Source organism: Rhinoraja longicauda, chromosome 16 (genome assembly GCF_053455715.1).
Source record: "Rhinoraja longicauda isolate Sanriku21f chromosome 16, sRhiLon1.1, whole genome shotgun sequence".
Classification (NCBI taxonomy): Eukaryota; Metazoa; Chordata; class Chondrichthyes; order Rajiformes; family Arhynchobatidae; genus Rhinoraja; species Rhinoraja longicauda.
This window is the reverse complement of record NC_135968.1, coordinates 34,700,800-35,277,515: the sequence shown is the minus strand read 5'-3', so window position 1 is coordinate 35,277,515 and position 576,716 is coordinate 34,700,800. Positions and strand designations below refer to the sequence as shown.

The 576,716-nt window shown below is 41.4% G+C and overlaps 2 protein-coding genes across 3 annotated transcripts; both read left to right on the top strand.

Annotated features, from left to right (window-relative positions):
• The first annotated feature begins 45,615 nt into the window (after window positions 1–45,615).
• Window positions 45,616–183,241, top strand: LOC144600958 (uncharacterized). The gene is made up of 10 exons (XM_078412862.1): window positions 45,616–45,703; window positions 45,846–46,628; window positions 49,274–49,364; window positions 132,439–132,518; window positions 139,254–140,409; window positions 152,598–152,803; window positions 169,052–169,256; window positions 175,239–175,302; window positions 182,056–182,155; window positions 182,255–183,241. Exons 2-10 carry the CDS (start codon window positions 46,011–46,013, stop codon window positions 182,285–182,287), a joined length of 2,553 nt encoding a protein of 850 aa, XP_078268988.1. The 5' UTR covers window positions 45,616–45,703; window positions 45,846–46,010; the 3' UTR covers window positions 182,288–183,241.
• A 30,863-nt stretch (window positions 183,242–214,104) lies between these two features.
• LOC144601472 (disintegrin and metalloproteinase domain-containing protein 12-like) lies at window positions 214,105–535,918 on the top strand. Of its 2 annotated transcripts, none has more exons than XM_078413625.1 (23): window positions 214,105–214,584; window positions 267,470–267,603; window positions 277,655–277,728; window positions 403,379–403,457; window positions 414,986–415,062; window positions 424,084–424,270; window positions 429,527–429,592; window positions 431,849–431,920; window positions 435,645–435,814; window positions 444,379–444,463; window positions 459,249–459,397; window positions 477,628–477,805; window positions 480,035–480,124; window positions 489,212–489,407; window positions 491,921–492,029; window positions 503,944–504,142; window positions 509,102–509,179; window positions 519,098–519,206; window positions 520,380–520,515; window positions 523,233–523,302; window positions 523,521–523,766; window positions 532,110–532,222; window positions 534,389–535,918. In XM_078413625.1, exons 1-23 carry the CDS (start codon window positions 214,380–214,382, stop codon window positions 534,435–534,437), a joined length of 2,871 nt encoding a protein of 956 aa, XP_078269751.1. In that variant the 5' UTR covers window positions 214,105–214,379; the 3' UTR covers window positions 534,438–535,918. The 2 variants fall into 2 exon arrangements, with proteins under 2 accessions (XP_078269751.1, XP_078269750.1); XM_078413624.1 differs by having other exon boundaries at window positions 523,518–523,766.
• The last annotated feature ends 40,798 nt before the right edge of the window (window positions 535,919–576,716 follow it).

Genomic DNA, 576,716 nt, shown 5'->3' with positions numbered 1-576,716 from the left:
CAAATCCCAACTGGCACACGACGGCCCACCACCCCCCCCCCCCCCCCCCCCCCCCACCCGACTGCGTGATTGGTCAGCCCAGATCACGCTCGGACCGCGCAGGAGTTTGAGCTCGACAAACGATGGTTCGATACCAAAGTGGCTTGGCTCGGCCCGCCACATGACCCCCCCCCCCCCCCCTCCCCAGAACCAGAGCAATGGAGATGGTTTGGCTGACGAGTGAGGCGGCCTGATCACGTGTACGCGTCTCGTATGTTCAGGGTCGCAGCTGGCAGAGTTGAGGGCGAATGCGGTTGTGACGGTGGATGCACTCTGTGGCGAGGCTGTGCCACCTGCACTGGTTGCTCAATGTCCTAGTGTGCCGGCTTAAGACGGTCCACGGAGACAGTCTCGTGCCTGCCACCCATGTTGATGACAAACGTCGAGGTGTCGTGTTGCAGTACCTGGAAGGATCCCTCGTAAGGCCTTTGCAGCGGCGTACGGTGGGAATCGCGGTGAAGGAAGACGTACTGGCAGTCCTGGAAGGCGGGTGGGACATAAGTGGTGGTGAGTCCGTGGCGGAACGTTGGTACTGGAGAGAGTGTGCCCATCTTCTCACGGAAGCACGTCAGCATGGTCGTGGCCGGTTCCTGATGTCCACGTGCCGCCGGGATGAACTCCCCTCGGACCATAAGCGGGGCGGCATACACCAGCTCAGCCGAGGAAATTGCCAGATCCTCCTTCGGGGCAATGCGTATCCCCATCCAGTCCGGGCCCATGGGCCGTGCCTTTAGGGATGCCTTCAGGTGCCGGTGAAAACGCTCCACAAGGCCATTTGCTTGGGGTGGTAGGCCGTAATGTGGTTTAGCTGAGCACCAAGCAGCCGGGCCATTTTTAAATTAAAAAATTTTTTTTAAAGCATATGTACAAATAATAATAAACGACAAACTGGTTATAGAGTTCTTACATAGCTTCAATTTTTACATTTTTAAAGAAAAAATAAAGATGAAAAGAGGCTGGAAAAAAAGACTATAAACTAATAGAGAGAGAGCAAAGAAAAAAGAGAATTACTAACATAAAGATTATGGGGATAGATCCGGGAGTTAATGAGTATAGTTGTGCATCCAACCCTAAACTCAAGTTTTAACTTTAGTTTTAAATTTTAGTTTTGTGACAAACACATTTACTTTTTTTAAAATTCAATAAATGGAGACCATATTTTTTTTAAATAGATCTGGTTTGTCAATTAAGGCAAACCTTATTTTTTCCAAATGCAAGGTCTCGGTCATTTCCGTAATCCACATTTTAATTGTGGGGGTTACTGTTTTTTCCCAAAATTTAAGTATTAATTTTTTCGCAGTTATTAAACTGTAGTCAAGAAAGCGTCTCTGACTTAGCGTAAAGTTTGTAATGTGTTCTGATAATCCTAAAATTATTAATTTTGGATCTAAATCCAGTTGGTTATCGATAACTTTAGAAATGATTTTTAAAATATCGATCCAAAAATGTTGCATGTTTGACCACAACTCGGAGGTGAACTGCGCACCTCTGTTGGAAGAGATGTCCACCGGCACACCAAAGCGGACGATCCAGTGGGTAGTGAGGGCACCTGCACATGTCGCAGTGGAGGTATCAGAGAGCGGGACGGCTTCCGGCCATTTCGTGAAACGGTCCACGATGGTGAAAAGATAGGTGACACCTCTGGATGGGGGCAGCTGCCCAACGATGTGGTTGTGGATGTGGTTGAAACATTGGGGTGGCAGGGCAAAATTCTGCAGTGGTGCCTTGATGTGTCGCTGAATCTTTGAGGTTTGACAGGGGATGCATGCCCTGGCCCAGTTGCCGACCTGTTTGCACAACCCGTGCCACATGAACTTGGCTACTAACAGTGCTGTTGTTGCCCGGATGGAAGGGTGAGCCAAACCATGAACTATGTTGAAAATCCGGCGATGCCAGATGATGGGTCTTGGCTGTCCGGTAGACATGTCGCAAAGGAGCGTAGTGTCAGCGGGCCCGAATCACACATCCTCCAACAACAGGCCTGAGATGGCGGTGCGGTAGGCGAGCATCTCCTCATCCTCTCGCTGGGTGGCCGCCATGGCCGTGTAGTGAACACCTGGGGCAAAGCGTGGAAGGCATCGATGGTGGTGCGGGACAAGGCATCTGCGACCTGGTTGCCCTTGCCTGCGAGGTGCTGGACGCAAATCGTGTACTCAGAGTTGTAGGCCAAGTGACGCTGCTGCCGGAATGACTAGGGATCAGACACCTTGGCAAAGACAAACGTGAGTGGCTTGTGGTCGATGAAAACTGTGAAATACCTGCCCTCGTGGACGTAGCGGAAAGGCCGGATGGCCTGGTAGAGCGCGAGGAGATCCCAGGTGAAAGCGCTGTATTTCTGCTCGGGGGGTCTCAGGTGACGACTGAAAAAGGCAAGGTTCTGCCAGCTTCCATTTATTAGTTGTTCCAGCACTCCGCCCATAGCTGTGCCAGATGCATCAACCATGAGAGCTGTTGGCGCGTTGGCCCACGGATTTACCAACTTCATCGCCTTTGCCAGCACCTCTTTGGCGTTGTTGAATGCGGATGTGGCTGCGTCGTCCCAAACAAGCTCTTTCGGCTTGTTGGCCAGGGCCTTGGACAGTGGTTGCATGATCCTGGTGACTGCTGGCACGAAACGGTGATAGAAATTGACCGGCGATAGAAATTGACCAGTCCCTTCACCGTAGAGGGTTTGGGAAACTTGTGAATGGCCTCAACCTTGGTCGGAAGCGGGACCACACCGTGCTGGTTGATGTGGTGGCCGAGGAAGTTGATGGAAGGGAGGCCAAACTGACACTTGGCAAGGTTGATGGCCAGGCCATGCTCATTGAACATCCATAGGAACTCAAAGAGCCCGAACAGGGTGATGAGAGCCGTCTTGAGGATGTCATCCGGGTGGACCGGAATCTGATGGTAGCCACGTACCAGGTTGATTTTGACTTCTGGCATATACTTGAATAGGTGATGGATTTCAAATGTAGTTAATTAATTTGGATTAGACAGTTTTATACGATTGGTTTACAGCCACCTATTTACATTGCCACATTGAATTGCAGAATGAAAGTGTGTTCACTTTTAATGATCAACAGTTAAAATCCATGTTCAGAGGTAAGAGACCAGGCTACAAGCTCGCTCCAGTCTCCAGATGCCCATCATATAGTGCCTTGTTTCTGATTCATAATGGCTTCATAATACATAGTTGGTACACGCTGAAATTGTTGGATTTTATTTTTACTGTGGAATAGACCAGGCAATAATGTGAGAACAGTACAACTATGAGATTTAATTATGGAATGTTATTGTAAATTACAATGGACAATTTGATGTTAGTGGAAAGTGTATGGAAACTCAAAATGGTTGACCAAGCACTAGTACTGACCGTGTAACTTTAGTTCTTGACACATTCGGTAAAATTCTCTCTCAAAATCTATCCTTTTTTTGATAAGATTTAACCAAGTATCATGGGTCTAAACGTCTGCCAGGATATCAGAAAGTCCTGACAAATGCTATAATGTTAGACAAATAAAATGTTTATTTGAAATTTGCAATTGATAGTCACATAAGAGGAGAATGGTAGTTATATCATTTTAATCGTGTTGCTTGAAACTTATGCGTCAACCAATTGATTACTGATTATCTATGTTGCAGGAATGATGAGACATTGTGGGAGAATTATGGGGGAAAATCTTTAAACTGTCATTAACTTTCCAGTTTAAAGCACATATATAACCTAAAATGCTTGTTAATTAACAGTTAAAAAAACAAGATGTCCTAAGATTGTGAAATACCCCATATAAGCATCTCTCAAAAGCATTTACAGGCTATGAAATACTTTTGAAGATTAGTCACTTCAAAATTTATCAAACTGATGAGAAATAAAACTGCCTGGGGAATTTTTGTAAACTATCAGAAATCTATAAATAATGTTGCAGTGTCATTGTTGTGTCTAATTATAGAAATAGATGGGTCTAATTGTGTGAAGTTCTGATGCATTGGTCACAAAAAAATCCCTCTCAGGCAAAGAACATTAGAAGGGCTTAATGCCAATTCTTCTCAATCTCTATATATTCATTGTATCAATATGACACCCTACTTAAGAAATATTTCATCTGTGTGTCTTTCTTTTCTAATAGAGATGGTAATAATCCACATAAATACTGCAAAAAGCTTTTAAGCCCCGAAAATACAAAAAAAAATGGAGTTCCATTGAAGATAAATGAGCCCACCTTTGGCATTTTGAATGGCTTTCTGTGGCTGTTCCATATCTTATAACTCAGTTTTGGACCAAGTAAATCAAAAAAAGGCTATAAATAACATAACTGTTATCAGGTTATAATTTGACCATTTGTGAATGCATGGTATTTTCTATTAGATTTTTATGAATATATAACATATCCTCATCGGTTAGTATTTTGTAGGCATGCTAATTACAGCATTTAGCATTTTGCACAGAATTAAAATACAATAAATAGTCCACTGAGATGTAATTCTGGCTCTCAACTTTGCCCATTCTTGTCAAAAGCATCCTTAGCCTGGCACTCAAGTATAATTGAAATACTGACAAATGCAGCACTGTGGATATTTGGCAAATTGCCCTTTATCCATCCTGAAGAAGCAGAATAAGGGCTCTGACACCACCTCATATATCCCTCTAGAGGATGACCTCATCATACACTATTAGGCCTTTGTTTCCAGTCACACCCCATTTTCTCTGGAAATATTCCCTCCTCCAGCTTCCAATCTAGAGCCTCCCAAGGGTGCACAGCCCACTCATACCTTCTTTCTGGGAAACCCATCATTTCAGCCTATTTTTATCTCACAGAAGTGAATTCCTTGATACTACTCTTTCTCCTTTCATCCAGGCTTTCCTACCTTCATCTGCCTCACTAACAACATATGAAGATAGGCACAGGAGTCGGCCGTTAGGACCTTCAGGCCTGTCCCGCCATTCAATATGTTCATGGTTGATCTGCCCCAAATGTCATTTCCTCTTCTATGACAGTTCTCCACAGCTCTCAATTCCATGATTTTTCAAAAATCTATCTACTTCCTCTTTAAATACTAATGACATTTCTTACATTCACAGAAAATATATCATGTCCGTATAACTCCATCATTCCTATCATTCAGAAAATCATAGTATTCTTTCGAAGCATAGCTGCAAATTACTTCCAATCTAATATCCAATGTTTAGTGCTCCTAATGTGGCCTCCACTACATTGCATATTTACTGACTATTTTGAACAACAGCACTATTCAATTGGACACAAAGCGCAGGAGTAACAGCAGGTCCGGCAGCATAGCTGGAGAAAATGGATAGGTGAAGTTTTGGGTCGGTACCCTTCTTCAAGCATGCTGCCTGACCAGCTCAATTACTCCAACGCTTTGTGTTTTTTCCTGTAAACCAGCATCTGCGGTTCCTTGTTTCTACATTATCACTATTCAATTTACAAGAGTAGCTGTGAGCTTGCATTACCTTCATTTTAACTCTCTACTCCACTCTATTTTGACATTCATGTCTTTGATCACGTACACTGCTCCAACAAATGCAAGGTTGCAAACAACATTTCACCTTTGGCATATTATAGCAATCTCAATGTTAAATTCAACCTATCAGCCATTCCAATCTGTAACTCACAACTCCAACATTCAGCCTTCTTTTCTCATGTTCTGGTATTTAAGATTTATTTGTCTTTTCCTATTTACATACCCTTCAGTTAATCGTCTTCTCTTTTTACCACTCTCCTTCAATCAGCTCATCAACACATGTAATTCAATCTCTCTTGCTCTCAACCCTGTAAATTTCCCCGGTGTGGGACGAATAAAGGAATATATTATCTCCCTATCGCTTTACTTTTTAGTTTGTCTGCTCCTTCTTCCTTCTATGCAATTCGAAGGTTGTTTCATTTCTAACTTTCACCTGTTCTGATGTAATAGATTGACCTGAGATGTTAATTCTGTTTCTTTCTCTACAGATGCAGCTGGTACGCTATTTCCAGGGCTTTTTGTTTTAGTTTAGATTTCAAACATCAGAATTTTCTTTTGAACTCATTTCCACGTTAACTCAGGTTTTGCTGAGAAATATTAGCAGTTCCACATTGTTGTTGGTTGCTCTTACTGCAGATGTCAGGATGTTCAGAACAGTTTTTGCATACAGTTTTGGTCTCCTAATCTGAGGAAAGACATTCTAGCCTTAGAGGGAGTACAGAGAAGGTTCACCAGATTGATCCCTGGGATGGCAGGGCTTTCATATGAAGAAAGACTGGATAGACTAGGCTTATACTCGCTGGAATTTAGAAGACTGAGGGGGGATCTTATAGAAACATATAAAATTCTTAGGGGGTTGGAGAGGCTAGATGCGGGAAGATTGTTCCCAATGTTGGGGAAGTCCAGAACCACAGGGGTCATATCATATCATATCATATATCTACAGCTGGAAACAGGCCTTTTCGGCCCTCCAAGTCCGTGCCGCCCAGTGATCCCCGTACATCAACACTATCCTACACCCACTAGGGACAATTTTTACATTTACCCAGCCAATTAACCTACATACCTGTACGTCTTTGGAGTGTGGGAGGAAACCGAAGATCTCGGAGAAAACCCACGCAGGTCACGGGGAGAACGTACAAACTCCTTACAGTGCAGCACCCGTAGTCAGGATCGAACCTGTGTCTCCGGCGCTGCATTCGCTGTAAAGCAGCAACTCTACCGCTGCGCTAAGGGGGAAGTCTTTTAGGACCGAGATGAGAAAACATTTCTTCACACAGAGAGTGGTGAGTCTGTGGAATTCTCTGCCACAGAAGGTAGTTGAGGCCAGTTCATTGGCTATATTTAAGAGGGAGTTAGAGGTGGCCCTTGTGGCTAAAGGGATCAGGGGGTATGGAGAGAAGGCAGGTACAGGTTACTGAGCTGGATGATCAGCCATGATCATATTGAATGGCGGTGCAGGCTCGAAGGGCCGAATGGCCTACTCCTGCACCCATTTTCTATGTTTCTATGTTTCTAACACCCACACGTGTGAAACCTCTCAAAATCTTCTTGAAAATAACGTAACATCTTCACCAGAATACGTAATCCCACATCTTTCAGATTGGTGGCAAAACTTACAAGAAAGCATAAATTAATCAAGATTCTCTGACAGGAGCATCCAATAATTCAATGAACTTACCTGAGCACCCTGTCAAACATGACTTGTCTCACCTTGCCAGAACTTGTGGATCTCATATAGGAATCGTTACTCATCTCAGAATCTAGAGAACTGTAATTGCACAATGCCATCTGAGAGACTGCCTAAGAAATATGACTCATTGCCATAACCAAGGGATGGATCAGGCATGTAAGTCATCACTACTTGCAATTCCTCTGGTTCGCTTCCCTTAGATGCTAATTGAAACTGAAGAGAGTACACATTCATGGCCTTATCACCAGTAATATCTCAAAAACTTGGATTGTTTCACCTCCATGGGAAAAATAGAACTGAAACTGGCTTCTAAGTTGAACCTCAATAGTGGTGCAGCTGTAGAGTTGTTGCCTTACAGCGCCAGAGATCCAGGTTCGATCCTGACTGTGGGTGCTGTCTGTATGGAGTTTGTACGTTCTTCCCGTGACATGCTTGGGTTTTCTCTGGGCGCTCCGGTTTCCTCCTATACTCCAAAGATGTACAGGTTTATAGGTTAATGGGCTTAGTATAATTGTAAACAAATGCAGAAAATATTTGTTCACCTTATGAACTAAATTGAGTCAATTTAACAAACAAAATAACTCAGGTGGAGATGCAAGAGTCATCGGTCTGAAGAAGGATCCTAACCTAAAACATTGTCTGTCCATTCCCTCTACAGATGCTGCCTGACCCACAAAGTTCCTCCAGCACTTTGCTTTTTGCTACAAAATATCTCAGATGTTCAGATTGAATCCCAAGTGGAGACAATTGGCACTCTTCTACCTTTGTGAGTTACAAATATTGATAATTTTCAAAATTGTTGTCAACTAATAAACTCATTGCATATTATAGCAAGATGCACAATTGCCTACTTTCACAAAGTTTGAATGTAATATTGTACCGTCTAAATATTTAATGACTTCTACATTTTAAATATCTAAAATTACATGTTTAAAATTTAGAATCACCTGAGTTCAGTAATCATTAGAGTGTAGTTAATTTACACGTGAATGATCTCCCCCTCACAAATTTACCTGTGACAGATACATCATTATAGCAATGGTAGAAATGACTAGAATCTGATCTGATCATAATCTGATTAGGAACAAAATGTTGTCATCAAACTGAGGACACTCAATTGAGTTGTGAAACATGACAATGATTCCAAATAGAACTAACACTAGTTAGTTCTATTTGGAATGATTGGGATAGCGTCCTCTGTGGATCTATTCGCTCTGTACGCAAACTGGTGGGGGTCAAAGCTTCGGGGCAGGAGTGATGTGATATGACCCCGGACCAGTTTTTCAAAACACTTCATCACCACTGGTGTGAGTGCGACTGGCCGGTAGTCGTTGAGGCTGGAAATGTGGGGTTTTTTGGGCAAGGGGACTATGATTGCGGACTTCAGACAGGATGGAACAGTGGACTGGGCCAGAGACTGGTTGAAAATCCTCGTACAGACTCCAGCCAGCTGGTCAGCGCAGTCCTTCAGCACGCGTCCAGAGACGCCGTCGGGTCCAGTAGCCTTCCTTGGATTGATGGCCCGCAGCGTGCGCCTCACCTCATGCTCCTCTATCTTGAGGGTTAGGCTGCTGTGGACCATGTGGTGTGATATGGCTGTCTCGGGTGGCTCCACTTCAAAGCGAGCAAAGAAGAGGTTCAGCTCCTCTGCCAACGAGGCGTCACCTTCAGCAGCTCCAAGGTTGGTCTTATAGTTGGTTAGATACTGGATCCCCTGCCACACCTGCCTGCTGTTGTTACTGTCCAGGTGGTCCTCTATCTTCCTCCTGTAGTCTAATTTGGCCTCTCTGATGCCTCTCTTCAGGTTAGCTCGGGCCATGCTGTATAAAGCCCTATCGCCAGACCTAAAAGCAGTGTTCCTCTCTTTTAACAGCCGCTGGACCTCCCGGGTCATCCAGGGCTTCTGGTTGGGGTAGACCCGGATGCGTTTGTCCACTGTGACAGTGTCCATGCAGTTTTTAATGTAACATAGTACACTGTCTGTGAACACCTCCAGGTCCCGGTGTTCAAACACATCCCAGTTGGTCCTGTCGAAGCAGTCCTGCAGCTGCTGAGATGCACCATCAGGCCAAGTTGTGATGGTCTTTGTGATGGTAGGAGCGGTTTTCCTGAGGGGGGCATATGCAGGAATTAAAAACAGGGACATATGGTCCGACTGACCCAGGTGTGGTAGTTGTCTAGCCCTGTAGCCCAGCTTGATGTTGGAGTAGACCTTGTCCAGTGTGTTAGCTCCTCTTGTAGCACATTTAACATGCTGATAGAATTTGGGGAGCATTTTCTTCAAGTCCGCGTGGTTAAAGTCCCCTGCTATGATGTGAACACCGTCAGGATATATGCTCTGTTGACTGCTAGTGCTACCATACAAATATCCGATAGCCGAGTTAGCATTAGCATCCGGTGGTATGTACACAGCAGTTATCATGACAACAGTAAACTCTCTAGGGAGATAAATGGGCCTGCATTTAACAGTCACATACTCCAGGTCCGGGGAGCAGTGACTGTCTACAATCACTGTGTTTGTACACCAGGTGTTGTTCACGTACACACAGAGCCCTCCACCTCTGCTCTTACCAGAGTCTCTTGTCCTGTCATGACGCTGTGCTGTGTAGCCTGCTAGCTCGATAGCAGAGTCCGGAATGAAAGAATGAAGCCAGGTCTCCGTGATCAACAGGATACAGCTGTCCTTCACGGCGTTGTTAGCTGCAGTCTGCAGCCTAAGTTCATCCATCTTGTTAGCGAGGGATCTGGCGTTCGTTAGAAACAGGCTGGGAAGCGGTGGTTTCAGTGGCTGCCTCCGTAGCCTGACCAGAGCGCCGGCCCTGCCGCCTCGCTTTTGCCTTCTCTCTCTGCGCCGCCTTCGCCTCCTCCCCGCGGGGATGGTGATCCACGGAGAGTCGGGGCTCCTCGCTATGTCCGCCGGGATCTTGTATGAGCGGACAAACTCGGCGGTAACCCCCCATTCGCGACCGGCTCCAATCCTAAGAAGATCCTGCCGGCCGTAGACGTTGTTCGCCCGACAGTAAGTACACAGGGCACAAAACAACACGCACACATACACATACACATACACATACACAAAAAAACACGAGCACTGACCGGGAGGACATCCACAGCGGATGCTCTTTGTGGACTACAGCTCTGCCTTTAATACCATCCTTCCCCATAAACTGGTGGACAAACTGGGGGACTTGGGACTTCCACACTCCACCTGCATGTGGATAAATAGCTTCCTGTCAGCTCGCAGCCAGAGAGTCAGAGTGGGCCATCACACATCCACGGCCCTCAGCCTCAGTACCGGCTCTCCACAGGGCTGCGTGCTGAGCCCCCTGCTCTACACCATCTATACACATGACTGCACCCCCGCCCACCACAGCAACACCATTGTCAAATTTGCGGATGACACTACGGTGGTGGGACTCATCACCGGGGGGGACGAGTACGCCTACCGGGATGAGGCGGAGCAGCTGACAGTGTGGTGTGGAGAAAATAACCTGCTCCTCAACACCTTAAAGACAAAGGAAATAATAATAGACTTTAGAAAGAATAAAACGGACATGGTACCATTAACTATCAGAGGGGACTGTGTGGAGAGGGTGGCGGATTTCCGCTTCCTGGGAATCCATATTGAGGAGGACCTGACGTGGAGCGTGAACACCTCTGCGCTGCTGAAAAAGGTCCAGCAGAGACTGCACTTCCTGAGGGTGCTCAGGAAGAATAACATCACTCAGAGACTGCTGTTGTCCTTTTATCGGTGCTACATTGAGAGCATCCTAACATACTGTGTATGCGTATGGTACACCAGCTGCACAGCGGCTCAGAGGAAAGCGCTCCAGAGGGCCATTGACAACGCCCAGAGGATTGTCGGCTGCCCTCTACTTACCTTGGAGGACTTACACAGTTCCCGCTGCATCAAAAAATCCCAGAGTATTATAAAGGACATTTCCCACCCCGGACACTCCCTGTTTGAACTGTTACCGTCAGGCAGACGGTACAGATCTACAAGGACAAGGACAAACAGACTTAAAAATAGTTTTTACCCCACTGCTATAAAGGCACTAAATGTAGCCGCCAAGGAACGCAGGGGCGATACATAATAAGAGACTGTGAAATCGACAGAAGGATGTAGGGTTGGGTGTTTATGCGTGCTATTTTCATGATATTTATTTTAGTTGTTTATCTTTTTTTAAATATTTTACCTTGTATGTATCGTTAGCTTTTAGAAATGTTTGAATGGTGCACTGACTGGCTGACATTTTACAATTTCGTTGTACATGGCTCATGTTACAATGACAATAAAGGAACTATTCTATATGGGAGCTGAAAGCTGGGATGCTGTAGACAATCTGCAAAGCAGAATATACTCAACCATGACCTCATCCTTGACCTATCCTTCATTTTACTTTCAATTGCAAGTCGCATTCGAACCACAAAGTTGCTAGGCAATGACCATCTCAAAAAAGAGAGTCAAAGCATCTACATTCAGTGGCATTACCTTTGCTGAGACATGCCTCCACACCACATCACCACATCCTGATAGTCACCAATGACTAGGAACACAACTAGACGAGTCATGTATATACTTTGGTACATGAGTAGGTGACAGGCTGAGTATCTGGTGGGGACTGCATCACCTAAAGGCATACCACCATCTGAAATGCACGTGGCGGCGCCTAACGGCAGCGGCTGACTAGCAGTCTGTCCGTCTTTTTTTCCCCTTTTTTTGTTGTGTGTCGGTGTTGGGATGGTTTTTATATATTTTTTTTGATTGTGTATGTGTGGGAGGGGGTGGTGGTGTGGGTGTGTGGGGGGGGGGGAACTTTTCTCTTCCTCACGGCGCGGGGTGCGGCTCGGCTGCGGGGCCTAACATCGCCCGCTGCGGCTCGGCCGCTGGACTTTACATCACCCGGTGCGGCTTGGCCGCTGAACTTTACATCCCGGTGCGGCTTGGCCGCTGGACTTTACATCCCGGTGCGGCTTGGCCGCTGGACTTTACATCCCGATGCGGCTTGGCCGCTGGACTTAACAGTGCCCGGTGCAGCTCGGCTGCGGGGCTTAACATCGCCCGGTGCAGCTCGGCTGCGGGGCTTTTCATCGCTGGTGCGGCTCGACCACGGGACTTTACATCGCCCGGTGCGGCTCGACCACGGGACTTCGCTGCGCAAGGCTTGGTCGCGGGCCTTTCATCGCCCGGTTCGGCCGCGGGATGTTTCAGCGCCCGGTGCGGGGACTGTGCGGGTCAGTCGGGGACGAGCTGTCTGTCCGTGGGCGTGGGGAAGAGAGTGGAAGTTTTGTTGCCTCCATCACAGTGAGGGGGTGTTTGGAGTCACTGTGATGGACGTTTGTGTTGGGGTTATGTGTCTTGTGTTCTTTTTTTTGTTCCTATGACTGCTATGTAGTTTCGTTCGGTACTTCGGTACCGAACGACAAATAAAGCTCTGTTATACTGTTATACTGTTATATGATAAAATGCTCTTCACTAGCCTTGCTAAGTGCAGCTACAGCACAACTCAAGGAGCTTGACACAGCTTGACTGCTACTCCATTAAGTTCAATAATAGATGATCAAAGTGCAGGATCAGTATGTTCCAGTAAAGAGCAGGGATAAGAATGGAAAGGTAAGGATACCGTCGATGACTAATGAGGTTGTAAACTTGGTAAGGAAGAAAAAGGGGTCAATGTGTAAGAAGGAACTGCAGATGCTGGTTTAAACCGAAGATAGACACAAAAAGCTGGAGTAACTCAGCGGGACAGGCAGCATCTCTGGAGAGAAGGAATGGGTGACGTTTCGGGTCGAGACATCTGAAGAAAGGTCTCAACCCGAAACGTCACCTATTCCTTCTCTCCCGAGATACTGCCTGTCCTGCTGAGTTACTCCAGCTTTATTGAGTCTATCTTTGAGAATCTTTATTTCTTCTCTAACCGCCGGTGAGGTCCCTGGGGACAGGAGAATGACCATTGATGTTCCTTAGTTTAAGAAAGGAAGTAGAGAGAATCCAGGGAACTATGGCCAGTGAGCCTCACGTCAGTGGTAGGGAAACTATGGGAGAGAATTCTTCAAGATAGGATTTATATCCATTTAAAAGAGGTTAATTAGGGGTAGCCAGCATGGCTTTGTACCCAGCACATTGTGTTTCACTAACTTGATTGAGTTTTTTGAGGAGCTGACAAAGGAGATTGATGAAGGTAGAGTGGTGGATGTTGTATACATGGATTTTAGTAAGGCTATTGAAAAGGTCCCTCATGGTAGACTGATTCAGAAGATTATGATGTACGGGATATGACTTGGTCGTATGGATTCAGAAATGACTTAGTCATAGAAGACAGAGGGTTGTAGTGGAAGGTAGATATTCTGGATAAAGGTCTGTGAACAATGGAGTTCCACAGGGATCTGTGCTGGAACCTCTGCTGTTTGTAATGTATATAAATGGAACTGCAGATGCTGGTTTTCACCAAAGATAACACAAGATAGACACAAAAAGCTGGAAAAGCGGGAAATGCTGGAGTGTTCAGCGGGTTAGGCAGCATCTCTGGAGAAAAGGAATTGGAGGAGTTGCACAGTGAGGAAGGTTGTCAGAAGATACAGCGGGATATTGATCAGCTGATATTGATATTGATATTGATGGGCAGAGAAATGGCAGATGGAGTTTAACCCAAACATCTATGAGGTGTTGAACTTTGAGAGGTAAGGAGAGAGTATTCAGTTAATGGCAAGACCTTTAACAGTATTGATGTACAGAGGGTCTAAGTTCATAGTTCACTAAAGGTGGCTACACAAGTAGATAGGGTAGTACACAGGCATATGGTATGTTTGCCTTCATTGAGTACAAGAGTCAGGACATCGTGATGCAGCACTGTAGGACTTTGTTTAGGCTGCGTTTGGAATATTGCGTACACTCCTGGTTGTCCCATTATAGGAAAGAAGCTTTGGTGTGTGTGCAGAGGACGTTTACCAGAATGCTGCCCGGATTAGGTTTCAGCTACAGGGAGAGGTTGCATAGACTTGGATTGTTTGCTCTGGAACATTGGAGTTTGAAGGGAGACTTGGTGGAAGTATATAAAATTGTGGGAGGCATCAATAGGTGATGGACAGTCAGAACGTTTATCCCAGGATGGAGATGTTCAACACTAAAGGGCATAGCTATAAGATGAGAGAGGGAATGTTTAGTGGAGATGTGTGGGGGAGGTTTTTTTATACTTGGGTGGTGGGGGCCCGGAAAGCATTGACGGGGGCGGCGGTGTATGCAGATGGTGTTTAAGAGGTTTTTGGATAGGGACATAAAAATGCAGGAAATAGAGTGATATAGATCATGTGCAGGCAGAATTAATCAGTTTATGTATCATACTCGGCACGTACATTGTCGGCCAAAGGCCCTTTTCTGTGCTGTACTGTTCTATGTTGTAATAATTCCATCCACCACATTTATTTACCAAGGCTATTTTGACAGCACTTTCAAAATCCTTTGACTTACACCAACAAGAAAGACAAGACCTTGAGGCACATGGTACAGTGCAATGTTTCCTTCCAAATCAAAAAACATATTGACTTGTAAACATGTTGCCGTTTCTTCACTGTCATTGGGTCTAAATCTTGAAACTCCTTACTCAAGAATACTGCACAAGTACCTTCACTGGAAGGACTATATTGTTGTTTAAGAAAGTGATTACTATTCCTTCTCAAGGGAAATTTGGAATGGTCAATACTGTCTTCGACTACATCTAGAAAAACGTGTTTTAAATTATCCTCTTGATTAACTGAATTAGCAACAAACAGTTCTTAGTCTTTATCCCCTCACATCTCCAATGAGAACCTGATTTTAAAATATTTGGCATCCTTCAGCAAGATTTCATTAAAAAATATTTTACAATGATTAGAAATTTAAGATGACTCAGGTTTGCTAATGTATTTTCCCCATTAACCCTTTCTAGAGAACAGACCTGTAAATTTTATAAGCTCCTATGCTAAAGAGAAACAAGTGATAGGAGGAGATTGCCATATGTATAACCTATACATTTAAAAGATTTTTCTCAGTATGTTTATCAACCTGTGATCAGGGTCATTTTCTTTTATTCAGGAATCTCAAAGACAACTGTAGTTTTCAAATTAATGGATCAATCTTCACAAATAGTTATGAGAAGTAGCAATAACCATGTCTTCCCTTGTATCAATCAGCAGCAGAAACAGGGGCTGTAGATGCTGATTAAAAAAACACAAAATGCTGGAGTAACTCTGCAGGTCAAGCAGTGTACCCGGAGATGAGATAGATCGGTGATGTTTTGGGTTGGGAGCCTTCCTCAGACTGATTGTAAGGAGGGAAAGAAAGGTGGAAGAGAGGAGGTACAGGACAAAACGTGGCAGGTAGTAGGTGAACACAGATGAGAGGGGGTTTGATAGGCAGATTGTTGGACAAAGGCTAGAGATGAAAAACAGAATGTGTGAGACAAAAGGTTTGACGAATTGTGAATTGCGGAGAGGGGGGTAAGAAAGTGTGTGTGGGGGGGGGGGGGGGGAGGGGGTCGGAGTTGTTATTGGTTACCTAAAACTGGATAATTCCATGTTCATACCATTGGGTTGGAAGCTACTCAAGCGGAATATGAGGTACCGTTCCTCCAATTTGTGTGTGGTCTCACTCTGGCAATGGAGGAGGCTTAAGACAGAAAGGTCAGTATGGGAATGGGAAGGGGAACGTTTACTAAAGAAAGAGGACATCTTAGATGTTTTAGAATGGAAAGGTTCATCTTGGGAGTACACGCAGCTAAGACAAAGGAATTGAGAGTAGGTGATTTGCAGGGTGGGAGGAAGCGTAGTCCAGATAACTAGGTTTGTAGTAGACATCAAAGGATGCAATTATACTGCTACAGAAAGTTCAGCACTTCAAACTCTTCTTTAAATTAATAATATGCAATGGATTTTATAGGTAAGGTGCATTAACAGTTGCAATAACAGGAAAGGCATTTTTTACTATGCACAAGTATAATGGAGGAATTAGCCTATTAGAAAGGAATTTTCAAAGGTTCAAAGGTCTGTTTATTGTCACGTGTCCCAATTAAGGTACAGTGAAACTCAAATTACCATACAGCCATACTAAAAAAAGCAACAAGACACACAACTACATAAACGTTAACATAAACATCCACCGCAGCGGCTCCCCCACAATCCTCACTGTGGTGGAAGGCAATAAAGCCTAATCCACTTCCTCTTTATTCTACCGCGGTCGGGGCAGTCGACCCACCTGTAGTCGGGGCTATCGAAGCACCTGCAGCCGGCGATCGAAGCCCCCGCGTCGGGGCGACCGAAGCTTCTGCGTTGGGGCGATCAAAACTCCTGCGTCGGGCAATCGAAGCTCCCGCGTTGGGGCGATCGAGGACCCCACTTCGGGGCGATCAAAGTTCCCACGTCAGGACGGTCGATGCTCCTGCGGCTTGGAGCTCCTAAATGCGGTCTCGAACCAGGGACCGCAAGCTCCACGATGTTAAAAGTACGCAGGCTCCCGCGGTTGGAGCTTCTGAGGTCGATCCCCAACAGGGACCGCCAGCTCTGCGATGTTAAGTCCCACAGGCTCCCGTGGTTGGAGCTCCCGAAGTCGGTCTCCAGCAGAGGCCTCCAGCTCCACGGTGTTAGGCCGCAGTGCAGACGGAGATATGATACGGTAAAAAATCCGTCGAGGTAAGAGATTCAAAAAAGTACTCCCCCATCCCCTCCACCCCCACCCCCCACATAAAACAAGCTAAAGAACACTAACCATACATTTAACACATACTCAAAAACAACAAAGAAGGAAGGGGCGAGACAGACTGTTGGCGAGGCGGCCATTGCGGGTGCCACCCAGTGGTGAAAAAATAGTTTAATGGTTCTGTAAAAATTAGAGATAATGTAATAGCATTTAAACTAATTAATTGTTTGGCCTGGAGAGGCAGAAGGCTGTGATATTACTCTTTGCTGAGTCTAATAGAATGGTGGCATATCTTTAAATTACTGGAATAGTAACCTTGAGGCTTGGGCTAACAATATGAAGAGAGTTAAATTGTTCTGATTCATAGAAGAGGAAACACATTTGGCTCACAGGTAAAAAATACTGCATACCCTTACCTTGTCCGTTTATTTGTAACACCAGACCCAAAGCAAACGTGGCAGGCTGTTCTATAAAGTAAAAGCCTGTGGGATCTTTAGAAAAATGTCAACCTGAATTTAAAAAATGGCTCAGTTGCTGGAAGGATCAATCTAATGGTTGATTGGTATTTTTGTGACTTGAAATCTGTTGCCAATGGAGTTCAGTACACAGTCACTGACTTTTTGTAATATACAGTACATCCCTGTACTGGTCACATTTGGTTGCATTTCCCCAGAAAAGTGTCCACAATGCAATTTTCAAAAAAATAGCTATTACTTTTGAATTTTGTGTTCATATCATTATTTTTTCCTGACTTAAATTCTGTAAGATTGAAGTTTATTCCGTATCTCAAATTGTTTGATAGTGATCTGTGAATTCCATTCGGGTAAATTTTCATTTTACCGAATAGCTGTAACGTGAGGGTATTGATATATTAATCTGTATATTGATGATTTAGACTTTATCATAGGAGCATTATGAAGTCTACAGATGATACAACAATATGTTTAATAAACAAGTCCAAGGAGTAGAGCTTTAGATTCTGGGAAGATATAGATGGTATGTTCAGTTGAGAAACAAAAGAATTTTAGAATTTAGATCAAAGATCTTTAAAGATAGTGGCACGCATAAATCATTTGGCTATAAATGCATCAAATATGCTTTCCTCAGTCGGGGCAAAGAAATACAAGCACAAGAAATGCTAGAACCATATAAAGCAATAGCACCTACATAAGCATTACATATAATTCTGGTTACCACATTACATAAAGACAGGAATTTCTGTAGTTTTAATGGAGAGTATGCATGGGAGATTTACAAAGATGTTTCCATTATTGGAAGATTCTTGCGATGAGAAAAGAATCAACATGTAATGTTTATTTTATTTCCTGGTAGCGGCTGCTAATGAGTGATGTGTATTTCCAGAATTTTGTGTTTTTATTTTAGGTGCCCAGTATGTATAGTTTCAGCTTTTGGAGAACCTAGGGCTATTTTCTTTAGAGTAGGAGAAGCTGAAGTGTTTAAAATTATGAGGGGCGTAAGTAAGAGACATCCATTTTCATTACCAGAGGAACATAGAGGTACATTTGGTAGAAACAGTGTCATAGAAGGCACTTTAATGGAGGACGATGGTGTCTGCGGATAAGAATCATCACCACTGATTAAGCAGGAGGAGTCCTGAAGGACAAACCTGACAGAGTGAGACTGCACCAGGTGAGCTACTTCATCTTGTCCATCTCAAATGTGGCAGGCACAGATGCATCTGCCTATGATAGTATTAGCAGGATAATCCATGGCACAGGCCATGGAGACAAATTGTCACCTTCATACTAGGGACATCTCCTACATGCGGTGCGACTCTAACTTTGTGTTAAATGGGATTGATTCTGATCAGATCTGGCAACTCAAAACTAGTTATCCATGAGACAAACTGACACCTTCATTCTACTATGACTATCAATCCAGTCTGCTTCTATTAAGAGTGTAGAAAACTTTGAGAGCAGAAATTGGTATATGTGATTGAAGCATCAATCTGATGAAGCTGCAGTGCAGTACCACAAGTAAGCAAGTGGAAAGCAATTTACAGAACCAAGTGATTCCACAAGCATCAATTCAAATCAGAAGATCTGCAGTTCTGCTACAACTGGCTATGAAAGATGGTGTTTGCTTAAACAGTTAATTTGAGAAGGAACGCAGTGTTTGTGTGACAAAGACTTGGTTGCGAGGATTTGCAACCATCTTCAATCTAAAGTGCAAATGCTTGATTTGGCTTGGCTCCCTCCTCAGATCTTGCATTCATTGAAATATCATAGATTATGAGACCAGACAACATACTGGTAGTATTACTAAAGACGCACTCCGGAACTAGCTACATTACCAGTAAAGCTATCCAAGCATAGCTACAACATTGCCATCTAAACAATAATGTGAAGAATTGCCCAGATGTTTCCTGTGTACAAAAAGCCGGAAGTATCCAATCTGGAAAGTTACTCGTCCATCAGTCTGCCATTAGTCTTCAGCAAAACTGATAGAATACATTATAATAGTGCTGTAAGGTAACATTTACTCACCATTAAGCTATTCAATAGTACTCAGCCTAGATTTTGCCAAGGCCATTTAGTTCCAGACTTTATTATAAAGATAAAGGAGGGAATCTATGCTTGGAGTCGGAGGATACAGGTGAGGTACTAAATGAGTACTTTGCATCTATATTAACCGAGGAGAAGAGACTTGGAGGGCAGCAAAGTCTGTGTGGAGAATACTAATATGCTTGGGGAGTTTGAGTTTGAGGAGGTGGTACTGAAGCACTACAGAACAAGACCTTCATCCTCAACGACTTCTTCATCACCCGTGGATTGGACTTCTTACTGCTCAAAGAATCCTGGCTTAACCATGGTGAGCTTGCTCCACTCGTGGAACTCTGCCCTGATAACTGTCACTTCTTCACCTCGCCTAGGCTCTCTGGACGCGGTGGGGGCTTAGCCACTGTGTTTAAGAAACATTTCAACTGCCGCCTCCTGAACGCTGATCATTTCTCCAGTTTCGAGGTGCAACTAATTAAAGTAGGCCTAGCCTATCCCCTCTTAATTGTTCTTGTGTATCGCCCACCAAAAATGCATAAGGACTTCATCACCCAATTTGCTGATCTGATTTCTAGCATTTTGCCCATATTTGACCGGATCATAATTCTTGGTGACTTTAATATTCATGTTTGCTGTCCCACTAAGCCTCTTGTGAGTGAATTTATGCACCTGGTTGAGTCCTTCAATCTGACTCTTCACACCACGGGACCCACTCACAAGTTAGGCCATACTCTCGACCTAGTGTTATCGTCCGGATTCCCAATCAACAACATTGAAACTACTGAAGCCTGTCTATCGGACCACAGCGCTATCATTTTTGACGCATCTCTGCCTTTATCTCCCGCAAAATCTCATCTCCCTGTTCGCTACTCCCGCGACATAAATTCATTGACTGCCAGTAAATTCTCCGAGGCTCTCACAGCTGCCCCCAACATCTGCACTATTGAGGCCTCTCCCCCCCATCTCAGCACTGAGGATCTCGCCTCTTTATTTAATATCACTTGCTCTTCCATCCTGGATTCTATCGCTCCCCTTAAAATGAAAAAGCCTAAGCCCAAAGGTCGGCCGTGGCTCAATGACTCCACCAAAGCCCTAAGAAGGGAGTGCAGAAAATCAGAAAGGAGGTGGAAATGTGACAAGCTTCAAATTTCCTTCGAAATTCTGAGAAACAATCTTCTCAAATACCAGGAAGCAGTAAAGTCTGCTAGAGCACAATACTTCTCCGACCTTATTTCCAAAAACTCTCATAACTCCAAGGTCCTATTTAGAACAATTACCTCTGTCATATGTCCCGCCCCCAGTACCAGCTTAGTTGGGTCCCCTGCTAAGTGCGAAGAATTCGCTAAATTTTTCACCAACAAAGTTGAGAATATTAGAATGAACATTTCCCCTCCCACCCGTGACCTAGCTGTCTCACTAGTCTGTTCATCTAAATTGGACTGCTTCCAACCCGTCACTCTATCCTCCCTTGCAAAGCTTGTCTCCGCTATGAAACCTGCAACCTGCCCCCTTGATCCAGCCCCCACTGCCCTTCTGAAGGATGTCATTGCAATAGCCGGTCCCAGCATCCTCTCTATTATCAACAGTTCGCTGGCCACTGTTCCAATCAGTTTCAAGCACGCGGTGGTCCAGCCCCTACTGAAAAAACCTAACCTAGACCCCACCTTGCCTAGCAACTACAGACCCATTTCCAAACTGCCATTCCTGTCAAAAGTCCTTGAAAAGGCAATCCTAAACCAATTAGTGCCCGACCTGCACCAAAACACCATCCTGGAAAGTTTCCAGTCAGGTTTCAGAGCCCACCACAGCACAGAGTCTGCCTTGTTGAAGGTACACAACGACCTGCTTCTCGCCATCGACACCGGCGACTGTGCAATCCTGCTCCTTCTCGACCTCAGCGCAGCGTTCGATACAGTGGACCACACCATCCTTATTGACCGTCTCCGGTACGCGGTTGGCATTGATGGCACTGCCCTGAGCTGGTTCGCTTCGTACCTCAAAGATAGGAGTTTCGCCATCAACATAGGCAGTTATTCCTCTGCTCCAGCTAGCCTCTCCTGCGGAGTTCCACAAGGCTCCATCCTAGGCCCCATTCTCTTCTCTCTATACATGCTCCCCCTTGGCCAAATCATTCAAAGGCACGGCATTTCTTTCCACTGCTATGCCGATGACACTCAGCTTTACCTCCCCCTGAAACCCAACAACCAGTCAAATTTAAACAGCCTCTCACACTGCCTTGAGGACATAAAATGTTGGATGGCACAGAACTTCCTCCAATTAAATGAGAGCAAGTCTGAGGTCATCCTATTCGGCCCCCCCGACTCCATCAAATTGATAACAGGCAGTCTTGGAAGCCTATCCTGCCTAGTCAAACCGCATGTCAAAAACCTCGGCATGATATTTGACTCTGCATTAAAATTTGATAAGCAAGTCAACGCTGTGGTAAAAGCCAGCTTCTTCCAACTTCGAACCATAGCTAAAATCAAACCTTTCCTCCAATTCGACGACACAGAAAAAATCATTCACGCTTTCATTTCCTCCCGCCTAGACTACTGCAACTCCCTATACACTGGGATCAGCCAATCTTCCCTGTCCCGCCTGCAACTGGTCCAAAATGCCGCAGCGAGACTCCTGATGGGTACCCGTAAAAGGGACCACATCACCCCGATTCTGGCCTCTCTCCACTGGCTCCCTGTACGGTACAGAATCAACTTCAAGCTCCTCCTATTCACGTATAAAGCCCTAAATGGACACTCCCCCCCCCTACATCAAAAATCTTCTAACCCCCCTCTCTAACTCCAATTCCCTCAGATTGGCCGACTTGGGGCTATTCACTATCCCGCGGTCTAGGCTTAAACTCAGGGGTGACCGCGCTTTTGCGGTTGCAGCTCCTAGACTGTGGAACAGCATCCCTCTCCCCATCAGAACTGCCCTGCCCCCTCCATCGACTCCTTTAAGTCCAGGCTCAAAACATATTTCTACTCCCTAGCGTTTGAGGCTCATTGAGGAGGCGCAGTGAACTGTTTGCGTGCTACTGTATGTTTTCATTTTTTTTCTATTGGAACCTAATCAAATGTACAGCACTTTGGTCAACGTGGGTTGTTTTTAAATGTGCTATACAAATAAAATTGACTTGACTTGACTTGACTTGAAGAACATTAAGGTAGGTAAGTCTCCAGGGCATCAAGGGATCTATCCTTGGTTATTGAGGGAGGTAAGAGAGGAGTGTAAATTTATGCTGAGCGTAAATATTCAGCGAAACGATTACCAAGACTACGCTTGGTCTTGCAGATTTATAGGAGGCCAGAACAAGAACACTGGATACAGTAGATGAGGTTGGAGGAGGTGCAATTAAACCTCTGCCTCACCTGAAAGGACTGTCGGGATCCGTGGATGGAGTCGAGAGAGGAGGTATAGGGACATGTATTGCATCTCCTGCGGTTGCAGGGGAAGGTCCCTGGGGAGGGGGTGGTTTGGGTGAGAAGGGATGAGTGGACAAGAGAGTTGCAGAGGGAACAGTTTCTGCAGAAAGCAGAAAAGGGTGGAGATGGGAAAATGTGACTAGTGGTGGGATCCCGTTGGAAGTGACGAAAATGTTGGAGGATTATGTGCTGTATACAATGGCTGATGGGGTGAAAGCTGAGGACTATGGTTACTGTCCCTGTTGTGAATGGAGGGAGGGGGAGCAAGAGCTGAACTACAGGATATAGAGGAGACACGTGTGAGAGCCTAACTTATGATAGAAGGGGGAGGGAGGATCCATCTTCCCTAAAGAATTAGGACATCTTGGATGTCATAGCCTGGATTAGAGGGTTTCAGCTACCGGGAAAGGTTGAGGAGACTTAGATTGATTTCTCTGGAACGTCAGAGGTTAAGGGGAGGCTCAATAAGTTTATAAAATTATGAGAGGCATAAATAGGGAAGACAGTCAGAACTTTTTTCCCAGGGTGGAAATGTCCAACATTAGAGGGCATAGCTGTAAATTGAAAGTGAGAATATTCGATGGAAATGTGCAGTGCAAGTTTTTTACTCAGAGAGTGGTGGGGGCCTGGAACACACTGCCATGGGTGGTGGAGTCAGATACGATAATGGTATTTAAGAGGCTTTTAGATAGGCACATGGAAATGCAGGGAATAGAAGATATAAATAGGATAGTGCACAGGCAGATTAGATCAGTTTAATTTAGCATCATGTTCGGCACAAACATTGTGGGATGAAAGGCCCGTTCCTGTGCTGTACTGTTTTATGTTCTATGTATATTGATAAGATCTGAATTACAGCGGCAATGTAACCTAACTGCCCTAACCTCAAGGCTGCCTTCTGTTAGATTCAGCTCCAGGGAGCCCTGATAATGCAATAAACAATGGGAATCAAAGGGAAAATTCCCTCTGTGATTGGATTTAGCATCACTTGCTAGGACCATAGACCTAATAGCTCTCCTGAAAGATGAAGAACACCAAGTAGAAAATAATTTTTACCTAGTTTTAGAGAAATTTTATTTGCTGAAAGTCTGAGCCTGTTAGCAGGAATGGTTTCTGGTCTGTAAGGTACATGTTGCATTTGAACTGTGTCACTAAAAATATAATTTATATGGTGTATTTGACATTGCCAACTCTAAAGAAGTGGAAGAAAATTGGTCGGTGGGCCAAAGAGTTCATAATTGTGATTAAAAAAACAAATTGAGCGAAGATGCAGCACTTCCAATGTACCATAGATAATTTTTACTTGAAATCTACACTTAATTAATAATATATACTACTTCCAGTAAGTATATGTAGATATAGATTGATATTATATAGATTATCATGTAAATATTTAACAATAGCCCTGATTCTAAATTTAAAATCATCTTTATTATCAAGGCTTCAACAGCTTGCTTAATTACCTAAGCCATTGAAACCTTGGCAAGTCTGCAACAACATTGCTGGCACTTCTTGTGACAATAATTTTGAGTGTAAAACTCTGAGGTTTAATTTTACAAAAAATACTGTGACTTATCAGCAGTTTTCTTCTGTAGATGAAGCAAAATTGTTTCCTATTTTCATGGATTGAAAATACCTGAGCTTCCAGCACTTCAGAATTGCTACACTTCTATTCAAAATCATACATGCATCACCTTAAATCAGTTTTATTGGTGTTATGGGAATTGAGAGATCTGCTTTATTGGTAAGTTTAATTACAGGATAAATCTGAGCCTATTTACAGCAGCATCTGGCAAATTATTTTCATTGATATTGGTAGAAAGTATGGAACTATGTGTTTTCCTTTTGTGGGGTTTGAAGGAAAATCATTGCTGAGCAGTCTATCTGTATAGTATCACATGGGATTATTGACATATTAAGCAAAAAGAAATGAAAACTTTTCTTGAATATGTAATATTAAGATATTAAAATTCTAGTAATCACCTTGTCAGTTCCCTGTTTATTTCCCAATTTAAGTAAAATGTTTAATTGGAAGGGAAATATTGGAGGCTCCGTGTTCATTGAAATAACAGTGGTTGGATAATTATGCAATAATACAGCACCTTAGAATGGCATAAATTAACAGGATAAAAATGGTTACATATTGTTTCAGAAAGCCTATCCTCGAAGAAGTAGTACAGTATATTTGATTCCATTAGTCTGCATAAAATGTCAGAGCGAGAGAGAGAATCTGGGAAGAAAATTGGTCAGTGGGCCAAAGTGTTCATAATTGTGATGAAATAGCGCACCTTACTAAAAAAATCCTTGAAGGCATTAAATCCCAAAAGAAAAGATGATTCCATCCATTAAAAAAATCAAAATATTGCACATGTTGGATATTTTAAATACCTGTAAAAACAGAAAATGTTGAAACTATTCACCAGTGAGGCAATATCTGTGGAATCAATAAAGATTCAGATCCAGGATTCTTTATCGCATCTTTTCTTGCAGTTTTTTGTATCATATCATATCATATCATATCATATACATACAGCCGGAAACAGGCCTTTTCGGCCCTCCAAGTCCGTGCCGCCCAGTGATCCCCGTACATTAACACTATCCTACACCCACTAGGGACAATTTTTACATTTACCCAGCCAATTAACCTACATCTCTAAACAAATATATTTTAGATGAAATACAGAAAAGAGAAGCTGAGACAAAATGAAGACAGAAAGAAAGAATGAGTTATCTAAAGTTGCAGAATTCCACATTCAGTCTAGCAGGCTGCAGCACGCCCAGGAGAAGTGTTTGTGTTTCTCGCATGTGTATTGATTCATCTGAGGCTGACAAGAGAAATTAAATGCAATATTAAACCAACATTAGAAGCCTTTTTTTCACCATGAGCAGCAATAGAGCTTAGGAGTGCGAACATTTTAGAATGCAGCAAAGGAGGACCAAGAAACACATTGAGAAAGGCAAGGTTGAATATGAGTGGGGACGTGAGAAACATTAAAACACACTCGGAGGTTTTATAGGTACATAAAAAGGAAAATATCAGTGAGACCTAATCTGGACAGCCCATCCCCCAGGGCAGAAGATGGCTGAGAAATTAAACTATTATTTTTGCATCTGCCTTCACGGCCAAAGATATACAAAACCAGCCCGACATATTAGAGAATCAAGGATCTTTAGGATGTGCATGGACCAATAACAACCACATTTATTCAGATATCTTTTGCTTCTCCGTAATCGATTTTGAGGTTCTCACCTGCTTTAAGAAGACCACTGTGATTCCGTTGTCAACGATAAGCAAGATAGCAGGACTTAATGACTACCATGCAGTGGTTATGACATCCACTAAAAATGTCTCCAAGATGCTTGAATTCTATTTTTAAATCCATCAATTTCCTATAACATGTGTAGGAAGGAATAACAGATGCTGATTTACACCGAAGATGGACACAAAAACCTGACCCTCAGTCTGAAGAAGGGTCTCGACCTGAAACATCACTCATTTCTTTTCTCAAGAGATGCTGCCTGACCCGCTAAGTTACTCCAGCATTTTGTGTCTAATTTCCTACAACATGTATTCTGCTGTCATTTTTCGTAACTTTCTGGTTTCCTCTTTTTCTTTTGTCTTCTTTAAATACTGAAGATCCTCTAAAATAAAATTTATTTTGTAAAACCGTTAAAAACATAAAATTTCCTTTGTTTAGCTGCAAAATAAATGATCAGGAGTTAAAACCTGCAAAGTTAACCATTAGAACTAAAAAACATTATTTTCTTTATTTTTACTGAATCACACCAATTACTGAATTCCCTGTCTATATTGCTTTTCATATAAATAGTGTACAGAACAGAGAACTGTACAGCGCAGGAACAGGCACTTCAATCCACAATGCCTGTACTGTACATGATGCCAAGACCAATGCCGATCTGCCTGCACATAAACCACATCCATCCTTTATCTGCATACCAATGTGCCTGTCCAAAAGTCTCTTAAATATCACTGTAATATCTTCCTCCACTGACATTCTGTCAGGGTATTCCAGGCACTCACCTACCTCAGTGTAAAATACTTGCCCCACGCATCTCCTTTACAATTTGCCCCACTCACCTTAAAGTTATACCCTCTAGTATTTGATATTTCCATCTGGAAAAAGGTTTTGACTGCCTACCCTATTTATGCCTCTCATAATTTTATATACTTCTATCAGATCATCGCGCAACCTTCGGCATTCCAGAGAAATCAATCCAAGTCTGTTAAACCTCTCCCTCCAGCTAATACTCCCTAATCCAATCATCATTCTGGTAAACATCTTCTCTACCCTTTCCAGAGCCTCCACTTCCTTCCTGTATTGGGGAAACCAGAACTGTGCGCAATACTCCAAATATGGCCTAACCAAATTCCTATACAGCTCTATCATGACTTCCTGACTCTTATACTCAATGGCCCAACCAATGAAGGCAATTGTACCATATGCCTTCCTTAGCACTCTGTCCACTTATGTTGCCATTTTCTGACAGTTATGAATTTTAGACTTTAGACTTTCGAGATACAGCGTGGAAACAAGCCCTTCGGCCCACCGAATCTGCGCCGAACATCGATCACCCCATACACTAGCACTATCCTATACACTAGGAACAATTTACAATTTTTTTACTGAAGCCACTTAACCTACTCTTTGGAGTGTTTGAGGAAACCGGTGCACCCAGAGAATACCCACGCGGTCACAGAGAGAATGTCCAGGATGCCTTGAATTTGTGTCTCTGGCCTGTAAGGCTGCAACTCTACCGCTGCATCACTGTGCTGCCCTAACTTGTCTGCTTGGATTTAGACCCCAAGATCTCTCTTTACATAAATGCTGTTAAAGGTCTTGATATTAATTGTAAATGTTCCCATTATGTTCAACCTCCTCACACATGCTCGGATTACATTCCATCTGCCATTTCTACGCTCATTTCTGTAGCTGATCTTTATCCCAGTGCCTATTTTGACAGTCTTCCTCATGGTACATGTCCCTAAACATCTTTGTGTCAGTTGCAAACGTACTAATGAACCCATCTATGTTCACGTCCAAGTTATTTACATACACCTATCAGCCAAAACATTATGACCACTGACAGGTGAAGTGAATAACATTGGATATCTTGTTGCAATGGCACCTGTCAAGGGGTGGGATATATTAGGCAGCAAGTGAACAGTCAGTTCTTGAAGTTGATGTGTTGGATGCAGGAGAAATGGGCAGGAGTAAAGACCTGAGCAACAAGGGCCAAATTATTATGGCCAAACAATTGGGTCAGAGCATCTCTGAAACGGCAAGGCTTGTGGGGTGCTCCCAGTCAGCAGTGGTGAGTACCTACCTGACAGTGGTCCGAGGAGGGACAAACCACAAACCCGCGACAGGGTGTTGGGCACAGGGCCGTTTTTACAGCATTATGGGCCCCCGGGCAAAGCAGTGTACTGGGGCCCCTACCGTTACTCTCCCCCACCCCCCTTTCCCTACCAGCCCCCCCCCCCTGTCGTGCCGGCGAAAAGCACTTACCGAAAAGCACTTAGCGATGGACTTAGGGTGCTACATTGTTGCGAAAAGCACTTACAGATCGCTGTGAGAAGCACTTAGGGATGGAAAAGCAAAGCACTTAGGGAGCTAATTGTTGCGAAACAGATCGCTGTGAGAAGCACTTAGGGACCGAAAATGTTGCGAAAAAAAGCACTTATTGAACCTACATTTTTAAAGTAGTATTTATTTATTGCAAGTCACTTAACATACACAGATCAGCATGGGGCCCCTATGCTCGTGGGGCCCCGGGCAAGTGCCCATCAGGCCCATGCGTTAAGACGGCCCTGGTTGGGCACCCAAGGCGCATCGATGGCTATCCCGTCTGGTCCAAACCGACTGTGGGAAGATGACAAGCCTGTGGAGGGAGTGTGATGCTGGGAGACCCTGGGTTCTGCTGGGAAACCCTGGGTCCGGCCATTCATGTGGACGTCAATTTGACACGTGTCACCTACCTAAACACCATTGCAGACCAGGTACACCCCTTCGTGGCAATGGTATTCCTTGATGGCAGTGGCCTCTTTCAGCAGGATAATGCGCCCTGCCATGCTGCACACATTGTTCGGGAATGATTTGAGGAACATGATAAAGTGTTCACAGTGTTGCCCTGGCCTCCAAATTCTCCAGATCTCAATCCGATTGAGCATCTGTGAGATGTGCTGGATCAACAAGTCCGATCCACGACGGCTCCACCTCGCAACTTACAGGGCTTAAAGGATCTGCTGCTAATGGTTTGGTGCCAGATACTGCAGGATACCTTCAGGGGTCTTGTCGCGTCCCTGCCTCGGTGGGTCGGCGCTGTTTTGGCGGCACACGGAAGACCAACAGCATATTAGGCAGGCGGTCATAATGTTCTGGCTGATCGGTGTATATATTTCACAAACAACAGAGGCCCCAGCACAAATCCCACATAACTACACTGGTCACAAACATTCAATCTGAATATGATCCCTCCACCGCAATTCTCTGTCTTCTATCAGTAAGCCAGTTCTGCAAACTCTGGCATACAACCAGGTCACAGTTAATCCCATGCATCTTAATCTTCCTCATCAGCCTACCATTGGGGACTTTATCAAATGCCTTACTAAAATTCATGTAGACTACATGCACCACCCTACCCTCATCGATCACCTTTGTCACCTCCTCAAAAACTTGATCAAGTTTGTAAGACATGACCTACTGCATGCAAAGCATGCTGATTGTCTCTAATTCATTCATTCTCTTCCAAATAGAAATAAATCCTATCCGGAAGAATCCACTCCAATAGCTTCCCTACCACTGATATGAGACTCACCAGCCTATATTTCCCTGGATTTTCTCTACTTCAGGAACAAGGAAATAGCATTAGCTACTCTCCGATCCCCAGGATCTCACCTGTGGCCAGGAAAGATGCAAAGATTTTCATCGGCTCTATTTAATCTCCTCTCTAGACTTTCTCAATAACCCGCGATAGATCCCATCAGGATCTGGGGATTTATTCACCAAAATGTGAATAAATCCTCAAAATTCACCTAGGTTCACTATCCCCAAAAAGCTCTTCCACTGAAACATTAGTTACCTTGCCAGGCTTGTTTCCCACCACAAGGTCCAGTATATTCCCTTCTCAGGTTGAACTCTCCACATACCGTTTCAAGAAAACCCTCTTAGATCGATGTACCAAATTCTGCCCATATAAGCCTTTAGCAGTGAGCAAGTCCTGGTCAATTTTGTAGAAGTAAAGGTCACCCGCTGAGACAACTCAGTTGCTTTGGCATCTTTTGGTAATCCATCTATATATCTGTTCCTCTATCTCCTGTTGTCTATTGGTAGGGGGAGGGGCTTTAGTGCAACTGAGACAGTATTTGCACCTTTCTTAATTTTTGAGCTGCCTCAGCAGACAAACTGTCCAGTATGTCCTCTCTGAGTGCTACCGTGACATTCTCCCTGATTAGTGGAGCAACTTCTCCACTTCTTCCCCCCTTCCCCCATCATGTATGAAACATCGAAACCCCAGAATGTTGACCTGCCAGTCATGCTCCTCTTGCAATTATGTTTCCACAATATCGTATTCTCTAAAACCAATCCGGGCTCTATGTTCAAATGCTTTCCTCACAATGCTTCTTGCATTGAAATAGACACACTTCAGTCCATCAGCTTCACCATATTTATTTTCCTGCCTGTCCTTCTTTTGAGACTTACTGGTCCTAACCTCTACTTTTCCATCACTCCAATTTTATTATCTACTATTTGCTTCCCAACCCCCCCGACTCTAGTTTAAACACTCATGGAATAAACACATTGAATCAAAGTTTTCTATGATAGATTAACTAAGCAATCAAGGACTTTTAAAGAATTCTATTCATTGTTGTAACATGAACCAGACAATTATTGATAAGGTAAAGATCTCAATAAGTCATGAATTTAAGATTACTGTTAGGTTATTTATCAATGACACAATGACAACATTTAGGAAATTTAGGCACATACAAAGGACAAAAAATGAATGCTTTGACTTTAGAAAACTACATTTAGTGTATTCACCCTTTCAAATAGTTCCAACAGAAAGCTTAAAATATTTTTCCACTGCAAACAAGCCTTTCAATGTTAATCATTAAGTGACCCTTAAAAGTTATGAATGCATGACTGATTGAACTTAGTCCTCATAACACGTTGAAAAGCTTTTCATATGCTTGAATTCTGTCAAGGAAAATGTCTTTGCTACATACAGTTTTAATGTTTATCAAAATTGAAGACATAAGTTGTTTTTAATTATTGGCAATAACTGGGAAATGCTGGTGTCTTCTTGCAAACATCAGGATGATGATATTTTCATGCCAAGTCTTAAACGTGGAAAGTTACGAAACAAGACTTTACATGGGTAAGCTATTTTCTAGTGTTAAGGAGGTAAAAATGCATCTTGTTAGCCATGAGTCTCCATGTTGGTGTAGTTGATGCCTTGAAGTAGTAAGCTTTTTAATAGCTGTGATTTTATTCTGAGGTGGAATATATTTTCCTTTCTACAATGCATTTCATTTAAATAGTTCATGGAGTACACAGATTGAATCAAAATAGGTTTTATGATAGACTATGGATTAAGCAAGCCATCAAGGACTTTAAAGAAGAATTCAATTTATTGCTATAATATGTGTTAGACACTTATTGATAAAGTAATGACATTATTAAATGCACAATACGTAATTTCTTGAAAATTTGAAGTCCATCCAAAAAGCTACCAGCTCTTATTTATGGCTGTTTATAGCTACTGAACAAAGTTACACGCATGTTGAGCAGGTGAATAAAATGGAATGCATCATTGGTTTTATTCCAAAGTTAATTATTTTATAAATGAAATCAAGTTTCAACAGAATATTTCTTGTCTTGGTATTTGAATATTATTGTGACTGGAAGAGCATGATGGATCTGTTCTGTTCGATGCAGGGTTAAATCTACCAAGTGCCTGATTTCAAATTTGTTGTTATGGTTAACTATCCTTCAGTTCAGATTTTTTGCTGGGGCGGAGGTGAATGAGAGCAACAATTGTATTTGGTCACTGCCTGTTTCCAGGACAACACAACTAGGTGAATCCCTATTTTCATGACTGCCATTTTTACTGTGAGCATGAATAGAAATATTCATTTAGAAAGAGAATAGAAAGACTTACTGGTCATAACTCAGCTGATGTTTAGTTTAGTTTAGTTTACATTAAAGATTCAGCGTGGAAACATGTCTTTCATCCCATGGAGTCCATGCCAACCTTCGATCACCCATACACTAGTTCTACGTTATCCCACTTGCGCATCCTACAAAGTAGGGGCAATTTACAGAAGTCAATTAACCTACAAGCCTGCACGGCTTTGGAATGTGGCAAGAAACTGAAGTACCTAGAGAAATCCTACGTAGTCACAGGGAGAACGTACAAACTTCACAAAGATAATATTCGTAGTCAAGATCAAACGTGAGTCTCTGAGGCAGTAGCTTCACTGCTGTGCCATGTGTATTTTTATTTATATTACAAATATACACAGCTTGAACCCCATCGTTGAATATGGGCCTATAGCTGAATGGTAGAAAATTAAGATTATTTTGTTGTAGAAACTAGGAACTGCAAATGCTGGTTTACAAAAAAGGTATAAAGTGCTGGAGAACTCAGTGGGTGAAGCAGCATTTCTGGAGAACATAGATAGGTGACATTTTGGGTTGGGACCCTTCTTCAGACATTGCGGATGGGGGGGAAAGAAAGCTGAAGAGAGGGGAGGCAAGACAAAGCACGACAGGTAATAGTTGGACGCAGGCAAAGGGGGCTTTTGATGGCTGGAACAAAGGCCAGAGATTAGAGCAGAAGGTTTGAGACTAACAGAATGAACTGTTACAAATTGTGAAACTAGAGGAAGGAATGTTGGGGGAGGGATGCATTGCATTGCACTTTGGATGAAAATGTTAAGCTGCAGCCTGACGGCCTCTGCAGATCATGTGAATTAATTCAAAACATTGGCATTCTCTAGTTCCATGTTTATCTTTTAACAATGAACAATTAATGGATCAGATGATATATTCCATTCCTGTTAACACAGACTGATTGACTCTATTTGCCTACACTGGTGACTACAGATCAAAAATATCTCTTCTGTTGTTTTCTAAGTTAATGTTTAAATTAATTTGTTATTAGGTTATTGGCATTTGAGACAATTTCCACTGCTGACTGTCTAAAGCAAGATTCTCGATCCATGGTGAAATAATTTCCCTAATTTACAGCAAACAGTGATTTTCTGTATCTTCCTGAGTTAAACCACTGCCCACATCTAGCATTTACAGTATCTATTCATCCAAATTTATCTTCTCCCAAACATACAAAATCCTGATGATCATGGTGTTGAACAGCGGCTAGGTCCCGAAAATGTAAAAAGATGTGAAATGGGATTCCTTTTCAACTTTTCAACAATGGTAATTAATCCTCGGGAGGCACCATTTTGGATCATCACTAATAGAAATTAGGTCACATTGTTCCACACTATGCCTATCATTTGGCAATCATCAAACCCTTAGGTTTCCACAGAATTGCTTGATTTGTAGCAGCACATTTTTAAAAAAAGCCACTTCCACTGAGAGAATCTGTTACTGGCAACTATGGAGTGAGTGCTCAATCTGTTCCACTTGACTTCACAAATCCCTGAGCTTGGCTGCCATTACAGTGCAGTGAAACCTCTTGCGTTAGGTGGATCTGTGATGATCCTGCAAGCTGTGCTCTTAATAGTGAGGGTTTTGTGCTAATAGCTCCCTTGCCCCAATTTCTTTCCCCTGGCCCCAACCCCGTCCCGGTACACACACATTTCGCCCACGACCTCTCAGTCACCCTGATTCTTTCCCCTGCTCCGCAAACATATCTCCCAATACCCGAGTCCCGCAGTTCCCTTTATTCCTCCTCTTTCCCCTCCCCCCTGTTCCCTTCCACCCTTATACCGCCACCCTATTCCTCCCTTATCTGACATATTTTTTGTCTCCTTTTCACCTCTGTCACTTACTCCTTCCATTTGCCATTCACACTGCCCCCTCATCTATATCCACCTTTCACTTACCTGGCTTTGTCCCACCCCACCTCTCTTTTTCCGCTTTCTTCCCTTTACTTCAACCAGTCTGAAGAATGGATCATACCCGAAACATTGTCTGTACATTTACCTCCATATGCTGCCTGATCTGTTGAGTTCCAGCATCTTCAGTATCTTGTGTCTCAGTATAGTTTAGTTTAGAGATACAGCGTAGAAACAGGCCCTTTTCGCCACTGAGTCTGCGCCAACCAGTGATCACCCATAGAATAGTGCGTCAGAAGGAACTGCTGATTCGGGTTTAAACTGAAGATAGAAACAAAAAGCTGGGTTACTATCGGGTTACTCAGTGGGTTACTATCCTGTCCCCCTGTCCCGTTGAGTTACTCCAGCTTTTTGTGTCTATCACCCATAGACTAGTTCTGTGTTATCCCAGTTTTGCATCCTACACACTAGGGGCAATTCACAGAAGCCAAGCAACCTACAATCCTGCACCTCCTAGCATGTTGGAGGAAATGGGAGCACCCAGAGAAAATCCACAGGGTCATAGGGAGAACTTAGAGTCTCTGTACAGAGAGCACAAGTAGTCAGGATCGACACAGGTCTCTGGTGCTGTAAGGCAACAGCTATATCTCTGTGCCACTATGCTGCCATATATTAACCTTGTTGCTTGAGAAATTTAAGTGCAAGAGTAAAGCTTCCTGAATACACATATAAGAGTCAAAATTTGGGGGCTAACAGCTATCACATCCTCCACCAGTTCCTAACTCCTGGCTATTCCCATACAATTCCTGCTATTACTTTTTACATTGAAAACCACCATGTTATTAATTTACTTAAAATGAAATTCTGAAATCTGTACACCTCTGGAATCCCACTACAATGTACACCAAAGAGGTCTTCATATTTTTTTCAATATTAGTAATATCCTGCAGAACAAACCAACTGGAGATCTCAGCCCTTGGGTGAAGGACTATCTCAGGACGAGTACTAGGAATCGCTGGATAGTCTCAGGAGGGAGAGGAGGATAAATCACATCAGGCATAACAAGAGACACTGCATGATGTTTATGATAGGCACCATAGGAGGGAAGCCCTTTCTGGACGTGCGGTCATGGACACTTCACTTGGCAGTGAACAGAACTGCAACCTTTTAGTCTCAATGGATAAGGCAGCGTGACAAACTACTCGTGGACATTGGTTAATATTCCTCTCAACTATAGTTGACATAACATATTAAGAAGATAGATGTTTCAGATTACCCTAAATTGAACATGACCAGCAGGGATTTTAGAAACATTTAGCATTATTGTGCCTTTGATCTAAGCCTCTCCAAAAATGTGGAAGCAAGTAAATATATTTATCCTCAAGTTTAAGTGCTCTGTCTCTAATGGTTTCTTTAAAAGAAATATCACAAGGCCATTTTATAATTGATCCATGGCACCACCCAGCAAGAAAGGAATATTGCCTCGTAGAATTAAATTGTCACCATCAAGAATCTTTGAGCATTACGATCAATTGTTTTAAGTAATTAGTTTTGAGAATCTACTTTGCTGGATGTCTCTGCTGTTCTAATTTACCATTGCAAGTTACCGCTAATAAGGTGCCACTTGGGATCCCTTCAAAGTAGGTATTTGAGTTAGCACTAGCTATAAACATAATGAGCAACTGTTGATCCAGTTAAATATCTAATCTCTGCTCTGAATACCAATTGGGAGAACACCGAGTTACTTTAAAAAAAGCTTTGAGAACAGGTTCCCCTCGGTTCTAGGTCATGTCTCCACAGAGCATCATTCAGAACTACTGGACATCAAATGACACATTTCAACAGTAAAACTGCCATAAATTTGCAACCCCTTATTTTTCCACAGCAAGTTCTAGATTTTCCCATAAAAGGAAATGTCCTCTGTACATCCACCCTATCAAGACTGTTCAGGGTCTTAAATATTTTTTAAGTCAGTCTCACTCTTCCAAACTCCAGCAGATACAAGCCAAGCAAGGTCCACCCTTTATAAATGCCTGATGTGACTTATCCTCCTCTCCCTCCTGAGACTATCCAGCTATTCCTAGTACTCGTCCTGAGATAGTCCATCTCTCAATCATCTGCACATTCCCATCATAAACAAGTAAAATTAAAGTACTTTGCATATTGTAATAATATATAGATTTAATTTAAAATAAATCATTGCTATTTTATATTGTAACAAACACAGTCGATCACACAGATTCGCCTTCCCATCATCAACTCCATCTGATGCCTTGGGAAATCAGCCAACATAATCAAGAACCTATTTCATCCCAGTCATTCCCTCTTCTCCCCTCTCTTGTCGGGCGGAAGATATAAAAGCTTGAAAGCACCTACCGCCAGATTCAGGAACACTTCTTCCCCACTGTTATCAGCTTACTGAATGGTCCCATAAGCTAAGGTGCAGTCTTTCTGTTTACTTCATTGTGGACCTTGGCATTTTTCACTAACTGTGATGCTATAATGTTGTAACACCATGTTCAGTACTCTGGTATATTTCTCTTTGCACTGCCTGTTGGATTTGTGCGTGGCTTGATTGTAGTCATGGGGCTCATGTTGCCGACCTCCCCATGGTGAGCCCTGTCAACTGACCTCAGTCAGGCGAACGACAACAAACAGAGACAGCAGAAGCAGAAGCAGCTTCATAACTTCTGCTGCCTCAAACGCAAAAAGAAGATTGTAGTCATGTATAGTATAATTAGATTTGACTGGATAGCACACAACACAAGCTTTTTGCTGCAGCTCTGTACACGTGACAAGAATATGTTTATGGGGAATGATTGAATATGTTGGGCTGAAATAGTTGGATGTTTGGAAAAATGAGTGGTGATCCTACTGAAACGCAAATGATTCTGGGGATTTCTGACAGGGTAGATATGGATTGGATATTTCCATTCATAAGGAGATGAGTGGGAACTTCTGCTCTCGGAGGGTTGTGAACTTACACCAGGGATCTGAGGAAGCTGATTCCTTGAATGTGTTCAAGGTTGAGATAAATGGATTTCGGGACTACAGGAAAATCAAGGGGTATGAGGAATAGGCTTGAAAATGGAATTTAGGACAAGATCAAATAAAATTATTATCTTATTGAAAAATCTGGTGGTCAGAGGGTTAAAATAACCATCACAGAGTAGAATAATAGACAGTCTGCTCAACCTTAATGTACATTTGTCAATGTTGAAGTCACCACCATGGCAGTTAATGGTCTGCAAAGATATCTGAGAATGTGAGAAAATATGTGCAAGGAAATTAATAATAAATTAATCAAAGTCACTAGAGACTGCAGATGCTGGAATCTGGAGCTAAACCCATCTGCTGGAGGAACTTGAGCAGCATCTGTGGGTGAAGGGAATGGTCAGCATTGAGCAGCATCTGTGGGTGAAGGGAATGGTCGATGCTTTGAGTTGAAATCCTGCATCAGGACATAACGCATTGTTTCAGCTCGAGACATCAGCTATTCTCTTCCACCTGCATGAATTAATTGAAAGTATGAATATCCAGGATTGATCACAGGATTTTCTATCAGGAATAGTTCTGAGAAATAAATGTAACTACAGGCTGGATCCAGATTTGTATGTGATAAAGGACAATGTGCTAAAGCAACATTCCTTCAGCTTCCATATCCATTGTGCATGATCAGCTTATTCTTCTTGCGTTTGAGGCAGCAGAAGTTATGTAACGCCCTCCAGGCGCTGTAGCCAGCGCAATGTGCTGTTGTCGAGGGCCGTGAGGTCTACCCCTCCACCAGGGGGGCGGAGGACAGTGCAGTCAAAAATGACGTGCTGCACTGTTTGCTGGTCTGCTCCACACACGCAGGCTGCTGATGAATGCAACCCCCACGGAGGCATGTTGGCGTTCAACCGTCCGACCGCTGTGCGGAGCCGGTTCAGGGCGACCCACTCTTTGCGGGGCATGTCCGAGCTGGGTGGGGCTGTGGTGTTCGGTGCGACAGGTAATAGAGGAGGTCGCGAAGTCTGTTCCCAGCTGTTTCCCCATGCTCCTAGTATGTTGAAACCGGAGCCACAGAGGGTCGCTGCATGATGGGAGAAGGGGCGACGAGATGACAGGCGTTGAGGTCCTAGTTGCTGTGAATCCTGGGCGAGGTGGTGCAAAGGATGTTTGGCGACCGATGGGGCCTTGCGAAGCTTGGTGGGTGCGATACCTGCGAGCACCGGCAGGAGCTCCGTCGGAGTAGGGCGTAGGCAGCCAGTGTTGATCCGCATGGTGTCGTTGAGGGTGGCGTCTAGCTTGATCAGCTAAGCACCAATAACTAGAATGATACACAATTGTCGTTGTGAAAAATAAAGGAGTTAAAAAAGGACACAGTGGCAGCATCTCTGGAGAATATTAATGGGTGGCATTTCAGGTCGCACCCTCCTTCAGGATTTCACCTGATTTACAATTTGAAATGTCACCTATTCATGTTCTCTAGGGATTCTGCCTAACCCACTGAGTTACTCCAATACTTTGTATCTTTTTTTGTAAACCAACATCTGCAAGGTCTTGTTTCTGGACTATTAATTGCTGCCTTCTCAATCAAGGATAACAAAAGGAATTGGAAGGAGATTAGTCCTGGAAACAGGATTTATCTTACCAAAGCTAAGGAGCAACATTTAGGAAGGAGGATCCCTGAACCTTTGATTCACGGAAAGCTGGGCACCACATGTCAGTAATGATCACCTTGTGCCTTGACATCAAGATGCGAGTACTTGTATGGTCCTTCCAATTAAGAGTTTGATTAAATTACATATACCTTTCATGAGTAGTCAGTAATTCGACTTTAATAGAAATGAGAATTTGGCACAACTGTGGTAGGGCAGATTTGATGGGGCGGACCACTCCTATTTCACATTTTCCAATATTTCTAGCTAGGGCTGATTAACCATGCTGTGATGAGGGTTTTATTCACTGGCTGTCACCAAGCTATGAGGGAACTGCTCCTTTTCATAAGGGAGGAGAACAGATGTATAAAACATAATCAGCTCAAGCTTTCAAAGGGCAAGTATCTGACTGCTACAAATTGCCACGTTTGGATGCATTTTGGAAATACAGGCTGTGGTGCAAAGGCAAGTTATTCTAAGAAAAAAATTACATCCTGAGAAACCTGATTTTTCTTAATAGGAAGAGCGAAGATTCTGCATTCACAAAGATCTCTGCATTGTTAAGAAACATAGAAAATAGGTGCAGGAGTAGGCCATTCGGTCCTTCGAGCCAGAACCGCCATTCAATATGATCATCGCTGATCATCCAAAATCAGTACCCCGTTCCTACTTTTTCTCCCATATCCCTTGATTCCGTTAGCCCTAAGAGCTAAATGTAACTTCAGTGGAATCTGACAAGTGGTTGGCAAAATAATAACTCTTTGGATCATTTACACCTGCTTCACATCTATAAAAGTTTCATAGGATCCTGAAGTCAAATGGTTTTATTTTGTCCATGTTTTCAATTGAAGCCGACCACCTTCGAATGACGTTGGTGAGGTAGTGAACCTGGCAACCTTCTCAGACTGACCATCTTCACCAGATGCTGTGGTCCACATGCCATGTGAATGCTCCAGATCTCATGAAATTACATCCCTCAATGTTGTAAAATATATGGGAGTTGGGAACAAAGATCCTACAATGCAGGCCTTGTGAACTTTTGGGACTTTGGTTCATGGATAAAATTGGCCGCACAGGCCAACTTTTTCCCAACTTGCTTACTTTTAAAAGGTCAAAAACCATAGCTATACAAATTGGCTATCAGAATTTGAAGTGTGTTGTTAATCTGTTGAGTTTACTCAACTCATATCACAAAGATTAAGCATAGATGGTGACAAAATATGCTGGTGTTTCAATAGGTAGCCTCATTCAGTTGCAAGATATATGTTAATTCTGAGATCGTTGGGACATAATATATATTAGACAGTAGCATTAGCAGTCTCGAATTCAAGACAGATGGAAATTATAGGCTGGCTACTTTCAAATACAATTCCAGCAAACCGATAACAACTGTGATTTGGGGCAGGTTATCCACTCTTCTTTGATAATTTTTAAATGAAATTCTTGACATAATTAATGCGTTGAATTTGGCTGCAATAACAATATCTAGATGGCCACTAACATTACTTGTCTGAAGAAGGGTCTCGACCCTAAATGTCACCCATTCCTTCTCTCCCGAGATGCTGCCTGACCTGCTGAGTTACTCCAGCATTTTGTGAATAAATACCTTCGATTTGTACCAGCATCTGCAGTTATCTTCTTATATAACATTACTTGGCATCTATATTTCTCCAGTAAGCAAGGAAATCTGGGGGAATGTTGCCTGAGCTCCATGCGGGAGGCACTTTTGCATTGTCATCAATAGACGAGGCACTAATATACCTATAATGTATGAATTTATGACATTGAATCATATTCTGGGCTAAACTTTGCTGAAAAAGTAATTGCATTCAGATGCAGATATGGTTTAGCACCATGACAGTCACTGCTGATTGACAATATTGGGGTCTGAAAAATTTACATAAAGGTAGCAGTTAGAAACATATAAAATTCTTAAAGGATTGGACAGGCTAGGTGCAGGAAAAATGGTCCCGATGTTGGGGGAGTCCAGAACCAGGGGTTAAAGGGGGCGTGGCTGTGTTCTGCAGCTGCGGCTCACCGGCAGTCTCTCCGTTTTTTTTTGGGTTTTTTGTCATTGTCGTTGTTAAATGTACGTTTTGTTTTATTTTTAATTCTGTGTATGTAGGGGGGTGGTGGGGGGGTTGGGGGAAACCTTTTTTTCAAATCTCCTCCTCAACGGAGATGCGACCTTTACCGTGTCGTATCTCCGTTCGCGCTACGGCCTAACATCGTGGAGTCGGCGGCCTCCAGCTGGGATCGACCTCAAAGACTCCGGTCGCAGGGCCTGGACTTACCCTCTCGGAGGCTTCGGCCGTGGGCCCTGCAGACTGCAACATCGGGAGTTCGCAGGTCCCTGGCTGGTCCCTGGCTGGCGACCGGCTTTTGGGAGCTCCAGCCGTAGCAGCTTCGACCGCCCCGAAGCGCGAGGTATGATCGACCTGCCCGCAGGCCCTTCATCGCCCTGCGTGGCCCGGCCGCTGCACTTTACATCGCCCGGTGGGGGCTCAGGACTTTCATCGCCCTGCTTGGCTTGGCCTGGGACTTTCCATCGCCCGGTGGGGGCTCAGGACTTTCATCGGCCTGCTCGGCTCGGCCCTGGGACTTTCCATCGCCCGGTGGGGGCTTCAAAACGTTGGGAGCCTCGATCACCTCGTGGCACCACGGGAGAAGAATGAGGAGGAGATAAGACTTTGCCTTCCATCACAGTGAGGGTATGCCTAGAGCAATCACTGTGATGGCTGTTTTGTGTAAAAAATTATATCTGTGTGTCTTGTGCTTTTTAATGTCTACTGCCGGACCCTGACGTGAGAGGACGCTGGCGTTGAGTATTCGCCGCTTTTCCGTCAGGATAGTTTGTCTGTTTGTTTCTATGTTAATTGTTTTTGTAAAGCGCTTTGAGCATGTGATAAGGCGCTATATAAAATAAATGGATTATTATTATTATTATTAAGAATAAGGGGTAGGTCATTTAAGACTTAGATGAGGAAAAACCTTTTCACCCAGAGAGTTGTGAATCTGTGGAATTCTCTGCCATAGAAGGCAGTGGAGGCCAATTCACTGGATGTTTTCAAGAGAGAGTTAGATTTAGCTCTTTGGGCTAAAGGAATTAAGGGATATGGGGAGAAAACAGGAACAGGGTACTAATTTTAGATGATCAGCCATGATCATATTGAATGGCGGTGCTGGCTCGAAGGGCCGAATGGCCTATTCCTGCTTCTATTTTTCTATGTTTCTATGTTTCTAGACCCTCTAATCCTGACAACATCCTCGTAAATCTTCTCTGAACCCTTTGAGCTTGACAATATCTTCCCTATAACATGGTGCCCGGAACTGAACACAATACTCTAAATGCAGTCTCATCAACGTCTTATACAACTGAAACATGACCTCCCAACTTCTATACTCAATACTGATGAACGCTAATGTGCTAAAAGCCTTTTTGACCACCTTATCTACCTGCGACTCGACTTTCAAGGAACCATGCACCTACACTTCTTGATTCCTCTGCTCTACAACACTCCCCAAAGGCCTACCATTCACTGTGTAGGTCCTGCCCTTGTTAGACGTCCCAAAATGCAACACCTCACACTTCTCTGTACTAAGTTCCATCAACCATTCATCAGCCCACCTGGCCAATCGATCAAGATCCTACTGCAATTTCTTCACAACCATCTTCACTATCTGTGAAACCACCCACTTTTGTATCATAGGTAAACTTGCTAATCTTGCCCTATATGTTCTCGTCCAAACCATTGATGTAGATGACAAATGGTAACGAGCTGAGCACCGAACCCTAACCCACTAGTCACAGGTCTCCAGTCCGAGAAGCAACCTTCCACCATCACCCTCTGCTTCCTTCCATGAAGCCAATTTTCTATCCATTCAGCTATCTCTCCTTGGATCCCATGTGATCTAACCTTCCAGAGCAGCCTACCGTGCAGAACCTTGTCGAATGCCTTACTGAAATCCATGTGCACAACATCTACAGCTCTGCCCTCATCGACCTTTTTGGTCACTTCTTCAAAAAACTCAATCAGATTTGTGAGACACGACCTCCCACATACAAAACCATGCTGACTATCCCTAATCGGCCCTTCCCATCCATATGCCTGTATAACCCATCCCTCAGAATACTCTTGAGTAACTTTTGAACTACAGATGTTAAGCTCACTGGCCTATAGTTCCCAGCATTTCCCCTGCAGCCCTTCTTGAATAGAGGCACATTTGCCACCCTCCAGACTTCTGGCACCTCTCCTGTATTTAAGGACGACTCATAAATTTCAACTAGGGCTCCCGCAATTTCCTCTCAAGTTTCCCACAATGTCCTGAGATATCACTATCACAATCCCTGGATATACTTATCCTTTTAGAGGACAGACTTGCCAGAGGTGGCAGCATGGTGATATTCACGCAGGCGAAACCAAAACATTGACTCCGGTCCCCATGAAGTCTCGTGTCATCAGTGTGATAAAGAGTAAGGAAATTATTTTCTCATTACCTCCAGCCAGTTGATGACTCGGTGCGCCTCCCTGTTAAACAACATTTGGAAGATTTATTGACAACAGCTGGTTGGGAGACTGTTAATGTCTAAGCGACAGTAGTTTGGTAGGAAAACACTGGTTGAGTGCTGAAGGGCACATTTCATGTTTGGGTCTGCTGTTGGAAATGAGTGGGATTAGCTTACTGGACCTGTTCCTTGATCTACAGATGGTGTATGCATCTGCCCATGATTAAATTGGTGGAGAGACCAGCACACAGTCCGATCTCACCAATAAGAACCCTTCCATCATGTTTCGTAGCACTACAATATGCTAAATGAGATAGACTCAGGACAGACTTGGCAACTCAAAGCTGGTTATCATAAGCAGCAATAATGTATACCAGCACAATCATGGCCCAGAACATCCATGATTCTTCAGTGGTCTCAGGCCAGGTGATCAATGAGCTGCAGTACGGCATGCCAGGAGCAGCATTTGGCAGAAATAACAATGATGAGATGCCAACATGTAAGGCTGCTACAGTGCATCAATATCATCAATAAAAAAACCATGCAATGGACAGAGCTAAGTAATCTTGGGTTGGATAGAAGCTCTGCAGTTCAATCACATCTAACCATGAACCGTTATGGACAATTAAACAATTAATGGGAAATGATGACTAAGAATATACCCATCTGCAACAATGATGTAAATGCTGGAAATGTTTAAAGTACATTGACCTTGAATTGCTAAACAGATGATTCACTTCAGCTTCTTGAAATTCTTCCTACATGATAAAAGCCTGGCTTCAGCCAATTCAGTAAAGGCTATAAGAACAAACTACATTCTGGTGATAGTATCAATTACCAGTGCTTCAGGACAAACTGTGCCTCGAGCCAAATTGTTCCAGTACTGTTAGAACATTGGTATCTAGTCAACAATGTAAAATAACCCAGGTAAATCTTGCTCAGAAAATGCAGGGCAAACACAAAAGTAAGAGAAAAAGTAAACAAAGCATCTAAATGACCAGAAAATCAACTGAAAATGTTATGTGAAAAATGGCTGCAAAAGCAGATCTAAGTCTGTTATCCTGCAGTGAGTGACTCAAGTCCTGGTACACGTAGGCTTTCCATCATTTACAAGACCCAAGTCAGGAGTGTGCTGGAGAACTCTCCACTTGCCTGGATGATGGCTGTGGTGACAATTCTCAACAATCTCTAAACCATCCAAGTCAAACCAGTCCACTAGATTGTCATCGGTCAACCATCCTAAACATTCTTTCCCTTATCCAGCCCCAACCAACAGCATATCCCAAACCCTTGACATCCATCATGAAAAGAACAAGGGCAGCAGAGGAGCATCCTCTACAGGTCATATATCATCCTGACTTGGAAATATATTGCTAACCCTTCATTGACACTTGGCTAAAATCCTGGAACGCCCTACCTGACAGCACAATGGGGGTAACATCAGCAGAAGAACTGCAATTTTCAAAAAATGACTTGCCACCATTTTCACATGGACAATAAAGAATGAATAATAATTGCTGACTTTACCAGCCATGGCCACATCCCAACAAATAATTAAAACAGTGTTTACATGTAATTTAAATGGCTGACGCTTTTTTTTTATAGCAGAATTAGGCTATTCAGCCCATCAAGTCTACTCTATCATTCAATCATGGCTGAACTATCTCTCCCTCCTAACCCCATTCTCCTGCCTTGTCCCCTTACTCATGGTCCATCCCAGTGAAGATTCTCCAATCTGGTTGGTTTCATTGTTGTTTGGTTTGCTCATGGGTATTACAGGTCCCTGTAGAAGGTCTTGTGCTGAAATAGACACCAGGTTAGTAGATATTTCTACTGACAATCCTTCAAAAAGTCTTTGAACAACTGTCAGTCAGATGAATATCAAAAGCCTTCTATCAAAATGTCATCGACTTGAAACATTAACTCTCTTTCTCCAGAGATGCTACCTGACCTGCTGGATATTTTTTGTTGTTTTTTTTTTCTTTCCTGCTATGAACAAAATCTAGACCGTTGTGAATTGGACATTGTTTTTATTATCTGATTGATTGTAGTGTTGTGAAGAAAGAAGTATTGTTAAATCAGAAGCAAAACCCTGAAGCAACATTGTTCATTCTTGTTTGTTCTTGCACATTGCAACATTGTTCATTGTTGGCTGTTAAGGGAATGGATAATGAATTTAAAATCAAATCTATTTCTGAAATAAACAAACTATTTATGTCAAAATTCATATGATTTTGCAAAATAACCATAAAATATATCTCATGCTTCAAACAAAAATAACTTAACAGAAGACAAAATAAAGAAGTAATTCAATGTGAAAAGATAACAGTTCAATTGTGAATGGGACGAGTGTGATCGCTGCCTTGAATTTTAACAGAGCTATCTTTTGTTCACTTTGAGGGGAGACTTACTCAGTTATTTCACGCATGATTTGAGAATATTCCAATGCATATAAAAGTATGATGAACAAACATGTTTTAAGTGTGGTCAGAGCTGGAACACAATTTATATATTAGATTGAAACAACTTGCACAATACTTATGCAGACTGAACCAGACTGTAAAGCCTGCAAAGTGTAATCAATCCTGAAGCAAGCAAACAGATTGGGTTACAAAGCTTCCTCGCGTTATAAAACATTTATTTGCATCAACTGTTTTCTCAAACAAGAGTAAAAAGACACAGCCTGCATTGGAAATTAAGGTATGTGTATTTATTAGATAGTTGGAACATGGTGATTTAACAGGAAATGACCCTAAGGAATGATCTGTTTTTGTTGAATTTGATAGTATTGTCAAGGCTGGCAATTGTCGATAATGGTATACTGTGTGTTCTCCATACTTAGGTTCTTCAAATGTTGCTGTTCTGTAACTGGATTTGATATGTGAGCTGAGTCTCTCCCTGAAAGATTTTGCTTCCTGATTAGATCATCATAAAGCAGAATATGAAAAACTGCAACAAACCTGTGATATTCTAAATCTACTGATGTTTATTTAATGAATGTAGAACAATGGAGCCGACTAATGAACAACTGCCTACAATTTACACAAGGGAAGAAAATAAGCGCGACTACTGGGATTATATGATGTCTCAGGTGAAGATTTTGCCATCCAGGCTTTTTGCGGCAAACAGTAGTTTGGAAAACATTTCACTGCAGGCTCAAAAGATACAAAGAAGGGTCACAGGGGACTCGAAAAAAAGAGCTGCTCCACCAGCTTCACGGACTGCATCAATGCCAGAGCTGTCTAGTGAATACATTACACATACAGCAAGCCTGAACAATCAGAATGTAAATGACAGACTTGGCTACGGAGAAAGACATAATCAGCATGTTTCAGGTTCTACAAAGTGTATGTCTAACTTGAACCATTTAGATAATCCTTTTACAACATGTGCCCAGAGAACACAAGATTCCTCGGCTTACAGTACAACCAATGTTGAAATTGATTTTGGTGCAAGAACTGAGAAAGTGCAAATAAAAGACTCCTGCATGCATAGGAAGGAGTATGTTATGCTAGTCACATCTGATACTGTAAAATACCATCAATTACCCAAGCGAGGTATTGTTGCAATTTATATCATCAATGAACAACATGATAATGATGCATCAACACTACATTGCATAGAGGTAAGACTAGAAATAAAATAAAGTGGTGATTCAGTGATATTAAAAATAACAATAATACCTTCCTGTAGTCAGTGAATTGTTTATAATTTCAGATGATACTCCAGTTTGTTCTTTTATGCCATCACACTTATAATTGTGGACATGATTAAAAGTAATTGATTATCATAGTGAAGTATTGTCTCCATTTAAATTAAATAGCCAATCTTAAAATAGAATGTAGTTAATCTGTGTTTAGAACCAGGGAATGTGAGCAAGATCCTAAATGAATGCTTTTTATTGTATTCACCAGGGAGAGGGATGCAAAAGCTGTGGTGTTAAGGGAAGGCTACACTGACATTTTGGAACATGACAGTGTCAGGAAGGAGGAAGTATTAGAAATATTGGCATGCATTAAATCCTTGGGACCTTATGGGATCTATCCCTGGATGCTGAGGAAAGTGAGGGAGGATATTTCTGGAGATCTGATGGATTAACCATTGGTGAGGTGACAGAAGACTGGAGGATAACTGACATTGTTCCTTTCTTCAAAAAGGGCCTGAAATCTACAGGCCAGTGAGCCATGCATCAGATGTCAGAGAAGATTCTGAGGGACAGAATCAATTATGTTCACTTGGAAAGACAGGGACTGATTAGTAGGAGTCAGCGTGGTTTTATGGAGGAGTCGTCATGTCTCACAAATCTAATTGATTTTTTTCAGGAGATGGTGAAGAAAATTAATGCCGTAGATGTGATTTGCATAGAATTCAGTAAGACATTCACCAGATTCCCTGAGGTAGGCTAGTCCCAAAGATTAACGCAAAAAGGATATGAGGCATGTTGGCAAATGATGTCCAAAACTGATTTGGTGATAGGAAGCAAAGGATAGGAGTGGATGCGTATTCTTCTGACAGATGATGATTTTGCCATCCAGTCTTTTTGTGACAACAGTAGTTTGGAAAACATTTCATTGTAGGCTCAAAAGATACAAAGAAGGGTCACAGGGGACTTCAGAAAAAAGAGTTGCTGCACCAGCTTCACAGACTGCATCAATGCCAGAGCTATCCAGTGAAAACATTACACACACAGCAAGCCTGAACAATCAAAATGTTTCAGGTTCTACAGAGAGCATGCCTAACTTGAACCATTCCAATAAGCCCATTACAACATATACCCAGAGAACACAAGATTCCCCAGCTTGCAGTACAACCAATGTTGAAATTGATTTTGGTGCAAGACCTGAGAAAGTGAAAAAAAACCTACTGCATGCATCGGAAGGAGTATATTACACTAGTCACATATGATACTGTAAAATACTATCAATCCAAACATATGGGAGGTATGGGAAGTCAAATTCTGGTTGGACATATAGAGTAAATGGCAGGGGCCTTTGGAGCATCAAGGTCCAAGGAGTTCAGTGATTCCTAGCAATGTTCTTCAAAGGTCAGAATCTCATTAAAAAGCCTATTTGGATTACTATTCTCTTTTGGCTCCAGAAGCCCTTTCGTGAAATGGCATCAGTTGACTTCCAAATGTTCAAAAATATAATTTTCCAAGGAGGTTGATTGAATGTCTTGAACACCCCTTTTCTCTTGGCTATATGCTGACCTTGAAGAAATATACCTGAGATTGCAATGCCTACATATGGCCATTGAGCCCTGCCCCCTTCACTGTGTCCTTTGTCAGCTCATTTCTGCAACCTTCCTTTGGGCATTCGATTTTACTGAGTAGACATTGCACTTATTCATTTGTACACTGCAGAGCACAAAGGAAATGTGCCATCTCAAAGTGAGGTCAGATTTGGGAGTTGGGGTGGAGTGAGGTGAGGGGAGAATGGGCTGGTGGGCTTTTCATTTGGGACATGGACCAATTAAGGATCAGAGTGCTGGAATTTGGGATCTTAGGATATCAGGGCTTGAGCTGATTGGTTGTAGGCAATCAGGGGGACTGGATTTGACCAAATGGGGGTTGAGATGAGTGAATAGAGATTGATTTGCCAAAGGATAATGGGTAGGTATGGGTCTTAGTGAGTCTGTCCTTGGTATCTGGCTGTACAATGTAAGCATGATCTTTCCAATACTGACAAATGATCATTTCTTCCAGGACACAGGAAATTAATTTGGTTGCAGTGGGGTTTGACATAATTTGATGTCACTGTGACGCTGACATTATGCCTGGTGTGCAAGTACAACTCACCCTGGAAATGTCTGGCCACAGTTCCAATGATGCAAATTCATCTGGAAATGAGCATGATCACATTTCATTTAGAAAGAGAATATTTTCAATGGCATAGATATGCAATAAATAACACAATACTATCTGGTCAAAATATGTTTCAAATGTTAAGAATAGATGGAACATCTTGGCCGGTGTGGGCAAGTTGGGCCGAAGGGCCTGTTTCCATGCTATAAGACTCTGTGACTCTTAATTATTATCAACTAATAACTGACAGGAGGTGGCTCTATCCAAAAGGAAGAACAAACTGATTAAAGTAGGAACATAATAGAGAGTTGCAAGGTTTTACTTTTGGCATAAGAATTTATGTGTAATTTATGCATTTTTTGTTTTATTTTAATGCAATAATTGGAGTAAAGTCATAGTTAAAAGAGAATCAAATTACTGTGTGGATGAACAAAGATGCTGCATTAAGATTCTATTTTTTTTAACAGAATGAGAAAATCAATGACCTCTTTGCATCAGTCCCAATTCAAAAAGTGAAAAGTAGATTGAGGACCAGGAATGCAGATCAAGTTCTTGAAGGTAATTTGCCCAAACCATGTGTTTAAAAGAAAGGTCTTTGGTGTCAAAAGATTTTGTCGGTTGGTGCAAAAGCCTTGGCAACTAATAATATATTTTGTGACATTTAGGTTATATGCAATTTGTTATTTTAGTCACCTTAAAGAATGATGGGCTGTTTGTAGATGGAGTAAGTTTTGACTGCCCTGAAGATTAATTACCTTTTTTTGTTATCAGACTGGTTAGCAGTATTTGTAATAATATAATGGGCTCATAACTGAGGTATTCCTGTGCCAGCTTTCTGGTTAGTGGAGCGTAGACCTATGGGCACTTCCACCACATGAGTGAACTCCTCATGCTATAAAAGTGTGAGTATGCACACTGTCTGAGTGTGTGCATGGTTTTTGAATTTCTTGAAATTATTTTAGGAAATAACTTTCAGCATTAAAAAAATCCATATCCTGAGTAATTCTGAATGTTTGCGATTGTATTTAAATTTCAGTGATAGGGTGGCACAGTGGTGCAGTGGTAGAGTTGCTGCCTTGCAGTGCCAGAGACCTGGGTATGATCCTGCCTATGGGTACTGTCAGTACGGAATTTGTACATTCTCCCTGTGACCGAGTTGGTTTTCTCCAGATGCTCCGGTTTCCTCCCACACTCCAAAGACATACAGGTTTGCAAGTTAATTGGCTTCTGTAACTTGTTCCAAGTATGTAGGATAGAGTACGGGGTGATCGCTGGTCAGTGCAGACTTGGTGGGCCGAAGGGCCTGTTTCTACTCTGAATCTAAAAAAGCTTTGGCATACAGTGTGACTGGGGATGGGGCCTCAGTGATCATCAATGCAAGTCTGTCAGCAGAGGTGGCCACGTGTTAGAAGGGGCTTTGTGCTGTTTTGCACCACTCTGAGCCACACTGATAGTCTGGAGGAATGCATTGAACCAGGAGATCTGTGATCTTCAGGAATTGACAATCTGCCCAAAACATTATAAACAATCTTGAAAATAATTTGAAAGAAAGTAAATAATAAACTTGCATTTCTATGCCACCTTTTAGTATTTTTAGTTTAGTTTAGAGATACAGTGCGGAAACAAGCCCTTCGGCCCAATGAGTCCACGCAGACCAGCACTCTCTGCACATTAACACAAGCCTACACTCACTAGGGACAATTTTACACTTATACCAAGTATACAAACCCAAGCCAATTAACCTACAAGCCTGTATGTCTTTGGAGTGTGGGAGGAGACAGATCTCGGAGAAAACCCATGCGGTCACGGGGGAACGTACAAACTTCGTACAGACAGCCCCTGTAGTTTAGATTGAACCTGGGTCTCTGGCGTTGTAAGGCAGCATCTCCACGCTGTGCCACCGTGGCAACCATTTTACAATGGTCAAACATTCCAATGTTTTTGCAGTAAATCACACTTTTGAAAATATTTGCACAGATTTGAGACTTGATTGATACAAAATAGCATGGTGACTGTTTGTGTATTGACCCAGAAGAGGATCTACTATTATCCCCTCCAACTGTTCCACTCCATACTGTGTATGATTGTACTCATTCACAGTATGATTTGACTAGATAGCCTGCAAAACAAAGCTTTTCACTGTAATTCAGTGCACAAGACAATAATAATAAACTATAAACACACAGCATGATCCTACAAATAGGACTATTTCAGCTATTGATTTCAGGTATTAATTTAAGAATATGTATTATCCAGCGCGCATAGAAAATTAATTTTACTTTCCAAGTACTTCTCAAGAAAGCAAACTTGATTTAATATCTCATTTGAAAGATAACATCTTAGTGCAATGCTCTCTCAGCACTATCAGCCTGCAGCAGGTGCTGAATTGGCTTTAAGATCAACATCTTATGACTTTGAGGCAAAAGAGTTATCACAGTCAAGGCTGATACTGAAGACACAATGTTTCTCGTACAGGCGTCAGCACTGAAATCAACAATTGTGGATAATGGAAATGTTTTAAAAACTGCACATGCTGTAAATCTGATATGAAAATAGAAAATGCTGGAAAGACTCAGCAGGTCAGGCAGCATCTGTGAAAAGAGAAACAGTTAACATTTCAGGACACATCATCAGAACTCTGCTAAGAGCTTCTAGCATTTTATTTTCATTTTTATTTTAATTTCAGAAAACTGGTTTCTCCAGTTTGTTAGGCTTGACCAGTTCTGAATCAAATTTCCACCTCCGCAGATGCTACATGGCCTGCCGGGTATACCTTTGCTATACCTTTGCTGTTATTTTATATTTTCAGCAAAATCAATGTTTTGTACCTCACAATTCTAACATTGCTTATTCTCTTTTTTGTTTTTATTTATTTTCTGTCCTCATTAATATCCCTGCAGTCAGATCAACTGCAATCGATATATCTTCAGCAGCCACTCTCGCCACCACCATAATTCATGTTCTCCTGGTCTCACCACAGCACAGACATTCCCAATATTTTCTCCACATCCTTGCTTTCTAATTTTACCTATTTCTGATAAAAAAAGACCATCAATCTGTTTCTCTCTCTGCTGAAGCTGCCTAATCTGGAAAGTATTTTCTGCAATTGGTATTTTTATTTCAGAATTTTCAGGATCTGCAGCAGTTTTCTTTTTAACAGGAGCATTTTAACTAAATAAAAGGCAGATAAATTACAGGTTGCAAAAATATATTAACTATATCAGGTTCTATGGTTCTTTGGTCGGTATAGAAACATAGAAACATAGAAAATAGGTGCAGGAGTAGGCCATTCGGCCCTTCGAGCCTGCACCGCCATTCAATTTGATCATGGCTGATCATCCAGCTCAGTAGCCTGTACCTGCCTTCTCTCCATACCCCCTGATCCCTTTAGCAAAAAGGGCCACATCTAACTCCCTCTTAAATATAGCCAATGAACTGGCCTCAACTACCTTCTGTGGCAGAGAATTCCACAGACTCACCACTCTCTGTGTGAAGAAATGTTTTCTCATCTCGATTGATTTTGCAGGACAGAAAATATGTTGGATTTATGAACAGACAATTGGTTTGCTTTAAATGAAAGATTAAAATGAAATTTGAAATGAAATATAATATACTATATTTGAAATTGTTTATTTAAAGTTGAATTGCTTGGTATTGTCTTTTACTCTGATTCTCAACTCAAGGTTTTAATGTATGTTTCTTTTACTATTAGTCTGATTAGGATATTTTACAATGTTAGGGAGGCCACCCTGTATAAAGATTGGGGGAGTTAATCATGAGTCGGTGAACCTGTTGGGGATCAGAGTAAGTTCATTGGTAAACTAAACTAAAAACGAAACATTTGTAAGGTCATTGAACCCGTTCAGGCAATTTCCATCATGTGGCCCTTATGAAGCTTCCTGTTCTCTGTGCCCAATGACCCTGCTTTTGAACTGCAGCCTTATCTCAAAAAATACTTTATTGGCTATAGAATGATTTGGATTCTCCTTAGGTCGTGAAAACCATTGTATGAACACAGGTCTTTGTTTATTGTTATCCTTAAGTCCTCACATCAGCTGCTGAAACCTCGATAGACTCATCAAAAGCTTCTTCTTGTTTCTTTTGAAATTCTATTCAGTCTGATGTTTCTTGAAATACCTACTATTGTTAGTTGCTGGGGAATGGACAAACCTGTTACATGGCTTCAAGCCGTATCAGAATTTAATTTCCCTGACTTTCAGTAGTAGATATACTTTTAGCTCTTAAATCCTATTCTAGCTCCTTAATTGAATTTCTCTTTTGACTCAATTTTCATGCTCCAAATCAAATGTCCAACCTTTCGGTCTCTTTGAGTGGTGAATGCAACAGTTCTCATTTCATTCTTATTTAGTTCCCTCTACCTCGACTTTTCTCCCCAGTCATTAATAACTGTATTAGTCTTGCTTCATACTCTCGTGCAAAACTTGAAAGTTTCATCATCTTTGCTGCAATTTCCACCCTGCTCTAATGTTCATGTGGTCTATTTCTGGTTCTTCTGTTCCCTTTCATAATTTATTTATATACTTATCAGAAGATGTTAGCAATCGACATCAATTTATAACAAAGCGTATAACCTACCAAAAATTAGTGGGAAGCCGGAGGATTGGGATACTTTTAAAGAACAACAGAAGGTAACTAAAAAGACAATAAGGGGAGAAAAGATGAAATACGAAGGTAAGCTAACCAATAATATAAAAGAGGATAGCAAGAGTTTCTTCAGTTATATAAAGAGCAAGAAAGAGACAAGAATGAATGTTGGACCTTTGGAGAACGATGCAGGAGAAGTGATAATAGGGAATAAAAAAATTACAGAGGAGTTGGATAACTTTTTTGCATCAGTCTTCACAGTGGAAGACGAGAGCAATGTGCCTGAAATTCAAGAGGATCAGGCGGGTGGAAGTTAGTGGAGTGGCTATTACTAGGAAGAAGGTGCTTGGGAAGCTGAAAGGGCTGAAGGTGGATGTCACCTGGACTGGATGGATGCATCCTTGGGTTCTGAAAGAGGTAGATTTAGAGATTGTGGAGGCATTGATAGTGATATTTCCAGAGTCAGTTGTCATAAGGAATAGGAGTAGAATTAGACCATTTGGCCCATCAAGTCAACTCTGCCCTACAATCATGGCTGATCTATCTCTCCCTCCTAACCCCATTCTCCTGTCTTCTCCCCATAACCTCTGACACCTGTACTAATCAAGAATGATTGGGAAATTGCCAATATTACCCAACTGCACAAGAAAGGAGCAAGACAGAATAGTGAGAACTATAGGCCGGTTAGTTTGACTTCGGGGTTGGTAAGATTTTATAGTCCATTATAAAGGATGGTTCGAAGTACTTAATCAGTAGATGTTGTTTACTTAGAATTTCAGAAAGCCTTTGATAAGGTGCTACATGTTAGGCTGCCAAGGAAGATGAGACCACAGGGCAGAATGCAGAATGGATGAACGAAGAGAAAGAGTGGCAATAAAGGGGGCTTTTTCTGGTTGGCTGCCAGTGACTAGTGGAGTTCCGCAAGGGTCGGTGCTGGGGCTGCTACTCTTCACGTAGTATATTAATGATTCGGACGAGGTTTGAAGGTTTTGAAGGTTTTGTGGCAAAATGTGCGGATGATATGAAAATAGGTGGAGGGCCAGGTAGTGTAGAGAAAGCAGGGATTCTGCTGAAGGGCTTGGACAGGTTGGGAGAGTGGGCAGAGAAGTTGCAGATGGAATATAGTGTAGCGAAGTGTGGAGTCATGCAATTTAGTAGTAGGAATAAAGGCATAGACTATTTCTAAATGGGGTGGGAATCCAGAAATTGGAGGTACAAAGGGACTTGGCATGCTGGTGCAGGATTCCCAAAGAGTTAATCTGCAAGTCAAATCAGTAGTAAAGAAAGCAAACTCAATGCTCGCATTTATTTCAAGAGAGCTTGTATACAAAAATAGGGATGTTATATTGGGGCTCTATAAGGCACTGGTAAGGCCGTATTTTGAAATATTGTGAGCAATTTTGGGCACCATATCTGAGGAAGGATGTGCTGACTCTGGAGAGGGTCCAGAGGAGGTTTACAAGAATGATCCCAGGAATGAGTAGGCTAACCTTTGATGAGCATTTGTTGGCACTGGGCCTATACTCGCTGGAGTTTAGATGAATGAGGGGGGACCTCACTAAAACATACAGAACAGTGAAAGACTTGGATAGAGTGGATGTGGAGAGGATGTTTCCACTAATGAGAGAGTCCAGGACTAGAGGTCGTAGTCTCAGGCTTAAAGGACATTCTTATAGGAAGGTGATGAGGAGAATTTTTTTTAGTCAGACGGTGGTGAATCTGTGGAATTCTTTGCCACAGAAGGCTGTGGAGGCCCAGTAAAGTGGATATTTTTAAGGCAGAGATGGGTAGAATCTTGATCAGTATAGGTGTCAGAGATTATAGGGAGAAGGCTGGAGAGAGAGAGATAGATTAGACATGATTGAATGGTGGAGTAGATTTGATGGGCCGAATGGCCTAATTCTACTCCTACCCCTTTTGACATTACAAATCCATGAACTTACACAGCTCTGTTAATTCTACCTTCCTCCTCCTTACCTTTGGGAGATATCCATTCCAATCTCTTTGTTTTCACATCTGTTCTGCTGACATCCCTTGCCAACAATTGTCTCCAAGACATCTTTCTTTTTCCTTAACTATGGCTTCACTTTCCACAGAGTTGAGGGGGTTTGCAATGCTACTGTTTCATTTCCTGCACTTTTGCTCTCAAACCCTGTCCTCTCAAGAGCTAGAATTGGGTTTCTCTTGTCCTTTCTTTCCACCCCATCAGGCTTCACATTAAATGGATTATTCTCTGTATTTACCATGACCTTCAATACAATGCCACCATCAGACACACCTTTTTCAGTATTCTAATGAGTCTCTTCTGTGATTGTCGGTTTTACTCTTTCATCTTCACCAACATGCTCTCTTTCTCTCTGTACATTTCCTTACAATTATAGGATGTGTAGCACCTACCTATTTAACATCTTCCCTTCCCAATATTCAGGAATTCATATACTCCTTTCAGTTGTGTGGATCCTTTGCCCTGCTTCAAGTTTAGTGCATTTCATTTAGCACCCACCATTTTGTTTCCTATTCATTGGAAAATCCAAACTCATATTGGACGATCGTTCAGTCTATGTGAGCCTTGAGCCTCTAGTTACCTTTCAGTTTGATTTTCGTTTTACTTCCCATTCTAACTTTTCTGTCTTTGGTCTTATACATCTGTTCTCCTGAAGCCTGGTGCAGGTCACAGAGCTTCTACTGAGGCATTTTGCAGCCCTCGGTACTCAACACCGAATACAACAATTTCAGGTACAGCCTTCTAATTTGTGATTGAACTGGTTTGTTCTGATGAAAGGTCATCTGCTTGCAATAATAATAAAGTTTTTTACTCTCTGCATATGCTGCAGGATCTGCTGGACATTGCTGGTATTTTCTGTTTTTAATCTCACCTTTCCAGTTGATCAAGGGTCTCATGAGGAAGTTTGGTGGCAGATATACACAGGATGGTAATATTTCCTCGTGCTGCCAAACTGCTATCAGGCGGACAATCTATTACAATGTCTTGAGACGGGAGAAAATAAAAGTATAATATCTTGTAATATAATTGTCTGCTATTTAGCTGCTTGTGTGCATTGTACTGGTATTTTTTGTTTCACGTGGACCTTCAAGGTTGATGCACATACAGTATTTAATCAGATCTATATAGCACACCTTTTAAAACAGCTTTAAATTTATAGCATCCTAGTAATAAACCCCCAAGATATTTACATTTTTTCTCTCATTTCTTAGTAATTTATGAGTTTCTATTTTTGTCCACAGACCTATATAATTCATTTTTGTATTATATATGGCCATTTCCTTGTACAGGGAGTACAATTATTAGGCAAAGTATTCCAATCTGGGACATTCAAAAAGAATTGTTTATAGATTTCAAAGCTTTATGGAAATAAATTACTGAGCCTCGTGATATTCCTAGATCCAAAGAAAGATATATAACAGACTTCAAATATTCAGCATACAACATACAAGAATTTTTATTTTATTTATTTCTTTATCATATACGTGCATACTAGATCAACTGCATTCTCTCAAAGAGCAAAAAGTACCAGAGATACATTGAAATTTTAAAAAAATGTAGGAAATATGCATGACTTGTTTTGTGCAGTGTCGATGATTATTTTTGGAAATATTGTAAATAAATATTAAGAAATAATTGGTTTCTGAATTGTAAAATACTGCTGTCAAAGTCGAAAAGCCAACAGAGTTTTGCAAATTGTAAATATTTGGAACAGAGCTAGAGTATTTTTATTTTCTCATCTTTCATTATTTATTGTTTCAGAGATAAATCTTACCAAAATCTTTTGCCATCAGTGAAGGTTGAAATATAATATTAAAAGCTATCTATGAAATAAAATTTGATACTAAGAGTAAGTTTTTAAAATGGCTAAATTCTACTATGGTGTATAAAACTGACGAATATTTTGGGTCAAATAAATCTTAAAATCTCAATTTTTTCAATTTTCTGTTTCCAATTGTGTTCAGAACAGGGCTTCCAGAGATTGTGTTACATAGGGGCCTTGTAAGGAGGTTACATGCATGTGGTAGTTAAAGCTGTTGAATCTCTACCCATTGTTTTCATTTTACGTATGATGCCATGGATTGAATGATACAAAGTGGGGAGGCAAATATCTTCCTATGCCAGATGTTCCTAGCTCTCTTTCTAAATTGAGGCCTAATACTGCACTGGAGACAAATAAGAAGGTTAATTGTTATTCTATTGGCTTCTATTCACTTGGAGCAAAAATAACTAACCAACAAGTTTCCAACTGTAATAATATGATTTGTGTCCAATTGGTAATCGATGAATACACAATAGATGTTATTTACATTCGATGCCCCTGTTCTCCAAGTGTAGCTACAGAAGTCTGTGCTTTTGCAAACATAGCTGTTCATTATAGGAAAATAGCACAAATGGGAGCATTTATATGTGTGGAATTAGTACTGTCTGTAATGTAACAGATCTCAGTATAAATGTTGTCTAAATTTAATCACATAACCAATTCGAAGGCTTCAAACATTTGAGCTATTGATGATCCATGGCGCTATCCAGTGACATTCTACTTGTGGTTACAAAGATCTACTTGTGGCTACTGCAAATTATCCCTTAGTGTTGGTAAGTGGCAACGATCAAAGAGGAGTAGATGGGCATGAGAGAGTAAATTGCAGGGTTACATAGACATAGGAGGGGTGAATGGAACTAACAGCATTGCTCTATTGGGAGCTGTCGTGTATCCACTGGGCTTAATGGTTTCCTTCTGTGTGGTAATAAGTAGGATAACATCAAACTGGTATACGGATGATCGATGGTCGGCATGGACTCGTTTGGTCAAATGTCCTTTTTCCATGCTATATATCTAAACTAGATTAAACTAAAAGTAAACAAAAGAAAAAGGCCTGAATGTTACCTGGGATGAATTAAACAGATCTTGATCTGTCGTCATTGTAATTTTAAGGCAAGACTTAATTCAAGTGGCCATTGTTGAAACAAATAGATGAACTAAATTATAACCATCATGTTTTTTTAGGATCCTAATGCCATTTATTTTATCTGACTTGGTGCTGCTGTTATTATGTCATAAACAGCTAGGAAACTTCCAGGAAACTTGTGGGATTGAAGATTAATAGCAGGTGGTGGCGAATGTGGATGAAAATTGCAAACTTTATCTAAAAATAGTATTTTGGCTCTCCTATTCCATCCTGGTTATAGGAAGTGCAGTATTTGCAAAGAACTGTGGGACAGGGGGTGGGGATAGGGGGCTTTAGCTAGGAGCCAAAAAAGATGCTCACTGATTTCCTTGCCCTCCCTACAGAGAAATGTATCAGTATTTTCTTCAGAATAATGGTGCATAAGAAGGTTACTTTTCTCTTGGTATGTTTTGTATAACTGTGCCATCTGCCACCTGACTGACAAAACACTACTAGAGTTGCCCATGTGTATTGCGACCAAAGTGAATACTGCACTTAATATCCCAGCTTCTGGAAATTAAGAATAATGTAGAGTATAATTTTGCATGTACTCTGTAGCTGATGCCATGCTAAAGTTAACCAGTACATACTTTTCTTCATAAACTGCAAGAATCTCAGTGTACAGTTGTTGCATGGTTATTATCAGTCTTTGTTAGATTCCTTTGGGTTGATACTTTTTAATATTACATTATTTGTCTGTTTACCCCAAAGACTTGAGGGGGTCAGTATTTGACTGTGCACAAAAAGTAAAAACTGACTGCATGAAGACAAGAGCTACTCTTGTTCATATCCCTTCAAAATAATATTGTTTTCATTTGCTAAACCTCAGCTCAACCAGAAATACAGATTGCCTTGGGCATCATTGTGCAGACCGATTGAGAGCATAAACAATGATCTCTCTGGCTGGATAAGTCAATTGGCTTCCTCCAACAGTTTATCATTTTTTGTTGTAATTTTCTGTGTCATGCACAGTGTGCTGTGAAATGGAAACAACATATGGAAGAGGATTTTCAACCTGAGAGTGAAGATAATGCAGTTAAGATAAAGGATCATAAAATATAAGTGAGAGGCAGAGATCATCAGTCTATAGCTGGAGCTCTTTGGCAGCATTTCACTGAGCAGTAGATCAGCTGAACCAAGACGACCAATGTTTACTTGGAGAGGGACATGTGAATTGAGGTGCAGTGTCATCTTAAAAGACAGCAACATATTCCATTCACTTTTTCATGATTTTCCCTGCAATTGAAGATTGTGTTGCTTCATAATTTCACTAATCTGCAGGAAAATAATTGTGGGAGTTCCATGATCTGATTCAAGCATAATATAATAACTGGGATGACCACACCCCCCAAGGGTAGACACTGATGTTGCGTGTTTGAATCAGACGGTAATGGCAGTTTCTATACCTTCTCAAAGTCCAACTTTGATAGCCATTACTGCTCGGGGATGTGGTGGAGATATAGCTTATGCACACACCCCACTCTAAGATAGCAAAAATGAATCTTCCAAATGCTGTTTCTCGATTAATTGGTCTTTATTAAAGTAGCACAAATCAAAAGAACAATTCATAGCTTATCATTCTTATCAACTGTTTCCTCTTCAAACAACACAGTCGTTTCTGTGTGGTTGTTACCGTGTGGTCGTTACCATGTGGTAAAAAACTCTTTTCTCTCCATCCTCCGAGACTAAACTGACCCCCAATCTCTGTGCTACACTAGCCTCCTCAGATGTAGACACGGCCCTCGACGTATCAAATCCCACCTTCCAAATTACAGACAGATAGAAACTAGAAATATTAAACACATGGGCATAATACAATAACAGTAATTAATTTAAGCGTAAATGGCTCCTACACAGACAGTGGTATAGCTCTATCAGCTTGATAATTATTCTCTTCTAAAGCCATAAGGTTGGCTCCTAAAGCTTGTATCTCTGCTCTCATTAACAAAGCTGCGAGTTTAATGCTTTCTGTTCATTAACACTTTTTTAACAGTGCTACATGAAACATCCTGTGCGTACTTTTAACATGTATAACTTTGTTAACTGTGTATATAAGTCTGGATACTAGGATCTGGATATTGGATCTCTATGCCTTTGCTTGGAGAGGGTAGAATGAATAATAGTCTTAGAGTGTGGAATTGTCATTCTTCTCTAAATCATTGTGTGGACCAAATAATTGGTAGGACATTGGAAAGAGCAGAGAAGCGAGTGGTAGTAAAATGAGAGGTATAACAATATGCCCTTTAGAACCATACCAACAGTCTGTGTGTGCGCTTGACAGTTAAGTGAAATACTTAGAGGGAAAAATGGATAAACATTATCAATGCATGATTCCAGTTTTGCCTCTCCAAAGGTTACATGTCGACCTTCTTATAATAACATTGATGGAGTGTCTTTCTTTGCAGTGTGAGTTTGAACCTGCTGATCTTATAGTTACTCCAGCACCTTGTATCTTTTTGTTTAAACCAGTATATGTAGCTGCTTGTTTCTACATTTTGCTGCTGTTCCCGTCGTCTCCCTCTTGTTCTTTACCAGTTCCCACAGCAAAATGAATGGATGTGGATTAATAAGGAGCTTGTAAACAAAACTGTTAAAGTGTACGAGTAGACTTAGCAGTGTGTGCATGTTGATGGAAAGAAACAGCAAATGTGTGCAATACTGGGAAATCACTAGATGAAAGGAAGTGCACGTATTGTAAATAATCAAATGGCTGAAAGAAAGCATTGTTGCCCATGTGTTTCTGTGATGCCATTTAAAAAAACCCAATCCATTTATCTGTGACACAACTTCTAAACGGGAATTTCGAAATCAGAGGTGCAAAGGGAATTCAGAATGCTGGTGCAGGATTCCCAAAAGTTAATTTGCAAGTTGAATCGGTAGTAAGGAAGGCAAACACAACGCTAGCATTCAAGAGGGCTAGAATACAAAAACAGGGATGGAATGCTGAGGCTTTATAAGATGCCGGGCAGACCTCATTTGGAATGTTGTGAACAATTTTGGGCCCTATATGTGAGGAAGGATGTGTTGGCACTGGAGAGGGTCCAGAAGAGGTTTACGAGAATGATCCCAGGAATGAGTGGATTAATATATGTTGAGCGTTTGATGGCGCTGAGCCTCTACTCGCTGGAGTTTAGAAGGATGAAGGGGGACCTCATTGAAACTTACCGAATAGTGAAAGGCTTGGATAGAGTGATGCTATTCTTGAAGAAGTGCTTCTCTGATTGATTTAGTACTTCCCAATCAAGCTATACACAATGCAGGGCCTCTGGAAAGTTCCTCCTGTGCCTGAGGCCTATTTAAAATAGGAAATTTGACCAGTGTCATAATGGTTGTTGAGCAGCCTCTTGAGTTATATGTGCAGGTGTGCACATGCATTATGATCTTAATAAATTGATTTGTTTTTTAGATATCATTACAGTAATCCAAAAAACCCACAAAACTAAAAGGAATCAATCTATTGGAGCACTATACCTTGTTTACGGAGATTTTTTAATACAGATATTTAAAATGTACAATAAAAGTACATTTGCAATTGATTGAGAATTTCAACATTTGCTTGCCGTCCACATTTCATTATTAACCCCATTCCCAAGTTGTTTGGATGCCTAATGCAGAAAATTGACCCATTTCTATACCAATTGCACAGTATGCTAAATCATTTCAACTAACAGAATGAAACATTATACCTCTGTTAGATTTCCTTTATATGAGCAGAGAATGATGTGTAAAATTCAAACCATTCCTTTTAATAAACATGAAACACACTATTCCTTATTCTGAAGTAGGTTATGGAATCAATTTGCAGTTTAAAAAAAAGTTAGTACTGCCAGAAATTCAATATTTAAAAGGGCTTTTGTGAAAAATAATGTTTCAGCACAGAAACAGCATTGGATACATTCCAGAATGGAATGCGTTATATGAACAAGATTTGTGATTGAAAATCTGAAATTATTAAAAACACCTATCAAAGTGAATGAAAACTACTTTTAAGCCATCATGCTAAACAGAAGTCCTGAAAATAACCTTTTGATGTGATTTTATTTAGGTGCAACAAGGAAATGAAAACCACTGCTTAAAAGATGATTAGCTCATAATGTGAGTCTGATTAAATTCCATTCAACTCACACATTCCATATTTAACTCCAGAAGTGATGGGAAGTAGTATTTGAATGGAAAAAAAATTGAGTTATGGAAATTGTGATAGTGCCCTTTTGCCATAAGTTTGCAAATTTTGCCAAGTGATTTGTTTTCTTCAAAGTGCTCTGGTGGGATTAAAGAAAGTAATTGAGACCCTTCTCTCGTTGGTATTTTATTTTATCAATTTTATTGGTAATTTAAATTTAATGTAAGAAAAATTTAGGTTTCTAAGTTGTTTACAAAATTTTAGCTATTGCTGTAGCCTTACAAAGCTTTAAGGCTTGTTTTGCTTGACTTTTCCTGGCTTCTTTCCAATACTTCTGCCCTACCAGTCCCGGATCCCTCTGATATTTTATCTGCAATCTTGACCCACATGGGCCATTTACGATCTAGATATTCCCGGAGCACCTGGTCCCAATCTGGGCACTCAACCGTTATTGTAATGTTTCTGGACCCCATCCAAGGAGCTTGGGAAGCGACCGGGGTAAGGGTCCGGCAGTTCTGATGTGCAGTCAGGTGGGCGTATGGACGACTTTTGAATCCTTGGTGATTGTCTTCACCGCTAAATTCCTGCCCAGTCTCTGTGAGTCACTTCACAGGAGGTTTGCTAAACACCCCTCAAGGCAGACTTGCAGTGTTTACCCTCACACCTGGACAATTTACTACCTCTTTAACAACTTGTACTGTTTCTCAATCCTATCCACTTGTACTGTTTCTCAATCCTGTTTTGTTTGGCACGTCTGTGATTCCGGCACGGTGGGACCACAAAAATTAACCATTCAACCATGCCCACCAAGGGAAGCCAAATTGTTGACCCTATTACCTCTATTCGACAACTGAAGTGTCAAACACGACTCTAGAACCAAGGTTTAGTAACTTAATCTTTATTAACACTCGAGTAACTTGAACATGCATGCAAACAATTGACTTCTAATAACTTCTCATTTACTTTACTATCTCAACTAATCACTTCAACTAAATCACAAAACTCATGACTTGGAGTCAGATATTACCCGTATGAATGAATTGGCCAGATTCACTCGGTTGGTAGGGGGTAGTCTTCTCTGAGCTTAGAACTAAGGTTCCTCCTTGCTGCGATGGTTGTTCCCCGATTGTTGCTGCCGATGTCTCGGACCGCCCTTCTTTTATACTAATTTTCCTTCAATCTCCTAAAGGAAGCTTTTGTTCTAACCCAAGGCTCTCACAATTCTAAAGTCAATCATTTCGAGTTGTCACTCATCCAAGTGCTGAATAAACAAAACTCATCGTTCTTTATCAGGTTAGGGAGTTCTTCATTATGTTGCCTGTTCATATTTTCATTTTCATTATACAATTCCTTTGCAAAATGGCTGTTCCCAGGCGCCTTATCTTCTCAAGGCCATACTGCCTAGCCATGAAGTTACTTGCAGCTCTGTCCTCACCAGATGTCCATCACATGACCATTTTCACAGTGCTTCTTTGTTCTCCTGTTCCCAGCGTTTCTTTCTAGCTAGGAATACTTGACATCAAGTCTCCGGCTACAGTCTTAAATTAGGAAATGGTAGAATTGGTAAAGGGGACATTCTACTTCTGTTCAGTTAGTCTGTTAAAATTTACGCAAGGCATACTGGAGTTAGTTACACATATAAATTTGACTCATGTTGCTCTGAACTTTTGAGTACAGAATAGGAATATAGTCGACGCTGGTAAATAAATTATAGAAAAGAAAAAAACACTGGAAAAATATATCCAATTGACTGTGTACCCAGGAGACCAAAATCAATATATTTAGAACTGACGATATTTTGGGTTTCCTTTTGTGTAAGAAGTCTTCAGACCATGAACGTGTAATATGGTTGATTTAGGGACAAGTATGTTCATATCATTTCTTCCTTGTTTTTACCATTCTCTGTTGAAAATCAACTACCTTTGGAATTAGATTTTTAAGCTACTTTGCTAGACATTAATCTTTATTTCTCATGGCATTCAAAAATAAAATCCCAGCCAGATCAGATGGCCTAATTCCCATCTGGTGCACAGAACAATATAATACAAAGAAGAATTAAGCCAGATTTGATTTTCCCTACCTGAAATTCAGATTTATAAAAGGCCAGGCATCCTACAATGAAGAAGTGTAATGGTTTGTGTTATTGTTGAGTGAGATGGTTAATAACTGAAGTTAACATTTCCAGAAATAAATTTGTTTTATACCCCAATGTTTATAAAAAATGTGATATTATATGTGAACTTTGTGTCTTTTAGACTTGAACGATAACTTTAGTTTAGTTTAGAGATACAGCGCGGAAACAGGCCCTTGCTGACCAGGGATTCCCACACACTTGCACTATCTTACACACACTAGGGGAAATTTACAATTATACCAAGCCAATGAACCTACAAACCTGTACATCCTTGGAGTGTGGGAGGAAACTGGAGATCCCCGAGAAAACCCACGCAGAACATGGGGAAAACGTACAAACTCCATACAGACAGCATCCGTAGTCAGGATCAAACCCGGGTCTCTGGCGCTGTGAGGCAGCAACTCTACTGCTGTGCCACCGTACCGCCCCTGCATAACTGTATTCATTTTCACGACATATTTACATATTTTCTCTTCTTTCCCTACATGGAGATCTGAACTAAACTGTAAAATCATTGCCTTGATTGAATTTTGTGTGATTGTAAAAATGATTTAAACTCATTTTTGAAATTCAAAAAAGTCAACAGGTCGGGTAGCATCTATTAAAGGACATCAACTTGAAATGTTAATTTTATTTTTCTCTCTTCGCAGATGTGACCTCACTGCTGAATAATTCTAGCTTATTCTGGATTTTTTTCAGATTCCCAGTTTTTCCAGTATCTTTCTTGATATTTTGAAATGAAAATAATTTCAAATATTTATCTTCAAGAAACAACTTGTTGACAGTTCCATTTCCTCCACAGTGGATCAGTAATAATCATTGTATTATGGATATTTTAACTATATTTTAATTTACAATGAAAGAATTTGTAATTATCTTTACTTAATATCTTGATTGTGTTCAGAATCTGGCCGTATTGTCCCCAGAAAAAACATTATCGAGAATCTTGCAGTATTTGTTGGGTTTTTTTCATTCAGTGAATGAAAATTTTATCAAGGTACCATCTCCAATGAAATTGTATGGAAAGCTGTTTTTTTAATAGGAATGCCAGCAGAATGCCATCATTTAATTATGAGAAAGTACTTCAGAAATTCATTTTAAAGGAACCATAGTGCTAGAAAAACTAGATTTATAAACCTGTTGCAGAGGATATTGTATTTGCTACTGCATAAACATTATAAATGACAAAACAGATTTATGCCTGTTTTAGGGCAATGCACAGAGCAAAAATCCTGCAAAAATATAACTAAACATTTTTAAGAATCAATTTTATAATTGTTAATGAATAAATTAATCTGTCAGTTTGAATAAAAGTGCTTAGTCTATAAATTCTCTCCTATTATACTTGCTCTTTTAAGTTCTGCATGATTGAATCAGATTGAAGCATTTGTTTCACATGAACGGTGAAATAGAACACGTCACTTGTAATGGGAACTTCTTGCTTGAACTTCAGTGCACTAAATGCCCCAGAACACAAAGCTTGATGGATGTAAATAGCAATGCAACACTCATGTGGAACCTCCCTGCTGGAATTCTATTTCATTAAAGAACAACATGGACCACCAAAAGGAAATAATGTTTTAACTGTTTCATCAAGGTCTTAACATGTGCAGGGGGAGCAGTTATTTTGAAAAATAAAAGTAGTGATTTTAAAAATAAGCACGGCTTCATAGGAAATTTTAAATTAGTTCCTCAGTTATTTGTTCGTGGATGATTAAATTCATCATTTGACCAGATCATTGATTTTTAGATAAAGACTATTACACTCATTTTAGTGTATTCTTTGGGATTACCTCCATCTCCAAAGTGGTAAACAAAATATCAGTAAGACCATTTCTATTCTGTAACATCCTATTAACATTTTAATTGAATTCAAATTCAGTTTGCAAACTATTCCAATTCATTTTTGAAGAGCTACAGTATTATAAAACTTGTAATCATTAACAGCATTGCACATTTCTCTCCCCCAAAATAAATTCCGTATAAGATATTAATGTAGAAACATTTCATATTTTTGTTAAAAAGAAGCTGGTCTGGAAACACTCATTAAGTTTACTGTGAAATGGCTCGGGCTGATGGAATTATATTTGATGTCTGGGTTTTGATGGCTCTTGCAAATGGTAAGATTTTCTGGGAAGTGTCACCATACCCTGAACACCAAAGAGAAACTAAAATGTTTGGTGTCCTTCCAACTAACCAGTGTCATAAATCAAAATCTTCAAATTGATGAAAGAATAAAATTTGATTTATATTTGAGACAGGAATACAATTTTCTACAGAACCATCTTGGGCTGATTTTAATTGTGGAATCTCTGCCTTTTTCACTAAAGAAATGTGAGGAGGATCATTTAAAACAGGGCAGGCTGTGTAACTCTGAACAAATGAATGGCCACGCTATTCCCGCTATTCCACCCCAGTTAAATCAATGTCATTATGCCACGTCCAGTAGATACATTGGAGGCACAACCTGGTTTAATCACAATAAAACTCCTGTAGGCACTGGTACCTCACTGTGATAGTCAATGATAATGCAGAAACTATAATTTTCAACCTAGATTCAATTGAGAGACACTTACCTGGTACTTATCACCAGATGGTGACCTTTGTTTGTTTGGTGACATGAGAAATTGATCAAACTTGACTGGTGAGATAGATTGAACATCTCTGATTAGTTTCATGATAAATATACTGGAAAAATAAATGTGTTCTCTTGATTGTGTCAGAATGGGCTTCATTTTAGTTGATACAGTGGCACAGTGTGGAGGTGGAGGTTGTCTGTAATTCACACCAGTAAAAACCTTTGTGCTCACAAGAAACAGCAGGTCAGGAAGTATCTCTAGAGAACATGGATAGGTGATGTTTCAGGTTGGGACCCTTCTTCAGATTGATCGTGGTGAGGGGGGGGGGGGGCAGGGGGAGTTGGAAAAGAGGTTGGGGCAGGGCAAAACCTTGCAAGTGATAGGTGGATTAAGGTCAGGTGGATTTTTGATTGGCAGATGGTTGGACAAAGGCCTGAGGTAAAAAGATGAAATATGTGTTAAGGATAGATGAGGTGTGAAATGTGAAGCTAGAGGAAGGAATATAGGTGGAAGGGGACAGGGACAGGGGAAGGGGAAAGATGGAAATGGGTGTGCATCCAGATGAGGATGAGAGGGGGGGAAATGGGGGTGTGTGGTTGTTTACCTAAGACATGTGAATTCAATGTTCATATCTGTTGGCTTGTAAGCTACCCAAGCAGAATATGTGTTGTGTGGACTCACTCTGGCAATGGAGGAGTCCCAGGACAGAAAGGTCAGTATGGGAATAGCAAGAGGAGTTAAAATGGTTAACAACTGAAAGATTCAGCAGGCCTTAACAAAACGGTTGCCTCATCTATACTAGTCTCACAAAGTCCACATCAAGAGCACTGAATGTGTGGATGAGATTGGAGGAGGTGCAAGTGAATCCCTGTCTCCCCTAGAAGAAATGCTGGTGTCCCTGGATGGATGTGTGGGAGGAGGTACAGGGAAGGTGTTACATCTCCAGCAGTTGCGGGGAAAAGTACCTGGGCTGGACATTGTTTGTGTGGGAAGGGATGAATTGAATAAGGAGTTGCAGACAGAGTGATCCCTGTGAAAACTGGAAAGGGGTGGGGAAGGGAAGATGTGACTGGTAGTGGGATCATGTTGAAGGTTGTGGAAACGTCAGAGAATGCAGAGGCTGGTGGGGTGAAAGGTAAGTTCAAGGGGAACTCTATCCTTGGTCTGTGTTGGGGAAGGGGTTGTGAAAGCAGAATTACAGGACACAGGGAACGCAGGAGAGGGATCCATCTATGTCAGCTGGCAGGAAACCATATTTTCTAAAGACTGAGGATATCTCAGTTGTCCTAGAATGGAAACCCTTACCTTGGGAACAGGTACGGCGGAGACAGAAAAATTAAAAATAGCGGATGGCATCTTTGCCAAAGGCAGGGCAGTGTCCAGATATCTGTGGTAATCAGTGGGTGTACAGTGCACATCAGTCACGAGTCTGTCTGTCCCCTGTGATGGGGATAGTCAGAGATTGTGGTACTTTTGTAATAATTTGGAAGTTCGTTAAACTTGATTTGATAGTTTCATTTACAAGTTATTTTGTTCATACATTAAACTTTCAAAACTTATTGTCATGCTTGGGCTTGGTTGGTCTGACTCTTCTAATGCATGTCTTTAAAATAAATTCAAAAATGATATGCTAAGTCTATCCTTGCAGAATAAATTCTATCTGATATGAATTGGCTGAACACAAATTGGAATATATATTCATTACATAATAGCCATTTTCCACGGGGTTTCAGAGTATCCTATTTGATAATATCTTCTCGTGCTATTGAAATGTTTCCAGTTGTATGATCAGTATATTTCAAGTCTGGAGATTCCTAATGCTGATCCATAGATCTAAAAGTGAGAGGCAATGAGTTACCTTAAAACATATTGTCATTGTTTCATTCAAAATTCATAGATTATGAAGAAAGGAGGGAGAGAGAAAACAGGGAATTATAGACCAATTAGCCATACATCGGTACTGGGGAAGTTGCTTGAATCGATTGTTAAAGATGTTATAGCAGCGCATTTGAAAAGCAGTGACAGGATCGGTCGAAGTCAGCATGGATTTATGAAGGGGAAATCATGCTTGACTAATCTTCTGGAAATTTTAAGGCTGTAACAAGTAGAATGGATAAGGGAGAGCCAGTGGATGTGGTGTATCTGGACTTTCAAAAAGCCTTTGACAAGATCCCACACCAGAAATTAGTGTGCAAAATTAGAGCACATGGTATTGGGGGTAGAGTATTGACATGGATGGAGAACTGGTTGGCAGACAGGAAGCAAAGAGTAGGAATTAACTGGTCCATTTTAGATTGGCAGGCAGTGACTAGTGGGCAGCTGCAAAGCTCGGTGCTGGCAGTGTGAGCTGCGAGGAGGATGCTATGAGGCTGCAGGGTGACTTGGATAGGTTGGGTGAGCGGGCAGGTGCATGGCAGATGCAGTATAATGTGGATAAATGTGAGGTTATCCACTTTGGTGGCAAAGACAGGAAGGCAGATTATTATCTGAATGGTGTCAGATTAGGAAAAGGGGAGGTGCAACGAGATCTGGGTGTGCTTGTACATCAGTCACTGAATGTAAGCGTGCAGGTACAGCGGGCAGTGAAGAAAGCTAATGGCATGTTGGCCATTGCGAGAGGATTTGAGTTTAAGAGCAAGGAGCTTCTGCTGCAGTTGTACAGAGCACTGGTGAGACTGCACCTGGAGTCTTGTGTGCAATTGTGGTCTCCTAATTTGAGGAAGGACATTATTGCTATTGAGGGAGTGCAGCCTAGGTTCACCAGGTTAATTCCTGGGATTGCAGGACTGACATATGATGAAAGAATGGGTCGACTGGGCTTGTATTCACTGGAGTTTCAAAGGATGAGAGGGGATCTTATAGAAACATATAAAATTCTTAAAGGATTGGACAGGCTAGTTGCAGGAAAAAGTTCCCAATGTTGGGGGCGTCCAGAACCAGGGATCACAGTTTAAGAACAAGGGGTAGGCCATTTAGGACTGAGATGAGGAAAAACTTCACCTAGAGAGTTGTGAATCTGTGGAATTCTCTGCCACAGAAGGTAGTGGAGGCCAATTCACTGGATGGTTTCAAGAGAGAGTTCTTAGGGCTAAAGGAATCAAGGGATATGGGGGAAAAGCACGATTGGGGTATTGGTTTTAGATGATCAGCCATGATCATATTGAATGGTGGTGCTGGCTCGAAGAGCCGAATGGCCTACTCCTACACTTATTTTTTCTATTTTCTATTACAATCACTGGAAAATTTGCAATAAATCACTAAAGAGGTTTGTGAACTCTTCACAGCCCACAGCCATAGCACATGTTCATAGCCCATAGGTTGCAGTGAAATACAATTCTATGGCCAAATGCTGAGCTACCACACGTATTCCTAATATATCACATTTAACAAGATGTCCCACACAACATAGAACATTTCTTAAGTGTGAAGGCAGGACTTTGACTTCTCTTTGCTGTATTGTCTCATAAGCATACCCAGGATGATCATTAGGGTCTCATTTACACTAATCCCCCAGTCTTGATGAAGGGTCTTAACCCGAAACTTTAACTGTCCATTTCTCTCCATATATGCTGAATGGCCTGCTAAGTTTCTCCAGCTACCCCCCTGTTTTTGTTGTAAATTTCAGCATCTGAATTCTCTTGTGCCTCTACTAATCCCGTTTTAGTTTCCTCACATTCTCGTTAACTCTCTTGAGATTCTGTAACTTACTTACACACTTAGGGCAATTTGCAATGGTTAATTGACCCATCAACCCAAATGTCTTTGGTTGTGGCAAAAAACAGGAGCACCTGGTGGAAACTCATGTGGCCACAGGGAGAGCATACAACTCCCTACAGATTGTGCCAGAGGTCAGGATCAAACATGTACCACTCAAGCTGGGAGACAAAAACTCTACTAGTGTTCAGCATTGTGTCACCGTACCAATGCTATTATGGGAAAATAAATCTTTAACAGGTAGATTGGTGAGGTTGAGGTCAAATAGATTTAGCATTTGTATAGGTTCTTTTATCACCTGTCATAGACTCATTCTAGCAGCTATGTCCTTTAGAACTCAGCCTGTTTTGTTGCTACTGAGTCAATCTTGGTGATCGGCATCCAGAGTACACATTGTGTTCTTGCTACTCAATGCTTCCCTGAATTTGGGAAATTTGCTGAAAAGTGTGACTTCATTTAGATGACTATATCAGCCTATTGCAGCACAATACAAGCAAGTATTGTATTAAGGAAGACATCGCTTAATATTTTCCTTCTTGCCGCTTGACACTTGTAAGGAGAACTTTGCAATGTACTATTACTTGGAGAATCAAGGCAAATGCCAAGTTTTGTGATTGATGTCAGGAGTTCTGTTCAGTTTTAATCATATTGTGCTCAGATGTAGCTCGGAAATGTGCTCAGAAATCGGGTAGACCATTTCAGAGGACTGAGCTACATGGGTCTGGGCCTGGAGCCACATGCAGGCCCAATTAGGTATGGGTTGTACTGAACATTGGTACATTGGTGCACATGGGAGATTTGGTCCTTTCACAGACTTATTTGAGGAAGAGTAAAAATATTGAAAATTTATGAATAGTGTTTTCTTTTTCCTCAGTACTATGTTTGAAGTTTACTTGCTTACAAAGCAAAACACGATCAGAAACATTCTATAGGAAGAAACTACAGATACTGGTTTACACCGAAGATAGACTGAAAATGCTGGAGTAACTCAACGGGCAGGCAGCATCTCTGGATAGAACAGACTGTAGAAGGGTCTTGACCCGAAACATTACCCATTCCTTCTATCCAGAGAGGCTGCCTGTCCCGCTGAGTTACTTCAGCATTTTGTGTCAATGATCAGAAACATTTCTGGGCTGAATCACACCACTGGCAATGTGACCAGCACATCCCATTGTGAATCACCCTCTCAAATCTGGCATGATTTCTGTTTCCTCTGTAGTTGCTCATCAATTATGCTGCCCCTTCCCCCTGCCACCTCTCCTCACCACAATCTTTAAACCTAGTACCCATAAGGTAAGAGGAGTTAAAACTGACCCCATGAATTCCATAGGCAGAAATACAGCTGGAATAAGCAATGAGAGAAGGCAAACATGATAGACACAAAATGCTGGAGGAACAAACATGATTCTGTTTTTAATTTGTATGGAGAGCATTGAAATTTAAAATATTTGTTATTTAATATTAATTCCTGGGAAAAAAAATCAAAGCAAAATTGTACAATAAACATTTGTGCCATTTTAATGGAAGTGGAAGTTAGAAGCATTTATTTCACATATTATATTTATTACAAGAAAAGAGTATGCTTTGTCTCAAAATTCTTGTGAGGCAGCAATCATAATTTCACTTTTAAAGGCATTAAATAGAAGGCTAAGAATGAAGAGCAGTGAAATGGGATGGTGATGGTCCAACTGCCCGGGTGAATTGGTCGAATGACCTTCTAATATGCTAGAAAATCTTAAGTTCTGACCTTTCATTTAGTAGGTAGCACATCCATTTTGCTTCAGATTTCCTACAACAAAATTCTCTACAATAAATCTGAATATTGTTAACATATTATTATTATTTCAGTGCTGCGCCTAACGGCTGCGGCTCGCTGGCAGTCTGTTTGTCTTTTTTCCTTTCTTTGTTTGTGTGTTGGTGTTGGGATGGTTTTTGTTTCTGTTTATGGTTGTGTATGTGTGGGGGGGTGGGGTGGGGTGTGGGGGTGTGGGGTGGGGTGGGGGGGTGTGGGGGAAACCTTTCTTTTTTAGGTCTCTTCCTCGGGGCGCGGCTCGGCCGCGGGGCCTTCCATTGCCCGTGGGGCCTTCCATCGCCCGGCGCGGCTCGGCCGCTGGACTTAACATCGCCGGCGCGGCTTGGCCGCTGGACTTAACAGTGCCCGGTGCGGCTCGGCCGCGGGGCCTTCCATCGCCCGGCGCGGCTCGGCCGCGGGACGGTTCAACGCTCGGTGCGGCTAGGCTGCGGGGCCTTCCATCGACCGGCGCGGCTCAGCCACTGGACTTAACATCGCCAGTGCGGCTCGGCCGCGGGACGTCTCAGCGCCCGGTGCGGCTCGGCCGCGGGGCCTTCCATTGCCCGGTACGGCCGCGGGACGTCTCAGCGCCCGGTGCGGCTCGGCCGCGGGGCCTTCCATCGCCCGGTACGGCCGCGGGACATTTCAGCGCCCGGCGCGGCTCGGCCGCGGGACGGTTCAACGCTCGGTGCGGCTAGGCTGCGGGGCCTTCCATCGACCGGCGCGGCTCAGCCACTGGACTTAACATCGCCGGTGCGGCTCGGCCGCGGGACGTCTCAGCGCCCGGTGCGGCTCGGCCGCGGGGCCTTCCATCGCCCGGTACGGCCGCGGGACATTTCAGCGCCCGGTGCGGCTCGGCCGCGGGGACTTCCATCTCCTTGCGGGGGCTGTGCGGGTCGGTCGACTCGGTAGGGGTCGAGCTGTTTGTCCGTGGGCGTGGGGGAAGAGAGGGGAAGTTTTGTTGCCTCCATCACAGTGAGGGGGTGTTTGGAGTCACTGTGATGGATGTTTGTGTTGGGGTCGTGTGTCTTGTGTTCTTTTCTTTTTTTGTTGTGTTTTGTAACTGCTGGAAATGTAATTTCGTTCGGTATCTCGGTACCGAATGACAAATAAAGTTCTTTATACTTATCTTTATACTTTATACTTTGCTGTTGGAAAATGGATGGAATCTGGTATACTACATGTTTTGCTCTCAGCCCAATATTATTGTGTGCTAATTTTTTTTTAAACAAGCATGTTTCAAACCAACAATGTATTCATCTTATCAGTTCCTGACAAGTGAATCAAGACTTCCTTAGAAGACTTAGGAAGTTTGGCATGTCCCCTACAACTCTCACCAGCTTCTACAGATGCACCATAGAAAGCATTTTATCAGGATGTGTTACAGCTTGGCTTGGGAGCAGCTCCATCCAAGACCGCAAAAAATTGCAGCGAATTGTGGACACAGCCCAGACCATCACATAAACCAACCTCCATTCTATTGACTCCATTTATACCTCACGCTGCCTCGGCAAGGCCAGCAGCATAATCAAGGACGAGTCACACACTGGCCACTCCTTCTTCTTCCCTCTCCCATCAGGCAAAAGGTATAGAAGTGTGAAAACGCGCACCACCAGATTCGGGGACAGTTTCTTCCCAGCTGTTATCAGGCAACTGAATCACCCTACCACAACCAGAGAGCAGTACTGAATTACTATCTACCTCATTGATGTCCCTGGGACTATCCTTGATCGGACTTTGCTGGCTTTACCGTGGACTAAATATTCTTCCCTTATCATGTGTCTGTAAATGGATCGATTATAACCATGTATTGTCTTTCTGCTGACTGGTTAGCACGCTACCAAAGCTTTTCACCGTACCTCGGTACATGTGGCAATAAACTAAACTGAATTATGAGTTAAGTCAAATCTTAAAATTCTAAATAACAACTTTAGATAACATGTTGCCCTTACAATTGTTCAAATTTATTGAACTAATGAGTTGTTTGAAATACTATTAACTCTACTTTCTTCATGCTGCTAGCTTTGACATTATGAATGATGATCAGCTTAATCTTTGGAACTTCAGCTGCTCGCTTCAGTTAGAAATTGATTTGTTGCTGAGTAATTGCTTGACAATTATTTTCAAATAAAGTATAAAAATAAACGGTTGATTAATTTTGATGTGATGCAAAAGAAACAAAGATGTCAACAAGTCATTTTTGTGTGAAAGACAATCTTAATTCCTGGAATGGATTTTAATTATAGCAGTAGCTTTGAATGGTGGTGGAAGTTTTGACTGAATTCAATTGCAATTTATATTGGAAACTTGTAGTGGCCAAGATGACAAAAAAGAAATAGTGGATTTGTCTGAGAAGTTGGCAGTAATACATTCGATTTCATTACTTCAGCAAGAGAACTATTTTTTTGGAGGTAGTCATTGAAGTTAAATAAAGATACACTGCAATTGATGTTGACAGCTGCTTAGATAATGTGATTGGCTTTTTAAATCTGTAATAACTTTCTGAAACATTTGATATTAAACTATTTTGAATTAGAAGAATCAACATTAACTGGTAATTGGTACTCCAACCACATACAGATATATATTCCCTATTTAAGTAAATACAACTTGACTGTCTTGAATATGATTAATGAAAGACACAGCAACAGAAATTTACATGGAAGAGTGGATATATACATATATCAATTGATATGCTATGCATTCACATGAGTGAACTAATTCTGGTTGTTGATGTGAGACCTTAATTTTACAACACAGAAACAGGTCTGTCTACCCACCTCATCCATGCTGACCATGATGTCGATTTACATTAATCTCATTAGCCGGCATTGTCTGTAGGCTCTGCATTAGGCTTTGCATTTCCTATCTAAGTACTGCCTAAATACATTTTAAATGTTGTAATTGTACCTGGCTCCACCACTTGCTCTGGCAGCGCGATCCAGATATTCACCACTCTCCGTGTGAAAATTGTACCCCTCAGATCTCGTTTAAATTTCTCCCTTCACACCTTAAACCTGCAGTCTCTATTTCTAGACTCCCTTGCTCTGGGAAATAGACTCTTGACTATCTAGCCTGTCTTTTCCCCCACGTCATTTTATAAATCTCCACATGGTCACCCTCGAGCCTCCAAAATTCCAGTGATAATAAAACCCAGTTTATTCAATTTCTCCTTATAGATGGTAAAAATGCTCTGAAGTGTAAAAAAATATTCAGATGAGTTTCTTAAAAGTGGAGGCTCCTCAGATATTGATGGTGGGGGATTCATCAATGGGAAAGCACTCTTGTTGAAAATCATCACGGCCTGGCATGAATATTATTTGCTACTTAATAACCCATGCCTGAATTATCGAGCACCTTTAATAATAATAATAATAAGTACTTTATTCGTCCCACAACGGGGAAATTTGCAGGGTTACAGCAACAAAGTGGATAGCAAAAATAAATAAGCATTCATTAAAAAATTAAAATAGCAGTAATTATCTTTATTTACTTTATTTACTGGTCTGCTTGGAGCAGTGCTGATTGTGCAGTCTGAAGGCAGCAGGAAGGAAGGACCTTCGATATCTCTCCTTCACACACTTGGGGTAAAGAAGTCTGTCACTGAAGGAGCTGCTCAGTGCAGTGACAGTGTCCTGCATGGGGTGGGAGGAGTCGTCCAGCAGTGATGATAGCTTATATGCATCATCAGCAGTGATGATAGCTTATAAGCATCATCAATATATGCATATTTTGTGATATGGGGTCAAATTGAAGCATCTGAGGGGTGTCCATGCAGTCACAGGGAGAACATGATAGACAATAGACAATAGACAATAGGTGCAGGAGTAGGCCATTCAGCCCTTCGAGCCAGCACCGCCATTCAATGCGATCATGGCTGATCACTATCAATCAGTACCCCGTTCCTGCCTTCTCCCCATACCCCCTCACTCCGCTATCCTTAAGAGCTCTATCCAGCTCTCTCTTGAAAGCATCCAACGAACTGGCCTCCACTGCCTTCTGAGGCAGAGAATTCCACACCTTCACCACCCTCTGACTGAAAAAGTTCTTCCTCATCTCCGTTCTAAATGGCCTACCCCTTATTCTCAAACTGTGGCCCCTTGTTCTGGACTCCCCCAACATTGGGAACATGTTATCTGCCTCTAATGTGTCCAATCCCCTAATTATCTTATATGTTTCAATAAGATCCCCCCTCATCCTTCTAAATTCCAGTGTATACAAGCCCAATCGCTCCAGCCTTTCAACATACGACAGTCCCGCCATTCCGGGAATTAATCTAGTGAACCTACGCTGCACGCCCTCCATAGCAAGAATATCCTTCCTCAAATTTGGAGACCAAAACTGCACACAGTACTCCAGGTGCGGTCTCACCAGGGCCCGGTACAACTGTAGAAGGACCTCTTTGCTCCTATACTCAACTCCTCTTGTTACGAAGGCCAACATTCCATTGGCTTTCTTCACTGCCTGCTGAACCTGCATGCTTCCTTTCATTGACTGATGCACTAGGACACCCAGATCTCGTTGAACTCCCCCTCCTCCTAACTTGACACCATTCAGATAATAATCTGCCTTTCTATTCTTACTTCCAAAGTGAATAACCTCACACTTATCTACATTAAACTGCATCTGCCATGTATCCGCCCACTCACACAACCTGTCCAGGTCACCCTGCAGCCTTATTGCATCTTCCTCACAATTCACACTACCCCCCAACTTAGTATCATCTGCAAATTTGCTAATGGTACTTTTAATCCCTTCGTCTAAGTCATTGATGATTCCTTATCAGAGATTGTGTTTGAATTGGAGCAGTGAGGAGCCATGTTACCTGCTAGTGCAAGTAGAGGCAGATTCATGGAGTCAGGCAGCACAGAAATTGGCTCTTCCGCCCATGGTCTGTTCATCAAGCACATATCTATACTAATCTCTTTTTTTTTTTCTCCTGCATTTCCATCCTCCTCATGCAATTCTCCTGCTAACTATATATACTCAGAGCAATTCACAATGCCCAATTAACCTACCAACTTGCATGCTTTTGGGATAATGAACGGAAGTTGAAAACCTACACAGTCACATGGATAATGGTTAAAGTTAGCCAGTGAGGATTTGATTAGCTTTTTTGTGAACATAAGAACCAAACAAGAAATAGATGAAAGGGGAAGGCTATTCAATTCATCATGTCTGTCCTGCCAAGCAATAAGATCATACTAATATTCTATCTCCGTGTCACTTTTCTGGACTAACCTCCTATGCCTTGATTCTTTATTATTTATCATTCTATGTCTTGAATTTATACGGTGTCTGAATCTCCACAGCCTTCATGGGTCAGGAATTCAAAAGATTCACTTCCTTGTCAATAAAGAAGTTTCTTCTCATCTTTGTCCTGACTGGCTGACCCCTTATTTTGAAACAATTACCTTTGTTATGTACACAACAGCAGGGGGGCAACATCGACTCCAGAAAGAGCTTGCTAAAACTCCCCCATAAAAATTCTTGTAATTCTTCTAAACTCAAGAAACTATAGCCAAGCCAGGTCGAGTTGAGGTTATTGTAATATGGAGAGGTATACCAAAAATCTTGCTTGTTGCAGCACCATAGACACCTAGACTCAGACAATACACAAAAACATAAATTATACATAAATTCAGCAAGACAATAAAAAAAGAGAACAGCCATGCAAATAAGCAAGAGGTTAATGCAAAACACAATAAGAAAAATGAAGTTCATGGTTGTGTAGATGGGGTCTGTAGTGTTCCTTTGCTGAGGTTGGATTAGGATTGTGCCTGTCGCTTCAGTAAGTGATAGTTGCAGGAAAGTAGCTGTTCCTGAACCCGGTGGTGTGAGACTTCAGTTTTCTGTACCTCTTGCCTAATGGTATGGCTTGGAAAGTGGTTATCTTTGAAGATAAATGCCACCTTCTTGAGGCAGTGCCTCATTTGGATGCTTCTGATGGTGGGGTATGCTGTGCCCAAAATGGACTGAGTTGAATTGACAACCTTAATCTCATTGGTCAGCATTAGGCCTATAGGCTTTGCATTAGGCTTTGCATTTCCTCTTGCGGCCTCATGTGTTCCTATCTGTTAGAATTACCATAACAGGCCACGATGCAAACAGTTAGGATACTTTCTACAATATATCTATCTCTGGACATCCTCTTTCTGAAGTCAATGATTAGTTCCATGTTTCAATTAACATCAAGTGAGAAGTTGTTGTTGCAGCACCACTCAGCCAGGTGTTGTCTCTCCTTTACACTGACACTTCACCAATCATGATAAGGCAAACCACAGTGGTGTTATTGGTGAATTTAGCATAGCATATGATGAGTGCTTGATAGCACTGAGCCTCTACTCACTGGAGTTTAGAAGTTTAAGGGGGGACCTCATTTAAACTTACAGAATAATGAAAGGCATAGATAGAGTGGATGTGGAAAAGACTGTCCACATACTGTTTTAGGAAACCTTCTTGGATACATCTAACAAATTCTGCCCCGTTTAATCTTTTTGCACCAGATAGGTGGGTACAGAAAGGAGTGGGAATAAATGGGATTGTGGTGGGAAGTGTAAAGGAGAGCAGAGTCCTTGTATGGGGGCATATACAGAACCAGGGCAGATAGATGTGGGTAATTATTTGAGATAAATAAGGAAAGGGGTTAAAAATTGAAACATTAATTGAGATAATTTGGACGTTAATTTAATGCCAATAGGATCCAGGTGGTGAAGTTGTGATTTGTGAGCGGTAGAACATGGTCTTAATTAGTACAGATTATTGCATTACTTATCTGGGGAACATTCAACTCTCAAACACAGCAGAACTATGAAATATAAAGAACCACTAGCTTAGAACTTGGAGAATATCTTCTCATTTGTGAATATTAAATGCTAATTTTTGACACTTGCCATGGTCAATGATGAACTACCATTACTGTGAATATGTTGACTGCATACCGTTTTTCTCCTCGGATGATTTCAGTTGCTAAAAAAGCCTGTTGTGCAGCCAGATTTATAGGTCATTATGACAGATCTTCATTCTTCATGTGTATATGTCAGATTTCTGGGAATTTTCATCGTGTGTCAGATTGGAATCAAGTTATGGTCATCGATTTGGACGTCCCAAATGTTCCTAATAAACAAATGATCACTACATGTAATGATAATAGTCTGATAATGTCTTGCAGGGTAGCTGTCAAATCAAAAGCTGGAGCTTCGAGCAGAGCAGTGCTCAGCTGTGTTAATTCTTAGTAAATTGTTATTTAGCAGCTGACAAGAGCTGAGAGCACCATCTTACATTTAACTCTAAATTAATTTTGAAAGCTTTAATTTGTCACTAAGCACAGAAAGGGACAAAGTTCACACTTGCTTTATGTGTACTTGCCACCAGGTGCACACTTGGTTCATTAAAAGGTCTTCGTTTTCTCTGCAACAGTTGAGGAGATTTAAACAGTTGGTTGGCCAACAGCCAAAATTATGAAGTGCTGTTCAATTTATTTTTCCTTTTAGGCTACCTCTGATATTTTAAAACGAGCACGGTTTAAAAATACACTAAACAATCAATGGACAGTGAAATCTTGAATATCAAGAATATTTTGATGATCAGGAATTGAGATTCCCAAACTATTCAATATTAATTTGTTATTAATCAACTCCATTGACTTTCATCTTGTTGAAATTATGACCCGTAAACGTTCGGCTCAATAATATGACACATTTTATTTGGTTAGGATGGCCCCGGGTAATATACATCTTAATATTTATTTTTGGGTCCAGGGACGTTCATATTCTCAGTGAACTCATGAATGCACTTCACGTATTTTCAGCATGGAGATATTATGGATGAAAAATGGTATGTAGTGACAATGATAGAGAGATTCTAGGGAATTGTAGGCTGGTGAGTCTCAAGTCAGTGTAGGAAAGCTATTGGAGAGATTCTTAAGGTTATGATTTACTCACTTTTAGAAGGTAATTGGTTAATTAGGGCCACTCAGCAAGGCTTTTTGGGGGCAAGTCATGTCTTACCAACATGATTTAGGTTTTTGTGGAGATGATGAAGGTAGCTGATGAGGACAGGGCAGTGACTGTCTATATGAACTTTAGTAAGGCATTTGAAAAGGTCCCCCACAGTAGGCTGATCCAGACGATTGAATTCTACGGGAGCCATGATGACTGAAGTTTGAATTCAGAGTTACCTCCCCATAGAAGACAGAGGATAGGGTTGTATAGTGTCTGGCTGGAGGTCTGTGCCTAGTGGTGTTGACACGGATCAATACTGTACCTTCTGCTGTTTGTGATATATAATTGACTTGGCTGAAAATGTGGATGGGTTGGTAAATAAGTTTGCAGATTACTCAAGAATTGGTGGAGTTGCCAACAGTGAGGAAGGTGTCAAAGGATACAGCAGGATATAACTTGGTTCCAGATATAGGTGGAACAATAGCAGTTTGAGTTAAATCTGAGCATTTATGAGGTTTTGCACTTTGGGAGATCAAATGTTAGGGGAATGTATATAGCTAATGACAAGACTCTTAACGCCATTGATGTACAGAGAGATCTAAATCCATAGCTGTCTAAAGGCCACAACACAAGTAGATAAAGAGATTAAAAAGTTGTATGGTGTGCTTGCCTCCATTGGTCGAGGCATTGAGCATAAGAGTTAGGAAGTCATATTGCAGCTTTATAAAACTTTGAGTAGGCTACATTTGGAGTATTGCAGTTCTGGTCTCCCTATTACTGAAAGGATATAAAGGCATTGGAGAGGGTGAGCAGATGTTTTCCAAGATGCTCTCTGGATTAACCATAAGGAGAAGTTGGACAAACCTAGATTGTTTCCTCGAAACATCAGAGGCTGGGAGGAGACCTATTAGACGTTTATAAAATGATGAGCGGCATAGACAGGATAGACAATCGGAACCTATTTCCCAAGGTAGCACTGTTACATTCTAGAGGGCATAGTAAGACCAGAGGGGGAAAGATTAAAGGAGATGTGCGGGGCAAGGTTTTTATTACAGACTGTTTTAAGTGCATGGAATATGCTGCCAGAGGTGTTGTGGTAGCAGATGAGATAGAAGTGTTTATGATGCTTTTAGATAGGACAGGACTATGGAGAGAATGGAGGAATATGGATCATGTGCAGGTTGAAGGGATTAGTTTAATTAGGGATCATATTTGACACAGACATCCTGGGCCAAAGGGCCTGTTCATGTGCTGTACTCTGCTTTATTCTATGTGTTCTATTATTTTTTTGGTGACTATTTCTTATTGATTGCTTCATATTTCATATTGATAGCTTCTAATTATATTCCTTCCAAGAAATGGAAACTGTTTATCTGTATCCACTGTTAAAATGCTTCATAGTTTTTAAAACCTCCATCAAATCACCACTTTCAAGAGAAAATAAACCATTTATCCTTCAGTGATATGAATTGTCTCTAAAGTTTACCTCAGAAAAGAATTGGTTGTATTTTGATCCCTCACCCATTTTCATTTCTGCTATTATTCTTCTAAATTTTCTGTTCATCTTTCCCAGTGTTTCTCTAAGTATTTCTTCAATTTACAGATGTTTAGTTGATGAATTTTCACTATTACAATATTATTCTCTGGAGCAGAGGACTGTGTGTCTTTAATTCATGAAGCTATACTCCATAATAATGAATACTGCACCACTCTCTGAGCAGAGAATACACTAAATTGAACTACCCACTCTATGATTTGTCCAACCTTATCGATTTACACAATTTAATTTAATGAAATATTTTCTCGGAACACATCAATAAATCAAGTCCTATAAGAATTATATATTTGTCAGTGAGATCACCTCTCATCCTTCTGATCTCAAGACAGCATTGATCCAATCTGCTTAATCTCTTTTCTTGGGATGCCCAGGTGAATTTATTCCTTCCAGGAATTAATCTGGTAAACCTTTGATGAGCTCCCTCTATGATGATTACATACTACCTTAGATAGCGAAGCTAGAGTTGTATATAATATTCCAGGTTCAGTTACACAAGGGGCTTATATAATTGTAGTATGTAGTATGTAGTGGAGAGATTTCTTTTAATTCCTATTGGCTTCATTTTTATCAGATCTCCTTGAAGAAATGTCAAAAATTGCAGCAGGATCTTGATTGTTGGGCACATGGGCTGAGGAATGGTTGATGGAATTTAATACAGAGAAATGTGAGGTGTTGCATTTGGGAAGACTAACATGGGCAGGACCTACACCCTCGAATGGTAGGGCTCTGGGGAGTGTTGTAGAATAGAGGGATCTTGGAGTGCAGGTACATAGTTCCTTGAAAGTGACACCACAGGTAGATTGGGTGGTCAAAAAGGCTTTTCATACATTGAACTTCATCAGTCAGTGTATTGAGGTTGGGAGGTCATGTTGCAGTTATATAAGACATTGGTGAGGCTGCATTTAGAGTATTGTGTTCAGTTTTGGGCACCATGTTATAGGAAAAAAGTTGTGAAGCTGGAAAGGGTGCAGAGAAGATTTACAAGGGTGTTGCCAGGACTCGAGGACCTGACCTATAGGGAGAGGTTAAGCAGGCTAGGTCTCGATTCCTTGGAGTGCAGAAGAATGAGGGATGGTCTTATAGAAGTGTACAAAATCGTGTGAGGAATTGATCGGGTAGACACACAAAGTTTCTTGCCCATAGGGGATTCAAGAACCAGGGGATTCAAGAACCATAGGTTTATGGTGAAGGAGGAAAGATTTAATAGGAATAATAATAATAATAATAATAATAATATTCATTTATTGTCATTGCAACGAGTACAACGAAATTAAAAAATAGCCAATCCTGACGGTGCGTACAAACATATATGCAATAAATGCAAAAACAAATAAATACATAAATACAATTAAATACAATTATATTAAGTACAAGATTTTTTAACGGTGTTGCCTAGTGCAAAGGTAGAGTTCAGTTCTCGTATGGCCCTGGGGTAAAAACTGTTCTTAAGTCTGTTTGTTCGGGATTTGATCGACCTGAAACGTTGACCAGAGGGCAGATGAACAAACAGACGGTGGCCGGGGTGGGATGGATCTTTTATTATTTTGCCTGCTCTACTGAGGCAGCGTAGTCTGAACAGGTGCTCCAGGGAGGGCAGTGAGCAGCCGATGATCTTCTGGGCCGTCGTGATGACCCTCTGAAGGGCCTTCCTGTCCTTTTCTGAGCAGCTGGCATACCATGTGGTTATACAGTATGCCAGCACACTCTCGATGGAGCAGCGATAGAAGGACAACATGAGCTTCTCCTGCAGGTTGGTTTTCCTGAGGATCCTCAGGAAGTGGAGTCTCTGCTGTGCCTTCTTTACTGTGGTGATGGTGTTGGTAGACAAGGTAAGATCCTCTGCGATGTGCGTACCCAGGAACCTGAAAGCTGGTACCCTTTCCACACAGACCCCATTGATGTAGAGTGGGTCGTAATCTCCACTGGTTTTTCTAAAGTCAATTATAAGTTCCTTTGTTTTGGAGGAGTTCAGGACCAGATTGTTCACTGAACACCATGCTGCCAGCCTTTGGATTTCATCCCTATAGGCTGTCTCATCTCCTTCTGAGATGAGTCCAACCACAGTCGTGTCATCCGCGAACTTGATGATGGTGTTGGTGGGATGGGTGGGGGCGCAGTCGTGAGTGTAGAGGGAGTAAAGGATGGGGCTCAACACACAGCCCTGTGGTGAGCCGGTGCTCAGTGTAATGGTGGAGGAGAGGTGAGGGCCTATTTTGACGGTCTGGGGGCGGTTGGTCAGGAAGTCCTTGATCCATTGGCAGATGGTTTGGGAAAATCCAAGGTCGGAAAGTTTGGTGACCAGTCTGCTCGGGATGACCGTGTTAAAGGCAGAGCTGAAGTCGAGGAAGAGCATCCTCACATAGCTCCCCTGGTGTTCAAGGTGGGTCAGTGCAGTGTGAAGAGCAGTGTCGATGGCATCCCCTGTAGACCTATTTGCTCTGTAGGCAAACTGGTGTGGGTCGAAGGTGGGTGGGAGGCTGGCTTTGATGTGCTGCAGGACCAGTCTCTCGAAGCACTTTGTGATGACCGGTGTGAGTGCTACCGGACGGTAGTCGTTAAGGCCGCTGATGACAGACTTTTTCGGCAGTGGGATGATTGTGGCGGACTTCAGGCAGGGAGGGATGGTGGATTTTAAAAGGGACAGGTTGAAGATTTTTGTGAAGACCTCAGATAATTGGTCTGCACATTCCCTCAGCACTCTGCCCGTCACACCATCGGGGCCTGCAGCTTTCCTGGGATTCACTGCTCTGAGCACGCGCTTAACATCATACTCCTGCACAGTGAAGGTGTTGCTGTCAGGTGCTGGAGAGGGTGTTATGTCTGCCACTGTAGCTTTCATCTCGAAACGAGCAAAGAAACAGTTAAGTTCCTCTGCCAGCGAGGCGTCGCCGTCGGCAGTCGTGCGGTTGCTGGTCTTGTAGTTGGTGATGTGCTGGATGCCTTGCCACACCCGCCGTGGGTCATTGTTGGAAAAGTGGTCCTCAATCTTCCTCTTGTAGGACGCTTTGGCATCCTTGATGCCTCTCTTCAGGTTGGTTCTAGCAGCACTGTATAGAGCTCTATCACTAGACCTGAAGGCAGTGTTACGGTCCTTGAGGAGAGACCTGACATCCTTTGTCATCCAGGGTTTTTGATTGGGATACAACCGGATGCGTTTGTCGACGGTGACATTGTCAACACAGTTTTTGATGTAGCAAAGTACAGTTGATGTGTACTCCTCCAAGTCATGATCCTCAAAAATATCCCAGTTGGTCCTTTCGAAGCAATCCTGCAGCTGCGAGGAAGCTCCTTCAGGCCATGTCTTAACAGTCTTTATGGTGACTGGAGCTTTCCTCCTGAGTTACCTTTTCACACAGAGGGTGGCGGGTGTATGGAACGAGTTGCCAGAAGAGGTAGTTGAGGCAGATAGTATTGTGACTTTTAAGAAACATTTGGGCAGGTACATGGATAGGACAGGTTTAGAGGGATATGAACCAAACACAGGCAGGTGGGACTAGTGTAGATGGGATATGTTGGTTGGTGTGGGCAAGTTGGGCTGAAGGATCTGTTTCCACAATGTATGGCTATGACTATGACATACTTGATGCTACCTTGATCTCAAGGGCAATCAGTCCCAAATTCAACTATTTGCCCATATTTTGATTACAGATTTAAATGCCACCTATACCAAGTAGACCTACTTGATGAGGTATTTATTCACAAAATGCTGGAGTAACTCAGCAGGTCAGGCAGCATCTCAGGAGAGAAGGAATGGGTGACGTTTCGGGTCGAGACCCGTCTTGTCTCTACCCGAAATGTCACCCATTCCTTCTCTCCTGAGACGCTGCCTGACCTGCTGAGTTACTCCAGCATTTTGTGAATAAATACCTTCGATTTGTACCAGCATCTGCAGTTATTTTCTTACACTACTTGATGAGGTAGGTCATCCAGATGATAGAATGATAAGTTCATAAATTCATAAGTCAGTGGAGCAGAATTAGGCCATTCTGCCCATCGAGTCTACTCCACCATTCAATCGTGGCTGATCTATCTTTCCCTTTCTACCCCATTCTCCTGCCTTCTCCCTGTGACCATTAACACCCGTACTAATCAAATGCCTGTCCATATCCTCTTTAAAAATACCCGAAGACTTAGCCTTCACAACCATCTGTGACAATGAATTCCACAGATTCACCACCCTCTGGCTAAAGAAATTCCTCCTCGTCTCCTTTCGAGCATTTTTATGGTCAGATTCATAGTTTAATTATTGGATTATTTTGTAATTAGCTGCTTCTAATGACAGGTTTAAAAGCCAATCAAATCTATTTATATCAGCAGTTAAAGTGCTATCAGTGACTCCTGATAAAATATACCATTTTATATGAGGATATGATTCACTTTTGAAGCCCAATCCTCAAGGTAAGCTCTCAATCTTGAGGCTCAGAAGTCAAGAATAGTTACGTGGGTGAGGGATCAAAATGCAACAAACTCTTTTCTGAGATATACTTCAGAGAGAATTTTTTGGAATGAAGAAAAGAAGAACAAGGGGAAAAAATTGCCTCCAAGTCAAAACTTTGAAATGAAAAAATTAATGTGACTTTTGAAACTTCAATTGAATAGATTTGATTGACCTTGAAACCTGTCATTGGAAGCAACTAATTGCAAAAGAATCCGATAATTAAACCATGAATCTATCCACAAAACTGCTTGAAAGGCGAGTTGGTTATCTTCATTATATTCCTGATTTTAAAATTGAATAAAATACATTAGTATTCAAATGTTGGCTGGTAGTCTGACAACATTTTAGTATTTTATAGTCAGATGCAAATGAATGCAGTTGTTCTCATCAGATTCCAATGAAACATAAAAATATATATATTTTCACCATTACTATTTCCTTTCCATTTATATTATATTTCATGTTTTTTCATTGAATATGAAAGGATGTTTATTTTGAAAATGCATTACTTTTAATACAGATTTAGGATTTTATGGAGACAAATTCTCTCATGTATATCTAAAATTTAAAATATATAATCTGAGCAGGATTTCTGTCAATGCATACATTAATCCACCAACTGATCTTAGTGAGTACAGCTCTTTTGTACCTTGGCAGAACATTATAATGTTTGAAATGTATTTTATTTCAAGATGGTTTTGCTTCACTTTATGGTTATGTTATGATGAGATTGTTCAATTTTTGATTTGCATTTGCTTTATTCCACATGGCATTTAACAGCTTCACTGTATTGGATACAGTGATATATATGGACCCTAACAGCCTCCCTATGAATATATGCACAAAATATTCCATTCACCTCATGCCGTTGCCTCCCACCACTCCAAACTGAATTAATCAAGTCCAGTTGTGACACTGAATTGATCTGCCTGTGTGGAAAATTACCAGGTTCTTCCTCTCTAGAAAAAGCAGAGCAAATTAAAGTTAAGTATATTACTGACTGGCAAACATTGAAATTAATGCAGAATGTAATTGAGTATTTCTATTGTTAAAGTAACAAGCTATGAGTCAATGTCAGCTTGTATTTTATGAATAAGTTCTCTTGATTTGAACGTAGGATCAACAAAACCCAGTTGGAGAATTACATGTATATCTCCAAAGTGGGACTGTTGTTCATTTTGTGATCTTGGCAGTTTGTGGGAAGCCCAAGAAGAGTGGGGAAATTCTGGAATTAGTTTTAGAGAAAGAAGCTGAGGTCATAAAAGAGTATCCTGGTGCATGGCAGGGATGATAAGGTAAAAGGAGAAAAGGTTACATGAGGTATAGACAAGTTAATGAGCAGCAGAACCCTGCCCACAAACACCTCCCACCTACTGTAATTACAGGGGTGGGCACAATCACAGATGCAGGGCAGGGGAGTCAAAAACTAGAGGGCATAGCTTTAAAGTGCAAGGGGAAAGATTTAATAAGAATCCGAGGGGCAATTTTTTCACATAGTGGGTGGTAGGTATATGGAACAAGCTATCAGAGAAAGTAGTTGAGGCAAGTACAAGGCAACATTTAAAAGACATTTGGGCAGGTACAGGATAGGAAAGGTATAGAGGGATATCGGTCAAAAATGGTCAAATAGGGCTAGATTAGGTGGGGCATTTTGCTCAACATGGACAAGTTGGGCTGAAGAGCTTGTTTCTGTGCAGTATAAATCTATATATGAAGTATTAATGCAGCAGAAAGCCCATGAAATGCAGAATTGAAGTTCAGAAAGCAAAAAGAGACATGACAAATTAGTGACATGAAAATTTTTGTAGTTGTCTTCGCAAAATAGGTGATGTCGCAGAAGCTTTAGTGCAGAGGAAGGCCATGAAATGTTGGATGGGATGAACAAAATAAAAAAGTAAGTATTTAGTGGGTTTTAGCATCTTGAAGTAGATAAATCAATAGGCCTGGATGAGATATATTCAAGTCTGTTAAGAGGATCAAGAAATAAATTGCAATGGCTTTGACAATCACTTTTCAATCCTCCCTAGTTACTGGAGTTGCTACAGAAAACCGGAACACAGCTATTGTTGCTTTGTTACTTAAAGGGAGATTGTGGGATGGGCAGAGGTAATGCAATGGTTGAGTGGAAATAATAAACCAACTTAAGGAAGAGAGAACATAGTTTAATTATAAGAAAGATATGTCTGACTAACCTGTCTGAGCTTTTCTAAGGCTGTGGAAGGGAGGATTGATGAGGAAAATAGATTTGTTATACCGTACATGGATTTCAGCAAGGCTATTAACAAGGACCAACAGGAGGCTGGTCAAAAACTAAATCTAACAAGATTCGACAGAAAATGGGAGAAAGTAAAGGATTGTGGCTTTTGGATGTTTTAGGATTGGAAGAGAATTACTAGTGTAGATCCACAGGGCACAGTACTTGATCTCTTGATTTGTGTAATGTATATGAATTATTTTGTTAAATGTAGGGAATATGATAAAGCGGTTTGTGGAAGGAATAAAAACTGGTTTCAAAGGAGGAGTACTTTAGATTACAAAATATTACAGGTGGTCTTATCAGTTGAGCAGAGAAAAGGCTAAAGCAATTTAATTGAGAGAAATGTTTGACAATGTACTTGGGACGGTGCATTAAAACAAAATTATTTAATCCAGAGAAATATAAGGTAGCACAGAAATATAATGTGAGAGGATGTTGAGTACTGTGAAAGAACAAGGGAACTTGGAATATATGTTCATTATAGGTCAAATAAACTGGTTCAAAGAGTGAGGTACAAGGATGTAAGATCTGGGAGGATACACTGGAAAGGCATAAACAAGTTAGACCATGTTTTAAATATAGTGTCCTTCATAATGTTTGGGACAAAGGCCCCCTCATTTATTTATTTGCCTCTGTACTCCACAATTTGAGATTTGTAATAGAAAAAATCACATGTGTTGAAAGTGCACATTGTCAGATTTTATGAAAGGGTATTTGTATACATTTTGGTTTCACCATGTAGAAATTACAGCTGTGTTTATATATAGTCCCCCCATTCCAGGGCACCATATGTTTGGGACACATGGCTTCACAGGCATTTGTAATTGCTCAGGTGTGTTTAATTGCCTCCTTAATGCAGGTGTCAGAGAGCTCTCAGCATCTCATCTTTCCTCCAGTCTTTCCATCACCTTTGGAAACTTTTATTGCTGTTTATCAACATGAGGACTAAAGTTGTGCCAATGAAAGTCAAAGAAGCCATTACGAGACTGAGAAACAAGAATAAAACTTGTAATGGCAGTTTCTATACCTGAGTACACCTTATCTCGTAGAAGTTCACAACATCGTTATTTTCAAGGTCGTAATCTCCGAGTTTGGTTTGCTTATCTTCATGTAGCATAAACAAGCTTCTTGTATCAAACAGTACCTGTGCTGAATTTTCCCACAGGCTTTTAAATTTTTAAACTTCTATGCTTAAAATTACGACTAAACAGTCATGACTACTCATGGTACCCGGTCAATGAAGTCTTCAATCTTTAATTTAAGTGTAAATGGCTCCTACACACTAGCCCCTAATTGTTGTATGAATATAACAAAGCAATTACCAATAGATATTAAAAGGAGCTATAAAAGCTTAACATATATCAAAAACAAAAGTAATATGCATTATATGTTGGCATTCAGACCTCTTTAGCGATTCTTCAATCTCCTCCTTCACCTTCGAGAAGTAGACATATCTTGGGTATCAGTCTTACCAAGATGTTGGCCTTAGTCTGAAGTCATACAGTACGCACAAAATCTTTACCGTCTGGCATGATCTCCAGTATTCTGCCCATCAACCAAGAACCTCGTGGTGCAGTAGAATCAGCCATCAAAACAATATCCCCTGGAATAAAATTTCTTCTTACTCTCAACCATCGTTGACATTCTTGGATTAGAGGCAAATATTCTTGCGTCCACCGTTTCCAAAAAAGGTCCGTCATATATTGTACCTGTCTCCATGTGCATCTAATATACAAATCTTCCTTCACAAAGAGCCCAGGTGGTAGTATTGGCTTGGTTTTCAACAGAAGAATATGATTTGGTGTAAGTGCTTCCAGGTCACTCAGATCATCAGAACTCTTGGTAATGGGTCAATCAGTCAAAATTGCTTCAATTTCACAAAATAAAATTTGCAATCCTTCATCGTCCAGAACTTGTTGTTTAAGAACAGAGCGCAGCTTATTTCAAACCATGCGGATCAATCGTTCCCAAACACTGCCGTGATGAGATCCCACTGGAGGATTAAAATTCCATCGTATCCCTTGCTGAAGCATATCAGTCTGGATCTAGTTCTGATTCAAGCCTTTAAGCGCTTCTTTAAATTCTCTTTCCGCTCCAACAAAATTTGTACCATTATCTGATCTTAATGATAAAACTTGACCTCGTCGACAAATAAATCTTTGTAATGCATGAATGCAGGAGTCTGTGTCAAGTGTAGATGCAACTTTGAGATGTACCGCTCTGCTTGCCATGCAACTGAAGATTACACCATACCTTTTTACCAGACTTCGTCCTCTCATGACCTCTTTCGGACCGAAATAATCAACTCCTACATCTGTAAATGGAGGATTATCAGGTTGAATCCTTTCCAGAGGCAAGTCTGCCATTTTATGTTCTCCAACTTTTCCACGCTGTCGTCTACACACAACACAATTCCTTATGACCTCTCTTGCAGCGGAGTCAGCTTTGACAATCCAGTATTTTTTACGAAGTTGCGACAGCATATGATTTCTTCCTCCATGTCCGATCTGTTCATGAATATGTCGTAACAAAAATGTTGAAATATGAAAGTACTTCGAGAGAACACATTGATGATACAACTGCTGATGGTAGTAGCACAATGAATTCTGGTATACAGACACATCCTATCTGCTCAAGTTCAAACAAATGCCTCAAAACTCATTGGCCGGTGGTTCATTCTACAGCAAGACACTGATCCCAAACATACCGCTAAAGCAACAAAGGAGTTTTGCAAAGCTAAAAAATGGTCAATTCTTGGGTGGCCAAGTCAATCACCCGATCTGAACCCAATTGAGCATGCCTCTTATATGCTGAAGAGAAAACTGAAGGGGACTAGCCCCCAAAACAAGCATAAGCTAAAATTGGCTGCAATACAGGCTTGGCAGAGCATCACCAGAGAAGACATCCAGCAACTGGTGATGTCCATGAATCGCAGACTTCAAGCAGTCATTGCATGCAAAGGATATGCAACAAAATACTAAACATGACTCCTTTCATTTACATGACATTGCTGTGTCCCAAGCATTATGGTGCCCTGAAATGGGGGGGGGGGCTATTAATAAACACTGCTGTAATTTCTACATGGTGAAACCAAAATGTATAAAAATGGCCTTTATTAAAATCTGACAATGTGCACTTTAACCACATGTGATTTTTTCTATTACAGATCTCAAATTGTGGAGTACAGAGGCAAATAAATAAATGATGGGTCTTTGTCCCAAACATTATGGAGGGCACTGCATTACACAATTCTAATCACCTCATTGCAGGAAAGATGCCATGGCGATGTGGATGTTATAATGAGATTTATGAGGGTGTTGCTAGAACTGAATTGGGTGTTGCTTTAATTGTACAGAAAGACTACATATGGATGAGGCTGAAAGGAGAATAAATAGGAAGGATTTGTTTACCTTAATAGACAGGTCAGAACCAGGGGGCATAAATTTAAAGCAATTAATAGAGAGATTAGGGGGAACATGAGGGAAAAGTGTTTCCATGCACGCTAATGCAAGTCTGGAACTCATTGCCAAGGAGGTAGGTTGTGTCCAAATGCCACATTTGACAAGTATTTTTATGTGTACTTGAAGAATTGTGATCTGCGGGGCATTGGTGCAGTTGTGCAAGCTGCTGCTTTATTGTTTGTCAGCAAGAAAATGGCAAATTCCCTCCTTCTGTACAGTAACATTCCCATAATAATTCCAACTTTTGTTTCCACACTCTCAATGAAGGAATTTCTCTGTGTCTCAGTCCTAAAAAGCTTATCCCTTAGTTTGAGTTTGTGACCCCTGCGTGGAAATTCAGCCTGAGAAAATAATTTCTTTGGATACAGTCTGTTGACCTCAATAACATTTCTGTTCAAAAGCTTCAAGTGGCACAGCTGGTAGAGCCGCTGCCTCACAGTGCCAGAGACCCAGGTGCTGTCTGTAAGGAGTTTGCACGTTCTCCCTGTGCGACCACGTGGTTTTCCTCCGGGTTCCTCCCATATCTCAAAAACATGCAGGTCAGTAGGCTAATTGGCCTCTAAATTGCCTCCTAGTTTGTAGGGAATGGGATAACAGAACTAGTGTGAACTGGTGATTTATGGTTAGTGTGGACACGGGGTGAAAGGCCTGTTTCCATGCTGTTTCCCTAAACTAAACTAAACTAAACTAAACTAAACTAAACTAAACTAAACTAAACTAAACTAAACTAAACTAAACTAAACTAAACTAAACTAAAGATATCCCCCATTTTTCTAAACTCCAGGGAACTTTATATGAATGTCTGATTAACTGTAATACTGGAGGCTTGTTCAGAAGCTCTCCAATCACAGTATATTATACTCTCAGACACGCGGGATGAAAGAAGTTAACCCAGGCTGATTAACACTGTCAAACATATCTTTATTGGTTGTATTCTGGCAACTGTAACCAAACATAATTGCAGCACACAAAATATTTCCTGACGGTGGGAAATATGAACTCCGGGTCAGCAATCACACAGTCTCGTGCCAGTTGCATTCTCTCAGGAAACTTTGGAACCAATAACTGGAACCAAATAGGGGGTATGGGGAGAAGGCAGGAACGGGGTACCAATTGAGAATGATCAGCCATGATCACATTGAATGGTGGTGCTGGCTCAAAGGGCCGAATGGCCTACTCCTGCACCTATTGTCTATTGCCTATTTTGTAATGGTTTTACATCGTACCAATGTTCATTAATAATTCAAAAAATGTGCATTTTAGACCAGATTCAACGGCAAATTTCAGCTCACTTTCAACCTCAGGTTCTATTGAGTCAGTGAGAAACTCGCAAATTCCCTTATTGCATTTTATTTGGCACTTGTAACTGTGCCTTTAAATCTACAACAAAAATACAATGGTTCAGTATACTTCACGAAAACCAAAAATAGTTGTTTTTTTCAGAACCGGTACACATTTTGCTTAAATTTCAATTTGTTCAAAGAACTTTAATTTAGTATTTTACCTTAAAAGAGCCTCAATGTCAGGAATGTGCAGAAAGGAACTGCGGATGTTGGTTTAAACCATAGACACAAAAAGCTGGCTCAGCGGGTCAGACATCATCTCTGGAGAAAAGGCATAGGTGACGTTTCCGGTCGAGACCCTTCTTCAGACCGAGAGCCAGGAGAAAGGGAAATGAGGTATAGACAGTGATATAGAGAGATATAGAACAAACTAGACCAAGTGGACCCGTTGGGCACAAACCTCTCCTGCATTGGTGCAGTTCCCTCTCCTCGCCTCCTCCCCTCTCGCCCCCTCCTTCCTCCCCCTCCCCCTCCTCCCTCCACCCCCTCTCTCCTCCTCTCCCCTCCCCCTTTCCTCCTTCCCCTCCCCCCCACTCCACCCCCATTATTCTCCCTCCTCCCTCCCCCTCCTTCCACCCCCCCCTCCCTTCCTCTGAGATAGATTTAAACTTTAAAATGTGAATAACTTTGAAAATATAACACCGATTTCAATAAAACTACTTGCATTACCATTAAAGCGATGACGGCGAGTAAGGTGGGCCTAAGATTGTTGCGTTATCGTGTACCGTTTTGGCTGAAGTTCAATCACAAACAAACAAACAAACGAGAGTTTTAGTATAAATTTAGATGAATGAAAGATATGCAAATATCAGGGAGCCTGGAAGCTTTAACAGAAGTACTTTGTTTCAGAATATCAAGACATAACATGTTAAGGACTTTCCCTGCTACATTATTCTGTTTGAATTGTACAGTGGCACAGCCAGTAGAGTTGCTATCTTACAGCTTCAGTGACTCGGATTTAAAATTGACTTCTGATACTTTCTGCATAGAGTTTGTATGTTATCCCTGGAACCATGTGGATTTCCTTCAAGGTGTTCTGATTTCTTCCCACCTTATCAGGTTGAAGGATTAATTAACTACTGTAAATTATCCCTTGTGTGGCAGGTAAATTGTAGAATCTGGAGGGAGTTGAAGGGAAAGCAGAGTAAATGAAACGGGATTAAGATAGGATTAGGGTAAATGGATTTTGATGGTTGGTGCATACTCAGAGAGCCAAAGGATTCTTCAATGTGTTTTAATGATTCCATAACAAGAATTTATTGTTAAAAATAGGCATAGGAATACTGATTATATAATAGGATTGGAAAATTGAAAGATCATGCTTGTTTTTGTGTTAACATGAACACGTCTTTCATTATGGGTCAGTGTCAGGTTTTTGTGTGCTTTAAGACTTCTTTTCATTAAAAAGTCAAATGCAATTACGTATTGGGAACTTCACCACATTGCACAAAGGAAATGATTTTCATTCTCAGTCCTCTGTGGATTTGAACAACAGCGGAGTCTGGACATGGACAGTGCAATGTGCATCTGGACACCGGTCCCTAGAGACTGGATTTTACTCTATTTTTGTGCGCTTAATGGGGATTATCTTTTGAAGTAACGTCAAATCAGATGACATCAGAAAGAAACCACAAAATTAGATTAACCTTAATTTAAAGAAATCGTTGTTGTGGTTTTCTCTCTTTTGATGCATTAACAGGTAATTACTGCAGAGGTGAAACAGGGAATCAGAGGGAAACGTATTGTGAGGTGCAGTGGGACAAGGTAACATAGTATGGGTCTCCTTATGAAGGATGCCTCTCCCCCCAATCCCGAACACATGGACTGGAACAATCTTATTCCATGCCACAGATTGCTCCAAAACACTATGGCAAAGTAAGGTCATTGATCAGGACATCTATGATCTGATGGTGTCAGTCCACAGTTCTCTTCTTAAGGCTACAAGCAATTAGGTTTTTAATACATTATAATGAACAAGGGGGAATTATAAAATATGAAAAACAAAGCCGCAGAAGGAACATTTTAAATTGTGTACAATTCATTATTTTCAGCATGATGTACTCTTGATTGAGAGTTAATAATGAAGGTGATAGGTTAGAATCTGTTGATCCAATTTCTGTGGTAAATAACCAATGGATATCATCCACATTGATGGCATCAACATTTGTGGAATGAATGTGTGGCACCAGTGTTAGAAAGAATGATCATTTGCATGGTCCAAACTTCTATCAAATGGGCACAAATGTTTCAAAACCTGTGTGAAACACTTTTTTAATGTTTGATCTATACATAACAGACAGGCTCAGAAGGGTCTAATTCCTAGTTGGCTTTGTCACTTTTCATTAGCACGTACATCATCTGTATTGTCGATGGGCCATTCATGTAGGCACACGCTTTCCGCATCACACGAGAAGCTGGCTTCAACTTGTTTTAAAACCGAGTTGTTGAGCAGATGCCAAGTTAGCAATGGAAACATGATTTGGGCAGATCCCTTGACATATCTTATCTGGCTCTCCTTTGGACCCACTACCACCCCATGTCAACGACTTAATAGGCAAACCCTAACCAAAATGACATTAGCACCATATTCCAAATTAAATTTCCATGAATTAAGGGTGATGCCGTCTGCTTCCATTTTACATCGATGAGGAAATTTGAGTGAAAAAGCAAGAACTGGTCTAATTGATGAGATTTTCTGCTGCAGCATACTTGTTAAGATCAATTGCGGCTTCTTTGATGCATGGTCAATTCCATGCTGAAATCCTCTATTGATCTCGCACCAAACAACTTGAATCATTCATTATCTTTTACTTCAAAAGGGTTAAATGTTCCAGTTTAGAAAATAAATGTTTATTTTTATGCAATATTCTGAGTTTTTCCAGCTTAATAAATTACTGAGCAACCACCCTTCTGGATGGAATATGTTTAGTCTTGGTAGGGCCACAAACAGTTGCCCATCATGGACTCACACTGTATGGCACGTTTCAATTGCAACAAGTGGAATAAAGTCAATGTTATTTTCTGGGATTTTACAATTATTAGCCTCATTGAAAATAATTAGATGCATTTATATTATTTAAACAACTGTTCTGCAACTTCTCACAAAACACAATTCTATTTGGAATTCTCCTTAAACTACAGTAGCATAAATAATAGCTAGTGGCTTTCAAATGTTAGATTAGTGGGTATTAAATGGATTTGATGGTATTGGCTACAAGAGGAAGTTGGACAAACCTAAGTTGCTTTCCCTGGAGTGTCAGAGGATGAGGGGAGATTGAAGAGTGACCTGATTGAAATTTATAAAATTTAAGAGGGCAATAAATAGGGTAGACAGTCAGAACCTTTTTCCCAGGGTGGAAATGTCAAATATTGGGGGATGATGTTTAAGGTCAGAAGGAGGATGTTTAAAGGAGATGTGCAGAGCAATTTTCTTTGTTTTTACATAGAGAGTGATGGGTGCCTGAAAGACACTGCCAAGGATGATGGTGGAAGTAGATGTGACAGTGGCATTTAAGAAGCCTTTGGAAAGGCACATGACTATGAAGGAATAAAGGGATCCAGGCTGAGGAGATTGGTTTAATTTAGCACAATGTTCAGCATTGATATTGTGGGCTAAAGTGCCTGTTCCTATGCGTTCTTGTGCATTTCGTGTGTTCTCTTTTCTATGTTCAAGACATATTTAGGGTTAGAGACACAAGGGATTGCAGATGATGCTTTACAAAAAAAGGCACTAAAAGTGCTGGGATAACTCAGCGGGTCAGGCAGCATTTCAGAAGGAAATGGATAATAGATAGGTGATGTTGTGGGGCCCATACCCTTCTTCAGACAATTTAAATATGCATAGATGTAGGCGGATTGGTTAGTAAGTTTATGGATGACACCAAAATTGCTGGGGTCCCAGACAGTGAGGAAGGCTGTCAGTGTACACAACGGGATATAGATTAGCTACAGAAATGGGTGGCAAAATGACATATGCAGTTTAATCCAAGCAAGTGCGAGGTATTGCACTTTGGGAGATTGAATGTAAGGGAAAAATATTCAATTACTGGCATGACCCTCAACAGCATTAATGTACAGAGGGATCTTGGGGTCCAAGTCCATAATTCCATCAAAGCGGCAACACATGTCGAGTGGCAAATAAAGCATACAGTATGCTTGCCTTGATTGGTCAAAGCACAGAATATAAGAGTCAGGAAGTCCTGATGCAGCTTTACAGAACTTTGGTTAGACCGCATTTGGATTATTGTATGCTATTCTGGTCGCACCATTACAGGAAGGATGTGGGAGCTTTGGAAAGGGTGCAGAGGAGGTTTATCGGAGTGATGCCGGGATTAGAGAGTGTTAGCTAAAGAGAGAGAGGTTGTATAGATGTGGATTGTTTTCTCTGGAGCCCCGGAGATTGCGGGGAGACCTGACAGAAGTATATAAAATTATGAGAGGCATCGATAGGGGAGACAGTCAGAACTTAGTTCCCAGGATGAAAATATCAAATAATAGAGAGCACACCTTTAAGGTGAGAGGATCAAAGTTTAAGGGAGATGTGTGGGGCAAGTTTTTTTACACAGAGAGTGGCGAGTGCCTGGAACATGTTGTCAATTGTGGTGGTGGGGGCAGATACGACAGAGGCATTTAAGAGACTTTTGGATAAGTACATGGAAATGCAGGGAGCGGAGGGATACTGATTATGTGCAGGCAGATAAGCATTGGTCTGAGCGTCAGGTTCAGCATGGACATAGTGGACCGAAGAGCCTATTCTTGTGCTGAACTGTTCTACATTCAAACATTGTTAAAAATACTGCTTTACTGGCTTCTGCATTAAACAGCACCATCCACTCAAACAGAAAACACTCAATCTATGTAAAGCAATATGAATGTTACAACCTACAGAATTTTGCCTTTTAAATGTCCTCAGTACTCATTTATACTCCTATCTTTAATAAATCAATTGGAGCGCATATGGCGGGAGTAGTTTAGAGAAGGACATCTGTTGTTGGGATAGAGGCTAGGAAGCAATTAGTTGCCCCAATCAAATTCTCTCTCACACGTGTACCTGAAATGATACCAGCTGTTCAGACGCATGACTGATCTAATTTGTGCTTTCTCAATTCACAGTGGAACCTAGGTACTAAAATTGTCATAACTATATTTGTAATGGTGCAGCTTTTAGTTCAACAATAAATATTTTACTTAGCTGCTCTCAATGCATTTGTACTTGGCCACATACATTTTTAGCTGACAGATTAGTCCTTTCTAGTCTTAGCATCTATCAAAGCGAAGAGAAATAAAGTTTGACAATCATTCTGAGATTTTGCAAATCAAAATGTGAGGTAAATGAGTAAAAAACATTAACAACATTAATCATTTTAATTCCTTTGAAACTTGTTTAGTTATATGCCAAAGGGGCACACAGTTACCCATTGGTTTTAGGGCATTTATTATTTGTGAATGGGCAAAATAGCTTTTATTCCTCCTCATAATCAACTTAGTTTGGACATATTTGAATGCTTTCCACATTGATGATTTAAAACTCATTCGGCCAATAGAGGCTCAGTATCTAACTGCTGAATGAATTAATGATTCTAATACAATATTAATTACGGAAATGAAGGAAATATAAGTAAATGGTTAGAAAACCATAAACCGAGAACACTACTTGAACTTGCAAAAGAAAGACAAGGGACAAGTGTATAAAAGTACATTTAGCACTGATAGAAATCCTTTAAAGAATTTTCCATATTTATTGTAGATTAGTGGGAATAATGAAAAAAAAACTAGAATTACTTTACAAATACTTGGCTATATCCTTTTGGAAGTTTTCAAATTAAAGTCGTAGGTTTCAAAAGTCTTTTAATGTCACGTGTACCAATTAAGGTACAGTGATATTTGTATTAGTGTGATGCAAAAGGGACTAAAAACCTTGTAAATGTTTTAAAATACTGACATTATACATGCTCCTTAGTTTTTTAACACTTTGTGATATGCAGAATTAAAAACTGCTGGTGTAATAATGGTTAAAGTGTTAAACAGATTCATTAAAGATGGTTCATTATAGTGATATGTTAAGCAACAGGAAGGATTTTTCACATAACAGGACATTCTTTGATGATATGTATTAAAAGTAGGAGATTTTCCACTGATGGAGAGGACTTCATTCCACTGATGGAGAGGACTTCATCTTGTCGGTGGTTCTAAGAGTCATAAACAGGGGATAGGCGTATATCTTTGTTGCTAGGAGTCTATTTTAGCAGAAAGATTGTGGGAACACTGTTTTGCTTGAAAACTTATTTCTTGGATCAATCTATTTTTAATTATGATCTTGAGTAATATAGAGGGCTATTGATGACTGTTGCATTTGCTGCTGCCAGGGGACTCCATTACTAGTAGAATTATAATGGCAGTTTGCTTTAGTAGGGCAAACTGCATTCTCCTTGGCACTAATTGCTTAATTAAACAACTTTCAAACATATTGATATGATGACAATCAGAGTGTAACAGTGTTTTGCAAAAAAGATGTACTATGCAGCTATAATTGTTAAGATGTTTAATAAATAAAAGTCAATTAAATAAAATCTGAGTGCAAAGAATGGGAATTATGTTTGATTTTATAATTTTGTTGCTGATATGGAGTATCTTTGATTGCTTTGCAACCCGTAAATTGCTTCAGAGTAGCTCTGTGGGCCATGCTAATTCCATTTGTGACAGTTCCATTAAAATTGATCTTCAATTGGAAGAACCCAGAACTAACAACCCAGGTTGTTAGTTTTCCCTGCAGTTTCATATTCTATCAATCTGTTACAAGTTCTTGCGCCTGCCTGCATTTAACCTTGTGGGTATGAATGCAGCAGTCAGTTCTTAAAGGGATATGCAGCTACCAGCTATGTAATGAATGGACGTCACAATGATGAGAGTGCTCTCAGGGAACAGGCTATTAAAACACAGTGAGGCAGGAGTAATGATGTTTGTGCAATAATAACCGTTCATGGTTGCAGCTAGCAGGAGTAATACTACATGACTGCAACAAAGCATATCTGCAATCCTGTGGGTTGAAGAAGTAGAAGAAATCTTGTGGTTGACAGTGGAATTTGGGTGGCATAGTGTATAGTGAAAGCAAACTATGAGAATATGGTAGAGATCTCCAGATGCAGCCTGGAACAATTGCAGGGCTAGGACGCTGGGAGTAACTGTGAGGCTGCCTTCTGTGAGCAAAGGTATCCTGCACACGTGTACCTGCGTTTAAGATTGCAGCAGATGACAGATCTTGATGTGGACAAAGAATAAAGTTTGAGTATTGGCCTTTGATCCAGCAAACTTCTGGGAGAAATGAAGTGAGTAAATTCTGGCTATTTTGTGAGTAAACAAGACTTGTAATTTTTCAGATCAATGAAGTTGAAAATTATAATGGAAATGAACTTTGTATTTCCCCTACTATTGACATAATTTAGAGATCAAGTAAAGATGGTAGGGTGAACAAAAATGTCACAAAGACAGATGAAAATGTTCCAGTGATATCTCTCAAAACTTAAGGCAATTTGTTAACAGCACAGCACCTTACATTTCAAATAAAAGCAGATCACTGGAAATACTCAACTGTCAGGCAGTAGTCCGTGAAGAGAAAAATGAGTCAATATTTCAGGTCAGTTATGCCTCTGAACTAGAGATATGAGAAAATAATTGTTTTAAATTACAGAGAAATGGAGAGGCGGACATAACAATGGGAATGGCTGTGGTGGGATAGAGCCCAAAGTTGTTCAAGTAACACAATGTTTTTTGAGCTAGCCAAATAATGGATGAAGGAAATGAACATCAAAACAACGTGTTGTAACAGTGAGAGGTAGAAGACACAACAGTGACCGAAATCTGAGACAAAAAAAGAGTGGTGAAAATACCCAGCAGATGTGGGCAGTATCTATGGAGAGAGAGAGAAATTGGTTCAATTATGCTTTTATTGTCTCATGTGCAAAGTGCTGACACCGTGAAATTCTTTCTCATACAAACATACGTCCAGTAGAGTATTGCCATACCTCAATTAGCAAGTGTAGAGTAATAGGCTACTGAGCCCAAATGCAAGAGGCACCATATTTTGGCGCCACTTTCAAAGTCCATGCTTTAGTTTTTAAGTGCAGTGCTGGTTCCCGGCAAGTCTCAAGGATGTTGCAGGCCTCCAGCCATCTCGTTCCTTGTACGTGACATCCCTCTCCTCGCCCATTCACCTTTGTTCCCAGCGGGTGCCTTCCGCAGTCGACCACGTGGGTGCGGTTGGCCAGACTCCAGATCCCACTCCTCCTCCCGGCCTTGTTCCTCACCCATCGCATCCATCAGCACTGGCTCCACCCTCCCAATCTCTGGATTTCTGTGGGCGAGCAGGGGCCGGCATGGTAGCTCCCAGTCTGACTGTCCACCAGGTCCAAAGAGCAGGGAGACCCACTTGGCAGCCTTCCTTCTGCAATACACGATTCAGCGTTTCTTGGAAGTGCTGCAGCGTCCTGGGATACTCATCCACATGTGGTCTCCTGGAGGCTTCAGCTTCATTGATGACTTTATATCAGAACAGGCCAGTTGTGACACAAATGAGAAAAGGTGGTTATCTAAAATTCTTTCATTCAAATTGGGTCCCCAGGATTGCAATGTATGTAAATGAAAAGATATGGTGTTAATCTGTAAATCTACATCAGGTTTCCTCAGAATAATGTGGGTTGCCCAAAGCAGAGTTCGGAGTGTAAGTGTGATGGAGAATTAAAGTCACCGATGACAGGAAGCTTGGGGTTGGCCTGAGACTTTCTGAAAAATGGTTTCCCAATCTCCCTTTGATTTTTCCAGCATAGAGAAAAACACGTTATGACCAGCAAGTGACATATACTGCATTGGAAGAAGTGAAAGTGAATTGCTATTTCAGCTGGAAGGGATGTTTGTGTTCCCAGATGGTAGGGAAAGAGCAGATGTTGCAGGGAAAGTACTGCAAGAAGATGGAAGTGAAATGGAGATGGATTGAAGAGGGATTGAATGCCCATGGTGTGACATGAATGCCCATAATGGGCAATTGAGTCTTTAGATTTAACTTTAGAGATACAGCCTGGAAACAGGCCCATCGGCCCACTGAGTCCGCGCCGACCAGCGATTACCCCATATACTAGCCTATCCTACACACTGGGGAAAATTTACTACAATTTACAGAAGCCAATTAATCCACAAACCTGTACGCCTTCGAGTGTGGGATGAAATCGGAGCACCCGGAGAAAACCCACATGGTCACAGGAAGAACATACAAACTCCATTTACTTGTAGACAGGATCAAACCCGTGTTTCTTGTGTTGTAAGGCAGCAACTCTATCGCTGCACTATTGTGCCACTAAAACTGAGTCAGTTGAAAGCTGGGAATTGCAAACTGTCTGTAACAGTTGGGTTACAGATGTAAGTAAGAAGGAAGTGAACAAGTGGAGAAAATAAGGTCTGTGGGATAAGAGCAGGCTGAAACAGTGAGTCAACAGTGTTCTCAACAGTGAGAAACGGTAAAGACAAATGTGGGTCCCTTGAAGGCAGAAACGGGTGAAATTATCATGGGTAACAAGGAAATGGCAGAAGAGTTGAACAGGTACTTCAGATCAGTCTTCACTAAGGAAGATACAAATAATCTCCCAGATGTACGAGAGGGCAGAAGATCTAGGGAGACAGAGGAACTGAAAGAAATTTGCATTAGGCGAGAAATAGTATTGGGTAAATTGATAAATCCCCAGGGCCTGATGGTCTGCATCCCAGGGTACTCAAGGAGGTGATTCTAGAAATTGTGGATGTATTGGTGATCATTTTCCAATGTTCAATAGATTCAGGATCAGTTCCTGTGGATTGGAGGGTAGCTACTGTTACCCCACTTTTCAAGAAAGGAGCGAGAGAGAAAACGGGAAATTATAGACCAGTTAGCCTGACATCGGTGGTGGGGAAGATGCTGGAGTCAATTATTAAAGAGGTTATAATGGCACATTTAGATAGCAGTAAAAAGATTGGTCCAAGTCAGCATGGATTTATGAAGAGGAAATCATGCTTGACTAATCTTCTGGAATTTTTTGAGGATGTGACAAGTGAAATGGATGAAGGAGAGCCAGTGGATGTAGTGTATTTAGACTTTCTGAAAGCCTTTGATAAGGTCCCACGCAGGAGGTTGGTGAGTAAAATGGTATTGGGGTTAGGGTATTGACATGGATAGAGAATTGGTTGGCAGACAGGAAGCAAAGAGTAGGAATAAATGGGTCCTTTTCAGAATGTCAGGCAGTGGCGAGTGGAGTGCCGCAAGGCTCGATGCTGGGGCCGCAACTATTTACAATATATATTAATGATTTGGATGATGGAATTAGAAGTAACACTAGCAAGTTTGCAGATGACACAAAGCTGGGTGGCAGTGTGAACTGCAAAGAGGATGTTAGGAGGTTGCAGGGTGACTTGGACAGGTTGAGTGAATGGGCAGAGGCATGGTAGATGCAATATAATGTAGATAAATGTGAGGTTATCCACACATATTAAAACAAGGCAGATTATTATCTCAATAGTGTCAGATTAGGTAAAGGGGAAGTGCAATGAGACCTGGGTATTCTTGTACACCAGTCACTGAATGTAAGCTTGCAGGTACAGCAGGCAGTGAAGAAAGCTACTGGCATGTTGGCCTTCATAACGAGAGGATTTGAGTACAGGAGTAAAGAGGTCCTTCTGCTGTTGTATAGGGCCCTGGTGAGACCACATCTGGAGTATTGTGAGCAGTTTTGGTCTAATTTGAGGAAGGACGTCCTTGCTATTGAGGCAGTGCAGCGTAAGTTCACGAGGTTAATCCCTGGGATGGCGGGACTGTCATATGAGGAAAGATTGAAAAGACTAGGCTTGTATTCACTGGAGTTTAGAAGGATGAGAGGGGATCTTATAGAGACATATAAAATTATAAAAGGACTGGACAAACTAGATGCAGAAAAAATGTTTCCAATGTTGGGGGAGTCCAGACCCAGGGGCCACAGTCTAAGAATAAAGGGGGGGATATTTAACACTGAGTCGAGAAGAAACTTTTTCACCCAGAGAGTTGTAAATTTGTTGAATTATCTGCAGAAGGCAGTGGAGACCAATTCACTGGATGAATTTAAAAGAGAGTTAGATAGAGCTCTGGGGGTTAGTGGAATCAGGGAATATGGGGAGAAGGCAGGCACAGGTTACTGATCAGCCATGATCACAATGAATGGCGGTGTTAGCTCGAAGGGCCAAATGGCCCCCTCCTGCACCTATTTTCTATGTTGCCCATTTAGTCCTGATTGTGGATCTTGAGGAGAGATGGAAATGGACTGAGCAAGATTTGGGAGTGGAAATGGAGTCTGTGGAGGAAAGATCTCTTAGGATGTGAGGTCAGTGGCTTTGCAGTGCTAACTAATGAGCACATTTCTGTTTTTCTTTCTATTTGATTACTTAATAAAATGACTTTAAACTCCTTGTACATCTGGAGGCAGCGTGGGAATCGGTGACCAATGAATTCAAAGGATCCACTGCAACCAAGGTCTTAGAGTTTAAATAGAGCACAGAAAACATGCTCCTGGTGAATTTAATTGGAGTGTGGATACCAGTTATATTACAGGGAACTCAGGAACTGGGCCACTGTGTGAAAGAAAACATAGGAATCAGTGCCCAGTGAACATAGATGCCAACCCAACAGGTTTTCTGAACAAATGGATAACTGATTATCAGAGTTTTAGTGTACCTTATATTTCATCAAACCATTATGCAATAACCAGGAATGTCTGAGGACCAGTGGAAAGTTACCTTCTCCCAGCAGATCGAAAGACCTGCTGTAACTACAAGAATTATAATTCTATGAAGTTTGGGGCAGACAAATGGTGAAAACATCCCACTTAATGCCATCACTTTGGAAGCCATGTGAAAAATATATATTTTTTTCAGTTGATCTCTGAATGGTTCTCCCTATATTTGATGATTTAGACCAACCAACAATAAAGTGCAACATAGAGGCATTATAGATGTAGGTTAAAGAACAAGTGACTGTGCTGCCACCTGAGAGAGATATTCTTGTGGTTTGCCTATTACCAGAATAAATGTCCTACAATATAGCTTTCTTTTACAAGGGAGTTAGAATGATTGCAACTTGAACTACATTTCTTTTTTTTTCAAATATTTATTTTTATTGAAGGAAAGATACAATACGAATGGCGTAATGCATTACATTCCCCTCCATTTTGTTTTTTATATATAACAACAAAAATAATAACCCTCACCCACCCTTCCCTGGACACCCCTTTGCAGCTGATGTGTTCACAATACATCATATCACAAATACAAATGCACAAATTGACAGCAAAACCTCTACATTCTTCCAAAGCGCGGGCCCATACATATCTACGACATGTCAGATGGTTCAGGATACACTCATTCATTATGCATCAGCCATCCTGTGAGGTAATCGGCACTTGTGTAAACAAAAATACGTAAATAAATAAAAGTAAAACATAATTAAAGGCAGATCCCCAACTACAATCAAGTGCCCTCAGTCAGTGGGTAGTTCTTTTAGACTCTCAAAGTATGACAGAAAAGGTTCCCATTTTGAATAAAACCTTTTCACAGTGTAAATTTGATCTTTTCTAGTTTTAGAAAAAACATTACGTCCTCTAGCCAAGTGGCAGCATATGGAGGAGTTGTAGATTTCTAGACCAGCAAAATTCTCCTACGGGCCAAAAGTGATGTGAATGCAATGATGTCAGATTGGTTTGCATTTAAACCCAAAGTTTCATCTGTTACACCAAATACAGCTACAAGCAGGCAAAGCCTCACTGTCACCCCAAGGACTTCACTGATGGTTTTAAAAACCACTGCCCAGTAGTCACCAAGTTTGGGGCAGGACCAGAATGCGTGAGCTAGATTGGCTGGAGAGAAGGAGCACCTGTCACAACCAGTGTCTGTCCCCGGATATATGTCAGCAAGCCTGGCTTTGCCTAAATGAACCCTGTGTAAAACTTTGAATTGTATGAGCCCCAATCTTGCACACGATGACGAGGAATGGACTCTTTTCAGTGCTTCTGTCCAGCATTCCTCAGACAGATCCATACCAAGGTCATCCTCTCACCTAGTTTTAATTTTGTTCAGGTTTTGATCTCCTAAAGACATCAATTGAGAATATAATACAGAGATCAGTCCTTTATTTGCAACGGTAAGAGTGAGTTTATCCAACACTGTGACAGACGGGAGATCAGGAAAAGAAGGACATTTTTTCATGGCAAAGTGGCGGATCTGAAGATATTTAAAGAAATTATTATATGGGAGGCCATATTTTTTGCACAGGTTATCAAAACTATCAAATATGTTGTCAGTGTATAAATCCTTAATGTACTTAAGACCATTCAGACCCCATTGTCTAAAGGTTGAATCAAGTGTAGAGGGGGGAATAAATGGTTACTGTGAACGGGACCCAGAACTGAAGCTGATGTGAACATATAGTGACAGCGAAATTGGTTAAAAATTTTGAGGGTGGATAGTACGCCAGGATTGGATGTGATTCGAGAGGATTTCAATAGCAGTGAGGAATATACTAAAGCTGGAAGAGACGAGGAGTAACAAGACTATGACTCAAGCAGACACCAGTCTGTATCTGGTCGGTGGAGCCAGAATAATATCTTTTGGATATTAGATGCCCAATAATAATGAATAAAAGTAGGAAGGCCCAGTCCACCTATTTCACGACCACTTTGGAGAGTACATTTATTAACCCTTGAAACCTTATTGCCCCATATAAAGGAGGTTATAGATTGGTTAACTAAGTTAAAAAATGACTTGGATAGGAAGACCGGCAAGCACTGGAACAAATAAAGAAATCTGGGAAGTACAGTCATCTTCACCGACTGTACTCTCCCAGCCATAGTAAGGGGTAGACTACGCCATCTCTCAAAGTCAGCCTTCATTTGGCTAACTTGAGGCGTATAATTAGCTTCAAACAGAGATGTAAAAGAGCGGGTAGTGCGTATTCCTAGATATACAAAACCATCTTGAGATAAGGGAAAAGGCAAGGATTCCTGTCGGATCTGTAGGGCTGGGTTGATGGGGAAGCATTCACTTTTTTGGAGGTTTAGTTTATAGCCAGAGAAAGTTCCAAACTGATCTAACAAGGACACAATAGCAGGGATGCTAGCTGTAGGGTCGCTCACATAAAGAAGGAGGTCATCGGCATATAGAGACACACGATGTTCCATGTTTCCTCTCCTAATGCCCTGAAATATTGTGGTTGATCTAAGTGCAATAGAAAGAGGCTCAATTTCAATCGCAAAAAGAAGTGGAGACAGTGGGCAGCCTTGGCGAATGCCCCGTGTTAATGGAAAATACTCAGATCGCCAATAATTTGTCTGTATACATGCTAAAGGTGAGTGATATAATAGCTTGACCCATGCTGCAATTTTTTTGCCAAGTCCAAACCTCTCCAAGACTCTAAACAAATATGTCCACTCCACTCGATCAAATGCCTTCTCTGCGTCCCAAGACGCAGAGAAGCACTGGGCGAATAAACCACACTGGCCAGTCGACGGATATTAGAAAAGGAATGACGATTTTTAATGAAACCTGTTTGATCTTCTGAGATTATTTTGGGAAGTTGGCGTTCTAAACGGCAAGCCAGTGTCTTAGCCAAAATTTTTACATCTACATTCAAAAGTGAGATAGGGCGGTATGATCCACATTGAGTCGGATCTTTGTCTTTTTTGAGAAGTGAAATAGATAAGACCATCAATGGGAAATTTTCAGTCTGAACACTACATAACTAACGTTATTGTATATTCTATCCCAAAATTCTAAAGACGATGAAGGAACAGAAAAAAGATGACAACAGAAGTTGATTTAGCTGTTAAAATAGCAGATTGGTTTCTAGTTTTATAGCAACAAAAAGAACAAAAGAAAACTTATCATATCATATCATATATCATATATATACAGCCGGAAACAGGCCTTTTCGGCCCTCCAAGTCCGTGCCACCCAGCGATCCCCACAACTTGATGCATATATTTTTATAAAAGACTAGTTAGGCTCCAGCTGGACTATATGGCCATAGTTTGGGAATGATGTCAAGATATTGCACAGTTTAAATTTATGAGAGCAGCAGCAGGGATGCTAGCCAATGGGTCATGGATAGACGAGGATAACTAAGGTTGCTCTTGTTGGACAGAATATATTAAGGACTCCAAAGACGTACAGGTATGTAGGTTAATTGGCTGGGTAAATGTAAAAATTGTCCCTAGTGGGTGTAGGATAGTGTTAATGTACGGGGATCGCTGGGCGGCACGGACTTGGAGGGCCGAAAAGGCCTGTTTCCGGCTGTATATATATGATATATGATATGATATGATAAGATGGATTGTGACAGGGTTTGCATTTACCTCTTACGTTCTTTATTGGCGTATAAGATATAAGATATGATTTGACCTCTCAAATAAGTGGGTGTAGGATAGTGTTAATGTGCGGGGATCGCTGGGTGGCGCGGACTTGGTGGGCCGAAAAGGCCTGTTTCCACGCTGTATATATATGATATGATATGATATGATAAGCTTTTAAGGTTTCCCAAAGTAAAGAGCATGGTACCGACTCGGTTTTATTAGTCTCGAGGAGTATGTTAGCTGATACAAAACTGCAGAATTTCTCATTGGAAAGCAAAAGGGAGTCTCCAAAGAGGTCGTTCTCTAATGTTTAAAGGAAAATCTAGGTCCAGTATCACAGGCGAGTGATCTGATATTACTATAGCAGTATATTCAATTTTCTTAACCATAGGAATAAAGAAGTAATCTATTCTGGAAAAAGAACAAACATGAGAAAAAAAAGAGAATTGTCTAACAATTATGTTCAAGAATCTCCAGGGGTCCACATGGCCATTTTGTTGCATAAACAGTGAGAAGGTCTTTGCCATACCAGAAGATATCCCCTTGGAACTAGACCTATCAAGCAGTGGATCAATAGCACAGTTCAGGTCTCCTGAAAAGATTAGCTGGCGCGAGGTCAGATCAGGTATTAATGACAAAACCTTATTTGCAAAGTAGACATCATCCCAATTAGGGGCATAAACATTCACTAAGACGACAGGTTTTTGAAAAAGAGACCCAGAAACTATAATAAACCGGCCATTAGGGTCACTGACTACTTCAGATGGTGTAAACTGTATTCTTTTGGTGATTAATATTGCCACACCCCTGGACCTGCTATTAAATCTAGAGTGAAAAATCTGACTCACCCACGTTTTACGCAGTCTATTATCATCTTCCAATCTTAAGTGAGTTTCTTGTAGAAGTAATATATCTGGTTTTAATTGCTTTAAATAAGAACCATTAACAGGACCATTAAGCCCCTTTACGTTCCAGGATATAAACCTCACAGGATGGCCTCCATCAATGTTACCATTAGCCATAATTTAAAATACATATTTCAAGAACACATACGGGGCCTGCCATCCAAAACAACGCAAAGGCTGCATGTAAAAAAAAAAAAAAAAGGTCTATTGCATTCGTGATGTTCAAAAAGTAAGCTGCCGTTACCCAAAACATTTCCTTCATCCCCTCACAATAACAAAAAAAAAACATTTGACCCCCAAAACCTAGATCTTCCTCCCCAACTGAGGATGATCACAGGCATTACAAAACAAAAAACTTCCGATGCGCTCCATAACTAAAACTTGAAACTACATTTCTATCGAACTTATAATATGATCACAGAAGCAGACTCCATAGCACTTTTCCAAATTTTCGTTTTGTTTGTGTTACAAATCCAGTGTTGATTAGATGACCCATTTAATACATAAAGCCTAAATATTGCATGTTTACACATTCCCAAGATGACTAATGGCACTTTGGTGACTCTATATCTCCCATATCCCTTTCCAGCATTAAGGGTGACTGCATATTCAGCTGACACTTAGAGCACTGAAGTGCTGATGGTCAGGACCATATTATTATTAGGTCTGATATGATGGTTGTACATCTTTTATCAAGTGAGTGTAGTTAATCATATATTCACATTCAAGTAATCATGTCAAAGAGGATAAGAAATTCAGTAAAATTTCTGTAAACCATTTGACCAAACTACAGTTATGTAAATCTAACAGCAGAACAACTGATGTGTAATTAATTTAATGCTGTATTTTAAAATTACCGTGGCCATTTATTCTTTGAAATAAACATTTCGGGAAAATTCCCTGATATTTTTTGCATAGTTGAATTAATCATTGCAGTGAAATTTCCCTTAGAAGTAATGGATGTAGCCTTCACTCTGCTTCAATCACTTAAGAAATGCTCAGAGCTACTGAACTTTTATAAAAGTGTTCAAAAGCAATGAGCAAATTCAAGGTACTCACCTCTATCCCAGTGGAAGACGTTTCAGCACAGACTGACATTTTCACTTTCAGTAAGAATGAAGAAAATCCATAGTGATGCTTCTAAACGGGTCACAAGACAGAGTTGTACAGGATAGAAATACCCACAATGGATGATCTCGCCAGGATATTCTCTCCAAGTACTGCTGTTATGTTCTCCCCAATCAATAATATAACTACTCCTCTTCTGTATTCCCCATTGTCACACCTGAATTGTCAATACCCCCACTCCCAACCAGTTTTATTAATGTAATATAATTCCAAGTGTTGATCTGTGGCCTAAGCACCTCTGACTTACCTGAGATGCTCCTTGTATAAAAATAAAATCAGTTGAGCCTGTCAGTCCCCCCATGCTCCCTAACATGTCTCTGATTGCTGGAGTCACTGGACTTACTTGATTTATTCTCAACAATTTTCTCCCCACCTCTGTACATCCCACCATCCCCACCTCGTGCCAAATTAAGCTAAACCTGCCCAGTAGCATGAGAAAATTCCTATGTAAGGATATTTGTCCCCTTCCGTTCAGGTGCAGCAAGTCTTTCTTGTACAGGTCCCATGAAATGTAGAAGTAATCCCAAAGATCCAAGTACCTGCAATAGGCAATAGACAATAGGTGCAGGAGTAGGCCATTTGGCCCTTCGAGCCAGCACCACCATTCAATGTGATCATGGCTGATCATTCTCAATCAGTACCCTGTTCCTGCCTTCTCCCCATACCCCCTGACTCTGCTATCCTTAAGAGCTCTATCTAGCTCTCTCTTGAAAGCATTCAGAGAATTGGCCTCCACTGCCTTCTGAGGCAGAGAATTCCACAGATTCACAACTCTCTGACTGAAAAAGTTTTTCCTCATCTCCGTTCTAAATGGCCTACCCCTTATTCTTAAACTGTGGCCCCTGGTTCTGGACTCCCCCCAACATTGGGAACATGTTTCCTGCCTCTAACGTGTCTAACCCCTTAATAATCTTATATGTTTCAATAAGATGCACAATTTTTGTAAATGTCCCTGACCTTTCACATCCTGCAGGAGGAGCATACCATTGCCCACCTCCTACATATCCTTTATCCCCAGTCCCTCATACAAAGAAAAAGGTACTCAGTGTGAGATATTGACTGGTGCATCTTTTTAAAATGTTTAATGTCAAATAAACGGTTTACAAGACTCTAATGCACTTTGAGATGTTTAGGATCATGAAAAGACAGGAAATAAAATAGTTTCCATTATCTTCTGTATTGATGGACTGAGTTAAATATGTGTCAGTGATTAAGGTCACCACTCGCCCTGCTCACCTGAGCCCACACTTTGACATTGACCTCAGAGCCCCTCACAAAATGGTCGCTCCCAAGATGGCTTCACCCACCCTACCTTCCTCTTTTTATACCTCTTATTTACTGCTGATCTCACAGATACTGCTGGTGCTGCTGCTACCTCTACATTAACTCACGTCCTTAGCTATTCTCACAGTTACTACCAATTTATCATGTATGTGCCCATTGTTTTTTAATCTCAAAAGATCTCTGAGAATTTGAATCACAATTTAATTATTACTTGTGGGACACAGAGGAGAATATAAATTTGAAGTGATTATTAATACTTATTAATTAATTAATTATTAATCAATTAATTAATATTAATTCATTGTTAAAAATTGAATTAATTATTAATATTAACAGTCTGAAGAAGGGTCTCGACCTGAAACGTCACCCATTCCTTCTCTCCTGAGATGCTGCGTGACCTGCTGAGTTACTCCAGCATTTTGTGAAATAAATACCTTCGATTTGTACCAGCATCTGCAATTATTTTCTTATATTAACACTCCATATGTTTGCATGAATGTTATCAGTCTTTGTAGTCTTCTCAATGTTTTGTTCCTGGCTGTGATGCAACAGCTAACCCTTTTGCCTTTGGGTCAAGGGATTTGGAGTTGAGTTTTTCTGCAGCAGCTTTCTGAACATTGAAATTGTGTTTGATTCTTCTTTACCGTGGTGATGCTTTGCCAAAAATGCTATCATACAGAAGAACTGTTGAACTAAAAGATATGTAACATAGAATTCACCAAAGTGCCTGCCCTCTCAGGTGGATATAAGAGATTTCATGTAGGAAGGAACTGCAGATGCTGGTGTCAACTGAAAATAGACACGAAAAGCTGGGGTAACTCAGCGGGACTGGCAGCATCTCTGGAGAAAAGGAATGGGTGACGTTTCGGGTCAAGCCACTTCTTCAGACTGATTTCATGGTACTTGAACTAGGTTTAAGAACGTGGGAATGTTACTCCTTCAGCATATATTTATTCCTCCAACCACAACATTAAAAATAAGATTAGTTATTATCACATCCGTCTATATGTGTCCTCCCTGCATGTAAATTGACCGCCTTACATTGCAGCAGTGGTTACTCTTCCAAAGTGCTTTTTTCAATCTCTTACCTCGATGGAGATGCAATTTTTTTCCATATCATACCTCTGTCCCCATTGCGGCCGAACATCGTGGAGTGGTGTGGCCTTTCCTGGAGACCAAGCCGGCGCTTCAGCCGCAGGTGCAGAGCGGATTTACTACCGTGGAGCTTGCGATCCACGGGGATCGACTGTGGAGTGCTCCAACCGCGGGCCTTTGGGCTTTAACATCGTGGAGCCCGTGGTCCCTGGTTAGAGACCGATTCAAGCCGCAGAGAGTTTCAACCATTCCGAAGCAGGAGTTTCGATCACCCCCACGCGAGGCCTTTGGATCGCCGGCTGTGGGAGCTCTGACTGCCCCGACTGCGGATGGTTCGACAGCCCCGGCTGCGGGAGAATAAAGAGGGAGAAGATTGGACTTTATTACCTTCCATCACAGTGAGGAATGTGGGGAGCCGCAGTGGTGGGTGTATATGTTAACTTTTATTTTATGTGGCTGTGTGGCTTGTTGCTTTTCACTTAGTATGGCTGTTTGGTAACTCAAATTTTACTGTACCTTAACTGGTACATGTCACTATATACTGACCTTGAAACCTTGAAATATATAAAAGAATTGCGCCTGTCAATACCCTAGAACCAGTACCAGTTAAATGAATATCCAATTATAATTAATAACGCATCAACATTGCAGGAATGTAACATGCAGCCTGAGAGCCCCCTGCTCTTTCACATGGCATTATATCATCCTTGACGTCCACCTGAATGGGAGACTTAATCTCAGTTCAAAATATTGAACAAAAGATTTTGCTTTTAAACTCGCAGATAATGTGGTGCATTATGTTCAATCAATGAACACTGATTTTCATTTGTCTGGAGTAAACTCCTTCTTGATTTAGCTGCAACATGTTATAAGATTTCCAGCTTGTTCTGTGTTCCATTCCGAAGGATTATTGTTGAAAATACAGTTATTGAATCTGGTTGTATTGGAACTTAGATCTATGCACAACTTCATAATATCATGAAAGCCTAGAATTTTCTTCACAACATGAGATGGATTAGTCAACAATCTCATTATCATCTATTTGCAAGTATGGTGTAAAAAAACCCATAGATGACCTTTGTCGTTTAACCTAGCAGTTTCCAAATTCCCAAAATAGTGCTTTGTTTCCAGGACATTTCCTCATTCTCCTGATATAATTCTGCTTATCCAAAGAGGAACTGGGTAGAAGCCCAACAATGGATGGCATCATGTTGGGTCTGGCTCACTGACCAAATATGGCATTTGTGGTGCTTGCCCACATGCACGAACTTGTTGTGGATATGGAATGGCCCTCCAGAGTCAAGGTTTGACCCTTGAAGTGAACCTAGAAGGTGATTAGATCTCGGGCAGTGAGCTCTGAAGTCCAGTACCTGACACACCCTTGCCTGATCTTTTTCACGCCGACTACACGGTGGCGCAGCGGTAGAGTTGCTGCCTTACAGCGAATGCAGCGCCAGACACTCAGGTTCGATCTTGACTACAGGTGCTGTACTGTACGGAGTTTGTACGTGCTCCCCGTGACCTGCGTGGGTTTTCTCCGAGATCTTCGGTTTCCTCCCACACTCCAAAGACGTACAGGTTTGTAGGTTAATTGGCTGGGCAAATGTAAAAATTGTCCCTAGTGGGTGTAGGATAGTGGTAATGTGCGGGGATCGCTGGGCGGCGCGGACCCAGTTTGAGGAAGGGTCACAGCCTGAAACATCGCTGATCCATATCTTCAGAGATGCTGCCTGACCTGCTGTCATGGAATCATAGTTATAGAATGATACAGCGTGGAAACAGGCCCTTCGGCCCAACTTTCCCACACTGGCCAACATGTCCCAGCTACATTAGTAACACCTAACTGCGTTTGGGATAGTCCCTGCCTCATCTACCTCCTCTGACAGCTTGTTCCATATCCCCACTACCCTTTGTGTGAAGAAGTTACCCCTCAGAATTCCTATTAAATCTTTTCCCCTTCATCTTAATCCTATGTCCCCCTGTCCTCGATTCACCTACTCTGGACAAGACCTGCTCTATTCCTCTCATGATTTTATACACCTCTATAAGATCACTCCTCAACCTCCTGCACTCCAAGGAATAGAATCCCAGGCAACTCAACCTCTCCCTGCAGCTCAAACCTTCTAGTCCTGGCAACACTCCAGCTAGTGTTCTCTGTGGTATCTCTGGCTAAAGATAAAGTAAAATTAGGGCCAATGCTACCAACAGATTACAAAACAAAGTAAATCATTTGATGTTTCACCATGTATATACAAAGAATTCCAAGCAAAAATAATTGTAAATTTGTTCAAGAAACTGGAAATGTCAAGGACAGTCAGGTAAGCCGGAGACTGAAAATCAGCCAAGCAAGCTTTAAATAATTTCTTCCATCTATTGCATAGGGAATTTCATGCTACTTATGTGTGCTTAAGGGGCCAGTAATTAATTTTAAGTAGCTCCATAAATTGAATTTATGGTATTATATTACTTCACCTCCATAATTTGCAAGAATAATGTTGGCTGTAATTTCATGGAATGAAGTAGCACAGAGGAGACTATTTCGCCCATTGAATGCGAGACTAGCCCTTGTCTCCCTGGCAGGTAACCCAAGGTCTGGTTTCCAGTCTTTTGTGAATTTGTATTATGTTTGTTAAGCAATTAGCCTAAATATTGTTTCCTTGTTAAACTGCTTGATCAGCTCACCATCAAAGCACTGCAAATTAAAGCAGAGCAAATTACTAACTTCTGGATTTCTATGTTTACAAGCAAGCATAGAAATCTAAAGTTCCAGCAGTCTTTGGAGAAAAACTATAGTAAATGCTGATAGTTGGCTGACATTGATCTGTAAAACTGAAGCCTACATTTCTAAATTTTGTATAGGTTGCAGATTTGAAGTTATACCCCATTTTCCCAAAAGCAGGTCATTAATATGTATCAAAATGAACCATGGCCTTTTCAAAAATTAGCCTCCGGGAACACCACTTCACATTTTTTCTCAAGACTGAAAAACAACTATTCGGCATCCAAACATTTACCACAAAACTCTACTTACTCTCCTTAAGCTGATTAGATACCCATATTGTCAATGTTCTCTTAAACTAATTGCCTTTTATTATGTTGCAGCTTGCTGAATGTCTTTTGAAATTCAACTATGTGAAGCTCATGAACCATTCCTTTACCTCCCCAAATATGATTCAATATAACTTGTCTTTAACAAATAAAACTGAAGATGCTAGATATAGTTGACAGGTCAGGCTACATCTCTGTGGATAAAAAACAGAATGAATCTTTCAGATACCTGGACTGTTGATTCTCTCCATTATTTTATGCTTTCAGATTTCACAGTATTTTGATTTTGCCTTGCACAAGTCCACGGTGACTTTTCTTTTAATGGTTTATACTTAAAAAAATGTGATTACTTTTGTTTCAGATTTTTGTCTCTAAAATATTCCGTAACTGAAATACCAATCCAAATGATCTGTGGCATCATTGCTCTGCTCTTTTGAAGCATTTGCAGTCCTCCTGTTCACTTACATCACTTCCAAACAGCTAAGGGTTGGACAAGTACATCACTGCATTAGAATGGTTTTCAACATTGCATTGCTATACCTTTCTTGCCAGTACTTCTAACCCATTTTGATTCACCCCACCCTACTGCTGGAGCACTGGGAGAAACAAACAAAGTCCACATTTGCATGTTCTGTTTGCTTATCTGACTGAAAATATTCCACAATTTAGTGTTAACACAAGGCATCAAAATGAACAATTTCATTCTTTCTACCTATTAACAAACAAGTCTGCGTTTTTCTTTTGTTCATGATAGTCTTGGTTTCCTTTGTCTTTCATAAGCTCTATTCTTCTTTACTACTTTCTTTTAGTATGCTTTTCTTACTTTGTCTTTTGCCTAATGCTTTTAATGTTCTCCTTATTTTTAAATTCTAGCACCTTTTAAGTATCCTGTTGCTGTTTTCTTTAAGTCTTCCAGTCTGTTGAATTATTTTTCTTTGCAGTTTTGAAACCTTTTTATGCAACCTGACTTTCAATCATTGTCACACTCTATATTTTATTTTTTCCATAGCCAGTTTCTCAGCACACTAATCTGTACACCACAGTTTGCAGTATACTGCAAACTGCCCACAGTGAACACTGAGTTTTCCTTGCATCATCAAATCCTTACAATGCCCTTATGTCTCGGCCTTACATTATTCTCCATGAATAAAAGACACCTTCCATGCACCACGGATACTCGAGGATCAAGTTTGCATGAGGCATGAAAGAGCAAAGCATTGAACACCTGGTTTCACAGGGAACAATGTATTTGCTAATATATACGCTTTAAATTTGAGATTGCTAATCACCAGTGCACCAGAGAGATCATTGATTCTCTCTAAGCCATGTGACCAGACTTCATCCATTTCTCCACTTCTCAGAAGAGAAATGCCATGCTTCCTTGTTCATATCTGTAATCACATAAATGCAAGCATACGTGGCTATGTGAATTGCAATGTGGTCACTCTTGCTTCGAAATTCCCAGGAATTCACAGCAATACAAAACAATTGAGGGCGGAGAACGCTGTTTGACTCCTTGCGGCTGCTCCACCATTCAGCACGATCCTGGCTAATCTTTTACTTCATCTCCAGTTCTCTGCACTATTCCCATGCCTCTGGTATACTACTTTCTTCTCAACTCAGGTCTGAATGGCTCAATCTTTACAATGGGGTTGTAACTATTGGTTCTCGTCACCTCGCATCTATGAATATATTTGCTATGAATTGCAGTTTGCTAATCATACTGCATTTGGGAGACCATTAATGCTCTCTGATGTGACCACACATCCATTTCCCCACATCAGCCATTCACTAAAGTGCCAGCCTTCATAGATTGCACTCATGTTCTCACTGACCCCCCCCCCCCCCCATCAACTACTTGACTGGGGTGTCCCTCTGTAGCCCTGAACAGTTTCTGCAGTCCCCTTGCAGCGAGGTCATCCCTCCTCCAGTTGATGAAATCTACCAGTAAACTTGGGAACATAATCCTTGCCATCAGGAATCAATGGGCTGCCCCTTACAAGTAAAGACACTCTCCAGTTGCTTCTGGAGTACCCCAGGCGCTGTGTGGCTGTGCTTTTAAAAGTTAGTCAATAAGCATTCAAGTGTGGCAATTATGAGAAATTCAACTAGAGCCTTTTAGAAACACTCACTGATCCTTTAATAGTGTGGCTTCAGTGTGTCACTCACTGTGACTTTAATAGTTGGGAACTTAACTCAATTATGAAAAAACATTGGCAAAGGGTGCCTGTATCAAAGTTTAGGCTAACCAAGAGCAGCAAGGAACAGGCTGGAAAATGGAGTTGAAGCCAAGATCAGATCAGTTGTGATTTTTTACAATAGTGGAGTAGGGTCAAGGGAATATCAGGCATGCGTGTACTCCTATTTCTTATATTCCTGTGTCTGGTAGCAGGGCTTCACGGCTCACTTGGACACTATCTCGAGATGGAAAGTTGGGAGTTTTTAAAAACTTTAAAAACGTACTACCAAACTCAAGAGCAGAGTTCAAAGTCAATGTAGTCAGTCATCAGTTGCATAGCACATACATTAAACATAGCAGACACATGATCCAAGCGAGCATAATGTTACTGGACCGAATCAGACCAAATAGCTGGTGGAAGTATATTTGTGCATCTTGCGTACTTTGTTCCTTTCCCTCATGATCCCTTGATTCGTCTAGTGAGATCTGCATTATTCAATAGACACTTAGATTTAGACTAAATATTTATATTCCTTAAAGTTACAGTTCTGCAGGTCACATCCTTAATATTTTTGTGTTTTTAAATTATGGAGATAGAGACAACTAGACTTTCTAAAACCCTTCTATGCATGCTTGGCAGCATAATTGTTATAAATTCTCCATGCTTTTAGTATCTACTCTAATCCACAACAACCTTTTTATGAACAGTATTTCTCGAGAACGCCTACAGAAAATCATCCCACTTCTCTTATGAACTCTGTTTTTTGATCCATTAACGTCTGGGTTCAGATGAAGTATTTCATCGATGGAAATGTTACTAATCTCCTGACTCTTATCAACTTCCTTCTGATTTATTTATCCTTTCTCTTCACAATGCATGCACAATTGCTTTACGGTGGGGAAAGAAATGTATTCCTTACACAAAATTAGGTCGTAATATGGTATGTGAATAATAGATGTGCTTCTTGCCCAGGCTGAAATGGCATTTGTGGATCTTTATCTTATTAATAGCTTAAAACTTGGTATCTTCATGTCTCTCTATTTTAGTACAAACTTGATGTCCTTAGCTTTGACCTCTCTAACCCCTTTTTTAACACTTCGGTTCAATTTGATTTTCCAATTGAATGTATGCTTTCCTATTTATATCAAGGAAGCATTTCCTTTCTTTCCTTATTCAAACATGTTTCCTCAATGTTTACAGATACTATATTTATAATACAAAATGAATCCTTAGTCACATACATCTTCTTAATAACTTATAAACAGTAAACAACTGAAACGTACATATTCTACAAACATTCAAATATTACAGGAGTGCAGTGGTAGAGTTGCTGCCTTAGTGCACCAGTGACCATGGTTTTGATCCTGACTATGGGTGCTGTCTGTGCGGAGTTTGTACGTTCTCCCTGTGACCTGCAAAGGTTTTCTCCGGGATTTCCGATTTACTCCCACACTCCAAAGAGGTACAGGTTTTGTAGGCTTATTGGCTATAAACGTAAATTGTCCCTAGTGTGTGTAGGATAGTGTAAATGTGCAGGAATCGCTGGTCGGCATGGACTCAATGGGTTGAAGGGCCTATTTCTGCTCTGTACCCCTAAAATTAAAAACTAAAAAACAAATACTTTACAGGTGTGTCCCATATACCTGCCTATGCAATGCAATTGAAATATTCATTGCCTATGTTTGCCATTTCAGTGGGAAATGGGCTTGCTCAGACTCTGCATTGAGTAAAAAATACTTTTTCTTTCTGACCAAAAACAATGAATGAGAATATAGCCTTATCCACACAAAAGTCAGCTAATCAAGGCGCCCCTTACAGTTTTAAAGAATGCAACCTTTCTTTTCTGCTTTTCATGGACTGAACCCTCAAAACAGGACCAAATCAATTTGAAATTAGATTTTCATCTTCTAATGCTTACAGCAAGTATATAAATATTTATAGTACTTTAACTGAGAGTCGCACCACTTAAAGAACTGCTGATTTGTCAAATATCCTGTCCATGGAGCTGTGATTCCTGTGCAGCTGTCAACACAAATCAGGCCCATTGCACCAATAAGAGAGTGGAGCAGTCTTGAACTCCTTCTGAGATGTGCCTCTCTCCTCCCATCCCATCTTGAGCGCAGAAGAAAGAATTATAATGACCATTCCCCATAGAGCAGAGTCTCTTGATCAAAACAATGGATCTTTTCTGGCACTGATAATCTATGATTCCCTCCACCTATCAGGCTATTAAACACTACAACCTCCAAATAAGCTCTGAACTACATCAATTTGGGGCATTGGTTTTGTCATTGCACTATTATTGTTTGTTTTATATATATGTGTGTGTGTACGTACGTATGCGCACGGCATGATTAGCAAGTTTGCACATGACACTAAAGTGGGTGATATTGTAGATAATGAAGATGGTTGTCAAAAATTGCAGCAGGATCTTGATCGGTTGGGCAGGTGGGCTGAGGAACGGTTGATGGAATTCAATACAAAGAAATGTGAAGTGTATCCCATAATGTGACCATGACAATCAGGAAGACACGTGGATAGAGGCTGATAGCTACAAGGTTCATCTATAAGTTTGTCCATAAGATTAGAAAGGGACAATGCAAATAGGAAGTGATGCCCACACACCACTTCAGGTTCTGCCTGGAACTGCTAATCCACTCTTGGTTATTCAGTAGCATGATTAAAACAAAACCGAGTGAAGTATAAATTACAGGTTCAACATCTACCGTTATACATTGAGAGTTATTTTGAAAGACATAATTTATGGCAAGAGTTATAAACCTTATAAATTTATAAAACCTTAAAATTGAGATTTATAAAGTAACATTTTTTGCATCAAAATGGTGCATTTCTAATAAGAATAAAAAAGATGTTAAACCAATGTCTGCATTCGGTCAAATTTACTCTTGAGTAATTCTCTGGTTCTGATCAGTGGCTTCAGGTTTTCATTTTGCTGGAGATCACGGGAATGAGAGGCTTTATCGCAACGAAAACTCTAAAATAGTTATTTGCTTTCATTTCTCTTCTAAAGTTATTATTGAAGCATGATAGGTTATTCTGTGCAATTGTGAATGAACAAGTTTCAATTTGTAAAAAATGGCAAGTTGGTAAACTGCTGGGAAATACATAATAACAATTGCTCATTATTATTGCAGTAATTATTCCAAGTAGAATTCACAATTAGTTGCACTTCCTTACATTACTTCACTTCAGTTTTGAAAATATCATTCAGCATATCTGAAGTATAATTTTCACATTAAAATAGCTATTTTTGGTTAGTAAAAGCACAAAACCTAAATAATATATACGTAACTGCCAGCTGTAATGCTCAAATGCAATTTATGAGATTTTAAGCATCTTTCAATTGCACTACCTTCATGTCCCTTACTCTTGTGCACCTAATACTCCATACAGGATATTCCATTTCTCAGCAGAGAGCATCTCTCTGGCATTACCTTGCCATCATAGAAAACTGCTATTGCAGCAATCATGATCTCCTCAGCATGCCTTTTATAAGGCTTCAGCTTTGTGAAAAGTGCTGAGTGAAATGCTGCACCTGATATTTCACAAAGCTGGAAGCCGAGATGATGGTTGATTACCCGATTACAACTTTCATTTCATTGGCAGAAATTGCTTCAGGTCCCTGAATATTGCAAGACTCGCATGAAAATAATTCAGTGTAGGTTTGACTACTGGAATGAAACAAATACCACTTCTTGTACAAATCTCACAACTCATTAATCCTACATCTGGGGAAAACTGCCCTGACTTCCCATTCATCAAATTATTTTTAGTGGATACTTGTGCTATAGATTGATATCCATGAAGTTCACCTGAAGTATTCATAAAATCAATGGTGTCATTTGAAGTGCAAGTTGAACCTACTGGGAGAGTGTGGACATTACTTTACTTGATTTGATTGAATGCTGCCATTTTCTAAATAATTGCAATAGCATATGCCTTATATTGCATCAATTACTTGCTCGCATTATAGCTCTTACACAAAAGGAAATTAGAGTTACATTTCAAACACATGTATTTTCTTCTCAGCTATAATAGGTTCACCCCAGTATATTTAAAGGTGAATGTTAAGGCATTTCAGAATAGGCCTCAATTCCAGACCTGAAGCTATAATTTTGTTTTGATGATTTTCAATATTGCGTTCTTCTATGTTGAAATAGCCGGGAGTAAAACTATTTTAGAATGATAGGATTTAAATTACAATAGCAGAATTAAATCTTCCACCTACCAAAATCTTAATTTGAAACAAAGGAGAAGACCTTGTGGCTGAGCAATTCATGTTATATGAAGACTACTATTGCCATTTAAAATGCCTCGTAAATCAGAAGGGAAAGAGTCAATGTGTGAATCATTGGAAATGTGGCTCTTTCATACTTTGATAAATAACTTTTTCAAATAAAAAAATTCATTGAGAAATCCAGGTGAGGGAATAAGACATTTACCTAAAGGGAAAAAATCAATTTGCTGGAGGAAATCAACTAGACAGGCAGCATCTGTGAAGGGAAATGGACAGTAGATGTTTTGGAACAACACTGAAGTAAAGATTCCTAAACTAAAATGGTTGAAGTAGATGAGGAAATGGTGATTTATATAAAAACTATGTTTTAAAAAATTGAAAATTGTAGGGATTGCATGATAAGGGCTTCCAGTTTTGATGATATGGGAAAGAGTGATATGTCAGGCATAGATATGGTTAAAATAATTTAAATCAAGTATCTTACACTTACTATCACTGTCCCACTTAAGAGACAATCAGTTACTTCAACAGATTACAATTTCAGAAAAGCACAATGTAAAGAAATATAGGCATTAAATGTTAGATCACAGGTTGTGGGTGCCGGAGATCAGTCTCCTGTCCCCAAGACATTGTTTCACGAGTTCCTCAGGGCTGTGTTATGGCTGTGTTATAGGCTAGCCATCTACAGATGCTTCAGCAAATGACTTTCCGATTGCTGATGATGCACAATTTCATGTAAAACTTCATAGTAAATGAACCAGTCAGTTCCTGCTTGCAGCAAGGTCTAGCTAAGTGATCAGTAACAAATAACATTTATGGCACACTAGTGCCAGCCACTGACAATCTCCAAGAAGAGAATCGAACTACCAAAGCCTGGCATTGATTGCCATTATTATTATGCAGTCATAAAGCTATATAGTATGGAAGCAGGCCCTTTGGCCCAATTCATCCATGCCAATAAAGTTGTCTAACTGAACTATCCCCACTTGCCTGTGCCTGGCCCATATCTCTCCACACCTTTCCTCTCAATGAACCTACCCAAGTGTCTTCTAAAAGCGATAATAATACCTAATACAGTAGCACCACTTTCTCTTATTCCATAAATGTACCACACTCAGGGTGGAAATATTGTCCCTCAGGTCCCTTTTAAATCTTTCCCCTCTCACATTAAACCTATGCCATCTTGTTTTCAATTTCCCTACCCCGGGTATAAGTCTATGGCTATTCACCTTATCTATGCTCTTCATGATTTAACATACTTCAGCAAGTCACCTGTCAGCATCCTGTGATCTAGGAAAAAAGACCCAGCCTATCCAGCCTCTCCTTAAAACTTTCAAGACCCAGTAACGTTGTCATAAATCTTTTTTGCACCCATTCCAGTTTATCAACATCCTTTCCATAGCAGGAGGACCAGAACTATATACTGTATTCCAAATATGGGGTTACTAAAATCTTATACAGCTGGAACATGATGTCCCAACTCCTGTACTCAATTTCTTGACTAATAAAAGCAAGCATGCTAAATGGCTTCTTCCTCACCCTGTTGCCATCTTCATGGAACCTTGTACCGGCGCCCCGAGGTCTCCCACTTCAGTGACACCCCCAAGAGCCCTACCATTTACTGTGTAAGTCCTGTCCTGGTTTGTCCTACCAAAATGCGACACCTGGCATTTACTTGAATTAAACTTCATCTGCCATTTCCTGGCCCATTGGCTGAATTAATCAAGATCCTGTAGTAACTGTAGATGACCTTCACTGACAACTATAACACCAATTTTGGCATTTTCAGCAAAATTACTAACCATGCCACCTAAATTCATATCAAAATCATTAATATAAATAACAACAGCATTGGTCCCGGCACCAATTCCTGTGGTATTTTATTTGTTACGGGCCTCCATTCAGAAAACCAAACCTCTAACATTATCCTCAATTTCCTACCTTCAAGTCAATTTTATATCCAATTGGCCATCTTGCCCTGGATCCCATGTGATCTAACCTTCTAAACCAGCCTACCATGCGGTACATTGTCAAAGGCCTTTCTAAATTCCATGTAGACAACTTCTTCTGCCCTGTCCTCATCAACGTTCTTGGTCATCTCTTCAAACAAACTCATTCAAATTGGTGAAACATAATTTTCCAGGCATAAAGCCAACTGGCTATTCCTCATAATTTCTTGCCTTTTTAAATGCCTATAGATCCTGTCTCTCAGAATCCCCTCCAATAACCTACCCACCACTGATATAAGACTCACTGGACTGTCGTTCCCAAGCTTTTCCTTGCAGCTTTTCTTAAATAAAGGCACAAGATCATGAGAGGGATATATCGGGTAGATGCACAGAGTCTCTTGCCCAGAGTAGGGGAATCGAGGACCAGAGGACATAGGTTCAAGGTGAAGGGGAAAAGATTTAATAGGAATCAAGGGGTAACATTTTCACACAAAGGGTGGTGGGTATATGGAACAAGCTGCCAGAGGAGGTAGTTGAGGCTGGGACTATCCCATCGTTTAAGAAACAGTTAGACAGGTATATGGATAGGACAGCTTTGGAGGGATATGGACCAAGCGCAGGCAGTGCGACTAATGTAGCTGGGACATTGTTGGCCAGTGTGGGCAAGTTGGGTCGAAGGGTTTGTTTCCACACTGTATCACTCTATGACTCTATTAGTCTTCTCGCACCTCACTTATGAGGCCACTATGGTATCAATGATACAAGTATCTCTGCAAGTGTCGTCACAATTTCTCCCCTAACTTCCCACAATGCCCTAGGGTACATTTGATCAAGGCTGTGGGGGTGTTAGCTACCTTAATGCATTTTAAGATCTCCAGCACCTCCTCTTCTGTAATGTGGAGTCTCTTCAAGACTTCACTATTAACTTCCATGAATTCCCTAGCATTCAAATCTTTCTCCATGGTTGCTGCCAAAAATTGTATTGATATGAAGTGTTGAGGTCCTCTCCTCCAATACTGGCCAGAAATTCAACTGGACCAACCACGCAAATAGTATGGTGAGAAGAGCAAAGTCAAAGTCTGGGTGTCCTGGAGAGAGTGTCCTATTGCCTAACATTTACTCTGTCCACAAGGTGTTGGTCAGGAATGTCACCCTTTGACAGCCTCCAGATATGTTTTTAGCCTTATGATTTTTCTTTTAATACAGTGGACCCTCGGTTTCAGAGGAGTGATTTATTGCTAGTACTTTGTTTAATGGCAACTATTTCGGTAGGTATTTGCATTATGTTGTCCATTATTAATACTTTTGTAATGAGAAGCTCTCCAGCTTGATCATTTGCTGTATCACTCACATCTGCCTTTGCACCATCTTTGAAAGAACTATACCTTGATGAGCAGTAATTAACAAACAACTGACAGTACAACCTTTGTCATTTATTATTTAGTTTACTTTAGTTTAGAGATACAGCACGGAAACAGGCCCTTCGGCCCACCGAGTCCACACCGACCAGCAATCCCCACACATTAACGCAAGCCTACACACACTAGGGACAATTTACTGTTATACCAAGTACACAAACCCAAGCCAGTTAACCTACAAACTTGTACGTCTTTGGAGTGTGAGAGGAAACCGAAGATCTCGGAGAAAACCCAAGCAGGTCACGGGGAGAACATACGAGCTCCGTGCAGACAGCACCCGTAGTCAGGATCGAATGTGAGTCTTCGACACAGCAAGGGCTGTGAGACAGCAATTCAACCACTACACTGTGTCGTCCTACTAACTTTATACTGTAGAGTAAGATCAGTGTGTTGTTTTGCATTTGGCAATCTAAATCACAGTATCACAGCTTTCCCATTCTCATGATCCCCAATAATGCCAACTGACACTAGATGCAGAAGCAAATGGTGGCCTTAAAATTATAATATTTGATTTACATTTCTTCCTTTCATTTATATGGAAACAAGCCACGCATTTTGTAATTATATAATACCATATCCATCATTAGGATACTCAACAATTATTATTTTATCTCTGTATCACCCACTCCCCTGACATCAGTGTGAAGAAGGGTCTCGACCCGAAACGTGGCCTATTCCTTCTGTCCAGAGATGCTGCCTGTCCCGCTGAGTTACTCCAGCATTTGGTGTCTATCAACAATTATTATTAGTGTGTTGCAAAATTATGTTGAGCAATATACATTATTTGACAAAAAGTAGCATTGTATTATATTAGTTGCTTGTTTTTGCTTTATTATCATTGCACATTGTCTCCATAAATGTGGTGTTTTTCTTCAGTACTCAAGTGTAATTAACTCAGGCTGCAGCGGCCTATTATCTTGGCCCTACATCAGTTGTAGTAAATTTGTAGTACAGCAGATGAAAGACTGAGATAGATGGCCAAAACATCCTGAATCAATCATGATTCTACCGCAGTAAAAGCAAAGTGCTGGAAAGTCATAAGCTTCTGTAATATACAAGTCACTCACTATTTTAACTTGTAGAACACAAATAAATGGTGCCTTAGATTTATTTTTACAGACCAAACATAAACTACTTTGACATTACTGTACTGCTGAACTTTTACACAGAAGATAAAATGATCCAATTAGTACTCCAATGCTGACTCAAATGAACTTAGAAATGAACTGCAGTTGATGTAATATTATGTTTGTTCATTAGATATTAAAACACTATAAACAAATATCATGTTTATACAGTAATTTATCATTCTTCATTGCTATGAAGTATATGTATTCTTAGTTTCCTTTCTGATGAGATATTCAAATCTCAATTTGCGCATACCTTCCTATGGCACTGACTCATTAAGCAATTTGCAACATAACTCAGGAAATGGTATTCTCTTTAGTCTCTATTGCTTGGGTTTTCAAACTGGGTGGCGAGGCCCCAAGTGGTTTTGATAATGTTAGAAGGGAGTTCTAATTATAAAATGACCATATGTTCAGAGGTTTTAATTAGAATGGAGAACGATGAGGATGAAGGAGCAAAAACCTTTTGTAGTTGGGTGTGGGGAAAATAGTTTCTGAACCTCTGTTCCAGTGGCAGCATAGCTATTTGGAATAGCAATTTGCTCTCCTCTTCTTGTCATGCAGCCAGATAATGCTCATCTCTATCATTTCCACATTGTCATTATTCTGTATATTGTCGGTGGTGTCTGCATCGTGGGGCATCCTTGAATCAAGAAGATTGTCGGTTTAAACTCTGGAGACATGAGCACACATAAAACCTGGAAAGAATATTCAGTGCAGCAGTCAGTACTCCAGGGTGTTATCTTTCTGACGAGATGTTAAACCAAACCCCTATCTATCCACTTGCAAAAGATCAAGTAGCATAATTTTAAAGGGTTTCTTCCCCAGTGCCTATGGTCATGATGAACCTCTCAATCAACATCATGGAAACAAATTATATGGTGATTATCAAATTACTTTTCCGTGCAAACAGACTGCCACATTCCTACATTTTAGAAGCACTTCACAAGCCAAATACTACAGATGTTGGAATTAAAGCAGATCATCCAACATTTGTGGGGCAGAAACATAGTCAACATGATGACAATGTGTTTAAATGTAAATGTAAATGTTTAAATGTATTTCATTTGCCCCATTGCCTGCACTTGCCAAGCCCTCTCCTGGGGTAACGGAGCTAATGTGTAGTTCTAGTTATCAGCGGCCTCCTGACCCAGAAATTGGATAAGGGTGAGGTCCGGTTAGGCCTCAGTGGTAACTGGGCCTCACCTGCTGTCACTCTGAGGTTGTATTTCACCGCTGCCTTACAGTCTTTGGCTGGAAGTAAAGTTGGGGGAAGTCTGTCACATTTTGTCAAAACCTGTACATTTTGTAAGAGCTTTGAGAAGCTTCTGATGCACGGGGGCAGTAAATAATGAGTTCGACTGATTTAAATGATTTAAAAAAATTAAAATATAACAAAAATGAGCCAAGTACAAATATGAAAATAAAGGACAACAAGAAGAATAAATGTGTTTACTTTTCTTTCCAAAATGTCGAGGTTGGGAACCTGGGATTTTGACACAGTGCCAGGCTGCCTGGCGTAGGATTGCAGGGAGCCAACTCTGAAACTCAGTTTTTCCTGAACTTAGAATGGCACCAAATAAGTCCAGAGATTACTTATCCGTGACTGGCACCCATTTATACTATTCCTATTTATTTTCTCCAACTTCATATCAACTTTCCTCCAAATTTTACCCCTCACCTACATCCTGAGAGATGCACAGTGGTGAATCCTGGGGAGCTGCTGCCACACAGGTTTAATTCTGACCTCGAGTGCTATTTGTGTGGAATTTGCACATTTTCACTTTGGTCATATGGGTTTCCTGCAGTGTTCTCAGTTACTCTCACACACCAAAGACATGCGAGTTGGTAGATTAATTGGTATTCACGTGTGGGTTTACATTGCATGGAATCCAGGAAGTGCTAGCTAAGTGGATGCAGAATTATAAGGAAGCTGCGGGTGGTGGTGGTGGAAGATCGTTTGCTCAACTGGACGGCTGTGACTGGTGATGCACCTCAGGGATCGCTGTTATTTGTGGTTTATATCGATGTTTTGAATGAGAATGTGCAAGGCATGATGAGTAAGTTTGCAGATGATACTAAAAGTAGATGGTATCATGCTCAGTGAAGATGGTTAATAATAATGACAGCAGGATCTTGATCAGCTGGGCAAGTAGGCTGAGGAATGGCTATCCTCCAATCTGCTGGCACCTCACCTGTGACCCACAAAGATGCAAAGATCTCTGCCAGCTGTCTCCATGTTAGCTTCCCAGAGCAAAGCTGTGCAGATGTCATTGGGCCCTGGAGATTTATCAACACTTATGCTTCCTATAACAGCGAACACCTTCTCCTTCTTGTAATGACCTGTTCCAAGTACACCCCTCCTCCCCATTCCACCCCCCCCCCCCCCACCCACCCTCTCCCTGATGCCCTGAACTTGCTATCCTTCACACCCTTCTTCTTGGTGAATACAGGCGGGAAGTATTCATTTTGGACCTTGCCCACTTCACCTGACTCCAGACACAGTTTATCCCTTTGGTCCCTCCAATTCTTTCCCATGTTATTTCAAAAATATTTCACTTTTTACCCTAACAGTTTATCCCAAAATTGAGAAATCCAAGTGTTTCTTGCATGTAATTAAATCAAATATCGCAAAATATTACATGGCTATCCCTTATGCACCCCATGTGGCTAATTTTAACTTTGGACTTAATGTATCACATGTATAATCTTGGTGTAGCCACTCTTCAAATTGCTCTTTCCTTAAACATTCCATTAAACATTAAACATTAAACACTCCCTTTTAATGAAATCAACACAAGTAAGATTTTTTTAGTAGGTGTCTAGTGAGTGACAGAATTAATATCATTCATTTTATTTTATCACCTGAAGTCAACATTATCTTCAATTACACAATGATGGGAAAAGAAAGATTTCTTGCCTGGAGCTCCTGAAAGATAGTTTGCAGATCTGTTGTTTATTAAACTAGTTTCAACTTTATGTTAAACTGATTCTTCCGACGGATGTTCTGAACATTCAAAGCCCATTAATTCAAAACATTTCTTTTTTTGATGTTCAATAATATATTTTAGCCTTCCCTTCTAAAGGCTTATGTTAAGTCAAACAATCATACTGCAATTTTGCTCTGAACAAAGCTAAGTTTCATGTTAAGACAGCAAAGTGTGTTATTTAGTGTGTTTTAAAAAGTATGTGTTATTGTTCTCTGGTTTGTTTTATGTAGGGGGTGGGGGTAGGGGGGGGGGACTTTATTTCAATCTCTTACCTTGCCGGGGATGCGATTGTTTTCCGGATCATATCTCCATTCGCTCCGTGACCTAACATTATGGAACTGGAGGCCTTGCTCGAACCTGTCTTTGAGCCCCACTGCGGGGCCGTGGACTTACCATCAGAGCCTGCGATCCCTTGCCTGAGATCAACGCTCCAACTGCGGTCTGTGGATTTCAATATCGAGGAGCTCACAGTCTCGGGTAAAGACTGATGTCAGGAAGCTCCAAAGTCGCAAGAGGTTCAACTAGCCCCGACCCGGGATCCAATCGCCCGGCGCGGGGGAGCTGAGATCCCCCCCGATGCGGGAGCTTGATCGCCCCAACGTCAAGGGCCCGACCGCTGGCTATGGGAGCCAAGATCGTCCTGTCAACGGAAGGGTCGAGAAGGGAAGAAGATTTAACTTTGTTTTCGCCTTCCATCACAGTGAGGAATGTGGAGGAGTCACTGTGGTGGATGGTTATGTTAAAATATTGTTGCTTTTTATTGGTTTGACTGTATGGCAAATCAAATTCCTCGTATGTTTCAAAACATCCTTGGCTAATAATGTATGATTATGATTATGATTATGAGACAGCTATCAAGTGACCATTCTGTCGGCAGTCAGTTCAGGAATTTATTTTATGTAAACGATCTTTTATTTTATGTGTTATTTGCACCCTGTCTAATACTGTGTCATTATCCTTCTTTCTTGAGGTAAATCACAATGATCTTCACCTCCCAACCAATGGAAGTAAATAAAAGATGAGATAATGCTTGATTCTCTCTGTAGTTATCAACCGATTACTGAAGTTGTATCGTGTGAAATCAAATTTTAAAATAATTGGACTTCGAAATTTAATTTGGTAACTTATGGAGAACCCTGTACTTTGTGAATTTCTGTATTTCTAAGCTCAAAGCAAGCTAGAATGTAAATTCCATTTGTTTTTATTTTGTTTTGGAGCTATTTTCAAAGAGGTGAGTGGAAGAAACATCAGTGAACCTCTCTGTACCTTTCCCATTCCATGTCAGGAATACAGACTGAGCTCGGTAGCTCAATACATGGAAAATCAGTGATGCAGATGATGCACCAGTCCATTAACATGCTGCATACTGCACCAGTCCATTAACATGCTGCATACTGCACCAGCCCATTAACATGCTGCATACTGCACCAGTCCATTAACATGCTGCATACTGCACCAGCCAGATACCAGGATGTTACTTCAGAGTATCTAGGCTCACCATTTTTACGTTTGATTCTTTCTTAGAACTAAACTCGGGCTACTCTGCTAACATCTATGAAATTGCCTGTTCATCCATAAACACAAACACAATATTAAATTATTTGTTGATCTTTTTTAGTGCATGACTATCATGACGTCAAAATCGTTTTGGTAGTTTAATAGCTCACTGAATATAGAACATTTTTCCCCATCACTCAATGGTCTGTGCTCAAACGTAGATGGATGCTGTAAACATGTTCAATAAATCAAGTCATCTTGGGAAACAAACGAAGGTTCCAGACAAGGAAATGCATTTAATTCAAGGCTCATTCCCCTCATTCCCTTTTTCATTTTTCTCTGCAGCAGAAGAACGTTTACATATGTTGTGTATTTATGCAGTTCACTTGTTAATAGTTTAAATTAAGCTGTAAAAGATACACCGAATAAAGTTTGTAACACTATAAACATTTTCAATCTTTCAGGTTTATCTGAAGAATCTAAGAATATTCCGATGCGTTATATTTCTATGAAACATCCTCATTCCAAAGCAGCCAAATCTGTGGTAAGGAATGATAAGAAATTATTAATATAAAAAATAGGTGGCATCTTTGCAATATAATTTGTGCCATTCTGTTATCTTGCCAGTCTTGCCATTAATTTCACCATAATATATACAATTATAAAAAACATTGTATTCCATTCTCACATTTCTCTATCTGTGTTATATTCCTCACTGAAATATCTTTTCCCCTTGTAAAACACAAAATGCTGAACATCTCAGCGGGTCAGACAGCATCTCTGGAGCAGACAGCATTTCGGTTCGGAACCTTTATTCAGAGTTTGATATCCATATATCTGTCTATATATCCATCTACTCATCACTTTTTAAAATTCATCTTGTCATGATGTATGGTGATAAGGTCATGATTTTTGATTTAGTGGTAGACATTTTCAGTCATATATAATGGTTAGTGGGTCAAAAATAAAGAAAATGATCTACTTATTCCAAGTTTTAACCAGATTTGAAATGTATCCCACATTCTTGTCACAAATAATCATAAAACTCATTAATCCTCCAAGATTCACACAGAATTACTTCCCCAATGTCTCCCACTGTTTAGTACTCTGCTGTTGCAAAATAATTCAAGCTGCTCCAGTCTATCAAATATATGAATCACTATGCAGAGACTAAAATACCACATGACCCATGCTTAACATTAATGAAAATGTTCTAAGAGGTATGATTAGTCTGTTTATCTGCAGTAAATAGTGCATGATTGAAATATAGATGATGATAACTTCAAACAAAGTGGTAATTAGAGTTCAATCCTGACCTCATGCTCTTTGCACAGAACTTGTACATTTTGCCGGTGAATGCGAGACTTGGTTCCAGGTGCTCCCGTTTCCTTCTACGTTGGTGGGTTAATTATTCACTGTGAAATTATTCCCAATGTGTGGATGAGAGGTAGAATCGACGGGAAAGTGAGGTGAATAAAATAAGTTGGGGTTGGATTAGTGGAAAATAGATGTTTGATGGTCGCTGAGGACTTGATGGGTCAAAGGGCCTGTGTTCATCTCTGTAACAAAGACTCTATTTTCCATGTGCAATGTCAGCTTTAATAAACAATATTAGACCTGTCATTGTCAAGGGTTGCCATCTGAATTAATTGATGGAAGATGAAATAAAACCCGCTGTTGTTGGAAAAATCACAGGTAATAGTGAGTCTGAGTGTGAGAGAGAGATTCATAATCTACTTGAATGGTGCCAGAAAAACAATCTTGGTTTAATGTTAGCAAGAACCACGAACCGATTGTTGAGTTCAGATATAGAAAACTGAGGATCCATGAACCTGTCCTCATTGGCAGGATGGCCGTGGAGGGAGTCAATAGCTTCATGTTCCCAGGCGTGCGATTCTCCGAATATCTATCCTGGGCCCAACACATTGATACAATAACCATGAAAGCTCATCAATGCCTCTACTTCCTCAGATGTTTGAGGAGATGTGCCACGTCTCTGAATACTCTATCGAACTTTGACAGGTATTTGGTAATTGGTTGCATCATGACCTGATTCGGTAACTCGACCAACCAAGAATAAAGGAGGCTTCAGAACTTTGTGGACTTTGCCTAATCCATTGCAAATCGACCTCCTATCCATCGAAGGGATCTACAGGAAGCGCTACTTCAAGAAGGCAGTTAATATCATCAAAGACCCACACGACCCTGGTCATACTCTTATCTCGCTGCTGTTGTTGGGAAGAAGGTACAAGAACATGAGGACCATTATGTCCTGGTTCAAGGGAGAGCTTCATTCCATCAACCATCAGGCTCTTGGTCCACACTACACAACCCTAACCACAGTCTATCTCAGTAGCAAACTACGAAGGACTTTGCATAGGTTGCACTGCATATTTTGGCTTGCACTGTTAGAGTTAGAATATATATTACTGGTAATTTATTGCATTATTGTTTATTGTATATTTATTTGTTTAGTTGTGCAATAAAGTGCCTGTACAGCGGCAACAATTAAGAAACTCACCACGCTTTTCCCAGTTCATATGACAATTAAATGCTCTTGACTCTCTGGACTCATGAATAAAAAGAAGTGTTGACTAGATGGGCAGATAGACTGACTGAGTCATAGTGTGTTAGAAGAAGGAAAAAGGTTAGTTAGATAAGGTACATATATAACACAGATGGAGCAAGCTGAGAAAAATGTTTTAAGATATGATATATTTGATTAGGTAAAAATACCACATAGTTACATCTTGTTGAAATGTAACAGATAACAACAAATACAGCCAGAGGAACAAGTTGAAGGCCACAAAATAGACCAGGTCTAGACAGGTCAGTTCCAATGTATGTTTCTATGAGAGCTTGCAACAGGTGGCAACTTCCTAGTCCTTATTTCAAGGATAGTCTGCATATTTTCTATCAATAATATGGAAAAGGCTGATTGATTTTGGATAACAGGCACTGGGAAATTTGATGCGCCATTTCAGTCACTAAATACTATAAGAAAACTACTTAAGAGTTATAGAAAAAAAAACTGAGGGGATATACACCACATCCAAATTGGTAGTCTGGCATGATCCAAATGGAAGAAAATTACAAAATTCTACTCCCGTTCCAATGCATGTTGGTTTAAGGAAATGCCAATGCAGATGCACAGAGGACCAATTTGTGTTCCTTCTCAGTTATGCTTCTGTGCTTTGTGTATTGGAAGTGAATTACAATCTGCAGCAATTGCCAGAATGGTTGTCTCCACTGATCAAGTCAAATTGTCTGTTTGAGTTCTCCAGCCTTCTGATGAAGTGTGGAAAGGATGTATAGTCTATTTCTCAGTGGTCCCTGGTTGCAGTTTCCCCTGCTAGCATGCACAGCATTTAATTTGTCTGTTTTAATAAGCATTTGACACATTCTAATTTTAGGGGCCAATTTCATCTGAATGAGAAATATTGCGAATCTGCATAGACAGGATGAATCACACCTGGTCTTTTTGGAAAAGACTGCAGAGTGGACCAGATTTCAAGTTCATTATTTATCTTTTCGGAATCTCTGATTAATTGACTACAAAGCTATGCTTGGACTCGAAGGAAATGATAAAGGGACAGCACAGTAGCTTTGAAATGTGATTCAAATGATCTGATTCCAATAGACTTCTTGGATCAGCTGACTTAAGATCACATATGCATTATTATATATTGCAACCTGAAAATAAAGTTAAATACTTAGGCCAAATTAAATGCAAACCCATTGGTTGATTCTGAATGTCTACAATCATTGCCAGCAGTACTGCAGCATAAATCTATTTTAACTGCAGTGATCAATTCCTGGAACTTGACTCTAAATAAATTATTTTAATTTTCTACACAGTGATCAGATCAATGTCAAGGGTGATAATAGGCTCTGTTTTATTTTAGTGAAATGTTACAGTTCATTTCAGAGAATCAGAACATTTACAATGTAAGAGTCTGATTTTGTAGCATTTCTCTGTAAAAGTAGTCCCACTCTCCCCCTCTCCAAACCTCTGCTTTTTTTTTTCTATTCAGAGACTTACCTATTTCCCTTTTGAATTGAAGCTGCCTCCACTACTTCCCCTGGCAGTCCCCTGGTAGTGCTTTCTGCCTGTGTAGAATAGGTTTTCCTCCTTTCATTTTAAATTATTTTGCTGATGCCTTCATTCTATATCCTTAGTTCTTAACCCACTGCCAATAGAAACATTCTCTTTCTATCTACATCATCTATACCCTTCATGATTTTAAATTGCTTGGTCAGATCCAAAGTGCAACTCACATCCCTGGAATCATTTTGGTAAATCTCATCCACACTCTCCATACTAGGTTAGTATTACCGAGCACAAACCCTACCTCCCCCCCACTCCCTCCTCCACTGGGCTTCCAAAAGGGTATGAGGGGGGGGGGATTTAAGTGATGTGTATTTGCAGGGCCATGCATGAAGGACAGGAACATGAATGTGGGCAGCACACAGGCACAGCGGGTGGAGCCACCTCTCTACAGGTTCAGCAACACAGGTTCAATTCCGACCTTGGCTGCTGTTGGTATGCATCTTGCACCTTCTGCCTGTGGGTTTCCCTTGTGGCTCCAGTTTCCTCCCACACACCAAAGATATGCTACTGTAAATTAATCCAAGAGTGTAGTTGACTAGTAGAATCTTGGTAGAATAAAACAGGTTATTGTAGGATGAGCGTGAATGGGAGGCTTATAATCAGCAGAGACTCGGTGGGCTGAAGGGCCTGTTTCTGTGCTGTACCTCTCCATGACTCAATGAACCATTCCTGCGGTGTGGTACCAGAAATGAACATAATGCTCCAGTTGTGGTTGAACCAGTGCTTTATAAAGATTTATCATTGGTCAGAATATTGCATCTCACCACCTTTTCTTAAATGCTGACCTCTCATGTGCCCTCATTTGTACTTCCATAAAATTCATCTTGAATGCAGGTATGTATGTTCGGGTTTGTTTACATGCAAGCAGCATTTATTTTTGGTTCTCTGCAAGCTTTCCATTGTCAAACTGACCATGGGCACTGACCATAAATGTAAAATGTAGTTTATTTTGCATTACCACGGGGATAGTGTCGAAAGAAACTCAATACACTACCATCGCAAACTGCTATACTTCTGAGAGGAGACCAAAGACAATATATTAAATAAATAAATGAATTCATAAATTAATTGGACTAATTAATTTGATTGGTCTATTAAACTTATCTGAATTTTTAACTGATTTTAGGACTGTTTATTTAAATATTTTACTCAGGTAGGGGAATTGAGGACCAGAGGACATAGGTTGAAGGTAAAGGTGGAGGGGAAAAGATTTGACAGGAATCTGAGGGATAACTTTTTCACACAAAGAGCGGTGAATGTATGGAACGAGCTGTCAGAGGAGGTAGTTGAGGCAGGGTTATTGTAACATTTAAGAAACAATTAGACAGGTACATGGATAGGACAGGTTTAGAGGGATATGGACCAAATGCGGGCAGTTTGGATTAATATAGTTGGGACATGTTGGCCGGTGTGGCAAGTTAGGCCGAAGGGCCTGTTTCCACACTACATAAAGTTAATGTCAGAATGTATAGGGCACACTGAAATATTATAAAATAGCAGGTGGGACTGGTGAATGTCACGCCATCCATCTCTTTTATATGAAACCCACTTCCTACCTCGGTTTCATTTTTTGATGTTTGAAGTCTGTCGGAGGGCTTACTCAAAGTTATTTAATTCCTTTCTCTCTGAAAGTGTACTGTTAGGCATAAATATACAACACCAATCAATAATTCAGGAAAACTTAAGAGGGAATTTGGAAATTAATACATTTAGAATCCAAAACCATGAATAGGTTGGATCTGAGGCAACAATGATTTCATTTGTGGTCAACTCGTAATTACTCTAAACATACTCTTAAGTTATGAGAAATTGCACACAATACAAATTTTTATTCGACAGTGTAATTAATCAATGCCAAAATTGTATTTCAGAGATAAATGTACCTCAATATTTTGCTGTCTGAAGTGCTGCATCTTGTCTAGTCCATCTGAAGAATTTTCAGTTTTACAATGTACTGAACAAAATCCCTGGGAGCGTTTAAAATTAAATGTCACGAGTATCCTTCTCAGACATCTCACAAAGATCGGCATTTGTGTTAATTGTTTGATGCAACATATTGCTCTTTTGGTTTGCCAAATTGAAGTGAAAAGCCATCGCAGTGCTGCAATGCAGAAATAACATTGCTGATGCTGCAATAAAATTACCATTAGTTCAACAATGGTGACAGGTCAGGTACAATCTTTCAGCTTCAATGGAGATCCTTTCTATGACGAAATGGCAACATGTATCAAACTTGCCATTCTTTTATTTTCGGAATGGTGGTCATGGATTTTTTAAATGTTTCAGTTTGGTTGGTGCCCTTCCTTCTCCAGATTCTAAGTAATCTAAAACATGATCACTTAACACATGGAAGCATACAATTTAAACAATGAACAATAGCTTTATTCCACATTTTCTAAGTGACAGAATATCACAAAAAGATAACCTAGCACAAAGCCTGAAGCAGAAAGACAAAAACACTTACAATATCTGAAGACATCAGCTTTTCTCAGTTGGTTTCATGCATAAAAAGATCAAGCAAATGCACCTTTTGGATATCTGCAATTATAATTCAGTGTGTCTGACCCTTCAAAGAAAATACACGTTTAAAATATATGAAGAAAAATTGACGAAGTAGAAATGATTGAAATGTGCTGTGCATATGGTATGAAAATCATGTCGTGATATTTATACTTATTAGCTACTTTTGGGTATATTCCACTATAATTTAATTTATTCCACAATTATATGGATTTCTGCATGTAATGAACCCTCTGTTTTGGTGCTACTCCTCCGCTAGAGTAAAATGAATCATCATACAGAATATCGCTCAAATTATATACATTTCGATTAAATTGCAGCAATGTAGTACAACATGTAGAAAGGAAATTTCTTGTAATTGAATGCCACCTAGCTGAACCAAAATATCCTCTGCAGCTTTAACATATGGGAGTTAATATACAATGTACTGAATTCTCTGACTAAATCCAGGGTTTCAGTGTTACATGCATCATATTTTTTATTGGGATTAAAGCACTAATAGTCACTTTCTTTCAATTAATAAGAATTAGGAAAGAAAATATTTAATGAATTTATGGCACAGAATACTGAAATAAAAGAACGAAGTAATAGGATTATTTTGTTCTTACAATAATACTGAAAATACATTTACTTTTTTTTTCATTTCAGCAACATACGACATCCAACAAATCAAAAGAAAAGGATTCATCATCTTTAATCTCACTGGTAATCAGAGCGGAAGCACGAAAAGATTACTGTGCTCTGCCTGTTTGTTTACAACATTCCAAGGGTGAAAGCTCTCAGGAATCTTTAAAATATCCAAATACATTTCTCAGTGGCACACCACGTACTACACTGCCGACAGGGTCAGCTGCTGAAAGCATTCTTGTGCCCACTGTTCATGGCAGAAAAGCTAAAATCTCGACTAGGTCCAGGAATGGGTTTTCTTCTATTACTATCACTGCCCGAAGAATGATGAGCTCAGCTAATAAGCTTTCAAAGACAACTGACAGTGCTTCTGCACACGAGAGAAATGCAACTCAACATGAAAGATCTGTGAATGTCCTGAAACATTTCCTGAGTTCTGAAGGTATTGTGCGCATTCATTCCCACACAGATAACATCAATGAGTTCCCATGCAATGGATCTGGTGTTGAAGAGGAGAGTTCCCAGTCTCAGTCACAGTTGTTTTCAATAGGAGATAGAGTAAGCTCTTTAAATATTGATAGCAAGCCTCATGAAACCTTGCTACCAAGCAACTGTGAAGACAAGACGCATCTTCCTTCTCAGCAGTTTCATTCTGTTGTTTCCTTTGTACATTTCATAGTCACACCATGGTGTTTTAGCAGCACTTGCTACTTAGACAAATCATTTTTGATTGATCTTTGTTCTCTTACAAATGACAATGGGTGTGGATTAATACAAAAATCATCTTTGTCCTTAAAACTAAGCTGCACTTCTTCTAAATCATCAGCAGATGGTGGTGATGGCATGTTTAAATTAATTTCATTCATCAGACGCTCAAAACAAGGAGTTGCTTACATTATGTTGGAAAAGGAACACCCAGATATATCCTTCAGAGCCAGAGACATCACTCCACGACAATTATCAGCTGCCCAGAAAGTTTCTAAAACTGCAAACCGATATAATGGAGATTCAACTTCTATTGGAAAAGAAACTCAAGGTTCACCCAAAAAGTCTGCTTACCTATTTATTTATCTTTCAAACATGAATGAAGGAACAAATTACTTGATAACTGAACATAAATATAAACCAAATCATCATGAAATGCCTAGTCCTATCTCTGACCTCATTGGGAAATCAGGTATGTACTAAAACATTACTTTCTTAAAATTACAGGAAGTGGTATAATTTCTCAGATTATATGTTATGGTTCACCAATTCCTCCTATAAATATGACTCTTGCACATTTCAAATCCAACTGCACTATTGCTTCCATTCAACAATGCAGGGGAGACACATGAAGCAGCAACAGGGGATAGAAAAATAATGCAAACTCCAACTTCTGAAAGTTTAAAGTAAGACCTGAAAATATGAGAAAAAAACAGTGTGTCCATCTCAGACGGAACAGGATTCAAAAGAAAGATTAGTATTCATGTGCATCTTTCATGCCCTCAAGATTTCCCCAAATGCTTCAGAGACATTGAATCCAATACTTTTGATGTGTGTAAGAAGAAACTACAGATTTTGGTTTAAACCGAAGATAGACACAAAAAGCTGGAGTAACTCAACGGGACAGGTAGCATCGCTGGAGAGAGGAAGGGTGTGAAGAAGGGTCTCGACCAGAAACGTCACCCGCTCCTTCTCTCCAGAGATGCTGCCAGTCCCACTGAGTTACTCTAGCTTTTTGTGTCTACTTTTGATGTGTAGCTACTTACCAATTTGTGGAGAGCAAACTCTCACAAACAGCAGTGATGGAGATTGAGGGATTGTTTAAGGCACAGGAGATAACTTCTCTGTAGTTTGGAATGGGATCTTTTATCTTTCTGATAGTTAAGACCTTGTTAACATTTCACCCAAGGGAATGTGCTGCAACAGTGCAGAAACCTATCTGTGCTGGAATATCACTGTCTGCTGTGGGACTTGAGAAACCAGTCCTCTGACTTAAAGTTAAAAGTATCACTAATTGAACCACAAGCAAAACTAGAGGAAAATAAATTGATAATTCTGATATTCTGTAGATTCTTACATGTAAAATATTAATACGAGAGTAGATGTGAGAGGGGGGGTGAATACCGAAGTTAAAGTGTTGTATTTGAATGTGCGAAGTATAACAAATAAAGTGGATGAGCTTGAGGCTCAGTTAGATATTGGCAAGTATGATGTTGTGGGAATTACAGAGACATGGCGGCAAGAGGACCAGGGCTGGGAGCTGAATATTCAGGGGTATATGACCTATCGAAAAGACAGACAGGTGGGCAGAGGGGGTGGGGTCGCACTGTTGGTAAGGAATAATATTCAGTCCTTTGCAAGGGGTGACATAGAATCAGGAGATGTAGAATAGATGTAGAATCAGTATGGACAGAACTGAGGAATTGTAAGGGTAAAAAGACCCTAATGGGAGTTATCTACAGGCTCCCAAACAGTAGCCTGTATATAGGGTGCAAGTTGAATCAAGAGTTAAAATTGTCATGTTGCAAAGGTAATACTACAGTGGTTATGGGAGATATTAACATGCAGGTAGACTGGGAAAATCAGCTTGGTAATGGACCCCAAGAAAGGGAGTTTGTGGAATGCCTCCGAGATGGATTCTTAGAGCAGCTTGTACTGGTGCCTACCAGGGAGAAGGCAATCCTGGATTTAGTGTTGTGCAATGAACCGGATTTGAAAAGGGAACTCAAGGTGAAAGAGCCATTAGGAGGTAGTATAAGAAAATAACTGCAGATGCTGGTACAAATCGAAGGTATTTATTCACAAAATGCTGGAGTAACTCAGCAGGTCAGGCAGCATCTCAGGAGAGAAGGAATGGGTGACGTTTCGTGTCAAAACCCTTCTTCAGACTCTGGACCCCAAGGTAGTGATCATAATATGATCAGTTTTAATCTACAATTTGAGAGGGAGAAGGGAAAATCGGAAGTGTTAGTATTGCAGTTGAGCAAGGGGGACTATGGAGGCCTGAGAGAGGAGCTGGCCAGAGTTGACTGGAAAAAGACCCTAGCAGGGAAGACGGTGGAACAACAATGGCAGGTATTACCGGGAATAATACAGAAGGTGCAGGATCAGTTCATTCCAAAGAGGAAGAAAGACTCTAGGGGGGCATAAGAGACGACCATGGCTGACAAGGGAAGTGAAGGACAGTACCAAAATAAAAGAGAAGAAGTATAATATAGCAAAGATGAGCAGGAAGCCAGAGGATTGGGACTCTTTTAAAGAGCAACAGAAGATAACTAAAAAGGTAATACAGGGAGAAAAGATGATGTACGAAGGTAAGCTAGGGTTAAGAATATAAAGGAGGATAGTAAAAGCTTCTTCAGGTATGTGAAGAAGAAGAAAATAATTAAGACAAATGTGGGTCCCTTGACGACAGAAGCAGGTGAATTTATTATGGGGAACAAGGAAATGGCAGATGAGTTGAACAGGTACTTTGGATGTGTCTTCACTAAGGAAGACACAAACAATCTCCCAGATATGCTAGTGGACAGATGTCCTAGGGTAACGGAGGAACTGAAGAAAATTCACATTAGGCAGGAAATGGTGTTGGGTAGACTGATGGGACTCAAGGCTGATAAATCCCCAGGGCCTGATGGTCTGCATCCCAGGGTACTTAAGGAAGTGGCTCTAGGAATCGTGGACGCATTGATGATCATTTTACAATGTTTTATAGATTCAAGATCAGTTCCTGTTGATCGGAGGGTAGCTAATGTTATCCCACTTTTTAAGAAAGGAGCAAGGAAATTATAGACCAGTTAGCCTGACATCAGTGGTGGGGAAGATGCTGGAGTCAATTATAAAAGAAGAAATTGCAGAACATTTGGATAGCAGTAACAGGATCGTTCCGAGTCAGCATGGATTCACAAAGGGGAAATCATGCTTGACTAATCTTCTGGAATTTTTTGAGGATGTAACTAGGAAAATGGACAAAGGAGAGCCGGTGGATGTAGTGCACCTGGACTTTCAGAAAGCCTTTGATAAGGTCCCACATAGGAGATTAGTGGGCAAAATTAGAGCGCATGGTATTGGGGGTAGGGTACTGACATGGATAGAAAATTGTTTGGCAGACAGGAAACAAAGAGTAGGGATTAACGGGTCCCTTTCAGAATGCCAGGCAGTGACTAGTGGGGTACCGCAAGGCTCGGTGTTGGGACTGCAGCTATTTACAATATACATTAATGACTTAGATGAAGGGATTAAAAGTAACATGAGCAAATTTGCGGATGACACAAAGCTGGGTGGCAGTGTGAACTGTGAGGAGGATGCTATGAGGATGTAGGGTGACTTGGACAGGTTGTGTGAGTGGGCAGATGCATGGCAGATGCAGTTTAATGTGGATAAATGTGAGGTTATCCAGGAAGGCAGATTATTATCCGAATGATGTCAAGGTAGGAAATGGGGACGTGCAAAGAGATCTGGTTGTCCTTGTTCATCAGTCACTTAAAGTTAGCATGCAGGTACAGTAGGCAGTGAAGAAAGCTAATGGCATGTTGGCCTTTATGACAAGAGGAGTTGAGTATAGGAGCAAAGAGGTCCTTCTGCAGTTATACAGGACCGTAGTGAGACTGCACCTGGAGTACTGTATGCAGTTTTGGTATCCAAATTTCAAGGAAGGACATTCTTGCTATTGAGGGAGTGCAGCGTAGGTTCACAAGGTTAATTCCCGGAATGGCTGGACTGTCATATGTTGAAAGACTGGAGCGACTAGGCTTGTACACACTGGAATTTAGAAAGATGGGAGGGGATCTTATTGAAACATATAAGATAATTAAGGGATTGGACACGTTAGAGGCAGGAAACATGTTCCCAATGTTGGGGGAGTCCAAAACCAGGGGCCACAGTTTAAGAATAAGGGGTATGCCATTTAGAACGGAGATGAGGAAAAACGTTTTCACTCAGAGAGTTGTAAATCTGTGGAATTCTCTGCCTCAGAAGGCAGTGAAGGCCCATTCTCTGGCTGGTTTCAAGAGTTAGATGGAGCCCTTAAAGATAGCAGAATCAAGGGATATGGGGAGACGGAAGGAACGGGGTACTGATTGTGTTTGATCTGCCATGATCACAGTGAGTGGCGTTGCTGACATGAAGGGCTGAATGGCCTACTCCTGCACCTATTGTCTATTGTCTATAATTCTCACCAGAGGATTTTAGGAATTGGCAATTAGTGAATTGGCAACTGTGAAGTTATTTCATTCAGAATAGAATTGAAAGAGTAGATGGATAGTAGAGTTGGAGATAAATTACAGGGAGAAAATCAAATGATTTTATGACCAGGAAAAAAACCACAAAGAAAACATAAAGTGGGCTAATAAGTGACCAGTGGGTGTAAGTGAGTTTTTGATAAATTAGTTTATTAGCCATTAAGAATTGATGAAAACTTTCAGAATTTTGACTCAGCAAATTGAATGGGTAGCTTAAAGTTTGATTACTAAGATGTTGGTATTGAAATGGTGATATCTTTTTAAATAGTTATTAATAATCTGGATAGTTTGAAGATTATACTAAACTTGGAAATATCGGAAAGAGTGGAGTAGAGTCAAAAGGATATAGATAGACTGAAATGACTGGAGACATAACTGATGCAAGTTAAAGAAAATAAATGTGAAGTGATGTATTTTGTCGGAAGAATAAAGTGGCATATATGGACAATGTGGTGGGAACAGAAATCAGGAAAAATACTTTCTTTTTTTCTCACATGGCAGGTCAAGTTGATTATCTTGCTTAAAAAGCAAACTGTGACCTGCGGATTTACAAATAAAGTTTTTGTGCATAGTGCTGTACTAAATGCTTGAGAACATTAGTTCGGCCCTAGTTGGATTATTTAAACTTCGAGCCCCTCAGTACCTCTGATTTTATTCACCACACCACTGTTATGCCTCCATCTGTCAAGAATCTAGGTTATGGATTCCCTTTTTAAATTCCTTGGTTATTCCCAATTTTTAAGCCATTAAATTTACTTTTGGTCCACGCTTTTGATCATTTGCCTTCATATCTGCTAAAGCATCAGATGTCTTTTTGGTAATGATACAATGAAAGAGCATTGTTCTGTATTAAATAAAGAATGTAATAATTGATTTTATACTTTCTTAATGATGTAATATGAACAAATAATAAAAGTCTTGTTAGATAGCTGCATAACTGCTTAAACAGAGACGATTGGTACATTAAATAGTTCTCAGGGTTGGGAGTAAGGTATTAACATTTATATAATATTGACATTGACAAAGGTTTAGTTTAAGAAAACGGAATATGAACAGATGAATCATTTTCAAGTCAACGGATTGTTTCTAATGGGGCATTGCATGCGTCAGTACTAGGTCATCAGCTCTTCACAATTTATATGGATTGGATGAACAAACAAATTACAATCTATACAAGTTTGCTGTTGATACAAAGTTAGATGGGCAATTGAGGTGTAAGGATATTGATTCTAAAGGGATATCTCTGGTAGTAGAATGAGAAATAAAATGGGAAAATGTGAGCTCATTTACTTTGGTAAAAGGAATAGAAGACAACACTTTCTAAGTGGCAAGAAAGCACAGGATTTTGATGTACTGGGGAATTTTGGTTCGCCTAATGCAGACTGTGAATTTACAGTTGAAGTACAAAAGTAAGGAAATATTGCTGAAATGGTATAGAGCTTGATGAGATCTCATTTGTGGTATACTATGCAACTTTAGTCTCTGTATTTCCCATCCTTTGCAGTAAAAATTCTCGTGATTGATTATCTCGTAGAGAGACCAAGAATGATAACACTAGCTTCCATGGAGTTTAGGTGAACTCAATGAGGAGTCAATGTGAAGGAAAAATGGCAAGGGACTATTTCTTCTAGTTGGAGAATCTGAAACTGGGGCCATAAATGATAAGGGGTTTGGCATTTTGATCTGAAATGAGTAAATATGCATATACAACATATATACGGAGAGCTATAATACCTCAGCAGACCGCAAACCCTCAATTGCTGTGTGTGTTTATTTCCAACACATGGGTTTTTGGCTATAAAGAAGATGTGGGCATTGGGAGTGAAAGGCAGCAGATCATCCATGTTCTTGTTGAATGGCAGAACACGTCAGAATCAATGTTCACAGTCACTAATCATTAAAGTCTGCCACTGCACGGTGCTCAAAAATCTCCTGATAGGAAATATTAAGTTTATCATTCTAAAACATTACAATGCACCATGCCTGATACCAGCAGGTGAATATTTAACACGGTTGAATGGGTTTAACCTAATCAGTATTCTAATTGAGGAGATTAGGAGAAATGGGTCAGTGCCTCCATTAAAACAGTAAGAGAGGAATGCAGAACAAGCATGCTGTGTATTCAAATGCTAATGTCACACAATACAATTTGAAAGGCTTTTGAAGGACAACTGAAGACATAACAGAAATGTTGAAATAAAATGCTACTGTTCTGCATTGGGGTTTGGTGTGCAAGAGATTTAAAAAATCAATGACTTGTAGAGAGCAAATTGAGATTTTTTTTCCCTTTGTTCACGATGATTTCACTGACTTTTCATTTAACCTTAATAATTGAAAAAATTGTATGTCCAGATCTTGTCAGAATATAAGGGCTCACATATGTTCAATCAATTAATCTTTAATAATAAACACCAGTCATCATTTCCAGATGCAAATTGCAATTAAAGTCAAAGTTTATAACTGCTTAACAAGGTCTTCTACGCCCGCACCTCCAGACTCAGGAACAGCTTCATCCCCAGGGCCATAGCTGCTATGAACCGGTCCTGCTGAGCCGGATGGTCACAACGCATAGATCAACTTGCACTTTACCCTGTCTAAAACTGTTACAATTGTTTCATTGGGTTGCTGTTGTCTAAATTACTTAAATTATTGCATCGTATGGGAGGCGCATTCCCAATCTCGTTGTACCCCTGGGTACAATGACAATAAATATATATTGTATTGTATTGTATTGTATAAAATCTGAGAACATTGGTATTTAATGCAAGTAAAAAAGTTTGAAAAATTAGTCCAATTTATTGTTCCGTCGCGCGGTTCTTGGTTTTGACCTATAGTGTAGTCAAATCTTCCACATGCAATTATTTGTGTATTTATAAAGTAGTGCGATTGGAGATAGTTCTTGACATTTATATTATTTTAATTGCAGTTTCAGTGCAGAACCTGGACACATAATAATTCTCATTAATTTTCACTCTCTTTAAGACCTCCAGTCTTCAAAAATCCACAGCTGCTGATTAACATCAAGAATTCAGCAGAATAAAATGTATCTGTAACTGCAAAGTCGCAAGTGACCTGGATTTTAATGTCCTTCTGTCCGGCTGGGGCTGAAGGTCTATGTGGGGGGCAGGGGTTAGGGACGTGGTTGGGTTTTAAAACTCTAAGAACCCTAATAAACCCCAAGATCCCATAATGATCTTACGGTATGCTGTCTGAAACACAGAGGCGATGACAGTAGTTTGTCTATGAGTGGCTTTTGAGCCCATACTTTGCATTACCATCTTCTACGCAGTGTGCGTCAATATGATTTCTTGATTTCATTAACTTCATTAGTTGAAGCAGTTGGAATGGATGAACAAGCTCATAGTATATGTATGATGTGTCTATCCATTGATGTGTTTTACATCAATAGTACACTGACCACCTCCAAATATAATCAACTAATCGTGAACATAACAAAGTGGGATAACCCAATGCCCATGACAGAGAGATAAATGTTCATTTATGATAGGAGGAGAATTAGGCTATTCGGCCCATCAAGTCTACACAACCATTCAATCATGGCTGATCTATCTCTCCCTCCTAACCCCATTCTCCTGCCTTCTCCCCATAACTTCTGACACCCATGCTAATCAAGAATCTGTCTATCTCTGCCTTAAAAAATATCCATTGACTTGGCCTCCATTGACTGCGGAAATGAATTTCATAGATTTATCACCCTCTGACTAAAGAAATTCCTCCTCATCTCCTTCCTAAAGGAATGTCCTTCAATTCTGAGGATGTGACCTCTGATCCTAGACTCTCCCACTAGCGGAAACATCCTCTCCACATCTACTCTATCCAGGCCTGGATAGGCATGCTTTGAATCTCTGGTACCTTCTTTGGGTCAGTAATTGAAATCCCTGGTCACAGAAGACAAATTGGCTGACGTGCCAAAGTTTCGACAATTGTTGGCGCACAGTGAGTTTGGAAACTTTCAACTTCTGTTCACTACCATAATTTTTTAAGATTTTGGTTGTTAAGTATCACTGATGATAAGAAAAACTACAAGACAGTGGAAGAACATTTCAACAACATCAATTTTCAGGTGGAAAACACAAAATTATAGCACAAGTGTGGGCAGGATTAAAAAAACAGGTTTAGTGAATTATTCTTCTCAGTGGACGTTTGATGATTAGCTTGGACTTGTTCGGCAAAAAGGTCCTTTCTCCATGTTGAATATAATTCTACAATTCTAGGATGTATAACTGTGCAATTGAACAGAGTGTATGACAGCATTTATATAGAGAATTACATTTTCGTTTAAGCAAATTATATTTTGGATCATGTTTAAAAAGTCAGAAATGAGCAAATGAAGTTGATTCTATTGATGGAGATTGACTCTTGGACCTATCAATTGCTTACTAATGTGGTAGTCTTAAAGAAAGGCAAGTATGATTTGTTTACTGAAGTCACGAGGGCTGAAATTGGAGGGTTATTTCAATCCACAGCTATTTGTACATAGTGAAACTTGGCAAGTTTGATATAAAGAACCTAAGAGCAGGAGAAACTATCAACTACTATGCTGTGCAGTTAGGGATTAATCCAGGTATTGCAATGCTGGTGAATTTGTCGGATATATTTGCATGTAGTTTAACTTATGAGATTCAGGCCTAATTATTAAGCACTCAAAAATCTATTTTGAAATGCACAGAGGCAGTTCTGCCCAACAGGAAAATACAGAGGGGAAATGTGTGATACCTTGAAGTCAAATCAGAGTAGAATTAGTTTGAATAATGCCCATGCTACAAATGGGAATAGCAGGAACTATACGGTTTCAGGGTCAAGATAATGAAAGAGAGAATTTTGGGATAGCCGAAGATTGTTTATCATGGATATTGATACTTAAAGCAAGAAATTCAGCCATCTCCCATTGACAAAAAGTAGATGTAGTCTCAAGTTGTACTTGAGTGATCTACTGAAGTTAAGATAGTGTAAGAAAATAACTGCAGATGCTGATACAAATCGAAGGTATTTATTCACAAAATGCTGGAGTACCTCAGCAGGTCAGGCAGCATCTCAGGAGAGAAGGAATGGGCGACGTTTTGGGCCGAGACCCTTCTTCAGAATGAAGTTAAGAGATCTCCCAGTGCCATCTTTTCTATTTCCATACTTAGAACAAATAGCAGCAGCAGGCCATTTGGCCCTTTAAATCTGGTCTGCTTCTGGTCTCACTTTCTGCATAACCAGAAAAAGGATAGACTTATTTTTCTTCTTCTTCTTCTTGCCTTCCACTCCACCAGCATTTGCATTCATTTGCAATTTCTACCACCTTCAATGAGATTCCACCAGCAGACTCATCTTCCCCTCTCTTCCCTTTCAATATTACAAAATATTCATTTCCTTTACAATTTGCTGGTCCATTCTTCCATCTCCGGCACCTCCACAACCAATCTGCTGTTCACAGCACTTTCCAATGCAACTGCAGAGATGCAACAGTTGTCCTCTTACCTCTTCCCTTTGCATTATGCAAAGACCCGACCATCTTTCTAGATTATGCAAAAATTCACTTGCTTTTTTTCCAAATTAGGATATCGTATTCGGTGTTCACAAACTGCTCTTCCATACAGAATGGGTGATAACTCTGCATTGCTCCTATGTTCAGTCTGAAAAGGTGATGCTGAGTTTCCAGTCACATGTCATTTTAGTTCTCCATCCACTGTAATTCTGCCCTCTATGTCTTTCTCCTCCTAAGCTGGGACAACAGTATTTCACCATCTGTCTGGAAACATTGCAAACCTCAGGACAAAATTAATTTTGACAGTTTTAGATAATCACTTTTTTCTTTCTACTGATGTGGCTTTACTTTCATGTTAAAATTTGTGAATTTTCTTTCTCTTTTGTCTCCAATTGTTGATTTTTACAGTAAGTGTTGATATGGCAACTTGGTCAGTGCCATATTGCTGACATTTCCTCTGTTCTCTCCACTCTTCCACTTCTGCAACTTAAATCATTCTTGTCTTCCATTATTGAGTTCCAGTGAAGGATCCTTGACATGAAACATTGGATTTGATTGTCCTTCCATTGATGCTACTTGACCTTCGGAGCAGTTCAAGCATTTTCTGTTTCAGATTTCCAGTATTTGCAGTTTTTTTGCTCAAAATACTGAAAGTATGAAAGCAAATAAAGTTCTTTATCTGTTGTATTGGCCAATGATTAGAATTGTCGAGAGTTGTAGCTAATTGCAGATTCTAACCAACATTGCCAGGAAATGACTGGTTAAGTAGATGAAAAATTAATTGGATGGTTCTGTTTGGAGTCCTTTGGGGATTGTAGAAAGTCAAATCTGGAAATGCTATTACACAAACATGAAGAAATCTTTTACGATACTTTTGGTGGAATGATTGTCCACAAGACAAACATTTCCATTAATCTCGATGAAGAACCCTTATAGTGTAAACCTCGACCATGGTCATACCCAAGGCTTAGCTTGTCTTTGTACATTCATGGAATTGGTTTTAGGTGGAATCCATTCTTTTTTAATTAACTTAACTTTTTTTCCACTTGACCATTTGGTAAATATAGCCTGGGCAAGGTTTTCCCTTGCCTCAGACTGGATATTGCACTGCAGGTATCAGGGATTGCACCTCTCCTGTATCACAATCACCTGTGACTAGTTGTGCGCCCTGGGGATTGTTGTGCCCATTACTTTTTCTGGTTTACATCAGCGATTTGGATGAGTACAAGGCATGATCAGTAAGTTTGCAAATTACCCTAAAGTAGGTGGTAGACTCTGAAGTTGGTTATCAGATGTGAGAGCAGATTTTGATCAGCTACGTAACGGTGGCACGGTGGCGCAGCGTTAGAGTTGCTGCCTTACAGCGAATGCAGTGCTGGAGACTCAGGTTCGATCCTGACTACAGGCGCCATCTGTATGGAGTTTGCACGTTCTCCCCGTGACCTGCGTGGGTTTTTCCGAGATCTTCGGTTTCTTCCCACACTCCAAAGACGTGCAGGTATGTAGGTTAATTGGCTGGGCAAATGTAAAAATTGTCCCTAGTGTGTGTAGGATAGTGTTAATGTGCAGGGATTGCTGGGCGGCGCGGACCCTTTGGGCCGAAGGGCCTGTTTCCGCGCTGTATCTCTAAATCTAAAAAAAATCTAAATCTAAAAAAAATCTAAATCTAAAATCTAAACTGAGGAATGGCTGATGGAGTTTAATGCAAATAAGTGCGAGGTGTTGTATTTCAGGAAGTCAAACCAGATCAGCACCTTCACAGTAAATGGTAGTACGGCACTGCAGTTTGTAGAGTAAAGTGATAAAGGAGTACATGTACATCTATACTCTCGGTTTGTTTATGTGTATATGTTTATGTGTTTATGTGTGTACCATGCCCTCTACACAGCCAAAACGGTACACGATAGCGCGACAATTTTAGGCCCATGTTACTCAACATGTTACTCAACATTGTCCTGGGGGACCCTTTAAAAGAAGTTTCATTCAAATTGGTGTTATATTTTTAAAGTTAGATAGAGTTTAAAGTTTAAAAATTACCTTTTAAACCGATTCTATTATCTTCAGCGTGTGACGTCACAATGGGACCCGCACGAATGCCAGCCAATGAGGGAGGGGGGCCACGGAGTCACGGCCAATAAACTGACATCTGCTCCAGCTGCTTGCTTCAGAGCCCTTCCCATCTGACTGTAAGCCGTCCCTCTCGATCAGATTGATTTCTAGGCAGCGTTCCTGTTTTATTTCATTTCCTGATCTTAAAAACACCAATCCTGCTGAGGCAACTTAGTTCTGCCAAAAAATTGGTAGTTGCTCCTCTGCATTCTCCACCCTTTACCCCAACTCCTGAGAGTTTGTTTGATGAGAAAGTCAGCATGTATTTATGTCAGCAAGCATCTGGTAAAGTGTTACTGGTCCAGTGGTTCATTTTTGCATGTCAATTCATCATATGCGTTGCCAGGAAAATGATCCCATTTCTAAGTAAACTATTGAAATATATACTTTTTAAAGGGGAGTTGAGTTTCTTTTCCATGACTAAGTGCGTCTTTTGACAGCATACTTCTAGAATGCTGAATATCACACTGTTTTATGTTCTCCACACAGTGACTTGACATGACAGAACTTGCATGAATTAATGTGAGATTTTCTTTGCAGCTGATGTGAAATTTTCCAACAGTCATGTTGATTTAATGGGAAAGAGGAAACGCACTTTGAAACAAAGTCGAGAGAAATCCACCCTCAGCATGACGGCAAAGTCTACAGGGTCCTCCACTGAAAATCAAGGGGAAGATACTGAGACCAACCTGTCAGAGCTCACCACTGTTCGTGAGAAAGCCTTGTCAGACATGCTCACACTGCGGGTAAGATGCTACAAATCCTGTAACTGTAATTGGATACAGCAATAGGAGATGCTTCTGTCGCACACTGTGTCCAGTTCAAAGCTAATGCACAATTATTGGATGTGAAATATTAAATAAATAAGGAACAGTGGAATTTTGTTGCAGAAAATATTAAAAGCAGTTTGTCTAGTTAAAGAAAATAAGCTGAAGGAACTATTTTATCTCTGAATAGACAGTTATAAATAAAACATAATTGTTCAGAATCCTTCTTGTCTGCGAGAAGCCACGCATTAGCCATTTAGGAAATTACACAATTGGGCCATTAAATACTTTCCACTAGAGTCAAGAGTGAATTGTGTTTTATTGTCACATGTTCCAGATAGAACAATGAAATTCTTGCTTGCTGCAGCACAACGGAATATGTAAATATAGTACACTATAAACAATATGATAAACGAGAGAGAGAAAAAGTATATATGCACATACTCACAAGTACACCCACACACACATATATATCTATATATATATATATAGATTTTTCTTTCTATAAATATGCTGTGGAGTGAATGTTAAATGAGCTATTGAGACATTCAGATTCCAGATTCTTTCTTCTGTCTGTGTTCAGTTCCTTGATTTCAAATAAGGGGAACAAAACTTGTTGATGGGTGACAATTAACTTTATGACATTGGATTAGAGATCAAGATCATTGCTGCTGATTCCAATCAGTGATCCAAGCATCTGTGTACCTGAGTGAGCAGCAGTAGGTTATTCTGTGATTTTCTTCACTCATCCTGCCTTCCCACCAGTGCCCCCACAAGGATGGTTCTCAGCCCCTTACTATACCCTCTTATATTGGACTCTGTAGCCAAATTCTGCTCGGCTGGTTCTCCATTTACAGGTTTGCAGTGACACCGTTGCTGTCCGACTGTTCTCAAAAAATGACAAGTTGGAGTACAGGAAGGCAAAGAGATCTTAGTAGCTTAATGGTTTCAAGACAACAACCTTTCCTTCTCTGTCAACAAGATGAGGAAGCTTGGTATTGACTGTAGGAATTAGGAAGGAGTACATGCCCCAGTCTGAGGTAGAGCTGGTCAAGAGCTACAAGTTGCAGGGTGTAAATATCGGCCAAGAAAGCACACCAAATCTCTATATCCTCAGAAGACTAAGGACATTTGGCATCTCCAGTGACTCTTATTAATCTCCATATGCACCACAAAAGGCATCCTATCACGATGCATCACAACTTAGTTTGGCAATTGCTAAGCCCACAACAGCAACAAAATCCAGAAAGTTGTGGATGGAGCCCAGTCCATCACACAAACCAACCTCCCCCACCACCACCCCATCAACTCCATCCACACTACACGCTACCTTGGGAAAGCAGCCAACGTAATCAAGGACCACTTACACCAAAGTCATTCCCTCTTCTTTCTTCTCCCGTTGGGCAGAAGATACAAAAGCTTGAAAGCACGTACCAACAGATTCAGGAACAGCTTCTTCCCTGCTCTTACCAGACTACCAAATAGACCTCTCATAAGGTAAGGGTGTAGTCCAAACTCCCAACATACCTCATTGCAGCCCATGCACTCTGGCTATTTTTCTCTTGCATGCTCTGGTGTATTTGTGTATGACTTAATTGTACTCGCATATGGTATGATTTGACAGGTTAGCACATAAACACAATTTTTTACTGTATCTCGAGACATGTGGTGATAATATACCGGTACCATAACATTTTTAATAATAATTTGGCAACAGTCATTGCTGCCTCTCAGCATCAGTTTATGAACTTTAGAATTTAGAGTTTAAGGCTGGCTGCTGTGATATATCTAGCCCTCTCTCCTCTCCCCATTGCACAGCTAGTGCCCCTGACATCGTCTTCTCCATATGAGCCACAATACCCTCCCTCATCACTGCCATGGGCTGTCAAAATGCCATGCTTGATTTCCCAATTCTGCACAGAAAATGTCATCACTAAATTTATTTGCAGAAAATAATGGCCTTTATGACAAGAGGAGTTGAGTATAGGAGCAAAGAGGTCCTTCTGCAGTTGTACAGGGCTCTAGTGAGACCGCACCTGGAGTACTGTGTGCAGTTTTGGTCTCCAAATTTCAAGGAAGGACATTCTTGCTATTGAGGGCATGCAGCATAGGTTCATTAGGTTAATTCCCGGAATGGCGGGACTGTCGTATGTTGAAAGACTGGAGCGACTAGGCTTGTATACGCTGGAATTTAGAAGGATGAGAGGGGATCTTATTGAAACATATAAGATTATTAAGGGATTGGACACATTAGAGGCAGGAAACATGTTCCCAATGTTGGGGGAGTCCAGAGCCAGGGCCCACAGTTTAAGAATAAGGGGTAGGCCATTTAGAACGAAGATGAGGAAAACAAATTTCAGTCAGAGTTGCAAATCTGTGGAATTCTCTGTCTCAGAAGGCAGTGGAGCCCAATTCTCTGGATGCTTTCAAGGGAGAGCTGGAAAGAGCTCTTAAAGATAGCGGAGTCAGAGGGTATGGGGAGAAGGCAGGAACAGGGTACTGATTGTGAACGATCAGCCATGATCACATTGAATGGCAGTGCTGGCTCGAAGGGCCGAATGGCCTACTCCTGCACCTATTGTCTATTGTCTATTGTCTAAAACACAAAATTTCCCCTCCTCCCCCACTTAGCATCACCCTATGAGTACATGTTCCTGTTCTAGCAGGAAAACGATATTTAACTGTAGATCAAAGGCACCAATCACACCTCTTTCTAAAAGACTGCATTGAACTGAAAGATTTCTCATTAATGGCAGACCTTTTCCAGAGGTGAGCAAATTGTCTGTCTTTCTGTTGAACCTATTCTGGTTCAAATGTGGACCCTGTAGAAATAGAAACTGCTTTGCGTTAATGTTGCTCCTGCAGACATGCCATCAAAATTGTATGTAATCTGGAGTGGATCATCCACTCGCAAATGATGGGCTTGTCATATCGAAACACTATGCCAATGTGGTCATTTATATTTTGTTCACTGGGTCCATGATGCTGCTAACTTCAAGCAGGAGGCAAATACATTTTCAGTATAAAAGTGACAGTGACATTTACAGTGTGTAGAGGTATGGAACTGCTGATGTTGGAATCCTGAGTTAAGCATAAAGTGCTGGAGAAACAACAGGTCAGGCAACATCTGTGAAGGAAAAGGCCGGATGATGTTTCAGGTCTGGACCCTTCTTTGGACGTTTATGTCGCTGGCCTTGCTGTGTTTGACCAAATGAGTATATTTCACTGAGCAACAAGACCCTTACTAGGTCATCATGAGACCACTCTTTAATAATCAAGGCAGAAGTAAGCATACTCTTCTGGTCTGTCTTGTTGCTATTTGTTTGGTGTTTCTTTATCTCCTTGACTGCAAACTAGGCAATTTACAGTATTCTGCTCTCTGACATTTACCAAGGATGTTGGATATTTGCAATGGTGTCATTATTTAAGCTAGAACCTGAGATCCCAACTCTGTTGCCTGGGAGATGTCTGCTTGCAGTTGCAGCCATTATGATTCACACTTATTGAAGATTTGACTTTGGTGTGTCCGGAGAAGGATGTGCCCGTTTATTCAGCAGTGGATATGTTAGTACTGGCTGAAGAAGTCGTCATTGGGATGATTGTCAGTCTAAGGGCACTAATCATGTGTGGATTTGTAGAGTTGGAGGAACAGCATTATACTTCACATGGACAATGGGAGGTAGATTGTAGACAAAGGGAACAGTGCCTAGCTTCTGAGCTATTGTATACATCTGGACTATTTTCTGTTGAGGATAATTCTGGATCGACATTTCTAATTGATCTGTTGGCAGGATTATAAAATAATAGGTTAGCAAGATCCTTGAGAGTGCCTTCAAGGAACCTGTGGCTTATGCAATTTTTTCTGTCAGGTAGGAACAAGCCCTATAGCTTTGCTCATGTTGCTCAAATGCTGTGCAACTTGTGTGGCTGCTAATTTAATTGAGTGTCCCCACTCTGACTGTAGATTGCATGTTGTTCGTCAGCTCAAGTTTGACCAGCCTCAGCATTCCCCTTCAATATCATTTTCCGACTCACTCCTGGAGACTTCTCAGTGATCTTTCCAACAGCATGCATAACTTCTTCTGACCCGTTTATGACATCGGGCAGAATTCCCTTCACCTCTTGCACACTAACACTTTTCCCAGATGCATTTTCAGTGCCTGTTAGAAAAGCAAACTGAGACGTGCAATAATACGATCAATTGCACATATGCTTCTCCTCAATTGCTCTGTTGTGTTTATTTCTTATTTCTATGTAAATGGAATTGCACTCTTGATATTTATTCCCCAGCATCAACTTCTTGCCAGGCTCCCAATCATATCCCTTGGATAGACACAATATGCTGGAATAACTCAGTGGGTCAGGCAGCATTTCTGGAGAAAAGGAATAGTTGATGTTTCGGGTCGAAACCCTTCATCAGTCTGATGACCCGCTGAGTTACTCCAGCATTTTGTGTCTCTTCGGTGTAAACCAGCATCTGCAGTTCCTTCTTGCACATATCCCTTAGGTTTGTTAACAGAGCCTTTTATAATTTGTTTATATGTTGATGGTGGCTCCGATGTTTGTGGTCAGGTGTGAAGACCTGGCACTTGCCCTGAGGCCTATCTCATCAGTTCTAGGGGCTCCGAGCATTCAGCAACTGTAGTATCATTAAAGAAACTGACCATGCAATCACTGAATAATTCACAAAGACAACAAACGAGGCTCGAAGAGCTGCAATGTTTACCAATTTAAAAAATATTTTACACAGTATGAAATGATGATTAGAACATCAGCTGATGGTGCAAGTGACCAGTAAATTATAGGACAATAGACAATAGACAATAGGTGCAGGAGTAGGCCATTCAGCCCTTCGAGCCAACACCGCCATTCAATGCGATCATGGCTGATCACTCTCAATCAGTACCCCGTTCCTGCCTTCTCCCCATACCCCCTCACTCCGCTATCCTTAAGAGCTCTATCCAGCTCTCTCTTGAAAGCATCCAACGAACTGGCCTCCACTGCCTTCTGAGGCAGAGAATTCCACACCTTCACCACTCTCTGACTGAAAAAGTTCTTCCTCATCTCCGTTCTAAATGGCCTACCCCTTATTCTTAAACTGTGGCCCCTTGTTCTGGACTCCCCCAACATTGGGAACATGTTTCCTGCCTCTAATGTGTCCAATCCCCTAATTATCTTATATGTTTCAATAAGATCCCCCCTCATCCTTCTAAATTCCAGTGTATACAAGCCCAATCGCTCCAGCCTTTCAACATACGACAGTCCCGCCATTCCGGGAATTAACCTAGGACGTGTAAATAAGTTTAAAACATTCTATTTGCGAAATATTTATCTGAAGGAATAATACTCATGTTAATAGAACTAGGGACGTTCCACTTCATACAACTAAATGCAACTTTCTGCATTTTGATGAGATGATACTGTAGCTTCTAAATAATTTTGGTTCTAGTAAGTTCACTGACTTCTGCAGATTTTAATGGAAAAGGCTGCAATAACAAACCATGAGAAGCAAGGTGTAATTGGAAGCGATTCTTGCATGCTTGCACTCCATTAGTTGCTGTTAGATTCCTACAACTTCATTTTCATTTCTTTCCACAAGCTCAATATCCTTGAAGGAATTTTTAGTAAAGCGGAACCCAGGGTATCACTTTCCCTCCCCCCATTTTGCAAACTGCCTAGTTTTCCCTGGAGCCATCAGGAACTGAATGGCTGTGATCTCCTGCAGCAAAGCCATCACACAAAACCAATAGGGATTCTTTCAACATAAACATGTCTGGTCTCAGGGCTATCATCAGAAACCAAACATCATTTTGACTTAGTGGCGAGCAAGTGAACAGTAATATTTTTATTTGACTTCCCTGTAGACTCCAAAGGAGCAGAATTACTCTTTTGGGATATAAAATGAAAACTTAGTCTTTGTCTGCTGCAGAAATCCCTGCAGACCGGATCACTGCTGGCTATTGGTAACCGTCTCCAGAATGCCTAATGTGCACAACTTCTTGGTGATGTTCAGCCTGAAGTGGGTTTGGGTGACAAATAAAATTCTCTTGATTTCTGGACCAGCATGGATATGTTAAATTTACATCAATGTTCACTGCCAAAAGCGGCATGAATCAATTTTAGTTTCATAGTTTATTTACAACTTATGGCAAAAAACAACCCTATAATATTTATTACATTGTCCTGAAGTTTTTAGTTTTAATATTTCAAGATTTTAAATATAATTGGAGCATTCATAGTTTTCACTTCCAAATACCAAATGCTTTGCGAGGCAAATTTTGATTATTAGTTTCCTCCTTTAAAAAACATAGATTCAGCGGGCACAAATGACAGATTTCCTGTCCTTCTGTTCCACTTTTAATCAGTGATGCTTCTCCCTGATTGCTTCATTCTCACTGTTTGAATTTTGCCTAATTAGTAACTCACTGCATGCTATCAAGTTTCATAATGCTCTTAACTATCCCTGTCATAAACTGTTATAAAATGTTTGCCATCGAAGATTTGAGTGCAATTTGGAAGTTGTATTATAAATCCTTGGCCTCTGCACCATTGATCCCACAAAAGTCAATCATCTGCCACGCAAAAGGGGGTTCAGATTGTTCTTTGCTCTCATAATCAGGCCTCCTTGAGGAAATGTAGCATCCTCATTAATTATTGTCTTCTCTGAACCTAGTTCTTGATTCTCCTTGATGCCTCAAGATTTTATACTTCAATAAGATCTCTCCTCAGTCTCCCACACTGCAAGGAATGAAATCCTAGCCTGCCCAATCTCTATAACTTGGGCCCTGACTACATCAGTGTAAATCTTTTCTGCACTCTTTTCAGCTTAATGGCATCTTAACACAAATGTTGAAGTACAGCTTCACCAATGGCTTGTACAGCTGCAAAGTAACATCCCAACTCTGTACTCAAATCCCTAACTGATGAAGGCCAGAGGCCTTCTAGACCTCCCTTTAAACCTTTGATATTACTTTCAGAGAACTTGTACTCCTAGGTCCCTCTGTTCTACAGCACTCCACAGGGACCGACCATTCATTGTGAAAGTCTTATCCACAATGCAACTCCTTGCATTTATGTGTTAAATTCAATTTGCCATTCCTTGACTCACTTACCCAGCTGATCAAGATCCTCCTGAAAACTTTCATTGCTGTCAGTGATACCACCAATTTAAGTGTCATTTGATGACTTACATTCTAATCCAAGTAGTTAATATAAATAACAAACAATAATGGGCCAGCACCAATCTCTGAGGTACACCACTAGTCATTGGCCTGCAGTCCAAAAAAACCCTTCCATCATCACCATCAAGCCAGTTATATATATCCAATTGTCCATTTCTCCCTGAATTCCAAGCAATGTAACTTCCAGAGCAGCCGACCATATGGAATCTTATCCAAACCCTTGCTGAAGTCCATATACATTTTGACTACTGCCCTGCCCTCATTGATCTTCTTGATTATTTCTTCAAAAAACTCAATCAAATTTCTGCGACCTTATCCTCCATGTACAAAACCATGCTGACTATTCCAAATCAAGCCCTGACTTTCCAAACGTATGTATATCTTATTCCTGTGAGTAGACACAAAAAGCAGGAGTAACGCAGTGGGTCAGGCAGCATCTCTGGAGAAAAGGAATAGGTGACGTTACGGGTCGAGACCCTTCTTCAGACTGAGAGTCGGGGGATAGGGAAACGAGAGATATAGATTGTAATATAGGGAGAAAAGTTATTGATTTCTGACCCGCTGAGTTACTCCAGCTTTTTGTGTCTATCTTCGGTTTAAACCAGTATCTGCAGTTCATTCCTACACATTTCATCTCATCCTGTGAATTCCATCCAGTAACGTACCTGTCCCAGATGTTGTGCTCGGAGGTCTATAGTTCCCAGGTTTTTCTTTAGAACCTTTCTTAACTGACACAACATTAGCCACCAATCAAACTGCCGGCACCTCCCTCTTGGCTAAGGATGATGCATGTATCTCAGTCAGGGCTCGTATATTTTCTTCACTAGATTTACACAGTGTTCTTGAATGTACCTGATCAGTCTTGGGGATTTATTTGCCTTTATGCGTTTTAAGACATCCAACACTGACTATGGTGTAATGTAGATGACCCTCAAGTTATCCCTGTAAGCCTTCCTGTGTTCCCTAGTCTATATGGAAAAAACAGAGGAGAAATATTTAAAGATGGACGCAAAATGCTGGAGTAACACAGTAGGTCAGGCAGCATCTGTGGAGAAAATGGAGAAACATTCACATGGACTCCACTTTAGAATAGCAGCACATCTCAGTTTTGGTGGAGTTCCCCTGTACTAAACTGGGGAATTGCCATTTGGATTCGAGACCCCGATGATTTCAATGAGCGATTCAAAGCACAGAGGTAATCTGAATCTTTCATTGAGACATGGACTTATGTGTTTGTATAGAATTACTGGACAATGCAGTACTAATGTTTTAAATTAATTCTGTTTTAGCTGTTTTGGTTAACTGATTCATGTTTTCATAAATGTCATTGCAAAAAAAAATCATAACTTTTAAACAAATGAGTGTTGGAGAGATTTAAAAAATCTTGCTACTCCTGCTTTAAAAAGTACAATTACAGTGTTTGCAACTGGCATAGTCCCACTCTCAGCTAACCTGCTATCAAAGATATTCAGTAGGGTTTCAGCGTGAAGATCTCCTCATTAGACTGCTGTTGTGCAGACCGGACTACTGCAAAGAGAAGAATAGGTGGAGGAGAGCATGGATGGCAATTCCAAGTGGGGGCACTGGCTAGCAAGATTTAGATACATAGATACATAGACAATAGGTGCAGGGGTAGGCCATTCGGCCCTTCGAGCCAGCACCGCCATTCAATGTGATCGTGGCTGATCATCCACAATCAGTACCCCGTTCCTGCATTCTCCCCATATCCCTTGATTCCGCTAGCCCTAAGAGCTCTATCTAAATCTCTTTTGAATGCATTGAGTGTATCGGCCTCCACTGCCTTCTGAGGCAGAGAATTTCACAAATTCTCTCTGTGAGAAAAAGTTTTTCCTCATCTCAGTTCTAAGTGGTCTTCCCCTTATTCTTAAACTGTGGCGCCTGGTTCTGGACACCCCCAACATTGGGATTTTAAGGCATGTCCAATCCCTTAATAATTTTATTTGTTTTGATAAGATCCCCTCTCATCCTTCTGAGTTCTAGTGAATACAAGCCCAGTCGCTCCATTCTTTCATCATATGACAGTTCCGCCATCCCGGGAATTAACCTCGCGAACCTACGCTGCACTCCCTCAATAGCAAGAATGTCCTTCCTCAAATTAGGGGACCAACACTGCACATAATACTCCAGGTGTGGTCTCACCAGGGCCCTGTACAACTGCAGAAGGACCTCTTTGCTCCTATACTCAACTCCTCTCGTTATGAAGGCCAACATGCCATTAGCTGTTTTCACTGCCTGCTGTATCTGCATGCTTACTTTCAGTGACTGATGTACAAGGACACCCAAGTCTCGTTGTACTTCCCCTTTTCCTAAGAAGGGACTCGACCCGAAACATCACCCATTCCTTCTCTCCAGAGATGCTGCCCGACCCGCTGAGTTACTCCAGCATTTTTTGTCTACAGTTTTCTTTCGTACCATTCAGGTAATAATCTGCCTTCCTGTTCTAGTCACCAAAGTGGATAACCTCACATTTGATCAATGAACTAAGTAACTTTTTTTAATTAAAAAGAACAGTTGAAGGAATTTGCAGATGATAGCTGAGCAAATGCAAAACATAATTAAATCAAATAATACCGCCTTACTCTTTGTTGCAATTATTAATAAAACAAATGCAAACATATGAAAATAAATGTGCAATTTAGTCACTTCCACTATTGGCGGTTATTAGTCCTGTATTACTTTGTAATGGAGTTAACATTTAACCAAAGCAAATCATATTACGTTTTAGCTACTAAAGAAATTTTACACCATTCTGTGAATTTTAGAGAATGTAGAAATTGATAAGTGTGCGTTATCAATTTCTTCACATCTTGTTGATGCAGATTACATTACATATCATAAAAACATACCTTGCAACAGATCAAGATGATGAAATTAAATGGGTGAATGGAATGTGTGTTGTTGATGAATGCAATTGAAACATATTAGCATAGCAAATAATATTGCTTTTTAGCACTGAAGAGAATTTCCGAGAATTAAGAAGAAATTGAATTGGATACAGTATCAATTTCTTCACATCTTGCAGATGCAGATCACATAAGGTAACTGAAGCCACATTTCTGCGACGATATATGTTGGTAGGGAAGGCCGAGTGAGGTAATGAAATTAAATAAATCAATGAAATGGCTGAATTGTTGATGAATACATTTGAATCATATTAGTTCAGCTATTACAAAAATCGATCAGGGCTTGATTAAATTGAAAATTCATGTACAATACTGGACAGCAATTGAAGCCATTCTCTTAGTTGGCATTCCTGAGATGCTGCTTTCACGCTGTTTGCTTTCTCGGTCACCATTGGCATGCATGACATGTAGCCTTTGGGTTGCATGGCAACTTTAAAACTGGTCTCTGAGAGACATGAAAGCTGCCTCGTATGACTCTGATTTATTTCCTTCTTTATAGTAGGAAGAAGTATCGAGCTTTTATTTTGCACAGAAGTGACATCGTTTTGGTAGAAAATCGGTTTCTGGAATGTGGTGTGAAGAAATCCAGTACACACTTTGAGCAGTGTGTTCAGTCTGCAGTATGCTGTGTTATTTTCTTTAAGGTGAAGAATTATTGGTCACCAGTTAAGACAGTACAAATCTTGTGTTCTATATTTTCATTGGTGTAAATCAGCAGGGCAGGCAGCATCTCTGGATGACATGGATAGGCATCTTTTTCAGTCGGAACCCTTCTTCAGACTGACTGTAGTAGGAAGGAGAAAGCCGGAAAAGAGGTAATGTGTGACAAGGCCTGGCTTCTCCAAAAGTGATGGGTGTATACAACCAAGGGGGAGGGGGGGGGGGGGGGGGGGGGGAGATGTTCAATGGTGGATGGGTGGATAAAGGCTAGAGATGAAAAGGAATCAAAAAAAGGTGCCAGGTGAACAGAGAAGAGGAGTGACAAGTAAAACAAGAGGGAAGGATATAGGTGAAAGGACTTTGGGGAGGGGAGTGGGATTGAAGGGGTGAGATAGTAGAAGAAATGGGTGTACACCAGGGTGGGGGTTGGGCACAGGGAAGAGAAGGGGGTGGGGGGGTCATCTAAAATTGTTCCTCCAGTTTGTTTACGGTCTCACTCTGGCAATGGGGGAGGTACATGACAGAAAGGAGGGAATGGGAGAGGGAAGGGGAGTTAAAATGGTTAGTAACCAGGGGATCCAGCAGGCTTTGGTGGACTGAGAGCAAGTGATCAGCGAAGCAGTCACCTGATCTGTGGTTAGTCTAGCTGATGTATAGGAGGCAACATCGGGAGCACCACATGCAGTGGATAACTTTAGAGGAGGAACGTGTTAACCTCTGTCTCACCTAGGGTTACCAACTGTCCCGTATTAGCCGGGACATCCCGTATTTTGGGCTAAATTGGTTTGTCCCTTGTCCCGTATTAGGCCCTGGGGGTGCTGTAGGCCCGGTCGCTGTAGGCCCGGACACTGTAAGCCCAGATGCTGTAGGCCCGGACACTGTAGGTCCAGACAGTGTAGGTCCGGACAGTGTAGGTCCGGAGGCCCGGGCGCCGCCTAACCGAGGTTGCTGGAGTCCCTGGATGGTGGTGAGGGAGGAAGTGTAGAGGCAGGTGTTACATCTCCTGCAGTTGCAGGGGAAAGAACCTGGGGGGTGGCAGCTTGAGTGGGAAGGGATTAGTGAACCAAAGGGTTGTGAAGAGAGTGGTCTCTCTTCGCAGAAAGGGGTGGGGATGGGAAGATTTGATTGGTGGTGGGATCACATTAAATCTCAGTCACAATCCTGTAAACCATTATTTGTGATCCAGCAAAAGTATCACTATGTATAGACCTTTGGAATTCTTATTGCATGCAGAATTTATTTACTACAAAATCCCTTCTAGAAATGGTTTACCCTTTCCTTTTAACAGTGCAATGAATGAAGTTGAGGAAACTCTGCATGTTTTCATACTGAGAAGAGCAACTACGTAGGCTCTTATGTTGTGAAGGTAGTGAGGAACTGTTAGCTCAGGGAGTGGAACAATTTGCTCACTCATTTTCCCTAGAAATTCTTGCTATATCTGTTAGCATACAATAGTTTGGTATATTTACTGAATTAATAATCTAGAGAATTTAAATTTAGCAAATTAAATCAACTGGAATTTGCAAAAAAATAACTGTACATGCAATGATGGTAATGAAATGGTCATGTTGTTCCTTCAGGGAAGTAAATCCATAGACTCATATGAAAAGAAATGTGTTGGTTTATAACTCATCTGAATTGGCCTAGGAAGTCACTGAATTCCAGAGCAGTTGAGGATGGGGAATAAATGACATTCTGCATCCCATGTATGAATGAAAGAAAATATGATATGATTCAAGGAAACTGTTCACACCCTCTATCATTTCTTTCTCACCTCCAGCATGATCAAGTATCTAGTGAATCTAAAGTGAGGGAAGGAGAGAAAATAAAAATGATTCTAAAATAAAATAATTTGTATTAAAACAGAATGTTCAATGATGTCTAAATGCACTTTACAGCCAATGAAGTGAAAAGCTACTATGATAAAGGAAATAGATAATAAAGGAATGATAAAGGATTATAATAATAGATGATTAAAGGAAAGTTACTTTGGTGTTAATTTTGTTCCTTGCAGGGGTGTCGATCAGTATAGGGGGATGATGCAATCTAGTCAGCGGCCGTGTCAAATAACAAAGAATAATGCCTCCTTGAGGATCAGATAATGAGTATAATTTTTTTTTAAATGGTTGCTTTTCTGGTGCTTGATGGGCCATTCTACAAGTTACATTGAAATGTATCCAAATTTTCTTTATTAAATGTTATAATTAGTTTGGAATTATTAGCTGATTTTTCCATGGTCTCTTAATTTTCTGGCTGCTCTAAAATGATTTGGTTATCCGATTTCACATTGATGCATAAGCAGATGATGTTGCATGTGAAGGAATCATCTTGCTTTAAAAAAAGTCCAGCTGAGAGCTTGAATACTTAATATTATTGCTGTACAAATGGTTCTGACTTTCACCTTTTCTTCATTAATTTAAGTGGATTCATTTCATGCAACAGGGTAAATAATTCTGTGGGAGTTCCCACTTACCCTGAACATTGGCGGTGACTCATCTCCCAGATGTAGAAGGAAGGGCAAGATTCATTTCCTTTCAATTAGTCCTTTTAGCTTTGCTCACAATATTAATCATGCAGGGAGCAGACTGATGCACTTGTACATGTGAAAGTAATCAATGTTGGCAAATTGAAAAATGCCAAGTAACATTTTCTTCAACATTTGATCATCAATTTAAATGTAATCATAAAATAATATTAAGACATACAGCACTTTGATTTATTTTTCTATTCTGCCTTGTTTTGATCTAGGCCGACCCTTCAGTACACCACTAAGAGTGTGTCACAATGCTAGGGGGTCATCATTTTCCTAAGATATTAAATTAGTTGGCTAAACAAATGGGCAAAACCCCATCATATTCATATTGGAATCAATTTTCATTAGTTGTGAAAATACTTTGGAACATCCTAGGATGAAGGTATTATTCACGCGCTTTTAGTGCCACTGTAACAACAGCCAGGCAAAGGAGTGCAGGAAAGTAAAAGGAGAAACTAGAAAGATTAATTATGTAAGAAGGACAGTGAAGAAAGGCTAACAAGGTGAAATAAGAAATGCAACGATGCATTTATGCCATCAAAACGTCAAAGGCAATCTTATGGAAGGTGAAGGAATGGCAAAGATAATTAGTATTTTACTTTTTGGTGAAGGAGCATATTATGGAAGACTTTATGAGCAGGAATTCAGCTGACTTGCCAAGGTATTAACAAGCCAGGAAAGTAATGAAAAATCTGCTGGAGCTCAGTATTCAGAAAGCATTGGATCTGACAGACTAAAACAACATTTTAGAATGTGTGGATAAATAGAGGCAAAAAATGACTAGTTTGTTAGATATTAAAAGAAATCAAGGAACAGGGATTAAAGCAGTGCTGAAGTAAAAGGTAAGGCATTATCTTATCAACTCTGGTCTTCATCTCTTAAGCTTTGTTAATAGACTACATCAAAAGACTGGATCATCTTGTATCTCTCTTCAGAAACAAAGGAGGAAAAGATCATCCTTGTAACTGTTAACCCAACAACAATAGTGGATAAATTGTAGAATTTATAGTTAAGCAAGGTTGAATCATGAATCATCAAAGGCATGGAATTATCAAAGGTTGCCTGAACAGAATTGTGAAAGACAGGTCTTGCCTGGCAAATTTAATTGGATCCTTGGAGGACTTGGTAAAATGTTGAACGATCTGTCCTAAATGATAATTGCATCATACAATTCAAGGCAAAACTGAATACGAGATCACAGAGATCACGATTCTGATGGCAGTTATTGTGAGTATAATCCAGCCCCGGGTATTTACAACCAAAAAAAGTTCAGATTGGCAAAACGACCCAATGCTCTTGTGTTCCTATTTTCACTTGTTGGCAGAAAGCATACTTTTAAAGTTATCGCAAATGAAATAAAGGGATTTCTGAAATCTCTGCCGCAGGTGGGGAAGAAGAAGATGCTAGACTGGGCAGGTGGATGAATAGTACAGGTGCACTCCTTCCACTATTTCTGCTAGGCTTCCATGTGTTGCTCCCGATTCCCAGTGCCATTCCACATGGAGCTTCTCCATTTTGAGCAGTCATAGGTCAAAGACTCTTAGCTTTTCTGCTAGCCATGGCTGGCATGTAGAATAACCCATCCATTTAAATGGGTCACCGAAACTGAATGAAAAGGTAAGTGCAGGTAAGGGATGTATTTATTTTTCCTTTAATTTTCTTAATTGTAAAGTTTTTTATTTATTTCTGAAGTTTGTTGAATTCTGGAGATGTTAATTAAAGTTATTATTTTTTTAAATAACATTCAAAATTAGTTCATTCTTTTGGAGGCACAAGAAATTGCAGGTACTGGAATCTTGGGTAAGCCACAAATTGCTGAAGGAACTCAACGAGGCAAACAGAATCTGCGGAGAGAAGGGGCAGGCAAACGTTTCGGGTGTGGAGCTTTCTTCAGACTGATTGGAGTAGAGAGGAAAAAGCTGGGAAATGTATTTATTACTAGTCACAATTCAATGGCTGCTCATTCTATTTGAGGGTATTTTATGTGGCTCTTCTACAAAGTTACAATGGACATAAGGGAATGCCGAAGGAATTGCACCCTCCTGTGTGGCCGTGCACTGTGCAATATTTTGTTTCTAATTATTCACAAAATTTCAATATTATCCAGAACATCTGTGTCTGATGGTGCAGTTGTTGTAGTACCAGTGAAGCAATTTAATTTTTTATCATTCATAATCGCTCCATGGCGACTTATGAAAGTAACTAAAATTATGTGCAAATTGCAATATTACAGAGCCCCAAATGGTTCACCCCTACCTAGCATGTTATTTTTATTATTATTATTAATGCTCTTTGAAGAGGGCCTTGCAGTGTTGCCTGCTTCAAATGAGTCTAATGGTCATAAAATGGCATTGCATAAAAATATATGAAAGGAAAATAGCTTTGAGAATATGTTGTGGTGAGAAAATCATTTATTAACGTAATGAAAAGTACATCATCGGGTAGATTTTATGCATTTTTCAAATAGGAATACTTGATCTCACTTATAATTTATAATATGAAACTGAAGATCCAGTTTATCAAAATCTGCTGGCAATAGATACATGTAGCAGCACAGAGAAATATGTGATAAAGTATAAAAATAGGATTGGTATTTAAATGAAATAATTATTCTCACTATTTAATTTGAGTGCCTCTGCCCTGTTATTTTACCCTAACACAAGTTAATCTGCATGAAGATGGGTCTCGACACAAAACGTCACTTATTCCTTCTCGCCAGAGATGCTGCCTGTCCCGCTGAATTACTCCAGCATTTTGTGTCTATTTTTATCTGAATGAAGGCATATAGACTTCTATGTGGATTAAGTTGTCTTCATTTTCCCTTGTATATGGAACAGATGTTATCAGTCGAAAGTTTTCATCTTTTTAGTACTATACGGCATCACATGCAAATCATAATGTAATTATTTCTATTTTCTTTCGGTACTAGGAGGCACTGAAACTGTACAGGCCAGATTTTATCTTTCGATCACAAAAGCGTTTGCAAGAGCTTGAAATTAAGGCAACGCAGAGGAGAGTTCAGATGCACGAATGCAGACTGCAACAAAGGAAAAGAATGGGACCTGGCGTACAAACTATACCTTTACCTACTCCATTAAAAAAACGTCAGTGCACCACACCGCATCCTCTGAGCGGTAGGTTTTTCTCATTGCAAACCTGACATGTATTGAAGAGAAAATATCTTGTGGAAATTGGATTCATTTTAATACTTTCCTCATATGAGCAAAAATCATTTCATTCTGAGAGGTTTGCTTTTGATTTTTAAACTTTCTCTCAGTCTCCTTTGGGTTTTTCCTGCAGGGTAATATGCTTCCATAAAGTTTCTGCACCATTGAATTTAAATTAGAACATTTAAATTTGATGGAACATTTATACTAAGCAATACACAGCAGACATCCATAATTATATTCCTTTCCAACATGTAAAGAGGTCATTTAAGCTCTCAGAGTAATCTCATTCTCCCACCAATTTTCTCAATGCCCTTTTCTCCCCACATTCCCATCAATTGTCTCCTTATTTTACTACTTCACTACCACACTACCAATCACATTAGTGACTAATTAACCCACCAAAGCACCAAGATGTTTGAGGAGACCAGGGCTCCATGGGGAACCCCATGCAATCACAAGGAGAACGCAAACTCTGTGCATTCAGAGGTCAGAATTAAACCCAGGTTGTTGGAGATGTGTGGCAGCAGCAGCATTATGATGCATATCATTTATTCCATTTTGGACCTATGTCCGGGTGCCTTCAAGAGGTAGGCGATGAATAGCAAGGACAGCAATCTTTGAAGTATTTTCGGAATGTTATTTTAGACAACTCCAACCAAATGAAATTTGCTTTTGTCATGTTCAAGCCTAATTAACTTGACCTTACTAAAGGTACTGCTGACAGATAGCATATAATAGAAACCAATGATCCTTCCTGCTCATGAGTCAGTATTGTGTTGGAACAAAATGGAGCGGCCACATGGAGTTGGTGTTCAAAGTAACAGGCGATATATTTAAACTGGTGCATAACGGGGAGGCCAGCTAAAGCTGACCTCCCAAGTGTGACGTTGGTCCTGCCTTTATGTTCTCCGTTGACAAGATTCCACAGAAACTAGAGTAACAGTAAAAATAAGTCTTGCTTACAGAATAGAATGATTCTCTACAAGTCTAACTTCGTTGACAGTAGATCCAATTTTCTGTTACAACAATGCGTACAGACTATAACATAATCAATGAAGTTGCTGAGACGTGGGTTTTGTTTTTGTCTCATGTCTCAGGTCATTTGTTAGAAGGAAGAGTCTTGACGGCATCAAATCATAATAGTAGCAAAAGTGCATGACTGGAGAGCAATGCTACAGTGTGCACAATGAACTCTACTATTCAATGTGGAACTCAGAACGCGACCTTTGCTTGCCAGATGCAAACATATCTTGCCAAGGCATTGACAGAGATAGGAAACAAATTGATCACACAAATTTTGTATTTTTTCAAAGTTGAAACATGTTACATTGCATCTTTATACTTTCACATTTTGACTGACACACCTCATTCATTGCAATCTAAAAATAAGCATAAATAAGCATAAACTATCAATGCTCATGCTGCAGAATGAACATTACATAGAATTACCTCAATATAAAGTATTGGAAAAGGTAATTTGACCTAATCAGTATGGGCTGCTGCATATGCTTCACTTGAACTTCTACCCATTCTTCTTCGTCTAATTCTGTCAGGAAATCCTATATTGCCTGTTGTTTCATGTACTTATTGAGCTTCCTTTTAACTGCATCCATAACATTTTTCACAACTACTCTCCGTGGTCATGAATCACACATTCTTATTGTATTCTGTGTAAAGACATTTCTTCTGAATTCCACACCAGATATCCGGATAACTATTTTTATGACTGTCCTTTACTGATTCTTCCCCAACAGCAGAAGGCATTCCTCATTTTTCCTTTCTCAGCTTCATCTTTCTAAATGCATGTAGCCGAGTGTTTCTGATATAATTCTATAAAGCAATAGAAGTACCCTCTTAATGCCTCCATTTACTTTTTAAATAATTTTGAGGTTAAATCAATATGGAGTGCAAGTGTGGACTAACCAAGCATGCAAGCTTCTGATCCTTGCTGCAATTCTGATTTCCATGAGGCAGTAGGAATACCAGTTCAAACATCACTTAAGTATAAAATTAAGTAGGTACATCCCAAACACTTCTGTTGTTGATCTCCTTTGCTAACTCCTATCATGACTCTGATCTCCAGACACTTCCAAAAGACAATGTTATTGAATGCCCTCCTCCTAGATAACATTTGTTGAGATCTGTGATCTTCCCACCTCATCCCCAATCCCTGACAGACTCTCAGGAACCAAATGTTCCTTTTCCTGACCATTGCAATCCAACACAATCACTGCCCTCCACTGGTGTCCATTGTAGGACCATTTACATTATGTTGAGAGGTAAGGACCAGAATCATGGGCTCCTAAATTACACAATTTAAGTGCAGGGTTAGGTTAGGCAAACACATGGGTTACATGACTAAAAACTGATGTTTAAGAATTTCTAAATACAAGTTTGTTTGGACTAGCACATTGTCAGTTTATCAACAACAAAAAAAGCACTAACTATTCCGATACTTTAATTCCCACTTAACAGATTTGTAAAGCAAGAAACAAATCAGGACGTCTATTTGATATGAAGTTGTTATACAATTACAGAAATCTGGAAAGAAGATGAATCAACAAATTTCTGACACTGTTTCATCACAGGATGTTTTATTCCTAAAGACCAATTAAATATGTGAACATATTTGGTACTAATATTAAGTGCAGATTAACCAAGATGCAGAGGAGCTTCGGGTCTCTATACCTCTCACGTTCCTTATGAACGCTCAGCTAAGCATACACAGTTCTGGTCAGTACTTGCATGAGATACCACCTTGTAAACCGAGGTGTAATAGGCTTGTTGCCTGCGGAACAAATGATCCAAACATAATTTTGAATTCAACAAGCATTTCCTATGCTAAAAAAGAAATACAAAAGCACATTTCAAACTAAAATAAATATTAGTGAAATCGAAGGAAGCACCACGGATCTTGGCTGTGAGTTTCAGTAAATGGTCCAACAAAGTTTCAAAATAAATATGCTAAATGTTATGAATTTAAGCAACCATATGTCTTGCCATTCATTTTAACAGTGTGGAGGCAGTCCTGCACAGCTGACATTACATAATGTATCATGGTTAGCATCTTAACTTCTGTGCATAAAATATGTGGTGACTGATATAATTCAGAATTTAAACTAAATGTTCATTACTCAAAGCTGAATCTTGTTAAATAAAGACAAAAGGCAACAGGAAAATTATGATGACAGGTGAAATCTGCAATTTAGGGTACCACAGTTTCCAATTTAGTGGTACCAATTTAGGGTACCACAGTACCACACAAATCTGAAATTTAGGGTACCTCCTCTGGCAGCTCATTCCTTGCACCCACCACCCTTTGTGTGAAAAGGTTACTCAGATTCCTACTAAATCTTTTCCCTCCTCCCCTTCATTGTAAGCAATATTTTTGTATATTGTAAATTTTAGGGCCAAATTTTATTTGCAAAGTACAATAACATTTCTCACAAAATTAACAACGAAATTTGAAATAAAATAATTCGACAGACATCCAATTGTAGGTGTAGGAAAATAACTGCAGATACCAGTACAAATCGAAGGTAATTGTAGGTAATATTTGATGTCTACTCAAGTTGTCCTTTTCAAAAAAGCTCATTGTATTGTGGTTGGAAAGTCTGTCCACACGTCAGACTACTAAAGCAAAATGATTTAACTGTGAGTTTTGAAATTTTCTTTTGATCCCAAATATGAGTTCCAAAACAAATTTAATAAACTGCAGATGCTGGAATCTGGAGGAAATGAACAGATCAAGTCCAGATGAAGGGTTTCAACCCAAAAATGCTCACTGTCCATTTCCCTCCACAGATGCTGCCTGACCTGTTGAGTTCCTTCAGCAACTTTATTGTTTGTTTTATATAGTATAAAAAAACTTTAAAAAAAATTGGTAGTAGTTATGGTTTAAATCATGCAGTCTGTGATCTTCAGTTGAGATTCTCAGCCCATTATAACACATGGTGCAATGCAATGGGTTCCATATGCAATGGGTTCCATTTGCAATGGGTTCCATATGCAATGGGTTCCATATGCAATGGGTTCCATATGCAATGGGTTCCATATGCAATGGGTTCCATATGCAATGGGTTCCATATGCAATGGGTTCCATATGCAATGGGTTCCATATGCAATGGGTTCCAATAGTGTGCAGCACATGCCAAGACATAATTTCCATAACTTCAAAATGTCCATGTGTGACCTGCACAAGGCATCGGCATGCAGAAGTAGACATTCTCTGTGTCTAAAAGAAGAGCTTGCAGATGAGTCCCAGACTAACTCTGGGACATGTCTTTGTTTAGTTACCTTTAAGTAATTCATTCATCCATCTCTCCCTAAGGCTGTATGGTAGCACCTCAACTAGGACAAGTTTGACCACTTCTCAGTTTACCCATTTTCCTGCTGTCCCACATGACCAGGAATACCCCCAAGTGACAATTGCAAGCTGTCCTGGCTGCTAATCCTAATATCCAACTGCCAATCACATCCAGCAATTCAATCATGGGCCCCTCCTGATCATTGATGATCTTGAACAATGCATGTCCCAATTCCTCTGCCTTATTTTCTCCAGGCTGGTAAAGGTCTTGCATCGTGTAAAGACAGTTCAGTAGCTCCAGAAGTTGTGGGCTTCCAGTGCTACTGAATTTCCAAGCAACGTGCTCACTATTGACCCGCCACACAGCAACTGTTCCCTTCACCTTTCCAGATCCCAATAAATTTATAAGCTGTAGAATTTCAAAGTATAATTAAGCTTTTCAATGCCTACGGCATTTTGATTAGGAGAAGTATTACCAGTGAGAGTACATGGAAGATTTAGTGTTCAATAAACTCTAAGACAGTGAAGTGCAATCGCGCGATAGCTGAAGTTAATAATTAATTAGTGCTGTCACAGTTGCAGATTGAGATTTTGCTCCTATTTCTAAATTAGTGAGAGGATAGCAGCATCTCAAAATTAGTTGTACAAAAATTTACTGCTTCACTGGTCAATTAATTCACTTAAATATGATAACAACTTTGCCAACTTTCTTATCGTATTGCTGTTTGAATTTTTTTAGAATCTCTTTGTAGTCTTTATTTTAATTTTCTTTTACAAACTCTAAAGTATAAAACTATTTGTTTTCATGCAGACGTAAGCAGTTTACACAGATGGCTGCAATTGTGAACATTAATCAATAGGATATACTTTCATTGATCCAACATTTTTATCTTTATTTGTTTACTTCACAATGACAGATTGTCTATCTATCCTTAATCCTACTCTGATAGGCAGAAAATCTCTCCCGTGAAGATCAACAAATGTAACTGACTTAGTTTAATGTTTCAGATTCTGCTTCTGGGGCCTTCATTGTCACCACGTGACACCATTTTCCATCCCTGCTCTTCCCCAGGGTTAGGGTTCTGTGTAGGAAGGAACTGCAGATGCTGGTTTAAACCAAAGATACTGACTAAACGATTCTCACCAGGACATCAGTGGAACAGTTAGTGCTTATTCAGTAAGACGCTGCTCACAAAATGGCATTGTCCATCAAAGATATCATCCAAAAAATCCATCTTCTTAATAAATTGCTTTTTATGAGACTATTTAATTCTACTTATGCAGCTTCTCTCACTCCTACTGCCCTATTATATACAGACACCTGCTTTCTTTCATCTCCTGGGCATCATGTTCCAAGCTTTGCTTCATCATTGATGGCCATCTATTATACATCAATCGCATTCCCTTGCTCAAGATCAATGCCTTTTCCATTCCTTTCCAGACTTTAAAAGACTCTTCCACCTTACTTGTTCACATGATACTTTGAAAATTTCAGACTTCATAAGAAGAATTTGTTGTCAAGTGACAAAAAGAACTCTTAGGTCTTAAATAATCATTGGACAGAAATTGTTCAAATTGTATGATTGTACAAAATTTGATTAAAGTGGCATTTTAGTCAAGCATTATCTCTCCATTTTTAGATAATCTACATAAACCCAAGGAAAGGATTATTCCAGAGAAGGAAATGCAGATGAGGTCCAAAAGGTAATTTGAAATCATTCTTAAAAGGTTTTACATTTGTAAAGACAACTAGAGCACAATTTATCTGTTATGGCTATCCATTCTGTTTAACAATAGTTAGGTCTTGACAGGGTATTATTCCTGACAAAGGGTTTTGTTCAATAGAGCTGCAATTTAGAGGGTTGGCAACTCAACAATAAATCTGCACATATCTGATTGTGGAGCCATTCATTTTAATGACTGAAGACTATGATTTACATAATAAAATCAGTTGCCAGAAACCGCATGACGGTTATACTGCCTCTGCCCACTGATCTACACTCCCAGATCTCAAATCAACAAATCATATGAACAAAACTCTGAAGAAACAGTTCACATAAATTTGCTCCAAGGGTTTGGCTTTTGCCTATAAAAATTAAATGTAAAAAATTGTCTTATTGTGAGTCTTGTCCTTAATCAATCCACCACATGCACGCCAATCTAATCTGTTTTTGGCGAATATATGCTTTATTTCTTGACATTTTTGTTGAAGAATTAGGACCTACTTACACAGTGCATGAGATAGTGCATGTCTCATTTTGTTGGAAATTAATTTACATATTTTAAACCATGTGTTCTTTTAAAATGTTGTCCTCGTACTTTATCATTTTATCTGTAAGTTTATTTGGCATAAAATATTAACTGCTTGTTTTCTATCTGCTATATTCCATGCCAAAATGTGACAAAAAGGTTGGAACAATGATGATTAGAGTGAGAGGCTTTGGAGTAGAGTCAGAGAGTCTTACAGCGTGGAAACGGGCCCTTTGGCCCAAGTTGCCCACTCCGGCCAACATGTCCCATCTACACTTGTACCATCTGCCTGCATTTGGCCCATATGCCTCTAAACATGTCCTATCCATGTACCTGTCTAAATGTTTCTTGAACATTGCAATAGTACCTACCTCAAACCCCTCCTCCCGGCAGCTCATTTCATACATCCACCACCTTTTGTGTGAGAAACGTATCCCTCGGGTTTATCTTAAATGATTTCGCCTTCACCTTAATCTCTATGTCCTCTGGATCTTTATTTACCTACTCTGGGCAAGAGACTCTATGTGCCTACCCGATCGCTTCCTCATGATATTGTACACACAATGCACAATTTAATCTGGTAACCTTCACAAGCTCTGGCTTGTACATTGCTAAAAACATATATATACATGGCTAAAAACTAACCTGAAATCGCCTGTATCTTTGCATTCAGATTGTTCACTGAATCACGCACAGTACAGGTATAGATCATTAGATTGGCAGGGCAGTCGGTATTAGTTGTTTATTCCTATTTTATGGCAGTGGCGAAATAGGCTCCAACTCTAAAATATTCCTACTTGCTTTTACAACCTTGTTTCATTTCTTTTTAAAATGTTTCAATCTGAGCTAGATTCAGTATCAGGTTGATATACTGGGGACTTGCTCATATAAAGGGACGATAAAGAACAAGAGTTGTCTATAAATCCCTACATCCTATTTGCATCAGATTAGTATGCTCCAGATGTGATACCAGCTCCCTTTCTTATAGTGGAATCCCTGATATAGCTGATGTCTTCAGAAATGGAAATTTGTGATCCTCTTAGCAAAATCCTATAAACCGGTATTGTATTTTGTATAGTCTAAAGCTGTTCAAGCCGGTGGACTGAATAAGCAGAGCTTAGTGTGTGCTGAAATTCATCTTTCAGAATGTCAGAAAAATGTTTGGTCTACTTTTCTGTTCAGTTTCCAATGATATAAATTGTTCTGAGAAGTTGAACAATGGCAAAACTGATCATATGGGAGTTATAATTTGTTCAGCCAAAGCTACTTAGCTGAAACTAGACCAAGTGGACCCATTGGGCCCAAACCTCTTCTGCATTGGTGCAGCACCCTCTCCTTCCCCATTCCCCCTCCCCTTCCCCCCCTCCCCCTCCACTCTCCCCCCTCCCCGCCCCTCCACCCTTCCCCTCTCCCCCCTCCCTCCCCATCCCTCCTCCACCCCTCCCTCCTCCACTCCCCCCTCCCCTCCCCTCCCCTCATTCAACCCCCACACCACCCCCTCAATCACCCTTATCCACCCTCCCCCTCCCTCCCTAGGAGATAGATTCAAACTTTAAAATGTGAATAACTTTAAAAATATACCATCGATTTCCAAATATACCATGGGCGGCACGGTAGCGCAGCGGTAGAGTTGCTGCTTTACAGCGAATGCAGTGCCGGAGGCTCAGGTTCGATCCTGACTAAGGGTGCTGCACTGTAAGGAGTTTGTACGTTCTCCTCGTGACCTGCGTGGGTTTTCTCCGAGATCTTCGGTTTCCTCCCACACTCCAAAGACGTACAGGTATGTAGGTTAATTGGCTGGGTAAATGTAAAAATTGTCCCTAGTGGGTGTAGGATAGTGTTAATGTACGGGGATCACTGGGCGGCACGGACTTGGAGGGCCGAAAAGGCCTGTTTCCGGCTGTATATATATGATATGATATGATGATTTCAATGAAACTTCTTCCATTAGCACCAAAGAGACGACGGTGAGTAAGGTGGGCCTAAAATTGTCGCGCTGTACTGCTGTACTGCTTTGGCTGTAGTTCAGGAACAAACAAACCAACAAACAAACAAACAAACGAGAGTTTTAGTATATAGATTGTTAATGATGGAATAGTATGTCATTGTATTGGCAGGGCCCAGAGGAATATTGTAGAGTAGAGAGATCTAGGAGAGCGGGTACTTAGCTCTTTGAAAGAGCCTTCGTAGATGGATAGGGTGGTCAAGAAGGCTTTCGGATCATTGGGCTTCATTTGTCAGTCTATTGAGTAGAGAAGTTGGGATGTTATGTTGCAGTTGTACAAAATATGTTGGTGAGGCCGCATTTAGGGTATAGTGTTCAGTTTTGGTTACCCTGCTACAGGAAAGATGTTGTTTAGCTGAAAAGAGTGCAGAGAAGATTCGCCAGGATGTTGCCATGGCTTGAGCTATAGGGAGAGACTGTGCAGGCTAGGATTTTATTCCTTGGGAGTAGGAGGCTGAGGGGTCCTCTTATAGAGGTGTATAAGATCATGAGGGGAATAGATAGGGTCTTTTACCCAGAGTAGGGGAATCAAGAATCAGAGGACATCAGAACAATCAGGACATCAGGACAATCAGAGTACCAAAGACGTACAGGTATGTAGGCTAATTGACTGGGTAAATGTAAAAAATTGTCCCTAGTGGGTGTAGGATAGTGTTAATGTGCGGGGATCGCTGGGCGGCGCGGACTTGGTGAGCCGAAAAGGCCTGTTTCCGCGCTGTATATATATGATATGATATGATATGACATAGATTTAAAGTGAGAGGGAAAGATTTAATAGGAACATGAGCAGCAGCTTTTTCAGACGGAGGGTGTTACGTATATGGAATGTGCTGCCAATGGAAGTAGTTGAGGCAGGTACTATAACACCATTTAAAAGACACAAAGTGCTGGAGTAACTCAGTGGGTCAGGTAGCAACTTTGGAGGAAAAAGGATAGGTGACCTTTCGGGTCAGGACCCTTCTTCAGTCTGAAGGGTCTTGACCCGAAAAGTCACCTATCCTTTTTCTCCAGAGAGGCTGCATGACCGATTGGGTTACTCCAGCACTTTGTGTCTATCTTCAGTATAAACCAGCATCTGCAGTTATTTTCTAAACATCTAAAAGACATTTGGACAGGTACACGAATTGGAAAGGTTTAGCGGGAAATGGGCCAAACACAGGCAGGTTGGACTTGTGTAGATGGGGCATCTTGGTCGGCAAAGGGCCTGATTCCATGCTGCATGCTGTATTAATGTTGTGCTATGTTTTCTCTTTTGGACATTGTTCATCTGCATGGTGTAAGTACTGGAAATAATTCTGGAGGCAGGGTGGAGATCCCTGCCTCTCACAACCTTGGCACGCTTCACAATTAATATTCCAGTAGTGAAATGCATAATCTTGGATATAACAATTTAAATTGCATGACATTAGTAAGACACTAGACAAAAAATGTTGGAGTAACTCAGCGGGTCAGGCAACATCTTTGGAGAGAAGGAATGGGTGACGTTTCGGGTTGAGACCCTTCTTCAGACTGATGTCAGGGGAGGTGGCGGGCTAACTACATCAACGTCAACAGTAAAAATTCAAGACGTATGGCTGAACTTGACCTTCTATTTGATATCCTTAAATTTGTTGTTTCAAAGTCCTGCATCTAAAACCTTAGGCAATTATGTGAAATTGAGGAACTCCTCGATAGCTTACTTGCCATACGTAATGCTTTCTAAAAATTCTAAGTCTGTGTTAAGATTTTTCAATCCAATCTGTTGAAGAGCCTTACTATTTCATTTCTCGCTTTCACATGCCAAAACAGTTGTTAAGACAACGATACAGTGCAGGAATTTTAAACAGCAACTCCACATTCCATCAACCAGTGGTAACCTTTCACATCCCTGCTGGTCAAGTATTTATCTACCTCTACCTTAAAAATGTTCGAAGATTTTGCTTCCATTGCCCATGGAATAAGAGAGTTCCAAAGACCCAACACAGAGGAAAGATTCACCTCATTGTTGTTTCAGATGGAACAATTCCCTTTGTTTTTAAACGGTGCGCCTCTGTTCTGGATATTCATCCACATCAGAAAACATCATCTGCATGTCCACCCTGTCATACCCCTCAGGTTTTTTATCTTTCAAGTATTCTTTCTCGCTCTTCTAAACTGCACCAGATACAAGCCCAGTGACATCGACGTGAATAATTTACATTTCAGATTAATGAAAACATTGTCAATTTAATTTTAAATGATTTGCCAAATATGCAGTTATTTTGGTAAGGCATTGAAATTAATGTCAGGATATACTCCACTATTAGAAAATAGCTTCATAATTCACTTCTTGTAATCGATTCCTATATTTCATGTAATAAGTATGATTTTCTTCTTGCTAATATTCTATTTTAATTATCTATCTACCAATCTATTTATTGAATTATTCAGCAAAGGGCACCTTCAAACAGGGCATCGCTATGTATATCAAAATATGTTGTTGCCTTCACTAACTGGCTTGTTTAGACAATTACAGACATTTCTTCAGTGTCTATCACGTTCACCCAGACTTTCGTAAGTGGAGCTTAGAATCACCTCATGTTATAGGTCAATATTGTTGGCCAAAGAGCTAGGCCGAAACCATTTAATGTAAAGCCATCACCAAACACCACAGCAAACCCCCCCCCCCCCCCCCCCCAACCCCTGACAGCTGAAAAGCTATCACTGGCCACGATGTCCTCAACACAACCCCAATGAGTCTCATATTTCTAACTTCAATGTTGCTGTTATAACTGGAGTGTCGGCACAGTGATATGTTTTGTTTTAAATACTACGCAAGGTTTAAATGTACTTATGAACCTGTTATTAGAGCATTATCATGTCAATGGTGAACAAAAAAGATTTTTTATGACATAAAGTCACATAATATTAATTACAATTGTTATGTAAAGTCCGTGAATGCAGCTAATAAATAGCAGGAGTGGGCATACAAATCCAAAATGAAGATGCAATTCTTTTTATCAATAATCTGAAAACAAGCAATTCATCAGATGAGGGGAATAGTTTGGGATGTGTGTGTTTGGGGTGTGTGCATATATATCTCCCTCGCTGGAGGGGAATGATGTCCCTTATTGCAGATTGTCTCCTAATCTGAGGAAAGACATTCTTGCCATAGAGGGAGTACAGAGAAGGTTCACCAGATTGATTCCTGGGATGGCAGGACTTTCATATGAAGAAAAACTGGATAGACTCGGCTTGTACTCGCTGGAATTTAGAAGATTGAGGGGGGATCTTATAGAAACTTCTTAAGGAGTTGGACAGGCTAGATGCAGGAAGATTGTTCCCTTGGGGAAGTCCAGAACAAGGGGTCACAGTTTAAGGATAAGGGGGAAGTCTTTTAGGACCGAGATGAGAAAGTTTTTTTTCACACAGAGTGGCGAATCTGTGGAATTCTCTGCCACAGAAGGTAGTTGTGGCCAGTTCATTGGCTATATTTAAGAGGGAGTTAGATGTGGCCCTTGTGGCTAAAGGGATCAGGGGTATGGAGAGAAGGCAGGTACAGGATACTGAGTTGGATGATCAGCCATGATCATATTGAATGGCGGTGCAGGCTCGAAGGGCCGAATGGCCTACTCCTGCACCTATTTTCTATGTCTGCTATAACTGAGTGAGGAGGGGATAAAGTTTAACCCAAGGCCAAGAGAGAAGAAACACATCATGGGGGGGAGGGGGAGGGGTAAACAAGCAGGAATTCACAGGCCAGGGAGTTGCAGAGCCCCCGGCCCCACACATCAGTAAAGGGCCCAGTACAAACGCCACCTTCATGCTGCGCACTCCATCCACGCCCGCAACTGGAAGATGAGTTTTGAATCAGTGTTGACGAGACGTACATACAGAGCAGAAGTGTGTCTCAGAAGAGCAGCAGGGCAAATGTGTCAGAGAAGAATCAAAAGCATATTATAGAAAAAAAAGTTAAATACTGGAGTGAACAAAATGTAAATTATGATCGTGACCTCAATAAACCTCAGTTTATTGAGGGCACTCTTACAATCAAATGAAATTGAATTGTATCGTATTATAAATGAATTGCTGGTATGATTCTTAGTCCATTTACTTGCTCTCATTTCCCAGTGACATGTAATTTCTGCCTGTACAACTCATATCGGGGGGTTTTTCACACAATATACAATGCATAAAGATTGATAACTTCTAATGATTGCTTTCATTTCAAAATTCTATGACAGAATTTATAACAAGCTGCCGGAGGTTAAAAAGAAAAAGGAGGAAGAGAAAAAGAAAGTTGTTTCTCAAACAAACCGGTTACGAGCTATGGTTTATAAAAAGGTACAACCAAGAGAGAATTACTTACCAATATCCATTTAAATATTCATGGTCTAATATATTTTTTAGTAGTGTTGATTTTGTTTTCCTCATTCTTCCCAGAAATTGCTTGACCAAGTACTACAGAAACAATAACAATTTTCAGGAAGCATCATGAAGAACATTACTGAGGCTACCGGAGAAATGGTGTAATTAGCTACTGCAATTATAAACTGCTAATGTCTGACACCATTTAACTTTTCATGACTTTGCATTGTTTCATGTTTTGATAGGTATTTGTTCATTATTATTGAGATGCACTTGCATCTAGGTCCATTGGCGTATTAGATATATTTACAATTCCATCAGGAACGATGCGTATTTAGCAGCTCAGGAATATCATTGTTTATTGGCTGCATGAGGAGAGGATTCACTTTTATGGCAAGTTTGCATATTGAGCAAAATATGGAGGTCGAGAATCTTTGTGGCATCTCGAACAAACAACTGTGCAAACAGATAAGCGTGTGAACACAGTGAGAGGATAAGGCAAACATTAGCCTTTTGGCCCATTAAATTCCAGTGTTATGGATTTATTTAAGCTTTTAAACGTAAATAGGGCATAGAACAAAATCAATGTAAAATAGAGACTAATCCTTCCAAATCTTTTGGTTTTGTTATATTTACTTTTTGAATAACTACATGCAGTGTTGCTGAAAAAGACAAACTATTTTAAAATTGTGTGTATTTGCGTTCATGTGCTATGGCAGTGCTGCTATTTTTATTACTCATTTTGTAATGATGTGGTGCAATAATTATTAATAATTATATATTTTAAATGGAATTTACTAAAACAAACTATAAATCACAAAACAGGTTCATATTTAGTATGCATGATGTGCAATTTTAAACTGCCTGCAGTATATGACGAGGTAGTTTAAACGGCACAACTAATCAAAACAAATGACCAATTTAGTTATCTATTTGAATGTAGTGAATTCAAAGGTTGTCCATTATCAGGACAAATAGTTACATTTTATTAATAATACTAAATAAGAATAAATCTTGAGGAATTTCCAATTTATTGTGTTAAGATCAGTCACCTGTAATATGAATAGATTGTTTTTGTTTTCCTTTATCAATTGAAACATTTATCACAGAATATAGATATTATTTCTGCTGTTGAAAGATGAATTAAAATAATTGTACTAAATGATAAAATGAAGATTGAACTGAATTTGTCAGACGCTTGCAAGATTTATTTAATAATGCATGAAAACAGGCCTTGCGGCCCAACTCATCCACACTGTCCAAGATGTCCCATTTTAGCTAGTCCCGTTTGCCCATATCTCCCTAAACTTTCCTATCCATGTACCTCTTCTAGTTTGTAGGAAGGAACTGCAGACGCTGGTTTAAACCAAAGATAGACACAAAATGCTGAAGTAACTCAGCGGGACAGGCAGCATCTCTGGAGAGAAGGAATGGGTGACTGAAGAAGGGTCTCGACTCAAAATGTCACCCATTCCTTCTTTCCAGAGATGCTGCCTATCCCGCTGAGTTACTCCAGCATTTTGTGTCTACCTGTTCTAGTATCTTTTAAATGCTGTTATAGTAACTGCCTCAGCCACCTTCTCTGGCAGTTTGTTCCATATACCCAACACCGTCTGAGTGAAAATGTTACTCCTCAGGTTCCCATTAAATCTTGCTCCTCTCACCTTAAGCCAATGTCCTCTGATTCTTGATTCCTCTACTTTGGGTGGAAGACTCATCATATCTATTTTCCTCATGATTTTACACAACTCAATAAGATCATCCCACAGCCTCCTGCACTCCAAGGAATAGAGTCCTAGCCTGCCCAACCTCTCCCTCTCGCTCAGCTCCTCAAGTCCTGGCAAAATCCTGGTAAATCTTCTTTGCACTCTTTCCAGCTTAATGACATCCTTCTTACAGCAGGGTGAACAAAACCTCCAAACATAGTACATAGTACTCCAAATGTGGCCTCATCAACATCCTGTACAACTGCAACATAATGATTCAACTTCTATACTCTCCAACCTGACTGATGAAGAGCAATGAACCAATAGCCTTCTTTCAACCCTATTTACTTGGGCCACTTTTAGGGAAAAAGTTCACCTGAAGAATTATCTCATTGTTTCACTGAATAAAATGTTGTTTTATTTTACCACATGTAATTTTTCCACCTATAAATTATTAGAGACGAGGGCATCGCAAACTCGAATATATCATATTTCTTGGCAAATGGAGTAAAATCTGCAAACACTCTATTTCCATCTTACACTTGATATCTCTGTTCTTTTAAACATATTCTTTCATGTGACTCTCTTAGCACAGATAGGATGAAGTAATAATGGCGGGCAAATAGGATTAAGAACAACCCAAGTGATTTTATAAATCCATTAAAAAGAAAAGGGTAGCTTGGGTTGGACCACACAAGGGCAGAGGAGGGAATCTCTGTCTGGAGCCAGAGGGAGTGGGTGTGAAACTAAATGAGTGCTTTGCATCAGTATTCACCAAGGAGAACGATATGGAGAATAGTGAGATTAATGAGGACGATGCTGATACTCAAGAGGGCGGCACAGTGGCGTAGTGGTAGAGTTGCAGCCTTACAGCACTTGCCGTACCGGAGATCCGGGTTCGATCCCGACTGCGGGTGCTGTCTGTATGGAGTTTGTACATTCTCCCCATGACTGTGTGGGTTTTCTCCGAGATCTTTGGTTTCCTCCCACACTCCAAAGATGTACAGGTTTGTAGGTTAATTGGCTTGGTGTATGTGTAAATTGTCCCTAGTGTGTGTAGGGTCGTGTTAATGTGCGGGGATCGCTGGTTGGTGCGGACAGTGGGCTGAAGGGCCTCTTTCCGTGCTGTAACTCTAAACTAAACTAAAGAGCATTTTGCCATCAAAGGAGGAGGTGTTGAGCCTTCTGAAGAACATGCTCCTGAGGTCTGATGGGATTTATCCCAGGTTCTTGAGAGAGGTCGAGATGAGGTTGCTAGATCCATGTCTCCTCTAGAGCCACAGGCAAGGTTCCAGAGTTCTGGGGAATAGGAAACGCTGTTGCTTTGTTTAAGAAGGGGAACTAGGAAATGTTAGGCCGGGAGTATTATATCAATGGTAGGGAAATTGTTGAAGAAGATTCTTAGGGATAAGATTTATTCACATCTGGAAAGGTATGAACTTATTTGGGATAGTAAGCATGGCTTAACGTGAAGCAGGTCATGTGTTACAAGCTTGATTGAGCTTTATGAGTAGGTGACAAAAATGACTGATGAAGATGGGGTATTGCATGTTGTTTACGTGGGCTTTGCTAAAGCATTTGCCAAAATCCAAAAGGGTTAGGCGATCCAGATGATTAAGGCACATGGGACCCATGGAAATTTGCTTGAACAGATTCAAAATTGCTTGGCAATAGAAGACAGGCAGTGGTGGAGGGGTGTTTTTCTGACTGGACATCTGATAGCAGTGTTGTTCCACAGGGATCAGTGCTCAGATCTATGCTGTTTGTAATATATGTATAAATAGGTATACATAACGTACATTTTCATCAAAATCACACACGCACAAATATATATATATATACACACATGTGTGTGTGTGTGTCATTTTTATGGAAATGTACGTAGTCTGTTTAATAGGTTTGCAGATGACATGGCGATTGGCAATGTTGTGGATAGTGAGGAAGATTGTCAAATAAAGGCTGAGAAATAGCCCGGACAGGTAATGGAGGTCAAATGTAAGAGGAAAGTATAGAGTAAATGGCAAGACTTAGGCGCAGGATCTTTAGGTGCAAACCCATTGCTCTATGCAAGTGGCAAGTAAATAGGATGGTAAATAATGTGCATGGCATAGTAATTTGCTTTTATTGGTTGGGGCATTGGGTATAAAAGTTGGGAATCATATTGCATCTGCATAAAACGTTGGTCAGGCCACGTTTGAAGTATGGCATGCAGTTCTGAACACAGGCCATATTGCAGGAAGGATGTGGAGGCTTTGGAGGGGGGGTCCAAAAGATGTTTAGCAGGAATTGCCTTGATTGCAACGTATTAGTTATAAGAAGTTAGACAAACTTGAATTGTTTTCTCTGGAGCATTGGAGGCTCCGAGGTTACCTGCTAGAAATATATAAAATTATGAGAGGCATAGATAGGGCGGATAGAGCATTTTCCCCCTGGGTTAAAATGTCAAGTACTAAAGGGTATAAATATAAGGTGAGAGGGGGAAATTTAAATATGATTTGCGGTACGTGTTTTTACACAGAGAGTGGCAGGTGCCTGGAAAGGACTGTCAGGGAAGGTGATGAAACAGATATGATAGCAACATCTAAGTGGCATCAGACAGGCACATGAACAGTAGGGGGATGAATGGGTAGAGACAATGTGCAGACAGATGGGATTAGTTTAAATTGGCATCATGGTTGGTGCAGCTATCGTGTTCTATGATCTGCAAAATGATTTGTATTTCATATACCAATTTCATACCAACATAGAAGGAGGCCATTCATCCCACTGAGTCCATAACAGCTCTCAGAGCATTCTCATCGGTCCCATTTCTCTATTTAATTCCCTGTTAGCTATTCTCATTATATCCTGCAAAAATTGCAGGAACATTTTCATACATGTGCACGTAAATCCCAAAATGGGAATGTTTCAATCATTGACTTGCCATCAGACCGCAGGCTGTATTCAAATGTTGAACACCCTGAGGAGGTCACAAAGGAAGCAGATATTTGGGCTAATTGCTCAACAATAGGATATGAAATTATCAGGGAATTCTGCCTTGATTCTGGGAGGTAGCAGGGGTATTTTCCTGTTTATTTTAATGGAAGTAAATGGCTGGGTTCCACAGGCAATGAAGAAGGTAACTAAAAATCAGAAGGATTATTGGTTTGAAAAGACATCAAGTATTTTAATCTCTCCCACATTCCAGCCACACAGGTTTCTAGGTTAATCAGCCTCTAAATTTATCCCTAGTGTGTCATGTACGTCGTGACTATTGGTCGGCACAGACCTGGTGGGCCCAATGGCCTGATTATACGCTGTACCTCTAAACTAAACTAAACTAAATTAAACTAATCTATAACCTTTGTTGAATGCTCACTGTTCATACAGTAGCAAAATGTGCTCTTTATTGCTTTGTTTGAGACTTTCTGTGGTACCTACAGAGCTCACTGTGGGCTGCTCAAACAGCTTCCAAAGTCTTCAGAACGTGCTACAACTGACAGTGACTCTTTACCCAGCGTTGAGCTGCCGAGAGACAATGAGGGATTCAGCATCGACACCACTGGGGGGGATTTATTACCCAGCGTTGAGCTGCCGAGAGACAATGAGGGGTTCAGCATCGACACCACTGGGGGGATTTATTACCAGATGTACCTCCATGATAATGATTAGCTGAGGTCAAGTGGCAAAGGCTGACTCACCTCAAGGGTATTCTGACAGGACTTTAAACAACACCGCATCCTATCAATGCCTCTTTGATGAACAATGTCTTTCCAGGTTCAGTCTTTCCTAGATAATCGTCACACTCCTACATACGGAGTCCTCTTTCCATGGATGTCAAGCTCACCCTGATTCTTGACTTCCTCACCAAAGGTTTTTACCATGAGGCTGGAGCAGAAGCTTTTGCCATAAGTTCATAAGTAACAAGAGCAGAATTGGGCTATTCGGCCCATCAATTCTACTCAGCCTTTCAATCATGGCTGATCTATCTCTCCCTCTCAACCCCATTCTCCTGCCTTCTCCCCATAACCCCTGACACCCGTACTAATCAAGAATCTATCTACAAGTCATATCTCCCAATGTCATATCTCCCTGTTCACCTTTGCACTTTACTTGTGGAGGTCCATTACATCTATGTTCAACAAGCTCCTGCTTGGCAGGCTGCACAAGTTCAACTGAGTGGAGTGTGTTGTCAGTGCATTGCCGACTGCAAAAGATGCTGCTTTGTGTCAGCTGCCAGCAAACGAAAGGAGCAAATGACCCCTCATGGTCATTGTGATTCATGGGATTTCTGCACACTCATTAAGTTGTTTCAGTTTCACATCTTTGGAGTAAAGGACCAAAGACATACATTTATGTTGATACAAGCAACTGCAGATGCTGATTTACAAAGAGAGACACAAAATGCTGGAGTCACTCAGAGGGTCATGCAGCATGTCCAGAGAACATAAATAGTTGACGTTTCAGATCGGACCCATCTTCAGACTGATTGTGGTGGTGGGTGGGAGGGGGGGAGGGGGAGGGCGGAGAAAGCTGGAAATGACAAAGCCCACCAAATCAGGTGATAGATGGATGCAGGAGAGGCTGGGACTTTGACAGACAGATGGTTAGTCAAAGGCCATCATTAATAAACATGTTTTCCGTCCTGCTGCCAGAGACCGATCCCTCTGTGCCCCGTAGTTCTGTTTCTGTTCTGCCTCCCCCCAGACAGAAAAAGATAGAGTTCCCCTGGACCTCACCAGCCTTCACATCCAGCACATCACTCTCCGACATTTCCGTCACCTCCAACGCAATCCCACCACCAGTCACATCTTCCCATCCCCACTCCTTTTCACAGAGAATGCTTCCTCTGCAACTCCTTGATTCGCTCATCCCTTCCCACCCAAACCACTCCCCAAGTACTTACCCCTGCAACCACCTGTCCCTATACCTCCTGCCGCACATTCACACGGGACCTCAGCAGTCCTTCCAAGTGAGCAGAGATTCATGTGCACCTCCTCTAACTCCTCCTCGAACCTCTTCGTGCTCCACTGTGCTGGACCACTTGGAACACGTATGTCTGGTTGTTGTTCATCAACTACAGCTTAGCCTCTAACAGTGTTATCCCTTCCAAACTTATCGTCACACCTGGGGAACTTAGCCTCTGTCCTCTCTATGTCATTAGATCCTCAACTTCCACGTCAACAAATCTCTATCTGCACGGATAGTCATCAATGCCATTATACACACTGAACATCGGCATTGAGGCACCACAAGGCTGTGTGCTCAGTCCCCCTGCTTTACTCCTCCTACACCCATGCCTGTGGAACTAGAAACTTCTTCAATTCATCCTTGAATACTTCAGTCAGTTGGTCTGCACAGGTCTTTAATACTTAACCAGGTGCACTGTCATATTTTGCTTGGGCAGCTTAAAACCCAACGATATGAATATTGATTTCTCTAGCTTCAAGTAAGCCTTGCTTTCACTCTCTCCCCCCCCCCCCCCCCCCCCCCAGCCTAGTTCTCCTACTAGTTGCACTGTCCTGATTAATTTTACTGTTTGTCTGCCTCATTGTCACCTTCCCCTCATCCAACAATGAATCATTGTATATTTCCTTGATCATCGTCTGCTTTGATCTGCTCTTTTCACATGTTCTTTGTACCTTTCCATATCTCGTTTCCCTCTCCCCTGACTCTCAGTCTGAAGAAGGGTCTCGACTCAAAATGTCACCCGTACCTTCTCTCCAGAGATGCTGCCTGTCGCTGAGTTACTGGGGGGAGGGGCGGGGGAGAGAGTCAGTCTACCCCACGACAGAAGGGGGAGGATTCATACAGTTTGATAGCCACAGGGATAAAGGATCTCCTGTGGCGTTCTGTGCTGCTCCTTGGTGGGACCAGTCTGTTGCTGAAGGTGCATCGGGCATGAATTTGAAGATGAAAAATAATCTCAGCAAGAATGGGAGAGGTTCACAAGTGTAAAAAAACATGACACAGGGGAAAGACACTGATCAGTTATTGCTTTCTATGTTTTCCCCATGCTCACTGAGTCAAAATCTGACTTACTGCCGTCAGTCACCAGTTCCCATCTAGAAGCAAATGGGGGAAACAATCATGGCCTCTATTGAATGAAGCAGAGAGAGAAGCAATAAGAATTGTTCACAGAAGCAGAAAGACATAACAACCGAATGTTACAGAAACAGATGTGGAAAAGAGCAGCATGAAGAAGATATATTGGTGGCAGAGTCTCCGGATTAAACCTTCTGCTTCTGTGCTCAGTAGCCTGTGACTTTTCAGGCACCAGAGTTAACGAACAGAAAATCACAGATTGGCAAGTGAAGAAGTGATAAGCCCCTGTCTTCACATATCTCATTTACAATGTGCACTGTCATAAATGATTTGCTCGTGAAATCTTTATTGTACTAAATCACGAACTGAACTTCCAAGACTGCTGAATTACAATAAACATAACTGGATCTGACACATTTTCTTTGTATTATTCAACAATTTGATTCAAGGAGAATACAAAAATACATGCACATTAGCAGTGCATGTTATGAAGTGAAATGTCAATGTATAATTAAGTTTATTTCTTAATCCCCAGAAACATAATTGGTTCAGTTTTCCATTCTTAGAAATGATTTAAGCCATGATGTGCACTTCTGGCAAGCATTAACCATGAGGTAATTGAATTACATCAGTCTATTGTTTGGCCTGTCAGAGTAATGGAAATTACTATGACAGGGTGAATGAGGTTCAGTTTTAGAAATTGATCCATCCTTCAGTTGATCGGTTAGCAGAGTTGTTTTTTCTCCTAAAATAATCTAACATTTGAAATGTATTCCCCATCTCTGGTTTTCTCCAATTTAGCAATGAATATTCTGAGTGAGCTCAAAACATATATATTATGTAATAAATGTAATATTTTAAATGTAGAAATGAAACCCTGGTGTCATGGTCAACAGTGTGTGAAGACATCCAATCGACCAATGCCAGTAAAGTGAAATAAACCTCCTTGTTGCCCATATAAACATAGGGCTAGGTTTACACGTCTGATTAGTTTTCTGCTCAACAAATATATTTGGTAAAAAATATTGAACCAAACTAACCAGCATAATCCCACGTATTCCCATCTCTCCGTTGCATTGTGTTGCTCAGGTAACATATTAGCTGGTACTGCCAAACAATGAGACATCTTAAGAAGTCTGTCTCATTTCAATAATTTTGGCTGATGTTATAATCTAACCCAGCTGTGGCACAGAGCATAGACTCCTGGATGCCTTTTTAAAGACTGCAATATGGTTTCAGTTACTGGATTTAATTGAATTTGCCTTCTAATAATTGGCTAAGTTGGTGTATCAGTCCACCAGCAGTAATCATTCGCTGCAGTGTTAAACTGGAATGTGTGGAGTAGGCATTGCGAGCCTCAACTATCTTTAACACCAATGCCATATTATTTTTAATCTGTCAATATTTGACAGTAAAATTACCATCATTCTGAATATCTGAGGAAAAAAAATTTGGGAAAATAATGCATATACATTTTTTACATAACAGATCAATACCTGCATTTCAATAAAATAATAAAACTATCTTAAGATGTTTGGTTATTTTTCTCCTTCACATAACATCGAACCTTCTTGAGGTTAACATAAATTTTCCAGCTCGAGAAGTTCATATTAAAATTAGGATTTGATTTGTTTCTTTGGCTACATTATTCAGCAGACTGGTGCACTAAAGCCAATATTTGAGTTCCATTGACTTTCCCTCATCCACACTTTTCCATTGTCAGTTTTTTTGCTTGCTGTTTTAAATGGATTAGACTGTAGTTCAATTTTTCTGAATCTCACTGTCCCCAGGAAAAACAAACAGGGACTTATTGAGACTTTGGAGTTGGGGAGAAGGGGGGGGGGGGGAATCAAAAGGTGTAAAAGAGAGATGAGTGTGGGGCAAAGCTTGGCAAGTGTTAGGTGGACACAGATAAAGGCGTAGGTGATTGGCAGATGGGTGTAGATGGTGACAAAGGCTAGATGTAAAAAGGAGCCAAAATGATGTTTAGGAAGTAACTGCAGATGCTGATTTAAACCGAAGATAGACACTAAAAGCTGGGGTAACTCAGTGGGACAGGCAGCATCTCTGCAGAGAAGGAAAGAGTGACATTTCGGGTCAAGACCCTTCTTCAGACTGAAGAAGGGTCTTGACTGAAGAAGGGTCTCGACCCAAAATGTCACCCTTTCCTTCTCTTCAGAGATGATGCCTGTCCCGCTGAGTTACCCCAATTTTTTGTGTCTATCTTCAGAGACAAAAAGATGTCAGATAAGTAAAGAGGAGGAGTGAAATGTAAAGCTGGATGGAGGGATGTTGGCAGAAGATGGGGATGGAAGCAGAGGGGACAAAAGGGAAATGGGGACTCAGAAGGGGAGATGGATAACCCCACTTCTCTTCCCACCACCCAACCCTCCGATGCACACACAATTCTCCAACCATCTCTGTTACCCTGTTCCTTTCCAATCATCATTATGCTCATCTCCCACCCTTCCCATCTAATTCAGTGAGTAAATCAGTTTGCAAGTCCCAGGCTCAATCCCAAGACTGTTTTGCTTGTTTATTTAAGCAGATTGAAATAGTAAGGCTACAGTTATGTTGGTGCAGACACAAGGAACTGCACATGCTGGTTTACTACCAAAAGACATAAAGCGCTGATGTAACTCAGTGGGTCAGGCAACATCTCTGAAGAACATGGATAGGCAACATATCAGGTTGGGACCCTTCTTCAGACTGATTGTGGTGGAGGAATAAATCTGGAAGAGAGTTGGGGGGGGGGGGGGGGGGGACAAAGCCTGGGAAGTGATAGGTGGATACAGGTGAGGGAAGTTTTTCATTGGTAGGTGGTTGGACATAGGCCAGAGATGAAAAGACAAAATGTGAGATAAGGACATAAAGGTAGAAGAGGTGAAAAATGTGAAGCCGGGGGAAGGAATGTAGGTGGAAGGGGATGGGGAGGGAGGGGAAAGGGAGAAATGGTGTGAATTCAGGTGGGGCACAGGGAAGAGAGGGGGAAAGAAGTGATGAGGAAAGGGTGGTGGTGTTTGTAGGTTAGTCACCTGAAATTGAAAAATTCAATGTTGATACATGTGGGTGCAAGCTACCCAAATTTGTGGCCTGTCTCTGGCAAGAGTAAAGGTCTAGGACAGAAAGGTCAGTATGGGGATGGGAAGAGAAGTTAAAATGGTTCACAACCAGGAGATCCAGTAGGTCTTGGTAGACCGAATGCGAAACAGTTGGCCAGTCTACACTTGGTCTCCCCCATATAAAGGAGGCCACATCTCGAGCACTGAATGCATCGAATATTGGTGTCTCTGGTGTCGATGAAGAAAATCAGCCAGACTTTTATCATTAACTTTCATTGGAATTAAGCCATACACATTTGTTGCAATGTGACAAAGTTGTACAGTGTCATCATGATACACAACAAATAATTAAGATATAGATGAACAAAAAAACATTTTCAATTGTTAAATGTGTAAAATCATCACTTGGGAAGGTGGAAGTGGACAATCTTTGTTTAGTGATCTGAGGTATAAGTTGGCATGAACTGCTTCCATCATTTCTGCCCCCATGAGCCTGCTCCATTTGATTAATGACATGTTATTTCTAAAGGTTACTTTTGAATTTGCTTTTGTATCAGATTGCAGAGGCTTATATTCCAGATTTAATGCTAACAATTCCTGGTACCTTACATAAGGTTACGTGGCTGAACTCCTGCAGCATCGGTCACTGTGGATTAGAGGTTGGGAGTAGCTATGTTAAGAGTATTAGCCTGCCAAAATCCGGCTTCAAGCCTCCCAGCCAATTAATCTTGACTTTTATTTTAAGATTTACTCTGGAATTTGGACTTCTTCGATTCCATATTTTGTCAGAACCATAATATACAGTCTGTGATATCCACTGTTACTATTCTAAAGGTTAGAAGAAAGGTAATATTAGAGGTCATCTGCTTCTGGGTATGTGTACAAGGAAATTAAACAGCAATGTAAGACTTGTATTGTAGAAGCATGTATATAAACAGAAAATGCATCAAACAGTCGGCAAATTCAGAAGTATATCTGTTTTTGACCTGAAATGTTAACTCTATTCCTCATTCCTATGTTTCGTAATCGGCTGACATTTCCAGTTTTCCAGATGTTAATCTGTTTTTCTTTCAGATTTCCATCATCTGCAGTTTTTGATTTTCTTTGCAGAGTGGTACTTCTTCTAATTCGTTTTTTGACGGATAAGGGGGAAGTCTTTTAGGACCGAGATGAGAAAACATTTCTTCACACAGAGAGTGGTGAGTCTGTGGAATTCTCTGCCAGTTCATTGGCTATATTTAAGAGGGAGTTAGATTTGGCCCTTTTTGCTAAAGGGATCAGGGGGTATGGAGAGAAGGCAGGTACAGGTTACTGAGCTGAATGATCAGCCATGATCATATTGAATGGCGGTGCAGACTCGAAGGGCCGAATGGCCTACTCCTGCACCTATTTTCTATGTTTCTATGTTTCTATGTTTCTATGTTTCTATGTTTCTATGTTTGACAAATAAAATTGAAAACCAAATATAGATCATGCAGGTTCCACGTGGCTGCATATAGTGATGAAGATAGGCTAAGCCAGTATGGTGAAGAATGGATAATTCCTGACTCCCCTGTCAGCTTGGCAAACTGAAGACAGACACAAAATGCTGGAGGAACTCAGCGGGACAGACATCATCTCTGGAGAGAAGGAATGGGTGACGTTTCGGGTCGAGACCCTTCTTCAGTTTGAAGCCGATCAGTCTGAAGAAGGGTCTCGACCTGAAACGTCACCCATTCCTTCTCTCCCGAGATGCTGCCTGTCTCGCTGAGTTCATCCAACATTTTGTGTCAGCCTTCAGTTTTAACCAGCATCTGCAGTTACATCCTACACAGCTTGGCAAACAGGATGGATCACAACATGGTAAACAATTAAATCAAAGTGGAAAGTAAAAACTGTTTGCAGAGTGTGCTATGACCAATGACTGAGGGTCTGTGATCCATAGGACAAAGAAAGTAAAACAGTGCCAGAGATGAGAGTGTGACGAGATGGAAAGGAGTCTAGATATTGGGCTTCACCTTTTATTAATACTTTGAACTGTATTTTCCTTTTCATGTTGAATCAGATCCTCCAAATCACAATGTTAATGAAAAAGCATTAAGGTGGTTTAGAGTTCAGAGATACAGCAACATGCCCTTCGGCCCATCGACCATCGTTCACCTGTTCACACTAGTTCTATGTTACCCTATTTTCCCACTCCCTAAACACAGAGGCCAAGTAACCTACAAACCCGCAGGTCTTTGGGATATGGGAGGAAACCAGAGCACCCGGAGGAAACCCACATTGGACACAGGGAGAACATGCAAACACCACACAGATGGAACCTAAGGTCAGAATTGAACCCGGGTGTCTGGCGCCGTGAGGCAGTAGCTCTCTCAGCTGTGCCACTGTGCCGCACAATGTGCTTGGCAGTCACAAATATGCATTAAAATGAGACTTGCGCTGCACCTGATGGAACAACATTGACTTTAGTGCAGATGGCAAAAAATTAGCCGTCCACCAGTGGCAGAAGGATGTTGGAGCATTAGCAGCCTGGCCTCAGCAGAACACACATTGGAATTGTTGGATGTTTCATGGGAGGGAGTTGAAGTGGGCGGTGGGCCCACAGAGTCACACGACACTAGATTGAAATGCTGGAGCCACGGTAATGACAGAAAGAGATGGATGGGGCATGTGCACGATCCCAACCAGGGCCATCATTGGAAGATCATGCCGGGTGTCACCTAGAGCACTTTCCACGTTCATCTCATCATTGACATTCTGCACGCCCCACACCTCCTTCTCCACACAGTGGGCAAGCAACCTAAGGGACAGCAATGTAATCGTTATTCAATGTCCTTCATCGTTTAGGCAAAGATAGTGAGAACAGTAGTGTCATCATTGGTGATCACATGAAGTCGATTATGATTGTCCTCCCAGTGTGCCCCTCCAGGTAGATGCCTGTGCGTGATATCTTTTAACGTGGGGAGACTGGTGCACAAACATCCACCACTCTGTCCCTTATTGAAATGGATCCGGGTTCAACATATCTAGACTCCGCAATGGTTGGGAGTCTCTCACTGCTGTAGCCATCTTCTGCCTTCTTAGCCATTGTGATGCTTCAAATACTGGTCACCCACCATTCTCAGCATTCTTCAACTTTGAGTCTTCTTGCATTTTGCTTTGCCAGGAAACTCCCCTGTAACCTGCCCACCAAGAGCGACCCTGCCAGAAGCAGCTTCAAATGGTTTAGGTCTCAGGATCTTCAGCACACAAGGTTCCCTGCTCTGGCAAGATGGACACATGTGGAGAAAAATAGGAGGCTAGGAAAAGTGACCATCCATGCAATCGAGGAGACCATCCCGCAATTAATGGACAGAGGGGCCACTGAACCCTAAACCACCCTAAAAGTAAACTCCAGAACACAAGTACCATTGATGTAATAGCCAACTTCCATCTCCTGGTTTATCAGTACAGCACCTCCCAACAACTGTGCACTGGCAGTATTGTAGTGGAGGAAGCAAGACACTGGGACAAATGAACAGAGGAACTGATCAGAATGGAAGGATTGTAAAATTACCAGAGCACGACTGAGAATGTGGTTTAAATTGAGTGGATGGGTACAATACTGAATCAGGTTCGGGTAGAGAAATAAAATGGGATCATTGGACTCAAAGAGAATTTGGACCCTTGATCCTGATCACACCAGTATGTGTAATCCTCTTTTATATGAAATAATCATTTGAGCAAAATGGGTTTTTTTCACAAATATGTGAATATGTGCACCTTTTGCACATATGTTTCCAGCAAATAATCATTTATTATAATATTTCTACTAAAAATTTTAAAATGCATAAGTCAGAAACAGAATATGAAATGAGCCATGCCAAACAACAATCCTTCAAATGGAATATGCAGCTATTTTTGGCTTTCTTTCAGGAACCACTTAGCATCTAATCTGCATGCTCTTTGCATGTGATCAATTTTGACTTTGGCTTTCTAAACATATGAAATTTGGGGCTAATTTATTCTGTTAATTGAACTTCAAAATGCGAACTTAAACGCTTTTATCAGAGGGAGTTCGCACAAAATTCAAAGGGCACTAAATAAATCAAAACACTTTCTGGTAAAAGTTGACTCTCATCCTTATTAATTACAAATCTTATTTCTCGGGGCTTAATTTTTGCAAATCAGCTACTTCTTTCATCATTGTTAATTTTATCATGATAGGTTGCTTTTCTACATCCTTCGTCATTCTATCGATAAATTGATGCACCCACTAATGGCTTGTTTCTTGATTATTCAGAGATGCAAACATGAATATTAATTTGGGACCAGTTAGATGCAAATTAAGAAACAATCTGCTGAAGGAATTCAACGGCCTGAGTAGCATCTGTAGATGGAGAAGAAAAGGTGATGTTTGTGGTTGAGACCTGGCATCAGTTTGATGCAGGGGGGGTCTTAATCTGAAATTTTGACCATTCTTTTCCACTTGCAAATGCTGTTCAAACCATGGTGTTTCTAAAACAGATAATTTGTTGCTCCAGATTCCAGTATCTATAATTCCTTGTATCTCCAGATACAAATTAAGACAGATGATAGAAGATAGACACAAAAAGTTGGAGTAACTCAGCGGGTCAAACAGCATCTCTGGAGAAAAGGAATAGGTGACATTTCAGGAAGGGTCTCAACCCAAAACGTCACCTATTCCTTTTCTCCAGAGATGCTGTCTGACCGGCTGAGTTACTCCAGCTTTTTGTGTCTACCTTTCGTTTAACCCAGCATCTGCAGTTCTTTCCTTTACAAGTTAAGACACATACACTTACATGTACAGAACCTCGTGTTCTACGCGGGTTTGATTTTTTATCATTATGAAATAATGCGCTTGTTCCTTTAATACCAAAACTTGATTTACTTGCTGGTGCTTTTGGAAATACAAGCTCAAATTTACTGTTGACAACGTACTTGTCTATATGTTTAATCTGCGCATTTTTTAATTACGCACTGCTTTTCTAGCACGTAACCCCCTAGTAAAAAGAGATGTGCCTGTACAATTTAGAGTTAATACACAAAGTAAATAGATAAAGTCTGTGCTTGATATAATTGTTAAGTATATATTTACCATTTCCTACTTTCAACGTTTGTGCAGAAAATGTTCAGCAGTGCAAGCTTTATATTATTCATGATCTTTTATACAATATATTTTCAATTAGCTTAATAGCATCTCTAACAATGATTACTCTAGGGACTTTTATCTCATTAGCTTCTATAAATACAAAAGAATGCAATATTGGTTAAGCTTAGATCAGCAGATTCAGCAGAAGCTGTGAAAGGAAATTCCTGTTATTAATTATTTAAAAATTTGCACGTTCAAGGTATAATTTCAAACTGAAACCTGTGACTTCTAATTCGGTCAGCTTTTCAATTAGACAGCAACTTACATGCAACGGAAAATGCTAATAGTTATTCACAATGCAGAAATTGCTGTTGCGCATGTGATTGTCCGAATTTTCTAGCAAGCCTAATAAACCTTTTGCAATTTATTTCTGTACTAATATCTTTTTTTTAAATGTTATATGTTTATAGGTATTTTGAAACATTACACTGCAGCTCTGGTAATGTCCTGATCTTGAGTGTTTTCTTTAATATTTGTTATTTACTAAATTGCCTACCTCACTTACAGCATAGCAATATGAACATTGAACTAATCATGGAACAACATTAAGATGCCAAATCATTGTGGTTGAGGTGCAATAAATGGGGCCACATACAATAAGCAAGCATTTTATCCTTTGTAAAAGTCTCTTGCTATTGTATGTGTATATTGCTGACGTTCCCTCTGTCTTGCCTTTGTTCTAGTACTAGACCATAATCAAAAATTCATTTACCATCAAACCAAGTGTTCCACAGCCCTAATATATTTGGGGAATCTTGATGTTAGATGCAGTAAAGGATTTTCATTACAGAGTGTGGTTCTGCATCCTCCACTACCTGTTCATAGATGGAGGAGTGTATTCTGCAGTAGTCCTCAAAAAAACACCTGACATTTAAGGCAGGAAAATAAACATAACTGTCGTCTTTTTTCATTTCTTCACGTTTCCATTTTTTTCTTGAACATTCATCCCTCTTACCCCTTCATTCTTTCATATCACCATTTGGCTCCACTAATTATAGAAAAATAGAAATAAAGAAAATAGGTGCAGGAGTAAGCCATTCGGCCCTTCGAGCCAGCACCTCCATTCATTGTGATCATGGCTGATCATCCAGAATCAGTACCCTATTCCTGCTTTCTCCCCATATCCGTTGATTCCATTAGCCTTAAGAGCTATATCTAACTCTCTCTTGAAAACATCCAGTGAATTGGCCTCCACTGCCTTCTGTGGCAGAGAATTCCACAGATTCACAACTCTCTGGCTGAAAAAAGTTTTCCTCATCTCAGTCCTAAATGGCCTACCCAGCGCAAAGCAAGAGGAAGCCTGGTCAGGCTGCAGTTTAGTGGCCTGGTGTTAGTTAGGAAAGATAACGCAATATTTCCAAGATGGTGACAGAGCTCCTTGCTCAATTGTAGTGTGGTAACGAGAAGATAAGCCCAAACTAACAAGGAGCTCCACTGCAATTGAAACAGACAATCAGAGAAGAAATCAGAGTGAAAATTAAAGTAAAATGTGCCTGCAGAAATATATACAAGATAAACGAAATATAAAATGTAAATATAGTGCACCTGTGGTGCCACCTAGAGGATCAGATGGTAGATTATGAGGGTGTAACAGTGCCACTTCTCAGAATCCACCGGGTGGTGCCATCAGCGATGGCAGCCTCGCCAACAGTCTGCCTGTCTTTTTGTTGATTTTTAGTGTGTTTGTATCAATGTTCTCTGGTTTGTTTTATGTGGGGGTGGGGGAGGGGGTCGGGGGAAGCTTGTTTTCAATCTCTTACCTTGCCGGAGATGTGATTGTCTTCTGGATCGTATCTCCGGTCGCTCTGCGGCCTAACATCATGGAGCTGGAGGCCTTGCTCAAGACTGACTTTGAGCTCCACCGCAGGGCTGTGGACTTAACATCAGAGACTGCGATCCCTTGCCTGGGATCGATGCTCCAACTGTGGCCTGCGGAATTCACCATCAAGGAGCTCGCAGTGTTGGGTAGAGGCTGATGTCGGGAAGCTCCAAAGTCGCAGAAGTTTCTACCTGCCCCGACCCGGGGTCTGATCGCCCGGTGCGGGGGAGCTGAGATCCCCCCAATGCGGGAACTTGACGCAGAGGGTCCGACACCAGCTAGGGGGAGCCAAGATCGTCTCGTGAACAGAAGACTTGAGGCCACGACTGCGGGAGGACAAAGAAGGGAAGAGATTGGACTATTTTTTGCCTTCCATCACATTGAGGAATGTGGGGGAGTCACTGTGGTGGATGTTGATGTTAAAATGTATTTTGTGTATCTTGTTGCTTTTTATTGGTATGACTGTATGGCAAATCAAATTCCTCGTATATTGCAAAACATATTTGGCTAATAAGGTATGATTATGATTATGATTATGATTTAAAATCTAGGCACAGTAAGCATAGGATGACATACAAGTATGATGGGAATTGCAAAATGGTTTTCTTATAAACATTGGAATTGCATGTTAATGTTTAATACAATTCACTTTACTTGTGCAGAAGAGTTAACTTTGTCAATACTTATTCCAGCTAACATCATAGATACAAATTATTGGTCATTATCGTACAGTGTGTTGGAGCCTACTGTGGACAATCGGGATGTTTTGGTTCCTACATTAAAATTGTGACCAACTTTACTGGTTGTGAAACTCTGGATGACTCGAGCCTACTAAAGGCACTACATGAAGGCATCCTTTTCTTTCCTTTTTGAGTGTTTCACTGGAGTCATGCCTGAAACCATTGTAAAGTACGAGAAAAATGACCACAAAATCTTTTGCCTGACATTTACACATCATTTCCATTACAATTCATGCAGAGTGAAACGACATTACCCATCCCATACCCTCTCTCATTGGACTTTGAGATCACGTATCTTACGTTTCAAACTTTACTTGCAATAATGAAAAAGCGTTAAACACACAATATTGAGATTGGTAATTCTCTGAACTGAGAGATTATATTAAGTGAACAGGGTGAGAGCCCTCCTGTCTGAAAGGTAGATGACTATGAGGTGAGCTAATATTTCATTTCATACCCCAATGGGAATAGAAAGTAAAAGCACAGAGATCTTTCCATTTACGGGACATACTAAACCAAAGTTAAAGCGTAAATTTCAATGAGTCACTAATTGTTACCCGATACACTGACAGCCATTGGCATATAATGCTAAGTGGAAGCTGTGTTTCTAAATTAACAAATGGAGCAGTTAATAATTTTAACTTCTCACTATGATTATGTGCCAACAGAAATTATTTCCCCTCCGATTAGTTTATCACTTAACAACAGACAAGGTTCCCAAGTGTTGCTGGTGGTGGTCGGTAAGATATATCTGATGATACCATGTCAAAGAAGGATTGACATATCTTTAAGCCATCCAGAATAAGAAATAAAAAGTAAAAAAATGAACTTATTTTTTCAACCTTGTCTGGTCTTAATCCGTTTCTCTGTTGAGTTGACATGAGAGAAGCACAATCGATTCCTTTCTCAAGCATTGTTGTAAAAAATGTTCTCAGAAACCCAATTATATCAATAGGGCTTCAAAGGCATATCTATATACTAAAACTTTTGTTTGATTGTTTGTTTGTTTGTTCCTGAACTACAGCCAAAACGGCACATGATAGAGCGACAATTTTAGGCCCACCTTACTCACCGACGTCCCTTTGGTGCTAATGGAAGAAGTTTCATTGAAATTGGTTATATTTTTCAAGTTATTCACATTTTAAAGTTTAAATCTATCCTCTGGAAGGAGGGGGGGAGGGGAATGGAGGGAGGGAGGGAGGGGGAGGAGGATAAGGGGGGTTGAGGGGGATGGAGTGGGGGGAGGTAAAGGGGGGAGGGAAAGGGGGAGGGGGAAGGGAGGGGAGAGGGAGGCGGATGGAGGGAGGGGTGAAGGGAGGGGGGGAGGATGGAGGGAGGAGGAGGGGAGGGCAGGGGGGGAAGGGGGGAGGAGAGGGTGCTGCATCAATGCAGGAAAGGTTTGGGCCCAACGGGTCCACTTGGTCTAGTATTAAAATAAAGACTGCAAAGATTTTGGGTGACTCCTTTAGCTCTACCTGTTCCGACTAATGGTATGAGTGACAATAGAATTGTTCTTATACAATTGTTTATTTTGAAACAGAGCTAACTGTAAATAAACGGATTTTATAGGAAAACAAAAAGGCTCACACGGAATGTTGTATTTAATAAATATTTAAATGAAGAATGTTAAAACTACCAGCAGAAGCGATGGTTCTCAATGAACATGAAACGGCCTGTTTGTTGACTATATCCAGCACACTTCCCATTCCCCTGACTCTCAGTCTGAAGGGTTTCAACCCGAAATATCACGCATTCCTTTTCTCCAGAGATGCTGCCTGACCTGTTGAGTTACTCCAGCTTTTTGTGTCTATCTTCGGTTTAAACCAGAATCTGCAGTTTCTTCCGACAGCACTATTCTTACATGTGGATTTCCAGTGCAATTTTCAGCTATTTGGCAATTTATTTTAGAAATCAGTAAGTCAGCACATTTGCCCTCTTAAGTTCTTTTTCTGTTCGCAGATAAGGCCTGCATTAATTGTTTATCACCAATTGTTCTTGAGAAAGTGGATGCCGGCAGATTTCTTCCATCTCACGAGTCGTTGAAGTGGAGGTATTCACACAATGTTCTCGGATGGGTAGTTCTAATATTTAGACACAGTGACAATTAATGAACTGCAATTTATTTCCATGTCAAAATAGTGAGCAGCTATTAGTGGGCTGCATGCATGGTGGCGCAGCGGTAGATTTGCTGCCTTAAGGGCCTGTCCCACTTAGGTGATTTTTTAGGCGACTGCCGGTGACTGTCATAGTCGTAGCAGGTCACAGAAAAAACGGCGACTGGACCCCCCTAAAAACAATGTCTACGACAAGCTACAACAACCTACCACCTAGTTGACGTCAAGCAATGGCAAGCTACCGACAACCGGTGACCCTAACGTCGCGAGTAGGACGTCCACCTACGACCGCACCTATGACAACCTACGACCACACAGGCGACAACCTACAACAACCGAAGTCAACCTACATCCACCCGCGACAAGCTACGACCCCGTCGGCGACAAGTGAAGCCAACTGAAGACAATTCACATCATTTTGATGCATGTACCTGTTGACGTAGGTTGACGTAGGTAGTCATCAATGGAATTCACCGAAGTCAGCACTGGCGACAACCTATGTCACCTGGCAACAACCTACGACAGCACCTACATCAGGAGACGTCAAGCTACGCTCATTGGCGTCAAACCCACAGTTGCCGAAAAAAAATCAACATTCTGAAAGACGCGATGACTCTTTGGAGACTACTCGCGACCATACAGGCGACACCCCGGCGACCGTGTGGTGACAGCCTAGTCACCTGGAGTCGCCTAAAAAATCGCCTAAGCGGGACAGGGGTTTTACAGTGCTTGCAGCGCCGGAGACCCTGGTTCAATCCCAACTAGGGGTGCTGTCTGTACGGAGTTTGTACGTTCTCTCCGTGACTGCGTGGGTTTTCTCCGACATCTCCGACATCTTCGGTTTCCTCCCACACTCCAAAGACGTACAGGTTTGTACACTTAGTATAAGTGTAAATTGTCCCTTGTGTGTGTAGGATAGTGTTAATGTGTGGGGATCGCTGGTCAGTGAGGACAGTGGGCCGAAGGGCCCTGTTTCCGCTTTGTATCTCAAAACTAAAATGTAAGCTGGGCAGGTAACATGCAGGTGATGATGATCCCATGTACCTGTTGCTCTTATCCTTCTTGGTAACAGATGTGTTTAGGAGATGATTTTGGATAAGCCTATGCAAGTAACTTTCATTAATGGTTTTATAAATGGTGCACGCTGTTGCCATGAAGTGCTTGTGGTGGAAGGAGTAAACATTTGGGGTTGATGGACGGAGTGCTAATCAACAGGTTGCTTAGTCCTGGGTAGTATTGAATTTCCACAGTATTGCTGGAGCAGAACTCTGTATTCCATCACTCTCCTGACATGCGTTGTTGATGGAGCACATCCTTTGGAATTTAAGGAGCTGCATCTTTTGCTGCAGGATAGCCAGCCTTCCATCTACTCTTATAGACAATATATCCATGTGGTTGGTTCATTTTTTGTTGATTAGTAAACTCCAGTATGTTGGCAATGGGGCATTCAGTCATGGTAAATGCGATTGAATGCCAGGTACAAGTGATTCAGGGGTTCAATGGTTTCTTTATTATCGTGTGTACCAAGGTACAGTAAAAAATATTTTTTTTTTTTGCATACAGATCAGCAAGACTACCTCCATAAATAAGCATCATCTCCCGAATGTACAGAATGTATAGAACAGCCCACTGAGTCCATGTGCGAGAGGTACCATTATGGTGCCAATTCACAGTCCAGGCTGCAGCTGGCCACCAAGGCCCGTCGCCTCCATTCCGGTCGTCCCGTGAACCATCGTCCCTCTCCCTGCACGGCCCTCTTCAGCCCCTTGTTCCCCGGGGATGCCTCCCGCAGCCAACCTCGAGGACACTGAAAGTAAGACCTCCCAGTTCTTCTTACTGGGCCTTTCGCTCAGCGTTTGCCGCCATCATCAACTCCCTTCGCCTCCTCTGATTCCTGGTCTTCAGGGGCGAGCAGGGGCTGGGCTCGTCTGGCTTTCCTCTCCGGGAGGATTTTCAGGTACGCTGCGGGCGAGCCACCTGTGCTGTTCGGGGCCACGGCTCTCCTGGCAGAAACACTTCTGGTCGAGCACTTGTGGATTACACATGCCAGTTCCCACATCTCAATCCAAGCATGAATGGTATCCATTCTTGCAATATGCCAGCACGGCCTCCTATATCCTTTCAGAAGATGCAAATAGAGTTGATTTTCAATGACTCTGGACACGTGCAAATATATCTCTACTCCTGGCTCGACCATGAAACAAAATGAATATGGTTCAACCAATGATACTGAAGTGATGGTATGGAACTGGAATCTCCAGCAACCACAGCTATTTTGCTTTTGCAAGGCATGCCTTCAACCAAAGGTCTGTTTATCCCATTTGTGGCCAATGATTTCAGATTCATCAAAGCTCCTTTATGTCACCCTCATCGTGACTTTATAACAAGGACATGCATGCAACTTTTCCAGATGAAATCCAACCCAAATTGAGTATTAGTCAGTCGTTTATTTCTGGGGAACTGCAAGTGAATTACTCATTTGATTATGCTGTGCGTCATTTTGATAATGATTGCATGTTACAATTGGATGATAATTAACAAGAGATCGGATTTGTCCTTCATTTTGTGCACCAGGCATGCCTGGGGAACATACGACAATGCAGGGTTTGTGTCGGCTTTGTAACTTTCCAGTCATAATTTACCTGATGTTCCTGATATTTCTAACGTGATAATGTCTTCCTCATCCACAGGACGCAACAAAAACACTCTACATTCTATTTAAGTATTTTTCTATCATGGAATCATCAACATTTCTGAATAAAATGAGGCCCATTATGTCGACGATGACCACAGATATGGCTATTTAGGATTCTCCAGCCACCCGTTTCAATGTGAAAAAGTCTTACTTTAATGCAATAAGCTCTAAATTGACACATTCTTGGGGTGAAAAGTCCCCTCTAACCCCTCTACAAATTAATTTAAGTCTACTTTCACTCATGATCTTGTTCTCTGCCGAGAAAAAAAAACAGGTTCTTCCTGTTCACCACATCTAGACTTCTCAGAATTTTATGCACCTCAGTTAAATCATCCCCACCCCTTACCATCTCCCTTGTTCAAAGTAAACAACCCTAGTTTAGTCAGCTCTCCTCGTTAACTCTAATTTTTCAGCTCTGGCAGCTTCCACGTAAGTTTCCTTTGCATTCTCCCTGGTACTATCACATCCTTCCTGCAGTGTGGTGAGCAGAACTGCACATAATACTGAAGCTGTGGCCTGGCCTCTGTTTGATACTGCTGCAATATGACCTCCCTGCTCTCATATTATATGCTTTAGGCTGTAAAATATCCCAAGTGAGTTTTTAAACACTTTACTTGTCCTTCTACCTGCAACGGCCTGTACAGTTGTGTTCCAAGATCCCTCTGTCCCACTGCACTATTTTCTAACATTCATCATGTATTTCTTAGCTTAAATGTTGTTGCTGTTGCTATTGTAACATAGGAAATGTGGTTGTGATTTCAAGCATAACTAGTCTTCACAAACAGAAATGAGATCAGGAAGAGATAATATGCTTTGGGAGTTGGCTGGTAAACAAATGTTCTTCAAAAAGGCAGAGATAACTCTCCTGGTATTCTCCAAAAGGGACAGTGACCCTTTTACATTCGAAAAGGTCAACAAATTTGATTGCGTTATTTACAGACCTGGAAGTCAAATATCAGCAACAGGCAAAATTATAACACACAGAGACACAAGAAACTGCAGATGCTGAAATCTTGAGCAAAAAAAACAAATTGCTGGAGGTACTCAGCGGGTCAGGCAGCATCTGTGGAGAAAATGGACAAATGATTTTTCGGGTCACGATCTTTCTTCAGATTGATGGGGTAAGGAGGACAGACAATGTTTTTCTAACATGTTAAAAAAAATAGTGTGGTGGCACAGAGGAATTTTAGATTTTGATTTAGATTTAGATTCTACAGCGCGGAAACAGGCCCTTTCGGCCCACCAAGTCCGCGCCGCCCAGCGATCCCCGCACATTAACACTATCCTACACACACCAGGGACAATTTTTACATTTACCCAGTCAATTAACCTACAAACCTGCACGTCTTTGGAGTGTGGGAGGAAACCGAAGATCTCGGAGAAAACCCACGCAGGTCACGGGGAGAACGTACAAACTCCATACAGACAGCGCCCGTAGTCAGGATCGAACCTGAGTCTCCGGCGCTGCATTCGCTGTAAGGCAGCAATTCTACCGCTGCGCCACCGTGCCGCCCTAGGTGGACATGTGTCCTGCAGCTACAAGTTAAGCAGATAATTAATTTAATTAATTAATTAAAATCGTTGAAACATTAGCGACACAGCGGTGCTGGTTTCTGACGGGCACGGTGATGGGCGCACCACACACCTCTATCCTCCGTACAGCTGGCAAGCTCCTCTTTTGTCTCTACATATGCGTCTTCCATCAACGTCTTCAGCATGGTCTTGTTTGGTCATCCCGGATTCCATCTTCCATGGGTGGGTTCCCACAGTACAACCTTGTTTGCTGGTATTTCTGGATGGCGGTGGCAATGACCAGTGAGCCTCATCCTTCTCGACCTGATCTTCTCGGTCAGAGGTGGAATCTCCCCGTAGAGCTGGGCGTTGGTGGTGTGGTCCCTCCAACTGACATTTTGAACTTTGACATTTTGGCTAAAAACACTAGAAAATATGTGTTTAAAAACTCACATGGGGGACTTTACAACTTAATTCAAAGTATATAAGAGCAGGGAGGCCATATTGCAGCAGTATCAAACAATGGCTTATATTCACAAAATGCTGGAGTAACTCAGCAGGTCAGGCAGCATCTCGGGAGAGAAGGAATGGGTGACCTTTCGGGTCGAGACTGAAGGGTCTCGACCCGAAACGTCACCCATTCCTTCTCTCCCGAGATGCTGCCTGACCTGCTGAGTTACTCCAGCATTTTGTGAATAAATACCTTCGATTTGTACCAGCATCTGCAGTTATCTTCTCAAACAATGGCTCGGCCACAGTTTCAGTATTATGTACAGTTCTGCTCACCACGCTGCAGGAAGGATATGAGATAGTATGAGGGAGAATGCTGAGGAAGCTTACATGGAAGCTGCCAGATCTGATGGAGGAGGAGGAGGAGGAGGAGGAGGGGAGATGACATTTCAGGTTAGGACTATTTTACAGACTAATGGAGTGTGTATGAGTGTGTGTGTGTGTGTGTGTGTGTGTGTGTGTGTGTTAGTGTGTGTGTGTGTTAGTGTGTGTGTGTGTGTGTGTGTTAGTGTGTGTGTGTGTGTGTGTGTGTGTGTGTGTGTGTGTGTGTGTGGTGGTAGTGGGGGAGTAGGGGTGGGGGTTGGGGGGGGGGGGGGAGGATGATAATAGCACAATTTGAGTGTACTCTTTGCTTAATTTGGGTCCATATGACGAGAATTTAATTGGCTCAATACTGGTATCTGTCTGAGAAGGGATTTTCAGAGGTCAGGAAAAATTGGCCAATTATGACATCTGGCTAAAAACACTTGAAAATATGTGTGTTCTTGCCCCTTTTATTCATGTGTGGGAAGGAACTGCAGATGCTGGTTTACACCGAAGATAGACACAAAGTGCACAACCCTTACTTTCCCTCTCTCTCCATCCTCCCCCACCCTAGTTCTCCAGCTAATCTCACTGTCCTGATTAATTTTACTGATTGTATGCCTCCTTGTCACCTTCCCCACAGCTAATAGTGAACCATTCTTCATTTTCCTCGATCATCGTCCCCTTCCATATCTCTATGTCTCCCTCTCCCATGACTCTCAGTCAAAAGAAGGTCTTGACCCGAAAAGTCACCCATTCCTTCCCTCCCGCTGAGTTTCTCCAGCATTTTGTGTCTTTTATCTTTTAATTATGTGTCGGGCCTTGACTGGGCTGAGGATGGAGATGAACTTGATCCTTTCTCTTCTGCTTTGTTGCTATTATTTTCAGGACTATTTTAATGAATGGAGAGCTTTGCTCTGATCTTTTCTCTCTACAGCTGCTAATTGACCAAATGAATGTTCCTGACATTTCCTTTTTCTTTGTTTCTGGAGTATGTGGAGTTTCTTTTTGCTCATTGTCCAGCGTCAACATTTTTTGAGGTTGATAATATGTTCCGTTATTTGTCCCACACCAGGGAAATTTACAGTGTTACAGCAGCAAAGTGGATAGCAAGAGAGCAAGAGATCATTCATTATAAATAAAAGATACATAAATTGCCATCAGTTTTCTGTGTGTTCTTAGCTGTTACTGTTGACTCGTCTGCTGGGTGCAGTGCTGGTTGTGCAGTCTCACAGCAGCGGGAAGGAAGGACCTCCTGTTTCTCTCCTTCACGCACTTGGAGTGAAGGAGTCTGTCACTGAAGGAGCTACTCTGCAGTGACAGTGTCTTGCATAGGGTGGGAGTCGTTGTCCAGCAGCGATGTTAGCTTTGCCATCATCCTCCTCTCTCCCACCACCTGCACTGAGTCGAGGGGGCAACCCAGGACAGAGCTGGCCTTCCTGACTAGCTTGTCGAGTCTCTTCCCTTCCGTCGCTGAGATGCTGCTGCTCCAGCAGACCACTCCATAGAAAATGGCCGATGCAACCACCGTGTTGTAGAAGGTCCTTAGGAGTGCCCCCTACACTCCAAAGGACCTGAGTCTCCTTAGCAGATAAAGTCTGCTCTGGCTCTTTCTGTATAGCGCATCGGTGTTTTCAGTCCAGTTCAGTTTATTGTTGAGGTAGACACCCAGGCATTTATAAGAATCCACCCTCTCGATGTCCATTCCCTGGATGTTCACCGGTGTCGGGGGGACCTGGCTGTGCCTACGGAAATCTACCACCATCTCCCTGGTTTTCCCCGCGTTGATCCGGAGGCAGTTCCGCTGGACCAGTCCACAAACTCCTTGATCAGTTCTCTGTACGCCCTGTCATCGTCGCCCATGATGAGGCTGACGATGGAAGAGTCGTCAGAGAACTTCTGTAGATAAGAGTCTGCAGAGCTGTGCCTGAAGTCCACAGTGTACAGGGTGAACAAGAATGGAGCTAGCACCGTTCCCTGCGGAACCCCAGTGCTGCAGACCACCCTGTCCGAGACCAGGTCCTTTGTCCTCACATACTGTGGTCGGTTGGTGAGGTAGTCCAGAATCCAGGATGTGAGGTGGTGATCTACACCTATGCACTCCAGCTTGCCCCCCAGAAGCCCCGGCTGGATGGTGTTGAATGCACTGGAGAAATCAAAGAACATGATTCTCACAGTGCCATCCGGCTTCTCCAGGTGTGAGAGAGCTCTGTTCTGTAGGTAGATGATGGCGTCCTCCACCCCAATGCGAGTCCGGTAGGCGAACTGCTGTGGATCCATTGATGGTCTCACCAGGGGGCGGAGATGGGCGAGGACCAGACGCTCCAGTGTCTTCATCAGGTGTGATGTCAGTGCCACCAGCGTGTAGCTGTTGAGTTCCTTCGGGTACGGCGTCTTTGGTACCGGTACCACGCGGGATGTTTTCCACAGCTGTGGAACTCTCCCCAGTTTCAGGCTCAGATTGAAGACATGCTCCACTATTCTGCACAGCTGGTCCGCACAGGACTTGAGGAGCACCGATCTGATGCCGCCCGGACCAGCCGCCTTCCTCGCATTGATCTTCCTGAGCTCATTTCTCACCTGGTCTGTGGAGAAAGACAGATTGGAGCACAGGGGCTGGGTGCTCGAAGGTGTGACAGGAGGAGGGGGTGTGGGGGGGGGATGGTGTGGGGGGAGGAGGTGGGGGTGGTGGGGTTGGGGCCGGAGAAGCAGAAGCAGTGTGTGGTGACTGTGACCCAAGTGCTGTGGGAGGGGAGGTGGGGCAGTGTACTGGACGTGCAGACAAGGGGGGCTGCAGCGGGGGTGAGTGGACCAGGGGTGGACCAGGGGATCAGGCTAGTCTGGCGTTGTGACATCACGGGGTTTGTATAACATTTAAAGTTTTGTTGCCACTGCTAGTTTCTCGTTAAGGTGTTGGAAGGAACTGCAGATGTTGGTTTAAACCGATGATAGACGCAAAATGCTGCAGTAACTCAGCGGGACAGGCAGCATCTCTGGAGAAAAGGAAGGGGTGACGTTTCGGGTCGAGACCCTTCTTCAGACCAGTTTCTTGTTAATGTGTGTGAGCTTCAGGTCCATATCAAAGTGGAAGTGACAGAGTTTCTTAAGCTTTCTTTTCCCTTCACCCCTGCAATCAGTCTGAAGAATGGTCCCAACCCGAGATACCACCTATCCATATTCTGTAGGGATGCTGCCTGACGCACTGAGTAATTGCAATATTTTGTGTCTTTCCTTGGTAAACCTTGGAATTTGAAATGGTCCTAGAACTTTTTCCTTATACATTTCACGCAGAGTGGATTGTGATTCCATGAGTTGTAGAGTGTGGTTGATATTGGTAGAAGGTATAGTGGACCGTCTGTGAATTTTACAACATTATTATGATCTAAATTTTATAAGGTAACATTTGTCACTTCTTCTCTGGTAACATGAATTAGTTAGGAAAGTTTGACACTTGCCTTGTTCTACACATAAGTTCAAGTTCTAGCTGTGGCAACTCGATGCAAGAGAATTTGATAATTTGATCTGAAGAAGGGTCTCGACCTGAAACGTCACCCATTCCTTCTCTCCTGAGATGCTGCCTGACCTGCTGAGTTACTCCAGCATTTTGTGAAATAAATACCTTTGATCATTCTGAAGTAATTCTTGTAATGATGAAATTAACTTGAAATTTACGTATCAGTTCAGTCCATCTTTCAGAACTATCTTGAAGCACGTTGTATGAATTGAGTTGAAAACCAGCATCTGCAATGAGATGCTGCCTGTCCCGCTGAGCATTTTGTGTCTATTCCGGTGTAAATCAGCATCTGCAGTTCCTTCCTACACATGCAGTCATTGTTGTGGATAGACTTTTCTGGTGGCAATTTAGCACACACAATTTAATTTTGGCCATTTATTTTGATTCTGCGCGGAAAATTCTCCCTGTGCAGTGCTTGCTGTGAAAAAGTGTAGAGCAAATATAATTTTGTGGCAGCTGTGCCTCTATTTATAAATGTTTAAATACAGTCCTAGCAAAATGCAGTGTATACGTGGACAGATAGAAGCTCCAGTGTACGATAATATTGTACAAACTTCAGTTATATTTATATCCAGGAAATATAAGGCTATGTACATTATTTTAACGCAACAACATATTATTGACCCAAAGTCTGTCAAGGAATGGAGACTTATTAAGCAGCTCAGGATTAAGATGTGCAATGCACATTGATAGATCACCGTCCAATTTATCACTCACTGCTTCTGATTAGTTTGAAAACCAGATTATTGTACAATGAGGAAGAAATTGTTCTGTTCCTTTCAAACTGTAGGGAATGGAGAGGAACTGAAATGGAGTGTTTCCATTATCCATAGAAACATCAGATTTGCACATTCCTTGCTCACCTTGTGAGTGGATTCAACTTCATTTTAACTTTTTGATGATTCAGCCAGTGGTTGAACTTTTACTATGCACTGCCCACAGACCAAGGCTGGTCTGAGAGCATTGTTTCTCAGTTCAATGTGTTGGAAGGAACTGCAGATGCTAGTTTATACCGAAGATAGACACAAAATGCTGGAGTAACTCAGTGGGACAGGCAGCATCTCTGGACAGAAGCAATGGGCGATGTTTCGGGTCAAGACCCTTCTTTAGGCTGAGAGTCAGGGGAGAGGGAGACATAGAGATATGGAAGGGTAAGGTGTGAAAACACACTTCAAAGGGGACGACGTCCAAGGAAAATGTAGAATGGATTATTGTTAACTATGGGGAAGTGACAACGAAGCATACAATCAGTCAAAATTTAATCAAGAGGACAGTGAAACTAGTCGGGGAACTAGGATAGGGGAGGAATGGAGAGAGAGGGAAAGCAAGGAAGTTAGAGAAATCAATGTTCATACCGCTGGGTTGGAAGTTGCCCAAGCGAAATATGAGGTGCTGTTTCTCCAATTTGCGTTGGGCATCACTCTGAGAGGGGAGGAGACCCAGGACAGAAAGGTCAGTATGGGAATGGGAGGGGGAGTAAAGTGTTTAGCAACTGGGAGATCAGGTAGGCCTAGGGCTAGGCGGACTGAGCGGAGTTGAGCAAAACAATCGCTGAGCCTGCGCTTGGTCTTGCCGATATATAGTCCACACCTGCACAGCGGATACAGTAGATGAGGTTGGAGGAGGTGCAAGTGAACCTCTGCCTAGGGGGAGGGGGAGCAAGAGCGGAGCTGCGGGGTACCGAGGAGAGAGGGCCTCATCTATGATGGGTGAGGTGAACCCCGTTCCCTAAAGAATGAGGACATCTCGGATGTCCTTAGTTCTCGATTCGTTGTTCAGCCTTCCTGAAATCCCCTGATCTCCTTAAGTTGCCACGTGTGAGACCATGAGACCAAATCCAGATTATTCCAAAGGACAGTGAAGAAGGGTCTCGACCCGAAACGTCACCCATTCCTTCTCTCCAGAGATGCCGCCTGTCCCGCTGAGTTACTCCAGCATTTTGTGTCTATCTTCGGTTTAAACCAGCATCTGCAGTTCATTCCTACACTTATTGCAAAGGGCAGTCCTTCACGCTGGCTCACCTCACCTCATCTCATCCTCACCTCACCTCAACCTCACCTCATGTCACCTCACCTCACCTCAACTCCAAAAGACCAAGGGACGTTTGGCCGGTGCAAGCCGTTCCAGGATATGGGAGGGTTTTCTGTTTTTTGATGATGTCATCACAGGATGGCTCCATTCATATTTTCAATGTGAAGCAGAGAGAGAGAGAGAGAGAGAAAGATAGAGAGAGAGAGAGAGAAAGAGAGAGAGAGAGAAATAGAGAGAGAGAGAGATAGAGAAAGAGAGAGAGAGAGAGAGAGAAAGAGAGAGAGAAAGACAGAGGGAGAGAGAAAGAGAGAGAGAGAGAAAGAGAGAGAGGGAGAGAAAGAGAAAGAGAGAGAAAGAAAGAGAAAGAAAGAAAGAAAGAAAGAGATAGAGAGAGAGAGAGAGAGAGAGAGAGAGAGAGAGAGAGAGAGAGAGAGAGAGAGAGAGAGAGAGAGAGAGAGAGAAAGAAAGAAAGAAAGAAAGAAAGAAAGAAAGAAAGAAAGAAAGAAAGAAAGAGAGAGAGAGAGAAAGAGAGAGAGAGAGAAAGAAAGAGAGAGAGAGAAAGAAAGAAAGAAAGAAAACGTAGAGCGGGCAGGCGCTAGGGCCCGGCATCTGCAGCTGTGCTCGGACAGGCAGTGCTATTGGGGAGGGGAGAGTGAGGGGAGGGAAGAGAGGAGGGGGGAGGAAAAAGCTACTCAAGTGGCATTTTACAGCAGCCTTTTCCCGTCTGAGACTAGAGCACATGAACTGGGCACCTGGGCCCTCGCCAGCTTCTCTGGGAACACATGTCTCTTTACTGTCTTTGTCCCAAGTGAACTTTGTTGTGAGAGTGTCCAGCCTGTCTGTCTGTATGAGGCTTGTGTCCGAGTGCCTGTCTGGCCAGTCTGGGAGGGCTGTATGAGTGAGGATAGTGTGAGTGGCCAGTCTCAGTCAGTCTGTATGAGTGAGGCTTGATGTCCGAGTGCCTGCCCAGTCTGGGAGGGCTGTATGAGGCGGAAATCTCCCACGTCCTGATCCCCCCCGGCTCCCTCTATATATTATGCTGCTGACCCCCCTCATCCAGTCTCATGAAAAGACCGCAAAGTTATCTCCCAGCCTGCACAAGATGACAAGCGGGCTCGGACTGGGACTCGGACTGGGACTGGGACTGGGACTGGGACTAGGGCGCCGTGGGTTTGCAGCCGGACTGCAAATACTGTGTGTTTTTGTCAGCGTAACCCATGCATTCGCAGCGTGGAAAGACGGTGAGAGTTCTTTTTATACTTTGCTTTGCTTCTTTTAAAAGTGCTGTGACTTACTTCTATGTGCTCCCCCCACCCCACCCCCCATGTATTTTGTGGACAATGCAAACCCCTTTGCTATCACGCCGTGCCTGCCCGTTGCTGCAAATACTCTTGGCTTTGAGTCATTCATTGGCCGTTACACCATCTGGCTCCCATTTGAATTACTCTCAAAATACACAGGCATCAAACTTTTCTATTGTGCTGCCGATCAGCTGCACAGTTTACTTGGTATCCTCACAGAGAGAGAAGAGAGGGGGGGATTGAATCGATGTGATCTGCATCCATATAACTCCATATAACTCCACATAACTCCATATAACTCCATATAACTATGAACGAGACTGGCTTTCTAGTCTTTTGGTGTATTTCCAGAAGCAGATTATTGAGTGAATGTTGCCAATTATTCCGTTCTGTCCTGTCTCTCTATTGCTTGCAGAGCAAAGCAGTTGTGGTGTGTGTTGAACGTTAAGCGATGGATTGGAAAAATCTCTTAACCATTTGTGGGGGGCTGAGAGAGTTGGAAAAAGTTAGGATTCAGCTTTTTAACGTTTGCCCAGTTAACTCCGGCGCACGAAGCAAAAACCTGGGACCTATTCTCTTTTTTAAAGTAACTGGAAACTTAGCAACAGAGTGACTTCCATTACACTGCTGCCTGGATGCAATCGGCGTTTGGACTCGTGGACGAGATTTCGTGTATTTCGCTAGCGCACTGATTTGGTGATCATTGAGTTGGCATGAAACTTCTGCCATTGGTTTTGTGATCCCTGGGACATGTCAATATGTCAACACTTCATGGGACCCTTCAAAGCGGGGGACTAGTGTTGATCCAGATTTTGGTTTCAGGGACATACTCCAACTCCCTCTCCTGATTCTCTGCCTTTGTGCTTGAAAAGCAGGGATCCCACCATAACCCACATCCACTGCGAATGTGAAATTAACTTGAAACATCTTCCCCTGTTCTTTGATGGTGCTTTATTCAACACGCTGCATCGGTGTTTGATTAGAAGACACATCACTTTATACTTGGCTTGGTCATCATTATTTGTTAGCGGTTAGCTGGAGGAAACTCATGTCTTGGATTCTACAGTTTTCATCTTTTTTTAATCATAAATTAAATCAAAACATGAGTTCTTTCACTGACTTACAGAATCAGTGAAATATTGCCCATTTCTTTCTTCAGTTGGGCATATGATGCGGGGCTTATCGGGAATTGGGCATTTTATCTAAACCCTTTAATTACATCTCCAGCTGCTGTAATCAACTTTTTTTCTTTCACTCTACAATGAAAATGAATGTACAGAATAGAATTGGAAATATTTCTATCCAAAAATTGTTCCAATAGTTCCAACTGATGGACTTCTAAAGCAGAATTCTGATCTTTGGCAATTTCTAAACTGAACAGCCGAGCATCCTGTTCAAATATATGTTCAATATTTTGCTTAAGAAAGCCAAGGGAGAACATTGTATTCCAGTTTTCACTTTCATTTACCTTGTACTGTCAGCTGGTTAATTAATAGTGGGAAATGTTGAGTTTAATTTTATGGGTGATTCAATTATTTTTATTCCACGTCAGTGAGATTGATACTTAAAAGAAGATGTGGGGTGATACTAATCCAGTCTGCTGTTTTGTCTAGTGAGACCAATTTATTCTCCTGACTCTGTAAACAAAGAGTTTCCAGCCTTAGGTTTTGCTGGTTTTGGAGAGATGCTGATAAGAGGTCAGATATTTTCCCTCGGGGAATAAGCAAAAGCCAGAGAAAGATTCACTAGAGCCTCTGTCGCATCCCTTTTAAATAGAGTCATACATCATACAGCATGGAAACAGCCTTCTGGCCCACAGGCCAACCATCAAACACCCATTTATACTAGTTCCACACTTCCCCTCTTTTATCTTCCCGCATTCTTGTCATCTGCTCCTAGATTCTGTCACTTGTCCACGCTCTAGGGCAAATTGCAGTGGCCAATTAACCTACCAACGCACATCCTTGGGATGTGGGAGGAAACTGAAGCTCCTTGGGGAAAACCATGCAGTAGCAGGCAAGACATCTAAACACCCAGAGAGCATTAGAGAACGGATTTAACTTGTTTTACTGGTGCAGTGAGGCAGCAGCTCGACCAGCAGTGCCACTGCACTGCTGTTGTTCACTGATAGAAACATAGAAAATAGGTGCAGGAGTAGGCCATTCGGCCCTTCGAGCCTGCACCGCCATTCAATATGATCATGGCTGATCATCCAGCTCAGTAGCCTGTACCTGCCTTCTCTCCATACCCCCTGATCCCTTTAGCAAAAAGGGCCACATCTAACTCCCTCTTAAATATAGCCAATGAACTGGCCTCAACTACCTCCTGTGGCAGAGAATTCCACAGACTCACCACTCTCTGTGTGAAGAAATGTTTTCTCATCTCGGTCCTAAAAGACTTCCCCCTTATCCTTAATATGTATGTGAGTGGATGGGCCTCATACTTGACATCCAAAAGACAAAGCTCCACAACCAACCTGCTGCTGCACAATGTCACCTCGCAATGATACGGGATCCTGGGGACTGTGAGCTATCTCCCACACCCATGGCACTCAGTGAAGGCATTCATTGATCGGGAAATTCATCACCACCTTTTGCATATCTTTCATTCATTTGTCCTATATCCCTCAACATCACCGTCTGTATATCTCATTCCCTTTCCCATGACTCTCAGTCTGAAGAAGGGTCTCGACCTGAAACGTCACCTATACCTTTTCTCCAGAGATGCTGTCTGACCCGCTGTGAAAAGGAGCATTTGAAACCCACACGTGACTAAGAGCTCATTGTCCATGGAGTGTTGTGATCCCTTGTTCCCTGTTGAGGCAATGATTACCTGCACCAGATAGATACAAAATGCTGAGCTCAGTCTGAAGAAGGGTCTCGACCCGAAACGTCACCCATTCCTTCTCTCCAAAGATGCTGCCTGTCCCGCTGAGTTACTCCAGCATTTTGTGTCTATCTTTGGTGTAAACCAGCATCTGCAGTTCCTTCCTGCACATTACCTATACCAGACAACTTGTGGTCCAAGGATGTACCTGCACAATCTTCCAAATCACTAGCAGGATAACAGAACGGGAAACTCCAGAATCTATAAATTGGATCAATTTATCACATCTCACATGCTCAAATCATGCACTGCAGCAGATTTCTCTCAATTGTGTTGTTTTCAGATGAAAATAGTGTATTGCCTCAGCCAGTTCCTAAGCATGGCCATAATTTTCCCGTGTGTAAAAAGGAAGCGCAGATTCTGGTTTAAACCGAAGATACACACAAATAGCTGGGGTAACTCAGCGGGTCAGACAGCATCTCTGGAGAAAAGGTATAGGTGACGTTTCAGGTCGAGACACTACTTCAGACTGAGAGTCATGGGAAATGAAATGAGATATACAGACGGTGATGTTGAGGGATATAGGACAAATGAATGAAAGATATGCAAAAAAGTAACGATGATAAAGGAAACAGGCTGTGTGCTTGGTGAGAACGAGTACAGACAATGAGACTCAATAAGATGACTTTGAAGCTGGTACGACTTGGGTAGGGAAGGAATGGAGAGAGAGGGGAATGCCGGGGCTACTTGAAGTTAGAGACATCGATATTCATACCACTGGGTTGTAAGCTGCCCAAGCGAAATATGAGATGCTGTTCCTCCAATTTGCATTTGGCCTCACTCTGACAATGAAGGAGGCCCAGGACAGAAAGGTCAGTATGGGAAGGGGAATTAAAGTGTTTAGCAACCGGGAGATCAGGTAGGTCCAAGCAGACTGAGCGAAGGTGTTCAACGAAATGATCGCCCAGTCTACGTTTGGTCTGGCCGATATATAAGAGCCCACATCGTGAACAACGGATACAGTAAATGAGATTGGAGGAGGTACAAGTAAACCTCTGAAGAAAGCTGAAGAAGGGTCTCGACCTGAGACGTCACCTATTCCTTTTCTCCAGAGATGCTATCTGACCCACTGAGTTACTCCAGATTTTTGTGTCTATCAACATTTTCCCATGTCGGACATGCATCTAATGATAACACACGCCACACACAGCATCTTTACTAGGTTGCCAGCAAGAATTGGAGCCGTTTACTATGACCTACAACCTTTGATGTTCACTCACAAAGGGTTTAGAGCACCTTGCATAGGGATTAGCAATGAAGAGTCAATAAAGGAGTCTGCATTGTGATATTGATGTCTTGCACACAGCATCTGCCAGCTACAAACCTAATTATCAGGATGATGTCTGTAAAAGTCGCTCTACTAAGTGCAGCCATTTTGCATATATCTTCTGACCTGCTTTCTATAATCACTGACCCGCTTGATCAGCTTGCATCTCGCAGCAAAACCAGGCAGCTTGTGGCACCACCGTCAGTCTCAGCAAACCATTACATGGAGTCCTTTGGATGCACCAGAGAATGTTGTCCCTCCACTCACCATCTCCCATTCAGCCCCATCTTGTCTTTATTTCCTCTTTAACACCCCTTTCCGTAGCTGTTTTATGGCTGTCGGGCAGATAATGTTAACGACACACTTCCCAAGGATCAATGTAACGATGGTGGGTAGTCACAATGTCTTTGTGCAGCTTCTGACAGGAACTGGGCAGCCAATATCTTAAACGATGATTCTGTTTCTAAAATGCCTTCGGACTGGATTTTGCAGGTGACGTGGGTAGAAATTAATGCAATGCCCAACAGGTGTTCACCGCTCAAAAAGTATATGTGACCCCATCCCTGGATCCAGAAGTCCATGGAAGTTAGTTGGTCTTACTTCTCAATAGTTAATCATGTACTTTTTAAGAAACAGCAAACACTTTATTTCTGTCAATGATAGAGGTACAATCTGTCAGTGAGGGCAAAGTCAGGCAACAGAGAATGTATCCAGTATGATTTGAAAGAGTATTGCGTCCAGTGCTGTACGTTACCATTTGTTTCTATCATATTTGGGCTATTAATTCAATAGTTTCCCAATGTAATACCACCATACAATTTTGTCAGAATGCATCATCAACATTTAAAAAATATTATTAACATTAAGAAGCAAAAGGTTACAGAGACACTTGAGCAAACTGGTGATATGGCAAAATATAAATCGAAGTGTATTAGTAAAATAACGATTATTATCGGCATCCTATTCGGCATTTTATGACAAGTTAATATTAACCTTGAAATTCCTTTTTTGTTCATTTTTGAGGATTGTTCTTTAAACAAAATGACAGTAGCACTACTGTAATACTGGGTTGCTCATCTTTATTGAGAATATTGGTCTCTGTTCATCAGTTTGTTTCTTACAGTGACAAATTATTGTGGCAAATTGCATAAAGGTGATTACATTCAGAAAATGTTTTACTTGTTGTATGATAAGCTACAATTATGACAAAAACAGTGGTGAACTTAAGGGGTACAGGTGTGGCAGTAACATTATTCCCAACTATAATGGGCATTTGCTCAGATGCCTGACCTTGTCCTTATTGACAGATCATATCTATGCCATTGGCGCAACCAACACGACAATCACTTTATACCAAAAGGCATCAGGTGTTTGTTACAATCCAAATATTTAAGTTCAGAAGAGGGCAGTTGACTACCTATGTAATGAGCAGCTAACTCTGCTATGGAACTTAAATCTACAACCTCCCTCCAATAACTCCTAAGAATAATTCAAAATTATTTCTTATTGAAATTAAATCCTCCCTATTTCTTTCCAGGATGTTATTACCTCCATGAAGATACTGGGCTGAATGTCAGTTGTGCCCTCATGGTTTGTACCCTTTCCACAGTGTGGAGAGCTTGTAGATTTAAGTCCTGTAGTAGAGAATGAAACACAAGCTCTATTGTGATAATCAGTGTGGCAAGTGTGGAATGCTGTATTGTCAATAGTACCTTTTCTCGGATACGATTGTATATTACATCCCAATTACTCTTCAGGTGGGCAAGAAAGTTTGTATGGGAAATAAGTACTGGGAAGATTTTTTTTTTCTCGTATCCTGACCAATGTCTGTCAACCTCGGTAATAACAGATTAACTTCATCGTTGCACATTGCAGTTTCCAGGGGCAGTGCTGTGCAAATTGTCACAGTCTTATAATACAAAGGTGGTGGGTGCCTGGAATGGCTACCAAGGGTGGTGGTGACTGCCAAGGGTTGTGGCAGATATGATAATGGTGTTTAAGTGGATATGGAGGAATATGCAGGCCGACGAGATTAGTCAATGTTCAGCCCAGACATTGTGGGCCTATATTGTTTTATGTTCCATGTTCAATAATTATCAGTTCATTTCAAAAATATTTCTATAGCTGTGAAGCACTTGGTATGTCCAGAGGATGCAAAGTATCTATATTAATGCAAGTCTTTCTAGATCTTCTTTGTAAACAAAGTCTGACACCACTGCAGGCATGCTCTCACTGTCAAATCTAAGTGGTTAGTAATTGCACTTCTTTGGAAAGGTGATAATGGGAGCAGGAGAGGGAAGCATGTAACATTTGACACTCAAACCAGGCAGGGACCTGCTTGAAAATTAGATTGTAATTGTTATGCCATTGAGCTGCCAATACAACTTTTTACTTAAAATTTGGTTAGAAAGTGGAAAACATCGCTGTTTTAAGATGCTTTTTCTTCTAGGGCAATTCCTCAGGATTGAGGATGACCTACCTCCACTGAGTCTTTGTGGGTTATGTGGTGACTACAATACAATACAATACAATATATCTTTATTGTCATTGTACAGGGGTACAACGAGATTGTTAATACTACTTCCATACGATGCAATAAATTAATTAGCTAATCCACAGAAATTTAGACAACCCAGAGAAACAAAATTAGAAACAGTTAAAATAGAATATAGTTTGAAAGTCCAGACTAATGAGGATAATAATGGGTACATCAGGCTCTTCCGTTGTTAGAACAGGTGGTGGGTGAGTGGATGGACAGGTTGGTTAGGTAGTCCTCTCCTTCCACCACGTAACCTCCTGAGCATGGCCTTGAGATTCTCAAAGCCATGCCATATGCATTTAAGTGAAAGCAAGATAAGGGTACAAAAGAGATAAAATAATAGAAGGTTATGCTGATACAATGGGATAAAGCAAGGCATGGTGCAGCTCCATGGAGCATAATATGCACATCGACTGTTTCTGATGCAAGTTGGCTGAGGATTATAGTCAGTTGACAAACATTTAAGTGGTTTAAAATACTACATTTCTCGATGGGCATCCAAATCCCAATCAGTTGAGTAGAAGAGTCAAAAGGGAGTGGAGAAGTAGGATAACATAGAACTAGTGTGAGTGGGTGAACAATGATGGGTGTGGACTCAGTGGGTGGAAGGGCCTATTTCTGTGTTTAATATCTAAAATTAAAACTAAACTCATTCAGTTCAATAGATGGAATAAACAGAATTAAATCAAGGAAAAATACAATGTGTACAATGTGCACGGTAGCGCAGCGGTAGAGTTGCTGCTTTACAGCGAATGCAGCGCCGGAGACTCAGGTTCGATCCTGACTACGGGTGCTGCACTGTAAGGAGTTTGTACGTTCTCCCCGTGACCTGCGTGGGTTTTCTCCGAGATCTTCGGTTTCCTCCCACACTCCAAAGACGTACAGGTATGTAGGTTAATTGGCTGGGTAAATGTAAAAATTGTCCCTAGTGGGTGTAGGATAGTGTTAATGTACGGGGATCGCTGGGCGGCACGGACTTGGAGAGCCTGTTTCCGGCTGTATATATATGATATGATATGATATGATGATACTAGCTTGCACCAAGTGTGCTGTTTGTTTTTGTCTTCTTGCGTTTGAGGCAACAGAAGTTATGTAACGGCCTCCAGACGCTGTAGCCAGTTCAATGTGCTGTTGTCGAGGGCCGTGAGGTCTACCCCTCCATCAGGGGGGCGGAGGACAGCACAGTCAAAAATGACGTGCTGCACTGTTTGCTGGTCTGCTCCACACACGCAGGCTGCTGATGAACGCAACCCCCATGGATGCATGTTGGCGTTGAACTGTCCGACCCCTGTGCGGACCCGGTTCAGGGCGACCCACTCTTTGCGGGGCATTTTCCGAGCCGGGTGGGGCTGTGGTTTTCGGTGCGACAGTGAATTGATAATATTCTTGATCATTTTGATAATTATATTATATTCTTGATATTATTGATAATATTCCAATTGTTCATAAGAATTTGTCTTAGTAATTCTTATGAACAATTGGAATATTATCAATAATCTGTATTTAACAATAAATATTATGGAACAGAAGTATGCTTCAGGTACGCAGTAGAAGCACATGAGAGTAGGTTATAATAATGGTACTCGAATTTGTAACAGAAAATGTGTTTTGCACGGTAGGGACGATGTAGCAAGGATGACATATTCTAAAGTAGCATTAAACTTACCCAGTTACTGTGATACATTTAATCTGCTTTTGAAGTAGCTGTCGTGTGGATGAAAGTGTAAAGTACTCGGATGGTTTTGTGACTGGCATAACTTCGGATTGTCTCAAATTGCTTGTTTGTAATCTTTCTGTCAACATTCCTATTTGATTACATAAACGTAGCTAATAAATCATTGACATAGCAATATACAATAGCTCAAAGTAATTCCTATCACCGTAGATCATTTAGGATTTTCAATGTAATAGCAGCAAACATTTTATTGTAAATGATAAATTAGATAGCCATTAAAACGGAATATGCTTGCAACAATGATACATGTGTGCGTTCAATGGAGATATCACAGCATTACTACAAATTCATACTCCATAGTTTAAATAGATTTAATGTTTACATTGTGGAAGCACACAATTACTGGGTAGTCAGTGAGACATCAATATAAACACTGCTGCAACATTTTTTTTTGAAGAGGGAATTATGTACTCTTGCATTTGTTTGTAAAGATTATAATATACTTCTCAGGATTCATAAATATGTAATGCACCTATGTTAAGCCTGTTGCTTTGTGAGATAGAATGCTTTATGTAAAGGCAGCCCTTCTTAGCTGTAATCTCTCATAAGCTGTCCATCCAAGGAGTCTTCTCGTAACTTAGATCCCTGCAGATTATGTTCAAAGCTCTTGGATCAACTCCAGATGTGTTGGATGTTAAAATAAAATACCAAAGCTGGCAAGCATATTCTGTAGGATTTAATCGCCTTTTTGAAGAATGATAAATTATCAATATTAGAACTATAGCCCATACCATGAAGCTGAAATGAATGATTCCTTTGCTACCCTTTCCCAAACAGTCTACCAATAGTTTATTTGTCACGTTGAATTTTAATTCATTGGATAGTTTAATGACAGATAGCTCTTAAAGAGAAAAATGGTTTGAACATCAGCTACTGTTAATCTTGGAATTCCCAAATGATTACATATCTTATTACAATTAAAGTGGCCTCAAGTTTTTTAATCTTTTTAAGGATCTTGTAATTCTTAACAATTTATATCAATACAATATGTTCTTGTGTGTACAGAATTTTATATTTTCGAACTTTGCAAAATCTTGCTACAACATGACTCAAGTATTGTTTTGCAATGTCGCATTTCCTTGGATGAATGACCCTGACTTACAATAAAAAATGTCTTTGCTAAGTTTTTGATTAATCCACTGTGCCATAATGCATTGATTTTTCATGCTTCTGTTTTCTGTCACTCTATACCCCCTCTCTGCCAACCATCTGTATTCATTGGGCTGGATCTTACAAAGGCCCATAGGCACGAAATCTGAATAGACAGTCCTGAACTATTTTCCTGGGGATCCAGGTGAGTAGTTGAGCCTTTCATAGAGAAGCCTTGTATAATGCAAGTAAAATGTTATAACCTCTCGAGCACTCCTTTTCTTCAGCCTTCCTGGTCAGTTCCGTTCAGTTCAGTTTAGTTTATTGTCACTTGTACAGAGGTACAGTGAAAAGCATTTTGTTGAGTGCTAACCAGTCAGCAGAAAGACAATACATGATTACAATCAATCCATTTACAGTGTACATGATAAGGGAATAATGTTTACTGCAAGGTAAAACCAGCAAAGTCCGGTCAAGGATAGTCCAAGGGACATCAATGAGCTAGATAATAGTTCAGCACTGCTCTCTGATGTGTAGTAGGATGATTCAGTTGCCTAACAACAGCCGGGAAGAAACTGTTCCTGAATCTGGGGATGTGCATTTTCACACTTCTATACCTTTTGCCTGATTGGAGAGGGAAGAAGAGGGAGTGGCCCGGATGCGACTCGTCCTTGATTATTCTGCTGGCCTTGCCGAGGCAGTGTGAGGTATAAATGGAGCCAATAGAAGGGAGGTTGGTTTGTGTAATAACCTGGGTTGCATTCACAATACGCTGCAATTTCTTGCGGTCCTGGATGGACCTGTTCCCAAACCCTACTTTCATCCTTCCTAATATCAAGCATTCCCAACTTCCAGCCTGCCCAGCCCTACCAAAATCTCCTTTTGCCATCTGTTTGATCTCCAGCCTCTCTCCATCCTACTCTTTTAACTTAAAGGTGGCTCTAGTATGGTCATGTACAGTGGATGGCGTTGCTGCTCAGCTGAGGCACCCACTCTTGCCAAGTGTTTGTGCTGGGAAACGCACTGGAAGGAATAGCAGACTCTAAGTGACAAGACAGCTCAGGAAACTCAATAGTCATCGGAACATCCACTCCTTTGATTCTCTAGAATAGAAACAAGGAACTGGTTTACACCAAAGGACACAGTGCTGGAGTTAATCAGTGGGCCAGGCAGCATCTCTGGAGAACATGGGTTGGAGACCTTTAGGGTTGAGAATGTCACAACCCAACCTGAAATTTCACCTATCCGTGTTCTCCAGAGATACAGCCTGACCATCTGAGTTACTCCAACACTTTGTGTTCATTGATTCTCTGCAAGGTTGGAGTTTCAAAGACCTGGGTGTTCTCCAGTGTTTCATCCAACGAACCTACCTTCATGATAATATAAACTTGCCCATACATATTTATACAAGGGTATCAGAGTCACACATCTATTCCCATCAAATATTTGCCACAGGTGTTTCCAACAAACATCAGTCGCTGGCAATCAGCCTTGCTGTATTTTTGTTTTCCGGCTCCAGACTAGATAATATCAATTGTAATCACTCATCTCTTTCTGATTGGGATCATCTATTGGCACATAGAAGGATCAATGTTCAAATCCTTTGAAGACTAGAATTTCCACACAATTTCTGTCCCATTCTGAATGGAATCAAATCACGGGTATTTTTAAGCTTAAATGTTATGTGCGCATAACTACAGTTCTAAAGCTGTCATTATCCCACAACTTTTCTGCTGAATCAGCATTTTCTTCACCTTTAGACTTTAGAGATACCGAGTGGAAACAGTCTCTTTGGCCCACTGAGTCTGCGTCGACCAACGATTATCCCGTACACTTGCATTATCCTACAGACAATAGACAATAGGTGCAGGAGTAGGCCATTCAGCCCTTCGAGCCAGCACCGCCATTCAATGCAATCATGGCTGATCACTCTCAATCAGTACCCCGTTCCTGCCTTCTCCCCATACCCCCTCACTCCGCTATCCTTAAGAGCTCTATCCAGCTCTCGCTTGAAAGCATCCAACGAACTGGCCTCCACTGCCTTCTGAGGCAGAGAATTCCACACCTTCACCACTCTCTGACTGAAAAAGTTCTTCCTCATCTCCGTTCTAAATGGCCTACCCCTTATTCTTAAACTGTGGCCCCTTGTTCTGGACTCCCCCAACATTGGGAACATGTTTCCTGCCTCTAATGTGTCCAATCTCCTAATTATCTTATATGTTTCAATAAGATCCCCCCTCATCCTTCTAAATTCCAGTGTATACAAGCCTAATTGCTCCAGACTAGGGACATTTTTTACCAAAGCCAATTAACCTACAAACCTATGGCGTTTGTACTTTCTCCTCGTGACCCGTGTGGGTTTTCTCCTGGATCTCTGATTTCCTCCCATGCTCCAAAGTCATACAGGTTTGTAGGTTAATTGGTTTGGTAAAATTTTTAATTGTCTCCAGTTTGTGTAGGATAGTGTTAGTGTGCGGGAATCACAGGTCAAGGCGGACACGTTGGGCCGAAGAGTCTGTTTCTGCACTGTATCTCTTAAGCTAAATTAAACTAAACTATATGCCTTGGGCGTGTGGGAGGAAACTGGAGCACTCGGAGAAAACCCATAATGGTCACAGGGAGACCGTACAAACTCCGTACAGACAGCACCCATAGTCAGGATTGAACGTGGGTCTCTGGCGTTGTAAGGCAGCAACTCTACCACTGCACCATGATGCTGCCTGAAGCTGCTCTTGCCAGTAAAACTAGTAAAGGGGCTAACTGGGAAAAGTGCAGATGTTTGTGCACATAACTACATATGTCATTATTCCATAGCTTTTATACTGAATCAGCATTTTCTTCACCTTGAAGCTTTAGAGATACAGTGCGGAACAGACTTGGGGCAATTTTTACCAAAGCAAATTAACCTACATATCTGTGGAGTTTGTACATTCTCCCCATGATCCAGTGTTTGTTCATTTGGGGTGTACATCACACAGTGTCCAGAACCACTGGCCCATATACGCGCATTAATTACCTAACTACCAGTTAAACGCAGCCACTCTGAGGCTGCCTTGCTGTTACAGCGTTTATTTGAGTAACTATGGCTGAGAACATCAATCACTTGATTTGGGTTGTTGCTGCCATAGACATTTCAATTCGCTAAATGAGGACAAGTGACTAGCAATCAGTTAAAGCCATGAACCTATACTGCAGCAGCAGAAGTAATCAACTCTTACAATTTTATACGACCTCTCTCCAGGCCTCGTTGGCTCTGGACCAATTACAATTTGATAATGTGCAATTGTGCTGCTAAATTGCAGGACTTTACCTTCATGCTTGTAGTAATAAGTTTCACAGAAACCTGCGTAGACAAACTACATTCTTGGTGCATCTTGTTAATTGTAGTGTTGCAGATACTCCAGCTCCTGGATTTCATTGCTTAGACACTGCCTCGACGACTGCACCATTAAAAACAATCTGAATAAAAATGTTACAATAGCTGTTTTTACATCTCTGTTAGGGATTAACTCATTTTGTGCACACGCGTCTGTCAAAAATTCTCTTTAGACTTTTAGACTTTAGAGATACAGCGTGGAACCCGGCCCTTCGGCCCACCGAGTCCTTGTCGACCAGCAATCGCCCTGCACACTAACACACCATGGACAATTTATGATTATACTAAAGCCAATTAACCTAGCAACCTGTATGTCTTTAGAGTGTGGGAGGAATCCGGAGCACCCGGAGAAAACTCTCAGTCACAGGGAGAACGTACAAACTCTGTACAGTGAGGACCCATGGTCAGGAGTGAACCCGGGTCTCTGGTGCTGTAAGGCGGCAACTCTACCCCTGCGCCACTGTGCTGCCAAATATTCATTTTTGAATTTTACTCGGCTGATAAATAGATATAAAATCCACAAAGATCTCCGATTTACACAAACATGTCGGCCGACACTTTGCTGCACTGCCATTGAATGGTATCAAAACCGCGTTTTTTTAATCATCCTAAGGCCCACTGTGGAAGTCTCACATTGAAATTTAATTTTAAATGATTTGCAGAACAATGTGGTTGAATTTCCTCTCGTATTGCTGCTGGATGGAAGTTTCATTCACTCTTGATCTATTACAAGTTTTTTTTTCTCTCAAAAATAAAGTTCACTCAGAACAATAAAAAGAATAAAATAACAAAAATGATGGACCAGTCGGCAACATTCCCTGATGGATATCTTGCTCTGCTGGGAGATTAACGAGGTTCGGGCAGAACAAAGAGCATCTCTCACTGATTTGATGACCTTTCAGCAGCACTTGCTGTCCATCTCCAAATGTGTCCCTGGGAACCGTCTGTAAATCTGTTCCTGAGCTGTTTGAGATAAACCACGACAAGGACCCTTGCATCATTCTCCAGATTCTCTTTTGCAAATCCACACTTTGCAAAGAGATGGACGACCGTCTCCTCTCCATAGCAGCCGTCCCGAGGGCAGTGTGCACTGGTAGTAAGGTTCTGTTGGTGCAGGAAGGATCTTACCTGGAGGGGCCCCTTCACTGTCAGCCATCCAGGTCTTGGTGCTTGTTGGTGAGTTCTGGCAAGGAGGCATTTCACCAGACAAGCTGGGCCGTTTTCTCAGGGAACCACACCACAGGATCAATTGAGTCCTTGCAGTGCCTGTAGGATGTTCCGTGCTGACCACGGCCTGATAGATTGTGTCAAAGGCGGCACGGTGGCGCAGCGGTAGAGTTGCTGCCTTACAGCGAATGCAGCGCCGGAGACTCGGGTTCGATCCTGACTACAGGCACCGTCTGTACGGAGTTTGTACGTTCTCCCCGTGACCTGGGTTTTCTCCGAGATCTTCGGTTTCCTCCCACACTCCAAAGACGTAAAGGTATGTAGCTTAACTGGCTGGGCAAATGTAAAAATTGTCCCTAGTGGGTGTAGGATAGTTAGTGTGTGGGGATCGCTGGGCGGCGCGGACCCGGTGGGCTGAAGGGCCTGTTTCTGCGCTGTATCTATAAATCTAAAAATCTAAATCTAAAGGTGATGGTCCAGAAGAACCTTTCCGTGAAGGACAGATGGTGCAGCAATGTCCAGCTAACCTGCACATTGCTCTCTCCGCTGCTGATATCTAACCAGCATCTAAAATCTCAGCAGTCACCTCTTTAAGGGCTGTGCAATAAATAATACAGCAGCACTCTTTCAACCAGGGAGAATGGTGTTAATTAACAAATGGATGTCATGTGAATGAGGTCGAACGGGAGGAGAATGGGGAAAATGCAAGCATTTTCTTGGGGGATTGGGTAGGATTTCAAAGGACTGTGATCACAAGTGTCATGTTCCTTGTACAAGTGGACCACAGGCTGCTCACCTCACAGGATGTTGCCAGAAAAGTATCTGCTATGGGTAATTCATATATGTGCAAGAAGGAAAAACAGGCCAAATCTTTCTTGGAATGTGGAGTTTGGGTGACTTCGCTAAAGAGAATGAACAGCAATCTTTGAGTTGTGGTAGAGTTCAGCAGCATCCAGGGATGATTGGGAGGCCAGGGAAATGATTGTGGCCACGTCATTGACCTCAAAGGGCAAAGTAGTCCAGGCATGTCTGGTGCTGTTTTTGGCATTGCGGAAGGTCATAGTTCTTAGTGAGGACAAATAATGCAATTAGAATTTTGTATTAGGGGTTATGAGGAGAAGGGAGGAGAATGGGGTTAACAGGAAAAGATAGATCAGCCATGATTGAATGGCAGAGGACTTGATGGTCCAAATGACCTAATTCTGCTCCTATCACTTATGAACTTAATGACATGATCCTTCAAGTAGCATGGTTTCAGATGAAACAGGGTCAATAAAACATTGTTAATTAGTGAGTAATTATAGGTTTGTGTTTACAAACCTGTTATGCTGCTGCTGTAAGAAGTGATTTCATTGTTCAGTGCAGAGAAATATGACACAAAACACTCTTGACTCTTGATCATAATTTTTCAGGTGAATGAGGTTAAAAATCATGCTAGAGACTCATTTGGGCCACTTTATCACTAATGTCATTTGGAGGAGTTTTATTCCAGAACAGAAAGTTTTGCTTAAAAAAAAGCCCTGCTTAAAAAAAAAAACAGGTGCTGAATTTCCTCACAGGCAAAAATTACCCATGTAAATATGTGGAACATCGCTGTACTCTTGATGAAATGGATTATTAACTGCACCACACTTTTTTTTTGTTATGGTGCAAAGTACTTTTGTGGTGATTAAGTACAAGTTATAAATTGACTCTTAAATGCTAAAATGTGTTGAAAATACTTGTGTTAATTTTCTTCTCAAACAACAGCTTGACTAAATCAACAGACTGTGGGTTGTAATCTCACTGCAGATCTCGAGTGTTTAAGCTTGCTTGAAAGAGTGTTGCATTGTTGGAGGTTTCATTTTTTGGCGGAGACATTAAACCAAGGCTCCTTATTCAGGCACATGTAGTGCCCTCCATAATGTTTGGGACAAAGACTCCATTTATTTATTTGCCTCTGTACTCCACAATTTGAGATTTGTAATAGAAAAAAATCACACGTGGTCAAAGTGCACATTGTCAGATTTTAATAAAGGCCATTTTTATACATTTTGTTTCACCTTTTACTATAGAGAGAATTCTTCTGTCATCAGCTGCGGAGGTCTTCCTTGGCCTGCCAGCCCCTTTGCGATTAGTAAGCTCACCAGTGTTCTCTTTCTTCTTAATGATATTCCAAACAGTTGATTTTGGTAAGCCTAATGTTTGGCTGGTGTGTAACAGTTTTATTTTTGTTTCTCAGTCTCATAATGGCTTCTTTGACTTTCATTGGCACAACTTTGGTCCTCATGTTGATAAACAGCAATAAAAGTTTCCAAAGGTGATGGAAAGACTGGGTGCTGAGAGCTCTCATACCTGCATTCAGGAGGCAATTAAACACACCTGAGCAATTACAAACGCCCGTGAAGCCATGTGTCCCAAACATTATGGTGCCCTGAAATGGGGGGACTATGTATAAACACAGCTGTAATTTCTACATGGTGAACCCAAATGTCTAAAAATGGCCTTTAATAAAATCTGACAATGCGCATTTTAACCACATGTGATTTTTTTCCAATACAAATCTCAAATTGTGGAGTACAGAGACAAATAAATCAATGATGGGTCTTTGTCCCAAACATTATGGAGGGCACTGTGCATGTACATTCTCACTGTGACTGCGTGGGTCTTCTGCAGGTGCTCCGGTTTCCTCCCACACTCCAAAGGCATGCAGGCTTGTAGGTTAATTGGCTATGATAAAAATTGTAATTTGTCCCTAGTGTGTAGGATAGTGCTAGTGTACGGGGTGATTGCTGATCAGTGCGGACTCACTGGGCGAAGGCCCTGTTTCTGCGCTGGATCTAAGTCTAAAGTCTAATGCATTTGATCATCTTGGGCTAAAGCATCAGAAACCAAATCTTTAAACACTGCAGTGGAAGCTCAGACTGCCACCCTCATGGTTCTGGTTTATAATGTGCAAACGTGTTGCTGAGTCACCAGTCTGGTCATCTATTCACCACGGTGATGCCCAGAGGCCCTGGGAAGGTGGTTAACCAAGCTGTATTTACTGGTGTCACGTGCTGTTGAGTTCTCCATGGATATCCCAGGTGGAGAAGAGCTTGGCGACCATTTGTAAAGAAAAAAAGAAAATTCTGGAAAAACTCATCAGATCTTGTGGCATCTGTGGATAGAGAAACAGTTATTGTTTCAGTTTGGTAACTTTTCATCAGAACTAGTTCACTTTTCCCTTATACTCCACTGCGTGCCATATAGCTAGCGATAAGAACTGTGCTGTTCAGATGAAGTCATGCAGATAAAGTGCTCCATAATGAATCCTTATAATTACTCTGCCAAGTGCTGCCAGCTCCTCCTGAGCTTTCCATTCAGCATGACTGTTGTCCTTTCACCACTCTTAAATAGTGAAAGGCTTGGATAGAGTGGAAGTGGAGAGGATGCTTCCACTAGTGGGAGAATCTAGGACTAGAGGTAATAGCCTCAGAATTAAAGGACGTTCTTTTAGGATGGAGATGAGGAGAAATTTCTTTAATCAGAGAGTGGTGAATCTGTGGAATTCTTTGCCACAGAAGGCCGTGGAGGCCAAGTCAGTGGATATTTTTAAGGCAGCGATAGGTAGATTCTTGATTAGCACAGGTGCCAGTGGTTATGGGCAGAAGGCAGGAGAATGGGGTTAGGAGGGAGAGATAGATCAGCCACGAATGAATGGCAGAGTAGACTTGATGGGCTGGTCCATATGTCCTTATGACATGAGCTTATGACTTCTGGTCTGCTCCCTCAGATTTGTGTGGCAGCATGGCTTTCATTCAGTGCCTGTGTGTGTGTGTGTGTGTTGTGGACAGTCATCAGCTGTGTTGTTTTTCAACAGCCACTATTTAGTTTGCTAGAAAAATTAAAAATGCTGGAAAAACTCAGCAGTCAGACAGCATTTTAGGAATGAGAAATTGCACAAACTGCAAATGCTGGTTTACAAAAAAAGTCATAAAGTGCTGGAGTAACTCAACGGGTCAGCCAGTATCTCTGGAGAACATGGATAGGTGACCCAACCCGAAGCATCACCTACCTATCCATGTTCTCCAAGGATGCTGCCTGACCCGTTGAGTCGCCCGCCACAGCTCCTCCTCCAAAGTTCCAAATGTATTGGGCCACAAAAGGTGAGGGTGGGTGCAGGGAAAACGTGGAGGATATTTGTGGGTGGTAGAAAATACCCGGACCTTCCAATCTAGTTATGCAATATTTCTACTCCTGTTGTGTTAAGATCATGTATTATTACATGTAAACCAAACAAAAAGAATAGGAAAGGTGCAACATTAATAGTTGAAACAAACAGTTTGAACCAAGGAAAAAAAAATAATTGGTGAATTCTATAGATTCCCATGCAACTTATTCGTGGGTCAATGCATTAGCCAGATCTAAGAATTGATTTGCAAAGATAATTTGACTTTGAAGCTAATTAACTAATTCCAGAGACAATTATAGGCTATTTAGATGTAAGGCTTCTTTCCGAGCCAAGGCATCCATCTCACGCTGAGTTGAGTTTCTGACGACTGATTGTTCCATAACCTAGATTGCTAACTTCCATCTCCACTCCAGCTCCTCTCCACCTCTGCTGCAATACACATCAGTACCTTTGTTACCGCTAGTCTGCCTCTCCAATGCTTTGCTGGCCTACAGCCTAACTCCCACCCATCATAAACCTGACCCCAGTTACTCAAACTGCAATTCACCCCTTATCCCAAGGCTTGACGTATTGGCTCCCAGTCTGTCAATGCCTTGATTTAATGCTTCTCGTTGTTACTTACAAATTTCCTCATGGTTTTGCTACTCTCCCTGAGTCTCCCTACTAACATAATGACATCTCAATGGCTCTCCAAACCAGCCTCCTTCACATTCCACAATTCACACCGAGCTTTGGCCTTACATGCTGGAATTCTCTGCTCAAACCTATCTGCGTCCTTACATTTTAAGATGGTCCTTAAAGCATAAAGCTCACCTGCCCTTCTATTTGATATCAACTATTATTTGGTAGTATTGAGAGCACCACATTTTAAAGTTGTTTTTTTTCTTGAAGAAAATTTATTATACAACAGCAATAAATCAGTTTATTTGATCATTGACCTCAGTCTGCTAAATGACTGTCAGGGTTCCCTGCATCACAACATTTGTTTTATAAAGAAATTGCATAAAAGTTCTTAAGCATATATTTAAGTAATTAAAGTAACTAAACTACGCGATAAAATTGCAATTAAGGTACACAGCAATGTTTTCCATAATGATGCCATAACATTACAAATGTAAAATTAAATATGAAATAGTGGAAAGTAAACAGAAAAATATAATTAGGAGGAAGATACAAAGGCAAACTAGAGCAAGATGTGATAATTATTTTCCTTTTGATCAGTGACATATAAGATCCTTGATATTTAAAGACCTTTTGTTTTCCTGTTTTTATTTTAAGATAATGCCACATGTGATTCAGATTAGATTATCTAAATTGGGAGATGAAGACTGCACTAAGTGACATGGCTTATAGAAAGTTACATTGTAGAACAAATAATATTCAACATTATGGTAACATGTTTGAAAAAACTATTGAGTTGCCTAATGTAATTATAATTGTGTGGAGATGACAATCAGTAGCATTGCTGAAAGGATTGATAACTCATGTTGCAGTGGAATGGATATTGCTTTGAAATGATGCCATGTGCTTTAACTTATTGTTAATTCAATAGATCGCAGTTCAATCGTACTTAACTGTCATGTGTACCTAGATACTGTGAAATTCTTTGTTCTGCGTACATTCCAGTAAAACCATACCATGCATAAGAACAAGAGTGCAAGGATTGTAGAGTAATAATGGTAGATATCTTCTGAGGCAGTGCACAGAGTTGCCACGTTTCCAGCACCTACTTGTACCTTCCCAGTACCAAGTTCGTACAAATTTCGAGTCTTAACTTGGCCTTAAAGGCACGTTGTCTTGGCGGTGGCACTGGGCAAGTGATTAGAGGTTGGCCTGGCCCACTTAAGCTGTCGATGTTCTCCGCTGTTCTGTGCCACTGCAGGCCGCGTCTGATCCACACACTCGTCTGAACGCAGTGGGGCCTTCAGTGGCGCCAGACCGACACCATTCCCTGAATGTCTTAGGGCTTCCAGCGGCTCACTCCACCAACACCTCGACCACCTCTCCCCTCCCGCGGCCACCGCTCTGTTTCAGTGTGTCAGGACTCCTCATTTAGCTGATCTTGAAACCCTCAGAGAGGCTTCTTATGGCACGGGAGGTGAGTGCACAGCCTTCTAACTGGCACCGATCTTCATTCGCCACAGCCGCCATCTTGGAAGCTGTTAGAGACAATTATAGAAAATATATATCATTATAGAAAATTTATAACACAACAAAAGGTGGCCATTCAGCCCATCTGGTTGATAAAGGGATACCTACGATTCGATCCGATAGAACTTTATTTATCACAGGAGGGAAATTGATCTGCCAACAATCATAAAAATACAAAAACACAAAATACATGAAATTAAAGTGACGAGTGGAAAGCATTGAGGATGTGCAAAGATTGGGGGGGGGGGGGGGTCAGTCTCAGTCTAGGTCTCCCCAACGACAGAAGGGGGAGGAGATGTACAGTTTGATAGCCACAGGGAAGAAGGATCTCCTGTGGCTTTCTGTCCTACATCTTGGTGGAACCAGTCTGCTGCTGAAGGTATTCATCAGGTTGACCAGTGTGTCATGGAGGGGGTGAACTGTATTGTCCAGGATGCTCCGAAGTTTGAGGAGCATCCTCTCCTCCAAGACCACCTCCCATGTATCAAACTCCGCCCCCAGGCAGGAGCCAGCCTTCCTGATGAGTTTGTTAATTCTATTGGCGTCTGCAGCCTTTGCCCTGCTGCCCCAGCACACGGCAGCGAAGAAGATGGCACTGATTGGTAGAACGTCTGCAGCATCGTACTGCAGACTTTGAAGGAGTGGAGCCTTCTCAAAAGGTACAGCCGGCTCGGTCCCTTCTTGTACAGGACCTCAGCGTTCCTGGACCAGTCCAGATTACTGTCCAGGTACACTCCAAGGTATTTGTACTCCCTGGTAAACTGCCTGGCTTAATCCTACCTTTCAACGCTTGGTCAGTAGTCCCGCAGGTCATGGCAATGCAAGTGCCATTACTGTCACTTGTTGCCCCAACTGTGGAACAGTCTTTAATTCCCAAATTGGCCTCACTGATCACCACAGAGCACGAGTAGAATTGAGTCGTTCTCAACCCCAAGAGACTGTGGAAGAAGAAGATACAGTATTCTCTACATACACTCCCAGGTCTCTCTTTCCTGCCTGGTGCTCAGTATGCACATTCTTCTGCACTATTAGACTTTCCCAAGTGCACTAATACTGACTGTTTTGGACTAACATCTGCATGGCACTTTTCTGCCGGTAGTGTGCAGCATATTGAAAATGCTGAGGGTCCACCCTGGCCAATGCCTTACTAAAGCCAAACATTCCTTTTCAAGGGAAACATCAATATTTCAAAGAGCTCTGGTACTTGGCAACGGACTTTGTGCCCAAGCAGCAAAGTAGACAAGGAGATATCTCCTTCTGCAAACAGAAATGTTGTCAGAGTAGAAAGGAAATCAGCAGGTTATGTGATGGTGTTTAAAGGAGGGAGCCCACTTTATTGATGGAAGTGAACTTTATTAAAACAACATCTCCAATAGCAACTACTGGAAACAAAAGCTGAGAGTCAGAACACTTTTGAAGCAATCCATTATGCTTTATTGAGTTTTGGCTTACTCCAGGTGCAATGAAAGGCCTTAATGGTCATCCACGTCATCATTTGCAAGTTATTGGTGTTCTGAGCATTTCTATCCTGATTTTCCACACACAATATGCACAGGGCACTAAGCTTGTCAACAATATGAGGTTCTGTGCAGCTTCATTGAAGACACCTCAGAGAATATTAATGCCCTTAAGACTAATTTAAGGCCAATAATACTGTTGACATCAACATTTGTTTCATAATCAAAGCCTCATTAGTTAAATCCACAGTTAATCATGTATTGTCTATCTGCTGACTGGTTAGCATGCAACTAAAGCTACTTGCTGTTGCTCGGTACACATGACAATAAACTAAACTCAGTTGTTAAATAACTTTAGAGACCACCATGTTTTAGTTTTGAAGAATGCACATTTATTCGGTTTCCACTGCTGTCTATTTGTTTTGTCATTTGAGTCCGTTTACAGAAAGACGGCATCAGGCAAGAGAAAGGAAATGTATGGAAATTAATTTTAGAAATTTATTTCCTGGACATTGAGTACTGTACATACCATAAATTAAAATCGTGTAATTGCGACTCAACTGTTAAGAACAATGATTCCATGAGAGAAAAAAAAAATATATATATATATATTATTGAGCATTTGATGGTGGAGAGAACAAGCATATTTCATCTGGTAACTTGGCAACCAGAATTGCAACTTAGTGGTGCTGGCTGTTTCTCAGCAATCTGAACATTAGGGGAGGGAAATAGGACCCAGTATTACCAGCTTTTAGCTGACAATTCTGTAGGCACTTTGGCATCATTTAATCTTTCCCAATCATCAGCCGTGGGAGTACATTACAGCTGGACAGCTCAATGATTTGAGAGAAATGGTCACCGTGTACAATGAGTTTGACAGGGTCAGTCTTCATGCCAGCATTCTCCAATATACTGACCCCCATTTGACCTTCACAGCCCAGGATAAAGGCGTATATGATATCAAACTCGAATTAGGGCGAGTCAGTGGCGCAGTGGTAGAGTTGCTGCCTGATAGCGCCAGAGACCCGGGTTCGACCTGACTATGGGTGCTGTCTGTACGGAGTTTGTACTTTCTCCCCGTGACCTGCGTGTGGTTTTTTTCCGAGAACTTCAGTTTCCTCCCACACTCCAAAGACGTACAGGTTTGTACTGTAGGTTAATCGGCTTGGTATAAATGTAAAAATTGTCCCTCGTGTAGGATAGTGTTGATGTGTGGGGTTTGCAGGTCGTTGCGGACTCGGTGGGCCAAAGGGCCTGTTTCCGCACTGTATCTCTAAACTAAAAACAACTGATGCTCTATTTTGCCTTGAAGTCATAGCCAACCATTTGTCCAAATGCTGGTAAGACTATAGCCTCAACATTTCAGAACAGTAGCAAAGCACAAAAATGCAGGACATTCCTCTTACCCATTACGTAAAGGCAAATATCTCCATATTATACCTCCAATACCTCCAGACTACTGAAGCAAAGGCCAACTCCAGTCAATCATGCTTGAAACCAAACATGGACAATATAACTATACAGCTTTGCTCATTTTGGTTTTGTCAACCAGTTTGATCTGATTAGAGAGTTGCCATAAAACTGTGGTCGATCGGCATCTAAGGGCAGCCAAGAGAACGGTTTAGGGATCACTGAGGTCCAGCCCACCAGACTAACTTCTTGTATTCCCAAATGCCTGCCAAGAGTTAATCTTGCTCAGCGACTATATTAGCTGACAGCAGTTCTGAAAACAACAGGGGTCCTTAGACACCACCCACAATTGTGATGTGAATCATAAAGATCTTACTGGAATAAAGTCAACATCATCTTCGTACTCAGCTATTCCTCAACTCCGGTGGGACTCTTGATTCACTGCCAATATCTCAAACTGCACTGCGGTGCAGGGTCCAAGTACGGAAGTACTGGATTATCCTTCCTCGGAAAACCTAGCCCATCTTGAATCCATTATGAATGGGCCAGGGAATATGTGGGCATGTTGGATAGATGGATCATGAACAAAGATACTAGCACTGATGCTATCCAACTCAATCAAACTTTCACTTCATTAATTCTCCTGAAACATCCCTTCATGGCGGAGTGGGAAAATGCGAGCACTTTACTGTTGATTTTCCACTCTTTGGTTTTAACGGGCAGGAAATAATAGACGGAAACACAGCAGACTGCAGATGCTATAATCTGGAGCAAAAAGAAAATTGCTGGAGGAACTCAGTGGGTCAGGTATCATGTGTGGAGACTGGGGATGGTCAATGCTTTGGTTTGAGACCTTGCAAGGCACTGATGCAGGATCTTGACTCGAAATGTGGAGCATCCCTCTGCTTTCACAGATGTAGCCTTACCCATTGATCTCCAGCAGTTTGGAGATGTTTGGAGATATTTTATTCTGTAGAATGATGGACAATGCAATATTAAATTCCTAATTAATGACCTGTTAAATGCGACGCTACATTGGACGGTATCCAATATGGCATATCCATAGCAGTGTCCTGCTAGGCACATTCTCCACTCTTTGGGGTCCACTTCTTCCTCTTCCTCTTCCTCTTTCTGCCCTTCTTTATTGACAGTGTCTTTAACATCCTGACCCAAACATTTTACACTCTTTCCATACCGTACATTATTGCTAACTCTTCCTGCAGTTAGAAGTCTCGTCAAAATCTTTTTTTGCGACATCAGCAGTCACTTCCTCTGATCATTCAGCTACTGTCATGTTACTTGATGGTTATCAGAGTAGGAAATCTTGGCTGTTTTTCCGTTCTCTTAACTGGAGATGGTTAGGTCTCCAGTGAGATCTTCACTGCTGCTTAACCCCAAAATAATTCATCCTCCAGATAAGTCATCAGACCAGCACCTTAGCTGGGTTTATACTTGTCAGCATCACATCATTGCTCCACCAGTCACTGAGAGAATACATTTTATCATTTTCTGGGAATCATATTATGTTAACACATAACTCATTGAATCACCAATACATTTTTTTAATAAAACCTGAAGCTTTGGCAGTTATAACAAAATACATTGTATTTTGCACAAAATCATCATGAATAAATACTAAGATAAAGGAGGGATTGTCATCTGAGCAGCCTAATTTCAGATACTGTTAATTAACATACATTTCAGGCACCTTAAATAAATAATTATGTAATAGCCTTATGCGTGTACAATATTGACAGAATTTTCTGATGCAAACCTATTTCAAAACGGGATATTTCTATAAAATATTTTTGCTTTTAATATGAGCCAAACTGCTGAGTACAGATTTCCAGTCATATGCTTTGAATGAAGCCATTTATTAGCTCCAGACTTGAGGTTTTCAATATGCCAAAATTAGAAGCTTAACGGACTCAAACTGCCTAAAGTTAGGTACAGCAGTAGATATGATGCTTCCTTTTTGAGATGATTCTATGAATTTAGAACTGTGTTTCATCTATTTCAAAATACATTCTCAAAAATATGTATTTTGTAGAGTCGGAAGCTCTTAATGTTATAGGAGTAAATAAAATGGTCTTCTTTGGAGACTGAAAGTGCTTGCTTGTACATACAGTCATATGCTTGAGTTTGTCAGGAGATGTTTAGGAATAATTTATACCATTGCATTATGAATCAATAAAATAATCACTTATTGACATTACATTTTTAAATCTATGAAAATATTTTGTTCAATTTCGTTCAAATTCATTTTGAACGACAATAAAAGCTATTTGAATTTGAGTATTTGCTGTCACATTCACATTCAGTGATCATATCATATCATCATATCATATATATACAGCGCGGAAACAGGCCTTTTCGGCCCACCAAGTCCGCGCCGCCCAGCGATCCCCGCACATTAACACTATCCTACACACACTAGGGACAATTTTTACATTTATCCAGTCAATTAACCTACATACCTGTGATCTGTGAGTTCACATACTTTTTACCTAAAAACATGAAAAAGGAACAAGAATAGGCTACTCAGTCCCTCCAGCCTGCTCCCCTTACACCTTTGCTCTGCTAGAATAAAAATTTATTTTGTAATTTGCCTACACTACACTACACTTGGTTTATTTACCAAAAGCAATAGTAGATCAAAAATGCACAAGCTGTTTTCCTTTCAAGTGTTTTAATGTAGGAAACAAGACAGCCAACTTGCACAAAATAGACTCTCAACAACTTGACGTTAAGGTGACAATAACCAGATAATCTGTTTGTCTGGTACTGACTGTGGACTGAGTACAAAGGAAGCAATTCAGAGTTGCAGTGTTAATGTTGGTTAATGTTGGTTGCGTTTGCAGTTGATTCTTCAACAAAGGGAAATATACTTCTCAATACATCGGAATTGAAGTGGTATGTGCATGTGATGGTAGAATAAACCAAGAGAATTAATCCAATCATCACATAAAGTGAATAATTCCCATATCAAGTCAGACTCCAGTAAATGACATGCTCAGTATTTTGTTACAAGACTAGCCAGATTTTCCTAACTATTTGGATGTTATTCGTATTAACACTCCAATACACACTTAAGTTTCTCATGCTGGATATTATAGAGCAGCATAAATTTTCCTGTGAGTCTGGTTGGTTGAAAGAGAGTGCATGAATTGGAAGGTTTCAATTAGTTTAAAGGGAGAGTGGGAATAGCAACACCCAGTGAGTTTAAAGCAAATGCAGGATCCAAGGCTCTGGTGAGTTGAACGGGAACGCGGGATCTATTGCCCTGTTGTATTTCAGGGAAGTGCGAAAAGCGAATTGTTGGAGCGAATTGCACTTGTCAGGCAAGGAATTAGTCTTAACAAGTGCATGTGCACTATTTTACAGGGAATTAATATTGAAGATTCTCATTGCATCACCTGCGGCATTTTATTTTGTTCTTGGTTGATTCGTGATTTTGCTGGTGAAAGTTGCATTGGTGGGCTGAGTATGTGAAGGAAGAAATTATAAATGTTCATGTCCACAAAAAGTTTCTGGATTTGTTAAAATTTCATGGAAATAATATTTCAGTTTTTGTGGGTTCTTTACTGATGTGAAATTGGTACTCCATGAGATAAGAAATCCAGATTCACATTAAGGGAGGAACTCACATAGTCCACTATGTCCATTTAATATCTAGCTTCTTTAAACTTTCTGTCTGAGCAGAAATGAGACTGAATTTCTGTTAACCTGGATTTGACTGGAAAGATTCAGTGCTTAGTATGTCCAAGAGTGTCTGGACAAAATTAAATCAGGCAATTTATTTATTTATTTTGTTTTGTCAATATAGTCTGGTTCTGTTTAGGAGATGCATCAGATTTTCTCTTTGTTAAAGGTCATCCACAACTATAATCTCTTGTACTAAGACTATTTTTCTTGTAACAGGCTCCAAAATATAGCATGGTGTCATTAAATTGACGCTCCTGCAGAGAGTGGGTACATCTATATACTAAAACTCTTGTTTGTTTGTTTGTTTGTTTGTTCCTGAACTACAGCCAAAACGGTACACGATAGCGTGACAATTTTGGCCCACCTTACTCACCGTCGTCCTTTTGGTGCTAATGGAAAAAGTTTCATTGAAATCGGTGTTATATTTTTAAAGTTATTCACATTAAAGTTTAAATCTATCTCTGAAGGAGGGGGGGGAGGAGGGAGGATAGGGGGGGCTTGAGGGGGATGGAGTGGGGGGGGGGGAGGGAGGGGGCGGGGGAGAGGAGGAGGGGGGAGGGAGGGGGGGAGGAGAGCGTGCTGCACCATTGCAGGAGAAGTTTGGGCCCAACAGGTACACTTGGTCTAATAATGTATTAAAAAAAGGAGTCAAGATTGAATTGCATAAGCAAAGCAGAAAAATGTAATTGCTCTCAGAAAGGTCTGGGTAAATTAATGTATTCCTTCTGCACCTATATTCCCATTAGTTTTCTAGTGCACCCACGTTAGCAATGTCATAAGTTACACAAAAATATATTTCACCCAATCCATGAATTGCAGAGATTTGGTTTCATCATTAGAAAACTTGTCTTTTGCAGATGGTGGGTAAATGTTCAATTGGTACTTAAGATTGATTCATGGTCATTGCTAAAGGTTTACCCTTGGTACATTTGGGCACGATTGCTGGTTTCCGAGCCCAGGAATCCATCATTCAGTGATTGATGGAAATAATCCTAATAAAATCAAAATGCAACCAACAAGTACAAAAAGGAAGAAAAATAAATCCAGTCAAAAATGTGTTTTGCGCATGCCACAGATATTGCTGTGGAAAGTTGTTAATATTTAATCTGTCCAAACTCAACCCTCATTTTAATGTAACAACAAGGGAGGTCATATATTTGCTTATTAGCCTGCATTGTGAAAACCTTACCAAAATCAGCAGGTAGCTCTATTCTTCGAAGGAAGTCATGCTTCGTCTCCCTGAATATTTCAATCAAGCAAGAGGGTACATGTAGTCTCGGCAATTGTAAAACTAACACCAGAGATTAAATATTAAAATACTGCATCCCATTTATTTCGCAAATTATTATATTTATGCCTTGCCAACAGTCTGTCTGACCTTTCCTTCTTTGCGTCTGTTTTGTCTGTGTTAAATGTATGTTTTTTAGTATTCTTTAGCTTGTTTTATGTGGGGAGTTGGGGGAATCTTTTTCTGATCTCTTCGACAGAGATGCGATTTTTTCCGTATCGTATCTCCGTCCACACTGTGGCTTAACATCGTGCAGTTGGCGGCCTTTGCTGGAGATCGACTGGGAGCTCCATCGCGGGAGCCTGCAGACTTGACTTACCATCACGGAGTTCACGATCCCTGTCAGGGGTCGTCTTTGGGGCTCCAACCGTGGGAGCCTGCGGGACTTTAAAATCGCGGAGCCCGCAGTCTCTGGTTAGAGACCGACATCGGGGACTCCAAGCTGCGGGAGTTTCGATCGGCCCGACGTGGGAGTTTCGATCAGCCCGACGCTGGAGTTTCGATTGCCCTGTCGTGGGAGTTTTGATCACCCCGGAGCGGGAGTTTCGATCGGCCCGACACGGGAGCTTTGATCGCCCTGATACAGGGGCTTCGATCGCCGGCTGCGGGAAATTCGATCACCCCGACTGTGGATGGCTCGACTGCCCCGACCGCGGGAGAATAAAAAGTGAGGAGGTTGGACCTTATTGCCTTCCATCATAGTGAGGAACTTGGGGAATCCGCTGTGGTGGATGTTTATGTTAACTTTTATGTGGTTGTGTGTCTTGTTGCTTTTTTTAGTACGGCTGTATGATAATTCGAATTTCACTGTATCTTAATTGATACATGTGTCAATAAACTGACCGTGAAACCTTGAAACCTGAAACCTTGAAACCTTAATCTTGAAACCTTGATCCCTTGTATCCAAAGTGATCTATGATCTTTACACTGTAGTAATGTTGACTGTGGATAGCGAGGAAGGTTATCTATGGCTTCATCAGGATGTAAGATGGAAAGTGAGGTGGAGTATTGGCAGATGGACTTTCATCATGAGAAGTGCAAGATGATGCTCTTTGGAAAGTCAAATAGGGATAAGACAAATACAGTAAGTGATAGGGCACTAAGGAAAGTTGATGAACAGAGGGACCTGATGGGTCAAGATCGTAGTTCCTTGAATGTGGCAACGCAGGATTAATAGGGTTGTGAAGGTATATATGATAGGCTTGCCTTAATAGGTTGAGGCATGGAATATAAAATTTGAGCGATATTATGTTGCAACCTTACAAAACATCAATGTAATGAACTTGGAGTAGAGGAGATTCACTAAGATATTGCCTGGATTAGAAGACTTTAGTTACGGGGAGAGATGGGATGGGTTTTGTTGATTTCCATGGCTGAAGGAGGCTGAAAACCTGGTGGTTATATCAAATTATAAGAGGCGCATATGGGATAGGTAGTCAAACTGTTCTCCCAGTGATCAGGATATCAAAAACGAGAGGGCTAGTTTAAGGTGAGAGAAAGGAGTGTTAAAGAGAATTCGAGGTGGATGTTTTTTACACAGTGAGTGGTTGATATCTGAAATTCACTGCCAGAGAAGGTGGTGGAGTCAGATCTAATCTCTATGAAAATATTACAACCTTTCAAACTTAAAACTCTGGTTGCTAAACTTTGTCTAAGGTTAGGCAAAAAAAGTAATCGAACGTCATCACTTGTTATGTTGATGATTCTTGGAATTGCATTGCACTGCAACAACTAACCTCTGTTTTCTGTTTCTTGGTTCCCTGCAAATGTAGATTCAGGTCCCTGGGGATGGATTCAGTGGCACTGCCACTGGAAGACAAACCTTGTGTTCCTTTCATTCTTAGAATCTTCTTTTGAAATGTTCCTTTGTGCATATCTGAATATCGACAAAAATAGTTTGCTGACTGTCGTAGATTACTGGAATTTAAGCACATCCATTTTAATTTAGCCGCACTGTTTTCAGAAATAAAATACTTGCCGCTTAAGCATCAGTGGCTGCACTGTTACTTTGTGAATAACACATGCAGAAAATTGTTTTGGTTTCCCAAACAAAACATCAGTTCTTTATTTTGTGACAGGATTATACAGCCAATTTGAATTTCATTTATCAGAGTCTGAAGAAGGGTCTCGACCCGAAACGTCACCCATTCCTTCTCTCCAGAGATGCTGCCTGTCCCGCTGAGTTACTCCAGGTTTTTGTTTCTATCATCAGATTGTGAAGGATCTCCAACTGTTTCGCGTTACTGATGGGTTGATCCCCTTGCAATTAATATGTTGGAAAGACTACATTCCTGTTTGCTGTGCAGATGTGATAAATGTCCGTTTAGATACCTAAGGGCTTTGGGTGTGCACAGATTGAGATGTACTGTATCCTAAGCTTTTTTGGATCTTTATCAGAAAATGATTTATGTTAATGGCAATAAAATCAGACTTTTGCCACATGAGTTGCCAAAATGCAATAGCTGAAGTTATTATTTGTGTTTTAAAAAAAAAACACTTTTAAGACAAGCAGCGCTTTTCCAGTAAGATATACTTTTTCTAAAATTTATATTATACCCCTGAACCACTTTATTCTGTTTAGATAGGAGTAGAAACTTGTGGTCAGAGTATTGCCGTGCAGCTGGAATAATGATAGCTTAAGTCAAATGTCATTGATCTATAATCTTCTAACATTATGCATTATGCTCCAAAGACTGTTTATTGATTAGATGAGATTCTAATAAGACATAAGGGCAGTGATTTTGAACGAGGACAAATCATTATGCACATAGCAACACTTAACTCGCCTCTTATCACAACTGAATATAAAATTGATGAAGTGGTGTAAAAACATATTGATTGTGAAATCAACAATTTGATTAGGATGTCAGCGGTTATGGGGAGAAGGCAGGAGAATGGAATTAGGGGGGAGATTTAGGTCAGCCATGATTGAATGGCGGAGTAGATGTGATGGGCTGAATGGCCTAATTCTTCTCCTATCACTTATGACCTTATGAATATTTTATCTGACAAACACCTGGCATATATTGGATTGAAATCTCTAAAGAAGAAGTTTACATTTTAGATATAGTTCATTCTCACATTTCTTTGTAAAAATATCAGTTTATTGAAACACATATGAATTAGTACATTTTCCTCAGTAAAAAGATTTTTTTATTTCCAGCAACCTGTTTTCTTGCATAACTATTCTTAAATTCGTATATCTTCAAATTTTGATCCTTTTTTATAAACAGAAAGTTCAGAGATCTGATGAGATTTATGAGATCTCACTAAAGCACTTTGCTTATGATCTTCCTGATTGGCTATGTGTAAAGATTAATGCATTGGGATTAATTTTGGGTAATTCTAAATCTGAATATTCTCTTGTGTTTTAAGCTTTCATACGGCATCTACCATTCACAATATGACAGAAATTCTGCCATAGAATACAAAATTAAATACAACATCATGATGTGGTTTTATTGTTTGCTAAATGTGATTGGGTACTTATGTCTACTATGAAGTTCACACCCTTGAAGCTTTCCCACAAGATACTGAACCAACTCTCAATCTCTCATTTCCTATTCCTACACGGGCGGCACGGTAGCGCAGCGGTAGAGTTGCTGCTTTACAGCGAATGCAGCGCCGGAGACTCAGGTTCGATCCTGACTACGGGTGCTGCACTGTAAGGAGTTTGTACGTTCTCCCCGTGACCTGCGTGGGTTTTCTCCGAGATCTTCGGTTTCCTCCCACACTCCAAAGACGTACAGGTATGTAGGTTAATTGGCTGGGTAAATGTAAAAATTGTCCCTAGTGGGTGTAGGATAGTGTTAATGTACGGGGATCGCTGGGCGGCACGGACTTGGTGGGCCGAAAAAGGCCTGTTTCCGGCTGTATATATATGATATGATATGATACACTTGCTGAAGCCTCTTTCCATTGTGATATTTTTCTCCGTGTCCTGTGAACCATGAGCTACGCCTTTGCCTTTATTGTTCTGCAGCACACATTTAATGCACGTTTGCCTGCCTGGTAGAATTTCAAGGTCTATGGGTTTAATACTAATGGTTGCCTTCAGTGAATGAATTGATGATGGCTTAGAGCTCAGGAAGCACCATCTGCAGAGTGCAGCTCAACTGCAGAGATTTGGGTGACCTTGGTTCGGAAGTGTAGTTGAAAGTTAAGTGTCAAGTTTTGTTTCTGTAACTGTGACTCATTTCTCTGTAACCCTGTGACTTGTATTAAGATTGTAATTGGCTGATTGAGTACTGTGCCATCCCTTTCTTTTCTGCATAAAGAGCAATCAATCTTGGGACAAGCTGTCTTCCTGCTGAAAACTCTTCAGACACTCGTTTGAGTCTGGAGGGATATTTTGGAGGGAAAAACCCCATGTTAAAATCAAATCTGTTGACCAGTGTATTCGAATCAATCATTATTGAACCAGACTGAAGGTAAAAAATCAGGATTATCATAGTCACCATAATTTGAACAGCTTCCCATTAGTTTAGTTTATTCCACACCACCATTGATCACCCGTTCACACTATTTCTATATTATCCTACATTCTCATCCAATCCTGACACATTAGGTACATTATTTTTTTTAAATGATTTGAATTTTACTGTACCTTAATTGGTACATATGACAATAAACTGACCTTGAAACTTTGAATTAGCCTACAAATCTGCATGTCTTTGGGATGAGGGGGGAAGCCGGAGCACCCAGAGTAAACCTACATGGTCACAGGAGTACGTGCAAACTCCACAAAGACAGCACCCAAGGTTAGGATCAAACCCAGGTCTCTGGTGCTGTGAGGCAGCAGCTGTACCCACTGTGCCAATGTGCTGCCCCATTAGGTCTGATGATTGACTCCACTCACACAGAACATGTGTCAAAAATGTTAAGGCAATGATGGAGCTTTGTTTGACACCTTTCTTACGATATGATACGATACGATAGAACTTTATTTATCCCAGGAGGGAAATTGATCTGCCAACAGTCATAAAAACACAAAATGCATGAAACATGACATTAAAGTGATGAGTGGAAAGGCTTGGGGGATGTACAAAGATTGGGGAGGGGGAAGAGGGGGAAGGGGGGGAGGGGAGTCGGTCTCGGTCTACTCCACGACAGAAGGTGGGGGGGAGTTGTAAAGTTCGATACCCAGAGGGAAGAAGGATCTCCTGTGGCACTGAAATTGACTCTGTTGTAGATTGGTTGGTTAATATAATGGCGAGCATGCTGTTCTGGAACAAGCATATGATGGATACTAGTATAGGTATATGAAAGGATAAGCCTTATACCGAACATCTGTAAGACACCATCCTCCACCACATTATGCTCACTGATCTGCATGGCCTTTCAGCATTACAGGTTCATGGCGAGACTTGGAAATCATGCTCCACTTCCCAAGTCTCGGATGCCACCTTGCAGCAAAGGCAGACATTGGTGAAGACCACCACTTTAAATAAGCTAGAAAGGGTTTGGGTGAACGAGGAAAAGGGCATTTGAAGATGGACACAAAAAGCTGGAGTAACTCAGGGGGACAGGCAACATCTCTGCAGAGAAGGAATGGGTGACGTTTCGGGGGGAGACCCTTCTTCCGATCTGTTAATGTTAGTCTGAAGAAGGGTCTCGACCTGAAACGTTACCCATTCCTTCTCTCCAAAGATGCTGCCTGTCCCGCTGAGTTACTCCATCTTCTTGTGTCTATCTATCTTCGGTTTAAACCAGCATCTGCAGTTTCTTCTTACCCAAGGGCATTTGAAGGTCTAGTTTATCTACAGCAGGTATCTAAAGGCACTAGAAAAATTAAATCAGTGTTGTCGCTGCAAAATATACTAAGTTCACTGCAAGGATATATAATCAAACATCAGTGCTATCTCCCAGGCCAACATCCAAACTCAGCTATATTGGGAAAGTCACATTGTTCACATGCTTGACTGCAGACTCTCTGTTCTGAGCTCTGCAATGGGAAGAGATTACCAGGTGGACAAAGGAAAAGGTTTTCGTAGTTGCTCAAAGCCTACTTGATGAAATGTAACATTCCCACTGATTCCTGCGAATCTCTAATGCAGAATCGCTCAAAGTGGAGAAGGAGCATTTGTGATGGTGCTGCATATCTCAAGGGCATAAATCTGCAGCACACGGACATCTACCTTAAGTGAAGGAAGGAGTGTAGCACATCTCAAACTACCAATTGACCTGCCCTGTCAGGCATCTGCTGCTCCATCTGTGGGAGAGCCTTCAGTTCTCACATTGGGCACTTCTGCTAACTTAGAACCCACAAAACTGGAGTGGAGCAAAGTCATACTCAATCTCAAGTTCGAGGGAATGGCTGAGAAGTGGAACGGTTATAAAATAAGCCGTACGTATGGTGTTTACTTTGAGAAGACATCAAGATGTTCTTTTCTAAAGTCTGTAAACCAGGCAAAATGGATAGGAATCATTGTCATCCAGTGAATGGATTCTTGCTTAGGAAATGGACAAGCAGTTTTGTTGAATTAAAATTAAAAATGGGTTTATCTGCAAAATATCACACAATGGGCCATAAATCTATCAGTGATAAAGTCCATAACTGGACTGTACAATTCCTGATATTGTATATTCCTGATACAATATCCTCACACATATTGCAAGAAATCCCCCTGGAAGGCACAATGGAAAAACAAATTCAGGCCCTTGCAGGTTATATTAGGGTGATTTAGACACCACTGCTCCCACTTGAGGAGATCCTCAGTGGAATGAGTACTTTATCCAGAGGTCTAGGTACCTGAAGCAAGGTGCTGCTCAGCAGGAATATGGAGATGTTGCAGCAAAATATTTAAATAATAAGAACAGGGATTAATTCACATTTGATTAAACCATGCAAGCAGACCAGCAAAGCAATATGTGCAGGAATTGTATGCATTATCTGAGCCCCACTTTCTGATTATTGCTTTATTGCAAAAACTAACAAATGTTGGAAATACAAAGTAGGTCAGGCAGCATCCATGGAGCATCCACGGAGAGCAAAACAGTTGGATTATTTGCTTAGTAGCTGAGCTAATAAATGAAGTGTGGGAAGGTTCATGTGGTTTACAGACTATGTTTTTACAGTATGTTGAGGAATGACTCTTTTCAGAAATGCCTTTTAAAGTGTATGGTTCCAATGCTTCATTCTTCTTCTTTCGGTTGTGAGATGAGGCTCAAGATGCTGCAGGGACATTGCTCAGCAATCACATTCCTTTTTATGACCCTCGTGTGTCTGCTGCTCTTCAGGCTTTTGCTACCTGGCCCTCAGGCTTTGGGCCTCTTTGCTTCTCTTCCTTTGGCACTGGCTGCGGGAAACTACATCATTGCATATTACACGCTGCACACTCCGGCTGTTTTTGCTTTGCAGGATTGTGCAGCATGTAATATGCAATGATATAGTTCTCTACGTCTGCTTAGCAAGTATTCCAGTGTGCCCCCTGACAGATGCAAGCAACTAAATCTCATCTCGAAGAGACCAATGGCGTTTTCCACTGTTCCCCTGGTACCTCCGTGGCTCCAGCAGTTGGAGAAGGCTCTAGTGCCAGCAGCCATGGAAGTCAGGAGTAGCTCCTGTCCCCCTGGATCCTTTGCTCCAGGCAGTGCTGGCTGCTAAACCTACAAATGTCTAGCAGTCTGGCCTCCCTCAGGATGATGGAACCATATGTGGTTCCCAGAAACATAGCTTTCACCATGAGGATTTAATTATCGTGATCCACAACAAGCAACATATTGAAGGAATGGAAACCTTTCCTGTTGATGAAAAGGTCTGCGTTCTTAAAGGGAGCCCTCGTGAGAAATTGAGTGCAGGCAATGGCTGCCTGCACTCATGGAAAGCTCAATGTTAGCATTTCTCAAAGACCAAGGCATCTCTTCCTCAATGCAGATGAAATCATTCCTTTGAAAGTGCAGTGCCTGGGTGTAGAGAAGGCAGCCACTTGGAAAGGTCTGTTGTAGCCATTTGGAAAGATCCTCTGGTGAAGAGGTTCAGCGTGCTCATGACCTAGACTGCCACAAGGAGAACAGTCCATGCATGAGAGTATGACCGAAGATCTTCCAGCAGAATGTCACCTATCTCAGTAATTGGCACTCTTGGCAAACCCAAGCTTCAGAATGCAGTGTTTAGCAGGGAAATCCAGGTACGATGTAAGGTGTCTTTTAAAATGTATTTTAAAATACATTTGGTCATGGATAAGATAGGTTTAGAAGAATATAGACCAGACACAGCCAGGTGGGACTCGTGTAGATGGGCCATGTAGGCTGCCAATTACTGAGATAGGTGACATTCTGCTGAAGGCCATGTTTCCATGCTGTTTGACCCAATGACTATGACTTGGAGAATTGGTTAATTTCTTGTCTTTGTGCTTGTCTTTGCCTACTGCTCTGATGTCACTAAGCCATCCTAAATGGCCTACTTTGACAAGACCTCACATGGAGGGGACTGTCCAACAGATTTAAGATAAGGGGATTCAAGGCAAGTTGTTAAATTGGATCCAACTTTATCTTGATGATGGAGGAGGATTGTTTATGTAATTAGTTGCCAGTTAATGTCACTGTTGGGACTCTTAATATTTGTTATATGGATTAACAATCTGGATGTGAGTGTCGAAGGTAAGATTGGTAAATTGGCAGGCGAAATAAAGATTGGCGGTGTTGTTGATTGTGAGCAGGGTAGTCTTAGGCTAAACGATGATATTGATGAGATGGAAAGATGGGCAGAACAATGGAAGATGGAATTTAAGTATGAAGTGTGGATTTTTTCTTGGACTAATGAGGCTAGGACCCACAGAATAAATGGTAGTGCCCGAGGGAGTATCGGGGAAGATAGGGGCATTGTTGTAGAAGTCAAAGATTCCTGAAGGTGACATCATGAGTAAATTCTGCGGTTAAGAAGACATATGGGATACTGGCTTTCATTACCTGGGGCACAGTGTAAAACAGCAGGGAGACGATAGTACAACTATGTAAATCACTAGTTATGCCACAGCTGGAGAACTGTGTGCGGTGCTGGTTGTCACACTATCAGGCGGATATGATTAAACAGAAGAGGTATTGTTTAGTTTAAGTTTAGAGATACAGCGCAGAAACAGACCTTTCGGCCTACCAAGTACGCGCCGACCAGCGATCCCTGCACACTAACACTATCCTACACCCACTCAAGAGAGAGCTAGATAGAGCTCTTAAGGATAGCGGAGTCAGGGGGTATGGGGAGAAGGCAGGAACGGGGTACTGATTGAGAATGATCATCCACGATCACATTTTTTTTTTTCCTAGTCAGATGTGCAGCACTTTGGTCAACGTGGGTTGTTTTTAAATGTGCTATACAAATAAATTGACTTGACTTGACTTGACATTGAATGATCGAAGGGCCGAATGGCCTACTCCTGCACCTATTGTCTATTGTCTATACTAGACACGATTTACAATTTTACCAAGCCAATTAGCAGACAAACATGTGTAGGAAGGAACTGTAGGTGCTGGTTTAATCCAAAGATAGACACAAAATGCTGGAGTTACTCAGCGGGACAGGCAGCATCTCTGGAGAAAAGGGATGGGTAACATTTCGAGTCGAGACTCTTCCTCAGATTAGTCAAGGGAAAGGGAAGTGAGTGATATTGACAGTGAATGAATGAAAGATATGCAAAAAAGTAGCAATGATAAAGCAAACAGGCCATTGTTAGCTGTTTGCTGGTGGTGCGGCTTGGGTGGGGGAGGGATGGAGAGAGAGGGTGTGCAGGGGTTACTTGAAGTTGGAGAAATCAGTGTTTATACCTCTGGGTTGTAATTGTTCCTCCAATTTGCGATTAGGCTTACTCTGATAATGGAGGAGGCCTAGGACAGAAAGGTCAGTTTGGGAATGGGAAGCGGAACTATAGTGTTTAGCAACAGGGAGATCAGGTAGATCCAGGTGGACTGAGCAAAGGTGTTCAGCGAAACGATTGCCCAGTCTATGTTTGGTCTCGCCGATGTATACGAGTCCACATCTTGAACAACGGATACAGTAGATGAGGTTGGAGGAGGTGCAGGGAAACCTCTGCCTCACCTGAAGGGACTGTCCCTGGACAGAGTCGTGGGAGGAGGTATAGGGAAAGGTGTTGCATCTCCTGCGGTTGCAGGTGAAGGTACCTGGGGAGGGGGTGGTTTGGTTGGAATGGATGACAACCAGGGAATTGCAGAGGGAACGGTCTCTGTCGAAGGTGGAAAGGGGTGGAGATGGGAAAATGTGACTAGTGGTGGGTTCCCGTTGGAGGTGGCGAAAATGTCGGAGGATTATGAGTTATATGCGACAGCTGATTGGGTGAAAGGTAAGGACGGGTAACTCGGTCCCGGTTGTGACTAGGGGAGGGAGAGCAAGGGCAGAGCTGCAGGGTACCGAGGAGACATGTGAGGGCCTCGTTTATGATAAAAGAGGGGAACTCCCATTCCCTAAAGAATGAGGACATCTCAGATGTCCTGGTATGGAACATATCTTGAGCGCAGATGCGGCGTAAACGGAGGAATTGGGAGTAGGGGATAGAGTCTTTGCAGGAAGCAAGGTGGGTAGTTGAGATAGTTGTCGGAGTTAGTGGGTTTGTAATTGACATCAGTCAATAGTCTATCTCCTGTGATGGAGACGGTGAGATCGAAAGGGGAGGGAGGTGTCGGAGATGGTCCAAGTGAATTTGAGTGCTGGATGGAAATTGGTGGTGAAGTTAATAAAGTCTATGTGTTCTGCATGGGTGCAGGAGGTGGGGGGGTGGGAGTTATACAATGCGGTTAAAGTACATGAAATTACACGGTCATGTATGATTTCCTACTTGAGAGTATCTAAATCCAAAGGGGCACAGGTTTAAAGTAAGTGATAGGAAGTTTAGGGGAGATTGAGAACATAGAAAAGTACAACACAGGAGCAGACCCTTTGGCCCACAATGTCCATGCTGGACATGATGTCAAGATAATCTAATCTCCTCTGCCTGCACATAATCTAGAACCCCCGCATTCCCTGCAAATCCATGTGCCTATCTAAAAGCCTCTTAAATGCCAGTATCATATTAAATAGTACTTCACCACCACCCCTAATCCGCTGAGTTACTCCAGCACTCTGTTTTTTTTGTATTCACTGGAATTTAGAAGGATTTTTGTAAACCATCATCTGCAGTTATTTGTGTCTTCTTCTTTACCATTCTATGTTGCTACTTTCAGGGTGCTGTTGAGTTATGGCATTTAATCCCAAAGTCCCTCAGGAATGGAATTCTGCCAGCAGCTTCATACCAAGGCACCCATGGAAAGAGTGCACTGACAGCAAAATACTCTACAGGAAACATGCTCTGCTAGTCTCAGCACATTCTATAGACTGGAAGGTATAAGCACATTCTATGGACTGAACAGACTGGTTTCTCCATCTAAACAGGCTGAACCTTTTAGTCACGAAAAGGGCAGCAATCTTGTGCCACGTCCACCAATTAAGTGGTGATAAAGCTCTGAATTATGGCTAGCCTGTCAATGCAAAGTTTTTTTTTGTTAAAATCAATATCCATTAAGTTCAATAAATAAATTGTATGCTCTTTCTAAGATATAGGTTGCCATCTGAAAATCACTGGCGATCCTTAGATTTTGAAAGATTTGTAGCATGCTGTTTTATGGTATTGGTTTACTGCTGTCACTTGTACTGAGTGAGATACAGTGAACGGTTGTTTGTGTCCTATCCAGTCAAATCATAGTATAGACGAGTCCAATCAAGCCATACAAAGTACACCGAGGAAAGAGGAAAATATCAGAATATAGATTGCAGCATTATAGCATACCAGTACAAAAAAAAGTGAATGATCGGCTAAGAGGTAGGTTGGAAGATCAGGGTTATACCATGGCTTATGGGAGGAAGTCTGACAACAGTGTGGAAGAAGTTGTTCCTGAATCTGGTGGTGCATGCTTTCAAGCTTTTTATTTTACGTGCTTTTGAATAATATTAATGGTAAAGAGTTATAATTATGGTGACCACAAATTCTCATTGACATCATTCAAATGTTAATTAGGCAAATAGTTTGGACATAATTTGTAGGAAGGGTCATGAACAAAGTAAATTGGAAATATCCTAGTTCTAGCAATTTTCTAAAATTGTATACCACTATTGTATTAGAAGGTAGCAAATGGGTCACCTATCGTAAATAAGCCTTGAAACTTCATGCGGGTTTGTTATAATGGTGTGGCTGCTTGAGAATCAGAGTTAATTAGAGGGAGTGGAGACACTAAACACTTGGTGATACTCAAGCAAATCAATGCCATTGCGCATAAGTCATTAAAATCAATTTGGGCTTAATCACCTTTATCGAGTACAATGCAGAAATAATGAAGAGTTGATGAAGGAAATGTTGGATGGAATTTTCAGAAATGTATTTGACAGAGTGGTGCAAGCCGAACAATGCAGAAACAATAAAAGGTAACGTGTCCATGTGATAGATCAGTGGAAGACAATAATGGAAAAGACAACATTGAAAATATGTTTTCAGATTGGAAAGTTATAGGGAATGGTGCTCAATTAGAATCCATCTTGGGGCTACTCTTTGGCTTTCGTGACTAAGAATATTAGATTTTTCGGAGATCAGAAAGATTTTGCCCCATCCATCCTCTTTGAGTGAACTGTCCAATTTGTACTAAATTCCAGAACTATTCCCCCCTCCCCCTTCCCCAGCCTAACTTTTCATTTTCAAGGACTGTAATCCAATGGCACATTAATACAAGTTTACCCACTATAAAAATAATAAATTGTCAGTGAACATATCAGAACAAAAGTTTCAGGATATTGTGCTTCATATCTCATTGCCAAATCCGCAGTGACATAACAATTTAGCAATTCAGTAGCATCTGAAATTTAACTCTGTAAAATTCTTTATAATTACCAGTGCTGCTTCTTTTCGGTTTCTAATAACCCTTCTCTTTTGAACTCTGTTGCTATTTGCTTCTGAATAACAACGCTGTAGCAGTAAATGCAAAATATTTGTAATATCCCAATAGACAAGGTGTAAGAATGTGAGAATGTGTATATTGTACAATACAAATGGACATTTCAACCAGCTCAGATCATTAGTGGTGCAGAGCTCCGGTTTGAAAACCATGTATTTGCAATTTAATTCAATCACAATGACATGGACAAGATGTAGTTGGCAGACCATATTATGTCAGCATAAGTAACTTGGAATAGGTTTATCTCCAACTTTCAGTCTATGAATTTTGGATTTAACAAATCTGCATAAAAGTAATCTTTATGTTCTCTTTGCTTCTTTGGCATAGTATCTTACAAGTATGTCCTTATGTTAGCAGTCTTTCCAACCCTGGAAACAATTTCACATTATTTAGTCTATCAAAACACTTCATGATTTTGAATACCTCAGTTACATCCACTTCCTCCATCCTCTTTGGTCCCATATCTCAGAGAAGGTCCTTACTTGTAGTATAATTCTGGTACATCTCTTCCAGGAGTTAACATCCTGGACACAAAACTCCAGCTGAGACCCAACCCGTGATTTATAAAGGTTTAGCAAAACTTCCTTGTTTTTGTATGCCATGCCTCTGTGCATAAAATCAAAGATCCCATTTGCTTCTTAAATAGCAGGTCTGGGGCATTGGAAATGAGAGAATGTTAAAATTTGTGGACAGTAAGGTAAATTGTAATGAGGATTGTAAAAGACTGCAGGAGGCTATAAATGGCCTCAGGAGAGTGGGTAAATAGATTACAGATGCTGCACATTAAGGGGAAAAATGAAGTTGTACCTTCTGGAAAATCAGGGCACGGAGAAGCATTCAAAATTGTAGGATTTACAGATTGTGAGGCAATGAATGTGCAGATGCACAAATCATTTAGATAGCAGGGATGCAAATTAAAAAAAAAAAAAAAAATCTACAATCCTTGCTTTATACCGAGAGTCATACTTAAATAAAAGAACATAATATTGAACATCTACTAAAGTTAATTAGGAGCCTCACTCAGCTGGTGTGTTATGTGTGGTTTTTGTTTTTTAGTTTAGGAAGTATATAAAGTTAATACACAGGGTAAATTCAGTGGGATGTTGTCAGGAATGAAAGGTTACAGCCATAAAAAGTTTGAACCACTTTGAACAAAATTATGGAAGTTAATGGAAAGGGTTTATAAATGGTGAATAAATAATAGATTGTTTCCATTCGATGACAAAGTAATAATGCAGCTGACACTAATTTAAGATAAGCAAAAAAGGAATGAAAGGCAAGGATGGAAAATATATTCATAGCAAGGGTGATTGCAATGTTAACCTCATTGCCATATGGAGTATTTGAATGAGAGCCCATGGTATTAGAAGGTTGTTTAAAGGTGGGGGTTAATAACCTTAGCACAATCATTAAATTCAAATGTGTTTTAAACCATTCAATTTTATCTTTGTGAATGGCATTGATATTGGACTTTAATAATGGAGGAGAGAACAAGGAATAAAAAGGATCTCAACCCGAAACATCACCCATTCCTTCTCTCCAGAGATGCTGCCTGTCCCGCTGAGTTGCTCCAGCTTTTTGTGTCTATCAAGGAATAATGTTATTATGTTCTTATGAATAAGTAGTTTTCCTGTATTCTTAATATCAAAGGATTTAGGTTCATATCCTAGCAAAGGGGAAATTAGATTATAAGGTATTATAGATCAATTTAATCCATTCTAAATTGAGATCTGACTTCAACTTCCCACAGTTCTGTCTGGTCAACCCAGTGAGACTTGTTTAAACTCTTCATGTGTGGCTAATGGTTTGAAAAGACCCATTCCTGTGTCTAGGATATTAATTGCAGCAATTAAAATGTCAAGGAAACAGCTACTTATTGTTTATCTCAGTAGATTAGGAAATGCCTGATTCCTTTAGTGTTATTTTCTAGAAACGACTCTATTTAATAAAGATAAGTAGCCAGTAATTTTCATCTCTGTTAACTAATGTCTGGGAAAAACACGTAACTGTGTTGAAATTTCTTTAAACTGTAACGAGTTTTCTATTTGCTCTTGGAAGGAACTGCAGATGCTGGTTTAAACCGAAGATAGACACAAAAAACTGGAGTGACTGTGCGGGACAGGCAGCATCTCTGGAGAGAAGGACGTTTCGGGTCGAGACTCTTCTAAACATCAACCATTCCTTCTATCCAGAATTCCCGCCGAGTTACTCCAGCTTTTTGTGTCTATCTTCTATTTGCTATAAATGAATTCTGATGAATTAATGCAAAGTGAGTATCCAGCAGTAGCTAAAGGTTAAACCTCTTTGGACTGGTGAGATGAAATTTAAATTTGTGTAAATGCAATTGCTGTTGGCTATCAAAGAAGCACTTTCAAGTAGTCTACAATAATCACCAAGTACTAATCTACACGTCCCAACTGATTAAATTATACATATTCAGTAGAGATTTACAATTTTCTCGATTGGGCCGACACTTAGCCAGGAGTTCTGAAACATGCTGAAGCTCGGATGCAGGTGCATGTGAGTGCTCTTTATTTTATTGAATTCATCACTGAGACCATTGGCGGAACAATGAGTTGCTGTAGAGAGGATCTGTGCACCCAGCCTCTGTATAACCCAAGGGAGGGCTGCTCTAAGAGGCATGATACCACTCATTTGACTGGATATGTTGACCAAGTGAAAAAAAGTATATTGTTATACTTTATTGCAATATTTAAAATTGCTCATTTTTTATGTCGTTTTTTAATTAACTTTCTATTTTAGTTTCCAAAATGTTTTAAACCTTAATTTTTCCAAAAAAATGTTGTTTAAATTTGTTTGAATATTTCTTTATGTCTCTTTCTCAGATAAGAGGAATGCCAAAAGGTAATCAGGGCATTTGGGGAATGGAGTCAGGTTACCACATCTGAGGCCCAGCTACTGCACATAGCTTGCTCTGCATTGCTGGATGTTCATCAGATATAGAGAGGGGGTATTTGAGGATTGGTGGTGGGGCTGATGGCCAGCTCACATGGACCTTCATACCAGAAAAAAATAGGTGCTGGCATGTCGGTAACGTGGGTTGTGAGTCTGGGTCGAGAGTGACCCAACATTGTCAGCAGGGTGGCGTAGGGGTAGAGCTACTGCCTTACATCACCAGAGGCCCAGGTTCGATCTGGACTGCGGTGCTTGGCTGTGCACCCCGTGACCAGTGCGGGCTTTCTCTGAGATCGTCGGTTTCCTCCCACACTCCAAAGACGTACAGGTTTGTAGGTTAACTGGCTTGGTATAAATGTAAAAATTGTCCCTAGTGTGTGCAGGGTAGTGTTCATGTGTGGGGATTGCTGGTCGGTGCAGACTAGCTGGGCTGAAGGGCCTGTTTCTGCGCTCTAAACCATTAAAAAAAACACTTTGTTTAGAGTTTGTGCCATTTACCACGCCCTAATTTGTTGATGTGATTATTAGATCAAGGTTTTTTAAATTCATCTTTATGTTCAAACCTATAAAATTATATTTCCTGGGAAATACAAGCTTTTGTGCAGTGTAATTGTATAATTTCTCCAGTTTAGAAACAGCATGACAGATACTTTATACCACAACTTGTGCATCTGAAGAAAGACACAAAAAGCTGGAGTAACTCAGCAGGTAAAGACAGCATCGCTGGAGAAAAGGAATAGGTGACGTTTCAGGTTGTGACTCTTCTTCAGACAGGAAATGTCACCGGATTCCTTTTCTCCAGAGATGCTGTCTGACCCACTGAGTTACTCCAGCTTTTTGTGTCCATATCATATCATATCATATATATACAGCCGGAAACAGGCCTTTTCGGCCCTCCAAGTCCGTGCCGCCCAGCGATCCCCGCACATTAACACTATCCTACACCCACTAGGGACAATTTTTACATTTACCCAGCCAATTAACCTACATACCTGTACGTCTTTGGAGTGTGGGAGGAAACCGAAGATCTCGGAGAAAACCCACGCAGGTCACGGGGAGAACGTACAAACTCCTTACAGTGCAGCACCCGTAGTCAGGATCGAACCTGAGTCTCTGGCGCTGCATTCGCTGTAAAGCAGCAACTCTACCGCTGCGCTCCATCTTCAGTTTAAACCAGCATCTGCAGTTCCTTCGTACATATTGTGCATTTGAAGCCCTGGTTTATCAGGATAATGTTTGCAAATTTCTTCATCAACTTGTTATTAATTGTTTCTAACTAAAGTTAATTGATTTCCATAATGGAATGAAATTGTTTCTATCCAAACTCATTATAGCTATCGCAGCAGAAATGTTGAAAAAAATGCCATAGAAATACTGAGTCTCTCTTTCCTTTCATCAGTTGAAGGTGGATATTGATCCGAGAGATAAAGTGCAATGCATTTGCCTGAAAGCGATTTAACGAGAAATTAACAAGTTGAGGAAAAATTAAGAAAACAAAACTGCTGATGAAGCCTCATCAACCTGGAACATAAATTATATTTATCTTGTCACGAATGCTGTTGGATTAGTTGAGTGTTTCAAATATTTTCTGTTTTTAGTTTAGGCTTCCTGTCATTTTAAGACTGCTCAATATTTTATAATCAACTCACCATCTCATCAGATACCTAACAACCCATAATTTTGAACAATGAAGATTTAAAAATAACATTCACCATCATTCATTCTCACAGCTTGCATGTGGTGCCAGCTATTCAACCAAGAGCCATGTGATCCTCAGGTTTTGCACTGCCTTCATTTACACTCAAAATTGGCATCCAATTATTGGCAAAAGCACCTAAATAATGAGTGAGTGAAGACTGGTTGCAATTATCTCAGTGACTGAGATGGGTGGCACAGTGGCGCAGCGGTAGAGTTGCTGCTTCGCAGCGCCGGAGACCTGGGTTCGATCCTGCTATTGCTACTGTCTGTACAGAGTTTGCACATTCTCCCTGTAACTGCGTGGGTTTATTCCCAGGATCATTCCGAGTCAGCATGGATTTACGAAGGGGAAATCATGCTTGACAAATCTACTGGAATTTTTTGAGGATGTAACTAGGAAAATTGATAGGGGAGAGTCAGTGGATGTGGTGTACCTCGACTTTCAGAAAGCCTTCGACAAGGTCCCACATAGGAGATTAGTGGGCAAAATTAGGGCACATGGTATTGGGGGTAGGGTACTGACATGGATAGAAAATTGGTTGACAGACAGAAAGCAAAGAGTGGGGATAAATGGGTCCCTTTCGGAATGGCAGGCAGTGACCAGTGGGGTACCGCAAGGTTCGGTGCTGGGACCCCAGCTATTTACGATATACATTAATGACTTAGACGAAGGGATTAAAAGTACCATTAGCAAATTTGCAGATGATACTAAGCTGGGGGGTAGTGTGAATTGTGAGGAAGATGCAATAAGGCTGCAGGGTGACTTGGACAGGTTGTGTGAGTGGGCGGATACATGGCAGATGCAGTTTAATGTAGATAAGTGTGAGGTTATTCACTTTGGAAGTAAGAATAGAAAGGCAGATTATTATCTGAATGGTGTCAAGTTAGGAGGAGGGGGAGTTCAACGAGATCTGGGTGTCCTAATGCATCAGTCAATGAAAGGAAGCATGCAGGTACAGCAGGCAGTGAAGAAAGCCAATGGAATGTTGGCCTTCGTAACAAGAGGAGTTGAGTATAGGAGCAAAGAGGTCCTTCTACAGTTGTACCGGGCCCTGGTGAGACCGCACCTGGAGTACTGTGTGCAGTTTTGGTCTCCAAATTTGAGGAAGGATATTCTTGCTATGGAGGGCATGCAGCGTAGGTTCACTAGGTTAATTCCCGGAATGGCGGGACTGTCGTATGTTAAAAGGCTGGAGCGATTGGGCTTGTATACACTGGAATTTAGAAGGATGAGGGGGGATCTTATTGAAACATATAAGATAATTAGGGGATTGGACACATTAGAGGCAGGAAACATGTTCCCAATGTTGGGGGAGTCCAGAACAAGGGGCCACAGTTTAAGAATAAGGGGTAGGCCATTTAGAACGGAGATGAGGAAGAACTTTTTCAGTCAGAGAGTGATGAAGGTGTGGAATTCTCTGCCTCAGAAGGCAGTGGAGGCCAGTTCGTTGGATGCTTTCAAGAGAGAGCTGGATAGAGCTCTTAAGGATAGCGGAGTGAGGGGATATGGGGAGAAGGCAGGAACGGGGTACTGATTGAGAGTGATCAGCCATGATCGCATTGAATGGCGGTGCTGGCTCGAAGGGCTGAATGGCCTACTCCTGCACCTATTGTCTATTGTCTATTGCTCTGGTTTCCTCCCACAATCTAAAGACGTACAGGTTTGTAGGTTATTTGGCTTCAGTAAAGATGACAAATTATTCCTAGAGTGCAGCATAGTGCTAGTGTACAGGAATCATTGGTAGCGCGGATTCGGTGAGCCGAAGAGTCCGTTTCCACACTGTATCCCCAAAGTCTAAACTACTAAAGCCATGGTTGGTATTGGGCCTGAATTGATAGAAGGTGTTAATCATCCTTCTCACATTTTATTTCTCCTTCTGCACAAGCTGCAAATGGTGTAGGCATGCATTAATTACTATGGCACTTAACTCTTCCTCACTTCCTTGGCTTCAATCCTACTCTTTATACCCTTCTCTTTTTAGATACTCAAAAAAGGAAGCATACCAAGCAGTTGGACAATATATGCAATTTAGAGATTGGCAATTTGGATCTGCAACAACGAATGGTCAACCATTAGGACAGGTGAAATGGACCCCATTTCACGGAGAACTCAGGGGAGCACTTCAATGGGCGACAAATGTTCTGGCATGCATTGGATGCCTTATTGTGATTAATCCTAACTCTGTTATACTGTTATCTCCAAATAAATGAGGACTATGGAGATGAATTTTGCAGCCATTATCTGTTTGTAATCACTTTGCTTCCAATGCATCCTAATGTGGTCTTTTTTATTCTGCTCTTTGCAAACTTGGGTTCTTTCAAAATTCTGTGGCATATATGTCAGACAAAGTCCCAGTCATATATCACACCCATGCTTGTTAGCCTACATTGGCTCACATTTAAGCAATTCCTAAAGATAAATTTCTCAACTCACATCCCTCTGTGGATTGCCCATCTATTTGTAACCTCTTCCAGATTATAACTTCTGAGTCATCTGTATATCTCCTGAGCATTCCAAAATTGTAATCATTCCATTTTTGCTATGACTTTGTGGTGCTTTGCTGCATTAACGATAGAAGGAAGTAATTGTGGTTGCAGTGTAGGACTCCATGGGTAATGCTGGCTACATGTTACAATCTTGCAAATGACTATTGGAAGCACCAGGCATGATTTAATTGCATACAATAATTACAATACCCATTTTCAAGCCCTATCCAATTTAGTCCAAAGTCTACCTTTTGATATTGCTTGAATGTTATTCTGCAGAATACTGGGAGAATTTCTCTTGAATGTAGAAACAAAGAACAGCAGATGCTGGTTTGGACCAATATCTGGACAAATATCATATAGGATGTGGCAGAGTAACTCAACAGGTCAGGCAGCATCTCTGGAGAAAAAAGATAGGTGATGTTTCGGATCGGGACCCTTCTTTCGACTGCTAATGGCGTGGTGCTCATCTGTGGGATCATGGTCGAGGGCCTGAGCCTGTTGGAAGTCAGCCCGACAGACTACAACTGCACCTCCCTTGTCGGCGGGTTTGATGATAATGTCGAGGTTGGTGCAAAGTGAGTGGAAGGCTTGGCATTCAGAGGGAGTGAGATTAGAATAGGTGTAGGGGAGTAGAAAAGTCAGGACGGTTGATGTCTCAGCAGCAGTTAGAGACAAAAGGACCAGAGGCGATATATGGCCGTACAGGGAGCCCAAGAGGAGGAGGAATGTTGGAATTTCTCCGCTCATCTTGTGAACTTCCATTATGATCTGAGAAGCAAGTCAAGGTCTCAGTTTAACATCCCATTGGAAAGATGAAACATTTCCTGCATTCTCTCGGTGTTATTTTTGTACTCAAATTTCTGGAGTAAAACCTGGATACACAAACATCTGACCTGGAGGTGAGGCTGCCGTAGACTGACTCATAACTGACATTGAGTATTATTGTCAAAGTTTCTGTCAAATATGACCAACAATGGTTTTTTGCCTTTTCTGTTTTATGACTCCCCTAAATCATGTGTCTTCTGTTGGTTGGGCAGATGACCTGTTCCCAATGTAATACCTATAAAAGAAAGGAAACAAAATAGCCTGCACTTGAGTAAAACATTTCATGACCGCAAGAAGTCCCTGAGCATTTTACAGTCAATTTATTATTTTTGAATGTTTGACACAATTACAGTATAGGAAACACAGCAACTAATGTATTTGTAGTAAAATAAATGATCAGCTAAAGTTCCATGGGTCTTTTACTTGGAACAAAAACATGCCTTTCAGACGTGTGCTGCTGTCCACAGTCCACATGAGTCTCTTTCCATTCCAGGAACCTCATGTTTTTGCCTTTCAATGTATCTATTTCTTTAAAAAAGCATTCCTTCACTTTGAAATAATTTCTTATTCTTTTTTCCTCGGCCTTTTTTCTTATGGTATGGACTCCACACAAGGGTCTCAATTAAACATATCAGGCAAAAGACGGTTTTAGGCCATTCGGCATGAACATGAAAACTAGTGTCTCTGGACTCGGATTTAAAAACACGACATTCTGCCTCAAAGATGAGAGTCCCACCAATGTGCTATGACAAATGCCTAAAAGGTATTCCACAATGATGCACTTGAAAGTGCTGCAGAATGGTGATCAGTCTCCAACCTTTGTCTTTCTCTGTGGTAAATTGCAGCAAGTCTGCATGGTACATATCTACGTAACAAACTGAAAACTGGAAATACTCAGGAGGTCAGGCCGCACCGTGGAAAGAGAAACAAAGTTAGTGTTTAAGGCTGAAGACTCATTGTCAGTTCTGATGAAGGGACTTCAACCTGACATGTTAATTCTGTTTCCCTTCCCGCAGTTGCAGCCTGACCCACTTAAACATTTCCAGGATCTTCTGTTTTTACTGCAGATTTCCAGCTTATGCATTTTTTTTAAAAGTTTGAATTAGTGTAGTACTTCACAATTTTAATAAGTACCTCTGGTGAGAGAAGCAATGAAGCCACTCGGTCCAGAAGTCATTCATGGCTTTGACCCATTCCAGAACTGCAATGAGAGTGAAGGCCCTTGACATCAAAGAATTGACCATAAATATATCTAGGAGCTTTATAAAACCAAAGTGAATGTAAATCAAAGGAAAACGCTCCAATGGTTGGATTGCTACCTCACCAAAGGAAGACAGTTGTGATTGTAGGAGGTCCATCATCCCAGCCTGGGAACATCTCTGTGGGATTCCTCAGGGGCTGTACCAGGCCCAAACATCTTCAGCTGTTGCATTAGTGATCTTTTCATCGTAAGGTTAGAAGTGAAAATGTTGGGCGATGATTGAACAATGTTCAGTTTCAATCATTGTTCCTTGACAAATGAAGTAGTTGTTGCCAGCATGTAGCATGGCTTAGACTACATAAACGTGTGTGCCAACCAGTTGCAAGTAACATTCAAAATTGCCGGGGAATGATTGTTTCCCACGAGAGATTTTCACCATCCATCCTTGATATTCACTGGTACTACTATCATTGCATTCCTCACTAATAATGTCGTCCGGAAATCAACTAGATCGGCCACATCAAAGCTGAAGAATGGGTTGGAGGCTGGGAATCTTGTGGTGAATGACTCACCTCTTGAAATTCCAAAGCCTTTTCACCATCTACAAGGCTTAGGCCAAGTGTATGATGCAACACTATCCAGCTCCAACAATATTTGACACTATACAGGAGGAAGTAGCCCACTTGATTGGTAGGAAAAAACTGCAGATGCTGGTTTAAGTCGAAGGTAGACACAAAATGCTGGAGTAACTCAGCGCGTCAGGCAGCATCTCGGGAGAGAAGGAATGGGTGACGTTTCGGGTCGAGACCCTTGGTCCAGCATTTTGTGTCCACTTGATTGGTAGCTCATTTACAATCAGAGGTTTGAAAACACACAGTTTCTTCCCAGCTGTTATCAGGCAACTGAATGGCCCTCTCATCAGCTAGAGTGCAGTCCTGACCTCACATCTACCTCATAGGAGACCTGTGAACTATCTTTAATCCGATTTCATCTTGCAGTAAAATGTTTATCCTTTATCTGAGGATGGCTTGATTGTAATCATGTATAGTCTGTTCTTTGACTGGATAGCAAGCAAGCAAAAGCTTTTCATAAAAAGCTTTTATAAAAGTGATAACAATAAAATAAACTAAACTCTAAACATTCAGTCCTTTTACCATTGGCATACATTGTCTGTGGAGGGTATTCCTTCTACAAAATGCAGTGCGATGGGTCATCTGTGCTACTCGCAATAGTACGTCCCATAGCCATGACAACTACCATCAAGAAGAACAAATGTTTCAAATGCATTAGTACACCACCAATTGCAGATTCCCCTCTGTATTAGTGTAAGAAAATAACTGCAGATGCAGAAGGTATTTATTCACAAAATGCTGGAGTAATTCAGCAGGTCAGGCAGCATCTCAGGAGAGAAGGAATGGGCCACAAAATGCTGGAGTAACTCAGCAGGTCAGTCTGAAGAAGGGTCTCAACCCGGAACGTCGCCCATTCCTTCTCTCCTGAGATGCTGCCTGACCTGCTGAGTTACTCCAGCATTTTGTGAATAAACCCCTCTGTATTAGATACCATACTGATTTGGAAATATGTTGTTGATCTTTCATCGTTACGGGTCCTAAAGTCTGGAATTCCCAGTTATGGGAGTTCCTTCATCAGGAAGACTGAAATGATCCAAGAAGGCGGATCACCGCCACCTTCTCCAGGCTAATTTGTGACTGGTAATAAATGCCAAACCAGCCAGTGATGCCCAGACCAGAAAAATCAATTAAAAAAAACATTAACCATGTCAGTAAATAATTATTTGGGATATTATTTAGAATAATTGGAATTACAATTGGTGTTGTAGCTTTTCAATATCCAAAGTTAGAGAGTTTAAAAACAGATAAAACAGGAGCAGACCTGAACAAGCTCCACAACTCAGTAAGATCACACCTTTTACCTCAACACACCTTCCTGTACTTAACCCCATGTCCCCTTACCTCCCTCAAATCCAAACATTAATCAGTCTCTGTTTTGAATGTACACAGCGACTGAGCTCACACAGCATTCATGGGCTGAGAATTCTATAGTTCACAACCTTCTGGGTGAACACATATCATCTTTTCTCAGCTGCCCCTATGTTTTGAGACTGGGACTCCTGGTTCTAGACAACCCATAGGATCGATGCAGGGAAACATTGGTCCTGCAACTACCCTGTCAAGCCTATAACAATTCTGTACAGTTCAGTGAGATTGTCTCGCTTCTAAACTATTGAAAGTAAAGGCCTACTCTGTTTAGTCTCATAGGACAATCCCTCTCTTCCTAAATGTCAGTTTAATGACTTGAATTTCAGAAGGAGGAATGCTGAAATGCTGTTCATTTGCCTGGTGAAGACTGTTATAGCAGAATTTGAAAGTTAAGGCTTAATATACTGTGCCCACTGCTGCAAAGTACACCTTATATTTTTCCCTCTTGACATATAAATGTATCTGAACAACTTTGCCAGATTATGGTACATATGGGAATGTGGTCCATTTCCTGATCTTTAATAACAATGATGTACTTACAGGCAATATTTTGTCCAGTAAATTGTCATCGCCTAGGCAACAAGACCATCTAGAGCAGCTGCAACAATATGAGCACGTCGTTCCTTACCTCCTGGATGGAGATCACCGGGAACAATCCAGCAACCTTCATGGAAAGGTCGGCATCTTTATTTTTCCTGTTTCTCACATGGCAAAGCGACCTATGCCTTATGCTTCATAAGTAATTATTAATACTGGTATCAAGTAGACACAATTATTATCATGTGCGTTTTGTACCTTTCTCACATCTTTTACAGTGATTTGCTGGACTTTTAAGATTAGATGTTGATTTACAGAAAAAAATTATAATGCTTAGTTGTCCAAAATGAGTCATACCTTTTGGACAAAAACTGAGTGTCAATATATTATTGTTCAATATCAGACACAATCCATTAGGCTGTATGTGCAAATTTTCACAAGGGAGAACATGAAGCCAAATCCAACCTAAGCATTTTTTTATGCTGTTTAAGTAAACCATTCATTATATTAATTTGTTGCTTACTTTCCAGGAAATAATGTATTCCTGCCTTTTAAAAAAAGTTTGCTGATTCATACATTAAAAATAATGTATCCATTTTCAAGCTTATGAATGTTGACTCTCCAGCATTAAGGCTCCATTGATAAAATGAACGTTTAAGGTCCAGAAGTATTGATATCATTTACTTCTAACAGTCAGAATTACATTCGACTAAGGTCATATTTTTGTTGTTGATGAAATAGTTATTTGTGAATCATGCCCCTTGGAACTGTGCTGTGTTGTGCTTGGACTTCATTTGTGGGTGACTTCGATTAGGGAATAGGGATTTATTCACAAAATGCTGGAGTAACTCAGCAGGTCAGGCAGCGTCTCAGGAGAGAAGGAATGGGTGACGTTTCGGGTCGAGACCCGAATTGGGAGACAAAATGAATAGTTTACATTAGAGCAAAAGTGCATAGATGGATTAAAGGGGTGGTCAAAGCTGGAAGGTGGAGATCAGTATGCATCATCCACTTTGTAATGTGATGGGATGGCAGGACTTTCATATGAAGAAAGACTGGATAGACTAGGCTTATACTCGCTGGAATTTAGAAGACTGAGGAGGGATCTTATTGAAACATATAAAATTCTTAAGGGGTTGGAGAGCCTAGATGCGGGAAGATTGTTCCCGATGTTGGGGAAGTCCAGAACCAGGGGTCACAGCTTAAAGATAAGGGGGAAGTCTTTTAGGACCGAGAAGAGAAAACATTTCTTCACACAGAGAGTGGTGAATCTGTGGAATTCTCTGCCACAGAAGGTAGTTGAGGCCAGTTCATTGGCTATATTTAAGAGGGAGTTAGATCCCTTGTGGCTAAAGGGATCGGGGGTATGGAGAGAAGGCAGGTACAGGTTACTGAGCTGGATGATCAGCTATGATCATATTGAATGGCGGTGCAGGCTCTAAGGGCCGAATGGCCTACTCCTGCACCTATTTTCTATGTTTCTATGTAATCAAGGAATGGTAAATGGTGCTAAATGGTGAGAAGTTACCAACATTGTGAAGTGACTTCGGAGTCCAAATTGTTAAAGATGATCTGTAGGAACAAATATAAAAGTTAATGATCTTTACCTCAAGAGCACAATAATACAAAGGAATGGAAAGTGTTACAGCTGTATAAAACTCTGATTGGACTCCATCTGGAAGTGTATGGTCAGTTCTGGACATCGTACTTCAGGAAAAAATATATTCATTTAAAGGGAGGGGATTGCAAATTCAATAGGTACCTTGAATGGGGCAATTAAAATGATTAAAGGTTTTAGAGAGTAGATGGGAGGGAAACTGGTTTTCCTTGAGGGAGATCCAGAACAAAGAGGGGGAATAATCTTAGAATTGGAGTTTACTTTTTTCATCAACATTGATATCTCACAGCACTTTTTCTTGCGGAGTGGTTAATATCTGGAACCTTCACTACAAAAATCTGTTGAACTTATGTCAATAGAGGATTTCAAAACTGAGGTCGACATTTCTTAAAATAGAATGAGTTAAACAAGGATATTAAGAATAAGGAACCAAGGATGAGGGACTCTTTTGTGATGTAGATAAGCATGATCTAACAGAATACTGGAGTTGGATTGTGTGTTTAAAAGGCCTATTCCTGGTCTGTTAGGGTGGATGTTTGTACATGCATACAGTTATATACCCTTTTTGAATTTCAATGGTTTTCTTCAAAGTGGGTGTATATGTTCAATTAGCCTGAATTTGAATTCAGACTGAATTTGGGAAAGAAATTGTGGTGAATTGAGTGAGTGAATCTGGGCAACATGCTGGTACTTGAACAATCTGGCTGTATTTATAGTCTTTACACTCATTACAAACTCTGTACCTTAGCCACTAACTAGACCTTATTAGGAAATCTATCAGTAGCATCCACAAGACTAAATAGACTGTGTTCTTATGGAAGAGTGTCCTACATTTACCATATGGTATCGATGTGCAGAAATCGTAGGAAAACATATTCCAGACTTTAACTCTTTGGCATACAATTGTACAAAACACTGTTCTAACCAGGCCAAGTATAAGGTCAAAGAGCAGTGTAAAAGGTTAAAGACGGGATAGAATGGGTGAGATGGAGGATTAGAATGAATGGCAACTCTAAACTTAGTCACCTAATCTACATTTGGTTTTTGCATTACAAGGGAAACCACCAAGAGCACTGATGCAGTGCACTAAATTGGAAGAAGTACAAGTAAATTGCTACTTTGCCCAGGAGTACTAAGGCCCTTGGATGGTGGGAAGGATAGAAGTAAAAGAGCAGGTGTTGAATCCCCTGCAAATGTCACCGATTTCATTTGCTCTTCCCATGAGGACTCAACAATCATTGCAAGAATATCAGATAACCAGATTTTCCAGCATTTGTTTAAACTGGCCAGTTCTGATGAAATGTTATTAACCTGTAATGTTAACTCAGTTTCTCTCCCACCTTCACAGATGCTGGGTAATCAGATGAGTGTGTCAGGCATCATCCTTTATTTCAGATTTTCAGCATCTACAGTGTTTTGTATTTCACAAGACTTCTTCCTCTCCTCTGTTGTCATTTCTCTCCTTACTATTTATATTTCATGCAAGCAGAACAATTGCAAGCAAACAAGCCTATGTCTCTCATCGATCATTTATTTTCTCTTCGTCTCCACCCTGATATTCTCGCCATAACTCCCAACTATACAATTTAAAACATCTTTTGTCACCCTGAAACTTTAACTCTGTTTCTCTCTCCATATATGTTGCCTGAGTAGCTGAGTATTCTTAACATTTTCTCTTTTTCAACATCTGTTATTTTTATTTTATTTCATGAACAGAAAGGTAGTTTTACTGGAACAGGCCCTTTGGCCCACCATGTCTGCGCTGAACATGGGGTTTGGTGTAATTAGTGTTTAATTACTACTAATTAAACACTAATTAATCCCATCCGCCTGCAGCCCTCTATTCCCTGTCTGTTGATGTGCCTAAATCCAACTCCACCATCATATGAAAATTAAGGATCACACATCATTTAAATTAAACTAGTGTTACTATTACAGCATTGTAATTGTTGCATAGGGCTGTAAAACAAGTTTGACTTGTGCAAGCTTTTGTAGGTTTACATTTTCCAGCTGTGAAATAGATGTGCATCTTTGGAGTCGTAAATCCCAATGACTCATCTCTGATTCTAGCCATTTTTCTTGACAATAGGGATGGGGTGTGGCTGACACGTGCCAATGGCCAATATACAAGGGAAGGCGGAGTGGATTTAATTGTTTCCTGGTGTCAGGAGTGGGTTGAATTTTTGCTTCAGCTATGATATTTCTTTGGGTGGAGGATAGTGAGAGAAGCAGAAGGAGAGATGGGGTAATGGTGGGATTGGATGATATGGACCAGATGATCATTGTGTTCATCCTCTTGCAGACTCTTGGTCTGACAACGTTCTCTGAATCCTTGTACCCATCTGGAGTATGATCTTGCGATCTGTGCTTTGGTTCTTTTTCATCAAATAACTGACAGCCAGTAATCTCTTATGAGCAGGCTGTCCACAGAAAACTTAAATAGAAAATTAAAGAATGCTTAACGTGTATATAACTATAGCTGAAGATAGACACAAAAAGCTGTAGTAACTCAGAGGGACAGGCAGCATCTCCGGAGAGAAGGAATGGGCGATGTTTCGGGTCGAGACCCTTCTTCAGACTGGTTAGGGATAAGGGAAACGAGAGATATAGACGATGATGTGGAGAGATAAAGAACAATGAATGAAAGATATGCAAAATGTAACGGTGATAAAGGAAACAGGCCATTGTAAGCTGCTGGTAGGGTGAAAATGAGAAGCTAGTGCGAATTGGGGCGGGGGGGGGGTGGGGGGAGGCATAGAGAGAGAGGGAACGCCGGGGCTACCTGAAGTGAGAAAAATCAATATTCGCACCACTGGGCTGTAAGCTGCCCAAGCGACATATGAGATGCTGTTCCTCCAATTTGCATTTAGCCTCACTCTGACAAAGGAGGAGACCGAGGGCAGAAAGGTCTGTGTAGGAATGGGAAGGAGAATTAAAGAGTCCAGCAACCGGGAGATCATTTTGGTTCATGCGGACGGAGTGAAGGTGTTCCACGAAACGATTGCCCAGTCTGCGTTTGGTTTCGCCGATGTATAAGAGTCCACACCTTGAACAACGGAGTTGGGAGACCCACAACTATTTCGACTACACTTCTTCCCACCCTGCTTCTTACAAAGACTCTATCCCCTACTCCCAATTCCTCTGTCTACGCCGCATCTGCGCCCAAGATGAGATGTTCCATTCTAGAACATCTGAGATGTCATTCTTTAGGGAAAGGGGGTTCCCCTCTCCCATCATAAATCTGGCCCTCACACGTGTATCCTCGGTACCCCGCAGCTCCGCCTTTGCTCCCCCTCCCCCTAGTCACAACAGAGACAGAGTCCCCCGAGTCCTTACCTTCTACCCCATCAGCCGTCGCATACAACACATAATTCTCTAAAATTTCCACCACGCTGTAAAGGGATCCCACCACTAGCCACATTCTCCCAGCTCCACCCCTTTCCGCCTTCCGCGGAGACCATTCCCTCCGCAAATCCCTGGTTAACATACCTTCCCACCCAAACCACCCCCTCCCCAGGTACCTTCCCCTGCAACCACAGAAGAGGCAACACCTGTCGCTATACCTCCTCCCTCGACTCTATCAAGGGACCCTAACAGTCTGTTCAGACTGTGCAGAGGTTCACTTGCACCTCCTCCAACCTCATCTACTGTATCCGTTGTTCAAGATGTGGACTCTTATACATCGGCGAGACCAAACGCAGACTGGGCGATTGTTTAACGGAACACCTTCACTCAGCCCGCATGTACCAGCCCGGTTGCTGGACTCTTTAATTCTCCTTCCCATTCCTACACAGACCTTTCTGTCTTCAGTCTCCTTCATTGTCAGAGTGAGGTTAAATGCAAATTGGAGGAACAGCATCTTATATTTCGCTTGGGCAGCTTACAGCCCAGTGGTATGAATATTGATTTTTCGCACTTCAGGTAGCCCCGGCATTCCCTCTCTCTCTATCCCTCCCTGGGCTGCAAGTCGCACTAGCTTCTCATTTTCACCCTACAAACAGCTAACAATGGCCTGTTTCCTTTATCATCATTACATTTTGCATATCTTTCATTCATTGTTCTTTATCTCTCCACATCACTGTCTATATCTCTTGTTTCCCTTATCCCTACCCAGTCTGAAAAAGGGTCTCGACCAGAAATGTCACCCATTCATCATTTCCAGAGATGCTGCCTGTCCCGCTGAATTACTCCAGCTTTTTGCGTCTATCTTTGGTTTAAACCAGCATCTGCAGTTCATTCTTACACATATAACTAAAGCTGAATTGATGTTGCTTTTAATGCAGGACACTGTACTTTGGGAGCAGAGTCAAGAGACAAGAGAGAGTCAAGGGTGTTTTATTGCCATATGTTGCTATATTGCCATATAGACAATGAAATTCTTACTTGCAGCAGCATAATAGAATATGTAAACATAGTACACTGTAAACAATATAATAAACGAGAGAGAAAAAAAAATCAGTGTGTGTGTGTGTATATATACATATACTCACAAATACACACATATATAGATCATGTATATATATTATATATATATATATGTATATATATATATACACACACACACTCAGACAAATGCACACACAAAAAGCAAACAATAATAGTGCAATACGAACAGTAATAGTCTATGTAGTCCAGAGCTTATTTGAGGTTGTAGTCAGAGCTCCAAAGAGGGATGCACAAGAATGTTATACGGGAGAACCATACTGAGTTTTCTATTTCCTGAAAAGCTAAAATTGTTCTCAAAGGGCATGAGAGGGAAGTGGGGAATTTGAAAGAGTTATTAAAAATACGAATGTGGTTTCTTCGACGGCAAAAGGATGAGTAACCTAAGGTGCATTTTCAAAATGTGTGATCGAAGAACCGATGGGACAATGAGCAGTCTTCCTTTCAATTAAATGTTATATTCTAGAGTGGATGATGGAATGGATGGAGGATTCAACATTAACATTTAAGAAAACATTATAAAGCTTTGGGGACAAAAGTAGAAGACATACAGCATGGAAGCAGGCACTTAAGCCCAACTTGCCCACGCCAACTATCATGCCCCATCTATACTAGTCCCATCTGCCTGCCTTTGGCCCATATCCCTTTAAACCTATCCAATCCATGTACCTGTCCAAATGTAACAATGTGATAGTATCTGTCTCAATGACCCCCTCTGGCCGCTCGTTCCATATACCTGCCACCCTTTGTGTAAAAACTTTGCTCCTCAGGTTCCTCTTAAATCTTTCCCCCTCATCTTAAACCTATGTCTTCTGGTTCTTGATTCCCATACTTTGGGTTGAAGACTCTGTGCATTTACCCTATCTATTCCTCTCATGATCGTGTGAACCTCTATAACATCACCCCTCATCCTCCTGCACTCCATGAATAAAGTCCTAGCCTACTCAACCTCTCCCTGTTGCTCAGGCCCTTGAGACCTGGCAACAACCTTGTAAATCTTCTCTGCACCCTTTCCAGTTAAATATCTTTCTTATAATAGGGTGACCAAAATTGAACACATTACACAAAATATGGCCTCAGAAATGTCTTGTGGAACTGTACACGACCTCCCAATGTCTATACTCAGGTTCTAGTTTTGTTGACAGTTAATATCTGATAGGTTTTATTTTTGGCAGTGGAACAATAACAAAGTCAACATGGGAAAAGCTACCCAGGAAAAATTAAAACCAATATTTGATAAGCATCTTTGAAGGAAACACCTCTGCTTTTATAATTTATGAATTTTGTCTTTTGGTAATTATATTTTGAAGAATTATAATACCCATTTATACCAGAAAGTTCATCCAAACTCCAAGAACATTTTTTCGTCACTATGGGATTTACTCTCGAGACAGATGTTCAACTATAATATCATCTGTTTTAGTTTTCAGTATGAACTAAGGTTGTAAAAGAAAAAGCAGACTTTGATTCAAGTTTGTGCACCATAGATTTCAGTTGAAAGAATACTTTTTTTTCTGGTTCCACAAGCAAGCAATCGGGATTGCTGTGGTGAAACAAATACTTTACTGGAAAATCGACAGGTCAGTGATTTACATGGGAGACTGGCCCATTTTTCTGCTGATCCGATTTGCTGCATATTTTCCAACATCAGTTGGATCCAGGCAATTCACAGCATCGGAGTTCATTTCTAGGAAAATCTCTCTGAACATATTTTAGCTGTATCATGACTTTCGGTTAATTTCTTACCAGTGCAAATTCTCCCGTTTAATGAACCAAAGCATGCTGATGCAAAGCAGATTGATCAATTACATTCTCACCTTACTAACCAAAAGATATATTCTTTAACCCATGACCAGTCAAGGAATAGAGCAGTGAAAACGTATTTGTAGCCAACTTTTTGTGTAAGATTTTAAAAAAATTGCAGCTTTTTTTCTTAGACTCTGAAATTATGCTTTGGCAATATTAGGCTGAGACCATTAAACACATTCATATGCATTTTATTTGATACAGGATCACCGATTTATAAATTGATAAGTTATAGGAGCAGAATTAGACCATTCAACCTATAAAGTCTACTCCACTATTTAATCATGGCTGATCTATTTTTTTTCTTGCAGCCCCAATCTCCTGCCTTCTACCCATAATGCCTGACACTCTTACAAATCAAGAATCTGTCATTCTGCCCCTTGAAAATACCCAATGACTTAGCTTCCACAGACATCTGTGGCAATGAAATCCACAAATTCATCACCCTCTGACTCAAGAAATTCCTCCTCATATCCTTTCTAAAGGTATGTTTTTTAATTCTGAGGCGATGTCCTCTGGTCCTAGACTCCCAAAAGTAGAAACACCCTCTCACATCCTCTCTATCCAGGCCTTTCACTAGTCGGTAAATTTCAGTGTGTTCCTCCCTCATCCATCTAAACTCTAGCGAGTAAAGGCCCAGTGCCCACTATTCGGTAAATTTTATTGTGTTCCTCCCTCATCCATCTAAACTCTAGCGAGTACAGGCCCAGTGCCGTCAACACTCATCATATGTTAACCTAATCATTCCTGGGATCATTCTCATAAACCTCCTCCTCTGGACTCACTCCAATGTATGCTATTAAATGGGGGGAACGTTGCCAAATAAGACTTGATCTGACTCTAGTAAAGATTAGGGATAAGGAAGGCTGCTATATTTATTGCTGCAGCAAAATGCGAGAAGGTAGGTATGTCGAGAAATATAAATAAAGTGGTAAAAATACTTACCAGACAGGCAACATTTGCAGAGAGAAGTGAGGGGTTAATGCCAGGTTGATGATGTTTGATCAAAACTGAGAAAAGTTTGAGATAAATCGGTTTTAAGGTGCAGAAAAAGGGGGAAGTTCTATGACAAGTTGAAGTTAGGAGAGGTTAAATGACAAGTGTGGATGATAATACAAAAGTAAATAATACAAAGAAAGAACAAAGGCTTGGCTTGGAGGTTCAGCAGAAACGCATTGACCATAATGTCAGTAATGTGTTTGCATCATATGAGGAAGTCAAACAAGAATCACCCATCAAATAACAAGATTTTTTCTTCCATGTTGTACAAGATTTCAAGAGAAATATCACCGGCCTTCCCAGGTATAACATCAGCATTCAAAGTGGATGAATTTGGCTATTGTGGAAAGTCAGGATTTGTTAAAAGGCAAGCAAGGTTTCCTTAGAATTGAGCATTTAAAAAAATGGTATTAGATACTTTTATTGGGGGCAAGAGGCAATGTGCGACAGAGAATACTGGTAAATATTTTCAGATTATGCCATCAATGCTGAAGGTGATGTATAGGTCATGTTGGGAAATTCATGGAGCAAATTTATCTTCAAAGAAAGTAGTGTGATTTCCATTATTCATTGCAGGATCTGAGTGAATTCAAGATGTAGCAATTCAACCTTTGCACTGTGAGAAAACTCTCAGTTTTGAGGCAATATGATCTGAAATGTCAGTGAAACAAGAATACAAATGGCCTAGTTTCCCACGGTTGTTTTTTTACCATTGTTACAGTATGTTCATACTTTACAAATATAACCATTGACGTGACACAACCTCTGAACTGGTATTCTCCATTGCTTCAGAGAAGTAATACACTGGTATGTTGCAGCCATGTCAAAATACTCAAGGGTTTTTCGTATCCCTGGAATCGTGATCTGGCCTTTTCTGCCATGGAAGCACAGTTATTGGCTTGGCTAATATAGGCTCTGTAATCTATATTGCTAGCTTTCATCACTAAGCATCACAGCTAGATAGAACCCACAATAACCTAAAAGGACACAAAGTGCTAGAGTAACTTAGGAGGTCAGGCAGCATCTCTGGAGAAAATGGATAGGTGACATTTCAGGTCGAGACTGAGGCCTGACGAAGGGTCTTGACCTGAAACACCATCTGTCCATGTTCTCCAGACAAGCTGCCTGACCTGCTTCCAGCACTTTGTGTCCTTTTGTATATTAACGAGCAAGTGTAGTTCTTTGTTTCGACAACCACAGTGACTTGATGAATAGACTAAGCATTGCCTCAAATAACATAAACAACCAGACACACTTAAACAACAGTTCTTGTATGGTGTATTTGAAATACTGTTTCGTAATGAATTATGTATTTTTATCATAGAACTATCCAGCATGGGCCAAATTCCTAATTGAAGCTGAAGGCAAACAGCTGATCATCGAACTTGAAAGAAATGAGTGAGTACCACTAAAGTAGTCTGTGCTACAAATTGATGGCATGTGTAATGCCTGGGGCAATGAGTGTGTTCTGTTTAATGATGTGCAGCTTCTGGTAAATATATTGTAACTCTAATAGTTCTATTTAAATTCAAATTACTTAACTTAAGTAAGCATTAATCAACAAATTCTAAGATCTTGTGCAACATGTGAAGTGAGATAGGACATGCATTGACATTACAGGTGTATTGTGAGTTCAACCATTGTGAAAAATATAATGACATGCTCCCTTAATGACACTATGCCTTTTACATTTTTAATTAAAACTTGTAGTCATATCATTTGTCATCACCACACTGCCAACATGACAGAATTTATATTCTGTGGTAACTTTGTCTTGCCCTAATAAATTTGAACCGCAACATTTCATTAAGCATTCTTGCTATGAGTGCAGCTATGCTTGATTGAAAACATCACATTCAATTCTACAGTTCATGATTACAGTTTTGACTTCTTCCTGTCTTATTAGATTTATAAAGTCAGTAGTGTGTAGAATGGAATAAAACCATTGCATTACATAACTGTACTAAAAAGAGACATATTTTACTGTTGACAAGAATGCATACAAAGTGGAAAATGGTAATTTTTCAAAATTATTTTAACAGTACCAACAGCTGCCATTCCAAGAATCCTCCCCATTTCCCTTTGACATGGACAAATTCTAACAGCACGAGCTGATGATAGAGAAAAAAATAACTTCAGATGTTTATTCTTATGAGACAGGTACACTTTATACAAAGGATTGGTTGCTGTAGGCTATCACAGTAGCTATCCTAAACAGTGATGATGAATTCATCAAAAATTGATCGATAAAGAATTCTCTTGCTACAGCATGAAACAAAGAATTTGTATTGACAAAAACAAATTGAATTAGTGATCCATCCGTTCCCAAATTTGGAAGAATAATTATTTTTAAACATTTCAACAATTACACAACATCTGCTTTTATTACTGTTCAGAGAGAGTTTAAATGGCAGAAGCTAAAGTACTCACCTTGCACGTATCTGTGTTGCAATCTAAGTTTATTTGATTGTAAAGTTTTATTTTTTATTTTTTATGACTGGTTTAGAATAATTCAAAAATGATTGCTTTTGAGGGCCACCAACTAAACTTGCAGTTGTCCAACTATTCTGAACTCTGCTCAATCCTGAAGCATGCCTCCACATTCTAGGCTCTCACGTTTTCCTATTAATTATATTCCAAGAATGGCGCTATAAAAGTTCTTTAACGAGATTTCCAGTGAAATTATAAAAGGTAAAGGAAATGCAACTGAATTGATAAAATCGTGTTTAAGCAGCTAATTCATATAATTTAGTCAAGACAGGATTCATTGTATAAAAACAAGTTATGACCATTTCCCTCTTGATCATAGTGAGCTATAACAGAATTCCATAGGTGACTATGGTGGCATCTTGGTTATGGTAAAATATAAATTGCTCATTATAAGTTTTCATTATTGTATATTTATGTTTTCAGAATAATTTGGGGTGGAAATTCTTTTTCCAATGTACAAAAGCACATAGTGTATTTGCAATGCTTAAATTATGAGAGCTGAGGCCTTAACATTGGTCCTATATTCTCATATCATATCATATCATATATATACAGCCGGAAACAGGCCTTTTCGGCCCACCAAGTCCGTGCCGCCCAGCGATCCCCGTACATTAACACTATCCTACACCCACTAGGGACAATTTTTACATTTACTCAGCCAATTAACCTACGTATTAAGCTATTTGGCTATGTGGTATTACCAATCAGCAGGCAAATAGACAATAAAGATCTGCCTCAGGGCCATTAATGCCTGCCTGCTTCCATTAAATGCTGCTTCATCAGCTGAATATATGGTCTTGATGTTTAGGTTAATTGTTGTCATGAAAGGACTTTGTTTTGATGGGTACAAGTGATTCAGCTGTCATGGTTCATCATTCTTGGTCCATCAGTCTATGGATAAGCTTTTGGCCCATTCCTCAAGCACTTACCCAATACCTACTTGTTTGTGGCTGTGTGGCTCCCAGAGTCCTAAGGACAACACCGTTGTAGCCATCTTGTGAAGCAGAGCAGTCTGCACATGATGACTAGTCTTCTGATAGTGGAACCCTGGACCTATTGAGAGCTCATACCGTCAGAAGGCTTTTTTTGTACTGTCTCTAATTGTTTTTGATGAGATTTCTATAGAAATGTTGAAATACTTATAATTTAATAAAACATTTATTTTAAGTAAACTAAATGATGAAATCATATAAAATCATTCATATCAATTAAAATAAAAGAAGAAAAACAAGCACCTAGCCTTGCTTATCTTTTTTAATGAACTTCAGTGACCACATTCTGATGAATGGTGACACACTAAAAATGGCTGGGGTAATGCTGAAGAACTGGAAATTAAATATATACAATCCCTTAGCTTGGTATCAACATTAAAGGTTTACGAGAATGATCCCAGGAATGATTGGGTTAACCTACAATGAGTGTTTGATGGCACTGGGCCTGCACTCGCTAGAGTTTAGAAGGATGGGGAGTAGGGACTGAAACATAGCTAAAGGCCTGGATAGAGTGGATGTGAAGAGGATGTTTCCACTAGTGGGAGAGTCTAGGACCAGAGGCCATAGCTTCAGAATAAAAGGACGTACCTTTAGAAAGGAGGTGAGGAGGAATTTATTTAGTCAGAGGGTGGTGAATCTGTGGAATTCATTGCCATGAATGGCTGTGGAGGCCAAGACATTAGATATTTTTAAGTTGGAGATTGGTAGATCCTTGATTAGTAAGGATGTTGGGGGTTATAGGAGATGGCAGAAGAATGGGATTGAGAGGGAAAAATAGATCAGCCATGATTGGTGGAGTAGACTCTATGGGGCAAATTGTTAATCCTGCTCCGATAACTTTTGAACTTATGAACCAGTTCCGAATTCAGCAGTGAGTTCAGGGATGGAGTGGACATCAAATCAGCTGGTATCTGATCTCCAGCACATTCTGTACTCTCAAATGCAAAGTATAGACGTGAATGTCCAGAGTGAACTGCACACAGAGGTTGTTCTCAATAGAACTATGGATCAACATGTTCCAGCCCATTTGTGAAGGGGCACAATTTAACTCCTATAATGAGTAATTGCACATAAACTTTGTATTTTCTTTCTCTTATTTTAATTTGTTAATTAGACTTTTATCTCAAATTCACAATAAATCATGACTTTACATGAGATGAGAGTAAGTTGTAAAAATAAATACTTGGGGGAGCTGCATAAAATATTTGCCTTTTGGACAAAACACAGTTGACAAGCTTATATCTTGTGGCTTGACCCTAGCTAGTTAATCAAAATAAACAAAAAAAATGTTTAAGTAAAGAAAGAGTCTGCCTTACTGGATACAGTTACAACTGCAACATGTCAGTGGAATGTCCATAGTAGTCTGGAGCATTCAGTTCAATCCCAAATGCCCATGGTAAAGCCTGCAGTTGACACTGTTACTAAGCAATCAGCTGGTGATCATGGAAGTGTTCCACTGAATGGAACATTCATTAAACTGACCCTGCTCCTTCTACAATTAATCATATACTTGAATTAACAGAATCCTACTATGAGTATTGACCTTGTCATTCATTATTGCCCAATTCAACATTACAGAGAGATGCGTTTAAATTAAAACACATTAATATCATATGTCAAATGCTCCATAAATATTTCAAGCTCTCTATCTTCGAGGAGAGCATCCATTTTGTTGCTATTCGGTGGCTGTATATCTAAACTGAAAAAGCCAAATGTAACCAGAGCTCCCTTAAAAGTACTAAATGAATAACATACTTATTCATTATGTTAAATGTCATCACTAATGTCTACTGTTACAGTGGAGGAAAGGAATCATTGAGTGTTAAATAAAATTTGGGAAATAAATTCATATGACCAATTAATTTTACTTTCAATAAGAAATGATGGAAACTTTTAGCAAGTCAGGCAGCATCTGCGGAGGACCCTTTGGTCTGAAACTTTTAACGCTTTCCACTGATTTTACCTAGCGTTAAAATGTTTCCAGCATTTTCTTTTTCCTTTTCAATTAAATTATTCAAATAGTTAGCAGTCATGTTACCTTGCTTCAGTCACCATCCTCTCACTGTAGATTAAAGAGCTTTATTCTGATAGCTCAACAACCTTATTTAGGTTGAGCTGCAGAAGCCAGGAAAACCGAAGTCAACCTGTGTCCACCCGCGATAAGCTACGACAAGCTACGACCCTGTCGGTGACAGCTGAAGACAATTCACGTCATTTTCGCCTCCAGTTTTCACCTGTCGCCGGTGGACGTAGGTTGTCGCCAATGGAAATCGCCGAAGTCAGCACCGGCGACAACCTACGTCATCTGGCGACAACCTACGAAAGCACCTACGTCAGGATATGTCAAGCTACGCTCATTGGCGTCAAACCCACTGTTGCCGAAAGATTTTGAACATTCTGAAAATCCAGCGGCGACCAGAAAGACGCTACGACTCTTTGGAGACTACTCACGATCATACAGGCGACCGCCCAGCGACCATGTGGCGACAGCCTAGTCACCTGTCGCCGCCTAAAAAATCGCCTAAAAGGGACAGGTCCTCTAGTCAACATTAGTGGTAGACCATGACATTTTCTATAATTAGCCTGTGTTCCAATGAAATTGAGGCAGGATTCATGGACATAAATGTTTTCCGTGAAGCAAAAGCCAAACTGCTGGAGGGAACTCAGGTCAGGTAGCTTCTGTGGAGGGAGAGCGATGATTAACATTTTGGGTTGAAATGCTGCATCAATAACTTGCTGTCTGAACCACTGAGTTCCTCCAGTAGATTACTTTTAGCTCCAGATTCAGCAGTCTCTTCTGTATCCTCAGTCTACTGGGCCCCATTGTAAAGGTACATATGTGATTATGGCATAAAGAGAGAATTAGGTCTGGATGTGATGTCCTGATTTTGAATCAGAGATGACAGTCTGAAGAAGGCTCCTGGCCCGAAACGTCACCCAATTCCTCTCTCCAGAGATGCTGCCTGTCCCGCTGAGTTACTCCAGCATTTTGTGCCTACCTTTGATTTAAACCAGCATCTGCAGTTCTTTCCTACAAATATTTATTTAATCCAGGTGGTGGAAAGCATAACTGCTATGACTATACATATTGGAAATAGGCTGCATAATTTAGAGCAAGTGCTCTCTACTGATTTCTCAAGGATTTTACATCACCTATAGGCCACAAGGTGGGAATGTGAAGAATTGTCTGCAATCGTCTGAAAGGGTTCAAATTCAACAACATTCAAGAAGCCATTCCGCAACAAAAATCAAAACTCTGCACTTTTTTTTTAGAGATATAGCGCGGAAACAGGCCCTTCGGCCCACCGAGTCCGCGCCGCCCAGCGATCCCCGCACATTAACACTACCCTATACACACTAGGGACAATTTTTTTACATTTACCCAGTCAATTAACCTACAAACCTGTTGTACTTTGTGGTCTGTTATACCTTTGTTATGACTCTGGACAGACCACAAGTACACGTGTTTAAAAGGTTATAATGCTGGAGCTTAAATCCAGGCTGTTTATTCCATGGCCACCTGGAACCAGAGTGACCACCTAATCACCTCATTCTCTTATATACACGTTACTACACAGGCAAACAAAGTAGTCCTTGTGATACAACAAAGTAGTCCCTGCAATATCACAACAAAATCCGTACGTCTTTGGCGTGTGGGAGGAAATCGAAGATCTTGGAGAAAACCCACGCAGGTCACGGGGAGAACGTACAAACTCCGTACAGACGGCGCCCGTAGTCAGGATCGCACCTGAGTCTCCGGCGCTGCATTCGCTGTAAGGCAGCAACTCTACCGCTGCGCCACCGTGCCGCCCTTAATCAGCCCATCCACTGCACTTCCAAACTGTTCTCTGTTCACTGCAGTGTGTATTTTCCAAGGGATGCAACGTAACAACGTGCCAAAAGGTGGGTAGCACAAAACTTAATTGCATGCTCTCCGTCATCTAAATGGGGAAGAGTGGCACGTGGGAACACCGACATCCCCATCTCCCCTCCATGTTGTAGCTGTATGTTTTTAAAGGTATAGTGAAAGTAACATTCCAGATACTAACAGGTACAGTTTGCACAGGTGGGTAATGTGGCTGAGTGAGTGTGCAGTACAAGATGATTTGATCTACTCCACTGGGCGGGGTGGGAGGGGGGCTGGCTGCCGGGGGCTCCAATATCAATATGGTTTGATTCATCACTCTGCAGATGGGTCAGAGGAGATAAAATGAGTTCAGAAGGCTCGGGGGGGGGGGGGGGGGGGACTTTAATATTCTGGATTATAAGAAGAGCTGTAAAGATACATTACCTAATATCCATTTTGGGCCCTGTGCGCCTAAATTTGTGTTATTCTAACTCTTCTATTTCTAACTTTTTCTACACTCTGGATTTATTATCAAACCCCAATCAATCTCCTGTTGATTGGCTTACGTTCAAGACCAATTTATAATATAGTTAAACCAATGTATCAGCAGTTGTTTTGCTGTTACAAAAGTTGAATATATTTGCAATAAACTTTAGATGTTTTAGTTTTCTTCAGTGACCCTTGATTTATTATGTCAAGTCTTAACATGGAAGAGTTTTACATCCTTCTTTCCTTTCCTCTTTATGTTTCCCAAATGTCCTCCACAGGATAGATGGCTAGCATTATAAAAAAAAAAGCTAAACAAATGACATCAGTGTTGCTTCTTGGGCAAATTGCTAAGTATGTCTAAACAGAGGAAGAAAGGATTGCACTCAAGGTCAATTGCCTCCTGTGCGTTAATCTCTTTTTGGGCACTGGTCCCTCACAGGAAGTAAAGAAGCAGGGGATCATTGTTATAGACAAAGGAAGTTAGAAGCAGGACATGAATTAAGATCCAACTTCTTCTTAACATGTAGGTTAGTAAACTTATGGAATACATTCCACTGAAGCGTACAATCTGTGGAAGCTTTCAAGACGGAAATGGACACGTTGCTGATTAGGGAAGAAGGATATGCACTTGGCACTGAACCAGACTAATCTGTCGAACATAAATTCAGAAAAAAGGACTTTGACTGGAGAGAGTTGAATTACCTTTCTTTGTTCCTAAATTTAGTTTTTACATAAAGAGATTTTAGCTTTGGTGTCCCCATTTCAACACATTCACTTTCAAATTATTATTCACCACGTTAATTTTCAAATTTCTTATTCAAATTATCAGTAAGTATTCTTGCTGATAAGTTGAATTAAAGATACTACTTATAAGTAACAGCAAATAGTTCTCTCATCTTAATGCAATTCATCCCTTTGTCTTATTCTGTTGACTTCTTTATTTTGTTTGTTACTTTTTTTGTATTCAGCCACATGGATTTTTATCAATCACAGTATTTATGTGTATATGTGTGTATATCTATATGCATGTATATATGTGCATGTGTATATATATGTGTATATGTATATGTGCATGTGTATATGTGTGCATGTGCATGTATACACATATACATATACGTGTGTGTGTGTGTGTGTGTGTGTGTGTGTGTGTGTGTGTGTGTGTGTGTGTGTGTGTGTGTGTGTGTGTGTGTTATATGGATATTTGTATAAAAAGCATGTTTTGATAAAGGCAGTTTTAAAAGAAACCTTAATTTTATGCATTGGTATGAATCAAAATGTTTGCATTTGGCTGGGCGGATATGGATGTGAAAGCTGGCATAGCCCCCAGTGTGGGCTTGGTGTGATGTGTGATCGGGTCTCGGGTAGCACACTTCTCAGGCTGCCCCTAGCAGAAGGCACAGCTGCTGCCCAGTCCTTTGCCTCTGCCCAAGGCAGGAGATCTTTAAAACATTAAAAACAAATGTCTCTGATCGTCGGTGTCATAAATAATTGAATTCTAAAGAAATAAAACAAGTGCAAATGCAAGAAAAACTGAGACATTTTATTAAAAAAACATGAATATGACAAAAAATAAAAAACAAATTAACTCTTTCTCTTCAAATCACAGGAATCCTTACTGATGTGATTGGATCTGTGAACAAATAGTAAATATGATTGGTGTGGATTGGGGGAAGGATGATTTTTCCCCCACTGTAATGCTGGAAATGCCAGCTAGGAAAGATGATGCTGTTTCACCATGTCGTGTCCAGCAACAGGGGAGAATGGGAGAGATGCCCTCATGTTTCCTGGGGCATGCTGAAGGAGGAATGTCTGAACACTGATAGCTTCCTTCAGGACAACCAGAGACTGCTGTGAAAGTTTGGCCCAGATAACTTCAGTTTGTTTTCTGGGTTTCACATCGTAAAAATATTCCATGTCACTTCAAAGGAGGATTATCAAATGAAAAATTAATACCGATACACATAAGGCGATATATGCAGAAGATTGGTCAAAAGCTGTGCTTTTAAATCATGTATTAAAGAGGGTGGAAAGGCACAGAGATTTATTTTCCTCTTGGGAACTGGAGACACAATCAGTGTAGTGATTTGTTGTGGGAATGAGGAGGAAGTCAGAGGGCCATCAATAGCTCAGATTGCTGTCGCACTGGAGGGGAGATTTCAAAGGTTGAAAGGTTTGAGACCAAAGATGGATTGGAATTCAAGAATGAGAATTTAAAAATAAAAGCATAATTTATCCAGGCATCAATGTAAACCTGTAAGCGGACGTTTGAGGGTGTACAGGACTCAAAATAAGTGAGAAATCAGGATGTGGGTAACCTCAATTTCTGAGAATAGATCAAGGGAAATTAATGTGGATTTTAATGGAGTCATCAAGTTTAGAAACAACAAAGGCACGAAGCACAGTTTCAGCAGTAGTTGAAGTGCAGCTGGGTGATGCCGCAGGGGTAAATGGAGGTCAACCTGGTGGAAGCATGGGCATGAACCCAAAACACAACTTTTAATAGTTGTGTAACAAAAAATACAACCTGCTGGAATAACTCAGTGAGTCAGGCAGCATCTTGGAGAAGTACGGGTGACAGGGGTTATGGCAGGAGAATGGGGTTGAGAGGGAAAGATAGATCAGGCAAGATTGAATGGTGCAGTAGGCTTGATGGGCCGAATGGCCTGCTTCTGCTGCCATCACTTATGAACATGAACCTATGAGAATATGGATAGTTTAGTTTAGTTTATTGTCACGTGTACAATGAAATACTTTTATTCCTTGCTAATCAGTCAGCGGAAAGACTGAACATGATTCCAATCAAGCCACCCACAGCGTGCAGATACATGATAAAATGCATAAAGGAAATAACGTTTAGTGCAAAATAAAGAACAGTAAAGTCTGATTAAAGATAGTCCAAAGGTTTCCAGTGAGGTAGATAGTATCTCAGAACTGCTCTCCAGTTATTGATAGGATGATTTAGTTGCCTGATAACAGCTGGGTAGAAACTGCCCCAGAATCTGGAGGTGTGCGCTTTCACACTTCTGTACCTCTTGCCTGATGGGAGAGGGGAGAGGAGGGTGTGACCGGGGTTTGACATCCTTGATTATGCTGGTTTCCTTGCCAAGGCAGCGTGTGGTGTAAATGGAGTCAATGGAAGGGAGGTTGGTTTGTGCGATGGCAGCGTTCACAATTCTCTGAAATTGATAGATGATGTTTCAGGTTGGGATCCTTTGACAGACTGAATATCGGGGCAGAAGAAAGCTGGAAGAGAGAAGGGGCAGGACAAAACCTGGGGAAAATGGGGAGGGAGAGGGGAATTTTGCCATTATCTAAAATTGGAGAATTCAATGTTCATACCATTGGGCTGTAAGCTACCCAAGCAGAACATGAGGTGCTGTTCCACCAGCTTGTATGTGGCCTCCCTCTGGCGATAGAGGAGGCCAAGTAAAGAAAGGTCAGTATGGGAATGGGAAGAGGAGTTAAAATGTTTGGCAGCCGGGAGATTCCGTAGACCATGCGGACTGAGCACCAGTGTTCAGTGAAATGGTGGCTGGGTCTAGGCTTGGTCATGCCGATGTACAGGAGGCCACATTGGGAACATATGATGCGGTAGATGAGGTTAGAGGAAGTGCATGTGAACGTAAATCACTTGCAGGGATTGCTGTGGCCACTGGATGGAGATGAGGGTGGAGGTATATGAATAAATGTTACATCTCCTGTGGTTGCAGGGGAAAGTACCTGGGGAGGGGGTTGTTTGTGTGGGAAGGGAAGAGTGAACCAAGACAATGCGGAGGAGGGGTCTCTACGGAAGGCAGGAAGGGTGGGGCTGGGAAGATGTGAGGGAATTGTTGGAGAATGATGTGTTGGATGCAGAGGCTGATGGGGTGAAGCGTGAGGACTAGGGGAAATTTATCCTTGTTCTGCCGGGGCGGGGGGAAGGGGAATAAGAGCAGAACTGCAGGACGCAGAAGAGAAGCGAGTGAGGGTTACATAGGGGGGAAGCCATGTTTACTAAAGAAAGAGGACATCTTGGATGTCTTAGAATGGAAAGCCTCATCTCGGGAGCAGATGTGGTGGAGACGGAGAAATTGAGTGTAGGGGATAGCAAGAGGCAGGGTGAGAGGAAGATAACTGTGGGAGTTGGTAGGCGTGTAGTAGACATCAGTCGATAGTCTGTCCCCTGTGATGGAGACGGGTAGATCAAGAAAGGGGAGAGAGGTGTCAGAGATAGTTCAAGTAGATTTGAAGGCAGGGTGAAAGTTATTGGTAAAGTTGATTAAATGAATGAGTTCTGCACGGGTGTAGTGGGCAGTCCCACTGCAGTTGTCGATCTAGCAGAGAAAGAGTTGGGGAATGGTGCTATTGTACATTTGAAAGGTGGTGTGTTCGACATAACCAACAAAAAGGCAGGCGTAGCTGAGGCCCATGTGAGTGCCCAAGTGAGGGAAGTTGAAAGAGGAGGGTGAGGACGTTCTTCCAGTTGGAGGAGAGTGTTAGTGGAAGGAAATTAATTGGGTTTTTCCAAGCGAGAGAGAGGTTCACGTGCACCTCCTTTAACCTCATCTACTGCATCCCAGGTTCCTGATGCAACCTCTTGTACATCGGCGAGACCAAGCGTAGACACGGCAACCTTCTCGTTGAACACTCGGGCTCGGTCCGCCAAGGTCTACAGGATCTTCCATTTGCTAACCATTTTAACCCCTATACCCAATCCCATGCTGAACTTTCTGTCCTGGCCTCCTCCATTGCCAGTGTGAGGCCACAGGTCAACTGGAGGAACAACAGCTCCTATTCCAATTGGGTAGCTTACACATCAACATTGTGAATGTTGAATTCTCCAATTTGAGGTAACAACAATACTCTCTAACCCCCATCTTCCCCATCCCCTCTTTCTTCCCCTCTCCACTGTGCCCTACTTGGACTCACATCTGTTTTCCCTTCCCCCTCGCCTTCCAGCTAGAATCCTTCCTCTTGCTTCATAATTCCCGACTCTTTGATCCTTTTGTCTCACAACCTGTTTTTTAAAATCTCTGGCCTTTGTCCAACCATCTGCGTATCAAAACCCCCCTCACCTGTATCCATCCGTTATCTGCCATTCTTTTTCTTGCCCCTCCTCTCTTCCAGCTTTCTTTCTCTTCCCCTCCCCCCCGCAATTAGTCCAATCAGTCCAAAGAATAGTCCTGACCCGAAACGTCACCTAGCCATCTTCTCCAGATATGCTGCCCGACCTGCTCAGTTACTACAGCATGTTGTGTCTTTTTTTCTGTAGATGTGTCAACTGGCACCTGCAGTTCCTTGTTTCTGTATTTGAATGGTTGTGAACTGCGGTTGGCAGCATGTTGATGAGAAATGGGAAGGAACCAAGGATAAATTCTGGGGAAGAGCACCATGGATAATGATGAGAACTTGCAAAAAGAACTTACTTTTGGGTTTTCTTCCACAACTGGATAAATAAGATTGGATAGCCATTCCTTCTCTCCCGAGATGCTGCCTGACCTGCTGAGTTACTCCAGCATTTTGTGAATAAATCGATTTGTACCAGCATCTGCAGTTATTTTCTTATAAATAAGATTGGAACAAGGTAAGTGCACAGACAAACAGCTGGTGTACAAGACAAGGTGTACAAGTAGATCCAGAGGCATCGGGAAGAATGGACTGTCTTTGCCATAATCACCTGGGCTCACGATATTGACTTTGATCAAAACTGCTTCAGTACAATGCCAGAGATGAAATATGATTTGTGGTGTTTAAAACAAGAAATCTTAGGTAAGATGGGCACAACTTCAGATGGTTATATAACATTCGATGTAAAGAGGAAAGGAGAGGGGAATCTGACAGGTTTCCACAGACTGACTTGAGAAGCCTATTGTATCTCATCAAAGAGAACAAGAAAGAGTGAAGGCAGTCATTATTGTCAGTTCATTAGTCTGAAGAAGGGTCTCGACCCGAAACGTCACCCATTCCTTCTCTCCTAGATGCTGCCTGACCTGCTGAGTTACTCCAGCATTTTGTGATACCTTCGGATTGTCAGTTCATTATTACGCAAAGGGTGTCATAGATGAGTTAGATCCAATTTTCATTTGATGTCCACAGCACACGATTTCTAACACTGGTAATAGGGATTGATGTTACAATGGAGAATAAAAACAATTAAATGAGTCTACATCAGGATCAAATAAATTTGACAATCTGCACTGTCAGATATGACATAGATAACCTGTTACCTGTTCAACTCTGAATCCAGACGTCATGAAAACTGTCTTTAATGAGAACTAAGTCTGAACAGCTGTTAACAATTCAGCAGTAATGGATTAGGATTTTCATCATTCATTTTGGACTATAATATTAATAAGCCCTTTTTAAACAGACATTTACTGCTATCCTTCACTCGACTTCAATAATGATAAAGCCGTTTCCTTTTATAAAAGCAAGGCTTATGTGACTATTAGGATTATGGCAAATAATAGAACTTTATCATGACTCATTGTTGGGAAGACACTTTGGCATGAAAGTAAGAAGCCTTGTATTAATACCAGTTGTAAAAACATCACCCATTTCTTTGAAAAAGTATTTTTCGAGACATAAATTTTGAATGTCTGTTTCATCCCCTGCAGTAAATGTCTGTTTTTTAAAATAATATCTTGTCCTACAATGTTCTCATTCAAACCTATTCCAATCCAGATCAATGAGGATTATGGTAACAGCAAAATTCATCTTGCATCGCAGTTTACTTAGTTTACAACGGGTCAAAGTGAGCTGCCCACAATTCTAGCATTCAGCCACTCCCAGACAGTAACTCCTTGACTTACATGTTCACGTTCACAAGTTATAGGAATAGAATTAGGCCATTCGGCCCATCAAGTCCACTCCGCCATTCAATCATGGCTGATCTCTGCCTCCTAATCTAATTTTCCTGCCTTCTCCCCATAACCCTTGACACCCGTTCTAATCAAGACTTTTTCCATCTCTGCCATAAAAATATCCACTGACTTGGCCTCCAGAGCCCTCTGTGGCAACGAGTTCCACAGATTAACTACCCTCTGACTTAAGAACTCCTGCTCACCTCCTTTCTAAAAGAGCGCACTTTAATTCTGAGGCTATGACCTCTGGTCCCAGACTCTCCCACTGGTAGAAACATCCTTTCCACATCCACTCTATCTATGCCTTTCATTATTCTGTAAGTTTCAATGCGGTAGAGTTGCTGCTTTACAGTGAATGCAGCGCCGGAGACTCAGGTTCGATCCTGACTACGGGTGCTGCACTGTAAGGAGTTTGTACGTTCTCCCCGTGACCTGCGTGGGTTTTCTCCGAGATCTTCGGTTTCCTCCCACACTCCAAAGACGTACAGGTATGTAGGTTAATTGGCTGGGTAAATGTAAAAATTGTCCCTAGTGGGTGTAGGATAGTGTTAATGTACGGGGATCGCTGGGCAGCACGGACTTGGTGGGCCGAAAAGGCCTGTTTCCGGCTGTATATATATGATATGATATATGATAATGAGGTCCCCCCCTCAACCTTCTAAACTCCAGCGAGTAGTGGCCCAGTGCTGTCATCATATGCTAAACCACTCATTCCTGGAATCATTTTTGTAAACAAGACTTGTGTGGAACAAGCATAAGACCTGGTGTCTGATTAGTTCCCATTCATTTTAATGAGAATATTTGGCCCTGTGGTACTAAGGGCAAAGATTTTTTTATTTACATTTTTAATTTATTTTGACGCTTCATTTATTGTTTTCATTAATTTCAATATTTATTTCTTTGCTACACTTGGAAAAAGCATGGACATTACCCAGGACACAGAAGGTACTCTGTGTCTTTATCTCACCCTTCACCCCAAGTTGCTTGTAGCATTCACTACTGAATGAGTCAGTTGAGTCCTGAAGCACACAGTTGCCTTAATGCCAGCGGGTAATGAATGAACCAAGGTGAGGGTTAAACCTATTTGAAAGCATCCTTACCAATCCACTAATATGCAGATGCACATGTCCACAATAACATTAGTAAAATTCTCACCAGACTATTCTTGTTCAGACAAAACTAATTTCTTAACACCAAAGATACCCGTCATTGTATACCTCTAGTGATTTAGGACCTGAGGTGTTATTATCTTGTTTCACATGTTGTCTGTTCATATTCACAAATAGGATTTGGGGCAGAACTGGAGAAGTGTATGTTCACCATCAGCTGATTTGGCTCCTCATACTTTTTCACAATGGGAAAAGGAAATTCATGAGGAAATTCTTGCCTCAATAAGGCTCCCAATAAGATTTTAAAATCTATTCAGCATCTTTCACATTTAAAACTGATTCTTAAAGACTCACCATTGAATCTTCTGGAATGTTCCTTGGCAGTATTATTGTGGTTAGCAGGATAAACTCAGAACCTATCTAACAGCTAGTTTGGTTTAGTTTATTGTCACATAGTTAATCCCTGGGATGGAGGGACTGTCATATGAGGAAAGACTGGGCTTGTATTCACTGGAGTTTAGAAGGATGAGAGGGGATCTTATAGAGACATATAAAATCATAAAAGGACTAGACAAGCTAGATACAGAAAAAATGTTCCCAATGTTGGGGGAGTCCAGAACCAGGGGACACAGTCTAAGAGTAAAGGGAAGGCCATTTAAAACTGAGGTGAGAAAAAAACTTTTTCACCCAGAGAGTTGTGAATTTGTGGAATTTGCCACAGAAGGCAGTGGAGGCCAATTCACTGGATGAATTTAAAAGAGAGTTAGATTGAGCTCTAGGGGCTAGTGGAATCAAGGGATATGGGGAGAAGGCAGGCACAGGTTACCGATTGTAGATCCTGCACCTAGCTTCTATGTTTCTATGGATCGAGGTACAGTGAAGAGCTCTGTGTGCTATCCAGTCAGTGGAAAGACAATACATGATTACAATCGAGCCATTTACAGTGTATAGATATATGATAGGGAATAACGTTTAATGCAAGGTAAAGATAGCAAAGTTCGAACAAGGATAGTCCGAGGGTCACGAATGAGGTGGATAGTAGTTCAGGACTGCTCTCTGGATGATGCTGTGAACCATCAGTGGAAGAACCATTGTATCCTATTGTAATCGCTGTGTGCTAAACTGGTTAACATATGTGGTCCTGGGTGCGAGGCATTGAAGGTTTCTAATCAGTATAAAGATATCATCAACAAATAAATATATCCAAGGCTTCTGTTTTATGGAAGTTGCCCTTTTTATATTAAGGAGCATGGGTCAGCACCAGAGTAGAAGGCAGATAGCAACGCAAGCATAGTTTGTACGTGAACTTGATTTCTGGTCATTGACCCTCTGCAACAGCCTGGGAGGTTCCTTCATGCCAGAAAATACATAAAACCAGCACGTGCAGCCTGCATTCGGTCAAGTTATCTGTGGGACATGGTGATCCTTGCACAAGTACTGCCACATGGGAGGTTGTTCCTCTCCGGGGAGACGCGGCTACATATTCTGGTACTTTGCTTGTTTACTGTTATGCGTGGTATTTTTGGCCATTTATCAATGGAATGATTTATGTTGAGGCTCACCTCATAATGACGGATCATGCTTAAGTTAAAGTGAACTCCCAAAGATATTGAATTTAGCTCGCGGAAGGGAGTTTATCACCAAGTCTTATAAACTATCATTTATCTCTGCTTCCCCCCCCCCCCCAATTGATCTAGGACCTTTAGTGTTATTATTTTGTTTCACATATTGTCTGTTCATATTCACAAATAGGATTTGGGGCAGAACTGGAGAAGTACATGCACACCATCAGCTGATCTGGCTCCTCACATTTTTCTCAATGTCAGAGTCAGAGAGTTGTGAATCTGTGGAATTCTCTGCCTCAGAGGGCAGTGGAGGCCAATTCTCTGAATGCATTCATGAGAGAGCTGGATAGAGCTCTTAAGGATAGCGGAGTCAGGGGGTATGGGGAGAAGGCAGGAACGGGGAACTGATTGAGAATGATCAGCCATGATCACATTGAATGGCGGTGCTGGCTCGAAGGGCCGAATGGCCTCCTCCTGCACCTATTGTCTATTGTCTATAATGTTTCCATCAGTGTGGGAAAAGGACATTTGTGAGGAAATTCCTGTTACCTGTCTCCCAATATGTGGAGCAGAACTGAGATTTTAAAATCTACTCAGATTTGTTTCCCATTTAAAATTGGGAGCAAGTCATCCTTAACCCTGATGGATTGTCTAAGTAGGAGAAGAAGGTACATGTCAGAAGTTTCAATGGTTCTTAAAGACTAATCATTGAAACTTTGGGCATGTACCTTTTATCTCCTATTTAGACAATCCATCAGGGTTAAGGATGACTTGCTCCCAATTCTTTATTGTTGGTTTGGACGTGGATGGTGGGCATGTGTGGGATTAGTAGACTCTGCTGTAGAGGGTCTTAGGAGGTTCTTGAGGTGGAGGGAGGGTGGGTGATGCACTCCACATTTGTGATCCACATTTGGATTATCATGGCTGATCATCCAAAATCAGTACCCCGTTCTGGATTTTCCCCATATCCCTTGATTCCCTTAGCCCTAAGACCTAAATCTAACACTCTCTTGAAAACATCCAGTGAATTGGCCTCCACTGCCTTCTGTGGCAGAGAATTCCATAGATTCACAACCCTCTGGGTAAAAAAGTTTTTCCTCATCTCAGTCCTAAATGGCCTACCCCTTATTCTTAAACTGTGACCCCTGATTCTGGACTCCCCCAACTGAACATGTTTCCCACATCTATCCTGTCCAATCCCTTAAGAATTTTATATGTTTCTGTAAGATCCCCTCTCATCCTTCTAAATTCCAGTGAATGCAAGCCCAGTCGACCCATTCTTTCATCATATGTCAGTCCCTCCATTCCGGGAATTAACCTGGTGAACCTATGCTGCACTCCCTCAATAGCAGTAAAGTATATAAAGTACCTTTATTGTCATCCAAAAACATGTTTTTGGACCAAATTACGTTACCCACAGTCAACAATGAGAGGCAATAAAAAAGAAAGCAATAAAACACACAAACACAAAAACCAACATAAAACAAAAAACATCCATCACAGTGAGTCTCCTCCAGTCACCTCCTCACTGTGATGGAAGGCCAGAATGTCTTCTCTCTTCCCTGCCGTCTTCTCCCGCGATCAGGCAGTCGAAGTTGCCACGTCGGGGCGGTCGGGGCTCCTGACATTGAAGCCCCGCCTGGCGGTGGAAAATCCCGCGGCCTATTCCAGGCCACGCCGGACGGTGAAAGGTCCGTAGCGGGCCGACCCAAGCCTCGCGATTCGGGGCGCACGAAGACGCTGCCACTGCCGGAGCTCCCGAAGTCAGCCCCCACCCAGAGACCTGCGAGCTTCAGACATCCACAGGGCCCGCGGCCCGCGGCCGAAGCCTCCGAAGGCGAGTCGCATCCGCACTCGCAGCGCCACCACAGCCTCCGAAGACAGCCAGCTCCGCAGGTGGGGAGTACAGCCCGCGGGATCTGCGAACCAGAGCCCCAGGTGGTCCCAGCTGGTCCCGCCAGCTCCAGGTGTTTGGCCAATGGAAGGCCGCAGCGTGAACGGAGACATGACCCAGTAAAAAGATCGCGTCTCCGTTCGGAAGAGACAATTTTTATAGATCACCCCCCACACATAGTATACAACCACAAAAAAGGCTACATCACATCCAACACTTACAATTAAGACAAAAAAACAAAAAAAGACAAATGGACTGCAGGTGAGCTGCAGCTGCTGTGCAGTGCCGCCACACGTTAAGCACAAACTTAAGTTTACCACAAAACAACCATTCATTGTTGTGTTCTGCTCTTTGCAGAATCAATCCAGAGCATGAGTCTTTGAAATGAGATGCTTGTGGGTCACCAGTTGAGATTTTGTATACACTTCGAATAGTTATTGAGTTAAAATTGTCATAATCGGACAAATAACTGTTTACTCCCGTGTGAATGTAATTTTCAGTGGTAAGATAGGAAAGAGTTCATATGGCAATTATATCTATCAAAAAATGTAACATCAATGTGAGGTCCATCTCCAACTGAGGATACAATGATATCCCTTTCTAAGGTTGTGGTGTGTGATGTGGAAGTGTGGTGTGTGCCAAAGTCAAGACAGTCAGTCATTCTTCACCCAGCCAAATGAATCTTTGCCCTCATTTGTTTATCTCACAGATACTGCCAGATGCTCTAAGTAATTCAGACACTGGTGGTCCTTCTAACAGCACACAAAAAAAATCAAATGGTTATACTAATTTTACCATAAAACAATATGTTCATAAGTATTGAACATTAGTTATCAGTTATTAAAGCAACTTGGTTTTTAAAATGATCAAACTTACAAACTGACAAAATAGACTTCTCATCTCCTGTTACCAGATTCTTCAAAAATATTTTTCGTTCTGCTCAGTTTGGTTTTGAAAGCAGTTTCACTTGCCAGTCTGAAGAAGGGTCATGTCACCCATTCCTTCTGTCCGGAGATGCTGCCTGTCCCGCTGACATACTCCATCTTTTTGTGTCTATTTGCAGCTGATCAAGTTTGTTTACTGTGATGCACAATCGGCCAGAAGGCACAAATCCCTTTAAGCTGGCAGTGGAAACAAAACCCATCCAAATCAGTGTTGAGAGTGATGCCAGTCCTTCTGACACTTATTTCAAAATAATCAGGTTTCAACTGTTTGGGGAAAATTATTGGGAATGATGTCATGTTCAGTAAAGCTCTGGTTATCATGCCAATGTAATTGTATCAAGTATTGTTAATGCAAACAGAATGGGATTTACATTTTTAAGGTTAATTATATTATTTGTTTATTGGAGTGATTTGTCTCTGCAGTTACCTTATGTCATAAGTTTGAAAACCTTTATTTTGCTCTTTGACAAGCATTACGTCATACAACACTTACTTCTGAAGTGCATCATTGGCAAAATAAATGCATGGAAACATCCAAGTTGGGAAGAACATGATGTAAATGCAAGTACTTTTCAGACTATTACAATTGCCTGAGGGATTACAATTAAGTTAAATCTCCACCTGACCTGCTCAGTGCTACAAGGTTCAAATTAAGTTAAATCTCCACCTCACCTGCTATACGGGTCAGGGGTCGGGGGGGGGGGGGGGGGGGGGGCAAGGACTGAGGAGTTCCTCAGCCTCACTTCCAGTTCCTCCCAATATATGTGGCAGATGGAGAGAGAGGTGACATTTCCCTTTCCATTCATTGGAAAGAGATTTGCAGAGAGATGGGCCATCTTACAGTGTGCCAAAGGTAGGCATGGTCGACGTGTCACAGCTGACATGGCTCATATCACAAAACAACCCTGCACTTGGTAACATACAGCTATCAGTCTACTCTCCGTATGAGGGAGCAGCAGCTTGGCTGCTCTCTGCAAATGCTCACTGGCTGTTTCTGTCGTTTACTTTTGAGTAATTTACCTGATGGTTTCCACACTGAAAAAATAAACTGAGGAATAATTTTCATAATTTTAAAGCACTATTTTGGAGGAGTTGGGAGTAAAGCAGGGGAACATTCTGTACTTGTGGAAATGACCACAATTATGTGTGCCCTGAGAAGTATGTGACTGGGTCAGGCTTTATTTTTGCTCTATGCTGGTTTTGAAAATGTAATTTGAAGGCTGCACCAATTATAAAGTTATAACTAGACATTACAATCAAATCTTTTTTTTTCTGGGGGAAGGGGTTATGTATGACTAAATGGCACACCACAGTCGAACTGTATTTTATGGGGTTATGTATTTTGAAATGTGATTCTTTTTTTTTTACTAAACACTGAATTAACAACACATGTTCTATGAGACATTACATAGCAATCCCATATATCCAAACTCACATATTAGTGTTAGGCTTGTATGTTGTGCTCTAGAAATTCCTCCACCCATGTACATTACACACTTAGCATGAAGATTTCATTGCATCTTTTGGCTTGCTTTACTTTGCTCTTACAGCATACAAACACACAGCAACATATTGCTGCTATTTAAATAAATACTTAAAACATCAAAGATGAAATGTGCACTAGCACAATATTTCTTTGATTCTGTGAGGCTTATGGATTGAGCTAGTTTGATGAGGTTCATAATCAATGATTTGTCCTGCCATTTGTAAGAGGTCAGCAAATAACTCATCTGGAACGACTAGTCAGAATTACAATCTGTTGAGGGGTGCAGATGGATGAAGAAAGAGGATTGATGTAATATCGGTGCAGATGTTATTCAACCCTTTGAGAGTCTGGAGGTTAAATATTGTCATAGACTAACATGGATAAATGGGCTATTTTCATGTTGTTTTTTTAAAATATGTTAAACTGCTGTTATAAAAATAAAAGATTATTAAACTTAGAAATCAGCCCCAGTGTGGACCATAGAGCCAAGAGATGTTTACCTTAGGTTGGGAAAACTCAATTAAGACAGAATGAATTTTAGAATTACAAATTCAGAAAGAATGTCATCATTTTTGAAAGGTTATGCCAATGCTATTGCACATTTACTTCATTATTTAGTTCACTGAGTTACAAATCAGTGGTATATGAGTTACACACAGTGCAAACATATTTGCTTAGAAATTGGGTTGAACTTTATTCTGGTGGGCTGAAATATCGTTGTGCAAAACTTGGGATTGTTTTATTAGTGTCACTGAGATACAGTGAAAAGCTCTTACTGTGAAGTATCTCATTGGATGAGAATGCACAAGGCACGTTCAGTAAATTTGCAGATTAGTGAAGATGGTTATCAAAAGCACACCAGGATCTTGATCAGCTGGACAAGTGGGCTGAGGAATGGAAAATGGAGTTTAATGCAGATAAATGCGAGCTTTTGGATTTTGGAAAGTCAAACCAGGGCAGGACCTTCACAATGAATGGTAGGGGTGTGGGGAGTGTTGTAGAGCAGAGGGATTTAGCAGAACAGGTACATAGTTTCCTGAAAGTGCTGTCACAAGGAAAGAGGGTGGTGATAAAGGCCTCAGTACATTGTCCTTCATCAATCAGGGTATTGAGTGTAGCGGGAAGTATGTTGTGCTACAGTTGAGCAACACATTGGTGAGGCCGCATTTGGAGTATTGTGTTCAGTTTTGATGACCCTGTTTTAGGTAGAATGTCATTAGCTGGAAAGAGTGCAGAGAAGATTTACAAGGATGTTGCCAGAACTCGAAGGCCTGAGCTATATGGAAAGGGTTGGGCAGGCTAGGGTTTTATTCCCTGGAGCTCAGAAGGATGAGAGTAATCTTATAGAGGTGTATAATATAATGAGGCGAATGCACAGCGTCTTTTACTCAGAGTAGGGAAATCAAGAACTAGAGGACATAGATTTATGGTGAGAGAGGAAAGATGTAATAGGAATCTGAGGGACAGCTTTTTCACTCAGACAGTGGTGAGTATGTGGAACGAGCTGCCAGAGGAGGTATTTGAAGCAGGTACTGTAACAACATTTAAAGACATTTGGACATTTGAATGGATAGGACAGGTTTAAAGGGATAGTGGCAAAATGTTACAGATGGGACTCACATAAATGGAGCTTCTTGATCAGCATGGACAAGTTGGGGCAAGGGCCTGTTTCTGTGCTATATGACTACGAGTCTCTGTGGCTCCCCCACCTTAGAAGAGCACACACACACAGAATTGGTTAACAACAAGCATGTAGCTGTGTCAGCATGGTTTCAATATACTGTATGAAACAACGCGTGAATCACAATCTAAGCTGGTCCCATTGGGAGCAGTATTAGTGCTTTTGCCACTTTGCTGAGCAGCACTCTGAAAAGTTCATCAACCCTGAAAGACATAGTGCCCATTGTAGCCAAACTCCAGATGAATGCAGTCTGCCAACTGCAGAAACTAGACAAAAGAGCCTTCGGAGTTTGAGATTTCTAGGCCTCCTTCATTCAGCCTGGGACCCTACCAGAATTGCCTGCGACACAAAGCTCCACTTGGGCGGCACGGTAGCGCAGCGGTAGAGTTGCTGCTTTACAGCGAATGCAGCGCCGGAGACTCAGGTTCGATCCTGACTACGGGTGCTGCACTGTATGGAGTTTGTACGTTCTCCCCGTGACCTGCGTGGGTTTTCTCCGAGATCTTCGGTTTCCTCCCACACTCCAAAGATGTACAGGTATGTAGGTTAATTGGTTGGGTAAAGGTAAAAAAAATTGTCCCTAGTGGGTGTAGGATAGTGTTAATGTGCGGGGATCGCTGGGCGGCACGGACTTGGTGGGCCGAAAAGGCCTGTTTCCGGCTGTATAGATATGATATGATGATATGATGATCTGCAGTTATGATTCTAGACCTAACATAATATTATTTTCTTGTTAGTTACCTTCTCCGAAGAAAATATCCAGCGTTAGATTTGAGCACAGACTGAGCACTTTAGAATATATATATATGAGCAATGGCAGCCTTGCCTACAGTCTGTCTGTCTTTTTTGTACTCTTTTTTGTTATTTTTGGTGAGTTTTAAACTTTTGTGTAAATGTTCTCTGGTTTGATTTATGTGGGGAGAGGGGGAGGAGTCGGGGGAATATTTTTTTCAATCTCTTACCTTGCCAGAGATGCGATTGTTTTCGAGATCGTATCTCCGGTCGCTCTGCGGCCTAACATCGTGGAGCTGGGGGCCTTGCCCGGGACTGACTGAGTCCCCGTAGGGCGTGGACTTACCATCTGAGTGTGCGATTCCTTGCCTGGATTAATGCTCCAACTGCGGCCTGCGGATTTTAACATCAAGGAGCTCGCAGTCTCGGGTTGAGACCGAAGTCGGGAGCTCCAAGCCGCACGAAGTTCGACTAGCCCCGGCCCGGGGTAGATTGCCCGGCACGGGGGAGCCGAGATCCCCCTAATGCAGGAGCTTGATCGCCCCGACGAGGAAGGCCCGCCGCCACCTACGGGAGTCAAGATCGTCCCATCAACGGAAGGTTAGAGGCCCCCGACCGCTGGAGGACAAAGAAGGGAGAGATTGAACTTTTTTTCGCCTTCCATCACAGTGAGGAATGCGGAGGAGTCATTGCGGTGGAAGTTCATGTTAAAATGTACCTTTTGTGTCCTGTTGCTTTTTATTGTTATGACTGTATGGCAAATGAAATTCCTTGTTTGTTGCAAAATATACTTGGCTGATAAAGTATGACTGTGAATGTGAATGTCTTGTGAGCTTTAAAAGCTCACTCTGAATTGTCTCCACCATTGTAGACTGTTCTAATAAATCTTAAGTGAAGCTAAAGAATAGCGCAGCGCACCCCTCATTCTCCTGACAGTCATTATGCACAGTTTTGAATTCCAAATTACGTTATAAATGGAGTCTGAAGAAGGGCCCTGATCCAAAAGGTCACCTTTCCATGTTCTCCAGAGATACTGTCTGACCCGCTGAGCTTGTCCAGCAATTTGTGTCTCATTTTCGTAAACTAGCATTTGCAGTTCATTGTTTATCCAAATTATGTTGATGTGGACCGGAACTTATATTGTGCACTAGTTGACATTTGAGGATGATGGGTGAAGATTTGTGATGTTGTTGATAGTGAGCAGGGTCATCTTTAGCCATAGAATAATGTGCTGTTTGGTAAAATGGGTGAACAGCAGATGGAATTTAATCTTGAAAAATGTGAGGTGAAGAATTTTGGGATGCTAAGAAGTCCTTTTGTTCTTGGACATGCACAATGAATAGTAGACTTTACTTTCGAGATATAGAGTGGAAACAGGTTTACCGAGTCCGCGCTGACCAGCGATTACACGTACACAATAGTAGGACTATAGGAGGTACTAAGGAACAGGCAGACCTTAGTGTGCATGTCCAATGATCCCTGAAGGCAACAGCACTGGAGGAAAAGGTGGTTAGGATGGCATGAGGGATACTTGCTTTCATTATCCAGGGCAGAGAATATTAGAGCAGAGAGGTTATGGCAAACTATATTCATCATAAATTATGCCGCAGCGAGAGTACAGAGCAGGTTAGGCGAGGTCCTGATTGAGGTACACAGTATTATGGGGAGTATAGATGGGTTGGATAATGAAAACCATTTCCCATATAAGGGCACGGTGGGGCAGGGATACTGCCTTAAAATGCTAGAGACCCAGGTTCTATTCTGACTATGGGTGCTGTCTGTACGGAGTTTGTACGTTCTCCCCGTGCTCCACATAGGTTTTCCCCAAGATTTTTAGTTTCTTCCCACGCTCCAAAGACATATCGCTTTGTAGGTTAATTGGCTTGATATTAATGTAAAATTGTCCTTAGTGTGTGTAGGGCAGTGTTAATGTGTAGAGATCGCTGGTTGGTGCGGACTCGGTGGGCCCGTTTCCGTGCTATATCTCTCAACTAAACTAAATGAGCAGATCTGTTTATAACCACAGGGCATTTAAGGTTAGGCAGAGAAAGATCGAGAGGACATGAAAGCAATATTTTTCACTGAAGGATGGCTGGAATTTGGAATACAAGCCTAAGCGGGTGGTGGAACCAGGGATTGTCACAACGTTTATGAGGTATTTAGATAGGCACTTGCAATGCTAAAGCAAGCAAAGCTAGGTACCAAGTGCTAGAAACTAGGAGACATATTGATAAGTACAATGGCCAGGATGTACCAGTGAACCAAAGTTCCTGTTTTGTGCTCTATGACTATGATACCATGACTTTATAAGTATTTGCTTACTGCTGGGACAGTGTTAGGTGTGCAATTGTGAATCATGACTGGAAGGATTTGGACTAATTTCACAATTAACACAATATCGCCAGGAAATTATTGTTCACTTGATTTACACTGGGTATAAATCTACCTTGGATTTTGTAGTATTAAAAAAGAATAACAGCTTCTCAGCTAATATTTCCAAAACTGGATTGGAATATTGCCAAACAGAATATTTTTTTGGTGAAGCAATTTACACACAGATGACTGAATTAGCCGTGTTCCCTCATAATGCCTTTTCGTACAAGGACGTGTACATTTGTGCCTAAATGTCACAGCTGGAAACAGTGTGGGAAAGCCAGGTTGTATTCAGGAGAGAGTCCATGAGAGGCTTTTTTTTTTGAGGTTTGGAAATCTGCTTACAAAGTCGAACAAAATCCACTGTTACCTTCTACGTTTCGCACCTTTCTGAGCAAAGGTCTGAGCTCTGTAAAGAAGAGAAAGGACGGTGTGAATATTGTCTTGAGGAGGGCTCCATTACCCTGGCATTATCCAGTTTCTAACTTGAATCCAAGGAATGAAAGTTTCTGGCATCAATTTAGGAACAACTACGTGTACACCAGTTCTGCATCTTTCACAGACTGTGGTCTGACATTCCTTTTTCTACTAAGATGGTCTGCTGGGAATATAAGGATTTCAATGTATAATAACATCTGGACTGGGCAATTAATGGAAGTGTAATTTTTTCATTCTTTTGCAGATTTTCCCACAAATGTTATTTCATTTTTTTAATGCATGATTGAGAACTGAATTATTTTCTTGCTTGTCAGTTTTGATTTATAATTCTGCGATAATTTTATTTTTGCACGCAAAAAAAAAAGGGATTCTGATGTACAAATTTATATTTGGATGGCATCAGGCAGAAATGTTTCATGAGATTGCACTGCGACCCTTGGCATATTATACTCTCTGCTGTTCTTTTGGAAATTGCCCTTCCTGGTTCAATTATAACATGCCCAGCCTGAGGGCTCAGTATTTGAAGTTGGGTACAAGGAAACCTCCTCCTCTTACTCGTTGACAAACAGCGATCCCAGGCAACATATTGAGAGCATGAATCTCATTTCTCGTGCAGCATCCATTGTAATACATCTTTAAATAGCACTGAAATCAGTAATGCAAGGGAGGAATTTTCTTGTACTTTGACCTGCGGGAGTTCCAATCCCCCACGTGCATTGGAAACAAATGGGATTACGATTCGGCTCACAGGGATTTATTTTCCTATGTTTCACTGGGACTTCCAGGAGAGCAGACCATGGGATTGGTCTCAAGTAGTCTCAAGTTGACTGGCGGAACTGCAGGATGGGATCTTCTCCTCCTTTTTGGCCACTTACTTGACATTGCTTGGAAAGATTTCACTCTAACTCAATGCTGCGGTCCGCCCTCGGATCATCACAGTCCTGGGAGCAGGCCAACAACCTTAGATGAGATGTATCTGCAAAGATTTTTTTCCAATATCCAATCAGAACCATCTGGCTGGCAGCATTAAGCTGTGCTTCATTTTCCTGCACCGTTCTTTTTGCACCTTCCACTGAGGCTGGGGCCCTCCAAAGCACACAGCTCTCTGATTTGAATGCAATGTTGTTGGCCCTGATGTTGATACATGGTAACCCATTGTAATGGAGTAAACCCTACCAGTGAGGAGTTGCGAGTCACAGAACATGGAGCAGTACAGCACAGGAACAGGCCCTTCGGCCATTATGTTGCTGATCATGATGCAAAGACCAACTCTTATCTGTTTGCACATATTCCTTATTCCTCCATTCTCGGCATATCCATGTCCCTATCCAAAAGTCTCTTAAATGCCGCTATCGTATCTGCCTCTCCCACCAACCCCCGGTAGTGTGTTTCAGGCTCTCACCACCGACTGTGTGTAAAAAATAACTTGCCCGCATATTTCCTTTAAACGTTACCCCTCTCACCTTAAAGCTATGCCCTCTAATATTTGATATTTCCATCCCAGAAAAAAAGGTTTTGACTTTATCAATAGACAATAGACAATAGGTGCAGGAGGAGGCCATTCGGCCCTTCGAGCCAGCACCACCATTCAATGTGATCATGGCTGATCGTTCTCAATCAGTACCCCGTTCCTGCCTTCTCCCCATACCCCCTGACTCCGCTATCCTTAAGAGCTCTATCTAGCTCTCTCTTGAATGTGCTTGAATATCCTATCTGTGCTTCTCATAATTTTATAGACTTCGGTCAGGTCTCCTTGCAACTGCTGGCAATCCAAGTCTGTCCAACCTCTCCCTTTACCTAAAACTCCCTAATCTAAACATCAGGAAGGGGTTAAACTGGTAAAAATATATGAAATCTGTGTGTGAATGCTCTGATTTAACAGCGCCTGATTTAGGGGTGACAGCAAAAGGTTCTTCAGAAAGGAGGGTGTGTGATTCCAGCGTTTGCGTGAGGCCGCTTTCTTTATAATTTGGGAGCCATTTGTACAGTAATCTATTGGCTGCAAGTGGTGACTGGCTGATCGAGCGCGTGTTCCCTTTGTTCTTGCGGCTAATCCTCTGTCACTGTCTGCCTGCCTCCACGTGACTAGTTGGTTACACTGTGATCTTTAGCCTTGTTCCCATGTGAACTGCAGACTTGCACACAACTGCCTCCTGAATCTCACCCTCTCCAACGCTGCAGACCAAATCACTATCCATCCCTGGCTGTGCCTTGATCTTTTCCAACTGACGGGGCATCTCGACTGGCCCCGGCTGCGGCTCTTTACCCTTGGACATCCTGTCTCGGCAGAAAATGGGCTAAAAGAAAAGTTGTCTCATTAAATTCAGCAGGACTTCTGCGATCTTGGATTTTCCAGATGTCCCAGCCACAATCACTCCCTCCTCCCTCTCCCCCCCCTCACTTCCTTCCTCTTTGTAACTAGTGGGGCCGACCAGTCAGAGTAAATCTGATCTGAGTACTGTAGGCTCCCAAGGAACGACACAGAGGAATATGAGATATCCTTTTTTATCCAGTTCATATTACAACTATTAGTACTCGTGTGGCCAAGTTCAGTAATTCAGTTGAGTACCCGAGGGTTTATCACTTTGCCAATCATGACTAATAATTTATTTGTCAACTGTGGTACATCAAGATCAAAGCTCAGGGAAACAGACTGAAGCAGTGTGATGACTGATTGCAGTGTCAGCTGCAATCAGCCTTTCCCCCTTCTCATGCTGTGACACCTTTTGAGCAGTTTTACAGAACATTTTTTAAGAACTGGGCCTGGCTAAAAACTTGAAAGATCACTGCCTGCAGCTGCTTATCTAAGGGAAAGATAGACACAAAATGCCTGAGTAACTCAGCGGGTCAGGCAGCAAGAGCCAGGAGAAAAAGAATAGGTGATGTTTCAGGTCGGAACCCTTCTTCCGACTGAATATAGAGGGGCAGGGGATGGACAGTTTATCCCCCCCCCCCCCCCCCCCCCGTCACCTCTATATTCAGTCTGACGAGGGGTTCTGAACTGAAACATTACCTATTCTTATTCCCCAGAGATGCTGCCTGACCCACTGTTACTCCAGCACTTTGTGTCTATCTTCGGTATAAACCAGCATCTGCAGTTCTTTTCTACACATGCTTATGTAAGTAATTGAACAAGGCTCTAGAACTAACATACTCGGGACTAATTCATTTGGTGTGAGGCTCAAAGCCTCTGATTGAATGTGATATTAGGAAGTTTCGAGATTAAAGTCTACAATGTTATTTCAAGAAGATTCATGTTTTCAGCCAGTCAAACTAACACCAAACAAATGTAACTGAGGGAGTTTGCTTTTGAATATCATCTTTGACATGGCAAAATGTGCTTAGGCACTTTACAGATGCATGAAATGGCTATAAAGTTGAAGAGCAGAGAATTAAAGAGCAGAGGAGTGAACAAAAGCAGGCCTGAACTGCTGGATTTCAGAACTATTGTAGGAAAATAAAGAGGTTGAGTGGTGGCAGAATTGAAAGGGGAACTGCAGAGCAAAAGACGGATACTTGCAGCTTCTAACATAAGTGTAGGCTTAGATATACAGCGTGGAAACAGGCCCATTTGGCCTACCGGGTCCACGCCGATCAGCGATCCCCGCACCTTAACACTATCCTATACCCACGAGGGACAATTTTTACATTTACCAAGCCAATTAACCTACATACCTGCACGTCTTTGGAAGGTGGGAGGAAAGCGAAGATCGCGGAGAAAACCCACGCAGGTCACGGGGAGAACGTACAAACTCCGTACAGACAGCACCCGTAGTCGGGATCGAACCCGGGTCTCCGGCGCTGCATTCACTGTTGAGGCAGCAAGTCTACCGCTGCACCAGGTGTGATGTTAAGGTAAAATCAGAGAGAAGTTGGGTTTGATTATGGAGAGGTTTGTCGGGCTGGAGAAGGTTAAGGAGAAATGAAGCTATAGGTTCAACAGCAGGACATCAGGGGGGAATTGGGTTAACATTTGGAGAAAAGTTTGCATAGAAATGGAGAAAGAGTGGGAAAAGATTGTGATGAGCTGTATTCCTCTTCAAGAGGTTTGGCAAAGAGTCAAAGTGTCAAAGGGTCTCATGGGCTGAATGGAGAGATGCCGTGGCACGATTTAAACACAAGGAGAAATGTGGGATCGGGAGCCAATGCATGTCAGGGAAGACGAGGGTGTGGGTTAGAGTATAAGGAGCAGAGCTTTGAGAGATCTGGATCTTATGAAGGGTGGAGGGTGGAAGCTGGCCAAGAAAGAAATAGAATAATCACACTTGGATTAATGAGGGCATGCATGAAGGTTTCAACAACAGATGTTAATACAATGTTTTGGAAATTGAAGAATGTTTACTTTGGGAGCTGAGGACAACTTTCCAGGGATTATGTGGCTGTGCTTCACTGTTCCGTACACGACCTCATTTCCCCTCTGAGCCCTTAACTTCAGTTTTGCACTTTTCATGCCTGTGACAGTGTCGCTGTATTTCGTACACGGTCAAGCTTGACGAGCACCTGATTAAAAGGCCCCCCTGAACAGTCAGTCAGCTCTATTTTTGTTTGAAATTCAACCTTTCATTGTTCATTCACAATCTAAAATGAGAGGAAAAGTTAAAACAGCCAGTAACGGCTCAGTTCAACTTTAAGTACTGTCTGAGAAGAGTTACGGTATCTGCGTTCGGAGGTCTGGGAATGATGAAAAACAGAAGGGAAAGTCTGGCAGAGAAACTAATTACTCTTCCCATTGTTCATTTCAGCCATTATATCCCGGACATTAGCACTGTCTTCCAAAAGCACTTTGTTTTCATACCTTTACTCCTACCATGAAAAGCCTCCTGAAACCCTGTGCTGTGTCCATATTTCCAGTCTCCACATCAAATTCTATAACTAGCAGAAAAATGTTGTTGTTGGAAACCTGAAAAGAAGACAGAACATGCTGGGAATACCAATTTGGTAGTTAACGGCTGGCGTTTCAGGTTGCTGCAGTTTCAGTTTAGTTTATGGTCACATGTACCGAGGTGCAGTGAAAAGATTTTGTTGCATGCTCACCAGTCAGCAGAGAGACAATACATGTTTACAATCGATCCATTCACAGTATTTAGATACATGATAAGGGAATAACGTTTAGTGCAAGGCAAAACCAGCAAAGTCCGATCAAGGATAGTCCAATGGTCATCAAAAAGGTAGTTAATAGTTCAGCCCTGCTCTCTGGTTGTGGTAGGATGATTCAGTTGCCTAATAATAGCTGGGAAGAAAATGTCCTCGAATCTGGTGGTATGTGTTTTCACACTTCTCTACCTATTGCCTGATGGTAGAGGGAAGAAGACGGAGTGGCCAGGGAGTCTTCCGTAGAAGACATTAACTCTGCTCCTCCACTGATGTGTCCCGTGCTGCTGAGTATTTCTGATTCCACTTGAATCTCCGTTGCTTCTTGCTTGGTGTTCCTATTGATCCACCCACAATAACGGCTCACACCAACCAGTCCCCTCTATCCTCCCAACCCACAACCTCTGAGACCTTGTTTTAAATATTAAATTTGTTGGTTTTGTCTTTATGAATATTGGGAGCAGCAGATTTTCAGTCGTCCTGTTGTTAGTATTACCCAGTGCTCTATCTAAGATAGTACACTGTAGTTGTTGTATATCTGTAGTTTTTGTACAGTGGCCAACCAATAACATTTCCAGTTACTTTATATGACCTTTTCAAACACATCACAACTAGGGGGTATAGCTTTCAGATGAGAGGGGCAAAATTTAAAGGAGATGTGCAGAACAAGTTTTCTTTACACAGATTAGTCGGTAGCAGGAATGTACTGTCAGGGGTGGTGGTGTAGGCACATACAATAGTACCATTTAAGAGGCTTTGAATAAGTTCATGATTTCTCGGAGCAGAATAAGGCCATTTGGCCCATCAAGTCTACTACGCTATTCAATCATGGCTGATTTATCTTTCCCTTTCAACCCCATTTTCCTGCCTCCTTCCAATAACCCCTGACAGCCTTACTAATCAAAAATTTGTCAATCTCTTCCTTAAAACTATCCAAAGACTTGGCCTCCATAGCTGTGTGTGGCAATGAATGACTCTCCCACTTGTGGAAACATCCTCTCCACATTCACTCCATCCAGGCCTTTCACTATTTGGTAAGTTTCAATGAGGTCCCCCAAATATGCATGGATTCGAGGGATATGGATCACATGCAGGCAGAGAAGATTAGTTTAATGTGGCATCATGTTCAGCACAGACATCGAGTGCCGAAGGGCCTGTTCCTGTGCTCTACTGTAAGCTCTGCGACTCACAATTTCTCATTCGACGTACAATGGGTTTGTTCAGTCTACTGCCCACTCACCATGTTTCAACATCAAAGTCAATAATAATGCATTCAAAGCAGAGAGCGGCACTGTGACGCAGCGGTAGAGTTGCTTCCTTGCAGCACCAGAGACCCGGGTTCCATCCTGACTACGAATGTTGTCTGTACGGAGTTCGTACATTCTCCCTGTGACCTGCATGGGCTTTCACCGGGAGCTCCGGTTTCCTCCCTCACTCCAAAGACGTATTGCTTTGTATGTTATTTGGCTTGGTATTAATGTAAATTGTCCCTAGTGTGTGTAGATAGCGTTAATAATAATAATAATAATGTATTTTATTTATATAGCGCTTTTCATATACTCAAAGACGCTTTGAGTATATACTCAAAGATGCTTAATGTGCGGGGATCGATGGTCAGCGGGGACTTGGTGGTACGAAGGGCCTGTTTTTGCACTGTATCTCTAAACTAAACTAAACAGTGCACTGTGGAGGTCTCCAGCCCCAGTGTAAGGTGCAGAAAGAATGGTGCAGGAAAATAAACCACAGCATAATGCGACCAGCCAAAAGATTCTGATTGGATATCTATTATATTCCATGTCCTAATGATAGTAAGAACTTTAATTGTGAAAGGCATGTTTTGCAAGCACCCACAGAAAGATCCAAATTAAATATATAACATGGCTACTATTGCAGTGAGGGCACAGTTTAGCCACATCTACAGCCATTTCATATTTATCTGGCGGAATAAATGAAGGAAGCAAAAGATGTTCTGACAGATTTTTTTTTTGGGATGTGCTTTTGAAGACTGGAAAATAGTTGGCAGTTAAATAAACTATCCTGCACCAGAATAAAGATCTTTTTGCAATAAATAACTTCTTAAAGGTTTGAGTGAGCAAACACTGTCTCAGCCCACACACAATATCTGTTACCATTAATATATTTTTGCACAGCATCACTTTTCCAACAAAAGATTAATCATGGCAGAGAATCACCTGTCCCACGTCTCATTCCCCAAGTCTAGACAGAGGCTATATTGTGACTGGCCTCGTGGAGTTGAGGGAGAAAGCTAAGGTTACTGAGGTTATGAAAGAGTCTTGTGCCATTTGTGTGTGGTTGCCTCCATGTGCAGATTTTTATACCAAATGAAAACAGCATTAATGTCCAAAATTCACAAGATAAAATAAAAGACGAGGTGTCAATATCAGGTGTTCAGTAATATAAACTGTAACTTAATATTTCAAGAGTACAGTGCTCCCACAAGCATGGAAATATGAGCTTAAAGGCTCTGTGTATTTCCAGCATTACCCTTTGCTTCTGTAGTGTTACTGTTGCCTGGATTCTCATTACTACAATAATGATAAAAAAAGATCTAACTGAGTTTGCATAGCACACAGGGGATGTGGGGCCCATTCTTCCATAATAATTACTAAATCATGATAAGGGTCTGTTTAGAATGCCCTGCCAAAAGCCATTGTATTTAAATTCAAATGCACATACCTGATGGCACAGCACAAATTAATGAGTGGCTCTTGTGTTGTTTATTTATGATTCTTTAAAGGGATATAAAGCAGTTTATCAACAATTAAATTAAAGCTAACAGTTGTGTGCAGGAAGTGCTTAATTTAATCAATTTGGCAGAAATATCAACTTGGGATTTGTTTTCTTCTACAAAGGAATAAGTTTTACACCAAAAAAATTGTCGGATTGTTTTGCTCTCCTATTAGTATAGATTTTGTGAAGGCCCAATTAACATTGGGCCAAATCAAGTTGACTGATGGCTGGTAACAGCATTGTCTGATTTCCATGTGCAGATGGCCCAATGCAGAAGAAGGAAATGTTCAGTAGATCAAACCTTCAGGCACCCACCACTTGTTCTGTCACTGGACTCCCCATTGAGCCGAGCAATGGAGCACTGCCATGTTTAGCAGAGGCATTGTCTGCACTTTGCATTGGACCTCTGTCTGAGGGCATGAACAGCTCTACTTACTTCTTATGATATGGAAAAAGGGACCTTCAACCCATCAGATCCATGTCTATTGTCTTCAGACTATTACCATTATTCCCATTGCCTCTTTCCAAGGATCCATCTGGGCAGCATAGTGGCACATTGATAGAACTGCTGTCTCAGAGGAACAAAGACACGGGTTTGATCCTGACTACGGGTGCTGTCTGTATGGAGTTGGTGCGCTCTCCCAGTGACCGCATGGACTTTTTACAGGTGCTCTGGTTTCCTCACATATTCTAAAGACGTGCAGGTTTGTAGGTTAATTGGCTTAGTGTAAATGTAAAATCGTCCCCAGTGTGTGTAGGATAGTATTAATGTGCGGGGATCGCTGGTCGGTGCGGACTCGGTGGGCCGAAGGGCCTGTTTCCATGCAGAATCTCTAAAATAAAATAAACTGAAAAACGAAATTGCCCCTCGTGTATAGGATGTGAAATTGGGATAACATGGAACTAGCTGAATGTGTGATCCATGGTTGGTGTGGAATCGGTGGCTGAAGGGATTGTTTCTGCCTGCATCTCTAAACTAAACAAGGGTACAACATTTAAAATACAAAATGGCTGCTGTTGGGACATATGAACATTTCCGTCTCAGTTATAGTTCATCTCTATCTCTGCACGTGGAAAAGTTACAGGGGTTGGGTGGGGATTGTGGCCGGTGATCTATTGCTCTTCAACTCTTTCATCCATAAATCTACCTTTCCATCCAGCAACCCCGATTCCCAGCTGATGTACTGACAATGCAGGCAATGTTCCTCGTGAAAAAAAAATAGACGATTACGCAGTACAAGAGAGATGACGTACTCAGACAACCAATTTTCCCTGAACATGATTTGTCTGGAAATAGACGCAACATGCTGGAGTAACTCAGCGGGTCAGTGGGAACTCTTCTTCAGAGCTTCCTACACAGATTGTGTGGAAGAATGGCATAAATGAAGCCTCCAGCACGTTTTGTCTTTCTTGGCATCAGTGATAGCCTGTGGAAATCATACCTTCTTGTACAGTACGGGATCATCCTTCTTGAATGCCTTCCATCTGGACTTTATTAGAGAGTAAATCCCCCCGTTCATCCAAGGTTTCTGGAGTTAGCTTGAGTGAAGTCACCAGCGATGATGAACAGGAGATCAGGATTTGTTGTTTAGAGAGTGCAACATTTCAGTTCTAATGAAGAATCTGTAGCCAAAACTTTATCCTCATATATTTTATTTCTTTGAGTTCATAGTGTATTTTCTTTTTATGTTTAGAATTGGTTTTAAAAGAAATTGTTTGGAGCCAAAACTAAAATGGTCTCATTCTCTGTTTCTGTAACCATGGGGGAGGGAGGAGTGAAATCTGGCCTCCAGGGATAGCGGGTGGGTGGGGAAAAAGGATGACATTAAGTGGCCCGCTTCATTCTCTGTGCATTAACTAATTGATCTACAACTCTACAGTCTTTTCCCTCATATCCTTCGCTCTATATCCAGCACCCCCCTGTTCTCAGTCTCACTCTGCTCCTTGGCTGTTTCCCATCTAAAAGACAGCCAACCTGTCAATTTGGCTTATTAGCAGGCAAAAGAAATAATAGTAAAAATGTAAGAGAAATCCTGCAGTTGCTTTTTGCAGAACACCCAGCAGGCCCATTCTTCCCAGTTTCCTCTGCAGAAACCCTCCCTATTCTCACCAAGGCCTCGTGTATTCATTGGGACCTCTTGCTTTACATTCTATTCATGCTTAAATGTATTTTTATTAATGTTATTTATTTGTCTTCCACTTTCAAATTCCACTCTTCCAATCCTGCAATGAAATTGCCATTTCTTCCTCGTGGGAACATTAATGGAAAGAACAGGAGCAGGTTATTCAGCCCCATGAGCTATTTAGACATTTAAAGAGACCCTGGTTCACTTATGTCCTAAATCCATATGAACATCAATTATTAATATTTTTTAACAGCTTCAGTTTAAAAAAAATCCATTAACCTTAGATTAAGAATATAAACCAACTTAGCATAAAATGCTATTTGTGAAAAGTTATTTCAGGTTTCTGCACATCTATGCTGTTTGCATGTATGATTTCTTTCTAAAATTTATACTCTTTTATACTTTGACCTGGACTCCCAATACAGTCAAGACAGATTTTTTTAGTACTTTGAAAACGTCTATCAAATAACCCTGATCCCAAACTGCAGGGAAAACAACCCTTATTTGTGAAGTCTTACCTCGTAATTTAATTCCCGTATAGGTATCATGGTTGTGAATCTAGACTGCCCTCTCCTCAAGGTCAATAAATTCCTCCTAAATTGCGATACTCCTGGTGTGACCCAACCAGTGCTTTGTAATTCTAGCTTAACTTCAAAACCCTTATGTCCTGATCCTCTCGATATACAGCACAGCATTCCATTATTGATTTTGAATAGTTTTGATATCGTTCCATAATATTTAGGGATCTATATTCGTGGATCTCTGAGTCTCCTTGAATTTATACTATTCATTTTTACATTTAGCAAGTATTCCTTCCATATCTGAAGTGAACAATACCATGTTTGCCCCCATTAAATTTTATTTGGCATAATTTTGATCTCTTGTTATAACTTCGCAATTGAATGCTTCCATCTGCGCTGCTGGTTTTATGTTGAAAAGCTTGGCAATATGGCTTTCTAATCTCATCATCTCAGTAGTTAAAAATGCAGGCAAGAGTCGAGGCCCCAAGCCTAGACGTCTGGACATCATTCAACTTCAGGAAACAGTCTCCTGTGAGGAACTTTATCAGATGTCCATATAAAAGTCATCCTTAGACAGTCCCTGTCCACTTTAGCTATATTATCAAAACATCAATCAGGCTTGTCAAGTATATGTTATCCTTTCCAAAACTATTGACATTGTCTCTGATCAGCTGAAAACTTCTCAGCCTTAATTTATGCTCCAGTGTGTCATGGAGTGATTCTGCACGGATTCACATCCTTCAGGGCTCAGACTCATGAATTTAACAGGAGAAAACTGACAACAATCAGGAGTAAACATTGTCTTGTGTGCAAGTGATGTAGAAATCATATCAGACATGCAAGGGTTGATCACTTGAAGAAGTGCCCAGTGGAATTTTCCAAAGTGACACAGATTTATGCAGAAATAGTCTTTATTGCCTTTAGGACAAATGATAAGCTATTAAAACAACATCTCCAACCCCCGGCAAACTAACCTCAGTCAAAGAGCTGAAGTGTTTAGATGTTACTTAGGTGTGCATATGTTTGGAGGGCAGACTCCAGTCATCATAAACTTGTTCATTAAGACTTACAGCAAGCAGAGTGGTGTTGTATTGGACACCAAAAAACAAAGATGCTCACCTAACTGTGCAATATAGTCCCTTGCAATAAAGGTCCACAAAGAGTCCCTCGAAAACATGGATTGATTGCCATATTTCACGAGCCATCTCTCATCAAAGAAAGACATTGCTAAAGAGAGTTGTTGAAGATCAAGACTTCTATTCCAGCACAAAGCCAGAGTCTATCAGGCAACTGTGATCCCTTTACACTTTTGAGATGTAGACTCCAAAAAACACTGGAGAGATACTATTAATGTTGTCACTGCAAAACTCTCCAATTCCAAGTCAAGTCGAGTTTATTGTCATTTGCACAAGCACGGTGAGGTACAGCCACAAAGAAAATCTTTGCAGCACCGTCACAGGCATATAGAATCAGATAACATACAAAACATCAATTATACATAAATCATAGACCACAGTCAAAAGAAAAAGAATGTTCAAAAGCAAGACATAAAACACAATTAGAAAACAAGTCCATGGTAGTGCTCTTAAAGAGCTGGCCCATAATGTTCCTCTGCTAAGTTAGGATTAGGTGTGTAGGAGGGAACAGCAGATGCTCATTTACACCAAAGATAGACAAAAAATGCTGGAGTAACTCAGTGGGACAGGCAGCATCTCTCGAGAGAAGGAATGGGTGATGTTTCAGAATCCAATGGTAACAGTGAGAAGAGGGCTTGGTCCAGTTGGTGGGGATCATTGATCAGAGAAGTGCTGCCATCTTGAGGCAGTGCCTCATGGAGATGCTTTCTGGAGGGCTGTTCCCATGAAGAACCGGATTGAGTCCACCACTCCTTTACCCACTGGCCAGATAAGGGAACAATCATCAGCAGTCTCTCCCAAGACAGCATTCCTAGCATCAAAGCTCAGGCATCTTACAACCCAGCGGTTTGAATATTGATGTCTCTAACTTCAAGTAACCTTTGCATCCCCTCTCTCTCCGTCCCTCACCCAACCTAGTCGTTGTACTAGTTTCACTGTCGTCCTGCTGAGTTTCACTGTATCACTCGTTATCGCCCTCCCCACAGCCAACATTGAACCATTGTGGGCTCCACCTTTCCTTGATCATCGTTGCTGCCTTTGATTTGACCTTTTTGCATATCTTTCATTCATTTGTTCTATGTACCTTTTCATATTTCTCGATTCCCTCTCCCCTGACTCTCAGTCAAAAGAAGGGTCTCGACCCAAAATGCACCTATTCCTTATCTCCAGAGATGCTGTCTGACCCGCTGAGTTACTCCAGCTGATTGTATCTATCTCTAATTACACTTATTTGGCTGTAAAGGATAAGATGTCATTTGCATATACAGACCTCCTTGAACCTTGTCTCAGTCTGAAGAAGGGTCTCGACCCAAAATGTCTCTCATTCCTTCTATCCAGAGATGCTGCCTGTCGCACTGAGTTACTCCAGCATTTTGTGTCTATCTTCGGTATAAACCAGCAACTGAAGTCCCTTCCTACAGAAACAGACTCCCCTCGTTATTACGGACCGCTTTATAATGGATTTCAGTTAGTGGATGGAATCTGTTGTAACTGCGACATCCGTTTATATCGGGAACAAAGGACCAGGTTTACTGTTTCACGGAGAAACTGTTTGGAATGGACATTGTCTCCGTCTGTGTTTACCGTTCCTGTTTATTGTGTGCCTTGTTTAGCGTATGTTTATTGGCTGTTTTTGTAATTCTGTACTTATATACCTCCCGTACCCAGTTATAACGGACAATCAGCACTAACTGATGCTATTCACCCCCCCCAAACACACACACCCCCAACCCTCCCATTGTCCGTTACAATGAAGGTTATCTGTACCAACACAAGACTCAGGAAACAGGCATTCTGAATCCCTATCTAAACAAGAGATTACTAGTTGTACTGGGAAGATGATTCAAGGATATCATGCGGTTTCCTTAGAAAAATGTAATATCCTGACTGACATGTGGGAATCTCCGTCCCAAATCTGCTCAAAATGAAGAAGGATCATCCAGCATGAAGGGACATCCAAAAGAAGCAGAATTTTGAGTCCCTTCATTGGGAAGACCCCAACACACAGAGTTAACGGCTGATGACTTGTGTCATCTGCTCACCTTGTTATGCACCACCTGGCCCATCCGTGAGAAGCTGTGGAACATATATTGCCTTCATCAGTAACCTTAGAATCCACTAAACTACAGTGGACGCAAGTCACAGTCAGCCCTCAAGAACTGTCTAAGAAGAAACACATTTGAATTGTTGGTTAAGTAGTGTGGGTTGAGTATTGAGGGAAGATAATATTCAGCACATCTGAAGTCAAAATGAATTGGTGGCTTTCCTTTAAGTCATGAATACCGAGGAATGCTGTCAGGTTTTCCAATAGCATCTGCAGGCAGTTGGCTGTATTTTTCCACTTCTGGACCCCACAGTGTACTTCCACTTTGGTCTGTGAGTCAGCTTCCCTGCCTCAGCATAAAATGTTAGCCTTGGGTCAGACTTCCTGCTGTAAGCTTCCCTCAGTAACTTTGTCTTAATCTGCTTGATGTCAGAAGTCTACATGTCAAGAATCATTGCTGAGTACTTAGCGGAAATGTGCTATTTTCTGTGCTCCTTTGGGACTAGCACTCCTCATCGCAGGCAATCTGGCATTGTGGTCTATGTGTGCAGGCTGACTTTTGTCAGGCTACCAGCCTGACTTCTCTGAAAGCTTTCGGTAAGTGTCAGGCAGGCTCCAAGTTACTAATACCTTTCTCTTCCAAACTATCGTCCAAACTTTTCATTACTCATAACAAAATGAACTTAGTTTAAATCCAGTGCTTCAACTCCAACTGAAAACAGTATTGGTTGGTAAATTAAATTGAATTTAAAAAAAAAAATTTAGTTTGCTGTTGGAAATCAGAAACCTTCCCTGGTTCATTTTCACTGACTTCCATCGTGTTTCTGTAGCCAGCAGAGTAGCAGGGGATACAACCAATATGGGTGTGGGGTACGAGGACACAATCTCCTCTATGCTAATAAATTGAGCATTATGGATGAAATTATTGGACCTATATGTTAAATTAAGTGATAAAAAATAAAAAGAATCAAAAATATACTCCACAATTTCCTGCCCAGGATTGGAGGAATGTTGTCCCATTGTATTACCATTGTCAGTACCTCATCCGCGGTGCACAATGGGGAATAGGTAGGTGCAGCAGATATGAAGCACGTGGTGGACTCATCCATAACTCAACTCATTTTCAACTTAAAGAGAATGACCTTAAAATCCAATTCACCCATGGACAGTGCTCTTCAAGATTGCTATGAGAGAAACAACCTCAGTTCAGAAAAGATGTTAGTCCTGAGTGTACCTGGGTTAAGAATATCTGACTTATGGACATTTTTGTATACAGATGAACTCCCATTATAATATTTGATTCAAACATCTGATGCATGTACATGCATTCCGTCCTATGGAGGCAGAACTAGTTTCCTCTCTGTCCCCACTTTTAATAATTCTTCTTTCCTAATGGTCTTCTATGATTTTCATGCCATTCATTGCAATACCATGGAGGTATGTTTACCACAGCAGTGTTTATTTTGTGTATTTTCTGACTTACGGACACCTTTAAAAACAGAACTCATTCATTACCTGAGGATCGTCTGTGCATTACTGTTTTGCTGTCATTTGTGTATTTACATGTTTCCACTTCATTGCTATTGCTGAATAAAGGAAGGTGATGAATATTCTGAGGCAGTTCTTGAAAGCTTTGTCAATGTTTCCAAATACACAGGACAAGATGTTAGAAATCCAAAGTGCCAAATGTCAACTTGCTCCCGGTGGTGATGGGAGGCTTATGCACTCACCTATGCTCCTCCGATGTTGAGAAAGGCTAGGCAGACACGTCATTGGGGTTATCAAGTGGGCACCTACTTTCATCGACATTTCGCTGATTGGACCCATGACGTCTCTAGTAGGCTCAGCAGTGCATTCTGGCGTCCCAGAGCCACCCCCCTCTGCATCTGCCTAGCCTACTTATTTGGGAGACCAGATGGGGTCTTTCCTCTTCAGCCAGAGCCACTGGCTACCCCGCTCTGCCACCCGTGATGTTTCCTGAATAAAGCATTGCTATCTGTAATATTTTGCCCAAAACTGATATGATTGTTGAGGGACTTTGAATGTTCTGATTGACATACCTCCCCCTTTGCAACTTGTGGCGAGGGTAGAGTAATTCAGATGAGGCATATTAAACATATGTTTACAGTCTATTACAGTTCATCCTCATGCCATTACTGCTCCAGGCTCCTCTCTTTGCAGTAGTCTAAAGATTCACACTAAGGTTCCCCAGAGGCCATAACAAAATTGTACATGTTCCTACAACAGTCTTGAGAACCGCTTCCAATGCAGAGTCAGCTGTCAGTTGTTAATAGCAAACATTCATGTGAGAGATTTTAATCGAGCAATCATAACTAACATTTGTCACATCTCCCAACAATTAGTGTGCAATTTTGCTGAGAAACTGTTGAATTGGGCTTGCCCAACCGGAAATCCCTGGTTCGCTACCTGGTTTAACTCTCCACCCTCTACCTTAATCACTTTTAGTTTAGAGATACTGCGTGGAAACAGGTCCTTCAACCTGGTGAGTCTGCACCAACCATTGATCACCTGTACACTAGTTTTATCCTACACACTAGGGGCGATTTATAGAAGACAATTAACCTATAAACCAATACATCTTTGGAATGTGGGAGGAAACCAGAGCACCCGGAGAAAACCCATGCACTCACCGGGAGAACTTGCAAACTCCATGGTCAACTTCATAGTACAAGCTCCCATAGTCAAGAATAAACCCAGGTCTCTGGCGCTGTAAGGCAGCAACCACACTGCTGTGCCACTGTGTCACTGGAAACTTTGTCACTGGAAAACAAAATTGAGTGTTTCGAGCTGCACGGGAGGGGTTGGGAAATGGAGAATTGGTGTTTAATCCCCTCAGCGTTGTTACTGGACCAGTTGGTTCACAATTACCCAGCGTGAGCCCCCAGCCTAGTTCTAGGTCCAGCCGCAACTGTAGCTCCAACTCCCTGTTTTTTGCCAAAGTCAGTGAATTAAATCCTTCAAAAGCAGACTCCAACATATCGTTTCTGCCATATGGCAAGTTACCCAAAGCGCTGGGTATAATTAATGCTGCTAATGTTGCCATATGCATCCCAACCCAAGACAGTTCTTTCAGGAACAGAAAGGGCTGCTGCTTCAAGAATATATAACTGTTCTCCAGCCACACTGTACATATGAATGTCATTACCTTGGCAACTTTAATGATTCTTTCGTCCAAACGCCATCAACTCTGCCAGCAATTTTTGAAGGGCTACGAAATCTGCAGGAGTGGCTGCTGGGAGACCAGAAATGAACCATGGCTTCAGCTCCCAAAACCATGGATAATCCAGGGACAGTGAGGTAAAATGGGGGGTGAGGTAAAATGTGTCACCAGAGAAAGATTTGATTGATGTTCCCAAGGAGCGTTTCAGATGCCTGGAGAGAGCAGAGGTGCTCTACAACTTAGCCTTGCTTGGGGGATTTGCCAAGGTTATTACAGATTGCTGAATAACTTTACACGCAGTTATGGAAGGCAGAAGAAGGTTTGCAGCGAGTGGGGAAAGAAGATAAGCATAACAATAAGAGCAGAGACATAAGCCAAAATTAAAGAGTTCAAATATTCACGCAAGTGCATTGTACCTTCACTTAACCAGACCCTTCTCCATATGTGCTCAGAAGACTAGCCATAAATAGCATTGTCTTCTTTGGGTTCATCAGGATTTCATGAATGTCACCAGATTCACTTCAAGATCTGTGCGATATTAAAGAACAGTCAGAAAAGATCACAGTAAGAATTAATCATAACTGATTCACTTGGCATTTCTAGACACTTTGGGCTGTCCTCAACCCAAAAATGTGCTGATGTTTCTTAATGATAGAAAGCACCAGTGAATGAAGGGACTGGTGAGTCATATTGCATAAATTCAATACACTGAACAGCTGTACTAACAATGTTTTCCACGTTTATAGCAGTCCTGTGGCTCATTGGTGCTTGTTGAGCATTAAAGAATCATTACTGCAGATGTTGGTTTTGTTACCACAAAAGAGATCAAGTTCTTATGAACCACCTTTCGCAGCCATGATGCTTTAGTAGGTTTAAATTATCATGAAATTTGATCATTCTTCCATTTCTCAATAAAAAGAAGAAAACAGTATGTTTTCGCAAATGCTACATGGTTTGTCGATGGTACAGACATAAAAGGGAAAAAACTGGTCTGCCTTTGGCAAATTATTCTCAGGATATGAACGAAATTACAACAAATAAACTGATTTCTGACAGAGGTTTGAAGAAGGGGAAGCATGGAATGAAGGTGATTTGCAAAGAACCAAATCAGAAAAAAGTTATTTTTACACCATGACAGTTTGGAGTGTAGATCGAGTGTAGTGGAGGCGGATTCAATTACTGCTTGCAAAAGGGAGCTGGATAGCATCTGAAATGAAAAACTAAATATGTGAGGGAGTAGGGCTGGTTTTCAACTTTTTTTTCTCTTTTTCATCGTATTTCCTTCCAACATCAATGGAAGCCTGGTCTTTTATGTATAATATATGATTTTAAAAGTCTTATTTTTTTTGAGGGGCATTTGACTTTGTAAGTGCACTGGTCACTCATGAAATACATTGACTTCACCAGAATAACAGAAAGCATGTATTAACCAGCAGCTGATGTTTTTGCACGTTTGGTGCTAGCAATCATAAAAGAGTATTTCCCGTTATTTCCTGGATATTAAGTTTCCAGCATAAAGTGGAATTTGTCATGAGGGAATGCAGAGATCAAAAACTTATGTGGACACTGGTGCAATTATAGCTTCAGATGGTTTTAAAAATGTAGCCTTTGTAGTGTCCACATGTTCTTGAACCCTGCTTAGAAGATTTTGTTCACCCTCTAGGTGTCTCTGGAAATTTTCTGGATTTACCCAGGTTGTTTAAGGCACTTCAAACATGTAATCCATGCTCTAGCTCGAGTCAGTGGTTTTACTGGTCTCAGGGTTACCTTAATGCCAAAGTTCTCCGACGTGCTGGTGGTCTGGAAGCATCATGACATCAAATTAATCGTGTTTGCTTATCAGGCCTTGCTATTACTATTAATTTACAGGTTCTGCTTTAATCTCCCAGAAGATGCCACTTGGTCAATATCATGGTTTATTTATATGAAATTTGTTTTAAACCATGTAACTGATGACCAGTTAAATGTTAAACAGGAGAGTGGTTTATGGACAAATCGTGACTCCTTTTTATTAACAAGTAATGTATTAGATAATACTTTGGGCATATTTTTATTGTGTTATCATCATCGTGCACAGCACCCATAAGTTATGACTGACAGAAAGTAGATCTATAGTTTGCAGCTTGCGACCTTTGTACTTAATTCACAGCTTATTGTGCAACAGCACATCACACTGAAAGTAGCAAAACGTCTCCATTTGGGATATTACTGTTGTTTAAAAAAAATATCTACTGCAATTCTTATTGATTTAAAATTGTTACCAGGTGCCCTTGGTTCTGCTCCAGGCTTCTGTGGACTGCTAATTGTCCCATCTTTCTTCCCCTCCTCAACCCTATTTTCCCTCTCCACCTCCATTTTTCATCTCTCCTTTACTCAACTTCATGGCATCATGAGCCTTGAACTATCTTTAGCCTTGAACGGGTTTTACCAGACTTTATCTTGCACTAAATGTTGCGCCCTTTACCCTTTATCTGTGCACGAGAACAAAAGATTTTCACTGTAACTGGGTACACATGACAGTAATAAACTAAACTAAACTAAAACTAATGATGTCTGTTAATTGTACAAGTCCATTTGTAGCAATGTTTAAAGGCAGTATGCCATAATTTTGATTTCTTACAGCAAAATGTCCAAATTTTGTGATTTTGTTTTTAAATGCTAATTTTTGATTTGGCATTAACTGCCCATTTTAGCAAATATGGGGAACTTCTGATCCAGAAGATGAAGATGTACAGATTCAAGATGACTTGGTTGTATGGATTCAGAACTAGCTTTTTCATAATGGACTGAGTGAGGGTTGTGGAGGAATGTAGATATTCTGGCTGGAGGACTGTGACAAGTGGAGTTCCGCAGGGATCTATGCTGGGACCTTTGCTGTTTGTGATATATATAAACGACCTAGAAATTAAAACTAGGTAAAAACAAAGAACTGCAGATGTTGGTTAATACAAAAAATGACACAAATTACTGGAGTAACTCAACGGGTCGGGCAGCATCCCTGGAGAGCATGGATAGGTGACCTTTAGGGAAGGGATCCTTCTTTAGACTGATTCAGTCTGCTGAATTACTCCAATACTTTGTGTCATTTCACCTTAAAACAAGGCACCGATGCCGTTGAGCTGCACCAGTGAGTCCTTCTTCACCAGCTGCTGCATGGTCCACGGTGTACCTTGGAAGATGTCGACGGCTCAGCTGGGGGTTGCTCTCCACCTCCCTCGTACTTGCTCACCTTCCTAGTGTCGCACCGAGCCTGGGCGATGCTCTTATATCTATGAAGTGGACAGGAAGCCTTCGCCATCCTCCTGTTGCAATAACACTGGTCATTCAGGAAACGGAACCACCTGTTGTGAACGGTTTACGTAAGCGTGTTTATGTAACTCGCCTATTACATAAGTCAGAGAGTGCCTGTATATAAAATGACCTAGGCGTAAATGTAGCTGGGTTGGTGAGTAAGTTTGCTGATGACACCAAAATTGAAGGAGTTTAGTTTAGAGGTACAGCGCAGAAACAGGCTCTTCGGCCCACCGAGTCCGCACCGACCTGTGATCTCTGACCACTAGCACTATCCTGCAAACTAGGGACAATTTACAATCTATACCGAAGCCAATTAACCTACAAATCTGTACATCTTTGGAGTGTTGGAGGAAATTGGAGCACCCGGGGAAAACCCATATGGTCACGGGGAGAGTGTACAAACTCCATACAAACAGCACCCGCAGTCAGGATCGAACCCAGTTCCCTGGCACTGCAAGGCAGCAACTCTACCGCTGCGCCACTGTGCTGAGTTGTCAGAAGATACAGTGGGATATAGATCAGCTGCAGAAATGGGTGGAGAAATGGCAGATGAAGTTGCACTTTGGTGGGTTGAATGTAAGTAGAGAGTATACCATTAATGTCAAAATCCTTAACAATATTGATGTCCAGAGGGTTCTTGGGAGTCCAAGTTCATAGCTCACTAAAGGTGGCAGTACAAGTAGATAGGATGGTAAAGAAGGCACATGGTATGCTTGCCTTCATTGCTCGGGGCATTGAATATCAGAGTCAGGAAATTATAATCCAGCTCTTTGACTTTGGTTAGGCCACATTTGGAGTAATATGTACAGGAAAGAAGTGGAGGCTTTGGAGAAGGTGCAGAGGAGGTATACCAGAGTGCTGCCTAGATTAAAGGGTCTCAGCTACAGGGAGAGGTTGAATAGCCTTGGATTGTTTTCTCTGTTCCAACAGAGGTTGAGGGAAGACTTGATAGAGGTATATAATATTATGAGAGGCATAGATAGGGTAGGTTGTCAGAATCTTTTTCCGAGGGTTGGAAATGTTCAACAAAAGAGCCTATAACTATAAGGCGAGAGGGTGAAAGTTTAATGGAGATGTGTGAGGCATGAGTTTAGGGGGCTTGGAACACATTGCCAGGGGTGGTGGTGGAGGCAGATACAATAGTGGCATTTAAGAAGCTATTAGATAGGCACATGTAAGTGCAGGGAAAAGAAGGATATGGATCCCTATACGGGCAGATGAGATTAGGTTAACTTAACATCACGTTCGGCACAAACATTGTGGGCAGAAGGGCCCGTTCCTGTGCCGTATTGTTCTATGTTCTATGTTCAATTTCTAGGCTGTTACTTTTAATGGCTTACTTGCATTTACCTTTACAAGAGAATGGAAGAAACTCAAATCCTTTCTTCATCACTGATTGTAGTCATCTTTTTGGTAGTTACCCAAAAAGGCAAGAGTGATCTCAGAAAGCTGTCTATTATAATATCTAGTCCTGAGATTTTTATCAGCTTTTATTTAGTTGATTGCAGTTTTATTATTTACTGTAAATTCTCAAGAATCAGGTGTAACTGAATCGTTTAATTGGGTTGGAATGGGAAGTTCATTAACATGAGAATTTATTACCATGTAGAGATTAAATAAAAATAGTAGAACTTGAGAAAGTGGGAACTGACACGCCTTAGAATTTTATTGTTGGCCCAAAGAAACCACTCTTGAATAGGAACTGGCATCTGAGCCATAAATTGAAACAAATACATTCTGATCCATTTGCCAAGAAAATCTCCCATCCAGGAAGATTTTACAGTTTCATTTGCAGAATGAGCAATTACATTGCGTCTGGTTCACAAAACAGCTGCAGCAATACAGTTGCAGTTTAATACCTAACTCACCAACATAACAATTTGTGGGGTATATTGTATTGTTCTTTAGCTGCCCCTTTTCTGATTTGCCAACATATTTGCTGAGCTGCATTCTTATTTAAAATGTTAAGACATCTAGAATATATTTTAAAAGATAAAATCAGTGTGGCGTGTTGCAGTATTTACAGAATGTGCCATCAATTTTACTATTGTTGGAAAACCTAGACTCACAGTATCTGATATTAACTGTTGAGGGAGAAATTTTGTACAATCTTAAGTATATTTTAAAATCATTTCATGGGATATTTCCTGAGCAGGTGGAGAGAACCTCATTTTAGTGTTGTATCCTAAAGAAATTATCCGGACAGCACTGCAGTGAAGTGCATCCTAAAGTTTAAACCCGCGATAATCTATTTGCGAAAGGAGCATTTTGTAAACTAACCAATTTCAGGAATTGAGCTAATTCTCATATTAAATGGGTAATAAAAATCACGATGAGGTTAATAAATGCAGTGCTCTTCTGTAAAGGCTAGTTCTATTGCTGCATTCAGCAGACATACACAGGATTCTCCACCCGTTGTACTATCTGTTGTGTAAAAACAGTCGAGTTTGACCAATATTTCCTCTTGGCCGCTTCTGCTCAAGCCCTGATAATATCGGTCAAAGAAAATATATTTCTCTTAAAATTTGATGATAGTATGAACTAACCACAACTTGGTTAGATATTATGTAAACCATGGGCAACTCTTGTTGCTATTCAAAGAGGTATCTCTGTAGTGAGTTACCCAAATTAGTAGTGTAAGAAAATAACTGCAGATGCTGGTACAAATCGAAGGTATTTATTCACAAAATGCTGGAGTAACTCAGCAGGTCAGGCAGCATCTCGGGAGAGAAGGAATGGGTGATGTTTCGGGTCGAAACGTCACCCATTCCTTCTCTCCCAAGATGCTGCCTGCCCTGCTGAGTTACTCCAGCATTTTGTGAATAAATACCCAAATGAGTAGATTTTTAATCCTGGATTCTTTTTTCTGTTGAAAAAAGTCTACTTCTGTCTTATTTATTATCTCCAGGAGGAATTTACAGAATTATCAGCCAGTGCTATTTTTCTGGCATCAGTGCATCTGACTGTAAGTTCCACATTCACAGTTTTATGCAGAAATTCCTCTTCAAGTCTTTATTTGATCTGGCTGTGTTGAATTTATGGCCTAGGCACTGATACAAAAGGAAATGTATCCACTTTGTCAACCCATGTCACAATTTTAAAGCTTTAAATTGGGTCTCCTGAAAAGAGGAACGAATTGATCTATCTTTACTGATAGTGGTATCTGTTGAATTCTGATAATACCCTTGGAAACCATTCTGCACCATGTCTCGTTACTTCAATTTCCTTTAGCAATCTTTCTTGCCCCTTTAAAAGCTGGAACAGGGTATTGAATTTGAATTGCAGTCTGAAGAAGGGTCTCAACCCGAACCGTCACCCATTCCTTCTCTCCAGAGATGCTGCCTGTCCCGCTGAGTTACTCCAGCATTTTGTGTCTAGTTCCTTCTCTTCACTGATGTTCTTATCGGGATTTTCTGTAGAGGAACCAAACCTGACCCTGGTCATATGTACTGTATACATGATATCCATCATGGGTAGTCTTTGAGCTTGGGGCTACTAAAATAAAGTACTCAATATAAGATTCCCAGCACGATGTCTCTTCACCCGTATCTTCACCAATTGCTTTCTAAGCATGTCCCTGGACTCTTTCCAAATCCAGAACACCTCTTCTTTCCACCTCCATCAGGCTTCCAATATGGAACCCAAAACACTCTCATGCTGTGTCAATCCTCACTGTTTCTCAGACCAGACTTGATTATGCAACAATCAATGCTCCAGCCACTCTTCACCTCCACGTTAAAGAGGTCCAGAATACCTTTATAGGAGTCAGTAATAACAAGGAACTGTTGGTTTACACCAAAGATAGACACAAAGTGCTGGAATAACTCAGCAGGCCAGGTAGCATCTCTGGAGAAAATGGATGTGATGTTTCAGGTCAGGACCTTTCTTCAGACATCTGAAGAAGGACCTTTAAAGGATTCAGGCTTGTTTTAACTGATACTATTATTATAATTTTAAATGTTCTGCTCATGCATGTAACTAATCTACATTTGTTAGAAAATGTTACCTGTGTAAGTCGCAATAATGAGCAGGCAACATGGAAAAGCGATGCTGTTTTCATTGCAGTATCTGTAATTGTGCTTGCCAACTATCTGATTTAACATACTGAATATATACTATACAACTCTGCAACTAATGTTCAGTTATATGCTCTATGGTTTCCTAGATTAATAATGTCTCCCGTTATGAAGACATGAATTGTTTGTGCTGTTTGCCATCCTCGGGTTATCATATCATATCATATCATATATATACAGCCGGAAACAGGCCTTTTCGGCCCACCAAGTCCGTGCCGCCCAATGATCCCCGCACACTAACACTATCCTACATCCACTAGGGACAATTTTTACATTTACCCAGCCAATTAACCTACATACCTGTACGTTGTTTCCCATTGTACAATGAATTTTATTTATACATGTTGCTAGTACCAGTGACATAGGTAAGAGAAAGGATAAGGTCCTGCAACATGAGCTTTGGGAACTATATAGTCATTTAAAGAGCAAGACCTCCAGGATTGTAACCTCTGGAGTGATTCCAATGCCACAAGCTAACAAGTATAGGAATAGAAGGATAGGTCAGATGAATGCATGGCTGTAGTGGTGGTGCAGTGGAATGGACTTAAGGTTCCTCAATCATTGGGATAATTTCTGGAGAAAGTGGGATCCATACAAGGAGGATAGATTACACCATGACCAGAATAGGACCAACATTCTGTACGGAGGTTTGTTGGTGCTATTGGGGTAGTTTTAAAGTCAGTTGGCAGGAGAATGGGGCTCAGTGTATGTGTTAGTCTGGAGAAGACAATCATCTATAGGAGAAATAGTTAAAAAGCTCAGTAGGCAGAGCAAGGGGGTGAGTGCACATTGGTGGAATTCAAAGCTAAGTTGCATCTATTATAATGCAAAAAGTAAGGTGGATGAACTCAAAGCAGTAATTTATTTTGGAAGTGTGATATTTCTGCAATTATTGGGATGATTGAGTGAGAATCAGGACTGGCAACTTATTATCCTAGAGTATAAAGTATTCTGATGGGAAAGAGGGGGCATTGCACTATTAGTCAATGATTGCATACCTTCAATGCTGAGAGACAATATCTGAGAAGGCTCCTCAAAGGAGGTCATGTGGAATGGAACAGAAAGGTTGGGTCAGTGCTGAGGGGTTATTGCAGACCTCCTGCAGCCAACAAGAGGTGGAGGAACAGATGCACATGCGAATATCAAACCATGTTTCCATGCTGTACACTCCTTGATTCAGTGACTGCTCTGGAAGCCTTTGACAGATGGGAAAACCCTGTCTCCTGCTTTGTCAACCGATGAAGTCATCGAGTTTTTCAATTGCTCTGAGCAGGGAATTAGACATAATTCAAATACTATTAAAGATGAAGTAAACAGTTAGAACAATTTGAAAAAGATTTTTAAAAAGAGGAAACAAAAATAATGAATCCTTTTAAAAATAAAAACATTAAAAACATGAAGTCAAACACAAACACTTAAAACAGTGCAGCTTCTTTTATTCTTACCATTCTTTCTCAAAGCATCAAAATCCCCTTTTAAATAAATTGGCTTGCGGATGATGCTCTACCTCTGGAGCAGGTTCCTGGAGAGAATCCCCCAGTTTAAGTGCTGGAACAGTGCAGCAAGCCAACTGTTGGATTGATGGATTCTCCACTGTTGGATTCCAGTGCATTCTCCACAGTTGGATTCCATGTGACGTCCACATTGACACATTGGCGGGAATCAGCCACAGTGGAAATCATGGAACTTGCAGACATTTATGTGGGTAAATGCCATGATGTGACAATGGGCAAAGCGTGCTCCTTCCGCTAGCACTGTTGTGGAAGAAGTCTGTGGTCCACCGTTGACTGGGCGTACGGATTTGTGGTTTATGCTGGATAGTCCAAAAACCTCACCACCATGAGGCATCCTCCCTTACCATCGCCTGGCAATCAACCAGGACGGAGAGCGGCAGATGGATGTGGGGAAAGGGAATTTACTTAATTATCCTGTTAATATCTCGCGTACGCTGAATGAGTTGATTTAAAAAAATTGTTAGATTAGTGGATCACTGAATCTGTGGCAGCCAGATAACCAAGACATGAAAAATTATCCCAGTGGCCAAGACATTTGACATATCAATGCATTCGTAGACCTAACTGCAAAATGACTGACACCTGTTAAAACATTAAACGAGAGACACAGAGACCGAAGGCAAGCCAAATTATGTTAAAATGAACAGGAAATTGCTCAGTGATTTGGAAATCTACCAATATCATATGTGTATTTCATTTCATGCAAACTAGCAGGCATCATTCCTCTGGCATTCCTCTGCTGTGGCTGGGATATGGTAAACAGCATTAAGTGCATACAACTCATCTTGACCCTTTGTGCTTGTTACATAGGAAAAATAGGGACATTTAATCACAGGGTGATTTGAATTGGTGCCCATTAAGCTTTTGTATTTTAAGAGTTAGCTTGAAAAAGTAAACAGTGACTCTTGGCTTTGAAATTATTTCAGCAAGAATCTCTAATACTGATACTGTTGACCTTGAGTAGTGTAAATAGAAGTTAGTAGGTACTGTGCCTTAGTAGATATGTACCTACATCAAGAAGCACCAAATGAGAGTTAATATATATAATTCTCGTTACCAAATTAGGAGTATTATTTGTTTGCTGACCCTTGTTCAAAACAATTTTTTCCTCAAACATTAAGTAAAATCACAGCTATCTGCTGACTTTAAATTCTCCAGACTCGGAGGAAGGGTTACCATTTGTAAACCTTAGATCACACACAAATCCTCTGGGATTCCACAGCAACTGCTAGTGATTTAATTTGCTTATGACCCTGGAAAGTTAAGCACATGTATCTCATCCTAGAAGATCCAAAGACAGAGGTAGTGGCTCTCTATTTGACCTTCCTAAATGATTAAATGAAGCGTTTCCTTACGGCTTGGACTATGTTCAAAATGAACAACATGGAAAGAGTTTGGAATTGTGCTTGCTTTGTTTTCCTGCATAAACTACAAATCTGTTCTCAAATTGTATTGTAAAATGTGGAAACAATTTTAGTAAAATCGTTGTTATTCCATTACAATACACTATGGCCTAAATTAAGAGCCTAGGGTACAGCTGCACGTGCTTCAAACTCACAGGGTTTAAAAGTGACCCAAAATAGCAGGCAAAACACACACTGCATTGGAAGAAGAGATGGCACCTGCATCAGAGGTGCACATGGACAGATTTGTAAATGGGGAATGATCTAAGTAGATGAGGGTCCACATTTTGCATCATGTAGGCCTTCACCTGCCACATGTTGAGCTCACATTGCTCAACTTGACACTGGCTAACATAAAACCCACTCCCAATTATGTTTCATCACAGCATGCCATATTTACATACTATTTCCTGGTTCACTATTTCTGTGTTTAATTTCCAAGTGTTCCTGAGGTGTAATACATTTGAAATCGACATTGTCTGATGCTTCTGCTGACGATGCGGATTACTTGCGATACTTTACCTCACAAATTGCCTGGCTGCCAGCTTCCAAGTGTGATGAAAATGAGCTAAGGAATGGGGGACCATGAGGCACAGCAAGAAATACAAGGGGAGGCAGGGGATATTATCGGATGAGGAGGAAGAAAGAGATCATGGGCACAGTGGGTTTACAGCAGGAACATGTCTGAACTCAACTAAAATGAGTAATTAGTAAAGTGCCTTTGTTTCATCAAGAATGTGATTTCTATTGCGTGAGCCTCATATTCATAGTCATAGAGTATGGAAATGGGCATTTTGGCCCAACTTGTCCATATCGACCAAAAGGCCCCATCTAAGCTAGTCTCATGTACCTGCTTTTGGTCCATATCCTTCTAAACCCTTCCTATCTGCCTACCCTTGCAAATGTCTTTTAAATGCTGTTATTGTATCTGACTCAGCTACATCCTCTGGCAGCTCGTTCCTTCACCAAATGATTGGACTGTGCCCACTATTTAAGCAACTGTCAGTATTCATTGTTTCTACCCGAGTCTGCACTTGCAATTCTATTCCAAATTGTAAGCTGACAATTGAGGTGTGAACCCTGAAGGCGCTGTTAAAAAACAGAATTCTGGAGGTAACTCTTTGGGTTAGGCAGCATCTGTGGAAGGAAATGGATTGATGATTTTTCAGGATGGGACTCTTTTTCAGACTGAAGAGGCCAATGCTGAAGAAGGGTCCCAACCTGAAATGTTGTCTGTCCATTTCCCTCCACAGATGCTGCCTGACCTGCTGCGTTCTTCTCGCACTCTGTTTTTTGCTCACGCTTCTAGCATCTGCTAACTCTCGAGTCTCAAAGGCACTCTTAAGATGGAGGCATATTCCCTCCTCAGCCAAAGCCAATAAATACACGTAGAGCACAGATGCTTGCAGTCAGAATCCATGTTCAGTGTTGGATATTTTTACATTTCCTTTTAATTTCACGTGCTGAGTGTAGACAGATTTGTTAGCTGATAAATGAAATAAAATCCGATATGGTTCTGAATGAGAAGCGCTGCATTCAAAAGCATGAAGTTGGCTTCCCCAAAAAAATCACTGTAAAACCAGTTCTATGTTTATTTTTACTTGATGTTGGTATTTCTCAATTTATTTATAGGAAATAAGTAAAATATTCATTTGATTTCTCTGTAGGTCAGACACCAAAATACTGAATGTTTAAAGTCAAATACTCTTTGATTCTTACAACCCTTAAGTGCTTGGTATGTATTTGGTATCGGTAATTAACCTTTCAGCAGTTTGACTAAATTAGCAAAAACAATAAAAGTGAATATTGCAGATATACAAACCATAAGCAGTAGTTTGCAAGAGAATTAACTGAACAGAAGAAGTAAAACAGTCGCTCATCATCCTGTCCAGATGTGTTTTATTAGTGGGCTTAGAAAAGTGGCATGGCACCAAAATGGGATTTACTTTAAAGTAAAACTCTTACATATTTTCTTGCAAAAGTTATCTGAAAATCCTGGAACATATTATTCTTTTTCAATATATTTCGATGACATTAAAATTAAGACAGCTTTATTAACCACCAGGAAAAAAAACACTTAGCCTGAGATCTAATTGATCATTTACTGTCTAAGTATTTTGTTTATTTTTCAAATAATTGTAAAACCATACCGATAAAATCTAAAACGTCGAATTAACCTGACTCTTTCCTGCTTATAATATCTAAAATTGTCAGTGTTGTAATGTGCAGTCCATGATCAGAACATAGAAATGTTATTTTGCCACTTAATCATCCCCATCACAATCCAAGCTCCTGAACATTAAGATTTATATCCATAAATTTCTCTGAACGTTGAAAAATAAAAATATATATTGCAAACACACAATTGAGTCTGAAGGAGGGTCACAACCCGAAACGCCACCCAATCCTTCTCTCCAGAGATGCTGCCTGTCCCGCTGAGTTACTCCAGCATTTTGTGTCTATCTTTGGTGTAAACCAGCATCTGCAGTTCCTTCCGACACATTGAAAAGATGCAATGACATGATGACTGAATGGATTCCCATTGATTATTATAATAATTATTATTATGCAGTGTCAGTGGTCCACCCATGGTCAGCCATGACCGAGGAGGGCCTAAGAAGTCAGTGGTTTCTGAGTTCTGCTTTCCTCTCTACAGATGCCATCTGGCATCTCCAATCTCCAATTTGTTAATGTTGAAATGACTATAACTTGATCAAAGAGTTTTCAGACAATTTTGTTGATGGGAATATTCTGCAAGGAGTTATTATGTATGACTATGTTATTTGTCATAGAAAGTCCATATTGGAATAGATTTCGTATTTGGCATTGTGAAAGCATTTTAAGCTGTTTCTCATAAAAGCTCAAGCAATATAACAAATTTTGCAATATTGCATGAAATCAGCAACAAACCACTTTTAGTACATCTGTTATGTGAAGTAATCCTCAGCATTATATTCTTGCTTCCTGAGAATGTAGAAATCTAGGAAATTTTGGTTTTAAAATTTGAGATTCAAATGTCATGAGGATGTACATAATAATTTCTGGCACAGCCTGAGAGGTATCCAGTTCGCAAGTACAACATTCTCCAAGTTTAATGATATGTTGAAGATTAACGTAATGAATGGTGTCAGCTGTCCATATTCTCTTTACTTTATTCACAGACAGCTCTTCTGTACAAAATCAAGGCAATAATCTTTACATATGCTACACAACTTAGAAAATTCACCCAGACTAAATATTTTCAGTTGAGACATAGCATAGATCAAAAGCTACAGAAGGCAATGTCTCTATATTTTGGTCATCGCATTTGTTTATTCAAATACATTTTGTCATCTTCATTCCATTTCGGCAATTAGTCCAATGATTAAAGCTGGCAAATCTTTCTCAAAATGCATGCTGTTTGTCTTAATAAGGACAATACCTTTCACTGCTAAAATCAAAATGGTGATATCCTCATCAGGACATAATAAGATTGCAAAGCAATTTCAGAGAAGTGTAGTCGTTATGACAAAAAGATTCAAGACACATCACAAGGCAAGAATAAATTCAGAGCCACTTACTTGTGGTCAGTAGATGGGTCTGTGCACTGAGAACAGAGAATACAAGAGACTTATGAGGATAATGTTTAAATTAGATGGAGGATTTGATTGAGTGTTAATATTTAATTGAGTGTTAATGAAGGGGGACCTGGTGGGGTGAGGGGAAGTGGTGGTGGGTGCCGAGGACGAAGTGGGACCCAACGAGGGAGGGGTGGAAAGCTACTGCTATGTGCGGCGACTGGCAGCAGATAGGACTGTTCAGTGAACTTTTGTAACTTTGTTGGCGTCAAAACGTGGCGACTCTTGTGTACTGCCTCGGTGAGATCTGCAACATGATTTTACCTGGTTGTCTGCAAAACAAAGTATTTCAGCTTTGAACTGGTACCTAGGTACATGTGACAATAAAGTGTCATTGAATCATTGAATAATAGATTATGAGAGGAAGTGTGTGTAAAACAAAATCGCATTCACTTCAGAAGTGAGGATAGAGGCACAGAGATTGTGAGAGCATGACATTGTCAAATGGAAAAAGATCACGTGGAATGCAAAATAAATGTCCACTATGCTAATGCTAATTGTTTCCTGACAGTTAACATTAATATTAAAAGTTAAAATTGATGAAATTGAACGTTGAATATTGTGGATCGGTTGCATCTGGATATTTCAAGTTACGTATTGTGATATCATGAGAGGTAGAGTCATAGAGGGGAGATACATTTCCTCCCGGTGGATGCAACAAGGACAACAAACCATCATGGCTGCCAGCAAAAGACTACAAACCCATAGTCAGCAGGGCTGCCTGCCCTGCTGACACTGATTGCTGCTGATACTGATTGCTGCTGATTGCTGCTGACACTGATTGCTGCCCAGCTGAACCACTTGCACTTATTATCTTCGTTGGAGGGTTGGTTGAACATCTGATAGAGATGTTGAATGTCTGATGTTTAAGCCCAAAGTTCAGTTGTGGCATAGTGCAAGGAGGTATCTATGATGATAAATGTACACCAATATGGTGACAGGATCCTTGCAGCGCGTGATATTTTGTGAAATTCGTGCTAGCTCCAATATTTTTCTTTACTTCCTTTATTCTAGTGATCCTGATTTCATAAGTGTGGATAGTTTGCTTATTTGCTGCCAGGAAAAACAGCTTGAGAAATGAAATGTGTTGTAACATCCCAGATCTCAACTAAAATTAACTGGATCCTTTAGCTGAGAAGTAAGCTGAGAAATTACTATTTGTAATATTACTGGATGAAGATTTAATGCATTCCTTTGCAATTTCTCTGCTACTTTATCACAGACATTTAAATGATTTTACATCTCTGCTGAAGTACCAGCCTGGGAGTACCAAATTTACATACTAAATAGTTATCCAACAATAACTTGTAATTTACAATAATTTATAAGCAATTCTCCTTGGTGGAAAAAAAAAGAATAATTGATGGATGAGATTTCTATAACCAGATTGTCAAGAGAAAGATAATCAATTGAAAGGCAGTAGAGGGTCAACACATATTGCAAATAGAACAAACCTTCTGAGGTAGAAGGTTATGGGTTCTGGTCAAATGTTTGTCACTCCATTGCTCATTGATCATTGCAGCATGGAAATATGCCCTTTGGCCATCTTGTCCATGCCAACCAAGTTGCCGTACTGGGCTGGTCCCATTTGGCTGCATTTGACATATAGCCCTCTAAATCCTTCCTATCTATATGTCTGTCCAAATGTCCTTTAGAAAGTTGGCAAATTTAAAGTCCTGCCCATGCAGACAGTTCTGGTGACTGGAGGCAAGAGTTAAGTGCTCAGAATACAGAAATGATATCCGAGGAACTCGCTTCTGCAAAATGAAGCAGCTAACCCTGTTGTATTAAGGTAATTTCCCAGGTTAAGCTAATGACACGTTCTCAAACAGGAGCACTTTCAAACAGATAAAAACTGTGGAAGAAGTAAGTTGGCTCTTCTGCTGTTAAGATGTGTAAGCCTAATACGAAAGTCTCCTTCACTTTCAGTAATAGGGTGCAGAACTGATAGATTTCTCAATGCTACTAGGATCTTTTTGATTTTATCACTCTGTTGTATAGATGATGAAGCCTGACATCTGTAACATCGTGGCTATTCAGAATGATGCTCTACGTAGATCTTAGAACCATTCCTGCCAGCTTTCTGATTCTACCCTGTGGCTTTCGATGACTTTGACAATCATTAAATTAAACACATGCTACATGGCTTTGGCATTGAAATGAATCATCTGTTTATTCATCAAATGTTAACCAGATATCATCACTTTGCCAGAAAAGAATTATGACAGACCAAACTTGCTGATGTAAATGTGTAGGAAGGCACTGTAGATGTTGGTTTAAACCGAAAATAGACACAAAAATCTGGAGTAACTCAGCGGGACAGGCAGCATCTCGGGAGAGACGGAATGGGTGTTGTTTCGGGTCGGGACCCTTCTCGTCTGAAGAAGGGTCTCGACCCAAAATATCACCCATTCCTTCTCTCCAGAGATGCTGCCTGTCCTGCTGAGTTACTCCAGCTTTTTGTGTCTATCTACTGATCTAATTATCAAGTCTGCAAATGCTACTGTTTCTGCCCATGCTGCTGTGTAACAATACAAGGAGGCATGTGGCCACAGCTGACTCTACCCCCATCTCATGCTTCTGTTAAATATCGGTGATAATGACACAAGCAAAGCAGTATGTCAATATGATCAGTAATTGTTGCAAGGTATTCCTATTCTGCAGGGGGCTTGTGCATGAGCACAGTAACGCATAATAACCATCTTTAATAATTGTGTTGTTTTATTGGATTCCGATGTAGTTAATTATATCCTCGGGGCTAATTGCCATGTTTTCTCTTTCTGTTTACAATATTCCAGGACAATTATTTTAAGTCAAGTATTTATTGCTGTATGTTTAAGTATGGTGATAAATAGGCACAATGAAATTATTTCATGCTGCAGCATCACAGTTACATAGACTCAGCCAACACACAGAAATATAAATTATACATAAATTTTGCATGTTTTAGATGGTAGAGAAAAGAAAAAGACTTTGCAAAAACACAAGCCGTTAATGTAAAAACACAATTAGTAAACAAGTCTATAGTGGTGTCAGAAGTGGTCTGTAATGTACCGTTGCTGAGTTTATGGGTTTTGCAGGTTAGTTCAAGAACCTGCTGGTTGTAGCAATATAGCTGTTCCTGAACCTGGTGGTGTGGAACTTCAAGCTTCTGCACTTCCTGCCCATTGGTAACAGTGAGAAGAGGCCAGGCGCAAAATGGTGAGGATCTCTAATGATTGATGTCCCATTCGTGTAGGTACATTTGATGTGGGGGAGGACAGTGCCGGTGATGTACTGGGCTGAGTCCACCACTCTCTGCAGCCTCTTGTGTTCCTGTGTGTTGGAATTACCCAAAGAGGCCATGTTGCAACCAGTCAGGATACTTGCCATGGTATATCAGTGGTTTGTTTATTAGGGTAATTGGTGACATGCCGAATCTCTTTAAACTTCTCACAAAGTAGAGGCATTGGTGCGCCTTCTTTGTGGTATATATATATATATATATATATATAAAATATATGTGTGTGTTAGTGTATGTTAGTGTGTGCATGCGTGCGTGTGTGTATACATACACTGGCCCCAGGACAGGTCATCTGGAATGTTATTAACCAGAAATATAAAGTTGCTAAATCTCTCCTGAATGAAAACTGGAATATGGTCTCCCCGATTCCTTTTTTAGAAGTCAACATTAAATTCCTTGCTTTTGTTGGCATTGGCCTAGTGGTTGTTGTTGTTTTTGTATGTTGTTGTTGTTGTGGCAACACTCAACATGTTTTCCATCTCTCTCCTGTACGCTGATTCATATACACCAGTGATTTGGCCAACAACAGTGGTGTCATCGGCAGATTTGTCGATGACTTTGAAGCTGTTCATAGCCTCACAGTCATGGGTGTAAAGAGAGTGGAGCAAGGGGTTAGGTATGCAGTCCTGAGGTGGGCCTATGTTGATGGTCAGTGAGGAGGAGATGTTATTTCCGAACTGCACCGATTAAGGTCTGCCAAGGAGGAAGTCATGGATCCAGTTGCAGGTTGTGGATCAGGCCACATATCTTAAAAATAGAGCTTTGTTTACTGAAATTAATGGACACCCAGCTGGCTCCTGACATTCTCAGGACATTTTGGGAAATGAACCATACTTTGGGGACCACAGTGAAGTGGTTGACTTCCAATGGTTCCTAACTGAACCACAGCTATTTGGATCCAAGCACATCTTCGGTTTAACATGCTCTTGATGAAATGTGGAAATCTGAGATGGAGAGAGGGGGGGGGGGGGGGGAGATCGGATGCCAGTGCACTTGGCCTCCATCTTCACCAGTGGTCTTACCAGTGAGCCCAGCAGTAGTGCCAGAGAGAAGAACTGGGTGCATTTTGCAAACAATAGCTCAGCTTCATGCCAGCGGCATCTCCATTCATTTGAGTGCCCACTTTCATGGGAACAAGCTAAATGCTTGCTTTAGTTCACTTTAGTTCACTAAATAAATTTCAACTTCAGTTTAAAAAAATGTTTTTATTTGGTGTACTTAAGTCTATTAGAATAGTTTTAAATGGTTCCCAATCACCATGGACAGTTTAAAAACTGTTCAAAATCCTTTTACAGCTTGTTCCATCTCACCATTACCTGAGGGTTATGGAAGGCAGGTAGATCTTTTGGTACATTTGGTTCCATAGTTTTAAATGTATTTACTTACTTTTAGTACTTTAAAGGAGTAACTTTTGAATATGCTTTCCAGCTGCTTGTGTATGTCAAACAAAGTTGGTGACCCTGAGTGGCAGATGAGGGGAGATTTGGTGGGAAATGGAGTCTCTTAGAGCCTAGATGTCCACATTTGGTAGGGGAGACCTCACACTGTACTTGGCCATGCCCATGATCTAGATCCCAGATTCCCAATGGAAGGCTGCACCAAGGAGCATGCTGGGAGAAACATCATAGTTAGGAACATGTGGATGACAATCTCATAGACAGCAGAAGATTTGCACCGTGTAACAGCCAATGAAAATATGGATGGCTTTTCATCATGTACTCTGTTGGACAACCACTCTGAATTTATATCCAGTTACTACCATCCTGTATTCCTGTTTGTCTTCATTTAAAGCCTCATAGGCCCAATTTTGCATGTGATTAATGAATGGTTGTGGAAAATAAGCTGTAAGTTGTTTTCCAATGCCATAAATAATGCAATATTTTGTACAAGCGTGACAAATGCTTTTAATTTATTTTACTTTGATAAAGAAGTTAAAGAGTTGTCTGGATCAAGCCACTATGTTAACCAGTGAGAGTGCATCTAAGAACAACATAGATGTTAGAAGGCCAATGTAGTAATCCATGCTCAGCCACGTTCTACTAATTTGAAAAATTTGCCAGCCAGAATTTGCTTTATAAGACCATCAAATGGGTAATATTGCAGCGCAATTGAACTTCCTCCTCTTTGTGTAATGATTGTTTGTTGAATTTGAAGCCTGAAAATTCCACACAGTGCCTACCATTCTAGGGGCCACACATATTTTAAGGATATTTACTTTTCCAGTTTGACACCAAATTTATTTTCCATTAGTAAAGATCATAAGGTTAGAATAGGTTATGTTACATAATTATGTATGAAACCACAAAGTGAAGAAAGTTAATAGATCTACATTAGACGTGCTCAAATTGTAAATACACTTTAAACTTTGATTGACACTAATTCTAATTAGGTCTTCCATTAGAACCCTGAAGTGCTGGTACCTAGGTCACATGAAAATAAATGAGCAATATTTTTATGGAAGTGTGGCTCTTAAGCTTGGAAAATTAGATTACATACATTTTTTCAAGTACTGTCCATCCCAAGGTCGATTATCGTGTTGGGCTGAGATCATGTCAATTCTATTCATTTGCTCGTTACTGTGGCAACATCTTGGGGCTGTAAAGCAGCCACCTAATGACATCAGCAGTCATGCAACACATGTTTCTACCCATACCAACATGAACTGGACCTTAACGCTTCACTCAATAAGCTTTGTGGAATGGTTTCAATTAAACTTGGACCAGCAGACCAGGTTCAATTGAAACTATACCACAAAACTTATTGAGTGAAGCTTTAAGGTGTCAAACTATTTCTCTCTTCTTCCGACAGTAAGAGACCTGAATGGTTAGCCTGTGAAATGCAGGCAGACTGATTTTAGACTTTAGAGATACTGCATGAAAACAGGCTCTTTGGCCTACCAAGTCTGCGCCAACCAGTAATTACCCCAAATACTAGGGACAATCACCCCCAAAATAGGGCCAATTTACAATTTTTTTTACCGAAGCCAATTAACCTACAAACCTGTACATCTTTGGAGTGTGGGAGGAAAATGGAGCAACCAGGGAAAGCCTATGTGGTGACAGGGAGAACATAGGAGTACTGTAAGGAGTTTGTACGTTCTCCCCGTGACCTGCGTGGGTTTTCTCCGAGATCTTCGGTTTCCTCCCACACTCCAAAGACGTACAGGTATGTAGGTTAATTGGCTGGGTAAATGTAAAAATTGTCCCTAGTGGGTGTAGGATAGTGTTAATGTACGGGGATCGCTGGGTGGCACGGACTTGGTGGGCCGAAAAGGCCTGTTTCCGGCTGTATATATATGATATGATATGATATGAATTTGGTACAGACAGCAGCCTTAACCAGGATCGAACCGGAGGCTCTGGCGCTGTAAGGTAGCAGCTCTACCACTGTGCCACCCTGATGCAACAGCTTCCAAAACCCACAGGGTATATTACAACTATGGGGGATTTTTTTTCCATCAATTGGTTTGTGGACAACTGGTTTGCGGTTTTTTGCTGGTGGGCATCCATTGCAGGAACCACAGGCAGAGCATGCAGGACCACTCAGAAGTTTGACACATCAGGGCAAAGAGCAAATACATGCCCATCTGTAAAGAACCGATTCCTAGAGAGGTTTCAGACATTGGGCCTGTCTGAAGAGTAATATATTCACAGGCTCAGGACTTCAAAGTCTATCAGAACCGAGCAATATGGCATTGTGTGCGACCTTCAGACATACTGTTATGCTTGGATTTATCTGTAGGGACTCTCATTCCCCTGACCATTGTGTCATTCGACACACCGGTGGTGGATTTGGGCCATATTTTTAAATTTGCTGCTCAGCAGAGTCATGGAGCGGTCGGTCATCCAGCTTCTCTACCCATGAAGGAAGAGCCTCATCTTTTTATGATTTAATTGAAGAAACAGTGGCTCTGCGATTTGTCAACATGGCTGACGTGCTGAATGTAAACAGGCATGAATGTAAACAGGCATTTGTAGGTCCAGCAGCAACAAAGGAGTAAGGATCTCTGATGTACAACAGGCAATTATGTATATAATAGAAAGGAGATATCATTGAGGCTTCCAGCTTAACTTAGCAGGATCTAGCTTCTCAATAGAAAAACTGTCATCAAAACTTTCAACCAGAACTAAAAATCCTAAAAAACAGATTCATGGGCTATGCTTGCATGCATATATATGCAAGCTAAATCAATAGCTTTAGATTTGATCTAAAATCGAATCAAATTTAGATTTTGATCAAAGGAACAAAAATCAAAGAGGAAAATGATTAGCTGATTTTTAGACTGTAGGGAGGTGTATGCTCGTGGAAATTAGACTTTATTAAATTCTGTTGCACAAAACATGTGTTGTATAGAGTGTTAATTCCCAATCCTTTCATCCGCAATCATGGCCAAAATTGTTTTAGCAACAGTCCAATTGCGATTTGCACTCGACAACATGCGCTAAAACCAGCCAACAGATCCCAGATGAGGATTCGCCTAATTTAATGGAGCTGGAAACAGTTCTGGGCACAGCGTTCAGGGCAAGACATCAGGCTTTAAAAAAACACTGCAAATAACAGCAGAGTTGTACACACTGCAGTCCCAGCAGGCTGTTACAGTGTGGCACTAGTCACTCGGGACTTGGATGGTCAATAAATGGAGATAAGACCATCAATGGGAAATTTTCAGTCTGAACACTACATATCTAACGTTATTGTATATTCTATCCCAAAATTCTAAAGACGATGAAGGAACAGAAAAAAGATGACAACAGAAGTTGATTTAGCTGTTAAAATAGCAGATTGGTTTCTAGTTTTATAGCAACAAAAAGAACAAAAGAAAACTTATCATATCATATCATATATCATATATATACAGCCGGAAACAGGCCTTTTCGGCCCTCCAAGTCCGTGCCACCCAGCGATCCCCACAACTTGATGCATACATTTTTATAAAAGACTAGTTAGGCTCCAGCTGGACTATATGGCCATAGTTTGGGAATGATGTCAAGATATTGCACAGTTTAAATTTATGAGAGCAGCAGCAGGGATGCTAGCCAATGGGTCATGGATAGACGAGGATAACTAAGGTTGCTCTTGTTGGACAGAATATATTAAGGACTGATTTGGAAGATTTGTTCAAAGTCAAACAGTTTTGATGGAGAACATATAAAAACTGCTTCCAGTGACAGATGAGTTGTGAACCACAGACTTAAAAACCAGAGACAACATGAGGAAAAATAAAAGTTAAGCTGCAAGTTGAAAGGGTAATGGGTCAGGGTCCAATAACCTTCAAAATGGAACTGGATAAATATTTGAAGAGGAAAGAAAATTGCATGGTACTGGGAAAAGAGTAGGAAAATTGGGTGAATTTGTACAGAATATGAGCTGACTGTCCCCCTTTCAGGCTGCATCATTGACTTCTAGAATAAAAATACGTAAAGGAAAAAATACACCTCCAAAATTGTTTTTAAAAAATCACTTTTCTCGAAATATAAAAAACTTGCTCAACTGCTCTACTTTTAACTCTGCAGCTGAATGGGCATTAATTAGCACCCAGCATGACAGAAATGTTGAAAGGCAAGACCCTTTAATTGTGCCGCATATGTACAGTCCTTGCTTCTTTTGCTTAATAGGCAGAGCTTTGCATGATTTGCACAGCAAGGGGTAAAGACTAACAACAACCAGAAATATATCTTTTATAGTTTCCTTTTTTTCCAATTAAGTGAAACGGGATCCAAGAACTATTAGGATCTCAGCACTGATAATGTGAGGCAAAACATTCCAGACAACTCAGCAAACCAAACTCTGCACTTCTTGTCTATTTTCACTTAGTCTCTGATGCTCTGCAGGCATTTTTCAACCTTGGAATTAGTAATTAAGTTCAGTGATAACAGAATAATGATTTTACATTATTTGTTATAAATCAATGGAATGAAAACCAGCCAGTTTCTCTTACAGATATCCAATGTGCTCTGCCAATTTATCGGCCAGATAGAGACACTAGAAATTGGCCTCGTCTTGTTTTGTTACCATCTGAAGGAAAATGACTGCAAGTAAGTGAAGAGAAAAGAAGGCAAGCCTGAGGGAGGACTGCATTCAATAGTGAATCTTCACTCTTCCAATGAGGAGAACTCGAACTCTGAATCTGGAGTTTCCAGAGGAACTGGAGTTCTGTATCAACACCATCCTCTTCATTTTTTCTGGAGATAACGAACTGCAGGTCCTTACAGAAAATGACACAAAATGCCGGAGTAACTCAGTGGGTTAGGCAACGTTTTGAGTCTGAAGAAGGGTTCCGACCAAAGATGTCACCTATTGATGTTTTCCGGAGATGCTGCCTAACCTGTTGAGTTACTCCGGCACTTATTGTCTCTTAAATTGATTTCTTCCCGTACATATTTACACAATCGCTCCCTTACTTACTGAACATCCTGGCCAGAAAGCCAGCATCAAATGTGACTATTTCAGTGAGGTTTCTTGGCTCAGAATTTAACTTTGCGTTCAATATAACATCTTCATTCAAGTTTCCCAGGCTGAGTAATCAAGTGATTGAAAGTAGGCCAGAACATTGCATGGAGTCATAACTCTTCAAACGAAATAACTTCCCACATTTCTGATATTCTTCTGCAATTGTGCCCCATCCTTCCTGTATCATGAGTGGAGCTCAGCAATCTATCAAAATTCCTCATAACAGGTCCCATATGCTATTGGTAGCTATCTTTCAACCTCTCCACAAAGGACTATCACCCACCTCTCCCAAAGCATTTTGTCAACTCCTCTGTCCCCATCCCCAAGCAGATCATCTCTTCCTTCCTTCCCTATAGTCCAAACAGTGATCTGAGGCAGAAGGCTTTTCCTCATCTCTTCTTATATTTCTGGACCATTGACATTAATACACCACAACTTTTATTTTACTGAAGGATAAGATTAAGAACATTGAAAAACTAGAGTTTAACAAATCTCTTGCTGCCCAATGGTCTGTCTCATAAAGTTGACAGAACATACTGAGGGAGTTTCTGGAAGACGGGTAATGCTCGTAATTGGCATGAATGATCTGGTTCTCAGAACCATGTCTGACTTAGACCGAATTCTCTGCCAGTTCATCTGGTGTTTCATGAAGATTTAGTATGTACTCTGTGATTCTATGTTGCATAGATCTCAGAGTAAATTTCTTCTGGTAACATAAAATATGTTATAGACAGTGAGCAATGTAATATTTAAGCAAACACATCCTTCCATAAAGTTTATTCAATTTCTGAGACTAGGTGACGAGCAGTTGTAAAAAAATTAATTGGCTGCAAGTATTGGGCCAATTCATGTTAGATTGTGAAATGTCTCAAATACAACATTTATTTTGACTCTCAAAAAGTTTCAACAAATGATTTTTCTGCATTGTGTGGCCCTGAATTCATGGGTTTTTTTTGTAGGGCAATGGAAGTTTTATCTTCTCTGAGCCTGTGTAGGAAATTGAATGTGGCATGAGCACCAGGACATGGAAACGTGTAATTTACCATGTGAAACCCACTGCTCAGTGTTATCACATGTATGTGCAGTAGTAAATACAATATAAAGTCACTCCCAGAGCTCTGCCTACAATAACGTCAGCACAGAAAGGTCTGATCATTATCACCAAGAGTTTACTCAATATTGACGATTGCTTGTGTAGGAAAGAACTGCAGATGCTGGTTTAAAAAAGATAGACACAAAATGCTGAAGTAACTCAGCGGGGCAGGCAGCATCTCTGGAGAAAAGGAATGGGTAAAGAAGGGTCTCAACCCGAAACGTCGCCCATCCCATCTCTCCAGAGATGCTGCCTGTCCCGTTGAGTTACTCCAGCATTTTGTGCCTATTGAAGATTGCTTTCTTGATATACATATTTGGAACATGTAGAAATAACTATTTTGAAAATAATTTTCTTTAGCAAATCTCCAGTAATTTTCCTGGCAAATCTGAATTTGAAACTCAACATCCTAGAAATGCCATTACACCTATTTTTGATGTGATAAATTATGGGACTCAAAAATCTAAATTTTGATGCACTAGATTAAAAGACGTTTGGACATATATGAATAGGAAAGGTTTAGAGGGATATGTTGGGACTTGTCTAGATGGTTGGCATGGGCATGTTAGGCCAAAGGTAGACACAAAGTGATGGTGTAACTCAGCGGGCCAGGCAGTATCTCTGGTGAAAAAGGATGGATGACGTTTCGGCTTGTTTCTGTACTACATGACTCCATGACTCCATGACACCCTCAAATAAAACTAGTTTGCAGCAGCAAGAGCGTATTTTTTACACGGCAGTTCAAAAGCAACCTGTTAAATTGTTGGTGAAATTATATTAATTCTGGTGCTGGTACGCAGCAAATTGAAAATACAGCTCCTAAAGACAGACCTCAGCAATGCCACTGTAGGCAGCACCTCAGCAACACACACTAAGGAGAGGGAGACTGCAGGAGAGAGATAGAGGAGAAAGGAAATGAGTTCCCAGATTCGCATAGTGGGTCAAAGAAATGTTCATAGGTGAGATAAATGCTTGGAGGAAGACCCTGAGTTTTAAGAGAACCTGGAGATTTTCCTGGGAAAACAGGAATAACCTGGAAAGGGATCGCTCAAATGGTTTTCTCTTCAGAGAAGAGTCCAAAATGAAGCAATGTCAAAAAAAAGTTACATTAGCTCACTGGGAACTAGATACCACTAAAGAAGTTGCTCCCACATGCAGACAGACACACAGACACATTGTGGTAACAACTGCCATTGCAACATATCACATGATGCCTCACTAAGAAATGCTGCTAATATAATGTGAATACTTGAGGAAAATCCTGTTTGCTAATGGACATTGGATGATGCTTTACCATCCAAATGATCGTGGTACCACAGCAGAGCACGTAATTGAAAAAAGTTGAATTGATGCCACAGCTGCTACATGGAGATTTAAAGATGAAAGGAGAGATGAGAAAGTGGTACTCAAACATTATTACTTGCGATCCGACATTGATCACATCAAATTGTGAACTGACAACGTATGTCACTGATTCTTCAGTTCCTCCCCATTGCATAACTTGAAATAGTCATTTGATACAAAGGTTTTTTTTTTAATGCTGATTGACTGTAGCTCTCATACATGAAATGTTTACAATTTCTTTTACCCATTGCATGTCAAATTGGTCAATACATACTGATGTGCATCATTCTTAACTGCATAAAATATAATGGTGAATAGCCAGCATCAATATTGAACAATGGATCAATATATTTAAGTATCTGAACATTGTTTAGACCTTTAGAGTGGAGATTCCCTGTGCAGAGGTCAGAGTTCTTTAACTTAACTTCCATTCATCAAGAGCTGCAGAGACGTAGTGGCAAGCTATTTCAGTACTGGAGCAGGGACTGACTCACACAGAAGGATATGAAGTAACATTAAACATGAGGTCATCTCTTCTGCCTGATCACAGGTGAGCTTGCTGCTGGTAATAGTGTGATCATCAAGACCGTCACATGCTCTGCTTTACAAACTATATATTTGGACTCTCCTTATGAAGAGCATCCATTGATGAAAAGGCCTGCATTTGTAATCTAAGGCCTTAATGGAAGGCCTGGAAGCTATTATAGGTACATTTTCATTGTCAGCATGAAGTTTCATGAAGATTAACAAAACTGAACGCAAATGAAAGCTCCAGAATACCCTTTGGCTTCTTTCTGCAGGTATCATTATAAAAACTGGTGATTTTAAAAGCAAATCTTTCGCAATATTTGTAATTGTAGTTTCAAGTCAACCATTTCTGAATATCAAACAATAAAGAAAAAAAATCCAAATTCTGAAAACTTGAAGCTACGACAGAGGTATATTTAGGATATCTTTTTCAAATTACATTAACAGTCTTTTTTTTGTGCCGCAGATGCAAAGTAACCTCAATGGATTTCTAACATCCTGTGGTTTTAAATTTTATTACCATGCTTTAAAGATGATGCATTTTTAAAGCTTGGCAGCACCAAGCCAGCAGAACCGAAACTGTCCAGCACATTAGCTCCTCAGCACCGATTTCCATTTTCACGAGTGACCAGCCAATGCTACCCACATAACTTCAGCCTATCTGCAGCTCTTGCTCTGAATCGGTGGAAGAGTACATGGAGACAAATTGAACTTACCCAACTTGATGACAGAGGAGTGGTAGAACACAGAAGTGAGTGCATATCCCACTCGTCAGATGTTGTAATCTGAATCTTAGAGGAAGAGGTGGAAAGGAGGGGATCTGGATAGAGTTGAGGAACCAGGCAACATGAGGGCAAAGGTCAGTGTTCAAGAGGACCAGGGGCCACAGTTTAAGAATAAGGGGTAGGCCATTTAGAACAGACATGAGGAAAAACTTTTTCAGTCAGAGAGTTGTGAATCTGTGGAATTCTCTGCCTCAGAGGGCAGTGGAGGCCAATTCTCTGAATACATTCAAGAGAGAACTAGATAGAGCTCTTAAGGATAGTGGAGTCAGGGGGTATGGGGAGAAAGCAGGAACGGGGTACTGATTGAGAATGATCAGCCATGATCACATTGAATGGCGGTGCTGGCTCGAAGGGCTGAATGGCCTACTCCTGCACCTATTGTCTATTGTCTATTGTCTAAGACAATGCCCAGTTGCAAGCCCTGAGCATACAAGTGTGGCGCTGAATTCACATGACCTCACTCATGGCCAAGATTAGTGAATGCAAATTCAGGTTAGTATCAGATCAAATGCACCGATAACCTCACAAATTGTTGAGTTCATTGTCAGCATAAATCACCTATCCCAAATGATTCTTATCGAAGAATCTGCATATTGTCCACCTCAACCTCATGCACTTTGTGCATGAACTCCAACCATTCAATCATTATATGACACTAATATACTTTCCTCTCTTTTGGAGGAAAGATGAGCAGATTATCATGTGCAGTAGCAACTAACTGGCAGGTGTCAGTTTAACTGTATTCTTCGATTCTTCTACCTGGATTCTGCTTTCCTATTTGAAAGAAAATTGCAATCCTTTATTGGAGTGGGTGTGACTTGAGTCAAGGTGGAAACAGTAAAACTGAACCTACAACAAACTTTATTTTCTAATGTGCTTTTCATCCTGCAATCTCTTCTGATTTACAGACTGCAGCTAGTGCAATAGGTGCTTCTTATGCTCTTTGCCCTCCTTCACTGAATCCCTCACCATGTGTCATCATCCCTTCAAATGACTTGGGACTGCAGTCTGAGCAGCTGGTGGTAGAAGAGTCAGAAGACAATGTAAAAGATTATGAGCACTGCCAAGACTGAGTAGTGGACTAAGCTTTGGACTCTAAGAATCAAACTACTTTCAATAACATCAGTATTGAATATTAGCCATTGACTGTCTTGTTCATTGGTCATCATTGTTGCACATTGTCAAGGCTTATATGATGCTTCTTATTCATCATACTTCAATTAGCCAACATTCCATATAATATTGTGCATAGTGGGTGATGAAAATGTATTACTTTATTTAGTTACACTAATGGTCGAATCGAATTGGATCAACTAGAATTCTTCATGAAACAGCAGTTCCCCTGTTGACATCTTTTGGATTATACCCAGAAGACAGCTCTGATTTGCAACATAGAGATGACAGATTGTGAATCATAGCTCCTGGTGGGATAAAGAAAGCATCTGTCATTCTATCTTGCAAGTAGACTTCACGTGAGTGAATCTCAATTGAAGTTCAAACAGAAAAGCATCTCTGTATCCTGGATGGTCTTCCAGGTGGTTATCAAGAGGTCTGTAAAGTGTCACCAACAATTTCCTGGGATTTTATTCATGTTTGATGTGGCAGAATAGAAGCAGAAAGAGCTCAGGGCTAAATTGAGATGCACCATGCGACAGTCCTTTAAAGATCTGTCATTTCCTAACGATGATTTACAGTGAGTAGCATTTCTGAATGAACAGTCCCACTTAGTGCATGATCAGCCATTAAAGTAGACTGAAGGAAAGGAATTAAACTAAAACATATCTGGGCTCAGCTGAGATCAATGAACACTTTGGAAATTGTGCACGCCAAATGATCCCGAGATGGGTGGAGTGGAAAATCAGCTTGGTTTATTATTTTCTTATGGCACTGCCGAGACGCCAAATGTTGTTACTAATCTCATGTGATATGTGCCGGTCAACTGAAACATATTCTTCTCTTGTTTGTTACGATACAACACGATTGTTTAAACATTCAGATTTTTTTTTAAATTCTGTCATCCCTGAGAGGATGAGTAATACAAGACCCAGACAGAACAAAAGCTTAGTTTCGTGTAGAGATACAGCATAGAAACAGGCCTTTGGTCCCACCGAATCCATGCCAACCATCGATCAACGAACACTAGTTCTATGTTATCCCACTTTTGCATCCTACACACCTACACACAGGGTCAATTTACAGATGCCAATTAACCTACAAACTTGCATGCCTTTGGAATGTGGGAGGAAACGGGAGCACCCGGAGAAAACACATGTCGTCAGCTGAAGAACGTGCAAACTCCCCACAGACAGCACCCCAGGTCAGGATCAAACCAGTGCCTCTGGTGCTGTGATACAATACGATACGGTAGAACTTTATTTATCCCAGGAGGGAAATTGCCAACAGTCATAAAACACAAAATACATGAAACATGAAATTAAAATGACGAGTGGAAAGGATTGGGGATGTGCAAAGATTGGGGGTGGGGGGGTCAGAAGGGGGAGGAGTTTTACAGTTTGATAGCCACAGGGAAGAAAGATCTTCTGTGGCGTTCTGTACTGCACCTTGGTGAGGCAGTAGTTCTATTGCTGCACCACTGTGCTGCCCCTATAGCTTGATAGTCCCATGTGAAAAAGAAAACACAGTCCAAAGAGCTGTTGGCTGTATGAGCAGTGAGAAGCTGACATGACAATATGAGTGGTGGAGGTTTCGTGACATATTGCCCAGTGGAGTGTTTGCCAGTTGCAGTCCACTCCACTCATGGGTTGCCCTTGAAGGCGAGACCTCAGATCATTGGATTAGTAAGGGGCAACGGGCAGCAAGTCCAATCGAGCAGAATCTGACCCAATACTTACCACACACTACCGATGGCCATGGACAAGTCATTCAGTGAGTAATAAGGTTTCTGTTATTTAGATAGGGTGTCACTGCCTTGCAGTTATACTGCTGAGAGGTGAGGCAGAAGAGTTTTATAGCTGTATTAATCTGACTTTTAACGTTAATTAAAGACGTGCTAATTCTGTAATTTAACTAAAAATATATATTTTTTATCTAATTGCCAGAAATTCAAGGAGGTTACTTCAATCACTGAATCATCCAATTTCTTTAAAAAAATCCTTAGAACTTAATGTGTTTGTCTTTTCAAGTGATACAAAACTAATTACTTTTGATATTTCTTGAAAGAAAGAGCATGGAAATAAGCCCTTCAGCCCACCGAGTCCATGCTGACCAGCGATCATCCATTCACGCTAGCACTGTGGCGTTCACTTTTGCATCCATTTTCTACACACTAGGGGCAATTTACAGAGGCCAATTAACCTATAAACCCGCACGTCTTTAGGATATGGGAGGAAACCGCAGGTAGCGCAGCGGTAGAGTTGCTGCTTTACAGCGAATGCAGCGCCGGAGACTCAGGTTCGATCCTGACTATGGGTGCTGCACTGTAAGGAGTTTGTACGTTCTCCCCGTGACCTGCGTGGGTTTTCTCCGAGATCTTCGGTTTCCTCCCACACTCCAAAGACGTACAGGTATGTAGGTTAATTGGCTGGGTAAATGTAAAAATTGTCCCTAGTGGGTGTAGGATAGTGTTAGTGTACGGGGATCGCTGGGCGGCACGGACTTGGTGGGCCGAAAAGGCCTGCTTCCGGCTGTATATATATGATATGATATGATATGATATGGGCGAAAACCCACACAGTCACCGGGAGAACGTGCAAACTCCACATAGAGAGCCACTGAGTGCAGGATCCTGGCGCATGAGGCAGTTGATCTACCAGCTGCCCCACTGTGCCACCCTCTTTATTTCAAAAGAGAGCTGTTGTTTTTCTATCTGTATGTATCTTTTTCTACTTAAGAAATTAAGTTACATGGATAGGACAAGTTTGGAGGGATATGGACCAAATGCAGGCAGGTGGGACTAGTGTAGCTGGAACATGTGGGCATGTTGGGCCAAAGGCCCTGGTTTCCACACTGCATCACTCTATGACTCTAAGTAGATGAACCTAAGTAGTTGAGGATGATTTGCCTCCATTCCAGTTCCTTGGCCTCTGTGGTGGTTGAGGCAAATGTTGAATCTGCTGTCTCTGCCATAGATGGGACAGAAGGTGCTTGTTGGGGTGGGCAGATGGAGTCGTTGGGGGAAGTAGTGTTACTACACCACCATTTATACTGGGTCTCATAGGTTTGAACTTCTCAGTATCACCCTTACGTTTCTCTCTTATGAGCAGTTAAATATCAGGGTTTCCCATAAATCAGTGAGGATTTCACATTATTTTCAAGGTTGCTTTGAGAATATTCTTGAGTATTTTCCACCGTCCATCTTCCATGAATTGCCTTCCATTAACAGAATAGAGTGTCGATTTTGGGAGTCTGGTGATGTCTTGGAGCTCGGCCTCTGAAGTGTTTATATTCAATTGTCACCAGTAAACTGCAATTCGATGGGTGATCTTGATGCAGGAGTGGAAGTAATGCAAGTAGAACAGTTCCACAATTCTCCTGGAGATTAGTTCTGTTCCAGCAGGAAGCTTGTTGGATGTAATGTTGAGCAATGCAGAGAGAAAAATGGAGAAAGTGTTAGAGTAATGAAAGTACTCTGCATGACACCAATCTACAGGCACTGGGACTCTGAAGTTATGGTTACAATTAGTATGCCATCAAGAAACCAATATACAGTATATTGCTGCTTTGAACTAGGCAGTTTGTTTTTATTGGCAAGTTTCTGCAATGGCCTGTAATAATTATTTTTGAAGTTACACTTTGAAGATGCAGTGTAAATCCTTTCTAGAAGTCGAGAGACAACAAATTAACCATTGACGTATCTAATATCTGCTTTCCTATTTTCTTTCATTCAGCGGAGCTCACTTTGGCTCAGAGGAAACATAGGCTTGTCTGTGCTATCTGGCTTTTATATTGGTCTCAGGAAACAGTATCTGATAAAGACCAGATCATAACAGTTGTCTTGATGTCTGCAGAGTATGAATATGGAACGGTAGGAAAGGTATATCAAAAGCACATGAAACATAATAATAATAATAAATATAAATTTTATTTGTCATATGTAGGTTGGCACAGGGTCAACGGTACAATGAAATGTATTTGACAAGACAATGGGTCACCTCAGCAGTAATATTCCAAGGATAAATAAGATTATTAAAAAATGACATTAGTAAGGTAAAAAGACAATATTAAAAATAGGTAAAAAGACAATATTAAAAACAATCAACATATATGATTTGAAATGTGTTTACGAGTTCAGAAGCCTGATGGCCTGATGGTAGAAACTGTTCTTAAGTCTGGTGGTACGCGCAGCCATACTCCTGTATCGTCTGCCTGACGGTAACATTACCATTTCTATCAATCTTTGCTGCACCAAATGTATTATTACTGCTGTTTTAACCTTTCCTCTGCTGCCCTTCCTGCAAACGTACTATCCTAGCAGATCTGAGTCGGGGACAAGTGTCTGATTTTGGCTAGCCTAAGGATCCATGAGGTTCAGTTACCCCGGTGGTCTTGGGAGTAGTCTGTCTGCAGCATTCAGTTTCAGGGCAGTCCTTGGGAAGAGGTAGGTTTTCCTTCTTTGGTAGCTGATTTCCCAAGTGACCTATGAAAGCTGCCACCGCAAATCCTTCAAGCAAAACAGTGTTTTTTGCAGGCTTTGTATTCAGTTGCTGTCTTTATATTAAAGAGGGGTGCTGTCTGCATCCTATTCCAAAGTCTGAAACCACCTGATTGTTTAGACTCATATATTTTTTTAATTTAAGTTTAGGTTGTGACATTGGCAGAAGCGTTTTCTCCAGACACTGTAAATGTAATATCCCCTCACTCCATCTGACTGAAACTTAACAATAGTTATATTTCAGGGTAGAACACAAGAAGCAGAATGTATCTTGAAACGGATCCAACTGCAGACTTTAGTGAAAAGACACATGGTGTAACAAATTCAAGATATAAACCATTTAAATCTCTGAATATTTTTTTTTCAGTAAGGAGCCCGATTATAGCGAGAATTCCCTTGTAAATTTTACAATAACTCATAGAACAATGTCCTTAGATTTTTTTTTAAATGGATGAAAACGAATTCAATGACTGACCCTTCACCCACTTAAATTTACCCTGCTTACATTTTCATAGAGAGCATTTGAAATATCAGGGTGCTTTATACATAGTGTCTATTCACCACTCATTCTGAGGGCTTAAAATAGTGAACAACTGACATATTATTTTAAGAGTAGAGTTATGCAGCAGCTGATGAGACATGTTGAATAACATCTGTTTGACCAACTGTTCGCAGATTTGAATTCCAAGGCTGAATATTTTGCTCTGTTTAGGAGTTAACCCATTGTATTGATTGATTAACATCCCAAATGATGGAATTTTGATCCGTGTTGGGACAGGGAGCAGTTTATGGAACGTAAATGGATAGTTTCACTCAGTTCCTGATCACTTGTTCTGATCTCCAGCAAGTGGGCAGGGTGGTGCAGGAGGTAGTGCATAGCTGCATCGAACTTGAGTTCAATCCTGTTTTCAAACCTTCAATCCGTGAAGGTCGGAGAGAAGCAGCAGCCAGAAGCAGCGAGAGAGAGTATTGGCTGGAAGTAGGTGAGTCACAGGCAAAGAAGATTTAAAAAGAGCGCCAAAGGCCCGTTTGAAGTGTTTTCCTTGAAGGTCGGAGAGAAGCAGCAGCCAGAAGCAGCGAGAGTGAGTATTGGCTGGAAGTAGAAATGGCAGGCGCTTTGGTGCAGTGTGTTTCCTGCAGGATGTGGGAAGTCAGGGACACCGCTGGAGATTCTGGAAACTACACCTGCAGGAATTGTGTCCAGGTGCAGCTCCTGAATGAACGTGTTGGGGAACTGGAGAAGCAGTTGGATGACCTCAACGCCATCCGGGAAAACGAGAGTTTCCTGGACAGGACCTACAGTGAGGTTGTCACGCCAAGGATACAGGAAGAGCGAAGGTGGGTGACTGTGCGAAAGGGGAGTAAACGTGAAGTGCAGGATTGGTGGCAGTGCCTAATGAAAACAGGTGTGCACTCTTGGGAGCTGTAGGGGCAGAAGACGCTTCCAGTCCAAGCGGTGGACAGGCCGTTGCTCCAATCCTAGCGATGAGACTCGACTAGTGAGACAGACATCAGGCTGAGCCATAGTGTTGGGTGACTCCATTGTCCGAGGTGCGGACAGGAGATTCTGCGGCGGCAGGCTGGTCTTGAGGATGGTCCGTTGCCTACCTGGTGCCAGGGTTAAAGATTTCACGGACCGACTTCAGAACATCCTCGAGAGGGAAGGTGAACAGCCGGAAGTAGATGTGCACATGGGCACAAACGACGTCGGCAAGAAGAGGAAGGAGGTTCTGCAATGTGAGTTTAGAGAATGAGGAAGAAGTCTGAAAAGCAGGACTTCTAGGGTGGTTATCTCTGGATTGGTTCCTGTATCTCGTGCTGGTGAGGGCAGGAACAGGGAGATAGGGGATATGAATGTATGGCTGAGGGGCTGGTGCAGGGAGCATGGATTTAGATTTCTAGACCACTGGGATCTCTTCTGGGGTAGGGGTGACGTGTACAAAAGGGAAGGAGTCACACCTTAAATGGAGGGGTTCCAGTATTCTGGCAGGCAGGTTTGCTAGTGCTACACGTGTGGGCTTAAACTAAATAGTGGGGGGGAGGGGTTGACAAATTTGGAATATGAAGATGGAGTTAAAGGGGAGGTGAGTACAGGAAAAGTTGCAAAAGACTCCCGAATTAATGGGAAGGAAAGTTTGAGAAGGGATAAGAGAGTAAGGGCAGGGCCAATGGTGACCGGTGTGAGAGTGGAGGTGAATAATGAAGTTAAAGTGTTGTATTTGAATGCGCGAAGTATAAAAAATAAAGTGGATGAGCTTGAGGCTCAGTTAGATATTGGCAAGTATGATGTTGTGGGAATTACAGAGACATGGCTGCAAGAGGACCAGGGCTGGGAGCTGAATATTCAGATATATACGTCCTATAGAAAAGACATTGGGCAGAGGTGGTGGGGTAGCTCTGTTGGTAAGGGATGAAATTCAGTCCCTTGCGAGGGGTGACATAGAATCAGGAGATGTAGAGTCAGTATGGATAGAAATGAGGAATTGTACGGGTAAAAAGACCCTAATTGGAGTTATCTACAGGCCCCCAAACAGTAACATGGGTGCAAGTTGAATCAAGAGTTAAAATTGGCATGTCGCAAATGTAATGCTACGGTGGTTATGGGAGATTTCAACATGCAGGTACACTGGGAAAATCAGCTTGGTACTGGACTCCAAGAAAGGGAGTTTGTGGAGTGCCTCCGAGATGGATTCTTAGAGCAGCTTGTACTGGAGCCTACCAGGGAGAAGGCAATTCTGGATTTAGAGTTGTGTATGAACTGGATTTGATAAGGGAACTCAAGGTAAAGGAGCTATTTGGAGGTAATGATCATTATATGATGTTTTAATCTACAATTTGAGATGGAGAAGGGAAAATCGGAAGTGTCAGTATTAAAGTTGAGCAAAGGGAACTATGGAGGCATGAGGGAGGAGCTGCCCAAAGTTGACTGGAAAGAGACCCTAGCAGGGATGAAAGTGGAACAACAATGGCAGGTATTTCTGGGAATAATACAGAAGGTGCAGGATCAGTTCATTCCAAAGAGGAAGAAAGATTCCAAGGGGAGTAAGAGGCGACCGTGGCTGACAAGGAAAGTCAAGGACAGTATAAAAATAAAAGAGAAGTATAACATAGCAAAGATGAACGGGAAGCCAGAGGATTGGGTAACTTTTAAAGAGCAACAGAAGATAACTAAAAAGGCAATATGGGGAGAAAAGATGAGGTACGAAGGCAAGCTAGCCAAGAATATAAAGGAGTATAGTAAAGGCTTCTTTAGGTACATGAAGAGGAAAAAAATAGTTAAGGCAAATGTGGGTCCATTGAAGACAGAAGCAGGTGTATTATGGGGAACAAGGAAATGGTAGACGAGTTGAACAGGTACTTTGGATCTGTCTTCACTAAGGAAGACAAACAATCTCCCAGATGTACTAGTGGTCAGAGGACCTAGGGTGACGGAGGAACTGAAGGAAATTCATATTAGGCAGGAAATGGTGTTGGGTAGACTGATGGAACTGAAGGCTGATAAATCCCCAGGGCCTGATGGTCTGCATCCCAGGGTACTTAAGGAAGTGGCTCTAGAAATTGTGGACACAATGGTGATCATTTTCCAATGTTCTATAGATTCAGGATCAGTTCCTGTGGATTGGAGGGTAGCTAATGTTGTCCCACTTTTTAAGAAAGGAGGGAGAGAGAAAACAGGGAATTATAGACCAGTTAGCCTGACATTGGTGGTTGGGAAGATGCTGGAATCAATTATAAAAGATGAAATTGTAGCACATTTGGATAGTAGTAACAGGATCAGTCTGAGTCAACATGGATTTACGAAGGGGAAATCATGCTTGACTAATCTGGAATTTTTTGAGGATGTAACTTGGAAAATGGACAGGGGAGAGCCAGTGGATGTTTTGTACCTGGACTTTTAGAAAGCCATTAATAAGGTCCCACATAGGAGATTAGTGGGCAAAATTAGAGCACATCGTATTGGGGGTAGGGTACTATATCATATCATATCATATACATACAGCCGGAAACAGGCCTTTTCGGCCCTCCAAGTCCGTGCCGCCCAGTAATCCCCGTACATTAACACTATCCTACACCCACTGGCATGGATAGAAAATTGGTTGGCAGACAGGAAACAAAGAGTAGAGATTAACGGGTCCCTTTCAGAAGGCAGGCAGTGACTAGTGGGGTACCGCAAGGCTCGGTGCTGGGACCGCAGCTATTTACAATATACACTAATGACTTAGATGAAGGAATTAAAAGTAACATTAGCAAATTTGCAGATGACACAAAGCTGGGTGGCAGTGTGAACTGTGAGGAGGATGCTATGAGGATGCAGGGTGACTTGGACAGGTTGTGTGAGTGGGCAGATGCCCGGCAGATGCAGTTTAATGTGGATAAATGTGAGGTTATCCACTTTGGTGGCAAGAACAGGAAGGCTGATTATTATCTGAATGGTGTCAAGTTAGGAAAAGAAGTACAACGAGATCTGGGTGTCCTTGTTCATCAGTCACTGAAAGTAAGCATGTAGGTACAGCAAGCAGTGAAGAATGCCAATGGCATGTTGGCCTTCATAACAAGAGGAGTTGAATGTAAGAGTAAAGAGGTCCTTCTGCAGTTGTACAGGGCCCTAGTGAGACCTAGTGGGGAAGGACATTCTTGCTATTGAGGGAGTGCAGCGTAGGTTCATGAGGTTAATTCCTGGGATGGTGGGACTGTCATGTGTTGAAAGAACGGAGTGACTGGGCTTGTATACACTGGAATTTAGAAGGATGAGAGGGGATCCTATTGAAACATATAAGATTATTAAGGGATTGGACACGCTCGAGGCAGGAAACATGATCTCTATGTTGAGGGAGCCCAGAACCTGGGGCCACAGTTTAAGAATAAGGGGTAGGCCATTTTGAACGGAGATGAGGAAGAGCATTTTCACCCAGAAAGTTGTGAATCTGTGGAATTCTCTGCCTCAGAAGGCAGTGAAGGCCAATTCTCTGGATGCTTTCAAGAGAGAGTTAGATAGAGCTCTTAAAGATAGTGGAGTCAAGGGATATGAGGAGAAGGCAGGATTGTTGGTACTGATTGTTGATGTTCAGCCATAATCATGGCGGTGCTGGCGCGAAGGGCCGAATGGCCTACTCCTGCACCTACTGTCTAATGTGTATTGACCTCTGGTGATGTCCGCGTGAAGTTTGCACATTCTCCTTGTGACTGTGTGGGTTTCCCTTGGGTGCCCTGGTCTCTTCCCACATCCAGAAGTTGGGTGGTTAATTAGCCATTTTAAATTATCCCTGGTGTAAGTGGGTGGTAGGAGAAACTGGAGGGAAGCTGATGGCTGTGTGAGAGAGAATGTGTTGCAGGAAATAACCGAATTGGGATTGGGATAGGTGGGATTGATCCCACGGGTGGAATGGCCTCCAAAGCCATGAGAAAATAAAAATATATGTGGTTTTTCATGGTAAAAATGGAAGATGCTCACACTATGATGACTGTAAGTACTTTCTGTAATTAACTGGTCCAGTTCGTGAGAATAGGTTTTTTGTTCGCAGAATTGGAAAATTACCACATTGCATCAGTTGAGTTGGTTCCAATTCTTTAGACATCCAGAATAGTGCAGCTTTGTGAATAATACCAATAAAGTTCTCAGCTCAGTTTGGATTCTTCCTGCCTTTTTTTTTGCTAACACCCCACTGGTTTATAATTTGTCACAGTGATCTGGCTCCTACACTTCAATCACCCTATTACCTCCCCCTCCCATTTCATCATGCAGGCATCATTTAGTTCCTTGGAGTATTTATCTCCCCAGTGAACAAGCTTTACTGAGTAGAAATCTAAATTCACATTTAATAAATCATGAAGCTTAAACAAAAATGAAGATTATAGTTAATTGATTCCTTTATTTCAACTTTATTTATATTTCACTTAAAATCTGGTTTTAATTATACTGAATGACATGGTTTGGCTGGTAAACCAAAATAAAAATAAATGCTTAGAGGATTAAATAAATGATGCTGCCACAACAATGGCATTAATTAATCTCCAGAAATAATGTTTTTTGCTTTAAGAATTTCTAACCATCTTATGTATTTGAAAAATATAGAACATTAATACATTAGAACACTAAAGAAATGCCACCCGATCGTTAAATACCACAGGATGGCACAGCAGCACAGTGATTAGCACTCTTCCCTTGGTGGCGGCACGGTGGCGCAGCGGTAGAGTTGCTGCCTTACAGCGAATGCAGCGCCGGAGACTCAGGTTCGATCCTGACTACGGGCGGCGTCTGTACGGAGTTTGTACGTTCTCCCCGTGACCTGCGTGGGTTTTCTCCGAGATCTTCGGTTTCCTCCCACACTCCAAAGACGTACAGGTTTGTAGGTTAATTGACTGGGTAAATGTAAAAATTGTCCCTAGTGTGTGTAGGATGGTGTTAGTGTGCAGGGATCGCTGGGCGGCGCGGATTCGCTGGGCCGAAGGGCCTGTTTCCGCTCTGTATCTCTAAATCTAAATCTAAATCTAAAAACCTCCAGAAACCAGGCTTTCATCTTCAGCTTCGATCCTGTTTACACACTCTCCCTCCCACTGCTCGGGTGTGTTCCAGTTTATCCCCACACCCCAAAGGCATGGTTGTTGGTAAGTTAATTGGCTACTGCAAATTATCCCCGTGCAGGTGGGTGACAAGAAAATAGGTACTGGGGTGCAGAGCAGTTTGATAGGGATGTGAGAGGAAAAATGGGCTTAGTGTAGATGAGTGCTTGAAGGTCAGCCTGGACATGGTGAGATGAAGTTCCCATTGCTGTACTGTATGTCCAAACAACTGTATGCTGTGTATGGATCCATGCATTTGTCAGGTTAAATATACAGTATGTTGAGCTTTCTTTATACTTAGTTACTTTTTCTGACTGGCAACCTAAAGTCATCTTTGTAAACCATATTAAGCGTAACTGGTGCATTGTTTATAATAACAGTATGGGGATGAGAATGTAGTATAAGAAGATAACTGCAGATGCTGGTACAAATCGAAGGTATTTATTCACAAAATGCTGGAGTAACTCAGCAGGTCAGGCAGCATCTCAGGAGAGAAGGAATAGGTAGTATAAGGGATGGAAATTGGAGGTGAAGTGTATTGGAGGTGAAGTGTACGAGAAGAGCTCTCGAGCCGAAACGTCACCCATTCCTTCTCTCCTAAGATGCTGCCTGACCTGCTGAGTTACTCCAGAATTTTGTGAATACATACCTGGGGATGAGAATGTAATTTGAATGACTCTGTAATCTGTCCTCCTTCTATGCAGTCACATTGTCCAGTCAGTTGATATATTCCTTGTATGCAAGATCACTGTCTTTGCAGTGTATGCATGAAAAATACATGAATATTTGAGTTTATTTGCACGTCTTAACCCAAAATGAAATATGTTTCTGAATCCTGTTGAAGAGAGCAGGGAAATGTCAGTGTTTTGTTTTCCTCTCTTCCCTCTTCCTCATGATTATAATCTTTCCCTCTTTTATTTTGTTTTTGTATGATTTGGCATTCAGTTATTCATTTTAACTCGCATCCCTCTGCCTACCTCAGTCTAGATTCTTCAAATTTATTAGTTGGGGGAAAGACAGTTGTTTGTCATGTTCACAGAGGTTCCAAATCCCCCGTGGTGAATCCTTCAATGTGCTGGATGTCCTGTCACCACAGTGTTCCAGTTGAAAAGTTCATCATAAACCATAGGGTTACGAATCATTCACAGGAATGGGACCCTGCTACAATCTGGGGACGACCTGCACAAGTTAACCAAGGTCACGGATGCAGTATCCAGGCATGCTTTCCTCCCCTTCCCAGTTCTCCGACCAGTCTGACTGTCTCCGAGTACATTTTATCTCTGTTTGCTTTGTTGTTACCTTCTCCCAGCTAACAATGATCCATTCTACATTTTCCTTCATCTGCATCCCCGTTGCCCTGCTTTCATACCCTACTCTTCCTTATCTATGTATCTCCCTCTCCCCTGACATCAGTCTGAAGAAGGGTCTCGACCCGAAACGTCACCATTCTTTCTCTCCAAAGATGCTGCCTGTCCCGCTGAGTTACTCCAGCATTTTGTGTCTATCTAAAGCTTTGTGAATTGTTGGACGTTACTACACAAGTCTGGCCTCCCCCATCTGTTGGTGCATCAGACACCCAGAAGGAAAATCTCAGACTTCATAAAAGTTCTTGATTTTCCTTTGCATATTTCACTTATTGAAATTGAATTGTATCGCCAACAAAAACATTGAGTTACAAGTTAGACACAAAGTGCTGGCAGCATCTCTGGAGAAAGGATGGGTAAGAAAGGATTGGAACATGTTCAGACTGAAGGTAGAGGGGGGAACTGGTAGGAAAAAGTCAGAACAAATCGGGGCTGGCAACAGATGACCAAGAAAAGGTGGAGCCCATAAAGGCCCATTGTTGGCTGGGGAAGATGTGATAATGAGAGGGGTACCAATGGAACTGGTGGGATGATTGGGTGAAGGAGTGAGGGAGAGAGAGGAAATACAGGGGTTACTTGAAATTAGAATAATCAACGTTCATACCACTGGGTTGCAAGCTGCCCAAGCGAAATATGAGGTGCTGATCCTCCAATTTGCATGTGGCTTCACTCTGACAGTGGAGAAGGCCCAGAACAGAAAGGTCAGTATGGGAATGGGATGGGGAGTTAAAATGTTTTGCAACCTGGAGGTTGCAAAGGCCAAGGCAGACGGACTGAGCGTTAATGTTCAGTGAAACGATCGCCCAGTCTGAGCTTGGTCTCGCCGATATATGGGAGCCCACACCAAGAACAACGGATATAGTAGGGGAGGTTGGAGGAAGTGCAAGTGAACCTCTGCCTCACTTGAAAAGGCTGTTGGGGTCCCTGGATGGAGTCAAGGGAGTAGGTATAGGGACAGGTGTTGCACCTTTTGCAGTTGCAGGTGAAATTTCATGGGGAGGAGTGGTTTGGGTGGGAAGGGACGAGCAAACCAGGGAATTGTGGAGGGAACGGTCTCTGTGGAAAGCAGAAAGGGGTGGAGATGGGAAGATGTGTGGAGGTGACGAAAATGTCGAAGGATTATGTGTTGAAAGCGATACCTGATGGGGTGAACGTTAAGGACTAGGGGGACACTGTCCCTGTTGAGACAATAGACAATAGGTGCAGGAGTAGGCCATTCAGCCCTTCGAGCCAGCACCGCCATTCAATGCGATCATGGTTGATCACTCTCAATCAGTACCCCGTTCTTGCCTTCTCCCCATACCCCCTCACTCCGCTATCCTTAAGAGCTCTATCCAGCTCTCTCTTGAAAGCATCCAACGAACTGGCCTCCACTGCCTTCTGAGGCAGAGAATTCCACACCTTCACCACTCTCTGACTGAAAAAGTTTTTCCTCATCTCCGTTCTAAATGGCCTACCCCTTATTCTTAAACTGTGGCCCCTTGTTCTGGACTCCCCCAACATTGGGAACATGTTTCCTGCCTCTAATGTGTCCAATCCCCTAATTATCTTATGTTTCAATAAGATCCCCCCTCATCCTTCTAAATTCCAGTGTATACAAGCCTAATTGCTCCAGCCTTTCAACATAAGACAGTCCCGCCATTCCGGGAATTAACCTAGTGAACCTACGCTGCACGCCCTCAATAGCAAGAATATCGTTCCTCAAATTTGGAGACCAAAACTGCACACAGTACTCCAGGTGCGGTCTCACCAGGGCCCGGTACAACTGTAGAAGGACCTCTTTGCTCCTATACTCAACTCCTCTTGTTATGAAGGCCAACATTCCATTGGCTTTCTTCACTGCCTGCTGTACCTGCATGCTTCCTTTCAGTGACTGATGCACTAGGACACCCAGATCTCGTTGAACATCCCCTCTTCCTAGGGACTGGGGAGAGGGGGAGCAAGAGCGGAACTACGGGATACAGAGGAGACATGTATGAAGGCCTCATCTGTGAGAAAAGCGGGGAACCCTTGTCCCCTAAAGAATGAGGACATCACCGATGTCCTGGTATGGAACACCTCATCTTGGGAGCAGATGCAGCGAAGACGGGGGAATTGGGAGTAGGGGATAGAGTCTGTGCAGGAAACGGTGTGGGAATAAATGTAGTCCAGTTAGCAGTGGGAGTCAGTAGGTATGTAATAGATGTAAGTCGATAGTTTATCTTCTGTGATGGAGATGGCGAGACAAAGCAAGGGGAGTGAGGTGTCGGAGATGGTCCACGTGAATTTGAGTCCACGTGAAGTTAGTGAAGTTAATAACGTCCATGAGTTCTGCATGGTTGCAGGAGGTAGCCCCAATGCAGTCATCAGTGCAGCGGAGATAGAGTTTGGGGATAGGCCCAGTGTACGGCTGGAACAGGGATTGTTCAACGTCCCCTATAAAGAGGCAGGCATTGCTGGGGCCCATGCGGGTGCCCATGGCTACGCCTTGGATTTGGAGGAAGTGGGAGGAGTCAAAGGAGAAGTTGTTAAGGGTGAGGGCCAGCTCTGTAAGGCAGAGGGTTCGTAAAGGGAAATTGGCTTGGTAAGCAGTAAAGGAAGAAATGGAGAGCTTTGAGGCCTTCCTGGTGGGGGATGGGCATGTAGAGCAACAGAACGTCCATAGTAAAGATGATGGAACAGGGACCTGGAAACAGAAAGTCATTAAAGAGTCGAAGAGCTGTGAGGTGTTTTGGATATAGGTCGGAAGGGATTGTTACTAGTTGTCAAGTTCTATGAGAATAAACTTTTATATGGCACTGCTGCAGTCCCCACACTATTTATGCAGCTACATTATATAGTTGCAAAAGAAAGGACAATTAAACTTTAATCTTAAACTGATGGCATTTTCAGTTTTTAAAACAGCACTATATGATGTCTGAAAGGATCATTTTACATATATTCCTTCAGCTGCATATGGTATGTTTGAGACATTGTTATTTATGAAGGGTACCATTCATTAGGCTTCATGCTTATTTGAACTGGATCAAATTTAAAGTCAATTAAATGCTAAATAGAAATATAAAGAGTGTTTTTCTCATTTAAGAGGGAATACAAGTGAACAATTTACACATACATCAGAAAGCAGTTTAAGGCAAATTTACCGATTTTAACAAATTGAGCTCTTTATTGTCGATTAGGAATTCGGGTTAATTATGAGTTGATGGCTTTGGAGCTATTAATAGATATAGATTGTGTTTCTTTTTACGTTTAAAGTGCCAACTTTCTTGGTCTAAGGAAGTTTTTCATATGTAATTGGTAGTTTAATCTTATCTTAACAAAGCTAATTAAAATCTGCAAATCTTATGTCCTTGGTGGTAACTTTTACCCTTCATGTTGAAATTCAGTCATTTGAATAAATCATTGGAGATTTTGCTATTTGCCTACTTATATGCCAGAGCATCAAACATTAAATTGCAAAGGGCTATTGTTCCTTGGAATGTGTTTTCTTCAAAGCCTTAGAAGCAATATGTTAATAGAAATTTAACACAAAGAAGATATTCACAGCAAACATTCTGAATGAGATAATTTTTATATACCTTCGTGGTTCTTCAACATCTCATCAAGATTGTTAATGTTATATTGATAGTTAATTTTTGTTTGGTCTTGCATGCGCAATGTTGCTGAAGCGACTTGTCATTTATTCAGGCGATAGGAACTAACCAGCAGAGCAATTAATATGTGACAATGTGTCAGGAAGTAGCAAGGCACGAGTTTCCATTGCAGAATGTCCCTGAATCAGTGTAACGTGGCAGATGTTGCGGTGGTACATTGTGCACAAATCTGGGTGCTGGCCATAATGATAGAAACTGTCATGCAGACAATGCTGTCCTGTGTTTACTGGTAGAAAAATCCTGCCGAGTTGTCTGCAGAGATACTACAGTTATCCCATACATAAAGCAAGGCAAAGAAAGTTTGTTCCTCTGTTTTCTTAAAGGCACACAGCCATTATGTAAATCCTGTATGATTAGCCATTGCAGATAAGAAGTGGCAAGTCATTGCAGTCCGCTTGAATTAATAGACTTTGCCAATGTGACATTCATTTCTTTTTGCTGCTCTATTTAGACCTTCCAGAGTTTTGAATATGTAGCAGCAGCAGCTTTGAGTGGCTTGATTGTGCTGTGTGAGGTTAACAAACTATAGATCGAGTGTACAGCTTTCACCCTCTTAATTTTCTCTACATTCTGGCACAGTAAATTCTGGTAAAGCTAGAACCTCTGGCTTGGATCAATGTAGTCATCATTACATGTTCATCAGGTTTTATCAAACACCAGTCTGGGTGGGTGCAATATTACAGTCCACCACTAATTCAGATGTAACATAAGGCAATGAAAGTAGTTTGAAAACAAAAACTGAACAGTATTATTTCATGACTTATGAATGTTGGTCTTAATTTCAATACCGGCTTCTTATTAATGCCGTAGTTTACCATTTCCATTTGACTTTCTTCTCAAAAGGCTCTCACTAAACATTAAGACTGGATGAATTAAATTTGTTCATAGTTTTATTGAAGCAAGATGTTAAATCCCGTTTTCCATGGTGGATTTAAGCCGAAGTTGAATTGATGAAAGTCCAGTGCTTTGAATGTAACCTGCTCCTCAGTCTACATTTCATTATATATCATTCATAGGTAAGTATGATGTAAATTGCATCAAACAAAAGGAACGGATTGCACTTATGTAACATTTTGGTGCCCATCCCCATTACGTCGTGGAAGAGACAATTTTGTGGATATTCTATCATGATGCTATAATTCCATCTTCGGGTCACAGGATTCCAGTTAATGAAGAAAATGCATTTTTGTAGCTTAGAGATATCAATGTCACACACCTTTGGCACCAGAAATACCTAACACACAAGTATTAAACAAGGTATCACAAAGTGTCTGAAGTCTGAAGAAGGGTCTCGACCCGAAACGTCACCCATTCCTTCTCTCCAGAGATGCTGCCTGGCCCGCTGAGTTACTCCAGCATTTGACTTGTACCTTTGACTTGTACCAGCATCTGCCATTATTTTCCTACACAAGTATTAAACAAGCATTATTATCAACCTCCATGGAGGTATTTATTCACAAAATGCTGGAGTAACTCAGCAGGTCAGGCAGCATCTCAGGAGAGAAGGAAAGAAGATACTTCCTAGGATCGAAGCATTGAAAGCGAAGTAGTTGCTTTGCAGGAAGATGTTTATGAAACAGTTGAACTGATAATAATTTAGAAACTTTACAAGATGCAAGGAAATAAATGAAGACAGAATGCTAAAAATAAAACAAAATGGTTAAAAAAAAGTTTGTTCAAAACAAAGCAGCAATTGACTTGGTCCAAGTGACTAAATTTGTCAGCTGGACGTCAGGAAAAATTCGAAGTAACAATGAAATTCATCTACCTCCTGCAGGATGTTAATCGATTCTACAAAGCAACGGACCTAGAAGCTGAACCAAAAAGAGGCCGGCTCTGCCAAAGGTTCCCTGTAATCAGGTCGATTAATATACTTCCTTCCCCATTAATTTAAAGGTACCAGACATCAAAAGTAGATATTAGATTTTCAATTTCACAGATTTTGTGGCATTGGAGTTCATCTTTCAAGTCCCTTTTATATGTTTGACACTCTTCAATTTGTGTAAGCCGTTAAGTTCAGAAGGAAAGCTGGATCAGAATGTGGTGCAAGTCTATTTTGAATGTCAGCATTTGCAGAGCTAAACTCCAAATTGGTTTGTAGATTATTCTTCCACTTGTGTGCAAACGTCTTCTTTTGGTGATAACTTTCAGTGAAGAAAGCTGCTTCTTGGAAAAAATGTGAGCAACGAGCAATAAATGCTAAATGTATTAAGCTTAATAGCTCTGTGCTTCTGGTCACTGGAGACAGCAGAAAGGGTATCTAGGCAATGACTAAACAAATAAACGACCAGTACAATATGGATTCATTTGGAGTAGAGACTTGTTTATTTTTAATAGCAGTTTGCAATCTTGAAAATTGTTCTTTGTCAATGGTTCGATGAATGTATGATTCACAAATTCAAGGAAAATATAAAGATCATTCACTGAAAACAACCAGAGTGTTTCACTAATTACGAGAATTAAATGCAAAGGACCAGAAGTTGCACTTCTAAGAACATTTAATGAAATTACTGCAACTGGGTTTTATCTATGGATTCTCAAATAGATTGAAATTGTTAATGTTTTAATTTTAACAAAAGGAATAGAGTCATGATCATGATTATCTCAAATAGAAAATAATTACATTCCATTTATTAGAATGTAATTCCAAATCATAGGAATGATGCTTAACATTATTTGAGGAGGTTGGGATGGCAAAATGGTGCAGCTTGTAGAGCTGCTACTTCACAACTCCAGTGATATATCCCATCCTGGGAACCAACAGTAAGATTAGAGGGTAAATATGTTCACCATAGATCTTGATCCCATTGAAATGTGTGTGTTGTGGGCACACTAGTTTTCAAGGTTTGAGGGAACTGGTGGGAACAGAAGAATTGCAATTGAGGTTGAACAGAACAGCCTTATTCTCCTGCACTGTGTGTTAAAATTGGGTGATCCATTGGCAAAATATTATGTAATAAGGAGAATGATAATAGTTACAAAAGGACAGTTGCAACCAATTGTGTGTGTTAAAGCTGAGGTTTAGTACCTAGAATAGCATCACTTTTCCAGTAATTCACTGCTGGAGAGAAAAAAATTACAAATCCAAGCTGACTCAGAATAAATAACAATCACATAGATGAAGAAATAAGGAACTGCAGATGCTGGTTTACCAAGGAAAGACACAAAATGCTGGAGTAACTCATCGGGTCAGGCAGCATCCCTGGAGAACATGGATAGGTGATGTTTCGGGTCAGGACCCTTTCTTCAGACTGAAGAAATCTGAAGAAGGGTCCCAACCCAAAATGTCACCTATCTATGTTCTGCAGGAATGCTGCCTGACCTGCTGAGTCACTCCAGCATCTATGTGCATAGGTGGCCTCACAAAGATGATATGATATGTGGTAATCAAACAGTTTCGATCTGGCATATTGAGATAGCAATTTGTGCAAAGGTTTTACCAGAATTATTTACTCAAATACTACCATCTTTCAAAGGAACTTATCTAAACTAACAATAGCAAAGGCATTATCACCAAAATGATATAGACTTATTTAAGGATGAAAACAATTGAAACTAATGAAATTCTACACAAGTAGCTTTGCTAAGCAAAAAAGGATGTTAAATTTGCAAACTCTAAAAGCAATTTAAACAAGTTATCTACTGTGATGTAGGGTAGAATAAAATGCTTGCTCTGGGAGTCTAGTGCCATGCATGTGAAGACTGTCATGAAAGCAGGTTGAGTGTGATCAGAGCTATGATGCTGGGAATATTGGCCTGGGAGAACAAGAATAATTGGAAGCAAAACACCAAATTAATTTCCTTTCCATTTTTCAATTCGTAATGGAGTTTCAGTGGCACTCTAAAACTTAATAATCATCCTTCGGGACCTAAATTTAGGATTCCATCAATGGTTTGTTGCCTGGAGAAAGATTCAAAAAACATGAGCGATCGATCACAATTAGCATCTCTCCTGAAAGGCGTGGCAGACGGAATGTTCCTCTTGATGAAAGAAAAGAATTGTATTTGGCCTTGTGACACAAATTAAATGTCAGCTAGAAGTCCAACCAGAGCTGACTCCAGCCATGTTGAACGTTTTGTCTTTGAAACTAGATATTTTGGAACCCACGTGTGGGAGGTTCGGAAGTAATTACTGCATCAGGCTTGTCTCTTTTCTTAAATGTGTTCATGATTACAATGTCTCTAAGATCTCCCAGCATGGTCTCCTCTTCCCTGATGTCAGGAGGTCATGATTTAGTGCTAGAATTATTTCTCTGGCAGGTTTTAGCAAATCAGTAGGGGCTGTGCCTGCTCTAGACTCCCTGGTGTTTTTCAGCCAACAAGTGGCTGTGCAAACTCTTTTTTTCAAGCTAGAATAATGGCAGTAGGTTGGTGAATAGTGTCCATGGGGAATGCGGTCAAGGATACAGAGTGTCACTTGAGGAAGATCTTTGCACTGTCCCTATTATTGGTTTCGATACTAATTAAGATAAGTTTCCTGGCAGAGTGGTGATATTGAGTGAGCAATTCTGGTAAAGATTTTGCACAAACTACCATCTTGATAAGTCAAATCTCTGGAGATCTTTGTAATATACCTCCTAGCATTGCTGATTGCCTCACTTGCTGAGCAGGGTAGGTTCTTAAGTTGTCAAAACATAATTGGGTCTTGACAGCACTGAAGAATCTAAACATGTTCTAGTTGCTCACTGGTTGCTGGATCTATTGCATTCTTTCCACTCATCACTGGTGGTTCAAGTTTCAAACATTTTGTCAGACCTCAGCATTCCACAGCTTATAGATCTGTTCCATCACTCTTTGCGCCGTACAGCCCTTGATGGCTTTGGGTTTACAATTGATTCACTTCTGCACATTCTCCTTAACTCAGCCTCTGTTTTCTGATAGGGCGATGGAGAATTACTTTATAAGTGTGAACAATGGTGTAGTTCAGGAAAGACTGGTGCAGTGGATTCGAGGCCAGGTTCGTAGAAACGGCAGAGTTGATTTATGGTATAAGTGGTCAGCTCTTACCCCATCATGGGTGGTAAGGGCATCACAGTTTATCACTTAGCCAATGACAAAGCGAAGCAGATGCTAATGCATGAATCGAGGATGTTGCAATGAGGTCTTATAATAGCCTTTTTGAAACAAGATGCTGGTTAAGACAGGGTTATGTTTTAAACATTTTGTCATAAGGAAGGCTCTGTAGTATTAGCTTTCACTATTCTTTGGCTCCTCATCACACTTTCCCCAAAGGATTTGCATCTATTCCAGTTCTGGGGGTTAAATTCAGCACGAAGCCCATCTCCCATTGGAGGTCAGGGATTGCTCAATGTTGGAGTGAATTTTTTTGTGGCCTTGTCTGTGGCTTCCAGGATAGAGGGAAATATACTGTTGCCAGTTCTGAGATAAAGCAAGCTAGATAAGCTTTTGGTTTATCCTGTTGGGGGAGTAATTTAAGTGCCACAGTAGTTCATTCTTGATGGCAAAACCAATCCCATGTATTATTCTTCAAATGAAGATGAGTCTGCTTATATCCTCGACCTGCTTTCTCCTGCCAACTGTGCCTCACTCAGGACAGCATAATTAATTTTGAAGAATTCCAAGATGTTGCCTATGATAGACACACAATGTTTCGAGTTATTTTTGGTGGGATTGTCTATGACATTCAGGACCTGGACTTCATTGTGAGGAGTTCCGATTGTCTCTGTTTGAATTCTTTTATCATGGGGTCGCCATTGAACACAAGCTATGACACAGTTTAGACAAAGGATTGTGTTGATCCAATGACAAAATGGTTCAACATGATTGAACTCCAGGCTTTCAGAAATTTCTTAATACTCGCACATGAGGACACATATGCAGAAACATAATTCACACCCCAGCCACACACATATGCATTCAATCCACACAAAGGCAGATGGGTACTAGAACACAAGCTTCTCCGAGCTTTCCACAACCTTATCCATAGAACACAGCACCATACAGCACAGGAACAGGTCCCTGACTCGCCATGTCTGTAATGACCATGATGTCAATCTGAACTAATCCCATCTACCAGCACATGGTCTGAATTTCCCCCTATACCATGCCTGGTCACGTGTCTGTCTCATGACCCTCAAGCATTTCTATCAGACCTGCATCTGCCAACATCTCTGCCAGTGCATTCACGGCACTTTCACTACTCTGTGTAAAAACACTTGCCTCATAAATCTCTTTTAAACTTTCCCCTCCTGACCTTATACCCTTGCCTTCTAAGTGTTTGCCTCTCCATTCTGGGGAAAAAAAGACCAACTATTCATGCCGCTATCTATACTCCTCTACTCGTAACTTTATTTGCTTCTATTAGATCGTCCCTCAGCCTTCGAATCGACAAAGAAACCAATCCAGGTTTGCCCAACTCTTCTTATAGCTTATACCCTCTAATCCAGGCAACATTGTGGTGAAATGTACAAACAAGGAACCGCTGATGCTGGTTTACAAAAAAACACACAAAATGGACAAAATGGACGTTCCCCAGAGATGCTGCCTGACTCGTTGTGTTGCTCCAGCACTTTTTCTTTTTTGAACATTGTGGTGAAACTCTTCTGCACCCTCTCCAAAGCCTCTCCATCCAGCCGACATTGTGTACCCTTCCTATAGTCCCTCCTATTATCATTTCTCTCCCCGCTCACCTAATCTCTATTCCCTAAGTGCCCCCCCCCTCTCTTTCACCCCTCTACCTCGCCCCTTTTTCTTTTCACTCACCTTCCTTCTTTTAGCTCACCCAACAGTCTCCAGTTCCCTACTTATCCTGTCCCTCCTTCCACCATTCCCCAGCCATTGCCCTCTCCTCAGCTGCTCTCTAACCAGTGAGTCGCTCCCTACCCAACGCTAGCAACAGCAGTGTCCTGGGCTTATGGTCTGGCTTGGGCACCCAACCAACTCCACAGACCTCCTCCAAAAATCCTTAGGGGGGTAATTTCAGCCGCCCACCCCATGCTGCCTGATGCTGGTAGGTTGATGGCCACTCCCCTCCTACACCCTCACACGTTCAACAGATTGTTAGTCGCAAAACACTGGAGTAACTCAGCGGAACAGGCGGCATCTCTGGAGAGAAGGAATGGGTGAGGTTTCGGGTCGAGACCCTTCTTCAGACTGAGAGCCAGGGCTACAGGGCAGCAGGTTGATGGGCAACACAGTGGGGCAGCTAGTTGAGGTGCTGCCATAGATTGTCAGAGAAACAGGTTCAATCGATCTGGTGGAAGCATATGAAATTATGAGACACACAGATAGGGTAGACAGTCAGGGCCCTTTTCCAAGCATGGAAATGTCAGACTAGGTGGCATACCTTTAAGGTGAGAGGGGCAAATGTAGAGATATATGGGCCAAGTGTTTTTTACAGAAAGTAATGGGTATTTGGAACACATTTCCTGGGTTGGTGGTCAGCATATACGATAGTGGCATTTAAGAAGCTTTTAGGTAGGTATCTGGAAATGCAGGGAATGGAGGGATATGGATCACGTGCAGGTGGAGGATATGAACCTGCAATCACGTTCAGCATGGGCATTGCGGACCAAAGAGTCTGTTCCAGTGCTGTACTGTTCTATGTTCTAATCCTGACCTCAGCTGCTGTGTGTGTGGAGTCTGTACCTTATCCCTGTGACAGCATAGATTTCCTCGTTGTGTCAAAGAGTTGTGCAGCACAGATACAGTCACTTTGGCCCACCAGGTCCATGCCAACCTTTTTGCCCATCTCCGCCCGTCACATTTGCTGTCATGAGGTGTTTGTGTTACTTCTCACATCCCAGAGACATGTGGGTTAGTAGGTTAATTAGTCACTGTAAATTTCCACCGTAGAATCTGGAGGATGAAGATCGGTGAAGGATAATAGTAGTAGTATTATAAATGGGTGGTCGAAGGCTGACACAAACTTGGTGGGACAAAGAGCCTAGGTCTGTGTTGCATTTCTCTAGGACTCCATGATTCCCAACATGGTTTGCCAGTAATTTCATCTGAGTCAATCACCATCATCACCAAACAAACATTGTGAATGATAATCACAATGAGCACTTAGATTAGGATACAGGCAGCACTGCACTGATTGCACTCATCGGCACTAACATACTAAACATAGCACAAAAAGTAAGGAAATTTGTGTTTGGTAGATTATTTCTTTGTTGTAACAATGCTTCTTGGCAATAAATTTTATACCGTTGGAAAGCCTGTTTATTTCCCTTTTAAATGGTGCCACATTTGTAAGGAACATGCGTTTGTGGGATGAGCAGCAGAGCTGAGTATATGGGATGCGCCCATGAAAAATGTGCCAAATCTTCTCTGCCAATGCCAAACAGCTTATTCTGCTGTTGCTATTGACTCTTGTTTTGAGCTTCTGGTACCCCCAGGTGCTGACAATCAGGTGCCTGATTGGCACCTGATTGGCAGCATCTGTGAGCATGGGCCCTGCTACAGTGGTCAGTAGGTGTCTGCTCCAAGAATCGGCATGCCACGTTTGACTGATCTGGATAGGGCCCGTGCGATAGGGCAACTTCAAGTTGGTGTTCCGCAAAACCAAGTTGCATCATTATTTGGAGTGAGCCCTAGTACCATCTCCAAAGTGAAGGCCAAGTTCCATATAACGGGGGATGTCAGAGACAGGCCGCGAAGTGGGCGTCCCAAGAAGACGACACCCGAAGAAGACCGTTTCCTCACCCTGTCAGCACTTAGGAACCGTAGGTTGTCTTCTACAGATTTGCAGTCAAGGTTTGCAGGACGATATGGCCCACGGCTCTCTGCCCAGACAATTCAGAACAGACTGCACGCAGCCGATCTCCGGTCTCATAGGGCTGCCAGGAGGCCTGCCATGACTGCCCTTCACCGTCAGGCCCGTTTGCGCTGGTGTCGGCAACACGTGCACTGGAACCTGAACATGTGGAGGAACGTTATGTTCAGCGATGAGTCCAGATTCTGCCTACGGCAGTTGGATCATAGGGTCAAAGTGTGGAGAAGACGCGGCGAACGCAATGCTGATTGCTGCACCGATAGAGTAACATCTTTTGGTGGAGGCAGTGTGATGGTGTGGGGCGGCATCTCCCTCACTGGAAAAACGAGGCTTGTCATCATTGGAGGCAATCTCAATGCAGAGAGATATCGAGATGAGGTTCTGCAACCAGTGGCAATCCGATATCTCCACAGTCTGGGACCGAACTCTATCCTCCAAGATGACAATGCTCGCCCCCACAGAGCAGGGTTTCTCAGAGACTACCTCCAGAATTTGGGAGTGGAGAGGATGGAATGGCCTGCCAGCAGTCCTGACCTCAACCCCATTGAACACTTGTGGGATCAGGTTGGGCGTGCTGTTCGTGCCAGAGTGACCAACACAACCACGTTGGCTGACTTGCGACCAATGCTGGTTGAAGAATGGGATGCCATCCCACAACAGTGTGTGACCAGGCTGGTGACCAGCATGAGGAGGAGGTGCCAGGCTGTTGTGGCTGTGTATGGTTCTTCCACACGCTACTGAGGCTCCTGTTTATTAAATGAATAAATTGTTAAATTGCCAATATGTCTTGTTTCTTCAGACTTCAATCATCCAATCCACCAAACAACACCGAACAAGTGTCAATGGCAGAATAAGCTGTTTGGCATTGGCAGAGAAGATTTGGCAGATTTTTCATGGGTGCAACCCACATACTCAGCTCTGCTGCTCATCCCACAAATGCATGTTCCTTACAAATGTGGCACCATTTAAAAGGGAAATAAACAGGCTTTCCAACGGTATAAGATTTATTGCCAAGAAGCATTGTTACAACAAAGAAATAATCTACCAAACACAAATTTCCTTACTTTTTGTGCTATGTTTATTTAAGGTTAGTCTGCACAGTTAAACATTTCCTGCCTCTCTTAAAGAGGAAAAGCACTGAGGTCAACAACACCAGCTGGCATTTTGCAGATGAAGACAACATGGAAAACTGGAAAATAGCACAACAGAGCGAGGGGTCTCTGTTATTTTCAGATGCTCACTGGGGGGCATGATGAGCAGTTAGAATGGAGGAGAGATGTCCTCGAACAGCAGGAGGCATTTTAGAAACAAGCTAAGAAGACAGTTAACCCTGGTCTTCAGTATCATGGAGTGGGTGAGGGGGGGGGAAGAGGGATGTAGTGGGGCAGTGCGGGAGAGTGGGTGTGGGGGGAGGGGGGGTGGAGTGGGTGAGTGGGGGGAAGGGAGGGATGGAGTGGGTGGGGGAGGGGGTATGGAGTGGGTGGGGGGGATGGAATGGGTGAGTAGGGGGGGATGAAGTGGGTGGGGGAGAGGGGTGGAGTGGGTGAGTGGGGGGAAGGGAGGGGGTGGAGTGGGTGGGGGAGGGGGTATGGAGTGGGTGGAGGGGGTGAAATGGGTGAGGGGGAGGGTGGGTGAAGTGGGGGGAGGGGGGTGTAGTGAGTAGGGGGTGATGGAGTGGGAAGCGGGGATGGAGTGGGTGACTGGGGGGGGTGGGGGGAGGAGGAGGGGAGGATGGAGTGGGTGAGGGGGAGGAGGAGGGAGGGAGGGGGGTGTGGAGTGGGGGAGAGATGGAGTGGGTGAACTCACTTGGGGGAGCGTGCTCTCTTGGGGAGGCTTGCCATGTTCACTTCAGCTCCAACTACACGCTCAACGCCCGATTGGGAGTGGGGGAGTGAGGGGGCGGGGAGGGGGAAGTGTGGGTGGGATAGGGGGGCATGGAGTGGGTGAGTGGGGGGGAGGAGGGGGATTGAGTGGGGGTCATGTGGGTGCTAAACCAATACAGGAGAGGCTTTGAGTCCATGGCTCGCTCTGGTTGCAGCGCTGGCGCCACGGGGCCCAGGTCAGAGACACCCTCTCCCCTTCCCTGTCCCCCCCTCTACGAGGAATGGGCCCAATGGGTCCACTTGGTCTAGTAATAACTAAAACGACATGCCTGTGTATAAATGTAGCATTAACTGGACAAGAATTACATATTCTGTTGAAAAGTGATTGATGATATATGTGCTAATTATTATAGACGAGGATTAAATAATTAATATTCAGACTGAATTTTTGTGGCCATTTCCAACAAAAGACAAAACGGAAAAACATGGTCTCACCACAACACGAGAAACACCATAAATTAGGAATTGAGATAAGTTTTATCCAACGTATGATTTGTGCCGCATTCTTCAGCTTGATAAAATGATTTTGTGGTGTTCATGAACTTGACTCCAGCTAAAAATTTGGGTTTGGATAACTTTGAAAGAGAAATGTTACGCATTTGAAGGAACACAATTACATTAATGGATTTGCTTGATGATTGTGAGTGAGAAAAATTGTTGCTCAGACAATGGGAAAATGGGTGATCTTTTCCCATTCTGTGCATCATTAGTAGGCAGATGTTCTATTGTCAGGTTGCCAGATGTAACGTTTTGGCCTCAAAAAAGCAACCACAATCATTACATTATGAGATCTATTATTGTTACATTGAATGAATACTTTTTTTGGTTAAAATGTTTACATTTGCTGAACAAACTACATATATTGGGATGTACAATTTTTACAGATTTTGCATTTCATTAGTGGGGAAAAAAAATCCACAGGCTTCTGGGTTTTAGACACAGAAACATGCAACTTATATCCTTGATTCTAAGATGTATACTTACATTTTTATTTTCTAATCTATGCGTAAACATTGAAATAAATAAATTGCAAATTTCTTATTTGGAAAGAAGCTCAAAATCCAATTGTAGATAAAATTGGGGATGAGAAAATCTGCTGTTTAAGACTGGTTTTATTACGGATGGGTTTTTTTAATAGCCCCTTTGGTCTATTGCAACGTATGGCTATTTGTCGCTTACCCCAGCAGCAAAGTTGGCACTTTAATCCATTCCTGTTGCCCACGGCTGCTGATTCAGACTGGACCTTCTGGTTTTTAATCAGAGGTTCTGGGACAATGGTTTGCTAAATGAGTTGGCTTATTAATAAGACGATGTATTAAGTTGTATTTAATGGTTGGAGGTCTTCATGACTCAGAACTGAATAATACTCAAACGTAAAGGAAAGGGCACATGAAAACTGAGTTTGCGGTGACAGGTTAATTGTAATCAGAGAAATAAGTAAACTCAATGTATGCAAATAGTCTGACTTGCTCTCAAGGATTATACACTCCAATCCAGCCAACGCTGTGGTGAAATGTAGAAACAAGGAACTGCAGGTGCTTATTTTTAAAAAAGACGTAAAGTGCTGGAGCAACTGGAGAACATGGATGGTCTCCAGAGAAGCTGCCTGACCCGTTGAGTTACACCAGCACTTTGTGTCCTTTTTTAACATTGTGGTGAAGCCCTGTTGCACCCTCTCAAATTCATCCTATGAATTTGTGCTTTGGTGATAGTCAGAATTAATAGTTATAAAATATTGCAGTGTTTACTAGATCCCGCACCAGATTTTCACAATGGCATCCTGTCAGGCAAAGCTCCTGACCTAGTCGACAGCTTTTATTCATTTTATTGAAAATCTGCTGTTTAAGACTGGTTTTATTACGGATGGGTTTTTTTAATAGCCCCTTTGGTCTATTGCAACGTATGGCTATTTGTCATTTTTTTAAAGGTTAAAGTAGTATGCCAGAAGGTCAGGAGTAAACATGTAATAAAAAAAATAATTGTGTAGGTTACTTGTGAGAGATTACTTAAAAGTGGTGCAGTTAAGATGGAACCTCAATACAATTTTAGTGCTTTATTCATTACATTCTGGGATCTATATTGTATTCAATCAATATGTTTATATGAACCGCTGATAAACAAGTGTATGAAATAAAAGGACATAAGTAAATACTGGACTTTACAAGAAGATTTATTCAGGCCATTATTTTAATGGCATTTGAAATATAATGGTATAATTTTGTCTGGTCACTATTTTAAAAAAAGATCTAAAATGGCTATTAGAATGTTTGACTCTAGAAGCAAACTCGGCCTATTCACACTTTGGTTATAAAGTCACTGCCAGGTAATTTTTTCAAGTGTCCTCCTTGGTCTTTTCACAAAGCAGGAAAATGTATGTGATTTGCAGAGCGCAGCAACAGAGCAATAACCACAATCAGTTTCAATATAGAAGTCTCATCTCATTTGGGTAGAATGAGTGCTGTGTATAAAATTACTCATGAAAGAGCAGAAGAAATGAAGTTTACTGAAGGTCCATCGAGTGTTGGATTGATATCTAATGGCCCTCCCACAGCTCCATCGCTTCTGATTTATCTCAGTAGATAATCCTCTCTGGACCTGCTAACAGAGTAACCTACAACATGTGAACTGGGACCAATCATTTGTCTCAATATATTCTCTAGACTAAGGCAGGGGCAATGGTCAGAGTGCCCTGGGATTCCACTTGGACAACCCAGAGAAAGAAACACAAGGGAAAATTTTCTGAAAACTCATTATTCTTTTAAAATGCTTCTCACTGTTTACATGTGCAGGGCTTAAAGAAGTGACCTCTGTGACTACCAGTGATAATGCAGTGTGGATGATTGATTGGTTGTCCCTGCAGATCACCAGAGATCCTGACCTTCTATCTGAGACTCATCCTGCAGTGTTTCCGATTAGAATTCAGGCCTGTGACGTTCATGACTGCCATGTCCTCTAGTTACATCTCACGGTGTTGCTGTCATATGATTAAACGTTATGCATCACCTCTTATGCAATATCAGATTTAATCTACTGAAAATAATATCTTTTCTAGTCAAATTTTCGTAGCAAATCTCAGGTTGGGAACATAACCCTAAGTAATGATAATAAGGAAGGAAAAGTCAGTTACCCATTTTTTCTTGGCATTGGTCACCTGATTCTTAACTTTTTGTCACTTAAATTGGGCCAATTTTATTATTTAATGCTCCCAAGTTTCCAAAGAAAGTATAAGAAAATAACTGCAGATGCTGGAACAAATCGATTTATTCACAAAATGCTGGAGTAACTCAGCAGGTCAGGCAGCATCTCGGGAGAGAAGGAATGGGTGACGTTTCGGGTCGAGACCCTTCTTCAGACTGAAGAAGGGTCTCGACCCGAAACGTCACCCATTCCTTCTCTCCCGAGATGCTGCCTGACCTGCTGAGTTACTCCAGCATTTTGTGAATAAATCCAAAGAAAGTATGACTGGACTGAAGAAGGGTCTCGACCCGAAACGTCACCCATTCCTTCTCTCCCGAGATGCTGCCTGACCTGCTGAGTTACTCCAGCATTTTGTGAATAAATCCAAAGAAAGTATGACTGGTTCTTTATTTCAGTGGAGCAGAGTCCTGCGGTGATCTTCCTTTGTGATCAGCTTGTTGCCATTTGAGTAAATAAAAGTAAGGTTGTTCAGTTGTGGGAGGTCAAGCTATGAACATTGCACATACAAGGTCTTCATCAAATGCAACACAATTAACCATCTCACGAAGTATGGCAGATGCTAATGCAGCATTTCAGAAAGTGACCTTCAGCAAGACAGTACAACGACAAGTGTGTTGCCTGATATTGTGAGAGAACTAAATCGAACCAGTTAATTATTCTTGATTGTTCCAAAGTAAATTAAGCGGTAAACGTGACAATTTTCTTGATGAAGGCAGCGGAGTTTTAATTTAGCTTCAAGGCAACAAAACTTCCACAATGTTCAATCTATTTAGGATTAGAAGTATTGGAATTTTTGAAAAAAGAATAAAGTTACAATGTTGTATATTCCTTGAAATTGCCCTGTGACCTAGTAACACACAGCAATGCAATCAAGGAATAAATTAGACTCAATTAGAACAATAAGCAAATTAAAAAGAGCATGGTAAAATTCACTGCACAACTGATTGAGATGATAAATGCAGCCTACGGCCTTGTGAATGATCATTAATTCATTATGCTTTCTGTAGTGATAAGTGATGTTAATGAGCAATCGTTTTTTTCTTCTGTGTTTAGTCGTACAGTTTTCGTAAACGATGAAACCAAGAACAAGCAGTCCCTCTGCAACTCTGAATATTTTAGGTCTGGAAATTTAGAAGCAACGCTTCCCGATAAAGAATAATTAGGATTTTAAACATAACAATCAAATTTCAGCAACTTAAGGGCCTGTCCCACTTTAGGCGATTTTAAGGCGACTGCCGGCGACTGTCAAAGTCGTAGCAGATCGCCGAACTTTTCTTTTACCCGACGACAATGACCACGACAATGTCGAGTCAGGTCGAGATTACAGTGGAAACATCGCAAAATTCCCACGATGTCAATGCTTCCACGGCGTCCTAATTTTCGCTGAAATCACTGACAAGTTGGTAAGTACTTGCGAGTTTTGAACTATACCATCTTGTATGGGTTACTTAAAAACCAAGCATCACTGTAACAAGGCATAAACTGGATTGACTTCCAGTTTACTAATAGCTGTATTTTTTTTTTAAATTTAAAAAGTGGTTAAGTGGATTTTTGTGAAAAGTGTGTGGGCATTCTTTGAAAATGTATCTGGTTTCTGGGTTGCATATCTGGGTTGGGAGCCCACTTTAAATGTAATGGCTGATGGCCATAAACATCGCAAAATTCCCACGCTTACCTGACCGTCAAACTATCGCCTCCAATCTACCTGTCAAATGTCCTAACGGTAAATAAATTGGTTAAACACAAGCATTTTATGGTATTTTGAAATGACTTTACTTATTTTAATATAACGTGCTTCTAAATGCATCTAAGAGAACCTAGCAAACCTGGGGACAGCATGCGACAGCGCCCGCAATAAGCAACGCTACCTGGCAACAAGCCAGCTGTCGCTGAGAAATTTCAGTCCGGATGATATCTCAGCGACGCGCTGAGATCCACTCCAATTCTTGGAAGACTCGTCACGATCATGCCCGCGACACCCAGCGAACTGTCGGCGACAGCCTAGTCGCCGGCAGTCGCCTTAAAATCGCCTAAAGTGGTACAGGCCCTTTAGAAAGGTATACTTGTCAGTTTAGTTCACCTAATTCTAAAAAATAAATATTTTCTTTGAAAAAGTTAAATTTTGAATTAGTTAAAATTCGGGATCCTGAGCTCTTGAGCATGATTAAGACAATATTATTTAATGTACATTGAACAAATATGTGTAATAACAGCATGAATAATCCACACGTTACCTCCTTTTATGAAAACAATTATAGGAATTTCTGGAAGTTCAACCGCCCAGCACTGCAAGATATTTCGTTTAGTTTATTTTCGTTTATTATTGTCAGGTATACCGAGATACAGTGAAAAGCTTTTGTTGCGTGTTATTCAGTCAAAGAAAAGACTATACGTGATTACAATTAAGTTATCCACAGTGTACAGATAAAAGATAAAGGGTACAACATTTAGTACAAGATAAAGATAGTTCATAGATCTCCAAGGAAGATGGTTCGGTTGCCTGATGGGAGGTCAGGACTGCATTATAGCTTGCAAAAGGATGGTCTGGTTGCCTGATAACAGCTGATAAGATTCTGTCTCTGAATCTGGAGATAAGCATATTCAAACTTCTGTACCTCTTGCTTGATGGAAGAGGGGGGAAGGGGGAGTGACCGGGTGAGAATGCTCCTTGATAATGTGGTGGTCTTGGTGAAGCAGCATAAAGTGTAGATGGAGTCAGCAGAAGGGAGGTTAGTTTGTGTGATGGTCTGTACTGAACCTATTTCATAAACCTATTTGTGGTGTGCTCAAGTTTAAATTCAGCAGCAACAGATCCCAGCTAATTGCAGCTACCAACATATGTTATGATGCATACAATTGCCATTACTTCAAAGATGGGCACAAAATGCTGGAGTAACTCAGCGGGTCAGGCAGAATCTGGAGAAAATGCAAAGGTAACATTTCGGGTCGGGACCATTCTTCAGTCTGATAGTGGGGTGGGGGCGGGGGGGATGAACTGGAAGCAAGGAAAGACCAGGACAAACCAGGGCTGGCAACAGATGAGTTCTGGCAGTGTGGTTCCCTGATAGGCCAATTGTTGGCCAGGGACAGTGTGATGTTACCGATGCATTTTTGCGAACTGTCGAACTGGTTCACTGACTTTTAGTGGGTGGAGTGTTTGTAGAAGTTACCTAAAATTATGGAATTCAGCATTCATACCGCTGGGTTGTAAGAGGGAGGTACCCGAGCACAATATGAGGTGGTGTTGTAAGGTACCCAGCGAAATATGAGGTGCTGTCTTTCTAGATGTTCCTCTAGATGTTCCTCCAGATGAAGTAGGCCATTACTTCAACACCATTTCGTTTATTTTTACTTTTAAAGACACTTTAAAACTGGCAGCAGAATTCATCAATCTCAGATAATCAGCTTCTGCTTTTGTCATGACTGATTAATTTTGATGCAAGGTCCTCATCTGTAATGTTAGTTTTCCTCTCTCCACAAATGCTGTCTTGAGTATTTTGAGCATTCTCTTTCCCTATTCAATGTTGTGGTTTTTCCTCCGCATCAGACCCAACAATGCTGCAAGTTATTAATGATCCCTTTAAATAGGGCAGGTGCAATGCTTGTCCCAGTGTGGACATTTGATTTCCTCTGTGGAGTCCACAGTTGTGTTGATTAGATATCTGAGAAACAATTTTGCAGAGAAGTTGCCAATTGAGTGAGCATTGCACAATGATTGATATCACCTGTTAATTTAATGTGTTTTCTGTGTGTGGAATTGTTAAATCTATGGATGCAAATTATGTAATGGAAAATTCAAATAGGAAATATGGAATGCATTACACAGTCAAATTTGCACCTAAGTTCATTAACACAGCACAGTAAGAAAATCACGAGTTACTAAATTTCAACTTCCTTCAGAACATGGGGTTCATACCCTATTTTACTAGCATCAATTGCATGTGTATCAAGTCAAGTCAATTTTATTTGTATAGCACATTTAAAAACAACCCACGTTGACCAAAGTGCTGTACATCTGTTTAGGTACTAAGGAAAAAAATGAAACATATCATGAAAATGAAACAAACATATCAGCACATACAAAACAGTTCACAGCACCTCCTCAATGGGCCTCAAACGCTAGGGAGTAGAAATATCAAACGCAACAAATGCTCTGCATTGATTAGGAAGGAACTGCAGATGCTGGTTTACACCGAAAATAGACTCAAAATGCTGGAGTAACAGCAGGATAGGCAGCGGAGAGAAGGAATGGGTGACATTTCAGGTCTAGACCCTTCTTCAGACTGCAAAAGGCAGAGATGCTGCCTGTCCCGCTGAGTTACTCCAGTATTTTGTGTCGGTCTTCTGTGCATTGATTAAGCAAATTCCATACTGAATAGATAAAGGAACGGGGAGATAAAGGGAAAATGCTTGAAGTGCTGAGCAGCCAGGTAGCATCAGTGGAGTGAAAAACAGTATACATCAGGGGTGCAGTGCTGCCGGGGCTCACCGGAGTGCCGCTCCGGCACCTCTGTAAAAAAAAAAGCCAAAATAAACAGCGGGGAGTTTTAACTAGTGGGGAATTTAACAGCGGCCGCTCTGGCACCAGTGACAGCTCCGGTACCTAAACAATTAGCACTGCAACACTGGTATACATCACTGGGGTGTTAGGCCGTAATGAAAGGAGGAAAGGGACGAGAAAAGGGAAGGGTTGTGATAAGGCTGATAACAGAAGGTTTTGAATGAGAACGAGGAAAATGGAACTAGGTAAATAAAATGATAAATAATTAAAGCTGGCTTGGAAGAGGTGTAAATAGAAAGTGAATAAATTTAGAAACCTGTGAAGTGGGAGTAGGAATGAACCATTTGGCACTAAACGCATGCTGTGTCATGTAATATTCAGCAGCTTGATCCTGCTTTCTCACCCTTGATCTGTTTAGCCTTTAGAACTATATGGAACTTCTTCTTGAATATATTTAATATTTAATGATTTGGCCTCAATAGCCAAATGGGGAGAATACCACAGGTTTCCCCATACTAGGTGAAGAAATTTCTCATCTCAATTCTAAACGCATAGTCCATAGCTTAGTGCTTATGATTGCTGGGTACATTACTCAAAGCACTTTGAACAATGTGCTTTTAAATCTATTCTGACAGATTCTATGCAATGAAAGCTTAATCATCATCCTTCAAGAGTGCAGAATTGGCCCGTCTGAGATGTGTGCACTAAAACAAAAGTTATATGAAAGCAACTGGCATAAGGCTTCATAGTCCAGTAAAGTCATCACCAGGTTATGTAACCCGAAGACCTTGCACATCAGAAATGCGGTCATAGAATTAGTTCGCCAGTAGATGCCTGCAGTCCCGGCGAAGCCAGCAAAGCTATCCCTCCAGTCTCCCAAATGCTCATTCGTATGTATTGGCTGTACATAAGATGGGCTTTCATAACTGTAATACTAATTAACACATGTGGAGGCCATGCATCAAACAATCGGCTATGACAGGTTGCTACCTAAATTGTAAGATGATAAAGAAGTTTAAAACTGAGAGACCAGGCGTATTTAACACTGACGATGAAAACTCCTGTTTTTCTAAAGTTTGTTCAGTTTTGCTTGAAGTTACAAAGGAGGCAAATTGTGTACAACCTCCCCAGCTCACCACTAGCAATTGTTTTTAACAAGCTTCACTTTCACTATCATGTCAGGCATCGATTCTCCTTTCTTTTCTCCATTTCCCATTGTTGTGACTAAATTTGTGCTTGATTAATTTGTGTTGCACGAACTACGGTTTCAAACACTCTATGGGCACAACTGACTTTGCCCATTGAATTTAATTCACACACATGTTCACTTCACTGAAATGGAGCAAATTAATTCTAAACTGACTCCAGAGTATGTTCCAAGTAAGGAAGTCAAATGTTGAACCAGAAGTAAGCCAAGACCCAGTCAACACTGCATATTGATAGCACTGCAAAACCAAATGTGGGCCTGATGTTTTAGAAGTGTGAGCATGCTGAGACTGAATTATCCAGCTGATCCAAATACATTCTGCTCCACTAAAATAAAAAAAGTTATTGACATCGTCATGTTAACTTAAATAAACAAGGGAGGTTTAACAAACTATTTTGGAAGTATTCTTCCCCTGTAAGGCAGACCAAAATGCTTTGTTTCCTGTCATAAATCCCGAACAGCAATCCAATGTTTTTTCACTTAGTGTGCATCTTGTGGTTGCCTCCATTGCCTGGCACAGCTCACAGGTCCACAACAGCTTCTCCATTATCTTAACAGAAGAAGTGAAATTCAAGTTAAGGTCAACCTCAAATATATTTATTTGTTATGTAGATCAAATAACTTGGAGTCATTGCACCTTTGTCAAAAAGTGATGGTGTTTTAAGTGAACTTAAGAGACAAAAGAAACAATTTAAGGAACAAAAGGAGCAAAGCCATAATGAATTCTATTTTTTCCTTAATTGTGATCACCCATTGATGTTTCATGATTGGTGTTTAGCATGTATATAAAGTAACATTGTGGGCTCTTGAATATAAATAGGCATTTTGAAGATGAGTCAACTGTACTGTAGACTTAACTTATTATATGTAATCTGCTATAATATGTACTTTTGAATTTCACAGTAAATGACCATTCCTGTCAGGGTTTTACTTTTGTTGAAGTTTTCAGAAACCATGTGTATACTGCCTTTGCAGAATATGTTTTTAGTTTGTGATTATGAGTCAGAAGTGTGGTTTAAGGGGTTTTGTACTTTTTTCACAATGATGTTCTATTCAATACAATTCATTTATTTCGTGGGGCTGAGATGAATAAGGCCCCAGTTTTCGTTTTGACCATTGTATGGTTAGTGAAGGCATGTAAAAAAAACCCTAACAGATGCTGACATTGAAATGAGTACACCTACAGTTCTGATAAAGAGTCATGGACCTGAAATGTAAACTCTCCGTCTAACTCCACAGAAGCTACATGATCTGCTGAGAATGTCCAGCACTTTTGGTTTTCATATTTGGATTTCTAGCATATGCAGGTTTTTACTTCTTGAAATGAGTTAGAACTGTGTTGATTGAGGTGAACTCTGTAGACTGGAAACAGTATTAGGCCAAGTGTGACTCAGAAATATTATTCATTTTCAGCTTTTCTTTTTGGCTTGAACCATTAAATTATGCCAAAGACCATTTTGATCAAAGTGATTTAGAGAATTGTGACCAGATTTATGATCAAGGAATGCGAACAAAAGGAAAAATTGTCAGACTTGTTTCTAAAGACCCTGGCTTAAGCAACATCTTGATTCCCTTCAAGATTTTTCTTCAAAAGTATGTTTGGGTAGCTCTTTTATACATGGCTGTTTGACCGAATTTCTAAACAAAAATACTATAGCTGCAGGCAATGATGTTTTTTTGTCAATGTTTTCATAACTTCCCATTGACCCACGTAGTAATAAGATTAGTTTATTTCCCATGTGAATGTAGCTTAGTCCTATTTGCATTTATCATTTAATAAATCTGTGTCTGCATTTTTGCATTTTTAGATGTTATAGTTCTGATACAGCTGGGAAACTTACTTTTTATATAATCATGCATTTGTTAGTAATGTAGTTGGTTACATTGGCCTGTACCTTTGAATCATTGATACATGTGGATGTATGTATGGATCGTAATTGGGCTGGGGAAATGTATGCATCCAGTAAAATTAACAACTTCCCTGCCCTTTTCTTTGGTCCATGCTTTGAAGTTTACGCTGGAAATTTGACAAATTATTTAGAAATGTCGCAAAGTGCTTCACAAGGCATGACATCACAGGTGGTTGCATAAGCTTTAAAATAACTCATTTGCAGCACAATTGGTGCTACTGATGAGATACCTTAAAGTTTAACGTTTCATTAGGAACCTAAATATATCAGCAAAAATGAGGTAAATGCCAGCTCAAGCAATGTGGCATCCTCCATTGTCGTACTATCTGTATGCAGTCAAGGTTTGGACTAAAAGATAGACAGCTGGGAGACCTAGGTGATGCTGACAGTACTTGTGAAAGAAAAGAGATGTTTGACCTTTCGTGTCAAATATGCTGTGCCTGGAGTGCGGATAGAGGGAAGATAGACTGTTGAAGTGAGAGGAAGGGGTGAGAGAGCCTGGTAGAGGCTGACAGTGGCTGACAGTGGCATAGCTGGTAGAGCTGCTGTCTCGTAGCACCAACCTAGGTTTGATCCTGACCTTGGGTGTTGCCTGTGTGGAATGTGCACGTTCTCTTTGTGACCATGTGGGTTTCCTCTGGGTGTTCTGGTTGCCTCCCACATGCCAAAATTGCGGGTTTGTAGGATAATTGAACTCTGTAAATTGACCCTGGTGTGTACAATGTGAATGCAAAGGAGAGATAACATAGAACTAGTGTGAACAGGTGATCGATGATCGGCTGGACTCAGTAGGCCGAAGAGCTTGTTTCCATGCTGTATATTTAAACTAAACTAAAGAAAGAAGAACCTTATGGGGGATGGGCAGATGTAACCAGGTGGGGGAAGGGAGGGAAATGTGAGCCAAGGGAGAAGAAAAACAGGTCGATAGGTATTTGGGTGATGGGCACATGGCATTTTGCCCCATGGCAGTGGATGATGGTGATAATGATGGTAATAAGGGGGGGGAGGGGAGATGGGGAGGGGAAAAGGCAAACAAAGGGAGAGAAACATTGGATGAATGTGTAGAAATGGGGAAGGAACAAGGGGGAGTGGATTACCTGAAATTGGAAAATTCAATGTTCATACCATTGGGTACCTATGTGGAATATGAGATGTGGTGCTTGTAGTAGGCTGAAGACAGACAGGTTGATGTGAGAGAGGGACAAGGGAGTGGATATAGGAATGGGAAGGGAAATCTTCCAACACTTTACCTTTTGCTCCAGATTTCAACATCTGCAGTCTCTCAGCTCTCCAAAGCTTTGGGCCAGAAAGTTCTCATCTTTCTGAGAATCTTTGCAACCTTCCACTGAAGTGATAACAATATTGAGACAAGAACATTTCAATCCAGTTGTGCAGCACTGCATTCACTCATGCCAGACTGTTGGTGGGAAGGTTAGCAAGGGACACCACGGCACGGTAGCGCAGCGGTAGAGTTGCTGCTTTACAGCGAATGCAGCGCCGGAGACTCAGGTTCGATCCTGACTACGGGTGCTGCACTGTAAGGAGTTTGTACGTTCTCCCCGTGACCTGCGTGGGTTTTCTCCGAGATCTTCGGTTTCCTCCCACACTCCAAAGACGTACAGGTATGTAGGTTAATTGGCTGGGTAGATGTAAAAAATTGTCCCTAGTGGGTGTAGGATAGTGTTAATGGGGATCACTGGGCGGCACGGACTTGGAGGGCCGAAAAGGCCTGTTTCCGGCTGTATATATATGATATGATATGATGATAAATGATGCCCATTGAGATTACCACATGTCATCTATGAGTTAGAAATATATGTAAATGTACATGAGGAATTAATAAATGATGAAGTCAGAGGGAAAATGAAAGAACAATATTTCAGTAATAAAGTTTCAGATCAGAGTGGTCCAAATAAATAATGTCAGAATTGTAAGTAGCGATTTGGATTTATTAATATCCAGCTGAGGAAGGCTTAAGGCAGTAAATTGAAATATTCTGGCAGAACGTCCACACATCATGTAAGGAAAGAAATTCAGTCAATTTTAGAAATTGTAACCTGATTTAATATGTAATCCTGATAACAATTGTTAGAAAAGCCAGTGAAGCTGAAAATAGGTAGGTCTCGGTTTCAGTAGAGGTGCCAACATTATGCATACTGATGCCCTCAAACTGCCTGGCTGAGGTTATGACCAAATATATTAAAGAAATTCATTTATCAAGGGAGCCAAAACAGGGCACTGATGCATTACATGTGTGGACTAATGCTAAAGAATTACAGCTATTTAAAATAATAGGACAGTTCTTCCATCGGGACACCAGCATGTCTGTTGGGATTTCACCTTCATTAGCCCGTTGGAGTCCCCAGGTGGGAACTTAAGCAGACCGCAGCTCATTCCCCTTTGTGCAACCTCTTCCCCTCCTCCTTCCCAGATCTCCCTCTATCTTCCTGTCTCCACCTATATCCTTCCTTTGTCCCGCCCCCCTGACATCAGTCTGAAGAAAGGTCTCGACCCGAAACGTCACCCATTCCTTCTCTCCCGAGATGCTGCCTGACCTGCTGAGTTACTCCAGCATTTTGTGAATAAATACCTTCGATTTGTACCAGCATCTGCAGTTATTTTCTTATATTACTCTACTAGTGGAGTCCTTCAGTGGAACTTTGCATTGATTTCCGAGCTGTAATGTTCATAATCTATGTGTAGGAAGTCCCTGCTTCCCCTCTCTATCCCCTCCCCTTCCCAGTTCTCCTACTAGTCTTCCTGTCTCCGACTACATCCTATCTTTGGCCCACCCCCTCCCCTGACATCAGTCTGAAGAAGGGTCTCGACCAGAAACATCACCCATTCCTTCTCTCCTGAGATGCTGCCTGAACCGCTGAGTTACTCCAGCATTTTGTGTCTACCTTAGTAATCTATGTGTTGAGCAAGCTGCAAATAATGCAGCAGCATTCAAATGAATGAGCTATGACTATGGGATAACTACTCTTTACAACTTTGAATAATTTAAATATAATTAACTGGAGTTATATTTAAAAAATCAAGATAAGTACATTTCCAAATGCAAAATGTTATTCGGTAGTGTTGAGAATATGACAGATATTATGAGAATAAATAATAAAATATTCTTGCTAGAGCCCTCCTGAAGTCAATCAGTCATTTAAGTGGGCCTGCACACCCAGGGCTGAATGGTTTGCTCAGGATCTTCACTCTAGGACACTCCAAAGATGTGAAGTTTTGCAGGTTAATTGGCTTAGTATAAGTGCAAATTGTCCCTAGTGTGTGTTGAATAGTGTTAATGTGCAGGGATCGCTGGTTGGTGCGGACTCAGTGGGCTGAAGAGCCTGTTTCCGCACTGTATCTCACAACTAAACTAAAGCAAAAAATTAGAGCTTTATTTAACGTTGGAATTTCAATAGTCACGGAAGACTCCAATGTAAATTGAAGAAATCAGATTAGCAGCAACAATGTTGTACATGTATTCATGAAGTATATGGGATTTTTTTTTTTTGTATGTTCAGGAACCGATGAGGACCAAAAGACTGCAGATGCTGAAAATCTGAACTAAAAACAGAAAATGACAATATGGTTTTGATGAAAAATAGCTAAACTGAAATTCTGCTGCTGTCTCTGGAAAAGTTACCTGACCTGATGAGCCAGCTAGCATGTTTATGTTTCAATAAGAATATGGGCATTATGAGAAAGGATTGACACAAAATGTTGGAGTAACTCAGCGGGAAAGGCAGCATCTCTGGAGAGAAGGAATGGGTGATGTTTCAGATCGAGACCCTTCTTCAGACCCGACCCTTCTTCAGACCCGACCCGAAACATCACCCATTCCACTCTCCAGAGATGCTCCAGCTTTTTGTGTCTATCTTCAGTTTAAACCAGCATCTGCAGTTCCTTCCTACACACTATGAGAAAGGGTTAGTCATTGATAGGGGCTTTTGGGAAAAAGTAAATGATGGCATTTTTTATAAAGATGGATTGATTTAGTTTCATCCAAGGCGTAACATTTAGAGACAAAGGAGAAATAACACTGGAGAATAAGAAAATGGCAGATAAATTAAACAAGTATTTGTGCCCATCAATATGACACAAGGTATAGGTCTGATCTGGGATGTGAGTAGGAAATAAAGGAAGCCATGTGATCACGGGGGACTGTGCAAACTCCATTCAGACAGCACCCTAGGTTGGATTCAAACATGAGCCACTTGAGTAACCCTGCTCAAACCTTCTACTTGGCTTTTCCTTATCAACCAGTGAACTCCCTGTTACGTCTGAAGAAGGGTCTGAACCCAAAATGTCACCCATTCCTTCTCTCCAGAGATGTTGCCTGTCCCGCTGAGTTACTCCAGCTTTTTGTGTCTATCCCTGTTACAAGTAGTGAGTATGCAGTAATTGAACTTCAGATGATCAATCCTGTTTCTAAAACATACAGTAGCAGGTGGTCCATGCAACCCTACACTGTGTTCAAAGGATTTACGAGTTAGTCTTTCTATCTGCCTAAAGACAATCTGAAAGTAACATCCTAATATTGTGATAGTAATTAACCAAAATAAAGTTTGTGTTTGGGGATGGCTTTAACAAATTTCACCTTGCATTTCTCCTTGAGAAAGAGATGGCAGTGAACTATATCACATTTCCTTCCTATATATCCATGAATAAGTGTGTACATTGAAAACTGAAAAGTACAGGAAAACGGAGTAATTTACAAGAAAAGCTTGATCATGATCCTGGACGAGTTACAAGTTTGAAACTCGATCGAGAGATTCAAATAGCATCATAAACCACAAGGGACCACGCTCGAGGGGATCCCTGCTCAACTGAACCAAGAAAATGTGTTATAAACTCACACTCCAAATCATTATTTGTTTTTACAATAGGTTGATTTATTTAGTAAGTCTTCTGTTTTTGGAGGTTTATTATTGTAGCTTGTTGGGGCTAACTTCAATAGTTTCTGACAATGGGCCAGAGGATTGCAATGCATGGTTAACCCATACCCATTGCTTCCGATACAGTCAGCACATCAACTTTGCATGATTGGTACGTGCAGCCAGCATTAATTACACTCTCCATTGGCTGCATGCCTCAGCAGGGAACCAATATCAAGTAGTTCAACCAAAAGTAGTTCAGGCTGCTTAAAGCTACCTTGCGTGAATTAAAGCCAGTCTCCACCTTGCAAAAGGGCGGTGAATTTTAGATGCAGGAGATGCCTGAGTGATGAGCCTTTGAGCAATGGCACCACACATGAGAGAACAGTGTACTGGATTTTCAGATGCCGTACTAGAGGGCTTGATGCAAAGGTTGGAGAGAAATGATCTAACTGCAGAAGATCAATGTCCTCCAGGCAAACCTTACTGAGGCAGTGGAGCAGGCAGCTGTGACAGTCAAACTGTGGATCTGGTGCTGCAGGCAGTACCAGAGTCATAGAGTTACACAGCACGGAAACAGGCCCTTCAGCCCAACTCATCCATGCCAACCATGATGCCCCATCTTAGCTAGTTCCATTCTCCAGCATTTGGCCTATATCCTTTGTTAACCATGTTTGTCTAAATGTCTTTAAAATGTTGTCATAGTACCTGCCTCTGGCAGTTCGTTCCATATACCCACCACCCTCTGTGTGAAAAAGGCGCCCCTCAGGATCCTATTAGTTCTTTCCCCCCTCACCTGAAACCTATGGCTTCTAGTTCTTGATTCCCTACCCTGGGAAAAAGGCTCTGCGCATTCAGTTATCTCCCATCTGTGATGAGCTTCGCAATTGCACCAACAGCCTCAAACCCGATCTGTCAACTATCAATAATCTGTATAGGCTTGGATTTCTATTAAACATTATTCTCACACATTGCGCCTTGCATATCAGAGCCAACCACCAGGTTGTAACTGCACAATTCTTACCTCAAGTAATCATCCTTTGGTTTGTTGTGGTGATGAGTCAATTGCAGATGGCAGGATGAATTGCCAAAGATTGAAGGTTGTGACTGCCGCTCATATGCTGGGCACAGATCTACATGATGCATCCCTTCGTATCACATGCCAGGGAATTCGGCACATCCTGTACGGAGTTTGTACGTTCTCCCCGTAACTTGCGTGGGTTTTCTCTGAGATCTTCGGTTTCCTCCCACACTCCAAAGACGTACAGGTATGTAGGTTAATTGACTGGGTAAATGTAAAAATTGTCCCTAGTGTGTGTAAGATAGTGTTAATGTGCGGGGATCGCTGGGCGGCGCGGACTCGGTGGGCCGAAGGGCCTGTTTCCACGCTGTATCTCTAAATCTAAAAAAAATCCTTATGCCTGCTGAAATTATGGATGGTTTACCACACTGAAAGTTTGGAAATCCTACCTACAAATCACTGTTTATAGTACAGGTTAGAAAATTCTCCCTCTACTCCTCCAGAACGAACAGGAGCAAATCCAAGGCACACCACCTTTTTCACTTCGTGTAAGAAAATAACTGCAGATGCTGGTACAAATCGAAGGTATTTATTCACAAAATGCTGGAGTAACTCAGCAGGTCAGGCAGCATCTCAGGAGAGAAGGAATGGGTGACGATTCGGGTCGAGACCCTTCTTCAGACTTGCGTCACTTACGTTACTTTGCATGAGATAATATCTAGACTGTGTTTTGAAAAGTGTGTGCCAGCACAAAAAGATGATCAATCACTGTATAGGTAAATTGATTTATTCACAAAATGCTGGAGTAACTCAGCAGGTCAGGCAGCATCTCGGGAGAGAAGGAATGGGTGACGTTTCGGGTCGAGACCCTTCTTCACTGTATAGGTAAAAATGGACTCAGGTATTTATTGAGATATTCAATTGGCTCCTTGGTTAAAAGCAAGAATGAAGCCTCACTTTCTGTGATCGGTTTATCCAATTCATAAAGATGTATAGAACTACACAAAGGGAAAACTTTTCCTCTTGGTTTCAGTGTTCAGCAATATCATAAACATAATAGCAACCTTTTTCAAAATCTTTTGGAAGATATTTATAATTTTGCTGGATTATTTTGCTACTATGTTTATATTACAAAAGTATGGCACGCAGAGGAAGTAGACTGCTTTGCTTATTTATGTTTGCATCAGACGCTCTTGATCCTTCATGTTAAAACTAAACCAAACAGGGTTAATAATTGGCAATATTGTTTTAAAATTTACGAGGCAGTGTTTTATAAATGCACTGGCTCGAATATCCCCATCATCAATTATGTAAAAAGTATTGCAAAGTGATCTCATGCATAAGACTCCTGTTAAATGTACAGCAGTTCAATTCACTGCTTCTAGAAAACAGAAGTTTGTGAGCTGTTTCTTGAACAAATCTTACTTCCCAAGTTGTCACAGTAATGGAACTTGCATTACAATTGTCCGTGGAGCTTTTTAAAATTCCCTCTGGATAGATTTCTTACACTGTTTTATACATTAAGAAATAACAGTATGTAGTGACAATGCTTTTGCCAAGCTACATGGAAGTGTTTGAGTAAATTATCTGCAAATGAAATGCGTTGACTGCACTGCCTGAGATTGCTTTACTGCACATAATTTATATAAAACTATCCACTCTTCACTTGATTCTTCTGGAGATATTATCTGACCTTTATTGCACTTTAATCCAGGCAACATTCAGGTAAACGTCTTCTGCTCCCTCTAAGAAGCCTCCATACCCTTAATGGTGTAACGGTGTGACTGGAACTATGCACGATTTTCAAAAATGTTGCCTAACTAAAGTTTTATAAGGTTGCGACATGACATCCCGACATACTCAAAGCTCAAACCAATGAAGGCAAAACTAACATATGCCTTTGTTGCCATTTTATCTTGTGTAGCCACTTCCAGGAAACCATGGGCTTGGACCCCAAGATCCCTCTCTACATTCATGCTGTTTAGTGTGCCACCATTAACTGGATAAATTTCCCTTGTGTTTGACTTCCAAAAGTACCGCACCTCACACTTGCTCGGATTAAAGTCCATCTGCCATTTCTCTGCCTATGTCTGTAACTGGCTTATTTCCTGTATCCTTTGACAGCATTCCTCAATGCCTGCAACTAGTAACACCCTTCCAGCAGCACACCACCCTATCCTCCATGGATAAGCCTCCATGGATCACATGCATCTTAATCTTCTGGGTCAGCCAACCAGGAGGGATTTTATCAAATACTGGTTCCTTCTCTTCCATTACTTCATCCTGTCCTATTGCAATATCCTTTAATTCCACTGCAAAAACAAAACTGCTGAGGGAACAGTAGCTTTTCTTTGAGTTCGTCCAGCAGTTTGTTTTTATCTCCAGATTAGGCATCCACAGATTAGGCATCTTGTGTCGCCTTCAATTCCATTCACTTGTCCGCTTATCAAATATCCTTTGGCATGGCTTGCTCTAATGTAGGAAAGTATAATATAGGCAATAAACTAAACTGAACTAAAAGTGTAGTTTGGGCTAGATAGACTCAAAATGCTGGAGTAACTCAGCGGGACAGGCAGCATCTCTGGAGAGAAGGAATGGGTGACGTTTCAAGTCAAGACTCTTCTTCAGACTGATGTCAGGGTGGTAGGCGGTACTTAGATAAGGAAGTGTGTAGATAAGGAATTGTAAGGTGTGAAAAAAGGACCAAGAGAATGGTGATCAAGGAAAATGTAGAATAGATCTTTGTTAGTTGGGACAAGGTAACAACAAAGCAAACAGAGATAAAATGTAGTTGGAGACAGTAAGACTGGTCAGAGAACTGGGAAGGGGAGATGGAGAGAGAGGAAAAGCAAGGGCTACTTGAAGTTGAAGAAGTCAATGTTAGAAATGTTAGAGAAGTCAATGTAGTCTGGACTGTTACGCTCTGCTCTGCAAGGCACCAGTGATCTGATGAATCTGTGATTGTACTGCTCCCTGGCTGAAGATGCACAGATTCCCACCACTGGTGCCTGAAATACTCATGTGGCATAGAAGTTGAAGACAAAATTCGCCTTCATAGCCAGCAGAGGAACAAGGCTGCAGACCATCAAGAAGGAGGCTTTTATTTTACCAGATTTTAAGAGGCACATTAATGTGCATGGCTCATGATCAATTTCCTGACATTTTTCTTACACATTTCCAAGCATCATATTAATGCAAGATAGGTTGCAACCTTCTTCATCGCTGCCTCAGCACCATTTGTCTGCCAACTGCTAAGGCAAAAAATGTTAACCTCAGAAAGTTACGCTGAGCAAAATAGTGGATTTCAAACACTACTTTGGCTCTTGTTGGAGTATTGTTTCTAACTTTGAGGAACTCATATTATGAACGATATAATTGAAGGCCATGTTGGGCAGCACAGTGGCGCAGCGGTAGAGTTGCTGCCTTACAGCGCCAGAGACACGGGTTCGATCCTGAGCACAGGTGCTGTATGTATGGAGTTTGTACGTTCTCCTTGTGATCGTGTGTGTTTGTAGGATAATTGGCTTTTGTAAATTGTCCCTTGTGTGTACAGGGTGATCGCTGGTTGGCACAGACTCGCTGGGCCGAAGGGCCTGTTTCCACATTGTAACTTTGAACTAATGTAACATTGGAGCGGGTACAAAAGTGATTTGGTATAGCTGTTTTGTGGTTTTACAGATAGCTGTTTTACAGATTACAGAGTAGATTTTGAAAGAGACATTTCATGTCATGGAGAGATGAGATCATGTAGGAAACTAAAAACTGATCTGACCTGCCACCTTCTGCACGACACCTCTCTGAATCTCAGATACCTGATACTAAGATACAGATGACTTCAGACTCACAGACATTTGTGTCTGTGTTGCTCAGGACTCCATAACACTGAAAATTGAGCACAGCTGAAGGTTGCCTCTGAGGCAAATTAGATGAATTAGAATCCATCAGACTAATTGCAAAATTTCAAAATGTGCAAAGGACCTGGGTGAAATGTTTTATAAGTGAAACAACTTCAAGTTTTTTGCTAGAAAAAAATTCCTGTGCCATTCCTGTATGGTAAATCTGCTGCAACCTTCAATTAAACTCACACTTCAATTAGAAACATAGAAATGAAGAAAATAGGTGCAGGAGTAGGCCATTCGGCCCTTTGAGTCAGCACCACCATCCAAAATCAGTACCCCATCCTGGCTTTTCCCCATATCCCTTGATTCCCTTTGCCCGAAGAGCTAAATCTTAGCTTAGTTTGTTCCAGAATTAATTTCACACTTATCTTGTTATAAGCCGAAACTTGCCTATTCTGTTAATTTATCAGTGATTTTTTTATTTATTACAATCTTGCTTGCTACCTACCATAATCCCGACTGTGATATCACCAGAAGATTTTTTTCTAATGTTGCTTAACACCAAGTCAGGGTCTGCAAAAATAATATTGATCAGCATAAGCCCCTGGGACACATTACTTAGAATGTGCCTCCAGTCTGAGCAAAACACTTTTGTCTTAAGAATTTATTTCTTTATGCTTGATCCACATTTCTCCCTGTGCTGCCTCATTTGTTTGTTCCAGAATTTGTGAGCAAATACAAGCCTTCATTGAATGCCTTCAGAATCTATTTACATTACATCAGTAGGAAAAAGAACTGCTGATGCTGGTTTAAATCGAAGGTAGACACAAAATGCTGGAGTAACTCAGCGGGTCAGGCAGCATCTCTGGAGAGAAGGAATGGGTGACGTTTCAGGTCGAGACCCTTCTTCAGACTTGAGTCTGAAGAAGGGTCTCGACCCGAAACGTCACCCATTCCTTCTCTCTAGAGATGCTGCCTGTCCCGCTGAGTTACTCCAACATTTTGTGTCTACCTTACATTACATCAGTGCCTCCTTTACTTACCCAATTAGTGTATATCAAAGAATCCCAACTTTAAACTAAACATTCTTTCACATTCTGAAAGATGAATTGCCTGTGCCAGGGGAAAAAAATCAATTCAGACTAATTCAAGTGCTTTTTGCATTCACAAGTGTATTTACTGATGTTTATTCTGTTCTCCCAAATGGGTCTATGAGTAAATTAACTGTGATTATAAATTATGCAAATGGAAATGAATGTAAACAGTTACGTCTAATAGTAATTAAAATTAAGCAATAAAGTTGCATGACACAAATGGTGTTTTGCTGCAGAGGGCATATAATCCTCATGCAATTCAAATAGGATATCATCTGCTCTCAACACTCTTACTGAGGACTATCAATGAGGATTGTTTTTTGTATTGGGAGAATTCAAACTAACTTCTTAAATTTGTTTGGTATACTTCTGACTAGCATCACAAAAAAAAATCGCTAAATGAAATGCATTAATATTGATATTCATATCAGATTTTCTGATTTTTTTCTGTTCTAATTCTATGTATGAAGTAAATAGAATGAGTCATTCCTCCTGGCTAATTGGAAAGCCAGGTTCTTTTCCATATCTGCACCTTTGACTCATAACATTTACCCTTTATCCCAATTCGCTGCTGCGTTAATTTAGTGAAACTCTGAATTATTTTGGTTCATTATATGTGTCTCTAATTAGTTTGAAACATTGGACTTTGGTTGCTGATTATAACAGTCCAATATTACAAATATATGATATTCTTAACTATTATTTTGTTACTTTATTGCTGACAAATAATTCCTTTAGCGGTTGGTGCCACTGGGCCTGTACTCGCTGGAGTTTAGAAGAACGAGGGGGGACCTCATGGAAACGTACAGAATAGTGAAAAGCTTAGATAGAGTGGATGTAGAGAGGATGTTTCCACTAGTGGGAGAGTATAGGACTAGAAGTCATAGCCTCAGAATTAAAGGATGTTCTTTTAGGAAGGAGATGAGGAGGAATTTCTTTGGTCAGAAGATGTTGAACCTGTAGAATTCTTTGCCACAGAAGGCTGTGGAGGCAAAGTCAGTGAATATATTTAAGGCAGAGATAGATAGATTCTTGATTAGTATGGATGTCAGATGTTATGGGGAGAAAGCAGGAGAATTAGGTTAGGAGGAAAAGATAGATCAGCCATGATTGAACGACAGAGTAAACTTGATGGGCCAAATGGCCTAATTCTATTCCTATCTTTTATGATCTTTAATACCAATACCTTTATTTAAAAGCAATTAATTTGTCGTTACAGTAAATCTGCAAACAAACTGCATATATCGGTACTGAGCAGTATGTTAGAGACTCTTACCACTATGCAGGGTAGTTGCGTTATATTCAATCTGCTGCAGAGGACTGATCCTGATTGATAGGATCAGTACTCTCCAGCAGTTGGAATATAATGCAACTATCCTGCATAGCGTAAGAATCTCTAACATAATGCCCAGTATAGGATTCTGGGAATATTTTGAAACCCAAAGTGTAAAGCAGCATGCCAAGTAGAAACAAAAAGCTCTTGTTGTTACAGAGTTTTGACTTTTTTCATACTGGAGAATCAATTTGCCAAATCATCAAAGATTGGATAAGACAGGTTTGGAGGGATATGAACCAAATGCTGGCAGGTGGGACTAGTGTAGCTGGGACATTGGCAAGTTGGGCCGAATGGCCTGTTTCCACACTGTACCACTCTAAGACTTCTCTCATTGTTGTTATACAATTTCTATGAATTTAGGGTACCCGTTCAGCCTTTCTAGCACGTCCCCGGTGTAATTCTACACGTTAGGCTGACAAGCCCGCGTGCAGAGTCCCCACTTTTCATTGGAGATTTCTAATCAGTTTTGGTAAGCAGAGTTTCCACTAAGTCGCTTGAGGAGGAGATAGAAACAGGTCCAGAACCAATAAGCCAAAAGATCTGTGGCTCAAAAGTTCAAAATAGTGACCAGGTTATCGGGTACCCAATGGTTCAAAAAGAACATATAAACTAATTGCACAATTTGTGGTCCAGGACAATGTCTTATCCACAGTTCCACATGACATTGAACTCCACTTCACCTCTATCTCACTTGCCCCTCCTTATTCTTTAATTTATCAGATTTCTTATTGGAATACAATAATGTATGTACAATTAAATGTTGCAAAGCCATACTTCCCATTCCCTACTCAATGACCATCCTTCAGTGAGGAAATTATCTGAAAGTGAACAACCCGAATCTTCACAAACTTAGTATCCAGTATGGTCCTTTGTTGACCTTTGGACCATATATACATTTTATCAGAACCACCTTCATCCAAGCCTTCATCCATACATATGTGACCAGAAAACCTGACCATTCAAGGACTCTAAAGCCTGTCCTCCTGTTTTCCAACCTCGCTCAGCCATAACTATGCTGGCCACAATAACTCACACCACATTCCATTCACCGTCACACTGCACAGGCAGATCTATGTTGTTTAAGCAGTAACTTGATTTTATAAAATAAATCCTTGCTTTCAAATCCCCCTTTGATTTTACTCCTGTCCCATCTCTGTAACCTCCTTTAATACTGAACACTTGCTCAGCCATGAGTTCAACGGTTTCACCTTTGGTGGCCGAGTCTTCAGTTGCCAAGGCCATTACCAATCCTCTACTTCTCCATCATGAGTCTATAACATCATTGTCTTTGACGAAGCTTTTGGTTATATATATTTTAATTTCACTTCAAGGAGCTTATCACCAGTTTTTTGAATAGCTTGAAGTCACTTCAGCTATTTTCTCCATTCTTTGTCCTGGCTGATGTCTATAACCTCCTGTAACTGAAAGCACAGCCTGTGTGCCTGGAATGCTGTTCCTGTGGTCAGCAAGGTTCCAGAGTTTGACCCTGGGAAACTTGAACCATTTCTCATATCAAGGCAACCACCCCTCTGCCAAGCCACACATTATTTATCAACTTCACCACCCGTTCCCCCTCCTCCGCACACATTTTGACAGTTTGGGACAAAGAGTGTTTAACATTCAAAACCTCAGACTGACACTAAACTCATGGTCAATTGCACAACAGTGATCTCTGCCTTCTTGTTTACTCTTCAGATATGAACTACCAAAACCAGGCAGCTGGAAAGGGTTTAGTTATTGTTTAGTCTAGAGATACAGCATGGCAACAGACCCTCCAACCCTCCAACCAAACAGTCCACGCCGACCATATCATATCATCATATCATATATATACAGCCGGAAACAGGCCTTTTCGGCCCACCAAGTCCGTGCCGCCCAGCGATCCCCGTACATTAACACTATCCTACACCCACCAGGGACAATTTTTTTTTAAACATTTACCCAGCCAATTAACCTACATACCTGTACGTCTTTGGAGTGTGGGAGGAAACCGAAGATCTCGGAGAAAACCCACGCAGGTCACGGGGAGAACGTACAAACTCCTTACAGTGCAGCACCCGTAGTCAGGATCGAACCTGAGTCTCCGGCGCTGCATTCGCTGTAAAGCAGCAACTCTACCGCTGTGCTACCTGTGGGACCATCAATCACCCATCAATCACCCATTCACACAAGTTCTATTTTCTTGCGCTTTCTCATCCACTCTCCGCACACGAGGGCCAATTTTGACACGAGGGCTCCTTTACCAGCTGCGCCACTGTGCCGCCCCACACAATGCTCAGTACAAAGTACTCACAGGATAAGCAAATCCACATCAGTATTCTCGCCCAGGCGAACATACTCAATGTTGAAACCTGAATTATACTCAGTCAGCTCTGATGGGCACCCATTTTGATCGCTTTCCCAGCACAGAATAGTGAAATTAATACTCTACTCTGAACGTCATGACATCACCAAGTGGAGAGAGCACATGATTCTAGGATTCCCTAGAGTTGTAGAGTCATACAATGTGAAAACAAGCCCTTCGGCCTATCTTGCGCACACCGACCAACATATTCCATGTGCTCTAGTCCCACCTGTCTGCAATTTGGTCAATATCCCTCTAAATCTGTCCTATCCATGTAGCTGTCTGAGTGTTTCTTAAATGTTGCTATTGTACTTGCCTCAATTATCGCCTCCGGCAGCTTGTTCCATACACCCACCACCCTTTGTGTGAAAAAGTATCCTATTAAATCCTGTTGGAATTTTTTTTAGCATCCCCATTATCAAATCTGACCCATGACAGCTCAAAATAAAGGAGCACTGGGGATTAATAACTTTGATCCTATTTAGAAGCCCAGCATAAATGGCGGAGAGAGTATACCACCCCTCAAACGCCCACTCGATTAATCACCTCCTGCCTACGTGTTGCAGAATCCATGGATTCCTCATTAGCTTCATCCAGCATTCAGAACCCTCAAACTGGCGTCATCGCCAGCAAAACACAAGGAGATGCTGAAAATTGTTTGCAAGTTATTGCTGTCTACTCAGAGACATCAACTATTTTTCCTTGTTCCCATTTGCATTGGCTGAGTTTACAGGCATTCCCAAAGTATAGACATTCACCATGCACTCATGTCTTTACCGAGATCTCATCAGAACCTCTGCCAGGGAGCTACCTGTTTTGCTGAAATGTTTTTGTGGTCTCCTTGTACAAGGATCATGCTTCAGGTGGGCATCATCTGTGGTCTCCATGTACAAGGATCATGCTTCAGGTGGGCATCATTCTTCACCATTCATCTCTTCTGAGTTATATCTGATTCCTTTCTTACTGAATCAGCATCCACTGATTCGGTCACACACCCTCTATTCTTGAGGTATGTCCCTGAGAATTAGTTGTGTTGGCAGGAACTGCAGATGCTGGTTTACACCGAAAGTAGACACAAAATGCTGGAGTAACTCAGAGGGACAGGCAGCATCTCTGAAGAGAAGGAATGGGTGACTAGGAATCCATAACGTCACCCATTCCTTCTCTCCAGGGATGCTGCCTGCCCCGCTGAGTTACTCCAGCATTTTGTGTCTATCCTGAGGATTTGTCGTTGAGATCCACATGTTAAGCCAAATGATAGATACAAGGAACTGCAGGCACTGGTTTACAGAAAAACACACAGTGCTGGAGTAATTCAGCAGGTTAGTCAGCATCTCTGGAGAACATGGATAGCTGATGTTTCAGGTCGGGACCCTGATTCAGCTTGATTGTGGGGAGGGGGAGGACAAAACATGGCAGGTAATAGGTTGATACAGGTGAGGGGGGATTGATAGGCAGATGGTTGGACAAAGGCCAGAAATGAAAAAGAACAGGTACAAGACAAAAAGGATTGAAGAGTTGACAATTGTGAAGCAGGAGGAGGGAGTGTGGATGCAAGGGGAGAGGTGGGGGGGAGAAAGATGGGGGGGATGGTTATGTAGTTACCTAAAATTGGAGAATTCAACGTTCATACCGTTGGGTTGCAAGCTACCCAAGTGGAATATGAAGTGTTGTTCCTCCAATTTGCATGTGGCCTCACTGGCAATGGAAGGGGTCCATGGCAGAAAGATCAGTATGGGAATGGGAAGAGGCGTGGAACGGTTAGCAACCGCGAGATTCAGTAGTATACTTGGTGAACTGAGCACGTGTTCAGAGAAGTGGTCGTCTTCGATCAACAATGTACAGGTCGCCACATTGGGAACACCGGGCGCAGTAGATGAAGTTAGAGGAAGTGCACGTGAACCTCTTACACATGGAAGGACTGCTGGAGACCCCCAATGGAGGTGATGGAGGAGGTACAAATGATGGCAACTACAAGATCTTGCAATATATCAAAAACAGATGAGGCGATGAAAACAATAATGTCCATTTCAGAAACAAAGACAGAAAATGCTGGAAATACTCAACTGGCTATGGCAGTAACTGTGGGAAGGCAAGAAGATTTATAGTTTCAGGTCCAAAACCGAATGTCAATTCTTGCACAATGTAAACTTGAATAATACTGTTCAGTGAACCTCATATTTAAAGTTTTGATCTTTATGCGATTTCCATAAAAGATCACGGTGACTCACAATGCTGCTTTAATGTCAGAAACAGGTGGTAATGTGATTTCTAGTCAGCCGGGCTTTGCTGGTGTATGGTCCTCTCGTTCCACAACCAAGCAACCATAATTCTTGTAGAAGCCTTTGAAGTAGATATTCATTGCAAGTTTAACTGCAGCAGTTGAGCAGAGAGCCTGTTTTAGCAGCGAATGGCTGGCTGCCTCAGGATAATCAGTAAATGAGTTTCTAATGATGACACAAGTTACAGGAAGTCGATTTAAGTGCATTAGAATACACCTGGCCTCTTCAACCCCCTGTTCAAAGACAAAGCACCTTAACTATGGAAGTGGCAGCTGTTGGAATGGGTTTTGGATACAAATTTCAGCCTGGACAAGAGTACCAAAAAATTACAAAATTACATAAAAATCACAAATGTTTTATTAATTCAATTAAAAAGAATAACCCAATTATATGTACGATTGTTTTGGATTTAAAGCAAGAAAGAGATCATTTAATTTTGTGTTATTTTTATGTCCCAGAGTTTGATGATGAGTTATTTACGATGCTACATTGTACTGAGCAATGTTTCTAAACCTTTAATGCTTTCCTTGTCCCACAGTGTGCTTTTTGCTGAAAACTATACAGAGACACACTACCTGCTTGATGGCAGCGCCGTCACTAACACAAGGAATCATACGGTAAGTAGCTGCATCTCTTGTTTGCATATGACAAAACCACATTTTAGTGACTTAAGTACCATTGCCAAATTGAACAAGCCCAGAACTGTGGCAGTGCCGTCAATTGATATTCATTCTAAACAATTATACCCACCATTGCTCACAGTTCCAATTTATATTTGAATCATTATTAGTTTACTAATGGAGCACAGAGTGGGAGTTTACTTAATAATTAAAGAGTCAATCTTGAATCTGAAGGTTGCCTGGCACTGGAATTTGTAACCCAGTGTCAATTCCATCTGATCCTGTTTGATCTACTGCATCAGTCACTTCATAGACGTAAAGAATTGCCTTTCAAGCAGATGAGAAATGATTTACCTGCTCTTGATCCTGCCTGATCTATATGTCACGGCTGCAGCTGTGGTGTTGATATCACTATGGGCCCTACTGTTGCCGCATATGAACAGACCCAGCGACCAGGCCAAAGGAAGACAAAGATAAAACAACAACATTTTTTTTCTGATTTGAAAGACAAATAATGCAATTTATTTTCCTCGGCATTGCCTTGTCATGATCAAACTCTTTTCATGACTGCTTTTATTCTTAATACCCTTGGAAAATTTCCATTCCAAATATCGGTCAATATGCTTTATGAGTACTTAGGGCGGTATATAAATGTTAAAGTGCTGTTTGAGGGTGCAATTTCTTTTAAAAGTCTCAAGGTTTGCAGTGTTTACATATTTACACTGGAAATTAGCAGTGTCGTCGAAAATTGGCGTCAGTGGTTGAAGTTCATAATCCCTGCCTAGCAAGAATAAATAATCAGTGAGGATCCCGCCTCTGATCGTTTTCTTTGGTGATCTCTGCTGAAAAGTCCAAGTGTTTACAATGAACAAGGATATATTGCAATTCGGCAATGATGGTTTTCCCAGAAATGCAGCCTGTTAACATGAAGCATGGACCTTCGAGTGAGGTGCTGAATGAAAAGCGACGCTGATTAAGTTGTATTGCAAGAAGTGGTAGCAGATTCCCTATTATCAATAAATAGAGAGGATAGATTGTGCAGAAACACTCAGCAAGTCAAGCAGCACCTGTGGAAAAAGAAACAATTAATGACCCTTCAACAGAACTGGTAAATAAAGAAAACAAGTTGGTTTTAGATATCAGGTGAATGGGTCAAAGTAATATTTCTAATAATGCGCCTGGTGCCCTTAAGTGGCAGTTTAGTGGTCATTAAAATCATATTAAGCTTCTTTATATAATATATTGCTGGTGGTAAGGATGTGGGACTTGCCAGACTGTGCAGCAAAATTAGGAACAAGAAACTTATGACAAATAGAAATAGAAAGAAAGTGCAAGCTGGATAATTCACTGTTCCAAGGCAGAGGATGAGATGCTGTTCTTCAAGATGTGTGTTATGCCTCATTATAGCAGTGCAGGAGGCCACAGTCAGAAAGGTCAGAATGGGAGTGGGGTGGAGAATTAAAGGGACAATTAACTGGAAGATTGTGGTCACTCCTGTGGAGTGAGTGTAGATGCTCTGCAAAGTGATCACCCGATCTGTGACTGATCGCTCCAGTGTAGAGAAGGACACCAACACAGGGCATGAGATTGAAAAAGTGCAAGTGGATCTTTACTTCAATTGGAAAGACTGTCTGGGTCCCAGGATAGTGGGTAGGGATGAGGTGAAAGGACAGGTGCCGCATCCCCTGCATTTGCAGGGACTTTGAATGAGACAGATAGTGGCAGGGAGGGATGGAGGAGGAGACAAGAACGTTGTGAAAGGACTGACCTCATCAAAACGGTGAAAGGGGAGGGGAGGGGAGGGGAAGGGAGGAGAATGAGTGTCTGACGACTGAATGGCATTGGAACCGGCAGAATATGTTGAGGTAGATTTATTTTTAAGCACAGTGGAGGCACACATAGTTCAGTTTTCCTGCCTGCAATTGGTTATTGGTTTATTCTGGGCCAGAATACAGTTTGATATTGTTCACAGGTGTGTAATTCTCTTCCAGAAATTGTGATCCACCTGAACAATAATACTATGCAAATCATAAGGTCATAAGGAATAGTAGTAGAATTAGGCCATTCGGCCCATCAAGTCTACTCTGCCATTCAATTATGGCTGATCTACCTCCTAACCCCATTTTTCTGCCTTCTCCCCATAACCGCTGACACCTTTACTAATCAAGAATCTCTTTATCTCTGCCTTAGAAATATCCACTGACGGCCTATACAGCCTTCTGTGGCAAAGAATTCCACAAGTTCACCACCCTCTGACTAAAGATATTTCTCCTCATCTCCTTCCTAAAACTTCCTTTAATTCTGAGGCTATGACCTCTAGTCCTTGACTCTCCCACTAGTGGAAGCATCCTCTCCACATCCACTCTATCCAAGCCTTTCACTATTCTGTATGTTTCAATGAGGTCCCCCCTCATTCTTCTAAACCCTAGCGAGTATAGGCCCAATGCCGACAAACGCTCATCATTGGTTAACCTACTCATTCCTGAGATCATTCTTGTAAACCTCCAGAGCCAGCACATCCTTCCTCAGATATGGTCCCCAAAACTGCTCACAATATTCCAAATGTGGCCTGACCTGCGCTTTATAGAGCCTCAACATTACATCTGTTTTTGCATGCAAATGAAGGTCAAACTTAGTGATTACAATAAGTTAGGAGGTTTTCTGTAGGTTAAAGCCTAACAATTACTACCAACTATTTTTGGAGAATTTGTCTGCAAGGTCTCTTTGTCTCTGGTGGGCAGATTACATTTCCTCTTGCCAACCTCCTCCATCAAGTCTCCTGTGCAGCATTGGAAAGACGCAGCAACTTCTCTCACAGTTGTGCCATTATTTTTCAAGTTCGAGTAACTAAGGGCGGAACAGTGGCACAGCGGTAGAGTTGCTACCTTACAGCACCAGAGAACCGGGTTCAATCCTGACTACGGGCGTTGTCTGTACAGTGGTTGTACGTTCTCCCTGTGTCCGCATGGGTTTTCTCTAGGTGCTCCAGTTTCCTCCCACACTCCAAAGACATACAGGTTTGTAGACTAATTGGCTTCTGTATTCTACACTGTCCCTAATGTGTAGAACAGTACTAGTATAGGGGGTGATTGCTGGTTGTTGCAGACTCAGTGGGCCAACGGGCCTGTTTCCATGCTAAATCTAATGACACAGAATACCACCCCCACCCTCCCCCCACAGCTGCTGCAGCTGCAATGCTGCTCTTTTTTAATGGGTAGTAGGAAAGACAAAGTTGCAATGGTTGAAAAGCAGACGACTGAAAATAGCGGGGACCTGATGTAAAAACAGAAAATGCTGGAGGTAGTCACCAGGTCAGGCAGCATCTGTGGAGAGAGAAATTCAGGTTAGTGATCTTACATCAGAAATCTAAGTGGTTGTAGCCACTCGAACTGCTGCTTTCCAACTGGGACACACAGCCTCTCAACAGTGCAGTTAGCAACAATGCCTTCATCACTCCCATAAATGAGCAGGTCACACAAGTGAGCATGCTGTCAGCATGAGAAGCAAAGGGTGTGTAGTAATCTAACGGCAGATTTTGGAGGAGAATCAGTTTAGCGTTCCCTGCATTTTAACTTCATAATGTTAATTATATGAGAATCTTGGATGAGTAGATAGTTGTTTCCCTGCAGAGAATGATGTTTTACTGACATGATTCTTTTAAACAGATGGTCATTGGTGCCTGATGAGCACTGGACAGTGGAAGGTAAAAATATACTACCTGGCACGATTGGCTCCGAACAAAAGTTAAACTCAGCAATGCCAGGCAGCTGACCTCCCGTGGAATTTAAAAGAAATGCAATCTAAATTTAAGTGGTTGCTATTGCTTTTCTCTTTCTTAAATTCAGTGGCAAAATGTACACTTTATCACGGAGCTTTTGAACCACTGAAAATCCATTATCAAAATCAAACTTGGCTCAGTTCTATTCAGCAGTTCATTTTCAGATTGATTTGAATTTGTGCCGAGGCAGAGATATTTTTTGTTCTGTTCACAAGATTTACTTTGGCCAGTTTTGCTTTGAATTTCTCTGCAATCTTTATTTCATTGCTGGACATAAATGCCATTTTCCAACTCATTTTCAAAGTGCAGCTCCTGTTTTACTGAGCCTTTTGACTCACCAGTGAAAAACTGACACTGATTGGCACATTGTTTATTTTTTAATTCTCCATTTCACTTATCACTGGGTTGGGGCAGGGAAAATTAATTGCACCCTATTCCAGTTTGACTCTCCTTCACAACACCACCTCAGAAGGCAGTGGAGGCCAATTCTCTGGATGCTTTCAAGAGAGAGCTAGATAGAGCTCTTAATGATAGGGGAGTCAGGGGGTATGGGGAGAAGGCAGAAACGGGGTACTGATTGTGAATGATCAGCCATGATCACATTGAATGGCGGTGCTGTCCCAAAGGGCCGAATGGCCTACTCCTGCACCTATTGCCTAATGTCTTTTTGGATTTTTAAATATTCTTTTGTTATGGATATAAATGAATATTAAGAAAGAAATATATGTACCGCTCTCCAAAGGAAATGAGAATTCTGCATTATTTTGAACATATGTTTAAAATAAAAGTATGAAGACATGGGCTAGTAAGTGAGAAGGGCAGCACAGCGGTAGAGCGACTGCCTGACAGCGCCAGAGACCTGGGTTGGATCCTGACGATGGGCGCTCGTGTGTTCAGAGTTTGTACGTTCTCCCCATGACCTGCTGAGTTTTCTCCGAGATCTTGTTGACTCCCACACTCCAAAGACATACTGGTTTGCAGGTTAATTGGCTTGGTGTAAAGGTAAAATTGTCCCTAGTGTGTGTTGGGTAGTGTTGGTGTGTGGGGATCGCTGGTCGGTGTGGACTCGGTGGGCCAAAGGACCTGTTTCCATGCTGTATCTCTAAACTGAACTAAATTAAAATAACATCTGTGCCACACAAGTGCCAAGCAATTTCCTACTCCAACAAGTGAGAATTTAACTATTTACTTTTGGCATTCGACGGCACTCACTTCCCTATATATTCCCGCCCATCAATCTTCCCGGCACAGAGTCTGTTTGACCAGCCACTTCAATTTTGTGGCTACAAAAGCAGGTCGAAGCATTGACTCGCCAGTGACTGATGGTCCAAACCTTCCCACTATCTACAAGGCACAAGCAAGGAGTGTGATGGAATACTCTACTTGACTGGATGAGTGCAGTTTTTATCAGCTCTCAGGAAGTTCAACACAATCCAAGGCAGAGTTTCCCACTTGGTTAGTAACCCATCCACCACCATAAACATTCATTCCCTGCACCACTAGTCAAGTCAAGTCAAGTCAAGTCAAATTTATTTGTCACATACACATACTCGATGTGCAGTGAAATGAAAGTGGCAATGCCTGCGGGTTGTGCACAAAAAGAATTACAGTTACAGCATATAAATAAAGTTAATAAGTTACTAAACATAGCACAAAAAGTGTCGACAAAAATTTAGTCTCTGGGGTTATAAAAGTTGACAGTCCTGATGGCCTGTGGGAAGAAGCTCCGTCTCATCCTCTCCGTTTGCCTGATCGTAGCATCTGGAACAGTCCGTTGCTGGGGTGGCAGGGGTCCCTCATGATCTTGCTTGCTCTGGATCTGCACCTCCTGATGTATAGGTCCTGCAGGGGGACGAGTGTAGTTCCCATGGTGCGTTCTGCCGAACGCACTACTCTCTGCAGGGCCATCCTGTCCTGGGCAGAGCTGTTCCCAAACCAGACTGTAATGTTGCCGGACAGGATGCTCTCTACAGCCCCAGAGTAGAAGCAATGAAGGATCCTCAGCGACACTCTGAATTTCCTCAGATGTCTAAGGTGATAAAGGCGCTGCTTAGCCTTACCCACCAGTGCGGCAATGTGCGTTGCCCACGTCAGATCCTCTGCGATGCGGACTCCCAAGTATTTGAAACTGCTCACCCTATCCACAATAGACCCATTTATCTCGAGTGGCGTGTACGTCCTTGGATGTTTAGCCCTTCTGAAGTCCACAATCAGCTCCTTTGTTTTAGTGACATTCAAGAGGAGGCTATTGTCCTGACACCAGAGTGCCAGATCAGCCACCTCCTCCCGGTAGGCCTTCTCATCGTTGTTGGAGATCCGGCCCACCACCACAGTGTCATCAGCAAACTTGATGATGGAGTTTGAGCTGAACCTGGCCCCACAGTCATGTGTGTACAGGGAGTACAGTAGGGGGCTAAGGACGCAGCCCTGGGGGGATCCTATGTTCAGGGTGAGGGAGCTAGATGTGTGTTCCCCCATCCTGACCACTTGGGGCCTGGCAGTGAGAAAGTCCAGGACCCAGGCACACAGAGGGGTGCTAAGCCCCAGTTCCAGCAGCTTCTCAACCAGTCTGCTGGGGACTATTGTGTTGAATGCTGAACTAAAGTCAATGAACAGCATCCTCACATAGCCCCCCTGGCTGTCCAGATGAGAGAGAGCGGTGTGTAGAACCTGGGAGACCGCATCATCCGTGGACCTGTTCGGACGGTATGCGAACTGTAGTGGGTCCATGTTGCGAGGAAGGAGGGCGCAGATGTGCTTCTTGACTAGCCTCTCAAAGCATTTCATGACAACCGAGGTGAGGGCCACCGGTCGGTAGTCATTTAAACACGCTGGAGAGGCATTCTTTGGCACCGGTACAATGATGGATCTTTTGAAGCATGCAGGGACCACGGACTTTGCCAAGGAGAGGTTGAATATTGTGGTGAGCACTGGAGCCAGCTGAGTAGCACAAGACTTTAGTACTCGCCCAGATATACCATCTGGGCCTCCAGCTTTCCTCGTGTTCACACGCGTCATTGCCATGTGTACCACCTGTTAAATGCTAACATCTCTCAAACCTGCAACCTTAATCACCAAGCAAGACGAAGGCATCAGGTACAAGGCAGCACCACCAGCTGCAGGTTCCCCTCTGAGCGATGTAGCATCCTAACTTGGAAATATATCACCCGTTGTTCATTATGATTGAAACCTCCTTCCCAGCAGCATTCCCAGTGGGAATACCTTTAATAGAAAGACTGTATTAGTGCAAGAAACCGGTTCACCACCTTCGTCTTGAGGGCAATTAGGGATGGGCGATACAAGCTGTCAGTGCACATGTCCTGAGAAACTAATGAGCAGAAAGAAAATGTTTTGATTATAGTATATTCCACTCACATACAGAAACTATAACAAAACATATTTAACATATTTCTTAAGGAAACTAACAATAAAATGGTAAACTTGTTCCAATCCCCGTGCTAATCAAACAAAACCATTCTCTATTTTCACTGTCATTGCTGCTGAGTTCTTCTTTGCAGTCATTTCCTGACTTCCTATTAGTAATTTCCTCCTTGTACAAATCTCTGTGATTATTAAAAGACAGTCAGGATATGTCTTAAATTAAAAATATGCCTTGAGATTTTTTTCTTTACAATTTATTTCCTCTTTCCCCCTCGGTCAACCCTTAACCATACATTCTGTTGCTAGATATGATTCTGGAAGATATCTGAACAAATTATGTAGAGGAGAATGCCCAATATCTAATTCTGCAGGTCAATTGAATCATCTTGTGATCTAAATTATGTTCCAGTGTGTATATTGCCTCTATCTTTCTAAAGGTCATCTAAAACCCCTAGTGACATAGGAGTCATGAAACGTATTTTCTGCATTGCAAATAACTGTATAGAATAATCAGTTTATCATTTATTCAATTAACAATAGCTCTTCCAGTTATGACGTTCAACTGAGCAGTCATGTGGGCCAAGGCTCCAGCTAATTCAAAATATATATTTTTATATTCCGACGGAAGAAAAATAATGAAGGCACATCGTACTGGAACAGCTCATTTAATTGCCCCTGACCAGCCTATGATACGAACTAGCTGTTGGATTCATTGGTATTTGTTTACACTTCATCATCCCAGCAGCATGACTAACTGCTACCCATATATCTCTAGGAACCATTTTCATTGGTTCCAGAAAGTGGATGGCTAGCCCTCTGCCTACTCTCTTTGTTAATCAATCATTAGTAGCAGTAATTCAATGAAAACAGATACCTTTCCCGCAATCCTTAGGGTGTTGCATAAAAAAAGCTCTGTCACTCTCAAAATAATGTATCTGACTTAATAGACAGGAATGAAACAATGAAGATAGACATAAAAAGCTGGAGTAATTCAGCGGGACAGGCGGCATCTCTGGAGAGAAGGAATGTGTGACGTTTCGGGTCGAGACCCTTCTTCAGACTCTATGAAACAATGAAGTTGTCTGAAGCAAATCATGTTTCAAACTTTACCATATCTGGTTTTACAATTGTCTTCCATGTTGCATCTTGTGACTTTGATTTGTTTAAACTTGCATGGCTTTGCCTTAATCTTAAACCTGCCTCATTGCACAACCCCTGTTCTTAGAAAACAATTGACAGACAATGGAGGTGCCATCTGCCTTTAAGGTGACACACAAAAATGCAGACGCTGGAATCTTGAGTAAAACATCAAGTGCTGGAGGAACCCAACAGGTCAGGCAGCATCTGGGGAGGGAATAGACAATAGACAATAGGTGCAGGAGGAGGCCATTCGGCCCTTCGAGCCAGCACCACCATTCAATGTGATCATGGCTGATCATTCTCAATCAGTACCCCGTTCCTGCCTTCTCCCCATACCCCCTGACTCCGCTATCCTTAAGAGCTCTATCCAGCTCTCTCTTGAATGCATTCAGAGAATTGGCCTCCACTGCCTTCTGAGGCAGAGAATTCCACAGATTCACAACTCTCTGACTGAAAAAGTTTTTCCTCATCTCAGTTCTAAATGGCCTACCCCTTATTCTTAAACTGTGGCCCCTTGTTCTGGACTCCCCCAACATTGGGAACATGTTTCCTGCCTCTAACGTGTCCAACACCTTAATAATCTTATACGTTTCGATAAGATCTCCTCTCATCCTTCTAAATTCCAGTGTATGGGAGGATACTTCAGACTGATAGGAGTTGGGTGTGGGGGGGGGGGAGCTGGAAAAGTTGGGCCTTGTCCCACCTCCATCTCCCTCCTGCTACCAGTCTGAAGAAAGGCCCCAACCCAAAATATTGCCTATTGATTCCCTCCCAAGATGCTTCTGGACCTGCTGAGATCCTCCAGCACCTTGTTGTTTACCTTAAAGGTGATCCTGGTGAGTACCTGAGCTATATCAACCACAAGTTTTGCTATTTGATCTCTAGTCTATGTCAATTATAATAGTTCTCATTATTTAGTGACACATGCAGGAAATAAGCATTGAGCTTGTTAGATAGGAATAGGTCAGGTGCCAGGCGCCACTCTGAAACCCCCACTGTAAAAAGCCTGCAAACAGCCATTGTCCAGGTTCATATCCTAACCTTTTAATTTCTGTTACCTTGTTAGGTAGGTTATTCCAAGCACTTAACACCCTTAAGGATATAAATTTTATTTTGTATTTTCTGAATTTACCTTTCATTGTTTCCTTTCAAATGGTCTTATTTTGAATAACCCAGGTTTAAGCCGTGGATCACCCGTTGTGGGCAACGACTTGTGGGGAAGTTCATCGCAGCCAAGTGGAGCCAAGTAATAGCATAACAGTAGCAAATCTGCTCATTTTTGCTGGTTCTATGCTGTAAATTTCCCCAAATTATAGTTAGTAATATCATCAGAGACCCACACCACTCAAGCCATGCTCTCATCTTGTTGCTACCATTGGGGAAAAGGTACAGGAGCCTGACAACCATTACATCCGGGTTTAAGAATAGCTTTTCCCCCATCAACCATTGAGCTCCTGAGCCAACCCTAATCATAACCCAACCCCAGCAACAAACTACGTTTTTTTTAAGGTTGCACTCCATACTTTGTGCTGCATTACTATGGTCTGGTTACCGTGTATAGTTTATTGTTTATTTTATATTTGTCGTGTTAATGTGCCTGTAAAACTGCAGCAAGAATAGTTTCATTGTTCCATTCCCAGTGGAAATGACAATTAAAAGCTCTTGACTCTGGTTTCCTCTGTTCTGAGAAAATAAACACTGTGATGTGCAGCGTAAGGGTGATTCAGGCAGAGAAGCGAACACATGGCAACCAAAATATAACAATTAACCAATCTTGACCCTTGTCTCTCTTGAATCTTAGCTAGTGCTTAGCTTATATACCTTGTTAGGAAATAAAATCAGATATTGGAATCCATGGAGGGTCAGGTGGTTAATGCCAAATTAGCAACAAAGTCAATGTTTCAGGTTGAAAAACTTTAATCAGAATTCACTGCCTGGGCCTAATTAGTTGGTGGAGCTTAACTGACATTAAGAATTGTAATATTTGTTGAAGATGTGCCCAGAGGTACATTAGTGTGCATTTGAAAGTCCTATCTGTATCTGATATAATTGCAAATTGCTTATAGCACCGGACTAATTTGTTCAGGTTGCTAAATTAACAGACAAAATAAATGTCTAATTTAGCACTTGAGTATCTAGTGAATGTTCTGAAGTTTATCATTCAACAATGTTGTGATAATGCTACTGAAACAGTTTTTACCACAGCAACACCTTTGCTTTCATAATATCTTTATTTCAGGATGCATTCCCTAATCCTTTCCTTCGGTGTGCATATAAATAGTAGGACTCATAATTTTAATTTTAGAGCACTTCACATCAGGATCATATGGTGTTATCATATAATAAATTAAGACATTTCTATTGTTACCACAGTCAGAATTAGCCGCTTCCTTGCAGATGTCACAATGATGCCATCTTTGCAGGTACATACCTCTCTTTGCAGATGTGGACAATGAGATTCTGCATTGGTGACTGAAGCTGCATCTTGACTTCTTGTTGGTCAGGTGTGGCTGTAACATTGGCACAAATAAGTTGCTGTGAGACAGAATCCAGAGCACTCAAACTAGGCACTGACTGTCTTTCCATTCCTGATCAGTTTACTCCCATTCTTGGATCTCAGTGGGATGGAGTCTTGGGTATTTGGACAACAGATGATTTTTATAGCACCGAACAACCCAAGCACACCATGACAAGTTGCTGAGTCTCCTGTGCTTCCCTCTGTCTATTTTTTGATATTGGGTTTTCCGCCGGGCCTCTACCTTCAGATGCCTGAAGAACTGGTTATTTTCCCTTGAACAAAGCTGGAGTTTCCAACACAAAAATGAGTTAGGTGTGCACATGACTGTCTAACTGCAAGTACTCATTGTAGTGCAAAGAAATCTGTTGTAACAGAGGTGAAATAAGGTGCTTTTTAAAAAATTGACCATAACAATAATGTACCTGAGTGGGAATCTCATATTCTTCAATTGAATATATTTTGCTCTCAAAATTAAGATATCACCATTATCAAAGAGACATGTTTAAACATTGCAATAGGCACATTGAACTTTTCATGAATTGATCCATCTTGTGGTCAAATAATTACTGATTTTTCTATGGGAATTCATTTCTATTCATAGACTTGTGTGACTTTTTTAGGTTTCAACCAAATGGATTTGCATATTATTTATTTACATGCCCTTGAGGAAAAAAACATAGTTGATATTGTATAATATTTTCTTTTCAGGGTCACTGCTACTACCATGGTCATGTGCAAGGATATTCTCAATCTACTGTCAGCCTCAGCACTTGTTCCGGTCTCAGGTATGAATTAAACATTTTACATTTACGACATCTATTATGTTTTTATTAAAATTATATTCTTTCTCCTTCGGGTACATGAATTGACTTTCTAAATAACAAGCTGCATGTGGTTTCCTTGTTTTATTTTGGGATTCTTTGGTTTCAGTAAGGCGAAGATGGTTTTAGGTCAGGAGAGCAGTGACTGTCTGACTCAATGGTACAAAAGGGCATGCTCTCCTTATGTTTGCTCCTTACTGAAGAGGCCAATCCAAAGCTTCTCCATGTGATTGACCAAATCAATCCAAGTAAGACAGCAATATCATTAGAGTGCAAAGTGAAATGGTCATTTATACTAAAGACTTCTTTAACAGTATAACCTTGAAATTTTGTCCAACATCACTTGCCTTCTCAGTGCTCTGAATGATTGTAAATGTCTTCATTTGTCAGCACATCGTATAAGTGCAGCTTATAGTTTGCTTCGTACAGCAGGCAAAATTGCAGCACTCATGAGGCACTGGCCTATGTAGGCCAATGTAGAAGCTTGCTTGCTATTATTTGCGTAAGATTGTACTGTGTAGACAATGCCTGCAAGTGGTTCAACCCTCCAACAGTGAACCAAATATAACAGCATTTAGTTCTGCTACATTCCTCCCTAGCCCACTTCTAGATAGTCCCAAGTCATCTGTCTTCCATCAACTAGGTTAATCATTAATATTTCATTATTTGTGATTGCCCCCAATACATGTCCTCTTCCACACATTCATTCCATCTACAATGTACCTTGGCCCTTCCCATTGAGTTTACTGCCCTATTCTTGATTATTGCTGAATCGTTTCCCTGATTATCAATCTATTCTTCCTCTGACCTTTTCAACTCATGAAAATTTCATGCATCCACCCTACAACCTGTGCTCTTACCTTCATTGAAATTGCACCACCCTTTTTCATCACTATCCAGTCTGGGCTTGAACACACTTGCTACACAATTTTCACTCTCCATAATCATAAGGTCATAAGGGATAGGAAAGAATTAGGCCATTCGGCCCGTCAAGTCTACTCCGCCATACATGGCTGATCGATCTCTCCCTCCTAACCCAATTCTTCTACCTTCTCCCCATAATCTCTGATACCTGTACTAATCAAGAATCTATCTATCTCTGCCTTAAAAATATCCACTGACGGCCTCCACAGCCTTCTGTTGCAAAACATTCCTGAGATTCACCACCCTTTGACTAAAGAAATTTCTCCTCATCTCCTTCTTAAAAGAACGTCCCTTAATTCTGAGGCCATGGCCTCTAGTCCTAGACTCTCCCACCAGTGGAAACATCCTCTCTACATCCATTCTATCCAAGCCTTTCACTATTCTGTATGCTTCAATGAGGTCCCCCCTCAATCTTCTAAACTCCAGCGAGTGCAGGCCCAGTGCTGACAAACGCTCATTACAGGTTAGCCTACTCATTCCTGGGATCGTTCTTATAAACCTCCTCTGGACCCTCTCCAGAGCCAGTACATCCTTCCTCAGATATGGTGCCCAAAATTGCTCACAATATTCCAAATGCGGCCTTACCAGTGCCTTCGAGCCTCAACATTGCATCCCTGTTTTTGTATACAAGCCCTCTTGAAATGAATGCTAGCAATGAGTTTGCTTTCTTTACTACTGATTTGTCTAGCAGATTAACCTTTTGGGAATCCTGCACCAGCACTCCCAAATCCCTTTGCACCTCCGATTTCTGGATTTTCAACACCATTTAGAAAAAAGTCTCCGCCTTTATTCCTACTACTAAAATGCATGACTCCACTCTTTGCTGCACTATATTCCATCTGTCACTTCTCTGCCCACTCTCCCAACCTGTCCAAGTTCTTCTGCAGAGTCTCTGCTTTCTCTACACTACCTGCCGCTCCACCTATTTTCGTATCATCCGCAAAAATGGCACAAAGCCTTCAATCCCCTCGTCTAAATCATTAAGAAACAACGTGAAGAGTAGCGGCCCCAGCACTGACCCCAGCGGAACTACACTAGCTGGCAGCCAACCAGAAAAAGCCCCCTTTATTGCCAGTCTTTTTCTTCTGCCATCCAGCCAACCTGCTATCCATGCTAGTATCTGCCCTTTGATACCGTGGGCCCTCATCTTCCTTAGCAGCCTCACGTGTGGCACCTTATCAAAGACTTTCTGAAAATCTAAGTAAACAACATCTACTGACTCACCTTTGTCTGTCCTGCTATTTACTTCTTCAAAGAATTCCAGCAAATTTGTCAAGCAAGACCTCCCCTTCACAAAGCCATGCTGACTTCGGCCTATTTTACCATGAACATCTAAGTACTCCGTAACATCCTTTATGAGGTAATAATGAGAGTTTATCGAGGAGAGGCCGTTGTGTGAGTTTTTTTGCATTAATTCTGTTCCACAGCTCATAAGCCTTGTAATAATATCTGGGGCACAATAACATACAGGTACCGGTAACAAAATATTGTGGACACTTGTGTCACCTTAATGTTGTGAATAGAAACATAGAAACATAGAAAATAGGTGCAGGAGTAGGCCAATCGGCCCCTCGAGCCTGCACCGCCATTCAATGTGATCATGGCTGATCATCCAGCTCAGTAACCTGTACCTGCCTTCTCTCCATACCCCCTGATCCCTTTAGCCACAAGGGCCACATCTAACTCCCTCTTAAATATAGCCAATGAACTGGCCTCAACTACCTTCTGTGGCAGAGAATTCCACAGACTCACCACTCTCTGTGTGAAGAAATGTTTTCTCATCTCGGTCCTAAAAGACTTCCCCCTTATCCTTAAGCTGTGACCCCTAGTTCTGGACTTCCCCAACATCGGGAACAATCTTCCCGCGTCTAGCTTCTCCAACCCCTTAAGAATTTTCTATGTTTCTATAAGATCCCCCCTCAGTCTTCTAAATTCCTAGCTTTCAAAAATATTAAATTATAAATAAATGAACATACAAGTGCGGCAGGGTTACGATCTAATTATAAACTCTATTCCACATTCCCACCTATTCCCGGTTACCTTCCTCTCTCAGCTTACAAAGAATCTAACTCCATCTACCCTAAAAATATCCAAGAATTCTACTTCCGCTGTCCTTTGATGAAAAGAGTTCCAGTGATCCTCTGAAATAAATAATTTCACCTTATCTCTGTCTTAAATGGGGAGGCACAGTGGCGCAGCAGTGGAGTTGCTGCCTTACAGCACCAGAAACCAGGTTCGATCCTGACTATGGGTGCTGCCTGTACGAAGTTTGTACATTCTCCCTGTAACCACGTGGGATTTCTCCCGGTGCTCCGGTTTCCTCTCACACTCCTAAGATGGGCAGATTTGTAGGGTAATCGGCCCCTTAAAATTCTACAATTATGCCTAGGGATAGTGTTAGTGTACGGGGTGATCACTGGTTGGAGCGGACTGGATTGGCCAAAGGACTTGTTTCCGCGCTGTATCTCTCGGGTCCAAAATCTAAAGACTACTTATTTTTCACCAGTGGCCACTATTTTTTCGATTGTCCCACAAGAGGAACCTCTTGTGAGCAAGAGGTTTCAGAGCAATCCTCTCTGCATCCACCCTGTGAAGTGCAATTATAAACATAAAAAGCTGGAGCAACTCGGTGAAACAGGCGGCATCTCTGGAGAGAAGGAATGGGGGACGTTTCAGGTCGAGACCCTTCTTCAGACCAGAAACGTCACCCATTCCTTCTCTCCAGAGATGCTGCCTGTCCCGCTGAGTTACTCCAGCATTTTGTGTCTATCTTCGGTTTAAACCAGCATCTGCAGTTCCTTCCTATACAAGTGCAATTGTAAAGTGGCCTTGTATGTGCCAATTTGTTCTTTCTGCATGCCAGAGTTGCCGTGTAACTTCCCTAAGTGCATTTACACTGCTGGTGACCTGCATTTAGTGTCAGTGGCAGTGGGTTTTATATGTTTGTGCATGTGCACCTGAAGTAATGATGTGAGCCTATGAGCCTTCACTTTTCTGTCAACTGAAGCTAATCAATTAAAATACACTTGATAAGTTTTCATTCCTCGGAGAAAGTAAGTGTACATTATAATGAAACACCACACCATTACGCTCCACTAAAATACAAATAAATTTTGATTAAAAAAACATCTGTAAAAGATCAAGCGCACGGAAATATCTTGTTTTACTGCTTTACCGTGTTGAAGATTAAAGAGATCCTTGCAGCTTATAATATTAACATGTTATCCATCTTATTTCTTTATGCAACTGTAGAAGACAGATCCTGATGTTTTCTTAAAATACCCAGAACAGCTCTGAAAGATCGTGGCTATCAGGGGGATTAGTTAGCCGACCTTTTTATGTACTTGTATTAACAAAGCTGTGCACTGCCCACACTGAGGCTCCAGTTACAACTTCATGTAAATGTGTAATGGGTTGATCAGGTTCTTCCTGGGCCATGCCTTGTGTTTTCCACCCATGTGAACCAGTCAGCCCCACTGATCTAAAGCGGCCCCAGGCAACAATTCAAGCTCCCGACCTCACTGGCACGGCCTTACCCCAAAAACTTTATATCTAATAAGTGGAGCAATGTTTCACACACAGTAAATAAAATTTAAAGATTTGAAATGAACCCTCTTCCTTAACCCCCACACTTCAGAAAATGAAACTTAGCTACCTAGTTGAACATTTTAACTTGGGCTTCATCACAAATGACAGGAGGAACTGTCTTTCTGAATCTTACAGATGGAAAGAGATTAAGTAGCATTGATAGAGAGCGCAATCTATGGACAGGCCCTGAGCATTTAGCTTCTGCTCCAAGGCACACCTTTTGGTGACATCACCAGTATTTATTATTTAACCCAAACTATTCAAAATATTTGAAGCCCCACTTCAGATTCCTGTTGTAGCCTGAGTTTAACCAGTTTCCAAATAAGGAGTAAGATTGCTGAATATTTCCAACATTTTCTGTTTTAATCAGAGAGGAAATGTTCACATGTCCACATCTTACACATTTCCTTGGATCTTCTGCCTCGTGGTTTCCAGCTCCTGCCCTCCTTGGATCACTGACTGGTAGTTTTCCCACACATTAACTGTTCCTTTCATTTCTTCCACCTGTAGCCATTACTTTGTAGAATCATAGAAAATTTACAACACAGGAGGTAGTTCACCTATCATGTCCACCACGCCAATTGTGAAAAAAATCTGCCCAGTTGAATTACCCTTTCCAGCATTTGATCCATTGCCCTGCAAGTCACAGCTCTTCAAGGACTCATCCAAGTACTTTAAATGCAATGATGGCTTGTGTCACTTTCACTCTTTCAGGCAGTGAGCTGTAAACTCGGAACACCCTCTGGGGAAGGGGGAGAATTTTTCCTGACCTCCTGTCTATTTCTTCCAGCAATTACTTTATCAATGGCTTTGATCCCTGTGCTAGAGGAAATTTATCGATTATTTTTACTCTGCTTAACCTATCTACCGTGTCTAGACACTTCATATTTTTATATGCCTCAATTAAATTTTCCACAATTCTAAAATAACCAGCCCGAGCCTCTCGAATCTTGTCTCATTGCTCATATTTTCCAGCCCTGGTAACATCCTCTCAAATCTCCTTTGCAACCTCTCTAATGCAGTCGCATCTTTCCTGCAATGTGGCGACAAGAACTATGTGCAGTCCTCAGTCCATGGTCTCGCATAACCTCATGACCCTCGACTGGCAAAGGAGAGCATCACAATGGCCGTATTGAATACCTTATCAAACTGCTCTAGGCATACACTTCAAGATCGCTCGGTTCATGCACAGCTCTCGATATACTCCCAGCCAAATACATTAATTCACACTTCTCCCATTGAATTTTACTCAATACTTTTTCACCCAAATGGTCAGATCAGGCTATATATCTTCTTGGAGTCTAAAGCTTCCCCCCCCTCACTATCAAGCTATCACTATCAAGAGCCAATTGCCTAATTTACAACGTTTTCATCATGCGTCTATGTCTTTATGTCTAAATTATTTATGTGAGCAATAATCAGAAACAGAGCAAATTTTGAAGCTGGTGGAACCCTTTTGGAAACAACTTTTCAGTTGCAAAAAGACTCATAAAATATTATCATTTGCCCACTATCACTGAGCCAATTTCTAATCCAATTTGCCTCCCTTCCTTGGATCCCATTGGCATTTACTTTTTTGACCAGGTTGCCATTTGGAACTTGTTCAAAAGCTTAGTTGTACAACTCCATGTAGAATACATCACAACATGTATGTAGGTTAATTGGCTGGGTAAAATGTTATTAAAAAAATAAAAAATAATAAAAAATAATAATAATAATTGTCCCTAGTGGGTGTAGGATAGTGTTAATGTACGGGGATCGCTGGGCGGCACGGACTTGGTGGGCCGAAAAGGCCTGTTTCCGGCTGTATATATATGATATGATATGATATGATAATGTCGTGGTTACTGGTGTTCAAAATGAAGCTCAAAAAAACAAACGCAACGAACTTCATCAGATGTTGGGTTACCAACAATAAGGGATAAATCGTGGGCAGGGTGCGAGGGAGGGAGCAGGGAGAATCCTTTCATGCTTTCTTAACAGAACTAAGACAGTGAAGTTTCAAAGATTTCGAGAACTTACTCCTCAAATCAGATTATTTGTGGCATCTGGGAGTGCAATCAGAACACTTTCTTTGGGAGAGAGAGTTACCTCTGAAAAAACATTCAGACATAAAGACTGGAAGCATGGATGGTCAGCAATAGAAAGTGCATGCAGTGAAGGATAACCAACAAACAGAACAGGAAAAGTTCAAGCAAGTTTGCTTAGATGTTGCAATTATGATAAGGAGCAGTTGGAGTGGCTGATAATAAAAAGCCTTGCATATGGAAACGTGTGCGATATGAATTGGAAACTGCACCATGAAGAGGATGATGAATGAGTCTGAAGAAGGGTCTCGACTCGAAATGTCACCCATTCCTTCTCTCCAGAGATGCTGCTTGTCCTGCTGAGTTACTCCAGTATTTTGTGTCTACCTACTGTACAAAAATCCCTGAAATGGGTGGAATAAGCCAAGCAGAGACAGAGTCAGAACACAATGTACCTGCTGCCAAATAAGGTCAATTCTGTGACAGGAACACCAACTAAATGGTATTATTTGAAGAGGTTGAGCTAGGGGCAGCCTGTGACATTTCAGCAAGACTGCAGGCCGTGCGCAATATCCTCCCGAAGCAACCATCAATCTTGAGGCAGCACAATTGAAATCAATGAGTCATATGCTATTGTGTCACTAAGGCTGGAATGAGCCCAAGAGTTGGACGCTTTGCTCCAGAGATACCAGCAGTGCATTTTCTTTCTTTGCCGTTTCCTATCTAGGTCACTTGACGGATAACTGTGCTGCTTTGGGGAGAGGAAAGAAACATAACAAGCTTTCAGTTTGGTTTAAAGTGTGTATTACCCAATTCCAGAGTTACATTACTCTGGAAAATCTCCAACACGCCATGCCCTATCCTCCCAGATGGAGCAACAAAGAGATGAAAAGTGACACTGTGCCACCATGAAACATTATCAATGAATGAAGCCTGCTGGCACACACATTTATACAATAAAAGTACAGAGAACTGTACTTACTTCAGATTTATATTTTTACATGCTTTTTGCTTCTCTTCAAATTTTTATGTTAGTCCTGTCTTTCAGAGAGTTGAAACAGTACACAATGTAAGACAGTGATAACGATCCACAATGCGTCCTGATCTTTAAATGTCTTTTGAGGCATAACTTACTGTCTGCCAGGCTAATTCCATTAGATGTGCATGGTGGCATAACAGTGGTAACTTCCAAAGGTGGAGGAGAGAGCTAGATCTTGGAAGAGATCCCATCAATTTAACACAACTCCCTAATGACAAAAGATTCACTGAAAGCGATTTCAGACATGTTCCACCAATAACTGCTAAACTCTGTCAGGTTTGTTTCACTGCTTTTCCATCGCTTTAGTAACATAATGCTCAACAAAAAATCCTATAGATGGGTCTCAAAGTTTAATTCTGATATAAGTCACAATAACATCGGTAGCAGAAACAAAAATCATCAGGTTGCTTCACAATGCAAGGAAAATCTCTCTGTGGAGTCATGTGCTGCTAAAGAATCCTGCAGCTTTGCAAAAAAGAAATCAAAGCAGGGTTTCTTAGCAATGTGAAATTTGAACCAATGTTAACTTGTGATGAGTGCAGGAAAGTACTGACATATGAAGTACAAGCAGACAGTTTATGTTGGCATTTTCTTCACTCCTGACCATGGTGCATTACATCAAATCAATTCAAGCTCTTAAATAGTTGGAAAATATAAAAGCTCCTTTATGCTTTATGGTTTCCTGAAATGTGAATATTTATTAAATTTAATTGGGTTTTCACTAAAGATAAATTGCTACAAACTTAAAAAGTGCCGTGGCAAACATTTCAGCTGCCACTTAACAAATATTAAGTGCTGAACTTTTTTTTAAGCAGATTAATAATAATGTTTAAAAAATCAACACATTTTCTTCAGTTTATGTGTAGGCCAGTAAAAGGGAGGACTTTTATCCCCCAGTAATTTGACTGGCATCCAAACTTTTTAAGTATTTCTTTCAGAAATATATTTAAATTCATTGCAAGTTTAGATTTTAATAATGAACTACCTGAATTTTCCTAAAGAGACCAGCATTTAATAATGATAATTTATATGCTGTCTTTATCATTGAGAAAAATGTCTCTTAGTGCTTCAAACAGGCAGATTTACAACAAAGGAGATATTTGATGACCGAAAGATTTGCAAGGAGACATTTTTCATTGTACATTTAATAAGAGGAACAAAGTGTTGAAGATGCAGAAAGATTTCAAAAGAATTCCAGAGTGTATAGTCTACTTCATGGAAAGTAAAATGGCCATTAGTTGGAAAAGTCCATTGGAGTTCAGAAACAGAACGCTTAGATTTTAAGAGAGGAAGTTGTAGAGTTGGAGAAGGCTACATGGTGGTGTGAAGCTCTCAATCTATTTGAAAATGTTATGATGTAAGTTTAAGAGCTGTATCTTCTGACAAAACTTATGTTTCCTTTAACAGGGGATTTGTTTCATTCGAAAATAAAAGTTATATATTAGAACCCATTGAAGGTGCTACCAATAATACACACTTGATCTACCGAGCAGAAAATCTGCAGGGCGTTGTGGGTGCCTGTGGACATGACTACAGAACTTCAGAAAACACCATGGACAACATTGTTGAGTCCTTGCAGAGATCTTCCTCAAGGGTAGGTTAATTACATTAATTCAGGGGAACAAAATCTGACATATAATGTGTGGCCAAGCAGCAATAATGTTTTAAGAAGCTTTGTGAAATGAACTTCCTTATATAATTATTTTCCAATGGATCAGCTATCACCCAGTTTTGACTGGTTTAGTAACTGATCTAATTTATGTGTCTGTTTATGTTGGCGTTAAGTCTTAGCAATAGTCCATCTTCCAATTTAAGAATTACAGAAAGGTTGGGAGTTCAATGTTTTTCTTTTCATACAAAAACTTTTCTTTACATTTTCAAAAGCCCTTTTTGTTTAAGACTTAACTAGTAAAGGATGTTCTTTCAGTTAATAGCACACCAGTATTTGGGAAGATCTGGGGTTCACTGCTGTTTGGGTCAGCAGACAGCAGACTGTATTTCTAAGATGAAGGGAACATTTTGTGCCTGGCAGTGTTCTGCAGTGTCACGAGTTCATTGTTCAGCATTGTAAGGAAAATATTAAAAGTGCTATTCTGCAATTTCCCATTACCCATTTCTCCGTGAGGTTATTCACAGTTGGAGCTTAATGATTTCTTAGAATTGAAAGTTGCCAAATGTTGCAAAAAAATTATAAAATACAATAATTTGGCATTGCTTTCTCTTAAATAATGCACAACAGACTCTTGGTGGAAAATTACCTTCATATAGGTCCATGCAAATTGGAGAGTGTTGATATGCTTAGGAATTACAGATGACTGCATGGACTCATTATGCAGAATCACCAGTGATTTTCAGCATATGTTGCATACACATTGAATGTTGAAATAGTTGCCAAACAGACCATAAACTGTGGAAATAAAAAGTTTGACTTTTATTATGCTTATCATGTTCTCCAGATACTTTGTAACCACAGTTGAACTGTAATTAGTGCTGGTTTGCAGGCAAAATTGTGCTCTGCAGGAGTCTAAATTCCCTGTAACTTAAATGTCCAGTTAATCCACTGGCAGTGATATTGATGAAAGATACTGAATCTTACCAGATGACCAGTAGTTCACTGCTCCGTTCAGACAAGAGCAATGCATCTTTAACATTCCTGTGTGTAAGCAGATAGGTCTTCATTTTATCATCTCATGTGAAAACCAGGACCTCAACATTAGACTAATGTCCGGACAAGGATTATATGCTCTAAAACCAGGACTGTAAAATGATCCCACAGACTTCTGACTGAGAAATCTAAACACTTCCCCTTTGCTACTGGATGCTTAATTGCACAGTTTTAAATTCTTCCTTTCATGTGTCGAATCTCTAAAGCAATTCTAGGCACATTCGTATAACAATTATATGGTTGTTGATGAAGTTACAAGACTACAAAAGAACGTCTAACTATTTTTATATTGTGTTATTCATACAGTCTTGTGTAGCCAAAGAAACAACCCTAATTCTATTTTTTAAATCATGTTGTCAATCATTCATTTGTTACTTTATGAATTTTGTGGCATAATTGCAAAACCATGATTGACTTACTCCCAATTCAATAATCTGACCTACTGTCCGCAGTGAAATCTAACTGCATCAACTCTCTGATAGGAGTTCTGTAAGACCCTCTCTCACTGCTCGCCCTCTGTGTTTCCAACTGTATTGGATTTCAGAGATTATAAACACTTCATAAGCAATCTAGATAGTTCAAGTGAACCATTTTACAAACATAATGTCGTTAACATGTTAATGCATAGTCTTACACCTTTAGCAGGCTGGGAAGGCCCAGAAACTGGCATCTTATTGGTCATTATATTTGTTTTAACTTTGCGATTGGGAAATTGATTTGAGGCCATTCATATTAAAATCATTCAGTTGTAAAAATAAACATTTAGCATGGAAATAACGGTGTTCATTCATATCAGTCTTAATTTCTGCATGGAAAAGATACAAAAATATTCAACTGATCAGATCCATGACAGGCAAAAAAACAAAAAATAGCATTCAACTACAATGATGTTTCTTTCCTTCATTTTTCAGTATTTTAGCTGAACAATGGGGGAATAGATTTTAGCTGGTGATGAATGAGAAACAGAGTGCTCTGGCTCAATTTCAAATGTGCAGCGCTTCTAAATCCAGCTGTATTTGGCACACTGGAATCTTCCTACTCTTTGTCTTGGGCTGTCCCTTCGGGTTCAAAATGGCAGAGGGTATTCCTCAAAGTGCTCATTCCAGATAGTGTTGACTACGTCTCTATCCTTGACAAACTCTTCTCCATTCTTAACAGTCAGTGGGTGCTGTCTGTACGGAGGTTGCATGCTCTCCCTGTGACCACGTGGGTTTTTTCTGGGTGCTCCGATTTCCTCGCTCATTCCAAAGACGTGTAGGTTTGTAGATTAATTGGCTTCAGTAAATTGGTCGCCAGTGTGTAGGATAGAACCAGTGTGAATGTGTGATCTCTGGTCGAAGACCCTGTTTCCACACTATTTCTCTAAACTAATCTAAACTAACACAAGTTGCACGCGCTCCTGCACTCTTTCTACGCACCATCTGTTCTTCAGGTCATGGGTTATTTTTTGAACCTTGACCTTCTTAGAGCTTTCTTTGCTATGGAGACATGGCAAAATTTCTAATCCAAGAACACTTTGTATTTGTAGTTGGTTATCAGATCTTGTGGTCATTACAACCAAATCAACCCTGTTGTTTTCTGATGGAGAGGCATAGAGTCTCTGCAAAGGTGTTAATATTGGTGGACTTCAGCACAATTTGGTCACTGTGGTCACGTTATAGCTGCTGCTCACTGTGAACTGTCCGATTGTGAGTTGTTGTTTCAGAACAGCTTTATTTTCTGCAAATCTCAATGTTAACAGTGTTGTTTCAGTATTTCTGTTCCCGCTGTTGATTCGGGGTGGCATTGATGGAAACAACAGAGTGGATTCTGTGGTGATCAGTCCTGTAGTCTTCAGTATCTGCTGTGGTGTGGGTGATGCCGACATCCTTGTGGTCGCTCGTTCACAAAATCACATAATCTTACAGGCACTCGTTCCTATTGCCATACAGTCTTGCACTTGTCTCTCTATCAAAACAGGAAGTCATATCCAACAAACCCACTGGAGCCTGTCAGGAGACTGTACATGGCCTGCAACTGGCTGTGTCGAGTGAATGGCTGCAACCTCACTAAATCTTTTGGAGAAGGCCCTGATAGAATTTCCTGACAGGCCACAGGCCTCAGACTGCATGGCTTCTGTGACTAGTAAGATTAATTTGGCAAGGAGGTGGTGCAGTGGTAGAGTTGCTGCCTTACAGCACTTTGTATGTTCTCCTTGTGACCGCATGGGTTTTCTCCGAGATCTTTGGTTTCTTCCCACATTCCAAAGTCATACAGGTCTGTAGGTTAATTGGCTTGGTGTACATGTAAATTGTCCCTAGTGTGTGTAGGATAGTGCTAATGTGCGACGATCGCTGGTCGGTATGGACTCGGTGGGCCTGTTTCCGGCTGTATCTCGAAAGTAAACTAAACAAAAGTCTCCATTGCCATTGAATGGCGATCTGGAACATCTCCTTAGACTAACCAATTCAGGCGGCATTGTGTGGAGAAAAAAACCCACAAAGTGCAGGAGTAACAGTGATTCAGGCAGCATCTCAGGAGGACATGGATACATGACGTTTCAGGTCAGCATCTTTCTTCAGACCCAACCCAAAGCATCACCTATCCATGTCCTCCAGAGATGATCCTTGATCTGCTGAGTTACTCCAGCGCTTTGTGGGTTTTTTTTGTAAACCAGCAACTGCAGTTCCTTGTGTCAGCATTGAGTGGAAAACTGAAAACTCTCATGAGGTTTTTAACCAATGCTTGAAATGGACAACAAACAGTTATTATCAACAAGAGACGATCAGAGGGGGAGAGTTTAAACAGATAAGTAGGGCAAGCTTTCTCCACAAAGAGTGGCACCTGCTTGAAGGAATGTGCTGCCAGTGGTGGTAGTGGAAGCAGATATGATAGTGTCATTTAAGAAGCCTTTAATAGGCACACATGAATATGCAGGGAATGGATGGAGCTGAATCACATGCAGGCAGAAAGAATTTGTTTAATTTATCATGTTCGACACAGACATTGTGGGCCAAAGTGTTGTGAACTGCTATAATAACGGTCCAGTGATCCTCATACTGACCTCAGGAAAATCCACAACACATTTTCCTCCAATCTGAAACCAACCTTTCATACTGCCAAAAATCACCCAATTGCTGGAATAATTCAGCGTAGGTTCACTAGGTTAATTCCCGGAATGGCGGGACTGTCGTATGTTGAAAGGCTGGAGCAATTAGGCTTGTATACACTGGAATATAGAAGGATGAGGGGGGATCTTATTGAAACATATAAGATAATTAGGGGATTGGACACATTAGAGGCAGGAAACATGTTCCCAATGTTGGGAGAGTCCAGAACAAGGGGCCACAGTTTAAGAATAAGGGGTAGGCCATTTAGAACGGAGATGAGGAAGAACTTTTTCAGTCAGAGAGTGGTGAAGGTGTGGAATTCTCTGCCTCAGAAGGCAGTGGAGGCCAGTTCATTGGATGCTTTCAAGAGAGAGCTGGATAGAGCTCTTAAGGATAGCGGAGTGAGGGGGTACGGGGAGAAGGCAGGAACGGGGTACTGATTGAGAGTGATCAGCCATGATCGCATTGAATGGCGGTGCTGGCTCAAAGGGCTGAATGGCCTACTCCTGCACCTATTGTCTATTGTCAGCGGCTCAGGCAGCATCTCTGGGGAACATAGATAGGTGATGTTTCGGGTCAGGATCTTTCTTCACACTGCACTCTGGTGCCTGTCCCATTGCCAACCTTCTGCCAATGCTTCTACAACCCCTTTCACTCCATCGCCTTTAATTTTGAAGGTGCCTTATCATGCTGCATTTTCTTAAATTACTTTTGAAGTCCATGTAACATATTAACGGCATTCCATCGACATCATCAAATACCTCTGTCCCCAATTATTGCTCTAAAATTGATCTACCACTGAGACTAAACATCGTTCTATTGTTATTGGGGTTTTTTCCCAAACCATTTTCTGAACAAACATGATGTTGCCTCTTCAAAAACCTATTGAGTTAAATATAGTTATCTATTCAAATGTCGTTCACGTGGAAGCCTCAGTTCTTGAAGATGTTGATGCTTCAACCTTGCAGAGCCTGGCTTGAGCTTAGCTTGCCTCTTCCCAACCTATTCTATTATAGTGATGTATTTTAAGAAAAGATAAATGGTAATTGAAAGCTTTTAGAAACGAGTGGCTGATTATTTGTACCTTGTTTTGCAGCACAAGAGAGACATTTTGAAGACCACTAAGTATGTGGAACTGATTATAGTAGCAGACAATCGAGAGGTAGGGGACTGAACTTCTCTTCATTTCAGGATGCATCAAACCTATTGTTCAATTAATTGTAGTTTCTGTTTTCTGGCTGAGCAGCGGAATAACTGGAAAAGCACCGCTGCTTTTACAGTACCTTACAATGTAAATTGTTTAGAATGAAAACAATGTATGAGTGGATTTTGAAGTGATGTTTCAGTGCTCGCTGTTCACTTATATTTCTTCTTGTAAGGAAGGTCTATTATTTGTCATTCATTAGCCATCATTGTTTTCCCCAATGACCGTTTTGTATTTGTAATTGTGGCATTTGGGCAGCCACAGTGCTTTAAAATTTTGCCGCAGTAATTATTGTCCTTTTGATCCATCATCATTTTTTTTGTTGGAATAGTTATAGGTCATGAGCATCTAAGTTGGAAAATATCACGTCAAGTACATAAATAATTATTCCCTATTCTTGCAATATCATAGAATGAGAAAGAGAACAATGCTCAGAATTAAATAGACCATTATGGTACCATATTTATCAATTCCTTTCATGCACCACTCTTTTTTCACTGGTTATTTATCTAGTTTGCTAATGAAACTAGCCTCAATAGACAATAGGTGCAGGAGTAGGCCATTCGGCCCTTCGAGCCAATGTGATCATGGCTGATCATTCATAATCAGTACCCCATTGCTGCCTTCTCCCCATACCCCCTCACTCCACTATCCATTGTCTTATTGTGCATTCAATTACATACTTTCACCACTGTTAAAATAAACTAGTGGTGTTAGCACGATTGGAGCTTATGAAACAGTGAATGGGACAGGCAGCCAATTGATGTAAAGTGGACAGCCAATTGAAAGATCCCAGTTTTCCATTTAGAACCAAACTGGAAATCAACTCCATTCTCCCTTCCCTTTTCTGCTTCTAAATCTGATGTCTCCAACAAAAAATTCACACCGAAGATAGACACAAAATGTTGGGAGTAACTCAACGGGACAGGCAGCATCTTTGGAGAGAAGGAATGGGTGATATTTCGGGTCGAGACCCTTCTTCGGACCTATTTGCTTTTCTAAAATTCTTGTTTATTTCTCTATTTCAAGCACTTTAAGAAAACAAGTCAGTATACATCACAATATTGTGGTTGGACCACTTTACATTGTGCAGTTATTGGCTAATGTGACATGTGGCAGTGTGATTTATTAATGGCAAAGCTGCAGTTGCTGCTTATGACATCAGATGGAACAGTGACACTTAGTCGGCAATAAACATTTGTATTAAACAAAACAAGCTTGCATTTACACAACATCTTGTAAACGTTTCTGACATTGCATGTCTTTACAGCCAAATCACTTTTTACAATTTTGGAAATGCAGCAACTAATTCACATACTTCAAGCTCCCATAATCTTTGATCTGTTCAAAACAAAATACTTTTTATGCTGAGGATTGAGGATTATAAATTCATCAGTTCATAAGTTCATAAGTTAAAGAAGCAGAATTAGGCCATTCGGACCATCAGGTCTACTCTGCCATTCAATCATGGCTAATCTAACTTTCCCTCTCAACCCCATTCTCCTGCCTTCTCCCCATAACCCCTGATACCCGTACTAAACAACAATCTATCCATCTCGGCCTTAAAAATATCCATTGACTTGACGTCCACAGTCTTCTGTGGCTGATTAAATATTCGGAAGAAATATTAGGTAATTCCCCTTTTATTCAAAATATTGTCATATCTTTCTGAACACATGGGAAAGCAGAACACCTCTCCTGAAAGTTTGCATATCTAACAAGGCAGCACTTTCTCAATATTGCCCTGTGTCTCAGATCTTGTGCACTTGCCCCAGCTGAGTTTCTGTGGTAAGGTGATGTTCCCATAATCTCTCACAGATGACACTCAGCCATACCTGAAGAGCTTACTTAACCTCTTCTTTGGGACTTCAGCCCTCAATCCCAGCCTGAGTGCCCAGATGGAATCCATTATCTTTCCATTGCAAAGATCCATAGGACATACTGTAAATGTGGTACAACATATCCGAGCTGGGTTTTCTCTAACTCCGGTGGTAGCTGGAACAGGAGGACTCCTGTTTAATGATACAAAAAAGAGATAATCGGAACTTTTTAAAAAAGCAATCACTTTTTGTTTTACGGTCAGCATGCTGTAGCTATATCACTATGAACTATTCAGCTTAATTTTCTTGATTTAAGTGTAAATAATAAAATGTATATATTAACATCGGTAAGACAATGTAAATGTAATTGTTGTAATCTTGTGTAAATCTCAAGTTTCAGAAACATGGAAATGATTTGGAAAAGACTAAACAGAGATTGATAGAAATTGGCAACTTTGTGGATAAGGTAAGAGTGCAGCAAAGTATTTTCAAAGCAATATTTTCTCCCAAATAGGTGACATGCAGCAAAGGAAGTAAAAATTATATTTTTGTGTGATAAATGTACCAATTTGCAAATCCATGGACACTTGGTATTATTAGTTGCTTCAACTAACAAGATGCCATTGAGTAGGTCTCCCTGGCTTAATGACATCTGCAGACTGGATTTAGGAAAAGACGAACAAGCTGAGTTCTAAGACTGCATAAATCTCCTTCAAAAATCTGCACCAGCTTTCACCTCCCCAAAAGAACCTGCCTGCTTTATGATCCTCAGAGCTGTTTAATACAGCATGTTGAGTTATATCCCCTCTGTTATTTATTCTCCTCCATTCCATTTACAACTTAAAATCAATGCAAGTACTATTGATATAATTGTGGATAGAAACTGCAACCGATATTCTGGAGTCAAGTGCAATTTGAAATTGAATGCAGTATTGTGTTTTGCTTCATCTTTCTGGGAGTCCGTAAAGAACGTTTGCCATTAGTATTGCTAAGCAGCTGTTAAATGATCGATAAGTATCACTCATGAAAATATGCTTATTCTTGTTGGGAAGGAGGGAAAATACGAGTCATCAGATTGTTAGGCATCATAATTATTCTCTAAACACAAATTCAATGGGTTCACACACAAACATGACCTCTCTGCGTGTCTGTGCTTTATCGTTTACATTATTTTTTTATGCCAAAGCCATTTGGGAAATATGTAATTTGCTGGCTCAATACCACATTTGCCAATAGCATAGCGTTGTAACTTCTTCACCTATGCCTTAAATGTCATTGTGTTTGGATTCGTTTAGGTGATATCTATCAATGTGTGCTACATTAACCGATTAGGAGTTCAAGAAAATTTATTGAAATGCTCTTCAGGGAGGATGTACAATTAATTTCCTTTGAAGTGAAAGCAGAGAATGAAATAGTGATATTCTGTACTATAGACTGGGCAGCTTTGCAGATGTGGAGGTACATTAAATGGATCCCATGTGCGATGAAAATTCAAGCAGGCTGGTAAATATATAATGTAATCTCTTCATAAGAACACTTTTGGAGAACAGTAGTCTGCTCATCTTAATGTCAGTGGTAGGAAATATCCCTTATTGAATTCTTTAAAAGAAGGAAAGAGAACTGATACGAACGCAAAACTTAAGGTTAGAGTGTATGGAATCAGGAGACAAGTCTCAGAATGGACTTTAGCTGGTTTCATGACAGAAACCAAAGCAGGGTTAAACAATAGATTTGCAGAGTGGCAGAATGTCTATCCAAGTTAATCACAATTGGATGTGTGAGCAGTAAAGGAGGGCTACTGCAAAATTCACAAGCATATTATTCATCTAATTAGCAAATGAATTTCACCAAAAATTAGAGTGAGGTATAAACAAAATAAGACAAGCTCCTATTACTTACAGAATAAGAGACTAAATAGGGTAAAGAAAGAAAATTAATTCTGGTGTCCCAAATTCAACACCATTTGAACTATTGAAGTGGGATAATAAGGTTATAAAAATACTCACCAAGTACACGATTTTATTTCTGCATTGAAGGAATGAGCGGCAATAGACAATAGACAATAGGTGCAGGAGGAGGCCATTCGGCCCTTCGAGCCAGCACCGCCATTCAATGTGATCATGGCTGATCATTCTCAATCAGTACCCCGTTCCTGCCTTCACCCCGTACCCCCTGACTCCGCTATCCTTAAGAGCTCTATCTAGCTCTCTCTTAAATGCATTCAGAGAATTGGCCTCCACTGCGTTTTGGGTCAAGACACTTCTTCAGACTGAGAGTCAGGGGAGAGGGAGACACAGAGATAAGGAAGTGTAGGAAAATAACTGCAGATGCTGGTTCAAATTGAAGGTAGACACAAAATGCTGGAGTAACTCAACGGGTCAGGCAGCATCTCAGGAGAGAAGGAATGGTGACGTTTCGGGTTGAGACCCTTCTTCAGATTGATTAAAGATGGGTAAGGTGTGAAAATGAGACATCAAAGGGGATGCTGCTCAAGAGATGCTGCCTGTCCCGCTAAGTTACTCCAGCATTTTGTGTCTATCTTTGGTGTAACCAGCATCTGCAGTTCCATCCTACACAATATTTTATTTCATGTCCTATAAATTGGAAAGTAGTAAACTAATGCTAAACTTGTATTGAATCATAATTGCAATCATTGCTCGTTGTCATAATATTAAATGAATAAAAAGACACCGGGTTGAATGTAAAAACAAAGATTCACAAGGACAGGGGTAGATCTATGATGTTTAACCAAGAAAGGGTTGGCAAGCTGGGTTATTTTTCTCTTAAACAGGGAAGCTGATTACCTAAAATCAAAGAAAGTTTTAAATTATGTGGATGTGGACTGTGTGGTTCTATTGATAGGGCAGAGAACAAATGTCCACCAAAAGATTTAAAAGAAACGTCTTCATCCAGAGAGAAGTGGAATACATTACTGTGAAGAGTGGTTGAAGCAAATAGTGCAAATGGTTTCTAAGGGAGAGCCCGCTAAGCATATGGAAAGAAGGGAAAAGAAGGCTTGCTGATAGATTTTGATAATAAAAACTTAAATAAGGGGACACTTGTGTGGTGTTAATGTCTTGCGTTGTACTAAATGTACCACCTAACTCTGTGCTCAGCACCATGATTGTTTCTCCCTTCCAATCGGAGATTGACCCTCTTTGCCTTTGTCTCTGCACAGAAGCGTATGCACAGGGCTCTATTTAAAAGTTTCTGTTGCTTCAGCTATTTTGCAATGGCAGGAAATATAAATGCTGGTTGTAGGTGCCACATACCAAAATGTTATTTCAATCCCTCCCAAAAGCAGTAAGCCAATGGTTTGCTGACCTGCAAATATATCATACTTGCATCAATACCTTCCCATGCAATAAAGTCCAAATAGGAGCTGAATCCATGCCCTCACATTAGATTTTATGGTCTTTGTGTCCTATAAGGCCAGCTTGGGAAGGGGAAAGTTTGATATGTTGTTTAATATATCAGTGACAGTGGAGATAGGAAAAAAAATTCCAATTAATTCCTGAATTAACTTTTTCATCTTCGAAGAAACCGAATGAAAATTTTATCTTTCCAGACATGCTTATATCTTCTGCATTTCATTTTAGTATCTACCATCTCACAGCAGGCAATCACTAATTCCAGTTACTCGAAGGACGGATCAGTGGGAAACCTATCTGAACTGTTTATTAATATTATTTATGATGCAGAATTATTATTTATTCTTCAACAACTACCCCTTATTTTATTTGAACAACTAACATCCACCAGAATTTACTAATGGTCGTCTGGAAAATCTGTGTAAGCTTACAGCCTAGAAATAGTTGTTTTTATTTTAATTCTTTGATGGATTCAATAATTATGGCTTTCAGATATCACTGGGTGATTCTCATAGGATATGTTATTTTACCTTTTATTATAATAATCAGCTCTGAATAATTAAAGGACCAATGCTGTAAATTTTGAATGAATACTCCTTTTTTCGGTATCTTGTGATGAATTCTGATCTTTTTTAAGACCTTTCGAAATTGAGTGCCTTAAATTAGAAGTAACTTGTTTCAACTAATATTACTCCTGACCCAGAAATACAGGGAACTGCAGGTGTTGGTTCCTCTGGCATGTTATGTCTTGTTTAATCATGAAGTAATCATACTTGATGCATATTTTATCTTTTGCGTACAATAATCATTTTATTGTAGTTTTACAGATCCTTGAACATTCGAGTTGCACTGGTTGGAGTGGAAGTTTGGACTGATATGGATAAATGTTCAATAACTGGTGACCCATTTACTACACTCAATGAGTTTCTTGATTGGAGGAAGGTGAAACTACTGTCCCAGAAACCACATGACAATGCCCAGCTAGTGAGGTAAATACTTTCAGGGGGAATTAATTTTGCAGTACCTCAATTTATGAAGATTGTAGTTTTGCTGAATTCATGGTACCAAGGTATATTTGTTTTCTCAAATATATTTGCATGGTAGTTTCAGTCTTTCCTCCGACCTTGATCTTTTAATGTCGATACCTCTATAGCTTAATCAGCTGTCAAAGTGAGAAACACCTATGGAATAAGAGTAAGGAGCTCCACTCTAAAGCATGTTGTAGTTCTCAATTAAACCGTGCACGTGATCTGCATTTTGACACTTATCCCCCTGTTTGATTCCATAAACCTTAATGCTCCTTGTTAACAAAAATTGGTTAATCACTGGTTAATGAATGGAAGTATCCAAATTGTTCTGAGCAACTTACGTTTATATGCCTTTGAAATAGAAGGAACTTGCATGACAAGAATGGAAGTGCTTTGCGTGGTAAAAGTCAGTCGAGTGTCAGCACCACAGCTCGTAGAGTTAAAGTTTATTGGATCTTCTGAATATAAAAATCAGTCATTGAAAAGCATAAATACCAATCACATCTCTATGAAACTCTGTACATGGAAGGGAATTTCTCCTTGCAGTGTAATGACATGGCAAACCATTTACTGGATACATAGATTCATTTCCTGAGATCTGTCTACTCCATGCACACTTTGTGTAGGAATTTGCAAGCAGCTGTACAATGAATTGAGGTTAATGAAAGCTGATTGTTGAGACACAGGAACAGAAGAAAAATGAAGACCAAATTTACAGCCATAGTCTACCATACACAGCATGTGTGCATCTGCTATACATTGCATTGTCAATAGTAGAGTGGGTTACTAAACCTGTTTATAATATCAAATATTTTCCTTATCATCACCATTAGTCGCTCCAACAACATTCATGACCCTTTCTCCAGACTCCTCCCCTTCGCTCTGGCTGTACGGCTAAAATCACTGCTCATTCGGTTTATTTGTGCCCTATTGAAGGGAAAACAGCTTCTGTGTTGGGGTATAAGTGGAGAAAGGTTCTACAGCTAAAATACATCTGAGGAGAGATCTGAAGGGCAAGTATTTTTACACAGAGGGTGGCAGTTATAGGGAACGAGCTGCCAGCGAAAAGGTAGATGTGGATGCATTTCCAACGATTAAAAGGCATTTGGACAAATGTTTGCACAGAAAAGAAGTAGGGGTTATAGGCCTAAAGCAATCAATTGAGATTAAGTTAGTATTATGGTGAACATGAATGAGTTGGCCAAAGAGCTAATTTCTGTGGTGTAAAACTCAATAATTCTGCAGTCAATACTTACAAATGTAATGAGTTTAAATTATTAATTATAGACAAATAGAACATAGAAAAGAACAGCAAAAGAACGTGCCCTCTGGCCCACAATGTCTCTGCCACACATGATGCCAAGACCAACTTGTATATGCCTGAATATAATCCATATACATCCATTTTCTGCGTATCCATGTGCCTATCTAAATGTCTCATAAATACCAATCTTGTATCTGCCTGAACCGCTACCCTCAGCAGTGCGTTCCAGGCACTCACCACCGGCTGTGTAAAAAAGACTTGCCCCGCACACGTCCTTTACACTTTGCCCCTCTCGCCTTAAAGCTGTGCCCTCTAATATTTGATTTGTCCATCCTGGGAAAAGGTTCTGACTGTTTACTTTATCTATGCCTCTCATAATTTTATACACTTCTCTCAGGTTTCCCTGCATTCTCCGGCGTTTCAGAGAATACAGTCCAAGTCTGTCCAACTGCTCCATGTACCTAATACACTGCAATCCAGGCATCATTCTGGCAAACCTCCTCTGCACCCTTTCCACAGCCTGCACATCCTTCCTGTAATGGAACAACCAGAACTGCATGTAATACTCCAAATTGTCCTATAAAGCTGCATCATGACTTCCTGACTCTTGTACTCAAAGCCCCAAACTATGAAAGCAATGAATGAATGAATGAATGAATGAATGAATGAATGAATGAATGAATGAATGAATGAGTGAATGAATAAATAAATTTATTGGCCAAGTATGTACACATGCCACTCGATGAACTTGTGTTACCTCTTTCAGGGAGTTATGGAATTGGACCTCAAGATCTCTGTACATCAAGGTTTTTCGGAGTCATGCCATTAGTTGTATATTTTCCCCTGTCATTTGACATCCCAAAGTGCAACACCTCTCATTTGTCAGATTAAACTCCATCTGCCATTTCTCCACCCATTTCTGTGGCTAATCTATACCCACTATATACTTCAACAGTCTTCCTGCACAATCTGTGACCCCAGCAATCTTGGTGTCATCTGCGAACTTACCAACCAACTCGTCTACGCTAAATCATTCATCTATATCCCAGCACAGATCCACTGGTCACAGGCCTCCAGCCTGAATATTGTCCTTCCACCACGACCCCTTTGCCTTCTGCCAGAAAGCCAGTTCTGAATCCAAATCATTTCTAGTTGCACTTCCTCATTTTGCAAATTGCCGCTTCCACTAGTGTTCTTCAAATAAAGAAATATCTGAGCTACATTTGAACTTGGAGCTTCACAAGTTCATGAAAAGCCTTTACGTAAAAAGTTTCAATTTCACATAAATCAGTTTCAAGTTATTTCCTCTGTGAGGACAGCAAACAGAAAAGTGCCTTAAAGCTTTTGCCTGCCAACCTCACTAAAGTTCACTTACAAGCTATGAAAATAAAAGGCTTTCAATTTTCTTTGTAACTTTCTCTTCCCTCCTACATGCATTGAGTTATTGTTGAGGACATCTTGGCAGGTAACAACCTTCAGCAAGTCTAAACTTGTTCTCACCTAGACTCCCTGGATGAGACTTTGACATTTTTGCCCTTTTAGTCCAGGATGCAGAGGCCAATTGTAGCACCTCTAGAACAGTCCTGCTCAGATAATCTAACTTCACAGATGCCAGAAATCAAATCTGATTTTTATGACTCAGTTGTAGAAATTCACTGCCTACGTTTTTATAATTTCTGAATCTGTTTTACGATTTCATGTTTGTCATTTTCATGATCTGCACTGATCCTTTTCCCATTTTACAAGAAAAAGTATTACTAATAAACCGGGCCATAACAACATTGATATTGAGTTATTCCAGCAATTTGTAAACCAGCATCTATGGGTTCCTTGTGTCTTAATATTGAGTTCATTATTTATAATTTATATATTAATATGAAAAATCTCAAAATCTGAATACGTATGGTTTGCTCAGCACTCCCTTACAGGTAAAGGTACGGATTGCAGTTTCTTGTGCGTGATGGTTATGCTTTTTTATTCCTCTTGGTTGGTATCAGTGCAGTAGAGATAGAAGACTATAGAACATTACCAGGACTAGAATGGTGCAATGTTTCATCCTGCAGGATGTGGGAAATCAGGGAAACTGCTGGTATCCCTTATGACTGTACCTGTGTCCAGGTGCAGCTCCCCTCAGACCACATTAAGAAGCTGAGGCTGAATGACATTAAGATCATCTGGGAGAATGAGAGCTTCATAGATAGGAGTAGAAGCAAGGTGGCCACACCTAAGTTCCTGGAAGTGAGCAGATCGGTGACCACCAGGAGAGAGGGTAGGCAGAGGATGCGGGTGACCCCTGTGGCCATTCCCTTTCAAAACAGCCATACCTCCTGGCTACTGTTGAGGGTGAATGAACTGTTAGGGGTGGACAGCAGTAGTGGTCAGGTCAGTGGTACCGGGGCTGGCTCTGGGGCTTAGCAGGGAAGGCTAATGCAGTGGTAGTACACTCGTTAGTTAGGTGGACAAACAGGAGATTCTGTGACAGCAATCAAGATTGCAGGATGGTGTGTTGCTCCCTGGTGCATAGCAACAATTTGGATGAGAATGTACAAGGCATGAGTGGTAAGTTTGCAGATGCCACTAAACTGGGTAGTGTTTTAGATAGCGATGATAGTTGTCAAAAATTACAGTAGGATATTGACCAGCTGGGCAAGTGGGCTAAGGAATGGTTAATGGACTTTAATACAGGTAACTGTGAGGTGTTGCATTCGGGAAAGTCAAACCAGGGCAGGATCACAGTGAATGGTAGGGCCCTGGGGAGTGTTGTGGAACAGGGATCCTGGAGTGCAGGCATATAATTCCTTGAAAGTGGTGTTACAGTTAGATAGGCAAGATGGTTTTTGGTACATTGGCCTTCATCAGTCAGGATATTAAGTATAGAAGTTGAAATGTTGTGTTACAGTTGTACAAGGCATTGGTGAGGCCGCATTTGGAGTATCACCTTATGTTTTGGTCATCCAGTTAGAGGAAGGATGTTGTTAGCTGGAAAGAGTGCAGAGAGGATTTACGTTATGAGTATATTGCCAGGACTTGAAGGCCTGTGCTGTAAGGAGAGGTTGAGCAGGCTAGGACCTTATTCCTTGGAGTGCAGAAGGCTTAGAGGTGATCTTATAGAGGTGTATAAAATCATGATGGAAAAAATGGGGATGAATGCCCATATTTTACCCAGAGTCGGAAAATCAAGAACCAATGAACATAGGTTTAAGTTGAGAGAGGAAAGATTTCACAGGAACCTGAGGGCAAGTGGAATGAGCTGCCAGAGGAGGTAGTTGAGGCAGGTACTATAACAACATTTAAAAGACACTTGGACAGATACATGAATAGGAAACATTTAGAGGAATATGGGTCAAATGCGGGCAGGTGGAACTAGTGTAGATGGGGTATTTTGTTCAGCATTGGCAAGTTGGGCTGATGGGCCTGCTTCTGTGCTGCATGCTCTATGACTATAGAACATTACCAGGACTTGCTTTGTGTAGAAGTAATGGAAATGAACTGAATTATCGAACTACTGATCATTGAAAGTCAATATCTTTATCTGGGTATGGAGAATTTTGCAGTTTATTATTACACCTTTGAGGAGTTTCTCTCGCATATTAAAAAATAGCACACATTCAATGGCATCTACGAAACAGTATGCACATGTAAAGGCTAAACTGTCTTGCAGAAGAGGTGCACCTGCAATGAATGTCCATTGGAAGAATGGAATGAAGGGATGTAATGTTGAGGCTCTAGAAGGTGCTGGTAAGGCCTCATTTAGAATATTGTGAGCAATTGTGGGCACCATATCTGAGGAAGGATGTGCTGGCTCTGGAGAGGGTCCAGAGGAGGTTTACAAGAATGATCCTAGGAATGAGTAGGTTAACCTATGATGAGTGTTTGTCGGCACTGGGCCTGTACTCGCTAGAGTTTAGAAGAATGAGGGGGGGCCTCATTGAAGCATACAGAATAGTGAAAGGCTTGGATTGAGTGGATGTGGAGATGATGTTTCCAGTAGCGGGAGAGTCTAGGACTAGAGGTCATAGCCTCAGAATTAAAGGACATTCTTTTAGGAAGGAGATGAGGAGAAATTTCTTTAGTCAGAGGGTGGTGAATCTGTGCAATTCTTTGCCGCAGAAGGCTGTGGAGGTCGTCAGTAGATATTTTTAAGGCATAGATAGATAAGATTCTTGATTAGTACAGGTGTCAGAGGTTATGAGCAGAAGGCAGGAGAATGAGGTTAGGAGGGGGAGATAGATCAGCCATGATTGAATGGCAGAGTAGACTTGATGGGCCGAATGGCCTAATTCTACTATTTCTTATGACCTTATTAAAGCCGAGTAAGCAGGTCATGATGTCAATCAGCATCGAGTTTAGTTTAGTTTAGAGATACAGCGCAGACACTGGCCCTACGAGTCCTCACCGACCAGCAATCCCCACACATTAACATAACCCTACACACACTAGGGACAATTTACACATACCCCAAGCTAATTTAACTACATACCTGTATGTCTTTGGAGTGTGGGAGGAAACAGAAGATCTCGGAGAAAACCCACGCTGGTCACAGGGAGAACGTACAAATTCCATACAGACAGCACCCGTGGTCAGGATTGAACCCGGGCCTCCGGTGCTGCAAGCGCTGAAAGGGTTAACTGGCTGAAGGGCGTTGGTAGAGTGATAACATTTAGAAGGATCATCAAATTCAAAGTTAAATGTGTTTATTTTTTTAAGTTATTTCTGCTTCTACTAAATCATGTGCTTAGTTTCCAGACATCATTTGATTTCTGTAAAGTGAATTATAATTTGATGCTTTTTACTTCCTGGTTTGTTGTCCTGGTTTCATTACCTCACTGTTGTTGGGCTCCTTAGAACTGTGTTCAGGATCAGGCGGCATGGTGACACAGCTATAGAGTTGCTGCCTTACAGCGCCAGAGACCCAGGTTCGATCCTGACTACAGGTGCTGTCTGTATGGAGTTTGTATGTTCTCCCTGTGACCACATGGGTTGTCCCCAGGTGCTCTGTTTTTCTCCCACATTCAAAAGACTCCAGGTTTGTAGGTTAATTGGCTTTGGTAAAGATTGTAAATTTTTCCTAGTGTGTAGGATAGTGCTAGTGTACGGGGATGGGTGGCCAGCCGGTGTGGACTCAGGAGGCCAAAGGGTCCGTTTCCACGCTGTATCTCTAAAACTAAAAGTAAAACTAAATGTCATCTAAAGAGAGCCGTGATAAATTAAATCCTGCTTGCTGCAGCGGTCTATCCAATTTACTGTTCCTGTTTACCTTTGTCTAGCCCACTGCACTCACCACACTCACTGCTCAACGAGATATGTTTCTGCAGAGTCCTAATACTCCCGGTGGTAGAGAGGATGCATTTTGAAGCAGGGGAAGACTCCAAGACTGTGATGCTGTGGTACATCACACGCGCCCTGTGATGCTGTGGTACATCACACATGCCCTGCCACATGGTCTCCCCAATAGGTCTCGGTGTTCCACTTGGTTAATATTTGATTGCCACATTCAATTGCAAACATGCTTCTGACCAGACAGCGACAGTTTTATTTTTAAAAGAGCATGGATGTAGCAACTGCAGGAAGAGAGAGAAGGAACAGTCGCGGCCAAATGAGTGAAGATGAGAGAGAAGTGCTGGGAGAGGAGAGTGGAGGAGCAGTATGGACATACAGTGGAGAGGCAGTGGGATAGCTGGAGGAGGTTGCATTGTTTGAATATTTAAAAGTTAACTTTCTAAAAGTGTGAATATTTGAAATTTAACAGACTGATAATAAAACTAAACTTTAGGCTATACCAATTGTGTTTTCATAGTTGGCATAATTTGCATGAGTACTCAGTGACTGTATTCGGATTGTCAGTCTGGTTCTCCCTGCAAAAAAAAACTTTTGCACCACTGTCATCGAGGAATTCAGATCCTTACTGCCGTCAAAATCTTTCAGGGCAGCTTTTTCTTGGTCTGCAACAAACATGTTTCTTTATTGAAGCTGAAACTCAGTTGGTGTCATTCATAAAAGGAAGATGAAAAAAAATTAGAGATGCTGTTTGAGCGGATTGATTTGATTATTTGGTTTGCTTTGTTTAATAAATATGGTGCGTGGCTGAAGGTGAATGAATAACTTGGAGCTGAAACATTTACATATTGAGCAATTTAAAACATCAAGCACTGGGAGGTGTAAGTTTGCATATCAATCAATCATCATGCCCTTCCAAGTGATTTATAGGAATTACTTCCATTCAATCAACTCATAACTAGTTAGAATGTCAAAGTTCTTACCAAGTACCTTAAATCTAATTATCTAGGAATTGGTTTAGATATTTTTAACATTTCAACCTCAGTAACGCAGCCATTTTTCAGAATGGTTGTTTGGTGATTAGAGCTATTGCTTGCAATCATGTCCTTTAATTTGTCACTGTCTATGGATGTTGTTGCTTCTTTAACTGATATACTGATGGTTTTTATTCCTGAGGAATGCCTATTTAGCAATATGTTGCTGATTTTTCAATATGTCTATTTCAGTACAAAGGGTTTTTTTTAACTAGAAGGCATTAATTATCATATAAAGCAGAAGCAAAATTATTTTTGAGTATTGGATGACTAATAGCTGAGCTGTTTTCAAATACACACGACGTGATGTTAAAATACAAAGTGCCAACTCTTAACGCTCCCAGTGGTGATGGAAGGCTTAAGCACTCACCTATGCTCCTCCGATGTTGAGAAAGGCTGGCCAGACACGTCATTGGGGTTATCAAGTGGGCTCCTACTTTCATCAACGTTTCGCTGACTAGGCCCACGACATCTCCAGTAGGCTCAGCGGTGTGTTCTGGTATCCCAGAACCACCCTCCTCTGCATCTGCCTGGCAGGCTTATTTGGGAGACCAGATGGGGTCTTTCCTCTTCAGCCAGAGCCACTGGCTACTCTGCTCTGCCACCCCTAATGTTTCCTTGATGGCCTGGCGGAGGGCTTGTCCGCTGATCCCCAGGTCCATCATCAGTCTTGCAGTTGATGTTGCCACAAAGCCCCGACATGCAACTTCTACCGGGCAGATCTTTGCTCTCCAGCCCCGCTGTTCTGCCTCCGCTGCAAGCTCAAATAACAATTGAATAGAGTTAGGACAGTTCTCAAAGTCTAGACTGCCAAACAGGGTGAGATTTAAATCTCACTCTTGCCTGAAATGCTAATTAAGAAATAAAATGTATTGAAATTATGAAAATAGGAAGTACATAAAACTGTTCAACTTCAGAATATGATGAAGTGTGTTTATTTTCTATTGCAGTGGAGTGTACTTCCAGGGTACCACCATTGGAATGGCACCCATTATGAGTATGTGCACAGCGGAACAGTCAGGTGGAATCGTAATGGTGAGTAATGATCAGCAATGCAGTCAACACTGTGAAATGGAATTTGTCTATCATAAAGGCTTCATCAGTCTTAACTTAAGAATGGACACAAACGATAACACTTCTTTTCACTTCGTATACCTTAAGTTCAAATGCAATCTAGTTTCTGGTTAATCTTTGCTGATAACAGATTGTCTAAATTAAATGGATTTGGCCATTCACTGTGAAAACTAGCTTAAAATGATAAACAATCTAACAACCATTTGTGGTTTTATTCCAAGAGGAGGCATTGTCTGGGAAATGGAAATGTTGCTTGGGGCAGGAGAAACAGAGAGTGACTTTCTGCAGCTTGGAACAGAGAATATTATTAGACTGGCGTGCAAACTAGTTGTTGTAATTGATCTTGAAGAAGGAAGCAGGAAAATGAGGAATTATAAAAGTAACCCTAATAATATGAACTTTCTCCTTTAAGTATCTCTCTGAATTCCAGATTTACCCAAGAGATGATAGTTTTGTAATACTTTGCACAAGTTCTACTTTGGAACCTAATGTTTCTAATATTCAGAATTGGATTCTTAACACAGTATTTTTTTATTTTTTTTTTTATATCAAAAAATACTTTATTCAAGTAATAAATATCATTTACAAAACATATTTTTTAAACAAACCCATCCGACATTTCCGGAGGTTACACATTCAATACAGGCATTTACTTAGACATTTACTTACATTTACATACATTTACCCAGTATCCCTTGTTTGGAGGGGCGTCTCTCTCCACCACACCCTGCCCCCCATGTCCAGCAGCGGAAGGACCCTAGACTGTGGTCCTCCCCCACAGGGCCTTGGCGTTGGCTGCACCGAGCTTCAGAGCGTCCCTCAGCACGTACTCCTGCAGTCTGCAGTGGGCCAGTCGGCAACATTCCTTGACGGACAGCTCGCTCCGCTGGGAGGTCAACAAGGATCGGGCAGACCAAAGAGCGTCTTTCACCGAGTTGATGACCTTCCAGCAGCACTCGATGTCAGTCTCGGAATGCGTCCCTGGGAACAGTCCGTAGAGCACAGAGTCCTCTGTGACGGAGCTGCTCGGAATGAATCGTGACAGGGACCCCTGCAGACCTCTCCAGACTCTCCTGGCAAATCCACACTCTTTGAAGAGGTGGGCCACCGTTTCCTCTCCGTAGCAGCCGTCCCGAGGGCAGCGTGCGCTGGTAGTGAGGTTCCGGCGGTGCAGGAAGGATCTGACTGGGAGGGCTCCCCTCACCGCCAGCCAAGCCAGGTCTTGGTGCTTGTTGGTGAGTACTGGCGATGAGGCATTTTGCCAGACAAGCTGGGCTGTCTGTTCTGGGAACCACGCCACAGGATCCATGGAGTCATTCCCCTGCAGTGCCTGCAGGACGTTCCGTGCTGACCACTGCCCGATGGACTTGTGGTCAAAGGTGTTGGTCCGGAAGAACCTGTCCACAAACGACAGATGGTTCGGCAATGTCCAGCTGACTGGCACATTGCGTGGCATCTGCGCCAGGCCCATCCTTCGCAACACCGGGGACAGGTAGAACCTCAGCAGGTAGTGGCATTTGGTGCCCACGTGCCTTGGCTCTATGCTCCGCCTGATGCAGCCACACACGAAAGTGGCCATCAGAATGAGGGCGACGTTGGGCACGTCTTTACCCCCGTTGTCTGCCGACTTGTGCATTGTGGCTCGTCGCACCCGGTCCATCGCCGACCCCCAGACGAAACGGAAGACGGCCCGGGTGATCTCCGTGGCGTAGGAGGGAGGGACGGGCCACACTTGCACCAAGTACAGCAGCCCCGAGAGCACCTCACACCTGATGACCAGGTTTTTCCCCGTGATGGAGAGGGAGCGCTGCTTCCACAGCTCCAGCTTCTTCCCCACCTTGGCTATCCACTCCAGCCAATTTTTGTTACATGCCCCAGCCTTCCCGAACCAGATCCCCAGCACCTTCAGGAAGTCAGGCTTGATGGTGAAGGGGATGGAAGATCGGTCGGGCCAGTTGCCAAAGAGCATGGCCTCGCTCTTCCTGCGGTTTACCCTGGCCCCCGTGGCCAACTCAAACTGGTCGCAGACGCTGATCAGTCTGCGGACCGACCCTGGATCCGAGCAGAAGACGGCGACATCGTCCATGTACAGGGAGGCCTTGACCTGAGTGCCCCCACTGCCTGGCAGTGTCACTCCTCTTATGCTCGCATCCTTCCTGATGGATTCGGCAAAGGGTTCAATGCAACAGACGAACAAGACAGGGGAAAGAGGGCAACCCTGCCTGACTCCAGACCTGACGGGGAAGCTGTCTGATTCCCACCCATTAATTTGGACTGCACTACAGATATCAGAGTAGAGCAGTTGTATCCACTTCCTGATTCCCTCCCCAAAGCCCATTTTGGAGAGCACGTCCCTCATGTACGTGTGCGATATCCTGTCGAAGGCCTTCTCCTGGTCCAAGCTGACCAGGCAGGCATCCACCCGTCTGTCCTGCACGTAGGCAATGGTATCTCTCAGCAGCACCAGGCTGTCTGAGATTTTCCTGCCAGGTACAGCACAGGTTTGGTCCGGGTGGATCACCTGTCCCAGAGCAGACTTGACCCGGTTGGCGATGGCCTTAGACAGGATCTTGTAGTCTACATTCAACAATGTGATGGGTCTCCAATTCCTTAAGTCATTCATCTCCCCCTTCTGCTTGTAGATCAGGGTGATGTTGCCCTTCCTCATAGAGTCTGACATGCTGCCTGCTAGGAGTATATCGTTGTACACTTCCAGCAGGTCCGGGCCCACCCAGTCCCACAGAGCCGAGTACAACTCTGCCGGTAAGCCATCGCCTCCGGGAGTTTTACTCGAGTCAAAGGAACGGATGGAGCCAGTCAGCTCCTCCAGGGTCAGTGGTTGGTCCAGACTCTCCCGCTTGCTGTCGTCCAAGACTTCCGTGATGGAGGACAGGAAGTTCTGGGAGGCGGTGCTGTCTGTGGTCTTTACATCGTACAGATCCTTATAAAAGGATCTGCAGATCTTGAGCATGTCTGTCTGCGAGGATGTTACCGAGCCGTCCTCCTCCCTAAGGCTTTTGATCACAGAGCTCCCCCTGTGAACCTTATGGAAGAAGTAACGTGAGCACGTCTCATCCTGCTCAACATGGCGGACCCTGGACCGGAAGATGATCTTGGAGGATTCAGAGGTAAAGAGCCGAGCTTGCCGGCCCTTCAACTCTCTCAGTTCCTCCCTCACATCCACCCCTCTCCTCTGCAGAAGGAGTAGCTGCTGCAAATCTGTCTGGAGTTGACACAGTTCCCTCTTACCCTGTCTTGCTCTCTGAACACCTTTTGAGATGAAGAACTTCTTGATGTTCTCCTTTGTTGCCTCCCACCAGAGTGTCTGGGAGTCAAAGAGGGGCCTCACAGTTCTCCAACATGCGTAGTCCCTCTTTAGCTCCTTAACGTTCTCCGGGGTCAACAGCTCCACGTTTAGCTTCCACGTCCCTCTGCCCGCCTTCCGGTCCTCCTGTAGGTGACAGGTGGCCTGAAGGAGGCAGTGGTCAGAGAAGAACACCGGGGCGAGGTCGGTGTGTCTGACCGTGACGGCCCTCGATGTGAAGAGGAAGTCTATCCGGGACTGGGCTGAACCGTTTGGTCCTGACCAGGTGAACCGTGGCTGGACTCCGCCTGCAGGGTCACTGAAGGCGTCGCGCAGCTTTGCATCTTTGACCGTTTCCACCAGGAGTTTGGAGGTGCCGTCCAGTCTGTGGTTGGCACTGCCGGATCGTCCAGCCGCATCGATGATGCAGTTGAAGTCACCGGCCAGAACGAGCGGTCTAGACGTGGCCAGCAGCGGTGGGAGCTGCTGGAGGACGGCCACCCGCTCGCTCCACCTGGGTGAGGCATACACATTTATCAGCCGGAGCGGAGAACCACGGTACATTACATCCACCACCAAGAGACGACCCCCCACCGCCTCCCTTACCTCAGTGATGGTGAAGCCCCCTCCCCGCAGCAAGATCCCCAGACCGGACGCACGACAATCATTTCCCCCCGACCATACCGACAGTCCGTGGGGCCACCATCGCGACCACCTCCGATAGCAGCGAAGGTGTGGCAGCCCGCACTCCTGTAAAAAAGTCACATCCGCCTTTACCTTGGCCAGGTACTGCAAGGCGGATACACATCGCACAGTGCTCTTCACACTGCGCACGTTTAAGGATGCCAGTTTCAGCTCCATTGTCCTTTATTGTCCCAGGCGATCCTCCCGCATGCCAATCATCTGGCTCAGTTCCTGCACATTTTTGTCGCACAGGTAGTGGTACAGGTTGGTGGCTTCCTCAGCACAGGGTGTATTTTCTGGCGAAGCCACTGCGCTGCTCCCAGTGTCCTGGAGCTGGGGCCCATTGGCCACTGCACTGCTGCCGGTCTCCCGGAGCTGGGGCCCATTGGCCACTGCACTGCTCCCGGTCTCCCGGAGCTGGGGCCCATTGGCCATTGTGCCGCTCCCGGTCTCCCGGAGCAGGGGCCCATTGGCCGTTGTGCCGCTCACGGTCTCCCGGAGCAGGGGCCCATTGGCCGTTGTGCCGCTCACGGTCTCCTGGGGCTGGGGCCCATTGGCACTGCTCCCAGTCTCCTGGGGCTGGGGGGCAACAGACACGTTCTTTCTCTTACCTTCCTCCTCCCCCGTTTCCTTCCTCTGCCTCTGCCTCCGTTGTCGGCTCCTCCCGGTCGTCTCATCCTCCGATGCGGAGAGGCTGCTGGCCTCGTCCTGGGAGAGGACTCTTTTTTTTACACAGTATTAAGCTGACTGTTAAAACATGCCATTGTCTATTGATAGTTGGTACCCATGAATGTGCTATAAAGTAACATGTGTACAGACACAAGAACACTAGGTGTTGGTTTACTAACAAAGACAAAGTGTTTGAAAAATTCAGCGGGTTAGGCAGCATCTCTGGAGAAACGTGGATAGATGCTGTTTCGGGTCAGGAACCTTTTTCAGATGGCTCTGGAGAGTCTGAGAGTGGGTCTGAAGAAGGTTCCCTCCCCCAAATGTCACCTATCCATGTCCTCCAGAGATGCTGTGTGTGTAGGAATGAAGGGATCACCTCTTCCCCAGCCAACAATGGGCCATTACGGGTTCCACCCTTCCTTCGTCATTTGTTACTGGCCCTAATCTGTTCTGGCCTCCAGTCATCCCCCCCCCCCCCCCATTACTTTCAGTCTGAAGAAGGGTTCCGACCCAAAATGTCACCTGTTCTTTTTCTCCAGAGATGCTGCCTAACCCGCTGAGGTACTCCAACACTTTCAGTTTTTCTATCAGCATATTGTACTCAGTTTTTGATTCCATTGGAGTCAAGGGATGGAATCGCAGAGGTTGAGTCAATGTGCTGATGCCTCTATGTGTTGCATTTAACGCAAATAACCAACAATGACTTTTTAGATAGACACATGTATTCTGACACACGCAGACACACGTGTATTCTCGTTTCCCAATTCCTTCTTTTGAATGATTTTTTAAAAAGCTGCAGATGCTGAAAATCTGGAATAAAAACAGATGTTGGATACGTTCAGCAACTCAGGCTGCATCCGTGGAAAGTAAAACTAATTTAATGTTTTAGATCAGATACCCTTTGTCAGAACCCTTTTTCGAATAGGTGTGAGTATCAGAGGTGTCATCAAAGGAGGACACAAAGTGCTGGAATAATTCAGTGAGTCAGGCAGCATCTCTGGAGAACATGGATAGAATCTGAAAAAGGGTCCCGATCTGAAACATCACATATCCATGTTCTCCAGAGATGTTGCCTGACCCATTGAGTTATTCCAGCGCTTAGTGTCCTTTTTGTTAAATAGTATCCTTGTTTCTATGTATCGTCAAAGTAAGTGGGAAGGGATTGGACCAAGAGAGAAAGCATGGACTCGCAAGAAGACGAAATAAGTTTGCTGGGGCAAGAACAAGCCTAAACTATGCATATGATAGAACAGGCCAGGTTCAGAGAAAGAGATTTTGACAGAAACATCACCTCTGTTTCTCTTCTCACCAGGTGCCGCCTGACCTGCGGAGTGTTTCCAACAAACTATGTTTTTAATTCTCCCTTTTCAGTCCATTCTGTTCCAACTGGACATGACTATCTCTGTGCACAGCGGCAATGGGCTACTCTGCCTACTAGAGAAATGAGCGTTTAAAACATACATATATAGAATTTTTTGCTGTATGTTAGAATTGGTCATTCATCAAAAATTCATCATTCATTCATGCCATTGTCGAGGGTATTTTGCAAAGCACTTAACTCGCACTGTAAACTGAGGGCCCTTTTTCCTCCTGCCTCCCATTACAATCAACCCACTAGCTCTCTCCCTTTACTACGCTACTGCACTCTGCCTTTCACTACCCTTCCTCTGGGTATTTTTTAAAGGAATAAATTGCATTTATTATTTAAAATTTGAAACAACAGAGTTCTTAGGGATTTTTCTGAGAACAATATTTTATAGCTTTCATATTCAATGTCTGCTTACTTTCACATTTAATTTCAAATCTACTTATTGTCAAATAAAGTATCTTCCGAAATGATTATGAAGTCAATAATTAAATTGTCAACAGTTTTCCTATATTTCCTAAAGGTGTCAATTTAAAACTTCTTATATTTATAATGCTCTTTCTCTTTATAAGTGACAGTTCATGAATCTGTGTTTGACTTGGACTTTATCCAGATCTTTTTGCTTCATTTTAGAATTATAAATTAGGCACTTATAATGAAGTGATGTCATTTTAATTTAAACTGCAGAAAATTATACTGAATAATGCATAAGAGAGTGACACAATTACATACATTACTGTTACTGTATAAAGGTTGCAGTCCTTTTGTTGAGTAATTCAGTACCACTTCATTATGTTGCTTACTGTTACAGAGAACAGTACAGCACAGGAACAGGCCCTTCAGCCCACAATGTCCATGCTGAACATGATGCCGGGTTGAACTCATTTCTGCCTACACATGATCCATGTCCCTTTGTTCCCTGCATATCTACGTGCCAATTTAAAAGCCTCTTAAATGCCACTATCGTATCTACTGCTACCACCACCGCTGGCAGCACATTCCAGGCACCCACCACTCTCTAATTTAAAAAAAAATGCCCAAACATCTCTCTTGATTTTTTTCCTTATGACCTACAGCTATGTCCTTTAGTCTTTGACATTTCCACCCTGGGAAAAATGTTCTGGCTGTCTACCCTATCTACACCTCTCATAATATGTATTTCTATCTGGTCCCGTCTTTGCAAATAATAGAGGCATGCTTATTGTGTATGCCAGAAAAGTTGTGAAATGATATGTGGGAAGGAGAATTCAGTTGGAGAATATCAACACTTTCAATGGATTCAGTCTTGCATTCATCATTACACAATGCCAATGGCCCAAAGATGGTCAGTACCATCTCCTCTTTGATAGTTACATCCAATCCTTTCTCTCACATCTTTACTGGGTGGCACAGTGAGTTCTGCCTTACAGTGCCAGAGACCTGGGTTCAATCCTTACTGTGGGCGCTGTCCATGCGGAGGTTGGACCTTCTCCCCGTGACCTGCGTGGGTTTTCTCCAGGAGCTCTGATTTCCTTCCACGCTCCAAAGATGTACAGGTTAATTAGCTTGGTAAAATTGTAAATTGTCCCTAGTGTGTGTAGGATAGTGTTAATGTGCGGGCATCGCAGGTCTGCGCAGGCTTGGTAGGCTGAAGGTTCTATTTCCGCGATGTATCTCTAAACTAAACTAAAAGTAAACTGTTATGTCAGGTTGTAACAGGGATTTGTGTCAGTGGGTATTGGCAATTGCTGATGTGGCTGACATGGTTCTGTGGATGGCTGATGACAATACTCAAGCTGTGAAATGTGGGAGTGAGCTTGTGATTGTGTTCAACATATAAGGGTGCAATGAAGCATGAAATGTAGGTACGAGTGTGGATTGATAAATATTGTTTGTAGTTGGGCGGCACGGTTGCACAGTGGACCCGGGTTCGATCCTGACTATGGGTGCTGTCTGTACAGAGATTGTTTGTTCTCCCTGTGACCATATTAATGATTTGGACGAGGGAATTGAATGCAACATCTCTAAGTTTGCGGATGAACACGAAGCTGGGTGGCAGTGTTAGCTGCGAGGAGGATGCTAGGAGGCTGCAGAGTGACTTGGATAGATTAGGCGAGTGGGCAAATGCATGGCAGATGCAATATAATGTGGATAAATGTGAGGTTATCCACTTTGGCGGCAAGAACAGGAAAGCAGAGTATTACCTGAATGGTGACCGATTGGGAGAAGGGGAGATGCAACGTGACCTGGGTGTCATGGTGCACCAGTCATTGAAAGCAAGCATGCAGGTGCAGCAGGCAGTGAAGAAAGCAAATGGTATGTTGGCATTCATAGCAAGAGGATTTGAGTTTAGGAGCAGGGAGTTCTGCTGCAGTTGTACAGGGCCTTGGTGAGACCGCACCTGGAGTATTGTGTGCAGTTTTGGTCTCCTAACCTGAGGAAAGACGTTCTTGCCTTAGAGGGAGTACAGAGAAGGTTCACCAGATTGATCCCTGGGATGGCGGGACTTACATATGAGGAAAGACTAGATAGACTGGGCTTGTACTCGCTGGAATTTAGAAGACTGAGGGGGGATCTTATAGAAACATATAAAATTCTTAAGGGGTTGGAGAGGCTAGATGCGGGAAGATTGTTCCCGATGTTGGGGGAGTCCAGAACTAGGGGTCACGGCTTAAGGATAAGGGGGAAGTCTTTTAGGACCGAGATGAGAAAACATTTCTTCACACAGAGAGTGGTGAGTCTGTGGAATTCTCTGCCACAGAAGGTAGTTGAGGCCAGTTCATTGGCTATATTTAAGAGGGAGTTAGATGTGGCCCTTTTTGCTAGAGGGATCAGGGGGTATGGAGAGAAGGCAGGTACAGGCTACTGAGCTGAATGATCAGCCATGATCATATTGAATGGCGGTGCAGGCTCGAAGGGCCGAATGGCCTACTCCTGCACCTATTTTCTATGTTTCTATGTTTCTATGTGGGTTTTCCCTGGGTGCTCCGGTTTCCTCCCACATGCCAAAGACGTACAAGTTTGTAGGTTAATTGGCTTTGGTAAAGATTGTAAATTGTCCCTAGAGTGTCGGACAGTGCTAGTATATGGGGATTTCTGGTCGGGCCAAAGAGCCTGTTTCCATGTTGTATCTCGAAACTAAAACTAAACTAAATGAGGAATGAGGGAGTTGTAAATTATGCAACATCTGAGGATAGGGCATTGATTGATTCTGACCACAAGGAGAAATCTTCAAACTTCTTTCACCAAGCATCAAGGTTTGTCCCACCCATGGCTATTTGGCTTGTGAACATGTGCTGGTGGAGCCTCTAGGCTCCCTTGAAGCTTCAGATCACCTTGCCATGTCCTCCATGTTCTCCACCACAGCTTCCAGTGAGGCACTGGGAAACATTCGGAGGCTGATCTCTCCACATTATGTGCATCCTTCACAGCTCCCGGCTTAACTTCAGTTGTTGAACAGCTGCCAACCCCGTCCCTGGCCAGAGTGCATCTCCTCTATGAAGAAGTACAGCCTGACGAAGCAATGCTGGCAAATTCTAGGCAATGATGATAATGGGCCTCCAACGATGTGTTCATCCAGTGAACGACACCATTAGCATGACAGGAAGATAGGATCATGGAAATAAACAGGCAAATATTCCCCCTCACCCCCCCCCTCCCCCCACTGATTTTTTTTTGTTGCAAATAAAGGGTTTTCATATACATTCATGATCTTGTAATTATTTTTGCCAGTGTGTCAACAGCTTAGCATTGCATCCAGGTCCCATTGCAGCCAACATATTATTCATGGTAGGTTTTACAATTCAAGTACTGGGTAGAATTGCCAGGGTTAATAGTAAGGTCTTTGTTGCCTCGCTGTAAGGAAACAGCAAACTGTTCTGAAGTAGATTATCAGTAGATGTCAGCTAGATTATCAGCTGGAGTACTATTGGAATAAAGTAGATAGAAATGAGCCAAGATCCTAGTTATCTTTACGTTCTGTGTGAGAATGTGTTTGTCGAGTCAAATAATGACAGGATCGGGCACAATTGCTATTTCGCAAAGTATAGCAGTTTGTTTAAAGCCATGAAGAAATACCACTGGGAAGAAGTAGGACTGAGCATTTTCATTACAGGAGAGAGTAATGGGAGAAAATTGGATGTAAAAGGACCCCTATGGTTCTACTTCTGATTGCTATCCGGTGGTCCTTCCTATTAAATAATATGCATTTCTAAATCATAGCCAAAAATCCTGCTCCCAGCAGGGGTCAACAGCTTCAGGGGAGGAAAGGTTTTGGCAGGAAAAGTTATAGCAGGGGGACTTTTCTCACATATGTTGAAAACTATCGGCTTCAGTCTGTCATGTACAAACTCCTACGTTTTCTTCTTTGAAATAAATGTGTGCTTATTGAACCTGCTACATTTGTGCATTGATAACCATAAGATATCCCTTCTTTCACTCTGCAGGCTTAAAGTATGTAATTATTTGCTCATGCTTTAAGGTCAGTAATGATCAGATTGTTCCACCTCGTGCCAATTCATCAAGTTAGATCCCATCACATTTAATAGCTTGTTTATTTCCTATCATTCAACTCATCTAGTTTTTCCATTGATTTTTTGAGAGCTATTAGGTTAATCTGAAGGATTAACACCATTTAGAAAAGGACTATCACAGAAACATGAACTAATATATTCAACCAATATCATTTAAAATATACCTTCATGCACTTTCTTCAATTAAATTAATTTTTCAGAATAGATTGAAAGCCCGAGCTGACACTCAACATGTTATCTTTATATAAGCCTATCCATTGGAAACTGACTTTAATTCCAAAAATGCATCAGGAATGTCCACAGGATTTCTCCAAAGGTCTTTCAATAATTTGAGTAAGAAATTGGAATGTGGGGTTATTTCATCTTTCCCCTGATGTTTCCATAAATTAAGTAAACTTTGACTTAAATTTTCCCATACAATCATAACCCAAGTAGATAATAAATACTTTAAAAAGAATCAGGTTTATTTTTCCCCATGCCTGTTATATCTTTTCAACTGTGTGAGAAGGAACTGCAGGTGCTGATTTAAACTGAAGATAGACACAAAAAGCTGGAGTAACTCAGCGGGACAGACAGCATCTCTGGAAAGAAGGAATGGGTGACGTTTCGGGTCGAGACCCTTCTTCAGACTCAGATCTTTTCAACTGCTATGTTCCCCCCCCCCCCCCCCCCCCCAACCCCTGCCTGATTTGTAACTATTGAGGCTTAATATTCTGGACCTAATATTAAGCAATGATTGAAAAAAAAGAGAAATTAGACTGACTAGAGAGAACAAAAATAGATTTGTAAAGTGTAGTTCAAGATCAAACAAATCTGATTGAATATTGAGAGAATCCAAATCCTGACATCCATTCCTATTCACCAAGGAATACTGTATGGTCCTTGTACATAAAAGGTAATACCATCCTCACAAAAAAGGCTTGTCTCCAACACACACGCACACGCACACGCACACGCACACACACGCACGCTTTTACCACATAAACAAGGTCCTTGTATCCAAGCTTTTCACACACAGCAAAATACCGCACAATTATCGGCGACGTTGTATTTTGGATACAATCATCATACCAAGTGTAAATTGTAATAATGTCGCCCTGGTTTTTCCAAATGAAAATATGGATCCAGTTTCTGTCCAAACTCATTTGTACACAGGTGATCCCAGTGTTACGGCTGTTCGGGTAACAGAAATTCGCCCTTAGAGACTTCTCAACTCACTACCCAAAAATTGAGAATACGGAATAAAATTGGTTCTTGCAGAATTTGTATGTAAAAGGTAAATAAATGACCACTTTTATTCCAACTCGCATTTCTTGATACATGTGCAGAGGATCTCCCCCCTTTCCCCACCTCACTACGGAGTCATCTGTAAACATCTATAAAACCTTCCATAAATCAATTTATGTTTTACAAGATAATGTTTTTCTCTCTCAGCTGCATTCAAAAACTATTTCCCAATGTATTGAAGATTGCTCTCCCATGCATTTTTGTTTTCTAATTTAGCTTAAAATGGCTTAAACACATAAGTGACCATTTTTAATAGGAGTGCCTATTGACCACTGTGCGCAATACGATTTTAAACAAGTGATATTAAAAACATGATACTGAACAATTTATTCGTGTAATTGGTGTGCACGGCAAATATACAGGTATTTCTCTTTAATGCGTTGAAATATTTGGAGTGGCCTCCTCACAGTCCTGAGTGCAAACACATATTAATTTTGGCATCATCCTCAAAGCTATTAATGAGCACAATTTGCAGAAATTTAGCATGCCGGTTCATTTGAGCTTGCTCTATAGCACATCAGTGAATATATAATTTTCCAGCACAATTTCTTTTTTCCACAGCATGGAAAAACTCCCAGAAACTTGATGGACACTGGATAAAGCTTGCTTCTGACATTTCGTGAATTTGCATCACTTGCAAAACTTGTTGGACTGAAGGACTGATTGAAGTAAATAAAAGCTCCACAGTGGATCTAAATCCATACATTGACAAGCTGCTTTTCTAATCCTTCAGCCCAAGGAGTTCTATAGCTGAGAGATTTATCCAGCCCACATTTCCCATATTAATCACACAAAAGACAATTTTGACAACCGTTACTGTCAGATCTGATTTAAACTAACAAGTTCAAACTGGCTGTGAGATGAAATGGGGAATATATGAAAAAGGCTCTTGGCTGGATTTGGCACACTGATTGCCTGTTGGATACTACCCTCCTACATGTTTATAAGCTGGAAGTAGGAAGTTACAAATGGACATATAGAGACAAAGTAAGTGGGAAAACATATGTGGCAGAAGAAGTTCAAAATGGGGAAGAGTAAAGTATTTTGCTCTGTATCCAAGAAAATCAAATGGGAATATTTTCTTCTTGGCGAGTGAGGACGAATTCTACAAAAGCAAGGGTAACACATTAGTGGAAATATGTGTAAATCTATATGAGAAACTGAAAGACTATAACCAGAAATCAGGAGGCCAGTTGTCAGTAATGAATTGAAACCATGTCTCAAGAGAGCTCGTAAAATGGAGAAACGAGGAACTACCGATGCTAGAATCTTGAGCTGGAGGAACTCGGTGCACCAGGCAGCATAACTGCGGAGAAAATGGATAGGCATTTCGAGTCAGGACCCTTCTTCAGATAGATTGTTGTAGAGGGAAGAAAGCTGGAAAAGTGGTGGGGGTGGGACAAAGCTTGACTAGTAATAGGTAGTTACAGGTGAGAAGATTTTGATTAATAGATGGGCGGACAAAGGCTAGAACCCCCCCACGCCCCCTGTCAGTTTTCACCCATATGCCTTCCTCTGGCTCTACATTTCACTCCTCTCCTTATTCTACACCCTTTTGTGTCCTTTAGCATTCTCTAGTCCACCGATCTGCCAATAAACCTCCCCCTCATCTGTATCCACCTATCACTGCCAGGGTTTGTCTTGCCCCCACCACTTTTCCGGCTTTTTTTCCCCTATCACAAGCAGTCTGTAGAAAGGTCCTGAATGGAAACAAAAGCGTGTTGTATTTGCCTGATTATCATGGGGGGGTTTTGTCCAATTAATTAAAGTTGTTAATGTTGTTAAAATTATTGACTAAAGTTCTCTTCATTAAAGAGAGCTTTACTTATTTGGAAAGCTACAAATTTTAGAATAGTGAAGGAAAGACAAATTGAGAAAGTTGGAGATTTATGCATCAACCATGTGATGCGAGGATGTTTGGGCAATTTTGAAGTAAGGACTGAATGATTGAACACTGAAGAGAAATCAGAACTGACTAGAGAGAACAAAATTAGATTTGTAAGGTGTAGTTCAAGTCCAACAAATCTGATTGAATATCATGAGCAAATAATTGTAGTTATGGGCAGGGAAATGTCTTTGGAAATAGTTCATGGCAACTTCCAGAAGGCATCCAGTCTGATTCCATGTAAATCACTGCGAGATAAAATGACAGCTTTGGGATTAGGCAATTGTTTGATCTGGTTGTGGGGTTGTCTTGGTATTAGCAGACGGAGAGGAGAGATAATGGTTATGTAGTGAAATTTAAAGGAACTCACTTGTGGCATCCCACAGGATATTGCAATGCTGGTGGTCAACTATTCACAATATTTATTAATGTCTAGATAAAGCAATGGGGGAGTCATGTTTCAGAATTTGCTCTTGACACAACATAGGTGGCATTGATAGATGTATAAAAATAACCACGAGACATTGATAGAAAGAGACTGTTTTTGAGAATGTTTTTCAACCAGTGAGGAAGTCTAAGTCAATGGGGTATTAATTTCAGAATCTGGGAAATAAGTTGAGCAACATATCTTTATGTAAAGAGGGTCAGAACTGTGAATCTCGCACACAGAGGGCAGTAGGTGCAAGCTCAAAGATCTTAAATCAGAGGGTGGTGGATTTAAGTCAGCTAAAGCTTTTAAGGGATACGGGGAAAGGATACAAACCTGTCATATTGTTAATGAATAGCGGGATGATTCCAGGATCTGAACGACCTACTATTATTCCTGCATTATTGCAGCCAAAGGAAATAAATTTGGAAGCTCTGTTAGCTGGAGGTTTTTCCTAGCAGTGAGTTCATAATTAGTAATATGTTGTAATAGGCAATATAATCAACACATTGCACCTTTGATTTCTTTCATTCCAGGAGCTTTTTAGAGGACATGATATTCTTTCCGAAATGTATGAACACCGGAATAAAATTTAGATCTTCCGATTTTACAGGATCATTCGGACAATCCTCTTGGAGCTGCGGTAACAATGGCGCACGAGCTGGGCCATAATTTTGGCATGAACCACGATACTCCTGAACGCGGTTGTACCTGCAGGACATCACCAGACAAAGGCGGCTGCATCATGACACCATCCACAGGGTAAACAGGGTTACAAACTCCACTGTTGTACATGGAAAATGTGTTTGACTGCCCTTATCATTGAAACTTGGAAGCTGTCCAAGAAAATACATCAATGCTGGAGTCTGAAACAATACACAAGTATGCAATGATTTTTTTGGCTGATAAAAAAGAATGTTTATTACATCCCCGTGGTATTCTAAACACACAATTGGCACAAATTAAACAGCAAGGAACTCTCACTTCACTCTAATTATTTTACACTTCGTAGTATTTGGATCCTTTTGCGCCTGTTTCTAGGATGTTGTCTCACCACACAATGTGTCAACACCCTGTGAATTTAACATTAAATAGCTATTGTTATACGCACTCAAGCAGATGTTTGCTGTGGACAAATTACCCAGAAACAGCAAAGAATATTTCACAAATGTCATAGCCTTTTTATCGTGAAATTCTTCTGGCTTGCATATGAAATGACAACATTATCACAGCCAGAAGCTACAGAGACAATGAAAATGTACAGGCAGTGTAAGAAAATAACTGCTGATGCTGGTACAAATCGAAGGTATTTATTCACAAAATGCTGGAGTAACTCAGCAGGTCAGGCAGCATCTCAGGAGAGAAGGAAAGGGTGACGTTTCGGGTCACCCATTCCTTCTCTCCTGAGATGCTGCCTGACCGGCTGAGTTACTCCAGCATTTTGTGAATGAAAATGCACAGTGTCATCATGGCGAATGTGCCTTTACTGCTTAGGTGAATGCAAGATTTCACAGAATATTGTTGCCACGTTAACATATTTTTTTCACATTTTGATCAAGGAAAATGATATAAATTATTACAAAGATTAGGCCCTTGATGCAGCTTTGATATTTTTTCTTGATATTTGATAACTTGTAATGGCTTATAATGTAGAGAAATGAATATAGTGTCTTCCTTGAGCAAGATGTTATGGTAGTTTATAGGTGGCATTTACAATTTCATTCAAATTGCTAGTCATTTTCATGAATCATAGAAAGTTATAATATTGTTTTACATTAGAGAGCATTTTAATCTGATGCCAGGAAGAAATCAAATAGGTTTGGCCAATTATTTATTCTATGCATTTTCTATTTTGTGGATATTTGACTCAAACCTGCTCATCTTCTGCATACTGAGTTATGTTAACCCTTTTTTTAATAAAAAAATCAGAATATAAGAACTAAGAGCAGAGGTAGACCATCTGGCCCTTCAAGCTTGTTGAGAACTTGGCTGATTTTCTAACCTAGTACCATTTCCTCATATCCCTTGGTTCCAGAAATCCACCAATCCCTGCTTTGATTGAACACAATGAATTAGCCTCCACAGCCATCCAAGGTGGAGAATTCCAAAGCCTCGTCATTCTTTTCGTATTTTTTTTTTTCTCGTAAATTTCTTCTCATATCTGTCATAAATGGCCTCCCATTTTCTCCAGTTGATCTAGAGCACTCCTTTTTCCATTAGTCTAGGATTGGGAAATGGCCTTTATTCCAGATCCATTCCATTCTATGTCCACTGGTTCTAATTCTACTTACATACCTGTTTAATTAATTAATTTACTATCATAGAAACATAGAAAATAGGTGCAACTAGATAGAAATGGGGAAAAAAGTGTACATGTGAATGGATTAAGTGGAAACTGTATAGCAGACAAAGATGATTGTGGTATTTTCAAGGTTTAGTTAGATTATCACTAACTCAGATTCCACCCATTCAGCAGCCAGTTATAAATCAATGTAAAATCATTACAAATCCTAGATTACTATCACAGACTAATGTTTAAAGATTATGATTTGGCAAGGTCTTATCACAGACTTAAAAAATGCCAAATGGAGTCTTCATACAAGGATCAACCATGATCAATTCTATGTTTCCACCACACAACAATCCATTGTGAGACAACCTAGTCAGTCGAGGAAAATGTAAATGACTGAACATTCCCGGTTTCCCTGTAAACATTTCATGAATAAAGATTGACCTTTGTTTTATTTTGTTAGATTTTCTCATGCTGAGCTTAATACTGTGCTTATGTGGAAAATAAGTAGCAAGGAGAACATAGTGCTTTAACCTCTCTCTGATATATTGCTTGTGACAAGTATAGTTTAGCCAGCAGTGCAGAACTTAATGTGAAATATAAGTAGAAATATCACTTTTACCCAAGAGGCTTTCTGCTGTAATGCGTGCCCATGGGGTCTCTATTACCTCTCAGTAGTAAATTGTCCCAAGTGCTAACATTTGAGCTTGTCATAACATTTTAATATCAATTTATATTGTCTAAAGGACTAGCCTGTTGCAAAACCTCTGTGCCAAAAACCTGTCTTAGGCAACATCACTATCGATATTTTAAGGACATTGTCTGAGAAGTGATATTTGTGAGTAGGACTTTCTGAAATGAGATTCCACATGAGGTAATATTTACATGCAATATCAATTTAAGCAGTCATGTTGATTACACTTATTTTCATTCTATGAGATTATCCATGCAGGAGATTTGTCAAATATTAGGAATGCGATGCAGACAATTTAGCATAAATTAGTGTTCCAATTCAGAAATTCATTCCAATCTTTCATCACTGGAGTTTCAAGCCAATTAAAATCCTATAGTGATAGACAACCATTAATCAATAATAGTTATATTCTTGAACTGAAAATCAATGTCTGAAAGGTCCCTATACCTTCTCCCTCGACTCCATCCAGGGACCCTGATGGACCTTTCAGATGAGGCAGAGGTTATCTTGCACCCTCCTCCAACCTCATCTACTGCATCCGTTGTCCTCGGTGTGAACTCCTATATATCGACGAGACCAAGTGCAGGCTCGGTGATCGTTTTGCTGAACACCTCTGCTCAGTCCACCTTGGCCTACGCAATCTCCCAGTTGCCAAACATTTTTAACTTCCCTTCCCATTCCCATACTGACATTTCTGTCTTGGGCCACCAGCAAATTGGAGGAACAGCATCTCATATTTCGCTTGGGCAGCTACTAATTTCAAGTAACCCTTGCATTCCCTCTCTCTCCGTCCCTCCCCACCCTAGTCATCTTGCTAGTTTCACTGTTCATATCCCTTTGTTATCACCACTTCCACAGCCATCAACGGACCTTTCCCTGGTCATTGGTACCGGCTCTGATTTGTTCTCTACCTTTCCACACCTCTAATTTCCCTCCCCCCTGACTCTCAATCTGAAGAAGAGCCTTAATCCAAAACGTCACCTATTCCTTTTTTTCCCAGAGATGCTGCCTGACCCACTGAGTTACTCCAGCATTTTGCTTAAATTGATTGTCCACCTTGTTTCTATTCTCTTGTAATACCAATTTATTTGATACCTGATTATCTGTTCCACGTCCTTTGGTAACATGCCATCAACATTTCCCATCTCTTGGATAGCGTGCTCTGACAGACAGCCTGAGGTCAGAAAGTACAGAAGTACTATTCAGAAGCTGAAAATATGTATATGAATGAAAATATTATACATTTCTCCCAACTTTGAATGAATATATGTCATTACATATTGTGAGATTTCATAATGTTTTTATCCGTAATAAAGAATATTCAAAATGTATATAACTAATTTGATAGGAAACTTGTTGATGAGTTTACATATGCCAAAGAGAACATATGCCAAAGTTTACAGATGCCAAAGTCTCAAGTGAATCGAACTGAACAAAGTAGAGACTGGCTCCAACCAATCTGCGGTTGTCCTGGAAGGAAAGGGATAAAAACCTACCATCAGGAATCCTGTCTCAACTCTCCCAGGCTTCTGATTTAAATAGAGGCCTACTGAGGGCAGGTTAATATATATCTCTGAAGAAGATCATTAGTTACTGAAATATTTTAATGAAGCTATACTTACACTGTATCTTACTTTTAACACCAGTTAAAGGCAGAGTTTCTGGACTTTAGGAAGCCTGATAACTACAGGGAGGCGAGTAGAATCAGATCTATGAGATCGGTGCATGTACAGCTAGCTGTGTGTTAGCCAGCAGTGGCTGGTGCATCCTGCCTGGGCCTGTGTATAGCCAGCTGGCCTATCAGCCAAACTAACTGAGGCCATGAAACTCATGCAAAAAATTTAAATTAAGCCCTTTTGTTAAATTTGGCTGAACTTCTAAGAAATACTTACCTCCAAGTTTCCTGGCTGCTAAAACTCCCCACGTTCCTGCCTAGCTGTTAATATTGGGGCATTTAACACATATTATTTCTTGTGTAGAAGGGCCAGATTAATGACCTGTATCCAGGAGGGTAAGCAATGACATTTTAATGTTAGGTTGATAATTCGCTCTGATTATCGAAAATAACACTACAAGTGCAAATATCCTTAAATGACTTGTGAAAGGAACAGATGAAAAGCATTTTAAGTGAAAATTTCATCTGAGTGCAAAAGTCTGTTCTAACTTATTCAATTCAAGGTCAAGGGACATTGTTTTTGAACGCACTTGCTGGCAACTTGAGGGTTTTCTCCATCTATCAAGATGTAGAGAATGTAATGTTTCTGTTTACCAAATTTAAACACAGCCAATCTATCTTGGCTTTTTATCGGTGGTTTTCCTGCAGATGGAGATATTTCGACTTGCCAACACGCAACTGTTTTCCAATAGGCAATTTTATTTCCATTAACCCTTTTGATGTGCTCCAAGTTTCCTACGTGGTTAGCAGCAAGAGTAGTGTCATATTCAAAGGCAAGATTCGTATCTTTCACCTGTGCTTCATTTGTAATTTATTTTACTGATGGATCTGTAACCTAAAAAAAATAGAGAAAGGAGATGAGCCAACAACTTATAGGCTTGACATGATTACAGCTACTTTGCCTGGCTGCATGATTTCCTCTAGGAAAAACTGTTGTCTGAGTGAAATTCCCAGTGTGGTCTGGAGACAGACCCCTCAAGATTAATGCTCGCAAGCTGTCAGCTTTGATGAATTAGTTCTCAGGGTTCATTTTATGCTTGAGCCACAACTTCAGTGTTTTTGTTACATTTGTGAATATAATATTTTTTTGTCAGGCTACCCAGGCCATGTGTCAAATCTGTCACCAATCATAACACCATTAAATCTTTATTAACGTGGGCTTTCTTTGTCAGAAAGCCTTTTTATGCATCTTAGGAAAATAACATTTCAAATTGAAGCTAAATATTATCACAGTCCTTTGGAAACAAAAAATGGTTAACTAATGGAATAGAAAAAAATAAAAGGTAAATGGACATTGCGTAGTAAGAAATTTGTCCTGATATTTACAGAAGGCAAGCAAGGAGCAGGCAGAAGATGTAGCGGCTGGGAAATTTAACGTTAGTTCCTGATTTAACTTCTTGATTCCGTTTTGCAGCTGTAGTTGTTGGACTGGGAGTTCAGCAGTGCCAGGCTATGGACAATGAGTAGAGAACAGGCATGCGGGGTGGGAGGTATCATTGCTTGTGGGGGTGTTGAGGGCATAAGGTGAGTCTGAGATCTGGAGGGATTAATGGGGAACCGGAAAGGCAAGCAAGGGTTACAGGGGTTGTGAATGGCAGCTAAGGAGCGCCTTGTTGTCGCAGTGGTCCAACTGCAGGGAGGTTAGCATCTTGTGCCCTGGGAAGTGCCCTCCACCTCCTGGCCCACAAGCATTGCTGATAGAAACTTACCCTTTGGATTTGCAGGATAACCTTGTCAGCAAAACGAAAATATGGAGTATGCAATCTTGTTACGGTTTTACAATTCCAGGCCTGATTTAGGAGACCGAGTTAATTGCTTCCTCTCCAATACACTTCCTTTTGAGACTGACCAGGATTTTTTGGAATTGAGTTGGTTTTAAGTTTGCCACTTTTTTTTTATTCCAATTCCCAGAGCTTGTTTTCTCCCCCCTCCCCACCTGCTCCACCCCCTCCCCAACCCCTCTCCCCCCACCACCACCTGCTATCCACCTTATTCCAGCCAAGAGGAAACTCCGAAGTAAGGTTTCTTCACAGCTTCATAGTTAATTTCCTATTTTGCTATGTTCCTGGACAATGAATGTCTGAAGTTCCCTGCTTATCTGTCACTGAGCTTTGTAAACTTGATTCAGAAGTGATAGAGGCAAATAATTACATGTCCAGTGCTTTCCAAAAGTGTTACTGGTGTCACTTCTTGGAAGACCCATGATGTTATTCAGGCTATGAAACTAAATTTGTCTCGTGCTTCTTCCCTCTCATGTTATTCCTGTCATTATTCACAATAATGTTTGCAGGGGAGTAAGCAACATAAATGCTTGGTTGCACTACCAAGATGGTAACGGTTTCATTTGTCATCAAGTAACATCATGTTTAAACATTTAAGACAATAATATAGAATTTTTAGTACAGAATTAATTGGTTTCTGTCAGGGCCACAGGTACCACATTAACTTCCAGCCACTTTGCTTCACCTATCCATCGGAGACAGTCACACTCCTGCTTCTAGCTTCCTGCAATTTGCTCATTTGATGGTTCCTTCCAAATATAATCCAACAAGAATTTTACTAAAAATAGACACAAAGTACTGGAGTAACTCAGCTGGTCAGGGAACATCTCTGGGGAAAAGGAATAGGTGACATTTCGGTTGGAACCCTTCTTCAGACCCTTTTTCAGAAATAATTTTACGATGCTGTTGTTGCAAAATATTAGGTTGCACAACTTCCCAAACTGTCTAACAACATTGAAGACAGAAGAGACTGCTTCAGAGTCAAAAAATAGTTTGCAGGTAACCCACAAAGCATTCTAATCCAACATGACTGTTCACCTAATTTACTTCTCCCTTTTTTCACTTTCCCATCCCCTTCATGCCTCCCCTTCCCCCCAGTTCTACCTGCACACCTCATTCCATCTAGTAGCTTCTATCCCCCCCCCCCCTCCCCCCCCAACACACACAAACACACTGTTAATGTGGCCTCTCTGTTGGCCATTAACAATGGCCAGCAAAGAACAGATATCATACTGTTAAGTAAGTATAGTAACATTTGCAAATATAGCAATGAACATTGTGTAACCAAATGCTAAGTGATTATATCTGCAGGAATACATCATTCGAGTTGGCGAGTATTCGCAAGGTTGCTTTCTGAGTTTATTGCGTCTGGGTACCACAAACATTTTCAAAGTCAACTCTCCCATTCTCCAGGTTATAGGAGTAGATTTCATAAGGTCATAAGTTTTCGGAGCAGAATTAGGCCATTCGGCCCATCAAGTCTACTCCGCCATTCAATCATGGCTGATCTATCTCTTCCCCCTTACCCCATTCTCTTGCCTTCTTCCTATAACCCCTGACACTCATACTAATCAAGAATCTATCTATCTCTGCCTTAAAAATATCCATTGACTTGGCCTCTGCAGCCTTCTTTGGCAATGAATTCCACAGATTCAAATGTTCTTATTCTCTGAAGTTCCACTGCTGAAGTAGCTCCTAATGCCAGATGATCCCAGAAAGTTGTTGTTCATTAGAGGTAAATGTTGTGATGAATTTCAAGAAAGTGCTCCACATTTAACCTGGTGTCCATTTTAATAATTTCATTGTTAAGGGCCTGTCCCAGTTATGCGATTTTTAAGGCGATTGCCGGCGACTGTCAAAGTCGGAGCGGATCGCCAAAATTTTCTTTTACCCTACGACAATGACCACGACAATGCCGAGTCTGGTCGATACAAGTTATTTTTTTTGTGAAACTAGCACCTGGCTAAGAGATTACACCGTCTTCGGAAACATCGCAAAATTCCCACGCTTACCTGACCGTCAAACTGTCGCCTCCAATCTACCTGTCAAATGTACTGACGGTAAATAAATTGGTTAAACAAAACTATCATCTGGTATCTTCAAATGCTTTTTCTTAATTTAATATTACGTGCTTCTAAATTCATCTGCGACCAGCTAGCAAACTTGGGGACACCATGCGACAGCGCTCGCGATAAGCTACGATACCTGGCGACAAGCCAGCTGTCGCTGAGAAATTTCTAGCAGGTAAATTTTCCACGACGCGCCGAGATCCACTACGATTCATTGAAGACTCCTCACGATCATGCCCGCGACACCCCGGCGAACGTTTGGAGACAGCCTAGTCGCCGGCAGTCGCCTTAAAATCGCCTAAGTGGGACAGGCCCTTCAGTTTCAGAACAACAACATTGGGTGCACCACATACCAATCTTCCAATTCCATTTATTATTCTAATTGATGTTATTCTTTATCAGGCCCCGGGTAATGACTGCAGCCATCAGATGAAAACAAATTGATGTTTTCATATGAGTAATCTCTGCCAATGGCGAGAAAACTGCACATTTGCCATCAACTGCTGTTTAAATGTAGAGTTTTATTTTTAATTCTTCCTGGAGCAGTTATTTGCAGGATGATATCATTTTGTACTCATTAATTTTCAGAGCCATTTCAGGTTCAGAAAATGATCATCTTCAACTTTGTAAAGGTCAGTAGTCTCAGGAACAACTGGTGAGAAAGAGAGATTGGCTTCTCGCTTTGAGCTCAGTTGCTGATTCAGGCACAGACGGTGGGAAAACTCTCCCATTTTGGGAATGTTTTCATTCCCAGTTTGCTGCTCAAAATCAATTTAAGCATTGCAAAATGGCAAAAACATGCCATAAACCTGAGCAATTTGGAACACCTTATAACATCATTTGTTTAAAGAAAACATTTGCGTCAATCTATTTCCTTCATATTTGTAAAATAAATAACTAATAGCACATCATTATATCAATTCCAACTAAATTTTTAATTTATCGAAGTATATTTTTGTGAAAAATATAAAACTCTTTTCTGGTTTTAAGTCTCCCTAAAGATTTGCAAATGATCACAATAAGCAGAAGTAACCTGGAGACCTGGTCAATTTTGTGGGCAGTGATTAATATAAAATCTGGAGTACCGCTGAATGCATTAAAAATTAAAAATACCATACCAATTTGTAAACTTTAGCAGAATTACATTTTAAAAATAACATAATCAAATGGAAACTCCCAGCTCAAAGAAATCAATGTACAATCATATCATAAGTGATAGAAGTAGAATGAGGCCATTCAGCCCATCAAGTCTACTCCACCATTCAATCATGGCTGATCTATCTAACCTCATTCTCCTGCCTTCCCATAACCTCTGACCCCCATATTAATCAAGAATCTATCTCTGCCTGCAATATATCCACTGACTTTGCCTCCACAGTCTTCTGTGGCAAAGAAAACCCACAGATTCACCACTCAACATTCTTATATTCATGTATTTGTTCATATATTCCAGTTAAATGCAAATTTTCTACAACTTCAAAGTTGATGTAAAAATATTCAAAATGTAAACATTTTTTAAATATAAATGACAGAAATGTAATTAAATGTTGATAAACTCTGAAACTGCAGCTTTCTGCACCCAGTTTAACTCCAGATGATAATTTAATCTCTTTGCACTTTCCAAAGACATAAAAGATGGATGGTTTAAAGAAACGTCTGTGTATGATTCCAGATCAAAGTGATTTGTAGATTTGTCACAGTAATTTGATATTGAATTTTATTCATCTCCCTTTCCCTTTCAAAGTGCAGTTAGACAACTTAACGATGAAACAATATTTAAAAACTTCAAAATCCAGAATACTTATCTCTTAGTCCTTGCCTGCACATTACCTTCAGTCGAAATACTCAGCTACAGTTAGACATGTTCAGTCTTGAATTAATTGGGTAGCATTAGAAATCATTCTTCTTGCATTGTCCATTATTTGCTTCCAGCAGTTTGAATGAGCTTCACAGCTCCACCCACCCTGAGCTCTGCTGCTGCCTGCATGGAGTTTGCATGTTCTCCCGGTAACCAATTTCCTCACACATCCCAAAGATTTGCTGGTTGGTAGGTCAAGTCAAGTCAGGTCAAGTCAAATTTATTTGTCACATACACATACTCGATGTGCAGTGAAATGAAAGTGGCAATGCCTGCGGGTTGTGCACAAAAATAATTACAGTTACAGCATATAAATAAAGTTAATAAGTTACTAAACATAGCACAAAAAGTGTCGACAAAAATTTAGTCTCTGGGGTTATCAAAGTTGACAGTCCTGATGGCCTGTGGGAAGAAGCTCCGTCTCATCCTCTCCGTTTTCACAGCGTGACAGCGGAGGCGTTTGCCTGACCGTAGCATCTGGAACAGTCCGTTACTGGGGTGGCAGGGGTCCCTCATGATCTTGCTTGCTCTGGATCTGCACCTCCTGATGTATAGGTCCTGCAGGGGGACGAGTGTAGTTCCCATGGTGCGTTCTGCCGAACGCACTACTCTCTGCAGGGCCATCCTGTCCTGGGCAGAGCTGTTCCCAAACCAGACTGTAATGTTGCCGGACAGGATGCTCTCTACAGCCCCAGAGTAGAAGCAATGAAGGATCCTCAGCGACACTCTGAATTTCCTCAGTTGTCTAAGGTGGTAAAGGCGCTGCTTAGCCTTACCCACCAGTGCGGCAATGTGCGTTGCCCACGTCAGATCCTCTGCGATGCGGACTCCCAAGTATTTGAAACTGCTCACCCTATCCACAATAGACCCATTTATCTCCAGTGGCGTGTACGTCCTTGGATGTTTAGCCCTTCTGAAGTCCACAATCAGCTCCTTTGTTTTAGTGACGTTCAAGAGGAGGCTATTGTCCTGACACCAGAGTGCCAGATCAGCCACCTCCTCCCGGTAGGCCTTCTCATCGTTGTTGGAGATCCGGCCCACCACCACAGTGTCATCAGCAAACTTGATGATGGAGTTTGAGCTGAACCTGGCCCTACAGTCATGTGTGTACAGGGAGTACAGTAGGGGGCTAAGGACGCAGCCCTGGGGGGATCCTATGTTCAGGGTGAGAGAGCTAGATGTGTGTTCCCCCATCCTGACCACTTGGGGCCTGGCAGTGAGAAAGTCCAGGACCCAGGCACACAGAGGGGTGCTAAGCCCCAGTTCCAGCAGCTTCTCAACCAGTCTGCTGGGGACTATTGTGTTGAATGCTGAACTAAAGTCAATGAACAGCATCCTCACATAGCCCCCCTGGCTGTCCAGATGAGAGAGAGCGGTGTGTAGAACCTGGGAGACCGCATCATCCGTGGACCTGTTCGGACGGTATGCGAACTGTAGTGGGTCCATGTTGCGAGGAAGGAGGGCGCAGATGTGCTTCTTGACTAGCCTCTCCAAGCATTTCATGACAACCGAGGTGAGGGCCACCGGTCGGTAGTCATTTAAACACGCTGGAGAGGCATTCTTTGGCACCGGTACAATGATGGATCTTTTGAAGCATGCAGGTTGATTGGTTACTGTAAATTTGGTGACTGATTGGTGAATTAGGGTGTGGTTAATGGGCAAGTGGGACAGAATATGTTCCAGAGAAATAAGTGGAAGAATTGGACTGATTGGATTGAGCCAACATAGACATAGTGCACTGATTGGCCTCCCTTCATTTGTAAGAAAATATGAAAAATATGAGATAAATATGGTTTCCTCATGGTTTCAATAAATAGTCCACATCTGGTGCAGTGTTAAGAGAAGGGTTTATTCCAAATTTTCAACTGATATTTCACCTGAGTCATCTTTTTCTATAAAACTATGTATCAAGGACAATCATAAATTCATATAATGACAACATTAAAAGCTTAATATTTTCCGTATTTTTAAAACCAGTTCATGTTCATAGACAATTAAAGTGAGGATATATCTTTGTGGAGGACTTTTGTTATTCTTTTCTTTAACCTCTGTAATGCTTCCCATGATGAAAGCACTTTCTTGGGTATTTCTCTTTAGGGTGGATGCTTGTAAAGTCAGATCACAATCTGTCCTGTAACCCTCCAGTTAGGCAAAAACTATTTTTTCATACAAGAAAACAATGTGATTTCAGATCAGTATTTACAAGCTGTGTCTAAAATGCCCAGTGGGTACAACCTAGATATTTTCTGGCAATTACAAAAATGGATTAATTCAGCAGTGTACTGCAGGCTAATAAATAATTCCCCTGACAGACAACTGCTTCAGAATTGTTCAGGCTTAAAATCTCAAGCAATATATAGTAGGCCTTATGCAATTAAAACCTATACCTTGGAACATATGAAGAAAACAAATAGATTGCACGTGAAAGAAGACCAGGAGGGTGTTTGAATCAGCAATAGAGGGTGTGGTGCGTCAGGTAGAATTGAGACCTTACAGGTTAGGTTGAATCATCAGCAGAAGAGAAGGGTGTGATGGGGGGGGGGGGGGTACAGTGGGTGTCTACAATAGCTACAGTGGGTGTCTGGGGTTATATTCAGATTGGCAAGGAATTGGAGGAGTGTCATGCAATCAAGAGAGTGTTATGTATCACGCTCAGAAACAGAGTGGTCAAAACTCAGTCAAATAGTGGATCAGGCACGTTGCACTTTTGGGGAGGGGGTAATCGAGGGAACAATTATGAAGGACTGATAGGGATGTTCTAAAATATATAGATGTGAAAAAGAGATCTCCTTAATGAGGTTTTCCAATGCTGGATTCCAAGGCTTGGGATTCCCGCTAACTAACTACACAATGGCACATATGTGCTCTGAAGACTGCTTCTGCATGTTTGGCTTGGCCATGTGTGTTTGTTGGAAAATGATGGTGTTGGGATCAAGGCAAGTGTTTTCCACAGTTGAGCACCTCTAACCATGTTCGGGCACATCTGTGCAATAGTGCATCCATTGCACAGGAAGGAACATAGTTGATTAAAAAATTTATGTGGGACATCCACCATTTTTTAAAATGAAAACTTTTCATAGTGAATGTATTTTGAGGCTCACATGGCTGAGTTTCTCAGTTATTTCCTCTTTTCTCTTCCCTATGTCTCACTGCCTGGAAGAGAGGTTGAAGCGGAAACACTCTCCACAATTAAAAAGTATTTAGCTGTGGTCGAGGAACAGTCACCTGCAGGGTTTCTGACCTACTCTGTGATGGTGGAGTTGGGCTAGGTAGCTTGATGCAACCACCACAGGCACATTGGGCTAAATGGCCTCCTTATGGTGCCATTTGTTTTTATGGTATGATTTTTCTAATATGTGCAGATGCAAACCATCTTTTTTATTTTTATATTTTATATTTTTTAAGCAGTGCTTGAACATGTCATCTTGAACATGTTAGACTGCCTGAAATGTAAAAACAAATGAACTAGTTAATATTTCCATTGTCACTTGTAATTGTGTTACGTACATCTCCAAGTGCCCTGATCTGTATTCTGACATTTCTTTTATTACTTATGTGTTTGTTGAGTTTCTTTCTATATTCCTGATAATTTAATATTTACCTTTCTCTTCCTTGTTCTTCCAAATTCCCTTTCTGAAGATTTCTATGCACTCTTTATCATTATTTCTTCTCTTGTTTAAGTTCTTTAGGTATGCCAGTTAGGTAACTACCTACAATGATATGCAAATCTGATCCAACACAAACACAACTGGGTGGCACAGTGGGCACAACTGGTAGAGTCATTGCCTCACAGCGCCAGAGACCCGGGTTCGATCCTGACCTCGGTTGCTGTACATGTGGAGTTTGCCCATTCTCTCTGTGAAGCGACCATGTGGGTTTCCTCTGGGTGCTCTGGTTTCCTCCCACATCCAAAGATGACTGTCTGGGTTTGTAAGTTAATTGGTTTCTGTAAAATGACCCATAGTAGACAGTGGATAAGAAAGCTGGATAACATAGAACTAGTGTGAATGGGTGAATAATGGTTGGCACAAACTCTGTGGGCTTGTTTGCATACTGCATCTCTAAACTAAACTAAAACTGCCACATTACTAAGCCAGAACAATAAATACCCTAATTTCATTTGTATAATAAATTCAAACTCGATAACATCAGTTTAACAATTTAACTCATATTGTATTTATATGTTTTATAAAGTTCCGAGTTTGGAGATAAACACATTAACAGCAGGTTACAGTTGCATAGTGCAACATCTTTAACACTCATCTATAATATCACCAAGCATTGTACTTATTCCAGCTAAATTTATGTTCCCCATATTGTCATTTGTAATTGTAATAAAATACTTGACAATCCTTCAATAGACCCCCTTTCTTCTCAGTTCCTACAATCTGGACTGAATTACAAGTTTATATGGATTGACAGGAGAGAATTAGAAAGTAATGATAATATTAAGAAAGGACCCAGAAATCCTGGAAGCACTTAGCAGGTCAGTTAGCATCTGTGAAAAGATATGAAAACTTCATCAAAAATTTAAGATATTACAGATGAGCAACATTTAAAAGGGAAAGTGGAATAGAAATGTAGAGATGCACACAGACATGCAGTTAAGGAGCCACGATCCACAAGACAAGACAAGACAAGACAAGACGATCCACAAGACATTAAGGAGCCACAAGACAATGTGTTGTTGGTTCCCAAGACTTCAGTAGAACTACTATTGGAACAACTATGTAAATGTTCAATAGTTTAAGATTAAGATAGGAAAGAAAACCAGGTCTGCTCAAGAAATAGTAGACTAAGGTAGTGCAGAGATCACTTATGGGCTATAGGCTGAGAAATTGCTTTATTACACGCTAGTGCCTTTAAAACAACATTGTTGGTCATAATAAAACTACTTGTAATAGTCCCATAAAGATCATGAATTTCAATTGTGAGGGTGACAGACCATATTTATTTGGTTTTCCTGGTAAATCCATACTACATCACTTACTGCCAGGCTCTGTTGCTATATTGGCAGATCTCTCAGCTGCCGACATTTAGCCTTGCAGCTATGATCTTGGCAGCCAATTCGAAGGGGACATATCAATGTACAAGTCACAATATTTCAGCTTCAGAAAATGTTGATACTTAACATGGTGAGAAGAAATGACAGCACAGTGCCCAAGGACATGGGCAAGTTGTTTGAGTTCTGATGAACTCTGATGAACAATGTTAACAGTCACTTTTCCCACAGATGCTGCTGACCTGCTTTGTATTTCCAATATTTTCCGATTTTATTGCTGTTTTCCAGCATTTAAAAAACAATATTACTGATATGGAAACTTTCTATGGCTTCAAGCTGGTAGTTGTCAGAGTTGTAACAATTCATACTGCATGAGTGCAAACACATAATCCCTGCATTTCCCGGAAGCCTGCAAAGCATTGATGTCCTTGAGCCTCTTTGCCTGCTTTCATGGACTGAAGGAAATGCCTTTGAGGTCTTCTCTCCTTCTGTATGGAGTTTCAGGACCTTCCTAAAGCAGCAGCGATCAGCAGGCTGTAAGATATGGAATGATCCTTGTGTTTGGAAGCTGAGAGTGACCTGCATTAACGAGAAAGTTCAGCCACACCTATGAGGCTCTGCTTGATGTCACGGGAAGGCCCAGATCTCAGTGAATGCACATTGAATATTGACCCTTTAAATAGCACTGTGTCTGTAGAAATAGGGTGAGTACAACTCAGCTGTTCGTGAGTGATTAAGAACCAGTTGAATGCAACACTGCAGATGGATTTGGGGCATAGGGCTATTGTTGACCTCATGCAGGACCAATTTGTGCTGGAAATACTCCACAGAAAATTCAGAAATCAAATCTCCTCTAAGAAGTCACCCACAAATGAGCACTGTGTTGTTGTATTCCCGGTTACGCCAATCTCCAACTGCTTTGCACTGTATTTTTCCAGAGTTGTGTAAGAGATTTCACAGCTTGAAGCAGGCTACAAAAACAGAACAGAAGAAGCAAAAATAATTTAGGTTTTAGCATGTGAGATGGGTATGTTTATTTTCAATTAGTTGCTTTTATATATGTTTATTATACTATAGATGTTAATGTCAGGGGTTTATATTGGAACTGATGCAGCAGCTCACATTACTTTGCCAGTTTAGGACTGAGATGAGGAAAAACTTTCTCAGCCAGAGAGTTGTAAGTCTGTGGAATTCTCTGCCACGGAAGGTCATGAAGGCCAATTCACTGGATGTATTCACGAGACAGTTAGATTATAGCTCTTCGGGCTAACTGAATCAAGGGATATGGGGAGAACCGGGTACTGATTCTGGATGATCAGCCATGATCATATTGAATGGCAGTGCTGGCTCGAAGGGCCAAATGGCCTACTCCTGCACCAACTTTCTATGTCTCTATGTTTTTTCCAGGTTCGTGGTCAGTCACCCTCTTTAAATAGAAATGTTTTGAGGTGCACGCATCTTTCTTGATGTGTTACAAATTCTATCTGAACATCGGTTGATTATTGTGCTGGGATGGAGGTATCATAATGTGCTTCCATTGTTTTGATAATCATAGCATCATGGCGCTGTGACCCACAGAGGGAGGCCATTCAGCCTATTGAATCTGTGCTGTTTCCTAGAAAATTTATCTTGTCAATCCCATTCCTCTGCTCCAACCCATATAACTCCACAGGTATCTGCAGTTCCTGCTTACACGCTCCACACACATTCCTCTCTCAAGTACATTTTCTATTTGCTCTGGAAGGCTCAGATTGATTATGTTTTCCACTGCCCCTAAAACCAGTGAATGTCTCACTGAAATTATTCTCTGAGTAAATATATATTTCCCTAACTCCACTTTACATCTTTTGCCCAAACCTGTGTGATCTCTCCCCCCTTATCCACTAATGGGAACATCTCTATGTAATATTAGCGTACTTTGCTATTAATTAATCAACACAGCATTCTAATATAGATATTTTAGTAAAGTTCATTATAATATAATGGCCAAGCACCCATTAACATTCCATTGTATGGGTGCAATTTGAAAAGCATTGCTGCCAGTAATTTCAGTAGGGTTTCTCTTCACTAATTTTGTAAAGGTTTTCACCAATCTTCCACCAAAGTAATAGCAGGATTTTCTGCCCCATGTCCATGGTGCAGTGATTCATTTTCCATTGATGAAAATCTGAACCAGAAACCAAATAAGCTGCAAATTGACAGCAACCTCCGTGGAGAGAGAAACAGACCTAAAGTCCTAAACAATTCTAGAGACAAGGAATGTAGAGATGAGAGGGGGGGAATAACAGGGAGGGTCTGTACTAGCGTGAAAAACATGAGAGTTTAGATAACCATAAGGGTGACGGTTCAAAAAAAAAACCTATATTAATGGAACAAGTAAAGAAACAAAAGATAGAACGAGAAGATTGTAAAATAGGAGCAGCAGAAATATTATAAACAACTTTTGAACTTGGTTGAGGTGTGATTGTGCCTGATTAGCACATTTGTAGTCATCACTGACACTGCTGTTTTGTTCTGCGGGTTCAATGGGGAGCATAGTGAAGTTCACCCAAAATGTTCTGCTTACATAGAAACATAGAGACATAGAAAATAGGGCAGGACTAGGCCATTTGGCCCTTCGAGCCAGCACCGCTATACAATATGATCACGGCTGATCATCCAAAATCAGTACCCCCATTCCTCCTTTCTCCTATTACACATCAAGCAGGTAAAATTAATACCAGGGATAATGATATCTGGAGGACATTCCATTGCAGCAAAATGCATCAATATAAGAAATATATAAATGTAGCCATTGTAGCAATTGAGTTTGTGATCATAGGTCAGCTGTAAGAATTCAATTCAGCAAATGTTAAGGTTAACTTTTCTTCCGCATGAAAGAGACTGGTGTAGCAATTACTGACAGCTTTTAAGGTACCTGTTCCAATTTAATTCTTACTGGTTCTGATATTTTCACTGACAAATATCCATTTGTATTTGGTTGTACTGCCTAATATGTCAGTAATTCCCAATCGAGTGAATTCTATGGTTCTACTCTGATGCTTTGCCATTAAAACAACTTTGGTGGTAGCGTTAATGTAATAGGTTCATTTGCTAACAGGGTGAAATGAGAATGAGACGTTGCTCATCTCGAGCTTTAGCTCTGGCACGGAGCAGCTGGAGGTGGATGCTTTGTTTCTGCACTGTAAGATCTACACAGCTGATGAATTCCAGTCATTGTCCTGGCTAAACATGTTATTACCATCATGCCACAATACACTGGACGTCTTTGTTTCACCATCATCACTCATCGGAATTAATTTTATATATAGTAAATACTAAATATTACAGCAGCTGCTGAGTGCATTTTGGTTGTAAATAGTGGCATTATATGAGATATTTTAATCTTAAACTGATGTTCATAGTCTACATTTGATACAGCCCTGCACCATAATGACTGCCATATAATGTAAGCCAATTTAAACCTGGAACTTTAGGTTGTAGACCAAACATGTTAATTAATCAGGCTTTCCTGCCTTGAAAATCAATATCCTGTTGCTATTTACGACAACTGATACGGAAGTTAAAGGGATATCACAAGACAATTGCATTTGTTTGGCCTAATGCTGTTTGCTCTTTTTCAGATATCCTTTTCCCACAGTTTTTAGCAGCTGTAGCAAGAAAGATCTGGACAGTAGCCTGGAAAAGGGTGTCGGAATGTGCCTCTTCAACATGCCAGTAGTAAAGCAACTCTACGGCGGGCAAAAATGTGGCAATGGATACGTTGAGGAAGGCGAAGAGTGTGACTGTGGTGAACTTGAAGTAAGAGCACAAAACTGGGACTGAAGTTGTTTCAGATTCCCTTTCAATTTAAGAAATGTTTCTTTGTGGATTTATATCTAATTAAATTATGCATGGTTTTTCGCAAAATAAATACAGAATGGCAATACTTCTAGCCAATAATTTCTACTGAATACTTATTAAATTGCACCGCAGTAAATAAGTCATTGTATAAAATCAGGTAGCTGAGTCAAAACCACATGTGTATTATCAAAACATTAATGTAAGAAGTGAAGTCGTTTTAGCACCAACTTCCAAACCAAGCAACCAGTTTAAAAGCCTTTGGGGACCACGCAAATATTAACATGCTCCATGTAAGTCCAGACTACAGTATACATACATTCACAGTTCCAGGATTTGTTTAAAAAGCATACATTGCAAAAACTATGTCAGCCAATGAATTAGAAATCATAGAAATTTACCGATTTTAGGCAGCCACTGCCAATCATCTCTACATGCTGGAGGAAAAAGACCTGTCGAATCTGATTCTGTCTTCCAGTACTTGGTTCATACCCTGAATGTCACAATTCCTCAATATACATTCAGATATGATTATACTATAATCATACTCATTACTAAAAGGTTTTGCACTCCCTCTGCCACACACACATGCACGCATACAGTATGCACACACACACACGCACACATACAGTATGCACACAGACACACATATGCACACACACACATATGCACACATACACACATATGCACATATGCACGCACCACACACACACACACACATTTTTCAGGCAGTGAAGTCCAGACTCTTGCCATCTGGACATTATCTCCCCTGCTCAATTTAATATTTGCAAATGATGTGGATTCAGAAATTCAAGGTAAAAGTGGTCATCCATTGCCACATTTTTGCCCACCAAAAGATACTCGATGAGGAGGGGCAATTTAATTGTCAGAAGGAGTCAAAATATGTAAGTAGGCGGAACAAAGAGGAGAGACAATTGTCAGAAGGAGGCAAAACATATAAGTGGGCAGAACAATCAACTTAAAGTAGATAAGCTAAAGAGTACTAGATTTGGGGAGAAAGAATCAGTGGCACACATCATTTTAAATGGTCATGAAATGATTTGCTCAACGAAACGAGGACAGCTATATTGATTCAACTCTAATTCTGTTCAACTGATCCAGAATTCAACAAAGCATTCAACCTATAGGATGTTGAAATATTTGGCTCAAAATGTAGAACAGAAGGAAATAATCATCGCGATTTGTTTTGCATTTCTCAGAACATACCTTCAATTCTGCATCCAATGCTGGTTGCCAAGAAACATTACAGCATCAGAGGAAATGCAGAGAAAAGCTACAATAATAATCCGAGGTGACAGGGGTGTAGATTACAAGAGGATTTGCAGTATGGAGAGGAGATACATGAGAGGCCATAATACGATTGTTAAAATTGTAGGAGGTTCACCCAAAATATGACTTCAGATTAACTACATAAGTCAAACTAAAGGATAGGGATTTAAAGTTATGAGACTAATTTTAGAAATGAAATTGATGGAAAAGTTAGCATGTGAAGTAAATATTCAAGTGAAGTGAAGGCGTAGTCAGTGAAGAAATGATCAGTAGCGCCTAAGAGTGGCATTATGACATTTCTGGCTAGTCAGACTAAGATAGACCAAAGGGCATTCCTTAATATCTTTGAATAAAAGCCAGCATGCGGTCTAATTATATCTTATTTGTAAAAGTAGAAAGCAAAATTGTTATTTCTGCTGCATGAAATTGAGGTCAGCTTTACATTTGTTTCTAAATTACTAGCTGTTGCTTTGGGGAAACACTTTAGATTAAGAGGAATTCAGAGAATCAGCTTGCATTGATTATCAGCATTTATTGGGACAGTTGAATGAATGATCACATACTGGTTAGTTTGTTGTGGCTTTTGGTAACAATGACTGTTGCTCAAGTGACTAAATTTATGCTCCGCATTTTACCGCATCCAGAGCATAAGTGAATATCTGAGTGTAGCAATGAATAACATAATAAATGGTATAATATGTCAGGAAGATGTTATATTATGGAAAATATCACACAGGTTTTAGATGTTTCTCTGATGTATGGAACCAGACTATGGTGCTTTGTTACCTTATAATGGTCACAATTCAAAAATATCTTTGTATTCTAGTAACTAACTGTCTTTTCCTTCTCTAAATGTGTGGACACGAGTAACCATACGAGTTTCTTTTTTTCTCTTTTGAGGAATGTACCAACCCTTGCTGTAATGCAAGTACTTGCACATTGAAGCCCGAGGCAGTTTGTGCTCATGGACTTTGCTGTAAAGATTGCAAGGTAACGGAATCCTTCAAGAACTGAGGTTCCTTCTCTTATAACCCATAATCATAATCATACTTTATTAGCCAAGTATGTTTTGCGAACGTACGAGGAATTTGATTTGCCGTACCGTCATACCAATAAAAAGCAACAAAACACACAAAATACATTTTAACATAAACATCCACCACAGTGACTCCCCCACATTCCTCACTGTGATGGAAGGCAAAAAAAAAAGTTCAATCTCTTCCCTTCTTTGTTCTGCCGCAGTCAGGGGCCTCGAACCTTCCGTTGACAGGACGATCTTGGCTCCCGTATCGGGGTGTCAAAGCTCGCGCATCAGTGGGATCACAGCTCCCCTGTGCTGGGCAATCAGACCCCGCCCGGCTGGTCAAACCTTCTGCGACTTGGAGCTTCCCGACATAACAAATAGACATTTTCCATCCAAAGACCCCAACAATACCTGTGTGAGCACACGTGTTGCCTAAATCTACTGCAGTGAATGTAAAGTGATATGTTATAGAAAACATATAAAATAACAGTGTATGCTGCATTTATGAAAGAATTAATGGAGATATGTTAAAACATAGAATAGCAACCAAATGTAGAAGATAGACACAAAAAGCTGGAGTATCTCCGCAGGTCAGGCAGCATCTGTGGAGAAAAGGAATAGGTGACGTTTCTGCTCAAGACCCTTTTTCAGAGTGAGAGTCAGGGGAGAGGAAACCGAGAGGTGTAGAAGGTACATAGGACAAATGAATGAAAGATATGCAATATGCAAAATCAAGGGAAGGTGGAGCCCACAATGGTCCATTGTTGACTGTGGGGTAGGTGATAATGAATTATACAGACAGTGAACCTCAACAAGATGACGGTGAAACTGGCACAATAACTAGGGCGGAGGGAGAGGGAATGCAAGAGTTACTTGAAGTTGGAGAACAATATTCATACCGCTGGGTTGCAAGCTGCCCAAGCGAAAAATGAAATTGCTAAATTATATTTATAATCTTGAAAACAAGCAGAAATAATTTTACAGGACTTCTAAATAAAAATTGCTCTTGCATGACATTAGGTTTTTTTTAATCTTAATTTGAACTGGTTCCCTCCAGCAAATAAGAGTGCAAGAGTATCAACAGATTACAGTTCATTGTTGCCCAGCTGATGAGCATTCTTCCAGCCCTTCTGCCAAGTCTGTGTGTCCCAGTGAAGAAAGTCAAAGGGATAATGATCCAGACTTTTTGCATGGATCTTAATTAATAAATGCAGCAGCATTTATTGACAAAGGGTTCTGAACATGCCTAATTACTTCCTCTTTAAAAAATAGAATGTAATTTTAGAATGTGGGAACGCCAAAAACGTACAACACAGACGAAGGCCAATTCACCCAGTGCAGCAATGGCAACTGAAAAATTGCTTTTCAGCCTAATGCCATTATCCAACTTTTGATCCATAAACTTGTAATTTATGGTTCTCCAAGTACGTTTTAATGTAACGATAATTTCTGCCCTGCATTCCCCTGGAGGGGGTGAGTTCAAATCCTTAGAGATGAAATTATTTTCAAAATTCTCAATTCATTCCTGCCAATTTTTTCATGCCCCCTAGGTATCAATCTCTCTGCAAAGGAGAATATTTTTTCCCTATGTTTAAATGCTGTGACCACATTACACATCGCAGGAATACTCCATTAATCCATTATCTGACGATTTGGAAATCACAGTGGTTTGCCATCTGGCTCACAGGTGATGTTTCCGTTGCACCGTGAGACTCACCAGGGCCCCAATTCCTACGTTTCCCTGTAACTCTCCATCATTGCCTTTCTCACACTATCCTGAAACTCACCGCTGCCCCTGGTTCCCACGCTTCCCCTGAAACTCACTGAGGTTCTCATTTCCATGCACCCTTTAAATATACTAGGTTCACTGAAATGTTTATTATAATATCATGTAACGATTAAAAAACGTGAATTTATAGTGTGTTGGGGGATTACAAAAAATAACATTCAATAGTCGGGAAAATCTGCCAATCTGGCACCACCAAAGTCTCAAGCATTGCTGATAATTGGAGTTTTATTGTATTCAAGCTATGCCTGAACTAATATTTTGTACAGATCTAGCATAACGTTCCTGTTCTAGTTCTCTACTCCATGGCTAGCAAAGGAAACTTTCCTGGATGTCCTTTTATCTGCCTTAGCGACCAGCAGCACAGTGGCAAAGTGGTAGAGTTGCTGCCTTACAGCGCCAGAGACCCGGGTTCCATCCTGACCATGGGAGCGGTCTATGCTGAGTTTGCATGTTGCATGTGAAATTGTGGCCTTTCTCCGGTGCTCTGGTTTCCTCACACATCCTAGAAACATGCAGGTTTATAGGTTAATTGGTCTCTGTAAATTGCCCCTCCTGCACAGGACATAGAACTGGTGTACAGGTAATTGATGATCGGCTTGGACTCGCTCGACAGAAGAGCCTGTTTTCTTGCTGTCTCTCCAAACTAAACTAAACTAAAGTGTCTGGCAACATCTCTGGCAGCATCTCATAACAAGAGGAGTTGAGTATAGGAGCAAAGAAGTCCTTCTGCAGTTGTACAGGGCCCTAATGAGACCGCACCTGGAGTACTGTGTGCAGTTTTAGTCTCCAAATTTGAGGAAGGATATTCTTGCTATTGAGGGTGTGCAGCGTAGGTTTACTAGGTTAATTCCCGGAATGGCAGGACTGTCATATGTTGAAAGACTGGAACGACTAGGCATGTATACACTGGAATTTAGAAGGATGAGAGGGGATCTTATCGAAACGTATAAGATTATTAAGGGGTTGGACACATTAGAGGCAGGAAACGTGTTCCCAATGTTGGGGGAGTCCAGAACCAGGGGCCACAGTTTAAGAATAAGGGGTAGGCCATTTAGAACAGAGATGAGGAAAAACTTTTTCAGTCAAAGAGTTGTGAATCTGTGGAATTCTCTGCCACAGAGGGCAGTGGAGGCCAATTCTCTGAATACATTCAAGAGAGAGCTAGATAGAGCTCTTAAGGATAGTGGAGTCAGGGGGTATGGGGAGAAAGCAGGAACGGGGTACTGATTGAGAATGATCAGCCATGATCACATTGAATGGCGGTGCTGGCTCGAAGGGCCGAATGGCCTACTCCTGCACCTATTGTCTATTGAGAAGGAATGGGTGACGTTTCGGGTCGAGACCCTTCTTCAGACTGAAGAAGGGTCTCGACCCAAAACGTCACCCATTCCTTCTCCAGAGATGCTGCCTGACCCGTTGAGTTACTCCAGCATCTTGTGTCTACCTTCGATTTAAACCAGCATCTGCAGTTTTCTTTCCTAAACTAAACTGTCTCGCTGCCTTCAGGAGTGTCTGTTTGTTTCTTTTGAAAATCGAGGTAAACTGAAAAGAAATGTGCTTTTCAATGCAAAAAGATGTGAAATAAAAAATAAACAAAAAATGGGCCCTGATGAGTAACAAACACTGTTTATTGTGTGCTTATCATTGGGAACAAATGTCATCTCCATCTTGGGAATATGCAACAGCAAAGGCAGTATCCATGAGAAACAGAAGTTGACATTTCAAGCCTTAGGACCTTTTTTAAGCACTGAAAGACCTAGTCACTAAAAAGCATTTTTAGAAAAGAAAAATCATTCGAAAGTGTTGTGATATTGCTGGGACTACTTTGTGTATCCAAGAACTACTTTGTATGGCTGTGTATATGTGATGGGTGTGATTAGGCAGTCACTCTGTATCCAGGCGGCCTTGGAATAAACAGCCTGGAGTTAAGCTCCACCATGATAACATCATAAACATGTGCACTCGTGGTCCTTCCAGAGTCACAACAAAGGTACAACAAGTACCGGACCACGAAGTACAACATGGTGGCAGCGGTTTGGGTGTTTAGCCTAGAAAAGGAAAACAACAAAAACCCCAAGGAAAAAAGTTAACAAGTGAGTAAGAAAGAAAAAAAAAGAAGGTTAACAAAAAGGAGCCCAGCAGTGCCAGCCCAGCAGTGGGAGCCCAGCAGTGGGAGCCCAGCAGTGCCAACCCAGCAGTGGGAGCCCAGCAGTGGGAACCCAGCAGTGGGAGCCCAGCAGTGCCAACCCAGCAGTGCCAGCCCAGCAGTGCCAACCCAGCAGTGGGAGCCCAGCAGTGCCAGCCCAGCAGTGGGAGCCCAGCAGTGCCAACCCAGCAGTGGGAGCCCAGCAGTGCCAACCCAGCAATGGGAGCCCAGCAGTGCCAGCCCAGCAGTGGGAGGCCAGCAGTGGCAGGCAAATCATGGTGGTGGAGCATCTAGAGCCTACACTACGTTTGATCTACACAGCACGTCTTCTTGAGGGGAAGATATGGAACAAAATGAATATTTTGTGTTTAATGACCTGTGTAGTGATCTGTGTAATGAAAGCTTAATGTATTATAAACATAACACAAAAAGTAAGGAAATTTGTGTTTGGTAGATTATTTCTTTGTTGTAACAATGCTTCTTGGCAATAAATCTTATACCGTTGGAAAGCCTGTTTATTTCCCTTTTAAATGGTGCCACATTTGTAAGGAACATGCATTTGTGGGATGAGCAGCAGAGCTGAGTATATGGGTTGCGCCCATGAAAAATGTGCCAAATCCTCTCTGCCAATGCCAAACAGCTTATTCTGCTGTTGCTATTGACTCTTGTTTTGAGCTTCTGGTACCCCCAGGTGCTGACAATCAGGTCACTGATTGGCACCTGATTGGCAGCATCTGTGAGCATGGGCCCTGCTACAGTGGTCAGTAGGTGTCTGCTCCAAGAATCGTCATGCCACGTTTGACTGATCTGGATAGGGCCCGTGCGATAGGGCAACTTCAAGCTGGTGTTCCGCAAAACCAAGTTGCGGCATTATTTGGAGTGAGCCCTAGTACCATCTCCAAAGTGAAGGCCAAGTTCCATATAACGGGGGATGACAGAGACAGGCCGCGAAGTGGGCGTCCCAAGAAGACGACACCCGAAGAAGACCGTTTCCTCACCCTGTCAGCACTTAGGAACCGTAGGCTGTCTTCTACAGATTTGCAGTCAAGGTTTGCAGGACGATATGGCCGACGGCTCTCTGCCCAGACAATTCGGAACAGACTGCACGCAGCCGATCTCTGGTCTCATAGGGCTGCCAGGAGGCCTGCCATGACTGCCCTTCACCGTCAGGCCCGTTTGCGCTGGTGTCGGCAACACGTGCACTGGAACCTGAACATGTGGAGGAACTTTATGTTCAGCGATGAGTCCAGATTCTGCCTACGGCAGTTGGATCATAGGGTCAAAGTGTGGAGAAGACACGGAGAACGCTATGCTGATTGCTGCACCGATAGAGTAACATCTTTTGGTGGAGGCAGCATGATGGTGTGGGGCGGCATCTCCCTCACTGGAAAGATGAGGCTTGTCATCATTGGAGGCAATCTCAATGCAGAGAGATATCGAGATGAGATTCTGCAACCAGTGGCAATCCCATATCTCCACAGTCTGGGACCGAACTCTATCCTCCAAGATGACAATGCTCGCCCCCACAGAGCAGGGTTTCTCAGAGACTACTTCCAGAATTTGGGAGTGGAGAGGATGGAATGGCCTGCCAGCAGTCCTGACCTCAACCCCATTGAACACTTGTGGGATCAGCTTGGGCGTGCTGTTCGTGCCAGAGTGACCAACACAACCACGTTGGCTGACTTGCGACAAATGCTGGTTGAAGAATGGAATGCCATCCCACAACAGTGTGTGACCAGGCTGGTGACCAGCATGAGGAGGAGGTGCCAGGCTGTTGTGGCTGTGTATGGTTCTTCCACACGCTACTGAGGCTCCTGTTTATTAAATGAATAAATTGTTAAATTGCCAATATGTCTTGTTTCTTCAGACTTCAATCATCCAATCCACCAAACAACACCGAACAAGAGTCAATGGCAGAATAAGCTGTTTGGCATTGGCAGAGAAGATTTGGCACATTTTTCATGGGCGCAACCCATATACTCAGCTCTGCTGCTCATCCCACAAATGCATGTTCCTTACAAATGTGGCACCATTTAAAAGGGAAATAAACAGGCTTTCCAACGGTATAAGATTTATTGCCAAGAAGCATTGTTACAACAAAGAAATAATCTACCAAACACAAATTTCCTTACTTTTGATGCTTTTGTATAAATGTATATATCTGTGGAGTGACCCAACGGAGTGAGTGACCACACGGAGTGAGTGACCACCCGGAGATGAGTGACCACCCGGAAATGAGTGAAATTCCGCAGAGGAGTGACCACCATGATGGCGAAAAAAAGCAGTTGTGTTTAATTGTGTTTAGTTGTGTTATTGGTTTTGTTTGCAAAAAGCAATGGTGTTTTGGTTTTGTTTGTTAAATATATTTTAGCCCTCGAATGGTAAAGAAAACAATTTTATATAAGACAAGGGAGATGTTGTAATATATAAGACAAGGGGGATGTTGTGATATTGCTGGGACTACTTTGTGTATCCAAGAACTACTTTGTATGGCTGTGTATATAAGTGATGGGTGTGATTAGGCAGTCACTCTGGATCCAGATGACCACGGAATAAACAGCCTGGAGTTGAGCTCCAGCATTGTAACCTTTTATACACATGTACTTGTGGTCCGTCCAGAGTCACTAAAGGTACAACAGGTACCGGACCACGAAGTACAACAGAAAGGAGGAACAAAAAAAAGCAGAAGAAATTAGGACGGTGTTTCAAACTTGCCTGGAAACAGAAATGTTTCAGTGATTGAAGTGATATTAACCAAAGACGAAGCGTAATGGAACGAGCGAAGTTTTCACCCGGCAATAGTATTCAACGAGTCTCTGTCTTTGGCTCAAGAACTTGCTCTTGAAAATCTCAAGTAGCAAACTCCTGATTGCAACACTGCTGGGAATTCACAGAAACTGATCATCAGAAATTCTCCAATCTTCTTTTCTACTATGATGTACCTTTTTAAATGGTATCCGAGTCTGAAATCTTCCAGTCATGATGATGGAGTTAACACTATAACATCGACTAAACAGCTTCTTCCACTCCTCAGATTCTACCCTGACCTATCTTTGTCTTCTTTCCTTTTTCATAGTTCTAGCATCTGCAATGATTTTTCATCACAGTTTTCTCATTTGGTTTCATTAAATGCCATTTCATGATTTAATGTTAATGTTACCAAATTGTTAATTCATAAAATTGCCTGTAAGACTTTTACACGGCAGCTGCCTCCACTATTGTGATGGCACTTACATTTCTGCATTCAAGTGCAAGGTGAGACTAACGCTTAAAGCTGCATGATGTATCTGATCATGTACCAGTTTGGCCAATGCCAGTGGTAGACCAGATACAAGCCTGGGTTGGAGCCACGTGAAAACATAGCCATTTTCCCCTCTCGCTGCTGATGGAAATGTATAGATAAAGCTTATAAGCCATTAGGCAAGAAGAAATTGTTTTAATTAACTTATATTCACTCACAAAATGCTGGAGTAACTCAGCAGGTCAGGCAGCATTTCTGGAGAGAAGGAATGGGTGACGTTTCGGGTCGCGACCCTTCTTCAAACGTCACCCATTCCTTCTCTCCTGAGATGCTGCCTGACCTGCTGAGTTACTCCAGCATTTTGTGAATAAATACCTTCGATTTGTACCAGCATCTGCAGTTATTTTCTTATACAACTTATATTCACTGTTCATTTTAACATTATAAATAGCTGATTGACATGAGTATGTTTTAATTGGGCTAGGGATTGTTAGTATAGGTGTTGTTTCACCTTTATGGTCACAGGTACCACACATAGAAATCTTGCAAGATGTGTGCAAGATTTATTTGTAATTGAAAAGAACTAGGGAAATATTTCCAAGATTTTAACATGCATTACTATCACATGAGGCCCTCTGCTGGTAGAGGAACATGAAAGTATTTCAGCATTTTCTGTAAACCTATTGATTAGCCTGACTCAGTCATTTCTGAAATGATAATTACCTGGACCACATTTAACTGGGAATGCAAAATGAGAGAGGAAATATTTCATCAGTCTGTTCGCACTGCTACCGCAGCAGGTGGAAAGGGAAGGGGTTTCCACGCGTCTTCTGGGCTGACGGGAGATTTTCTGATCAGTTTCTGTGAATCCCCAGCAGTGTTACAATCAGGAGCATCTTACTTGGGATTTTCAAGGGTAAGAAATGAATGCTGCCAAAAAGTAGCTTAAAAGCTCTGGGCCTAAACTCGCATCGGCACATTGGGCAGCACAGTAGCACAATGATAGGGTTGCTGCCTTACAGCGCCAGAGTCCCAGGATCCATCCTGACTATGGGTGCTGTCTGTATGGAGTTTGTATATTCTCCATGTGACCGAGTGGGTTTTTTCTGGGTGTTCCAGTTTCCTCCCACAATCCAAAGACATACAGGTTTGTAGGTTCATTGGCTTCTGTAAATTGTAAATTGTCCTGAATGTGTAGAATAGTGCTATTGTACGGAGTGATCGTTGGTCGGTGGAGTCTCAATGGGCTGAAGGGCCTCTTTCCACGCTGTATCTCTTTAAGTTCACATCCTGTGGGCTATTTAGGCTTTTCCAAAAAGAACGGCGTCGATACTAGGGTTTCCTCTGACAGTTTCCATTATGGTTATTTACTTTTCCCCTCCATTATACATTAGCCCTGTAATAATCAGCACGCTGAAATATTTTAATATACTTTGGGTGTATGAGTTATTGCTAAGGCCAGCATTCTTTGTTATATCACTGACTGATTTGAGAAGGTGATGAGGGCCCCTTCTTATATCACGTGTCTGTGTGGTATATAAATGCCACATAAACATGTTGTAATACAACAGAGTAGCTTATTACATTACTTCAAGTGACAGTTAAGATCACCCATATTAGCATGAGACAAAAGCCACAGTTTTGACAAGGTATGAACAACTGGCTTCTCTTCCTGAAGAAAATTCCTGAGTCTGGCAGGTTTTTACTTCATTTAAAATATTGATTAAATGCATTTTTAGTGAAAATATTGCAATCTATTGCATTTTTTTCTTCTGTTGCAGAACAAGACATCATGCTGTTGTCATATCTTCATAAGGATCATTGTAACTTCAAACCCCTTGAATCATTTTTTCATTTTTTTTTAATGTGCTTTGCAGTTGAAGCCTCCAGGAACCCCCTGCAGAGATTCCAGCAATTCTTGTGATCTGCCTGAGTTTTGTACTGGAACAAATGCACAGTGTCCAGCCAATGTATATCTACACGATGGGCAACCCTGTCATAAGAAAGATGGCTACTGTTACAATGGGATTTGTCAGACTCACGAGCAACAGTGCATTACCCTGTGGGGACCAGGTAGACAATGATTACTAAAATCTATCGAAAATACTGCAAGAAAATCATATTATTGAGTTCTCTTTGGAATGTATTCAAATTTAACGCTGGAATGTTATTAATAATCTGACACGTTTATGATGTGTATATGTCAAGGCAACTCATCCTGTTTACATGTTCAAATCTCACCTTCAGTCCAATGCACAATCAAATTGTTCTAAATAGTGTTAATGATTGTGCACCCTTCAATTCCATTTACAACTCCCCAGAAAACAATTCAGTCCACAGTTGCATACAAAAAGATCTCGACAAGACTCAAAACAGATCTGGCAGCCATCACAATGAATATCCTCATGGCCTCACGTATACCTCACCCTACCATTACTAACAAACCACAGAATCAGCCCCGACTCAATGAAGACCACGTGCAGAACTGAATGATTTTATTACGAAAGACTGGAGCGACTAGGTTTGTATACACTGGAATTTAGAAGGATGAGAGGGGATCTTATCGAAACGTATAAGATTATTAAGGGGTTGGACATGTTAAAGGCAGGAAACATGTTCCCAATGTTGGGGGAGTCCAGAACCAGGGGCCACAGTTTAAGAATAAGGGGTAGGCCATTTAGAACAGAGATGAGGAAAACCTTTTTTAGTCAGACAGTTGTGAATCTGTGGAATTCTCTGCCTCAGAGGGCAGTGGAGGCCAATTCTCTGAATACATTCAAGAGAGAGCTAGATAGAGCTCTTAAGGATAGCGGAGTTAGGGGGTATGGGGAGAAAGCAGGAACGGGGTATTGATTGAGAATGATCAGCCATGATCACATTGAATGGCGGTGCTGGCTCGAAGGGCCGAATGGCCTACTCCTGCACCTATTGTCTATTGTCTATTGAAAGAATCAGACCAAAGCTTTGCAGTCTTACCACTGTTGGTAATTAATCGTGGTAGTCAAGCACCTCCTTCACCAACAGCTGCTAAAGACATGGCTGAAGCATTCGCATCCTTGTTCAGTCAGAAGTAGTGAATAGATGTCCCAAACTCAGCTTTCTCTTGAGAAACCGTTTGATATACTGGATACAATAATGAATCTGGCACCAGACAAGATAAAAGATGTAGGAGTAACGATCCATTCTCCAGTCAAGCTTTTCCAGTCCCATTACAGCACTGGAATCAACCCAACATTGTGGAAACATTGAACAGGTTAATTTACAAAAAGTGCAATGAATCCAATCCAGTCCAATACCACTCAATCAGTCTACACTTGAATTTAAGCAAAGTTATAGAAGGTGACATTAACATTGCTATAATGCAGCACTTAACCCCAATAACCTGCAGGACCACAGCTCCACACATTAACACAGCCTTGGTTCAAACATGGATCAAAAGGCAGAGTTCCAGATATGTGGCAAGAGTGTCATAGAGACATAGGGCTATTTAGCAAGGAATCAGGCCACTCGGCCCGCCATGTCATGTCAACCAAGCTGAATTGTGATCTAGTCCAATTTGCCTACATATGACGCATATCCCTCCAGTAACATTGACATCGTTTCATTTCACCAACTGGGGCCCCCTGATAAAGCTGAAGTCAATTTGCATCATGGAGAAAAACAGTTCAATGATTGCCATTATACCTCACACAAACAAATAAGCTGTTCTTGGTTGTTGGAGGTCAGTATCTCTGCCCATGTACATCACTGCTGGGGTGCCTCTAGGTCCTCCAGATGCCCAGCCCTGACTTACTCCTGTCAGCGATGTGTTTTCCTTGTTCTTCATAAAGCTGTTCAGCCGTTGGCTTTTGGCACAGGAGCATTCTGCTTTCACAGCTGATGGACTGTGTCTGCAAAAAGGCACGTGTGCAAGAAGGAATATTTACTTCACTTGTAGGAAAGCCTGCAGTGTGCACTGCTTTGGAATGAAATTGAGGTTAGAATTGTTTGATTTATGACATAAACCAATTTACTTCAGTTTGTTAGTTATGATTGTATATTGCTTTATACATGCAAGAAGCTACCCCAGGTATTATTCAGTCACCTTTTATACTTTATGAAATATTGTTACTGGATACATTATGTTAAAAAAAATCAGATGAACACCATTCTGTCATACTCTCTTTATTCCCACCTTTATGGAAAATTGAAAGAAACTCAATATTAGTATTTTCATTATTTACCTTTCAAGCCTTCACAAAAGTGTCTACATTGTGGAGGGGGGGGGAATGGGCATGGTGGTGCAGCGTTAGAGTTGCTGCCTTACAGCACCAGAGGCCCAGATTTGATCTTGACTACGGCTGCTGTCTCTACAGAGTTTGTTCGTTTTCCCTGTGACCGTGTGGGTTTTCCCCTGGTGCTCCGGTTTCCTCCCACACTCTAAAGACGTACAGGTTTGTGGCCTAAATTGGCTTCAGTAAAATTGTAAATGATCCCACAGTTTTTGTGTACAGGGTGATCGGCGCAGACTCAGTGGGCTGAAGGGCCTGTTTCTATGCTGTATCTCTAAAGTCTAAAATCTGAAGTCTAATTGTTCAACTCTTTAGGTGCCAAACCTGCCCCTGGAATCTGTTTTGAAAGAGTAAACTCAGCGGGTGATCCTTATGGTAATTGTGGAAAGGACTCAACTGGTTCGTTTGCAAAATGTGAGATCAGGTACACACAATATATCCATTACCTTCTCAAGCTGCATGCAATTGATTTGGACTCCTGTGCTCTATAACCTGCTTGCAGGAAATTCTATGTGCTTTTACAAGCTTCCACTTAGCTTTTATTGTTAATTATCATTTTACTGTTTTCCCCTCTGATGATTATTGTTTTCATGGAACAGCACAATCTTTTGGATGATTTGTTGACATTTGACCTGTTCCATAATGGAGCAAACCACCTTTGAAGTGTTATGAGTAATGTTATGAGAAATATGAATGTACACAGAATGTACACAGATTTAAGAGAGTACCCTACTGACTAATTGTTTGCTTTTATATGTCTGTTCCACTTTATTTCTTTGCAAGACTGGAGCTCTAATATCCAGGGTAAAATACTGGTCTCTTATTTGAAAACCTGCCAATTTATTGGACTGCAATAAATAAGGCATTTTGTTTTACAAACTCTGTGATCAATTTTAAACTTGATAGGTTATTACAGTTGGTAATCTGTAAAAGGGGTTCCATGCAATAAAAATCACTTTTCCATAATAATCAATTCAACGTACAACCAAAATATATACTCTCCATCCATTTTCAAGAAGACTAAATTGATACTACAACCATTGTGTGTGTGTGTGTAATAATCTTGCTAAATTTTTTAAAAATCAGACAGCTGATATTAACACATTTATAGGTTCATATAAATTGGTTACATTTTGTTAGATAGATAGATAGATAGATAGATAGATAGATAGATAGATAGATAGATAGATAGATAGATAGATAGATAGATAGATAGATAGATAGATAGATAGATAGATAGATAGATAGATAGGTAGATAGATAGATAGGTAGATAGATAGATAGATAGATAGATAGATAGATAGATAGATAGATAGATAGATAGATAGATAGATAGATAGATAGATAGATAGATAGATAGATAGATATAATTAACCAATTTATATAAACCTTTAAATATGTTATCATCATTGCTACCTAGTTTGTTTTAGCAAGATAATATTGTATATCCAATTGCATTGTCAAGTTCCTTTATTAGTCTACATTGAATATTCATTATGTCTGTTTCAATCATGTGCCTTGTCCCCTCTGTACTTCATGTTGATGTTTTGCTTATACAACCCATGTAATGGTTGGTTGAAGTCAAGAGTGCATTGGACAATTTCCCACCATATCTTGCGGGGCTCTGCACCAGTTTGTTACACAATTGTAATCGGTCCTTTAGGAACATTGGATCTAAACTTCAGTCGGGCAAAATTTCAGTTTGAAGGCCGAAATATTGGATTGTGGCCAAAGTGCAAGACAATGCAGATACTTATCATGTTGCATGCAACTGTAGAGGACAGCTGACAACACTTGCTTGTAACCTGTGCCCTGCCGGTGGCTGATGCAGCCCTTGAGACTGCCTGCCAGCCACGGGCCAAGGAGCAGGAGCAGCTGGCTCGGGCATCAGGCTCCTCCAGCTTCCACACTATCTCATTATCTCTCACTTAGACACTGCAGGTAGTCAGTAATTCAAATGGACTACAAGGGTTGTTTATTAAGGCAAGAGAGGTTTACAGTGATACGAGCCTGATGAAGAATAACATCAGTTAGAATAATAAATGTAATCGGAAGGTTGGCATGAGATGCACACAATGTTGTTGTTCTGAAACTAACACTGAAATAGTTTAAATGGGCACCAGGTTAAATGTGGAGCACTTTCTTGAAATTCATCACAACATTTACCTCTAATGAACAACAACTTTCTGAGATCATCTGGCATTAGGAGCTACTTCAGCAATGGAACTTCAGAGAATAAGAACATTTGAATCTGTGGAATTCATTGCCACAGACGGCTGTAGTCAATGGATATTTTTAAGGCAGAGATGGATAGATTCTTGATTAATACGGGTGTCAGGGGTTATGGGAAGAAGGCAGGAGAATGGGGTGAGGAGGAAAAGATAGATCAGCCATGAATGAATGGCAGAATAGACGATGGGCCAAATGGCCTAATTCTGCTCCTATCACTTATGACCTTGTGATCTTATGACAGCATGTCTTATTGTGAATACCTTCACACAAACAGACTATGGAACCTCCACACTGTACATTGTTGAAACAAAACAAAGAGCCTTGAGTTACATAATGTGGCCCTTAAAGTAGCAGAACATGAAAAATACAGCAATCTTATATTTCTCAATTTAAGAGTGAAAAGAAAATAAGATGGTAAAAACAAGCATCTAAAACAATTTGGTCACTATATACTTTACTCTGGCACAGAGATTTCCAAATACTTAAATTGACAGACTACCCTTCTGCCTAATTTTCCCTCAGGGGTTGAACGGTGGTATTCTTGATCCACGTGGTTGGTGACACATCCTACAGCTTCTTCCAAAGTGGAATGGAAAAAAGAAAGTTAGTTTTCAATCATATAAATAGTAGGAGAGGTATTTGTTAAACAAAGGGAGTATCTCTGTTGGAGTGAAATCAAATTATTTCAAGTGGTAGTTAGACTTGTCAGGGTAACCTGTTGCTAACAAACCTGTGGGACATTTCCAGCAGGCCGGACTCTAATGAGGGAACAAAACTGTGCAAAAGTGATGGCAGACAGAAATGGCTGGTTCTGATACCGTCAGAGAAAGAGTGAATCATCAATGTTTGGAGAACTTAATATGTAGTCTCTCTGCCCAGATGAAGGATAAGGTGCTGTTCTTCAAGCTTGCATTGCACCTCATAACAGTGCAGGAGAGTGCAGATAGAAAAGTGCCAATGGAGTGGTGAATTAAAGTAATAGGGCACAAAAAGCACATGGTCACTCCTGTGGACTGAATGCAGGTGCCCAGTAAAACAATCATCCAACTTGCTTTTGGTTTCTCCATTATTGAGAAAACCACATTGTCACACCAAAGGCAATATGCTGGATTGGAAGAAAGGCAAGTGAATCATTGCTTCATGTGGAAAGACTGTTTGAATTCGAGGGTGGTGCATTTCCTGTGGTTGCTAGCAAGTCCCATAAAATGGGGAATGATTGGTGGGGATGGAAGAGTGGAGAATAGAATGGAGTTATTGCAGAAATTGTGAATGGTGATGGGGAGAGAAGTGAAATCTGTGTCTGGTGATGGGACCTTGTTGGAGATGATAGATATTGTGAAGGATAATCCATTGAACGCAAAAACAGTTAGAGTTGAAGATGAAATTTGTTCTTGTTTAGTGCAGGAAGAGAGGTTGAGAGCAGAGGTTTGGGATAGATATGAGATGTGGCCAAAGGCAGACACAAACTGCTGGAGTAACTCAGCGGGACTGGCAGCATCTCTGGAGAGAAGGAATGGGTGACATTCGGGTCGAGATCCTTCTTCAAACTGTGGTCAAGGGCTGTGCCACTGTGAAAGTGATTAATGCAATATTTGGAATTCAGATTCTATCTGTATCCCTGCAAAGTTCATCTTTTTCGCTCCATTAACTTTTGATGTCTCTTCATTATGTAATATTTGTAGAAATGATTTTCTAATGCACATTGGACAATTTTTTTTCTTTGTTGTCTACTTAAAGTCATCCACAATAACTAACTTCTAACAAACCTTGGCCATACTTTTATCCTTTCTGATTTTTGCCTTATGCTTCACTTAAGTTTAGTTTAGAGATACCACGCGGAAACATGCCCTTCGGCCCATCGGTTCCACATCGACCAGTGATCCCCGCACATTAACATGATTTTACACACACTAGGGACAATTTTTACATTTACCAAACCAATTAACCTACATAACTCTTTGTCTTTGGAGTGTGGGAGGAAAACCGAAGATCTCAGAGAAAACCCATGCAGGTCATGGGGAGAACGTACAAACTCCATACAGACAGCGCCCGTAGTCGGTTTCGAACCCGGGTCTCCGGCGCTGCAAGTGCTGTAAGGAGGCAACTCTACCACTTTGCCACAATGTACTTTGTGTTGCTATCGACCGTCCAACATTGCTGGCCTGTCTTTGGATAGCGGTGTGTAAGCATTTTCATGAGTTAATTCTATCTCATGGAGTAGCCGTTACTTCTGGCTGGCCTCTTGAATTTTACATGTGTCCAGTCACTGCTGAGCAAGTCTGTGAAACTTCAATTATCTTAGAATCATGATATCATTAAGAAAGTGCTCACGGAATTTCCCTACTCTTTTAAATGGGTTGAAATGTGCTGGTAATGCATTTAATGCGTTCTCCATTTGAAGGTTCTACAATTCTTTCCCTTGTGACCAATGAGAGAAAGTAACGATTTCCATCTACGGTTCTTTATCTGCTATTGCTGGCTCAGTATGAACTCATTCTCACTATTACTCTTGTTTTGTTAAATTACTTGGTCGGAAATTCTGTAGCTCCGGCAATCCTGTGCTATTTGAAATGAGTCCCACAGCTTGCCGATTCTCAGTGGACTTCTTTAGATTATCTCAACTGGGAGGGATCACATCACATTCACTGTTCTGATACAGACAGGCTATCTAAATTTCATCACCTATCCATGTTCTACAGAGATACTGCCTGGCTAGTTGAGTTACTCCAACACTTTGTGCCTTTTTAAATCTAAATTTCATAGTTTCTCCAACCACTATTTGATTCTGACACCAAATTTCAGTCTCTCTCTCTCTCTCCCCCCCCCCTCCCTCTCCCCCCTCCCTCTCTCCCCTCCCTCTCTCCCCTCCCTCTCTCCCCTCCCTCTCTCCCCTCCCTCTCTCCCCTCCCTCTCCCCCCTCTCACTCTCTCTCCTCCTCTCACTCCCCCTCTCACTCCTCCCCTCTCTCCACCCCTCTCTCTCTCTCTAAAACATTAGAAAATATTCAGTACTTAGGCCTTTTTAAAACTAATTATAAAAGTCAAAACATTTTTAAAATGCAGGTATCTATCCAGGAATATTGCTGCAAAATGTTACTTTGGTATGCCATAGTTTTTTAAAGAAAGTGAAAGCAGGTGTCAGGACAGCCTTCCCGACACTCACTTTCTGCAAAGGGAGATAAAGGTTCTGGAATTTCCAACACAAAACCTTCTTGCTGCAATGCAGAGAGCTTTGGGACACATAGTTTAATCTTTTAAAGAGGTACTGACTTAATATAGCCATTATTATTAACAACCAATATTACCTATGAAGGATTATGCATTCAGATGAGTTGTAAAAATATTTAAGCTTGCTTATGGGAGAGAGCATACTCTGCATCAATTTAAATGCAAACTGGATGAAGCAAAGCCTGTGATTAATTGCTAACTATATCAGTAAAAGGGCTTGAAACCTTTGTTGAACATTTGCGTGTACAATTCAGGTGACGAATGCCAATTTCAGGTGGATGTCCTGAAATATGATTGCGTGCCCTTTCCAATATGGCTTGCACTGTATTTCTAAAGCAGACTGAACAGAAGCAAGACTAATGTCATTCTCTGAGAGATATAGTCCATATATTGTTCAGAGCTCATTTAAATTTGAGAGAGTTTCATAAAAGGAATGTGTTCTACCAAAAATGGACCCAGGTGGCTGAATTCTGCAATGAATACAAAGAACCTTTCAAGCAGGAAAATTACTTTCTGAAGCAATGGAGCAGCAGCAACTGATTTCATTCCACGTCAGAAAATTAACCATCAGAATGGCTTTTGTAAAAATATCCCAAGTCAATTCTGGATAGCTGTGCATGAATTTATGAAAAGAGCAACAGGGATGTACCAGTTTCCATGGACATGTGGAAATGATATTTCAAACAATATGATAGCATTATGAGATATCTTGTCTTGGCCCAGCCAGTATGTTTTAAGTTGAATGCAGTGATCTGAAATTGCTTTGGACTTTAGGGTTAAGTCAACCTTTAGGTTGGTCACAACTTAATTCCAGACTTGTTCGAACAACTATAAAGAAGCAAAAAAGATTCCGTTGTAAATTCCTTGGGAAATGGTACTATACACACCTCTAGCCTTTCTTGCCCTGGTCAGTAGAGTTTTAAATGCAAGATCATATTTGAAAGGCAAAGTCTTATTTTCGGAAAATATTTACAAAGTATCCACAACATAGGGAATTCTAACTCCAATTTAATTTTATTCATGGTCCTTCGAAGTTTTGTTAACTGTAACATGTAGGTCTTTGTGTATTATTTTACATACTTGTGTAATATTGACATTAAATAGGAGATAATAAGGTGCGCCCGATAGCTGTAAGTTTCGTATTTAAATGTAGATTCAGCACAAAACACAAAGTGCTAGAGGCACTCAGCGGGTCAGGCAGCAACTGTGCAGGGAGTGGACAGACAATGTTTCGGGTCGGGGTCTTTTTCAAACTAATGGATGGACTGATAAATCAATCTGAAGAAGGGCCCCGACCTGAAACGTCATCTGTTCGTTCCCTCCAGAGGTGGTGCTGAACCCACTGAGTTCTCCCCAGCACTTTGTTTCTAGCTTAAGATTCTAGCATTTGCAGTTTCTTGTGTCTGCAGATTAGGCACAGCTTTGGTCGAAGGTTATTAGTAGTTGCTGCTCACCCACTTCCATGGAAGATGAGGAGTAGGCTACTTAGAGACTACAGCAGGCTTCAGGATGATTAATGCATCAACCAGGAAAGTGTGGAAAGAGGCCAGAGAAGGGAAGATGCCATGTACCATTAGTGGGATTGGTCTATCTTGGCCTCCTACCGCAATAAGTACAGCACTATCTGGCCCTATACATTACTCCCATTTCTCTCGTAGTTTAGTTTAGTTGAGAGTTTCAGCGCGGAAATAGGTCCTTCGGCCCACCGAGTCCGCACCAACCAGCGATACCCACACATTAATACTATCCTACACACACTAGGGCCAATTTACATTTATACCAAGCCAATTAACCTACGAACCTGTACGTCTTTGGAGTGTGGGAGGAAACCGAAGATCTGGGAGAAACCCCACGCAGGTCACGGGGAGAACGTAGAAACTCCATACAAACAGCACCCATTGTCAAGATCGAAGCCGGGTGTCTGGAGCTATAAGGCAGCAACTCCACTGTTGCGCCACCATGCTGTCCTTGTAGAGCAAATGCAGAGCTTCTAGCAAGGTACCAGCGGACAGAGCAGGCTTGTCCTGGCGATTTCTGTGTATAATCCAACAATGTTGATCAGCATTATATTGAGGTGAATTAGCAAAATCACCTGAAATAATGAGCTGGAGTTTCCTCAAAGTAAATGACCAACTAAGCTCACCATTTACCTACCTGACAGAATGGATTCCCCGCTGAAAACTTCCTCAATAAATCCAATCTTATCGGTGAGTGAACATAAATCCCACAGAAATGCTGTGATACATCCAAACATATTATTAAAAACTGTGGAGAATAAAACATACTGTTAAGTTTTCTTAAATTGAAACACGTAAGAAGACTAGAAAACAGTTTGAAATCAATACGTTTAAATTAACTCAGGCAATTCAGAAACTGTCAATTACCTGTAAATTGCCTGTCTCCCTCTTCGACTTTCCTCTCCATTGAGATGAATGTCCCAGCAGTTGCATAGTCAGAGCTATTCTGTACAGATTCTGGAATTCACTGCACATAATGAAAGCAGAATCAATCAGGACTTTCAAAGGGGAATTGGATAGGCACTTGAGGGAAATACATCTGCTGGGCTACAAGGAAAAAGGGTCCAGAACCTGCACCAAAATGGTTCCATAGTTACTTGTGGTGGTTTCAGAGGCATTGCAGTTGTCTTTCTGCCCCAGTCACCAGACTTGTTTCTAACCTTTCATGCTGTCTGTGTGGTGTTTGCACATTGCCTACGGGACCATATCAGTTTCCTCCCATGTTCTTTCCCAAAGTGCAGGGGTTGTGGTGGGAGAATCGGGAGCACTTTAATGGGCATGTGAGAGAGCAGGGAAATAAATGGGTGAATGCAATTGATATCTTTGCCCTGATCGCCAACAAAGACTAGATAGGCCAAATGGATTCCTTATGGATTGTGAGAAACTGTGCAAGAAAAGGCCATCTGGGATGGAGGGAATTTGCAAGAATTAAATAGATGACTCTTCAAGCTTGAGAACAATATAAACATAGCACAAAAAGTAAGGAAATTTGTGTTTGGTAGATTATTTCTTTGTTGTAACAATGCTTCTTGGCAATAAATCTTATACCGTTGGAAAGCCTGTTTATTTCCCTTTTAAATGGTGCCACATTTGTAAGGAACATGCATTTGTGGGATGAGCAGCAGGGCTGAGTATATGGGTTGCGCCCATGAAAAATTTGCCAAATGTTCTCTGCCAATGCCAAACAGCTTATTCTGCTGTTGCTATTGACTCTTGTTTTGAGCTTCTGGTACCCCCAGGTGCTGACAATCAGGTGCCTGATTGGCACCTGATTGGCAGCATCTGTGAGCACGGGCCCTGCTACAGTGGTCAGTAGGTGTCTGCTCCAAGAATCGGCATGCCATGTTTGACTGATCTGGATAGGGCCCGTGCGATTGGGCAACTTCAAGTTGGTGACATTGCTTGCCCCCACAGAGCAGGGTTTCTCAGGGACTACCTCCAGAATTTGGGAGTGGAGAGGATGGAATGGCCTGCCAGCAGTCCTGACCTCAACCCCATTGAACACTTGTGGGATCAGCTTGGGCATGCTGTTCGTGCCAGAGTGACCAACACAACCACGTTGGCTGACTTGCGACAAATGCTGGTTGAAGAATAGGATGCCATCCCACAGCAGTGTGTGACCAGGCTGGTGACCAGCATGAGGAGGAGGTGCCAGGCTGTTGTGGCTGTGTATGGTTCTTCCACACGCTACTGAGGCTCCTGTTTATTAAATGAATAAATTGTTAAATTGCCAATATGTCTTGTTTCTTCAGACTTCAATCATCCAATCCACCAAACAACACCGAACAAGAGTCAATGGCAGAATAAGCTGTTTGGCATTGGCAGAGAAGATTTGGCAGATTTTTCATGGGCGCAACCCACATACTCAGCTCTGCTGCTCATCCCACAAATGCATGTTCCTTACAAATGTGGCACCATTTAAAAGGGAAATAAACAGGCTTTCCAACGGTATAAGATTTATTGCCAAGAAGCATTGTTACAACAAAGAAATAATCTACCAAACACAAATTTCCTTACTTTTTGTGCTATGTTTAGTTGTAACCCCAGGTCTCCCTGTTCATCAACGCTCCCAGGGCCCTGCCATTCATTGTGTAGGTCCTGGCCTGGTTTGTTTTGTCAAAGTGCATCATTTGTTTGTTAAATTCCACCTGCTATTCCCTTTCCAGTTTCCCAATTGATCTGAATATTCTTGTAATTTTAGGCAACGTTTTTCAGTCCACTATACCACCAATTTTGGTGTCATCTGAAAACTTACTAATCATTGCCACTTATCTTCTCATCCAAATTGTTAATATATATACGATGCACACCATGGGACCCAGCGCCGATCCCTGTGGCACACTATTGATCACAAGCCTTCAATCTGATAAACAACCCTCCACCCTTTGACCCCATCTATCATTTGGCCAGCTCACCTTCAAGCACATCTGTTTAACTTTCCAGACCTGCCTACTCTTTCCAGACCTGCCTACCCTTTCCAGACCTGCCTACCCTATGTGACCTTGTCAAAGGCCTTGCTAAAGTCCATGTCGGTAACATGGACATGCCTTTGTCAATTGATTTTAAACTCAACTAATTTGTAAGACATAATCTCCCATGCACAAAACCATGCTGGCTATCATAATCAGTCCTTGCCTTTGCAAATGCAAATACATTTGTGTCTTTCAAAATCCCTTCATGTAATTTTCCCACCTTTCATTAATCCCACCACCATATAGTTGTTTGGCTTGGCTTTGCACCCTTCTTAAAGAAAGGCATAACATTAGCCACTCTTCAGTCTTCCAGTACCTCCCGTGGTAAACAAAGAGACAAAAGTCTCTTCCGGGGCCCATCAAATTTTCCTCTTGCTCTCCACAATATCCTGGGATATATCTGGTAGCCACCTTTATTCATGACAACCAACACCTCCCCTTTCGTAATGTGGTACAATATCCTGCAAATTGGCAAGCAAAGAGACAGTTCCAGGATGACCCTCTGTCATCCGAGCTTCTCAGATGCTCGTTAATACAGCAAATAATCAGCATGCCAATGGAATGTGAATGGCTTTAGTGAAAGGGGAATTGGCTGCAAAAGGGTGCAGGTATGCTTCAGTGACAAGAGACCACATCTGGTATTCTGTGCACAGTACTGCTCTCTCTGAAAGAATGTAAATGCATTGGTAGCAAAGCACAGAGAGCTTACTGGACTGATACCTAGAAAGCGCAGCCTGTCCTATGAAGATAGATAGAAGAGATAGGTTTGTATCTGGTGTTTAGAAAAGAGAAAAGTGACTTAAATGAAACAGATAAGTTTCTAAACGGTCTTGACAGTTCTGGGGAGGATAATCACTCTTGGAGAATTTAGAACTGAAGGTTGCTGTTGGAAAACAAAGAATTACGTCAGAGATGAGATCAAATATTTTCAATCAGCAGGTCATGAGTCTTCTCTTCTTCAAGAGGAATTCTCTTCTTCAAAGGGCAATGGATGCAGAGGCAGATGGGTGAAAGATTACCAGAGAAGGACAGCATTGCCAAGCAGAGGTTACATTCAAATCGACCATGATCTTACTGAATAGCAGAATAGGCTCAAAGAGCCAAGTGACTCCTGATGCTAATTCATATGTTTGTATGTACTAAACTGACATTTCAGCTTCAAACAACATCTTTGAAGAGCCTGTATTGAGTGAACCCTTTGTGAATCATTGTGGCAGGCTGAGGAAAGTTGCAAGACTTCTGGAACAGGCAGGAGCATGCAAAAGGGAGGAGGTATCAGAGTGTGACAGGAATCTCTGAACTATTGGTCTGAAACATGGTGATGTGCCTGTACCATACTCCAAAAGCTGCACAATTTGAATACCCATATGTGCCCCTGAGAGCAACTATATTTTAGAAGTTGCAGTGCTATCCTGTGGAAGAAGGAAGGATTACAACTACTATTTTACAAATCCAAGGATTTTACAAACGTTACCTAAATAGCTAGTTAATTGATGAATTCCAAGATCGTTCATAAGGAATCTGGAATCCATTCAACTAATGCAGCCATGGATATCAAAGCTTCTCTGCCAATTAAACCATCCAGCAAGCTGAAGGCAGAAATTCATCTCACCTTATGGTAAATAGGAGAACCACATCTTTATTTGCTTTAGACTTTAAAATTATTACGGAAATTTAATTATTATTTAATGTAAAACTCCCCTTTTTTTAAAAGGACATTGTAAGTACTTCCACCACAATGTACCCACGCAGTGAGTTTACTCAGCAGTAATGTTTTCCATGCAAATTGAAACAACTTGCTGCAGGCTTCATCATTTATTTAACGCGCAGGAGGCCTATAATTTATTTACTGCCCCATGCATTTGGCAGCACGGACATAAATAATGTTCAAATGAACTGCTAACCAAATCATTTCCTAAGATATGAACTAACCTAAATAAGGAAAATTTGTAACTTAGTCAAACAAATTAGCCATACTGCGTGAAGAAGATAGACCCTGGTGATATTTCATTTTGAACTCTGCAAATGATGGTCAACTGAAAAAAAAACTTTTATTTTATTAAGTTTATTACAAACTAAGAATAGTTCTAAACCTTTAGATTGTTCATTCAAGCTGTTTTATAATATGTGAGTGCCAGAAATAACAGAACATTATTTGGCTCTGTGATCCTATTAACTATGGATATTTCGAACTTTGCTAAAAGATATCCAGTCGCTAAAGAATAATTGATAGTTATTTGCATTGTATGTTCAGATGACTAATTTGGAGCTGTTGATTATATATTTTTTTACCATAACTCAATTAATTGACTTAACCTGTAGATAAATGTCCCAATTGTCTCTTCACTGAATTTCCTCTATTTACACCAATTGTCTCATTTTGTTAACAGAGACGCTCAATGTGGAAAGATCCAGTGCCAAGGAGGAGCAAGTCGTCCTGTAATTGGAACAAATGCAGTCTCCATAGAAACTAACATCCCTTTGCAAGAAGGTGGCAAGATCCTATGTCGTGGTACTCATGTCTATCTAGGTGACGATATGCCTGACCCAGGACTTGTGTTAACAGGCACTAAATGTGGAGAGGGAAAGGTAGGGATGATCAATAACTAATAACATATAACATAACATAACATACATAACATAACAACACTTTATTGTCATTCGGCACAACACCGAACGAAATTTCAGCAGTCACAAGACACAGCAAAAAAGAAAAGAACACAGGACACCCGACCCCAACACAAACATCCATCACAGTGACTCCAAACACCCCCTCACTGTGATGGAGGCAACAAAACTTCCCCTCTCTTCCCCCCGCACCCACGGACAGGCAGCTCGACCCCTACCGAGGCAACCGACACGCACAGCCCCCGCAAGAGGATGGAAGGCCCCGCGGCCGAGCCGCCCCGGGCACCGAAACGTCCCGCAGCCGCACCGGGCGATGTTAAGTCCAGCGGCCGAGCCGCACCGGGCACCGAAACGTCCCGCGGCCGAGCCGCACCGGGCACTGAAACGTCCCGCGGCCGAGCCGCACCGGGCACTGAAACGTCCCGCGGCCGAGCCGCACTGGCGATGTTAATTTACCACCCATTTAAGTAAATATCCAGCCATTCTATTTAGATTGTACAGTAAAACCTCACAATAGCAGACCACTGGGGTGGGGAGGATGGTATCCATTATTGCCGATTGTCCCTATAACCGAGTGAGGGGGAGGGGGGTAAAGTTGAACCCAAGAAACTCTGCATTGGGGAGGGGGGAGGTTTAAACAAGGAAGAATTCACAGGCTGGAGAACCGCAGACGCCCCACACGCAGTGCACTAGGGACGGGTCCGGTACTCACGCCAGCTTCATGCTGCTCGTTCTCTCCGCTCCCCCGACCGGAAGCACGCCACGTGGTGCCATCTCAACGGGAAACTGACAGAAATGGGGGGGGGGGGGGGGGGAGGAGGGCAGTGCAACGGGAGTCTCGGGCCCCTATAACGGAAATCCACTATGTAGAGGTCCAGTATTGTGAGGGTTTACTGTATTATTCAGCCATGATCACATTGAATGGTGGTGCTGGCTCGAAGGGCCGAATGGCCCCCTCCTGCACCTATTGTCTGTTGTCTATTGTCTATTATTATGGTCACTAAAATTTAAGTGAAATCACCTTTCACTGCGAATGTCTATATTAGAAGGTTGAAACATATATTTATGTTGGAAAGTTTAAAAGAAAAAAGAAAAACTTATTTATGAAGTAGTTCATTCCTTAATATCTTATGTGCACTGAACCAATAAAGCACATTGAGTAGATTCAGCTTTGTGGAACTAAAATACACTTGAGCAATGAACACTGATGGTCTCTTTGAGTCCCCAACTCAAGCTGTTTACTGTGGTTCCAGGTTATTTCCAGCTTGGTAAATTATTAGTTTCACAAAGTCTCAGGAAGAAGACAGAGGAGGCTGCAGGCAAGAAGCATCTCTCCTGCTTCTCCTGGTTCCAGAAGATATTTTTTCGATGTAACTTTCAAACTTTTCTTTTATTGATGATCACTAGGGGTTCAATATTGGAATGCAACTTAATGGCTGCAAATTTGTCATATTCAAAGAGCCGAGAGATTATTTTTAACTTTTTAAGACACATAAATATTTATGAATTTAGTACTCGAATTGACCACTTTGCGGATTGGTGCCAGCATTTTCACTGCTATCCTTTGCACGAATTTCTACACAATTTACTGCTGACCTGACAAGTCTGCCATTGCAAAATAATTTGTATTTACAAGGCAATTTCCAAGACTTCAGGACATTTCAGTTCCAATCAAGGCAATGAATTTTCTCTGAGATGCAGTTACTCATGAAACCGCAACATTTCTTGACATTTGCAGAAAGAGGCCGCAGAACAGGAATAAAGTTACCCTAAAGATAGAAAGATTAGTTAGTATTTTGGGAAAACTGCCACTCATCTGTCAGTAATACCATAAGAATCGTAAATCCCCCTTGACGTTATGACCCATCTAAAAGATGGTACTTTAAATACTACTGCATTGCAGTATCACCAATACAATACAATACAATACAATATATCTTTATTGTCATTGTACCCAGGGGTACAACGAGATTGGGAATGCGCCTCCCATATGATGCAATAATTTAGGTAATTTAGACAGCAGCAACCCAACAAAACGAAACAGTTGTAACAGTTTTGGACAGGGTAAAGTGCAAGTTGATCTATGCTTTGTGGCCATCCGGCTCAGCAGGACCGGTTCATAGCAGCTATGGCCCTGGGGATGAAGCTGTTCCTGAGTCTGGAGGTGCGGGCATAGAAGGCCTTGTATCGTCTGCCCGATGGAAGGAGTTCGAACAGACTGTTGCAGGGGTGTGAAGAGTCTTTGTGGATGCTGGTGGCTTTTCTGAGGCATCGTGTGTTGTAGATGCCCTCCAAGTCTGGTAGCTGTGTTCCGATGGCCCTCTGAGCTCTATAGACTACCCGCTGTAGAGCTTTCCTTTCTGCCTCCGTGCAGCTGAGGTACCACACAGGGATGCCATGCGTTAGGATGCTCTCTATGGTGCAGCGGTAGAAGGTCGTCAGCAGCTGTTGGGGTAGACCAGACTTTTTCAGTGTTCTTAAGTATAACAGTCTTTGTTGTGCCTTCTTGACCAGCGCAGCAGTGTTATTGGACCATGTTAGGTCCTCCGAAATGTGAGTGCCCAGAAACTTGAAGCTGGACACTCTCTCCACACTGACCCCGTTGATAGAGATCGGGGCATATTCCCCGTTATGTGACCTACGGAAGTTGATGATCAGCTCCTTGGTCTTGGTGGTATTTAGGGACAGGTTGTTATCCGAGCACCAGTCCGCCAGGTTCTGCACCTCCGCTCTATAGTTTGTTTCATCCCCGTTGGTGATCAGCCCGATCACCGTTGTGTCATCTGCAAACTTGACAATGGTGTTGGTGTCGAATGCAGGAACACAGTCGTGTGTGAAGAGGGAGTAGAGCATGGGGCTCAGAACACAGCCCTGTGGTGTGCCGGTACTCAGGGTGATAGTGGAGGACAGGTGCGGGCCCATTCTCACTGCCTGCGGTCGTTCCAGCAGGAAGTCCAGGATCCAGTCACATAATGACGAGCTAAGGCCTAGCTGGTGGAGTTTGGTGATGAGCTTGGTGGGGATGACCGTGTTGAAGGCGGAGCTATAGTCTATGAATAGCATCCTCACGTACGTGCCCTGTCTCTCTAGGTGAGTCAGGACAGTGTGAAGAGCCAGAGAGATGGCGTCCTCTGTGGATCTATTTGCCCTGTATGCAAATTGATGTGGGTCCAGTGAGTCAGGGATGCTGGATTTGATGTATGAGAGGACCAGCCTCTCAAAGCACTTCATGACTATCGGCGTTAGGGCAACCGGGCGGTAGTCGTTCAGGTTGGAGATCTTTGCTTTTTTCGGCACCGAAACTATGATAGCCGACTTCAGGCACTTGGGGACCGTAGCCAGAGATAATGACAGGTTAAAGATCCTGGTGAATACCTCAGCCAGCTGTTCAGCACAGTCCTTCAGTACCCTTCCTTGAACTCCATCCGGTCCTGCAGCCTTGCGTGGGTTGACCCTTTGCAGAGTGCGTTGTACCTCCTGTGTGCTCAGTTGCAAGACCTGTCCCACCGCCTCGGCTGGGGTTCTTTCACTCAAGGTGGTTTTGCCAGTTTCAAAGCGGGCAAAGAAGGTGTTAAGCTCGTTGGTCAGTGCCATATCGCTGTGGGGGCAGGCAGGGCTGCTCTTGTAGCCAGTGATGTCCCTGACACCCTGCCACATGCTTCTGGTGTCCGTGGTGTTGAAGTGTCCAAGGGAAAGCCTATAGTAGGGACTGAACCATGGACTTCTACCACTGGGCTAAGGCCGACACTTAGAGTACAATGGAATATCTTCAGATCTGTGCCTTGTCAAAAATCTGATACGTATCGCCTCAGCATTAAGTAGTGCTGTAAGAGTGTTTATTAATGTTCAAATGAATTTTTGCCTTACAGTCGATAAGTTTCTCAGTGATATCCTGGATAAACATCATGGGGTATTTCATCAAATGAACGGAGCTAAAATCGGGACTTGTTCATTCCAAATCTTGCTTGCAAATCTTGTACTATAAGATGCAAGAATGTGCTGAGTCGCTCTTTGTGTCTTTGCACTTTATCTTTTTTTTGGTGAACTAGCATCTGTAGTTCTTTGTGCCTACATGATTCCATTATCATCTCCTAGCTTAGAGAAGGAAGAGGTTGATGGGGATTGGCGGGAGGGGTGGATCTGCTTGTATTGGGTGGAGCAGAAAATAACATCTTGCATTTATATGAAGTTTCCCTTAAATAGTAACATGCTGCATCTTAAGCGTAACATCAAACATAATTTGATGCCGAGGCACGAAATGAGATATTAAACTGGATGCCTGTCCTCAGATTTCCTGTTCTTACTTAAAATTTGTACATTTTAAATTAGAAAATGAAAGGCAAATACAATTTTTGTTACAATTGCAAATTTCGAAAACAAAAATACAAACGAGCAAAAACAAAGACTGCAGTAAGTATTAATCTAACTTTCAACATGGGTTTTCAGGGACTGTGTTTTATCAACCAGAAAGTGCTGCTCACCCATCTCTTCGCTTGCTGGCTCCATATCCCTCAGCATGTCAGATCTAACACGTAATCCCCATGTGTTAGTTCTCAGTACGTACTCACCACCTCCTGATCTCAGCAGCTTCCTCTTGGACTATAATTCCTCACTGATAGCTTTTGATCACCTCTCCTAATGTATCATTTTTATTGCCACAGTTGCTTTTTTTCTAATTACAATTCAATGAAGCACTTTACCATGTTTTTCTACATCAAAAGGAGTTGGGATTGTTGTTCGAGCTACTTAAAGCAGGGATATCTGCAGACCATTATTGTACATTATACCATAAGAAAAAAGTAGCTGCTTCATACAAAGAAATTGAAAGGCCTGAGAGAGGCACTACTTCCTGCTTAATGTATACATAATCAAAGTTATTTATGTACACTTAGAATAACACAAATTTGTCTGTTTTCCCAGATCTGTCTGAACAGACAATGCCAGAACATCACTGCCTTTGGAGTGTTAGAATGTGCCTCCAAGTGTCATGGGCAAGGGGTGAGACTATGTATTGTTACATTTTTTTAAATTCTATGTTTTTGTCTTAATACTAATTATAAGAAGGCTGTTTGTGAAGATACCCCACTTTCTTGGACTGCGGAGCGTACTGAAGTGTAATGCAGATATAAAGGCAGCCCGATCAATAAAATCAGTTTGAATCCAATGATCAGTTCTGAAGGAAAAATTGTTCTGCTTATTTTTAAATTAGCATCTAAAACTGATCTTGTTTTCAATTAAAACTATAAATGAGATGCTGAATAGTTGAATATATTCTAAATGGAAAATTAAGTCTAAGCCTGCAGCTAATATTAGCAAAGCAAAATTGAAAAAAAAAATCAAGGCTTGTAATATATGTAGAATTTAAGAAATAATAAGAAAGAGATTTGCAACTACAATCAAAAACACATTTTCATCAGTAATGCCACCTGGGCTGCAGGTTTCTTTGATGTACTTCTGAGGAAAGATATGAATAAGCAACATTTCTCTGCTGGATATTTTCTGAGAATATTATGTGAGCATGCAAAGATCATTTGAGGTTATATACAGTATACACACACACGTGTATGTGTATGCATGCGTGCGTGTGTGTGTGTCTGTCCGTGTGGGTGTCTCTGTGTGCGAGTCTATGTCTGTGTGGTTCAACTCGTCTGGTAAAACAGGACTAGAATACTAGAAATGTAAAACACCAAGGGACCACACTTCCCATTATCCAAGTGATCCATTTTAATTGTTTTACACTGATTTTATGCCAAAAGATCAAATTCCCGTACTCTTTTTTGATTAAAAATCACAGATTTCCCTCCAAATAATTAAAGGCTATATTTGCTCCAGAGGAACAGGTTGTTGATAATGGTAAAATGTGAAAAAGCTTTGCCGAATTCATCTTAATATTTCTTTAGTTTTTACTCCAGACTGTCAGATTACTTATCCTGATTTTCTTTCAAGTAGCTCCCCACACCAAGAAGATTGAGAATCCTCAGAAAGACAATCCAGTTTGGAAAATCATTCAAATTAGCCAGCCTGTTATACAAGTAACAATAAGATATGCATAAAGTGTCTGCCAGTTTCTGGCCCAACATTAGAATTTTCCAAAGATAGACACAAAAAGCTGGAGTAACTCAGTGGGTCAGACAGCATCTCTGGAGAAAAGGAATAGGTGACGTTTCTGGTCCCTCTGTGATCATCCTCTCTCGCTGATCCCCCTCAGTGATTAGCTTTGGTTTAAACCAGCATCTGCAGTTCCTTCCTACACATTTAGAATTTTCCATCTGGGATCATCCTCATCTGAATTCTTGCTAATCTGTGATTTATATTGCTGAATATTTCATTTTAACACAGTTCTAAATATATTTTTTCACAGTGGTAGGTTAATACAATTTCTCACTTGCGAATCTTACTTGCTGCACGAGACTGTGATGAAATTATTAATATCTGATCGACTGTTATACCATTTCTGTTCTCATAGTTACAACCTAGCTATCAGATTACTTCACGATTCTGTAAATATTGGTATTCCATTTTTATAACAAGGTTATTTATACATATTATTAATGTTAGCAAAAGTCTCCATTGGACACAACTAAAAATATAAATCAAATCACAACATCTATTTTCTCCTGTTGTTTGATAATTTATTATCCTATTTATCGCACCTGCATATATCCAAAGAGCTTGTATGGCCGTAATTATATTCCAAAGCAATACCAGGCAATATATGAGCTGTCATTGTTCAGCTTAAGTTTATTGCCTTTACTCTTCTGAAAGTGATTACTACAACGTCTCAGTTTAGGTTAGCACAGCTACTGATCTACCAATCAGTTCCAAGTTCATCCAGTGAGCTGAATAAAATGCTAATAGTTGAAACAGTGAAGTATAAATTGAAAGATAAGCATTCATAAAAGAAGAAGAGAGAAGACCTTCAGATCTATGAAACTCACTCTTTCTAATCAACCAAGCAAGCTATCAACAGCAAGCAACACAAAATGGTAGTAAAAGCAAACTTGGGGCGACATGGTGGCGCAATGGTAGAGTTGTTGCCTTACAGTGCCAGAGAGCCAGAATCGAGCCTGACTTCGAGTGCTGTCTGTACATAGTTTGTACGTTCTGCCTGTGACTACGTGGGTTTTCTCCGGGTGCTCCAGTTCCTCCCACATTCCAAAGATCTGCAGGTTAATAGGTTGATTGGTTTCTGGAAATTGTAAATTGTCACTAGTGTTTAGGATAGTGCTAGTGTACAGGGGAGTTGAAGGGCCTGTTTCCATGCTGTATCCCTAAAGTCTAAAAAAACTGTGCACTGATGCAATATGTAATGGGGCAACAAACTATTATATAGAAAGCTAACTCACACAATCCTTGCCAATAGCTCTACAGAACTGAAATGGCAAAGAATATTAATTAGCCCATTAGCTTGTCCTGTGGGCTGGTTAATGGACTGTGGCACAAGGCAGAAAAAATAACTCATAAAGTTGAACAGAATCCTTAGGGGAGCAAAAGGAGAACTGATGTATAATTTGACTGTCCCAATCTTTTGGTGTTAATATATCTATTTTGATCGGATCTTTTTAAAATCAAAAGATAATTTTAATACAAGAAAAATTACTGTGTTCACCCTAACAAACTTGTTATAAACATACTAATGAAAAGGTTCTGGTTGTGTTTCCAGCAATCTCCCTTTCTGTCTGTCATGACTGCTTTGCCTTTAAGGTGTAGGGGAACGAGTTGATCTTTGTGCTCCTGAGCCTGTTCTATCACGCAATGAGATAATGACTAACCAGTGACTGGACACTCTGCCCCTTATCTTTCTTTTCCTTGTCTATAGAAAAGCTGTTTGTATATAATAACTGACTGAGGGAACACCTATTGTTTTCTGAGGAAGGGATTTCCACACTCAATGCGTCTTTTGTGTGAAGAAGTATCTTTCCCAATTACTCACCTGAATAACCAGGCTCTGATTTTTAATCTTCTGCCTTTTTGTCAAACGCCTCCCCATCAACAGGAAAAGTTACTATCTACCCTGTCAGTTCATTGCAAAGTCATAACATCACTCTGACAAATCATCTCTTATCTTTTTCTATTTCAAGTCTCCCAGTGTAACTTCTCCCAATAAGTTAAACACTTATGAGCTTTCGCAGAGCTTCTCACAAGGCTAATGTTTCCTTACTAAATAAAGTGTGATCCCCAGAATTGCGCATGGTGCTCCAGATATGGTACAATTAAGACCCAAACTCTTGAATGATTTCCTTGAAGAGTTGGGTCTTAATTGTACCATATCTGGAGCACCATGAATAGGAGCTATTCAATCCATTAAGCTAGTTCTCAGAGCAATCTCCTCACTTCCATCCACCCACATTTATCTGTGACCTGTTCATTTTATTTAGTACCAGACTGTAACATCGTAGTTATCTTGGATCCCGAAACATCTTGCATCTCCACTGTTGTGAACAGTTCCTCTTTTAAACGGATTTTAAATCTATCAATTTTTGACCCAGAAAAATGAAAATTCATGCTCACCTGAAATGTATCTGTTTAAATGTATCTGTTAAGCTCACTCGCTTAATCTAGCAATAACTTTTTGTAATTTTATGCTTTCACCAGCAGTAACCATCTCACCAATCTTTGTGTCACTGGCAAACTTAAATATGTGGATTTCACCTCTGTTATCTGAGTCATTAGTTAGGATACAGCAGAGATTAATACAGAATAGTACTGGTCATTGGAAACATTAAAGCACCAAGCCAGTTTCCTAACCAGTTTAGTAGCGTGACTTCAATTTAACAAGCTTTAATTTTAATCTTATTATACAAATCCATTAAATTGCCTCTTAGTAGCCTTGACAAGTGAAAATTTCAATTGCATATATTTTAAATTAAGTAAACGAAATGTTACATTTAAATTAAGCTTAAACTCCATTTAGTATTTAAGTCTAAACTCCATTTAGTGATTAAAAATGCTGGATATTACATTAATTCCATCAATATTGCTTAAATGAAATTATATGCACTGCTCAAATAGAGCAATATGAAAAATATTTTAAACAGTTTTAGCAGGATTTCCGCCTTATATGTAGTCCTTTGGTTAATAAATCTCTTTTTAAAAATGTTATGTTTTTTTAGGTCTTATAATAAGATATGTAAATATATAAAAGCCTTGAAATAATGATGAGCAAGATAATGAAAAGATGGAGTAGGTAGCAGACTATTCATTATACGTGAGGTACATAGAAACAAAGCATGTCGAACACACATGGAGAGACTTACTTGCACAGTTGTGAGTTAAGGATTGATGATTGACTGGCAGATAAATGCAATAGGACTGAGGGGTAAATGGTCTAGTAAATGTCACTAGTGCTGTTGTCTTGCACAGAAAGTAAATACATGGCTTAAATGGCTTGCTTGTAAATAATTGGTTTAAATGGCTTGCTTCCATACCGCAACTTCAGTGAATTTCCAATATAATAATTCAGTACTCCAGAAGCATCCAAAGTCGATGTCCAGTTGTGTTTGGTAATCATTACAAATCCAAAACTTTGGGGTGGTAGGAAACACATGTAACCTCATATGTTATAACATTTACTGCTCGTCACCTGCATCATATTTACTGGATTTTTCTTCTCTGCTTCCCTTTCACACACACGCAAACTAACAAAAACTCACTCAGTTTATTCCCCTTCAAAAATGGATACTTCCTGCTAAAGGGAGCCATCACCACTGTGCAATATAACAGAGCAATCCAGTATTCAAATATGAATAATAATCAGAAGAGAGAGAAAAAGCACAGAGACCACCATCTCACCAGCCATTCCTTCCTGTTATATAATTAACTACCTCTCGCACATACATACGGGACACTAAAGTCAGTGTTATTGTAAATAGTGAAGATGGTTGTCAATCATTATAGCAAGATCTTGATCGGTTGGACAGGTGGGCTGAGGAAGAGTTGATGGAACGTAATACAGAGACATATTATTCCCATATTGCACCATAGTTTATATATTGAGGTGATTTTCAACTTTGTTCCAGAGCTTAAAGTAAGATATGAGCCAGGCACATTTTCTTTCAAGGGAATTGGGTAATTTACTGTCTTTTTGTTTTCATTCATTTGGAAAGATAATTGGGCAGCTTTCTCCATTCATTTCTAAACTCAATTTGTGTTATGCTCCACCAGCAAGCTGAAAATTAACCCAGTTTGCTTTTCCAGCAAAATTACCATCTGGATTAAAATTTGGCCCATTATTTACTGTTACAATGTAAGATTGTCAAGTGTAATTACTATTACAGTTAAAAACCCTTTTAAAAAATAATAATAAGTCAAACCAAAACATTTTACAAACTGTGTAAAATCCTTTTTAGGTATTAAGCCATAGTTTATGTTAAAAACTATTTTCATTATCGAGTAATCGGATGCTGTACTAAACTCTTTCATTTTTACTCATTCAAAAACCCAGTTTAGCTGAATTTCTTATTTATTAATTATAGGATTAACAGGCTTTAACTGTTATTTTTTATTTGTCATTATTTATTTATTTATTATTTAATTTTATTTCTTTGCATTACATTTCAATATGTTGATTCCTCATCAAAGGTAAAATTTTATAAATCCCACAAATTCAGATTCAGGGAACAAGTGACCCTCTTTCAAACTCCATTTGTTTCCTATAATATAGTTTTTCTCAAAAGGCTTTGAAATTGAGAATATTGTACTTTAAAAAGCAATTTAAAGATTGTAAGAAACCTCATTTTAAAAACACTCCATGTTTTTAATGTATTTTCCCTACTTCATCTAAAAACAATTGACTAAAACATTGCAATCCTTCATAGATTATAGTTTTTTCTGTTTCCAGTGTTAATCAGTGCTCAAAGGATGAAGCTCCCAGTAGGTATCTGTCCACCAGCAGAGCCCATCAAAAATGGATGTGATGTTCCAAATGCATTACATTAAATTGGAAAATTATGTGCGGAGTGCAGTTTAAGTTTAGATGTGTGTTGCCAGGAGTCATGGCTCCCTGCTAGGAAAGTAAACCCAGCAAATTACCTCTTTTTATGCAGCACAAGTAGACAGGCAATGTGTGGGAGTGATGGAAGGCCGTGAGAGAACCAAGGATGCAGTTGGCCAAACTTAAAGACCATTTCTCATTCCCAAATTTGCAATGTTCTTGTACTTTTACACTGCCTTCTGTGTCATGTAAACTTCATTTTCTTTCTCGCCTTATTGTACTCTGACTGAAAAAGCAAGGATGTAACCAACATCCTGCTTTTTATTCTGGATCAAGTCATGGGAACTAGGTGTACTGGATCAATTTTGTACAATTCAGTCACCAAAGGGACTACATAAGAGATGGAGCCTTGATTTACACAAAGTGCTGTAGTAACTTAGCGGGTCAGGCAGCATCTCTGGAGGAAAAAGATGGGTGACGTTTCAGGACTATCTTTCAAATAAACCAGCATCTGCAGTTTCTTGTTTCTACATGGAGCCTTAATTTCCTGCCCCTCTCCCAATAATCATCAAATACATTAGGAAAAAAAACATAAAGCACTGGAGTAACTCAACGAGTCAGGCAGCATTTCTGGAGGAGATGGATAGGCAACCTTTCAGATTGGGACCCTTCTTTAGACTGATTATAGTGAGGAGAGAAAGCTGGAGAAGAGGTGATGCCAGGACAAAACATGGCAAGTGATAGTTGGATACAGATGAGGAGCGTTTGATTGGCAGATGGGTGTTCCAAGGCTAGAGATGAAAAGCACTCTGTATTTTTAAATTTGTAAACCTGCATTAGGGTTACTTGCAGTTACTTGTCTCCAAATACATTAAGAACGTGCATGTTTATGTACAATAAGTGCTCTAATGGACCAACCCTCGAAAACAAATGGATATTTCAGTGGAAGTCATGATTGGCAACTTATTGGTATCAACCACCATTGATCGTTTCTCATGCAAGAAATTGCAATTGTGATCTCCTGCCCAGCTACTATTTATTATAGCACCATGGCATGTTTTGCTGCTGGTGTTATGCTAAATATGCCCTATCTGTTACTTATAGAACCATTTGCTGACCTACATTGTCTACCAGATAAGGAGCACTTCAATCACAAAATTGGCATGTTTGGTTTTAAAACCTTGTGACTCACACCTCCATGCCCCTATAACTTTCAATAGGTTCCTGACCGTCTGTGATATCTATGCTTCTGCCTTTAAGAAATACTCCCCAAGTGTTCTTCTTTGATGAAACTTTCACTCATCTGTCCTGATATCTGCTTATATTGTTTGGTACAGATTTCCTTCTGAATACGGTATTAGATTTCAAGAGAAAGGCCGGTAAAATATTTAGACATGCCAGAGGATATTTCGCACTGAAAAATGGCGAGTGTTACATTTCAGTCAGGGAATGAGACGATGCAATATAAACAGGAGCACACAATTCTCAAGGATCTATGCGAACAGAGATTCTGGGGTAAAGGTGCATAAATCATTGCAAGTGGTACGATAGATTTTTTTTAAAGCAGTTAAGAGGTTTACAGAATCCTGGGATAATTGAATTAAATACACAGAGTGCAAGAAACAAAAATCAAAAAAAATCACAGAAACAAGAAATCTGAAATAAAAACAAAATTTGCTGGATACACTCATTAGGTCAGTGACGTTGTGGATCCTATGCTGGATCTAATCCGGTGTAGAATTTGATATCTGAGTCCAAAGCAAGTCGTAGTTTCACTGCTGGATTGCATGTAAAATAAGGGTTATGGAGAGAAGACAGGAAAATGGGATTAGGAGGCAGAGATCAGTCATTATTATGACAATAGACAATAGGTGCAGGAGTAGGCCATTTGGCCCTTCGAGCCAGCACCACCATTCAATGTGATCATGGCTGATCATTCTCAATCAGTACCCCGTTCCTGACTTCTCCCCATACCCCCTGATTCCGCTATCCTTAAGAGCTCTATCTAGCTCTCTCTTGAAAGCATTCAGAGAACTGGCCTCCACTGCCTTCTGAGGCAGAGAATTCCACAGATTTACAACTCTCTGACTGAAAAGTTTTTCCTCATCTCTGTTCTAAATGGCCTACCCATTATTCTTAAACTGTGGCCCCTGGTTCTGGACTCCCCCAACATTGGGAACATGTTTCCTGCCTCTAACGTGTCCAACCCCTTAATAATTTTATATGTTTCAATAAGATCCTCTCTCATCCTTCTAAATTCCAGTGTATACAAACCTAGTCGCTCCAGTCAACATACGACAGTCCCGCCATTCCGGGAATTAACCTAGTAAACCTACGCTGCACGCCCTCAATAGCAAGAATATCCTTCCTCAAATTTGGAGATCAAAATTGCACACAGTACTCCAGGTGCGGTCTCACTAGGGCCCTGTACCACTGTAGAAGGACCTCTTTGCTCCTATACTCAACTCCTCTTGTTATGAAGGCCAACATTCCATTGGCTTTCTTCACTGCCTGTTGTACCTGCATGCTTCCTTTCAGTGACTGATGCACTAGGACACCCAGATCTCGTTGTACCCCTTTTTCTAACTTGACACCATTCAGATAATAATCTGCCTTCCTATTCACTTCCTATTCACCTTACACTTATCCACATTAAACTGCATCTGCCATGCATCCGCCCACTCACACAGCCTGTCCAAGTCACCCTGCAACCTCATAGCATCTTCCTCACAGTTCACACTGCCACCCAGCTTTGTGTCATCTGCAAATTTGCTTTTGTCACTTTTAATCCCTTCATCCAATTTATTAGTGTATATTGTAAATAGTTGCGGTCCCAGCACCGAGCCTTGCAATACCCCACTAGTCACTGCCTGCCATTCTGAACGGGACCCATTTATCCCCACTCTTTGCTTTCTGTCTATCCATGTCAGTACCCTACCCCCAATACCATGTGCTCTAATTTTGCACACTAATCTCCTATGTGGGACCTTGTCGAAGGCTTTCTGAAAGTCAAGGTACACCACATCCACCGGCTCTCCCCTGTCCATTTTCCTAGTTACATCCTCAAAAAATTCCAGAAGGTTAGTCAAGCATGATTTCCCCTTTGTAAATCCATGCTGACTCGGAACGATCCTGTTACTGCTATCCAAATGCTCCGCGATTTCGTCTTTTATAATTGACTCCAGCATCTTCCCCACCACTGATGGTCTGTAATTGAATGGATTGAATGGACGAATAGACTCGATGGGCCGAATGGCCTAATTCTACTCCTATAACTTGTGAACTTGTAACAGATTCGACATTCCAAATCTGTGCAGAAGTTCAGGAAGTCCTCATTTGACATTGTGTGTAAGAAAGTGCCAGACGTTTCCATTTAAATGCCTAAATGTCAGCTGTTCATCCATTCATCAGCAGGATCCCTTAAGTGTTTTTATCAATATATTTATGTCCTTTATTCTTAATCCTCAATCATATATCTGTTGCATTGAGCATGCTGCTGTTACTAAATTGATCACCTTTCTAGTTTTTCTACCTAATATCTATTACATGAGAATTTTTAAGTAAAATAGAAACTGAAGTTTGGTCTGAACAAGGATCTCGACCCAAAACGTCACCAATCTTTGTTCTTCACAGATGCTGCCTGACCCGCTGAGTAACTCCAGTACTTTGTCATACAGCATGGAAACAGCCCCTTCGGCTCCAAGGAATAAAGTCTTAGCCTGCTCAATCTCGCCCTGTAGCACAGGCCCTAGATTCCTGGCAACATCCTCAAAAATCTTCTCTGCACTCTTTTCAACTTAATAACATTTTTCCTCTAACAGGCTGACCAGAACTGAACACAATACTCCAAATGTGGAGTCACCAATGTTTTGTATATCTGTGTCTTGTGTCTTTTTGTGTAAATCAGCATCTTGTTCTTAAAGCTGAAGTTTGTTCTTGTCTTCAACTTGTAAACGATTACAAATGATTTTACTTATTATTAGGTTTGCAACAACAATAAAAACTGCCACTGTGACCATGACTGGGCTCCTCCATATTGTGACAACCCTGGTTTAGGAGGAAGTATAGACAGTGGACCCATGAGACTTGAAGGTGAGGATTGACTGCATATTTTTAAGATTATTGGATATATTTCTGTCTGCCTTTACACAAGACATAATTTAAACATAGAAACCAGTCAAGGTAACATGAATAATTATGATAAAAATAAAAATCTGTTGAAGTCTAGTGAGTGCCAAGGAGATATAAGTGTTCACAAGCAATCTTCGTGTTGGGACACTGCAACTGCACAGTGCAGCATAAAGTTACCATTGGTGCATTTTGGGAATTGAAGGAAAGTCTTGTAACTAAAGTCCTACGAAGTGACTTTAAAGTATCGCCTAAGTATGGCCTTTGGAGCTTTCCATCGAATGTGGTTCTTATTGCCATCATTACATAGAAACATAGAAAATAGGTGAGGAGTAGGCCATTCGGCCCTTTGAGCCTGCACCGCCATTCAATATGATCATGGCTGATCATCCAACTCAGTATCCCGTACCTGCCTTCTCTCCATACCCCTTGATCCCTTTAGCCACAAGGGCCACATCTAACTCCCTCTTAAATATAGCCAATGAACTGGCCTCAACTACCTTCTGTGGCAGAGATTTCCACAGATTCACCACTCTCTGTGTGAAAAAAAACGTTCTCATCTCGGTCCTAAAAGACTTCCCCCTTATCCTTAAACTGTGACCCCCTTGTTCTGGACTTCCCCAACATCGGGAACAATCTTCCTGCATCTAGCCTGTCCAACCCCTTGGACCCCTGTCCAAAGACCTATTTGTGTGCCTGCCAAGTAGTTTATAATAATCCTACGAAAGTAAGCAACGTTATTGCATAATGAAAATAAAAAAAGGTGCAAATACTGAAAAAATCTGAAATAAAAAGAAAATATGCCAGAAACACTGCAAATCAGGCTGCATCTGCAGAAAGAGAAACAGTTAATGTTTCAAGTCTGATATCCTTTTGTCTGCATTTCTTCCAATCTTCATTCCATGTTCAGAATGTGGTCTTCTCTACATTGGAGAAGCCAAACACAGAATTGGTGGTGGCTTTTGGTGCACCTGCTTTTGTCAGCATGAGTAACCATAAGCTTTTGGTTTCCTGCTATCTTAATCAGTGAGAGAATTATCAGTGAGAGAATTATTGAGTTTAATGATCCAATTATCAGATATCTTAAAGATAATGCAGCCATCATAATTGAAATTGTGTGTGTCCCTTGTGTTTCAGGAAACAACAGCTTGTTTGTGGGCATTCTAGTTACCATTTTGAGTCTCATCACAGCTGGCGTGATTATGTGTTTCAAACGGAAGACATTGCTCCAGCTTCTCTTCTCGCATAAAATAACCACAGTGGAAAAATTAAGGTAAAACCTTTCTAAACAATCAAGGTGAAGATATTTTCACGGTTTGTTCTGGAGACTCTTGGAGATGTTTTGTTGCTGAGAATTCCTGATCAAAGGGGAAGGGTTCAGCTAACCCTGTCTCCCAATCTTCGATAATGAATGTAATCATTACTGTTTCTCCAATCCTCCCCTATTTCGTTACCTTCACTCACATGTTTAAAAATTCTGCTTATGTCTCTTTAAATATAGAAGTGTGTCTAACAATTTTTTTTTTGAGTTAGAGGAAAGCATTAGCATTGATCAAAATAATAATATTAAATACCGCGGCACGGTAGCGCAGCGGTAGAGTTGCTGCTTTACAGCGAATGCAGCGCCGGAGACTCAGGTTCGATCCTGACTACGGGTGCTGTACTGTAAGGAGTTTGTATGTTCTCCCCGTGACCTGCGTGGGTTTTCTCCGAGATCTTCGGTTTCCTCCCACACTCCAAAGACGTACAGGTATGTAGGTTAATTGGCTGGGTAAATGTAAAAATTGTCCCTAGTGGGTGTAGGATAGTGTTAATGTACGGGGATCGCTGGGCAGCACGGACTTGGAGGGCCGAAAAGGCCTGTTTCCGGCTGTATATATATATGATATGATATGAAACAACAGTGCCAGAGAATAGAAAATGTACCAATATGGGTCTAATGGTAGTAATGGCAACCAAATATTATACATGCTATACTGTTAGATTAAATTGACCCAGAACATCTTTGTTTCAGTCCCAAAGAATCCTGTCTGTCCAAGACTTGTATGTCATACATTCAGCCTTTTCTTCATTAGTATTTCTTTAAGTCTAATCTCAAAATGCATGAAATTGCACTCAAGCATCTTATTCACTCATGGAATCCCAAGGATAGGAACTGGTGAACTGATAGTGGGTCAGAATCCCTGGTCCCCTGTGCTACTCTCAGTTCACCGGTCCTGATGTAAACCTGCACTGCTGTGCTGTTCACAATCGCCATTATTTCACACTACTTGCCCACCATTAGTGTTATGGTCAACATCATTTGAACGTACAGCTGATTACTTTGGACAAACCAGTTTATCAAAATGGCAGTTACAAAAGCAAAAGCTTGATAGTACTTATTTCTGGTTAAAAATCAGAGTGAAGTTTTTATTACAAATGTATGAAAGAATTGATGGCTTTAAGGTGATACTCCAGTAGAGAATCTGCTGACATCGGCAACTAACCAATACATAAAACAAGGTGAATATGTGCTTTCCAAGTGTAGGAAATAACTACAAAGTGTTTTACAGATGAAGTTAATGCTGTTAAAACATCTTGTGGTTTGGTTCCTGTGTTTATGTTCTATAAATATCTTCAGCGTTCCCTATCTGTGACTTCAACTTTATGAAAAAGCCCAAGAACCAGATATTATTAATGCCATACACATAATATGTGGTGAGATATCATTTTGTCTTCAATGTAGCTTTTTAATGCAAATGATCTGGATGGTGGAACATCCTTGGAATGAAATGATGAAAGATGATGTGTGACATCATGTCATAGTATATTCTAGTTCAAAGGAACTTAAAGCTGAAGAAAGGAACTGTAAAAAATTCACTGCTGTATATTTGAGGGGGGAAAAGCTGCTAGAGGAACTCAGTGGATTAGGGAAATGGACAGATGGCATTTCAGGTTGGGATTCTTTTTTCAAGACCAAAAACCTGTCCATTTTCTCCATCGGTGTTGCCTGACCTGATGAGTTCCTCCAGCAGTTTGCTTTCTGTTCAAGCATCCAGCATTCCCAGTCTCTTTTGTTTACAATTTGCTGCTGTAAGCTGTTTTTTTCTGATGTAGATGGGTTTACTATGATTTTTCAGCATTTGGTTTCATCTTACTATTATGATTATTGCTGCATATTCCCTTTTAAGTTACTAAAAATAAAATAAATACCATCCTAGACAGTCTATTCAAAAGGGGAGCATTCACAAATAATTAATTTGAATCCATGTCCAGGACATGATAAAACGAGAGCAGAATATGCAATAGTTTCATTTAATGAACTAGCATTTCAAAGCATTTCCTTCCCATATCCCATATAGTCCATCAGTAGAAGGAATAGAAATAAGCGTGATATATTTCCAAACTTTGAATTAGTTAACAATGCCAAATCAGTTAATTCTCCAGTACCTTTGGGTCAATGCACTGTATCAACTATGAAAAAACATAAAATCCAGAAAGATTCTGGTTGAGTCCACCTGTCTTAGGTTAATAGTGAGAAGCAGCCTCTCTAAGACATTGAAAATTCTCCTCGCATTTGAGAGAGTAAATACAAAGGTCTTGTTTCTCCTGGCGGAAATGTCTTGAACCAGGGGTCATAATTTATAAATAGTATTTGGAAGGAAGATGAGAAGAAATGTATTCATCCAAAGGTTCATGTACATTGGCATCGGATAAGAATCGAACTCGGCTTCTTTGTGCAGTAGACACATTTCCCAACTGCATAAGGGAGAATAATAAGTCTTTGGGCAAGTCATCAGATTACTTTGGGTATCTATAGTGCACAAATCAGAAAATGAGAATGAGCAGAAACCCGGAAACAATTAAGAGTCAGAATAAATTGTGTCTGGCAAAGATTTGATTATATGGAAATGTATGTGTATTATCTTTGACTTTAAACATCTGCATAAAACCTGTTCAAATTAACTGTACTGAGATTTAATCTTACTGTATTTTTATGGATTTTACCAGATCTTCTACGCAAAGCCAATCTAGCACTGCCTACGTAACTCCAATCAAAAGACAATCCAAGATATACAAGGTATATTACCAGAATAAAATATGCCTTTAACCTAAAATAGAGTTCACTGTGTCTTGCCAAAAAATATAGACTCTGCTAACAATTTACTCAACTAAGTCCAAAGAAAACGTTGTATATCAAATTAACATGTGTTCAGGAAAGTATTGAATGATCGCCAATTAACACATACCGACCGGTTTTATTATATTTGATGCTTGATCGTCTGTTTATTTCAGCAGGCGGAGAATCTTCAGCCTGCCAGCTCATTCCCATCCCCTAATGTTCTGGACCAAGCTGTGCGGCGGCCTTCCGGATATCAGCCTGTTCACATTAGCAATCCCCTGCCACATTCAGTCAGAGGAGCAAACCTGCACTTTTCCCTGACGCCGCAGCGCGTGCTGCCCCCACTGACCCACAGCGTGGGGTCCAATTCTGGAGGACCAAGCAGACCACTGCCAGCCAACCCTTCCTTCAGACATCCACAGGTATGCATGTGTTCTGTGTAGTGCGAACAAGCTGGAAAGTTCAAAGGAAATTTAATACTTAAAAAGAGCTGTTTCTCAAATATTTCTGCAACATTTTCTGGTGAGCTAGGCCTTTCAGACTTTTTTTAAATAAATATGAAAAAACAGTTAACTTGGAGTTTTACAGATTCTGTATGTATTAATCAACTAACATACATAAAGTCTGAGGAGGCATAATAAGTTTGTTGTATTAATTATTCAGCAATTAACTATTTAAACATGGCCACTGCCATGTTACTGTCTGGAAGCCAACATATTTCTTAAAGTTCATCAAATATATAATTACCGACTGCAAAATCGTCATTGAACATTGCCCCTGTGAATGTGCAAAGTACTGTTGAACGTGCCGAAGGAACTCGATGGGTCAGGCAGCATCTGTGGAGGGAATGGACAGGCAACATTTCAGGTCGGGACCCTTCTTCAGGTTGTGACCCCTGTGACTGTGTTTAGTTTCCCCAGGTGCAGTAGTTTTCTCCCATATCCCAAAGACCTACTGGTTAATTGGTCACTACAAATGATCCCTTGTATTGGTGGTGGTAGGAGAATTGATGTAAGTTGGCAGGCATTTGGGGAGAATTGGTTAGTGGGGAAATGGAATTGATGGGAATGGTCTGTATAGGACTTGATGGGCTGAATGGCTTTCATCCATCCCATGAGAAATATGATAACATTTTGCACTGTTTACATAAGATTCTCTTTTCAATAGAGGATTCAACGACAGTGCCAAATATATGAAAAAAATCCAAGTGCTTCAGTTTTTCAATTAAATTGATTCTCTGGGCTAATTTCTCTTGAGATCAAATAGTGACTTTGATCCTGCATTTTCTACAAACCATCTGCCAGGATTATGAAGCAGAAAGTCTAAAAAATGTTCAACACAGCGTCCACAGTACCAAGTCCATGATCACCAGCTTATACCAATTTGGCTTAGAGAGCTGATGGAATGTAGAGCCAATGTCTTCTTGTTGCTTTAATGTTCCAGCTTAAATGTTTTCTTACAATGTTGATTCTTTTGCAAAGTTAAGACATGGTAAGGTTTGAAAGGACTGGAAATATAAGTCTGAAGATAACACAGAAAATATGAAATATCTTGTTGCTGAGAAAATGTTGAGTTATGTTGAAATAGTTATCATTCAGCCAAAGAAAAGTCGATGAGGTCAGGTTAAGAGGGTTTGCTGGATCTCCTACTGTGAGCAGCTTGGCTTTCTTATTCTGGAGAAAATCAGGAATTCAAATGTAATTAGATTTAAAATGAGCTCTTTTGCCTTAAAGACTAGCATTAGTTGCCTAATTGAGGGACGGTTTTAGTTTAGTTTAATTTAGTTTAGAGATACAGTGTGGAAACAGGCCCTTTAGCCCACTGCATCCGTGCCGGCCAGCAATGCCCGCACACTAACACTATGCTAAACACACTAGGGACAATTTGCAATGTTACCATGCCAATTAACCTGCAAACCTGTATGTCTTTGGAGTGTGGGAGAAAACCAGAGCTTCAGGAGAAACCCACGCAGGTCACGGGGAGAACGTCCGAACTCTATACAGACAGCAACAGTATTCTGGATCGAACCCGGGCCTCTGGCACTGTAAAGCAGCAACTCTGCCACTGCCCCACTGTGCTGCCCTTTTTAATTTAGTCTTTATAAAACCTAAGGAGGGCATTAAGGATAAACCAAGGAAAGTGCAGGCTGGTGAGCATTATATCAATGGTAGGAATATTAGGGTCATAGAGTCATACAGCATGGAAACAGGCCCTTCAGGCCATCTCAGTCAAGATGCCCCATCTACACTAGTCCCACCTCGCACATTTGTCCCATAACCTTCTACACATTTCCTATCCATGACCTTCTACACATTTCCAATCCATGTACCTGTCCAAATGTCTTTTAAATGTTCTTATAGTACCTGCCTTATCTACCTCCTCTGGCAACCCGTTCCATACATCCACCACCCTCTGCGAAATATTCAAAAACATTCTAAGGGACATGATTTATATTCATGGGGAAAGGCAGGGAATGATTAGGCGGAATCACCAATGCTTTGTGCAGGAAAGATCATGTCTCACAAATCCGATGCAGTTTTTTTGAGGAGGGAACAATGAAAATTGATGAAGCCAGGGCAGAAGACGTGGAATAGTTGTGACAGATTACAGGATATTGATCAGTTGGACAAATGGGTAGAGTGGTGGCAAAATGTAACCCAGCCAAGTGTGAGAGAATGCATTTAGGGTTTAATACTAAAAGGATATATGCAGTAAATGTTGGCATTAGAAAGAGTGCAGAAGAGATTTACCAGGATTTTGCCTGGAATGGAAGGCTTTACATAAAAGAGATTGGATGGGCTGGGTCTATTCTCACTGGAATATAGGTGGGTGAGGGATGATCTTTCTATATAACATATGAGGATCATAGATAAGTAGACAGTTGCTGTCTTTTCAATAGGGTAGGGGAGTCTAAAACTTGAGGACACATGTTTTAAGGTGAAAGGGGAGAAATTTAATAGAGATTTGAGGGGTAAGTTATTAACACAGAAGATGATGTTTCACTGGAATTAGCTGCCTGGGGAAGTGGGAGAGGTAGATAGAATTGCAATATTGAAAAGGCCTTTGAACAGGTACTTAGACAGGAAAGGAAAAGAGGAATAGACAATAGACAATAGGTGCAGGAGTAGGCTATTCGGCCCTTCGAGCCAGCACCGCCATTCACCGTGATCATGGCTGATCATGCACAATCAGTACCCCGTTCCTGCCTTCTCCCCATATCCCCTGACTCTGCTATCATTAAGAGCTCTATCTACCTCTCTCTTGAAAGCAGCCAGAGAATTGGCCTCCACTGCCTTCTGAGGCAGAGAATTCCACAGCTTCACAACTCTCTGAGTGAAAAAGTTCTTCCTCATCTCCGTTCTAAATGGCCTACCCCTTATTCTTAAACTGTTCGGGACTCCCCCAACATCGGGAACATGTTTCCTGCCTCTTGCGTGTCCAATCCCTTAATAATCTTATATGTTTCAATAAGATCCCCTCTCATCCTTTTAAATTCCAGAGTGTACAAGCCCAGTCGCTCCAGTTTTTCAATGTACGACAGTCCCGGCATTCCGGGAATTAATCTCGTGAACCTACGCCGCACTCCTTCAATAGCAAGAATGTCCTTCCTCATGTTTGGAGACCAAAACTGCACACAATACTCCAGGTGTGGTCTCACTAGGGCCCTGTACAGCTACAGAAGGACCTCTTTGCTCCTAACAACTGCAGCAGGACCTCTTTGCTCCTATTAGTGTAAACTAGACCAAGTGGACCCATTGGGCCCAAACCTCTCCTGCATTGGTGCAGCACCCTCTCCTCCCCCTCCCTCCTCACACCCTCCCCTTCCCCTCCCCCTCTCTCATCCCCCCTCCCCCTTCCCTCCCACTCCCCCTTCCCCTAACCCCCCCCCCCTCCCTCCCCTCCTTCCTCCCTCCCCCTTCCCCTCCCCCTTCCCCCTACTCCATCTCCCTCAACCTCCCTTCATCGTCCCGCCTCCCTCCCTCCTCCCTCTCTCTCTCCCTCCCCCCTCCTCCCTGGGAGATAGATTTAAACTTTAAAATGTGAATAACTTTAAAAATATAACACCGATTTCACTGAAACTTCTTCCATTAGCACCAAAGTTTAAAATTTAAAAGCTTAAAATTGTTGCTCTATCGTGTACCGTTTTGGCTGTAGTTCAGGAACGAACAAACAAACAAACGAGAGTTTTAGTATATAGATGGGCATCATAGTCAGCATGGGCGAGTTGGACCGAAGGGCCTGTTTCTGTGCTGTACAACTCTGTGACTATGGGTGTATTAAAAGTGACCTCCATGTCTCACACTGCCGCCTCCAATCTAAAAACTAAATTGTCAAGACTTAGTAATTCAGTTGGAAATGCAAGACACTGTTAAGAGCCAAGACAAATGCAATATAAAAGCAACTTTATGTGGAAATAAAAACTTTGTAGGAGACATTAATGCAGATAAAGGTGCTTTATTGACTCTGTTAACTTTTATCTTACAGCTTTTGCATAAAATATGATTTGAAACATCAGTAGCTGACAAGGCAACATGAATTAAATGTTCTACTTGTATTGTCCCTGCCTTTTAAATAATAATATAATTTAATAGTATTTACATGTCACATTACAATGAAAAAATCTGCTTTGCGATTCCAATCTTTAGAACTACACTTAAACTTACGTCGTAAAATATTTTAACATCCCTGAAGCGCCCAAGGTGATTTACGTGATGCAAAAAGAGAAAAGGTACAAATAATAGGAATAATGGAAATAAATCAAACAAATTGCAAGTTCTGTTCACCTAAAATGAAACCAGAAAAGTGCTGGAATCGCAAGCTGGTCAGGCAGCATCTATGGCCAGAGAGACAGAGCTAGCAGTTCTGGTCAGAGACCTTTCAGCAGAGAGCTGATTTCATTTTGTGTAGGAAAGAACGGCAGATGCTGGTTTAAATCGAAGGTAGACATAAAATGCTGGAGGAACTCAGAGGCACAGGCAGCATCTCTGGAGAGCAGGAATGGGTGACGTTTCGGGTCGAGACCCTTCCTCAGAGCTGATTGTATTTTTTGTCTCATCTATTGAGTGTTTCCAGCATTTCATTGTTTTTATTACAAATACTAGAAATTTAAAATGGAAGCACAGGATGATAGATGTCACATAAATGCTAACATTTTCTGAACTGTTGGTAAAATGGTAAACTCAGTTATTCCCGTTATTACTGGCTTAAGAACTTGAATGTTTTTACTTACATTGGCATTGCAATGATTAGGGTAGAAAAGGGCCTGTGGACTTGGACATGTGATTACTTTTTGTTGTCATGCCTGGTTGTATATATTAAATCCTTTACTATTAATAATAATAATAATAATAATATTCATTTATTGTCATTGCAACGAGTACAACGAAATTTTAAAAAATAGCCAATCCTGACGGTGCGTACAAACATATATGCAATAAATGCAAAAACAAATAAATACATAAATACAATTAAATACAATTATATTAAGTACAAGATTTTTTAACGGTGTTGCCTAGTGCAAAGGTAGTGTTCAGTTCTCGTATGGCCCTGGGGTAAAAACTGTTCTTAAGTCTGTTTGTTCGGGATTTGATCGACCTGAAACGTCGACCAGAGGGCAGATGAACAAACAGACGGTGGCCGGGGTGGGATGGATCTTTTATTATTTTGCCTGCTCTACTGAGGCAGCGTAGGCTGAACAGGTGCTCCAGGGAGGGCAGTGAGCAGCCGATGATCTTCTGGGCCGTCGTGATGACCCTCTGAAGGGCCTTCCTGTCCTTTTCTGAGCAGCTGGCATACCATGTGGTTATACAGTATGCCAGCACACTCTCGATGGAGCAGCGATAGAAGGACAACATGAGCTTCTCCTGCAGGTTGGTTTTCCTGAGGATCCTCAGGAAGTGGAGTCTCTGCTGTGCCTTCTTTACTGTGGTGATGGTGTTGGTAGACCAGTCAAAGTTATAAAAAAACTATTATTTGCTCTTATGAATAAAGCAACAATTGTTCTTCAATATGTGGCATGTTGCATATTAATAGCGAACAAAACTTTTTACAGACTATGAGTAATGGGCCTGTCCCAGTTAGGCGATTTTAAGGCGACTGTCGGCGACTAGGCTGCCGCCGCACGTTCGCCGGGGTGTCGCGGGCGTGATCGTGAGGAGTCTTCAATGAGTCGTAGTCTCGGCGCATCACTGAAAATGTTACTTGTCCGAAATTTTTCGCCGACCGCTGGCTTGTCGCCAAGTATCGTAGCTTATTGCGGACGCTGTCGCATGCTGTCCCCAAGTTTGTTAGGTTGTCGCCGGTACTGAGGACAGATGAATTTCATTGTCGACTACCAATGTCAACCAGAGACAGGTACCGGGATCAGGAGAAGCCAAGGTCCGACAGGAACTGTCAAAACCCGTTTTGACAGCTGACAGAAGTGCAGCTGCAACAGCCAGCTGTGGAATGGGGGCGGAGACCCGAATGCTGTCTCTCCTCCGTTATAATTGAATAAGTTGCAGTTTAGTGACACCAGTAATTGGTCGATTTTAAACAATAGAGCGATTATTATCGAATGCTTAACTACATAAACTTGCTTTCAGTCATAGCTATTTGGTCAAATGATTTTGTTCCGGTATGCTGATAAACTGCTGACTGTACTGTAACGGCAGGGGATTGAATTAGAATAATTAAGATGATATTAAGCCTTTCAACATGAACTGTGCCACAGACCCCAATTAGTTACTAATGCCATCCCTCTTGCTGGGTGAACCAGAATTTCCCCAATGTCAACATCCTGAGCTTCCAATCACGTTCTCTCCTTTCTAAAGAAGTCCATGTTCGCCTCTAAAACATCACCATTTCTCCAGTCCTGGCCCCATTGATCTCCTGCTGGTGACCATTTGTTACTTATACTCCATTACTCGGTTACTCTTCAGTCAATCTTCCTATCTTCCACCCTCCATAAACTGGAAGTTAACTAAAGCTCTGCTGGCCATATTCAACCTTGAATCAAGTCCCAGTGAGCCATTACCCCCAGCTTGCTAGCATATACAGATGCCCAATCCACTGTCGGAAAAATAACTGCAGATGCTGGTTTAAAACAAAAGTAGACACAAAATGCTGGAGTAACTCAGCGGGTCAGGCAGCATCTCGGAAGAGAAGGAATGGGCGACGTTTCGGGTCGAGACCCTTCTGCCCAATCCAAATGACAATGTGATATGGATAGAAAATTGGTTGACAGACAGAAAGCAAAGAGTGGGGATAAATGGGTCCCTATCGGAATGGCAGGCAGTGACCAGTGGGGTACCGCAAGGTTTGGTGCTGGGACCCCAGCTATTTACGATATACATTAATGACTTAGACGAAGGGATTAAAAGTACCATTAGCAAATTTGCAGATGATACTAAGCTGGGGGGTAGTGTGAATTGTGAGGAAGATGCAATAAGGCTGCAGAGTGACTTGGACAGGTTGTGTGAGTGGGCGGATACATGGCAGATGCAGTTTAATGTAGATAAGTGTGAGGTTATTCACTTTGGAAGTAAGAATAGAAAGGCAGATTATTATCTGAATGGTGTCAAGTTAGGAAGAGGGGATGTTCAACGAGATCTGGGTGTCCTAGTGCATCAGTCACTGAAAGGAAGCATGCAGGTACAGCAGGCAGTGAAGAAAGCCAATGGAATGTTGGCCTTCGTAACAAGAGGAGTTGAGTATAGGAGCAAAGAGGTCCTTCTACAGTTGTACCGGGCCCTGGTGAGACCGCACCTGGAGTACTGTGTGCAGTTTTGGTCTCCAAATTTGAGGAAGGATATTCTTGCTATTGAGGGCGTGCAGCGTTGGTTCACTAGGTTGATTCCCGGAATGGCGGGACTGTCGTATGTTGAAAGGCTAGAGCAATTAGGTTTGTATACACTGGAATTTAGAAGGATGAGGGGGGATCTTATTGAAACATATAAGATAATTAGGGGATTGGACACATTAGAGGCAGGAAACATGTTCCCAATGTTGGGGGAGTCCAGAACAAGGGGCCACGGTTTAAGAATAAGGGGTAGGCCATTTAGAACGGAGATGAGGAAGAACTTTTTCAGTCAGAGAGTGGTGAAGTTGTGGAATTTTCTGCCTCAGAAGGCAGTGGAGGCCAGTTCGTTGGATGCTTTCAAGAGAGAGCTGGATAGAGCTCTTAAGGATAGCGGAGTGAGGGGGTATGGGGAGAAGGCAGGAACGGGGTACTGATTGAGAGTGATCAGCCATGATCGCATTGAATGGCGGTGCTGGCCTGAAGGGCTGAATGGCCTATTCCTGCACCTATTGTCTATTGATAATTGTCATTGAATTACTGCATGGTCATGCCTCTTCTTTCGTCAGAGGGTGGTGAATCTGAGGAATTATTTGCCACAGAAGGCTGTGGAGACCGTCAATGGATATTTTTAAGACAGAGATAGATAGATTCTTGATTAGTACGGGTGTCAGGGGTTATGAGGAGAAGGCAGGAGAATGGGATTAGGAGAGATAGATCAGCCATGATTGAATGGCAGAGTAGAGTTGATGGGTCGAAAGGCCCAATGCTGCTCCTATCACTTATGGCCTTATGACTTCCCATCTCTGTTACCTTTTGCAACCCAATTTCACTCCAACCTCTCCATTTCTTTAGCAATCTGAAATCCTTGTATTTCTGCAGCAGGATGTGTTGTGAGCAATACTGGCATTTCTTTTATTTTCTAACTGATTAACCATGTCACTGCAAATCATTAAAAACCACATTTTGTTTCTTGCGTTCATTGCAGGGGCCTTCTAAACGTAGTCCGCCACAGAAACCTCTGCCAGCGAATCCTGTTGGCCGGCCATCTCAACTGCAAGTCTCCATTCAGAACCCGGAGATCCACATCAAACCTGTCAGGTATGTTATTTAAGGAAGCATTCGTTTTTCTAGTGGACAATGGGCAAAATCAACCGTGAAAAAGAAAAGCTAAGTTGAATCAGATTTGACGGTGAATGTCATGAATGGTTCTGTGCTTTAGTAACAATCATTGTACATGGCAATTCTTGGCCTGGGGCCTGGGCCTGGGGCTGTGCTGGCCCTCATTACTCAGCAGGAAGCTGGCATCCTGGAGAAAGATTGCACATGGGAACATGCTCCAGGTAAGGAGGAGCTTTGGGAACTGTGCAGTGAACCCGTTCAGGGCAAGTCAATATTTTACGGGCGGCACGGTAGCACAGCGGTAGAGTTGCTGCTTTACAGCGAATGCAGCGCCGGAGACTCAGGTTCGATCCTGACTACGGGTGCTGCACTGTAAGGAGTTTGTACGTTCTCCCCGTGACCTGCGTGGGTTTTCTCCGAGATCTTCGGTTTCCTCCCACACTCCAAAGACGTACAGGTATGTAGGTTAATTGGCTGGGTAAATGTAAAAATTGTCCCTAGTGGGTGTAGGATAGTGTTAATGTACGGGGATCGCTGGGCGGCACGGACTTGGTGGGCCGAAAAGGCCTGTTTCCGGCTGTATATATATGATATGATGATATGATACCCATGTTTTTACTTCTGTCTTCGTTCATTTTTTTTTATTTGGTCTGTATGGATAGCAATAACATAATGGGTTAGAAAAGTAATGTGCAGAAGAGAGTTTGAAAATGCAGAAGTTCTTGAGTTCACTCGCTGTCCTTTGTCTGCTTGCATTCTTTGTGTTTCTGCATCCTTAAATTCTAAAATTACCCCGGTTTCAACTAATTTTGGGGAAGCCAGCTTTTCCACTGTGCTGAGTTCCAGTTCCTACTCTCACCCAGCTTCTGTAAACAGAATGGATGGAAGGGAATCTGTAAATGTGGCTTATTTGGGCTTCCCGAAGACATTTGACAAGGTGGTGTACAAATTGATGAGGATGTATGGGAGATGGACTGCAAACGCATGGTAGGCAGTGTTCCTGTGAATTGTATCACAATGTTACCAGACAGGTGCAGCAAGTGGTTAGCAAGGGAAATAGTATATTGTCTTTTACTGTAAAGGGGTTGGAGTTTAGATATAGGCAAGTTTTATTACAAATGTAACAAAATTTGGTCAGGCCATACCTGGAGTACCGTTCGCTCTTTTGCTCCCCTTTCCAAAGAATGACTATGCTATTGTTGCTGACAATCCAAGATCCAAGATAAATGCCCAGTCGTTTTAAACCATACTGCATACAAAAAATCTTGTCGAGGGTAGTGAATCTTGGAAAGTATATACCCCAGAGATTGTGGAGACTAGAGCAACAGATGTATTTAAAGTGGAAGTAGATACATGTTTGAAAGTTGGGGAGTTGAGGTCTTTGGGGATTTGACACAGAGGAGGAGTTGTAGATCAACCATGATCATATTGAATGGCAGAGCAGGCTTGAGGAGCCTGCTCCTTGTTTCTTGTGTTCTTGAGTGTAACTGGACTTGTTAGATGGGTAGATTCATGTGTTGGAGCCCAACATATTTGTGTCCTCTGTAGGAAAGAAAACTGCAGATGCTGGATTCAATCGAAGATAGACGCAAAATGCTAGAGTAACTCAGCGGGTCAGGCAGCATCTCTTAAATCGAAGGAAGGCACAAAATGCTGCCTGACCCACTGAGGTACTCCAGCATTTTGTGTCTATATTTGTGTTCTCATCAAGTTGTACATTTCCATGTGGTGCATTACCTGAGTACCATCCTCTGACTAAATAGCATTCCCTGCATGTCCATTTTCTCAAAGTTTATCAGAGGGATGGTTCATCATACTTGACATCGTGATTGTTTTCAACATTGGAATAAATTGAGTTTAGATATGATCAGTTATTCCTGTCGATGTTTGATCACCTAAACCAGAACAAGTGCAGTAGATAGAAACAAGACAGAAGCAGGACATGCCAGCATTTGACAGTTGTAATTTCAGATGGATTATGGAGTTAAACAGGGCACTGATGGGAAGAAGAGTTAGACTGGGCAAATTATGCAAGGAAGAAGGCTAGCTAGTGAAGCAGCAAAATAACATGGTGCTCAACCATTAGGGATCTGTTTTTTGACACTTTTTTAATGTTCTTAAATACTATTTATCTTTCTCTTTCAGGCCAGCTCCCAAGAAGCCTCAGCAACACAATATTAATCGACGTTGTTGATATTGAATGAGAGAAGAACTTTATCTGCCAGCAACTGACCAAACATGTTTGCACTATATAAGAATTCAAAATGGAGTTAAACCTCAACCAGCATTGAGAGTAGGAATGTTTCTACCATATATCCATATACGTGCCTGTATTTCTTGATTGGCATGGGCATAGGATAGTAAGATACAGGTGAAGGCCAAACTTGTGCTCACTGATTACTGGAAGAGAAAATAATAGTTCATGGATCTAATTGGGAGATGCTTTGAAAATAGAATATTGATATATTTTGTACAAGGAAAGTGATTCTGCATCTTACTATCATTAATATCTCATGGAATCAATGAATATTACCAATGTTCTGCAACAGCCTCATTGTTTCCCATCACTGGTTGTTAATGGTGTAACTTTCTGCCTCCACACTAAAAATGCATTCTATTCAATTTTTTAATGACATCAAAACAAATCGTTTAGACAGTTAAAGCACTGAAATTCAACAGTGCCTTCACTGTATAAACAAGAGTTCATGTGGGTATGAGTTCATGTCTCAGTGCTTTATGATCAGACCCATTCATAGCATTAGAGTTATATGACAGCAGATATACATTGCAGGAGTATCTGCTAAATCTACAAGTGACTTATGAATCCACATGATGAGGCATTTTAATTGAGCTGAAGTGCTGCATGTGCTAATCATGACTGAACCAACTGTTTGAAATGCAACCTTGTACTGTAAATAAGAGATAGGCTCACACCACCAAAGGTTGTGATCAAATTAGCTGGCGCTCAACATATTTTGTGTACAGATAAAGGGATTCTGAGCTCCTATTTTTGGTGCTGTGGCTCCTTATGGTGCTGTGTACTTGCTCAGGTACATGTAAATTATTAATTTATGTTGAATATTTATTACAATGCAGTGCACTGTGGTGGACACTTTTACAGTAGCTGAAATTTCTTAAAGAAAAAACTCTTTTGAGTGTCATAATTGTGATAATTTTTCAATGAAAACATTCTGCCTAATTGCAGCTGAGCAGAATAAATGCATTTGCTCTACAATTACTAGGGCGCCAATGAACACAATGTGCTATTACTTTTCGACAGCAGGAACTTAGGAAAAAAAATCTGAATCAAAAGAGGAATTCAGCACACATTGGACTGATTCACAGAATTCATATAAATCAAATCACTGCATTGTTTCCTTTTTTAGGTAAACCATTTTGTAAAATGATTTTTAAGAATTCCAACTTGATATTAGTGTCTGATGTAGTTTATTGATTAAACTATACACACATTTTTGTAGCATTTACATAACTAGGTCAGCTAGCCACTCCGAGCTCGTATTTTTAAATGAAATGTATGTAACATTCCATTTAAGCTTGTTCAAGTTAGTTGTATGTTTTAGGTTTTACAGGGAAACATTTCTGCAACTTGTTTTCCTTCGCCATTGACTCAAGATTACGCTTGTGAACTGTCCATTATTCACTAAATTCTGTGTTCAAACAATTCCCTTTGTGTCATTAGTTATTTTGTACATTGTCATGCATTAATCCTTCAAGATAATATCAGTAAGATTAATAAAGCAAAGAACTGTATTTAATTAGTTATACCTGTGTGAAATTATACCAGTGATAGTATTAGATATTGCATGCATCTCTCCTACAATATGTGATAGTTTTATTCATGAGGTATTAATTGATTTTTTTCCTCTTATCACATTCTGTTAAGTGGTGCTTGGGGACAAAGGAGGAAATCAAGGATTTTACAATTTATAAACCGACCAATAAATTGTTGGTATTGAGAATTGTTCTTCAGTAACTAAAGCTCTCGCTTTGTATTTTTTAACTTTAAATTATTCAACAAAAAAAAACACAAAATTGGAGGCTTTATAGTTAAGATTTTTTTTCCTTTTAATTTATTTTTCACATTTTAATCAAATTGAACAGTTTTAAATATATTTGATGACCGAGGGTGCTTGTAATACACTTCCTGGGAGGGTTCTCAGAGATGGAGTATCCATTTACCCAGCCTCTGCATCCACATTAAGTTCATGCAGATGAGTGTGTTTGAGCAGAGGGCTTGATCAAGTACAATTCACCCCATAGAATACTTGCCAATATAAAGGACAATATAATATAAAACATTCCGGAACAAATGTGTCTGTCAGACTAAGGCATAGTTTTAGTTTTCATTTATTTATTTACTTTTGGAACTGTAAGTATCAATGGCCTTGAGAAGATGACAGGGAGCCAACTTCTTGAACCATTGTACTTCTTCTGCTGAAACCAGTCCCACAAATCGTTTGAGCAGGGAATTTCATGGTTGAGATCTGAAGACAACGGAGAAAGGCCAATGTCATTTTAAGTCAGGATGGTGTGTGACTTGGAGTGGTGCTGTTCCTACACGCCTGCTGCCCTTGTACTTTTTGGTGTTAGAGGTTGTGGAATTGGGGAGGTGCTATCAATATATGCAAGGTGAGTAAGTGCAGAGCAATTTGCTGATGGTTCATGCCATGGGCCTGTTGTTGTGGTGATCAGGTGAATGAATGTTTAAGGTGGTGGATTCCGTGCAAGCAACCGTGCTTTTTACTGCATGGTATCAGGCTTCTTGAATGCTGTCAGAATTGCACATCTAAGCAAGTGGAGAGAAATTCATCACAATTACGTACGAAACATGCATAAAAATTGTCTGCCATTTTTTTAGATTATGCTAGTGATCACTTCTGAGTAACAAAGCATTGATCAGGATTAGCTCAGGCACTTTTGAGTGCAATTCCCCATAGTCTGACTGATATTCACTTGACATCAGTATTACATCTAATAACTTTACAGGCTGTACATCAAACATTTCTCCAGTGTTGACAGAAGTTGGACGTTTTGGCGAAAAACTATGACCTTCATTATTCTCTCACAAAAATCTAGGAGCACATTAGGAAGGATCCGGGAATGAGATGGCAAACAAATATCAACACTGCTCAGCTTACAGCATTGCCTGGCCTCATTCCTATGGTCAACTTTATGGACAATTGTCAGTGGTGCGCCCATCTGAGATCGCCGGCTCTTTTAAAAGTTAGTCGTGGTCTGTGATCACTTGTCCCTTGATCAGCCTCAAATCTCACAGAGGCTAAGGGGAGTTGATCAGACGATTTTATTGCTTGGGGTGAGAGGGGCACTGGTACAAAGGTGAGCACAGTGTCTCTCGTCCCCATCTTTTCCCGAACTTCCGGGATGCTTCCTGCCTCAGCACTGTGAAACGTCCATAAATGTCAACCTAATTTAAGTCAAATCAGGTTTATTGTTCTATGCACAAGTTCGATGAGATACAGGTACAACAAAAATCTTGCTTGCAGAAGCATCACAGGCACAGAGCCTCAGATGACATGCATAAATTATATATAAATTCTGCAAGATGGTAAAATGAAACAAAAATATAGTGCAAAACACAATTAGTAAAAATACAAGCCCATGTAGTGCAAGACGTGGTCCATGATGTTTCATCGCCGAGGTAGGATTAGGACTGTGCGGGTCCGTTCAAAAACATGATTATAGGAAAGAGGCTGTACCTGAACCTGATGGTGTGCAACTTAAGGCAGCCGCAGCTCATGCCTGATGGAAAAGAGGGCAGATAGTGGGGATTCTTGATGACAGATGCTGCCTTCGTAAGGCATTGCGTGATGTGGATGCTATCAATGATGGGGAGAGCCATACTCTGACAAACCAGTTTAAGTCCAGCACTTCCCAAAAGTCAGAACAGCAATGGCAAAACATGGGCTCACATAGGTTGGATTTACCTGCATCGATCCATGCGCTAAATACATAGTACATTACTATGTCCTGTGTATTTGGAAACTTCTTTCACCCAATTTTCCAAGTTTTATCAGGAAATCTTGAGTGGGTGGTAACACTATAATGTCTCTGCTTAATACTCCAAAAGAAGATGAACAACAACTTCTGGGTGAACTCATTCTATTCCTGCTTATCATGCAGAACTACCAACTCTTTTGCTTGTGCTTTAACCCAGATAAAATCTTTTGTACTGAACATAAATTAATATTCTTCTGACAGAGGCTTCAAACTGAAACTCTGCTTCTCTTTCCACTATTTTTGTGACTACAGTGCTTCCAGCATTTTCTTTTTTGATTTCTCAACTTCATAAATTTAACATAAGAAAACAATGTTGGAATTGCACTAAGCAATAAACCTTAAGACTAAGAGGAGAGAGCATTGCGGTTTGTGTTCAAATGCATTCAATATAGTCCAATTTTCTTTAACTATACTTTGTGCTTGCTTGTAAAATTCAGAACACAATTTATTATTGCAACAATACAAGTGGCACAATAGTCTTCATAGTTCATCACAACTTTGAGAAGCATCTTGTTTAATATGGTTAAAAGAACTATGCTCCACAATGTTGAAGCTCAAGCTCATGGTTAAAGGCATCATACTTCTGTATTAAGAGCACTTTTCTGTCCAGTTCAAAACAACACTGATAGAAATTACTAACAATTTGTCCTGGACCTCCATGGCTAAAAAAGCACACCAACCCTTCTACTTCCTCAGAAGACTAATGAAGTTCACCATATCTCCAGCAGCTCGTACCATATTTTTTTCAGTAGAAAGCATTTTTTCGGGATGCATCACAACTTGGTTTGGTAACAGCTCCTCTCAAGTCTACAAGAAATTGCAAGAGTTGTAGATGTAGCCCAGTCCATCACACAAACCAGCCTCACATCCATCAACTCCATCTACACCTCACGTTGCCTCGGGAAAGCAGCCAAAATAATCAAAGGTTATTTTCATCTTGGTCATCTCTTCTTCACCCTTCTCCCATCAGACAGAACAGACAAGACCTTGAAAGCACATACAATCAGTTTCAGGAACAGCTTTTACTCTGCTGTTTGGTTTTAGTTTAGAGATACAGTGAGGATACAGGCCCTTCGGCTCACCGAGTCCACGCCGACCTGTGATCCCCGCACATTAACACTATCCTAGACACACAAGGGACAATTTACATTTATACCAAGCCAATTAACTTACAAACCTGTACGTCTTTGGAATGTGGGAGGAAACCAAAGATCTTGGAGAAAATCCATGCAGTTACGGGGAGAACGAACAAACTTTGTACAGACAGCACCCGTAGTCACGAACAAACCCGGAGTACTGCAAGCGCTGTAAGCGCTGTTATCAGATGACTGAATTGTTCTCCCACAAATAGAGTCACATTCTCCCAACCCATCTCATTGTGGACCTTGCACTTTATTTATTTGCACTTTCTCTGTAACTGTAATGCTGTAACACTATACTCTGCACTGGTACCTTTCTCTGCACAACTGGTGTATTTGCGTATGGCCTGATTGTACTCGTGTACGGTATGATTTGACTAGATAGCACGTAAACAAAGCTTTTCACTGTAACTCAGTACATGTGAGAATAATAAAACAATGCCAACATCCAACACTGGTCTCCCATCCCCTCCTCATGGGCAACTCATGTAAGTTGGGCAGCGGATTGAAAAATAAAAGCCTTTTTACACACGCGCAAAACAAAAATATACAGAGAAACTTAAAAGAATCAAATACTTCCATATAAATAATTTATTGGCAGTAACATTTCCAATTTATGATACGTAATTTAAACTGTGAATAAAGGTGAGGTAGTGTTAATCTGCCCGTGGCTTGGTGTGTGCCAAAGACAATCTCAGTGTTTTCTAAATTTCCATCATCCCGATCCCTATTGTCTTCCAAACTCCTCAAGGAGTCCTTCACATTCTGGAGAAGAGAAAGAATATAAATAGTGCATCATTATGCAGGAACAAAAAAAATTAACAATGTCAGTAAATAAAATCTGAACCCATTGCTGAAACAATAAAATGATTCACATTGCGTTACATAAAGGATCTCAGGTACTGACGGATATGTCCACTTCCAAGTTACTCATGGCATACAAATTTCAAACAGAGATAGAGAGGAAGACGCTCTAGGTCTGTCAATGTTTCACAGGTGACATTATTACAAGCTGCTTCCTTCTCTCCAGAGATGCTGCCTGTACCGCTGAGTTACATTTTGTGTCTATCTTCCGTTTAAACCAGCATCTGCAATTCCTTCCTACATATGTTGTATCATTTATGCCACGATGAGTTATTTAGACTTTTTCATCAAAAACAATCAAATCACTAAAAAAATCAGAATTTAAATCAGCTGTTACGCCAACACTGAGCTGAAATGGAAGCTGAGACTCTGAAACTATACTCGTTAGAAATCAAGATAGAATGTACATTACTACCAGATGTATACTTGCTCTCTGAAGTGTGTCAAAGGAAAATGTGAACCTTTTATATTATTGAGGTAAGCTAATTGAAAACATATTTATCTAGAAATCCAATTGCAGAACAATAACTTTTCATGTAATTAATAATTGTTATTTTCTCCTGGAGTGAAACATGATCACAGCCGCTGCCTACTCATTTTCCACACATCAACATGATGTGTGGGATTATTTAATTCTCTGTCCAATGCCCCTATTCCATTACAGGAGAACTTAGACCATGTTGTCCAGGGATCACCAACATCGGATCCCACTGGGGCAAAGGGTCTCCCCTGAGCAGCAGTGGACTAGGACGCTGGCACATAGGTGAATGACCTAGCCTTGTCGTCCACACCACCTGCCTTCACACTTTTCACGAGTCCCACACCTCCCACCATCCACTTTTTGCCAGACAGTACCTCCAACCCCTTGAGCACCTGAGTTCCAGGCTGCAATCTCCAACCCCCTTGCTATCCCTGACCATGGATTCCGCTACACTCATCTCCCAAACCCCCATCCCATTTCATTCCCTGAGCACCTTCTAACTCCAAACCAAATGCCAGTCCCAATCCCCGTCCTTTCATCCACGCCACCCCCACGACCATCAAGTAACATAAGAAATCTTGGTTTAATTCCACTGGTCTCCTGTCCTAACATTACAGATGTCAGGCAAAATCCCATTTCTCACCTCCACAGCAATTCAAATGCTTGTAATGTACATAATCCTTCCGGACTCCTACTATACACTATGTGCCAATTCCCATCCATATCTTTTCATCATTCCAGCCAAAGTAAAAATTCCCCGTTGCCTTCTACCACCACCTTCCCCCACTCCTCCCCTCCCCTTTCCTCTTATCCATCAGCTACAAGACAGTTCCACTCAGACCTGTAGCCACAAATCCACCCTGCCACCATCTCTAACTCAGAAAAGAGTGTTGAGTGGTACCTTTTCATTTTGGGCACAAATGAAGTTTTCAGTTATAAAAGGACTGGACAAGCTAGATGCAGGAAAAATGTTCCCAATGTTGGGCGAGTCCAGAACCAGGGGCCACAGTCTTAGAATAAAGGGGAGGCCACTTAAAACTGAGGTGAGAAAAAACTTTTTCACCCAGAGAGTTGTGAATTTGTGGAATTCTCTGCCACAGAGGGCAGTGGAAGCCAAATCACTGGATGGATTTAAGAGAGAGTTAGATAGAGCTCTAGTGGCTAGTGGAATCAAGGGATATGGGGAGAAGGCAGGCACGGGTTATTGATTGGGGACAATCAGCCATGATCACAATGAATGGTGGTGCTGGCTCGAAGGGCCGAATGGCCTCCTCCTGCACCTATTTTCTATGTTTCTATGAGCTTTTGATCAAATTGATCATTCCATCCTGCTGCTGTACCCATTTGTTGCACACTTTAGGGCACATTAGATTTGCTAGGCAATTTGCTAGGCATAGTCATCTCTGGAATATATAGTTTCCCTGTACTCACACATCCCAACTTAGACAGAGAGAGTCTTCTAACTCAATGCTGATCTTTAGCTCAGGAAAAGCCCCACCACCATCCCTTAATCTCCTTTTACTTGACCTTTTTGATGACACCTCCACTATTGTAAATGAGAACTGCCAAATTTTTGACGTGATTCAGACAGACATATTACCAGAACATGTGGAACTAATTAGGATTTTTATTGAATCCATTTGTATAACAATTATAAAACCAGTCCTGAATGAATCCCATACCTCACAAGCATCATTTATCATCCACTCAATCACATTGAAGTGTTCCCCTTCCATGGCCTTGTGCACAGAGGATGAGCCACCATTAATACAGGCTTCACATGTAGTCCCACTCTCTGAAGGCATTTAACAACATCCAGGTGTCCAGCAAAGTATTGAGTTGCAACACGAGAAAATACTACCCCCAAATGTTACATGTTATTTTCTTCTCTTTCAAGTATTTTTCACTTCTCTAAAATATTATGTTTTGGTATTACATTGCTTCAAATAAAGCTTTAAAATATAAAACAATATTTTCAACATGATCAAAATTTATTTAATCAATATCTTAAATCTGGTTGTCAAACAATCAGCCCAATATATTTCTACACTTCTTTTTTCTTCGATACTTCATTTTACCTGTCTTTATCACTACTTTTGGATAACCTTAGCAACAAAGTCGGTCAGAATTGTAACCAACCTGGGATAATAAAGAAGTTTAATTAGGATCTTATCCCTGTTGGGCAGCTACTACATGACCACAAGAGAATTCAGGTGCTGGAATCTCAATGTCTAGTGAGAGCATGGTCTAAGATTAGTGACCCGCAGTCTAAAAAAGGGTCCTGACATAAAATGCTGTCTGTTCATTCCCTACCACAGATGCTACCTGATCTGCTGACTTCCTCCAGCAGTTTGTTCTTTACTCCATGGCCAGTTGGGCATTCTTCCTGTTTAGTTTAGTTTAGAGATACAGCACGAAAACAGGCCCTTCGGCCCACCACACCAACCAGCGATCCCCATACACTAGCATTATCCTGCACATGATCGACAATTTGCCACCACACCAACCAGCGATCCCCATACACTAGCATTATCCTGCACATGATCGACAATTTGCTATTTTTACCAAGGCCAATTAACCCACAAAAAAACAGTACATTTTTTTAATGTAGGAGGAAATCCGAGTTCCCAGAGAAAACCCACTCGGGCACAGGGAGAACGTACAAACTCTGCAGAGACACCACCCGTAGTCAGGATCGAACCAAGATCTCTAGCGCTGTAAGGCGGAAATTCTACCGCTGCACCACCGTGTGATCGAATCAAATTATCTAAACATTCAATCCATCTGCTGTGCTTCTTTGGATGTTACAAGAAATTCAGCTCATTTAATCTCCCTCTGATTTGATAGGAAAGAGAAAGGAAAAGATTTGCACTTATCTCCTTATTAGCTAATCCCTCGGGATTGAAGATAACTTGCTTCTATCGCTGTTCTGTTTCAATGTGTTACACGCAGATTCTTACACAGACAGGGCAGAAGGTGCATGACTGAATGTACGTGGTGGTACCTTGTGAGGTGGGATGCTCCCTCTGCAGCTTATACATGGACTCCAAGAGAAATACAGTGAGCAACAATAAATACTGTGTCACACTGAATACTGCCTATTCTCCCTCGCAAAAAACCTCTGAGTCCATCAAATGGAAGCACCCTCTGCAAATTCAACAGGCTACAGAAATTTGTCTCCAATTTACTTCCATTTCATTAACACCATCAGCGATATCCAAAGCTCTTTTACAGCCAGTGGTTCTTCTGATATGACAATAGACAATAGAGTAGGCCATTCGGCCCTTCGAGCCTGCACCGCCATTCACCGTGATTATGGCTGATCATGCATAATCAGTACCCCGTTCCTGCCTTCTCCCCAAATTCCCTGACTCTGCTATCATTAAGAGCTCTATCTAACTCTCTCTTGAAAGCATCCAGAGAATTGGCCTCCACTGCCTTCTGCTGTTATTTTGTCAACGGAGGAAACAAGCTAACCATATTTCATGTTGCAAACTCCTACAAGCATTATTGTAATAATGACCTAATAATTATTTAAAGTGATTTTTTGTGAGGGATTGGCTTGATTATACCATTGGTTTACAAAAGACTATAATGTGATGTTCAACATGAGAGAGCAGACTCAATAACAGTAATTCCTCTGCATGGCTTTGAAGCAACAAGGAACATCACCTATCTATGTTCTCCAGAGATGCTGCCTGACCCGCTGAATTGCTCAAAGAACTGCAGATACTGGTTAACAGAAATATACAACGTGCTGGAGTAATTGAGCAGGGTCAGGCAGCATTACTGGAGGACATGGATAGGTAACATTTTGGGTCCAGACCCTTCTTCATCCTACATTGTTTGGATAAAATCTCTTGAACGGGATTTGAACCAAGAACTTCTTGACTCAAAGACATGAATGCTCCCAATTGGAGCACGTTTAATACGTTGTAAATGAAAAGTAAATGTCTTCCATTATCGATTTGTTTTTGGCATTTTTATCCCTTTGTGACCCCACTGGCAGGCGGCCTCTCCCATCATATTTCAACCTGCCTGTCAATTTCAACTCCACCCAACTCTTACACCATCTGGAACAAGTGGAACATCTTGAAGTTGGGAGACCATGAGGCAGTTTTTATTGGTGTGTCTGTGTTGGAGAGCAGCTTCAAATTCTTGGGCATTAATATCTCAGGTGACCTATCCTTGTGGCAACACATAGGTCAATGGTTCAATGGTTCTTTATCACCACATGTACCAAGGTACGGTGCAATTCTTTTTTCGCATACAGCTCAGTGAAATTATTGCCGTGCATAAGTACCTTCTCAGATTAAGTACAAAATATATAGAAACAGCTGGCTGAGTCCATTATGCAAGAGTCGCCAGTTCTGATGCCATTTTCAAAGTCCCAGCTGCAGCCGGCCATGAAGGCCCGTTGCAGCCATCACCTCCATCCGGATGGTCCAGTGAGCTGTTGTCCCTGTCCTCACCTGGCAAACCATCTGTCTATGTGCCCCGGGGGCTCCTCCCACAGCCGACTATGAAGACGTGGAAGGTAAGATGGCGGTTCTTCTTACCAGGCCTTTGTTCTAACATCTGTTACCGACACTGACTCCCTCCACCTTCCTCTCCGGTTCTTGGGTCCTCGGAGCGAGCAGGCGCCGGGCTCGGTAGCTTCCGTCTCCAGACGGGTTTCCCGGTTCCGTGACGGGTGAGCCAGGCCTGCTGCCAGGGCATGGTGGCGGCATGCGGCCCAACGGGAGCTTCTGCCGCGCAGTCCGACGGTGTGCCAGAGACCCCGAGAGAACGGGCACAGACCGCGTCCCTCTGGCTCACTGTGGCCCTGCCGATGGTTGCTGAAGCCTAGGTGGCAGGTTGCCAAGCGAGGGCCCCTCTACAGCACTTCCCCCACTCTCATCGGCTGGGCCAACAATCGGTGGTGCAGTTTCTGCTGCTTGCGTATGCATCTCCTGCAGCCGACTGTTCATCCTTCACCGGATGTCCCTTCTACCCATCAACGCCAGCTCACGTACTGCTTCCTACCTCACTTGACGCAATCATGAGGAAAGTTTGTGACCATTTGTAGTTTTCCATAAGTTTAAAATGAAGCAATATGTCTCTGAATACAGATGCTCCCCGACTAACGATGCTTTGACTACGATATTTCGACTTTGCGATGGTGCAAACGCCACGACCCATAGTAAGCCGCATTGAGCTTCCAGCCACGTTATCACATGTATTCAATGCATCTTGACTTACGATATTTTCGGTTTCCAATGGGTTTATTGTAAGTTGAGGAGCACCTGTACTCTAATAATTAAACTTTTACAGGTGTACAATCTTTCTTTTAGAATTGCACATGCAATTTATGTATAATTTATGTATAATTTGTTTTTTTGCGAGTTTGAGTCTTTTGCCTGTGATACTGCCACAAGCAAGATTCTTCGTTATGCCTGTACATTGCCGATCTCGTGCATTTGACAATAATCTTGAACTTGATTTTGAACTTGTAATTAGTAGCCCATCAACTGCTGTGGGGTGACTATCTATACCAGCAAAAATGTCTTTCCTGTGCACAGCATCTACTGGCTGCATACCAGGAGCATGTCAAGGATTCTTCAGAAGCACCTGGACACCAGAGACCTTTGCCCCTAACAAAACCAAAGGGCTGAAGGCATTTGTTTGCACCTTTAACCCAATGTTCTCTTCTAAACCAAACATCACCTGACTTGAATAAGTACACCATTCCTTCATCACTGCTGGGTTAACATGACAGTCACTACATAACAGGATTGTATAGTACCTTTGGCACAGAAACAATAGCCATTGAAGATGGCTCATCAGCATCTTCAAAGTTCTGCACACGCTGATTCTGATGTAACTTTAATCCGCACTGTAGATTCTACCTGACCTACTTAATAGTTCCAGCATTTTCTATCTTAGTTCATTAAATACTGGCCTTGCCATTGTTCTAAGTTTTAATAATTTAAAATATTTTCAAACCTCTTACTTTTACACTTTTCCCATGAATTTTCTACCACAATACAGCTTTGTATTGGCATCCAGTTTTGTTATCTTATTTCTGTCTGCTTCTCCCTATTGTCACTTATCATTACTTGCTCTTTGTCATTTCGTTCCATCTCAACAGGGTTCCAGTGGTTCATAAAAGAAATCTAGGTTTCAAAACCTCAGACTGATATGAAAGGAGTCTAATGATGTTTATTAAGAATTTATAGGACAACAGGATATCAAAGAAATATGTAGGTCTATGTGAAGATAACAACAGTAACTTGTGGGTCGTGACAGAATGATGGAAATGATTTGAAGTGAATATAGTAGCTGACTTCTCAAGGAAACACAACAATACAAGCCTTGTGATCAAGGAGGAATGTAAAATAGGAAGATGTACAAAGTTCTGACTAAGAATCACAAATCTAAACTCTATCCACAGTTGTTGACTGAAGTGTGAAGAGCCAAGAGCAAGGCTCTTGTTTCAAAGGAAGGTGAAGGATGCTGTGTTCTTTATTTTATTGAAGCATAGCTCACCATTGACCCACCTGACCCTGCTATTTAACCTGAGTGTTTCTCCATTTATCATATGGATTTTACAGAAATCTCAGACAAGGGGAAAGGTGGCAGCACTTCCTTTAGGTCAATGCTTCATGGTGCACTGATGCGACAGGCTTGGCTCAGTTCTGACCTATTTATAAAATGCTGTCCCTTCTATCTACTGAAGACATTCACCTCTACCATCTGTCGGCAGTCTATATGCCACCCCAATCCAACACCAAGATGGAATTGGACAAATTACACTTGGTCATCAATTCCCTCGAGACAGCAAACCTTGATGCCCTGTTCATCATCGCTGATGATTTCAACCAAGCTAATTTCAGGAATGTACTCCCCCCCCCTCCCCCTCCCCCAATATCATCAGCATATCTCCAGCCTCACATGTGGTGCTAACACTCCACATCATTGCTACATCTCCATCAAGTGTGCCTATTGCTCCATCTCCCATCCTTGCTTTGGCCAGTCTGCTCATCTATTCGTGCTGCTCCTGTTGATTTACAGACAGAGGTTGAAACCTCTTTGCAAGGCACCATGAAAAGAGTACTCTAGCAGTGGTTAGTTAGTAAGTTTGGGTTGGCTAGCAACTTTGCAGACAACACACTGATTGATGGAGTTGTGGACAGTGTGGAAGGATGTCAAATGATACAGTGGGATATGGATCTGTTACAGATGCATGCAAAAACATGGCAGATGGAGGTTATTCTGAGTAAGTATGAGATGTAACACTTTGGGAGGTGAAATGTAAGGGAAAATTATACAGTTGATGGCAAGACCCTTAACAGCATTGATGTGCCGATGGATTTTGCGGTCCAAGTCCATAGCTCCATGAAAGTGACAACACAGGAGATAGAGTGTAAGGGTGGCTTGCATCATTGGTCGTGGCATTAAGGATAATAGTCAGGAAGTCATGTTGTAGCTTTATAAAACTTTGGAGTATTTTACGCAGTTCTGGTGCCCTATTACAGGAAGGATGTGGACATTTTGCAGAAGGTGCAGAAGGCGATTACCAGAATGCTACCTAGATTAGAGGCTACTAGCTATGAGGAGAGGTTGGACAAACGTAGATTTTTTCTCTGGAGCATCAGAAGTTGAGGGGAGACCTGATAGAAGTATATAATATGATGAGAGACATAGATAGGGTAAACAGTAAGAACACTTTCCCAGGGTGGAAATGTCAAAGACTAGAACACATAGCTTTAAGTAAAAGGGGAAACATTTATTATTTGGACAAGTTTTTTACACAGAGAATGGTAGGTGCCTGGAATGTGGTGGTAGAAGCAGATACGATTGTGGCATTTAACAGGCATTCAGGTAGATACATGGAAATGCCGGGAATGGAGAGGTATGGATCATGTGCAGGTAGAGGAGATTCATTTAAATTGGCATTATGTTCAGCACACACATTACGGGCCAAAATGCCTGTTCCCATGCTGTACTGTCTTATGTTTTATGTTCTGTAGTCTGTGGTGGAAATGAGAGGTTGAAGATGTGTGCAGAAGCACCCAGTTGGTCCACACCCCAGGGAAAATGAAATGCTAGATTGAAAATTTAAGCAGTGGCCAAAAGCCATTGTTTAGGTCAACAGTTGTTTTAGTGAATGAGGATTGTATTTGATCTTTACAGGACTCGGTTCCTTTTACTTTATGGTATAAATATAAATATTAAACCTAAACGTAGGAAACAAGTTTAAGGACTTTATAGGTAATAGAAGAAAATTTAATGCAATCAATGGTGATGGGGGAGAAAAAGATACCAAGCACGAAAATGTCAATGAAGAGAAAATCGGCACATGGAATTCGATGTAAAAAAATGCGAGCTGGGCATTCAGGATGGGCAAATGAAGGACAGGTTAGACTTTGACAAGATCATTGAAAGTAGTACAACAATTAGATAAGGTAGTTAAGAGGGTTTTACAAGATGCTTTTTCTTCTTAACCAAAACGGGGAAGCCATGCTTGAACTGAGTAAAACGTCACCTACCCATGTTCTCCAGAGATGCTGCCTGACCTACTGATTTACTCCATCACATTGTGTCCTTTTCAAAACATAAATTGAGTAACTCTTATGTACAATTCTTTTGACTGCATTACCAGGATATGGCAGAACTGGGGAGGGTTCAGAGGAGATTTATGAGCATGTTTCTAAGGGTGAAGATATTTGTTTTCCAAGCAAAGTTTTGCTTAGCTGGAGTTGTTTTCTTTACAACAGAGGAAATCAAGGGGAGATTTAATTTAAGCTATGTGAATTTATGAGGGGCCCAGAAGGGGCAAGTGGGGAAGGAATTATTTTCTTTACCAAAGTGAAGAATAACACAGGGTTTAGATTTGAGGTAACAGCGAGGATTACAGAAGAATTGATGAAAAATACTTTTGTCAAAAGCATGAAGTTCACTATGTGAATGCATGGTCGAGTCAGGAATGTTAATTCTTTTCAGATATTTAAAATTACCTGGATGAGCACATAGTGTTGCACTAGAGGCATTTATGTAATCTTACTGAAAGTCATTATGTTCTTCTGAAACATTTCTGTTATTTATAACAAGTGTAATTAAGAAATTGCTTTCACCGGGAACATTGATAGTTTATGTTTTGCTTCACTATGTGTGCAATGTACTTGTTTAGCCTTCAAGGCCAAGGACAAAAAGTTAAAAAGTGTGATAGTGCTAGGTAGTTCTGATGTTCAGAGAAAACATGATTAATCAAACGATCAATGAGATTCTGTTATTTCTATAATTCCAGAAAGATACACATTTGTAAACCCCCTCCCCCACCTTTTCTTGTGAGACAAGTTGATTTATGCCAGAAAAAAAGACAAAAATATTAAATTAAAATTATTAAACACAAATGTACCTTGGTGGTTGCTCCTGCCAATAGTTGTACAAACATTTTATTAATTACATGTGTTATAACTATCAGAAATATTTCAGAGATACATATTCACTTCAGGTAAGATTTATTCAACATTTACGTAAATGGCTAGAGGGCCAGTCCAACATCAGTAAAATATGAAACTGACTTTATATGCGCAGATAGCTGGTGTTTAACACACTGCTTCAAGGTTGTGCACCTGTAACCTGCCATGGCTGCATATGGAACAAATAAATCAACTCAAACTTATTCCATTTTGAGGTCAGGTTTTAGCTGAACTGCAAAATAAAGTATTACGGTAACATAAAACTTAAATCTGCAATCGTAGTGACAGGCAGTAATACCTTGCCCCAATTCACATGGCCCCTTCATGTGTGTTTATTCATTATAAATACTGAGGCAGTCAAAGGGACACATTTTTCCCAATGCTCTGAAATTATAAGTGATTGATATGCAGTTGAGGTTGCTATGGTGATATTGCTATATGGAATATTATATGTAGCTGCCTTGATAATTCACTGAATTTGTACTACAAAATTAAGTTGCTATTGAACAATTAGAATCTGAATATATTTAATGGATTGATTTTCTAAATGTGTTTTAATATTTACAATATACTGTTAGAGTGTTATAGTTCTGTTTGCGGAGATTGAAGGCCAGTCATCTCAGCCTAGCACATCTCTGCAGCTTCCTTAGTTGCTTCCAGTTGATCTGGCCTAATGTTGTAAGTTTGGAATTGAGGATTTTTGCTGATGAGTGGGTAGTTTCAGTCCCATTTGCATTTCTTCAAAGAAGCACTCTTGCATCTTGCATCTTGCATGCAACAAGACCTGCACGACATCCAGACCTTACCTGATCAATGGCCGATTCAATAGACAATAGACAATAGGTGCAGGAGTAGGCCATTCGGCCCTTCGACCCATGGCGGATCATTCTCAATCAGTACCCCGTTCCTGCCTTCTCCCCGTACCCCCTGACTCCGCTGTCCTTAAGAGCTCTATCTAGCTCTCTCTTGAATGCATTCAGGTCCCGACCTAAAGCGCCACCTATCCATTTTGTCCAGAGATGCTGCCTGGGTTTCTCCAGCATTTTGTGCCTATTTTTCAGCAAAATGTCAGGTACACAAAATGGAAAGATAAAACAGAGACCAATTGCAGAATGAGATGCAAGCTGAGGAACAAATGACAGGCAATGACTAAATGCACAAAAGGCAACCCAGCCACTTGGCACACAGCAACATCACACAGTCAAATACTTCACAATCAACATCTTCAGGGTCAAGATCAGGGGTGCAGTGCTGCCGGGGCTCACCGGACGCCACTCCAGCACCTCTGTAAAAAAAAAACTAAAATAAACAGCGGGGAATTTAACAGCGGCCACTCCGGCACCAGTGGCAGCTCCGGCATCAGTGGCAGCTCCGGCACCAGTGGCAGCTCCGGCACCAGTGGCAGCTCCGGCACCAGTGGCAGCTCCGGCACCAGTGGCAGCTCCGGCACCAGTGGCAGCTCCGGCACCAGTGGCAGCTCCGGCACCAGTGGCAGCTCCGGCACCAGTGGCAGCTCCGGCACCAGTGGCAGCTCCGGCACCAGTGGCAGCTCCGGCACCAGTGGCAGCTCCGGCACCAGTGGCAGCTCCGGCACCAGTGGCAGCTCCGGCACCTAAAAAATTAGCATTGCGACTTTGGTCAAGATTAACCAGCAACCTAAGTGAATCAGCTATATAAACTCTGCAGCTACTAGTGTAGGTAACAGGCATAAATTCTGCAGAGACTGAATCACCTCCTGAACTAGTAATCCTTTCCACCAGCAATAAGACATGTCGGCTGTGTGATGTAATACTTGGCTTAATGAGTGCAGCCCAAAGAACACCCACGAGGTACAGCTCAACCATGAACAAAGCAGCAGCTTGATTGGTATCCCACCCTCCACCAGTTTAAACATATATTCCCTCTACTACTGAAGCACAGTGTAGCCCATGCCATCCACAAAAATGCACTACTATGGCGAGTCTGGAGGCTTGTACTTTGTTGAAGAAGTTTATTGCGGTAGCAATATTCAATGACAAAGGATAACAACCGAGATTACAGACAACCATTAACTCAAACTGTTCACATCGAAGTTCTCTTCCCACTGACTGGTTTTGGGCGCCAAAACCACCACGTGACCTTGCTGGCCAATCCGAGGGTTCGACTCTCAGGACCAATCCCTATGGTCGCTACATGACCCCCCCCCCCCCAGAACCCGAGGTACGGAACCTAGCAGGGAGCCGGATTTCGCGACCAGAACGAGTAAGGAGAGGGGCTGCAGGAACCACAGGAGCAGGAGGTCCCGGATCGGGGGGAATTGCAGGAGGACGGCCCCGTCGAGGTGGTCCTGATCCAAGTGTGCAGGTTTGAGCCTGGACACAGAGACGAGCTCACTCCTACCCCCAACATCCAAGGTGAAGGTGACTGTCTCTTTACGCAACATGCGGAACGGTCCTTCATAGACCCTCTGTAACGGGGAACGATGGGCATCTCTACGCAGAAACACAAATTCACAGTCCTTCAAGGCAGGCGGTTCATGCACCATGGAACACCCATGACGCGAAGTAGGAACCGGAGCCAGGGAATCCACTCGCGCCCGGAGTGATGCTAAAACCGACGGAACCGAGGGCTGCTGTCCAGAGGACTCCGGAAGGAAATCCCCGGGCACTCTGAGTGGCGAGCCATATACCAGTTCCGCGGACGAAGTTCTGAGATCCTGCTTAGGAGCAGTACGGATGCCCAAAAGGACCCAGGGGAGCTGGTCTACCCAGTCAGGGCCGTCCAGCCGCGCACTGAGGGCCGCCTTAAGTTGCTGGTGAAATCTCTCCACGAGCCCATTAGCCTGTGGGTGGTACGCTGTGGTCTGCTGCAACCGGGAACCGTACAGCTCCGCTAGCGTAGCCCAAAGGGCAGAGGTGAACTGGGACCCCTGGTCGGTGGTAATGACGGACGGAACACCGAAACGGGCCACCCAATGGAGGGCCAGGGCCCAGGCACAAGAGGTGGCGGAGGTGTCGGACAACGGGAAGGCCTCCGGCCAACGGGTAAATCGGTCAACCACCGTGAGTAGGTGAGTGTAGCCCCTGGAGGAAGGTAAAGGCCCAACTAAATCAACATGAATATGGAAAAAACGGACCGCAGGGACCGCAAACTCCTGCACAGGAGGTTGGACATGCCGGTGAACTTTAGCGGTCTGGCAGGGAACACAGGATCGGGCCCAAGCGGCTACTTGCTTCCGCAGGCCATGCCACACATACATAGCGGCTATTAAGGGAGAGGTGGAGCGAATGGACGGGTGCGCCAGCCCATGAATGGCATCAAACACCCGGCGCTGATGGGCGGCCGGCACCACCGGCCTGAGGCGGGGAAGGGAAACATCACACCAGACTTTTGTACCCGCAGGCCCGCAAGCCACTTGGGCCAATTTCAACCCCGAAGTGGCGGACTGGTATGCTGAGGCAGTGTCTGCCAGGCGCTGTGTCTCCGCAAGCTCCTGGATATCTACCTCGCATTCCACCGCTGAAATCGGGGAAACGGCTGGCCTGGACAGGGCATCAGCAACGGCATTAAGCTTACCCGCGACGTGGCGGACATCGGTGGTAAACTCTGAGATGGCAGTCAGGTGCCGCTGCTGGCGGGCCGACCATGGGTCGGACACTTTCGAAAAAGCAAAAGTCAATGGTTTGTGGTCAGTAAAGGCCACAAATGGGCGGCCTTCTAGAAAATACCTAAAGTGGCGGACAGCTAAATAGAGAGCCAGAAGCTCCCGGTCAAAGGCGCTATATTTCAGCTCAGCCGGATTAAGCTGTCGGCTGAAAAATGCCAAGGGCTGCCAACTGCCATCTACATGCTGTTCCAAAACCCCTCCCACCGCCACGTCCGACGCATCGACCGTCAGGACCGTGGGGGCAGAGGCGCTTGGGTGGACGAGCATGGTGGCGTCTGCCAGAGCCACTTTAGCTGCCTCAAAGGCTGTCTCAGCAGCCGCGGACCACTCCAACTCGACAAGTTTGCCTGCGAGACACTGGAAGAACGGACGCATGATCCGTGCCACTGCCGGCACGAACCTGTGATAGAAATTCACCATGCCCACGAACTCCTGCAACCCCTTTACCGTGGTGGGTCGCGGGAAGGCATGAACAGCCTCCACCTTGTCAGGCAAAGGAGTGGCACCGGCTGAGGTGATCCGGTGTCCTAAGAAATCAATAGAGGAGATACCAAGTTGACACTTTGAGGGGTGAATGATTAGCCCGTGGTCTTGAAGCCGCCGGAACACGGTCCGCAAATGGACCAGGTGTTCCTGCTCCGAGCGACTGGCGACCAGGATATCATCCAAATAAATAAAAGCAAAAGACAATTCCCGACCAACATGGTCCATAAGCCGCTGGAAAGCATGCGCAGCGTTTTTCAAACCGAAAGGCATACGCAACCATTCGAACAACCCGAACGGAGTGATCGTGGCAGTCTTCGGCACGTCTTCCGGATGCACAGGAATCTGGTGGTACCCCCTCACCAAATCAATTTTGGAGAATACCGTGGCACCTTCCAGCCTAGACGAGAAGTCCTGGATGTGCGGTATGGGATAGCTTTCTGCCGTGGTGACGGCATTAAGGCGCCGGTAATCTCCACATGGTCTCCACCCCCCAGATGCTTTGGAGACCATATGCAATGGAGAGGCCCACGGGCTGTCGGAACGACGGACAATGCCCATTTGTTCCATCTTCTGGAATTCTTCACGCGCAACCATTAGTTTGTCCGGTGGCAGTCTCCGGGCCCGAGCGAAAACGGGGGGCCCCTCGGTGGAAATGTAATGGACAACGCCGTGCTTTGCAGAAGGGGCGTCGAAACGCTGAACGAGCAGCTCCGGAAACTCAGCCAGGACCTCAGCATACGGGCCGGAGGCCACGACTACGGCCTGGACAGTCGGGCTGGGCGGGGTGGCAGGTGGTGGAGCAGCGGGCTCATCGCAGCTAGCGGAGGATCGAAGGCCTTTACCTCGGACATCGGCCACTAGCGAAAAGGCCCAGAGAAAATCTGCGCCCAGGATCGCCTGACCGACTTCCGCGACGATAAACGACCATTCGTACGTGCGGGTGCCTAAGACAGAGACATTGCCCGCGTACCATACGTGCGGATGGGGCTACCGTTAACCGCGATGAGGGTAGGCCCTCTCTTACCGGATCGGGTTTCGAGGTCAATCGGCGGTACGATGTTTACTATGGCTCCCGTGTCGACCAAAAACTCTGTGTCCGTGAATCGATCTCTGACGTAGAGGCGTTGGTTCTGGCCAATCGCAACTGCCTCTATGTACGATCGGCTGAGGCATTTCCCGAGAAGGTGCAAGGTGAGCGGCAGTTGCGGGCTTCTCCACCCCATCTCAGATGATAATAACACCAGCCGCGCTTGTGCGGATCTTTTTGGCGGGCTTTTGGAGAAATGGCGGGAGTCGCGGCGCCATTTTGCTGCCGCTGCGGGCTGCCCGATGGTGCCGAGACCCTGTTGATCGAACTGTGTTTTTTCGATTTCGACGCCATGAGCGCATCAGCTTTCTCCGCGTATGCCACGGGGTCCTTAAAAGAACAATCCGTGAGCATAAGCCTAACATCTTCTGGCAGTTGCTCTCGGAATGCCTGCTCGAACATGAGGCAATCCTTGTGCTCACCTGCCAGCGCCAATATTTCGGCCATGAGGGCGGACGGCAGCCGATCTCCGAGATTCGGTAGGTGCATAAGCCTCTCAGCTCGATCATGCCTACTGAATCTGAAGGTTCGAAGCATGAGTACCTTCAGCGCCTCGTACTTGCCCTCTGCCGGAGGGGCGATGATGAACTGCATCACCCGCATGGACGTCTCCGGCGGTAGGGCGCTGACCAGGTAATAATACTTTGTCTCATCCACCGAGATGTTTCTCAGGTGGAACTGCGCTTCAGCATGGGCAAACCAAAGGTGTGGTTGATGCGCCCAAAACGGAGGAAGATGAACGCTGACCGCGTTTAGCTGCGGTACGCCGGGCGTTAGAACCGAAGAAGGGGCGTCTTGTCCCTCCATGGTAGATGATCGGCTAGATCACGTCGGGGTCACCAATATGGCGAGTCTGGAGGCTTGTACTTTGTTGAAGAAGTTTATTGCGGTAGCAATATTCAATTACAAAGGATAACAACCGAGATTACAGACAACCATTAACTCAAACTGTTCACATCGAAGTTCTCTTCCCACTGACTGGTTTTGGGCGCCAAAACCACCACGTGACCTTGCTGACCAATCCGAGGGTTCGACTCTCAGGACCAATCCCTATGGTCGCTACACTACAGCAATTCACAGAGGTTTCTTCAATAACACACCTCCATGGCTTCATTCAGCTGGAAGGACAAATGCAGCAAGAACCTGGGAACACCACTGCCTGTGAGTCCACCTCCAAATTACAGACCTTGCTAAAGGAAACTTGCTGCCATTGCTTCAATGACCACAAAGACCAAATCCTGAAATGACTCTTCTGACAATACTGCCGAGGTCCTTCAAGAAGGTGGTTGCAAATGAATACAAAATAATTTTGTTACAAAGAATTGTGATTTTTTTTTCCAATTTTATATCCTCATTTGTCTCTCTCAGACATGGTTACTGATGTGAGGAGCATTTGGATAAGGACTAATTCCCTGAAATTGTTCTTAAAAAAAATTAGTCAACTCCTACATCTTACTTCACATGTGTTGATGCTCTATAGATTTTTTTTCTCCACAGATCAACTTTGCACCATCTGGTTTTCTACTTGTGCTGCACAGCCTAGGGGGCATTCAATATAATTTTCATCGGCAGAGCCTGAATCACAAGAGGAATTTTACCTTCCAGTATTGTTTGAGTTGGCTCACCATCTAAGGTCTTTCTAAAACCATCAGAAAGCTGTCATGTGTCTGACATTGTGTGATAGATTGAAGTGGGGACCACACAGAAATGAACATGACCTATACCATGGTTTTTTAATTATTTGTTTCTACAGTGCACATTTTTATGAGCCACAGCAACTGATTTAAAACATTGTTACGAGTCTACACCAATACATGTAATGCTTAAAATACAAACAGATTCTTAAGTATGAAAACTACCCATTACATTATTCCATGGCCTATCGAAAACCAACCCTAAGATTGTGATATCCATAATCTAAAACCGCAGGTGGAAATATTGAGTGAAATAAATCAATGTTGTGGAAAATAAGCTGATTAAAGTATAAAAGTCTAAAGATATACCAGCTTGTTTCCAAGAAGTAAAAATGTAAACAAATTGTTTTGGCATAAAATCTACAATAGAAATGTCAAAATCCACGATTAGCTTTTGGATTTATTTCAGTTTTTTTAATAAGTTCACCATCTTTGTCTGTTGTTATGTTGTTAAGTCTTTTTCATTAGCATTCTGACAAAAGCTTTGTAGAAGCATATATGGAGAAAACGGCAACATATCAATTATATCCACTTTCAAGTCACTTAAAGAATAATAAATAAGTTCATAATACAACATCTTTGATTCAGATACCAATAACTGAAAGTGTCCTTTGAAATTATGAAGTGAAAATATATGCAATTATTGAAGACTGTGTAAACATTATAATGTATTCACGTTCCTATAATTTTCTCAGAATGAGCTCGTTGTAAATCAACCACGCAAATATATAAACCATACTTCTAATAATTTTATAACTGTCCACTATCATCATTGGATTGTGTTGGGCTCTTTATTTCATTCATTTCCATAACAACAATGGATAAATCCTGTGCAAAGCTCCCTCCAATGTTGCAGCTCTCAATGTTATGAAGCCGGCAGTGAGTTGATCTCCATTTTGTGTGAGCAGACTTATCTGGGCTCTAGGCTTTCAAGACCTTTTGCACCATTAAGTTAAAAATCTCTTGAATTTACGATTCTCTTTGACGGATGTTCAGTAACAAACATGTGTACATTGACATGAAATGAAGACATGAATGAGTGCATGTTGACCCGCCCACTCACTCATCCTTGTTGAAAACATGCTTGTGTTTCTGCCCATACATGAAACATGAAGTATGAACACTTGGCTGGATTGCTGACCTCTCAAAATATGCAAATGTAGCATATCTTATGTTTAAAAAGGATGCATAATGCTGATGTTGTGTGTACAATTATGACTTAATAACGTAATCAAGTATAATTTAGTATCCGTTATTATTTGAGTTTTCTAGTGATAATCGCCTTATGAATTGCCGCACTTTGCCTTGCATGCATTGTCGGTTGAATTTAGATCACAAATGACTTGCATTTGATGTTAGCAGATTTGTAAAAATGTGGAAAATGATACTCTTAAACTGATTTTATGTCAACATATCAAAAAGTTGGCCTGATCTGACCCAGACGTTGCAGCAACTGTTTCCACTTCTATTTTTTCCTTACACAGCCTTGCAGATCCAGCATTCTCCAGTTCACACTGCCAGGGCTTTCCCACAAAGTGGAGCTGCCAGCGAACTGCAGCAAGGCGGCAGACAACTGATCCTGAGACGTCCCACCACCACCTATTGGTCTTTTAATAGCTCACGGCTGTCAAAGGCTTTTGTGTATTTGTCTGCATCGATGTGTTTGCAAGCAAGATTTCCAATATACCCATCCTTCACCGTAGTTGTGCATATGGCAATAAACTCAACTTGAATTGAATTGAACTGCTTTTAAATGTCTCCGGTAACCAGGGAATTTTAAAATTGTTGAATCTTTTTTTATTTCTAAAAGCAAAATAAGTAAAAATGTATATTTTCAGTAAGAATGCAGAGTTTAATTTAAAATGTTAACATTAGGTTAAATAAAACATTGAGTTGCTTTTGCACTAGATCTGTGTTCTGATTTGGATCAATGGAATTGAGCTATCATGGCTGGCACAAAGGAGGTCAAATAAAGAGTGAAGAGTGTTTTATTGTTATATGCCCCGAAACGGAACAATGAAATTCTTACTTGCAGCAGCACAATAGATATGTAAATAAGTTACAAGATGCAAAGTGCATCCTGTTACTCAGCTGGGCACATCTGTGCTCTGGCTAAAACTCGGCACTGGGTCAGATGTGATTGAACATGTGATCAATTCCATACAAAAAGATTTTCTTCTTTCTCGTAGCTGGTAGTAGGAACTAGGAGGAAGTTTCATACAAGAGTTAACATTGTCAATTTCAATGCCAGCCCTCAACTACCAAATAAGAAGCAGCTGGAGTATAAAAAAGTTAATGCTCCTTTAATATGGACCAAAAATCAGTGTAAACACTCAAGAAGCTTGATACCATCTCAGACAAAGCAGCCCATTTTATTGGTACCCTTCCAGATTTCCTAAATGTTAAGAGTTAAGCTAAGAGTTAGTTTAAAGATGCAGCTTGGAAACAAACTGCTCAGCCCACCGAGTCCACGCTGACAATCAATTACCCCTTCACACTAGTTCAATGTTACCCCACTTTCTCATCGACTCACTAGAGAGCCAGGAGTCAAGAGAGTCAAGAGTGTTTTATTGTCATATGTCCCAGATAGAACAATTAAATTCTTACTTGCTGCAGCACAACAGAATCTAGTGCTCACTATGCACTAGAATCAATTTTGCAGAGACCAATTAACCCGCACATCCTTTGGGATGTGGGAGGAAACTGGAGGACCCGGAGAAAACCCACGTGGTCACAGTGAGAATGTGCAAACTCCCCACAGGGCAGCACCAAGGTCAGGATCAAAGCTAGGTCTCTGGTGCAGTGAGCCGATGGCTCTACCAGCTGCGCCACTGTGCAACACAAATGAAGCGCAACTGACCTTGGCTATTCTGACAGTATCTCCCAACCCTCTGACCTCCACCACCACCAAGAACAAGAGCAGCAAGCTCATGCAGACACTTCCATCTGCAGCTTCCCTGCCAAGTCATGCACCATCTTGACTTGGAGATATGCATTATTCCTTGATCATCATTAGGTCTAATTCCTGGAACTTCATATCCAACAGCATCATTGTTGGATCTTCACCAGAAGGACGGCTGCAGTTGTAGAAGGTGGCTTGCTATCACCGTCACAAGTTTAATTAGGGCATAGCATTGCTACCTATGTTCCCATTCCAAAAATGAGTTTCAAATATATACTTACCAAGAACTACCATTTGGCAATTGTTGAAAATACATGTGTTTTCTGAGTCTTCAGCTCACTCCATAAAATATACCAACATCTACACAAAGGAAAATTATTTTCCAATTGCAATGTATTCATTGTATTGAACACGAGTGTACTGTACAAATCTGCAGGAACTTTCTTCTTAAGGTACATAATGGTATCTGCCTTTTATTGAAATATAACAAAATTGTAATATTTGTTGTCTTACTTGTACAGAAAACATACAGAAGACATAATTTACAAATTGCGATATTTACATCGCAAAGATGCATGCCTCACTGATGGATAGAAAGCCATTGATATCACATACCTCTGGGATCCCCAGAGAAGAAAGGAAGTCATATCAAAGTCAAGATTATGTAAATATTTTGATTTATTTTGTGATGAACAGTCTCTGATTAGGGCATTGACGACTGAAGAGGCAACAAAGGGAGCCAAGAAAAATGACCTTTTCAATCAATGAAGACCTTGCTAAATAAAGGAAAACATCAAAATTTGGCAAAGCATTGAAAACAGAAGTATTTGCATTGCATTTCCTTACATTTATGTTTCATTATGTGAGTCATGGATTTTTATCTCTTTGTGTATCTGAGATGTGAGACGTGTTTGGTTTGATAGCAAGTCTCACCATATTTTTAACAAGTATGCAAGAACTAAATGTGCCGCTACTAAACATAGATAGAAGACCTGATATTCAAAACTGTCTGGGAGGAAACATTGTGTGGAGTCAAAATGATGGTTAGAACTAATGAACAACGAATTGGAATTAAAACAAATCAAGAAATTGCCTCAAACTACAAATTGGATGCGATCTTAATATACTGCTGTTAATTCTGGCCAGTAGTACAAAACTTTTAGCCCTTGAATGGCACTTCATTCTGGTTTCTCTAACACCTGAGACATGAAATCAAGTTGACAGTTCAATTAATATTTCCTTTGAAAGAAATTGCATGTACAAATAATTTATTATCATTATAAATGCAAGAGATTGCAACATGTCATGGAAAAATTATAACACTTTGAATATCCTTTGCACCACTGAATAAACCAGCTCCGCTTATAGCTGAAACGTTATGGCATAAGTTTCATTGCCAATGAACAGCATATTCAATGGCAACGGAGACAATAACAAACTGTATTATGGGCATAGGATCATGTACAATTGATTATTTGTAATCAAAATCTATTTGGATTGAGCCCCTTCACAGCATGCTACGCCCAATCCTCTGAAAATTAAAGCCATAAAATAATTTTGGGGAACACCAAAAAATAGTCCCAATCTTGGTTAAATAAATTTAATATGAAATTTATTTAAAATAAATATTTACACAGCACGTACGTAACATGGATATTAGAGTAAACATCATTCCTACAAAAAAATCTGCAAGTTTTAAGATTTATAAACACTTTAATACCTTTTGTCTACTGAGATTTCAGTATAAACATTTGCTGATTACATCTATTGAGAACTCCACTACTAGTCTGGACTGCAGATGATATCAATGTGAGAGAGCTGAAAGCTGAATTAGTATTAACATGCAAGCTTAAACCAAGGTCCTCACAATTAGATGTCATGTCCATAAGGCAGGAAATTACATAATCTTGCAGCAAGAGGTATTAGATTCAGAACATAATAGTTTATGTTATTATAATGCAGGATGAAGCATTTTCATCTATTCATAAATAAGGTACTACAAACTAGATTTCATCAATTTAGTAATGACAATCCTATCGCTAATGGACCAAAAAAAAAGTTAATGGTGAAAAAAAAACATTATCAAGTTCATTGGAGAGAAAAATTGTTTAATTTAAACTGATAGGATTTAATTTCATAAAGAATGAAAATATGTTACATCACATTGAAAAATTGGTGTCTTCTTGATGCTAACGTGTTTGAAACCAATATACTTCTGCCATCTAGTGATTTTAATGAAAATGACAGTGAAGAGGGATGAAGATGTTCTTAAACTTATGCTTCAGCCGCAACATCTTAATGTGGCGTTACAAAACTGTAATTTATAGCAAATGATTAATAATTATTCAAACCACGATTAACGATTTAAAGTTGCCAAGCCACTGTAAGCTTTCAACATAAATTATTTTTGGAGCTGAATGGATTGTGTGGTTTAACAGAGCACAAATACAGAAACGTGCTTCATGACAAAGCAGTGAAATTACCTGTAAACTGCATTCAGATTCACCAGTAAAAATCACAATGATATTACTGCAGCATAAATCAGAAATAGGCTTACTGATTTCCAAGTTAAATACCATTCCAATTAAATGAGTTCAACAGTAAAACGTGTGGAAGAAACACATATGGTTGTAGTAACGAGTCTGGGTCAGAACATGGCCAAAGAGCAGGAGAGCAGCAGGAATCACAGAGGGAGCAGGTGGAGAGTGATGGTCAGTTCTAGAATGAGTAAAATGCAACAAGATGCTATGAAATGATATAATGTGGTCCAGGCTTGATTGTATTCATGTATAGTCTTTTCTTTGACTGAATAGCACACAAACAAAATCTTTGCACTGTACCTCGGTGCAGGTGATGATAATAAACTAAGCTAACCTAAAGTATACTTTGTAGCGGGAGCGATCGGTTCAGCCCGAAATAAGGCTAGACTCCAGGTTAGTTCAGTCGGGTTGGCTTTATTAACATCGGCCAAGGAGTGTCCTAACTCTCAGGCACCAAAATATTAGCAGCAGATCCTTCAAGTCCTGTAAGTTGCGAGGTGGAGCTGCCATGGATCGGTCTTGTCGATGCAGCACATCCCACAGATGCTCAATCGGAATGAGAACTGGAGAATTTGGAGGCCAGGGCAACACCGTGAACACTTCATCGTGTTCCTCAAACCAATCCCGAACAAGGTGTGCAGTGTGGCAGGGCGCATTATCCAGCTGAAAGAAGCCACTGCTATCAGGGAATACCATTGCCAGGAAGGGGTGTACCTGGTCTGCAACGATGTTTAGGTAGGTGACATGCGTCAAATTGACGTCCACATGAATGGCCGGACCCAGGGTTTCCCAACAGAACATTGCCCAGAACATCACACTCCCTCCTTCCCACTTGTCGTCTTCCCACAGTGCATCCTGGTGCCATCACCTCCCCAGGTAAACGGCGCACACGTATACGGCCATCCACGTGAACTAAAAGAAAACGGGACTCATCGGACCAGGCGACCTGCTTCCACAGCTCCAAGGTCCAGTTCTGACGCTCGCATACCCAATGTAGGCGCTTTCGATAGTGGCCAGGGGTCATCATGGGCACTCTGATTGGTCTGCGACTACACAGCCCCATACGCAGCAGGATGCAATGCACTGTGTATTGCGACACATTCCTCCCGTGATCACCATTAAAATTTACTGTGACTTGTGCCACAGTAGACCTTCTGTCGGTTCGGATCAGACAGGATAGCCTTTGTTGCCCTTGCGCATCGATGACCCTTGGGCGCCAAACACCCTGTCACCGGTTTGTGGTTTGTCCCTCCTTGGACCAATGTTGGTAGGTACTCACTACTGCTGTCCGGGAGCACCCCACAAGCCTTGTCGTTTCAGAGATGCTTTGACCCAGTCGTCTGGCCATAACAATTTGACCATTGTCAAAGTTGTTCAGGTCTTTACTCCTGCCCATTTCTCTTGCATCCTACACATCAACCGCAAGAAATGACTATTCACTTGCTGCCTAATATATCCCACCCCTTGACAGGTGCCATTGTAACAGGATAATCAATGTTATTCACTTCGCCTGTCAGTGGTCATAATGTTTTGGCTCATTGGTGTATAAGGTCAGCACTCCTTCCAGGACCATCCTCTGGTCATCTTTTGCAGCCTCGATGTTCTACTTCCCAGAATCTAAAATGGAAAATGTAATACTTAACTTATAATGCACTTTCTTCCTATAGAATTCTTCCTAGGAATTTATCTACTAGACGATCTGCAAGAAGCCTTCCTACTTAAATGTCATTAAAAATTCTATCTGAACCTTATGTACATCACTGCACCTTAATTTGAAGGAACGTACAAAGCCATTTTTATAATGGTCTTACCGGGTCCTAAAAGAAAATCAGAAATCATCACAGGAAAATAATATTGCAAGAAATTGACCCGCTGCATATTAGTTGCACGTCTTTCACAAGATAAGCAGTGTGGAATTTTTTGATACCCTTCCAACCCACAAACAGATTTTCACATTGGAGCAAGGGGGAAGCACAGTGATTCTCATCTACTTTATTTCCCTTTACTGATCACCCAGGAATTGGGCCCCAATAAGCCTCATTCTTGCTTCTCAAGAACGGCGAGAGGAGTAAAGAACTAAAGAGAAGATCTGTGTTTGGGTGCATTGAGGGTGAGATTAAATGACAGGGAATGATGCAAGGCAAAAGCAAGCAACAATGGGGCAAGTGGAGAAACAAAATAAAGGGTCCAGAGGACAAGGGAATAAGAGCGGTAGAGCAGTATCTACAATTATTGAACTTGAAAATTATCCACAAGGGTTGTATGTGAAAGGTTGGAGAAAGATGAACAGGATTGATCAAACTTTGTTCCATCCAATTACATTTCCTCTACACCAATCTACTGGCCATTTGTCCTATTACCAACTTTTATTTTTGTCTTACAGTAGCTAATCAACTTGCCAGTGTTGTCCATCCTCTCACATCCCACATGATGGTAGGTTAATTACAGTAAATTGCCCCCGATGTAAGGGAAATGGAGACTGATGGACATGTAAAAGAGAAATGGATGCAGTTAAATAAGTGAGGGTCTGGGGGGATGGGATTGGTGGGATTATGATGAGAGGCTCTACATGATGATCAATGGCTTTCTACTATGTCACAAGAAAAAAATATGAAAAAATATTTAACTTTCGTAAATATTCCTTTTTATTCTCTCCTCCAATAGCCCCCCTTCACCTAACCTTTCCATACAACTTAAAACTTTTTCATCTCAAAGAACATAGAGAAAGTGACTAGTAGAACAGATAAGAAAAAACAGTAGATATAGTGCGTTTAAATTTTCAGAAGGTTTTCTATGTGATCCATGACAGATATTTGGTCAGGGAAGGTAGAATTCATGGCATTGAGAGAGATATACTGACTTCTACAAACATCTCCCTACCCTCTCCACTCCTCCTCCTTCTCCACTCACACCCTCCATTATAAGTCTGTTAACCAGCTCCATAGTTTTCAACGATCTCTTGGTCTCACACCTGTCTCTATCCACAAATCGGCCTTTAGAGGAACCTCCTTCCCTGAGGTAATCTGTTGTTGGCCCTGATTGTCCAGTTTTTTTAACTCACTCTCCCTACTACAATCAGTCTGAAGAACTCCAAAGACGTACAGGTATGTAGGTTAATTGGCTGGGTAAATGTAAAAATTGTCCCTAGTGGGTGTAGGATAGTGTTAATGTACGGGGATCGCTGGGCGGCACGGACTTGGAGGGCCGAAAAGGCCTGTTTCTGGCTGTATATATATGATATGATATGATATGGGTCCCGATCCCAAACGCCACCTAGCTACTTTCTCCAGAGATGCCACCTGACCCGTTGAGTTACTCCAGCATTTTGTGTCTGTTTTTGGTCTGGTTCCAGACATAAAGCAACAATGTAACACAATCTACTCTTCGTTGTACTATACTTGTTTAAGAAATGATATTGCTCCAATTCATGCCGATTGGGAGCAAACATGTAGTGCAATGCCTCGGGCAACATTGTGACACCATTAGGCATAGGGCTGATACTTGGGGTGCGCTGATACGATCTGATACATCGGATCCGCTGACATGAACCACATATGGAAGTGTTTTTGACTAATTAATGTGATCTAAATTGGATAAATCCTTTTAATGTGAAATTTATGTGTAAAAAGCAGCCACTAATGGATTCAATATCTAAAGTCTCCTGACACCGTTGCGCAGTGGTAGAGTTGCTGCCTGACAGACCCACAGACCCGGGTTCAATCCTTTGTGTGCCCTCTCTATGGTTTGTACATTCTACCCGTGGCCTGCGTGGGTTTGCTCCGGGTGCTCCGGTTTCCTCTCACACTCCAAAGACGTAAAGCTTTGTAGGCTAATTGGCTTGATAAAATTGTAAATTGTAAACTGTCCCTGGGGTGTAGGATAGTGTCAGAGTATGGGGATCGCTGGACGGTGCAGACTCCTTGGGCCAAATGTCCTATTTCTGGGCTGTATCTCCAAACTAAACTAAAAAACGAAACCGTTATCTATTCTATGAGACTGTAGAGAACATTTGACTTTACCAGACAACCTGTCTGCTTGGCCTTTGTTCTCTTTACTCTTGGGTAAATATTTTAAAGGTTTTTTAGTGAACCTTTGGAAGACTTAAGATGGCAGATTTCAGCTAATTAAGTAATATTTCACATTCCATCATATATATATATATCTCCCGAAGTAAAGGAGATTTGTCTTATTGCCTGTGTTGTCCAACTAATTACTTCCACAAATGAATGAAATGAGCTCGAGCTGGAGAAAAACACAGGAACACACATTTTAGAGTAAAAATATGTTTTTAGTAAATTGGTTTGAGTTTGAGGATAATTGAACATGAAAAGAATAGAAAACTAGATTGATTTACAAGTTACAGCTTTCACACAAAAATAAAATTACATCTGTAGATTATTGTTCAGGAAAGAGAACATTCTAATTAAAGTTCCTCTGGCAATAGGTTGAGATTAAATATGTTATGATTCACAAAAGATATGTTGAAGAAGAATGGAGATGGTCAAGTATTATGTGGAGTCTGATGAATGTCTAGATGTTGGTACCATAATGTCATTTAAAGAGAGGAATGCTTCAAAAATTAATGTTAGAGAAGATGGAGAAGGCACCAGTAGCAGCAAACCAAATGGGGTAGATTCTGAGTCTGAAGAAGGGTCTCGACCCAAAACATCACACATTCCTTCTCTCCAGAGATGCTGCATGTCCCGCTGAGTTATCCCAGCATTTTGTGTCTATCTTCGGTTTACACCAGCATCTGCAGTTCCTTCCTACACAAATGGGGTTGATGCTGGACTTCATCTGCCTGGAACAGAGGGTGCCTTCCAGAGCAGTCAAGACAAAATCTATAGCTAGCAGTGAAACCAAAACCACCGGAAATGCTGATAACCTCATACCTAACCCTACTCCCCATATCCTGCTTTTTTCACGATCCAAACCTGTTCCCACTTACAAGCTGTAGATTAGTTTACTTACTTCTTAACTACAACATAGAACACAACAACCTACCAGCATGTCTTCGAGACCTGAGGAGACACTGAAGCACCCAGCAGTAACCAATGTGGTCATGGGGAGAATGTGCAATGTCTACACAGATAGCACCCAAGGTTGGATTGAACTCAGGTCCATGGAATGCTGACATCGCATCACTAACTCTTGTATCACAATGTAAATTTTCAAAGTGAATGGGATAAAGACATACTGACACAAATAAAATAACCTGGATATTGCTAATGGCTCTGTGGAACATAAATCTGCTGTCATCTCTCAGGATGTTAGTATGTGTCAACTCCCCACTATAAACTCTATGAGAGCCCCAGCTGTTGCCTGTCACCCAACACTATTGACTGCTGCTCACTGTGCCAAGAAATGATGATCCAAACCAATATTCTCCAAGTCTAGAGCTATTCAAGGTCTCCCTGTAAGATTATAAGCATTCTCTTCCAGTGAAAATTAGAAGCTATCCCCACAAGTCAAAGCAGTCTGAAGAAGGATCTCGACCTGAAACGTCACCCATTCCTTCTCTCCTGAGATGTTGCCTGACCTGCTGAGTTACTCCGGCTTTTTGTGAATAAATACCTTTGATTTGTACCAGCATCTGCAGTTATTTTCTTACAACACAGTAGTGATTAGTTAACAGTTCAGTGCAGGATAGCATGCCTTGGTTCATTACTTTAATGTGTATTGTTTACTTTACAGTATGTTGAGTTTTATTCGTGTTTTGTGACTAATAATTTGCTGTAATGTCTCCCTGTCAACTTGCAGTCCAAGAGGAGTGAGCACCAAAGCAATCACATTATTACAGAAGCTTCAGCTGAGACGAACTCCATGGGCTCCTGAGAGATCTTTTCCACTCTGAAGTCTAGAACTACTAAACACAATGTGCATTGCAATAAAATCCAACCAAAACCAGTTATCAACAAACCTGGAAGCGCGTGATCATCACTCTAAAGAGCACGTGGCTGAGACAGCCTTCCTGCTGTGAAACATTTCCTTCTCAGTGCGTACTTAACATGCAACATGAGCTGCATCACTGAGTTCTAATTTAACGGCGCCTTTATTCAATCTGTTTTGTAACTGATTGGCATTGCAGTGTGCTTCTTCTGCGTATTTAAGGCATCTTTTCCAAGATGAAGGTCAGCTCAGCTCACACTATGAACGTGCACATTCAATGACAAACTGAAATCAATCTGGCATCTATTGTACACAAACAGTAAGCACAGCACTGTGCAGACAGATTTTGCAGCCCTGTTGGTTTTCATAATTCAACCACCTGGAAATTAAGGAATGATGTATGCATTTATAACTGTGCTTTAAAAAAATAGTCGCTGGTGTAATATAAACAAGGAAAACTTGGTGTCTCTTCAGTTTCAGGGAGCAGTGGAGATGGCCAGTCCCACCCCTGTTTTGCTCAATTAGTTTTAATTATGCTACATTCCAAAGCTGTCAAATAGGTCTTCTCCTTGATTAGCGCAATAAATTCCCCTCAGATCTTCATCTGGTCTCTAAAGAAGCAGAGGGTTAAAGTCACTACAAAGATGCTACTAACCAATATTTCCCACTATTCAATAATGAACCTTCAAAGACAGAAGATAAAGAACCTGGGAATATTAAAACTGCCAGACATTGGCAAGCAAACATGTATAAAATCAGAAGTGGAAATTTGCTATTCATATAAAACAGAACCATAAATTCTATTCAGAACTGAGACCAGTACTGCTCTCAGATAACTATAGTGTGCTTAAAATTTTGCTGACTGTAAGCTGTAAAATTAATTGCTTTCCAGACATTGGATCTAAATGGAAGTACAGATTTATATTCACATAACCATAAAAATACGAAAGAACTAACTTACAAATTGAGCATGGTATTTTCCATAATCTTTAATGAGCAAAATCTGAATTCAAGTGCCTCTATTGATTGTGGATCAAAACTATCTGAAATATCTTTATTTTGCCTACTTCCCATACACTATATGAATTAATGCGTTCTGCTCGTAATCTTTGTTGAAATATTAAGAGGAAAAACACAAAAGATAAACTGAAATTGATATAATGATAGATGGTGAAATAATATTTACTTGCCTTACTTAGATTCATATTTTTGCACAATATTAGTAAATTGAGTTTTAGAAGCTACAGGACATGGACATGGAGGACAATGGCAGAAGGGTTAGAGGGGAAACAAGGAAAACATTTACACCCAAAGGGTGAGAAAAAGCAGAAATACACACAACACGTAAACGGGACTCCAGCACGCCCTTTATGAGCTCTGGCCTGCAGCAATATGAACCTGGCTAGAGGGTGGGATTAGGCTAGGCACACCTTTTACAGTGGGCACATGGGCACTATGGGCTAAATGGCCTACATTTTTTTTTTTTAATCTTCCTCAGCCCCTTTCATTGGAAATTTCAGAAATGACTGACAAAATGAAGAGCAAAGTCGTTCCAGTCAAGCCTTTCATTTGTTTCCAAACATGCAAAAAATTAAGGAATGGTCAAAGCCTGCATCAATGGACAATCCCAAGGGTTTTGGCAATGCTCTGATTATTGGAAATTTTGGAAAGTCTGATCACTGATTTTAAAGTCTGATATCTTCGTAGCAGAAAGTCGGAATGACCTTTCAATAAGTCATGCTTCACATTTTTAAAAAAATACTAATCAGTTCAACGCTGTATATAAGGATGGAGGGAACAATTAAAAGAAAGGAGAAGCAAAAGGAAGGTAAAGGTGGGTTGGGCTCTGACGAGCTGGCCTTCTCTTCCTATAGCTTTAGAGTTACCTGGGAGGCAGGATTGAACTGGTCTTGCTCATTTGAACATAAATTCATACCAATGCATGGATTTTAATATGACATTTGATAAAGTCCCTCAAGGTAGGCTAATCCAGAAGATTAAATCCTTGGTAGTTTGGATTCAGAACTGGCTGGAGCATTGGAGCTTGAGGGGAGACCTGATTGAATAATATTAAATTATGAGAGGCACAGATAGGATAGTTAGTCAGAACCTTGCTCCTAGGGTGGCAATGTCAAATACTAGAGAGCATAGCTTCAAGTTCAGAGGGGGGAAGTTTAAAAGAGTTGTGAGAGGCAGGGTGCAGTGGGTGCCTGAAACCCATTGCCCATTTGGTTGGAAGCTGATACGAGATTTTTAAATAGACATATGGATATGCAGGGAATGGAGGAATATGTATCATATGGTGGCAGAGGATGTCTTCAGCATTGAGGGCTGACGTGCCTATTCCTGTACTGTACTCTTCTCTTAAAAATATTGATGGAGATATTAAACTAAGATATATTGCACATAGCTCCTCATATTGCCAACTAATTTCTCTATTGTTAACTCTGCAGTTAACCATACCATATTAAAATAAGAGTTCCAAAGTGGTACTGATGCTATTGATTAGAAGTTGTGATCAAAAGTCACAGTACATAGAACTGTACCGCACGGTAACAGGCCCTTCAGCCCACAGCGTCCATGCTGAACAGGATGATAATTGAAAGTAATCTCTTCTGCTTGCACGTGATCCATAAATCTACATTCCCTGAATATCCCTGTGCCTATCTCATTTACATTCCTTCTCATCCATTGCTGCCCTCTGTTTCTGTCCTTCTATTTCCCCTCTCTCATTTCCTTCTACACTCCCTCCCTGTTTTTTCCCACTTGTTTATTTTTCTGGAAACAGAATTAGGACCACAAGGCCTTGAGCTAGCAGTAAAAGGAACCATACCATATTAACAGTTGATTCATATCATTTGGTTAATTGCTTTCAACGTGTCTTCTTTGACAATGCTTGAAGTGAAATGCAAGGAACTACAGTAATTAGACTACACGTGGCCTCAGCGAGGCAAATGTTGCTCTGCTCTCTGTTGCCCACCTCAATCACAGTGGGAGGAGAGAACAGCTGAGATGCTGAACTTTCCCCCAGTGATTTACTGAGACAGACTGGATATAATGACTTTGATAGTCACACAGTGAGGTTTACATTGTGCTTCAGCCATGGAGTGAACAGTCAAGGGAACAAGGTCATTTCTCCTCTTCAGCTTAAAAGGAAATGATCAGGAACAGGAGAAATCTCCAGGCATCATTCTTAAATGGCTTATGTGGGAAGCAAAGCATGAAAGTTAATGGACTGGAGGCTCCCTCAGATCACAAGTGGTAGGGAGACAAAATAGTAAGATTAAATGAGAACTTACCAGTTCGAAGTTTGATCTGTATTTTATGAGGAGTTACGATGAGGGATTACGTGAAGACCCCGTCCAGCACGCATGCGCGACATTCTTCAAAGCAGCGGTGTGGATTCACAGAAAAAACACAACGATTGAAATAAATATAGTAAAGAAAGAATAAGAACTTAATTACCAGTTGATCTGTATAATAGAGGGTGGGAGCGGAGGGCACGTAATCCCTCATCGTAACTCCTCATAAAATACAGATCAAACTTCGAACTGGTAAGTTCTCATTTAATCTTACTATTTTATTTCGGAGTCACGTGAGTGACTACGTGAAGACTTCAAAGCTCTGTGATTCCGAACCGTGTACCAGCTCATGCTTCACTCACTGTCTGAAGACCTTAGAGGGAGGAAGTATGTTATCGCAATCAAGAAACCTGTTTGTGAGCAAAAAAGGTTTATTAATGACAACAAAAAACAGAGAGCTCCCCAGGGCTCAAATTAAATATTATCTGCAGACTCTAAAATTCTGTCTGCAAATGTAGCAGGTTGCGCCAGCGGTTTATTATAAAACCTTTGGAAAGTTCTTTCCGAGGACCATCCTGCTCTGGCCAGAATATGGTCCATAGGCACGTCCATTCGACTAGCCGCCGACGTAGATGCAGCCCTGGTGGAGTGAGATTTGTAAATATTAGTATTGACTCCCGCGGACTTAAGCACCTGCTTGAGCCACCTTGAAATGGTTTGGCTCGTCACCTGACCATGAGGCTTCTTGTGGCTTATCCATAAGGCTTTTTCTCTCCCTCTTAAGTTATATGTTGTGTCTATGTAATTGGCAAGATGGGTCTTGGCACACAGCCGTGGGTCAGATGAATATGCCCAGAACTCCATGACTGGAGGCGTGGTACCTGGTCTAGTTTGTTTGACCAGTCCCTGAATATGGAATGTGAAGCAGTCCAATGACTCTGTCATGCTGTCCAGCCTCAGAAGGTGGAGGGACTGTACCCTTTGAGCTGACACTAGTGCCATGAGCATGACTGATTTCAGTGTAAGTTGTTCCAGCGTGAGTGCCCTGGGCGGTGGCCATCCCCTAAGGTACGTCAGCACAATGCTGACATCCCAGATCTGAGTGTACCTTGGTCTGGGGGGGTTAGTGTTAAAAATGCCCCTCATGATTTTGATTACTAGTGGATGGGACCCCAAAGCCAGTTGTCCTGCTGCTGGAACCAAATAAGCTGACAACGCACTCCTGGCTGTATTTATGGCGCTGTAGCTGAGTCCTTCTCGATGTAATCCAACCAGGAATTCCACAACACTGGTGGGTGTCGCTGTAGTGTAGGTAGTTCCTGTTTTGGAGCAATACCGTTCCCATTTCCTTATGTTGGTCAGGTATTGTCTCCTGGTGGACTCCCGGTGGGATGCGGTCATCATGTTGATGGCGTCCTCAGACAGTCCCAGGCCCAGTAGAGGTCTTTTTAGAATCTGCAAGCCAGGAGATTGACTCTGTCATGGCACGGGTGACTAATGCCTGACACTGGGTGGATTAATAATTCCGGACTGCTGGGGAATTCCAACGGTGTTTCGACAGCCATGTCGAGGCCCATTGCGTAACACCCGACTGATGAGGCAGAAGGGAGGAAAAGCATAAAAGAACATTTTCCCCCAATACAGCGTGAATGCATCAACTGCTGCTGCCTCAGGGTCTGGTTCCCAAGCGACATACGTTGGTACCTGGTGATTCAGCCTGGATGCAAATAGATCGATATCTGGTGTGCCATATTGCTTTGTAATTTCGGCAAATACTTTGGGATTTAACATCCATTCGATGTTATCGTTAAATTTGCGTGACCTGGTGTCTGCCACTGTATTTTGCTTACCTGGTAGGTAAGTTGCTGATAACCAAGTATGTCTTTCGACACACCATTGCCAGATTAGGTTGACCAATTTGTCACACGATATTGACTTTATACCACCCATGTGGTTGATATAAGCCACCACCGTGGTATTATCTAATTGCAACCGGACATGTGCATGATGCGTATTAGATGAATATGCTTTTAAACCATAAAACGCACCCAACATTTCTAAATAGTTGATACCCCGTGTCTGTAGGCAAGATGATTCAGAATTAGTCCATCTGCCCCCTGTGCTGGATTGCATGTTAGTTGCTCCCCAGCCCAAAGCACTGGCATCCGTTTGAATGGTTAATACTGGGTTGGTGATTATTATGGGACTGGAACTGAGCCTAATGTTCCTTGTCCACCATTGTAACTCTATAATGGATTCAGCAGTTAAATACATAGCTCGGTCAAAGTGACCTGAGTTTTGCTTTAGTGCGTGCACTTTTGCTCTTTGTAAATTTTGGTAGTGCAAAGGCCCAAATTGTACAGCTGGAAAAGCTGCTACCATTTTACCAATAACTCTAGCTACCTGCCGTATGGTTGGCTGACGTTTATGCATTAGTTCGTGGCATGATAGTGCCAATTGTGATGCTTTTCCCTTTGGCAGAGTTACAACCATGCGAACAGTATCAATCGTAAATCCAAGATAGTCCATGGTAGTGGACGGTGTAAAATTGGATTTACGGTGCTCCTTGTGTATGGGTAGTGAGTAGTAGGCATCTTTTAAATCAATGCCTGCTAGAAAGTACCCTGTAGAAATCAAAAGTCTGGCGGTTTCAAAAGTTTCCATCTTAAAATGTGTATACTTAACTGACTCGTTTAACGTAGTTAAGTCAATGATGATGCGACATCCACCATCTTTTTTACACAAATTCCAAAGGTTCATGTTTTGTTCTTTCAATGACACCTTTTGCTAGTAGCCTCACAAGTTCAGCTTGACCCTCTTGTTTCTCTTTGACTGAGAGGGTGAATACCCTTTGGGGTATGTGCTGAACTGGCGGAATGTTTTCATGAACAAAGTCAATTTTATAGCCATGAATGCAGCTTAGTATGTATTTGTCATTAGTAATGGTTTCCCATGCATCCAAAAACAAGTGCAATCTCCCCCCTGATAGTATAGAGTCCCTACTGCTCATATGCCGAGAGGTACCAGACCCACCTACCTCCATGGTTACTGGTGTTAATTTTTCTTCTGCCTCTTCGCTGGACGATGAGGTGTCTGCTGGGCTGTAGAGGGCTGCTGTTGACGTTGATGTTGTTGGGGGTGGCGCATTTTCCATGGGGTCCGCTCTGGGCCCTGGCCTAAAAAAGGCTTACGGGGAATAGTTGCGGACCCCGAGCTTTCACCAGTCCCATATGGTGGTCTATGACTGGTGGACGCCGTGAGGTACTGCCGCCTGGGTTTGTTAGGTCTGCTCGGTCCCAAACCTGCCCTCACGAGACCAAAGGTCTTGGATTCTTCCTCTAGGTGTTTCACCTTTTTTGGAAGATCCTTTCCAAAAAGCAGAATTGGAGATTCTGAACCCGGTGTTTTGCAGAGTCCCGCAAACTTAGGGTTGAGGGCAGGCTTGATGATTTCCTTCCGTAAAATATTTATCTGGTATTGAGTGGTGCACAGCAGAGCTAATGTATCTTGCTGATTTGTGGAGATGTCCACACCATCAATGGACCGAGCATATGATGTTATCCCTGCAGTCAGGAGATTAAGGATTTTCTGGAGCTTTAACTCCAGGTTCCTGATGTTCTGCCCCAAATGTCCCCAAATTTGGCTGTTTACAGCTGGTACATTTAATGATGTACAATTTTCTGGGGCTGTATATAGCTCAAGAGCCTCATTGACCACCCGTTCTTGTAGGGGTTTTGAGGACAGGTGGTCAATGCTGGCTGCAAGTTTTGGCTCTAAAGGCCGACCCCCTCGTGGAATGACCACGTAGCGGTTGACCACACCCAGCAGCTCTTCCTGATCCTGTACACTCTGCGTACTCCGGACATCTTCAGCCAACAACCCCTCTTCTTGACCAGCCCAGACCTGGTCGCCAATGCTGCCTTCAAAAGAAGGTGAGGCAATGGCCAGTGCCGTAAAGGGCACTGCGGGAGTACCTGGGCTCCCTTGGCGAGTCTGCTGCTGCTCTCTCAGCAGATCTCGCTGGAGCATTTGCTCCATAAGCCGTTCCATTCGGTTTAGGCGGCTGCCAGTGCCGCTCTGGAGCGGTGTGGCATCTTCATCCGAATCGTCGGATACTACCGCCCGGTTCTGGCTGCAGGTACCTCCAGCTCGCTGCTCAGGCTGCACTAGCGGTGCTGGGTTCGGCTCGGTAGCTATTCCTGCCGCCTCTTGCCCCCCCTCCAAAGAACGTTCCTCAACGGAAGACGAACGGGGGCGAGCTGCAAATTTCTTTCCTCTGGTCTTGCTCATCTTGGGACCTAAAGCAGACCACAGAGAAAATACTCACGGCCACGGTAGAACTTACCTGTCGGCCCGACTTTTTAAATTGTAGCGGGAGCACCTTGAACTCCCGTTCGTCGCGGGTGCACTGCTTGAACGCTAATGTCGCGCATGCGTGCTGGACGGGGTCTTCACGTAGTCACTCACGTGACTCCGAAATAAAATTCTCCTGGTTAAAGTCAGATGCAACTGATAACAAAAATAAGACTTTAAGAAGCAACCTTTTCATGTGACCCTTTGCCCTGGAGCAGATTTTGCTGGGCGGTTCAATTGTTAGCATTCTACCATGAAGAGGAATAACAGCATTTTAATTTACACTGCTGCTCTTCAGGAACCAGTTAATCTTTCTGGATAATCAGTGTTTAAGATACGTAGCACCCTGAGCTGCCATCTGGACTGAAATGCCTTTGTAATGGAGCCAATGAGTGACATACAACTAATATACCACATGCAAGGTTTATTGCAAAGTAAATGTAAATCACATTAACATCTGCAGAGATTAAGCATACTGAATGCAGCATGTGAGCACTTTTGAAACGGGTTTTCCTAAATCTCAAATTCAAATAAGCTTTTAAGTAATTTAAGAGAGATAATTGTGTCCTACTTGTTGCAATGCATTT

Bases quoted from the DNA above. Each gene is read 5' to 3' on its own strand.
- LOC144600958 (XM_078412862.1), top strand. From the start codon at position 46,011: ATGGAGCCGACTAATGAACAACTGCCTACAATTTACACAAGGGAAGAA. The intron at 169,257-175,238 runs GTAGGTTTTTCT...CTCCATTTTTAG, and splicing joins CACACCGCATCCTCTGAGCG to ATAATCTACATAAACCCAAG. The intron at 182,156-182,254 runs GTACAACCAAGA...CATTCTTCCCAG, and splicing joins GAGCTATGGTTTATAAAAAG to AAATTGCTTGACCAAGTACT.
- LOC144601472 (XM_078413624.1), top strand. From the start codon at position 214,380: ATGCTGCTGACCCCCCTCATCCAGTCTCATGAAAAGACCGCAAAGTTA. The intron at 415,063-424,083 runs GTATGAATTAAA...TTCCTTTAACAG, and splicing joins AGCACTTGTTCCGGTCTCAG to GGGATTTGTTTCATTCGAAA. The intron at 523,303-523,517 runs GTATATTACCAG...TGTTTATTTCAG, and splicing joins GACAATCCAAGATATACAAG to CAGGCGGAGAATCTTCAGCC.